General features: G+C 38.6%; 2 protein-coding genes, 1 long non-coding RNA gene, 1 other non-coding gene and 1 pseudogene across 5 annotated transcripts; 3 read left to right on the top strand and 2 right to left on the bottom strand.

The window, feature by feature from the left end:
• Positions 1 to 5653: 5653 nt before the first annotated feature.
• On the bottom strand, positions 5654 to 6175 carry LOC112630171 (annotated as a pseudogene).
• Positions 6176 to 291074: 284899 nt separating this feature from the next.
• Positions 291075 to 345628, top strand: TRPA1 (transient receptor potential cation channel subfamily A member 1). Its single transcript, XM_025394670.1, has 27 exons — positions 291075 to 291393; positions 294857 to 295013; positions 297554 to 297729; positions 301216 to 301323; positions 303295 to 303403; positions 303919 to 304064; positions 305101 to 305237; positions 307416 to 307464; positions 309033 to 309132; positions 309849 to 309949; positions 310973 to 311142; positions 311228 to 311392; positions 312953 to 313067; positions 314051 to 314217; positions 316136 to 316229; positions 319783 to 319842; positions 320352 to 320447; positions 326924 to 326994; positions 327689 to 327851; positions 328644 to 328733; positions 330257 to 330426; positions 332592 to 332721; positions 333144 to 333326; positions 336946 to 337014; positions 340839 to 340952; positions 343012 to 343109; positions 343770 to 345628. The coding sequence occupies exons 1-27, from the start codon at positions 291283 to 291285 to the stop codon at positions 343978 to 343980; spliced, it is 3360 nt and encodes a 1119-aa protein (XP_025250455.1). The 5' UTR covers positions 291075 to 291282; the 3' UTR covers positions 343981 to 345628.
• LOC112630415 lies at positions 311859 to 534283 on the bottom strand. 2 transcript variants are annotated; one of them, XR_003120868.1, is made up of 4 exons: positions 533945 to 534283; positions 408991 to 409116; positions 406498 to 406623; positions 313833 to 314277 (listed from the first exon to the last, which is right to left on the bottom strand). It is a non-coding gene; the product is annotated as an uncharacterized LOC112630415 (long non-coding RNA). The 2 variants fall into 2 exon arrangements; XR_003120867.1 differs by lacking the exon at positions 406498 to 406623 and having other exon boundaries at positions 311859 to 314277; positions 533945 to 534252.
• Positions 533878 to 536819, top strand: MSC (musculin). The gene is made up of 2 exons (XM_025394671.1): positions 533878 to 534723; positions 535618 to 536819. The coding sequence occupies exons 1-2, from the start codon at positions 534190 to 534192 to the stop codon at positions 535702 to 535704; spliced, it is 621 nt and encodes a 206-aa protein (XP_025250456.1). The 5' UTR covers positions 533878 to 534189; the 3' UTR covers positions 535705 to 536819.
• Positions 536820 to 556254: 19435 nt separating this feature from the next.
• LOC112630858 lies at positions 556255 to 556386 on the top strand. Its single transcript, XR_003120987.1, has one exon. It is a non-coding gene; the product is annotated as a U8 small nucleolar RNA (small nucleolar RNA).
• Positions 556387 to 576716: the final 20330 nt, after the last annotated feature.

The following is a 576716-nucleotide window of genomic DNA, read 5'->3' as shown; positions in this document are numbered from 1 at the left end:
AATGGTGTACTCTCTCTCTGTTTCTCTCTCTCTGTTTCTCTCTCTCTTTCTCTCTCTCTCTCTGTCTCTTGTCTCCCTTCCTGTCTCCACCTCTTTTTCTTCTGTATTGCTTCATTCTCAGGCTCTTTCTGCCTGATAAGATGACTGTTAGCTTCAGGTTCACACAGACCTCATAGCTCCCAATCTCCCATATCTCCTGAAATATACAAGCTTCTGCCCTCGGGCCCACGTGTCCTGTGCCAATCATGTCTAATTACTATAGGAATGGAGGAGTTCTTCTAACAGCCTGGATCACATGTTCAATCCTGGGCAGGGCAGGGCTGCCTCTACTAGAACCACAAGAAATATGCTCTGCAAAGAAGAAAGTGGTTGTGTTCCTAACAGAGGGAGGACTATCAGGCTGGCTAAAACCTAGTCAATGGAAAGAAATGATGACTTTGTTTTCAAAATTGTTTTCTGCATTTCTTCTCTTTGGCAGGAATTGCACTGCCAGACTAATTGTCTATTAAAGCTAGATAATGACACATCTTTACCTTCTGTATGTACAAGAATGTTTACATTTCTATTTGTAGAAGGCATGCATCCACACCATTCAGAGGTGGTATCTTGTAGTCAAGCTACAAATGCAAAGGAATTGTGGAAACAAATTCAAAAAATAATAATAATCTGGAGGGGAAGTGGGAGGTAGATTGAAGAATATAGATGAAATAAGAAGGTAGAAATAATTAGTGGAGCTGGGTTATGAATAAATAATGGTTTTTCTATACTGTCCCTTTTTATTTGTATATGTTTGAGTTTTTCCTTAATAAAGGGTAAAAAAAATTAAATGGTAGGGATTGTTGGTGAATAATAGGCAGAACACATCAGTTTTTTAATGACAACTGGAAATTATTGTTTCCTGTTTCAAGTCATTCTTCCTAAACTCCTGAAATAGCATTATGCCACAGGCTTGGGAATCTGCACTAAAAATCATAGCCCATAATTAACTGATTACCTGGGTCAAAGGCCAGGAAAAGTTTAAAAAAAAAAAAAAAAAAAGAAAACTGCAAATAACCTTAGAATATTCTCAGTAGGTTTCTCTATAACGTGTTAATGTACATGTAAGTTGCCATAATGGAAATGTCATATGTTAGACCTATCTGCTCTTTGTCTAGAATTTTGACCCACTGAGTCCAGGATTACAGTCTTTTAAAAAGGAGACAAAAATTTCAAATGGAATGTGTTAAGATATTAGGTTTAATATCTTGAGAGCACTAAAAATTCCTTTTTTAAAAATAGGATAGCCTGTACTGTGAGTTCCAACCATGGAGTTGAAAAGACAGAGTAAAAAAGAAGAAAAGAAAAATCAAAGACCAACATCTACTCATCCACTGCAGTCCCTGTGCAGTCCTGAAGGTGACAGAATTTTCCACAGACACTTTATTTAGCTTAAGCCTTTTAATCCTCTCTAGCATATGAGTGAACAATACCAACATCTAGTAAGGAATTCTATAAAGTTCATAGCTCTTGACCTTGGTTTATAGAGTTAAGTAAATAAATTTACTAGGAGCTAAGCAAGAATAACCTAAGTCTCTCTCTGATATTACTCACCTTCATACCTTACATATCTACATTTTTGTATTATATCTAGTGATCACACTTAGGTCCTCTGGGATGAGTTTATTGTTTTTGTTTCACTGAAAATGACTGAAGACACAAGAGTTTTAACATATTTTGGTTTTTAATAAGGCTACAGTCAGTTTATTTCCATTTTTACTTAATATGTCACCTCACTAACTTGGCTATGGTATATAAGTGTTGTCAGGGTGTATAGGCTAAAATAGCAACACACTCACATGGTAAAATAGTGTCTAGCTTGTTACAAACATGCTATCTACTTTATTTGAATGATTTTCCCTCAATGAATGTTTCTGTTAATCTGACTTCATCTGTATAAAAATATTATGAAAAAGGGAGTATGAAGTATGATTTATTTCACTTGTCCCCTTGCTTGTATGAACTTAAGGAAAAGGAAAGTCAGAAAATGTCCTCTGAGGGTAAAGTGTTGGCCAGATGGCTGACCTCTATAGTCATTCTTAGTTCTGCCATATTGATTGGAAACACCACCTTAGAGAAAAAGGATCTAAGGCTTTTGTCGTTACTATCTTATTTCCTTTGTCCTTTGTTTTTGCTTGGTAATTGATATGGTTGGTATACCAAAAGGAACTTTTGAGCGCCGGGCACAGATTTTCACATCCAAAAATAAACAAATAAAGAGATTCCAGCCAATTCAACTGAGTGCAGAAGCTCACTACAGTCAAGTGGGATTTAGCCACACAATGGATATGTGTTAAGTTGATAAATGTGTCCTTGCACTGATGCATTTGCTTCTGTGCTACATTTGGCACTAAATACAAACCCTTTCCAACTCAGTAATTTCAATTCCTTCTATTAAACTCTACATGTTCATCTCTTTTGTTTTTCTGACCATCTGTCATCAGAGTTACCATAAAATTTGAAAATATCTTTGCTAAACTGAACAAATCACTTTTTTCATGAATCAACAAGATACCTTTTTTCAATGACCCAAATCCTTTAGAACAAGAGAAAAAAATTAGTTTCTTTCTTCCTTTGAAACTAGTAGTAAATTAGTAGGTGAATTGAGGCCACACATTTTTAAAACATCACTGATTTTCACCATTTTATAGGTGTAGAGTTCTTCTTAGAGCTATTTAAAACATATTAAATAAATTATAGTTCATTTTGTTGCTCGAAGGATTTTAGGTTCAATATTGTACCAAGTAGCCCATAGTCTAAGCCCCTAATGCAAAATCTTATACATTGTAGACACTAAAAAACAATTTCTCAAATAAATAAATTTAAAAATTGAATATTGTATATTTTGTTGAATTACAAATAACGCTTTTAAATGCCTAACACAGGACTGGCATACAGTAGGCATCCAATACATGCTAGGTAAAATTGACATGCATATTGAACAATAATGTGGTTTGGCTGTGTCCCCACTCAAATCTCATCTTGAACTGTAGTTCCCATAATAACCATGTGTCATGGAAGGACCCAATGGGAGGTAATTTAATCATGGTGGTGGTTACCTCTATGCTGTTCTTGTGACAGTGAGTGCATTCTCACGAGATCTGATGGTTTTATAATGGACTTTCCCCGGAAGTGCTTCACTCTGCACTTCTCCTTCCTGCCACCATGTATTTGCTTCCCTTTATGCCATGATTGTAAGTTTCCTGAAGTCTCTCCAGTCATGCTGAACTGTGGGTCAATTAAACCTCTTTCCTTTATAAATTACCCAGTCTCAGATACGTCTTTATTAGCAGCATGAGAATGGACTAATACAAACAACTAGATATAATAGATGTAAATAAATGACTTTATTCATAAATGCATTGAATCAAAAACTTTTTATTAAGAACCTATTCTTTCCCAAAAATGGTTCTAGTACTAGAGAAAATAGAGGTGCAGTCCCTGATGCAGCAGATTTTACATGCTGTGGGACAATAGATATTAACCCAATAATTACTCTTAAGATTGAGTGATGGGAAAGTACTTTGAGAAAGAAACCTGGTTGTGTGAAAGAATATAACAAAGAAATATTCTATGTACTGGAGTTGGACATACATTCTACAGGAAGACTTTCCTGTAGAATGGATTAAGCTGAGACCCAAAAGAGAAGCAGAAAAGATAACTGGAATGAAAGTTGGGGGTTTGGAAAAAGAATAGTGTGTCTGACATGATTCTGAACAGTTAGAAAAGGCCAAATTATGTAGATCCTTGCAATAAAGCTACTTAATGATTTTGAGTGGTGATGCTAGAGGTGTAGTAGGGTGGTACACATGTGAAGCATAATTAAATTTTATTTAAATTGGTAATCTGATTACAGAATTGAGAAGTCAAATGAATGGAAGAGACTTACATGATTAAAACAAAACAGTGACCTCTCCGAGTTGAGTTGAAGACAGGGGAGTGCTGGAGCCCACACATGTACTTGGACGACCAGACTCTGTGCATCTCTTCCTGATGCTGCATTCAGTGACATCACATTGGTAGTTTGAAATCAACCGTAATGGAGGTATTTATGGAAATCGGCAAATGTTACAAATGAAAACTTTTCTTCCCTGGAAAACCAGTTGTTAAACATTCACCAGCACACCACTGATTGAAGAGGAAGGAAGATGATTGGGTCAGGGGAAGTGAAGGTGGCTAAGGATGGTAGGGTAATTTGATTTGCTCAGTAAATGACCCATGCCTTTCAAACTTAATAGTTCCAGCCATCTATGAATCTTCCATGGTTCAGTAACTTTATAGTGACAGCAATACATCCTTGTTGCAAGTGCCTACTGTGTGCCAGCAATGTACTTGGTGTTCTTCCTAGGCACCTTATGCAATTTTAGCAACTTTATTAGTTGAGAATTATCATGCAAATCTTACATGGGACAATTCTGAGATCAAGACGTTTCAATGACTGCTCAAAATCAATAATTATTGAGGAAGAGGATTTGAAGTCAAGCCTTTCTTCTTCAAAAGTCCAAGTTTTTCTTACCTTCCGCCTCTCTCTTTTTGTCCCTGCCTTCACTCCTACATGCACAAAAGTGCTTTTTTTTTTCCTCCACCACTTTAGATTCCATAGCTCAAAATATCATTGCCACCAGGAACCAAGATATCAAAATTAGAATAAATAAAATCACAAAAGGAGTTTGAAAACATCAGATAACATGGTGCTATGGTTGGAATGTCTGTGTCCCCTTCAACATTCATATGTTGAAACCTAAGGCCCATTGTGATAGTATTGAGAGGTGGGGCCTTTGGGGAAGTGATTGAGTCATGAGAGTTTTGCCCCCATGAATGTGATTAGGTGCTATTATAAAGAGGCTTAAAGTCCTTTCTGCCCTTCTGCCTTCCATCATGTGAGGACACAGTGCTTGTTTCTTCCAGAGGACATAGCAACAAGGCACCATGCTGAATAAAGAGACCAGGCCCTCATCAGAAACCAAACCTACTGGTGCCTTGATCTTAGATTCCCAGCCTCTAGAACTGTGAGGAAATTTATTTTTGTTATTTATAAATTACCCAGTCTCTGGTGTTTGTTACAGCAGCACAAAGAGACTAAGTAAGACACACAGTAAAAATAGTGCTGAGACCTCTGAAAGAAATAAATAAAGTAGAGCAGGATAGGAAAGTAAGAACTTACTAGAGGGGCTAAACTTTTATCTAGATGTTGAAGAAAGCAACAAAGTAAAAAAAAGTTCTACCCCTGCACTTTTGTTATGCAGGGCAACGAATTCTCTTCACTTCATCAGAATTAAAAATGTTTGCTCATCTAAGGCCACCACTAAGAAAAAGAAAAGCAAGCCATAGACTGGAAGAAAATATTTACAGAGACTCGTATTCAGAACATACATTAAGAACTCCTGTACCTCAAATAGTAGAAAGACACATACTCTATTGAAAACTGGGCAAAATACTTGAATAGGTATTTCATAAAGGAAGATGTACGAATCATTAATAAGCACCTGACAAAGGTCTTATCATCATCAATCATTAGGGAAATACAAATTAAAAGTGCAATAAGATACAGCTATACACAATAGAATAGAAAAATTAAAAAGATGAACAACACAGCATTAACTTCCTATAGCAGCCATTAAAAAGTACCAGAAATTGTACTTTTTTGTGTAAATTCATTGCTAGCCTTCTTTGGACTTACGTTTGATTCTATCTTAGATTTACATGAGGTTTTAATTTTTTTGATTCCTTCAGAATTATTTAAATCAGTTTTATTTTCAGAACACTTTTGATTAGCTTTCTTGGTTTCTTTCTTTTTCTCTTCAACTAGATTTTTAAAATCTATTTCTTTTTTAGTCTGGGTTTTTTTTTTCTTCTTTATTTTCTTTTGTTTCAACACTTAGCTATCTTCATTAGAGAGATTGGAATAAGAATCTGAAAGGTCATAAAAACTTTTCAAATCCTCTGTAGTGCTATGGTTAATGGGGCACCCTCTTTTATCCACAGCATAGTTCAACTTGAACTTCTTGTCATGAAACATAGCTCCAAATCGCTTGTAAATTTTGGCTTTTCGATCCTCTTCTGGCATTTCCCAAAATCTTGGGTTGTTTGCAACCCGTCTAAACTGCTGGTCACTCATTATTTCTTGTTTGGAAGACATTTTTAATTTTTAATCTTGCTGAACAAATGCTTGAAGAAACCAAGTACATCTGGAGTTAAACAGCAGACATTTATTGTCTCACAGTTCTGGAGTCTAGAAGTCTGAGATCAAGGTGTCAGCAAGGTCAGTTCCTTCTGAGACTGTGAGGGAGTTTATGCCGGCTTCTGGGGGTTTGCTGGCAATCTTTGGTCCTCCTTGGCTTGTGAATATATCACCCTAATCTCTGGCTTCATGTTCATGTCATTCTCCCTATGTGTTTATCTGTCTCTATGCCCAAATTTTCCCTTTTTATAAGGACAAAGTCATATTGTATTAGGCCCACTCTAGTGACCTCATCTTATCTAATTACATCTGCAATGGACGTGTTTCCTAATAAGGTCACATTTTGAGCTATTGGAGGTCAGAACGTCAACATATTGTTGCAGACTGACACAATTCAACCCATAAAAACACCAAATGTTAGTAAGTATGACACAATCAGAACTTTTTTATGTTGTTTGGTGGGAATATAAAATGGTACAGCCAGGCATAGTGGCTCGTGCCTATAATCCCAGCACTTTAGGAGGCCAAGGCAGGTGGATCACCTGAGGTCAGGAGTTCAAGACCAGCCTGGTCAGCATGGCGAAACCCTGTCTCTACTAAAAATCCAAAACTTAGCTGGAAATGTTGGCATGAACCTGTAGTCCCAGTTACTTGGGAGGCTGAGGTAGGAGAATAACTTGAACCCAGGAAGTGGAGATTGCAATGAGCCAAGATTCTGCCACTGCACTCCAGCCTGGGTGACAGAGGGAGACTCCATCTTAATATAATATAATTAATATAATATATAACCGCTTTGGAAAATATTTTGACAATTCCTTACAAAATTGAATATTCACCTACCTTACGACCCAGCAACTCCACTCGTAGCTATTTGCCCAGTGGTTTGCTGGATAAATACAAGCTTGTATGAACTGATTGTAATGTTTTTTGAATTTTATTTTTATTCAAGGGAAAAAATTTATTCCTACACAAAGCCTTATAGAATAGCATCCATAGTAATCTCATTCATAATATCCCCCAAACAGAAACAACCCAATTAGCCAAATATCCAATTATTCAACAAGTAAATGAGTTCTCAAGTTGTATACCCATATAATGAAATACTATTCAACAATATAAAGGAACAACATTTACTATAAAATAAATTATACAAACTTATTTTAAAATAAATTATATTAAAAACAAAAGAAATAAATACTCAAAACATCACTTTCTAAATATTTTACCACGTTTTACTACTATCTGTGCTCTCAAGGCTATATATGCCTATTTTATTTGTATGGTGGAAATGTTGTATAATAGTGTGCTAGTGTACATTTCTTCCCAACTCTGCTTTGAGATAAATCAGGTTGAAGACTAGAAATTGGTTATAGTGTGAGTATTTACACAAGAGGAATTGGCAAAATTTACACATTAGGCCTGGATATATTGTCTGGTTGATTGCCTAAACTTGAGAAAGTGAAGAATGTCGATAATGCAGAATAAACTTAAAAGTGTGTTATATTTAAAATAGAAAACATAAAACGTTTAGGAAAAATCAGAGATGAAAATCTTTGGGACCTAAGACAGGGTGAAGATTTCTTGCACCTGACACCAAAAGCACCATAAATAAAAGGAAATTTTGATAAATTGGACCCCATCAAACTTAAAAGCTTCTGCTCTGTAAAAGTCCCTGCTAGCCAGGCACGGTGGCTCATGCCACTTTGGGAGGCTGAAGCAGGTGGATCATGAGATCAGGAGTTTGAGACCAGCCTGGCCAAGATGGTGAAACCTTCTCTACTAAAATACAAAAATCAGCTACACTGTGGCAGTCACCTGTAATCCCAGCTGCTTGGGAGGCTAAGGCAAGAGAATCGCTTGAACTCAGGAGATGGAGGTTGCAGTGAGCTGAGGTTGTGCCACTGTACTCTAGCCTGGGTGACAGAGCAAGACTCCATCTATAAATAAATAAAGAAAGAAATACCCTGCTAAGAAGACAAAAAGACAAATTACAGACTAGGGGAAAAAATTGCAAACCACATATTTGACAGAAGCACTTGTATCTAGAATAATATCTAGAATTCTCCAAAGTCAACAGTAAAAAAGCTAAACAATCCAATTTGAAAACAGGCAAAATACATGAATAGACATCTCACCAAAGAGAATATACAGATGGTAATTAAGCGCATGAAAAGATGCTCAATATCATTAGTCATTAGGGAAATACAAACCAAAACCATAAGAAAGTATCAGCACAAACCCATCAGCATAGCCAAAAAAAAAATGATAATACCAAATATTGGTAAGGATGATGAGAAACTAGATCATTCACATGTTCTCATGGGAATGTAAAATGGTACAGCCATTCTAGAAAATAGTTTGGCAGTTTCTTTTAAAACAAGCAAATATGTGTACTATTCTAACCAGCAATTACACTGTTAGTATTTATTAAGAGATATGAAAACTATGTTCACACAAAAACCTGTGCAGGAATGTTCATAGCAGCTTTATTCATGATAGCCCCAAACTCAAAACAACCCAAATGTCTTTCAACGGGTGAATGGTTAAACCAACTGTGGTACCCCATGTATTGTGGAATACTATTCAGTAATCAGCAGGTATGAACTATTAGAAATATGCAACAACTTGGGTAGGCCTTACAAGAATTATGTTGATTTAAAAAAGCCAGTTTTGAAAGGTTATATCATGACCGGGATGTAATGAAATTATAGAATGGATCACACATTCCTGGTTGCCAGGAGTTACTACCTGGGGGCCAAGAAGGGGACAGGTATGACTATGAAGGAATAACATAGGCATATTTGTGGTGATGGAACAGTTTTGCATCTTGGTGGCGGAAGTTTTATGAAGCTACACATGATAAAATTACACACACATGAGTGTCTATAACTGGTGAAATCTGAATAAGCTCTGTGAATTGTAACAATGTCAATTTCCTGGTTTTTATATTCTCCTATGGTTATGTAAGGTGTTAACAGTGGAGGTGGAGAAGTGAAGGGTGTATGGGACCTCTGCATATAATTTTTTACTTTTGTGAATCTCTAATCATTTTGAAATAAACTTTTATTTTTAAAAGTATGTATACTCTATAGCTGTCACATTGTGAATAACAGAAAAAGTGATCAAATCATAGATGTATTGCAACTATCATTGGCTTAGGATTTAAGAATTTGGCAAGAATCAGTGAAAGCATTATTTGAGAATTAATTGGCTAAATGAACATTACAATAAAGAACATGATGTATTTTAGTTGTTTAAAGTGGTATGCTACATACATCTTTTATATCAGTAAGATTCATAGTCAACTTCTATATATATAATTGTGTATACATGTGATTTTTAAAAGAGGGAGGGAGAAGGATCAGAAACCTTGCATATGTAACCACAAAGCAACACATACAAGGAATAGTGTCATTTTTGTCCTTGTCAGAGCAGGTCTGTTACATTGAGAAGTATCCTGCATTTATAAATGGACTAAGAGATGAGTATACTGGCTTTGTGTCCAGGATGTGTGGTCTTCCTATTTAAAGATTATGGTGCTTCAAGGACTCCAGAACAGGTAAGCCAATACTAACTCTATTAATATAGGGCTTTCACATCAGCAGTAGAGGGTGAACTTAAAATAAAGTAGTTAGAATTCAATTGCCTTTAGAGAACACACATATATTTTTTTGTTAGCACTTAGCATAAACACGAAATTACATTTCTTTTACACCAGGGGTTTTAACTATAATACTGAAATAATGTGGCAAACTAAACTACTGTGTCAAAAAATAGTTTTGAAGTTGTTGATTTTTATGCAATTGAACAATGATCATCATCACAAAAAGGTCACCTTGACATTAGGGCTTCTATTGACCATTTTCACCACATTAACTTGAGGCATTACATAGACAGCTCAGGTGTTTAAAAATGACCAGCGTATGTAGCTGGATGTAGTTGCTCATGGCTACAATTCTAACTACTCAAGAGGCTGAGGTGGGAGGACTGCTTGAGGCCAGGAGTTTTAGACCAGCTTGGGCAACATAGGGAGACACTGTCTCTAAAACAAACAAACAAACAAACAAAATTTAATGACCAGATCCAAAGAGTTGTAAAGCTAGTAATTTATCACATGTATATCAAGAACATCAAGGGGCATAGGAAAAAAAGCTCACATTAGAGTTGGATGTTTAAGGTTCCCAGAGGATGTCAAAAATTACTTTTAAAAATCTTTTTAAAAGAACCCCAAAATCTTTTACAGGATTCTTATGTAACTAAAGGCACTAGTTTCAGTATTTCTCAGGTTTTTCTAAGATTCTTTGGAGGAGAGGGAGAAAGGAGTCATCCCTTTGATATAAGTTGCTTTATTTTAAACAGTCACAATATGCTGTTATGACCCTTAACAGATTTCTCAAAGGCAAAGATTGTTGGAGTGACATGATAAAACTAAACCCATAATAAGTCGGAACAAAGATACTATTTCCTCCTAATACTATGAGCAACCTTGTTTCTTTTGGTAACTTGAGATTCTTGGAAAAGACTAATCAAATGGTAGCACTGCCTCAGCTCAGCTATTAAACATGATGGTGCTAGAATAAATTAATAATTTATTGACTGAGTCCTTTGGGGATGGGGAGCATTGCAAATAAACGAACTGGAATATAACACCAGGAGATGCTTTTCACTCATACCATTTTCCCTCTGACTTGGTTTTTTCTCCACTATCTGCAAACCTGTTAAAAAAAAACTCCAAAATCCAATTTTTTTATACATCTTTCAGAAAATGAAACTGAGAATGATTGTAATCTTAGGAGATGGCTGAATGTTTTCAGAAGGATTTCCTTTTGCCCATTATTGATGTGCCAGCTTTGGGTTTTCTGCTGCAACCTGCAGATCAAAGGGGGTGATTGGAGAGGTCTTGCTTTCCTAATGTTTCTAGCAGTGGAAGCATTTGACAATTTGGGTGTTTTTTTTTTTTTTTTTTTATTTCTTTTCCTTTTGAATTGCTTCTGTGTAACGTCACATGATTTTGAATACAAATCTCCAAATCTCCACTTGTAGGGATAGTTTCAAAAGTAAGGCTTTAGGTCCAAGGGGAAAAAAAGGGGGCCATCTTTGGGGGTGTGTTATGCTGAATGAAGGCCCTAAACATTGCTTATGTATTCATAAGCACGTTCATAATAAAGTACCATGATGTTGTAAACAATAATTGGTGACAACACTGTGCATATGAGACTGGAAGAATAGTTAGACTAAAAGGGAGAGAGTTTTGATTTATACAGAAATATTCTGGTGGTTATCACCAGTAAAGGCAAATGAAATACAGCAAAAAAGTGTATTTTGTTTTAATGGACTTTTGTAAAATATTTTTAAAAGCTCATTTGAATTTGTGTTAGTGCTCCTTGAAAACTTCAAGAAACTTGACAGATGGAGATCTTAATAAAATTAAATTTTAGCCAGCTTTGAAATGACGACACCAAATATTTTACAAAATTATTACCTGTCTTTCTGTAGAATGCAACTTCGCAGTACCCGAGATTAAAGAAAAAAATGGGAAAATGTGCCTCACAGAGAACTGAAACACTGTAAATCATCTAATCTTAGAATTCTTAAAATTGGAAATCCAAAACTTACAAAGGATTTGTAGCTGTGCTCGGGAAATAGCTTAAAAATATGTATTTACAGCTGTATTACTCACGAAAGATGTGTACAGCAAACAACCTGCTATCATTGCAGCTTTGTCATTTGAGCATTGTAATAAATAAATTTCAAGTTCAACCAAACTAAGGAATAATACAATGAATTTTTTAAAATAGCCATGCCACAGTCCAAGAAGTGTATTTTAAACATCACAACCAATGCTCTGTTTTCAATGGTGTGTTTCATTCATCTATCTATTCGTTCATGTGGTCAGTCAGTCAGTCATCATGTAGTATGTTGAGCCTCTCCTATATGAGAAGATCTATGCTGGTCAGAGACAATACAACAGTGGGGAGGTTGGGCATGGTTTCTGTCTGCATGAAGTTTACATTCTGGTGAGGGAGCAAACAATCAGCATACCACTTAGAAAATCAAACAGAAAAAAAAAAAACGTGTCATAGTAATTCATCTAGGAGCTAATGCTTTGAGAAAGCATTAGCTCTGAGAAAGCATCTCAGATCTAATGCTTTGAGAAAGAGACTAAAAGAAGAAAACCTATTTTTGGCAGCATGATCAGAGACGGCCTCTCTGAGAGACCTGAGGGACATGTAAGGTGAAACTGAAAGTGGAGGAGGAGTGGGGAATCACTCCAAAGGGAGAAAAGTATACATAGGAATGAGGAGCGAGCAGGTTGAAACATCTCTCCAAATATATTTGGTTGGGAAAGGGTGCAGCAACCATGGCAGTTGCTGGAGACGAAGATGTAGTCAACAAAGGTTTGACCCCAGCTTCCTCTCCAGCAGGAAGTTTCTTTGCTTTTAGGAAGGAGATGCTAGAACATATAAATATGCTGATGAGAATTATCCTATAGAACAAAATGGATAGATGATGCAAGAAAATGGGAATATAATTGTGGGCTGGGGAATCTCTTCAGGCAGTAAGAATAATTGCAGACATACAAAGCTTGAGGGGAGAAGAACATCCCCTGGGAAAGATGCAGGTGTGACCTGTGCAGCTCCAGTGGAAAGAAGGGGAGTGGGTTTGTGTCTGACAGTTTCTTTTTGCTCTGAAGTGTGAGGGGAGGTCATCCGCTGTCAATGAGAGTGGAGGGGGCTATAGACAACAAATGAGAGAAGTGTATAACCACTCGGAGCCTCCTGAAGAATGAGATGATATTATCATAGCCATTCTTTAATGCACTAGTTCAAGATGGAATGCTTAATAAGCCTCTAACTGCTTCAAAGATATCTTCCTGTAGGTCTTGGTTGCTCACTTGTCAGTGAATTCAACATAGGAATTATGTCACATTTCTTGATTGTAGTGAAGCCCTAAGTCTCTCTTGTACTGGGGAGTTAAACTGGAACCAAAGAGACATAGGTCATTTGTAATAAAATTTGTTGCTAAGAAATTAGAATAACTGCTGGTAACATCACAACTCTTCACACCCACTCCAACCAAGAGGGGCTGCCATTATCTTCCTAAAGGCTCTTAGAGAGAGCCGTGCTGAGGGGCACCAGAAAAGAGAAAGCAATTTTAGGAACCCCCCAATCCTTTTCTTAGGGGAAGGGTTAGAGCAGAAAAAGGGTCATGGAAAATGGACTTGACTGTTCTAGAAAGATGTCTGAGCTTCCCCCAGACTTAGGAGATGAAGGAAGCCAGGTATCTCCCTAGGACTCAGGCCTCCACATGAGAAATACCACAGAATGCTGGCTCTGTGGTCAGAGGGGAGGATAGGCACAAGGGAACCTTAGGGGATTCCTGAAGTGGGTGGTGGGGACAGGAGAATGACCACAGTGGCCTGAGGCCAATGTAACAGTACCAAAGAAGGTGGTGCCATAGACCCAGGCCTTGATGTTCAGACACCATGTAATTCTGAGATTTCCATATGGTCTCATAGAGGAAAGAAAAGAGCCTCCAAATTGACATTGAATACATTTCCATCCTGCCCTAAGTGAAGGGTTGGGGGAGCATGGGACATTGGAAGGGTTTAAATTTTAAGAAACAATTGTGAATGTTCTGCTTCTGATTAGTATGTAGAAAGCTGCAGGATACTGTCATCACCCTTGAACAGTGAGAAAAATCTGGACAGTGCACAAAATTGTAACTTTTCCTGAGCCTATGAGGGAGCTGAGTAGGTAGGGCATCCAGGTGCGCTGAATTCCAAAGAGTGACAACTCCTCCAAGGAGAGATGGGGTGCCTTTGGCAGAGCATGGGAGGAAGAGAAAGACGTAAATAGCTGAAATGTTAGTCAGTTTTTAAAGGCAGAGTGTAGGCTACCCTGGCAGGTAAGAATCTGGGGAAGCCACGACACTAGGCAAGTCTGTGCTCCTTCACAAGGTCTGTGCCATGGGCCCCCATGGTTCCCTCTTGGAAGCAGTTTTAGTTATCTTTTGCAGTGTAACAAGTCCTGAAACTTAGCATCTTTAAACACCAAATGCTTAGTATCTGTTTCTGTGAGTCAGGAATCTGGGTATGACTTCTCCAATTTCTCCGATTCAGCCTCTCACAGGCTGCAGTCAAGCCATCAGTTGGAGCTCCCGGAATGTCAAGGCTCAGCCTAGGTAGGATCTTGTTTCAAGCTCACCCACGTGGTTTTTGGTAAGATTCACTTTCTCCTGGGTTGCTGGACTGAAAGCCTCAGTTCCTCACAGAGAGAGAGAGAGAGAGAGAGAGAGAGAGAGAGAGAGAGAGAGACCGTATCACTGTCTTTTATAACCTAATTTCCCAAGCAATGACCTGTCACATTTGCCATATTCTTTTCCTTAGAATGAAGTAACTCACACCCAAGATGAGGGGGTTACACAGAATAAAACACACACATACACACACCCATAGGTACATGAATTTGAGTCAAACTGCTGAAAACCAAAAATACAGAAAATACTTCGTAGGCAGCCAGAGGAGAAAAGAAACATAGAGAAACCAAGATAAGAATTAAAGCAGACTTATCCTCATAAACTATACAAGTCAGCACTTCATACCTAGTGACAATATCCTTCAAAAATAAGGCAAAATACTTTTTCAGACAAACAAAAGCTGAGAAAATACATTGTTGGGAGGCAGGAGGAGGGAGAGCATCATTACAAAGAGCTAACACATGCGGGGCTTAATGCCTAGGTGATGGGTTGACAGGTGCAGCAAACCACCATGTTACATATTTACCTATGTAACAAGCCTACGTGTCCTGCACATGTATCCCAGAACTTAAAATAAAATATAATTTAAAAATTTTAAAAAGAAAATACATTGTCAGCAGACATGCACCATAGGAAATGTTAAATGAACTTTTTCAGGCAGACACAGTATGATAACAGATGGAAATTTTAGTCAATATATGGAAAAATGAAGAGTGCCATAAATGGTTAAAATGGTGTCACACAGAAAAGAAACTTTCTTAACATTAAACTTTTGAAGGGATAGTTTAGTATTTAAAGCAAAATAGTAATAAATGTATTGTGAGTTTAAAACACAGGTAGACGTTTCCATAGCCATTCACCATTCACCATTTAAATGTTGTTTCAGCATTCAAAAATCAATATAACTCACCAATTTGACAGCTTATAAAAGTAAAACTATATGCTTTTCTTAATAGATACAGAAAAATAATTTGATAAGATTTAACACCCATTCATCATAAAAATTCTCACTAAACCAGAAATAGAAGGAAACTTCTAGAATCTGATAAGGATCATCCATGAAAAACCAACAGCTAACATTAGACTGATGATGGAAGTCTAAATGCTTTTCCTCTAAGATAAGGAAGAGGCAAGACTATCTACTCTCATCACCTCTATTCAACATCGTATTAGAGGTCCTATTCAGTGAAGTAAGGCAACAAAAAACCAAAAGAGACGCAGATTGAAAGTAAAAAATGTTGTCTTTATTTGCACATTTAATCCATATATAAACAGAAATAATCCAAAATACCTACAAAAATATAAACATCTATTGTTTTTCCATATAATAGTAACAAACAATCAGAAATTTAAAATGCACACCATTTATAATAGCATTAAACCAGGAAATATTTAGGGAGACAGCTGACAAAATATGTGTGAGACACAAATTATTTGTAAAAATAAAACATGGCTCATTAAATATACCATATTCACATGTTATAAAATTTAAAATTGTAAATATGTCAATTCTTCTCCAGTTGATCTATAGATTTTTATATGTTTGTATAATCCTAATTAAAATACTAGCAGGTCCTTTTCTGGAAATTGACAAGCTCATCTTATTCACATGGAAAATCAAAAGACCTAAAATAGCCAAAATTTCTGAAAAAGATTAAACAAAGTTTGGGAACCCACATCACCTGATTTCAAAACTTACCATAAAGCTTTAGTAATTAAGACAATGGAAAAACATATTGATCCATAAAACTAAATAGAATTTCAAGATAAACTTATACATATATAGACAATTGACTTTCAATAAAGATGCCCAGGTAATTCAATGAGGGAAAGAGTAGCCTTATTGAGAAAATGATGCTTGAATGATTTGACATCCATATGAAAAATAACTCATGCCTCATGCCACATGCAAAATATTGCTCAAAATTGATCACAATCTTGAATGTAAACCATGAAGCCATAAAACATCTGGAAGAAAATATAGAAGATCTTCCCAGGTGAGAACACGGGCTTTTTGAGATTGAGGATCTTGCTGAAGTATACGCAGGTACTAAGTGGAGGAGCTGTGATTCAATCCAACAGTTTGACTCCATAGTCCTACTTCACTTTTAAACTCCTTCCCCAAACTTCCCAGTGTTTTAGTTATTGCTAGGTAAGGCGTCTTCTGGTGCCAGAAACATGAAGTTCTCTTGTGGATGGCCTCTCTTCTTCATTCCATTAATGCTGTTTTGGTTCATCCCTTCTTTAATCTACTGTGCCTCTCTCTTAACCTGCTTCCAGTGCATTGTAAAAAAAGTGACTGGGTTACTTTTCTAAATAAGCAATATTAATCACAACACTTAACTGCCTAAAATTCTCTGTTAGCTTGTTATTATAAAATATAAATACAAATCCACACCTAGAGCATTCAGGGACTTTCACTTGTAGTCATATTTCCTGCCATGCTCCCCACACTTCTCTCTTTTTACTATCTACTCTCATGCCTGCCATGCTAGGCTTCCAACCTATCTCTTGGGAAGACAGACCCTTTGTTCAGACTTTCTTCTGCTTGAAATATATCTTCAATTTTGCCTCTTTGTGTCTGTTAGGATTGCTGTCAGCTACAGGTAACAGGAAACCCGACCACAGTGTTGAATACAAGGTTGGACTTAAGATCCTAGGAATTAGAAAGCCTAGATTATTTTCAATTATGCAGAAATAATAGTTAACAGCAAGTGACAATTATTAGGTGCCCAACACTCTCTTAAGTACTTTAAATCCTAAAACAAGCTCATGATAGAGGTACTTTTATCATTCCCATTTTACAAATGAGAAACCTGGGACACAGAGAGGTTAGGTGAGTTGACCGTGGTCACACATTTAACAAGCAGAAGAACTCTGTCCAGCTCCAGAGTTGGTGTTTTTAACCATTATGGTGTAATCTGCAGAAAGCTATTTAACTTCTCTGAGCTTTAGGTTTTACTCACAGCATATATCCAGCTGTGGGGAACCAGGATGAAATCCTTCAGGATCATCAATAAATCCTTCCCTGCAGAAATATGTGTCATCATAAAACCATAAACCTTTATACTCTTGTAATCCAACTTGTAAACCCATGCAATCAATCACCTAAATGATTAACCAATAAATATTTGCTGAGTACTTAACAGGCAATAAACAATAAGAATATGGTGATGAGCACAACAGAACTACTTGAAGAAGTGAATATTAAGGAAATTATTTTACAATTGCATAACTGAAAATGATAATAATAGTTTGAAAGAAATATTTGTGATGAATTGAGAGTATAATGGGAGTTACAAATTTAGATGGATTTATGTGATCAATCATGAGGAAATATATGTAATGGCACATGACTGAAAGCAAATCTTGAACAATTAATTGATAATTAGCTCAAATGGCATTGCTACTTGCAAATCAAAAAAGTGAAATTCACACAACCATGACTGATTTAACTTAAGAGGCTGCTTGCATTGAGGCTTTGGAATAGCATAAATCTTCTCTTTTGAGATAGCCGGGCTTCCTTCCCGAGTGACCCTTACCACTCTCCAGGCATAGCTTGTGGTTTACATTTCTTTGCCTTGCACAATCTTGAAAGTTATGTGACTGTGACTACAAACATGAAAGATTTGGGGAACTCCAATTTACTGTTGTTCTACCCTAATAAGCTTTTTCCTAACACTGACTGCTTTTAGTGCTGCTCGTGATCTCTGAACTAAATGGAACTAGAACTAATAAATGACTCAAAGCCTCTCTGAGACAGACAGAAGTTCAAAGGAAATACCTTATAACATAAATGTAGGTAACAGAGCCCCTATCAAGAGGATTTGCAGGATGGTATGATTGGTGAATTTATTATATGAGGAAGAGGCCCTTGGCCTTGCAGATCCAGATAACCTTTTTTTTTTTTGAGACAACTCACTCTGTCACCCAGGCTGGAGTGCAATGGTGCAATCTTGGCTCACTGCAACCTCCACCTCCTGGGTTCAAGTGATTCTCCTGCCTCAGCCTACCAAGTAGCTGGGACTATAGGCACGTGCCACCACGTCTGGCTAATTTTTTTTTTTTTTTTTGTATTTTTAGTAGAGGCGGGGTTTCACTGTGTTAGCCAGGATGGTCTCGATCTCCTGACCTCGTAATCCATCTGCCTCGACCTCCCAAAGTGCTGGGATTACAGGCGTGAGCCACTGCACCTGGCCCGGATCCAGATAATCCTACTGGAGTCATAGAACTTATCAGACTTGAGAAACCTGATTTAAATTTACAAACTAAACACACATGAGTTTATAGTGTGCAACAAGAAATATAACTTATTAATAGACAATGAGAAATTTAGCAGTCTGAATACAGCAGTCAGTCAGACCAGGGTATTTGCTCCCGGTGAGATAAAATACCTAGGAATCCAAATTTTCAGCATGGTAATGGGGAGTGTGAAGATGGGACAAAAGGAGTCATCTGGATTATCCTGATAATTCCAACTGATTCTATCCCCTAACTATGTTTTGGATCTATCCAGTCTCCATCTTCCCTGCCCACACTGTACTTCTGGATGCATCACTTATTTTCTGGACTCTATAGAGCAAATGGCCCACTCACAATCATATTAGTGGAGTGAGTTCACTGAAACATCAATCAGATCATACAAATTCTCTGCCAAAAATCCTTTTATTGGCATCCCATTCTTCATAAAACAAAGCCCTGGCTCCTTTGCATGGCTTTCAAGCCCCCAAGTGAACTGGTGCCTGCCAACCTCTCCAGCCTCCTCTACTTATCATCCCCCACTCATGCTCACTCATTGAACCTCTTTAATTTCCCATAATGCACATGTCCCATTTCACTTTTAACATGGTGTTCCTGTTAAAAGTGATCATTTTCTTGATCACGGTGTCTTCATCCCTCTATTGTCCTGGATAACTTTTATTGATCCTTTGGAAATAAGCTTATCCTCACTTCTTCTATAATACTTCCTTTCCTTGGTTCCCTCTTTTTCTAGTTGAGTTGCTCTTGTTGTCCTCCATAGTCTTTCCTAGTTACTTAAATGTCTTTCCCACTGGACTACATGGTTAATGAGGCCTGGGGTCACATCATTCTCTGAAGAATCTGCAAAGGCAGAAGCTATGTCAATCTCAATCACTGTTGTATTCCTGGTACCTAGTAGAATGCATGAGGTTCAGTTGATGCTAAATAACATCTGGTTAAATAAATGCATATATTCCAATATGCATTAGTGTCAAAGTGTTATAAATTGATTGTACATTTTCATACTTGCCAGAGAACTTCGTAGTCCACTTCTTATTGCTGTACCTCGATCCAACGCCAAAGTATGGTTCTTAGGTTCCCCACCCCCAAGATAAAATCTCCTATGTACTACTTCAGATATATCATTGGCAGCAGTGAGTGTAGAGAGAGTTTCTTATTCTCATTTCTGGAATAAGAAAAAGATTGTTTCTAAATAACATTTTGAATATTATTTGCTGCTATCTATTATAGTTTCATTCTGTACTTCAAATATTAGGGCTTCTTTGCTGTCACCCCTGCCAACAGACAAAGCCACTGGACTCATCACTAGAATAATGGCACAGAGCCGATTCTTATTATTCTGAGGTAATGAAGAGAACATTAATTGGACAGAATAAGAATGAGCTAGTAAGGGAAAGAATGCACTTTACAGGGATAGAAATTGTTCCTGAATCGAGATCTTCATTAGTTGTTCCAATGCTTGGTCCCAAATGGCTTTCTCCCTGATTGTCAATAAAAAAGTAAAAAGTAAGCTAAATTTAAGAGTAAAAAACAAGTTATTTAATTTAACTGAGATACCTTAAATTCCTCAGGACAAGTCATGATAATTTCCCATGACACTTAGACATCATCTTCCATCTTGCTTGAAAATAACTATTTTCATTCCCCTCCAAGGTTGTTCTCAGGTTTCAGACAGAGGCACTTGTTTATATTTGAAACTTTGAGAATTATTAAATGCTTATGAGGACATTACTGGAAATATCATATTTTGAAATATTAAACACACAGTGTTTTTGTATTAGACTTTGCTGAAGTAACAAACAGCTACAAAGCCCCAGGGACTTGTAGCAACAGATTCATTCCCCTATCCCATTATAGGTGGTCTGCAGGTTGACCTGCCATCTTCTCTTTCTGAGCTCCAGGCATAAGGAGTAGCCCCTATCTGGGATGTATTGTCCTCGTGGAAGAGCAGAAAAGTGCAAGAGACTAAGTCCAATCATACAATTTCCTTTAAAGCTTCTGTGGGGCTAAAGCACAGAGCACATCTATTCATATTCCACTGGTCAAAGCAAGTCACATGGCTAAGCCCAGGACCAATTGCACAGGAAAGTATAACCCTCTTACAGTTATTAAGAAAGTGAATTATTAAGAACAAAAACATCATTACCACAATTGCTTATCCAGACACCGCTTCCACTAAAATTTTCACTCAGGAATATTTTTCAGCAAATCAAATTTATCACATAGTTTTAATGCCATTATATAGATCATTGTAGATTTCCAATACTTGCTCCATATCATACTTTTCATGAAAATTATCTTTAATGGTTACATAATGTTTCATTAAATTGAAGAACCATGATTTCTCTACAATGTGGCTATTTAAATTTCTCCCAGTTTTTTGCCCTTATAATGATCCCTAATGGTGTTATGAAAATCTTGGTCTATAATTTTTTTTCTGGACATAAAATCCTCTCTTTTGATTAGATACCCAGAAGAATAATAACTGAGTCAAAGAGTGAATATTTTTAGAGTTCTTAAAATAATTTGACAAATTACTTTTCAAAAGCATGGTAACAATTTTTACTCCTGTTTGCAGTATATAGGAAGGTCCATTTGTGCTAAATTCTTACCAGCAGTGTTATTATTAATGACATGAAATATTTATAAAACCATTCCTTGCCCAGGTATATGTGACCCCTCTGATTTTCTTTGCACCTCTTTTTCCTATCTGAATCTTTCTCCCTTCACTGGGCTGAAACCTCACAGGTCAGGGACTCTGGGTGTCCACTAACTAAATTATCATCGTCTTGTATGTGCCTGTTTAATAAAGGCCAGTTGAATTAATCAGCTGCTGAATAAGTAAATAAAGGAGTTAAAATGGAATCTCACTTTTTTTAAAAAAAAATTCTTTGTTTACTACAAGGTGAAGCCTTTTCTTTTTATTTTATTTTATTTTTTTAAGTTCCAGGGTACATGTGCAGGATGTGCAGATTTGTTACATAGGTAAATGTATTTCATGGTGGTTTGCTGCACCTATCAACCCATCACCTAGGTAGTAAGCCCAGTATGCATTAGCTCTTTTCCCTAATGTTCTCCCACCACCTGCCCTCCCCTGACAGGCCTCAGTGTGTCAGTGTGTGTTGTTCCCCTCCCTGTGTCCATGTGTTCTCATTGTTCAGCTCCCACTTATAAGTGAGGACATACAGTTTTAGTTTTCTCTTCCTGCGTTAGTTTGCTGAGGATAATGGCTTCCAGCTTCATCCATATCCCTTCAAAGGACAAGATCTCATTTATGTTCATGGCTGCATAGTATTCCATAGTGCATATGTACCACATTTTCTTTATCCAGTCTATCATTGTTGGACATTTGGGTTGCTTCCATGTCTTTGCTATTGTGAGTAGTGCTGCAGTGAATATGCATTTGCATGTATCTTTATAATAGAATGATTTATATTCCTTTAGGATATACCCAGTAATGGGATTCTGGGTCAAATGGTATTTCTGGTTCTAAATTTTTGAGGAATCACCACACTGTCTTCCATAGTGGTTCAACTAATTTACCACCAACAATGTAAAAGCATTCCTATTTCTCTGCAACCTCACCAGCATCTGTTGTTTCTTGGCTTTTTAATAATCTGCATTCTGACTGGCATGAGATGATTTCTCATTGTGGTTTTGATTTGCATTTCACTAACGATCAGTGATGTTGAGCTTTTTGTCATATGTTCGTTGGTCACATGTATATCTTTTTTTGCGAAGTGTCTGTTCATATCTTTTCCCACTTTATTAATGGTTTTTCTTTTCTTGTAAATTTGTTTAAGTTCCTTGTAGATTCTGGATATTTGACTTTGGTTAGATTAATATATTTCAATTATTTTCTCCCATTCTGTAGGTTGTCTGATAGCTCCGATGATAGTTTCTTTTGCTGTGCAGAAGCACTTTAGTTTAATTAGATCCCATTTGTCAATTTTTGCTTCTGATGCAATTGCTTTTGCCAATTTCATAATAAAATCTTTGCCCATGCCCATGTCCTGAATGGTATTGCCTAGATTTTATTCTAGGGTTTTTATAGTTTTGGGTTTTACATTTAAGTCTTTAACCCATCTTGAGCTAATTTTTGTATAAGGTGTAAGGAAGGAGTCCAGTTTCAATTTTCTGCATATGGCTAGCCAGTTATCCCAGCACCATTTGTTAAATAGGGAATCCTTTTCCCATTGCTTGTTTTTGTCAGGTTTGTTAAAGATCGGATGATTGTAGATGTGCAGGTTTACTTCTGAGTTCTCTAATTTTATCATTGATCTATGTGCCTTTTTTTGTACCAGTACCATGCTGTTTTTGTTACTGTAGCCTTGTAATTTAGTTTGAAGTCAGGTAGCGTGATGCCTCCAGCTTTATTCTTTTTGCTTAGGATTGTCCTGGCTATATGAGCTCATTTTGGTTCCATATGAATTTTAAAGTAGTTTTTTCTAATTCAGTGAGGAATGTCAATGGTAGTTTAATGGGAATAGCAATTGAGTCTATAAATTGCTTTGGGCACTATGGCCATTTTCATGATATTGATTCTTTCCATCCATGAGCAAGGAATGTTTTTCCACCTGCTTGTGTCCTCTCCGATTTCCTTGAGTAGTGGATTGTAGTTCTCCTTGAAGAGGTCCTTAACTTCCCTTGTTAGCTGTATTCCTAGGTATTTTATTTTCTTTGTAGCAATTGTGAATGGGAGTTCATTCATGATTTGACTCTCTGCTTGTCTGTTGTTGGTGTATAGGAATGCTTGTGATTTCTGCACTTTGATTTTGTATCCTGACTTTGCTGAAGTTGCTTATCGCTTAAGGAGCTTTTGGGCTGAGTTGATGGGGTTTTCTACATATAGGATCATGTCATCTGCAAACAAAGACAATTTGACTTCTTCTCTTCCTATTTGAATACCTTTATTTCTTTCTCTTGCCTGATTTTCCTGGCCAGAACTTCCAATACTATGTTAAGAGTGGTGAGAGAGGGCATTTTTGTCTTATGCCAGTTTTCAAGGATAGTGCTTCCAGCTTTTGCCCATTCATTATGACAGTGGGTGTGAGCTTGTCATAAATGGCTCTTATTATTTTGAGGTATGTTCCTTCAATACTTAGTTTATTGAGAGTTTTTAACATGAAGGTATGTTGAATTTTATCAAAGGCATTTTCTGTGTCTGCTGAGATAATTAAGTGATTTTTGTCTTTAGTTCTGTTTATGCAATGAAGTACATTTATTGATTTGTGTATGTTTAATCAGCCTTGCCTCCTGGAGATGAAGCCAACTTGATCATGGTGGATAAGCTTTTTGATGTGCTGCTGGATTTGGTTTGCCAGTATTTTATTGAGGATTTTTGCATCAATGTTCATCAGGGATATTGGCCTGAAGTTTTCTTTTTTGTTGTATCTTTGCCATGTTTTGGTATCAGGACGATGCTGGCCTCATAAAATGTGTTAGGGAGGAGTTCCTCTTTTTCAATTGTTTGGAATAGTTTCAGAAGAAATGGTACCAGCTCCTCTTTGTACCTCTGGTAGAATTCAGCTATAAATCCATCTGGACCTGTTCCTTTTTTTTTTTTTGGTTGGTAGGCCGTTTATTACTGCCTTAATTTCAGAACTTGTGATTGGTCTATTCAGGGATTCAGCTTCTTACTGGTTCAGTCTTGGAAGGGTGTATGTGTCCTGGAATTTATTCATTTCTTCTAGATTTTCCAGTTTTATTCACATAGAGGTGTTTATACTATTCTCTGATGATTGCTTGTATTTCTATGGAGTCAGTGTTGGTATCCCTCTTATAATTTCTGATTGTGTTTATATGAATCTTTTTACTTTTTTCTTTATCAGTCTAGCTAGCAACCTACCTATTTCTTTGATTTTTTTCCACAAAACCAACTCCTATATTTGTTGATTTTTTGAAGGGTTTTTTTGTGTCTCTCTCTCCTTCAGTTCTGCTCTGAGCTTGGTTATTTCTTGTCTTCTGCTATCTCTGGGGTTTGTTTGCTCTTGGTTCTCTAGTACTTTTAGTTGTGATGTTAGGGTGTGTCGATTTTAGATCTTTCTAATTTTTTGATGTGGGCATTTAGTGCTATAAATCTCCCTCTTAACACTGCATTAGTTGTGTCTCAGAGATTCTGTTACGTTGTCTGTTTGTTCTCATTGGTTTCAAATAACTTCTTTATTTCCTCCTTAATTTCATTATTTACCCAGAAGTAATTCAGGAGCAGATTGTTCAATTTCTATGTAGTTGTGTGGTTTTGAGTGGGTTTCTTAATCTTGAGTTTTAATTTCGTTGCAATGTGGTCTTGAGAGGCTGTTTACGATTTCAGTTCTTTTGCCTTTGCTGAGGAGTGTTTTACTTCCAATTATGTGACCAATTTTAGAGTAAGTGCCATGTGATGTCAAGAAAAATGTGTATTCTGTTGATTTTAGGCAGCTGAGTTCAAGTCCTAAATATCTTTGTTAACTTTCTATCTTGATTATCTGTCTAATACTGACAATGGGGTATTAAGGTCTCTCACTATTATTGTGTGGGGAGTCTAGGTCTCTTTGTAGCTCTTTAAGAACTTGTTTTATGATTCTGGGTGCTGCTGTATTGGGTGCATATATATTTAGGACAGTAAGCTCTTCTTGTTCAATTGAACCCTCTACCATTGTGTAATGCCCTTCTTTGTCTTTTTTGACCTTTGTTGGTTTAATGTCTGTTTTGTCAGAAAATAGGATTGCAACTCCTGCTTTTTTCTGATTTCCATTTGCTTGTTAAATTTTCCTCTGTCCTTTTATTTTGAGCCTATGTGTGTCTTTGCAAGTGAGATATGTCTCTCCAATACAGCACACCAATAGGTCTTGTCTTTTTATCCAGCTTGCAATTCTGTGTCTTTTTATTGGGGCATTTAGCCCATTTACATTTAAGATTAATATTGTTATGTGTGAATTTGATCCTGTCATCATGATGCTGGCCAGTTAATTTTGCAGATCTGTTAATGTAGTTGCTTCGTAGTGTCATTAGTCTGTGTACTTCAGTGTGTTTTTGTAATGACTAGTTAACAGGTTTTCCTTTCCATATTTAGTGTTTCCTTCAGGAGTCCTTGCAAGGCCGGCCTGGTAGTGACAAAATCCCTCAGCATTTGCTTGTCTGAGAAGGATTTCATTTCTCCTTTGCTTATGAATATTAGTTTGGCCAGATATGAAATTCTGGGTTGGAAATCCTTTTCGTTAAGAATGTTGAATATTGGCCCCTAATCTCTTCTGGCTTGTAGAGTTTCTGCTGAGAGGTCTGATATTAGTTTGATGAGCTTCCCTTTGTAGAGTGGCATGGCCTTTCTCTGTGACTACCCTTAACATTTTTTCCTTCATTTCAACATTGGAGAATCTGATGATTATATATCTCAGGGTAGATCTTCTCCTGGAGTATTATACTGTGGTTCTTTGGATTTCCTGATTTTGAATTTTGGCCTGTCTTGCAGGATTGGGGTAGTTCTCCTGGATGATATCCTGAAGTGTGTTTTCCAGCTTGGTTCCATTCTCACCGTCTCTTTCAGGTACTCCAATTAGTCATAGGTTCAGTCTTTTTACATAGTCCCATAGTTCTCGGAGGTTTTGTTTGTTCCTTTTCATTCTTTTTCTCTAATCTTGTCTGCCTGTCTAATTTCAGCAAGACAGTCTTCAAGCTCTGATATTCTCTCTTTCACTTGGTTGATTCAGCTATTGATACTTGTGTTTGCCTCATGACATTCTTGTGCTGTATTTTCAGCTCTGTCAGGTCATTTATGTTTCTTTCTAAACTAGTCATTCTAGTTATCAGCTTTTGTAAACGTCTATCATGGTTCTTAGCTTCTTAGCATTGGGTTAGAACATAACCCTTTAGTTCAGTTCTTTATTACCCACTTTATTACCCACTTTCTGAAGCCTACTTCTGTCAGTTCATGCATCTCAGCTTCAGCCCCATTCTGTACCCTTGCTGGAGAAGTGTTGCAATCATTTGGAGGAGAAGAGGCATTCTGGCTTCTGGAATTTTCATTGTTTTTGTGTTGGTGTTTCATCATCTTCGTGGATTTATCTAACTTTGATCTTTGAGGCTGTTGGTCTTTGGATGAGGTTTTTGTGGGGCCTTTTGTTTTTTGATGATGTTGTTGTCATTGCTTTCTGTTTGTCTGTCTTTCTTCTAACAGTCAGGCCCCTCTTTTGCAGGTCTGCTACAGTTTGCTGGGGGTCCACTCCAGAGCCTATTTGCCTTGGTATCACCAGTGGAGGCTGCAGAACAGCAAAAATGGCTGCCTGCTCCTTTCTCCAGAAGCTTCATCCCAGAGAGGCATTGATCTGATGCCAGCCAGAACTCTCCTGTATTAGGTGTCTGGCGAACTCTGTTGGGAGGTATCACCCAGTCAGGAGGCATGGAATCAGGGACCTACTTAAGGAAGCAGTCTGGTTGTCCCTTAGCCAAGCTGGTACTCTCAGCTGGGGGAATCCCCCTTGTCTGGATCAGCTGGACTCTTCAGAGCCAGCAGGCAGGAAAGATTAAGTCAGCTAAACCTGAGATGGTGGCCACTCCTCTCCCCAGGTGCTCTGTTTCAGGGAGATGAGAGTTCTGTCTGTAAGCCCTTGACTGGAGTTGCTTGAATTACTGCAGGGAGGCCCTGCCTGTTGAGGAGGAATGGATCTAGGTCACACCTAAAGAAGCAGTCTGGCCACAATCTGCCACAGCCACTGTGCTGTACTGAGAGGAGTACTGCCCAGTCCAAACCTCCCAGTCCCCCTAATACTGGCCGGGAGAACTGCTGACTAGAGCCACAGTAATGGTGGTCACTGCCCCGCCTCCCATAGTCGTCCTAGGCAGACTCCAGGCTGCTGTGCTGGTCAGCAGGGATTCCAAGGCAGTGGGTCTTAGATTGCAGGGTTCCGTGGGAGTGTGACCCACTGTGTGAGGCCATTTGGCTCCCTGGCTTCAGCCCCCTTTCCACAGGAGTGGATGATTCTTCTCCCTCGCTGGAGTTCCAGGTGCCATTGGAGTATGCACAAACTCCTGAAGCTCGGTGCCTGTCCGGACAGCCGGGGACCAGAGCAGCTGCCATGGGTCTGCCCAGTTTTGTACTTGAGACCCAAGGCCCTGGTGGTGTAGGCTCACAAGCGAATCTCCTCATCCACGGATTGCAAAAATCTGTGGGAAAAGCGTAGTACCCTGGGTGGGTAGGACAGTTTCTCACTGGCTCCCTTGGCTGGGGGAGCGAAGTCCCTTGTGCAGCTTCTGGGTGAACCATCACCCCACCCTGCTTCTCCTTACTCTCCGTGGGTCGCACCAACCACCTAGTCAGTCTCAATGAGATAAACAGGGTAGCTCAGTTAGAAATGCAGAAATCATTCGCCTTTTACATTCCTCTCGCTGGGAGCTGCAGACTGGGGCTGTCTCTTCTCGGCCATCTTGGCTCCTCCTCCTAGTCGGCTATTTATTGAATGATTTTTAAAATCAGTGAATACATATTTATATAGTGCTTAGTAAAGATGCTAGGTGCAGGGGATGACAGGTGCAAGGAATAAAACCGAGAACAAAAAAGACAAAGAGGCATTTTCTATATTTTTATCGACTGGTTATGTTTGCTCTTTGGTTAGTTAAGAGTGTTCTTGTCTTTGGCTTACTGTGTTATCAGGTCTTAGTGTTCTCTTTTTAAAGTAAGTTAACTACCCTTCTATAAAAAATAGCAATCCTTTCCAATATAACAAACAATTTTCTCCTATACGTTGTCTGACTTTTAATTACTATAGTATTTATTAGAGACATTTAAAATTTTTATGTACTATAAATATTTATATTTACAACCTTTTATTCTGTAATTTCTCCAATTGCTTCCACATTTAGACATTTTTCTCCTATATGTTTGATGAATAATTGCATCTGTTTTTCTATATTTAACTTTATATTTATCTCTTCCATATATCTAGAATTTGCTCTGTTGTAGGGAGTGAGATGAGATTATAAACTAATTGTTTCTTTTAAATGGTTGATGAATTTGTTCCTTTTAGGACTCACAGACTCCCTTATGGGATGTTGAATGGAGCTGCCTTCTGATGAACAAAATTGAATAAACCTTGTGTATCTTATACCTTAAACTACTTAAATTCTTAAAATTTCTTATACGATTGGGGGTACATCACCCAAAATGGATTTACCTTTAATTTTTGATGATTAGTCTGTCCTCCTGAGCCAAGTTCATGGTCTGACTAACTTTTCTTGCTAAGCACAAAGAAACTGGACGGATCAGCACAAATCTGTCATTTCAAACAGAAAAACAGTGCTTAGAAAGTGCCCTGACCTCAGTGAGTCAGGAAAGCCAACTACATGTCTGAAGGAAATATTTAGCTCAGAATTACGTAATCCAAGTCCATGGTGATTTGCATTGTGAGGGTCATGGCCAGATAGCACATAGAATTGTGGCTGGAATTTAATATGAAGTAAGTGGCTGTTGTCGATTAAACATTATTCCCAAGAGCCACTCTAGTCATTGTGACCTTCACCCTTCCAGGATGACTTCACCTAGAGAGGAAAGATAGGAGGGCCTGGGAACAACTGGCTGCTCCAGTAACACTGCAATGGGCCCCTCATGTTCAATGGGCCAATATATAAGCTCTGGAAGAAAAAAGACATTGCCTTTTGAGAAGCTTCTATAAAATAGCTGTACAATATTGTACTTATAGTTAACTATATGGTGCACTTATAGTTTGTTAGGAGGGTAGACCTCTTGTTAAACGTCCCTGACACAAAGGATATTTAACAAAACAAAACAGAATATAACAAAACCAAAGGGGAAAGAAGAAACTTTTGGAGGTGATGGATACATTTATTGCTTTGATTGTGGTATTTTCATAGGGGTATACATACGTATGTCAAAATTCATTGAACGTATACTTTAAATGTGCATATTTTTGGTGTATCCATTATACCTCAATAAAACTGTAAAAAGAAAGAAAGAAAGAAAGAAAGAAAGAAAGAAAGAAAGAAAGAAAGAAAGAAAGAAAGAAAGAAAGAAAGAAAGAAAGAAAGAAAGAAAGAAAGAAAGAAAGAAAAAAAAGAAACACCTCTGTCTGTCCTGGTCAAGCTGTTGGATGCTTTTTGAAATCAGGGGTATGGAATCTGATGAGAGAAGTGAGCTATTAGACGCCAAGGTAAATACCAACCTGACAAATCTCCAAGTGCCTAGGACAGTGCAGGGCCAATTCAGATGACCAAGGGAATGCCTGGGGCGATCATGGGCATGGTAAGCTTAGGAGAGGCTTTGAACCATATGGTGTGAAAACCCTGCTCTGAGCTGCAAGTGAATGTGGAAGCTTTTGTGTTTCATTACTAGTAAAGTCATTTGAAATGGGCAAATGTGGTAGCGTCAGACTATTCAGTAAGACTGTAATGTTTATTAAAAATCAGTCAGTAAATATTTATTTAGTGCTTAGTAAAGATGCTAGGTGCAGGGGATGCTCGGTGCAAGGGATACAGCTGAGAATAAAAAAGACATAGTTGTTCCCTCTCGTGGTATTTATAGCCTAAGGGAGAAACAGACATTAAACAAATAAGTGTAAATAAGGAACCAAACAACCAAAATAAGCAAAGTAATCTTTATACCATAGAAGCCTCTGATGCATGTACTATTTTCTGGATTCTTTCAGAATACACAGTTAATGCTGGCCAAAGATAATGCAGGTTCTATGCACTTTTGTTTGACCTCTTGAAAACAAAATGAATTCCAGTTGTATTTCTTCTTTTTCACTTTGAGAAAATGATTAAATCTTCAATTTTATTAATTAAACAAATGACTCTAACCAAGTTTCCTTAACTTTCTATCTGTGATAGGCAGACTAATGGCCTCTCAAAGATGCCCCTGTCCTGATCCCCAGAAACTGTGATTATGCTAGCTTACATACCAAAGGGGAATTGAAGTTGCACATGGAATTACAGTTGCTAATTAGCTGGCTTTAAAATAGGGAGGTTAGTCTGGATTACCCAGATGGGCCCGATGCAGTCACAAGGGTCTTTAACTGTGAAAGAGGATGGCAGGAGAATTAGTGTAAGAGTGATGAGATGTGAGAAGGACTCAACCAGACATTGTTGGCTTTGAAGACGGAGGAAGGGGCCAGGAGCCAAAGAATATGGGCTCTGCTAGAAGCGGGAAACAGGCTCTCTTATGGAGCCTCCAGGAAGAACGCAGCCGCACCAACACCTTGATTTTAGCCCCATCAGAGGTCAGATATCTAACCTACAGAACTCTAAGATAGTAAATGTGTTATTTTAAGCCACTGAATTTGTGGTCATTTGTTATAGCAAGTACAGAAACTAATATACTACTTTATCAGTTCGATATATCCAACATTCTCTCCTTACTTTCTTAATTCTGAAGAATATAACTTTTTTTTTCTCATTTTCAAGTTGATCTCTTTACCTGCAGACTGATTTTCATTGGCCATCCTCTTTTTCAAAAAAAAATATTTCTCTAATCTCTCTCCCCTCTTCAGTCTATACAGGGAATTCTATTTCTTTCTCTTTTAATTTACCAGAGGACTCCTAGTTGTTTAACATAAAAGCTCCTACTAAATCTTCATTCATTTCACTTTTCTACGTTTTACTGAATTAATTTTCTGAAACTTTTTTCACTGGCTTCTAAATCATGAAAGAGAAAGAAAGAGAGGGAGAGGGAAAATGCCATACAAAGTGAACAGAAAGACTGGACATTTTCTGAGTGGAGGAGATGTTAGTCATTTCCGTTTTGTTATTAAGTTCAGAAGTGAAACAATGGAAAGGTCAAAAGGTCATGGGTTTTTACATGATAGCTGATAGCGTGAGACATGTCGTTGGCTGAACTTAGCCTTAAGGATGCTGATTAATGATCCAAGTCAATCTGGGTGAAATCTCCCACTGTGATAGGTCTGTGCAGTGCCTCCCTCCCCCAACACATATGCACTTCATCATCTACTCATTTTTATTATCAGAAGCTTTCTTGGGTGAGCTGTACAACTTATTGTAATGAAATTGAGAGATGCTAACCGTCCTATCTTCTAGATGCTGAACCCCGAGCAAGATGAGGTAATTTGGGTGATAGCATTTTATACTCTCACCATCATCATCTTCTCTGTAAGGCAGTTCAACTCCAGGGCCTATCCAAGAGCACAGAGCTGTTAGAACACCATAGAAGTCTTATTACCTAGTAGAGTCATGTCTAAAAAGGCCCCACACTCTAGATTTGGAGTAGAATTAGTGGAGGCTACCAAGAAATTTATTTTTCTATATCTGGACGTGGAATACACCCATTACCTAATACGTACTTTGATCTTTTCCTTTAGAAATTATTATATCTCAGGAAGACCAGACATTATTTTTTGGTCATCTAAAGCTAGTTTACAATTTTTCTTGCTCCTGCAAAATAAATAAAAACTCTTTTGTGCTTTAACATTATGTGAAACTGATGAACACTCACTTCCAAAACCAATCTGTGCCCGATCCACTCATTCTTCACCAGGCCCTTCTGTCTACTCCCTCCAACTCAGGCTATTTGTCTCACAAACTTATAAGGAGCTCTGGGCATGTTCTGACAGGTAGAGAGAGCCATGGTGCTGGGCACACAGCCTTGGGTGTGCAGCTCCAGAAGGTAGAGACGGGATCAATGAATGGATGGATATTCTGGTGGGGCAAATTGCAGCTCAGTTTATAAAGGAAGTTCTCTTAACAAAATTGCACAACCATGGAGAGTGTTCCCTGGTGAGTCTCCATGCTCCCCCTCCCAGAAAGCTTTCTAAAGAGGTTGATGCAGTGGGAGGCCAGCATGATGAGTAAGGTTGGATTACATTACCTCCAAATGCTTCTCAACTCTACATGGTTAAGAAACTGTATTTCTGTCATATCCAACTTTTCTCTGGTGTCAATAAACTTGCGTTACTTGAAACTGTAGACCCTCAATATTATGCAGCTCTAGAAGGTCAGAAAGTATAATCCTCTAACTTATATCTAACATGAATTAGTAAAAAACATTGATGAGACATCTCAGATATATCTCACTGTGGTGGATAAAGATTTTGCTGATGAGTGGAAAGTATCTCCTAAATATCATTGAAGAGGAGGTCATTTGATTAATATAAACTGAGCATAAGCAAATTAAACCTAATTATTTTAAAAGGGTGCATGCTTTTTCTGTTTACAAAAATAGTAATACGGTTTGGGTATGTCCCCACCAAGTCTCGTCTTGAATCGTAGCTCCCACAATTGCCATGTCTTGTGGGAGGGACCCAGTGGGAGGTCATTCAATCATGAAGGCAGGTCTTTCCTGTGTTGTCCTTATGATAGTGAATAAGTTTCACAAGATCTAATGGTTTTATAAATAGGAGTTCCTCTGCACAGACTCTCTTCCTTGCCACCATGTAAGATGTGACTTGCTTCTTGCCTTCGGCCATGATTGTGAGGGCTCCTCAGCCATGTGGAACTGTGAGTGAATTAAACCTCTTTCCTAAGCACTGTAATTTCCTTTATAATTATAAAATCTCAAGTATGTCTTTATCAGCAGTGTGAAAATGGACTAATGCAGTAAATTGGTACCAGTAGAGTGGGGTGCTGCTACAAAGATACCTGAAAATGTGGCAGTGACTTTGGAACTGGGTAACAGGTAGAGGTTGGAACAGTTTGGAAGGCTCAGAAGAAGACAGGAAAATGTGGGAAAGTTTGGAACTCCCTAGAGACATGTTGAATGGCTTGGACCAAAATGCTGATAATGAAATGGACAATGAAATCCAGGCCAAAGTGGTCTCAAATGGAGATGAATGACTTGTTGGGAACTGGAGCAAAGGTGACTATTGTTATGTTTTAGCAAAGAGACTGACGGCATTTTGCCCCTGTCCTAGAGATCTGTGGAACTTTGAACTTGAGAGAGATGATTTAGGGTATCTGGTAGAAGAAATTTCTAAGCAGCAAAGCATTCAAGAGGTGACCCAGGTGCTATTAAAGGCATTCAGTTTTAAAAGGGAAACAGAACATAAAAATTTGGAAATTTTGTAGCCTGACAATGCAATAGAAAAGAAAATCCAATTTTCTGAGGAGAAATTCAAGCTGGCTGCAGAAATTTGCATAAGTAACAAGGAACCAAATGTTAATCACCAAGACAATGGAGAAAATATCTCCAGGGCATATCAGAGGCCTTTGCAGCAACCCCTCCCATCGCTGGTTCAAAAGCCTAGGAGAAAAAAATGATTTTGTGGACCAGAATCAGGGTCCCTTTGCTGTGTGTAGTCTAGGGACTTGGTGCCCTGCATCCTAGCTGCTTCAGCCATGACTAAAAAGGGGCCAACATACAGGTCAGTCCATAGTTTCAGAGGATGGAAGCCCCAAGCCTTGGCATCTTCCACATGTTGTTGAGCCTGTGGGTACACAGAAGTCAAGAATTGGGGTTTGGGAACCTCCTCCTAGAATTCAAAGGATGTATGAAAATGCCTGGATATCCAGGCAGAAGTTTGGTGCAGGGGTGGGGATCTCATGGAGAACCTGTGCTAGGGTGATGCGAAGGGAAATGTGGAGTGGGTGGCCCCAGAGAGTCCCCACTGGGGGTACTACCTAGTGGAGTTGTAAGAAAAGGGTCAGCATCCTCCAGACCCCCAAATGGTAGATCCATCAACAGCTTGCACTGTGTGCCTGGAAAAGCCACAGATACTCAATGCCAGCCTATGAAAGCAGCTGGGAGGGAGGTTATACTCTGCAAAGCCACAGGGGTGGAGCTGCCCAAGGCCATGGGAGCCCCTCTCTTGCATCAGTGTGACCTGGATGTGAGACATGGAGTCAAAGGAGATCATTTTGGAGCTTTAAGATTTGACTGCCCCACTGGATTTTGGACTTGAAAGGGGCTGGTAGCCCCATTGTTTTGGCCAATTTCTCCTATTTGGAATGGCTGTATTTACCCAGCGCCTCTACTACCATTGTATTTAGGAAGTAAATAACTTGCTTTTGATTTTACAGGCTCATAGGCAGAAGGGATGTGCCTTGTCTCAGATGAGACTTAGGACTGTGGACTTTTGAGTTAATGCTGAAATGAGTTGAGACTTTGGGAGACTGTTGGGAAGGCATAATTGGATCTAAAATGTGAAGTTATGAGATTTGGCAGGGGCAAGGGCCAGAGTGAAATGGTTAGGCTGTGTCCCCAACCAAATCTCATCTTGAGTTGTAGCTCCCACAATTCCCACATCTTGTGGGAGGGACTTGTTGGGAGATAATTGATTCGTGAGGACAGGTCTTTCCTGTGCTGTTCTCATGAAAGTGAACACGTCTCACAAGATCTGATGGTTTTATAAAGAGGAGTACCCCTGCACAAGCTTTCTTTTCCCTGCCACCATGTAAGATGTGACTTGTTTCTCCTTTCCTTCTGCCATGATTGTGAGGCAACCCTAGCCAGGTTGAACTGTGAGTGAATTAAACTTCTTTCCTTCATAATTACCCAGTCTTGGGTATATCCTTATCAGCAGCATGAAAACGGACTGATACAAAAGTGTGTGTTCTCTGTCAAAGAAAACCATGCTTTACAAAAATATATACAATTATTTCATGTAAATATTTCATGTTCTCTTAGAGATAGCCTGTTAATGGATTGGTGTAGTGTTATCCAACTTTTTTCTATACCCCTACTAGCATATCAAGCTAACTAATTTTAAAATATTCTCATGACAGGAGAGTATTATGTTGCATAGTATCTTTAAAAAGAGGAAACCTCAGGAGTAAGACTTTTTTCTGTGGCTCTACAGCTTTCCAGAGCAGAAGCTAGGCTGACTCTAAAGACTATTTCCAGTTCTGTATTCAGGAGTAGTTGGAAGAAGGGCAAATCAGAAAGGTGGTATGATCAATGGAAATATTTCTGAAGTCTTCTAATATTAATTGGGCACCTATTGGCATAAAAGGGCCTCTAAAGACATGGAGGTACAAATCAGAAAAGTTACTTTGGAAATAGAATTATGAATAAGACATTGTCCCAGATATCAAGGAGGTAATAGACTAATGAGGAGAGATACATTTTTTGCAGTTATACTTTTTTTTCTCATATAATTCTACACCACAAACATGCTGGTACAGATATTAAACAGCTAATTCAGGATGCAGGATAAGCTCTTTCCCTTAGTATTCAAATTCACACAGCATGAAATGTTGCAAGAAGCAATCAGTAGCCCCCACATCAAGAGCTGATCTGTGAATCCCTAGCGGTCTATTTGAAAAGCCTGTATGTTGGCTCTTCTGCTAAACTACTGGTAGCAAAGGGGAAATAATAAGTTATTGCTTAGATTGTAGTTTGAAATGTATGTCCATATCTTGAGAATGTGCTTCAACATAGGTTTCTCTTCTTGTGCAATCCTCCATTCCATCAAAGGCAGATTACAGTGCCTCTTGAGCTGAGCTGATTAGGGTGCCAGGCATAGGGGCACATGTTCACTGCTCCTGGTGATGTTTGAAGCAAAACCAGGAGGAGCTTTGCTCCCCTGCATTTAAGAAACTGATACATAATGAAAGGTCCTTGGATGGTTATGAATCTGAAGGCTCCATATGTAATGCATGGCATTGTCAAGATGATAGATGGGGTTGTTACAGTTTCCTGAGGAAAGGAAGCCACTCAAAACAGCCATGTCCACTGATTTCCAACACATCAGTTTTCCTTCCCAAACACAGGACTTGTTTGTTGTTTATTTGTTTTTGTTTTGTTTTGTTTTTGAGATGGAGTCTTGTTCTGTTGCCCAGGCTGGAGTGCAGTGGTGCAATCTTGGTTCAGTGCAAGCTCTGCCTCCCGGGTTCATGCCATTCTCCTGCCTCAGCCTCCCAAGTAGCTGGGACTACAGGCACCTGCCACCATCCCAGCTAACATTTTTGTATTTTTAGTAGAGATTGGGTTTCACCATGTTAGCCAAAATGATCTCGATCTCCTGACCACGTGATCCACCTGCTTTGGCCTCCCAAAGTGCTGGGATTAGAGGCATGAGCCACCGAGCCCAGCCAGAACTTGTTTTCATAATCAGACTTATGGTGATCCCTGGGACTTAGCTGACAGCAGAGTAAAAAGGAAATAGAATCTAAAGGGCAACACTGACTAGGCTGTGGCTCTATTTTTAGACGTGAACATCACAAATTGATGTCTTGTCTGGAACTCATCTACATGCTGAAGTGATACATTATAAAACAGTTGCAGAATCCAGACTTGCTGGGGCTAGCCAGTGAAATCAGTTACCTGAGCACATTATTTCAGATGCTTATTCCTTCACAGAGGATGTACTTTTTGCATAAGAATGTGACAATACTCACAATTTTTGGAAGTATAGCCTCAGCCAAGGTAAAAATTATCTTCTCTCTTATAAAATGGGCCTCTATGTATCTAGGGGTCTTACTATTTACAGACAAATGCATTCCACACTTGGAGCTTCCAGCCAGCTTCATATTTGTCTGACCCTTAACTGTCCCTTCTCCTTGAAATTTTTAACGTGTTCCCAGCCATACTGTGTCTGTGACCATGAAAACCACATAAAGAATTCCTGCAGGTGACACTTCAGCTTCCATATGAGAGGTCACAAAAGTTGTGGCAATATCTAGGCCACAGAAGTGTTTGGCCAATACACTTGTTTTTGGTATTTTTCATTTGCTTTTTCCATTTTGAAAATTAATTTTTCATTTTCTCTTTCATTTTTGACGATATCTTTTTTACAGCTTTGTTGAAATATGACTGATACGAAAACTATACATATTTAAGTTATACAAGTTGATTAATCTGCACACATGCATATACCTATGATACTCTCACTGTGTCCAGAGTTGGTTCCTTCTGGTAGGTTCGTGGTCTGGCTGACTTCAAGAATGAAGCTGCAGACCTTTGTGGAGAGTATTACAGCTCTTAAAGATGGCATGGACCCAAAGAGTGAGCAGCAGCAAGGTTTACTGTGAAGAGTGAAAGAACAAAGCTTCCACAGCCTGGAAGGGGACCTGAGTAGGTTGCTGCTGGGACTGGGGTGGCCAAATTTTATTCCCTTGTTTGTCCTCTCCTATGTTTCATTTTTGTCCTATCAGAGTGCCCTTCTTTCAATCCTCTCTGCTATTGGCTACTTTTAGAATCCTGCTGGTTGGTGCATTTTACAGAGCGCTGATTGGTGCATTTTTAGAGCACTGATTGGTGCATTTTACAAACCTCTTGCTAGCTACCTAGCACTGATTAGTGCGTTTTTACAGAGCACTGATTGGTGCATTTTACAACCCTCTTGTAAGACAGAAAAGTTCTCCAAGTCCTCATTCGACGCAGGAAGTCCAGCTCGCTTCAGCTCTCAATCCCCCCTCTAAACAGCACACACCAACTGCTGTTGAGAATTGGGTGATGACTGCTCTAGCTACTTCCTGCTGGGTATGGCAAAGGGGCCCTGCAGTTGTAGTGTCCTCCAGAGGGGAACTCTATAGGCCAAAGGGCCAGTGGGACGGTCCAGTGGTCCTCAGTAGAAGTTGTGAGTTGAGCTCATTTGGGGATTCATTTGTAAGAACATCTGTAGCTTGAGGGCCGCGATCCTGGAGGAAACAAATTTGACAAAGAGGTTAAAAATACAGGGCCCGAAGGTGAGTAATAGCAAGATGGCTGTCTTGAAAAAGGAGAAGCCATGTCGCCCAACTCCAGAGGTTGGTATAAGAATTTGAAAGGCGTTGTTTGATTTCAGAAGCCTTTTCCTGTAAATCCCGGGCAGTGTCTTATACTATCCCTGACTGGTTAGTGTAAAAGCAACACTCTTCCCCTAAGAAGGTGCAAAGTACTCCTTTCTCAGCAGTGAGGAGACCTAGGCCTGGGCAGTTTTGGAGAGTCACTGCTGCCAAAGAGTCTATTTGGGATTATAGAGTAAGGATAGATTTCATTATTTCTTGCAAACTGTCTGAGAAATCCTTTGAGAGTGTGTGGTAGTAGGATAATGGAGTAGATAAACCTGCTATTCCAGTTCCTGTAGCAGTGGCCATTCCTAACCCTCTAAGTGGGGGTATTAGTTGTATGGCCCTGTGCTGAGGGACTTGAGCTTTGAGGGGCACTGGTAGGGTCTGATTTCCTGGGGCAACGCCAATGTTGGGACTTAGGAAGACTAAAGTGCAGGGGGTCTGTCCAGTTGGTGAGGAGGCATATATAAGTTGAAGTTCCACATAAGAAGAATATGCCTTGGCTAGGTACACAGAACTGGTTGTGTATGTTTAAAAGGTGAGTGAGTTTGTTATTTTCATTTTCCCATAAGCTTGGGGAAGCCCAAATCTGGGAATTATTTCATGAATTAGGACTTTAACCACTTCCTGAGGCTTCTCTGTCTTGCAGGGGAAGGCTTCTATCCAATTTGTAAAGGTATCAGCACAGACCAACAAGTATTGAAATCCCCTTAACTTAGGCATATGGGTGATTCTAACTGCCAACTCTCTCCAGGATAGTGCCCTATTCTTTTTTCCCCCAGAGGAGACTTATGATGGACCAAGGGATTATTCCTTTGGCACACCTCACATGCTTTGACTACTTGCTGAATGGTCTGGAGGAGATTTAGCCCTGTAAATAGGGATTTGGTCATTTGATGAGTGTTTCAATACCCATATGGAAAGTTTGGTGGAGGGTCTTAAGTATTTTCCACTGGCTGCCTTCAGGCATAAGTACCTTTCCCTATTCTGTTGTTAACCACCCAGATGGGAGAAAACTATGCCCCCATGAAAGTCTCCATTCTGTTTTGGTCAGGGAATACTGGGGCTTAATCTCTTGGAGAAGGTTATTCCATACTAAGTGTCCTTCCATAGGTATTTCTAATAGGAGGTTCCACTGGCAGCAATTTTGCCCTCAGCGTCTGCCCAGTGGTTTCCTTCTGCCATTTCTCCTTCAACTTTTTGATGGCTTTGGCACTATAAAACTGCCACCTCCTTGGGTTTTTGCACTGCTCACAATAACTCCATGATTTCCTTGTGGTATTTAATGGGGGTTACCCCAGAGGTTAGAAACTTCCTTTCTTTCCATATCGCAGCATGGGCATGTAGGATTAGATAAACATACTTTCTATCTGTATACACACTTGTTCTTATTTCCTTTCCCAGTTCTAAGGCTCACATAAGCACCACTAGTTCAGCTAACTGGGTGCTGGTCCCTGGGGGAAGAGGTTTACTTTCAAGTACTGCTACATCACTAACTATGGCATAACCTGCCCCTCGTATCCCATTCTCCACAAATGAACTTCCATCAGCATATAAGTTAAGGTTAGGATTAGCTAAGAGGACTTCTAAGAGATCCTCTCAGGTGGCGTTAGTCTGGGCTACAATTTGTTGGCAGTCATGCTCGATTGGTTTCCCCATCTTCTGGGAGAAAAGTGGCAGGTTTGAGGGCTGCACATGGGCGTATTTTAAGCAACAGTCCCTCAAGGAGTAGTGCCTGGTATCTAAGCAGGTGATTGTCTGATAGCCATAAACTTCCTTTGGCACCTCGTATGCCATTTACATCATGAGTAGTCCAGATGGTGAAATCCTTTCCTTGTATTATTTTGATAGCCTCTGACACTAAGATGGCCACCCCTGCAACTACCCATAAACAGTGAGGCCAGCCTTTTGCTACTACATCAATTTTCTTACTTAGGTAAGCCACTGATTGTGGGATTGTCCTGTGAGTCTGAGTAAGGACTCCAAAAGCTATTCCCGCTCCCTCTGTGAAGGATAAAGAGAAGTTTTGTCCTTGGGAAGGCTTAAGGCTGGAGCTTGTACTAAAGCCTGCTTTAAGGTTTTGAAGGCTGTTTCTGCCTCTGGTTCCCACTCTACTAGATGAGTATTTGCCCTCTGGTATAGGGGAAACCAGCCTCTAATATTTCAACATAGGTTCTTTCTATTTTCCATAAGCATTGGCTGGCTGAGAAATAAAGAGAAAGAATGCAAAGAGGAATTTTACAACTGGGCCTCCGGGGGTGACATCACATATTGGTAGGACCATGATACCCACCTGAGCCTTAAAGCCAGGAAGTTTTATTAAGGATTTCAAAAGGGGAGAGGGTGCAAGAACAGGGAGTAGGTCACAAACATCACATGCTACAAAGGGCATAAAGGAGAACAAAGATCACATGCTTCTGAGGAAACAGAACAAGGGCAAATTCAGAACTACTGATAAGGGTCTATGTTCAGCTGTGCACATATTGTCTTGACAAACATCTTAAACAACAGAAAACAGGTGGGGGTTTTTCCCCCACCCTAATAAGCCTGAGGGTACTGCAGGAGAACAGGATGTATTTCAGTCCTTATCTCAACTGCATAAGACAGACACTCCCAGAGCGACCATTTATAGACCTCCCCCCAGGAAGGCAATTCTTTTCCCAGAGCATTAATATCAATATTCCTTGCTAGGAAAAGAATTTAGCGATATCGTCCCTGCTTGCACGTCCTTTTATAGGCTCTCTGCAAGAAGAAAAATATGGCTCTTTTTGCCTGACCCCGCAGGCAGTCAGACCTTATGGTTGTCTTCCCTTGTTCCCTTAAATCTCTGTTATTCTGTTCTTTATCAAGGTGCACTGATTTCATATTGTTCAAACACACATGTTTTACAATCGATTTATACAGTTAACACAATTATCACAGGGTCCTGAGGTGATGTACATCCTCAGCTTACGAAGATAACAGGATTAGGAGATTAAAGTAAGACAGGCACAAGAAATTATAAGAGTATTATCTGGGAATGATAAATGTCCATGAAATCTTCACAATTTATGTTCCTCTGCTGCGGCTCAAGCCAGTCCCTCCGTTTGGAGTCCCTGACTTTCCACAACACTCTGGGTCTCCTTGATTAGAGTATAGGATAGCCTGACCATCTTGCTGTATCTGGGGATACATGGTTGGCAAAAGCCAGTGATTCTAAGGAACCCCCACAACTGTTTTAATGTCTTAGGGCAAGGATAAGCCAGTATAGGCTGTATTTGTTCCTTTCTGAAGGCCCTGGTTCCTCTGGCTAAAATTAGACCTAGATACTTGACTTGTAGGCAGAACTGGGCCTTCCATTTAGACTCCTTATACCTTTTATTAGCTAGAAAGTTCAAGAGATCTAGAGTAGCCTGCCAGCATGAGGCTTCCAAACTGATAGCCAAAAGTAAATCATTCACATACTGAAGGACCAGAGTGCCTGGACTTGAGAAGTGGCCTAGATCTTAGGCCAGTGTCTGACCAAACAGATGATGGCTAACCCTAAACCCTTGAGGCAAGACCATCCATGTAAGTTGGGACGTGTGGTCTGTGAAATCCTCAAAGACAAAGAAAAACTGGGAGTCAGAGTTCAGGGGAATGCAGAATAAGGCATACTTGAGGTCCAGAACAGTGAATCATTCTGCTTCCTCTGGTATTTGAGAGAGCAGGGTATAGGGGTTTGGTACAACTGGATATAGAGGAATTACTGCCTCACTGATGAGTCTAAAATCTTGCACTAGTCTCCACTGACCATTCAGATTTTGTACTCCTAGAATTGGGGTGTTGGAGGGACTGCTGAATTTTCTTACTAAGCCTTGAACTTTTAAATGTCTAACAATGTCCTGTAATCCTTTATGAGCTTCAGGCCTGAAGGGATATTGCCTTTGATAAGGAAAAGAGGTGGGGTCTTTTAGGCTGATTTGAACTGGGTGGGGATTTTTTGCCCTTCTGAATTGTCCTTCCAATGCCCAGACTTTCAGGGTTTATTCCCTACTCACGTAGGGGACAACAAATGGGTAACTTGTTCCCCATATTCACATAGACAATAGCTCCAGCTTTGGCTAATATGTTACTCCCTAATAAGGGTGTGGGACTTTCAGGCATAACAAGAAAGGCATGTGAAAAGAGCGAAGTCTCCCAATTACAACTGAGGAGGTGAAAGAAATACCTGGTTACAGGTTGTCCCAGGATTCCTTGGATGGATCTTGAGGACAGCCATCTGGGGCAGGAGATTAACACTGAGAAGGCCTGCACCAGTGTCCAGGAAGAAGTCAATTTCCTGGCCCTCAATGGTTAAACTCACCCGGGGCTCAGTGAGGGTGATGACATGAGCTGGCACTTGCCTTGGGCACTCTCAATCTTGTTGTTGGATCATCTGGTCAGGGGCTTCTGGCCCAGAGAACCTTTGTCCTCTGGGGCAGTGCACCTTCCAGTGATTGCCTTGGTATAGTGGACATGGGTGAGGGGGCGGCTTGTTTCTCATAGGACAATCTTATTTAAGGTGTCCTTGCAAACCACACTGATAACAAGCTTACCAGGTGATTGGTCTGCTCCATTTTCTGTCTGCTCTGAACCACCAAGATTTGTTTGTCTGAGGGCCATGACTAAGACTGTGACCTTTCTCTGATCTTGCTTTTCCTTTTCAGCCTGTTCCTCTTGGTCCGTATTATAGAACACAGAGTTTGCCAGTTTTAATAATGCCTCTAGATTTTGTTCAGGGCCCAGGGCTCACTTTTGGAGTTTTCTCCTGATATCTGCAGCTGATTGGGCAATAAACTTATCATTGAGGATCAATTGACCCTCAGTGGAGTCGGGTGACAGGGGAGTACATTTTCTTAAGGCCTCCTGTAGTTGCTCGAGGAAGGCAGAAGGATTTTCTTCCTTTCCCTGAGTTATGGTGGACATCATTGAATAGTTCATGGGCTTTTTCCTAATTCTCCTTAGTCCTTCTAGAACACAGGTCAACAGATGTTTGCAACTCCAGACCCCATGATCTGAACCTAGGTTTCAGTGGGGATCCACACTGGGGACAGCTTGCTGACTAGTAGGGAATTTGTCCGTTTCTTCAGCTGTCATTCTATTATTTACCTGACTATTATATCAACTATCTCCAAACTCTCAGGCTGCAGCTAAAGCCACATTCTTTTCATTAAAGGTCAGGGTTTGATCTAACAATAGCATGACATCTCTCCAAGTAAGGACGAAGGTTTGCCCTAGACCCTGTAGGACATTTATATACCTATCAGGATCATCCAAAAACTTCCAGATCTACCTTGATCTGCTTTAAATCAGAAAGGGAGAAGGAGACATGTTGCTGGGTTGGGCCAAATTCCCCTCCTCCTACAGCTTGAAGGGTACATAAATGATAGCCTGGGGTGGGGGGGTGGTTGTGGTCCCTTGGAGATTTCTTTGCTTGTTTCCTTCTGGGTAGGGGAGATTAGAGGAGGCTTATCATCAATAGGAAGGGGAGCTGTAGGAAGGCTAGGATATGGAGGTAAGCTGAGAGGTCCTCTTGTGGGATGTAGATTGCAAGCTTTGCATAGTTGTGGATTATCTTTCAATGAAAATAAAGCTTGGGCATAATTTATTTAACTCCATTTGCCTTCCCTTTTACAGAACAGGTCAAACTGCAGGATAGTATTGTAATTTATACTTCCCTCAGGTGACCATTTTTCCCCATCAGAGAGAGAATATTGGGGCCAGGCCATAGCACAGAAAAAAATGAGCAACTTCTTTTTCTGGGTTCGTGGGTCAAATTGGTCCCAAATGTCTTAGGATGCATTTCAAGGGTGAGCCTCTTGATACCTCAGTGTTTCCTATCTGAAAGAATAAACTGCCCATTGTTTTTTGGGTTTTTTTCCTCCCCCTGCCCAAGAACCTGCAACAGTCTCTGGACCCTGCTGTTCGGAATAGTTGCACTTACCGAAGCAGCGGCAGAAATACTAGATTTCCTCCTAGATCACAAAGAGGACTGAGGAAGGTTGGATTTAGTGGCCCGTACCGACACATTCTCGAAAACCTGTTAGAGTCCTAAGCGTTTTTTCCTGTTAGTATTGGAAGCTTACCCTTGTCCCATAAAGATGATATGCCTCAAAGTGGAGTGGAGGGCCATACTTTGAGGGAGGGAAGGGATCTCCAGGGTTGGTCTTTGTGCCAAATTATGTCTTTCTGGTTGGTGAGCCCGTGTGCCTAAAGAAGGGAACAGAGTCCTGAAATTTATACTAGAAATCATTCTTATAGGAGAAACTAAAAGAGCACCAAGGACAGGGAGTGGTTTTTAGAAGTGGGACTAGCCTTGGAGAAGAGAGGCAGGAGGAAGTTTGTCTGACAGGAGTTAGGACCCAGGCAACAAGGGTCCAGATAGAATAGATGGGCAAGTCTCGCTTGGGTGATGTAACTTTGAGAGTTCTGCTCATGACTGCAGGGTCAACCAACTTTTTGTCAGGACCCTAGAGCTGAATGGTTTTCCTCTCTGTCGACCCTTGGCTTAGCCCAGAAGCTCAGGAAAAATGGAAGCTGGTTCCAGGCAAACCAACACTCCCAACTCCAAAGATTTGGGAGTTGTTAGAGAGTCCTTTCCTAGAAAACCTGACACCTGTGTCTTTAGTCTTGTGGCTGCACTAGTCACTTTTAACTGGCTGATAGGTGCCCAGTGTTTAGCCCCTGAATTCTAAGGAAAAATAGGACAGAATAGCAAGTGAAAGGGGTCTGATGGTACTCACTGCGTGGCAATATCCTGGACGAGCACTTAAGATGTGTCCAGAGTTCATTCCTTCCAGTGGGTTTGTGATCTTCGTGACTTCAAGAATGAAGTTACGGACCTTCATGATCAGTGTTACAGCTCTTAAAGATAGCACAGACCCAAAGAGTGAGCAGAAGCAAGATTTATTGTGAAGAGCAAAAAAACAAAGCTTCCACAGCATGGATGGGGACCTGAGTGGGTTGCTGCTGCTGGCTGGGGTGGCCAGCTTTTATTCCCTTATTTGTCCCCTCCCATGTCCCATTTTTGTCCTGTCAGAGTGTCCTTTTTTCAATCCCCCCTGCTATTGGCTACTTTTAGAATCCTGCTGATTAGTGCATTTTACAGAGTGCTGATTGGTGTTTTTTTTAGAGCACTGATTGGTGCATTTCACAAACCTTTTGCTAGCTACAGAGTGCTGATTGGTGCGTTTTAACAGAGCGCTGATTGGTGCATTTTACAATCCTAGCTACAGAGCACTGATTAGTGTATTTTTACAGCGTGCTGATTGGTGCATTTTACAAACCTCTTGCTAGCTACAGACCACTGATTGGCACCTTTTTAAAAGGTGCTGATGGGTGCATTTTACAATCCTCTTATAAGACAGAAAAGTTCTCCAAGAGTCCACTCAACCCAGGAAGTCCAGCTGGTTTCACCTCTCATCACCACAATCAAGGTAATAAATATATTCATTACTGTCAGTTTTCCTGTGTCCCTTTGCTGCTGCTTCTTCTTCCTCGTCTTTTTCTTCTTTTGGTAAGAATGGTTAACTTAAGATCTACTCTCTAAATAAATTTCTAAGTGCACACACTGTAGTGTTAACTATAGGCATATTGTGGTACAGCAGATCTCTAAAACTTATTCATCTTGTGTAACTATAACTTTATGTCCACTGAACAATGCCCCATTTCCTTCTTCCCTCCAGCCCCAGCCCATAGCAACCACCTTTCTATTGTCTGCTTCAGTAAGTTTAACTATTTAATTTTTTTTTAAGAGACACCCAGGTTGGAGCATGGTGGCACAATCATAGCTCACTGTACCCTTGAACTCCTGGGCTCAAAGGATCCTCTTGCCTCAGCTTCCTAAGTAGCTGGGACTATAGGCATATGCCATCACACCAGGCTAAGTTTACTTTTTGTAGAGATGGAGATCTTGTTATGTTGCCCAGGCTGGTCTCAAATTCCTTGCCTCAAGAGATCATCTCTCTTCAGCCTCCCAAAGTGCTGAGCAGTTTGACTATTTTAGATTCTTCATGTAAGTGGAACCGTGTAGTCACTTCACACATACTAAGATGGCTATTATTTTAAAAATTAAAGATAATATGTGTTAGTGAGAAAGAGAAATTAGAATATGTGTATAATGTGATGGGGATATAAAATGTTGTAGCTGCTAAGGAAAAGAGTAGAGAAGTTCAAAAAACTAAAAATACAACTACCATATGATCCAGCAGTTCTACTCCTGGGTATATGTTCAGAAGAATTGAAACAGGAATCCACAAGAGATATCAACACTCCATGTTCACTGCAGCATTATACGCAATAACCAAGAAGTAGAAATAACCCAAATGTCCACCAACAGATGACTAGATAAAGAAAATATGGTGGCTGTACATGGTGGTTCATACCTGTAATCCCATACTTTGGGAGGCCAAGGCTGGTGGATCATGAGGTCAGGAGATTGAGACCATCCTGGCCAGCATGGTGAAATCCCATCTCTACTAAAAATACAAAAATTAGCTGGCTGTGGTGATGCACACCTGTAATCCCAGCTACTTAGGAGACTGAGGCAGGAGAATGGCTTGAACCCAGGAAGCAGAGATTGCAGCGAGCCGAGAGCGTGCCACTGCACTCTAGCCTGGTGACAGAGTGAGACCCCATCTCAACAAAAAAAAAAACAAAAAAAAAAAAAAAAAAAAAGTAGTAAATACAGACCATGGAATATTATTCAGCCTTAAAAAAGAAGGAAATACTACCATTTGTAACAACATGGATAGAACTGGAAGACATTATGCTAAATGAAATTTGTCACAGAACAGGTTTTCTGAAAAATTGAAACAATATTTGACAATTAGGAGATCTACAAAAATTCACATTTCTGGTTTCTTTCAAAAAGATTTTGAATCCCAGAACTCCAAGTTATCTCCCATGGTAACAATAGCTGGAGCTGAGGAGCTGAGACTTTACAGAGGAGGTGAGCTTTCTAGTTGGCCTCAACCCATACCCAAAATGCTTCTCTCTTCTATCTGCTTGATCCCTACAGACACTTGTGATCTTGCCTTTAACCTCCCTCCACCCCACGCTTTGGGTTATCCTTCTTTGTGGCTTCCAACTTTGACTTCCTCTTTTATTTTTGCCGTTTTTAGAGACAGGTTGTTGCTCTGCCACCCAAACTGGAGTGCAATGGTGCAATCACAGACCACTACAACCTCCAAGTCCTGGGCTCAGCTGATCCTCCATCTCAACCTCCCTAGTAGTTGGGATTACAGGTGCACACCACCATGCCCAGTTAATTATGTTTTTTGTAGAAACGGGTCTTCTATGAATCCCAGGCTTGTCTCTTGAATTCCTGGCCTTAAGTAATCCTCCTGCCTCAGCCTCCCAGAGTGCTGAGATTACAGGCATGAGCCACTGCTTTTGGCCAACTTCCTCTTGAGTGATAGTCAGTTAGACAGAATTTTCTCTCCATCTGACCAGGCATTCACTAAAGACTTGGTTTCTGATCACTCCATGGGTACACATGTCAAAACAGAAGAGCTTTATTGTCATCCATCCCCTTTTGTAAGGTCAGAAGAACACTACTCAATGAGTCTGCAGTGCCTGGTGGCCCCAAACTTTCAGGAGAGAAAGACTGAAATACAGAATTCCTAACTGCTGGGAAGGATGTAGAAAGCAGGCAGTGTTTGGGAATTCTACTTTGATAAAACAGTTGGAATAAATTCTACTGTACCTGTATAATGGTTCTGATATGATGACACAGTTCATTGAATAGGATATCTCTGGGAAATTAGATTCCATATTACCAAAGATTCACTCCACAAAAATGAGAACTCTCAGTGATTTCTGCAAGAAATGTAATTTAGTACAACCTTTCTGGAACACAATTTGGCAATGTGCAGTAAGAGTCTTAATAAGTCTTCTGCCCCCATTATTTCCCCTATTAAGACTCCATTCTATGGGAGCAATCCAATATGCAGGCAAAAAGCACTTTACAAATATTTCTATTCAAGCATTATTATTTATGATAACAAGACATTGAGAATGATTAAAGCATTTATTCTCCAATTGTTGGACCACTAAGAAATGGTACCTCCATTAGATGGGATATTACACAGCCACTGAAAATGGTGTTTTGGAAGCAATTATAATCATATGGGAGAGAGTTTTACGTTGGAATGCGTGGAAAACGTTTTGAAAGACAGATTTTAAAACTTTTTGTTCAGAATAATCTCAATGACATTTATAGGTTTTTGTGGTTGTGTTTTGTGTCTCTATAGTAGTAGTGGCAGTAGTAGTATAATAGGAGGAGGAGGAATAAACTTTAGGGGCATCTGCCCAGGGAACAATGGTTATCTTTCTCTGATAAATGACCCAGCTTCCTTACTGAAGGTTGGGTCTTCAGTAACCATATTATTCTGTGTAACTGTTTCCTTATCACAGTTGATGGGACCAAATGTGAACTCTTGGCACAAGCTTGGGAAAACAGATTGACTCCTCTAGGAACACTGGCTTGTTCTTAATGGAGAAAGAAGGTATAGAGTTGAGACCCATGGGGTGGCTATGTTGGACTATCTATCCCCCAAAGCAAGGAAATCAGGCTGCAAAAAAGTAAAGAAATACAGAGCCTCTACTTTCTAAATTTCTGCTTCCTTCTAATTTCTAGTATAACAGTTCAGCTTCCCTTCTGTTCCATGGAATATCCCGTGGGCTTTACATAAATTCCCATTTTTGTTTAAATCAGTTCAAAATGGGTTTCTATCATTAGCAGCCAATTGAATATGTGATAAACAAATATACACAGAAAACAAAGTAGCAAGATCTTTTCCGAACGTTAATGATGGTGAGAAATCACATATAACTTTTACTATCTTCTTTTTATTTTTCTGAATATTTAGTTTTCTAAAGGGAGTAGTACCATTCCCATAATTTAAAAAAAGGCATTATAAGAGAAGAAAATATTGTTTAAAAGCATGTTTTTTCCTCTTACAATAGAAGGAGCTTCATTACAAATTATGCTACTCAGATATCCTCAAATACAACTGTATTTCCTGTGGTAGAGAATGAAATTTACCGTTTAAACATCCCAGAGTGAGAAAATTGGTACAGTTCTCATACAGGTTTGATGAGGCTTCAAGTTCATCAAATCCAAGGTCTAGAGATGGGCCCTGTTGTGCTGAAGAGAGAGAATACCTTTATTTTTTCTTTTTTTTGCTATTTTTGTTATTTATTTACTTTTTTGTTTTGCCAATGATTGCTTTGTGAGTAGGCATGTGATGCAGTGTGAGCCAACGAGATTAAAATTGCGGCTTCTAGCAACGTGATTTGCTACTCTTCCTGAAGAACTTCAAGAAGCAACACTCTCTTTGTAGGGAATTTGTCTTATATTGAGAGGATACCTAAGCAGCTACCACCATCTTACTCCCTACCCAAAGATAAACCCTACAGCTGGAGGAGAGGAAAGGTATGAGAACTGCAGGCCTGTTGAGCTGATGTTGCTTATTTAATCAATCCTGAAGCCCACCTCACCTTTGGACTTCCAGTTAAGTAAGCCAATAACTTGCATTGTGGGTTAGCTAGTTTGGATTGGCCTTCTGTCTTTGGAGCTAAAGGTTCACGACATACCTCTGAATTTAGAGATATTACCATATGCTGTAGTGTGAATATGGCTTGTTTTGTCCTTCCAAGTCTCATGCTGAAATTTGATTTCCAGTGTTGGAAGTGGGGCCTGGTGGGAGTTGTTTGGAGAGTGGGCATGCTTGTTTTGTTCCAGTTCTGAGGGAAAATTGCTTTCAACTTTTCCCCACTCAGCATTATATTTGCTGTGGTTTGTTGTATATGGCTTTTATTTTTTTGAGGTATGTTTCTTCAATGCCTGGTTTATAGAGGGTTTGTATCAACAAGAGCTGCTGGATTCTATTAAACGCTCTTTTTGCATCTATTGAGATGATCATATGGTTTTTGTTTCTAAATATCTTATGTGTTGAATCACATTTATTGATTTACATATTTTAAACCATCCTTGCATCCCTGGAATAAAGTCCACTTGATTTTGGTGTATTATATTCTTGATGCACTGTCAGATCCAGTTTCCTAGTATTTTGTTGAGGTTTTTTGCATCTACTCAGGGATATTGGCCTGTAGTTTTATTTTTTTGTTGTTGTGTCTTTACTTCGCTTTGGTATCCATGTAATATTGGCTTCATAGAATGAGTTAGGGAGGAACCTCTCTTTCTTATTTTTTTAGAATAGTTTCCATAGGATTGGTGCCCATTCTTCTTTGTATGTCTGATAGAATTCAGCAGTGAATCCATCTTATCCTAGGGCTTTTTTTTTGTTGGAAAATTTTTTAAATGACTGATTCAATTGTGCTACTCATTTTTGGTCTGGTAAGAATTTCTATTTCTTCTTGGTTCAATTTTGGGAGATTCTATGTTTCCCGGAATTTATCTATTTCCTCTAGGCTTTATAGTATGTGTGTGTACAGATGCTCACAATAGTCTCTAATAAATTTTTGTATTTCTGGTATCAGTTGTTATGTCATCTGATTGTGCTTATTTGAATCCTCTGTCTTTATTTCTTGGTCCATCTAGCTAGTGGTCTATGAATTTTATCTTTTCAAAGAACCAACTTTTTATTTCATTGATCTTTTTTACTGTTTTCTTTCATCTCGAGTTTATTTACTTCTACTCTGACTTTTGTTATTTCTTTTCTTCTGCTAGCTTTATTTTTTGTTTGTTCTGTGTTTCCAATTCTTTCCGGCATGACATTAAGTTGTTAATTTGAGATCTTTCTATCTTTTTTTAATGTAGGCATTTAATGTTATAAACTTCCATTTTAGCACTGCTTTTTCTGTGTCCCAGTGGTTTTGGTATGTTGTGGCTCCATGTTCATTTGTTCCAAATTTTTCCCCTAATTTTATTCTTTGTTCAAAGATTGTTCAGAAGCAAGTTGCTCAATTTAGACGTATTTATATAGTTTTGAGAGTTTCTCTTGGTATTGATTTCTAGTTTTATTTCACTGTGGTCCAAGGATATGCTTACTATGATTCTGATTTTTAGAAACTTATTGAGACTTGTCTTGTGGCATAGAATATAGCAAAATTTCAAAAATGTTTAATGCACACATGAGAAGAATATATATTCTATGGCTGTAGGGTAGAATGTTCTGTAAATGGCTGTCAGATTCATTTGGTCTAGAGTCTAATTAAAGTCCAAAGTTTCTTTGTTAATTTTTTTGCCTTGATGTTCTGTTGTGTTTTTGGTGGAGTTATAGAAGTTCCCTACTAGTGTTGGATTTCTTTCTATCTATTTTCTTAGATCTACTAGTATTTGTTTTACGAATCTGGATGCTCCAGTGTTGGGTGCATATATATTTATGATTGTTGCATCTTATTGAATTGATTCCTTTATCATTTTACAACGACTTCTTCATCTTTTTATTTTTACTGTCATTGACTTAAAGTCTGTTTTATCTTATATAAGTATAGCTACTTCTGCTTACTTTTGTTTTTTGTGTGAAATATCTTTCTCCACCTCTTTGAGTATAAATGTCTTTGCCAGGTGGGCTTCTTGTAGGAAACATATGTTTGGATCTGGTATTCCTGTCCATTCTGCCAGTATATATCTTTTAAGTGGAGCATTTATTTCACTTATGTTCAAGGCTAATATTAATATTAATATTAATATTAACATGTGAAGGTTTGTTCCTGTTGTGATGTTAATTGTTACCTGGTTGCTTTGTAGTCTCAATTGTGTGGTTGCTTTATATGATCTATGAGTTTTATAGTTTCGTGTCTTTTTATGACAGCAAGTATCACACTTCTGTTTCCATGTTTAGAATTCCTGTGAGCATTTTTAATAGGGCTGGTCTAGTGGTGACAAATTACCTTAGCATCTTGTCTAGAAAATACTTTATTTATCTTTCATTTATGAAACTTAGTTTAGCAGGATATAAAATCTTGGCTGGTTGTATTTTTATTTAAGAAGACTTAAAATAGCACCCCAGTGCCTCCTGACTTGTAAGATTTCTACTGAGAATTCCTCTGTTAGTTTAATGGAATTTTCTTTTTGGGCGACTTGATGCTTCTCTCTTGTTTCTTTTAGGATATTTTTCCTTCACATTGACTTTAAATAGTCTAATGACTGTATGCCTTGGTGATGTTAGTATTGCAAAGTATCTTTCAGATGTTCTATGTGCTTCTTGTATCTGGATATCTACATCTCCAGGAAGACCAGGGAATTTTTTTAAAATTATTCCCTCAAATAACTTTTCTAAAGTTTTTATTTTTTTCTTCTTCCTCAGAATGCCTGTAACCCATAAGTTTGGTTCCTTTACATAATCTTATCTTTCTTGAAGGCTTTGTTCATTTAATTTTTTTTTCTTTTTTTTATCTGACTTGGTTAATTCTAAATACCTGTCTTCAAGCTCTGAAATTCTTTCTTCTGCTTGGTCTAGTCTACTGTTAAAGATTTTACCTATATTTTGTTGTTCCTTCAGCAAATTTTTCATTTCAAAAAATTCTTCTTTATAAAATATCCCTTTAGAAAATGTTTTATTTATACTTTGAATTATTTTTCTTATTTCATTGTATTGGCTTTCAACAATCTGTTGAGTCTCATTGATTTTCCTTCAAATTCATATTTTGAATTAGCTTTTATTCAGAATTTTCATTTTGGTTAGGAGTCATTGCTAGAGAGGTAGTATGTGATCCTTTGAAGGTGTTGCTACAGTCTGGTTTTTCATGGTGCCAGGGACCTTGTGCCCCATTTTGTTTTCATCTGGAAAATCTGTCATTTCTTATTTTTGAATTTACTTTCATTTGGATGGGACTTTAATTTTTAGCTCTCGAGAGTTTGACTGTAGCATATGTTGGGGACAGTCTTTTGACTTCGCTTCTTTGTGCTTTTAGGAGGCCAAGGTTCTGCATGAAGTTTTTGGTTATAGATAACCTTATTGCAGTGGTTTTCATAAATACTGGTTGTTTGTAGGTGGTAACAGTGGTGTACTGGATGTGTGTTTGGGCTCACTGCCATCAGCAGAAACAGAAAAGTGGAGGTCTAGGCAGCTTGTTTCACTCCCCAGTGCTGCACAATTCTGTGCAGGAATTGGAATGGGTTATGCAGTTCCCCTTATTGGCCAGTAGCTGTCTCACTTTTGTTGATAAAGACTAGTTGAGTGCTGCATGATAGTGTCAGCAAAGTTGTGGGAGTCTATGCATGTTGACCTCCCAGACAGTAGGTGGTGCTTGCAGGAGATACGCAGCTGCAGTGGTGGCAGTGGGATTTTTTTCTTAGCTTTTACTAACCAGGAGAAGTACTAATGTTTCTCCAGTGATGGGCGGGCTATGGAAATCTCAGGGCTACTCATCCTTGTGCTTTGCTTCCAAGGTGATTGTAGGGGCCAAAGCTGGGCTGGGTGGGTCAGTGGAGGTGTAACTAGGCTATCCATGGCAAGCATAAGTGCTGACCCCAGTGGGGATTAGGGGTTAGCTCTCAAGCCACTGGGGCAATCTTCCAGGGAGGGATGAAAGTACTTTTCCTGGGCCACAGTACCTATGTGGGGGAAGAGGGTTTGCCAGAATCTGCAGCCTAGCAAGTGGCACTGGGACCCACCCAGCTTCCACACCCCAACCTGAAGGTTCTCTCTTCAGTGTCCAGCCAGCAGAAGCAGGACAGAATGGCGAGGCCAGAACCGAGCAGTCTGCAGTCAGTTTGTCAAGCCATGGAACTCTCTTGTAGCTAGGATCACAAAGGCCCACGGTAAGAATGTGAGTCCCCAGCGTCCTCCACTTATTTATTCTCTGGGTGCAGGTCCAGTGCCCACTACTGGTGATCCCAGGCTAGGAGCCCCATTTTTTCCTTCTTTATCCTCAGTGTCTCCCATCACCTCTCTGTTGAATACCGGTTTTCTCTCTCAGAAAATCTATTTGAAGTGTGAATATTTACTCAATATTTTGGTTATTCTCCATGGAAGAGGCATACCCTCACTGCATCTCATCAGCTGTCTTGAGCCTTCCCCTATGTAAACAATCTTGATGGATTAGCACATAAAATATTAGTGTTTGAGGACATGGATAATATGTATAACAGTAACAAAGTGGAATAGATCCATGGACTATAATCCTTGACATTTTGTAGCTTCTAGCCAAAGAGAGCATGATAGCCAATAATTACATATTATAACTACATATAATATGTTAATTATAATTTTATAACATAATACATTATATTTATAATTATATATACTGTAATTGTAAGCAAACAAAATTTTTATCTAAAGATTGTAGAAAGGGAATAATTAGGTAGGGCTGACTTTGTGGCATTTGAACTGTGCAATCACATAGGCATCCGAACTCAGACTCTGATGGGTATAATGCTCTTCTCTTGCCATCTTGAAATTCTGAATTTTTGAACACGACACTCTGCATGTTCATCTTGCACTGGGCCTCACAAATTATAGATCCAGTCTTTTCTTGATCTAGTTCTGAAATATATATGTAATCTGATATATATATGTATATATACATACAGACATACATACACATGCACACACATATAACATAAATGGACATGATTTTTCTACATAAAATCATCTGATTAGCCCCCTTGGCTTTTGATTTTATTTTATTTTTTACTTGTGGTGTCACATTTTCATTAATTCACCTATCATCTCTTTCTTATTCTCCTTTATGATCAACTATGATATATTTATATACAATGTTGTTTATGATTATGATTGTAGACAAGTTGGTCATGGTCTTAGGCAATTTGTTTTAGGTTTACCTCAGTTAACAGGTATATATTTTCTTCTTTACATAGTGAATGAAAAATCACAAGCAAGAAAATCTCCCAGCAAAATATAACAACATAAATAAAAGCCTTGCATCTTCTGGGAAAATAGTGTAAGTGTCAAGGGGTAAGAAATTTATCTATCCTTTTACATAACCATCTACACATCCATTCATTCACTAATTTATTAATTTATTCATGTAGCATACATCTACTAATAAATACTTATTATGTAAGAACGTGGGATTCAAGAATGAAATGAGTACGTGTGTTCCCTGTATCTGGAATGACTCACGGTACAACACAGGGAGGTTGATATATGCTACATGCAAAACGATGCAATGCAATCAAGCGTTACATAATGTTAATTAATTCAATGTCAAGTGCATATTTTGTCTTAAAAGTCCCTAATAGTTACCCAAGCATTATTAATTCACTGTAGCTGTCTTTCTCCATAGGGCTCAAGGAGCTATCACTGAAGTCATCCATGTGGAATACAATGCAGAGAAGTGAGGATGTTCTTTCCTGAGTAGATGCATAAAAACATTTACAGGGAAGAATCCCTTTTGCTGAGTCTTGCAGGGCAACTGACTGACAGGGTATCCTGTGTGGAACTGGAAGGCAGGAGACAGTTTTCACAGAAGAAACAGCATTTGCAAGGGCCTGGAAGAAGATAGAATTTTGCATGTTCTGTATCAACCATCCTGGGGTGGCCTTGAGTTTGGTACAATTTTCTTCTGCACAAAGAGAAATGCCTGGAGGGAGGTGTAAACTCCAGAGTTTGATTTCATTGGTAGAGACTTGAACCATCTGAGCTATCTAATCTGCAAAACAAACATACAAAAATAAATATATTTCAATGCAAATGTGGTTGATGGATAGCACTACCATTTCATCTGAAACACATTGATTGTGTAATCCAAGTATTCTTCTCCCTAGAATCCCCTAATCCTTTAGAATTATGGATTAACTTAATTTTGCAATTTTTAAATTAATGTGTTTCAAATATTATTCCACCTGTAGTGAGAAACTCAACATCTTCTGCTACCTTCTAACATACACCTAAAGCACACACTTGCACACACTTTCAGAGATACACATCACAATCTCAAATCCAGGAATTTTTAGAGGATTACCTTACTCCTGTCATTTCTTGCTTTAATTTTTCTTTTTCCACTTAAGTTTCAGCCTCCTCTGTGTTTTTCTTCCTGCCTGTGGCTGGTTTCTTGTCTCCCCCAAGATGACCTTAATGTGCACTACAGACCATTTTACTTTTGTGTTCACTAAACAACCTCAAACACAGGATTGTTTTATGTAGCAGAGTTATTAAAGTCTTGTGGATATCTGAGGCAGTTAAATGACAGTATCGCCAAAAAACTAGAAAGCAAATAATAGCATTTTTGTTCCTTAAAATCCTTTATCAAACCCACCACCACTCATTTCCCATGGCTGTCTTTCTCTCCAGGCTCCTTGCCTACCATTAATTTGTTTTGCCCCTCTCCCCTCTCCTTTTTCATTGATTTCACCTTCTCTCTTCTGAGAAGCATTGACAATTTCAAGACTCTATTTGATTATGCAAAGAAGTGCAGATCTACACACTGGCCATGCACATCTAAAGGTGATATGATTAGATGAAGAAAATTTCCAAACAAATTTACATAGGGTCTCTGTCGTTAACTTATCAGGATTTGTAATTTTACTCTTTCCACAAGCACCAACAAACTCTGTAAGTAAAATCAGAAGTGCAGGAATTAATTTTCCTAGTGATATAACTCATGCAACTCCCCACAGAGAACATAAATAATATGCTCAATCTGAGTGGGAGTAGCATCTTTGCCTTCTCACTCTGGTTGGAGAGCAAGGAGGTGCTCTTGCTAATGGGGAATAGAATTGGGATTAGCCTGTTACTCTGTAGTTTTAGGATTTGACTTGTTTGCCAATCAATAACCATGAAAGACATTCATGAAAATAATATTTGGGCACTTATAAAGCAGACAGACAGAAACAATCCTACATTCTGAAGAAATAAGTATAAATACAAATTTAAAAAACATATATATAGGCAGTCAGGAAGAAGAATAAAGAAAGAACTTTTGTGATTGAGAACTAGAGATAAAAAATGGACTAGAACTTGGTCATTAAGAAGTAAAAAATAATAACGCACACTGTGTAGAATGCTATTTTTAAAAGTATGCCCAAGATAATGAAGTAGATCTATGCCATGTATGTAATGATTTGATGGCATGGCTGCACATATTGTGTACTATGGTAAACAAATTTTGCATGCAGCAGGGTAACAGTTTCTATTTCTGATTTGCTTTCATATACAGAAGAAATTGGTTTAAACAATTCATAGGCACAGGGTCTTGTATAACTATCTCCATCGCTGGACTTACCACATTATCATTATCTGTTAAAGTGGTTATTTTCTTATGAAATTATAAGTGCCTTCATGTTAGAAACTGTATCTAACTTATCTCCCTAGCCCTGATGTGTAGCACAGTTTTTATCACATAGTACATGTTCAATAAATGTTTGTTAAATGAAACAATGAATAAATGACCAGTGTTTAAAATAAATCAAGATAGGTCTAATGGGAATTTAGTGGAGCAGCCCAATAAAAGTCAGACAGCATTCAGAAAAAAACAACCTATTCTTATAATCACATTCAGGAATACGTTTGTACTCGTTTTAGACTAAGTATTAGATTGCACAGCCTTATCCAACCTGATTGCAATTCCATTCCTTTAAATGAAATAATGCCTATATCACAGATTGATGGTAAAGCCTCAAAAAACATGGTTACATATGCTATTGATTTATTAAAAATAGAAGTATGGTTTCCCTCTGCTCTCTATTTCCTTGAATGGTAATAACAGACCAGCAAAGAGAAACAATGAGAAGTATTACCCAGTTCTTCTAGGGTCAAAGAAGCTTTCATCTTGAATTCTGATCAGGTTTAGAGTTTCAGGGGACTTCTGGAGCATAGTTGAAGTCAGCTTATAGACACGTGGATTGCTTTCTTAGACACACATCTCTTAAAATTATACATTTGCAGTCTGAACTTGACATTTTAGCTTGGTCACTCTTCACACCCTCCCATTCCAAACTGCTTAGATTAAAATGTCCATACCTATGAGGATGGCAAACAGCAGAACACGTTTTAATCAATGAAGGACTCTTAACCACATTTTAAGATAAGAAGCTTGCTTTGAAAACACCTATTTTAAATGTAAAATTCTGATTTGCTGGGCTCAGCCTCCAGGAATTGGGTTGATAATAGCCAGTCTGTAGAGCCACTGATGTATGTGCTTGAAGACTGAGCACCTTACATTAAATATGGGGCTCCAAGGAAAAGTGGAGCCCAGTCAGGATGGAGACACTAACCTCACTGCAGTAGACATTTTATGTCAGTTTCACCTAGGACAGAAGGCCTGGTTAACCACCAGGCTTACAGAAGGATGCCAGCCAAAGGCATTATGATAAACTAAGCCTTTTAGAAATGGAACAAAGCAGTTCAGAAATTGTATCCCTCTAAATATTATCAAATTAATATAATCAAACCTGTTCTCATTAATTGAGGGAGGAAAATGTATGCTGAGATGGTTGGGAGCACTGACTATGCAGTTAGACTTTCCAGGTTCACATTGTGGCTCCTCCTGCTGTTAACTTGGGGCAAGTTATTTAGCCTCTTTGCACCTCAGCTTTCTCATGTTTAAAATGGGATACCTTAATTCTGGTGTTTGGGATAGAATAAAACTGAGATAATATTTGCATAGCACATAATACTTACCTTGCTCAGATTATGTACTCAATAAATTTATACATGTGTGTATGTATGGATGAATGGATGGATATTTAGATAGAGGATACAAAAATAGAAAGAGACATGGATATAGATGTAGATATTTAGTTAAAATTTATATAAACCTCTCAGGCTATAGATATAGCATTGTTAAATTTCTTCAATATTTAATTACTGTACTTGGTACTACATATGCTATTTCTCCAAGTAATAGAGCTAAGTTAAGAAGCATCTTCAATGGAACATAAAGTCTGTAATTGAGATACAGCTTCCCCGTTTACTCATTTTATGAGAATTTGAGCAAGCCACTTAAGACTTCTGAGTTTCATTTTCTTTAACAATTAAACAGGTATGATAATGCCTATCTTACAAGGTTGTTGGGGAGGCTTAATTGAATGAAATTATCAATTGATATGTTCTAAGCTTATATGAAGGTTGTTATAAATATTTATTTGGCGAATGTACCTTGCAGCAAATGCAAAATAGTTAGATAAAAATATCATTCACTTCCTTCAACTTTCAAATAATTTTTTTTGCAGCTTAGTAGACACACTTCTGATGAGATTTACAAAGAGTAGCATACTAACCTGGCACAAAGAAGTAGCCTCTGACTTTTCATTCATAAATCTTTAGAAAGCTTACTAGGGTTTTCTTATAGCTAAATATATTAATTCATCCAAAAATACCTATGGACTGTCCACAATGTGCCAGGCACTGTTCTAAGGAGCTTGAGATACACCAGTGAATATGATGCTCACGAAGCCCACATTCTGAGTGAGAGAGGCAATGGACTAGAAACATGGGAAAATATGGTAGTCTCCCCTTATCCTTATCATTGTGAATATGTTCCAAGACCCCCAGTGGATGCCTGAAACTGCAGATAGTACCAAATCACATATACACTATGTTTTTGTTTATATATATACTGTATTAGTCTGTTTTGACACTGCTATAAAGAACTACCTGATACTGGATAATTTATAAGGAAAAGAGGTTTAATTGACTCACAGTTCAGCATGACTTGGAAAGCCTCAGGAAACTTACAATCATGGTAGAAGGCGAAGGGGAAGTGAGCACATCTTCACATGTCAGAGCAGGAAAGAGAGCAAGAGAAGGGAACCGCCACACACTTAAAAAAAATTTATTTCCATACGTTTTTGGGGAACAGGTGGTGTTTGGTAATATAAGTAGTGGTTTCAGAGATTTTGCTGCACCCATCACCTGAGCAGTATACACTGCACCCAATTTGTAGTCTTTTATCCTTCACCCCTTCCCACCCTTTCCCCGAGTCCCCAAAGTCCAATGTTTCATTCTTATGCCTTTGAATCCTCATGGCTTAGCTCCCACTTATAAGTGAGAACATACAATATTTGGTTTTCCATTCCTGAGTTACTTCACTTAGAATAATAGTGTCCAATCTCATCCAGGTTGCTGTGAATGCCATTAATTCATTCCTTTTTATGGCTGAGTAGTATTCTATTTTGTGTGTGTGTATGTGTGTGTGTGTGTGTATAACAGTTTCTTTATCCACTTATTGATTGACAGGCATTTGGGTTGATTCCACATTTTTGCAATTGTGAATTGTGCTGCTATAAACATGCTTGTGCAAGTGTCTTTTTCATATAATGATTTCTTTTCCTCTGGGTAGATACAGGATAGTGGGATTGCTGGATCAAATGGTAGTTCTACTTTTAGTTCTTTAAGGAATCTTCCTACTGTTTTCCACAGTAATTGTACCAGTTTACATTCCCACCAGCAGTGTAGAAGTGTTCCCTTTTCACTACACCCAAGCCAACATCTATTATTTTTTGATTTTTTGATTATGGAAATTCTTGTAGGAGTAAGGTGGTATCACATTGTGGTTTGGATTTGCATTTCCCTGATCACTGGTAATGTTGAGCATTTTTTCATATGTTTGTTGGCCACTTCTATATCTCCTTTGAGAATTGTCTATTCATGTCCTTAGCCTACTTTTTCATGGGATTGTTTATTTTTTTCTTGCTAATTTGTTTCAGTTGTAGATTCTGTATATTTGTCCCTTGTCAGATATATAGCTTGTGAAGATTTTCTCCCACTCTGTGAGCTGACTGTTCCTTTTGCCATGCAAAAGCTCTTTAGTCCCTTTAAAACCATCAGATTTTGTGAGAACTACTCATGAGACAGCACTAGGGGGATGGTGTTAAACCATTAGAAACCTCCCTCATGATCCAATCACCTCCCACCGGGGCCCACCATCAACACATGGGGATTACAATTCGAGATGAGATTTGGGTGGGGACACAGAGCCAAAGTATATCACATACACACCTATGATAAAGTATTTTTTTTTTTGGCTTTTTTTTTCTTTTCTTTTATTTCTTTTTTTTTTTTTTTCTTTTTTTTTTGAGACAGAGTCTCACTCTGTTGCCCAGGCTGGAGTGCACTGGTGCTATCTCAGCTCACAGCAAACTTTGCTTTCTGGGTTCAAGCAATTCTCCTGTCTCAGCCCCCCAAGTATCTGGGATTACAGATTTGTGCCACCACACCCAACTAACTTTTGTATTTTTAGTAGAGATGCAGTTTCATCACGTTGGCCACGCTGGTCTCAAACTCCAGACCTCAAGTGGTCCACCTGTCTTGGCCTCCCAAAGTTCTGGGATTACAGGCGTGAGCCACCACACAGGGTCTGATAAAGTTTAATTTATAGGTTAGGCATGGTAGGAGCTTAACAACAATAGCTAATAATACAGTAGAACAATTATAACAATATATTATAATAAAAGTTATGTGAGTATGGTTTTTGTCTCTGTGTCTCTCAAAATATCTTATTGTACTGTACTCACTCTTCTTCTTGTAATCCGTTGATGTGATAACTGAAACACCTACTAAATGCTAAGGGGCAGGCAGGGCATACAGCGTGGAAATGCTAGACGAAGGAAGATTCATGTCCTGGGCAGGACGGAAAGGGATGGTGTGAGATTTCATCATGCTACTCAGAATGGCACCCAATTTAAAACTTATGAATTGTTTAGTTTTGGAGTGTCCTATTTAATATTTTCAGACCACAGTTGACTGCAGGTAACTGAAACTGCAAAATGAGAAATTGTGGATAAAAAGGGACTACTGTAGTCAATTACATTGTCTTTAGAAAATAGTAAATATTTGTGGAAGAAAGGAAAAGCAGAGCACAATAAGAGGGATGGGAATGTGAGGTTAGGTTGCAACTTAAATAAGTGGTCAGGGTGGGCCTCAATGAGAAGGTGAAATATGAACAAAACCTTGAGGGAAGAGAAGAAGTTAAATAAGGGGATATCTAGGACATGAATGTCTGAGTCAGAGGCACAAGCCAGAACAAAGGCCCTGTGATAAGAGGGTGCCTGGGACTTCCAAAAAAGGCAAGAGAAGTAAATGAGAGATAGAGAACTGTAGGAGAGAAGACTCCAGACACAATGGAGAATCTGACCACCCAGTGGGAACTTGTGTGGCCTTACAAGGACTTTTTTTTTTTACTTTGAGTGAAGAGGGTGTCTATTACAGGGTTTGGAGCACTGGGATGACCTAATCTGACATACGTATTAAAAGGACCACACTGACCGCTATGTGGGTTTATAGGTGGGTAAAACACAGAGGAGGGTGGGAGGCGAGAATTCTACCACTGAACCACCAATGCCCGGGGAGGCCGAGACGGGCGGATCACGAGGTCAGGAGATCGAGACCATCCTGGCTAACACGGTAAAACCCCATCTCTACTAAAAAAAATGCAAAAAACTAGCCGGGCGAAGTGGCGGGCGCCTGTAGTCCCAGCTACTCTGGAGGCTGAGGCAGGAGAATGGCGTAAACCCGGGAGGCGGAGTTTGCAGTGAGCTGAGATCCGGCCACTGCACTCCAGCCTGGGCGACAGAGCAAGACTCTGTCTCAAAAAGAAAAAAAAAAAAAAAAAAACACGGAGGAGGGAGACTAGTTAGGAGCTACTGCAGTTATCTCAGTAGAAGAAGATGCTGGCTTGGACCAGGCTGGTAGCAGGGGAGGCAAGAAGCACTGCTGGCATTCCAGGGTCCTTTCAAAAGCCAGTGTCTTCAGTGCACTTGATTTTCCTTCCTTTTTTCTATCCAAATGCATGACTCCAACATCTTTTTAAAATCAAATGCACAGTTTTATTGTTATTATTTTTGAGACAGGGTTTCACTCTGTACCCCAGGCTGGAGTGCAGTGGTGCAATCTCGGCTCACTGCAGGCTCAGCCTCTCAAAGTGCTGGGAGTACAGGTGCATCACACTCTTACGGGATCATTCCCACTAGTGCACAAACATATTGCTATTTTTTATAACTTAGAAAATAAATCCCCCCTTGGCCTTGCTTATCACCTAGCTGCTACATTTCTTTGCCTTTCTGTGCTGTAAACTTCTCAAAAAATGTATAATTTCTGACTGATCTCTTATAAATCCACTCCAGATATAAACCCTTTGTTCTAAATATGCCACCAAATTTGCTCTTGCCATGGTCATCACTGTAAGATCTAACAATGAATTTTTAGTCTTATCTAAGTTGACTGTCATTTTTTTTCTGGGGTATGTTATTGTTAACTTGTTAAGCCAGAAGCTACCTTTTCCAGAAATCTCATCTCTGTTCGCTTCTAGGTTAGAGTTCATCAAAAGGGGAAGACGATGGTCATTACCCTCAGGAAGTGGTTGCTCTGAGATGTGGGGATAAATTCACGCAGCTTGCTCTTGCTCTCCTCTACTCTGTGTCTAGCTGATCTTCCTGGCTGCTGGCATTCCTGGCCAGAAGAGACTTCAATAAGGGGGGCAATAGCTTCTTGTAGACCTCTCTAGAAGCTCCTCTTTGTTTGTCTCATTTTGCCTGTAGGGCCCACTTGAAGTTCACAGTCATGAATTAAAGAGAGAATCTATCTCCATAATAACAAAACTGAGATGGAAGCATCTTTCATGAAATGCCCATCCATCATCCAGTTTTCTCTGAGATATTGGGACACAGTGCAGTGGAATGAGTGTGGGCCTTGGGAAAGCATTGCACCAATTCTTATGATGATGTTTGAGGAAAAACCAGTATTTCCATCCCAGATGTTTAAATGGTTGAAGTACTCCAGATCTTGTGACCACTTAAGGGCTGTGAGCTGAAGTGGAAGGGTCTTCTGGGTGGGGAGTGCACAGAAATGATAGCGCCTACTGTGGATTAGTAGCCGGCCTGAGAGATTCTCATCTGTGAGTGTGGAGAGTGTTTAGAGGTCCCCTTCTGGGGGCCCTAACACTTCTAGTACACTCCTAGTACACTCCTGGGGATGTAAGCTGCTCTAGGGGGAATCACTGGATTGTTTTTGGCATCCCCATATGTCATCCTGGACCAGTGAATTCTCAGAACCACCTTCAGACTTTTGGGCTGCTTTATGTGAGAAGCTGGAGCAGGCTCCCAAGGTGGAGGGGCTGTGAGTGCCGCTCCAGCTCCTGAGTCACTGCTGATGCTCCCTAGAGCCTAAGTTTTGAAACACTAGAAATTCAGAGCTAGAAATGTGGATTCTAGTCCTGACTTGCTCCTAAAATACCACTATCTGCCTTCACCAATTTGGAGTAATGAGTTTCCCAAAAAGCACTTTGAAAGTATCCATGAGAACAGTGCACCATCCATAAATTGAGGGAGCATTAATACAAAAGGCTTAAAATTCCATTAAGAATCCCCTGAGTCACTCATCTTCCTCCCTTCTTTTAGTCTTCATTGTGCAACTTTGGCTCAGTGGGTTTTCTAAATTGTTCTGTTAATTTTAGCTGTTTCCAGATAGATAGCCATACTCTAGGTGAATCATGAGGAAAATTGAGGATAAGAGCAAATAGCACAGTGCTCTATCATGAGCTACTTAATCAGCTCTTTAAAGATAGACAGGGTACCTCTTCATTACATGGGTGTTTCTGAATAATACAGAATGTGTGTGTGTGTGTGTATTTGTACAGTTGTTCCTCAGTATCTGTGGGCAATTTATTTCAGAACACCCTGCAGATACCAAAAAATCTATGTGTGTTCAATTCCCTTATATAAAATGGTATACTATTTGCATATAACCTATAAACATCCTCCTGTATATGTTAAATCATCTCTATATCTTATAACACCTAATACAATGTAAATGCTATATAAATAGTTGTTATACTGTATTGTTTATGGAATAATGACAAAAAAAAGCCTGTACATATTCAGTACAGACAGAACCATCCTTTTAAATTAATATTTTCCATCTGCAGTTGTTTGAATCCACAGATGAGGAACTCATGGACACAGAGGGTCACTGTGTGCTTGTGTGTGTATGTGCATATACATATACACACATCTATACATACATGCACATACGTTTTCATACATGTGTGTATATGCACACACGGTGTATGTGCAGTAGTGATTGATGATGAAAAATACAATTGTATTCTTTGTTTCTACCTACCTTTCCTGTATCTATATTTTTTCAGTCAAATGCAATCAAAGGACACCTATATTTGACTATTCAGATAGAAATATGTCACACAATTCTCATGTTTTTTCTTCCCAATTTGACTCATCGTCATTTCCAGTGCAAATGAAGAAGAATTGTATACTGTTAAAGTGTAAATGTGACTAACTGTAGATAAGAAAGACTTATTAGACCTACCCCAGGGTATATAATGTGAATAAATATTGCCTTATTTGTTCATTATCTGAGGTATCAGCTTGCCCCTATTCAGGAGATTTTATCGTTTTAGATTAAGAAATCTATTTTGTAAACTGTTATTAAACCAAACATTTTCCCCACATTATAATTACAAAGGATCGTATTTTCCTGTCCTTCTCACCCCCACGTGGTTCTGCCTTTGATGCAGTTTGAACAACAGAACTGCATTTTTCTCTTCCAAATAATTCACAACCGGACTTCTACCATGCAAAATGACATTCACTTCGAGCCAGAGAGAACTGGAAAGATGAGCAGAATGCACAAAAGTTGTGCTGGTGTGATTGTCCAAAGGAATATTTAATCGGTCACTCTTCCTTCTCAGAAAACCAAATGATTCTCCAGTGATGTGTAAAGTAGGTTCCTGAAATCAGATATAAAGTAGAGACTGTCCTGTTCTCTGTATCCCCCACAACATCTTAATGGTTTTGGGAGGAATGTATTAATAAATGAATGGTTGGATAAACCAACAGAGTCAAACTTTCAAAGTCAGGTTTAGAGACAGAGAAAAAATAAGATGTGAAGAGAATAAACCTTTTATATTAGTGAGAGCAGAGTTTCTCAACCTCAACACTATTGATATTTGGGGCAAGAATAGTTTTTGTTTGGGACAGGGAGGGGAAAGAGCAGGGGTTTGTTGCACTGTGCCTTGTAGCAATGTTTAGCAGTGTTGGGCCCTGGCTACTAGCCACCAGATGCCACTACTGACAACAAAATATGCCTGCCTGAGACATTGCTCAAAGTCCCTGGCTGGCAATAATTGAGTCACATAATCTATTTCCCCTTGACCATATGAGCTGGGAAGAAACTAGAGTTCTTTTAACACATGTGAGGTAGGACATACAACTTGTAGAGTCACACTGCAAAAAATAACATTTTATAATTAAGAAATTTTAGTTCCAAGAGAAATTACGTATGTCAAATGACAGAATCCAGACTGTATGAAAGTATATCATTATCAGGTTCATTATGCTTCTTGTAACTATTCTTCTAATTAAAGTCTGCCAGGGCCAGGGGGATGGGGGATTGGGAAAGTGAGGGTCAAAGGCTATAGTTTCAGTTATGCAAGATAAATAAGTTCTGGAGATCGACTATACAGCATAATACCTATAGCTAACTTTACTGTATTGTATATTTAAAATCTGCCAAGATGGTAGATCTTGTGTTAAATGTTCTTGCCATGCACACAAAACTATAATGATAATGAAGGGGATGAGAGGAAATTTTGGAAGGTGATGAACATGCACAGTAGTGATGATTTCATAGGTGAATACCTATCCCCAAACTCCTCGAGTTGCATACACTACAGATCTTAAATGTTAATTCTACCTCAATAAAGTGGTTTTTAAGAAAAGAAGATAAGGATGTCTGTTCTTGACACTTCTAATCAACATTTTACTAGAGGTTCTAGCCAGAGCGATTAGGCAAGAACATTAGATAAAAGACATTTAGAGTGTGAAGGAAGAAATAATCCTAAACAAAAAATAAAAGTCAGATATATAAGATAAACCATAGCCAATTTGGTATAGGCAGCCAGTGGATCATTAGTCAGGAATTTTTATAGGTAATTGGACCATTCTCACCCTTCCTAGTGGCAATAAGATTGGAATAGAAGGTAGATTCAATGAGAGAAGAGAATGTCTCTGTCTTTACATGAGTGTAAACCCAGCTGATAAAACAGTGTCAGGCCTAAGGTAAGGAATCAACAAATATTAACTGGACACATAGGTAAATAAATGGATGAATGAATATGGCTTCTGTTTCCCAAATTTATTGCCAAGTTTTCTCCTATGTGTTGACTGAGCCCAGTCTGTCCTGTATTTTTGAAGATTATTGTAAAGTACAATATGAACTTTTTGTAGGATTTTAGTTTTCCACTTATGTGTGAAATTTATAAAATTCGAGTTCTTTCTGCAATTGATTGTTCATTCAATAATTACTTTAAGTAATCTTTTTATAACTGAAGAAGAAAAAGTCCTTGGGTAACCTACCTGCATCCCCTTCCCTGTGGTATTTTAAGTCTGTCTAGATTAGATACCTGGATGCTAAAAACTATGAATGAATTTGTTTATTTTAAAAAGTCATAATGAAATTTACAAGTGACTATCCTAAAAGAATTTAAATCCAAAGGTGGTCAGATTTGAATTTCTGTGTTCTCTACAGCACTTTCTAGTTATACATATTATAATCACTGTTCCTGATAAAGTACTAGGTTGTGGTATATGAAATTGTTTATGTGGATTGAAAATCATCAAGTGGTTCAACCTAACAGATACTGAAATCACATGTATAGGGAGAGGAGAAAGAACAAAAATTACCTTTGGTGGATAGATCAGATAGTGGCAAATGTTAGTAGAGAAAGGAGGTAAGACCAAGACAACTTTTCCAGCATCACCTGTGAATTCTCCTCCAGGGACAATAATGATTGCATCCAAGGGTGGCTGAGATGCCCGGATTTAAGATGCACACTGGAGAAACTCTGCTCCCACCTTTCTTATTGACTGCTTTTCTCCAATGATACATGACTCATTGACTATTCACGCTGTTCATGGACCATATAACAACTAGGAATATTGGGGAGAAAATTCGCCATATGACTCAATGAAATACTTCTTATTTTTTATACTACACCTAAAATAATGCTGCTTTGACATTTTTGTTTTGTTTTGTTTACATCGTGGGCTTTGATAAAACCATAGGCATTTGCCTGCCTCTAAACAAAATTCCTTACAAGAGAATATTGTTGTCTCTTGAAATAATGCTTTTAGAAGTGCAAGGAAGTAGTAAAATTAATTATTTAGGAACATATTAGGTATGAAAATTACTTTATATTGAAGTTGGTTTATTTTTTTTAAATTTTTTTGTAAGGCTCAGGGATTTATTTTCCATTTATTGTCTTACAAATGACCTAAACAGTATATTTAACTTAAAGAACAACAGCCCAACAAATCAAACCAATAAAAAATACTACCTACCACCAAGTATTGAAGAAAGGTCATTACAAATCGTTTTCTGCAAACACTAGGCATAAGTTATTCTTTATTGGTAACAATGGATGAATCCAAGTAGTGAAATGTGTAAAAGTTCCAATAGGCATCTTATTGACTTCTCTTTAATTTTAAAATGTTACTGCTAATGACTGATTGACTATAATCTCAACATTCAGCTTCTCTCACGGTGCTATACTGAGTCCAGTGAACTTCAGTTGTATGCATCAATACCTCAATTCTTCATGGCTTCAAATCCTCTTCAAAGACAGCCATATATACTCTCTCAGATCTTGTAGTTATATGACTCTATCTAGAAAACCATGATTACCCTGGAAAACTCAGTGGCACTGGTAGTGAGTCTATGACTACTTGGACATTTTGTCTGCTATGCTACTTGGCATGGCCACTGCTAAGGTGGCATGACCTTCAGAATTTGCAGGCATTGTTTTCTATGTGGTCCTACCCCATTTTGTCTTGTTGGGAGGTATTTTGAACAATATATTAGAGCAGTGGTTTCCCAAGTGTGGTCCTCACACCAGCAGCATTAGTACCACCTGGCAACTTGTTAGATATGCAAATTCTTGGGCACCACTACAGACTTATTGAATAAAAATCTGGGAATTGCATCCCCAGATACTGAAATCTGAAGGTGGCACTCAGTAATCTGTATTTTAATGGGCTCTCCAGACGATCCTGATGCTCACTAAAGTTTGAGAATCACTATGTTGGAGAGACCTCCTGGGAAACAGCTTTTTTCCCCTTCTATGACCAAGAATTTAAATTTGTCAATGAGTCAGGATTTTCTTATTCTTTCATCTTTTCTGTAAGTGAACTGCTTGATTTGAGCAGATGAACAGGAAGACTGAAGCCTGTAGACTCCCACAGCTGTGATCAGCAAAATACCTTTGGTTTAATAAGCCTAAGTCTCACCCATATATAAGCAACATTTTGAAATCCTTAAGAACTTTAGGAGACAGGAAATCGTGTAGCCCCCACTGTAAAGAAGCACAGGCAAGACCTTGTGCAGCAATAACCTGTCCATGAGATTCTTCATTGCTCAGCTTCTGAAAGCATTTCAAATTGTGCTGAATACTGCGGTAAACAGAATAACTGTGGTGTGCTGCTCATGTAAACAAAGACCGGAAAAATACAGATTTTTGTTTTTTATTACTTTTTAGCAAAAACACTTTGCTAAGCCATTTAGTTGTGGGGAAAAGGCCTTAGGGAATGGCCAGGAAAATGAAAGTTTGGAGCAAAGAGAACTAAATTCTTGCAGAAGAAAAATCAAACCATTCAAAACAGTCCAGGAAGAGGAGATGAGGCCCAGTGTGTGGATAGCACAAAACCTACTTAGAAGGGCATAAGTGAGAGCCAAAAAGAGAGAAGTGGCCAGTAAAACGTTCCTAGTGGCAGTACTGCCCAAAGCAATGGCATATCTAATACATATTAAAGTGAAAGTTACCAACATTCTACGCTGTGCTATATTCCCCTTCGGTATTCTCAAACAGTGGTGGGCAGACTGTAGGGTGGGCACCGTATGACCCTACCTCTTGATGTTCATGCCTATAGATAGTTGTTTCCCCTGGAGTGACCTGTGACTTGCTACTAGAATATCAGATAATATCAGGTTCATAATCATGTACATATAATTAGATAAATCCTGTCAATTTTGCCATATTCTATTAGTTAGAATATAACTAATATTCTATTTAGTGAAAATATGGCAAAACGGAAAGGATTTATGTAACTATGTGTACATGATTATGACCCTAAGATTACAGCACCTATTTTGCTGGAGTCTTCTGTCTTCCTGGATGGCTTTGGAAGAAGCAAGCTGCCTTGTTAGGAGGTGTCCATGTGACAAAGAACTTTGAACAGCTTCTAGGAGATGAGAGTGGCCTTGAACCAAAGCCAGCAAGAAACAGAAATGCAAGGAAGAAATTCTGCCAACCTGAGTGAGCATGGAAGGGGATATTTCTTGTTTGAAGTGGGCCTCAAATTAGACTGCAGCCCTGCCCAGCACCATGATTATATCCCTGTGAGACTTCTAAGCAGATGATCCAGTTGAGTCACGACTGGACTTCTGACCCACCAATGTTGTGACATGTTAAGTGTGCATTGCTCTAAGCCACTGCTGTTGTGGTAATTTGTTATGCAGCCACAGATAACTAATACATGAACCATCAGTGAAATATGGTACAGTTGACCTAGACTTGGAAGAATAAAAAAATGGGGGCAAAACAATTTAACTTTAATCTGATCCAGTCTACAGATTTAACTATCACTTTCTAGAACATCATATAGGAAGGATAGAAACAGGTTTTAAAAATGTCACAGGAATGCAATCAACAAAATGCAGACCATGGAGAACTTGAAAGTACCAAAACAAAACAAATGAAAGAGGTTATAGATTTTAAAAAATATTTAAGAGGCATATCAGCAAATTAAAATGCGTGAACCTTGTTTGCATTCTGATTTGAAGAAACACATCTAAAAATGCATGAGACAACTGAGGACATTTAAACATTGAATGGATGTCTTAGGATATTATGGAATTATCGTTAATTTTGGTGAATGTGATAGTGGTACAATAGGTTTAAAACATCTTTATCCAAGTACTAACAAGGCCCGATCCTGCTTAGCTTCTGAGATCAGACGAGATGGGGTGCATTCGGGGTGGTAATTGTCCTCTACCTCACGTGAAATAAATATTTCATATGGTTTTCCTAAAAATAAGACTCATGTATCTGGTCACCTAGTTTACAAATTTTGAGTTATATTTATTGAAACATGACATACTGTGTTCTGAGCTTACACCTCAATTGTATTTTGTGCTGTTTTCCAGTTTCATGCCTTGTAAATAATTTGTATAGATTGTGGATCAAATTCTAAATAAAAACTCTTAATGCCAATAAAAAAAGTCTTTATCACTTACAGATATAAAGTGAAATATTGTGAAAGAAATTTATGATTTTGTTCAAAATAAAATACTGAAAACAAGAATGGAGAAGGTGGGGAGAAGGATGGTATTGTTGAAAGTAGTTTGAGCATTCTTTCCTTTAAGCGGGATGATGAGTAAATGGGAGTTCATTGCACTACTCTTTTCATTTTTGTATTTTTTTTGAGATGGAGTTTTGCTCTTTTTGCTCAGACTGAAGTGCAATGGCACGATCTCGGCTCACTGCAACTTCTGCCTCTCAGGTTCAAGTGATTCTCCTGCCTCAGCCTCCTGAGTAGCTGGGATTACAGGTATGCACCACCACACCCAGCTAATTTTGTATTTTTAGTAGAGACGTGGTTTCTCCCTGTTGGTCAGGCTGGTCTTGAACTCCTGTCCTCAGGTGATCCGCCTCCCAAAATGCTGGGATTACAGGCGTGAGCCACTGTGCCCAGCCTTATTTTTGCATATATTTGAAAGATTTTATAATAAAAAGTGGTTTTGGTTTTCTTTTTAATGGAGGAATCTAAGGCAATACACAAAGGTCAGAGTGGACCTGAGAGCAGGGTGGGGCTGCAGCACAGATGGGGGCCTGGCAGTGGGACGAGCCTGCTTCCCTTGAATGTACTCCACCAGCAGCCTCCAGGAATGATGTGCAAGATGATGTCCTGGGTTACTCTACAATGATAATTTCCATTCATTTATAATTTCATTTGTTTAAAGTTGTATTTGTGTGTATATATTTCATATGTGATTTATAAATGAATTATTTGTACATTATGGATGTGTAGGCTCCGGGTTCTGTTTGGTTGGTTATTTATGATGGAGACATGCGCAGGAGAAATGTGGCTCTTGAAGAGAATGTGGGGAGGCCTCCATCTGGGCTACACTACAGCAGTTCATTCTGGGATGCAATTAATTCTGAAGGAGGACCCACTTGCCTTTGTAAGTTAATCTCTGCTCCAGAATTGAAACAGAACAGCATTTTCACCACGGCACCTGAGCTGGAGAACCTAAAACCTGCATGATGCTGTGCCTGTTCTGGAAACACCAGCATAAGTCAGAGGAAGGGTAGAAAACAACTCTGACACTGGCCTTTTAGAAGTTGATGTCATGCACTGTTCCAGACTGGATATTTCAGAAAGGTAGCAAAGTGTATGCACTGTAGGGAGAGCTTATTAGAGTGATGATTCCGAAGGAGTTTCCATGAGAACCTCAGGTCAGGGAGATTTTTGAATTAGCTTGCCAGGATTTCTGGATATGACATGTTTTTTTCTAATTGGTGTCTTTCTTGGTAGGGGAAATGAAATCTATGACAGAGGTATCTGAAGTAAGCATAAACCATGACCTGGTTTGTTTGCCAGAAGAGATTCCAGGACTGGGCTCATATTGAACAATCAGGCAAGCAGCCAACCATAGAGGTCAAATACTACTACAATGCTATATCTCCTGTAATGGCAAGCCAAGAGCTAGAAGATATTAAGATGTTGGATAGTGACTAAAGAGATAAGAAACTGGAAGTGGTTTGGTCAGTGAAGCAAAGGGGGCTGAAGTTTTTAAGTCATCCACAGCCTGAACACATTAAGGATGTAGTGTCTTTGGCTGATAACCTAACAGTATTTCTCAGTGTGGACCATTGAAACCGGCAAGAAAATCTACTTACTGCGCATATTTCCAGAGTCTAGGGTCTTTAAAAAATGAATATTTTACTATGATATCCTGTGGTCCTGGAGGCTAGTGGAACTCAACTGGAGAGTTTTACCTTGTGGTCTCTCATGCAGCTACAGTCTGATGGTGGCTGGGAATGTAGTTGCTTGAAGGCTTCTTCACTTACACGTCGGCCCCTGAGCTGGGATGGCTGGACCAGACTGGACTGAATAATCATATCTCCAACAAAGCCCTTCCATGTGGCCAGTGTGGACATCCTTAACCATGGTGTCCTCAGGGTAGTTAGACTTCCCAGTGGTAGATAACATCTTACAGGCTGAGAATTCCAAGAAAACCATGTGGGAACTGCCCACTCAAACCATAGTGTAACTTATTGTGTATTCTATTGATCAAAGCAGCCACCAGGCCAGCCTGACCTGAAGAGGTGAAATAACAGACTTTGCTCCTTGACAGCAGAATGGCATTTCCATACAAGGACCACAGGAACTGGTGACAGCTGGCTTGGAGGCAAACTACCCCACATCTGCATAATATTCACCTGCTGTCAGTATTCCTTGGCTAAGGTCAGAAATGCTACATTTTGAATAGGCACCCCTAGAAAATTATTTTAGTGAGTACTGGGTTGAATATCTCCTCTTAGATTTTTAACTGTGTATTTAAGGAAAGGAGGAGATGCCACTTATGTATTTGGATCCAAAAGGCAGTTGCAATAGATAGTATAGATGGGCACTCCAGAAGAGAAAATGTAACCACTGTCTATTAAAACAATTGACTTCAGGGGTTATTTACACTAACATCAGATTGATTAGAGACCTTCCAGATGCTGCAAATTCTCTGTTAGTAAAGTTTGGAAAGTGTAAGGAAGCAAGTGAAGGTATTTTCAGAGAATAGCACAGAAAAGCAGGCTCTCACAGGGAGCCCCTTCTCAGAATGCAGATAGGAGGTGATGTCAGATGGAGAGCCCAACACTCACGGCTCTAAAAAGTGAAGACAGACTTGTCATCTCTCACCTCTAGTCAGACTGCTTCCACAAGAGACCCTGAGTCCTGACAAGTGACCACACTGGAGTATCTCCTATAGGTAAGAATAGGAGGATAACCCACACATCTCCTCTAGGACTTAACAAGCTACAGTGTTTAAGTGACAACACAGGAAAGGACATGATAATTTAGAGACTGCCTTAAAGCCAACAGGAAACATGGAAACTCAATCAAAGGGGCAACCAAGAATCAGTGATTTCACAAAGCCATTCTACGCCTACTGCTGAGTCCTGGGCTTCATGTTATACTGCCTTCCCACCTCAAAGAGGAAGCATCACAGCCATCTCACCTCTGATGATTGAAAGGAAGGAATGTTGGCTAGGTTCACCATTCTTTTCTCCTTAATGTCCTAAGTCCAAGGGCCTTGAAAGAGAAATCTGCCATTAATACAATTGCACAAATAAGAAAGTAAAATAAGTTAGCAAATAAAAATTAACCTCAGGGTTGTATGCAATAACAGTGTTCAACCAGGGCACAGAATGAAGCAGCAGCGAACAAACTCCTCATAAAATGAAATAACAAAAGTACATGACTTATACATTTCACTACCTGGGCAGATCTTGATGGCCCAATCTGTATACTCTTGAAGATAAATTACTTTAAGCCATGAAAATTAGGATGTGAAAGGAATTATAATGACCCATTTTGCTCCCCAAATGATATAATATCCATAGAAATCAGACAGAGGAGACATCTCAGTTACTCTAAACATAGAGTCTGTCTATGGCTTTCAGAGCTGTAGTATATTATGCCTTAGGACCATGATAAATTCTGGCAGTTTTTCCTCTAATAAATACTTCTGAAAAACAGCCATGGGAATATACAATGTATAAAAGCAGAAACATTGTTTTATTCTGCTATTATCATTAATATAATGACTGAAATGTGGATAATTTGAAGTCAGCAAGAGATACATCAATCTTATCTCACGAGGTGACTTTCTGTTGCTCTGAATTTAATGAATAGTCTGTTTCTTGCAAGAGGAATTCCTTGAGAATGGCATGTGGCTAGATAGTAATGTGAATTAATCAAGACCTGAACTTCCCTCTCTGGTCAAGAGGGGTCATTCTTTTTTAACCTTTACATTTATCCTTGTATTTTCCAACTGTTTTTCAATTCAATATTACTTAATTTTCAGGATAGCCCAGTAAGGTAAATCAATATTATTAAATTGAGGTACAGGAAGATTAAATGATCTGACCCAAATTCCATAGAAAACCATTGCCAAGGAGCCAGATTAAAGTGTTAAAAGGCTAATCTCATGGGCAATTTTTCCTCTCTGTACAGATTTTGGTATTTGTAACAGACTCATCAAGAATTTTGGAAGCTGATAATTACATTTTGAAGGTATCCCTGCCTTATAAAAGAAAAAAATCAGTGGAAAAATTCATATAAGACTTTGTATGGAGCCATCACTCCCTTCAAGAAGGGAAAAAAAAACAGAAAGTGTCATGTTATGGCATATTAGAAGAGTAATGTAATGCAGTCAAAAACTAAAAGAAATGTTGGTATCCTTCTTCAGTGATTATCTGAAATTAGCAAGGAATGAATTAAGAGTAAGCAACAGATGGGAGGAAAATGGCAGATAGGAGGCAGGACAAACTTGCAGCTCCTACTTGGACAAACAGCAATGTGTGGAGACCCACATCATAAAACTTTGCTCCAAGAACCACCATAGGAATATGCCAGGAAAGCCAAGAGAATCCGCAGACCCTTTAAAGGAGGTGGATTGCTGCTGCAGGCTCTGTGGGACTGCTAAGGAATTGTGAGTTGGCTTACTTTCTCAGCTGGGACACTTGTAGCCTGCGGCAAGTTCTGTGCCCTGCTCAGAAGCTGCCTGGAAATAAACTCAGTGCTGTTAAGGGGGCACAGTGGGAGTGAGACCAGCCTTTCAGGCTGCAGGCTGCGTAGAAGTTGAGTAAGGCCTATGGTTACCAGTTTTCCCCCTACTTCCCTGGTGACTTGTGTGATGCACCATAATCCCCCTAGGAACATAACTCCATTGGCCTGGGAACCACATCCCCATCCCCCACAGCAACTGCAGCAAGCCCTGCCCAAGGAAAGTCTGAGCTCAGACAGGCTTAACTCTGCCCCCACCTGATGGTCCTTCTCTACCCACCTTGATAGCCAAAGACAAAGGATACCATCTCTTGGGAACTCTGTGACCCCACCTGCTACCTGACACTAGGGGAAGCTTGTATCCTCCCTATACTACTGCAGCTGATGCGCTGTTGATAGTGTCACCTCCTGGATGGAGGCCAACCAACACAAAACTAGTGCCATTAACAAAAATACAACCAAAGACACTCACAGAGTCCACTTCACTCCCCTGCTAACTCCAGTGGAGCAGCTGCTGGTATCTATGGCTAAAAAACGTGAAGACAGATCACATCACAGGACTCTTTGCAGACACTGCCCAGTACCAGCCCAGAGCTCAGTAGCTCCATTGAGTGACTAGATCCAGAAAAGAAATAACAATCTCTGCAGTTTGGCTCTCAGGAAGCCTAATCCTTAAGGATAGGGGGACAGCACCAAATCAAGGGAGCACCCTGTCGGACAAAGCAATCTGAACAGAAGCCCTTGAGTCCCAGATCTTTCCTCTGACATAGTTTACCCAAATGAGAAGGAACCAGAAAAACAATTCTGATAATATGACAAAACAAGGTTCTTTAACGCCCCCAAAAGATCACACTATCTCAACAGCAATTGATCCAAATCAAGATCTCTTAATTGCCAGAAAAAGAATTCAGAAGGTTATTATTAAGTTAACTAAAAAGGAACCAGCGAAAGGTAAAGTTCAACTTAAAGAAATCCAAAAAATGATACGGGATATGAATGGAAAAATCTCCAGTGAAATAGATAACACAAATTTTAAAAAATCACAACTTCTGGAGATGAAGGACACACTTACAGAAATGAAAAATGCACTGGAAAGCCTCAGCAATAGAATCAAACAGGTAGAAGAAATAACTTCAGAGCTTGAAGACAAGGCATTCAAATTAACCCAATCCAACAAAGGCAAAGAAAAGAAGAATTTTAAAAAATGAGCAAAGCCTCCGAGATGTCTGGGATTATGTTAAACGATCAAATCTAAGAATAACTGGTGTTCCCAAGGAAGAAGAGAAATCTAAAAGTTTGGAAAACATGTTTGAGGGAATAATTGAAGAAAACTTCCCCAATCTTTCTAGAGATCTAGACATCCAAATACAAGAAGCTCAAAGAACACCTGAGAAATTCACTGAAAAAAAGATCCTCACCTTGGCACATAGTTATTGGGTTATCTAAAGTCAAGATGAAGGAAAGACTCTTAATGGCTGTGAGGCAAAAGCATCAGGTAACTTATAAAGGAAAACCTATCAGATTAACAGCAGATTTCTCAGCAGAAATCCTACAAGTTAGAAAGAATTGGGACCCTATCTTTAGCCTCCTTAAACAAAACAATTATCAGCCAAGAATTTTGTATCCAGTGATGCTAAGATTAATAAATGAAGGATACCGTCTTTTTAAAATAAATGCTAAGAGAATTCACCACTACCAAGCCAGCACTACAAGCACTGCTAAGAGGAGCTCTAAATCTTGAAACGAATTTTCAAAATACACCAAAATAGAATCTCCTTAAAGCATAAATTTCACAGGACCTATAAAACAATAACACGATTTAAAAAAAAACACACAAGTATTCAGGCAGCAAATAGCACGATGAATATAATAGTACATCTCAATACTAACATTTAATGTAAATGGCCTAAATGTGCCACTTAAAAGATACAGAGTGGCAGAATGGGTAAGAATTTATTAACCAAGTATCTGCTGTCCTCAAGAGACTCACTTCACACATAAGGACTCACATAAACTTAAGGTAAGGGGGTGGAAAAAGATATCGCAAGCAAATAGACACCAAAAGTGAACAGGAGTAGACAAAACAAAGTTTAAAGCAACAGCAGTTAAAAAGACAAAGAGGGAAATTTTATAATCATAAAATGACTAGTCCAATAGGAAAGTATCACAGTCCTAAATACATATACACCTAACAGTGGAGCTTCCAAATTTATAAAACAATTACTACTAGACCTAAGAAATTAGACAGACTGCAACGCAATAATAGTGGAGGATTTTGATACTCCACTGACAGCACTAGGCAGGTCATCAAGACAGAAAGTCAATAAAGAAACAATGGACTTAAACTATATCCCACAACAAATGGACTTAACCAATATTTAGAGAACATTCTACCCAACCACTGTAGGATATACATTCTTTTCATCAGCACATACCACATTCTGCAAGATAGAACATATAATAGGCCACAAAACAAGTCTCAACAAATTTAGGAAAATTGAAATTATATCAAATACTCTTTCAGACAATAGTGGAATAAAATTGGAAATCAACTCCAAAAGGAATCTGCAAAACTATGCAAATACATGGAAATTAAATAACTTGCTCCTGAATGATCATTGGATCAGCAATGAAATCAAGATGGAAATGTAAAAATTCTTTGAACTGACCAATAATGGTGACACAACTTATCAAAACCTCTGGTATACAGCAAAAGCAGTATTAAGAGGAAAGTTCATAGCATCAAATGTTTGTATAACAAAGTCTGAAAGAGCATGAATAGACAATCTAAGGTCACACCTCAAGGAACAAGAGAAACAAGAGCAAACGAAACCCAAACATACCAGGAAAAAAAAAAAAAAAAACAAGAAAAACAAAGATCAGAGCAGAACTAAATGAAATGGAAACAAACAAAATAAATTACAAAACAAGGAAAACTGCTGAAAGAAATCACAGACGACACAAACAAATGTAAACACATCCCCTACTCCTAGATGGGTAGAATTAATATTGTGAAAATGATCATACTACCAAAAACAGTCTACAAATTCAAGAAAATTTGCATCAAAATATCACATCATTCTCCACAGAACTAGAAAACACAATCCTAAAATTCATATGGAACTAAAAAAAGAGTCCCCATAGCCAAAGCAACACTATGCAAACAGAACAAATCTGGAGGCATTATATTCCTTGACTTCCAACTATACTATAAGGCTATAGTAACCAAAACAACATGGTTCTCATATAAAAATAGGCATACAGACCAATGGAACAGAATAGAGAACCCAGAAATAAACCCAAATACTTACAGCTAAGTAATCTTCAACAAAGCAAACAAAAAGATAAAGTGGGGAAAGGACACCTATTCAACAAACTGGCAAGTCACATGTAGAAGAATGAAACTAGATCCTCATCTCTCACCTTATACAAAAATCAACTCAAAATGGATCAAAGACTTAAACCTAAAACCTGAAACTATAAAAATTCTAAAAGACAACATTAGAATAACCCTTCTAGACATTAGGTTAGGAAAAGACTTCATGACCAAGGACTCAAAAATAAATGTAACGAAAACAAAGATGTGACTTAATTAAACTAAAAAGCTTCTGCACAGCAAAAGAAATGATCAGCAAACAGACAACTCACACGGTGGGAGAAAATTTTCACAATTTATACATTTAACAAAGGACTAATATCCAGAATCTAGAATGAACTCAAACAAATTAGCAAGTAAAAAACAGTCTCATCAAAAAGTGGGCTAAGGACATGAATAGGCAATTCTCGAAAGAAGATACACAAAAAGCCAACAAACATGAACAAATTCTCAACATCACTAATGATCAGCTAAATGCAAATCAAAACCACAATGTGATACTGTCTTACTTCTGCAATAATGGCTACAATCAACAAATAAAAAATAGATGTTGGCTTGAATGTGGTGAAAAGGGAACACTTTTACACTGTTGGTGGGATTATAAACTACTACAACCACTATGGAAAACAGTGTGGAGAGTCCTTAAAGAATTAAAAGTAGATCTATCATTTGATCCAGTAGTCCCATGGCTTGGTATCTACCCAAGGCATAAAAGTCATTATGTGAAAAAGATTTTCATATGTCTGTTTATTACATATGTCTGTTTATAGCAGCACAATTTGCTGCTTATGTCTGTTTATAGCAGCACAATTTGCAATTGCAAAAAAGATGGGGCCAGACACAGTGGCTCACCCTGTAATTTCAACACTTTGGGAGGCCAAGGTGGGTGGATCACTTGAGGTCAGGAGTTCAAGACCATCCTGACCAACATGGTGAAACCCTGTCTCTACTAAAAACACTAAAATTAGCTGGGTGTGGTGGTGGATGCCTGTAATCCCAGCTACTCAGGAGGCTGAGGCAGGAGAATTGCTTGAACCCAGGAGGTGGAGGTTGCAGTGAGCCGAGATCACACCATTGCATTGTAGCCTAGGCAACAGAGCAAGACTCTGTCTCAAAAAAAAAAAAAAAAAAAAAAAAAGGATCACCCAAATGCCCATCAATCAATGACTGGATAATAAAGAGAATGTGAACTCTCTCTCTCTCTCTCTCTCTCTCTCTCTCTCTCTCTCACACACACACACACACACACACACACACACACATATATAATGGAATACTACTTGGCCATAAATAGGAATGAAATAATGGTATTTGCAGTAACCTGGATAGAAAAGGAGACCATTATTCTAAATGAAGTAACTCAGGAATGGAAAACCAAACATCATACGTGGGAATTAAGCTACAAGAATTCCAGGGCACAAGAATGGTACAATGTACTTTGGGAACTTGGGGGGAAAGGGTGGGAGGGGTTTAGGGAGAAAAGACTACACATTGGGTACGTTGTACACTGTTCAGTGATGGGTGCACCAAAATCTCAGAAATCACTACTAAGGAACTTATTCATGTAAACAAACATCATCTGTTTCCCCAAAACTTATTGAAATACAAATATAAAAATTAATATAAAAATACAAATAATAGCACTATCTGAAATTCTTATAAAGATTTTCTCTACAGAAAGCATATTTTGTGTAAACCAAACTCAACAAAACATATTGTAATTCCTTACATCTTACCCAGTAATTTTTTTGGCAATATAAACTGTTTCTTAATAAATCTACCATGTAATTCTCAAAAATAAAAATAAAAGTAAAACAAGGACAGTCAAGATGAGAAAATGCAAGTTGGAAGTGGAAGGAAATGATGATAATTTCATTTATTTTTTTATTTTTATTTTTTTTTATACTTTAAGTTCAGGGTACATGTGCACAACGTGCAGGTTTGTTACATATGTATACTTGTCTCATGTTGGTGTGCTGCACCCATCAACTCGTCAGCACCCATCGACTCGTCATTTACATCAGGTATAATTCCCAAAGCCATTCCTCCCCCCTCCCCCCTCCTCATAATAGGCCCCGATGTGTGATGTTCCCCTTCCAGAGTCCAGGTGATCTCATTGTTCAATTCCCACCTATGAGTGAGAACATGCAGTGTTTGGTTTTCTGTTCTTGTGATAGTTTGCTGAGAATGATGGTTTCCAGCTGCAACCATGTCTCTACAAAGGACACGAACTCATCCTTTTTTATGGCTGCATAGTATTCCATGGACAATTCCATTTAAAATATTCTGAGTTTGATGCCAGGTGTGGTGGCTCATGTCTATAATCCCAGTACTTGGGAAGTCAAAGGAAAATTGCTTGAGGTCAGGAGTTTGAGAATAGCCTAGGCAACATAGCAAGACTATGTCTCCACAAAAAAATGAAAAAAAAAAATTTGCTAGGCCTGTGGCATATGCCTGCAGTCCCAGCTACCTCAGAGGCTGAGGTGGGAGGATCGCATGAGTCCAGGAGGTCAAGGCTGCAGTGAGCTGTGATCATACCATTACACCGCAACCTGGGCAACAGAGCAAGACCCTGTCTCTCTCTCTCTCTCTACACACACACACACACACACACACACACACACATAAAATCCAAGCAGGAATGTCTGGCACACAACAGAAGTGACACTGTAGCTTAGGAGAGTTATCCCTATGGATTTTTAACTAAGTGGTAGAAATACAAGAGAAGAGAAAAGAATATAAGATATACACACATACACACTTACCATCAAAGTGAAAAATTGTAAGTATCATGTAAATGGGACAGACTAATTGTTCTAAGACAGCAAAGAAAACAATCACAAGCAATTAGGAAGACATTTTTGTGAAAACATTTCTGTAAGAGAGAGAAGAGAGGAGAATATTGGGGAATGTCTCATTTAGCAGGCAAAAGGCACTGGAAAAAGGCAGTCATTGATTGAAATAGGTAATCAATAATAGAGATATCAGAATAATGCACGTTGGGAAAATCAGAGGGAAGGAAAGTTTCAAGACCATTAAAGTACTCAAGAAAATACAATGCTACAGACAATTCAAGGAAGCTGGGGACTAAGAAAAGACCTCTGAATTTGGTTACCAAATGGACTCGCCAAGATATTTTTCTAAATGCAGTTCTTGACAATTGCTAAGGACAGAAGGCAGACTCTAAAGAGGTGTTAGATGCTACAAGTGAAGATACTACATGTAGATGACTTCAGAAGGTTTGGGAGATGCCAAGGTGAAAGCACACACCTTAGCCTCATCACCTAACAATTGTGCATGCCCGCCATAAAAACCAAAAGATATGTGCTGTGCTTGCTGGACAGTGTTTCCTGTGCTGATTGTACTAAAAAGCTACTGTGATAGATTAAAGTCTGTTACATCTGTAAATACAAAAAGAGTAAGCAACAAGGAGACTTACTACAATATGGTCAGAAAGATATGCTGCTATCACCTAAGCCCACTGAGATTTTAAGAAGAGGGGAGAACAGAATGTGTTATGAAATGGTTTTTAAGCCTGTGTTAGCTTCCTAGGACTGCTGGAACAAAGTATTGTAAAGTGGTGGCTTAAAACAACAGAAATGTATTGTCTTACAGTTCTGGAGGCTGGAAGTATGAAATCAACGTGTCAGCAGGGTTAGTTTCTTCTGAGGCCTCTGAAAGGCAAAGCGCTCCATGTCTCTCTCCCCGCTTCTGGTGGTTGCCTACAACCCTTGGCATTTCTTAACTTGTAGATGCTTCACTCCAGTCTCTGCCTCCATCATCAAATGGCATTCTCTCTCTGTGTGTGTCAGCTTCTTGTAAGGAAACCAGTTATACTGGATTAGATCCTCCCCTAATGGCCTCATCTCAACTTGATTAAATCTGCAAAAATCCTATTTCCAAATAGGGTCATGTACACAGGTACCAGAGGTTAGGACTTCAACACATTTTGGGGAGACACAACTCAGCACATAACAGTCAAGGGATTGGAGCAGAATCTCTGGGTAAATTTTTCATTGAAAGCTCACAATTTAAATTGGTCTTATGATAACTGTCCATTGTATATGTGGTACAATAATGAAACCAAAGTCAATGGTTATAGGTGGTTACTAACCTACTAGCTTAGTATATGGTCCAAATTCCTGCTGAGATTAATGGTGATCAATGCAAGTCAAGGATTCTTTGATGTAGGTACTTCTGTCTCCAGCAGACACCAATCTATGTCCATTCCTAGGTCATTGATGGAGTAGATAGTGCCTTTTGCAGAAAATAGCTCTTCCGTTTTATGTGGAGATTGTAAAGTATTCCTTAATTAATCTGAACTTCCCTTACTGGTCAAGAAGGGCCATTCTTGCTTATAAACGCTTTCACACATCCATTTTTTCCCTCAGCCCCACCCCATCATACACACATAGTTCAGGATCTGTCTTCTTTTTCCAGACTATCATAGAGAAATCATTAACATTCATGTGAACAAAATATTATGAGAAGAACTTGTTTCCAAAAGGATGGAAAAGATTATTTGTGAATAAGCACTATATTTTTGAATAAATTATGCTGAACTGAAATGATTTCTTGTTCAATTATAAAGTTGCAGTTATGTCAGATGAATTAGATCTAGAGACCTGCTATATAGCATAGTGCTTATAGTTAACAACACTGTGCTATGCACTTAAACATCTGTGAAGAGATTTGATGTCATGGTAAGTATATTTACCACAAAAAAAAAAAAAAAAAAAAACAGAGGGATGCAAGGAGACTTTTGCAGGTCATGAATACCTATTGCCTTGGTGGTAGTAATGTTTCCATAAGTGTATGCATATGTCCAAACTCACCAAATTGTATACATTAAATATGTACCATTTTGTATATTTCAATTATACTCAATGAAACTGTTTAAAAATATTTTTAAATATTGTGTACCAACAACAGCATTATTGACAATAACAATAAAATATAATAATTACGTTATGTTTTTGCTAGCCTGGGATATAAAGATGGTTCAGTGGCATAAAGTCTATCAGTTTAAACCACCATTTTGGAATATTAGTAACAAAAAGCATACAATTATCTGATAAAATGAACAAAAAGCATTTGAAACAATTCAACCATCAACTATGAAGAAAACTTTAGAAAAAGGAGGTATCAAAAATTCCTTAAGCATATATATACAGCCTAGCATAATATGAAAACATACTATGTTTATTATCCTTATTAAATACTCATTGAGCATTTAATTTGTTTTATGCATGGTTCTAAATACTATATATATGAAGAGACTTTGAAACGTTCATAGAAAAAATGAAATTAAAAGATAAAAAGAAAAAAATAAACTTAATTTCCCAACATAAACTCCATAAAGGTGAAGCTACTTTTGTAAATAATGATATCAGCCATTTAGTCCATCTCTAAAGAACCAAAGATCCTAAGAATTTAACCATGTTGGTGCAATCTTTTACATTATTAATTGAAGAAAAATGGATGCCCTTTAAAGATTACTTATTTATTTTAATTATTTTTTCAGGGAAATTCCTTGGAAATAATAAACATTTTTTTAAATTAGGAAACAAAAGTCAGAAGAAGCCAAATCAGGACTGTGAGGCAGGTGTCTAATGATTTCTCATTGGAATTCTCACAAAATTACCAGGTTTTTAAGAGGAATGAACAGTTGTACCCTCATGGTGGAGGACCCTGGTGAGGCTTTGCTGGGTATTTTTTGTGCGAAAGCTTTCGCTAACTTTCTCTAAACACTCTAATAATAAGCAGACGTTATCATTATTTGGCTTTCTAGAAAGTCAACCAGCAAAATGCCTTGAGTATTCCAAAAAATGTAAAGGTTGCCATAACCTTTGCTCTTGACTGGTTCACTTATGCTCTGACCAGATCAGTTCCACCTCTCAGTAGCCATTACTTTGACTGTGCTTTATTTTCAGGGCTACACTGGTAAAGGTAAGTTTCATCTCCTGTTACAATCCTTCAAAAAAATTCCCAAATTTTGATCCTATATGTTTAAAATTTCCATTGAAGGTTCTGCTCTTGTCTGATTTGCAATGGTTTTGGCACCCATTGAGTGGAAAGTTTACCTAACTTTAATTTGTCTATCAGAATTTTGTAAGCAGAACCAGCTGAGATGTCTATGGTGTTGACTACTGTTACTGCTGTTAATTGTTGGTCCTCTTCAATCAGGGCATCAACAAGACTATTTTTTTTCTCACAAATTCAGTCGACGGTCTGCCACTGCAGGTTTTATCTTCAACATCATCCCATTCCTTCTTGAATTGAGTTATCCATTTGTAAACTGCCAATGTCTTTGGGGCATTGTCCCCCATAACTTTTTTGGAAAGAATCAGTGATTTCACCACATTCTTCTACCACAAAATTCATCATGAATTTGATGTTTGTTCTTGTTTCAATTTTAGTGTATGTTGCTCTAATAGGGGCTCTTTTAAAACTGATATCTTATACTTCTTCATGCCTAAATCTAGATTCTGTTTATACTGTTATAAATAGTATGAGTTTATTTTGATGCAGTAAAAATTTCATATCCATTTTTAATTTCTGTTCAAGAAGGGCCGTTCTTGCTTGTATACCCTTTCACACATCCATTTTGCTCCTCAATCTCTCCTCATCACATATACACATAGTTCAGGATCCTGTTTCTTTATTTCCCTGCTTTTTTTATAATACACATTTTCCATACATGTTTTGAAACTCCTCATATTTTTATGTGCATATGAGCATATACACTCATGCACATGAGTACATACACATCTATGTCCACACACACACATACATACATATATATACTTAATCCTCTCAATTTTTTTTCATTTAAGTATTATTATTTTAATTTTAAAGATGGAAAAACATATAGACACACAGTTAAGTAATCTGCCCCAAATCACACAACGTTTAGGTGAATGAATCTAAATTCAAACCTACTTGACCCCAGAGCTTGCATTTTTAACTACTATGATATATGGCCTCTGTAGTGATAGAACACTAGAAATATTCCCATTAAAATCTGGAAGAAGCCAAGGATGCCTGTTGTCACCCCTATTATTCAACATTGTCCGTGAGCTCTTGACAATGTAATAAAGTAAGTAAACAAGAAATTATAAACATAAGTAAAGAGACAAAATGACCATCACTTGCAGACAATATGATTAGAAAATCTAAGAACATTTACAGATAAATATTAGAAAGATTCTAAAATTCAGCAAATTAAATTATCAGCACACAAATTTGTTAGTATCCCCCCCAAAAAACCTTTAGCAACTATAAAATGTTATTAAATTAAAGATACTTCCACAATCGCAAGAAAAACTCCAGGAACCTTTTGAATAATTCTAACCAAATGTAAGTAAACTTCTAAGAAAAAAAGCTTAGGAGTTTTGTTTTTAAAAAGAAGATAAAATAAATCCTAAATAAGCATTTGTGGAAGAGAAGACTCACTAGTAAAGAAGTACCTGTACTTCAAAAAGAAGATAAAAGAAATCCTAAATAAGTATTTATGGAAGAGAAGACTCACTAGTAAAGAAATACCTGTACTTCTACCCCAAAACCCAGCTATATACGTTACAATTTCAATTTAAGTCTCGATAAGATTTTCATTGAAATTGACCAGCCAGAGCTTTTACTCTTTATGTCGAATAATAAAAAAATAAAATTTGAAGAAAAATAATAAAGTACCAAGACCCAATATCAAGCCTTAATATAACAGTATAATATTTAAGATCATATGTTATTGATAAAGGAGAGAATCAATAACATTGAATCGGAATTATAAAAACTTGGCATTACCAAAGATGCCATTATAAATACATGGAGAAAGGAGAGACTACTGAATAAACAGTACAAGGCCAATCGGCTTTCCACATAGAGTCAAAGTAAAATTCGAACCATACTTTAGAGAAAAATAAATTCCAGGTAGATAGATCATAATATAATACATAAAACTTTGAAACTTTTCTAAGAAAACAATTGAAAAACAAGTCTTTTACAGCACAATCAAGGATTTATTGAACCAGATATAAGATCTAAAGCCCTAAAAAATAAAATGTGATAAATTTGACTACAGCAAAACTAAAAATCTTCTACATGATAAAGATACTACAAAAAATATCTATAAACAATCAGGCAAGGATTTGGAGAAGTTATTAGTAAGATTTTGTCAGTTCTCAACTAACAACTACTATGTATTAGTCTATGCAGGGGTAAACATTTCTACAAATCAATAAACACTAAAAATCCAAGTCAAAAAATAGCAAAGGCATGAACAGGAAAGTCATAAGAGAGAAAACCTCAGAAGTCAGTAAGTTTATAAAGGGATAATTATTCACACTAATAAATATGAATTAAAATGTAATCATCTATGTGTGAATAAATTATTCTCACGAACAAACACAAATATAGTAAATGAAATTTCTATTCTCATATTGCCAAGTATCTAATAATACCAACTATTGGTAAGGATGGAGGGAAATGGAAAGTCTCCTACAGTGCTGTTGAGAAGGTAAATTGTGTACAACAATGTTGGATAAAAATTTGATATTACTTAGTAAATATGAATTCAGGCATTTTATGTGACCTAGAAATTCCATATCTAGGTATTTATTCTATAATGATTTATATAAACTTACATAAAAAGATGTGTACAATAATGTTTATTGTAGTGGTGCTTGTAATAACAAACAATTGAAACAAATCTAAATGTATACCAATAAAAGAGTGGATAAATTAGATTGTGAAATATTCACATAAGGGTACTCCACAGAGCAGTTAAAAATGAACAAACTTTACCTGAACGTATCAACCTAGCTATTCTTAAAACATAATGTTGAATTTTTTAAAAAGCAACTCACAGCATGATATATGTGATATTTATACAATTTATACCAAATTTAAATGCAGGTAAAACAGTACTATATATTGCTTTTACAGATGCATATATATGTAATAAAAATGCTAACATTAAAGATTATTTTTATACAAATCCCATAACCAGCTTAGTAGTGTTCTGTTTTGGCAATCGATACCTGTATGACAAATAGAATGTATGATGACAGAATTTTAAGCATTTTTGTCTTTTCAAAAGTAGGGTACTTATACATATATGTTTACATAAATACATACAAGTTTATTTAAACAAACAAACATTGGCTCCTTTTGGCAGTTGTCTATAAAAATTATGTGAATTTTCGAGGCAATTGCATGCTTCTGACTGTTGATGGAAGAGGTAACTTTTAAGATGGTATGGAAAAGGAGAGCACAAAGATTAAAATTTAAAGATATTAGGTTATAATAAACAAATGGGAATACATTGGGATGTATTTTATAGTTTGCATTTTAAGAAGGATACCGCTTTCACTTCATATCTTTTCTTTTGCATTAGCTGTGCAGTATTTGCCAAGTTCACATATTTTGTTCTTAAATCATTGAAATAATCTCTTGCCACCTGGCGACTGTCCTGCTGCTTAATTATTTTTTGATCATGTACCTGTTATCTCCAGATATCTAGACATATAAAAGTGAATAGAAAACAAAATTCTTTTATATGGGGGTTAAGGATACAGTGAACTGTTATTGTACCACTGCACTCCCACCTGGGCAACAGAGAAGACTCTGTCTCAAAATAAATATATAAAAATAAAAATAAAATAAAATAAAATATTGGTGGCTAACATTATATATATATATATGTATATAATGAATTATAATAGAATAAAAAGTTATGTTACTATTGAGACATAATGTAAGAGGACTGCTGACTTCAGATATATACACTCTGCTCTATGCCTGGAAGTGTCAGGATTATACTGGAAAGGATTTGCAATACTACAGTCTTTTGGGGGAGCTGTGGTGACAGGGTGGTGAGGCTAGGAACATGATTTACTACTCAGATGAAGAAATAGTAATGTTATTGTCCAGGCAAATCATTTCTTGGAACTTCTTTGGCTGGTCTCCTGCTGGAAGATTTAATTGATTTTTGAAATGAGATTAGACATGTCTAATTTACTTTAGGTCAAAGTCTTCATTAAAATGAAAACTTATTGTTGACATCTCTTGAGTATTATGTAATTTTCTATTCAATAAGGAGTAGTGATGGTTATGGTCTAATTTAAAATATGTTGTGATCCTTCCTAGAAAGTATACGAGATGTTTTTAAAAAATAGTAAACAAGCAATTTGGGAAAGAACAAGATGTAACAGAATCAGGAAGGGTACTAATGGTGCTATTCTCACATTTTAACACAATCTTTCATTTAAGCATTTAACAAATTAGATGCAACAGACAACTTGTTCTGGGGAATCAGCACTACACGGTGAAAATTTTACAAAACTACAGCTAGTGACCAAAACCTTCTGCTTAATTTTTGGCCACCTCTATTATCACTGTCTTCCTCCTCATTGTTACAGTGATCATTATCATCTTCTTCACTATCATTAATTCCCATTATCATCATCGTCATCATCAAATGTCACCTCCATACCGAGATATTCCCTAAACTAATCTCTTTGTCACCAGTGTTTATCTGCTCATATTTTTTACATTTTACTCTGCCATAGGTTTCTTCATAATATATTTAAACAACAAAAATTACATGCTTCCTTTAGTTGTTCCCTGCAGCTACATGAGGAGGGGGATTTCATGTGTCTGGGCTTCCAATGTATCTTCAGTGCCAAAAAGAGTTCCTGGCATATCACTGGTACTCAATACATACTAGTAGAATGAAGTATTATTTATTAGCCATTCATACTGCCACGTTTGTTTATTCATTTTACACATTTTACACATATTTTTGAATTGTCAACTACGTGTCAGATACTCTTCAATGAAACGGGGATATAACAGGAACAAAAGAAGCAAAGCCCTTCACAGAACTCACATTCTAGTAGAGGAGAAGGAAAATAAGAGAGATAGAAAAGTAAATTATGTAGTAATTAGATAATGATAAATCCCAAGGAGAAAAACACAACAGGAAGGAGAGGCTAAGAAATCTTGGTGGATAAAGTGACATCTGAGGAAAGACTGGAGGGACATAGGAGAAAGAATAATGTGAATTTAGTAGGGAAGAGCATTCTAAGCAGACATAATCTGAGATGCAAATGAGAGAGGCAGGGAGAATACCTTGAAAGGAGGCCAGGGTGGCAGAATAGACTGAGGTGGGAAGAGTAGCAGGAGATAAGGCAGAGATGCAATGGGAGCCTTGCACTCTGAGGGTGATGGGAAGCCACTGGAGGACTCTGAGCAGAAAAGTGACCGATGGTCTTTGTTAAAGATGTCTTTGTTAAAGTTGTTAAAGGCTACTGTGTTGAGAATATGTGATGGAGCAAGGGCCATATCAAGGAAACCAGTTGGCTATCTTGGTGGGAATCTTACTGAAGTCCTCTAGCTTTGCTTGCCACCACCAGCTATGCCACAGCCTTTTCTATCTTCTATTCATTGCATAAAATTTATGTATTCACAAATATTATTTAGTTCCTGTTATGTATTTGACACTGTGCTATATCTAAGAATATACTAGAAAACAAGAGGATTTCAAAATTTTATAAATTGGGTTAGTCATTAACATTTATCATTTGAATTATTTTGTAAAATATTTATAGGATTTAAAATTAAATGATAGCTCAGGGAGTAAAAAGTGCCTAGATAAAGTATTACCTAAAAAATCATTTTTTTCAATAAAACATTACATGGCATTCAAAGAACTAAGAAAGTGTGACCTACACTCAAGATAAAAAAGCGGGCAATAGAAATTGCTTTTGAAAAAGTCAAGATGTTGAACTTACAAAGACTTCAAAGCAACTATTACAAAGTTTAAAGAACTAATGCAAACCATGTCTAAAGAATTAAAGGAGCACACGATGATAAGGTCTCATCAAATAGAAAACAGCAGTAAAAATAAAGAAATTATTAAAATAACCAAATGAAAGTTCTAAAGTTGAAAAGTACAATAAAATGAAAAAAGAATCAGTGAAACTGAAGATAGATCAACAGAGATCATACAATCTAAAGAAAAAAGAGAAAAATAAGAAAATGAATAGAGCTTCAGAGAAATGTGAAATACCTTTATACACACCAATATGCATATATTTAGAGTTCTAGAAGGAGATGGAAAAAAGGCAGAAAAAAAATTAGGAGAAATAATGGCTAAAAACTCTCCAAATTTCTTGAAAAACATTAATTTACATATCCAATAAAGGCCAAGTGGAACAAATGCAAAGAGAACTACAGTCATATGTATCACAGTAAAACTGTTGAAAGAGGCAATCTTAAAGCAATAAGAGAAAAATAATTAACCACATACAAGGGAACCCCAATAAGATTACAGATAATTTCTTATGAGAAGTAATGGAGTTCAAAAAGCATTGTGATGGCATATTCAAAGTGTTCAAAGTAAAAAACAAAGAAACAAACAAACAAAAATCCTCTCAACCAAGAATCTTATAGCCACAAAAACTATTATTCAAAAATGAAGGCAAAGTAAAAGTTTTCCAGATAAACAAAACCTGAGAGAATTTGTTGCTAACTGATATGCCTTAAGAGAAATACTAAAGTTCTCCGGGCTGAAAGCAAGTGATATGACAGCAATTTGAACCCACAAGACAAAACTATGAATACCAGTACAGGCGATTAGGTATGTAATTACAAAAAACAGTTTAATTGCATATTTTTCTCATTTCTTCTCCAAACTGATTTTAAAAGTAATTGCATAAACACAAATATATATCTATGTATTTCTGTATGTGTATACATATATAGATGTTAGTTGTATTGTTGGGCTTAGAAAATACAGAATTGTAATACACGTGACAATAATAGCATAATGGAGGCAGATAGACATAAAGTTGCATTAAAATAGTGAAAGGATAACAAATGGAAGTTAAATTCACAAGAAGAAATGAAGAGAACCAGAGAAGGTAAATTAAAAGATTAAAGTAAAAAATATATAAATAAATACTTATTTTCCTTCTCTCTGCTTCTGTAAAAGACATAAATTTGTAGAACAAAATTATAACAATGTGATACTAGTTTTTAAAATACATAGATATATAGTAACACAAAAAGATAAATAATAACACAAAAAGAGAGGGAACGGATGAAGCCATATGGAGTAAAGTCCTTATATTTCACTTTAATTTTTAGGTTTTGGTTAGTATAAACCTGAAATGGAATGTATTAATAGTATAGTCAAGGTGTATATTGTAAGCCCTAGAACAACCACTAAGAAAATATTTTGAAAAATATAATTAAAAGTATTAAAGAAATAAAAAAGTTACATTAGAAAATACATAAAACAAAAGAAGATAATGAATGAGGAACAGAGAAATAAAAGAAGCAATGGGACATTAAGCACAGAAAAAGCAAAATGGCAGATGTAAATCCAGTCATATCACTACACATATTAAAAGTGAATGGATTGGCCGGGCATGGTGGCTCACATCTATAATCCCAACACTTTCTGAGGCCAAGGTGGGTGGATTTCTTGAGCCCTGGAGTTTGAGAGTGGCCTGGACAACATGGTGAAACCCCATCTCTACTGAAAGTAGAAAATGTTGCTGGGCTTGGTGGTGCCCGCCTGTATTCCAGCTATTTAAGAGGGTGAGGTGGGAGGATAGATTGAGCCTGGAACACAGAGGTTGCAGTGATCCAAGAATATGCCACTGAATTACAGCCTGGGTGACAGACTGAGACATTATCTCAAAAAAAAAAAAAAAAAAAGGTGGGGGTGAATGGATTATACAAAAAATCAAAAGACAGATTATCAGGTTAGATTGTTAAAAACATGATCCAACTATATGCTGTCTACAGGAGACAGAGTTTAGATTCAAAGATAGAGACTGAAAGTAAAAGAATAGGAAATGATACACCATGGACAACAACCATAAGAGAGCTGGAGTATATTAATATCAGACCAAGTTGGCTTTAGTTTTAGTATTTTAGCAAACTAGATAAATATTTTTTTATTTGTTTTAACTCAAATAAACTAAATAAACCCATAGTCAGTAGGATTCATGGATTGACTAGATTTTCTAAAGGCATCTATTTTGATGTAAAAAAGTCATCCAATTTTTTTATGTTCACATGGTCAAGGTTACCCACCTGGAAGTAGCCTACTGATTGTGGTAAGAGAATAGAAGTTGGCCTTTCATATGATCTTATGATACCTCTATTGTTTGTACCTCTATGACAGGGAATTATAATTGCTTATTTTATTCTCTGACTGATGTGTGAGCTTTTTGAGGGTAGTGACTATGTTTTGTTTAATATTTTATCTATAGACGAATTCCTGACACAATGATGTGGAGCCCAATTTTGTTGGCTCATTGCATTAATGAATGAGCATTATACAGCCAATAAATATGTACATAACATAGCTAAGGAGTATTCCTAGGGGAGGAGGTGTGTGTGTGTGCATGTGCAAGTGTACATGTGTGTGATTTTGTGCTTGTTCTTGGCATTAATAGTTACATGTCATATTCAATGATTCTAATTGGCCCAAATAGATTATAATGTGAGAATTGAAGTACATCAAATATTACTTACTAAGCAGAGTAGAATCAAGCTGTCAAAAGTGATTATAAATTTTAAATGATCACTCCAGCCTTTAACTTCATATATGCATCATATTAAGTCATTTAAATGAGTCAGTAAATGTGGCTTGTGATATAAGAATGACAGTAGTATCTATATGCATATATTCCTTGATTGTCAATGATGGGTTAATTTATGAAAAACAGCATATAATAAGCTAAAATGTACTTCAGTACTTTCTAAATTCCAGTTTAATTAAGTTGAAAAATTCAAGTTTTATATGAACAACAACAACAAAAAGCCTACTGGAAAAGCCAATATTATGAAATTCCATTACTATCTTACCTTTTTGAGTCTGCAACAAATGATCCATTGTATTTTGGCAATGAGTAAATTCTCATTTGTCATAAATTAGCTATTTACCTTCTTTGTTCTCCAATATTAAAATTGAGTGGCATTGTGATTATACTCATTTCTTTCTTGGTTGAACTCATATGTACATTTTTCAGTCACAGTTTTTGTGAGATCCTCTGCTTAATATTTATTTACTAAGGCTTTTGAAGTATGACAATTTATAGGTCAATTCCATTAGAGAAATAATAGGGTTCTTTGCCAACATTAGAACACAATAAGTGATTGCAAATTACTCTTTTGAACAAATATAAAATTAGGAAAAAGTGTCTATTACTGAAAAGGGGATTGCATTGTTTTTAGACTCCCCTCCCAATGAGAAAAAAGGAAATATAAAATGTTGCTTTAAGTTTTTGTAGCATCTTAGAATAGACCTTAGACATTTACTTGATTTTACAGCAATTTAGGTTGGAATGGCAACATTTGGACTAATAATTCTTTTTGGAGTAAATTAAACAACGAAATAGAAAAATTCATTTTGGATCAATAATACCATGTATTCCTTACACTGTTTTAATTACTTGTGTTGTTTCATTTAATACACTGAAAGATACATTATTGCTCTAATTTTTGAAGATTAAAAAAACGAAGGCTTAGAGAGGTTAAGTAATTTGTTTAAGGTCAGAACAATATTGTGCTGCCCAGCATTATGCCTGAGTTACACCACTGCAGACTTTGTAGTTGCTTATTTTATGCTAGTTCCTGTCAGTAGTTTGATTCACTGCACAGTTGCTCAAACTGTGCAAAGTTGGAGAATCCTGAAGAAACTTTGAAATCAATTAGGCTTTGCCTAACTTAACAATAATTTTACATTTTAATTATACCATTATATTGACCAACTTTTTGGTCATTGTCACCTAAAATAAATATGTATATGAGCGGGAATTTGTGGGATTTGGGGTAGAAAATCTCCTTGGGGCCATGGCTGCCCATCAGATAGTCTCACAAAGAATGGTACATTTGCTATAGCGAAGCTAGTCAAAGTCCTTTGGACCATTTATGAATCTAGAAATGCCATGTAGTATCTACATATGCCACACAAATTAGACTTGGAATTTTGAAAACTAGAAGCATTTTGTGAGTCTTTTAATAGCTAAATTCCTAACCTTTTACCTTAAGGGATTATCCTGTACTATCCAGCAATAATTCTGTGTTTCCCTAATTTGTGTGTTTCCTTGTTCTCAACTCTATGTGGACACTTCCCCACTTGACCCAAAACTTTTTTCCATAGCAACTCCTACTCGCTCTAGGCCTCCTACTCCTGGGAGAAAATAGAAACATTGGAAGGTATGGCAAGCAGGGCATGGTGAGACGGACCCCAGCGACCACCACTGCCTGCTATGCATACCCTAGTGGAGGCCCCATACCTTGAGCAAGGTCTTGTGATTTGCTTCTCCCAATAGAATATGGCAAAGGTAATGGATGCCACTTCCACAAATAGGTTACACACCACTCTGACTTTGCTGACCACTTGTGCATCTTGCTGGGAGGCTGCATTTCTTTCTCAGCCACCACACTTTGATAAATCAAACTTCCTGCAGTAGGCAGAATTTCTCACCTGCCCTACCCCAAGATGTTGTACTCGAATCTCCAGAGCCTATGGACCTGATAAGATATCACTCTCATGGTTATGTTATGTTACATGGCACAGTTGACCTTAAGATAGGAGACTATTTGGGTGTGCTTATTCTAATCACACAAGTCCTTCAAAACAAATAGTTTTCTTTGGCTGGTGGCAATAAGGGAAGTAAGAGATTTAAAGGATGAGGATTCAACACCCCTTTGCTGGCTTTGTAGATGGAAGTGACCACATAGTGAAGAATGCAGTCAGCAAGGAAATAGGGATCCCGGGTCTACAACCACAAGGGATCAGATGCTTCCAACTGCCTGAGTGAGCTTGGAAGTGCATTTTCCCCCAGATCTTCCAGAAAAGAACCCAGCATGACTGATACCTTGACTTCAGCTTTATGAGATTCACAGAACTTAGTCAAGCCCTTCTGGATTCTGTCAAGTTTCTAAAACTGGTAATTTGTCATTCAGCAATATAAAATTAATATGTCACCATAATAGAGGGGGCCACGTGGCAAGGAACTGATGGTAGACTCTTGCCAACAGCTGGCTAGGAACCGAGGCCCTCGGTCCAACAGTCCTGTGGAAACTAAATTCTGCCAAGGATCCCATGTCCCTGAAAGAAGCTCCTTCCTAGTCAAGTGTTCGGATGAGACTCCACTTTTGATTGGCACCTTGACTGTTGCCTTCTGAGAAGCCCTACAGCAGAGGATCCAGATAAATTGTGCTAACTTCCTGACCCACATGCACTGTGAAATAATGAATGTGTGCTGTGTTAAGCTGTTAGGTTTTGAGGGTGAGGGGGATCTTGTTACAAAGCAACAAATAATGAGTACAGATGGAAATTCCCTTGATTCCTTTTCACTAAACTTACAACTGATCACTGTGAAAATGCAATCTGCTACAGCCTGCCTTGCTCCTTCACCACCAAAGGTACCAATGAACTTCACACCAAATCCAATGGGCACTTGATATCTAATAAATGTTTGTAATTGCTGGCCATTCTTTCCTCAGCTTCTACCACACTCTAATTTTTTCCTACTGTTTTCTTCCTACCCAGATCACTGTTAAGAGGACTCATGACCACCATCCTCCTGTGGATTTTGGTCATCATGGGAAACATACCTTGTCCTTGCTTTTGGTAGAAAGCAGCTTCCTCTGACTGTAGTAAGCGCTCCTTGCTCTGCCTTCAGAGTGGTTGGCAAGTCCTTTCCCATTAGACATTTTCAGGTGGGCATCAAGTACCAGTCACTACCTCCTCCAAATGCTTATGGGTATATGCCAGGTTCTGTGAGTGGTGCTCTTGCAGCTTCCCTCTCTTGCAGTATGCCCATCTCCACTCACCCATAGAAAGGGAAGGGAACACACACTCAGTGAGAACCTTCAGCAAACTAACCTACTGGTGCCTTTAACTTTCTTATTTTTGGTGATATGGAGGTGGATGATCTATCAATGCTGGCAAACCCAGAATCACAGTGTCTTAGCATATCCTGCATAGCCAGACTGATTTCTCTGATTTTTATTTTTCAGCCCCTGGGGCCTCTGCTAAAATTAAGCAACAGTGAAAGGCATCACTTAACATTCCTATATTACAACCAACATTGAAAGGAGGCATTCTTATTCCATAAGGATAAAGTAGATAATACAATCCATTCAAATTTTAGCTTTGGATAAATTTATTAGCATTGTATCAGAGAACTCCAGCATGTAGTAGGTCTTGTAAATATAACAGGAACATTGCATCAAATATACTTTGTAGTTCTGCACCCAAGAATCTGGAACATATTATACCAGGTAAAATATTTCTTTGTTTTCAACAGACTAATGTCATGGCACTATGCATACAACCAGATAGTATGCCACCATCATCACTATTTATAACAAATTCGGAATAAATTCACTACATGTGAATATTGTGACTGATTCCCCAACATTCACTCTACCCAGGTGACTGATGTGAAGCCATCATTGCAGATCCATCCCTCTTGCCAGTGAGTAGTTGAAGCATGGGCATATGACCAATGAGACATGAGAGGAAGTCTGCAGGGACCTTCAAGAAACATTTCCTTGGCTCAAAGAGAGACTTCAGGGACAGGATGGTCTCTTCCCTTCTAGATATTGTGTCAGAATGAGAAAACTAGAACTGCTGCAGCTGTATTTCTACCAGCATGAAAATGGAGCCAAAACTGAGAATTGGTGAGAAGAGGTGAAATGATCCTGGATCCTTGATGACATCACCAAGTCAACCAAACTTGAAGCCTGCATTTTCTCTGGATGTCCTGCTATGTGGAATAATGGATTGTTTAAGCCTATTGGAATCCAGGATTTTATGATGTGCGGCAAAAATCATTCTCCTGATAACACACTAGGAGCACCAATAAAATTTAGATCTGAAAATTGACTGCTTATAGTTAAACTTATGCAGACATACCTAGGAAGAAAATCAGAGGATTTCAGAAAAACTTAGCAGGGTCTACTTTTAGACTGGTTCTTACAAAGACTAATTTGGCACCAAAATCAAGATGTCAGACAAAAGGCCTGGCAGAAACAAATAATTGAGAAATATAAATGGAGTTAGAAGTTGGAGGTGAAGGTCATGTTCGAGGTGAAGGTTATGTTCTTGCATCCCAAAAGCCATGACTTCAAGCCACTACAAATTCCAAGTGAGGCAGAGATGTCAAAGCCTCTAGGCCAATACTGAGAAGTTTTTGAACGAAGAGAAGCCTGGAATGTTCTGCTCTCTTACATGAGGAACATAGGCCATTGTCCAACTTATTGATTGGCAAATGACCTAAAAGGTAAGAGAATATCTAACATCCACCTGCTGGGTCCTGATGGGACCAGGCACAGGCTGTAATCCCCTGGTCTACGGTAAGAGTAGAACACCAGGAAGTCCTAAAGATACACGGAGAACTACAGGACATTCCGTAAGGTCATCATTAAGTAATTTTACATGACTGGTTTTATTTCGATAAATTCAATGAATGTTAAAGAAGATACGGTGTGTGTGCCAAAATTTATAATCTAAATATTAACTCATTTTTATTGTTGCTTTTGAAGTATGAGTCTCACCTATGCCAAAACATACCTACAGATATGATTAAACCACATTTTTAATTGCATGATTGTTGATGTGATGTTGGGTATACATGGTTTTACATATTGTAGAAAGTTACCTCATTATTCTAATCCTTTCCTCTGCCAGTGCTAGAGGAAAAGTGTTCTATTAACTGCATGTGTCAAGGATAGATTAAATTTTATAAATCTAGAAGCAGAGCTTTAAAGTCAGATTGACCATAGCTCAAATTCCAGCATTGACACTTTTCTATGTCGTCTTTGAAATATTACTTAATCCCCCAAGTCTGTTGTCTTTTGAGGAAAATGGAGATAATATGTCTTCCTAAGAGTGACATATGTTTCTTATAAGGCCTAAAGAGGAGAATGTGTGTAAATTGCTTATCATGCACATAACGGAGACCAAATAATGCCAGCTGTTATCCCATTTTTTCTAAAAAGGACTTACATTGGAGACAGCAAAGTAACCGAGGAGATGAGAGAATTTTTCAGCTAATGAAAATATGTTTTTCCTTAGGGAGATTCACGTTTAAAATTAAGTACTCACATATCTATGAATTAATCTGCTTAAGCAGGGTTTACCACAATGGGGGTATAAGAAGTGAAAATATTTTTGCTTTGATAAGAATTCTAGGTTACAGATATTAAAACATGGCACCATTTTTAGCTAGTTTATACTTAACTATGTGAAAAAAAAAAATGCCCCGACCTTATGTTTTGAATTCTTAGAAGAAAGAAAGAGATTGTGTTAAATGGCAATATTTGTTTAAATGCCTAGGAGTCCCTCTTATTTTTAGCTCCTAGTAGCTGACAGTTCTAGCTGCGGAGGGATGACTATGAGACTGTGCTCCAAAGTTTACCAACAGAACTAAATCAACAAAATAAGTGTCTGACAGAAAATTGTGTTCACAGAAGTCAAGCCACTAAAATCTGGTGTGTGAGAGAGCAAATGTGGCTTAGAGAAGAAGTAAAAACAATAGTAACTTTCCCTCCATTCAATCCTATGTAAACCCTTTCCAAGGGATGTTAGAGCCGCAGATGTCTCGTGGATGTGCAGGATCACAGGATACGGATCTCTGTTAAGGGCTCTTCAGCAGAAGCCTAGACTAAGGAGAAGAATAGAGAAGGATTAGAAGCAGAGGGATGCTGGGGAGAAGAGTTTCAGCTAGGGCTCTTCTTCATGACCCTGTGGGATGAGGGGCACTCTTATGCAGCTCTTGACCAAGATTTGGAGGGGTGTAGGGAAGCAGAAACACTGAGCCCAGACCTGTTCCATTTTCTAAATGTGTAAATAGATCATGTCTTACACACACTTAGAATCTCTTCACTGAATCTCATTGTTATTAGCCTGAATTTTAACAGAAGCTCCAAGACTTCTAATTCAAGTATTTTCCTTGTGAGTGCAACGGTACTGATATTTTATGTTGCTGACTGATGAGAGACTCATCTATTTTGACTAGTAGGTGAACAGTTTGCAAAACACCTCAGTGTTACTTCTTTTTGAAGACTAAGATCTGTCCCTTATTGGAATTTCTTGCCCCTTTTTTCTTCTCTAACAGCAGTATGTATAGCTATATATCTGTAAATATTTCTGAGTCTCCTAAAATTATTTGTTTACAAGTTCTACTTCATCAAAGTGCCAATTTCCTGAGGGCAGGAACCTGGCATTATTTGAATTTAAAGTCTCTGCACCTAGCAAGTGACTGATAGATGGTAAGCCCCCAATTATCCTGTTGAGTGGGTAAATAAATGCTGACATTCCTTTGCAACAGTTGCAAAGTTGGAAATCCAGGGATGACTGGAAGGGAATTTTACAAAATCTTATGATCCTCATAAGATTGAGTATATCTTTGGTTTGTTTCTGTTCAATAAATATCCGTAGGTACCAGCCAATGTTTTGGGTATGTAGGATAATAAGATAGTTAAGACATTAGTCCCACTTTAAAGTAGTTCAAGACAAACTGTTACTTTTAAAATCTGGTCTAGAGAAAAATGATGCCTGGACACGTCCATGTAGCTCATTTGTATGTCTGACGGCACTTAATCCACTTGGGATTATGATATCATTTACAATGGTTTTTTTATTCTAATTTAAAACTATAATCAATATTGTCAATAGATCATAAAACAAAACCCAGTAACTTTTTAAAGAAAATGCTCATTTCTACATACTGTACAGTTTCATGAATTTGCACACTTTCTCTCATGGGGTACACAACTAGATTATTGTGGTTTTGTAGTTATCTGTTCATATATTTGTTGCTTCACTTGTCCTTTAATTGAGATCTTCAACATGGTAAGGCAGTTTGCAAAACTCCTTTGATTTTTGAGCCACTGTTGCCATCCAGTGGGAGAAGATGGTATTTTATTAAATAGAAGGAGGTCCAGTCCCCTAAACAACTAACATTATAAGGGTAATTAAATTTTTATAATCACAAACCACCCAAAATTAAATTTCTTATACTACTGAATTAAAACCAAAACTAATAAAACCTGAGTTCTCTAAGACAGTTATGACTCAAAACAATTTTCATCAGTATTACAGATACTGTAACTGACGTTTCATGCTTGGATTGCTGAGCACATGGTTGGATAATGCATTTCTTTTATGTTATCCTACATTTATTACAGTTAGTTATTCAAATCTGGTTGCTCTTTATGATTACTCTTGCTGTTTCCAGTGTTTCTTCTGTTTCTTACGGTTCTCTGTGAAAGAAAAATATAGGTTCATTCTTGTCCTTGAATGTCTCTTTAATATTTCATTAGCCTTTTTTTTTCTCTCTCTCTCTGTGTGTGTGTGTGTGTGTGTGTTTTCAGAATTCTAATTCAAAGTTCAACCATAGTTCTACTTTCTAAAATTTTAAATGAATAAATGATTGTAAACAAAAACAATTCTCATAATTTTTTTTCACTGTTTAAGTTTGAACTAGCTGATGTGCTACAGAAATTTGAGCTTGACTTTTTTAAAGATTAAACAAATAAATGCTCATAAATTCATATAATTTCTATACACAGTCACCAACTACCCGGCACCTGGCAGAATCAAGATTTATAAACAAGGAAAAGTAACCTTTACTTAATCAGTGTATTTCTAAAAGCATGTTGTCCAACATAATTAGAAACATACATCTGAGTTTTACAGAGAGTCTGCCCCAACTCCTTTTCAGAGAGAAAGTGTCAGAATTCCTTGTATAAACTCCTGAAAATACTGCCCAATTTAGATGGTTCTTTCCAGCAAGTCACATATCACAGTCTCCTCCCCAAGCACTGCCTTTTCTGTAGATAGGGAGAACTTTTATGACCAGACAAGAACAAATAAATTTACTAAACGGTGTGCTATTGTGATTTATTTTAGGGTGAGTTTATTTTTCTCATGATATACTTATTTTGAAAGGACAACTTTTAAAAAGAACTGACTTTTTGGGAAACTTTTAAAAAGTTCATTAAAACCTTTTTCTTACAAACAATTCCTTTGTAATTTTAGAATTTTTTTATTATGTAACATCTGACCATTTCTTTGTATATATTAAAATTGTTAGTGACGAAATTTCTAGGGCTTTCCCTGGGAGACTGTAGCCTGAAATTTAAAATGCTGAAGTGGGCATTTTTTTCTGGATTATTTAACGTCTGCTCATCTAAGTTGACCAGATAATTTAAAAATATTCTGTCATCATTTCCAGTGTGACTTCACTAAAATTAGTCATAATCGTATTAGTATGTTTTGGATGGCTCTCTCTTCATGTGATTTTTTTCTATAATTTTCATAGATTTTTAAAGGGTCCCTGCCCTCATGTTTCTGCTCCTTGATCTTTAATTTGTTACAGTACCTAGCACAAAATTCTTTTGATATTAATCAGAAATTTCACAATGATAAAAGTTATATTTTCCATTCAGTTTTCAACCTAATAAATCTTTTAAAAATTCATATTGTGTTTTCTCCCTAAATTGTAAGATCAGAGAACATCCACCCATTCAAGCTGATGACTCCACTGAATCGACTTTAGGAAGGATCACAGGTTTTCATTGGCTCACACACTCACTTAATGAAGAGTGGATGGAGGCCACGGCATGGGACAAACTACCTTTGAGATCATGGAAATTGTATGTTATATATAATGCTAGTTCAAGATTAATGAAAGTAGCCAATCCAATTGAAAAGGATGGGGGAATGCCTAAGCTTGTCTCAAAAAATGGTCAGAAAACAGAAGAATCTGCTTTTTATTTTTCTACAGGGGATTCATGTGAATGAGCTGCACACTGGCAAGTAGGCTCAATCCCTGCAAGTGAGGTAAAAACATCAGTGTACAATACAAGCATCCAGGTATCTAGGGCAAAGTAGGAGGGGGAGGGCTGTGTGCCTTCTCAGCAAAACACAAACAAAACCTACTGAAACCCACAAGTATGAAACAAGAACTATTATCCAAAATAGAATAATTTGGGACATACAAGTCAAATCCATCCCAATATTTGCATGATTTCATTTTTATAGGTCATTGACAAATGTAAATTGTTTTATTACTTAAAAAAAAGTACTACTATCATAAACATGTTGAGTACCTCCTATGTGCAAGTAGACACTGATGATGCGAAGAGGGCTTAGGCTGGTCTCTCTTACCTCAAGAGGATAGATATAAGCAAGATAGTGATGTCTGCCAAGGGAAAAGGATGAAGGCAGAACAAAAATAACTTTTAATTGATGTATGACTAAGAGATTCTTTGTCGGGCTTCTCTCTCCTTTTTGGAAATTCTGACTTAAAATCAACAAAACTATGCAAACAAAATATAAGGCAATGGAAGGAGACTTGAGTTGTAAATTTATTCTCTTATATTCCAGTTAACATCTAATTAGCATAGAGAAGAAAATACATATTTTAGACTCATATAGGAAAACAGTGCAAACCACAAAATTGATTCTTGTATTTCACATGTCAATTTCTCAATATTATAAAAGCAGAACTCCTCTAGCATAAACATCATTTAAAATGCTTTGAAATTTAAAATGTATAGAATATGTAGAAACCTCTGAGTGGGGGGAAAAGAACCTGATTTAAGGAACTCAAAAGTGAGAGGCACATATATTCTTTATTAAAACGAACTTAATAAAGCAAAATTAACTCATTTTAGAAAACAGTTTAATTATGGGGTGCTACACACAGTGATACACACTGTGTATCATTTAGGGCACTCTAGGTGGTGGCAGTATGCATTCACCTTATTGAGCCATAATCTCTTTATCAAATGTGACTGCATGATAGAAGGTACTTTTATTGCAAAGTTGTATTGAAATCCTGTTAAGTTTAACTTGAGTATGTGGACCGCTAAACACACATTTGAATGAAAGTAATGAGCCAAGATTCATAGCATCCTTGAGGTATGTGTCTCAAAGTAGTGGCAACTAGAACCACACCACTCATGAACATTGTCATGAAAATTTTGACCAACAGCACTTACCTGCGAGATAGTTGACATAAAAAGTGCTTAATGTATGTGAAATTTATAGAAAAATTAGATAACATCTGTGTATTAGTCAGGACTTCCAGAAAAACAGAACCCAATAGAATGTGTCTGTCTGTCTGTCTACCTAACTAATATCTATGTATCTATCTATTATCTATCATCTATCTATCTATTTATCTATCTATCTATCTATGTATCAATCAAGGTATTTCTTATAAGGAATTGGATCATGCAATTATGGAGGCTGACAAATCCTAAGACCTGCAATTGGCAACCTGGAGACCCAGGAATACTAATGGTGTATTCTAGTTCAAATCCAAAGGCCTGAGAATCAAGACAGCCGATGGTATAAGTTCAGGCCAAAAGTGGGCAGGCTCAAGATCCAGGAAGAGCCAATATTTTTACTGGAAGAAACTAGTGTCTCCAGCTAGAAGGCAGTCAGGCAGGAGGAATTCCCTCTTATTAGAGGGAAGATCAGTCTTTTTGTTCCGTTAAGGCTGTCAACTGATTGGATGAAGCCCACCCACATCAGGGAGGATCATCTGCTTTACTCAGTCTATTGATTTAAATATTAAACTCATCCAAATACATCCTCACAAAAGCACTCATAAAACATTTGGTCAAATACCTAGGTACCCCATGGCCCAGTCAAGTTGACACATACTATTAATCATCACACTCTGTATTGCTTAAAACATATAATGCTGAAAGTGCATGTTAAATCTCCAAAATTGGCAGTGGTAAAAATATGAAACATGCATGACAGTGAAAACGTATGAACCAAAACATTGATTTAATAAATGTTTACAGTGACTATGTAAATGCCAACCATCCACTGTTCCAGGCACAACATATAAGGTGGTGAACAAAGACAGTTTTCTAGGCCTGACAGAACTTACACTCAGTGAAAGAGAGAGTAAAAGAATAAGCATATATTTACAGAACACGATTTCAGGGAGACAAAAGTGCTGAGAGGAAAAGCAAAGTAGGCCCAGTGGAGAGGGACTATGTGGGTCGGCAATCTGGACTGCCAGGATATGGGGAGAGGAAAAGGCTCTCTTTATAGTTAATATTTTAGCAAATACAGTAATGATGTGAGGTAGTGAGGCAGACAGATACGGGGAGGAGCATTCCAGGGAGAGGGAACAGTTCCTGAGATGGGAACAGATTAGTGCACTTGAGGACTAGCAAAAAGGCCAGTGTGGCTGCAGAACCACAGATAGTGGTAGGGGTGGAGTTGGAGATTGCCAGAAGCCAGATCAGATAGGGAGCAATTAGCATTTATCAATATCAATTAATAAGCGTCTCTGTATCAATGTTTTCATTCTCAACTTCCTCCTTTATTTAATATATTAGAAGTACATGAAAAACCATATAATCGAAAAAAAGGAAAAAAAATCAGTATTTGAAAGTGTCTACAAACACTATGTTAATACACAACATGCCACGAGGACATGAGTTTTCAGTAAAACAAGCAAATAATTATATTGAAGCTAAATGTATCTCAGCATGAGAACATTTTACTTTGTAGTTGAATATTTAAGTACTGAGTTAAATGTTTCATATTACTAGTTTCTGGATCATGGATTGCTTTGCATTGGTTCTTACTAGAAGTGTTAGCACTGTACTAGTTTCCAGATGTTAAAAAACTTTGATCATATACATAGGCTTCTAGAGAAAAATGAAGGCAAATACTATAGTTTTATGTATTTCTGAAATATTTAGAGATAAAGAGGAACTTTTGAGGAATATTTAAGCTTGTCGTTTCCCAAAATGCATCTCCATGAAGCCTGAGTATCTGTCAGTATTATTACTGTTAGGAAAATATAAACCACTTGAAGGATTTAAACTAGAAGAGATATAATACAGTGAATGACTTATAAAGAGATTAGGAAGGCTGAAGAACAAAAAGGAGAAGTAGGGAATGCTAGAGGGATTTTTTTAAAAAGGGAGAGAAATGAGACTAAAAGGTCAGAAAGTTGCTAATACCCCTAACTAGAACCTATGTGTTGCACTTGATTTTTGTGCTGTGGGTAGCTCTGCATCTTGCCAGCACTGGAAATGCTGAGAGGCTATTCTTTCTGACAACGTTGGAATCAAAGTGTGGTCACCAAGGTAGCAGAGTCACCAGAGAGGTGGTGCACTTCCTGGGCTGCTGGAGTCACAGCAGCCTACCCCTTCTTGCACTGCCTTCATTGCTGGCAACTGTCACTACTGTCAGAGCAAGGACCATGCAGGTTTTATTTACTGGTCTCCTCCCAGTGCCTCCCATTGGCAGAACAAATAGGATGCCAGCTGGCAAAGGCATCTGGGAAATGTAGTTTTTAATACCCAAGGCCAGCAGCATTGATCAAAGAATTGAAATGTGTGGGAGCTAAAACCAAACAGAAAAATAACCAGCCCAGCCCAACCACTTGGCTAGTCAATATCACTGCCTTTAGCCACATTTAAGCTTCCAGGCAGCAATAACACCCTCTTTATGCTTCCACCTAGTATGATGCAAATAAGCCTTGTACAAGTGAAGATGGTCTTATCCTCTCTTAAAAACAAGCTGAGATACAAAGATCCACCAATCACATTATTCATCTCTTGTTCAGGCACAATCTTATCTGATTATTCTGTACCCAAGAGTCCAAATTATTAAGGAAACCACCACAGCACTCATAATATAAAATTATAATGAAAAGAAAGGAGATTAGCTAATATGTATATATGTGAATATGATAAGTGTATTATTCACCTACTCCTGTATAAAAAATTACCCCAAGATGTAGGAGCTTAAAATGAAAAAACATTATGCTTCACCAGTTCCTGAGAATCAAGAACCAAGAAGTGGCTTAATGATAGTTTTGGCTCAGGGCTTCTCATAAAATTGCAGTAAGATGTTGGCCAAGGCTGCAGTCATCTTGAGACAGTTTGGCCCTATGTCCCCACACCCAAATTTCATGTTGAATTGTAATTTCCAGTGTTGGAAGATGTACCTGGTGGGAAGTTCTTGGATCATGGGGGCAGAATTTCCCCTTGCTGTTCTCATGATAGTGAGTGAGTTCTCACAAGATCTGATTGTTTAAAAGGGTGTAGCACTTCCCTCTTCCCTCTCTGTCTCCTGCTCTGTCATGGTAAAATGTGCTTTCTTCCCCTTCCCCTTCCCTTTCCCCTTCCCCTTCCCCTTCCACAATGATTGCAAATTTGCTGAAGTCTCCCAGGCATGCAGGAGGACACATGGAATGTACAGCCTGCAGAATCATGAGTCAACTCAAGCTCTTTTCTTCATAAATTACTCAGTCTCAGGTAATTCTTTATAGCAGTGTGAGAATGGACTAATCCACATCTGAAGGCTGGACTGGAGCTGAAGGATTCATTTCTAAGCTCATGCACATGGTTGTTGTCTGAAGTGCTTAGTTTCTTGCCATGTAGGTTTTTCCTTGGGACTATTCATGACCTAGTATCTGGCTTCTGCCAGAGCAAGTGGTGAGAGAGAGAGAGAGAGAGAGAGAGAGAGAGAGAGAGAGAGAGAGAGAAAGAGAAAGGAGAAGGAGGAGAGAGAGAGACAGAATGGAAATACCAGGTGGCAGGAATCACTGGGACTATCTTGGAAGCTGGCTACCAAGACAAACAAGAAATAAAATAATACATGGCTGCTATAATTGTTTCTGTAACATGTCATAAGGCTGAAGTTGATATCTATAACTTCCTGTCCCACTACCCTTTCTGTGTTCTCTTTTCACTCAGTCAGCACTTTAGCTAGCTAGGACACTTTACCACAATACTCTAAACTTTTTTTCTTGGAGGATCAAAGTCCCTAGTCAGTCTGCCTCAATTAAATTGTTATTCTTTTCTATTAATTTTATTAATTGACATAGAAATATCAGGAGGTGTCTCACAAAATCCTCTGGGCCCCAGATATACTCCTCCCTTTCCACCTCTGTGTGTTGTAGCAACCAAATTTCCTCTTGCTAATCAGAACCAATTATAATAGCCTGCACTTAAACCTTCTTTGTCTATTTGCTCTATAGCACGATGAGACCAAAATGACCAAATGGCAGTCCCAGTTTCCAACTGGAAACAATTGTTGTGTTCTCTGAGAACATACAAGAGTCCAAAGACATGAAGATAAGAAATGAAAATTTTGTGAATGATTTTTAGGTATAATAGTTAGACAATTCAATTTAGATATAATAGTTAGACAATTTCAATTATCATGTTTTGATTCCTGGACTCATATATTCTGGCTATAGGAGAAAGATAATCAAATAGTGGCAGTGATTTTTTGCATACACCATGTCCTTTTGGATGGCACATATACTTTTCAGAGAATTAGCTCCATAACTGGGTTTTCCCTAAGCCAACTCTATCAAGTACATTGAAAGATCAATGAATTCTTTGACCGTGGTATTATTGTCACTCTTATCTTTTTGTAAAATGAGCTTCTTTGTTAGAAGCAACACTATAATGGAAACAGGATGGTAAATATAGCACTACATATAGTGAATCTAGAAGAAATATAGTGGGCAAAAAGACAAACCCATAACCAGAAAAGGTATCTATTTCAGCAAGGACATGTCATTGTTCCTTGTAGGGTAGAAGGGTCTATTGCAACCAGCCTGCCTCCAGGAGGCAGGTGTCATATCAGAGGTTTGGCATTAGTTCTTTCTACTGGTCAGTTGGGCAGTCAACAATGGTGGTGTTCAGGTTCTAGAGCTAGAGCAAGGAATATTAAGATGGGATTTCTTATTATACCTGAAATTAAGGAAGTTCTCAAAGAATAATGGGGGAATGTCAAAAGGATGTAGGAGCTAAGTTGAAGGGGCTCTCACTGGCCAGATCTGGGAAAAAGTGAGTTTCAAAATGAATAATGATAGTAAAGAGTAAAGATCCACTAGTTGATAAGCTCTAAGATGGCCCACAAAGATTCTCAACTCCTAAGGCTCACGCCCTTGTGCAGTTCCCTCCCACATTGAATGGGGGCTGTGTTAGCAATGGAATGCAGTGGAGGCAGCAGAGCATGATTTCCAGGGTTAGGTCATAAGGCAATGCAGTTCCCACCTTAGTTTATTGGATGGCTCACTCTGGGGGAACCCAGAGTCCATGCTGTAGGACACTCAAGACAGCCCTGGGAAGAGGTCTCCCACCAGCACCAAACACCAAATTGCCCTGTTTGTGAGTGGTCACCCTGGAGCAGACCCTTTCCTCCCAGTCAGACTTTCAGAAGACAAGCTGGCTCTGGACTGCAACCTTATCGGAGCCCTGCGCCAGGTCCAGCCAGACAAATCACTGAATTTGTGACCCACAGAATGGGTGCAGGACAATAAATGATTACTGTTGTTTTAAATCACTAAGTTTTAGAATGATTGGCCATGCAGTATTGGACAACAAATCCATCCTAAAATAAAATAAGAATCCATGAGTTTCTCCCACATGATATAAATAAATAAATGGGAGGAGCAGGGAAGAAAAGGGCTTACAGTAGATTGCCAAGTAATACATGTAAAAGGATAATGGAGTTAGAAAATCACCATTTTTCAATCATCAGAGTGATAATTGACTTGTAAAATAGGTGTCAGAAGCTGCTAAAATTAGAGGGTGAGAATCTGATGAAGAACAGGATATTACACAGTCTCAAAGTATCTCCCACAAGAGGTTTATTAATGAGGAAGGGGAAAATAGTGACTTCACGCAGGAAAAACATGGCAGACACCACCTTAACTGAATAAAGTTAACCTCCTCTGTAATGGGACTGTCACAGGTCATAATACTCCTTTCAAAAATGCATAACCTAAATTGAATGAGGAGGAAACACCAGACTAAGCCTAAACTGAGAGGCACTCTATAAAATTATCAAGTCATAAGATGACATGATAATGAGCAGAAAATATAACATGGGGTTGGTAACTCTGGGAACTCTCTGGGTGAAGAATTTGTTAACACTCTAACTTGTATGCATTATATAGACCTTCCTTATGGACAATACTTATGTAAACCAAATTATATTTATTTTAAGCAGATTAATCTCCAGGCTATTTGTTTATCCTATTCCTTTTATTCCTCCTGATACACGAAAGGATATAGCTTTGGTTTAGCTTTATCCCACCTTCCTCTACCTTGTAACTTTCCTACCACAATGTATAAACAGGTGTTAGTTTTTGAAGATTTTGTCATTGGATGTACATATGTGAAATCTTTAGCTTCTGCCGAGGAGGATTAAAAACATGAACTGGCCTTTTCTGAAACAGATTTTATCAATATGGCTAAGTTTCTTGCTAAACATTATGAAGGAATTCATTGCATATGTGAGTATATTTAAGTGAAGCATTAAAAAACCTTATAATTCATTAATCTTTCTAAAAGGCATGAATGTCCTAACTAGAATGCTAAATGCATTGGTGGGTGATGGTACCTAGCTTTGAGGTACCAAGGGACAGATGAATTGCTTTGCAATACAACTGGCTAAGAATTGTGAGGAGGGAAAACAAAGCATGCAAGTTAGGTTGGGCAAATGGGGGTGGGCTAAGATGTAGAATGTGTGCATAGGAAGTGAAGACTTGGGGAAGGAACAGGTCTAAAAGTCATTTTACAGCGAGCATGGTCTGCAGCATGACCTTATGAATCTCATTAAATGTTTGGTGTGCTCGGAGTTATGATGTAAACTGATAGAAAGACAAGTTCTGTGTGCCTATTGACACGGCTGAAGTTCTCAGCTCTGACGGAGGACGACACTGCAGAAGACTGAGCTACATGAGCAAATAAGCAGCTGCTAACTTAGAATATGAGTCCCTTGGAAATGTCTTCTTTCCTGGGCCTTAGTTTGGTGGATGTTTAAAGATGATCAATAGTGATTTCCTGCCTTTTTTGGTACTAAGCCATTTTTTCAATGAGACAATTAATACATTTGGTGGATTTCTTAGGTCAGTTCACAGGCAAGCAAACTCATAAGAGGATGGGTAACAGTCTGTTCACTGGCTTTTTCTAAATAGATATGGTGAGTCATCTCTTCCCCTTGGGTTACCATCTGCTATGGTTTAGAAATCAGTCCCAATTTAAATAATCTACTTTCTATCTCTTTTTCTTCCTTCCTTTGATCCTCTTACACATGAGAAGTATTGACCTAGGACTCTTACATTCATTTCTTTTTCTGCATAGTAAATTATATTTTCTGAAAGTCTCATTCTCTTGTAAACCAGGTAACCTAGTAAGATGTATTACCATTTTGAGATTTGAAAGGGTATACAGTAAAAATGCTAAATGTTCTGCAAGACTGAAGATTTTGAGTTAAAGAAAATGTATCATAGAGTTTCGGATAATGAATAGCTATGTTATAGCATGCAGAGGTTGTCATACAAAATCAGCAGCAATTTAAACAACTTCAGCAAAGTCTCAGGATACAAAATCAATGTGCAAAAAATCACAAGCATTCCTACACAACAACAGTAGACAAACAGAGAGCTAAATCATGAATGAATTACCTTTCACAATTGCTATAATGAGAATAAAATACCTAGAAATACAGCTAACAAGAGATGTGAAGGTCTTCTTCAAGGAAAACTACAAACCACTTCTCAAGGAAATGAGAGAGGACACAAACAAATGGAAAAACATTCCATACTTGGGGACAGGAAGAATCAATATTGTGAAAATGGCCATACTACCCAAAGTAATTTATAAATTCAATGCTATCCCCATTAAACTAACATTGACATCCTTCACAGAATTAGAAAAAAAAAACTACTTTTAAATTCATATGGAACCAAAAAAGAGCCTGAATAGTCAAGACAATCCTAAGAAAAACAGCAAAGCTGGAGGGATCAAGCTGCCTGACTTCAAACCATACCACAAGGCCACAGTAACCAAAACAGCATTGCACCAGTACCAAAATAGACACATAGACCAGTGGAACAGAATAGAGACATCAGAAATAAGAGCACACATTTACAACTATCTGATCTTTGACAAACCTGACAAAAACAAGCAATGGAGAAAGGATTCCATATTTAATAAATGGTGCTCGGATAATTGGCTAGTCTTATGCATAAAATTAAAAACTGGACCCCTTCCTTACACCTTATACAAAAATTAACTCAAGATGGATTAAAGGCTTAAGTGTAAAACCCAAAACTATAAAAACCCTAGAAGAAAATCTAGACAATACCATTCAGAAGATAGACACAAGCAAAGATTGCAACAACAGCAAAAATTGACAAATGGGAACTAATTAAACTAAAGTGGACCTACACTGCAAAAGAAATTATCCTCAGAGTGAACAGAAAACCTAAAGAATGGGAGAAAATTTTTGCAATCTATCTATCTGACAAAGGTATGATATCTAGAATTTCCAAGGAACTTAAACAAATTTACAATAAAAAAAAATCAACAAGTGGGCAAAGGACATGAACAGACACTTCTCAAAAGAAGACATTTATGCAGCCAACAAACATGAAAAAAAGCTCAATATCACTGATCAGTAGAGAAATACAAATCAAAACCACAATGAGATACCATCTCACACCAGTCAGAATGGCAATTACTAAAATGTCAAGAAACAACAGATGCTGATGAGGCTGTGGAGAAGTAGGAACACTTTTACACTGTTTGTGGAAATGTAAATTAGTTCAACCATTGTGGAAGACAGTGTGGCAATTCCTCAAGAATCTAGAACTAGAAATACCATTTGACCCAGTAATTCCATTACTGGGTATATACTCAGAGGAATATAAATCATTCTATTCTGAAGATACATGCACACATATGTTCATTGTAGCACTATTTAAAATAGCAAAGATGTGGAATCAACCCAAATGTCCATCAACGGTAGGCTGCGCAAAGAAAATGTGGAACATACACACCATGAAATACTATGCAGCCATAAAAAGGAATGTGATGATGTCTTTGCAGGGACATAGATGGACCTGGAAGTGATTATCCCCAGCAAACTAACAAAGGAAAAGAAAACCAAACTGCCTGTTCTCACTTATAAGTTGGAGCTGAACAATGAGAACACATGGACACAGGGAGAAGAACAACACACACTGGGGCCTGTCAGGAGAATGGGGGTGGGGGAGCATCATGATAAATACAAAATTCATGTGCGGCTTCATACTTAGGTGGTGGGTTGATAGGTGCAGGAATCCACCATGGCACATCTTTACCTTTGTAACAAATCTGCACATGTATCCTGGAACTTAATGTAAAATAAAATAAAATAATATTAAGAATAAACAACAAAAACAAAATCAACAGTAATCTATATCATGCCTAGAAATGACAAGTGTCTCCCTCATAGAGACCCACTGGGTTCATAGCTAAATTTATAGGCAATGCTAAGTATCAAAATCATTTTTATAGCATTTTGTTTATTTATGTAGCAGATAATTGAATATTTTTACCATAAATAAATATGGTCATTCTGAAAAGACAAACTTGTTGACAACTAATATACAGAGAGTCCAATGATGGCAATACACTTATGGAGAAGTCCTCAATGGTTTAAAGAGTTTCTACTCACCTTATTGGATGTTAATGGTTTGCCATATTGTCATCTTGGAAATCTTTAGAGACAAAAAAGATAATTCATGTGTTTAGCAAAGCAACTGCTTGGGATCAAAGAGAGACAGAGAGGTATAAATCCTGTTTTTTATGCTGGTTAGATGGAGCCAGTTCTATCTGACCGCATCCTTGTCTGCTGACCTCTCACGGGGCCCCAATCTGGCTGCACATGCTTGCAGCACTGCCTGGGATGTCCAATCAAGGTGTTTCCTGGGGGCTGACATCATAGCTCCTTCACCAGCAGACTCAGCCTGATCATCAGAGAGCTCTATCAGTGCAGCCTCCACTGACATGCAACAGCCCATCCACACCCTCTCCCACTGCAGCCTCTTCCATGCCTGCATTGCCAGGATGCACTAACCCATGGCCACACCCTCACTGCTTTGCCAGCATGCACACAGGCAGAACTCACTTTTTCTCCTCCACTGGGGTGTATGTGTGTGCATGGGTACTGTGCCACCCAGCTGCTGCCTGTGTGAGTACATCCTGCTGCCCCTGCCTCCCTGATGAGCAGGCACCTGGCTGTGCTGCCACTGCTGACATCAGCACTCACACAGAAGCAAGCAACCCCACACTGCTTCCCACACCCCACTGCTGCTGCTGTGAATGTATGAATGGACACTGGTGGCCGCTGGCCCTATCCCCATCTTATGCTGCCACTGCCACCCAGCACTGTGAACATGCACATGGAGGCCACTAGCCTCATGTCTTCCAAAGCCCAGTCCCCACAGCCACTTCTGCCAGCACAAGTACAAACTTGGACACTGGCAACTCTGCCCCAGCTGTTTCCCCCCAACCCTAGCCACTTGAAAAAGTGTGCACAGTAATGATACAGCCTCCCTCCCGGTGGTCCCTGTCCCAGTCAACACCCATGCATCCTGCTGTGCTTCCATGACAGCTGACATGTGTACAAATGAGCATGAGTCCTGCTGCCACTGCCCAGAAGAAGCACTTTAGCTGGCACCACACATCAGGGTGTTCTGGTCAGCAGACCAGGAACACCTTGGCACCTCAGCTTAGCAGGTTCCTAATCTCAAGGAGCCAGAGAACAAAGCCAGGGCCTGCTACCAGCTCCCTAGACTTAGAGTATACAGTCCAGGAGTGCTGAGCTGAGCTATGGCCCCCTAAATTCTTCCAGAAATGAGGCCAGTTGACTGAATCCACCTTATACTACAATCAAACTCCCAAGGGCATCAACGAAAATGCAAGCAAAGAAAACCATCCAAAGGACAGCAATTTCAAAGATTAAAGGAACATCAGCTGACACAGATTAGAAAGAACCAGCACAATAACTCAGTCAACTCAAAAAGCCAGAGTGCCTTGTTTCCCTCAATGACCACACTAGTGTCCTTACTAGCAATGATTCTTAACCGGGCTCAAATGGATGAAATGGCAGAAACAGAATTTAGAATATGGATAAGGATGAAGATTATTGACATTCAGGAGAAAGTTGAAACCCAATGCACGAAATCTAAAGAATACAATAAAATGATACAGGAAATGAAAGATGAAATGACCATTCTTTAAGAAAAAACAAAACTGATTTGAAAGAGCTGAAAACCTCACTTTAAGAATTTCATAACACAATCACAAGTATTAGCAGCAGAATTAACCAGCTGAGGAAACAATCTCAGAGCTCGAAGACTGGTTCTCCAAAATAATTCAGGCAGACAAAAATAAAGAAAAAAGAATAAAGAATGAACAAAGTCTCTGAGACATATGGGATTATGTAAAGAGACCAAATCTATGACTCATAAGCATCCGTAAGGAGAGGAAAAGAAACCAAGCAACTTGGAAAACATATTTGAGGATATCATCCATGAAAATCTCACTATTTCAAATTCAGGAAATACAGAGAACCCTGCAAGATACTATACAAGTCATCCCCTAAGTATCCCCTTGTATATGTCTATACAAGACACATAGTAATCAAAGATCTCCAAGGTCAAATGGAAAGAAAACTGTAAAAGGCAGCTAGAGAGAAAGGTCAGGTCACTTACAAAAGGAACCCAATCAGGTTAACGGTGGACTTTTAGCAGAAATTATACAAGCCAGAAGAGATTGGGATCATATATTCAGCATTTTTAAAGAGAATAAATTCCAAACAATAATTTCATTTCCCACCAAATTAAGCCTCAAAAATGAAGAAATAAGATACTTTTCAGACAAGCAAATACAAAGAGAAATCATTACCACTAGATCTGCCTTATAAGAAATCCTTAAGGGAGTGCTAAATATAGAAAAGATCATTACAAGCCACCACAAAAACCTAGTGAATTACATACACTATTCACACTATAAAGCAACCACAAATCAAGTTTGCATAAAAACCAGTTAACAACATGATGACAGGATCAAATCTGCACATATCAACTATCAAGAGACCCATCTCACATGCAATGACACCCACCCAGGTCAAAGTAAAGGAAAGAAGAAAGATCTACCCAGAAAAATAGAAAACAGAAAAAAGCAAGGGTTGCTCTTCTAATTTCAGACAAAACAGACTTTAAACCAACAATGATTAAAAAAAAAAAAAGAAAAAGAAGAGCATTACGTAATGGTAAAGGGTTCAATTCAACAAGAAGACCTAATATGCTAAATATATATGGACCCAGCACAGGAACACTCAGATTCCTAAAACAAGTTTTTACAGATCTATAAAGAGACACAGATAACCACACAATAATAGTGGAATACTTCAACACTCCACTGACAGTGTTTATTAGACAGATCTTTGAGGCAAAACACTAACAAGATATTCAGGCCCTTGACTCGACACTTGACCAAATAGACCTAACAGACATTTACAGAACTTTCCACCCAATAACAAGAGATTATGTATTCATTTCATCTGCACATTAGACATACTCTAAAATCAGCAACACAATCAGCCATAAAACAATCCCCAGCAAATTAAAAAAACACACCCAAAAAACCAACCACACTCTCAGACTACAGCAAAATAAAAACAAAAATCAATACTAAGAAAATCACTCAAAATCAAACAACTGCAGGGAAATTAAACAACCTTCTCCTGAATGACTTTGGGTAAACTATAAAATTAAGGCAAAAACCAAGAAATTTTTTGAAACTAATGAAAAAAAATACCAGAATCTCTGGGAGACAGCTAAAGTAATGTTAAGAGGGAAGTGTATTTACTAAAAAACCCACATCAAAAAGTTAAAACAATCTCAAATTAACCACATAATATCATGCCTAGAGAAAATAGAGAAAGAGGAGTAAACCAATCCTAAAGCTAGTAGAAGAAGAGAAATAACAAAAATCAGAGCTGAACTAATGGAAATTGAGATGGAGAAAACCATACAAATAAAAAATCAATGGATCCAGTAGTTTGTTTTCTGAGAGAACAAATATAATCAATAGATTGTTAAACTAATGAAGAAGAAAAGAGGGAAGATCCAAATAAACACAATAAGTAATTACAGGGAGGACATTACCAACCACCCCTCAAAAACACAAAAAACTCTCAGAGACTACTATGAACACTTCTACGCTCACAAACTGGAAAACCTAGAAGAAATGGATAAATTTCTAGAAACACATAACTTCCCAAGATTGAACAAGGAAGAAATTGAATCCCTGAACAGACCAATAATGAGTTCTGAAATTGGATCAGCAATGAAAAGCCTACCAATCAGAATAAGCCCAGGACAGATGGATTCACAGTTGAATTCTGCCAGATGTGTAAAAAGCTGGTATCTTTCCTACTAAAACTAATCTAAGCAATTGAAGAGGTGGGACTTTTTCCTAACTCATTCTGTGTGGCCAGCATTATCTTGACACCAAAATATAGCAGAGAAACACACACAAAAGAAAACTTCAGGCCATTATTCTCAATGAACATAGATGCAAAAATCTTCAACAAAATACTAGCAAACCAAATCCAGCAGCACATCAAAAAGCTAATTCACCATGATCAACTAGACTTTATCTCTGGTATGTAAGGTTGGTTCAACATACATAAATCAATAAATATTATTCACCACATAAACAGAACTAAGAACAAACCCCACATCATCCTCTCAATAGACACAGAAAAGAATTTCAATAAAATTCAACATTCTTTCATCTTAAAACCCTCAACAAGCTAGGCATTAAAGAGCATACATCAAAATAATAAGAGCCATCTATGACAAACCCACAGTTACCATCATCCTGAAAGGGCAAAAGCTGGAAGCATTTCCCTTGAGAACATCAACAAGAAAAGTAGGCCCACTCTCACCACCCTTATTCACCATAGTATTGGAAGTCCTAGCTAGAACGATCAGGCAAGAAATAGAAATAAAAGGCACCCAAGTAGGAAGACAGAAAGTCAAACTATTTCTCTTCGCAGATGGTATGTTTCTTTACCTAGAAAATCCTACAGACTAGGCCCAAAAGCTGCTAAATGTGATCAACAATTTCAGCCAAGTTTCAGGGTACAAAATAAATGTACAAATACCAGTAGTATTTCTATAAACCAACAACATCCAAACCAAGAATGCAATCTATTTACAATAGCCACAAAAAGAGTAAGATACCTAGGAATACAGCTAACCAGGGAGGTGAAATATCTCTACAATGAGAATTATAAAATACTGCCCAAAGAAGTCAGAGGTGACACAAACAAATGAGGAAAACCATTCCATGCTCATGGATAGGAAGAATCAATATTTTGAAAATGGCCATGCTGCCCAAAGAGATTCATAGACTCATGCTATTCCTATCAAGTTACCAATGACATTCTTCATAGAATGAGAACAAACTATTTTAACATTCACATGAAAGAAAAAAAGAGAGGGAGAGAGAGCCTGAATAGCCAGGTCTATCCTAAGCAGAAGAACAAACTGAAGGCATCACATTACCTAACTTCAAAATTATATATATTATATAATGTGATACTATACCACAAGCTACAGTAACCAAAACAATGGTACTGGTACAAAAACAGGCACACAGACCAATGGAATGGAATAGAGAGCCCATAAATAAGGCCACACATCTGATCTTCACAAAGGTCTACAAAAAAGAGTAATGGGGAACTGACTCCCTATTCAATAAGTGGTGTTAGGATGACTAGCTAGCCATAGGCAGAAGATTGAAACTCTTTTTACATCGTATACAAAAATCAGGTCAAGATGGATTTAATACTTAAATGTCAAATCTAAAACTATAAAATTATTGGAAGATAACCTAGGAAATACCATCTTGATATAGACCCTGTCAAAGATTTCATGAGGAAGACACCAAAATCAGATGAATGGGACCTAATTAAACTAAAGAGCTCCTATGAAGCAAAATATACTATCAATAGAACAAGGGAACAACCTACAGAGTGGGAGAAAATATATGCGAACTTGCATCTGACAAAGGTCTAATATCCAAAATCTGTAAGAAACTTAAATTCACAAGCAAAAAAACACAAACAACCCCATTGAACGGTGGACAAAGAACCTGAACAGACACTTTTCAAAAAAAATCATATACGTGGCAACCGTATATACAAAAATGCTCAACCTCACCAATAAGTAGAGAAATGTAAATCAAAACCACAGTGAGATACCATCTCATGCAAGTCAGAATAGCTATGACTAAAAAGTCAAAAAGTAATAGATGCTGGCGAGGCTGCAGAGAAAAGGGAACATTTAAACACTGCTGATGGGAATGCAAATCAGTTCCATTGTGGGAAGGAGTATGACAGTTTTTCAAAGAACTTAAAGTAGAATTATGGTTAGACCCAGGAATCCCATTATTGGGTATATACCCAAAGGAATATAAATTGTTCCACCACAAAGACACCTGGATACGCACATGAATATGTTCACTGCAGCATTATTCACAAAAGCAAAGATATGGAATCAACCTAAATGCCCATCAAAAGTAGACTGGATAAAGCAAATTGGTACATATAAACCATGGAATGCTACACAGTCCTATAAAAGCCTGAGATTGTGTCCTTTGCAGGAACATGGATGTAGCTGGAGGCCATTATCTTAAGTGCATTAACACAGGAACAGAAAACCAAATACTGCATGTTCTCACTTATCAGTGGGAGCTAAACATTAAGTAATAGTCCATTCTTGTACTGTAATAAAAAACTACGTGAGACTGGGTAATTTATGAATAAAAAAGGTTTAATTGGCTCACAGTTCTGCAGGCTGTACAGACTTCTGCTTCTGGGGAGGCCTCAGGAAATTTACAATCATGGTGAAAGGCAAAGGGGAAGCAAGCACATCTTTACCTGGCCGGCAGGAGGGTGGGGGGAGGTTCTACACATTTTCAAACAACCAGATCTCACAAGAACTCTCATGAGAACTCACAAGACAGCACTGGGGGATGGTGCCAAACCATTAGAAACCACCTCTATGATCCAATCACTTCCCTCCAGGCCCTTCCTCCAACATTAGGGATTACAATTTACATGAGATTTGAGTGGGGACACAGAGCTAAACCATATCAAGTACACATGGACACAAACAGGGCAACAACACACCAGGGTCTACTGGAAGGTGGAGGGTGGGAGGAGGGCAAGGATGCAAAAACTGCCCATCAGGTACTATGCTGATTACCTGGGTGACAAAATTGTCTGTACACCAAATGCCTATGACATGCAATGTGCCTGTATAACAAACCTCCACATGTACCCCTGAACCTAAAATAAAGGCTATAAAAAAGTGGTGAGTGAGCAAATGTGAACAAAAATATATTCTCACCTGGGGCAACATGTAAGATGCCAACCATCTGTTCATTTCATTTTCCAGGAAATGGAAAGAATGGGAATAAACTTCTTATTTTAATTGAAGAAAAAAGAAATGGTGAGGTCATTTAGTGGGTCCAGAAACTGTCATCTATTATGTCTTCAGATTTTCAATGGGCTTATCATACTATTGCTTAGCCCTAATAAACCCCCTGCCTGGAAAATATTTTTCCCTTCAAACCGAGATTCATTTCTGCTGGAAAATCACCCCTGCCAGGCACTTAAACTAAAGCTGCTGCTGATGCTTCTGATGCCTGCACACCCAGGGCCATGGTTCTCAAAGTGTGGTCCCTGAACAAGAACCATCAGCCTCACTGAGGACTTTTTAGGAATGCTGATTCTCAGACCTCACCCAGCCCTACAGAATTGGAAACTTTGGAGCTGAGGCCCAGCAACCTGGGTTTTTGTGTTTGTTTGTTTGTTTTTTAATTTTTTTTGAGACAGAGTCTCGCTTTGTCGCCCAGGCTGAAGTGCCCCGGTGCGATCTCGTCTCACTGCAAGCTCCGCCTCCCAGGTTCACGCCATTCTCCTGCCTCAGCCTCCCGCCTAGCTGGGAGTACAGGTGCCCGCCACCACACCAGGCTAGTTTTTTGTATTTTTAGTAGAGATGGGGTTTCACTGTGTCAGGCCACCTAGGTTTTAACAAACTCTCCAGGCGATTTAAATGCACCCTAAATGTTTGAGAAACATTGCCTAAAGGGATGAGAGAGGAAAATATCTCAAACATGAGGATCTCAATATTGTTTTTGTCTCAAATTCTATATATTTACCAAGTGCTCTCCCTCCAGGCACACCTACAGACACCTGTAGTAACTGTGTTCCCACCTAGAAATGATTTGGCATTTTGAAACTGGATTCTATGAACACACCAAGTGAATTCTAAAATAATCTCTCCAATTTCCTCCTTGGTCCTGCTTGCAAATGGAATTTCGGGCAGCAAATCTAGTCTTTCCTGTCTAGCTGTTAATCACTTAAAGGAAGCATTATGTAGCACGTGTAGAATTGAACTGTCTTACCACCCCCAGCTAAGAAGACAGTAAAACCAATAAAAATTGTTCTCTCTCCACCATATTATGTCCTAAGTGAAGAATGCCTGTTTTTCCTCTATGGTTGTGTCTTCCCCACCGCAATGGCTGCATGGCAAACTGAAGGGTCAGCCTGTACCTGGTTCTCCCTGTGCCTGCTGGAGGCTTGTGCTCAAGCTGAGAACCTTGCAGTCGGGGTCACTGGAGAACCAAGTTCTTTTTGAGTCCTTGCTGAGGCCCAAGCTTATGTAGGTTCAGTGAGTTCTGAGCATCATTTTCTTGATTCCTCAAAGTACACTCCCCTGTCTACACAAACAGCCATGGCTTGCACATAAAGTTGTCATAAGTTGAGGTTACCCAGTATGATTAAAAACTTTTACCGTAGCTTCCAGCTCCATCCAAGTCCCTGTAAAGGACATGATTTCATTCCTTTTTATGGCTATATAGTATTCCATGCTGTATATGTATCATATTTTCTTTATCCAATCTATCATTGATAGGCATTTGGGTTGATTCCATGTCTTTGCTATTGTGAATTATCCTCAGCAAATTAATGTAGGAACAGAGAACCAAACACTGCATGTTCTCACATATAAGTGAGAGCTGAACAATGATAACACATCGACACAGGGAGGGGAACAACACACTGGAGTCTATCGTGGGTGGGGACAGGGGGAGGGAGAGCATCAGGATAAATAGCTAATGCATGTGGAGCTTAATGCCTAGGCAATGGGTTGATAGGTGCAGCAAACCACCATGGCACACGTTTACCTGGGTAACAAGCCTGCACATCCTGCACATGTATCTCAGAACTTTAAATTAAATTAAATCTTAAGAAATCACCATAGGCCACTACACAATTTTAAAAACTCATCTGACCTTTTATGATCCCGTAGAAAGTGTGAAGGTCAATTACTGTTTATACAGTGAAGTTCAATGTCTAAAGCCAGAAAACCTTGCTCCCACTAACAGCCTATCTTCCACAAATTCCCCTCTTCTGTTTATATTTGTCAGTGTTCCTTGTTCATGCACTAAGTACTGAGGTATGTGACAGGTCCTAAAACAAAAACACACACTTTCATCTCAGCTGGATATCTGAATAAGCTGAGAAATGAAACGTGGAGTAAGACATAAAACGTATTATGACAAAGGCTTAGTTGGAGACTAAAGTTTAGTTCAGAGGGCAAATGCACAGCTTGTGAAAGCCAGGCTCACAGGCAGTGCCAGAGCCTGGGAGTGCAGAGGGAAATGGGAGCTTGCTACGCACCCCTACTGGAAGAGGAAGAAGGCAGAGCTGAGCCAAGCAAGCTCCATTCATCCTTCCTGAAATGTATCCCCCTCAAAGTTGACACTTAGTAGTCAGAGGAGTCTTCCACCTCCTGGGGATAAACTGAGCAAAGGAGCAGAGGGAGGCTCAGTCTTGGAATTACACCAACTGAGCCCCTTCACGTGGAAGGGAACAGCAGCATTAGTTTTTCCTTTGCAAAGAAGAACAAAATATTTTAAATAGTCTCTGTCTATGACACATGTGAGCTGTTTGTCTAAGGTGTGGAGGCCTGTGCATTCATGCTATCTAAGATATATTTAAATATGCTTTATAAAGTTGTGTCCAGCATTTAAAAGCAAAGCATTTTAAGAAACATGAGCTTTTTGGCCAGGCACAATGGCTCCCACCTATAATCCCAGTGCTTTGGAAAGCTAAGGCAATAGATTGCTTGAGACCAGGAGTTTGAGACCAGTCTAGGCAACATAGTGAGACCATTTCTCTACAAAAAAATTAAAAAATATAAATTAGCCAGGCATGGTGGCACATACCTGTAGTCCCAGCTACTTGGGAGGCTAAAGCAGGAGGATCATTTGAAGCCAGAAGTTTGTGGCTGCATTTAGCTATGATTGTGCCACCTCACTGCAGCCTAAGTGACAGAGTAAGATCTTGTATCTTAACAAAATTTAAAAAAAGAAAGAAATATGAGCTTCTTGAGTCAAAATTTGTATCACAGGTTGGTTTATAAAACTGCACAGAAAACTGAAGATTAAAAAAATACATTTTACAAAGGGTGTAATTTCAATGAGTGGGTCAAGTGGGTCAATTGGAAAGAATTTCTAGTTTCCTGTAAGGAATAATAATTGATTCTGCTTTGTGCCTTTCTCCCTTTTACAACTACAGATGGGTGGAGCAGAAAGCTACATGGAATCAAAGCTAGTTTTTCTCTCTCAACAGAGTGCAACTTCACTGAATATTTCTGCTAAATAACTTGTTCTTTTCAGTTACTGAGTTTTTAAATGAGAGATTAGTGTTCCACATTCATCATCTGTAATCAATTTGCCTTTAAATATATACGACATGGGAAAGAAATGACTTCATGAGAATTCTGCTTCGTGGCATTACAATTTCGTAGAACTCTGATAAAAGCTTCTTAATGTGAGTATTAAGGAACCAAACAGATTTTTAAGTAGGCTACCTTAAAAACAAAACAAAACAAAACAAAAAACAATAAATCAAAGACAATTGCTATGGTTTAAATGTGTGTGCCACTCAAAATCCATGTTGAAACTTGATTCCCAAGGCAACAGAAAAAAGAGGTGCAGACTTCAGGAGGGGGTTAGACCATGTGGGCTAATGGATTAATGCCTTATCAAAGAGTTTTTGCCATGTGAAGATATAGTATTCATCCCTTCTGAAGGATGCAGCCACAAAGCTGAATCTTGGAAGCAGAGAGGGCAGCCCTTATCAACCATCAACCTGCCAGTGCCTTGATCTCGGATTTCCCACTCCCGAGAACTGTGAGAAATAAATTTCTGTTGTTTATAAGTTATTCAGTCTCAGGTATTTTGTTATAGCCCCACAATTGGACTCAGACAAGAATACTATAAAAATTGGTCACATTATAAAAAGTTTGACAAATTATTTTACTGATTCAAAATAATTTATAACTATTTGTTGTATATATGTGTACGTCTCTAATTTGGGGATGATTTCCTAAAATATCAGTGATCTTTACCCAAGATTCCTTAATAGTGATGGTGTAATACTAGTCACATAGTGACATCATTCAGTAAAGTACTAGCTCACAGGTGTAGTGTGACTCTACAATCTGGAAGGTCTAAGAGTTTGTAAATTGGAAAGCACCACACCTGAGGGAAAATTCAATTCAATGAAATTGATAGAAAATCACATTTCCCTTTTAACCACCGTGCTTCTAACTGGAGGAGGAGATCATCTAAATGTAATGCCTTAGGGTGAGCAAAATTTTAACTGTTTTGACTTTTAATCTAGAAGAGAAATTGGCTCTTCCACGTATCACTCACCAAATCAACTCATTCTTGTAAGTGGTTGAATTTTGCATAGTGAAAGTGGTCCAGAGAGATGGAGATCTGTGTGTGGAGACTGGATTTCAGGCTTGGATGGGATGTTTAGCACCCAGACACAGTATGAGGCAGGCCAAGAGGCTGTAGACACTGAGGTAGCTCAATGATCCATGTGCTGGGTTTAGTCCTGATCACAAGGATCCATCTACTAAAGAATTGACAAGCCCGACAAAGCACAGGGGAGGCCAAGCTTAAGTCCTCAGAATCAGACTTCGAACAACATTGATAAAAGGAAACTGAAAATTCATCTTTTTTAGTGTGTTTTTGATGCTTTCTCATTGGCATTATTTGGTAGCATTGACTTTGAATGTTCATTTTCAAAGCAGGTATTTGAGATGAGCTACAGGCCACTTGGGATGATTTTGTGAAAAAAAATATTCATTATGATTGGCAAGTTACTGTAGAGAGCTTGGGACAATTTGGATATAGAAAGTCATATTCAGAGCTAGTCACAATTTTCTTCTATGTACACTCACTATACTTTTTAAATACACCTACTACAATGGAGAAACAGTTCTTGCAATTCAATGTGAATTTCATGCAAAAGTTCGGTAAAAATTTTGAGCATCAACTGCCTGCAATCATTGAATAAGGGAAAATTCTTGCATTCAAGCAGCTGAGAGAGAAAATCAACAGTTATAATTACAATGACAAAGATATGCAAAAAGGCTGTGTAAGGTAATTTTATCTAGTCTGCGAATTGAATGGAAGTTTCCTAGAGGAAATGCTGCTTGAATTGTGCCTGAATAAATAGTTCTTAGCCAGCAAAGAAGGGAGGGTGAGCAGAGACTATTTCTAGTGGATGGAGGGGAATGGATAAAACCTCAGAGGTATGAAAAGAGAGATGGGAAACACAGCAGTGTGTCCAGGGAGTCACAAGCCAACGAAAGCATGACAGGGCAGAGTGAGAGACTGGAGTGGTGGGAGTTGAAGCTGGATCGTTACATGGAGCAGGTCATGGTGAACAGTGTAAGAGCTCTGGTCTTAATCCTTAGGCAGTGCAAGAGCCATGGGAGAGCGTTCAGTGGCAAAGATGTCTTTAGAAATATGTGGCTGTGGGGAGAAAGGATTTGAGGCAGACAAAACAAAATAAGGAAACCATCAAGTGAACCATTGCAGCAGGAGAGAGATGATGAAGACTGAACAAGGCAATAGCCATAAGGATGGAGAGATGGGAGATGGAATTGGAAATTATCAGGAGCTAAAATTAATAGAATGTAGGGAAAGTGAAGGAGAAAAATTTGAGATGGTTGACTCAGTATCTGACTTGGGTAACTGATGGATTGTAATGGAAATATAGCTTACAGGAAAAGTAGACTTAGAGGAATGTAAGCTTAGTTATGGATATTTTATGTGGTAGCTTCCCGGGTGAAGATGTCCATGAAGACTTTGGATCTGGTGTTAAGAAGTACTGCCAAGGTCAAGGCTGCTGCTACAGATTTGGAAGTCAGCAGGTCAGGGATAGAAATTATAACCATGAAGTGAGTGGGATAACCCAGGAGAATGTGTGGAATATAGAGGCCCATGGTCCAAAGGTGGAACATGAATGCGAGGTCTTATAGGACACAAAAAAGTATCCACCAGCTCACGAAAGAGTCAGGAAGACATGGGTTGAGGGGTGGCACGGAGGAAGTGAGCCTTAGAAAGAACTAGTAGGATTGGAGAGAATTTGATCAAGAGTTGGGTCAAGAATGAGACTGGGAACACCCAATAAAAGTTTAATTTTAATAGCCTCTGATTAGATATGCTTGTATTGAGCAAGCTTTTACCCACAAAGTAGCAATTAATCAGTCTGAGAAACACGCTGACTTGTTGGGTAAGTCATTTGTGTCAGCTAGCACTGTGTTCTCCAGTAACAATAGTTGCTATCATACATGACTATATATATTTGAATTAATTCAGATGAAATTAAAACTGAATTCCTCAGTAGCACCAGTGGCACTACATACTAGTAGTACTAGTAGCACCAACACATTTCAAGTGCTCAATAGCCACATTTGGTTATGATCCTAGTAGCTACCATATTGAACAGCACAGATATGATAGAAAGTCCTGCTGGACATTGCTAATCTAGAAAATAATTGATTGGTCTGTTATTGCCCAAGAAAGGAGCCACGGAATCAAAATGCAGCTCACCTGTAGGCAAATTAAAGATGTGGTCTCAGTATTTACTCAGTTCTATGTTTATAATATAAAATATTACAGTATTGTTACTAAAATACTTTGAAAACTGAAATTATTTGGAGATAATTACAGGAAATTAGTATTTAGCAGTACTAAGTAGAGGCGAGCCCCCGTTCCTTGTGTTCACTGTTGATAAAATGTGGATATGCTGCCATCATCTGGTTAACTAGGAAAATTGAATTAATCGTTTTAATTTTGCATTTACTTTCTCAGAATCTGCCCAATGATATAAACCTTATATGTACCAAGACATACTTTGCTTTTAGAAAAAAATATTTTTTACCATCTCGAATCCAAACCAATGATCTAAAGTGGTTACATAGTTCAATGGCATAAAGTGAGAGGTCAGTGGGCCCCAAAATACTGTTTTACTGAGAAAAAAAATGTAGGCTAAAAAGTAAGGGTATCTCCTTAAATTTGTGGTTTTTAAGAAATCATTCTTTATATTGGAAAGCAGTAATGCTAGCTTCTACTGATAAACATTAATAGTAATCACAAAACATTAAAATGAAATTAATATCTATCATGGAAATGATTTAAAAGATGAAAGTAGGAATTCACCAAATATGGTATTTAATCCTGGTATGGTATTTGCTATGGTATTTAATACTGCCTTTGGTTTGGATCTGTGTCCCCATCCAATTCTGGACCAGGCATGGTGGGTCACACCTGTAATTTCAGCCCTTTGGGAGGCAGAGGCAGGCAGATCACTAGAGTTCAGTAGTTCCAGGCAAGCTTGGGCAAGCAATATAGGGAAAGGAAACCCCGTCTCTACAAAAAAAAAAAAAAAAAAAAATTACCGAGGCGTGGTGCTCACTTGTTCTCCCAGTTACCAGGGAGGCTGAGTTGGGAGGATTGCTTGAAGCCTAGGAGGTCAGGAGATCTTTCTCGAAGGGTAGGGGAAAGGGAAGGGGAAGGGGAAGGGGAAGGGGAAGGGGAAAGAGAAAAGAGAAAAGAAAAGAAAGACCCAGCGCTGGAGGTGGGTCTTTGTGGGAGGTGATGGGATCATGGAGGCAGCTTCTAATGCTTCAGCACCATTCCAATAGTGCTGTTCTCATGATAGGGTTCTCATGAGATCTGGTGTAGCACCTCTCCCCTCTCTCTCTTCCTTTCTACTCTCACTATGTAAAATGTGTTTGCTTCCCCTTTGCCTTCCACCATGATTGTAAGTTTCCTGAGGCCTCCTAGAAGCAGAAGCCACTATGCTTCCTGTACAACCCGCAGAACTGTGAGTCAATTAAACCTCTTTACTTTAGAAACTACCCAGTCTCAGGTATTTCTTTATACCAATACAAGAATAGAAAAATAATACACATGAGGATGCTGGCCAGGTGGAGGATGCTGCTGGCCTGGCTGATTCAAGCATAGTGGGGCCAGCTGGTGCATTGCCTATAGATACCAAGTGCCTCCTTAACTGGCAGCAAAGTGCAAATGGCTAATTGTCTTTTTGTGAGAGAGTGTGTGTGTGTGTGTGTGCGCGCACATGTGTGTGTGATCCCAAATAACTGGTATAGTTGGTTTTTCTGACTTGGCCAGCTCTATAATAAAAATAAATTCTCAGCTTTGCCATATGAATCTATAAGAGCAATTAAATAGTATAATCAAAGTCTAGAAGAGTACTGGTGAGAATATGAGGGGAAGGAACATGAGAAAGAAATGCAAAGTATAAAGTAATGATGTCCAAGAAAAACAGCAGCTTTTCAGCTCCAGTTATTCTAAAGGTGGCCAGGAGGTGGTAGCAGAGCTGCAGGTAAGACGGCATGGTCTTCCTAATAAGTGGAACTGAAGCAAATATGTGCACAACCTTAACTGTTTCTCTTTATGAGACAAAGCCAGTAACACGATCTAAATAGCCATATCCTCAAGAGAAATCTGCTTTCACCTTGAGAATGACTGATTTTAAGCATAATTTACAGAATTTACACATAGTCTCTGCTTCAAAAGGGTGAGGGTGGTATGGGGCGAGGACAGGGAGGAACAAGCCCACCATGAGAGAAGAAGATGGACTATTGTCCACCCTAGGAGAGGCCGTCCGGAGAAGAACAACTCCCTATTGTATGTGGTTACATGAAACCCTCCTAGGTGGTTCAGTGCATGGGAAGCAGTTATTCGAAAGCAGTCTCTTAGACATCTGGGATGGAGGGACTGAGCCTCTCACTGCTGGCACGTGTCACCGATGTGCACACAAGCAGCTTGTATTAGGCCTCCTTCTGGCCAGAATGAGCAGCTCCTGATAAGGTGATGAGGATTATAGAGATGAAAAGCAGATGGGAAGCAGGTGGGATGCAGGTGCTGAGGCTGACATCAGAACCAAGGTCCTCAGTCAGTGTGAGGAAGACACCAGCACCGAGGTCCTCAGTCAATGTAAGGAAGCCATCGTTTCCAACTTGGGCTGCATCATACGAACTGTGGGGTGTTTTAAAAGAGACACACCCATGACCAACCAAATCGAAATATCCAGGAGCAGGACCACGACATCTATATTTTTAAATCACCAGAGGATACCAAACTGCAGGCAAAATTAAGAACTGGTGGCTTGGAGTTGACGTCTAAGACAAGGAAAGAGAGAGGCAGCTGAGGCCAGGCAGGACGCAGGAATGCAGGAAAGAGGTTAGGTTGGTCAGCAGTGATCCAAGGAGATACACATTTTTAAACAAATCTGACCATTAATGTATTTCTTTGTTCACTGCTTGATACAATTACATGATTCCCAGCATTGGATTAAGCATTCTTAGAATAAGGCCTGTAAGCTTTAAATACAAAGCTTAGGTAATTGATAAAACCTCACAACTCTAGAATATTGCAATATTTCAGCACCATTGTATGTTTAATACATATGTTGTGATTTATTTTACATATGCTGTTTTAAAGGATTTGTATTATTTTTGCATGGAGTGCTCCAGAACTTCATTGCTGGCATATTCCTCCCCTAGAACCTAGTCCTGCCCTTGGTTGCCCAGCTGTGCAGGTAGAAGGCAGGACCACAGCCTGGTGGCTCTGTAAGAAGATTACAGAGCCAGCTCAACAGGAAAGTCTGAGGCAACAGGACATGCAGCCAGTTCATGCTGCTGCCCCTACTGGGACCCTCTACTGAAATGTTGTCCTTTGATCAGGCAGATAAAAATGACTGTACCCTGAGAACCTGTAATTTGGTGGGAATTCTGCTTCCCCATATCAATCACTACCTCTGTCTGCTCTTTTGGGATGAAACTGGTCTGTAATCCTAAAGTGCGTCTCTGTACAAAGGACTAGAAAAAATGAATGTACTTTATTATAAAATGAGTTTTTCATCAAATCAGTATGGATAAACCAACTCCTTACTTTGGGTGTTAGAATTCTTTCACGAGGGCTTTATACTTGGTAGTTTCTTTGGCTTCTTCTATTCTAAAGCCTCTGCATTGGCATATTTAAATTCAGGATGGCATACAACTTAACACTGGTCACAGCTCAAGGTTTAACTGTTATTTCTTTTTTTCTCTCTTTACCCATTCTATGTCTAGAAACATTTGCTATGGAAGTAAACAATATTAAGAGTGTGGATTGGATTTTCTTAATTTGTCAGGACACAATCTGTGATGTATGTTCCTGAGTGTTTAAAATTTCCAGGAAATTTCAGTTGGCACCGTGTTATCATTGTTATCCACAGGTTATTATATTATTTCTGTTTAAAGTTACCCATGTTTATTATTCCTTGTCTACTTATGTAAAGAAAATTGGCTGCAAGGAGAAACAGAGGATTTAGAAGTCAGTTGGGTGGCAAACATCCACTAGATCTAAGGGAGGAGACCACCCCTCATATTGTCTTATGCCCAATTTCTGCCTCCAAAGAAAGAAGAAGTAAAAACTAAAAGGCAGAAGTGAAATTCACAGGCAGACAGCCCAGCACCACACCCTGGGCTTGGTAGTTAAAGATCGAGCCCTGACCTAATCAGTTATGTTATCTATAGATTACAGATGTTGTATGGAAAAGCACTGTGAAAATGCCTGTCCTGTTCTGTTCTATTCTAATTACCGGTGCATGCAGCCCCCAGTCATGTACCCTCTGCTTGCTCAATTGATCATGACCCGCTCACGCAGACTCCCTTAGAGTTGTAAGCCCTTAAGAGGGACAGGAATTGCTCACTCGGAGAGCTCAGTTTTTGAGACGTGAGTCTTGCTGATGCTCCTGGCCAAATAAAGCCCTTCCTTTCTTTAACTCAGTGTCTGAGGAGTTTTGCCTGCAGCTGGTCCTGCTACAGATCCAGAAATTGGTGGAAACATTTTTTTCCCAATATGGAAAATAAGAATCACTTTAATTTCTGTAGGATGGCTATACTTTTGGCAAAGGTGAATAGTGCTATAAACGTGGCAATATTTTAGATAATTATATTCTTATTTTTATCAAAATTATACATGTACATGTTTTAAACCAGATAATTTTACAAGACTTATGAAATAGTCTGTTGATTAAAAAATATCTGTATAATATTTAAAGAGGTTTATTCTGAGGCAATATGAGTGAGTATAGCTCTCAAGAGGTCCTGAGATAGTGTGCCTGAGGTAACTGGGTTACAATTTGATTTTATACAACTTAGGGAGACATGAATTGTAGATAAAATCATGAATAAATACATGGAAGGAATGTATTGGTTCAAGTTTGGAGGTGAGATATCTTCAAGGGGGATGGCTACAGGTCATAGGTGGATGCAGATTTTCTGATTGGTAATTGTTTGAAAGAGTTAAGTTTTGTCTAAAGAGACTTGAAGTCAGTAGAAAGGAATGCTTGATTTAAGATAGGGGGTTTGTGGAGGCCAAGTTTCTTGTTAAGCAGAAGAAGCCTCATTGGTAGCAGCCTTCAGAGAGTATAGGTGGCAAATGTCTCTTTTCAGATGTTAAAAGCGTCAGCCTCTCATTTAATCTCATTTAATCTCTCCTAGATCTGGAAAAGTTCTAGAATGGTATGGCCTGGCTGCATTAATGGCAATGTTCTAAAGACAGTTTTGCAAGGTCATTTCAAAATATATCAAAGAAACATATGTCAGGGTAAAATATTTTTATATTTGGGGTCTGCTATTGAAGCAGCCTCATTGTCTAGTGTAACACCTGAGATTTGTTGTCTTACAGCCATGGAGAATAAACACTGACACAGAAAGTGTGAGGTTGACAGCAGAATTTTAACAGCAAGAGAAAGAAAATAGCCCTCTGCTGCAGAGAGTTGTGCTGGAAAAATGGCTTGCTGGTTCTGTGGTGAAATGCCTGCCATTTTATCAATGAGCTAGTGAAGAGGTGGTGTGTGATTTATATATGCCATGAAAAAAGTGGTTAGATCATGTGTTTTATTTTCATAAGGCACAATCCCTGGTACCTCCCACCCCAAACATTTATTATGCAGGTGGGTCTCTGCCTCAGCTGCACCATGTTGACTATTTTTTTTCTTACTGAACACATGGTAATAAAAAAAAGGAAGCTGGAGCCTCCATGTTAGACATGGCTGGCCCCTAGCTAGCCTTTTTCTGTTGGTGCAGCTGCTGTCATTCTCCAGTGTAAGCTTCCAGCTTGCTTATGTAAGTTTGTAGCTTGATATTTTAGGCTGCTTTTTGTTAGAAAAAAAACAATGTTGTGAGTCACTTTTTGTCAGAAAAGAAATTCTGTGGAGGACTCTTTTCCCCTTACTATCTGCGTAAATAATTTCTTTCTACCTCTGTATCATATTTCCCCCTCAGGAGTGTAAATCCTAACTGCTGTTATGATGACTCTTTCTGACTACTTCCTGCTGGAGAGGAGCGCTGTGTAGGGAACAGCAGCTAAGGCTCATCCTGGGGTTGATCAAAGGGTCCTTGAAAGAAAATCATGTCCAATGTGTGGTTCCATCTACAGCACTATTTGGAGTTTAATAGCTTCTAGGTGAAAAGAAGAAGGTTTTGAATATAGGGTTCAGATATGAATATTAGGATTACCACAATTAGTGGGGGTACTATAGGACACAACCATTGCAGAAGAGTTTGATACCTGTTAGCCATTCTGAAGGGTTGTAATACTGGTTTGACTCCACCAGATGTCGCTGTACTTTACCAGAAGCATTGATATAAAAGCAATTTTTTTTTTTTTTTTTGGTAAGTGGCATTGGACTGGGTGAATAGAGTAACTTTAGTGTTAACTTTGGCTAAATCATTTCTATAATTATTAGTTCTACCATAAAGGTGGAATTAGGCAGAATATTACAGCAATTAGAATTTTCCTTCTGGAATTTGACATTGCATGTGGCAAAGTGCATAGTCCTGCAAATAGTAGAGTGAGTATAGTAACTTCTTCAAGTATGGTTCAGTAAATAATTTTCATCTAAAATTTTACTCGTGAAGATATAGACTTTCCCTTTGGGTGTCTATAAAGTCACAAATGTAATCCCATGGATAATCAAAATGTCCCTGAAAGTATGCATGAAAAAGAAGTTCTAATATCTAATGGTGAATCTTGATAGGAAAGGTAGAAATGACTGAAAGTATCTGGCAAGGTAGGGGTTAGACTGAGTAGGACAAGTAGCTCTCACTCATTTACTTATCTTTTATGGTTTTCAGCTAATGATCCCCTCTCTCTTCACATTGATATCCACAATATTCCTCTGGGCCATCCAGGGCTGCTCCCTCAGCTTTCCAAGATTTGACTCGATTGTAACATATACAGAAGTTAATTTCTGTAAATTTTACTGCTGATGAGATTGAAAGAAAAGTGTAAGGCCCTTCCCAGTTTGGGTTTAGGGAAGAAGATAGGGAGAGGAGAGCCTTTATCAATACCAAATCTCCTGGTTTAATAAAAGGTTCTTCTATTTCTTGTGGCTGGACTTCTGCTACTTGTATTAATTCCTGTTAGAAGTGAGCTAGGGAGGTTGCATGCTTAACCAATTCAGAGGCCTCTTGGTCTACTGGAAAATCATTTGTAAGGAAAGGCCATCCATATAGCATTTCAAAAGGGCCCACACCTACTTTGAAGGGGTATTTCTTACCTGCAGTAAAATCATGGGAAGAAGATTGACCCAAGGATGATGAGCTTCTTTGGACAGTTTTCTGAGGTGTCTCTGATGATATCATTTGTCTTCTCTACCTTTCCTGAGGACTGGGATCTCCTAGCACAATAGAAATGGTACTGTCTGACTAGTGCCTTTGAGACCCCATGTGTGATGGCTGCCTTAAACAAGGGGCTGTTGTCATTTTGGAGGTACTTAGGTAGACCAAAGTGGGGAGTTATTTCATTAACTAATACTTTCATTACCTTAGAAGCCTTTTCTGAACAGCATGGAAATGCTTCTACCCAGTTGGTGAACATATCTACCCATACAAGGAGGTACTGGATGCCCTTCATCTTTGGCATGTGGGCAAAGTCTATGTGCCAGTCCTCTGCTGGATAGAATCCTATCCTTTGTATTTGACGAGGAAGGAGCTGCCTGTTGAGGGGATTGTTTTTAAGACAGACATCACAAGCATTAGCAACCTGTTGGACTCTTTTTAATAAGTTCTCTCCTGAAAACAGTTTCTGGACATAGTAAGTTTTATCCTTACCCAAGTGAAAAGTTTGGTGAAGGATCTTAAGGACTTTTTACTTCCTGGAGGCTGGCAAGTGGAGTTTGCCATTCTCTGAATGTAGCCATCCTAAGGGGTAAAAAATGTACCCCTGAGAAGTGGCCAATTCTATCCCTGTAGGGGTGTACTGAGGCTTAATTTCTCTTAGAGATTCTATCCAGATTAGAACGGCTTTAAGAGTGTTGAGGCCCTTAGGCTTTCTTGCCAATGACTTGGCTGTCTCATCAGCTAACTTATTTTCCTTTGCTATTTCATCTGTTTCCTTCTGATGTTTCTGAGAATGCATCACTGCTAATTCTCCTGGAAGGAAAATTGAGGATAATAACCTGTTAATTTCCAGATGCTATTTTACAGGGGATCCATTAGTGGTAAGAAAGTGTCTTTTCTTTCAAATGGCAGCACGAGCATAAAGAACTAAGAAAGCATACAAGGAGTCAGTGTAAATGTTACCTACCTTTCCCTTGCTTCTTTGAAGTGCTCTTGAAAGAGCTATCAGTTCTGCAAATTGAGCACTTGTTCCTGGAGACAGGAGAGCACTTTCAATAACATCATTTAGAGTGGCTATTGCATATCCTGCCTTATGGAGACCTTGCTCTACAAAGGAACTTCCATCTGTGAAGAGGGTCCCGTCTGGATTTTCTAAGGGAGTTTTCCTGAGATTCTGCCTGGCTGCAGAGGTCTGTACAACAATTTGTTCAAAGTCATGTTCAGGCGCCCTAATTTCCTCAGAGAGGAAAGTGACTGGGTTGAGGTGTGAACACAATTTTAATTGAACTGTAGACCCCACTAAAAGTACAGCCTGGTATTTAAGGAGTCAGCTGTCTGTTAGCCAAGGCTACCTATAGGGGACAGCATTTTGCTACAATACGTGGGGTGTAAACAGTTAAGACGTTTCCCAAAGTTAATTTGCTGGCCTCTGGTACCAGTAGGACCACCGCAGCAATTGCCTAGAGTCATGCTGGCCATCCTTTAGCCACCAAATCAAATTCCTTGCTCAGGTAGCCCTCTGGCTGTTGAACTTGTCCTTGAGCTTGAGTTAAATCTCCCAGGGCCATTCCCATTTTTGCTGATAAAAAAAAGATTGATGGCCTTCCCTACTGGAAGTGTGAGAACTGGTACCTTAAGTGAGGCTTGTTAAAGGCCTCTTGTGCTTCAGTTTCCCAGGTGAGGAAATGAGTTTTAGCCACTTAAGTTTATTTCATGAGGTGATATAAGTGACGAGCTATCTTAAGGTACTCAGGTATACATAGTCTGCAAAATCCTGTAATGCCCCCAAATTCTCTTAATTATATGAAGGTTTTAGGGAGGAGGAAGGAGGAAATGAGCTTAAACCAAGGTACGTGACTTGCTTCCAGGATCTTGCATCCCCTCTTCCCTGATTCTTCCCTTTGAGTGGGCTGCCTTGCATGTACAGTGGCCTGCATACAGTGGCCTTGCATGTACAGTGACCTGGGAGGAGACACATGCACAATGTGTTTACTGGACTTGTACGCATTCTCACTTGAGGTGTTCTTCCCTTACCAATTGAATGTTCACAGAGAAGGGTCATATTTCATTGAAACGCCAACATTTTGCCTCTAAGTGTGCATGCATGATCCCATTTGCCCAACTCCTGAGATCTTATTGGTAAGCTTCTGATCACCAACTTTAGGTGTTTTCTATCTATTGAGAGACTGCCTTTCCCTGGTGCTGGCTACAATCAGCCATTTTACAGGGAGAGCTTAGTGACCACATGACCATTACCTGATGATTGCCTTACATTCCTGAGTGGGTCGGGGAGCCCTCCCCTGCCCTGATTATGCCGATTAGCTACCTGCTGTAACACCAATAGGTAGTTTTTAACCCTTTCCCCTCTCCCTCACCCATCAAGCTGTTACAAAGCGGAACCTTAAATAATAGTCAGAAGTCTCAAAGCATGTTGACAATCAAGATAAATGACCTATTTTCTTGGTACTATGATCCAGTTTTCTAGTTTTAAAAAAATTTGATAAAATACATGTACAATTTTATCATTAAATACTGTATATCATTAAATATACAGTAGCATTAAGTAAATTCACATTTTATGCTACCAATCTGCAGAACTCTTTTCATCTTACAAACTGAAATTTCATTTCCATTAAACAGAAATTATCCAACCTCCTCTTCCTTCAGTCCTTGAAAACTGCCATTTTACTTTCTGTCTTTATCAATTTGACTACTCTGCATACATCACATAACTGCATTCATACAACTTTTTTTGTAAGTGGTTTATTTCACTTAGTAAAGTGTCTTCGAATTTTATCCATGTTGTAGCATGTGTCAGAATCTTTTTGTTTTCTGAAGTTGAATATCCCATTGGAATAATATCCAATGGAATAATATTCCATTGCATATATATATATGTTACCCATCTAGAAAGGGAAGTGAGAAAAAGGAGTTCCTTTTGGATTATTATTCCATTGGATATGATTCCATTATGCAATATTATATATATACAATATTACATATTATATATATAATGGAATATACATACATATTATATATAAAATGGAATCTTATATATATTACATATTATATATAAAATGGAATAGCATATATAATATTACATATTATATATAATGGGATAGCATATATAATATTACATATTATATATAATGGGATAGTATATATAATATTACATATTATATATAATGGGATAGTATATATAATATTACATATTATATATAATGGAATAGTATATATATTATATATTTTATATATAATGGAATATTATATATAACATATTTTATATATAATGGAATATTATATGTTACATATTTTATATATAATGGAATATTATTTATGTTACATATTTTATATATAATGGAATATTATTTATGTTACATATTTTATATATAATGGAATATTATATATTACCTATTTTATATATATAATGGAATATTATATATTACCTATTTTATATATAATGGAATATTATATATATATTACATATTGTATATAATGGAATATTATATATATTACATATTGTATATAATGGAATATTATATATATTACATATTATATATAATGGAATATTATATATAACATATTATATATAATGGAATATTATATATATATTACATATATAATGGAATATTATATATATATTACATATATATAATGGAATATTATATATATATTACATATTATATATATAATGGAATATTATATATATACACACACACACACATACACACACACACACAAGGGCTTTTTGAATCCGGCCTAGGTTGATAATACTGGTGAGCATTGTATATGTGTCTTCATCAAACAGGAGGTTTAAAGTTAAAAAGGGTCTCCCATAAGTCGTTTCAAATGGACTAAATTTTAGAGTTCTCTTTGGAGCCATTTTCACATGTAAAAGGTTTACAGGTGGGAGAGAAATCCAGGCCTGCGAAATCTCTTGACAGAGTTTCTCTGATGTCCTTTCAGAAACATGGTTAGCTTTTTTTTAGCTTAACAAGGATTGAGGTGTTCAGGAGTGAAGATAATGTGTAATGTCCAAGGCTGAGGAAATCTGCTAGATCACTTTAGCTGTGAAGGAGGGTATGTTATTGCTGGGTGGACTTTTTGGTAATCCAAACCTTGAAATTATCCCTTTACATAAGAATGTGGACACTTCTAATTCCTTTTCTGTCCTTGTTGGGAAAGCCTCTATCCATCTGGTGAAAGTGTCTATAAATATTAGCAGATATTTTTGTCCCCTGTATGTTGGCATCTGAGTGAAATCTATTTCCCAGTCTTCCCCAGGGTATGTTCCTCAGTGTTATATAGGTTTGAGTAGGGGTGAGGAATGCAGTGGCTTCTTGGGTCATTACAAGTACAAAGTTCACACGCCCTGGTGACGCTGTTAACAGTGCTGAAATACTCTATCTTCCCAATATTCCTCTTTCTGCATCCCACTACTAGAAACCAGGATTTATGCTCCTTCTTTGAATGGAAAAATTCAATAATGAGGAGGAAAATGTCCTCCAAAGCCAAATTTTAGTCTCAGTGCTGTCCCATCAGCAGGAAAACCTGCATCTAGTCCCTACATTCTTTTAAGGTACCTATTCTGCCTCTAATTAAAACACTATTTAAATAGTAAGGAGATTTTACTTTTGAAAGCTAACCAGAGCCACTGCCTAAGAGTAAATACTTTAGTCCAGACCATAATAGCAGAATATAGAGCTCAACCCAATACACTGCCTGTATTAAGGGGCCTTGCCCAAATACAGCTGCTACATAGTCCATCTATCAGAGAGCCACACAGATTACACAAGCCTAGGGAGTCAAAGGGAAATTACTAGCAGAGGACTAGAGTTACGTGGGTGAAGGTGACTAATCCCAGTTGCTTCGCTCTTCTGGTTCCATGGCTGAGGGTCATGTCTGCATCTATGGGGAGCACCTTTAATGGATGCTGAGCTCAGGAAACCAAGGAGGGGAAACAGTTGGGGGTATGCCCTTACTGTCTTCCTCTCCATCCTGGGCCATTTCTGAGGAAAGAAGGGATATTAAAGGAACTCCTTTTTCTCACTTCCCTTTCTAGATGGGTAACAAACCGTCTTTGCCTGCACCCCTCTGCAGTGCATTCTGAAGCACTGGAACACCTTAAACACCAAGACTGAAAAAAAAAAGTGGCTCATTTTCTTTTGTACAAGGGTATGGCCTTCTTATTAAACCTTTGCAAAAGTTGCACAGTCAACCCAGCTTCACTCTTATCCCTATAGGAAATGCCCAATGGAGGTGATGCCACTAGTGTTCAAGTTCCATTCTCATTGCAGGATCTTAGGCAAATAAAGGAAGACTTAGGTTGATTTTCTGACCCTCAGTAGGTATATGGAAGCTTTCCAAACTTTAACTCAGGTGTTTGACCTCTCACAGAGGGATGTTATGCTGCTCATAAGCCAAACCTTAATAACAGCTGAGAGATAGGCAGTTCTGCAGACAGGAGAGAAGTTTGGAGAAAGCAATATGTCCTACGTAGCAAGCCAAAAAGGAAAAGAGAAAATAGGGAAGGAGAAGAAATAGGTGACTCTCCATTCTCAATAGGAAAAGAGGCAGTACCTCTTGACAACCCTGATTGGGACCCCCATGACTTCACAGATAAATGGAAAAGAAAACACGTTTTAATGTGCATATTGTAGGGCCTATGAAGAACAAGGGCCAAACCTCTTAATTACTCTAAACTGTTCAGGATAATACAAAAGCCAGATGAGAATCCCACAGTCTTTATGGAAAGGCTGAGAGAGGCACCAATAAAACACTCCTCCTTATGCCTTGTGTCAGTTGAGGAATAGCTAATCCTAAAGAACACAGTTATTACACAGGCAGCTCCTGATATCAGAAGAAAGCTACAGAAGGATAATACAGGACCAGATATCACCTCGGAAAACCTGATGAGAGTAACCTCCTCTGTCTTTATAATAGGGACCAAGAGAAGGCCCCAGAGAAAGACAGGAAACAAAAGAGAAGGACAGAGGCTCTAGTAGCTACTTTGCAGGCTTGCAAAGTCCAGGATCCCCAAGATGCATCTGCTAGTTGCTACCAGTGTGGGAAGTCAGGGAACTTTAAGAAGGAGTGCCAAGACAGCAAAAAAAGAAAATAAATACCCACCTCAACCATGTCCAGCCTGCAGCAGTGACCACTGGAGATTGGACTGCCCCTAGAGATGGAAGTCACTAGGCTCAGAACCCATCTCACAGATGGTCCATTAGGACTGATGGGTCCTGGAGCTCAAACTCCCAGCTCCAGTGGCTCAAACTGCATTATTGCTCAGGAGTCCCAGGTGATTCTGGAAATTGAAGGAGGGTGGACCTCATTTTGAACACTGGAGCCAGCCTCTCTTCTTGTCTCTTATTGAGGCCTCCCTTCTTCTTGTAGTACAACTGTGATAGGCATCTTAAGAAAGATTTTAACCCAATGTTTTTCTCAATCCCTTTGCTTTAACTGGGGAGACCTATTATTCACACATGCCTTCCTAATCATGCCTGAAAGTCCCACTCCTTTATTAGGTAGAGACATTTTAGCTCACATGGGGGCAAGCATCCTTATAGCCTGAGAACAAACTCTTTGTTCCCCACTGGTGGAAGCTGATATTAATCCAGAAGTGTGGGTAACTCAAGGAACAATAGGTTGAGCTATAACCGCTAAGAGTCTGAATCCATGTTAAGGATTATACTTCTTTTCCTAACCAGAGACAATGTCCCCTAAAGCCAGAGTCTAGGAAAGGGCTAGAAGCCATTATTAATAACCTTAATTGCCAGGCTTCCTCAAACCCTGTAACAGCCCCTGCAACATCCCAATATTAGGATTACAAAAACCCAATGGGGAATGGAGACTAGTTCAGGACCTCTGACTCATTAATGAGGCCATAATTCTAATTCATCTGATGGTCCCTAGTCCTTATCCCTTGCTGACTCAAATACCTGAGGGAACTAAATGGTTCATGGTCCTAGATCTAAAGGATTCCTTTTTCTGTATTCCATTACATCATGACTCTCACTATCTGTTTGCTTTCAAAGATCCCTCTGGCCAAAACACCCAGTTAGCATGGATGGTGCTGCCTCAGGGATTTCAAGACAGTCCTCATTTGTTTGGACAGTCACTATCAAAGGACCTCTCTGTGTTTTCCCATCCTCAGGTCAGGGTCTTGCAATATGTAGATGACCTTCTGTTCTGTGACCCCACTGAGGAAGCTTCTCCAGAAGGCACTGAAGCTCTTCTTAATTTCTTACGTGACAGAATGTAAGGTTTCAAAATCCAAGGCCCAGCTTTGCCAAACCTCAGTAAAGTACCTGGGTTTAGAGTTGTCTGAAGGACCAGAGCATTAGGGGAAGAAAGAATTAAGCCCATTTTCAACCTCCCCCTCCCTAAAACCCTCAGGCAAATAAGAGAATTTTGGAGCATTACAGGATATTGGAGACTATGGATACCTGGGTATGGTGAAATAGGCATTCAATCTTTTATATCACCTCAAAAAAGAAACTCAAGTGGCTACAAGCCATTTCCTAACCTGGGAACCTGAGTCTCAAAAGGCCTTTAGCCAGCTAAAAGAAGCTTTACTTAAGGCACCAGCCATCAGCCTCCCCATAGGAGGACCTTCAATCTTTATGTATCAGAAAAGAAGGAAATGGTCTTTGAAGTTTTAACTCAAGTTTGAGGACCAGCTCAACAGCCAGTGGGCTACTTGAGCAAGAAACTTGATTTGGTGGCTAAAGGATGGCAAGCATGCCTCTGAGCAATTGCTGGAGTGGTCCTACTGGTACCAGAGGCCACCATATTAACCCTGGGAAATGTCTTAACTGTTTATACCCCAGATGATGTAGTGGGATTGCTGTCTTCTGTGGGAAGCCTTTGGCTAACAGACAAATGGCTGCTTAAACATCAGGCTCTCCTCTTAGAGGGGTCATCAGTTCAGTAAAAAACTTTTCTTGCTTAAACCCAGCCACTTTCCTCCCCGATGAAATGGGAACCTGAACATGACTGCGAATGAGTCATGGTACAAACCTATGCAGTCAGAGAGGACATTAGGGAAACTCCCCTAGAAACTCCAGACTGGAACCTCTTTACAGATGGAAGTTCCTTTGTGGAACAAGAGGTCTATCAGGCAAGATATGAAGTAGTCATTTTGAATGATGTTATTGAACGTGCACCTCTCTCTCCAGGCACAAGCACTCAACTAGCTGAACTGATAGCTCTTACAAAAGCACCTGAATTAAGCAAGGGAAATGTAACTATGTAACTAACATTTACACTGACTTCAAATATGCTTTCTTAGTTCTTCATGTTCATGCTGCCATTTAGAAAAAAAGACACTTTCTTATGACTAATGGATCTCCTATAAAATACTATCAGGAAATTTACCAATTATTATCTTCAGTTTTCCATCCACAAGAGGTAGCAGTGATGTATTCTAAGGGTCATGAGAAGGGAACAGATGAAATAGCCAAAGGAAACAAGTTAGCTAATCAGGCAGCCAAGTCAGTGGCAAGAAAGCTTCAGGGCCTCAACACACAAAGCCCCTCTAATTTGTGACGGCTTCATAAAAGAAATTAAGCCCCAGTACTCCCTTGCAGAGGTAGAATTCACTATTTGTCGAGGGTACAATTTCTAACCCTCTGGATGTCTACGGTCATAGGATGGCAAGCTCTACTTGCCCACCTTCAACCAGTGGAAATTCCTTAAGATCCTAAACCAAGCTTTTCACTTGGGAAAGGATAAAACTTATCAATGTGCCCAGAGATTGTTTTCAGGAGTTAATTTATTAAAAACAGTAAAACAGGTTGTTAATGCTGGTGAAGTCTGTCTTAAAAATAATCCCCTCAACAGGTGGCTCCTTCCTCCTCAAACACAAAAGATGAGAAGCTATCGAGGGGAGGACTGGCAGATAGACTTCACCCACATGCCAAAGAGGAAGGGCATCCAGTGTCTCCTGGTGTGGGTAGATACTTTCACTAACTGGGTAGAAGCATTTCCATGCTGTACAGAAAAGGCCTCTAAGGTAATAAAAATGTTATTTAATGAAATAATTCCCTGATTTCGTCTACCTAAGTACCTACAAAGTGACAATGGCCCCTCATTAAAGGCAGCTATCACACGAAGGGTCTCAAAGTCACTAGGCATACATTCTGGCTGGGTGTGGTGGCTTATGCCTATATCCCAGCACTTTCCCAGCACTTTGGGAGGCAAAGGCGGGTGGATCATGAGGTCAGGAGTCCAAAACCAGCCTGACCAATATGGTGAAACCCCGTCTCTACTAAAAATACAAAAATTAGCCAGGCATGATGGTGCGTGCCTATAGTCCCAGCTACTTGGGAGGCTGAGGCAGGAGAATCGCTTGAACCCAGGAGGTGGAGGTTGCAGTGAGCCAAGATCACACCACTGCACGCCAGCCTGGAATGAGACTCCATCTCAAAACAAAACAAAACAAAACAAAAACAAACAAAAAACCATTCCATTTAAAATAGCTTAAAACTAATAAAATACTTAACAATACATTTAACAAAAATATGCATGAACTGTACATGGAAAACTACAAAACACTACGAAGAGAATCAAGATAGATCTACATAAATCAAAAATATGCCATGTATGTATCAGAAGACTTAATATTTTAAAAATGACCCTTCTCACCCAATGGACCTATAGACTCAATGCAACAGACATACCCAGAAATAATGCTTCATCAGCCATCAAGGCATCCTTCAATCTAGTCAAGTTGACACCTAATATTAACCATCATACTACCCATCTGACAAGGGATTAATAACCTGAATATATAAATCAAGACTATATGGTATTGGCTTAAATATAGGGATATTGATCAATAGAAGATAGGGGTCTAGAAACAAACATCTCTCTCTCTCTCTCTCTCTCTCTCTCTGTGTGTGTGTGTATATATATATATAAACATTCAGTTCTATAATACTAACCATCCATATTTTTCAGTGTTAAAGCTGGAGAAGACAAATTTAAAAGAATACATGCTTTGGGGATGTAAATAGGGTACAGAAGCAAGAATGCAGAAAGCATCATTCTGTGCTGGCAGCTGGCCCCAGGGGATGTTACAAAGGAGGGGTGCTGTTGACCTGGAGCCACTTTTCTCCCAGCCTTCTCCTCCATCCTCCATTGCTGGAGTTCCCTGCAGCACCTCCCTCCCTGGTCTCTAAGGGCCAACAGAGCCATCTGATGACATGCCTTCTGCCGCAGCTTCCAAAATGACCACTTTGAACATCCTCTTTATTCCCTTTTTGCCTTAGTGACCCTTTTCAGCTAAGTGTTGTGGGAAAAGCAATTGATCAAAGTAATCAATGATAAAGAATAAAAAGTCATCATACTTCTATGAGGTATTTCCATTTTAAAGCGTGAACCCAGTGTATGGAAAATGTCAGGTAGACAGCGGTGGCTCAATGAGAGTTATTCTCTTTACCCATCCCTCTGATTCTTTTCTTTACTGGTTTCTCCAAATGCATTACCTCCTTCAACTAAATCATAGCAAGCTGTGCAACTGATTCCTATTCTGTACACCCTGAACAAAGATGCTGGTGGGGAAAGTGTGAGAGGGTGAAGTAGAACACCTTGTATCCTCTAGCAAGCCATACTCATGTACTCATGATGTGGTTAAGTTCAAAATAATCCTTCCAAGAAATTCCACTTCAGGGGTGGAATTGATGGTAACCTGCCATATCCACTGGAAGATTTGGGGGACCTTCCATGGTTCCTTAACATCGTCATGCCCACTCTGCCTAGCCCTAAGCTCAGCCCACCATAGCCCCTAGGTCAGACAGTCCACAAACTGTTACTGAGTGCACCTCTATGCCAGGTCCCAGATCCACGGGGGCCTTGTGCTAAGTGCTGGATATGAGCAGGAGAATACGACAATCCAGGGCCTTCAGGAAGCACAGTCTGTCAAAGCAAAAGACTGTCAAAGCTACGTTCTGTCCTGTGCAAGGTATAATCAGCCTTAGAAGGAAGGTTTCTTGCTTTCTAGCCTTGTTAACTTGAACTTACCGCCAACAGTTTCAGAGGCTCCCTTGTCTCTACATAAAAGTAGAACCAGCCTATTTGATTGAGAGGGAACGCCTTTTATTTTACACAATTGACACGTATGCAGAGCAGACCTATGAAGGTAAGTCTCTCAAACAAAGCTGGGGGCAAACAAACATACCAGTCAGCAGTGGCTTACCTTTAACCTAACTTTTTTATTAACCACCCTTAAACACTAAAGCATGACGGGATCAATACTATTATCCACAGGAAATGGGACCTGAGATTCATGAGGACTTAATCTGGTCCCTAGCTGTTCTCCCAAATGTTTGAAATGAGAAGTTTGCTAAAAACCTTATTTCCTTATCAAAGAGGCCCCCAGAAGGAGATACACACGGAGGGAAACACAGGTCCATAGAATTTTAGTTGGAAAAAAATCCTGAAAACTAAAAAAACTTTCCAATGTACCTTGTCATTCTCTCTTCCTCTCTTTACACACACACACACCGTTGAGGAGGGCGGCAGGGCGAGGCAAGGGGGCTCTTAGTGTGTAGATTATAACAAATTCGCTGCATCCACACCGAACTGACACGCTTGACTCTGGGAGTGCGCTGCTGCAGCTGCAGGAGAGCGGGACGGGCGACTCACTTTGCTCCGGAAACGGCTCCGGAAACGGCGAGTCCCAGGCAGAAGCGGCACCGCCGCCCTCTTTGCGAAGGAGGTCTGTGTTTCTACCTCCTCTCCAGGCCCCGCCTGCTTCCTGCACTGTAAGTAGCGCGGGCCTGAGAACTTTCAGAAGTTCTCCAGGGCTCCCGCGGAGCGAGTTTTTCGCTGCCTGTGAGCTGCAGCGCCGGAGCTCTCCGGCTCGCGCGGACGCCAGCGCCTGGCCGGGTGACAGCGCTGTCTCGCCCCAGGTGCCGGCGCTGCACCAGGTGGAGTCAATGAAGCGCAGCCCGAGGAAGATGCGGCGCCCTAGAGAAAAGAAGGAGCACCCGGGCTATTGTCTATGAGGTTGTGCCCTACGAGGCGGAGGACTGCAAGGTATCGCTTAAGGTACCCTGGGGGCTCGAGGGTCGGGACGGTTTCTGAAGTCTGGTCGGGGTCGGCTCTAGGTTTCCTTGCGAGCAGCCCTTGGTTTGGAGAAAGCGTGGAGTGGCCAGGGGGGTTGCAGGCTTTGGCGGGGTGTTCACAGTCCTAGAGGAGACCCCGCTAATGACGCCCCCACACAGCGCCTGCTTTATTTTGCTTGTCTGCCCAATCTGTTCTTGTTCCTGGACGACTGTAGTCCAGGGAAACCTACTCAAAAAGTATCTATCATTTGGCACAAGATCGGGCAGCTGCCTAAAATCAGGATAATTTGGAATGTGTGTCGTTTCACTTGAACTTTTTTATAGATTTTGTTTAGAACCAAAGAACCCAATAGCTGTGTCTGGTTGTTGTCGGATAGCTATTTAAGAGTTTTAGGGGTTGAGAAGGCTTCTGGTCTAACAGAGTGAAACAGAGAAACCAGAGAAAATGTCCCCTGTAAAATGCAGGCAGGACTGGCGAATTCCTTCTTCAGGGGATGCGGGCGTCAGGAAATGCTGTGGAGGAGGTGACCTTTTGAAGATGGATGAGTGGCCTGAGGCTCTAGGATAGTTACTTGTTTCTTATGCAGTTCTTGGGCCCTAAAGGCAGCACTAGCTACTACCTGATGGTGTAGTCTGAGGGATAAAGGCTGTTTAGTGCTCAGAGTCCACCACTGGATTTCATCAGATTGTCAGCAGGAAAAAGGGGCTCTTTTAAAATGTTGAGACAACATTAAAAAGACTCTTCAAACCCTCCTCACAAATCTCTTTCAACAGTGGAATCATGTTAACAGTTTCTTAGGTATTTTCCAGGTTAAAAAAAATGCTTACACGAAAACGCACGTTAATAGTTTTCTTATTTGCAAAAGTATGAACTCAGATTTCCACTATTTTACTCACAAAATATATTTTGGAATACACCAAAATATAAATCAGCACTTGGAAATTTACCAGTTTTTACCAGCTTCATAATATCCCACAGTGTCGGTAATTGGTGGGTTCTTGGTCTTACTGACTTCAAGAATAAAGCCGGACCCTCGTAGTGAGTGTTACAGTTCTTAAAGATGGTGTGTCTGGAGTTTGTTCCTTGGGATGTGTCTAGAGCGTCTTCTTTCTGGTGGGTTCATGGTCTGGCTGTCAGCAGTGAAGCTGCAGACCCTCATGGTGTTACAGCTCTTAAAGGCAGTGCGTCTGGAGTTGTCCCTTCTTCCCCATGGGTTTGTGGTGTTGGAGGCTTCAGGAGTGAAGCTGCAGACCTTTGCGGTGGGTGTTACAGCTCTTAAAGGCAGGGTGGACCCAAAGAGTGAGTAGCAGTGATATTTATTGTAAAGGGCTAAACAATAAAGCTTCCACAGTGTTGTTGAAACCCAAGCAGGTTGCTGCTCGTTGGCGCCAGCAGCCAACAATCAGCAGAGCTGATTGGTCTATTTTACAGAGAGCTGATTGGTCCACTTTACAGAGAGCCGATTGGTCCATTTTGACAGAGTGCTGATTGGTGCGTTTACAATCCTTTAGCTAGACAGAGTGCTAGACAGAAGAGTTCTCCAAGTCTCCACTAGGTTAGCTAGATACAGAGTACTGATAGGTGTATTTACAAACCTTTAGCTAGACACAGGGTGCTGATTGGTGTATTTACAATCCCTTAGCTAGACATAAAAATTTTCCAAGTCCCCACTAGACTCAGGAGCCCAGCAGGCTTCACCTAGTGGATCCCGCACTGGGGCTGCAGGCGGAGCTGCCTGCCAGTCCCAAGCCTCACCTGCACTCCTCAGCCCTTGGGTGGTCAATGGGACTGGGCGCCAGGGAGCAGGGGGTGGTGCCTGTGGGGAAGGCTCGGGCTGCACAGGAGCCCACAGCCACTGAGGTAGGGGGAGGCTTGGGCATGGCGGGCTGCAGGTCTGGAGCCCTGCCCCTAGGGGAGGCAGCTGAGGTCCAGTGAAAATTCAAGCGCAGCACTGGTGGGCCAGCACTGCCAGGGGACCCGGTGCACCCTCTGCAGCTGCTGGCCCAGGTGCTAAGCCCCTCACTGCCGGGGCCGGTGGCGCAGGCCGGCTGCTCTGAGTGCGGGCCCTGGAGCCCACGCCCACCCGGAACTCCCGCTGGCCTATGAGCACTGAGTGCAGCCTCGGTTCCCACCCGCGCCTCTCCCTCCACACCTCCCCAGCAAGCAGAGGGAGCCGGCTCTGGCCTCGGACAGCCCAGAGAGGGGCTCCCACAGTGCAGTGGGGGGCTGAAGGGCTCTTCAAGCCCTGCTGCTAGACTGGATGCCGAGGCCGAGGAGGTGCCAAGAGTGAGGGCTGCTAGCATTGTCACCTCTTACCATTGTATTAATAGATCATGATTTATTTAACCATTCTTGCACTGATGGACACTCAAGCTGCTTTGTGTTTGCTTTGTTTTGCTATTATGCACCTGACTGAGTGTGTCTGTCAGTGTAGACGTGGCTTCTCTGTCTGTCTTTCCATTGGTACTTTTGTGGGACTGTCTGTATGTTAAAGTCCTAGCAGGGTCAAGAGGTACATACAGCCTTAAGTTTGGTAGAAATTGTCAAATTCCTCTCTAAATAGGTTGCACAAGTTGGCACTGTTGCCAGCTGTGTGTGTGAATCAGGCATGCATGTGTAGTAAATCACACACACCAAGCAGCCAGGCCTCCCAAGGTGAGTCTGTTGTCACGTCCACCGTGACCACAGACATTTTTTGTCCTTCTTAATATTAGCAAGGTGACTGTGGCCTTGTGGCTTACTCCAGAAAACTGAGTCATGAATAGATTTCACCCTCTAGGATAGTATCTTTACAATCAATATGGGACAGTAAGAAATTTTAAATTTCTAGTATCACCCATGTGGTTTCCTTCCTTCCTTCCTCCCTCCTCCCTCCCTCCCTCCCTCTCTCTCTCTCTCTCTCTCTCTCTTTCTTCTTTTTTTTTTTTTCTCACACTGTCTGCCAGGCTGGAGTGCGGTGGCGTGATCTCAGCTCACTGCAACCTCTGCCTCCTGGGATCAAGCAATTCTCCTGCCTCTCAGCCTCCTGAGTAGCTGGGACTACAGGTGCACACCACCACGCCTGGCTAATTTTTGTATTTTTAGTAGAGAAAGGGTTTCAACATGTTGGCCAGATTGGTCTCGCTCTCTTGACCTCATGATCCACCTGCCTCAGCCTCTCAAAGTGCTGAGATTACAGGTGTGAGCCACCATGCCTGGCCTGTGGTTTCATTTTCTAGAGATATTTGCTGAGGGATTTCTCAGCATCAAGTCTCAAAATTATTTTTCTTCATGTTTCTAATTGTCCTTATTTAGATTTACTGCCTAAGTAGAACCACTTATGCTATTTAAGGCTTTTTTTTTTTTTTGCTAAGACAAAGTCTCACTCTGTTGCCCAGGCTGCAGTGCAGTGGCACGATCTCAGCTCACTGCAAGTTCCGCCTCCCGGGTTCATACCATCCTCCTGCCTCAGCCTCTCGAGTAGCTGGGACTGCAGGCACCGGACAGCACGCCCTGCTAATTTTTTGTATTTTTAGTAGAGATGGGGTTTCACCATGTTTGCCAGGATGGTCTCAATCCCCTGACCTTGTGATCCGCCCACCTCAGCCTCCCAAAGTGTTGGGATTACAGGCGTGAGCCACTGAGCCTGGCCTATTTAAGGCTTTTTATTTATTTATTTTTATTCTAGTTTGTAGATTGAGGGATTTATATATTTTATTTCATTAACTGTGGTACTTTCAGATCATCTTGTAAAAATCTCACTGGTTGTACTCATTACAAAGAAACATATATAATACTGTAAAGGGCTTTTTGAACTCTAGAGGGTTTTTGGTGGTTTCCTAATTTAAAAGAAAAGCTGTATAACATATTTTCTCCAGCACATACACAGTATCTCAGGAACACTAACAAAACTGAAGGATCACAGAAAACTTACAAGATGAGAAATGTGGAAAAAGACCATTGGACTGATGCTTTTAGCTTTTTCCAGTTATTTTCTTTCAAGACAGTGAATACTTTAGCATTTGACCTTCCAATTGTTCTCTCTCACCTTAGTTTCCAACCTTTTGGCCACATTGCTGTTTATATGTATTTCATTAAAGCAACCTAAAACAGATATATATGATATTTCTGTTTTAAGGAGTTTAGTCAGAATTAGCTTACCTAAAAGTGATCTAGTCTATTATGTTCTGAATCTAATCACATAGTTCAGAATCATAAGGAATCTGAAGTGACTCTGTGACAACATGAAACTACATTAAATGAATATATAACTTGTCTAAATGACATCCTTGGCTTACTTTCAGAACTTTAAGAAATCTTTTCAAAGCTTGACAATATGTCAGGTAGTGATTGAGAAGATCTAGTACATCTGATATGCTCATGTAAAGTATTTAGATGCTGTTTTGTCATTGTGAATTCAATAGTGCCTTGTGAGCATCTGAACCCAGTGCTCCCTCTCAAGAGTGTGGAATTGGGTTTATGCTGACAGCACATTGCTGAACAGACATCCTAAACTGCTTTTTCTGGCACTAGGGAGTGGGCAGCACAATCCCTTTATTACCCAAATTGCGTATCAAATTCAAGTGCCAGAACACTTCCAAATAGATTTAGATCAACATTTTCTTTGATAGCATGAGCTATGGAGAATATCCTATTTCTACAATAATCCCGTTTGACGTTTATTACTGAATATGCGTAAATTTGGAAGTGGTTGGATGCTCATTGTCATATCCTGTAGTCACTAAAGCCATATGTAGCTTATATAGAAATCTTTTTTATAAGTTAAAAAGTAACGTACCTCAGTTTAAGATACTACCGTAGAAGAGTGATTTGTTAAGTACTGTTCTGCGATTCTAGAAGCAAAATCCAAAGTTCAAAAATTTAAGAAATTGTTTTATTTATTCCAATTTGACATTTACTGAATAAATCCTCATATCCTAAATCATTTCTTAGCTATATTAAGATATGTTAAATACTTTAATACATCATTTTAATTGATAGCTTTTCTCTTCAGTAGTAAGAAGTGCTCTAGTTATCCTTCAAATAGCAAACTAGAGTTTGAACACATATATTATCATGTGGCATATGTGACTAGTTATGGTCAATGGTAGAATTAAAGCAAGTATCTGATTCATTTGTTTGGGGAAGATTTCTATGTTTCCTTGGCAACAAAGAAGAAGGCCTTTATTTCTAAGCATATATGAGTTTATGGTCAAAAAATAAAAACATTTATTTCATATACTGAACAATTTAGGGGCATTTTTTCATACCTTCTTTGTATCTGTAAATATTTTGTGTATTTCAAGAAAAACTTTTACTTTATTATAAGCACAATAAAGAGTGTTGGATAATAAATTATTTAAGGCTATAAAATGATTAACTTTTAGTCATAAGTTTTGCATATGTTTGTTTGTTGTAATGGTGTTTAAATACCTCTAGGTGGATTTTGTAGGAAGTGCATATGGATTACAAAACTTTAAGAAACAAAAGATATTAAACAATTGTGATGACATGAACGCCTTCCCTTCGCAATATGCTGTAGGAAAAGGTCAATTTGAGTGGATGGAGATGTTCCCTGAAGATTTCCTTCCTGGAGGTAACAAAACATTACAATGCATCTTCTAGAAATCCTTCAAGCCATTCAATTCACTGGAAAGAGTGGAACAAAGTGATTCTTAAAGGTTATTAGTTTCAATTATAAAGACCTTGTATATTTCACTTAGAAATGTGGATTTTCCTACACACCAGCACTCCTCAACTTCTTCTACTGAAATATAGCAAAGCGTAGTGCAGAGACCTAGGACACCCCACAACAAGCACAGACTTTATTTGAATTTTTTAGATAGATTGTAAAAATGCATATATATTTATGTACTCTTCTATTCATTCCATTGAGGTTATTAACCTCTTTCCATTGAGGTTATTCTACACCTAAATTATTATCATTGAAGAAAATCGACACTTCAAGAAGGTGTAATATCCCCCCACAGTAATGTTTTCCAGAGCCAGCCTTGTACACTCTGCCTTGTTTAAGCAGTTCAACTGTAGGCAATGAGGGAGGTGGATGCCACAGAGATGGAAGCAGTGAGGTGGTGTGATAAGACTTGCACTATATAAGATAATTCCGCCAATATTGTAGATGGATTAGAAGTGGAAACCAAGCTAAAAAGCTATTTTGATAGTAAACAGAGGATAAGAGTTCACCAGGGTTGTGAGGCTACAATAAGGAGACAGGGAGAGGTTCAAGAGATAATGGAGTGTAAAGTTAATAGTACCTAACAGCAGAGTAAATGGGAAAAGAAAGGGGCAGGGAGTTGGAACTGACTTTGAAATTCTTAAATTTAGGAGATTAGGCTAATAATATAAATATCCCCCAAAAGGAGGAATATGAGAAAACAAAGGAAGTGAGTGCCAAGGTGTGAGATTTGGTCACTGTGAGTTTGAAAGGCCCAGGGGACATCCACTTGGAAATATCCAGCAGGCATTATCTACAATCTTCTACAATATCTGGAAATATCCAGAAATGTAGAATGAAAGGGGCTGCCCTACAGGAGCATGATTGCATAGGAAGTCGACGAGACAGTGGAAATGCATGAAAATACTTTAGGGGATCACAAAATTGCTTGTTAGGGTCGCTAAGAGTAGAGTACAAACATCAAGAGAAATGGCAGAGGAAAAGCCAGAAAAAGATGAAAATAGTGATGGATAAAAGATTGATAATACTCAAGTCGTGGGCGAAATTACTGGGACAGAAGTGTTAGAAGGAGCTCTTACCACAAAGAGATCCTAGTAGGAAGGAGATCACGATAAAGCCCCTACATTAGAAGGCCCCAGTGACCTCTGTAAAAATGATTTCTGAAAAGTGATGAGGATAAAAGCAAAATTCAAGTTACTTAATTAGTGAATGGGAGTTTGTAAATATAGATCCCTGTTTAAGTTTGGTGCCAAATGGAATGATGAATGGAGTGATTCTTCTTGATCAGACAGAACAGTCAAGAGATGTGTGTATGTGTGGGTGTGCCCATGCATGTGTGTGTGTGTGTGTGTGTGTGTGTGTGATTTTTAGAATGAAGCACTCAGATGAATGAAAGGAAATAGTGGAGAGATATATTTTAAAAAGGAGAGAAACAGGAAACATGGCTATATGGTTCCAAGTACCATAGATGGTCCCCAAATCATATTTATGAGAGAATACTTTTTCTCCCTTCCTGGACATAAAGATGCACTGCCACTAATTTACAAGGTTGATATAGCAGACAGCCATGTCCATTTTAGAATAGCTATAGGACTTTGCACGATGAAAGGACGTATTATTTCTGAGCTCACAGGGTACATAGTGCCATATATCATATTGTAACAATTTGTGGAAACCAGGTGTGGCATCAGGGACTCAAGCTTGAATTCTAGTTTTGTGGTTTATCAGTGGTGTGTTTTTTTTCTTATTAACATTTTCAGAGCCATTCCTACAGACCAGGCACTCTGCTGTGATCTTTAAAGACATGATTTAATACTGTTGTCCCAGTAACACTACAACATTGCAAGGTCTTTCTCTCTCTCTCTCTCTCTCTCTCTCTCTGTGTGTGTGTGTGTGTGTATTTTTTATGAATTTTTTTATGAATTTTGAATATGAGAAAGCTGAGGTTCAGAGAGGCATGGTAACTTTCATACCTCCGTACTGGCTCTGTGATGTTAGCAAGACTTTTAACCTCTCTGGACCTCAGCATCTTCCTCCTTCTAAACATTTGTCATGGTGATGCCCGGCAGGCTGTTGGGGCTTGAATGAAATAATGGTCACATGAACTTCGTAGAGTGCCCAGTATATAGTTCTTTCTTTTACATAATCTCAATATTTTATCACAATACCCAAACTCACATAGATAAAAACATGTAGCAATAGGAGGATCTTTTTCTTATAAATGCTACCGAGAGAAATTTAACTCACTTGATAAAGTCAGTACCATGCTTCTATATATTCCCATTAGGTGCCCATTAAATGTTTCATGAGAATTGAAGCTATGTTTTTAGTTACCATAGAAAAGATGCAGCTGATGTCAGTTGCACTTGGCACTGAGTTTGGAGTGGATAGGCACTCAGGAGGTGTTGAATACAGTCCAAGTAAAATCTAATCCATATTTTGGTTTCTTTTTCTAGTACTGAATGCAATTATTATGGATGATTATGGAAATAGCCTTCTGCACTGTGCTGTAGAAAAAAACCAAATCGAAAGCGTTAAGTTTCTTCTCAGCAGAGGAGCAAACCCAAACCTCCAAAGCTTCAACATGATGGCGCCCTTTCACTTAGCTGTGCAGGGCACGCACAACGAGGTGATGAAGGTAAGGCTACTGGCCGGCTCCAATGGGCCTGACTGGTGGCGCAGGTGCTGGGACCCAGATCCAGCTCTCTCTGCCTGAACCAGGATGAGCACCTTCTAAGCTTCCAGGTCAAACAATATATAATAATTACATTTGCTCTACTTCTCACCAACTAATGATGATAATGATGATTAGTTCTAACTTTATTGAATAGTTCTTATTTACCAAGCACTTTTTAAGAACTTTGTGTGTATTTGTTTATTAAATTCTCATCTAAATAAGCCCTCTATGAAGAAAGATCTAATAAAATACTAGGATTCTCATTTCATAGCTGAGTATGCTGAGGTGCCAAAAGAATTTGAATAGCTTGCCTAATGGTACATCACAAGTAAAACTGCAAGACTAAGGAATTTTGTTTTCGTCTTTATGTTTTCAAGTTTAGGCTTTATCACTTTTACCTGATTGGTTTAATGACAAAAGAAGAAGGTAATGAGAGCCTCAATGAAAGCAGAAAATGTAATTATGATTTGCTGTTTTAGTTAGAGTGTATGGCCTGTTGAAAAGATTAGTTCGCTGAAGACATGACAGTACCATTGGGAGACATCTTATTGGTTTTCAAGGTATAAGAGTAAGCTTGGTCAAGTAGAGGAAATCCTGGAAAATTGCTAAAGGATAAGAATTAGGCCATAGCTTTTAAACTACGTCTCAAAGTCTGTCAGACACACTAGAATACAAACATGCTTAACTGATGAAGAATGGAGTTTACAAATGGATCATGTTCCAGAAGTTCATTTCTAAGGTAGACTATTTGGAACTTATAATACATTTTCCTGTAGAAATATTTTTGTGAATGATGATTTGGCTATTGTGGTAAGTCACAAGAAAACCAACTTCTCTATAAATCACCAAAGAGATGCATGAGTTTCCAGCTCCCTTTAGCCCAAAGACCTTTCTCTCAGCCTTCTGAGACCTTGACTCTTTTACATTTGACCTGAAGGGTATGAGAGGAGCCACTTTCTGCTTTCCTACTGTACCTTGTATATGGCTCTATCAAAATTCTTAACACATTATATTGGAATCAAATATTCATGTGCTTTTTTTGCCCACTGGGTAATTATCCTTGAAGGAGGACTGTGTCTTGCTAATCCAAATATCTCCTATTCCTCAGCACTGTGGTGGCAAATGATGAATGAATGAGTAAATGGGAGTTCTGGCTGACTGAGAAGGGGCGAGCTGAACTCTCAGTACCTATGAGATAGGTCAGGATGGCTCCCTGAAGAGCTTACTAGAAAGTCCTCTGGAAACAAGCTGTTTTGTTGTTGTTGTTGTTGTTTTATTAAATATCTGCATTATTCATGAGCTAAGTGCTGTTTCCATATCATCTGGGTTCAGCTGCAGGGACTCCCACAGAGATGTCACATATTTCCTCATGGAGCTCTTGCTCCCTCTGAAGCCTCTTTTCAAGAACACATGCCTATTAACTTAATTAATATTGGCCCTGAAAATGTGGTTTGGGAACTGAAGGCAGATAACTGTTGAATGACTATTGTTAATTAGAAAGCAGAAATCTCCAGACCAACAAATACAGAAAGGTAGGTATCACATAGAAATAGAAAATAAAGCTCCTAACCGATTCATAAATTCAGTGGTGGACATACAACAAATTTTTCTGATGACACCAGAACAAGCAGAAAAATTGAGTTCTAAGTAAAATTGACTCCCCCCTACTTGGTCTTACCAACCACAACTATGTGTAAAAATATTTTCAGACTCCTCTGGCTCACCAGAAATGACAGGAATAGAAGGAGGAGAAGGTGTTTTGGAATGTCTCCCCTCATGCTTGCAAACAGCAATCCTCTCTACCTGCCTCTCCCAGTTATGCCCATGGTCTAGCCTGTACCCACCCAGCCCCTGCCAGTTTAGAAGCTGCTCCATTGACTGCTCCACTGACCTTCCCTCAAACCTTCCTCTGCTGCCTATAATAGTTGTAAAGTAAAAAACTGTCATCCACGCATCACTTCAAGTTCTTGCACAATGATTTATGGTATGCATAATATTCCCTGGCACACGTTGGCCTGAGAATTAGGGGGTGGTTTTGTCTCTCAGTGGCCTGCAGGCCTTAGTCCTTGGGGCTTTACTTCCAAATATCCAGTTGTTTGACCCTTCCATGAGGCTTTCCAGATTCTCAACAAAGGGACCTGTGGAGAGCTCACCTCCGAACCTTCCAGACCTGCCTGGTCATGACTGAATTTGAAGTAGCTGCACAGTTTAGTTGCTCTCTCTGGGATCCCTGCCACATGTAATTTAACACAGCTTTTTGAAAGATTGTGCTTTTGGTGGCACAGTAATAACAGCGTAATAAATGCTACACATTTATGGTCTATGATTCTAAGAGGGCAAAGAGAGAAAAGCCTCTTCTTTGGTAAGTTATTTTCCATGTGAATCTAGAGCTTCTTAAGAACAGAATGCAAAGGTGCCTAAAGTCCATGGAAGGAACCCTGTGTTCTCATTTCCCTTTAATTCATCCATCATTTTCCCACATATTTTTAGGTACTAAAATCTCAGTTTAATTTGCATTTATGAGCAGAGCTAATTAGTAAACCTAATTCATTTACTGACACTCACATGGGGCATGTTCTGCTAACAAGAGGCTCTGGTAAAAAGTTTTTAAACTTTTTTAAAGAAGTCAATGTTTTTGAGAAACAGCTTATTTAATAAATTCTTTTAACATTATTTAATTATAAGGACATGCCATTGTTTATCATAGTCTTTCTGCAGGAGAAAAAGCCTCTAGTAGGCCAGTTTAAAGGTTTGATAAGATATTTAGATGAGATAATGTTATGACATTGAATATTAAAGAAAGACTTGTCAAAGATCTATAGACACTTGGGCAAAAATCAGCTGGCCGTCAACCAGGTGAGGCAGTAACAGGTCTTCAGTGAAATTTCATCAGAAAAATTACTTGACCATTTTATCAGGATGCTAATTTCTTCTCTCTCTTTCTCTCTCTTTCCCTTCCTTCCTTCCACCCTCTCTCCTTCTCTCCCTTTCTCTCTCTTTCCCTTCCTTCCTTCCTTCTGCCCTCTCTCCTTCTCTCCCTCCTTCTCTCTCTCTCTTTCTCTCTTTCTTCTTTTTTTTTCCTCGCACTGTCTCCCAGGCTGGAGTGCAGTGGCATGATCTCAGCTCACTGCAACCTCTGCCTCCTGGGTTCAAACAATTCTCCTGCCTCAACCTCCCAAGTACCTGGGACTACAGGCTTGTGCCATCAAGCCCAGCTAATTTTTGTATTTTTAGTAGAGATAGGGTTTCATCATGTTGGCCAGGCTGGTCTCGAACTCCTGACCCCAAGTGATCCATCTGCCTCAACCTCCGAAAGTGCTGAGATTACAGGCAGGAACCACTGTGCTCGGCCAGGATGCTAATTTCTTACATTGTAGAAAAAGTTTCCATTCCAGACCAAGTTTGAATTAATTGAGTTAAGCCATACCAAAGTGTTATGCAAAACTCTGTTTTGTTTACTGAAGAGAATAGAGTTTCCATTGACATTTCCTAGGATGCTTGCAATCTAGGTAAAAGAAAAATTTTACGTAGACTAGAAGGGGAAAAGAAACCATTTCCTTCCTGCCTTCCTCCCTCCTCTCTGTCTCTCTTACTTTCTTCCTTCTTCCCTTCCTGACTCTCCTTCACTGCTAACACATTCTAAATGGCTCCATAAAATTATTTTTCTGAAAATATTAGTTAACATAGCTTCACTAATACAAGTCGGAAGTATTAAGTGAAGCTGTGATAACTAGTATCTACAGTTCTTACTCTATTTACAATGCCACAACTCATTATCACCTTAATTGTTGTGATATTGAAATCATGGTTATTTCATCTATTTGAGAAATGTACTTAGTACCCACAGTGTGCAGAATGTTGTGCTAGATTGTGTGGGAGAAGGATGAAAAAAGATAAATAGACACGGTCCCTGGCATCTGAGAATTTAAAATCTAGTGGAAGACAAGTACTTTATTTGGAAATCTGTAAAATTTTGACAATTATTCTCCACTTTTGTGTAGGTCTTGCTTGAGCATAGAAGTACTGATGTTAATTTGGAAGGAGAAAATGGAAACATAGCTGTGATGATCGCGTGCACCAAAAATAATAGTGAAGCACTGAAGATTTTGGTTTGTATATTTTTCATATCTTTCTGCTTTCTTTATCTTTTTACGAATACAACATGGATTATTATTATTTACAAAAGCTGTTAAGTTTTTCTCCCTAGAAAAACATAAAATACAGAAACTATGTCAGAAAAAAAAGTCATTCTATGTGTTTTTGTATATGCACTCCCTGCCTTAAGTGGATCTGAGATTGCTTATAGAAGACTAATAGTAAAGCAGTAATGAAAACCATGAGAAATTCAAAGTGAAAAGAAAATATAAGCAGGAAAAATTAAGATGAAACTGGTGGCTAGGATAGAATGCAAAATACAAAGTATAATGGCCTGTATGTTATAAAGATGGTTCGTACATTCGATTCTGAGCTTGTGAATTGTCAAAGGAAAGATGAATATAGTCAGTTCCGGACTTATCGGGCCCATAAAATAAAAGCCAAAGGAAACACAGCCACTCCTGAAGACCTGAAGAAATTTGCCACGTGTTCCCAAAAACAGTGCTATATGTTTTCCTTATAAACATATGTAAGATATAAAATGTATCATTCTCTCAGTTTAGTATTTTTTTCCATGTTGTTAAATCACTCTTGTCTACCTTAGTTATTAAACTCCTGGAGTTTCCCACCATGTTGTGTAGCTACACCCAATTGCATGTGATATCACATCATCCCTGTCCTTTCAAAAAATAACAGATTATCTTAAATGAATTTCAGATTAATTTGTGTGTCTTAAGTTTTCATAACACTTAAGAGTACTGAACCTCCAAATGTGGCCATCACCGTTGCAGAGGTATATAGGCCTTGTAGTTTTCTGTAAGGTGTATGACCAAAGTATTCTGCAGCTACTACTAGTAGATCTTATGCCCACCCTCCCACTTTAGCCACAGAGACCTTGCTATGGTTTGAATTTTTATGTCCCATCCAATATATAAATATATATATACACACACACACACTATATATATACTATATATATACACAAACACACTATATATATATAGAAACCTAATCACCAAGAAGATGGCAATAGAAGGTGGGGCCTTTGGGAGGTGATTAGGCCATGAGGGGAGAGCCCTCATGAATGGAACTGATTCCCTTATAAAAGAACTATGAGGGAGCGCATTAGCTCCTTTGCCCTTCTGCCATATGGGAACACATAGAAGACGCCACCTATGAGGAATGGGCTCTCACGAGAAACCAGTTCTGCCCAAGTCTTGATTTTGAACTTCCCATCCTGCAGAACTGTAAGCAGTTAATTTATGCTATTTATAAATTACCCAAGCTAAAATATTTTGTCATAGCAGTCTGAATGGACTAAGACAGACCTTACATGCATTTTTAGGTGGGCCTTCAACTGTAGTGATTTAATTTTGTGTCATAATTCAGATTGGTTTGGCAGTTGGTGACATTGCTGAGGTCCAGAAACATGCATCATTGAAGAGGATAGCTATGCAGGTAAGTGCAGTGCTTCCCCACTTATGATAGTGTTATCTTCTGGTAAAGCCACCATAAGTTAAAAATAAGTCAAAAATGGGAATTTTGTTAGAATAAGCCAGTTTTAAATTTATACCACTTACACCTTAGAGTTGGATTGTTTACCCTCCTGATCATGTGGCTGACTGGGTTCTGTGGTTCACTGCCACTGGCCGGCATCCCAGCAGAGTACCACATACCGCTAGCCCAGAACAGATCAAAGTTTAAAATTTGAAGTACAGATTCTACTGAATGTGTATCACTTTCACACCGTCATAAAGTCAAAAAAGCATGAGTTGAACCATCCTAAATTAGGCATTGTCTGCATTACATCTAATTTAAACTTACTGAAATTAACACAATTATAATTACTTCCATTTCTGAGAGCACAGTTATTTAGCATGGATGTTTTCTTAATCCTGAGGAGTCACATCCTGTGTCTGTTTGCATGTTATCTGTTATACCTGCTGTAATCAAAGATGATGAAAAAATGTCCTAGAATAATTTTAGTAGAGAAATTAAGAAATTGCCTGAGCATCTTTTGTTATGTTAACCTGTGGCCACCCAGGTAGCTAGCTGCTAGATCAAGAGCATCACTGGCATCCTATCCACGCTGTTTAAAGGAGCTTCTTCTGTTTTGTGCAGGGAATCACAAGGTCCCCACAGCATGATTTATGCTGAAGTTTTAACAGAATCTATGTGGTTTTGTTCTCTTGTGACATCTCTCTCATTTTTATGGACAATTTGATGTAAAATTTGGTGTCAAAGTTTCTTGGCTAGGTCCTCAGCTATTGAATGTTGTGAGGTACTTTTCTGTAATACAACACCAAGTTATTTTCCTGTTCTTGACTAGAATGTCTTTAAATTTCAAATTCAAATGGGCATTTTTGATGCTTCAAGGATATTTGGTGACCAGTTGACTATGCGCATTAAGACATTTTGGCCAGTTTGAGAGAGAGAAAAATCATGTTATATAACTTTCTATTCATTCTTGTCTCTTCTTCACTTTTATTTGTCACAGTTTTCTTCTCTGTTATTCATTCAGCCATACATTAGCATTTATTTATTGAAAAACAATGTTTCAATACATATAGTATACAAAGGGCAGTACAACTTAGCATGAGAGCCCAGAGGAAACAGAGGGATGTGATCCTTGACTATTAAGTCAACTGTGTCTACTTAGCATACCAGCTAGGCATTGATAAAATGAAATATCAAAAATCAACTGAGAACCATTCTTAAATTCTACACTGCATGACATGGCTGTATATTATGCAGAGATACAGAGCGATCTGAACATTTTGAGAACAAAAACAGTTAAATGATTATCAGGTACAGAAAAAATGCAAAAATAAGGGAATGCTACATGGAGTGGGTGAGTTGAGTCAGTGTTGAAAGATGGTTGGGATCTAACAGGACATCAATACCATCCTGAAAGGAGGGGCCAGCAAGAGCAAAGGGCCACATCAGAACAGGGAAAATGGCCAAGGCACTGGCCCAAGGCCCCCTTGCCTGTAAGGATCATTCATGTTAGTGGCTGATTAGATCGTTCCAGATGACGGGGGTTTATTCAAAACTAGCAGAGAAAAACCTTAGCAAAGGGCAGCAAACGATGAAGTGCTTCAAGTTACTTTGTAAGTTAGTGGAGGGTTATTATCAGCTCCTCCACAATGAAAATGGTGTTTATGGTGATCTGCTATTGTCTTGGTTTAGTGGGGAAAGATCGAAGGTAGGAAGAGCTAATGGCAGGTTATTAGTGTCACAAAGATGATGTTTAGGACTCCAGGTATGTCAATATGGAAAGGGGATGTATAAACTTCTTGGTAGGTATGTCAGCAATACCTCATGAATGCCCTAATACCTCTTTAAAATACATTGGGGATAAATAAAAAGAATAATACAAGCAATAGTATAAAATAAAATATCTTGGGGAAGCTCACTCAACTGCAGTGCCAGTGGGGTTGAGCTGAAAAGTGCAATGCTATATTTTGTTTACTTTGCTCCCTGAAAGTAAACAGCACAAATCCCAGTACCCCCATGTTATCTGTGCCTTGTTTTGGATCAAAAGCAGCATCAACTGGAAAACCAGGAAGCCATTCTCCTACTTCCCCTGGGTTGTTTCTTAAGCAACTCTCTGCATCCATTCTGAAACCTATGTCTGAGCCCACAGCAGAAGGGGACATGTAGCATGCATTTACTACAGCGTCATTTAATGCTCTCATAGAATCCCCTGAAATGAAAGTGAGAGGTCAGCCCAGCTGCTGTCCAGAAGTCAGGAAGTAGGAATCAGTTTTCATTTTGCTGTACTAATGATTGCCTCTGTGCCATATAAGAATTTCAGATACTAATTAATGATTCTATTAATAAATCCAAAATGCATTTTAGGTGGAACTTCATACCAGCTTAGAAACAACGCTGTCATGCTGTTGCATACGCAAAGTGGATCGGAAATCCACCACCATATATCCCAACAAACCCAGATGTGGTGGAACATTATTTGTAAGTACACATAACAAATAACATCAATAATCTGACACTACTTGACATCCATTCCTTGTGTTATCCCTAAGGGGGTCATTTTATAGACTTTGAGCCATGTCTGCCAATGAGAAAGAAATAGCTATGCTTTAAAAACAATGAATATGATTAACTTAACATGTGAAAGGACTAAGTGACAGGAGGGTGAAATTTGCCCTCATCTTTTGGGAGGCTCATCCATAGCATCTGTGTTAAATACACACTGTCCCTGTAAGAGTAGATGGGTGGGGGACCAACCTTATCCTTTCAGTATCTTTTATTACAGCAAAGATATACTTTGTTTTTCCTAGTCACATGTCACTTATATTTCTGTGTAGATATATATGTGTGTATGTACAGCTAAGTGTTTATAATATACAATAAAGAACACATCCAGGCATTTCCAAACATCATCTGAAATCTAAACGGAGGTTGCAAACCTCAATTCTTGACTTTATACTCGCAGGCCCAACACAACATGTAAACCTGCCAAGGCTTAGAGCTTGCACCCTCTGAAGTAAAGGTTTGAGCTGTACCTTGGCCCCTTTTAGCCACGAGTGGGTCGTGAGGTACAAAGTTCCAAGACTGCACAAAGCAGCAAGGCCCTGGACCTGGCTCACAAAACTGTGTTTTCCTTCTAGGCCTCTGGGCCTGTTTGGAGGTGCTACCATAAAGACCTCTGACATGCCCTGGAAATATTTTCCCCATTGTCTTGGGGATTAACACTTGGCTCTTCATTGCTTATGCAAATTTATGCAGCTGGCTGAAATTAGTCCCCAGAAAATAGGTTTTTCTTTTCTATCACATTATCAGGCTGCAAATTTTCCAAATTTTTATTCCCGCTTCCCTTTTAAATATGGGTTCCAATTCCAAGCCATCTCTCTGTGGATGCCTAAAACTGAATGCTTTTAAGAGCATGCGGGGCACCTCTTGAATGCTTTACTGCTTCGAAATTTCTTCTGCCAGATACTCTAAATCATCTCTCAAAGTTTCACAGATCTCTAGGGCAGGGGCAACATGCTGACAGTCCCTATGCTAAAGCATAGTAAGAAGCACCTTCATTCCAATTCCCAAGTTCCTCATCTCCATCTGAGACCTTCTCAGCCTGGACTTCATTGTCCATATCACTATCAGCATTTTGGTCAAAGTCATTCAATAAGTCCACACTTTTCCACATCTTCTTGTTTTCTATGCCCTCCAAACTGTTCCAACCACTACCTGTTACCCAATTCCAAAGTCACTTCCACATTTTCAGGTATCTTTATGGCAGTACCCCACTCTCCCCAGTACCAATTTACTGTATTAGTCCATTTTCACACTGCTATAAAGAACTGCCTGAGACTGGGTAGTTTATAAAGGGAAGAGGTTTAATTGACACAGTTCCACATGGCTGAGAGGCCTCAGGAAACTTACAGTCATGACAGAGGCAAAGGGGAAGCAAGGCGCCTTCTTCACAAGGTGGCAGGATGGAGAATGAATGCAGGAGGAACTACCAGACACTTATAAAACCATCAGATTTCATGGGATCTCACTCACTATCATGAGACCAGTGTGCAGGAAACTGCCCCCAGGATCCAATTACCTCCACCTGGTCTCTCCCTTGACATTTGGAGATAATTAGAATTATGGGGATTATAATTCAGGATGAGATTTGGTTGGGGACAAAAAGCCTAACTGTCTCTTTGTCACACACACACACACACACACAGAGAGTTGGAATGTTCACTGTAGAAAGTATATAAAGTGATCAAAGACTTAGCAAGACCATTGCATTATAATGGAAGAGGGACCATATAAAGAGCCAGAATTACTGGGTGCTAATTGTAACCATGCCTGGGCTCCCCTCATCTCTATGACTGTTCTTCCTGAGTTCTTTGCAGGTTAATTTCCTTTGTATAGTCATGAAATGATAAATTCACCCTGAATATCAATCTGGGCTCTATTCTAACCCCATACTATCTTCCCATCTGATTTCACAAATGCCCATGGATATAATTACTACCTAAACACAGAATGCTCAGCAACTGATTTCTCTATCCTAGAGCCCACTCTTGATTTTCCAGCCCCTATATCCAGCTGCCTACTTGACATCTCCACTTGCATATCTAAAGGTGCCTCACATTCAGCACATTCAAAACCAAACTTCACTGCTTCCACATTTCATCCTCTCCTTACATATCCCCTACAGGAAAAAAGTGAAAAAGTCCTGGTCCTTTTGTAAAGTTCCTCCTTGCAACAATGTCAGCACCATTCATTAACTTGTGCAAACCAGCCACCCAAGAGTCACCCCTGACCTGTCACCTCCACCTCCTTCCCCCCTCAGTCTGGCCCATTTGACTTTCTGGATGGCCTGTGCAAGTCACCATTTTCTTTTGCTTGGACTCCTAGAATTACCTCATTCTTGGTCATTTCACATCTGCCCTTGACCCTCTCAAGTCAACCTATGGTTTAAAAGATATTAAAGTAAGACAAAATGTATTAAAATAACATTTCAGAAATTTCTCCAGGTGAAACTTCATTGATTGGTTGAGTTGTATTGGATAATGTGCAGTACAGTTTTAGATAATTAACAATTAATCTCTTATGGAATAGCACCTTCCATGATAGGCATTTCTCATGAAAATGCATAGAACAATTCAGCTAAGCCCCTTTCTAAACAATTTCCTACCTTAATTTACTCCTTTTCTATTTGTACATTTTTTCCTCTGATAAAACGTATTACTTCATTTCATAGCTCGTTCTTCACATGCCTGTTTCTCTTAGCAGATTCCACAATCTGCTCCTTGAGGGTGTAGCTGTGCTTTATGCATATTTGTGCCAGTGGTGGTTGAATTTTGGCACATGCTTAAGAAAAAATTCCTGAATTGAATTCAATTTTAGTACCTATTATTTTTTAATCCCACAGAGTCTATTCTATTTTTTATTTTCCACTCAAGAAATAAGACAAGAAATACCAAATGCTAATACATCTCTAGAAATTGAAATATTAAAGCAGAAATACCAGTACACATTTTTCCTTTTCTCTGAACTTGAGAAACTTAAAACTCATAAATAATATTGTACAGTATAAGGTTATATTTTATATTTTATATTGGTTTTTATTTTATATATATTAAGACATGCTTTATTGATGGCTGTAGGTAGTGTATTGAGAGTCATGAGGCATTTTTGAGAACCAACAACTTATTTGCTACTATCACCAGGTTGCCTTCCAATAATAAGTGAAAAAAAATTGAAATTCTGATTTCCTTTCTTTTGGAGGCAGTATCATAAACTGTATTTTTCATCTGAATTCATAAAGCAAACCTCTGAAAGCTTTTGAAGATCTTTGGAGTAACTATGTGGTGGGTGGTAATTAAACCTGAGGGTTTTACTGTTAGTTTACCTGAGTTCAAACCCCTATTCAACTATTTACTTAGTAACTGTGACCCTGCGCAAGCTGCTTAACCTTTTCCTATAATAGTTTCTTATCTGTAAACTGGGAACAAAAATAAACTAGCCATGAACTAACTTCTTTGCATCTTTCCAAAACAAAGAACCACTGGTCATGGTAGAATGTGATTTTTTTAAACTTATTAAAGTACATCTAAGAAACATTTAATGTTAAAAATCATTTAGCCAGAACATGCAGCTGATGCTGGCTCAAGGTCTGGGAGCTGGAGCCAGTGACTCCAGGACGCAGGAGACTCAGGTGCCCAGCTTAAAATTGAACCTGGGTTCAAGATCCACCATGCCAGTAAGGGGAAATTACAAGAATTGGGAGCTGAAAAACTTCCTGATGACATGGTGAAAATTTCCCCACTGAAACTACTCTTGGCTGGTTACGTTATGATCAAAGATGTTAGACTTCAGACTTAGGGTACAGTTGTTGAAGTTACAGTTCAGTGAAGTTGTTTAACCTATTATGAACCCACAGAGTGAACTGAACTGGGCTGCTTCCTAGAACCTGAAGCAATTTGTCTTGTCATTTGGCTCTGATTTTGCTTGTTAGTTTTAGTGAAGTGATGGCAGAAGACAGAAGACAGGAAGATGTGGGCTACCCCTTGTCATTTCCAGCTCCAGACCCTGGAACAAAAGGAGTCCAGCATTTTCACAGGTGTCCGGGGTAAAAGGAGATATGATCCTGAGCTGCCCATCAGGAAACCGCCGAGGGAAGAAGCGCCCTCTAGGGGTGTGATTGATATTGAACTGGAACCAGAAGACCTCATTGACTGAGACCTCCATTGTGTGCAGGAGGATCTCTCATCTCAGGAAAACCTACAGTGATGTTACCTGTGGTGCTGCTCCTCTTTCTTTTGAGACTTATTGGGCATCTGCAAGTTCAAAGGCAGGTGGTGGTACTTATTTAAAGGTTTCAATGTTAATTGCCACGGAATAAGATAGGCTGCCAATACATAGATACACAAATCAGGTGTATAAAGCAGTACGGTAGTCCTCCCTTATCCCCCGTTTCTCTTTATGAAGTTTCAGTTATCCGTGGTCAACCACCATCAGAAAATAGGTGGGTACAGTACAGTAAGATATTTTAAGAGAGAGCAAGACACTACAGTCACATAAACTTTATTACAACATATAGTTATATAATTGCTCTATTTTATTATTAGGTATTATCTTCTCTTTTGCCAAATTTGTAAATTAAACTTTATTATAAATATGTATTTTTAGGACAAAAACATAGTATATGTAGGGTTCAATACTATGTACGATTTCAGACATCCACTGGGGATCTTGGAATGTATCCCCCACAGAGAAGGGGAGGTCTACTATACTTTTATGTGAATCAGAAGTAGTTAGCAGCTTACAGGAGACATAATGCCCTTTCCAGAACCAAGACTGAAAAAAATAAGTATTGAGGGATAAAACTCTCAGAAAATAAAGTTATCAGGGGTAATTTAGGTTGTTTTAAAAACTGATGGAGAAGAGGATGAAGAGAATGGAGATTATGGCTCATGGGCAGAAATGTCTGGGCATGTGTCAATTACCAGCAAAACTTGAAAGGAAAACTTCACCTGCACCTTCTAAATTAGATTGCAGCAATCTAATTTTGAAGCAATGCCAAACTCAGGTATCTGTTGGAATAGCAACCAGCTCTTCTAGAGTCCCACAGGAACAGTTGCTCCCAAACTCACATTTCTCAACAAAAACTACTGCAGGCGTATTCCAGAGGCAAAGCAGGGATCTTCAGTTAAAGACTTTCACAAGAGAAAAAAATGTGGGGAAAAATTAAATGGCTCAGCAAAGGCAGTTTGTTTTTCTGTCTACAAGTCAACTTAGTAATGGCAAACCCCCTGTAAATCAGTGGAGATCCATACACCTTGCAGATGCAGATCATTGATTCTGAAGAAATCAAAACCATGTAAGGCAAGGCACAGTGGCTCACCTCTATAATTTCAACAGTTTGAGAGGCCAAGGTGGGAAGATTGCTTGAGTTTAGGAGTTCAACACCAGCCTGGGCAAAAGAATGAGACCCCATCTCTGCAAACAATAAAACATTAGTTTGTCATGGTGGCATGCACCTGTAGTCCCAGCTACTTAGGAGGCTGAAGTAGGAGGATCACTTGAGCTTGGTGGTGTCAAGGCTGCAGTGAGCTGTGACTGCACCACTGCACTCCAGCATGAACAAAAGAATAAGACCTTGTCTTAAAAATAAATAAAGATAAAGAAAAATCATAAACTGTCTAAAGAATGCATAATGAAAATAAGCCAGAAACTGGGGTTCAAGACAGCAGGTATCTGTACTTTCAGGATACCATAGGCAGACACAAAACCTTTTACAATCCAACAAACCTTCAAGTATCAAGTTTCTGTGATGCTGTATAGTATCCACAGTACTTGAGATATGGGTTATCTGTCCTGTAAAGAAATGAAAGCAGTAAGCCAAACTGCAGTCTTCAACAAGGGACTCAAAGTCTCTTCCACTCCAGCAACCTCTTATCAGCAGGCAGCTTGATGACCCAGATGGTTGCCTTTCAAATCCTGAGTGTGATAAAGAAACCAGAAAACTCTTGAGAGCTATAATACTGAATTGTAAAAATGTGTGCATTTGCCACCATCTTGCATCACTTTGAAAGCTTTCCCAATTATAAATATGCTAAATTCACCCAAATTTAAATAAGATGGAAAATGTATTAAACCAAATATATTTGCACAGGGCAAACTCCAAAATTTGAGCTCAACCCAAGAGGCCATTTGGGTTCTTGGCTTCCTACAGGAAAAAGTTCAAGAGCAAGCCAATGCAGTGAAAGCAAGTTTCTTAAAAAGTAAAGAAATAAAAGAGTGGATACTCCATAGACAGAGTTATTGGAGCTATTGATTGGCCATTTTTATGGTTATTTCTTGATCATATGATAAATAAGGGTGGATTTTTCATGAATTTCCTGGGAAAGGGGCATGAAGTTCTTTAAACTGGAGGCTTCTCCCACATAAAGACCATATAGGTTAACTTCCAGTCATTGCTATGGCATGGCACTGGTCATGGCACTGGTGAGAGTATCCTTTAGTATGCTAATATAATTAGCATATAATGAGCAGTGAGGATGACCAGAAGTCACTTCTGTTGCCATGTTGGTTTTGGTGGATTTTTGCTGGTTTCTTTACTGCATCCTGTTTTATCAGTGAGCTCTTCGTGATCTGTATCTTGTGAAACCCAGTCCTGCTGAACTCCTGTCTCATTCCCAAGTATAAAACCTAGCTGTGCCTCTCAAACCAGCAGTTATAGCATCACAGTCTAGTGGCCAGCTCTGCCATTCCTTCTCAGTTGATAAGATAATGAAGTGACCCTTCACTTATCCAAATTACTGTAAACTTAACACTCAGTGTACAAGATCTGACCGTACCTTTTAACATTCTTTGTTTCTATGCTGCCACATCAGTCCTTGAAATGAACAAGACACAAGCCCATAAAGGACACTGTCAGTAATTAACCAGCCAAAGGATCAGAAATTTTGAAAGTTTCCCTCAACTAGTGAATGACAACACACAGAGCTTTATCAAACCTTTGAAATGTGGAACATGTTAATTTCACATTATGAAGTATATTTTTCAAAAATTTTCAACGTGTTCTGCTTTTTAAGTGGCTTCTATATTAGTTTAACTGTAAAGAAAAGTTGATGAGAGATAAAGTTAAATTCTGTTTAAAATTTTTGAGCTATGTTTGATATTGCCATTTTAAATCTTAGCATTTATAATGAGAATCATCAAAATGTAGTGATTTCCTTGTTACTAAGGATAACAACACTGGACTTCATTGATGGTCTTTGCAAGTGGAGATTCCATCAAGGTGAGTGTCTCTGAAAAAGCTGGATTGCTGCTTTGAGTTTTCCCCAAGAAAATTCAGTTACCATATGCCAGTTTGGAGACAGAATAAAACAAAGCTCCAAAGTGCCAAGTGGCTTAAAGTAATTATTCCATTCTACTTTTTGCTAAGTTTTTTTTAACTGAAAAAGTGTTAGGGTCAATAGATCCAAAAGGTGGGATAGGCCTTTCAAGTTTGGCACAGTTTTGCTGCTTGGATACAGTGATTTTTAAGACTCAGGTTCTTCACTGCTTGGAAAAGACGAATGGGAAAGAAATCAGGATGGGGGTGTTTGATTAAATTATTTAGAATGGCAATTAACAAGACAAGTACATGTTTTAAATGTTTTCGTTTATTATTATAATTTGGATTTAAATAAATATTTTTTGGAAATAATTTTTAAGAAAAAAATATGCATATACATACATAAAGTATCAGAAAATAGTAATTAGCTGCAAAATTTCAGCTTACAGGGATGACTAAATATATTTTTACGGTTTGAAAAAAACATTCAAGGAACTATTTACAAGTGAGTGTACAGAGAGTTATTACTATAGACACCTTTGGAAATGTAAAAATCTGGCTTAAAAAGTACATTTTAAGTGACAGAGTACAATGTTACACAAATCAGATGGATGAATAGCAATCTAGAAATATATATTGAGATGTGCTAATATAGAGTTTTATCTGTTATTAAAACTTTTTATTAAGACAAAAAGTATCAGATGCTTTCTAAACAACGAATGTATTAATATAGGAGTTAAAAAGAAGTTATTTAGGCAGACAGTTAGAGCAAGGAAGTCCTCGGTAGGGTTCTCCTTTTAATAAGAAGCAGTCCTAAAATTATTTTCCTTTCTGACAAAGATCAGCCTTTAAAATCAAGCTGCAGACATAGTAAGGCAAGCTAGAAGCTTGCACTGGTAAATGTCAGCAGCTGAATCAATAGGAAAGTGGCTATCTGGGGGCTAGACATGTTCAACATTGTGGCTCAGTCTTCCCTTTGCCAACCACATGTACAGTAAGGAGAAGATAATATGGCTCTGGCCAACTAGAGACCCCATTTGCATAATAAAAGATGAGAGTGGGGTGGCCAGCTTCTTTGTGTGGTATGTAAACTTCACACCTGGTCCAACCAATCTTTGGGCCCTCCGTAAATCAGACACCACCTCCTCAAGTCAGTCTACAAAATCGGGTGCACTTTGCTACGGGCTGGACGTCCCACACGTCCCACACAGGTGCCCCTCTCTCTCTGCAGGAGAGAGAGCTATTCTCCTTTCCCTTTCTTTTGCCTATTAAACCTCCACTCCAGACTCACTTCTTGTGTGTCTGTGCACTCAATTTCCTTGGCGCGAGACAACGAACCTCAGGTATTTACCCCGGACTCTGACGCTCCAACATCACTTCGTATCCCTGACTTAAACAAACAAACAAAAAAAAACAAAATAAAAAATCACTAAGCGGCTATCATAACCTTCAAAGGAAAAGCCTTAAAAAAATGTAAACAAAAATATCCTTCCAGGTGAACCTTGCATGTAAATCTTCTGAGAGTCTGTTTTAGACCAAGGTTTCAATTCTGCACCAATAATGCTTGTGACCCACAGAATTCCCAGCTGGATTTAGCTTGTCTTCACTGAACGTTTTTAGCAAAAGGCAAACTCCCTGTTCTTCTGGTGCCATGTGAGTATATTTTGGCTATTCATTTTTCATCGTAATGAGGCTCACTATTTGACATGAATGACAATTCTACCAGATAAGACAAGAGCAATACAAAACAGGGCAGAAGCATGAAGAAAAGAATATTTCCTAAGGTTCCGTTGAGCACTACATAGTTGTTTTATGATATTTTAAATTGTATTTTTACCTGACCATGCCCAAAGCCAAGCTTTGTTACAAGAAACACCTATAAATACTAATCAATGAATGTTACAACAGACAAGGAACGCAGTAGCATGAATGTGTTATGACACAGGGTACGTATGACACAGGGTAGTGTCGCTTTTCTCTCTCATGTTTACGGGAAGATGACTAACCCATTCATAAATTATCACTGTTTACATTTCAAAGACCAAGCCAGCCGCTCTGTAACTATAGGTTAATCTTCAGCATTGATCACTGGCTACTATTTTAAAAAGTCAGGCTGTTTGCCTTTCACAGGTATGGGTGGTGAACAGAGGATGAAATACCTTACATCATTCACTTCTCTTAGCAAGGACTCAATTGCATTCAAATTAAAGTTAAAGATACTGCTCCATAATATACTTGCAACTACAAAATATAGGGTGGATAGCCTCTTTTTAAATTGTTATGTAATCAATAATACAATTTAAGCAGAATAAGTACCTATTAGTACACAGAAAAAAAATGAAAAGAAACAAAACAGGCAATATAAGAAAAGGTTAAGAAATTACATAAAAGAAAATATCAAAACCTACAAAAATTCAAAAACATAAACAAGATTACACAAGTAAAATTAAACCTATTAATTCTGACAACCAATCCAAACTTCAGTAAAAAACACAATAGTCCCCTTTTGGGTTAAGAAATGTAATTGCTAGAGAATAATCTAAACTAGTATTGCAGAAAGATGAGCAAATAAATATAAAAATGAGCAGATAAATATAAAAATATAAACAGCAGGAGTGGCAAAATGAGTGTAACCCAAAGAATGCAAGGGAAAAAGTATAAAATTAGGCAAAACTATTGCTTTGCAATGATAAAAATTTGATCTACAAAGAAGTCATGAGTTATTAACATGTTTGCTTTCAATAAGTTATCAAAATATGTTGTCAAGTTATAATTAGTAGAAGTGAATCATTGATAGATACATTGTGGGAGAGTTTTATCACACCTCCATTAGCCTAATCCCAGCTCCACACTTAGGAACTGTGTGACCCACAAAGGTTGTTAGAACACTGTTGCCAAGGAACTAGGAGAGAAGAGTCTGCTAGGACAAGGCACCAGCAGAGAACAGCCACTGCTGGAGAAACACAGGTACCAAAGTTAAGTTTCCAGGCCAGAGTAGGGACCAGATGAGGTCAGGAAGATGGGTCTGTATGAGATAGGAGCATTTCTGAAGGCTTTAAATAGCCAATCACATTGTGTAGCATTACTTCCTCACCTGACCCAGGTTAACATCTTTTTTTTTTTTTTTTTTTTTTTTTCTTTTTTGAGATGTAGTCTCGCTTTTGCCTCCTAGGCTAGAATGCAGTGGCACAATCTGGGCACACTGCAACCTACGCCTCCTGGGTTCAAGCGATTCTCCTGCCTCAACCTCCTGTGTAGCTGGTATTACAGGCGTCTGCTACCACACCGGCTAATTTTTTTATTTTTAGTAGAGACAGGGTTTCACCATGTTGGCCAGGCTGGTCTCGAACTCCTGGCCTCAGACGATCTGCCCACCTCGGCCTCCCAAAATGCTGGGATTACAGGCGTGCACTATGGCTCCTGGTCAGTTAACATCTGTTTATGTCAGTCTACAGTTTTCCAATCCCATTTCTCACATTCATATTTCATTCTGAATAATTAAAAAGTGTTTAAAAAACTAATAACTCATGGAACTTTAGTTTGTGGGTAGAGAGAGAAAACAATCACTAAGTCTGAACCAATAGTGGGCCTTGCTCTCTTCTCCTCAAACCTAGGTTTTAATGACAAAAATGAAGCTTCTTTAGTCCACACAGCAATCAAGAGTCCCTTTAGCCATCTCTGTGTCCCTTCATTAATTAATTCACTACCTAGACTTCAGCTGGAGGGACCTGCCTTACTCCAGCTATTTAGTTAGGTCCTGCTCTATGTTCCTCCGTAACTTGTTCATCATATGGAGGTTTGACCCTTATTCCCTCACCCCTCTAAACAACATGCTTCTTTAAACAGTTGGTCCTGAGCATCAGTAGGATGTTTTAGTGTTGTCATTTGCTCTTTCAATAAAAGGCCAAATATTTCTTCTTCACTCTTATATGTTCTAGTGCCTTGCTATTCAAGGTGTGGTCTGTTGGCCAGCAGCCTGGATACCCTCTGAGAGCCTGTTAGAAATACAAGATTTCTGGTTAGGCATGGTGGTTTACACTTGTAATTCCAGCACCCTGGGGGGCCAAGGCAGGTAGATTGATTGTGATCAGGAGCTAAAGATCAGCTTGGGCAACATAGCAAGACCCTGTCTCTACAAATACAAAACTGAGCTAGGTGTGGTGGCATGCTCCTGTAGTCCTAGCTACCTGGGAGGCTGAGGTGGCATGATCATCTGAGCTGAGGAAGCTGAGGCTGCAATGAACTGGGATCATGCCACTGAACCTCAGCCTGAGCAATAGAGTGATACCTTGTTTCAAATAAAAAGAAAAAATGTAGGATCTCAGGGCCCACACTAGGTCCTCCTTCCCCTTCATTAGAATTTGCATTTTAATAAGATCCCTTGGCAGTTCCTATGCAAGTTAAAGTCTGAAAAGCACTGCCTAGTGATGTTTCACACTAATACTGCTTGAGGCATCATCTAAAATCAAACAAGCAAACTATGGTGAAATATGGGAAATGCTGCTTACTTAGCTATCTCCACTACCCACCAGGTTCACAATGCACATTGGCTTAATAAGGCTCTGAGAAAATCTGTAGTAAGTAAACCAATTCCTTTTTTTTTCACTTCACTGTTTTCCAAACTTATATATTCACACGTCCCCTGGCACATAATAGCTATTAACATCCTTCAGGATTTATGATCTATGGAACACATTTTGGGAATCACTGGCGTAATGGACATAATATGATGCAAGGAAGCAAATCACTAATTAGATACCTCTTTGCATTGCCATTTCCTCATCTATACAATGGGGATGAAACAGGACCTATCCATCCATCTTAAAGGGCAGCTTTGAAAAGAAAAGGAAATAGATGTCAAAGTATTTTGAAAATGCAAGTGTTTGGGACACTTTCATTCATTTATTTATTTACTGGACAAACATTTACGATTGTCTACTCCATCCCAGACCTGTACCACACGTGAGGGCTACAGCAGTGAGGAAAGCTCCTATTTTCATGGAGCCAAAACTCAATTTGAGTAAATTAAGGATTCAGATTTTAGATCACAAATGTATGCACTGATTCCTATGAGGTAATATATTGCTAAATGTACCCCATCAGTATTCTTTTAATTCAAAGTTATTTATTTAACTATCAGAATGTCTTCTAAAAACCATAAGGGAGCAGTACTACTTATTAATAATAATAATGTAAAAATAATAATATTCAGATTTATACAGAACTTACTAATGATGTCACTTAATCAGTGGTGTGTTGGCAAGCTAGCCCTGATGCATAGTATTTGCCAACTTCTGTGGTGTAGATATTCTCACCATGGCCAATTAATTTCAAGCTACCAATATGATGTCACTGGATGTGGGGATGAGGAGATTGGCAGCATCAGAAAAAGGTACACTATCAATCACTGTGAGCCAGTACAAACAAACTGTAGTACATCACTGCATGGACCATTCTAAACATTTCACATGAAATACATCATAACTACCGTATAAGAGAGTAACTAATATATTCCCTACTTAGTAGATGAGGAAACTGAAACTCAATGCCTAGATTACATTGGTCTGGACACTTCCAAACCAAGCAACTAGTGATACAGGAGCTAGAAAGAAATTATTTAGGCAGACAGTGAGGGTAAAAGAGTTCTTGGCAGTTTCCCTTTTAGCCAAAAGCAGTCCCCAAATCATTTCTTTTCTCACAAAAAGCAGTCTGAAAAACTGAGTTGCAATCACAGATAAGCAAGCTGGAAGCTTGCACAAGTGAATGTCAGCAGCTGTGCCAATAGAAAAAGGCTACCTGAGGGCCAGGTATGTTCAACATGGGGGCTCCATCTTCCCTTTTCTTTGTCACCACATGTACAGTAAAGAAACAGATAACAAGGCAGTGGCCAGGCAGAGAACCCATCTGCATAATAAAGGATTAAGGTGGGGGCAGCAAGCATTTTCACGCCCTGAAACAGCAAGCAAATGGCACACCTGTTCTGATCAATCTTTCATGTCCTATGTAATTCAGACACTGCCTCTTTGAGCTTATCTATAAAACTTCCTGCATTTCACCACAGAAGTGGCAACCCATTTTCTGTGAGGCCCTTCTCTGTAGCAAGAGAGCTGTTCTCTTTCTTTCACCTATTAGACTTCTGCTCTTAACCTCACTCTGTTGTGTCCATATCCTAATTTTCCAGGGCCATGAGACAATGAATCTCAGGTATTCACCACAGATAATGACACTCCTTCATTTGGGTGGTCCATCCAGAATTCAAGGCAGATTCATTGGAAGGATGAGTATAGGAATGGACCCCAACCATTTCCTTTCATTCTAGGCCTCTCATCCTCAATTTTAAAATAAAACTAAGTAACAGGCATCTGACAGCCACCTAGATGCCATTAGGGCATGTCGCCATTCTCAAGACTTAGGTGACAGGCTTGCTGGGGAGAACGTAGTGAACCCCCCATTGCCCTCAGGTTGCTGAGAATTCTGGCTCTGTTTTATACTGGTTTCCTTTCATGGAAAACCTAGCCATCACATGGGACTGGAAGAGGTCCAGAAGCAACTGAGAGTTCCTGGCCAGGGTCACACCCTGGTGTTACCCAAAGGCTTCTGGACTAACCCCAGCCTCTGACAGCCTGATGAATGTCAGCAACAGAATCTCCATCTTTGTCTATCACAAATTTCCTCCTTTTCTGTCCACTACAGTTATGTCTCCTATCCACTCTCTGTATGCAATGCTGTGGGAATTTTTATATTTCAGGGAAATAAACATGTTAGGCAAGATCAGGAAATGCCACACATAGCAACCAAGAATATAGCTCAAAGGAATGTCGTTTTTGTAATTTTCTAGGAACAGAGGGTCTTCTCCGCACCCTCCCCCCACAACAACCTCCAGTTTGCCTTTCACTCTACCCTTGAGCTGGAGAGCACGTGGTATTTCTAGGTCAATAGCACCACCTGGTGGAATAGGAATGCTTTCCATGAGGCACATTGTTGGCCCTTTGCTGAAATACTCTAGCTTTCCAATTCTCCTCCCCTTTTTCATTGCTCTAGTAGAGACTACTTCTGTGCTACTTCTGTGAATGGGAAAATTCAACAATGAGGGGGAAAGAGGAAAACATCCTCTAAAACTAAATTTTAGTATCGATCTGTCCCATCAGCAGGAAAACTACCATTTTGTCCCTACATTTTTTTAAGGCAACTATTCTGCCTCAATTAAAATGGTACTTAAATAGTAAGGGGATTTTATGTCCAGAAGTTAACCAGACCCACTGCCTAAGAATAAATACTTCAGTCCAGGCCAAAATAGCAGATTATAGAGCTCAATCCAGCACAGTCCCTCCATAAAGCGTCCTTGCCCAAATACAACTATTAAGTAGTCTTTACCAAGATCCATCTGTTGGAGAGCCACACAGATCACAAAAGTCTAGGATGTCAAAGGGAAATCACAAATGGAAGACTAGAGTCACATAGGTAAGCATAACTAATCCCGATCCCTAAATTCCTCCAGTTCCATAGCTGAGGGTCATGCCTGCATCCATGTGTGGCACTTTTAATAGATGCTGGGGCTCAGGGAAACAAGAGAAAATGGTTGGGAGGGGGACACCCACATGTCATCCCCTCCACCCTGGGCTGTTCCAAAGGAAAGGGAGGAGACTAAAGGGACAGCTTTTACTTGCATCTTTTTCCAGATGGGTAGCAGACTATCTTCAGACTGCATTCTTCAGGAGTACAGTCTGAAGCACTGGAACTCCTTTAACCCTGATACTTTGAAGAAAAAAGTGGATCATCTGATTTTACAGAAGGGCAGCCTTCTTACTAAACCTTTGCAAGCATTGCACAGTCAACTCAGCTTCACTCTTATCCCTAGAGGAAATGCCAAATAGAGATGATGCCACTAGGCTTCCAGTTCCCTTCTCACTGCAGGACCTTAGGCAAATAAAGGGAGACTTGGGCTGATTCTCTGATGAAACTGATAAGTATATAGAAGCTTTCCAAAATTGAACTCAGGCACTTTTCCTCACATGGAGGGATGTTATGCTGCTCCTAAACCAAACCCTAACTACTGTTGAAAAGCAGGCAGCTCTGCACACAGCAGAGAAATTCAGAGATGAGAAATATGTATCCTATACTAGGCCAAGAAGGAAAAGAGAAAATACAGAAGGCAAAGAAATAAGGGAACAATCACTCCCAATAGGAAGAGAGGTGCTACCTCTTGAGAACCCTGATTGGAACCCCAGTGACTCCACAGATGAATGGAAAACAAAACACTTTTTAATGTTCATATTGGTGGACATATGAAGAATGAGGGCCAAACTTCTTAGTTATTCTAAACTGTCCATAATAGAACAAAATCCAGATAAGAATCCCACAGCTTTTATGGAAAGGCTATGAGAGGCACTAATAAAACACATCTCCTTATCTCCTAGTTCAGTTGAGGAACAAGTAATCCTAAAGGACAAGTTTATTACACAGGCCCCTCCTGATGTTAGAAGGAAACTGCAAAAGCAGGCTGCAGGAACAGATAGCATCTTGGAAAACCTTCTGAGGGTAGCGACTTTGGTCTTTTATAAAAGAGATTAGAAGGAGGCCTAGCAAAAAGAGAGGAAACACAAGAGAAGGACAGAAGCTCTAATAGCTGCCCTGCAGCCTTGCAAACTCCAGGATCCCTGAAGTGCATCTACTAGTTGCTACTGGTGTGACAAGTCAGGGCACTTTAAGAAAGATTGCCCGGGCAGCCAGGAGAAGAAATGTTGACCCTGTTCAGCCTGTGGCAGGGACCACTGGACATCAGACTGCCCCCAGAGGCAGAGGTCATCAGGTTCAGAACCAGTCTCACAGATGGTCCAGCAGGACTGATGGGTCCTGGGGCTCAAACCACTGGCTCCAGTGGCTCAAACTTCCATTACTGCTTAGGAGCCCTGGGTGACTCTGGAAATTGAAGGAAGGAGAGTGGGCCTCCTACTGGGCACTGGAGCCAGGCTTTCTCTTCTCCTCTCTGATCCAGGCCTCCTGTCTTTCCATAGCATGACTGTGATGGGCATCTCAGGAAAGATTCTTACACGATATTTTTCTCAATCCCTTAATTGTAGTTGAGGGGACCTATTATTTACACCTACCCACTTAATCATGCCTGAAAGTCTCACTCCTTTATTAGGCAGAGACATTTTAGCTCATGTAGGGGCCAACATCATTATAGTCCAGGGACAAGCTCTTTGTTTAATCTTGGTGGAAGCTAATATTAATCCAGAAGTGTGATCAACTCAAGGAATAATAGGTCAAGCTATCACTGTTAAGCCAGTCTGGATCCACATTAAGGATTCTGCTTCTTTTCCTAACCAGAGACAATACCCCCTAAAGCCAGAGGCTAGGAAAGGGCTAGAAGCCATTATTAATAACTTAAACATGCAGGGCCTCATCAAACCCTGTAATAGCCCTTGCAACCCTCCAATATTAAGGATGCAAAAATCCAATGGGGAATGGAGACTAGTTCAGGACCTTTGCCTGATTAATGAGGTTATAGTCTCAATTCATCCAGTGGTCCTGAATTCCTATACCTTGCTAAATCAAATACCAGAGGGAACTAAATGGTTCACAGTCCTAGATCTAAAGAATTCCTTTTTCTTTGTGTCATTACATCATGACTCCCCATACCTATTTGCCTTCAACGATCCCTCTGGCCAAACCACCTGGTTACCATGAATGATGCTGCCTCAGGGATTTCAAGACAGTCTTCACTTGTTTGGACAGGCACTGTCAAAGGACCTGTCTGAGTTTTCCCATCCTCAGGTCAGGGTCTTACAATATATGGATGGCCTACTTCTCTGTGCCCCAGTTCAGGGAGCTTCTCAGGAAGGCACTGAAACTCTTCTTAACTTCTTAGCCAGCAGAGGATATAAGGTTCAAAATTCAAGACCCAACTTTGCCAAACCTCAGTGAAGTACCTGGGTTTAATGTTGTCTGAAAGGACCAGAGCATTAGGGGAAGAAAGAATTAAGCCCATTTCCTCTTTTCCCCTCCCTAAAACCCTCAAGCAACTAAGAGGATTTGGGGCCATTAGAGGAATTTGTGGACTATGGATACATGGGTATGGCGAGATAGCTTGTCCTTTATATCATCTCATAAAAGAGACTCAAACAGTTAAAACTCATTTTCTAGCCTGGGAACCTGAAGGTCAAAAGGCCTTTAACCAGTTAAGACAAGCTTTACATAAGGCATCAGCCCTCAGCCTTTCCATAGGAAGGACAATCTTTATGTATCAGAAAAGAAGGGAATAGCCTTGGAAGTTTTAACTCAAGCCCGAGGATCAGCTTGACAGCCAGTAGGCTACCTGAGTAAGGAACTTAATTTGGCGGCTAAAGGATGGTCAGCATGCCTCCAAGCAGTTGCCGTGGTAGATCTACTGGTACCAGAGGCCATGAAATTAATGCTGGGAAATGGCTTAACTATTTATGCACAACATAATGTAGAAGGATAGCTGTCTTCTAGGCAGTCTTTGGTTAACAGGGAGCCAGCTCCTTCAATATCAGGCTCTGCTGGTAGAAGGGTCTACAATCAAATGGAAAACTTGTTCTCACCTAAACCCAGCCACTTTTCTCCCTAAGGAAACTGGGGAAACTGAAAATGACTGTGAGTAAGTTGTGGTACAGACCTAAGTAGTCAGAGAGGATCTAAGGGAAAGTCCCCTAGAACATCCAAACTGGACCCTCTTCATGGAAGAAAGTTCCTTTGTAGAGCAAGGAGTCTGTAAGGCAGGATATGCAGTAATCACTCTGAATGATATTATTGAAAGTGTGTCTCTCTCTCTCCAGGCACCAGTGCTCAATTCACAGAAATGATAGCTCTTACAAGAGCACTTCAATGAAGCCAGGGAAAAGTAGGAAACATTTACACTGACTCCAAATATGCTTTCTTAGTTCTTCATGCTCAAGCTGCCATTCGGAAGGAAGGACACTTTCTTACTGCTAATGAATCTCCTATAAAGTACCACTAGGAAATTAGCAGGTTATTACCCTCAGATTTCCTCCCATGAGAAGCAGCAGTGATGCAATGTAAGGATGTCAGAAGGGAGTAGATGAAATAGCAGAAGGAAACAAGTTAGCTGATCAGGCAGCCAGGAAGGAAGCAAGGAAGGCTCAGGACATCAATACACTTGAAGGCCCTCTAATCTTGGAAGGCTCCATAAGAGAAATGAAGCCTCAGTACTCCCCTACAGCGATAGAACGGGCTAACTTTTGAGGTACACTTTCCAGCCTTCAGGATGGCCACAGTCAGAGAATGGCAAATTCCACTTTACAGGCTCCAGGCAGTGGAACATCCTGCACCAAGCTTTGCACTTGGGAAAGGATAAAACTTACCAGTGTCCTCAGAGATTGTTTTCAGGAGAGAACTTATTAAAAATATCAAACAGGTTGTTAATGCTTGTGAAGTCTGTCTGAAAAATAATCTGCTCAACAGGTGGTTCCTTTCTTTTCAAACTCAAAGGATGGGGAGGGCAGGCTGGCAGATAGATTTCATCCACACACCAAAGGCAAAAGGCATCCAATACCTCCTGATAGGGTAGACACTTTCACTAACTGGGTAGAAACATCATTTCAAAAAGGCCTCTGAGATAATAAAAGTGTTAGTTAATGAAACAACTCTCTGCTTTGTTCTACCTAAGTACCTCCAGAGTGACAACAGCTTCTTGTTTTAAGGCAGCCATCACACAGGGTGTCTCAAAGGCACTAGGCATATAATATCCTCTCCATTGTACTTGGAGACCCACGTCCTCAGGAAAGGTAGAGAAGACAGACAACATTATTGAAAGACACCTCAGAAAACTGCCCCAAGAAACTCAACTTCCTTGTATCACAGTTCTTCCCATAGCTTTACTGTGGGTAAGAAATACCCCTTCAACATTAGGTCTAAGCCCTTTTGAAATGCTGTATGGACATATTTTCCTTAACAAATGATTTTGTTTTAGACCAAGAGACCTCTGAGTTGGTTAAGCATGTTAAGTCTCACTTCTAACAGGAATTGACACAAGTAGCAGAAGCTCAACCCCAAGAAATAGGACCACCTTTATTTACACTAGAAAATTTGGTATTGATCAAAGCTCTCCCTTCTCTCTCCCTTTTCCTAAGTCCAAGCAGGGAAGAGTCTTACACCAATCTTCTTTCAACTCCCCAGCAGTAAGCAGTAAAACTTACAGGTAGCGACTTCTGGCTACAACACACTCAAGTTAAAGTCTGGAAAGCTGAGAGAGCAACCCCTGACAGCCTAAAAGAATGTCTCAGATATCATGCAAAGAAATAGGAGATCTTAAGCTGAAAATTATAAAAGATAAGTAAATGAATGAGGGCTACTCATTCTACTCAGTCCCATCACTACCTTACCGGATAGTTTCAGTCATTTCTACTCTTCCCCTCAAGACTCACCATTAGATATTAGAACTTCTTTTTAATGCATACTTGCAGGGTGATTTTATTTATCCATGGGAGTACATTTGTAAATACATAGACCCCAAAGAGAAATTCCGTATCTTAGTGAGTAAAATTTTAGATGGAAATTATATAATACACCACTCTTGTGGGAATTGTTATACTCACTCTACTATTTGCAGTAGGACTGTATACCGTGGCATCCCCAAAGTTTCATATTGGACATAGAATCTTCATTACTGTAGTATTTTGCTTAATTATTATCCTTATAGCAGGGATAAAAGTTACCAACAAGAAGTAAACATGAAAGTTTTACTATCAATGAGTATGCCAGCAGTGGGCTGGCATCATGGCCACATTCGATTTCTACATGGCACTCTGACCTGCTGGGATAGGCTCCAGCCACTTGTGACCCAGAACTGAAATAAGCAGGTAAATCATGATCTACTTATTTTATTAATCGTTCTTAAATTATGTATAGCTCATGTGTATTTTAAGTGTTTAATATTAGAAGTACATTGATCTTTATTTAGACCAATTTTATTTATTTAGTACTTTTTATTGGGTTTGGTAACATGTCACACCCTTTAGCTCCTACAATGTCAACCATGCACCCTAACTATATAAAGAAGATTGTAAAGAAAAGAGATTTTATATAAGAAAGGATCTTGTATTGTAAATTTTTGTCCTAAATAAAATAACTGTTTAAAAAGAGGGATGTTTAGGAGAGGTCAAAAAGCTTAAGCATGTCATAAATGATCTGTGTAAGTGACAAAAGGATTAATAATTACAGAAAAGATTTAGCCAAAGTTAATACTAAAGTTACTTCAGCCACCCAATCCAATGCCACTTATTCTAAAAAGAATGTTACTTCTGAATTTGTTGCAAATTCAATTTAAATATCAGTAAGATTTTCATTGAAATTGGTCAGCCAGTGCTTAAACTCTTTATATGGAATAATAGAAAAAAAATTTTTGAGGAAAAAAAATAGAATACCAAGATCCAATACCAAGCCTTAATATAACACTATAATATTTGAGATCATATGTTACTGATATAAGAAAAGAATCAAGCACCTTGAAACTGAATTATAAAAATTTGGTGTTATCAAAGATGACATTATAAATAGAGAAAGGAGAGACTATTTAATAAATGGTACAAAGCAAGCTGGCTTTCCACATAGAGTCAAAGTAAAATTAGAACCATCCTTTAGAGCAAAATAAATTCCAAGTAGATAGAAGATCACAATATAAGAAGTAAAATTTTGAAGGTTTTATAAGAAAACAATTGAAAAATCTTTGACAGAAGAATCAAGTATTTATTGAACCAGATATAAGATCTCAAGCCCTAAAAAATAAAAAGTGTGATAAATTTGACTTCCGTAAAACTAAAAGTCTTCTACATGGTAAACACACCAAAAATATATCTCTATATATAAAATAAGGTACAGATGTGGAGAAGTTATTAGCAAGGTTTTGTCCATTTTTAACTAACAACTAACATGTATTAGTCTACACAGGGGTCTCATTTAAAAATGCAAATATAGTAAATGAGATTTTTATCCTCATATTGTCAAGTATCTAACAATACCAATTATTGGTGTGGATGTAGGGAAATGGAAACTCTCCTACCATGCTGTTGAGAAGGTAAATTGTGTACAATTTTGTAGAGCAATTTGATATTATTTAGTAAGTATGAATTTGGGCATTTTACATGACCTAGAAATTCCATATTTAGGTATTTATTCTGTAATTTTTTATATGAACCTATATAAAGAACAGTGTACAAGTGATGCTTGTAATAACAAATATTGAAACAAACCTAAATGTATACCAATAAAAGAGGGGATAGACTGCATTGTGAAATATTCACATAAGGGTACTTCACAGAGCAATTAAAAATGAACAAACTTTACCTATACATATCAACCTAGCTATTCTTAAAACATAATGTTGGCCAGGGACAGTGGCTCACGTCTGTAATCCCAGCACTTTGGGATTATTATTATTATTATTTTTGAGACAGAGTCTCACTCAGTCGCCCAGGCTGGACTGCAGTGGAGCAATCTCGGCTCACTGCAAGCTCCGCCTCCTGGGTTCATGCCATTCTCCTGCCTCAGCATCCCGAGCAGCTGGTACCACAGGCACCCACCACCACGCCTGGCTAATTTTTTGTATTTTTAGTGGAGACAGAGTTTCACTGTGTTACCCAGGATGGTCTCAATCTCCTGACTTCGTGATCCGCCTGTCTTGGCCTCCCGAAGTGCTGGGATTACAGACGTGAGCCACTGTGACCGGCCAATGTTAAATTTTTTAAAAAGCAGCTCACAATATGATATCTGTAGTGTTTGTACAATTTACAATACATTTAAATGCATGTAAAACAATACTATATATTGCTTTTATAGATGAATGTATATGTAACAAAAATGCTAACATTAAAATATTATTTTTATACAAATCTCATAACTAGTTTAGTAGTGTTCCTTCAATTTGGCAATTGCTATCTGTTAGACAAATGGAATGTGTGATCATAGATTTTCAAGTATATTTGTCTTTTCAAAAGTAGGATGTCAATCACTGACTTAACATATGTTTATTTAAAAAACAAACGTTGGCTTGATTTTTCAATTGTCTATTAAAATTCTGTGAGAATTCTCACAAAATTCTTGGCAATTGCATGCTCTTGACTGTTGATAGAAGAGGTAACTTTTAAGGTGGTGTGGGAAAGGAGAGCACAAAGATTAAAATTTAAAAATATTAAGTTATAATAAACAAATGGGAATACATAGGGATGTATTTCATAGTCTGCATTTTAAGAAAGATACCACTTTCAGTCAGATATGGTGGCTCACACCTGTAATTCTAGCACTTTGGGAGGCTTAGATGGGCAGATCACCTGAGGTCAGGAGTCCGAGACCATCCTGATCAACATGGAGAAACCCCGTCTCTACTAAAAATACAAAATTAGCCAGGCATGGTGGCACATGCCTGTAATCCCAGCTACTGAGGAGGCTGAGGCAGGAGAATTGCTTAAACCTGGGAGGCAGCGGTTGCAGTGAGCTGAGATCCTGCCATTGCACTCCAACCCGGGCAACAAGAGCAAAACTCTGTCTCAAAAAAAAAAAAAAAAAAAAGAAGAAGAAGGATACCACTTTTGTTTCATATCTTTTCATCTGCATTAGCTGTGCAATATTTGTCAAGTTCACATATTTTGTACTTAAATTATTGAGATAATCTCACCACCTGGGGACTTCCTGCTTAATTATTTTTTGATCATGTACTTGTTATCTTCAGATATATAGATACATAAATGTGAATAGGAAACAAAATTCTTTTTTGTGGTTGCTCAGTGCCTAGGACATGGCCTCACAAAATAAATTCAAAATTAATAATCTGTATTTTTTTGGTCATTATCCAAAAGGATAACACCACAAATTTGGTTCTAAAAAATTATGTAGGTCAGTAAATTTCCCTTTAGGAAGTTTATCTTTTAAAATAATGTGAAGTTTGCGTCTTATTAAATGGAACTATTTATTGGAAAAATTCTTATCGCTGGGTATATTTAATAAGAAAGATGATTGGAATTGTTGGACATAAAATATTTGGAAAGAAGATTCAAATAAAATTGTAATTTTAAGAAAATCTGTGTGGTGGCTGGGCATGGTGGCTTACGCCTATAATCCCAGCACTATGGGAGGCCAAGGTAGGGTGTCATTTGATCACAGGAGTTCAAAGACAGCCTTGGCAACATAGTGAGACCCCATCTCTACAAATACATTAAAAAAATAATGAAGTGTAGTGAAACTTGCCTGTAGTCCAAGCTTCTTGGACTACAGACTACAGACTACAGACTACAGACTTCAAAGCAACTATTACAAATATGTTTAAAGAACTAAGGCAAACCATGTCTAAAGAATTAAAGGAGTGGCACAGGCATGGTGGCTCATGTCTATAATCCCAACATTTTGGGAGGCAGAGGTGGGTGGATCACTTGAGGTCAGGAGTTTGAGACCAGCCTGGCTGACATGGTGAAACGCCGTCTCTACTAAAATTACAAAAAGTAGCCAGGCATGTGGGGCAAGCCTGTAGTTCCAGCTACCAAGAGGCTGAGACAGAAATGCTTCAACCCAGGATGTGGAGATTGTAGTGAGCCGAGATTGTGCCATGTCACTCCAGCCTGGGAGACAGAGCAAAACTTCATGAAGAAAATGAAGGAGAAGAAGAAGGAGAAGGCGAAGAAGAAGAAGAAGAAGGAGAAGGAGAAGGAGAAGAAGAAGAAGAAAAAATAGTATTAAAGAAGCATATGATTACAAGGTCTCATCAAATAGGAAATATTGGTAAAAATATAGACATTATTAAAAATAACCAAATGAAAGTTCTGAGGCTTAAAAGTACAATGAATATAGGAAAAGCATCAGTGAATCTGAAGACACATCAATAGAGACTACACAATTTAAAGAACAAAAGAACAAAGAGGAAAATAAGAAAATTTAGCAGTCTCAGAGAAATGTGGAATACCTTTAAGCACACCAATATACACATAATTAGAGTTCTAGAAGGAGATGAGAAAAAGAGGCAGAAAAAATATTAGGAGAAATGATGGCTAAAATCTGTCCAAATTTGTTAAAAAACATTAATCTACAAATCCAGTGAAATCCAAGTGGAACAAATGCAAAGAAAACTACAGTCATATGTATCATGGTAAAAATGTTGAAAGAGGAAATCTTAAAACAATAAGAGAAAAATAATTAACCACATACAAGGGAACCCCAGTAAGATTAACAGATGATTTCTTAACAGAAATAATGGAGCCCAAAAGGCAATGTGATGGCATATTCAAACTGTTCAAAGTAAAAAACAAAAAACCAATCAAACAAACAAACCCTCTCAACCAAGAATCTTACTGTCAGCAAAACTATTATTCAAAAATAAAGGCAAAGTAAAGAGTTTCCCAGATAAACAAAACTTGAGATAATTTGTTGCTAGCTGATATGCCTTTTGAGAAATACTAATGTTTTCCTGGGTGAAAGCAAGTGATATGACAACAATTTGAATCCACAAGTAAAAACTATGAATACCAGTAAAGGTAATTACGTAGGTAATTATGAAAAACAGTTTTATTAAATTTTTTTCTTATTTCTTCTCTTAACTGATTTTAAATTTAATTCAATAAATACATAAATACATATCTACATATTTGTGTATGTGTATACATATATACAAGTAAGTTGTATTGTTGGGTTTAGTAAATACAGAAATGTAATACATGTGACAATAGTAGTATAATTGAGGCAGATAGAAACAAAGGTGCAACAAATGGTATGTTAAATTCACAAGAAGAAATGAAGAGGAAACAGAGATAGTAAACTAAAAGGTTAATGTAACAAAATCTCTAAATATATACTTGTTTTCCTTCTATCCACTTCTTTAAAATACACAAATATGTAGAATAAAATTATAACAATGTGTTATTAGTTTTGTTTTGTTTTGTTTTGTTTTTTGTTTGAGATGGAGTCTCACTCTGTCACCCAGGCTGGAGTGCAGTGGCGCAATCTCCACTCACTGAAAGCTCTGTCCCTCGGGTTGATGCCATTCTACTGCCTCAGCCTCCTGAGTAGCTGTGACTACAGGTGCCCACCACCACACCCAGCTAATTTTTTTGTATTTTTAGTAGAGACAGGGTTTCACCATGTTAACCAGGATGGTCTCAATCTCCTGACCTCGTGATCCACCCACCTCGGCCTCCCGAAGTGCTGGGATTGCACGTGTGAGCCACCGTGCCCTGCCTAGTTTTTTTTTTTTTTTTTAAACATACATAGCCATATAGTAACACAAAAAGATAATAACACAAAACTGGAAGGGAGGGATGAAGACATGTGGAGGAAAGTTCCTATATTTCACTAGGTTTTAGTTAGTATAAATCTGAAATAGAATGTAGTATAGTCAAGATGTATATTGTGAGCCCAAGAACAACTACTAGGAAAATATTTCAAAAATAAAATTAAAATTATTAAAGTAATAGAAAGGTTACATTAGAAAATATTCACATATAACAAAAGAAGACAATCAATGAGGAAGAGAGGATTTAAAGAAGCAATGAGACATTAAGAACACAAAAAGCAAAATCGCAGATGTAAATCCACAGATACCAATACTAACACTAAAAGTGAATGTATTGGCCAGGTGAGGTGGCTCATGTCTGTAATCCCAGCACTTTGTGAGGCTGAGGTTGGTGCACCACTTGAGCCCAAGAGTACAGGAGCAGCCTGGGCAACATAGTGAAACCCCATCTCTACTACAAGTAGAAAAATCAGCTGTGCATGGTGGTGCCCACCTGTAGTCCCAGCTGCTTGGGAGGCTTAGGTGGGAAGATTGATTGAGCCCGGGAGGCAGTGGTTGCAGTGATCCAAGATTATGCCACTGCATTACAGCCTGGGTGACAGAGCAAGACCCCCATTTAAAAAAAAAGGTGAAAGGATTATACAAAACAGTCAAAAGACAGATTATCAGATTAGATTCTAAAACACATGTTCTAACTATATGCTGTCTACAGGAGACAGAGTTTAGATTCAAAAATACGGACTGAAAGTAAAAGAATAGAAAAAGGTATATGAAGAGTAACAATCATAAGGGAGCTGGAATATATTAATATCAGAGCAAATTGACTTTAGTTTTAGTATTTTAGCAAATCAGATTTTTTTTAAAGTGTGTTATAATTCAAATAAGGACCAGAAGCCCGTAGTTAGTAGGATTCATGGATTCATTAGATTTTTGTAAAGGCATCTATGCTGATGTAAAAAGGTATTCATATTTTGTTTATCTCCACGTGGTCAAGGTTACACACCTGGAAGTAGTCTACTGATAGGGATAAGAAATAGAAGTTGGCTTTACTATATGATCTTCTGATACCTCTGTCGTTTGAAACACTTACAACAGGGAATTACAATAGCTTATTTTATTCTCTGACTGACCTGTGAACCTTTTGAGGGCAGTGACTATGTCTTGTTTAGTATTTTATCTGTAGAACATAGATCAATTCCTGACACAATGATATGGAGCTCAATTTTGTTTGCTCATTGAATTAATGAATGAGCAGTATATAGTCCATAAACATGTACATAACATAGCTAAGGAGTATTCCTAGGGGAGGTGTGTGTGTGTGCATGTGTAAGTGCACATGTGTGTGATTTTGTGCTTGTTCTTGGCATTAATATTTAATGGTTCTAACTGGGCCAAATAAATTGTATTGTGAGAATTGAATTACATCAAATATTACTTACAAAGCAGAGTAGAATTAAGCTGTCGAAAGTGATTAGAAATTTTAAATGATCACTCCAGCCTTTAATTTGGTATATGCACCATATTAAGTCATTTAAATGAGTCAGTAAATGTGTCTTGTAATATAAGAATGACATTAATTAATATCTATATGTGTATATTCCTTGATTGTCGGTGATGCATCAATTTACCAAAAACAGCAGATAATAAATTAAAATATAGTTTACTATTTTCAAATTGCAGTTTGATTAAGTACAATTGCAATTGTACTTAATTGAATTGAAAAAAGTCAAGTTTTAAATGAACAAGAAAAAAGGGCCACTGGAAAAGCTGATACTATTAAGTTCCATAAAGATCTTACTTTTTTGAGTCTACAACAAATGATCCATTGTATTTTGGCAATGAGTAAACCCTCATTTGTCATAAATTAGCTATTTACCTTCTTTGTTCTCCAGTGTTAAAATTGAGTAGCAGTCTGATTATACTCATTTTTTTCTTGACTGAACTCATATGTATATTTTTCAGTCACAGATTTTGTGAGATTCTCTGATTAATATTTATTTATTACGGCTTTTGAAGTATGAAAATTTATAGGTCAATTTCATTAGAGAAATAATAAGGTTGTCTGCCAACATAAGAACACAATTTTGCACCTGCTTTTAGTAATTTCTGATGTTGAGCAAATACATAAATATATTGATAAAAATGCAAAAAGAATTTTTATCACGGGAGAAGAGATTTAAAAATATAGAAAGGGTGAAGGCTAGAATAACATTTGTGGTGCTGGATTGGAATTTTAGGTATCAATATACATTCAGGCTATATATATGTGTGTATGTGTGTGTGTGTGTGTGTATGCATGCATTTTCTTTTACTACCTCTTTCTGCTGAGAGCATGTACAAGCAATGATACTCTGGTAGCATTGAGCACACATAACCCTCAGATCTTGGTTTCTCAAAACAATTCTTCACTAAAAGGAATCCGTAAATACATAGTTAATTCCAGAGCTAGAGCAAAGAAGGTATAAGTTGAGCCTGGGATTTCTTATAACACCTGGAATTAAGGAAGTTCTGAAAGAATAATGGGGGAGTGTCAAAAGGATATAGGAGCCATGTTGAAGGGCCAAATCTGGAGAAAAGTGAGTTTCAAAATAAATAATGATAATAAAGAGTAATGATCCACTCATAGGTAGCCTCTAAGATGGCCCACAATGAACCTTACCTCCTAAGGCTCATGCCCTTGTGCAGTCCCTCCCACATTGAATGGGAGCTGTATTAGTAACAGAATGCAGTGGAGGCAGCAGAGCATGACTTCCAGGAGTAGGTCATAAAGGCAATGCAGTTCCCACCTTAGTTTCTTGGATGGCTCACTCTGAGGGAACCCAGAGTCCGTACTGTGGGACACTCAGACAGCCCTGGGGAGGGACCTCCCACCAGCAGCAAACACCAAGTTGCCCGCTTTGTGAGCGGCCACCCTGGAGCAGACCCCTCTACTCCCAGTCTAATGTTCAGAAGACTAGCTGACTCCGGACTGCAATGTCATCAAAGCCCTGAGCCAGACCACTCTGAAATTGTGACCCACAGAGTGGGTGTGAGACAATAAATGATTACCGTTGTAATCACTAAGTTTTAGAATGATTGGCTATGCAGTATTGGACAACAAATCCATCCTAGAATAAAATGCACATGTACCCTAGAACATAAAGTATCATAATAATAAAAATAAAAGAATCCGTGAGTTGCCCTGACATTATATAAACCAACAAATGGGAAAAATAGAGAAGAAAAAGTCCTTTTCTTTACAATAGATTGCCAAGTAATACATGTAAATGGATAATGGACTTAGAAAATCACCATTTTGAAACCATCAGAGTAATATTTGAATTGCTGAAGTAGTTGTCAGCAGTAGCTAAAATTAGAGGATGAGAATCTGATGAGGAGCAGGATATTACAGTCTCAAAGTATCTCTCACAAGAGGTTTATTAATGAGGAAGGTGAAAATAGCAACTTTAAGTAAGAACAACGTAGCAGACACCACCTTAACTGAATAAAGTTAGCCTCCTCTGTAATGAGACAGTCACAAGGCATAATACTCCTTTCAAAAACACATAACCTAAATTGAATGAGGAGGAAACTCCAGACTAAGCCTAAACTGAGAGGCATTCTATGAAATTATCAAGGCATAAGATTGGAACTCTTTCAGATTAAGCTAGACTAAAGAAACAAGGTGACTGTTTTTGTACTTAACGTGTAGCTTTGTTTGTGGGTATAACAACTTCAAAGAATTTAGCAACCCCTGCCTTTGCAAATAAGCAGAAAATATAATATGGGGTTGGTAACTCTGGAAGCTCTCTAGGGGAAGGATTTGTCACACCCTACCTTGTATGCATTATGTAAACCTTTCTTATGGATAATGCTTATGTAAACAAAATTATATTTATTTTAAGCAGATTAATCTCCAGATTATTTGCTTACCCTATTCCTTTTATTCTTACCTGGGGTCTGATACCTGAAAGGATATAGGTTTGTTTTAATTTCATTACACCTTCCTTTACCTTTTAACATTGCTACCATAATGTATGAATAGATGATAGTTTTTGAAGATTTTATTATTGGAGGTACATATATCTTTAGCCTCTGCCCAGTAGGATAAAAACATGAACTGGCCTTTTCTGAAATAAATTTTACCAATATGGCTAAGATTCTTGCTAAACATTATAAAGGAGTCCATTGCATATGTGAGCATATTTAAGTGAAGCATTAAAAAAAAACCCACCTTCTCACGCCTGTAATCCTAGCACTTTGGGAGACCAAGGAGGGTGGATCACAAGGTCAAGAGATTGAGACCATCCTGGCCAACATGGTGAAACCCCGTCTCCATAAAAAATACAAAATTAGCTGGGCATGGTGGTGCATGCCTATAGTCACAGCTGTTCGGGAGGCTGAGGCAGGAGAATCACTTGAACCTGGGAGGCAGAGGTTGCAGTGAGCTGAGAATGTGCCACTGTACTCCAGCCTGGTGACAGAGTGGAACTCCAACATCAACAACAAAAGCACCTTATAATCCATGAATCTTTCTAAAAGACACATGAGTGTGCTAACTAGAATGCTAAATGTGTTGGTGGGTGATGGTACCAAGGTTTGAGGTAACATGGGACATATATAGAATATGTGCATAGGAAGTGAAGATTTAGGAAAGGAACAAGTCTAAAAGGGCAACATGGTCTGCCGCACGACCTTATGAATCTCGTTAAATGTTTGGTGTGCTTGCAGTTATGATGGAAACTGATAGAAAGGCAAATTCTGTGTAACCATTGATGTGGCTGAAGTTCTCAGCTCTCATAGGGAACAGCACTGCAGAAGATTGAGCTATATAAGCAAATAAGCAGCTGCTAACTTGGAAAATGACTCCCTTGCAACTGTCTTCTTTCCTGGGCCTTAGTCTGGTGGGTGTTTAAAGATGGTCAACAGTGATTTCCTTCCTCTTTTGGTACTAAGCCATTGTTTCAATAAGACAGTTAATAAATTTGGTAGATATCTTAGGTCAGTTCACAGGCAAACTCATAAGAGGATGGGTAACAGTCTGTTCACTGGCTTTCTCTAAATAGATATGGTGAGTCATCTCTTCCCCTTAGGTTACCATCTGCTATGGTCTAGAAATCAGTCCTAATTTAAATAATTTACTTTATTCTTCTTTTTCTCCTTCCTTTGATAATCTTGCGCTTGAGAAATATTGACCTAGGAGTCTTACATTCATTTCATTTTGTGCATGATAAACCATATTTTCTGAAAGTCTCATTCTCTTGTAAACCAGGTTACCTAATAAGGTATATTACCATTTTGGTATTTGAAAGGGTAAACAGTGAAATGCTAAATGTTCTGCAAGACTGACGATTTTGAGTTCAAGAAAATGTATCAGAGAGCTTCAGAAAATAAATAGCTATGTTATAGCATACAGAGTTGTCATACAAAATCAGCAGCAATCTGGGCAACTTCAGCAAAGTCTCAGGATACAAAATCGATGTGCAAAAATTACAAGCATTCCTATACACCAACAATAGGCAAACAGAGAGCCAAATTATGAATGAACTCCCATTCACAATTGCTATAAACAGAATAAAATACTTAGGAATACAGCTAACAAGAGATGTGAAGGGCCTCTTCAAGGAAAACTGTAAACCACTTCTCAAGGAAACAGGAGAGGACACAAACAAATGGAAAAAATACTCCATGCTGGTGGATAGGAAGAATCAATATTATAAAAATGACCATACTGCCCAAAGTAATTCATAAATTCAGTGCGATTCCCATTAAAATACCATTGACTTTCTTAACAGAATTAGGAAAAACTGCTTTAAAAATCATATGGAACCAAAAAAGAGCCCAAATAGCCAAGACAATCCTAAGCAAGAAGAACAAAGCTGGAGACATCATGCTACCTGACTTCAAACTATACTACAAGGCTACAGTGACCGAAACAGCATGGTACTGGTACCAAAACAGACACACAGACCAATGAAATAGAATAGAGATCTCAGAAACAAGACCACACATCTATAACTATCTGATCTTTGAAAAACCTGAAAAAAACAAGCATGGGGAAAGGATTTCATATTTAAAGAATAGTGCTGGGATAACTGGATAGCCATATGCAGAAAATTAAATCTGGACTCCTTCCTTACGCCTTATACAAAAATAAAATCAGGAAGGATTAAAGACTAAAAAGTAAAGCCCAGAAGTATAAAAACCCTAGAAGCAAATCTAGGCAATAACATTGAGGAGATAGGCATAAGCAAAGATTTCATGACAAAAACATCAAAAGCAATTGCAAAAAAGCAAAAATTGACAAATGGGACCTAATTAAACTAAAGTGTTCCACACAGGGAAAGAAACTATCATCAGAGTGAAAAGACAACCTAAAGAATGGGAGAAAAGTTTTGCAATCTATCCATCTGATAAAGGTCTAAATTCCAGAATTTACAAGGAACTTAAACAAATTTACAAGAAAAAAAACAAACAACCACATTAAAAAGTAGGCAAAGGACATAAGCAGACACTTCTCAAAAGACGACATTTATGCAGCTAACAAACATGAAAAAAAGCTCAACATCACTGATCAGTAGAGAAATGCAAATCAAAACTTCAATGACATACCATCTCACGCCAGTCAGAATGGCAATTATTAAAAAGTCAAGAAACAACAGATGGTGGTGAGGCTGTGGATAAATTGGAATGCTTTTACACTGTTTGTGGAAAGGTAAATTAGTTCAACCATTGTGGAAAACAGTGTGGCAATTTCTCAAGGATCTAGAACCAGAAATACTATTTGACCCAGCAATCCCATTACTGGGTATATACCCAGAGGAATATAAATCATTCTGTTATAGAGATACATGCATGTGTATATTTATTATGCCACTATTTACAATAGCAAAGACATGGAATCAACCCAAAGGCCTATCAGTCACAGACCGGATAAAGAAAATGTGGTATATATGCATCATGGAATACTATGCAGTCATAAAAAGGAATTAGATCATGTCTTTTGCTAGGACACAGATGGTGCTGGAAGCAATTATCCTCAGCAAACTAACACAGGAACTGAAAACCAAACACTGCATGTTCTCACTTATAAGTGGGAGCTGAACAACGAGAACACATGGACACAGGAAGGAGAACAACACACATTGGGGCCTGTCAGGGGAGTGGGGTATGGGAGCGCATCAGGATAAATAGATAATCCATGCAGGACTTAACACCTAGGTGACTGGTTGACAGGTGCAGCAAACCACCATGGCACACGTTTACCTGTGTAACAAACCTGCACATCCTGCACAAGTATCTTGAAACTTAATATAAAATGAAATAAAATTAAGAAAAAAGCAACAAAAACAAAATCAGCAGCAATATGTCAGGCCTAGAAATGACAGGTGTCTCCCTCATAGAAACCCACCAGATTCAAAGCGAAAGTTATAGGGAATGCTAAGTATCAAAATCATTTCTATAGCATTCTGTTTATTTATTTATTTATTTATTTTAGTGGAGTCTCACTCTGTCACCAGGCTGGGGTGCAGTGGCACAATCTCAGATTACTGCATCCTCCATCTCCCAGGTTCAAGCAATTCTCCTGCCTCAGTCTCCTGAGCAGCTGGGACTACAGATGTGTGCCACCACTCCCAGCAAACTTATTATTATTTTTTTTTTGTATTTTTAGTAGGGATGAGGTTTCGCCATGTTGGCCAGGATGGTCTCAATCTCTTGACCTCGTGATCTGCCCACCTCAGCCTCCCAAATTGCAGGGATTACAGGCGTGAACCACCATGCCAGGCCCATTCTGTTTCTTTATCTATGTAGCAGATAATTAAATACTTTTATCATAAATAAAAATGGTAATTTTGAGAAGATAAACTTGTTGACAGCTAATGTGCAGAGAGTCCAATTATGGCAATACACTTAAGGAGAATTCCTCAATGGTTCAAAGAGTTTCTACTGATCTTATTTGATGTTAATGGTTTGCCATGTTGTCATCCTGAAGAAGATGTTCAGAGGCAAAAAAAAAAAAAGATAATTCATATCTTTAGCCAAGCAACTGCTTGGGATCAAAGAGACACAGAGAGGTATAAATCCTGTTTTTTATGCTGGTGAGATAAAGTCAGGTCTATCTGAGGGCACCCCTATCTGCTGGCCTCTCGTAGGGTCCCAATCTGACTGCACCTGCTTGCAATGCAGCCTTGGATGCCTAATCAAGGTGCTTCCTAGGGGCTCACATCATAGCTTCTTCACCAGCAGACTGCACCTGATCATCAGAGAGCTCTATCAGTGCAGCCTCCAGTGACATGTAACAGCACACCCAAACCCTCTCCCACTGCAGCCTCCTCCATGCCTGCATTGCCAGGATGCACTAACCCATGGCCACACCCTCACTGCTTTGTGAGAATGCACACAGGCAAAGATCACTTCTCCTCCACCAGTGTGTATGTGCACATGTACTGTGTCACCCAAATGCTGCCTATGTGAGCATACCTTGCTGCCTTTGCCTCCCTAATGAGCAGACACCTGGCTGCACTGCCACTGCTGGCAGCACTCACGTAGATGCAAGCAACCCCACCCTGCTTCCCACACTACCACTGCTGCTACTGTGAATGTGGGAATGGACACTGGTTGCTGGTGGCTCTGCCTCCATCTTGTGCTGCCACTGCCACCACTGTGAACACGTGCATGAATGCCACTAGTTTCATGCCCGCCAATGCCCAGTCCCCACAGCTGCCTCTGCCAGTGCAAGTGCAAACAGGGACACTGGCGACTTTGCCCTGGCTGTTCCCTATGAACCCCAACCACTGCCACAAGTGTGCATGGTAATGATACAGCCCCACTCCTGGTGGTCCCTGTCCTGGCCAACACCCATGCATCCTGCTGCACTTCCATGGCCACAGGCATGCATGCAAATGAGCATGGGTCTTGCTGCCAGTGCCCAGATGAAGCACTTTAGTTGGCACCACCCATCAGAGTGTGGTGGCCAGCAGACCAGGAACACTTTTGCACCTCAGCTCAGCAGGTTCTGAATCTCAAGGGGCCAGTGAATAAAGCCAGGGCCTGGTACCAGCTCCCTAGAGTTAGAGTATACAGCCCAGTAGTGCTGAGCTGAGCCATGGCCCCCTAAATTCTTCCGGCAATGAGACCAGTTGACTGAATCCACCTTATACCACAATCAAACTGCCAAGGGTATCAGAGAAAATACAAGTAGAGAAACTCATTCAAAGGACAGTATTTTCAAAGATTAAAGGAACATCAGCCCCCACAGATGAGAAAGAACCAGCACAAGAACTGGACAACTAAAAAAGTCAGAATGCCTTATTTCCCTCAATGAAGACACTAGTACCCCAGCAATGATTCTTATTCAGGCCCAAACAGATGAAATGGCAGAAACAGAACTTAGAATATGGAAGGAATGAAGATCTTCCACATTCAGGAGAAAGTTGAAACCCAATCCAAGGAATCTAAAAAAATACAATAAAATGATACAGGAAATGAAAGATGAAATGGCCATTTTAACAAATAATGAAAGTGATTTGATAGAGCTGAAAACTTCACTTTAAGAATTTTATAACATAATCGCAAGTATCAGTAGCAGAATTAACCAACTGAGAAACCAGTCTCAGAGATAGAGGATTGGTTCTCCAAAATAACTCAGGCAGACAAAAATAAAGAAAAAAGAATAAAGAAGAATGAACAAAATCTCTGAGACATATTAAATTATGTAAAGAGACTAAATCTATGACTCATATGCATCCCTGAAGGGGAGGGAAAGAAACCAAGAAACTTGGAAAACATATTTGAGAATATCACCCATGAAAATATCCCCAACATCCCTAAAGAAGCCAACCGTATTTCAAATTCGGGAAATACAGAGAACACTGCAAGATACTATACAAGACAATCATCCCCTATGTATCCCCTTGTATATGTCTATATAAGACACATAGTAATCAAAGGTCTCCAAGGTCAAACTGAGAGAAAAAATGTCAAAGGCAGCTAGAGAGAAAGTTCACGTTACTTATCAATGGAACTCAATCAGGCTAACCATGGACTTTTAGCAGAAATTCTACAGGCCAGAAGAGATTGGGGACATATATTCAGCATTTTTAAAGAGAATAAATCCAACCAAGAATTTCACTTCCAGCCAAACTAAGCTTTGAAAATGAAGGAGAAATAAGATCCTTTTTCAGACAAGCAAATGCTAAGGGAATTCATTACCACAAGACCTGCATTATAGCAGATCCTTAAGGGAGTGCTAAATATGGAAAAGAAAGACCACTACAAGCCACCACAAAAACACAGTGAAGTACATAAACTACTGACACTATAAAGCAACCACAAATCAAGTCTACATAAAAACCAGCTAACAACATGATGACAGGATCAAATGGCGCACATCAATATTAACCATGAATGTAAATGCATTAAATGTCCCAATTTAAAGGCGCAGAATAGTGGTGAATTGGATAAAGAAGCAAGATCCAACTATATGCTGTCTTCAAGAGACACATCTCACATGCAATGGCACCCACCCAGCTCAAAGTAAAGTAAAGGAGAAAAATCTACCAAGAAAATGAAAAACAGAAAAAAGCAAGGGTCGTTCTTCTAATTTCAGACAAAACAGACTTTAAACCAACAATGATCAAAAAAGAAAAAGAAGGGCATTACATAATGAGAGTTCAATTCAACAAGAAAAACTAACTATCTCAAATATATATGGACCCAGTACAGGAGCACTCAGATTCCTAAAGTTAGGTTTTAGAGATCTATAAAGAGACTTAACTAACCACACAATAATAGTGGAAGACTTCAACACTCCACTGACTATTCATTAGACAGATCATCAAGGCAAAACACAAACAAAGATATCTGGGACCTTAACTCAACACTAGACCAAATAGACCTAACAGACATTTACAGAAATCTTCACCCAATAACAAAAGAATATACATTTCCCTCATCTGCACATTGCACATACTCTAAAATCAACACAATCAGCCATAAAACAGTCCCCAGCAAATTAAACATAAACACACACACACACACACACACACAACCAACCACACTCTCAGATTGCAGCACAATAAAAACTAGTAATAAACACTAAGAAAATCACTCAAAATCAAACAATTGCATGGAAATTAAATCAACTTCTTCTGAATGATTTTTGGGTAAACAATGAATTTACGGCAAAAATCAAGAAGTTCTTTGAAACTAATGAGAATAAAACATACCAGAATCTCTGGGACACAACTAAATCTGTGTTAAGAGGGAAATGTATGTACTAAATACCCACATCAAAAAGTTAAAACAATCTCAAATTAAATTAACAACATAATATCATACCTAGAGAAATTAGAGAAAGAAGAGTAAACCAATTCTAAAGCTAGCAGAAGAAAAGAAATAACAGAAATCAGAACTGGACTGATGGAAATTGAGATGGTGTAAACCTTAAAAAAAATCAATGAGTCCAGGAGTTTGTTTCATGAAAGAATAAATATGATTGATAGATTGTTAGTTAAACTAATAAAGAAGAAAATTCCCAGAGAAGCTCCAAATAAACACAATAAGAAATTATAAAGAGGACGTTACCATCCAACCCCACAGAAGTACAAAAAACCCTTAGAGACTACCATGAACACCTCTACACTCACAAACTGGAAAACCTAGAAAAAATGGATAAATTTCTAGAAACACATAACCTCCCAAGTTTGAACCAGGAAGAAACTGAATTCCTGAATAGACCAATAATGAGTTCTGAAATTGGATCAGTAATGAAAAATCTAGCAATCAGAATGAGTCCAGGACCAGATGGATTCACAGCTGAATTCTGCCAGATGTATAAAGAGCTGGTATTGTTCCTACTAAAACTAATCCAAGAAATTGAGGAGGTGGGACTCTTCCCTAACTCATTCTATGTGACCAGCATTATTCTTCTGATACCCAAACGTAGCAGAGACACAACAAAAAAAGAAAACTTTTGTCCAGTGTCCTTAATGAACATAGATGCAAAAATCCTCAACAAAATACTAGCAAATTAAATACAGCAGCACATCAAAAAGCTAATTCACCATGATCAACTAGGCTTTATCTCTGGTATGTAAGGTTGGTTCAGCATACACAAGTCAATAAATATGACACACCACATAAATAGAACTGAAAACAAAACCTACATCATCATCTCAATAGATGCAGAAAATGTTTTCAATAAAATTCAACATTATTTCATGTTAAAATTTCTCAACAAACTAGGCATTGAAGGAGCATAGCTCAAAATAGTAAGAGCCATCTATGACAAACCCACACTTAACACCATCCTGAATGGGAAAAAACTGGAAGCATTTCCCTTGAGAACATCAACAAGAAAAGGAGGCCCACTCTCACCACCCTTTTTCAACACAGTACTGGAAGTCCTGGCTAGAACAATCAGGCAAGAAATAGAAATAAAAGGCACTCAAGTAGGAAGAGAGAGAGTCAAACTATTTCTCTTCACAGATGGTATGTTTCTCTACCTAGAAAATCCTATAAACTCTGCCCAAAAGCTCCTAGATGTGATAAACAACTTCAGCAAAGTTTCAGCGTACAAAATCAATGTACAAAAACCAGTAGCATTTCTATTAAAAAAAAAAAAATTCAAGCCAATAATGCAATCTCATTCACAATAGCCACAAAAAGAGTAAAATACCTAGGAATACAACTAACCAGGGAGGTGAAAGATCACTACAACGAGAATTATAAAACACTGCTCAAAGAAGTCAGAGAAGACACAAACAAATGAGAAAACCATTCCATGATCATGGATGGGAAGAATCAATATTGTGAAAATGGCCATACGGCCCAAAGAGATTTATAGATTCATGCTATTCCTATCAAATTACCAATGATATTCTTCATAGAATTAGAACAAACTATTTTACAATTCACATGAAAGCAAAAAAGTAAGTAAATAATAATGAGCCTGGCCAGGTGCGGTGGCTCACGCCTGTAATCCCAGCACTTTGGGAGGCTGAGGTGGGTGGATTGTGAGGTCAGGAAATTGAGACCATCCTGGCAAACATGGTGAAACCCCATGTCCGCTAAAAATAAAAAATAAAAAATAAAAAAAATTGCCAGGCATGGTGGCATGTGCCTGTAGTCCAGCTACTCAGGAGGCTGAGATGGAAGAATCACTTGAACCCAGGAGGCAGAGGTTGCAGTGAGCCAAGATCACGCCACTGCACTCTAGCCTGACAGAGTGTGAGTCTGTTTCCAAAAAAAAAAAAAAAAAAAAAAAAGCCTGAATAGCTAAGACTATCCTAAGCAAAAGAACAAACTGAAGGCATCACATTACCTGACTTCAAACTATTCTACAAGCTACAGTAACCAAAACAGCAATGGTACTGGTACAAAAACAGGCACACAGACCAATGAAACAGAATAGAGAGCCTATAAATAAGGCCACACACCTAAAACCGTTTGATCTCCCACAAAGTCCATAATGGGGAACTGACTCCCTATTCAATACATGGTGCTGGGGTAACTGGCTAGCCATATGCCGAAGATTGAAACTGGACCCCTTTTTTACATCATATACAAAAATCAACTCAAGATGGATTGAATACTTAAATTTAAAATCTAAAACTATTAAATCCTTGGAAGATAACCTAGGAAATACCATCTGGATATAGGCCCTGTCAAAGATTTCATGATGAAGACACCAAAATCAGTTGCAACAAAAACAAAAACAGAATAATGGGACTAATTAAACTAAAGCACTCCTGTGCAGCAAAAGAAACTATCAACAGAATAAGCAGACAACCTACAGAATGGGAGAAAATATATGCAAACTGTACATCTGACAAAGGTCTAATACCCAAAATCTGTAAGGAATTTAATTTCACAAGAAAAAAAAAACGACCTCACTGAACAGTGGGCAAAGAACCTGAACAGACACTTTTCAGAACAAGACATATATGTGGCAACTAGCATATGAAAAAATGCTCAACATCACCAATAAGTAGAGAAATGCAAATCAAAGCCACAATGAGATACCATCTCACATTAGTCAGAATGGCTATTATTAAAAAGTCACAAAAGAATAGATGCTGGTGAAGTTGCAGAGAAAAGGGAACATTTATTCACTGCTGATGGGAATGTAAACTAGGTCAGCCTTTGTGGAAAGGAGTTTGACAGTTTCTCAAGGAACTTGAAGTAGAATTACCATTAGACCCAGCAATTCCATTATTGGGTATATACCCAAAGGAATATAAATTGTTCTGCCACAAAGATCCCTAAATATGCATATTCAGAACACCTGAATATGAATACGATCTATGTTCATTGCAGCATTATTCACAAAAGCAAAGACATGAAATAAACCTAAATGCCCATTAAAAGTAGACTGGATAAAGAAAATTGGTACCCCCATGGAATGCTACACAGCCATAGAAAAGAATGAGATTATGTGCTTTGCAGGAACACGGATGTAGCTGGGGGCCATTATCTTAAGTGAATAAATGCAGGAACAGAAAACCAAATACTGCATTTTCTTTCTCATTAGTGGGAGCTAAACATTAAGTACGATACTACTCCATTCTTTTACTGCTATAAAGAACTACCAGAGACTGGGTAATTTATAAATAAAACAGGTATAATCAGCTCACGGTTCTGCAGGCTGGGCAGGTTTCAGTTTCTAGGAAGGCTTTAGGAAACTTACAATCATGGTGAAAAGCAAAGGGGAAGCAAACACATCTTTACATGACTGGCAGGACGGTAGGGGGAGGTGTTACACACTTTCAAACAACCAGATCTCATGAGAACTCTGTCATGAGACAGCACTAGGGGGATGATGATAAACCATTAGACACCACCTTTATAATCCAGTCACCTTCTACCTGTCTCCTCTTCCAACACTGGGGATTATAATTCGACATGAGATTTGAGTGGGGACACAGAGCCAAACCATATCAAGTACACATGGACACAAACAGGGGAACAACTGACACTGGGGCCTACTGGAAGGTGAAGGGTGGGAGGAGGGCAAGGATCCAAAAACTACCCATCGGGCACTATGCTGATTACCTGGGTGACAAAATAATCTGTACACTAAATCCCTGTGACATGCAATGTGCCTGTATAACAAATCTGGGCATGTACCCCGAACCTAAAATAAAAGTGAAAAAAGTGGTGAGTGAGCACACGTGAACAAAACTATATTCTCACTTGGGGCAACATGTAAGATGCCAACCATCTGTTCATTTCATTTTCCAGGAAACGGAAAGAATGGGAATAAACTTCTTATTTTAATGGAAAAAAAAAAGAAGAAATGATGAGGTCATTTAGTGCAGTTAGTGGGTCCAGAAACTGTCATCTATTATGTTTTCAGATTTTCAATGAGCTTATCATACTATTGCTTAGCTCTAATCAACCCACTGCCTGGAAAATATTTTTCCCTTCTGATCCAGATTTATTTCTGCTGGAAAATCACCCCTGCCAGGCACTTAAACTGAAGCCGCTGTTGATGCTTCTGATGCCTGCACACCCAGGGCCACTGTTCTCAATGTGTGGTCCCTGGACCAGAACTATTAGCCTCACCAAGGACTTTTTAGGAATGCTGATTCTCAGACTCCACCCAGCCCTGCAGAACTGGAAACTGGAGCTGAGGCCCAGTAGCTCCGGTTTTAACAAACCCTCTAGGTGATTTGAATGCATCCTAAATGTTTAAGAAGCACTGCCCAAGGGGATGAGAGAGAAACATGTCTCATATATGAGGACCTCAATATAGTTTTTCCCTCTAATTCGATATATTTGTCACATGCTCTCCCTCCAGGCACACCTACAGACACCTATGGTAACTGTGTTCCCACCTAGAAATGATGTGGCATTTTGAAACTGGATTCTATGAACACACCAAGTGAATTCTAAAATAATCTCTCCAATTCCCTCCTTGGTCCTGCTTGCAAATGGAATTTTGGGCAGCAAATCTAGTTTTTCCTGTCTAGCTGTTAATCACTTAAAGGAAGCATTATGTAGCATGTGTAGAATTGAACCGCCTTAGCAGCCCCAGCTAGGAAGGCAGTAAAACCAGTAAAAATTGTTCTCACCCCAACATTTTCATAAGCAAAGAATGCCTCTTTGGTCTATGGTTGCATCTTCCCCTAGGCAATGGCTGCATGATGAGCTGCAGGGTGAGCTTGTACCTGGTTCTCCCTGTGCCTGCTGGAGGCTTGTGCTCAAGCTGGGGCCCTTGCAGTCGGGGCCGTTGGAGAACCAAGTTCTTCTCCACTCCTTGCTGAGGCCCAAATTTCTGTAGGTTCAGTAAGTCTGAGCACCATTTACCCGAGTCCTCAAAGTCCACTCCCCCATCTATACAGCCAGCCATGGCGTGCACATAAAATTGTCATAAGTTGTGGTTACCCAGTATGATAAAAATTTCATTATAGCTTCCAGATCCATCCATGTCCCTGCAAAGGACATGATTTCTTTCCTTTTTATGGCTGCATAGTATTCCATAGTGTATATGTAACACATTTTCTTTAACCAGTCTATCATTGATGGGCATTTGGGTTGATTCCATGTATTTGGAACTGTCAATTATCCTCAGCAAACTAATGCAGGAACAGAAAACCAAACACTGCATGTTCTCACTTATAAGTGAGAGCTGAACAATGAGAACACATGGACACAGGGAGGGGAACAACATACTGGGATCTTTCTGTCAGGGTGGGGGCAGAGGGAGGGAGAGCATCAGGGTAAATAGCTAATGCATGCAGGACTTAATACCTAGGTGATGGGTTGATCGGTGCAGTAAACCACCATGGCACATGTTTACTTAAGTAACAAACCTGCATGTTTTGCACATGTATCCCAGAACTTAAAACTAAATTTAAAAAAATTCACCATAGGCCACTGCACAATTTTAAAATCTCATCTGACCTCACATGATCCTGTAGAAAGTGTGAAGGTCAATTACTCTTTATACACAGAAGTCCAAAGTCCAAAGCCACAAAACCTTGCTCCCACTAACAGCCTGTCTTCCCCAAATTCCCCTCTTGTCGTTATATTTGTCAGTGTTCCTTGTTTATGCACTAAGTACTGAGGTATGTGACAGGTTCTAAAATAAAAACACACACTTTTATCTCAACTGGAGATCTGAATAGACTGAGAAATGAAACATGAAGCAAGACATAAAATATATTATGACAAAGGCTAAGTTGGAAGCTAAAGCTTAGTTCGGAGTACAAACGCACAGCTTATGAAAGCCAAGCTCACGGAGAGTGGCAGAGCTTGGGGGTGCAGAGGGAAAGAGGAGGTTGCTATGCACCCCTACTCCAAGAGGAAGAGGGTAAAGCTGAGCCAAGCAAGCTCCCTTCATCCTTCCTGAAATGTATCTTCCTCAGAGTTGACACTTAATAGTCAGAGGAGTCTTCCACCTCCTAGGAACAGACTGAACGAAGGAGCAGAGGGAGGCTCAAGCTTGAAATTCTACCAACTGAGCTCCTTCACGTGGAAGGAAACAGCAGTGGCCAAGCGCGTTGTATCATGCCTGTAATCCCAACACTTTGGGAGGCCGAGGTGGGCAGATCACCTGAAGTCAGGAGTTTGAGACCAGCCTGACCAACATGGCGAAACCCCCACCTCTACTGAAAATGCAAAACATTTCCAGGCGTGGTAGCATGCACCTGTAATTTCAGCTACTCAGGAGGCTGAGGCATGAGAATCGCTTGAACCCGGGAGGTGGAGGTTGCAGTGAGCCGACATCACACCACTGCACTCCAGCCTGGGCAACAGAGTGACCAAAAAAAAAAAAAAAAAAGAGCAAAGAAAAAAAAAGAAAGAAACAGCAGCACTGGGTTTTTCCCTTGCAAAGACGAAGAAAATATTTTTAATAATCTCTTTCCATGACATATGTGAGTCATTCATCTAATATGTAGAGGGCCTGTGTATGTATGCTATTTAAATATGCTTTTAAAAATTGTGTCCAGCACTTAAAAGCAAAGCACTTTAAGAAATATGAGCTTTTTGGTAAGGCACAGTGGCTGCTGCCTGTAATCCCAGCGTTTTGGAAGGCTGAGGTGAGAGGATTCTTTAAAGTCAGGATTTTGAAACCAGCCTGGGCAACATAGTGAGACGCCTTCTTTACAAAAAATAAAAATAAATTAGCTCTGCATGATGGCACATGCCTATAGTCCCGGGTACTTGGGAGGCAAAAGCAGGAGGATTCATTGAGGCCAGAAGTTTGAGGCTGCAGTGGGCTATGACTGCGCCACTGCACTCCAGTTTGGGTGACAGAGCAAGATCCTGCCTCTAAAAAGTAGCTTGTTGACTCAAAATTTGTATCACAGGTTGGTTTATAAAACTTCACAGCAAACTGCAGATTTTAAAAAAATGTATTACAAAGGGTGCAATTTCAAGGAGTGGGTGAAATGGGTCAAGGGGAAAGAATTTAATAGTTTCCTGCAGAGAACAATAATTGATTCTGCTTTGTGCCTTTCTCCCTTTTACAACTATAGATGGGTGGAGCAGAAAGCTACATGGAGTCAAAGCTAGTTCTTCTCTTTTGAAAGCGTGCAACTTCACTTAATATTTATGCTAAACAGCTTGTTCTTCTCAATTACCAAGTTTTTAAATGTGAGATTAGTGGTGAAAATTCATCAACTGTAATCAATCTGCCTTGAAATATATATTACATCGGAAAAAAGTTATCTCATGAGAGTTCTGCCTTGTGACGTTCCAATTTTGTAGAACTATGATAAAAACTCCTTGAGAAAAGCTCCTTAGTGTGTGTATTAAGGAATATAATGAATTTTTAAGTAGCCTACTTTTTTAAAAAAAGAGATAAATCAAAGAGAATTGCTATGGTTTAAATGTTTGTGCCCATTCAAAATTTGTGTTGAAACTTAATTCCCAATGCAACAGAATAAAGAGGTGGAGCCTTCAGGAGGGGTTAGACCATGTGGGCTAATGGATTAGTGCCTTATTAAAGGGTTTCTGCCATGTGAGGATACATTATTCATTCCGTCTGAAGGATGCAGCCACAAAGCTACATCTTGGAAGCACAGAGGGCAGCCTTCACCAACCATTGACTTGCCAGTGCCTTGATCTCAGACTTTCCAGCCTCCAGAACTGTGAGAAATAAATCTATGTTGTTTATAAGTGACTCAGTCTCAGGCATTTTGTTATAACCCCTCGAATGGACTAAGACAAGAGTACTATAAAAATTGGTTAAATTATTTAAATATTTGACAAGTTTTCTGATACAAAATAATTTGTGACTGTTTCTTGTGTATATGTGTATGTCTCTAACTCTGGAATGACTTTCTATAATATCAGTGACTTTTTACGCAGGATTCCTTTAAAATGATGGGTATAATGCTAGTCATGTAATGACATCATTAAGTAAAATACTAGCTTACAGTTGTAGTGTGACTCTAAAATCTGAAAGGTTTGTAAATTTGAAAGCGCCACACCTGAGGGAAAATTCAATTCAATGAAATTGATGGAAAATCACATTTCCCTTTTAACCACCATGCTTCCATTTTGAAGAGGAGATCATCTAAATGTAATGCCTTAAGGTTAGCAAAATTTTAACTATTTTGACTTTTAGTTTAAAAGAGAAATTGGCTGCTCCATACATCACTCACCAGATCAAGCCATTCTTGCAAGCAGCTGATTTTTGCACAGTGAAAGTGGTCCAGAGAGATGACATCTCTCTGTGGAGTGTGGATTTCAGGCTTGGATGGGACATTTAGCACCCAGGGCACAGTGTGAGGAGTGCAGGCAGACCAAGAGGCTGTAGACACTGAGCCAGCTCAATGATCCAAGCCCCGGGTTTAGTCCTGATCACAAGGATCCATCTACTAAAGAATTGACAAGCCCAACAAAGCACAGGGGAGGTCAAGACGAAGTCCTCAAAATCAGGCTTTGAACAACATTGATAAAGGCAAACTTCGAAAATTATTCTTTTTTAGTGTTTCTTTGATGTTAGCTCATTGGCATTATTTGGTAGCATTGACTTTGAATGTTCATTTTCAAAGCAGGCATTTGAGATGAGCTACAGGTCACTTGGGATGATTTTGTTAAAAGAATAATAATAATAATCTATTGTGATTGGCAAGTTCCTGTAGAAAGTTTGGGACAATTTGGATATAGGAAAGTTCAATCCAGAGTGGCTCACAATTTTCTTCTATAAACACTCACCCTTTACTTTTCTGTACATCTATTGAAACGGAGAAATAGCTTTTACAATTTGATGTGAATTTCATGCAAAAGTTTGATTAAAATTTTGAGCATCAACTGTATGCAATCATTGAATAAGAGAAAATCCTTGCATTCAAGCAGCTGAGAGAGAGATCAACAATTATAATTACAGTGACAACGATGTGCAAAAAGACTGTGTAAGGTAATTTTGTCTAGTCCAGGAATTGAATGGAAGCTTCCTAGAGGAAATGCTGCTTGAATTGTGCCTGAATAAATAGTTCTTAGCTAGGAAAGAAGGGAGGATTGCTCAGAGAATATTTCTAGTGAATGGAGCAAGATGGATAAAACCCCAGAGGTATGAAAAGAGAGACGGGAAACAGAGCAGTGTGTCCAGGGAGTCACAAGCAGTTGAAAGCATGACGGGGCAGAGTGAGAGACTGGAGTGGTGGGGGTTGAGGCTGGGTCATTATATGGAGCAGGTCATGGTGAACAGTGTAAAAGCTCTGGTCTTAATCCCTAGGCAGTGCAGGAGCCACAGGAGAATGTTCAGTGGCAAAGACGTCTTTAGAAAGATGTGGCTGTGGGGAGAAAGGATTTGAGGAAGACAAAACAAAATAAGGAAACCATCAAGTGAACAATTGCAGTAGGGGAGAAATGATGAAAGACTGAATAAGGCAATAGCCATGAGGGTGGAGAGATGGGAGATCGATTTGGAAACTATCAGAAGCTAAAATCAGTAGAATGTGGGGAAAGTGAAGGAGAAAAAGTTGAGGCGGTGGACTCAGTATCTGACTCGGGTAACTGATGGGCTGTAATGAAAATATAGCTTAGAGGAGAAGCAGACTTAGAGGAATGTAAGTTTAGTTATGGATATTTCACATGGGAGCTGCCCAGGTGAAGATGTCCATGAAGCAGTTGGATTTGGCCTTGAGAAGTATTGCCCAGGTCAGGGTTGCTGCTTCTATAGATTTGGAAATCAGCAGCCCAGAGACAGGAATTAAAGCTGTGAAATGAGTGGGATAACCCAGGGAGAATGTGTGGAATGCTGAGGCCCATGGTCAGAGGCCGCACATGAATGGGAGGTCCACAAAGGACAAAAAAAGTATCAATCAGTTCACAGAAGAGGCAAGAAGGTGTGGGTTGAAGAGTGGCGCTGGGGGGTGAGCTTCAGGAAGAGTTAGTGGGATTGGAGAGAATCTGATCAAGAGTTAGGTCAGGAACAAGACTGGGAATTCCCATTAAAAGTTAATTTTAACAGCCTTCTCTGGTTAGATATGCTTACACAGTTGAATAAGCTTACACAGTTGAATAAGCTTTAACCCACAAAGTAGCAATCAGTCAGTTTGAGGCCGGGCGCGGTGGCTCACGCCTGTAATCCCAGCACTTTGGGAGGCCGAGGCGGGCGGATCACAAGGTCAGGAGATCGAGACCACGGTGAAACCTCGTCTCTACTAAAAATACAAAAAATTAGCCGGGCGCGGTTGTGGGCGCCTGTAGTCCCAGCTACTCGGGAGGCTGAGGCAGGAGAATGGCGGGAACCCGGGAGGCGGAGCTTGCAGTGAGCTGAGATCCGGCCACTGCACTCCAGCCTGGGCGACAGAGCGAGACTCTGTCTCAAAAAAAAAAAAAAAAAAAAAAAAAAGAAAAACATGTTGACTTGTTGCCTAAGTCACTTGTATCAACCAGCACTGTGTACTCCAGTAACAATAGCTACCATCATACATGATGATATATATTTAATTTAATTCAAAGTAAATAAAGTTAAAAGTTAGTTCCTATGGAGCACTAGTGGCACTACTTACTGGTAGTACTAGTAGCATCAACACATTTCAAGTGCTCAATAGCCACATTTGGTTACGATCCTAGTGGCTACCATATTGAACAGCACAGTTATATGACAGAAAGTTCTACTGGACATTGCTAATCTAGAAAATAATTGATTGGTCTGTTATTGCCAAAGGAAGGAGTCATGCAATCAAAATGCAGCTCACCTGTAGGCAAATTACAGATGTGGTCTCAGTAATTATTCAGTTCTATGTTTAAAATACTTGACATTACAGTATTAGTACTAAAAGACTTTGAAAACTAAAATTATTTGGAGCTAATTACAGGAAATTCATATTTAGCAGTACTAAGTAGAGGTGATTTCCTTTCCCTTATGTGTTCAGAGTTGATAAAATGTGGATATGCTGCCATCACCTGGGTGATTAGGGAAATTAAACTAAGCATTTTAAGTTCACATTTACTTTCTCAAAATCCACCAAATGACCCAAACCTTATATGTACTAAGGGACAGTTTGCTCTTAGAAAAAAATATTTTTACCATCTTTAATCCAAACCAATGATCTAACCTGGGTCCATAGTTCAATGGCATAAAGTGAGAGGTGAGTAGGCCCCAAAATACTGTTTCATTGAGAAAAAAATGTAGGCTAAAAAGTAAAAGTATCTCCTTAAATTTGTGTTTTTTAAGAAATTATTCTTCATATTGGAGAGTAGTAATGTTACCTTCTACTGATAAACATTAGTAATAATCACAAAATGTTAAAATGAAATTAATATCTATCATAAATATGACTTAAAAAATGAAGGTAGGAATTCACCAAAAAGCTTATTTACTATGGTATTTAATACTGCCTTTGATAATAAAACAATGGCTATCATGGTGATATGGTTTGGATCTGTGTCCCTACCCAAATCTCATGTTGAAATGTATCCCCAGGGCCAGGCATGGTGGCTCACACCTGTAATCTCAGCACTTTGGGAAGTAGAGGCAGGTGGATCACGAGAGGCCAGAAGTTCGAAACCAGCCTGGGCAACATAGGGAAATGAAACCACATCAAAAAAAAAAAAAAAAAAAAATTAGCCAGGTGTGGTCATGCACACCTGTCGTCCCAGTCACTCTGGAGGCTGAGGTGGGAGGTTTGCTTGAAGTTCCAGGAGGTTGGGAGACTCTGCTAGAAAGAAAGAAAGAAAGGAAGAAAGAAAAAGAAAGAAAGAAAGAAAGAAAGAAAGAAAGAAAGAAAGAAAGAAAGAAAGAAAGAAAGAGAAAGAGAGANAGAAAGAAAGAAAGAAAGAAAGAAAGAAAGAAAGAAAGAAAGAAAGAGAAAGAGAGAGAGAAAGGAAGGAAGGAAGGAAGGAAGGAAGGAAGGAAAGAAAAGGAAAGGAAAGGAAAAGAAAAGAAAGAAAAGAAATATCCAAGGTGAAGTCTTGTCTGGGTGATTGGATCATGGAGGGGGTTTCTAATGCATTAGCTCCATCCCTTTAGTGCTGTTCTTGTGATAGGGTTCTCATGAAATCTGGTTGTTTAAAAGTGCGTAACATCTCCTCCCTCACTCTCTTGCTTCTCCTCCAGCCAAGATGTGCCTGCTTCCCCTTCACCTTCCATTATGATTGTAAGTTTCCTGAGGCTTTCCCAGAAGCAGAAGCCACTATGCTTCCTGTACAGCATGCAGAACCATGTAAATTACCCAGTCTCAGGTATTTCTTTACACCAGTGCAAGAATGGACAAATAATACACATGGGGATGCTGGCCAGGTGGAGGATGCTGCTAACCTGGCTGATTCAAGCATGAAGCATGGCGAGGCCAGCTGGTGCATTTCCTAGGGATATCAAGTGTCTGATTATTTGGCAGCAAAGTGCAAATGGCTAATTCTCTCTCTCTCTCTTTCTCTCTCTCTCTCTGTGTTTTTCTGACTTGGCCAGCTCCATAATAAAAAATAAATTCTCAGATGTGCAACACGAATCTATAAGAGACATTAAATAGTCTAACCAAAATCTAGAAGAGTAGTGCTGAGAATATGAGGGGGAAGGGAAATGAGAAAGAAACGTAAAACAAAGTAATGATATCCAAGAAAAACAGAAGCTACTTAGCAAGAGCTGAAAAGATGTTATTCTGAAGGCGGCCAGGAGGTGGCAGCAGAGCTGCGGGTAAGACGGCATGCTCTTCCTAATAAGTGGAACTGAGACAATTCGCACAACCGTTTCTCTTTATGATACAAAGTCGGTAGCACAATCTAAGTAGCCATGTCCTCAGGAGAAATCTGCTTTCACCTTGAGAATGACTGATTTTAAGCATAATTTAAAGAATTTACACATAGTCTTTGCTTCAAAAGGGTGAGGGTGGTATGGGGCGTGGACAGGGAGGAACAAACCCACCATGAAAGAAGATGGACTATTGTCCCCTCTAGGAGAGGCCGTCCTGGAGAAGAACAACTCCCTGTTGTATGTGGTTCTAGGAAACCCTTCCAGGCGGCTCAATGCATGGGAAGCAGTGATTCGAAAGCAGTCTCTCAGACAATCTTAGATGGTCGGACTGAGCCTATCACTGCTGCGGCGTGACGCTGACGTGCACACAAGCAGCTTGTATCAGGCCTGCTTCTGGCCAGAACGAGCAGCTCCTGACAAGGTGGTGAGGATTATAGAGGTGAAAAGCAGGAGGGAAGCAGGTGGGATGCAGGTGCCGAGGCAGACACCAGAACTGAGGTCCTCGGTCAGTGCGAGGAAGACGCCAGAACCGAGGTCCTCAGTCAGTGCGAGGAATACATCGTTTTCAATTTGGGCTGCACAATAGGGTCCCATGGGTTGTTTGTTTTAAAAGAGTCACACTCATGACCAACCAAATCAAAATCTGCAGGAGCAGGACCAAGACATCTATATTTTTTAATCGCTGGAGGATACCAAAGTGCAGGCAAAGTTAAGAACTGGTAGCTTGGAGGTGACATGTAAGTCAAGGAAGGGGAGAGGGAGCTGGGGCGAGGAAGGAGGAGGGAGGAAGACAAGAAGGAACTTTCAGGTTGGTCAGTGGTGTTCCAAGGAGGTACACATTTTTAAACAAATCTGACCATTCATTTATTAATTTGTTTCACTGCTTGATACAATGACATGATGCCCAGCACCGGATTAAGTATTGAGTCCATGCAAGTAAATGCGACTTGGACATGAGCCTCTGGAAGTGCACCATCCATGCCTTGTAAATCTGTGAGGACCACTCTGCTAACAGTCAGGAAACCATTGCCACATGGTGAGGAGTTGAATGCGGAGCAAGGCAAGTGCTGAGCATCACAGAAATGCTAACGCTGACTTGTCTTGGAGTTAAAATGATATACATGCTATTTAAGTTGGGGGAAGGGTGGTTTAAGTTTATTTAACAGCCCCTACTCATGGCATTCTCAGCTGGTCCTGAGATACCCAGTTGCCAAGGCCACACTCTGCAGAAGGGCCTATTCACTACCAGTGTCTAATAAAAACCAGATTACCAGGAAAAGTTCAGTGAAAAGACTCAGTGAAGGTGTAGGAGATTGACCAGTGTGGAGCCACAGGGGAAGGAAGGGTCCTGATGCTTCCACTGAAGAAATAAGAGATGTTGAACAAAATTAACGCATACTAATAGCTTGCCAATATGACCTAGACATTTTCTTAAGCAAACTAAGGCTGTGGGGGTGATTGCCCTCATTTTTTTATTCACTCTTACCTAAGATGTCTACTTCCATCCATCGTTTCACTCACCAACAAGAGATGTAGTGTTTACCATCAGCTAAGATTCAGGATCTCAGGCTTCAGAAAACTTACAGCTTATGGGGGAAGATCCTTGCACATCTCCTCCATGCTCAGGAGATGAGGGGCTTCTACTCTTGTCCAAGACCAACTTTTCCATCATGCCCCCAACTCTACCCATGACCTTGATTCCAAACCTTCGGCATCCTCCAGGACCTGGTCCATCCTCACCCTTATCTTCCTTTTCTATGCACTCTTCTTCTCTATCAGTTTCTTCTCCTCAGCATGTATGGACAGAAATATGTCTCCATCTTATGAAAAAACCCTCTGAACCTGTCTTCATCTTGGCTCCCAATAAACACCACCCCGCAAACCCACATCAGTGGTTGTAAGAACCCCTGTTCTTATAATGCAAACTTCTTGAAACCACTATCAATACTTTCTTACCTCTACTTTCTCATCTCTTATTCAACTCTCTAATGTTGTCTAATCTGTTTCCCATTCTTGTGTCTCTCAAATATATCCCACATGTGGCAAAAAAGTGAAATTGCTCTACCTCAGATTTAACCTTTTCTTCCATATTTAAACCTCATTGTCACTTAGGATAGAGTCCAATTCCTGACCAGGTGTATGAGGCCATGCCTCCCTCCCTGACCTCAATGGTGACACTCCAGTAACCCCGAACAGCCATGGTTCCCAACACAGGCCATGCCTTGTCACATTTCTGTGTCTTTGTCCCTACTCTCTTCTCTCCCTGCAGTGCCCTATCCCTTCCCCTTTCCAAGTTTTGCCTGAATTTTCTACACATTCTTTAATACCAGGCTCAAGTATCACTTTGTCCAAGAGGTTTTTCCTGATGCCCCAGGTCCTAGCTGGATAACTAAACTGATGTTTGTGTTTCTATAATACCCAATGTGTATCTCTGGAATGCACATACTAGTAGCCTAATTATCTGTTTGTGAGTCTATGTTATATTTATCTGCTTCTGTGTTTGTCTTCACCTCCTTTACAGTAAACAATAGAAGAGTAAGAGTTTAATGATACATTGACGAATCTGAATAATTGGAAACAATATTATAATAAATTATTCTGATTTTTTAACATTATTTAAATTTTTCCTTACACATCTATTTTAAATATCTATCTAAATCTAGGCATCTTGTGTATTTCAAAAAGAGTTATTGTAATACAAAAATTATGGAATTAATTAATCTAATTAATTATTGTAATAATACTCATCCCAAAGAGCTGATTATTTGGGAAAAAAATCAGAAGATGATTGTTTTCAGGAAAAAAGTAAACAAACTTTGGAAAAATCTAACCAAAACTTTAAAAAATTTAAGAACTTAAATACTTGAAGACATTTATTATTGTCATAAAATATCATGCCCAATGGTGTGTTAAATTCAAAAGTCAGAATAAATAAGTATTTTTTGAAAACTATCAAATTGGTTCAGTATGAAGCATACAATATGTGTAGATGATAACCAAGTGTTAAATTTAAACATTTATCAAATAGTCTACATAAAATATTTTGGATTTCTACAAGTGATTTATTTAAATATTTCAGGGAACATTTAGTTTATGCACTATTAAATTGTTTCAGAACATAGAAAGTGATATGATTCACAATTCAGCCTAACAAAGCAAAAATGCAAAAAATATTTGTATCTAAAATCTATATTAGTGCCAAAGCAAACAAACAAAAAAAGCAAAAAATCAAAAATCCCACAAGAAACATAGAAAACCAGGGAAACCTCAATTAGGGATATTTATAATGAAAGTCTCACTTAAAATATTAGTGAACAAAATGCAGCCATACATAGTAAATCATAAACCTTGATCATAACTTATTTATTTGAGAAAAACAGGGATGGTTGAATACCTGGGGAGTCATTAGTGTGGCACCTCAGTCTTGGAGGAAAGACTACTAATTTCTCAATTTTATCATGATGGCATTTAATTAAATTAAACGCCCATTTCTAAGAAATTCTCTTTTTCAAACTAGGTCTAGAATAATGGCCCTTTAACAGAATAAAGAGTCTCAAGTATGGACTTTGAGAAGTTTACATTTTCTCTATTTTTAGCAAAATATACAGTGGTTTCAAAGAGAAGACTGGTAAATTGTTTTGAAATTCAAACTGTTTACAATTATGTCATAAAAACCCCACGTTATGGTTTGCAGTATATTTATGTAAATAATTACTATGCCAGGTTGTGGCTCTTCAACAAGAGGACTAGATGATTAAAAACTTTGGGCTGGGCATGGTGGCTCACGCCTGTAATCCCAGCACTTTGGGAGGCCGAGGCCGGTGGATCACTTGAGGTCAGGGGTTCGAGACCAGCCAGGCCAACATGGTGAAACCCCCATTTCTACTAAAAAAATACAAAATTAGCTGGGCGTGGTGGTGCATGCCTGTAATCCCAGCTACTTGGGCAGCTGAAGCAGGAGAATTGCTTGAACCTGGGAGGCGAAGGCTGCGTTGAGCTGAGATTGTGCCATTGCACTCCAGCCTGGGAGACAGAGCAAGACTCTGTCTCAAAACAAACAAACAAACAAAAAACAAAACAAAACAAAACAAAACAAACTTTGTAGTGATTTTCCTGTAAGTATGCCTGTATGATTCTGGATTTAAGAAATATCTCTATAATGGCCTCTTTATAAAACTTCATAAATATTTTTGCTAGAGCATAAAAAATAATTATATGAAACACAAATGGAACACAATTTACTTAAGGTGATTTCAAAATTAGAAATACGAATTTTGTTTCTGTTAATTATCTTCCAGGAGTAATCTAATAGCAGTGATGTTACCTTTTGCTACATGACATCATACAATAAAAGGACTATTAAAATATCTTAGAAAAATCTGATGGATCCTCTTAGTGACCCTTATTCTTGGGGTTTGAGGATAATGGGTAATCATTCCCCTCCACAAAACAGCCCTCTGCCCCAAATCAAAGCCAGTTAAGAAATAGAACATAGGAAAGGAGATGAGAAACAAGTTTACAAATGGATAAAGCTTCCTTTGTGATGTGAGGACCTATTAGGCTGCCAAAGTACTTCCTCACTGAAGTTGACTTTCTGGGCATGAGTGTAGGCTTCTTCTGCTGTGGGTGGAGTCAGCCAGGGGAAACTGATCACAAGGGGAAGCTGAGAGAAGCTTAGCCTGAAGCAGACACACTCAGCCCATCCCGAAATTCACCAATAAGATCAGCTATTTCTCTTCTGCTGGGAAAGAGTGAGTGAGGTACACATTCTAAAACTAGAGAAAAGGTGTCAATTCCTAACTTATGGGCTGACGGAAAGTATAGTTGCTCCTGCCACATGTAATATTATCAGTCAGTTCTCAGAAAACTTCCACAGAGTAAATCATCACTGATCATTCGATGATTGTACGGTTTAAGGATTAGATTTAATGTGATGGAAAAAAAAAAAAAAAGAAAACAGAAAACAATGATGGCTTAAGCAAGAAGGAAGCTAATTTATCTCTCATGCAAAAGACATTCAGAGGCTTTTAATCCAGGCTAGCTTTGCAGCTGCATTAATTATCCAAAGTCTAGCTCTTTTCTGTTCTTTGCTCTGCCGACTGTCTTCCACATGGCACAAGATGGCTTCTGAAGCCCCAACCACTACATGAGATTCATATTAAATGCTGAAGAAAAGAAAAAAGAAGTGGAGAAGAGCATGCTCATGCTTCTTCTTATTAAAGAAATCTTCTCAAAACAGCACACAATACTTCTATTTTTAACTTATTTGCCAAAACTTAGTAACATGGCCATCCCTTGCTGCCGAGGAGCCTAAAATGTTGTTTGTCAATGTTCACTTAATATTAGGGCCATATTAGAAAGCAAAAGGGGGAGGATGTATTTGGGGGCAACTAGCTGACTCTTATTATAAAGCGACCTGTGAATGAATGATGACAGATAGCAACCCCTCTAATCTCCTGAAATGAAAGTTTTTAAAGCATTCAAATTCTTTTAAATTAAATTCTTACTCTTACCCATTTTCAATAGCATGTAGTTATGTGATGGTATCAAGTTGTAAATCCAACTCTCCATGGGACACAAGATAATTATTTCATTAAAATGATATTTGTGTCAACTTCTCAATTCATATCTTACATCCGTGGTGAAGAGAAAGTGAAAGAACATATTTTAATAACAAAAAAGTAATCAAACCTGCATAAATTTGGTAACTTTTTCCCTTATATTTATACTTAGAAATAAGTTTCCTTTTGTAGAACCACTACACATTTCACCTGCATATGTCAGGCGAAGAACAAACTCTTGAACTTGAGCCAGTCCAGATTCCCACAGCGGTAAATTTAAGTTCTATTCAATCCTAAGAAAATCAGCTGTAGCCAACCCCCAAGTTCCACCTGCTTGCAGGCTGCCTTAGAGCTTCATATTCTCATTTGGACTGGAAACACTCTGAGCTCAGAAAGCTTCCTGGGATTAACCTTGCATGCACTCAAAATCCAGGAAATTCCAGGGATTTCTGATGCCCTAAAGAGACAAGGAAGGAACACTTTTTCCAGGTGCTATTTCATTATGTTAAGTTAAGGTACACATGGTGTTGACTGAACAGTCTCAATTTTGAGAAGAGGGTGCCATCTTTTTCATTGTGTGCAAACACCAAATTTTCCCTCCCATTGAAATCTCATTTAAGCCATCAATTTTCAGAATTCAGTGTCATACTTAATATAGTCATATCTCCCACCTTACACTAAGAACCACCTTTGGTTACTTACTGTTTCAGGAAACTAATTGAAAATCAGAATTGGTTGGCAGCAGATGAACTAAGTTCCTGGAGAACACCAATTCCCATGAAATTCTACAAAAGAAAAAGGAACACAGGAATGTTACATCCCTCTATGTGATGGCTGGCCAGGGTGCAGTTCAGCGAGCTTGAGGATCACTGGACACTCTGTGTAGTTAGTCACTGTTCGTGATTTTTCATGACTCAGTCTTTCACTGAATAGGTTTGGCAGTAAATTTCACTAAGATTTCAGGAATTCGGATTATAATTCCAGTTCTACCAACTGGATAAATTTACTTAAGTCTCTTTCCTATTCTAAAAAATTAGAAGGTTGGATTCAGTAGCCTCTAACCATTTTCAGTTTAAAAATTCTGTGATTTTAAGCAATTTTTGAAAACTTACTCTTTGGATGATCTCTTAGAGGAATGCGTTTCAGCATTTCCACATTTAGAAGAGGCAATCTTTTCTTTAAAGGAAACAGATGTTTCACTGTATGCAACATGGCCTTTGTTAATCCTACTTGTGAATCTCTATTTTGTAATAGCTACCATTTGTTGAACTCCAAAGTATTAAAGAATTTTTTCATTGCAATCCATAACATAAATTGAAATTTTGGGTCCTTAAATAAAACTTTGTTAAAGGATTTCATGAGCATATACCTAAGAAATGTGATTATTTATGTAGCGGTTTCCTTAATTTTACAAACCCTAATGCCCTTGCTGCTACAACATCAGGAAACTGTTGCAGGCAAAAAGGAAAATACATACCTTGAGAAAGATAAAGTGGTTTTTTTTCCCAAGGAAAATAATATCGGATAAACTTGGATTAAAGTTAAAGAAACATTGAATTGCAAAACAGCTCACCCCATGAGCTCTTTTTTAAATAAGTGGGTCTATGTAACCACATATCAGTGGACCAAAAGAGTAGTATATAGTAATTTCTTTCACAGGGAGTAGGGAGAAAAGTCATTAGATTGAATATTATGAAAACTTTTGTAGGTCAAAATTGGTTGAAGGTTGGTAATTTAGTATGATTTGGCTAAATAGTTCTTCCTACATATGAGTGTCAAGTACCTATTCTACCTGAATGTGGTGCAAGGGCACCAAGGATGCAGGAATATAATTATCCTTAGTAATATCATGTCCTTAGGAATGACATCATAAGAGGTATCAGGCTGGGCCCCTGCCAAACAGGAACCTGACAACAGGGAACCTTCAAAGGAAACAGAGGCCACATTAGTGATTGGGAGTGGGGGGTAGTAAAAAAGGTGATGAGGCCAGGAGGGAATAGATAGATGGCTTAGGGCACTGTGTAACTTGCATCTAGTTGCCCTAGAATTAGGTGTATCCCTATCCCAGACATGTTGGGGAGGGAACAAAGCACAATCTTAACTCTGTTTTGTTTGTGAAAATAACACATTTGAAGCATCCATCCAAGAGAATGAAGTAGAAAACACGGAGAGGATTGATTGACAGGCAATGATACCACACTTTCCTGCTTCTCCAGGGCCCTGCAACTCCTTCCTTAACACTTTTCCCAGCCCTTGCCAAGGTGCGTTTCTTAGGACTTAGTCTTAGTCCCTAGGCGTTCATCCCTCCTCTCCATGAGTGCTTTCCTATTTATATAATTTCATCTTACTTCCTGTTCCCTTAAGAGCCCTCTTATCTTGATTCCTCTTCAGTCCTGTGGGTAGAATACTTCTTTTCTGGTAAATTTCTCCCATGTGAGAATCTATAAATGTTCTATTAAGATCTTTAAATGCCTACTCCTTTGTAAATGTCCTTAATCTTCTTTGTCTGCATGCCTTGTGTAGTCCAAGATTGTCAACCCTTTGAAGCTTGATACAGAAAAACTGGGGTCATAAAAGAAGAGATAATATATGTGAAAGTGCACTTATTATTAATTAGTAGAATGGAGGCCTCACCTCTCCAGGATATTTGACATACTGGAATATTGGAATTTTCAAATAGGTATTTGGAAACCTCATATTTCTGGATATATCACTAGCAGATACAATAAACTGAGAAGAAGTACTGAGAGAGCCTGAGAAACCCGAATGGGTATCATAGTACCCAAACACAAACATTCATGAATGTTTCACACATGGCACCAAGTCCAAATCCATTTCTACTTACCGTGTACGGATACCTGACACATTTGAAAACCTGGTTTCCATGGTAGATTGGAAGCAGCAAGACAGCCAATATAAGTAGTGTCCAAACCAGACGGTTAATACGAGTGTATTAATTCATTCTCACACCGCTATAAAGAAATACCTGAGGCCAGACGCAGTGGCTCATGCCTGTAATACCAACATTTTGGGAGACCGAGGAGGTCAGATCACCTGAGGTCAGGAGTTCAAGACAAGCCTGGCCCAATGTGGTGAAACCCTGTCTCTACCAAAAATAAAAAATTAATCTGGCGGGGTGGCGCATGCCTATATTCCCAGTTACTCCGGAGGGCTGAGACAGGAGAATCGCCTGAACCCAGGAGGCAGAGGTTGCAGTGAGCCAAGATCGTGCCATTGCACTCCAGCCTGGGTGGTAGAGAGAGACTCTGTCTCAAACAAAAAAAACAAAAAAACCTGAGACTGGGTAATTTATAAAGAATAGATGTTCAATTGGCTCCCAGTTCTTCAGGCTGTTCAGGAAGCATGGCAGCATCTGCTTCAGGGAGCTTTTACTGATGGTGGAAGGCATAGTGGGAGCAGGCATCTTACACGGCAGGAGCAGGAAGAGGAGAAAGAGCGGGGAGGTGCCACACACTTTTAACCGGCCAGCTGTTCTGAGAACTCTGCTAGAAGAACAGCACTAGGGGGATGCTGCTAAAGCATTCATGAGAAACCACCTCCAATATCCAATCTCCTCCCGCCAGGCCACACCTTCAATGCAATTACAATTGACACGAGATTTGTGCGGCGACACAGATCCAAACCATATCAGTGGGTCTATATGAAGATCCAACATCTGAAAAAAGGAAATGAAAGTTTTGTTGTACTAGTGTAGGGTCAAATAGTCATGTATTTTTATTGCTATGGGCTATAATAAAATTTATAATAAAATTCAGAAAAAATATGTTAAAAACATATTTTTAATAAAAAAGTAAGTACGTAGTTTTTAAAGTAAGTGTCAAAACATAGAATTTAGTCAGGAAAAAATTACATCCAAAGGTTATTTATTTACTTAATTCTTTACGTTGGGGTGAAAATGATAATAGTCATCCAGAAATTCAGCTCTCTGAATTGACTTATCCTCCAAGAAGTCTAGATAACCGAAATTCTATTTATTAACTTAATGTGAGCTTAATAAATATTATTGATTATTACCCAAATGACAAATGTAAACTAAACTTCCATTACATCCAGCTAGTAGAAGCTTTTGGACAGAATGTGATATGTAAGCAATTTTACTTTTAGTTGTGACAGGGTCATAGGTTACATAGATAAAGGGAAGCCCAGGGACATACGTTGACCTAGCTTTGTAAAGTTTTTGAATTTCTATTTTTACTTACATGCTTAGTGACAAAGTGGGGATGAGAAACTTAGTTTTAAAAGTCTAAATCAAAGGGTTGTGACCAATCTGGCGGTTTTACTGAATAGCATCCATGCAGACCATGTGGCTGAGTATAGTGCTGTTAAATGTTAAAGTCCATAGTCAATGATCAAAGGCAGTACACCTGTCAGAGTGCATTTCTGGGCAGTGAAGGAGCCTGTCCACATCAATCTGGCAGTTACCCTTGGCAGCCAGCCCAACATTGGGACAAGAAAGCAGAGGAAGACACAGAGAAGAGCTCTCACAGGACACAACCACCTAGAGAAGCCTTTTTCACCTAACACATAATAGGCGGTGGACACCCACACAGCATGGCTGAAGGGCAACCTCTTTTACACAGAATTGATGAAGTCTGCTCTTAAAGCCTGGCCTTTTCCTGGCCTAGGAGTTATCAATTACAATGAAGTCCCTAGCAAAGTAATAACCATCCCAGCGCACTTTTACACAAGACAAGAATAGTGTAAGACAAACAGTGAAGTGTCAGTGGGATCTGGACACAATGTAGCACAGGAAAGGTGAGAACACTTTGCTTAAGCATATCTGCTGTTATGGGTTGAACTGTGGTCCCCCCAAATTTATGGGCTAAAGTCGTAACTTTTAGTATTTCAGAATGTGGCCTTATTTGGAAATAGGGTCATTGCAGACGTAATTAGCTAAGATGAGGTCCTGCTGGAGTAGGATGGCCCCTAATCTAATATGCCTGGCATTCTTATAAAAAGGGGAAATTTAGACCAAGAGACATGACATAGGGAGGATGCAATGTAAAGGGAAAGGCAGAAATCATCACAGTGATGCTTTTACAAATGAAGGACCATTACAGATTGCCAGCAGCCCACCAGAAGCTAGGAGACAGGCATGGGATAGATTCTCCCTCCTAGCCTTCAGAAGGAACCAACCCTACCAACATCTCAGAACAAGCTTTGAGTTTCTTTTCTACAGAACTGTGAGACAATAGATTTCTGTTGTTTAAGCCACCCAAGTTGTGGCACTTTGTTTATGGTTGCCCTAGGAAACTAACACACCTGTTTCTTCAGTTCCTTGGGAAGAATTAAAAGCTAACTACCAGAACACCATTGTATAGCATTTATTAAGTTCTGTATTTACATAGTAGATGGATAGATAGATGAAGAAAAAGAAATAATCGGTAGAAACATTGTAATTAATTCTAATTGCTTTATTTATACTCATATTTACTAGTCTATCCATCTATCTACCTTACTTCCATCCATAATTAAGGTAACTGCATAGAGAACTGTCCATCAATCTCATTTCATGCAGTGGGGTCAGTCATTCTCAGCTGCTTCTTGCTGTTGCTATAGTACATTCTAAGCACTATTAGAGATATTTGCATTCAAGATTCTGTTGACTTGGGGTTGGGACAGACCATTTAAGGTGTGTCTTGAATGGAGTGGCACATCAACCACACTCCTGTGGCGGGCACCACAGGTCAGATCAGGAAATTAACAACTACCTATTGAGCCACTACTATGTACAGGGCTCACTGTGAGGCATTTGGGGACCATACATATGTTAATAACTACTGAGCTGGACATCAGCAGGAGAACAGGCACCATTTTTTCAGTTTTTTATTACTAACACCCTGGAAGGAAAGAAGGTGCCGAGTTGGAAGGCCAAATCGCAGGACTCTTTTGATTTTATGATGGGTTCAATATCACCAAGGCCTGGCAAAGTCTGCCTGACTACAACACCTTCCTCTTCCTCATAAAGACATTCATTCACCAGGCGTCCCTACTTTCTGGGCATTTGCAGGAGTGAAGCCCGGTCACCTAGAAACATAATGGTCAAGAAAGTCAAAGATAATTTATTATTATATAATTACAATAAATCACTTACATATACTTCCCCCATATATAAAGGGAAATTTTCTCATAATCTCTTAAAATGTATATATTTATCTCTTTCATTTCTATTATGGAAGAATATTTATGGATTTAGAGGTAACATGATTTTGAAATAGTTGATAATTTGTTTTCTGTTTGTTTGCTTCGATTTTTTATGTGTGACTTTCTGGAAGATGTTTTATGGAACCCGTGGAATACCGTATCTACTCTACTGTGTTCAAGAAGTCCACTGGTAATGAAATCTTCCCACATGTGCTACTTTGCCGTTACCAGATAAAATACCCTCTCTTCCAGGATGGCCCTCAGCAGACTGTGGCTTTTAAAACGGCATCATTGAACTACAATTAGAAGTGGCTTCCTGACTTACACGCCAATTAAACTACTTTCGGAAACTATTTGCTTCCTTAATGGGATGGGAAGAGCAGCCAAGCAGCAATCACGGAGGCAGTGGGCAGACAAGATGAAGATTCTAGTGGAAATAAGGTGATGAAATCTGAGTTATTTCATTAGGGTCCAGTGTTTTGTTATAAATGGATTATCATGGAATGTTTTCAAATTGTTAGGAGCACCTTAAATTGGACATATCTGTAATTAGCTGTATATAAACTCTGAGTGAATATCCTGTGGCACTTGTAAGTAGCAGTTCCGCCTTCCTTCACCAAGATCAATCTAGCTTACTATACATTTATCAAACATATTTTAGATGGTCATGGAGTGGTTTGTATAGACACAGCAACTATTTTGGCTTTGGAAAAATGTAGAGAACCAACCATTTGGAGACATTTTAAATCATGAAAATGAATGACTCTGGCTTGGGATATAATAACTGGGAAAAAATTATACTCCAACTCACTCTTGTTCCAAAAAAGCCATGCTCACTCCTCTTTTGAAAATACTTTTCTTCCAATTATTTATTCTAATCTACAAAATGTCTTCATTTTTTAAATGTTGATTGCTCATTTAATATGGATCCCAGGTCAAATGCCCATCAGAGCCAGGGAATGTTGCACCTAGAAAAGGCCCCAGCCAAGTCAAGAAATAAGGAAAGTAACAGTGTGTTGGGAGCCAATGGAGAGTGGTGAGGATCATTGTAAACTGGGTATTCTCCATAACTGCCTCTTGCTGTAGGGACTTGTTACTGTGCAAGAACGCTGGCCTAGATTTTTTTTGTGTTTTTTTGAGACAGGGTCTCAGTCTGTCACCCAGGCTGCAGTGCAGTAATACAAGTATTGCTCACTGCAGCCTCAACCTCCCAGGCTCAAGCAATCCTCCCACATTAGCCCTCCAGGCAGCTGCAACTACAGGCACATGCCATCATATCCAGCTAGTGTTTTTATTTCTTGTAGAGATGGGGTCTCACTATATTGCCCAGGCTGCTCTCAAACTCCTGGTCTCACGTGATCCTCCTGCCTCAGCCTCCCAAATTGCTAAGATTGTAAGCATAAGCCACTGCACCCAACCTGGCCTAGATTTTAATGTCAAAGTTTTCCAAATTCTTTGCAGGTTGAACAAAACACCTTCGTGGCCTCCGGACAGACTATGGTTTGCAGTTTGTGCTCTCTAAGTAAGGTCTAGGGCTCATTCATTGTGTTGAAAGATTGTTCCTTGCCTTTGAGAAGATTGCAGCCACTGAATTATGATAATGGAAGTAAAGAAGATTACATGGAAACAGAAAAAGGAGAAGCTTTATCTATCCTGAGCCAGAGCTTAAGCAGGAGGGGATGGTTGGTAAAGGAATGCTTCAGGAAAACAATCAACTTTATCTTGAATGAAAATTGGAGAGGGGGAAGACACAGAAGGGCGCAAAGTGTACTGTAGGTAGAGCACAGAACAGAAGCCAAGGCATGCAGGTATATGCAGAAGAGCATAGAAGCTGACACTATGCTTCTCTATGCCTGGGATCCAGGTGAGGTGATGAGAGATGGAAGCTGTGGTTGAAGAGAAATCAGACCATGGAGGACACAGGCAGATCCACTTTATGGAATTTGGGCTGAGTTGAAAGATTTAAAATGTTGCTATTCTTAGTTATTCATATTTTATTCAAGTTCAAAAGAATGATTCTCTAGTTGTGGAATTTAATGAACTAGCAATCTGGTTTGGATGTGTATTTCTAAAAAATGACACAAGATAAACTGTTGGTTTATTATTATAGTTATGGTATATTGTATTGTTTAGTTTTATAAAATTATTATTGATATAAAATCAACTTTACATTTGACTGATACTGTAAACCTTGCAATAGAAATAGTTTTGACATAGGTATACACCTGTGAAACTGTCACCTCTGTCTAGGTAATGAATATTTAACTCCTTCCCAAAAATGTCCCCATGCCCCATTGTAATCACTCCCCTCTCCCACTGTCCCACCCTGTTCCTTGGCAACACTGACCTGTTTTCAGTTACCATAGATTAGCTCACATACAGAACTTTATTCAAATGGAACCCTGTAATATGTGCTCTTTATTTTGTGGCTTCTTTCAGTCTGCATAATTACTTGGAGATTTATCCATGTTGCTATGAGCATCAAATAGTTTCTAAAACAAGAGCTTATGAGTCTACCAGTAGCATCACACTCTCCCCAATACTTGTTATTGTTAGGGACAAGCTGCCCCAGGACCCACCATCTCAATGCAGCTGACCCTTACCTGAACACTCTGCAGCTGCATTCTTGAACCCTTATCTGGGCACCACAGCAAGGTCACCAGACTTGCTGAGCAAAATCTGATTGCAGCCCTCCAGGCAGCACGGGGGAGGTCACAACAACATGGATAAACCTAAGTTACATCCTCTTACAAATTCCTGTTTTCACAGGATAATATATTGTATATCATGAGATGATATGTGGTAAAGTCAACCGACAAACAGCCCCAGGGTCTCTCTCCCCCGTATAAACTCCTCATTTTGTAAGCTCAGGGCTGCCTCCTCTGACTGTGGTGGTGCAGCCAGCAGGTTAATAAACTTACTCGCTTGACTTTGGGTCTCTCTCTCTCATCCTTTCTCTCGGCCAACTTTACATTTTGGTGTCGAAACCTGGAAGGGGATAGGCTCTGGCTGGGCGTCCTTAGAGGTCTCTCTCTCTCTCTTTCTCTCTCTTCTATCACCCCTCACCTGGCCAACCTCCCCTTCCCGAACCTGCCAAAGACCCAGAGGATCTCCCAGACCCTCCCATTGTTTGCTACCTCATCCACCATCAGAGCCTCTGCTAGGGGTAAGAGAGACTTTTGTCATTTACACAGAACTCTTGACCATCTCTTCACTTCTGAAAGACCCAGAGCTGGGCCAGGGGCTTCCTGTGAGCCTCCAGGCCTCCGGTTCCTCCATTTCAGGGATGTCTGACATGGTGGCCACCTCCTCTGTTCTGGACAAGGCCCGCAGGAAAGGGGACGCCTTCTCCCACAGTCCTTGTCAAAGGCGGTCTCTTCTTCCTCTACCCTGCCTTCTGCATTCACTATGGGAGCCTCTCGGTCTACCCCTTCCAAGGCTACCCACCTTGGGATTCTTCTCCACAATCTAAATGCTCTTGGCCTCTGTTCAGAGGTCCGTTCTAAGAAGCTTATCTTTTACTGCAATACTGCATGGCCTCAATACCAATTGGACAATGGCTCCCAATGGCTCGAAAATGGCACTTTCGATTTCAATGTACTTAGAGACTTAGACAACTTTTGCCATCACAATGGGAAATGGTCTGAGATTCTTTATGTAAAGACTTTCTTCACTTTTTGTAACCATGCTTCCCTCTGCCATTCCTGCTCTACTTTCCAAATCCTCCTCGCCTGCTCCAAACCCAAATCGTCTCCTGCCACCCCCCAACAGCTCCAGCTGATGACTCCTCTTCCTTTGATCCTGCCGATTTTTCCCCTGCTTGACAACATGATCCTCAACTGGAGCATCAAGATCCCCCACTGTAAGGCCCCACTCCAGCCCTACCCCTTTCCCCCCACTCTCTCCAGCCACCCCACTTCTGACTCTGAGTCCTCCCCATCTCCACCCCTTACCTGCTCTCGAGCCCAACATCCCCTGCAACCAGCTCCTTTACTCCCGCTCTGGGAAGTAGCCGGAGTCGAGGGGATTGTCCATGTCCACGTCCCCTTTTCCCTCTCTGATCTCCCCCAAATTGAAAAATGTCTCGGGTCCTTCTCCTCCAATCCTGATACTTATATCAAAGAATTTAAATATCTCACCCAAATGTTGAGTTGTTAAATATCTCACCAAAATCTCACGAGTTGAACTTACTTGGCATGATCTCTATATTATTCTCTCTTCTACCCCCCTCCCGGAAGAGAAGGAAAGAGTGTGGCTTGCAGCCAGGCACATGCTGATGACCTTCATCGGCAGGATCCTACTAAGCGCATAGGAGCCACTGCAGTTCCCCGGGAAGAGCCTTCCTGGGAATCCCAACCCACAGATCCTAGCCGAGCATCCGGTAACCATACGGTTACTTGCCTCATTGCAGGCCTTTAACAAAGCTGCTCATAAGGCTGTAAATTTTGAAAAACGCAAAGATATCTCCCAGAAAGCAGATGAGAATCCTGCCCAGTTTCTTTCCAGCCTTACAGAGGATCTCCAAAAATACACCCACCTCGACTCTGCCCCCCCAGAAGGAATGATTGTTCTTAACACCCATTTTATTTCCCAATCTGCCCCCGACATCCAGCGCAAACTTAAAAAGGCTGAAGATCGCCCTCAAACCCCACAACAAGACTTCCTTAACCTGGCTTTCAAAGTCTTCAATAACAGGGATGAGCAAAATACATTAGATAAAGCCCAAAGAGATCGTGCTAAATACCAGCTTCTAGCAGCAGCTATCCACCAACCTCACCATAGTACCCAAGGGCACAAAAGACCCAATAGCGGCAACCCTAGGCCACTGGGCATGGGCATGCCCCAACCCATGAGTGCCGCAGAGCCCTTGCCCAGTCTGCCAGCAGACAGGCCACTAGAAGTCTGACTGTCCTCTCAACAGATGGACAGAGAAGCCTGCTCCTCAGGGCCACCACATCTTCAACAAGACAAAAAGTGAAGAGTCACTTGCACTCCCACAGCTCCTCGGCCTAGCCGCTAAAGACTGACAAGGCCCAGGGCCCCCGGCCCCAACTGGCATCACAGCATCAGAAGGCAGGGTAACTCTACTAGTAGCAGGTAAGCCGATCTCTTTTTTATTCGGTAGTGGGGTCACCTACTTGGCTTTGCCTGAGTTCTCAGGACCAATTCATCCCTCTCAAGTCTCAGTTGTGGAGGTTGACAGACTCATCTCGCATCCACGCGCCACCAGACCTCTTCCTTGTTTCCTGTTTGATACCGTTTTCTCACACTCATTCCTTATCATGCCTTGTTGACCCACCTCCATTCTAGGCCGAGATCTTTTAGCCAAATTCAAAGCGTCTATCACCTTTTCCTGCCTCCCTCAACCAGAGTCCCTCATGCTCCTCTCCACTAGTCTGGTTCCTGACCTTTCTCCCCAGCAGCTGCTTCCCGCTTCTCTCATTACCCAATAGTGTGATACACTGCCACCCCTTCCATAGCTGGTGACCCCATCAAAATCCAGTTAAAAGGCCCTTCCAAATTTCCCAACATCCCCCATGGCCCTGACCCACCAAAAGGGCCCCCAGTCCATCATAAACAAGCTCTGCTCACGTGATCTTCTTAGACAAACACATTCTCCATATAACACCCCCATCCTCCCTGTTAAAAAATCTGATGGCTCATACCAACTCGTTCAGGACCTCTGAGCCATAAATCAGGCTGTCCTCCCTATTCATCCTATAATCCTTAACCCCTATACACTTCTCTCTCTCGTCCCCTCCAACACCACCCACTAAACCACAATTGACCTAAAGGATGCCTTCTTTACCATTCCCCTACACCCTGATTCCCAAAACCTCTTTACTTTCACCTGGACTGACCCCGACACCCTCCAGTCATAACAACTCACATGAACTGTCCTCCCTCAGGGCTTCAGGGATAGCCCTCATTTCTTCTGAGACCTCACTTCCTTATTACCTGTCTCTCAGCTGTCTCCTTCAATATGTGAATGACCTTCTTTGCAGACCCTCTCTAAAAACTCTCAAGCTCACACGGCCACTCTCTTAAACTTCCTCACTGTCAAAGGATATGGGGTCTCCCCCTCCAAGGCCCAACTCTCCACCTTCATGGTGTCCTACTTAGGAATTCAACTTTCCCTGGGGCCCAGGCTATGACCCCAGCCCAAGCAGCATTAATAGATAATCTACCCCCGCCCTCCTCCAAAAGCAAAATCCTTTCCTTCCTAGGGCTAGCAGGCTTCTTTAGAATATGAATTCCCAACTTTGCCCTCCTAGCTTGCCCCCTCTATGAAGTGGTCAAAGGCCCTCTTAATGAACCCTAAATCCTTCACATAACATACTCCCTAGCTTCCGTTAACTCCAAACTGCTCTTATCACTGTGCCAGCTCTGTCCTTACCTGATATCTCCCAAATTTTCACTCTCTATACTGCTGAAAGCCGAGGAATAGCCCTCGGTGTCTTAGGACAACAGAAAGGAAATCCTCTTTCTTTTGCCTCTGTAGCTTGCCTCTCTAAACAACTAGATAACACAGTCAAAGGGTGGCCAGTCTGCCTTAAAGCACTAGCAGTGCTGGCCATTTTAGCTCTAGAAAGCAGGAAACTAACTTTCAGCCAGAATACCACTGTCCAGTCCTCATAATCTACAAGATCTCCTCTCTTCCTGAGCATTAGCCTAATGAGGAATTGAACTGAGTTGGGATTGGCTTCCAGTTTCAGTTAGTTTCAGTTTGTTACTCATATCAAACGTTGTGAGGGTGGTTTTAGGCTTCATCCTTAGCAGGACTTTATAAACAATGTGGAAAAAAGAGATCTCTGCTTTCTGTTCAACCTCATGTCCAGGCACCACCTGGAAAGTGATGCAGGGAAAATTCCAAGAGACAATTGTTGGATGGGAGGGTTAGTTTTGAGTGTGGGCTCCTTTTAGCTTCAATTTCACCACTCAACTCCTACATGACCACTGAAAATGTGATTTGTTTCTCTTTGCCCTTTCTAAATCCTGTCTGGGATAGGCTTCTCATTTGGCTGCCCCTCCACCAGCCTTGATAATTTCCCTCAGTGATGGAAGCAGCCACCCTCCTGTGCTGGCCTAGGAATGAGTTACCTCTCTCTGAAATTGTATTACTTCTGAAACTCTTAAATAGTTCAAAAAATAGATTTTTTCAAAAAGCTTATCTGGTATTTTCTCATTGTTATGATAGGAGCAATCGTCTTTTTCAAGTTTCTATATCCTAAATAGAAGAGTAACCAAGAAATTGTTAAGGATATTATTGGAATCAATAGACTTACTAATAAATAGAAAAATAAAGTATTCAAAATGATAAGATTTCAGAACTTTTCTACCTAATATTTAAGGTGAAATAAGTTATAGTATGGCATTTACCCACCAAGCAATAAGAGAGATGACTTACTGACTTTTACACTACGTTGTTTGGTATATTGTTCTCTAATACCATAATTAATTTTTTATATTTTTTTACTTTGACACATCACAGAGAAATATGAGCTCAAATATAACATTCTTAATATTATCTTAGACTTATTTTGACAGGTGAAGAAAAAAATAAAGGTGGAAAGATAAATAGGGAAGGAAAGGGAAAAAAGGAGGAGAAACTAAGAAAATAAAATTAATCTGAATACAAAATACTTTTAAATTTCTTCACTTTAGTAACATAAAACATTATTTTATTTCTTCTTTGAGTGAGGCAAATTGTCAGAAGAAATTATCATATGAGATTATAAGAATTTTGGCAGAAATTGTGAAAGAAAATATGGCCAATTCATTGTGAAAATATTAACTAGATACCTGTTATTATAACTAATGGATGGCTAGATCTTCAGGTTTCCTTATTTATCAAACATATTTGCAGGGAAAAAAATAGGTCACAGCAAAACAACAAAGCATCCTAAGCTGGCTGAAGAAAATTACTATAAACCTAATCTAGAATGATGTATTAATCATCCCTTTTCCAGCCTGGGCAATGTAGGGAGACCCCATCCCTACAAATAATACCAATTAAAAAAAGATAACTGGATGTGGTGATGTGCACCTGTAGTTGCAGCTACTTGAGAGGCTGAGGTGGGGGGATCACTTGAGCCCAGGGGTTTGAGGCTGCAGTGAGCTGTGATTGCTCTACTGCACTCTAGCCTGGATGACAGAGTGAGACTCTGTATCAACAAAAAGGAAGAAGGAGGAAGGAAGGAAGGAAAAGAGAAATCAAACCTTTTTATTTTCTCTATTTCTGGTGCTTCGTCAGCTGGGGCCTTGCTGAACCTGGAGAGACTGACCCTCTTAGAGCAGCCACTTCCTAGAGATACTAAACTGTTTACCCTTGGAAGTGTGCCTTTCATATGTGAACCAACCAGTCCAGAACCTACGTACCCTTCACCTCCTGTGTCGGGCCCTTATACTCAGGACTAATATTCCCTGCCCCAATCCACTGCAGGGCCAGGTACCCTGAAAACTCAGGACAGCCCCTACAGCTCACAGTTTACTGAAATTGATCAAACCAAACAATTTCTAAACCTGCGTACCCTGCCTCACCCATTTCTTCCCATGGAAACCATGATAGAGGCTCTTGTTCACATTCCCCTTCCTCTCTTCCCTCTGTCTCCTCACCAAACCTGGTGCTTTCCCACATGGCATAGCATGATCTACCTCTTGGGAACTGTGACTGACAAACTACTTTTCAATGACAATCATCTCTGATCTATTGGTCTCACCATATCTGAATAATAATAAATTTACATTAAACATGGCTTCATTCTTTACTCCTTTCCTTCTCAAGAGACATAAGAAAGCCTAGAGCCATCAACAAATGATTATTACACTAAAAAAAAAAGAAAAAAGTGACTGCTTCGGATACCTATCAAGTGTACTGTACTAGCTGTTTTCTTAACAGATCCTCATAGAATTTTTAAAACAGCACTCTGAGTTAGGTATATTATTATCCCTATTTTACAGACAAGTAAACTGAGGTTCAGGGAGGTTTCTCACATGGTAAGTGGAGGAGTCAGAATTAGCAGGACCATATGACACTAAAGCCATTGTTCTTTAAATGAACCATACAAATCAACCAAAAAACATTGATCTGAAAGATCAGAAGCAGAGAGGTTTTATAGAGCTGAATACTAGGTGTCTGTGATAAATTTTAAAATGAATAGTTACAGATATAGATAGAACTATCATTTGGAATTGAATATGTGCTTTATACTTCTGGAATATGTAAATGTCTTTTTGTAAAAACACATAAATTAAGCAAGTGGACAGGGTGAATAATCTGGAATCAAAAAGAATGGATGTTAATGCAGACTTGACTTTAGGAACTACCTTGAAAAGTAATTTCTGAGGGACACAACCATTTGGGGACACAGGCTCTTCCAAGCACAAACCATTCTTTAAAAAAAAAAAATGTTCTTTGGCTACCAGACTCATTCTTAGAACAAAGGCCTGTAAGCTTTAGATACAAAGCTTAGATAACTGATAAAAGTTAACAACTGTAGAATAGTACAAATTTTCAGCACCATTGTATATTTAATATATACGTTGTGATTTATTTTACATATGCTGTTTTAAAGGATTTGTATTATTTTTGCATGGAGTGCTCCAGACCTTCATTGCCTGGGTATTCCTCCCCTAGAACCTGGTCCTGCCCTTGGTTGCCTGGCAGTGCAGGTAGAAGGCAGGACCACAGCCTGGTGGCTCTGTAAGAAGATTACAGAGCCAGCTCAACAGGAAAGTCTGAGGCAACAGGACATGCAGCCAGCTCATGCTGCTTCCCCTACTGAGACCCTCTACTGAACTTTTGTCCTTTGATCAGCCAGATAAACATGACTGTACCCTGAGAACCTGTAGTTTTGGTGGAAATGCTCTTCCCCATATCAATTGCTACCCCTTTCTACTCCAGTGGGATGAAATTGGTCTATAATCCTAAAGTGTGTCTCTGCATAAAGGACTAGAGAAAATAAATATGCTTTATTTTAAAATTAGTTTTCCATTGAAGCAGTAGAGGTAACTCAACTCATTACTTTGGGTGTTAGAATTCTTTCACGAGGGCTTTACACTTGGCAGTTTCTTGCACTTCTTCTATTCTAAAGCCTCCATATTTGCATATTTCAATTCAGGATGCCATAACACTTACCACTGTTCACAGTTCAAGGTTTAACTGTTGTTTCTTTTTTCCTCCTTTCCCTTCCTATGTCTAGACACATCTGCCATGGAATTAAACAATATTAGGAGTGTTAATTGGATTTTCTCTATCTGTCAAGACATAATCTGTGATGTATGTTCTTGGGTGTTTACATTTTCCAGGAAAGTTCAGTTGGCATCATGTTACTATCATTGTTAATCACAGGTTATTGTATTATTTCTATTTTAAATTACCCATGTTTACTATTCCTTGTCTTCTTGTGTAAAGACAATTTGCTGTAAGGAGAGACAGAGGATTTATAAGGTAGTTTGGCGGCAAACATCCAGTAGCTCCAGAGATTGGTGGAAACATTTGTTTTCCAAAATGAAAATTAAGAATCACTTTAATTTCTGTAAGAGAGCTATAATTTTGGTAAAGGTCAATAGTACTATAAATGCTCTAATATTTTAGATAACTATATTCTTATTTTTAACAAAGTTATACATGTACATATTTTAAACAACCAGATAGTTCTGTAAGACTTTTAAAAAAATAGTCCAGTTGATTAAAAAAAAAATCTCTTAAAATATTTAAAGAGGTTTATTCTGAGCCAATATGAGTGACCATGGCTCTCAAGAGGTCCTGAGAAAGTGTGCCTGAGGCAGTTGGGTTAGTTTGGTTTTATACCTCTTAGGGAGACAGGAATGTAGATAAAATCATAAATTAATACATGGAAGGAATGTATATATTGGTTCAGGATTAGAGGTGAGATATCTTCAAGAGGGATGGTTACAGGTTATAGGTGGATTCAAAGATTTTCTGATTGGCAATAGGTTGAAAGAGTTAAGATTTGTCTAAAGACTTGAAGTCAGTAGAAAGAAATGCTTGAGTGAAGATAAAGGAGGTCTGGAGGCCAAGGTTCTTGTTATTCAGAGAAAGCCTCATGGGTAGCAGTTTTCAGAGAGGATAGATCACAAATGTCTCTTTTCAGACATTAAAAGTGTCAGCCTCTCATTTAAACTCTCCTAGGTATGGGAAAGGCCTAGAAAGGGAAGGCCTGGTTGCATTAATGGAGATTCTCTACAGATGCAAATTTCCCCCACTAAAGACAGCTTTGCAGGAGTCATTTCAAAATATGTCAAATAAATATATGTTGGGGTAAAATATTTTTGTCTTTGGGGTCTGCTATTGAAGCAGCCTTGTTGTCTGGAGTAACACCTGAGGTTTGTTGTCACATGGCCATGGAGGACAAGGACATGAACACACAAAGAGTGAGGTTGAAAGTTTAATAGGTGAAAGAAAGAGAATAGTTCCCTGCTGTGGGGAGGGAGTCCTGGAAAAATGAATTGCCGAATCTGCTGTGAAATGCAGGGGGTTTTATAGATGAGCGAGTGGTGATGTGGTGTCTGGTTTACATAGCGCATGAAAAACTGGTCAAACCAGGTGTGTCATTTGCATAGGGTACAAATCTGTGGTAGTTCCCACCCTAATCTTTCATTATGCAGGTGGGTCCTTTGCCTGAGCTGTACCATACTGCCCATTTATTACTGTACATGTGGTAACAACAACAACAACAAAAAAAAAATGGGAAGATGGAGACCCCATATCGGACATCCCTGGCCCCCAGGTAGCCTTTTTCTTTAGGTGCAGCTGCTGGCATTTCCCTGTGCAAACTTCCAGCTTGCTTATCTATGCTGCAGCTCAATTTTTCAGGCTGCTTTTGGTTAGAAAAGAAATGATTTTGGGGGCTGCTTTTTGTTAGAAAAGAAATTCTGCAGAGGACTCTTTCGCCCTCACTATCTGCCCAAATAATTATTTTCTACCTCCTGTATCACTATCTTGTCATGTGATGACATACCAGAGTCAGATTGGAATTTGTTGTCTTATTGTCATGGAGTCTGTTTAGTCAGTGTTAGGATCTCTGCTTTAATGTTAATGCTGGTCATTTGTGACTAAACTCAAAAAGCTAGAGGCTGTAGTCGGGCCTGTCCAATCTCCCTTCCTGTTATGGCTGGGAATTCAGATTTTCAGGTTTTTCTGTGACCCCGTTGGCTAAGAGGGGGGTTTGTCCAGTTGGTTGAGGGGCTTAGGATTTTGTTTTTGGTTTACAGTCTCTTATATATACTACTGCCATTTTCCACCCTACAAAAGTCAAATATCTCCATTTTAATCTAATTATGTTATTACTTATCTCTGTATTTCAAAATAATAGGCTTTTGGATTGTAAACTTCTTGATTTTTCAGTTTTATTACATTCCTCCATTGACTGTTGACAATAGAAGATGAGGCATAAACTCTTTTAAAAAAATCTTCTCACTACCACATGCAAACTCCCACATCCTACAACTTCAGTGTATTATATTTTTACATTAGTAGAAAGTAGAACGCTCAAGGGCATATTTCCTTTTAGAAAGACTTTCAACCAATCTTATTTATACACAGTCTTCAGCCCATCTTTAAGTATATGTGAATGGTGCTACCTGACAACACAAAAAACAGCCTGAACATGAGGTTTAGCAGGCAAAATTTCAGGAATACATTTTTACTGTATTAAATGTTTGCTTCACTAATTTTCTAAAATTACATATGCCCTTGGACTTGAAAGTTTTTCTCAATCTATTTTACCTCCTTTCATGTATTGCTTACTGTTATGAGCTAAATTGTGTCCCATCCAAAATTCGTATGTTGAAGTTCTAACCTCCAGTACCTCAGAATGCAACCGTATTTGGAAATAGGGTCCCTGCAGATGTAACTAGTTAAGTTTAAGCCATACTGAAAAAGAGTAGGCCCCAAATTCGATATTACTGGTGCTCTTAGAGAAAGGAGAAACTGGACACAGACACACACATAGGGAGAATGCCCCATGAAGATGAAGGCAGAGGTCGGAAAGGCCAAGAAACAACTAGAAGCCCTCAGAAGGAACCAGAAATTGATCTTGGGCATCTAGCCCCATGTACTTTGTGACAATAAATTTCTATTTTTTAAGCCATTAGTTTGTGATGCTTGGTTATGGCAGCCTTAGCAAACTAATCCACTTACCACGAGAGAACCTTAATTTATAAATCTTGTGCTCCAGCTAAGGGAGCTTTTATTTTTATTTCAACTTTAATTTTAGATGCAGGTGTGTTACATGGGTATACTGCATGATGTTGAGGTTTGGGTATGATTGATTTCACCATCCAGGTAGTGTACATAGTAGTCAGCATTAGCAGTGGAACATATTCAAGTCACGGCACTGAAGTATGTTAGTGGTGACGAATCCATATGGGTCTGCAGCAACCTCAATTCTTGCCTCCTTGGAGGAAAAAATTTGACCAAGGGGCAGAAGGCAGAGTAAGAAACTGAAGCACATTTTAGAGCAGGAGTGAACATTTATTAAAAAGCTTTAGAGCAGGAATGAAAGGAGGTAAAGCACACTTGGAAGAGGGCCAAGTGGGCAACTTGAGAGATCAAGTGCACGGTTTGACCTGTGGACTTAGGGTTTTTTATATTGGCATGCTTCTGGGGTCTTGCATCCCTTCTTCCCTGATTCTTCCCTTTGAGTGGGCTGTCTTGCATGTGCAGTGGCCTGCAAGCACCTGGGAGGAGCCGCATGCGCAGTGTGTTTACTGGACTTGTACACATGCTCACTTGAGGTGTTCTTCCCTTACTAGTTGAGTGTTCATAGAGAAAAGTCACATTTCAGTTAAACTCCATCATTTTGCCTCTTAGTGCAAATGCATGAGCCCATTTGCCCAACCTGAGATCTCATCGGGAAGCTGCTGATCACCAACTTGAGGTGTTTTCTATCTATTGGAAGACTGCCTTTCCCTGGTGCTGGCTGTGACCAGTTATTATCTTAGAGAGATAGTTTATAGTTTAATGACCACTTGACCATCACCTACCTGATGGTTGCCTGACATTCCTGGGGTTGGGGAGACCTCCCCTACCCTGCTCATTCCTAATTAGCTACCTACTGTAACACCAATAGGTAGTTTTTCAACCCTTTTACCCCTCCCTTGTCCATCAAGTAGTCCCCAAGGGGAACCTTAAATAATTGTCAGAAGTCTCAAGGCATGTTGACCATCAAGATAAATGACCTATTTTCTTAGTACTAGGATCCACTTTTCTAGTTTTAAAAACATTTTGATGAGATACACGTACAATTTTATCAACTCTTTTTAAGTGTACAATAGCATTAAGTAAATTCATATTTTTATGCAACCAATCTCCAGAACTCTTTAATTCCATTCCCTTTAAACAGAAATTATCCAACCTCTGCTTCCTTTCCAAACTACCCCAATTTTACTATCTCTATGAATTTGACTACTCTTCACACCTTATCATACAGCATTACTTTTCATCATTGATTTATTTCACTTAGCATAGTATCTTCAAATTTCACCTGTGTTGTAGCATGTGTCAAAATCCTTTTGCTTTCTAAGATTGAGTAATAGTTCATTGTATGTACATACAGTACATTTTGTTTATTCATTCATCTGTTGATGAAAACTTGAGTTGCTTCCATTTTTGGCTATTTTGAACAATGCAGCTATGAACATGGGTGTATAATATAATTCTTTTAAATTAGTTCTACCTTTGCTCAGACCCTTTCTCAACAGTCTCCAAATTTCTTCCAGTAGGTGTTCTGTTGAAATTTTCTTTCTTCTTCCTTCTCTCCTCCCAATTTCTCCAGAGCTCTTTGCTGCACTCATAATCTCAAGGAGGAAAACCATATCCACGAAGACTCAGTGGTCAGCAGGGTTAGCTAAGCCTTCAAGGCACATATACTCACAGTAAACTAGGGCTCTCAAGATTAATGGATTTGGTGCATTAGGTAAACTACCATTGTTAGCGATGGCAAATCGGCACAGGCCTGCAGCACCCTCAATTCTTGCCTCCTCAGAAGAAAGAATTTGACTGAGGGGCATAAAAGGCAGAGTGACAGACTAAGGCAAGTTTTACAGCAGGAGTGAAAGTTTACTAAAAAGCTTTAGAGGAGGAATGAAAGGAAGTAAAGTACACTTGGAAGAGGGCAAAGTGGATGACTTGAGAGATTCAACTGCACTGTTTGATCTTTGAACTGGGGTTTTAGACGTTGTCATGCTTCTAGGGTCTTCCATTCCTTCTCCTCTAATTCTTCCTTTGGGGTGCACTGTCTGCATGTGCAGTGACTGTCAGTACTTGGGAGGGCCCACATGCACAACTGAGTCCTTTTACCCTTATCAGTCAAGTGCTTAAACTCCACCATTTTGCCTCTTAGTGTGGATGCTTGAGCCCATTGGCCCAACTCCTGAGATCTTATTGGGAAGCTTCTGATCACCAGCTTCAGGTTTTATCTCTCTGTTGAAAAACTGGCTTGTCCTGGTGCCAGCTGCAACCAATTAGTATTTTAGAGTGACAGCTTAACAGCTGTCTGATCATCACCTGATGGTCACCTGACATTCTTGGTGGGGCAGGGGGTGGCCCTCTCTTGCCCTGCTCATGTCTAACTAGCCACCTCCTGTAACAATATGATTTCAACTATTTTATGGATGCTATAGTTTTCTGTGATGTAGTCTAGAAACTTAACCACAGTTCATATCAAATTTATGTGGGAATATACTAAATAAACCTTCAGGATGTAATGAGTATATTCATCTATATGTTAGGAATGCCACCTCTAGGTAATCTGTAAATCACAGATACTTGAAATAAAACTTCAGAAATATTTTAGCTATATTGTAACAAAATAATATGGGCATCAAGTTGTGTACTGCCTGCAGTATTCAAGTTCATACACATATTTAAGCAACTACAGTATTTTAGGCACTGAATATAAGAATGGCTGCCAATTAACATGTGCTTTAAATATTCTGCCACGTATCTGTATAATGAAACTGTGAGGTGAACATGATCACCCCAATTCCCCTTACGGGGAAGTTGAGGCTTACAGAGATAACATAACCTACCACATGGTCTGTATGAAAATAACCTATACAGATAGTTCACGTGAGAATCAAATTTGTATAATTCTCATGTGAATACTTTTGCTACCATAATATATAATCGTAATGTACCAGAAAGGCTAGAATATCCTAGCTGAACAGAGGAGAGAAGTCTCAGCATTACAGAATGGAGAGGAAACCCCTCCATGAAATTTTGCATTTACCTTTTGACTTCATGTAACTAATATTCCAAAAATATGTATTTCAAAAGCAATCTTAAACTGTACATTTACAAATGTACACACGTTAAGGTCACCATCGCATATGTAGCATATGTTCATTTTCCAAGGGCAATAGAACACTTTCCTGGTCTGCTTAATATTACAACATACTGTCCCTCCGTCACTTATTATAATAATATGACCCTCCTACACAATTAATAGCATACTGTATGAACATGAAAGACAACTGAACGTCACAGCAAAATATTCCGTTTAGATTTTGTAAAGATCATTACTCATAATCTTTTAAAAGTAATTCTACTTCTTTTATTATAATATTCTTAAACTCCATGTTCTAAAAATACAGTTGTAACTTCCTCACAAGAAAAGAGGAAAGTGCTTTTACTCTCAATGCTTTTGAATATAACCTAATTTATGAGACTGAAAGTACAGGATGAAGTGTTATCCAGATTTTGATAAAAATTGTATCTGAGAAAAGCTGAAATTGAGATTTCTGTAAATAGCTGGATATAAAATTAAGGTTTACTAAGAGAAGAATCTTTCTAACTTCCTGAACTTAATTTCAGGAACTCAGTTTAGAGATAATTCCCTTGTTACTGGTGCCACTCCCAGAAGAAAACAGTGTGCAAATGATCTGAATCCAAGGAAGAAAAGGGAATGCTCTTGGAAAGCTAATGGGTTTTAAAAGCCTCATCATATTCATCTAGTGAGAACCCTGACAAACAACATTAAGCATCAGAAAGCCGAAAAATGCTCTCTGCGAGCACAATTTTCTTATTATTAAGCTTCTCACAGTAAACTGAGCTGCTTCTTCAGAAAAGTGCTGAGGAAAACCTCAACCCTATTGAGTACCAATAATGTAGAAACTCGGAGAAAACAACAAAAAAGTAGCAACACTAACTGGAAGAGGATGCATTAGTGAAATAGAAAAGTGGGTCATCTGACAAGAGTGCAACAACAATAATAATGGTTGGAGAAGAGATTTTTCTAGTTGGTTAAGACTAGGATGAGATCTCCCTAAATTATTCAACTAATCCCAATTAACAGTCCCAATTGTGCAATTGTGAGCTGTTACTGGTATAACATTTCATCATTTAAAGCAAGTCAATTCTTCCCAGAAACCGGAAGAAAAAGTCCCTTCACCCTACGTTAAATTATATTCAGATGCTTGAGAAGAAATAATATTTACTTTCATTAAAACCACTCTTAGTAAGTATTCCATCCTGACTTAAGGTAAGGACATTCCTCATCCAGGTGAATTCCAATAACTTGTAGTTTAAGCCAGCCAGAGCACCTAAGTCTCTGGATGCAATGGGCAGTCTTAGTACAGACCCAGCTTTCTGCCCTGTGCTCTTTTATACCCATCCCAGGATTTTCTCATGATGACTCCCAGGGTGCCTTCTAGGCCTGGCTCCCTTAATTCACTTGGAATTCCTTAATTTCAAGGAATCACCGACCCAAAGACATCAACTTATTCTTCTTGTTTTCTCAAAGCCTTTTGAGGCAATTTAACTTCAGAGGCCTGGATTTCTCTTTTACCCATAGACCTTTTACGTGTGAGAATGGCTCTGAAGGGAACTCCTAAAACTTAGTCTATTTGAAATGACTTATGGTAGGCCCTTTTTAACTGTAGACCTCCTATTTGATGAGGACACACATACAATGCTCACCCATATTATCAACTTAGGCCAGCATCAAAAGGCCCTTCAATCATATGGAAATAAAATATAGCTCCCTCCTACAAAGGAGAGAATTAACACGCGCCCCCACAATACAACCAGGAGACAGTCTTACTGAAAACTTGGAAAGAAGAATCCCCCAACGATCAATTACAACTGACATGGAAGGGCCCATATCAGACATCGTTGCATATTCGCACTGCTGTTAAACTTCAAGGGGTAACTAATTGGGTACACCAATTAGTTTTATATCCTGGATAAAACCTGTTTCTAATGAGTTGCAGGAAGAAAAAGGAGGGTATCATGACCTACATTGTGAGCCTTTGAAGACCTCTGTTACCTGTTTAAAAAACTCAGCCAGAAGTGATAACCATGATGCTGTGGGTGGGAATGGGAGTATTAATTTTTCTCTTTTTCCTGAGTGTAATACTTATTTTCTATTGTGTTAGTCAACTGCCTTCTCCAAGGAAACACCTCTTTTGCCTTTGTTGGGTTAAGAGGCTACTCTAAGGCCCAATCAGACACCAAGCTGTCACTCTTAATCCTGCTTGCTCTGCCAATTACCGTGACCTAGTATGGGTGGGAACAAACCCTACAGTAAATATTTCAAAACTTACAGCATCAGGGAGTCATCTTCATGGTGTCAGATTTGTCATCAACATCCACAGGATAGAAGGTTCCATCTTCGGGCCTATCCAGGGAATCTCACAGCCATCTCCCTAGACTTCCTAACTAACCACAATAATCCCAAAGTACTCAGACTCCGATTGACTTGGGTCAATATTGCATAAGGATTAGGAACTATTAGGTAGACTGTGACTACTGTCTCATTAACTGCTCTCAGATCCTTAACAAATCCATATTCTACATTTGGTTTCTTTACAGGTAAAATGGAGGTGTTACACGGAGACTGACAGAATTGTGATAATTCATACTTAGGAACTTCATTATCAGGGGCTGGTTGTCCCTCTGAGCCTCAGGTCTCAAAGGATACTATATCTTCCATGGGTAATTAACACTGGGTTTTAAAATAACCTAGCCTGGGGGTACATTTACAGCTCTACCAGGGACTTTCATGTCTCAGACAGAGGGGTCTACTTAAGAAGCGATTTTCTTCTTAAGTAATCGCTTAAGAAGCGAGGCCTTCTTCTTGTCTGTGTTAAGGCTAGTACTTACAGCTAGGAGTAGTGTTTAGTCCTGGCCAACTGCCTTTTCATGAGGCACACCGAATTGAGCTATGGCCTGTGATAGGGAAAGTAAGTCTCTCTGCAGTAAAGGGACAGGGCACACAGGCATAAGCAAAAACTTGTGGAAAAAGGTATGGTATCCCCAAAGGATAACCAAGGGGGTAGGTAAATCTCCTCATTTTTGGCTGGTCATCAATCCCTGTTACCATACAAGAGTGGAAAGACTGCAGGACTTAGAAATGAGTAAAAACTGAGTAGGCTGCTCTCAGGTCCAATAAGAACTCAATATTTTTGCCTGCCATATAAAAACTTACCTGAGACTCCTCTGTGGAAATGGTAAGGTGTCCAGTAGTAGCTGTGGAGGATGTTGGGCTCCATGTATCCTCTGCTTTCTTGGGTATTATGGGTCTGGATGGCTTAGACTCTTTTCTTTTTTTTTTTGGTCACCCAGGCTGGATTGTGGTGGTGCAATCTTGGCTCACTGCAACCCTCACATCCAGGGTTCAAGCAATTCTTTGCCTAAGCCTCCTGCTTAGACTCCCTTTTAAACCTGGAGCAGTCCTTCCTCCAGTGGCCCTCTACCTTATAGAAGTACACTGAGTTTGGCCTAGAAGCCAGCAACTTGAGGGCTCTTGTCTGAGCAACCCAGATGCTGATCTCACCACATTTCCTCAGGGTAGGCAACCCCAAGGCAGCAGGGAGTTTAAAGCAGCCACTAATAATTGTGCTTTTTGGCCAATTCTTTTGGTTTTCACCTTTTCCTCTGCCCTGTCCCCAGGGCACTGTCTGAGATTTGGCTCATGGGGGTTTGGGATCCCATTGCTACCTTTTGTAGCTTCCTCCAAATGTTATAGGCAGATTGAGTAATAAAATGAACACCCAGGAGAGCTCACCCTTCCAGGAAGTCTTGGTCTGTATTAGTTTATTTCTCGAGTGCTTCAACCAAATGGTCCTGAAATAGAGTGGGATGTTTACCTTTCTTCTGAGTTATTTATCTCACGTGTCATAATAAACGGACTTAACCATACACATTTTCATACCTTCTGTTAAGTCAGCATGTGATTTCTGCATTTAAGATCTTGGGGACCCCTCTGGTAATCTCACTGGGGAGCTAGATCTGGAACTGCATCTGCTTCCACACAATAAATGTCATGGCCTGGGTTACAGGTGGCTACTCCAGCTGCACATTCATGGATAGTACCTAGAATTATTTGTATTTCCTCTATGGTACAACAAGCACATAATATTTGCATGTCATGCCAAGTTAAATCAAAAGACATTGTCAACTTAATAATCTCCTCCACAAACTTCCCTGGATCCTCTGAAAACTGACCAAATTTCCCCTTGCATAAAGCCAAATTGGACATGGAAAAAGTTGCATATACTTTGATTGTTTCTCCCTCTCTTTCAATTACCTGCTGCAAAGGACACAGGCTTGACTTTGGGGGTTGATATGGGGCTCCACTCCTGGGGGTACTAGTTGGGCTTACTTCATCCAGCAGTGGAGGATATTGGTCAGGGATTGTAGGGTAAGGGGGAGGGGAATTTGATGATATTGGAGCATAATCCTGAGCTACAAAACTGATGGTCCCCCTCAGAATTAGGGAGACTGAGGAAGCTCTAAAGGGGGGCACTGCAGACCTCCTGGGAAGAAGAACTAGGAGGGAGTAATCTAGGATATCTGGTGTGGCTTCTGGGTACCTGAGAGTATCATAAGCCAGATACATTCTACAGCTAGCCTTTAGGTTAGGTTATGTAGGGCCATAAAAGACTGCACATAAGGAACTTCTTTTCATTTCTCTCCCTTTGTACAGAACGAATCTAATTGTGCCATATCACAACATAAAGAACTATGCCTAGGCCAGATCTGCTGGTTCACCAATTTGTATTGAACCCAAACATTGGTGCAATAAAAAAAATTTTTTTTTTTCTTATTCAATTTGTATACTTTGAATTTACTCCAATTGCCTAAAAGGCACTCCAATAATGAGTCTCTCGGGATGCTCACTGTTATCCCCAGGTCTAATAAGAATCTTTACAGAGGGTTTCACTTAGCCTGAGTTTAGTGAATGCCTACTTACTTTTCCCTTCTAAATGTCTACTTTCTACAAAGAAGGCATAAATATGGACAGCAAAATGTTACAGAAGTGGATCACAAGATATAAAAGGGCAGTAGAATGTTGAGCCTAAATTCCAGAGTGAGGAAAGCATCTTAGGTTGGGCAGAAAGGGGTTAAAGAAATGGTGACTGTGGAAAGGAGAAAGCAAAGGGGTGAAGAGCATTTCCCAAGGGGAGATGTCAGAAGTCACTACTTGATGGAGGACCTACCTAGTAGTAGAGACACCAAAAACAATGTTCGAGTGGCCACTTGTCTACTGCTGTAGGTGGTCAGCTATCAGTCCAGGGGCCCAGGAACTCTTGGTCCCTTTGACAAAGATAGGCTTGACAAACGTGTTGTAAGACAATACACAGGAAGGGTTCTGGAACTGGCTATTAGGAAAATAATGACCCCTAACTCCAGGTCAGAAAAGGAAAGGCTAAGATTCCCCCAGAGGGAGGGGCTATAACCCACAATCCTAGATGGAATGTTGATGCTGAAAATCCCAGAGCATCTAGGGCGTGGCCAACAGTACCAATGCCCAAACACCTGGAGTACCTGAGTGTCAGTCAATGAGGATCTCCTCACCAAATGCCAACAATCCTGGGGCACCCTGGGGTGGCCAACAGTGAACCCCAGTTCAAGTTGGTGTCATGAAGCAATGTGACTGTGGCATCCCAGAGTCAACACAAGAGGAGACCTCTCACAAGCAAGTATCCTGCCTTAAACAGTTTCCCAAATACAGTTAACAGAAAGTCAAAACAAACAAACAAACAAAAGACTGCAATTAAAACACCCATTTTTGATGGATATTTGGGTTGGTTCCAAGTCTTTGCTATTGTGAATGGTGCTGCAATAAACATACGTGTGCATGTGTGTTTATAGCAGCAATAAAAAAAACGTTTTATGACTTAAAATAGAACGGCTGATAGGGCAGTAAAATGGAATCAGAGAAACGAACAAGAAAAAGGGTGACAAAGACATGCTTCAGGGCACCCAAATGACAGGAAACTTTTAACCAACCGCTTAGCTAAAGGCTTTTGTTTCCTATCTCACCCAATATTATTTGGGGTCGGGGGGAGATAGAAGGTATACTCACCCACCCACAGGAGCCAAAATGACACCAACTGATCATCCATGTGAGACCTTGGTAAAGTTCTCTTCAGGTTCCTCAGTTTGGGTGCGCTCAGCTGTCGTGGTGGGAGGGGCTGCCATCAAACCGGTAACCCATCTGCCTGTGGGTCGGAGCAGTGGGTCTCCTACAAGGCGGTGGCACTACGGCCACTTTCCCATTCACTCAGCTCTGCTGCCTGCTGGGGAAAATGATATCTCTAAAAAGAGCCTTTGGTTAATGTTATAGCTCTTGCAGTGTTAACAGCTCTTTGATATTACAGCCACAGTGTTATAGCTCTTGCAGCCTCGGTCACCGACTGCTTTACCATCTCTATCACCATTTCGCTCCATCTCTCTGCTCATCACTTCTCCAGTCATCCTCTCACTGATCATTGTCTCTTCTTTTCTCTTGCTTTTGCTTTTGCCTTGCCGACTGCCAACTGCCAATTCTCTCACCGTCTGTCACACCATCATCTTCTCTCCTCAGCTCCACGTTGGGCACTACCTGATGCACAGCAGGCTTAGCCCATGAAGCTTCTTGGCTTTGCTTAGGAAATAATTCAAGAGTGAGCTAGTAATAGAAGAAAACAGCTTTATTGAAGTGTCAGTGTTACAGCTCCATGACTGCTCCTGCAGAGCAGAGCTGCCCCACAGGCAGCATGAAGAGTAGCAGATCAGGGGAAGTTCTGCAGTCATATTTATATCCAATTTGTATTACATGCAAATTAAGGGATGGGTTATTCAGAAATTTCTAGAAAAGAGGTTGTAACTTCCAGGTCATTGCCATAGCAAGGGGCAATCACTTCTGGGTGTTGCCATGGCAGTGGTAAACTGACACGGCACTGGTGGGCATGTCTTATGGAGAAGTGCTTTTGGTGCCTCTTCTCTGTTTCAACCAGTCTTCAATATGGTCCAGAATTGAGTCCTGCCTCCTCTTCAATTTCACTGGTCCAAAGATGTAGAGTAATTTAGCCCTGGGATGGACCATACCAAGTCTCATGCATAACTTATTCAGATGATGATATTTAAAACTTTTGAATTGATAATATTTAGATAAAATTTTTAATTTAGAATTGATGCTGGGATAGATTTCAACTTTTTGGAATTTTGGAATGAGGTGAATGAATTTCCATATGTGATAGATATAACTTTTGGTTGACTAGAGAGTGGAATATAGTAATTTGAATAGTGTTTCTGCTAAATCTATGTCTACTCAAAATTTCAGAATGTGATCTCATTTGGGAATAGGGTCTTTGCAGATGTAATTAGTTAAGAATTTTGAGATGAAATCACGCTGGATTTAGGACAAGTCATGAATACAATGACTAGTGTCTTTAAGAAGAGGAAAGGATGCAAAGAGACACAGAGAAGAAGGCAATGTGATAAACGAGGGCAGGGATTGGAGTGATAACATCTACAAGCTAAGGACCACCAAAGATTGCTGGAAACTACCAGAAACTTGGAGAGAGAATGGGATAGTCTCTCCTTCAGAGCCTCTGCAGAAAACAACCATGTTGACATATTTATTTTGGCTTTATGACCTACTGATTGGTGAAAGAATAAATTTCTATTGTTTTAAGCCACCAAGTTTGTGGCAATTTGTTATGGCAGCCCTAGGAAACCAATATGGAAGGGAAGAAAAAAACAAAACAAAACAAAACAAAAACAAAGAACAAGTGTCATAAATAGAAAACAGTTACAAGTAGACATAAAACATTTATAGTAGATACCAAACAAAATTGACCAATAATCACTTTAAACATGAATGGTTTAACTATACCGACTAAGACAGTGATTGTCAAAGTGGGTAAAAAAAACCCAATTATATGTTTTCTATTAGAAACCTACTTTAAAAGTAGAAAGGCTGAGATTGGTTTAAATAAAGGGATGATGGAGAAAGATATACCATGCTAACACTAAACAGAAGAAAGAAGGAGGAGGTATATTAATTTTACATAAAGTGGAATTCAGGACAAGGAAAATTATCAAGCGTAAAGAGGGGCAGGTAACATCACAATGGTGAGAAACTAGATGCTCTCCCATAAGATCAGAAACATGGCAAAGATTTTACCTTCCCAACATCACTCCTGTCCAAGATCATACTGGAATCCTAGCTAGTATAATAAGACAGAAAAAGGAAGAAAAGGTATATAGATTGGTATAGAAATAAAATAAAACTGTTCACAGATAACACCACTGTCTATATAGAAAATTCTGAGGAGCCAACAAGAACAACAAAATGCCTGGAACTAATATGCAGTTACAACACTTTGCATGATACAGGGTTAATAGACTAAAATCAACAGCTTACCCCAATACCAGGAATGTGTAACTGGAATTTGAAATTAAAAATCATTTATAATAGCACAAAAAATTCAAATATTCAGGCATAAATCTAATAAAATATGTATTAGATTATATGTGCAAAAATACAAAACTCTGATAAGAAGAAATTAATAAAGATCTAAATCAATGGAGATAAGTTCCATATTTATGGCTTGGAAGAGCCAATGTAAGTGTCAATTTTCCCAATTGATTTATAGATTAAATGCAATCAAAATCTAGCATGCATGCAACTTTGTAGATATTGACAAACTGATTTTAAAGTTTATATGGAAAGACCAAAGGATTAGAATAGCTAACACAATACTGAAGAGTAAAAAACAAAACAAAACAAAAAAAAAACTGAAGGTTTTCTATATCAAAGTATCAAAACTTGAAATAGTGGGAAGTCCAGTCATATAACTGGCTATGAATTGTAAATACAGGGAATAAACACTGTAAATATTTTTGACACATTGTTCAACAAAGAGAAGAATTATTCAAATGCTGTTTTTAAAATTTAAGCTTATCTGTCCAGGAAAATCATCTTTTTAACTGAAAAGGGCAGGGGAAATAAAGGCTGATACTAGGTCAAGAAATTGTAAGCAGGTTTCTAACTATTTTTTAAAAACTGAACTGAACCTACAAGTAAGCAGGTTTCTAGGCGTTTCTAACATGAGTGTATGCCTCCTTTTCCAAAATAATCATCTCCCAATGAGGGAAATCTTCATAGGAGAGAATGCCACACCACCATGGTAAGCACCATGGTAAGAAACTTTGGAAGACCAAAGAAAAACACATGCTGAACTGATTTTATTAAAAGAAATAAAGGTGATTTCTACAACTATCTTAAAACATTCTCAGATGGATAGCCTATGGAGAGAGGCATTTTTTTTTTGAGACGGAGTCTCACACTGTCACCCACGTTGGAGTACAGTGGCGCGATCTTGGCTCCCCGCAACCTCCGCCTCCCTGATTCAAGCGACTCTTATGCCTCAGCCTCCCGTGTAGCTGGGATTACAGGTGCCTGCCACCATGCATGGCTAATTTTTGTATTTTTAGTAAAGACACGGTTTCGCCATGTTGACCAGGCTGGTCTCAAATTCCTGACCTCAGGTGATCCGTCTGCCTTGGTCTCTCAAAGTGCTGTGATTACAGGTGTGAGCCACTGGCCTGGCCTAATTTGTTTTCTTGATGGATCACTCAAATGGAAGGCCAGGAGAATACTGTTGAAAGTATATTTTTGATCCAAAGAAGCAAGCATTTGACCCAGTCTTTTGTAATATTGAAGAAACATGGTCTGGGTGCTAACATATTATGTAGTACATATTTTTATTTTTTAAGTGCACTAAAAACCGATGTATTATATGTACTCAGTGAAGTCGTATAAATTGATTGAGGCCAAACCAAATAGAGATCTTTATCAGAGTGGCACAGAACACTGCCCTTCCACCTTGTATCTGTAAGTGTACTCAGTTGCAGACAACAGAATTCACTCAATCTAAGTTAATCAGAAAGGAATGTATTAAATAGTATTAGATACCTATGTTACCTTTTGAAGTGTTGGGCATTGGATGCTATACAGCAAAATAGAAGCTGGGGATCATATCCCCAGTTAAATAACTTTTACTTTTAATCTTGTTCATCTACTACCTTTATGTTTGCTGAACGTAATATGCATAAACATATAATTACTCTAAATTTATATGGGAACATAGTAGAATATGACTATAAATACAAAATAAATAATATCATCTGCACTAAAGGTATAGTTTTCAGAATGAGGGTGATAATGACATTAGTGACTTCTGCACTGAGATATCCTGTCAAACTTAACCTGTGTAACATCAAAAACCTACACTCCATAAGTGGCTTCTATGAGCACTTAAGTTAATATCTTAGGCTTTACTAGTTAGATTAGGGAAAGTCTGGAAGGAGTTTTTACTGGTGAAATTTGTGACTTGTATATTATAAATGCCATCTCATTGTTGGAAATAAAGTATTTAAAATATGTGAAACGGCTAAAATATTTTAGAAATATTTCATACTCTTACGTTAACAGGAGATGAAAATCTGACAAGGTCTTATCCTGCATGCTCAAGCATAACTCTTAAGAATTAATCCTTAAATGGTCTTGTGTCCAACTATTCATTACAAGGACTTCCGTTTTCCTAGTACTGACAGAAAATATTCTGAAATGTTGTATGTCTGCCTCAGGACATGTCTGCTATTATGGAATGGTGGCCAGGGAGGGATTTCATTGGGCTGAAATATAATTCTATCTCCTTTTCAGATGAGTTGAATAGAATTATTAAGTAAATTGCTAGAGGTCCACAGCCAGGAAGTGGCAGCTGTGGTTTATACCCAGGCATTCAGACTTGGAGCCCACATGGATCACCTTTAGGCAATCCTAACTCACTGTAATGATATTCTTTATGCTATTGTGATAAGAAAAAAAGAGAGATGAGCTTAAAAACCAATTTTCTCGGAAATTATAAAGAATGAACTACCTATCATCTCAGCACTTTGGGAGGCTAAGGCAGGTGGACCACTTGAGGTCAGGAGTTAAAGACTGACCTGGGCAACATGGCAAGACCCCATCTCTACGAAAAAATGCAAATAAAAAGTACCTAGGTGTGTTGGTACATGCCTATAGTGCCAGTTCCTCAGGAGCTTGAGGTGGTAGTAGGCTTGAGGCCGGGAAGTTGAGCCTGCAGTGAGCCATGATTGCGCCACTGCACTCCAGCCTGAGCAAAAGGGTGAGATCCCATCTCAAAAAAAGAAAAAAGAAAAAAAGAAAAGGAAAAAGAATGTGAATCAATGTCAAGATTTCTCTGCTTCCTCTCTCTCCTGGCTTCTCCTTTTTTAATAATGAAAAGAATCACAGCAGGAGCAATGTGTTAATTGAATACCACTGTATACCTAACGTTTACAAAGGACCTATTGGCTCAAATGGAGTTGGTTGAATAAATAATAATAATGATATATTATAATAATATCACTTTATCTGTCACCTTTAATTAAATTTTTCATAATTTTTCATGTCATAGAGTGACAGATACAAGGATAAGACACTTTACCATGGACAAACATTTGAACTGGTGACCAAGAAAATAAAGATGAAATCTGTTCCCGTTTTGTAAAATATAGAAGAATCACTCAGATCACTAAAATAATTCAGATAAATACAAGCAAATTGAAGTTTGTTTTAGGACATGCTTGACCTGGAAGTGAAGGAGGATCTAGGAAGACAGTGGGAGCTGGAGTCGACTGAGAGAACAGGATCTCTAGCAATCTCGGAGACCATGCAGTAGGTTCTCAAACTGTGTCCTGCTTCTCCTGGCAGTAGCTCCCTTCCCTAGTACTCTCTCAGCATTAACTAGTATCATACTTTGCTCTCTGTTTCTTTTCTCTACCTCAGTGGTATGCAATGTGTTCTTTGTAAAGTTGTACCTTTCCATTACAACCCTGGAGGGGCTGATGTGGTGCACTGAAAGATGTTTGGAAAAGGGCTTTAGACCCTCGGCCCTTGCTTCAACAAGAGTAGTTTCGTGTTTGCCCATTGTACATACATACTGAGATTCTAAGTTAACTTTATTTGAAAGATGATTCGTGCTGCCAGAAAAAAAAAAGTTTGAAAATCTTTGAGTGGTCTCTGCCTTTCAAAATTTCTGTTTTCTTTTGTTTTTTAATACCCTGACATGACTAAATCAAATCCCTCACCCACTGATACGGCCTCTCAGATTTCATTTCAGGATTTGACTCTGAATATATTTCGCTTTCCACATCAACTGCTTGATATTTTATGCTTTTGGTGCTTTTTTAAATTCACACTTTCGTAAGTAGTAGTATGATGGACACAGTCATTTCTTTTCACCTTTCAGCATATGATTTCATTGCCCTTAAATTCTTCTCTCCAGACCAAGAAGCCGTAATTGCAGAGGTCACATACAGGGCAAACCTTGGCTGTGCTGGAAGTGCCCAAGATGTGGCAAATGTCCTGACGTGTGTGTTGTGTGTAATTGTGTTTTTTGTTTGTTTGTTTGTTTTTTGAGACAGAGTCTCCTTCTGTTGCCCAGGCTGGAGTGCAATGTTGTGATCTTGGGTCACGGCAACGTCTGCCTCCCGGGTTCAAGCAATTCTCCTGTCTCAGCCTCCCAAGTAGCTGGGATTACAGGCATGTGCCACCATGCCTGGCTATTTTTTTTTTTTTTGTATTTTTAATAGAGACAGGGTTTCATCATGTTGGCCAGGCTGGTCTCAAACTCCTCAGTTATAACTTTAATAAATGACTCAGTGTATTTGACAACTATTTTTTCCTACTGTATTACATTATACTTTTGGAGAAAAGGCAAAAATATGTACACCAGAATTTATTTAGCAAAGTTAAAATAGTAGCATTCCAGAAACGCTGGAAGGGGAAAGATTTTCATTCTAAAAATTTACAGATACATTCAAATGTATATGACTAAAAGCTGTGTTTCATTATTTGCTGGAAGTGTAACATGCTTTCTTATCTTTATTTTTCTTGGAAAAAGTTGTTACTAAAAAATGAAGTTTTTAAAATTTTATATTTTTACTTATTATTTGTATTGATACATAGTATTTGTACATATTTATGTGGCACATGTGATATTTTGATACATGCATAGAATGTGTAATGATCAAGTCAGAATATATGTGGTATTTTCTAGTTATTTTGAAATATACACTATATTGTTGTTACAGTTACTCTACTCTGCTGGATTTTATTCCTTCTAACTGTATGTTTGCACCCATTAATTAGTCTGTCTTTATACCCCTCACATGGTTCCCAGCCTCTGGTGTGTATCATTCTACTTTCTACCTCCATGAGATCTACTGTTTTAGCTCCCACATACGAGTGAAGACATGCTATATCTGTCTTTCCATGCTTGGTTTATTTCACTTAACATATTAACCTCCAGTTTCATCCATGTTGCTGCAAATTACATGATTTAATTATTTTTTATGGCTAAATAATATTCCTTTGTGTATATATACCACATTTTCTTTATCCATTTGTTCACTGATGGATACAGGTTGATTTCATATCTTTAATATTGTGAATCATGCTGTGATAAACATGCAAGTGCAAGTATTTCTTTGATACACTGATTTCTTTTCCTTTGGATAAGTAACCAGGAGTGGGATTGCTGGATCACAATCTTAGTTATTAACAAGACTTAGTTATTAATTAATTATCTTCCACATATTTTGAGATGGACATTTATGAGTGGCTTCCCCATCATTCATCTTCCCTATTTTTAGGGACAGCTACAATTTTTATATGAGGATCTACTTTCCATAACTCTTGGTCCATAGCTGAAATCAGCTTCACCATTAGCTATAGCCAATATATTGCCTTGCTGTTTAAGGAAATTTAGGTTGGATTCCCTGCAATAATGCAACTACAACCTTCCAATGGCTGAATGTATCAACTATAGGGTCTTTGTCTTCAATAACTTGGTTTTGTTTTTGCAGACAAGGTCAAAGTTTGACCAATAATAGTTGCTCTGATTTTTATTTGCTGGAACAGATTGTACCTAGTGAAACACCAACCTTGTATTAGCTTTGAGTCTCCATCAGACAAGTTTGCAATCTTAAGCTTTTTTTTTTTTTTTCTACCGCCAAAATTGTTACCTTTCCTGCTGCTGCTTCGTTTCCTCAGTGGTACGGTGGCTGCCAGGAATGCTGCTTTCTTGTCATTGTGGACTCAACATTTCTTCTCCCTGGGGAGTAAGAGACGGCTCTTTTGGCCCTCTTCCTCTAGTGCATTCTTCTGGATACCTTTTTTATTTTATTCCATTTTTGCTGGCCTCTTACCCTAGAAAGGGAAGATTCTTAAACAAGGATCCTGAAACTTAACTTCTGTACCACATGCTGGTTCTTCACTAATGCTTCCTGGGAGACATAGAGAAGGCCATTCCCAGTAACTTCATGAATGAAGCACTAGATATTATCCCTCAATCACATTATTTAAACCTTCTTTAAGACTTAGCACAACTCTTCCGTAGACACTTTTATTTTCTCTATATACTTTATTATGGGAAATTGTATATTCAGAAAAGCAGGAGTAATAGGCATGTGGTTAGGATGGAGTAAGAGTAGATTAATCCTCCTTGGGAAACAAGTAGAAAAAGTCAGATAAATTATGCAAACCAGATTTTTAAAGACATCATAGACCAGTGAAAACAAAAAGGATACAAATAACTGAAATTATAAAGAGATCAGACTCATCTGAAGTAAAGCAGCGACAGCCAAATGTATTTTTTTTTTTTTTCTGGGAGAATTTGAAAATCCTGAGCATGGGCTGAAGAAAGAGTTAAGACCACGCAGAGGAACTCTGTAGGAGAAAAGAGACACCAGCAAAGCTTTCAGTGGTTACATGGAGCTCAAGTAATGAATTGGAAATTTAAGGGGTTTAATTGCATTAAAATTTTTTCCACAGGTCATTTTGTGAGTTCTAGGTCTGTCTGTACAGGAGGCTGAGGAGGAATACAAAATACTTCTAAAGAGCAGAGAGGGAGCTTCAGTAGTTTTACACCTAAAAATGCAGCCAATACTCCTAAAGACACTCACCAAAATTTAATTCCATATGAGTTAAGGACCTAAAGAGGTCACCTGAGGATCTCCGATGCCAGAAATGAAACTACAATATTTCAAAAGTAAAGAAGCAAGCATCAAAAATATCTCAATTAAGATCCTGGAAATTATATGTCTTTAAAATAGATAAGAATCATACCTAAACTGCATCTTCTTAAAACTGCAACTCAGCCCTGACTTGGCACAATTCCTGATGGAATTGAGATATTCACTCTTTCTCCCTGCCTTCCTAAGAAAGGAAATATGGGAACCTCTCTTATGGGGACTTACATTAACTAGAGCCTTCAGGTTTTGTTTTGTTTTGTTTGTAAATACCAAATGTCTCACATGCAATCAACAATTTCTAGACAGAGAGTTGACTCATGAATGATCTTAGATATAGAAGTTGACAGATGAAGACATTAAAATTCCATCAACAGTATTAATTCAGTGTTAATACAGTGATGCAAAAGTAGGCAAAGTGAACAGGAGGATTGAATAGACAATCAGGATATAAATCTACAGATATTTAGACACCTGGTTTATGACAAAATAGAACTAGTAGTGCATTTGACAAAAATAACTTAATGGTGCTGGGTTAATTAGATGTTCATATGAAGGACAAATGTATTTTCCCTATCTCGTCATATATAAAAATCAATTTCATATAGATTGTACATCTATATGTGATAGGAAAAATATCAAAGCTTTTAGAAAAAAATGTAAGAAGTCATCTTTGTGACTTGGAGTAGGCAAAGGTTTTTTAAAACAGTACACAAAAAGCATTAAAGATAAAGGAAGACATTGATAAAGGGGACAATGTTAAAATCAATAATTTCTATATATTAAGTTACCATGAAGACAACCCACAGAATGGAAGAAGATATTCTCTCACATACACCTGAAAAAAACTTGTATCCAGAACATATGAAGAGTTTTTACCAATCAATTTTAAAAAACAGACACATCTAAAGAGAAAATATTGATATTTGAACATACACCTTATAAATAAATTATGTACATTATAAAAGAGAACATACAAATACCCTGAGTATAATAAGTTACATAATGGAGAATAAGATACTCAACTTTGTTGTTTTCAGGGAACTGCAAAATAAAACCACAAAGTGGCATCAAAATACTCCTACCAGAAATAAAAAATGAAAAATATGGAAAATACCAAGTGTTGACAAAGATGTGGAGAAAATAGAACAGTTAATGCAGATATTAATATAAATTTGTAAAGCTCCTTTGGTAAACAGTTTGGTGATATCTACTATAATTGAAAATATAATACCCTATGACCCAATTAACTTATTTTTAGATATATATTCAACAAACAATCATGAGCATATGCTCACCGAAGGACGTGAAATAGAATTTTCATAGTGGCACTGTTTGTAAAAGCACAATTCCTGAAAATTCTGAATGTCTATAAATAGTTAAATGGACAAGTAAATGGTGGCACATTCACACATTAGCATATATGACCCAATGAGAAAGTATGATTTACAACTACATGAAACAATTCCAAAATATCTCATGCTGATGTCGGACAAAAATCAAGCCACAAGAATGTACAATCTATGATTTCATTTATATAAATTATATAAATAGGCAAACAGAAAATATTAGAAGTCACGATGGTGACTATACTTGGGAAAGTGGGTGTGTTCTTAAAAGGAGCACAAGTGGGGTCTTCTGAAGTCCTGATAATTTCTTGTTTCTTCATCGGGATGACAGTTACACAGATACATATGTTCAATTTTTGAAAAGTAATTGAAATTCTCTTATTATGTATAAACTATTTTTTTTAAAGAGTCTTTCTTGCTCTTTCATCCATGTACAGTGGCATGATCATAGCTCATTGCAGCCTGGAATTCCGCAGCTCAAGTGATCTTCCTGCCTCAGCTTCTCAAGTAGCTAGGACTACATATATGCACCACCATGCCCCACTAATATAGGTTTTTAATGTATGTATAGAGTTGTTTACAAAATAGACAGAATAGCATAACAAACCTGCAAGTAACCATGCAATCAGCTGCAATGATAGATCTATGACTAATCTTGTGTCAAGTATACTTCCAGTTCCCACTTCCATATTGTTTTGAAGCAAATATCAGACATCATATCATCTCATCCATAAATATTTTAGTCTGTATCTCTAAATTATACGGCCTCTTTTTCAAATGGAGCCACAATAACATTATTATTCTCAATAATTCCTTAACAATATTTTAAAAATTCAGCAAGCATTCAAGTTTCCAAACAGAGCATATATGCAAGTTTTCAATGCTAGATAGAGTTTTTACTTTACTCTCCCTTTCTCCCCTTCTCATTCCATCTTCCTAAACAGACTTGCAATGGTTCCAGGTTTTTGAAGACCACTGGGTCATGACCACCCAGCATCCTGATGTCAGTTAAAAGATGTTTTTAAGAAAGTATCTGCAGGTTCACAGTCCTAGAAATTTTGCAAAGAGGAAGAAGAAAAATGTAGGAATGCAAATGATTGTAGACATCTTAGTAAAAGTTTTAGGTCTAGGAATCAAATCTGTCAAACAAAACTAAAAGTAAGAGTGTGTCTGGCCTGAGAACTGGAGATATTGCATTATGTAAATAGATACGTGTTCTTAGAGAAGAAAAGGAAATGTAGGGACTTGTCTAGAGTGATCGAGAAGTTCACTCCACTTGAACGGGATATGATTCTCATACTGTTTTCTTGACTTTAGAAAAAATCTGATGGTTCAAGCTTATGAACTCTATACACATGTACATAAGTATAGTTAACAATAGTTTAGTTTAAAAATGATGTTCCCTGAATGTTTTATACACACACACACGCATGAACACACACATACATATATACATTTGAATTCTATGTTTAAAATCCCTCTTTCCAATGGACCGGAATGATAGAGTTTCCCAGTTTGGTTAAATGGTTTTTACTATATATCCTACTTTTGAAATAATAAATATATGAGCAAATATATTTGATAAAATTGCTTTTTAAAAATTAATGTTTTAATTTTTACAATTATAGGAAAGTCTGTATGATGATTCATGTGGCCAGAAAGTGGAAGTTTAGCTTTCTATCACAAATTGTACTTTTGTGGATTCGAGTGACATAGCAACATGCTAGCCATGTTTATTGCTGTGGTTTGAGTATTTATATAAGGGAATTATGGTGCTTCTTGAGCACAGGATGTTTAAACTGATGATATGATGGTGGAATTTATGTTACTAGGACCTCTATTTACTCAACATGACTCAATATTAGAAGCCTTGAGTCATCATTGCGGAAGTTGGCCTAAGCTCTTGAAATACGGTGGTGCTCTGAGATAACTTTCCAATTAGCAAACCTTGATGGTAACAACAACAGAGGAGTACACAGGCATAATTATCAGTGCGGATTCCTTCGTCATTGTAATTGGCCTCAGCAGCAGATAAGTAACAGGATAAGCAGAAGAGAAATAAACTCCTGCTAGTTGACTTTCTTCTTGAAAATATAAATAATGGGTCTTCCCTCCTCCAGTAACAAATTAAGTCAAAATTTGAGGGGAAGATCCCTGCTTAATTTTGATAGGTTTGTTCTTTTTCCAGCCCCTCCAGAGATATCTTTAAAATTTTTAATAAAAGGAAATGGGTAAAATAATGAAGGCTTTTTTAAGAAAATTACTATTGTAGTACTTCCTTGGGTCACTGCTGGCATTTTAGAAACTGGGAGAGACTACATATTATAAGGAATGCCTTTCAATGCAGGGAAAATATTTATTGTTTTATTAACAAAATGTGCAGAGAAAAGCAGTTCCAGGGTTGTTTCAGTAACTCAGTGGTAGCATCAAACACAGAATCTGTCCATTCTTCTGACCTACCCTGCTGAGTGCTGCAGCTTTAATTCTCCCCCTGTTTGCTGCAGCTTTAATTCTCCCCCTGTTTGCTGCAGCTTTAATTCTCCTCCTGTTTGCTTCATGGCACAGATCCAGGCATTAAACCCTCACATGGCAGTGTCCAAAGCTGAAGAAGTTAGGCAGGAAGAAACAGGATTTTCATCATACGATTCTCTCCTTTAATCAAGGAGAAAAATTATTTCCAGAAGCCCCAGCCCCTATCCAACCTCTTCACATCTCAAGTTCTAGATGTTCATACTCAAGACTAATCACTGGTAAAGTGGAATGGGATTATCATGATTAGTTTAGGCAATTTATCAGTTATCTCCTGGAATTCAACAGACAAAACTCAGTATTACTAAAGAGCTAATGACATCAGGTAATCAAGGAACAACACCTGTCACAGGTTGTACCATGGCTGTCTACCATTTGCCATTTTTTACAAAAAGTACTTGCATAGGTTTCCCAACGTTGTATTCTCCAACATATGTTATATGCCAGGTGTAGCAACATAAATCAACATGAAGGGCCAGAAAAACAAATAAAAGCCAACTTATTTTTTTAATACTTTAGTGCAGAGATGTAACAATTAATATACTTTTTTTTTTTTTTTTTTAGACGGAGTCTTGCTCTGTCGCCCAGGCTGGAGTGCAGTGGCGCGATCTCAGCTCACTGCAAGCTCCGCCTCCTGGGTTCACGCCATTCTCCTGCCTCAGCCTCCCCAGTAGCTGGGACTACAGGCGACCGCCACCACGCCCGACTAATTTTTTGAATATACATATTTTTTAAGGGAAGCCTTATAAGTCAGGTCATTTATTGGAATGTAAACTTGCTCTAACTAAATGAGTATATGCAGAGAAGGAGAACGTTTGAGCTGATGCTTTCAATCCCACAATAACACCACAAAAAGTCTGTAAAAAGAAGTGTTAATACATGAAGGTAAGTTCATCACCACCATGTAGAAATAAGAAGAAGCATATACACTTTTGATGATAGTTCATCTTTACACACCAGGTCCCCGAGTTATTTCTGTGAAGTCAAAATGAAATAAGGCTGTGAAAATGTATCAAAGAATGCCAAAAGATAGCACTAAAGTCCACTGAAGGAAAGAAAAATCAACAAATGAAGATGGAGATTATATCATAGTTGCTTTCCTGGAACAAACACATCTGAGTTTATCTGGTTTTCCCAAATATTTATTTCATTGGCTAAGAGATCTTTCCTGATGTTTAAATTTTTTCATATGGTTAGACACCCTTGTGAGTAGAAAACAACACTATAAAATAGTGATGAGGAAACTTTATAATCAGGCAGTATTTGGCAATATAAGCACCTGATCTGTTGATCATAATGGAGGATTAACCTCTGTGCAGAAAGAAAAATATTTGTTTAGAGAGTGTGTACCAAAGTCGAAGGTATGCAGTGAATCCTCTGTACTTTTGTACTGCCATTGGCCAGGTGGGCCAGCATCTTGTGGGAGTGTGGTCTGTAAAGAAGGCAGATTTTTAATGCTTTAAATTGATGAATTGAATTGGATCTATTTATTTCCATTGAATTGGATTAGAATTGAATCAGAATCCTCATTCTAGGAAGCTCACCCAAGAAAAAAGACACAAATCTGGAAATTCTGGGTACAAGTATAAAAAGTGGAAGAAAGACAGCACTTGGAAACAACAGAAAGATGATAAAAGAAAAGAAAAATAGAGCATTTCAGCTGCTACTTGGAGAGATTCTTGGATGTCTTTTTGGGTTTCTTCTTAGCCTGACCTACTCCTTTATACCACATTCTTACTCCTCACTCAAAATGACACCACCTAAAAAGGCAAAGCATCACACCCACATGGTGGTCCAGGTCATATCTCTGAAGACATCATTCTTGGCACTCCTCTCTTGTTTTTCCCCAACAATACTGAGGTACAATTCATAATTAAAAATTGTAGGCCAGGTGAAGTGGCTCACATCTATAATCCCAAAGAAACAAAAATAATAATTAAAAATTGTATATATTTAAGGCATACGACTGTATGATTTAATATATCTATACATTTTGAAATATTCACTTCAACCAGGTTAATTAACATATCCATCACCTCCCATAGTTACCTTTTTTTCATGATGAGAACATTTAACATGCACTCCTTCAGCAAATTTCAAGTACACATTATCGTTAACTATAGTCATATTGTTGTATTTAGATATTCAGAACTATTTATCTTGCATAAATGAGGAGTTGCACTCCTTGACCAGCACCTCCCCATTTCCCCTACGCAGCCCCTAGTAATCACTGTTCTACTCTATTTCTACAAGTTTGGAATCCCTGCTTTTATTCTAGTTATAACACAGAGTGTGGCAGGCCAGGTCTCACTAACAGCTGAGCAGGCAGATCTCTATGACAACTGTTTCAGCACTGAGTGATCAAGTTAAATACCAAAAGCTGAAAGAGCCAGTGTTCTTATACAAATGCCAGAATATAATAAAAGCCCACCAAGAGTTTTGCCCAGGCCTGTCTTGTGCATTGAAGCATGACAAGATAATGAAGGAATTCTTAACAGGACCCATATAGGATTAAACAACTTTTACTGGGGGTCTAAAGAAACTCCCCAGACCTCCACAAACAAGTTTATTGGGGGAGTGAAGGAACTCCCCAAACCTCCATGGGTTAGCAGGAGAAAAGATAAGGGTAATCACTGCTGGCACCTAGACCCATGTAGATTAAGTAAATTTCTTGAGGGTCCAGATAAATGTCTTCAAAACTCAGACCTTCCTCTGGATTGGATTAGAAGAGGTTAATCACATATCTTCAGATAAATACGCACTTCCACATAGACATATAGCTTAGAAGGTATATAAGTGCTGGAAAACTTTGTAATTTTGGGTTGGTCTGGCTACATTTTGCTGTACTTCTCCCTGTACCTGGTTACAGAATAAACTCTCTTCTTTACCAGTTCATCTGCATCTCGTTATTAGACTGCAAGAATAAACAGCCTGGCCCTCCGTTCAGTCTGGGAACAAATTTGGTGAGCCAGCCAGGAGCCACTGGGACGCTGATGTGTTCAGCAGCCAGTAGCTTGTGACGAGACAGTCTTCAGGAGGATCCCAGCAGCTGCTAGGTGAGATTTTTCAGGGGATCCCTCCTGACAGCTGTTCCATGTACAAAATCGCATATCCCTGACACTACTGGGGAAGAACGGAGATCAGGAGTGGACTCGCTCAAAGGATGAGTTAACTTCACCCTTAATAAGGGACCTGTTGTTTCCCTATCTAGGCTTGTTAAGCCATTTGTCCACCAGGGAAGCAAGAGGGCTCATGACACACCCACTTTGCATTTGGTTAAGATCAGGTTTTGAGTTGGTTTTGACTCTGTTCTGCCTGACTGCACTCCTTTTCATGTTCTTGTGTTTGTCCAATATCTGTCTCCACTTGTTTGTGTATCTGTCTTGTCCTTTTTGATAACATATAGGCTCGAAAATGAGAGGTGTTGAGTCCACTACTGCCAGGAGCCCTCTGGGAAGAATCCTGTCAGATTAGTAATAGTTTGAGTATCCTTCTATGACTAAAAGGAAATTAGTTTACTATTGTAATAGGATTTGGCCAACGTATGTTTTAGAATCTGAGGGGAGATGGCTGATTTTGGGGACCCTGAGCTATTTCATTATTTATGAGCTAGAGTCATTTTGTAAGTGTTCAGGGAGATGGGAAGAAATAATCTACGTTATTATGTTATTACATAATAAGGATATCAATAAGAAGGGAGGTAAGTTAATCGTGCAGCACCCAGTCAAGGTTTGCCCTGACTCTCAGGGAGATGAAGATAAGGACCCAGAAAGCCAACAGTTGATAAATGTACCTAACCCCATAAGAGAGAATATTCCACTTAGCCTGGTGGGGGCTAATGCCACCCCCCAACCTAGGCAGGAAAGGAGAAAATCACCACCCCCAGAGTATAAGGAAGTAGCAAGGCTCATCTTTCCCTTTTGGACCAAACAAGGCACTAGTTTTGGCAGGGGAACCATCCAACCTGGAGCTGGGCAATTTCCACTTTGACAGTACCCTGTAGGGGTTAACTAGCAGGGGGCTCCGGCTGGTTATTATTGGGCCTACAGCCCCTTTCCACATCCAATTTGTTAAACAGAAAGAGCTCTGACCCGAGCTATAGGGAGGACCCCCAGAAAATGACCGAGCTGTTCACCACCTTCTTTGTCACTCACTACTCCACATGGGCAGATGTGCAAGCCCTCCTAAACATTATGCTCTCTGCAGATGAGAGGAGGCTAGTATTGGATAAGGCAAAGGAAGAGGCAGAACACCTTCATAATGAAAACCCAGACAATACCCCAGACGCTGACAGGGCAATACCCCATACTAACCGTAACTGGGACCCAAGTGAGGCTAATGGAGGCAGAATGCCTGCCTGGAGCATTACAGGAGGTGCATCTTCAAGAGCATTAAGTCAGGGGTACCCAAACCTAAAAGCTTAAACAAAGTACAAGAGCTCCAACAAAGGCTTAATTAGGATCCATCTGAGTTTATGAAGCATATTTGTCAGACCTACAGGAAGCATCTAGATATAGACCCACAGGTCTCTGAAAATGTTAGGATGGCAAACCTAACTTTTATAGGGCAAAGTGCCCCTGACATTGGGAAGAAGCTGCAGAAAATAGAAGGGGCTATTGGGATGAATGCCTCTCAACTGACAGATATCACATACAAAATTTACCACAATAGGGTGGTAAAGGAAACTAAAGTGCTGTGGCAGGCAGCAATACTCATGGCAGCAGCAGGGAAAACCCCAAGAGGGAAGGGACCTGCAAAGTGAAAAGGGAAAATAAAAAAGGATCAGTGCACATATTGCTGAGAAATGGGGCACTGGAAAAAGGATTAGCCAAATTTAAGCCAAAATGACCCCACGCCAATGATGGCAATTAAGCCCAGAAATGAATCAGAGGAAGACTGAGGATGCTGGAAACTCCCAGCAGCTCCAAATCTATCTGACATCAAAATTTCCCCACAGGAGCTTTGGTTAGAGTTAACGGTCAGGAAACAAAAATAGGACTTCTTAATCAACACCATTGCTAGTTATTTGGTAGTTAATACACCAATCACTGAACTTTCTGACACATCTGTGAACATAGTTGGTGTTAGCAGGAAACCAAGATCTGAGCAGTTTCTGTGCCCCCTCTCATGTAAAGTGGATAATGATCGAATAACTCACCAATTCCTTTATGTGCTAGACTGCCCGATTCCTTTACTTGGCAGAGATCTGCTATGCGAGTTATAAGATCAAATCATCTTTAACCCTGAGAAATGTCAGATGTGTCTCCAAGTACCTCCAGAACACAGACTGCAGCTACAAGCACTTCTGGCAAGTGCTGAGATCCCCTGCCCTAAGGTAGAGATGGTCCCTCAGGAAGTCGTCGACAAGATAAAACCAGAGGTCTGGGCATCAGACCAACCCAGAAGGGCAATTTATATGAGTCTGGTAAAAATCAAACTGAAGGAAGGGGCCTAACCTATCTGGGGAAAAAAAAAAATACCCCTCAAAGAGAAAAGCCTGGGAAGCCATCCAGCTAGTCTGAGTCCGGTTCCTATGGTATGGCCTAATAAGGCCTTGCCAATCATCTTACAATACTCCTATCTTGCCTGAGCAAAGAAGCCTCACTCACATGAGTACAGATTTGTGCAAAACCTAAGGGCAATTAATGATACTGTGGAAGACATTCACCCCACTGTGGCTAACCCATACACCATGTTTATCTGATTGCCTGGGAATCACGAATGGTTTACAGTGCTAGACTTGAAAGATGACCTCTTTTGCATATCAATGGATGTAGACAGCCAGCAATTGTTTGTTTTTGAGTAGACAGACCCTGAGACCGCTGCTCCATTTCAGTATTGCTGGACTGTACTCCCTCAAGTGTTTAAGAACACCCCAAATATATTTGGAGGGGCTTTTGCTTATGATTTAAGAACTCTACAACTGGAAAATGAAGTATTGTTGCAATATGTGGATGACTTGTTAATTTCTAGCCCTTCTGAACAACAGTGCCAAGATAACCCTATTAAAACTTTAAACTATCTGGCAGCTTGTGGGTACAAGGTCTCAAGCAGAAAGGCCCAAGTATGCAAGCAAACTCTGGAATATTTAGGATTTCTCCTACAGATAGCAACCAGAGCCCTGACTGTGGAAAGGCAGAATGCAATTGCTTCCACTGCCACGCCCACCACCAGAAAGCAGCTGAGCGGCTTCCTAGGTATGGCCAGATTTTGCCAGATTTGGATTCCTAATTATGGACTAACGGTAAAACCTTTATATGAACTGTTAAAAGGAGCCAACCATGATCCTTCTGACTGGGAAGCAAGGCACCAATATTTGTTTGAGCAACTGAAGTTTAAGTTACCTCCCCCACTGTCTTAGGGCTTCCAAATCTTCATAATCCCTTCCAGCTTTATGTGCTTGAGAGATTGGGTTTAGTGCTTGGAGTCCCAGTGCAAAGGTTGGGTGAAGTATTACAACCCACAGAATACTTTTCAAAGTCCTTTTATCTTAGAGCAGTGACTGCCACTTGCCTGCTACTCAAGGAAGCTGAAAAACTAACCTTGGGCAGCCTGTCACAATATATGTGCCCTACCCAGTGTTACTGTTACTGGAGAATAAAAGAGGTTACTGGCTGACAGCAGGCTGATTGGGTAGATATCAAGCCATACTTTTAAATGACCCACAGTAAAGCTGCAAAGCACTGGAACTGTAAACCTTGCTACACTGTTACCTCCCACCAGCGAGCTGGAGGAAGTCCTGCATAACTGTCCAGAGGTCATAGACCTAGTGTTTTCCAGCTACCTGGACCTAAAGGATGTAGCCCTCCCATGCACAGATAGAACTTTGTTTGTACACGGGAGTAGCCTGGTCACTGATGGGAAGAGAAATGCCAACTATGCTTTGGTGACCTCCTCAGAGGTAATAGAGGCAAGAACTTTGTCGGTAGGGACCTCAGCACAGAAGGCTGAGTTAATCGCCCTCATGAGAGCCTTGTAACTATTCCAAGGTAAGAATGTCGACATACACACTGACTCCAAGTACACAACTATATGGAGGGAAAGAGGGCTGCTAAGGGAGGATAACACTGATGTTAAATATGCTAAGCAAGTTTTAGAATTGCTAGAGGAGATAAAAGCCCCACAGGAAATAGCTGTAATTCATTGCCCTGACCATTAACACAGTAATTCCGAAGTGTCAAGGGATGATGCTTTCCCAGACCACACCACCAGGCATTTAGCCAGTGCCAGCATTGAAATCCAGGTGCCCTTAATTCCCCAAATAGATTTAATGACCTTCAAGCCCTGGTACACTTCTGAAGATGAGAAAGCCACAGAAGATAAGGTGTTCAAATTAAATAAGGAAGGGTGGAGAGTAAACAACGCAGGCCTAGCCTGGGCACTAGCGCATCGCATCTGCCCTCTGTTAAAGTACATTCATGATAGCATGAGTTTGGCAAGAGATGCTTCGCTGGCCTTTATACAAAATTATTTGAAAGGGAAAGGACTAAAGGCCCACTTAGAGAATATAATTCAGCATTGTCACCTGTGCACCTGGAATGAGCCTAATAATGATAATCTAGGGCAGCCCGGGCAGCAAGAGGGAGGGAGGCACCTGCTGGGCAGCAAGAAGGAGGGAGGCACTGGCAAATAGACTTTACACAGATGCCACCAGCCCCTGGGGGGTACAAATGCCTTCTAGTTCTAGTGGACACTTTCTCTGGCTGGGTGGAGGCATACCCATGTCACACTGAATGAGCAACTAAAGTAGTTAAAGTTTTGCTGAAGGAATCATACCACAATATAGGCTCCATGATGTAGTTCATAGTGATAATGGGCCTTCATTCATCTCTGAGATGACAAGTAAACAAAGCTTTGGAAATAAAATGCAAACTGCACTTAGCGTGGAAACCTCAATCTTCTGGACAAATTGAGAGAATGAACCGCACCTTAAAAACAATCATTGCCAAGTTGTGTCAACAGACTCAGCTGAAATAGATTCAGATACTTACTATTAAATTGCTCTGGGTAAGAGAAGGCCCCCAGAAACAGGATTAAAATAAGTCCTTATGAAATTGTTTTTGAGAGACCCTTTGCAGCTAACCCATCTCAGGTCACCAAAGTGCCCCTAGATAGGGAGTTGGCTATTAAGGATTATGTTGCTCACTTAAGACAAACTCTTAACGTTTTGCATAAGTTTGCTTCTAACAGGGACACTGTGAATTCTGCAAAAGCCCGTCACCCATTCCTACCTGGCAATCAAGTGCTGCTGAAGGAATGGAGGGAAGCTGGTCCTGCCCAACAACTACAGGAGAAATGGAGAAAGCCCTATGACATGCTCCTGACCACGGGCGAAGCACTGAAACTGGCAGATATCAAGCCTTGGGTCCACCACATGTGAGTGAAAAGATTCCTGCCAGCCAAGAGCCCTGTGGCAGAGGAGTCTCTGGCTGACAGATGGGAGGCCGACCCCCGAGAAGACCTGAAGTTTCTATTCGGAAAACAATAAGACTTTCATAAGACTTTCTCATAATGCTCCTCGCTATGCCTCTCATTGTTTCTGCTCTCACCTCTAATCTTTTCTTACAATTGGCACAGGACCATGCAGAGAACCTGCAAAGAAGCTCCTGCTGGGTCGGTAGCCTATTACTCCCTTCTAGCACCATGGGGTTGCCTTGCTGGGGATACCTCCAGAGGAAGGACTGGATTTACCTGCAAACTTTTCCGGGAAATCTAAAATCTTGGACTGGGTCACAAATGACAGAAGTAACCATGGCAAATGTCTCAGAGTGGCCCATAAACAAAACTTTAGAAGGCCCAGGGCAAAAAAGCCATTCTCTGTAAACAAAACAAGGGATGATGTAATAGCTTTAGCTACTCCCTTGCTGAATCTGAAGGTGTATGTCCAGACTATGATACCACAAAATGTCCAGTATAAAAATGGCTTTCTTCAAATTGGGGACAGATTTATTTGGCTAACTGCCTCTACTGGACATTTAAGCCAAGTACCTGCCTTATGTTGGAAACAATGGAACCACTCCCTTGACCACTGGACTAACTTGAGTTGTGGGATGGATTCCACACATTCCTCATGAACAAGGCCAACATACTATAGCGCCACAACAAAGAGATTTGTTTGTCACTCACTGGTCCCAACAACCTGGCCAAAATTGGTATCCCCCTAACAGAACCCAATGTCTTTGTGGCACCAATTTATGGCCATGACTGCCCTCGGGCTTGTTGGGGTGCTACACTCTAGGTCTCCTAATTGGCGCAGGGACACTGGATAAAAACCATCCAAAACCCAGCTAATCTCTTACATATGCTTAACAGATGGACCAGGTCAGTTTTCACTGGTACAATCATCTGACCTCAATCTTTATGCCCTCAATAGGCTTAGAAACTGTCATATGGCACATAGAGGCACTAGCTAATTCCATGCAGTGAGCCTTGAACGACAGTCTCCAAAGTATTTCCCTTACGAATGCTGAAATGTACCATATGCAGAAAGCTATCTTGCAAAATGGAATGGCCCGAGACATTATAACAGCAGCCCAAGGGGGAACCTGCACCCTCACCAAAACTGAATTTTGCATGTATGTACCTGACAATTCTGGGAATATTTTTCTGGCCTTAAAGTATATGCACCAACAGATTCAGGCAATCTGTAGTCCTGGGTTATCACTTAATGACAGGATTGCATCATGGTTTAGCGGAAGGCCTTCCTGGTGGCAGAAAATCCTTGCAGTCCTGGTCACCCTTGTAGGCATGGGCATAATGTTATGTTGTGGAAAGCATCGCTGTTGCATATTGCTCTAAAACATCTCTCGAGCTCATACTATCATGTTTCAGCAGGCACTGCCTCTAAGCCCCCCCAAAGAGAGAGTACTACCAGGAACAAATCGACCTCTTCCACTCCAACGCTGAGATGGGTGCACCATAACAATGACCCCCTCTCACCAGGAAGTAGCCAGAAAGATTATGACACCCCATCTGCCTACAATTCTCATAATTAATAAATATACAAGCATGATAGAAAACATGTGCGAATTGACAGTAGGGATTGTGGCAGGCCAGGTCTCACTAACAGCTGAACAGGCAGGCCTCCATGACAGCTGTTTCAGCACTGACCAAGTTGTCAAGTTAAATATTAAAAGCTGAAAGAGCCAATGCCCTTATACAAAGACTGGAGTGTAACAAAAGCTCACCAAGAGTTTTGCCCAGGCCTTTCCTGGGCCTTGAAGCATGACAAGATAATGAAGGAATTCTTAACAGGACCCATTTATGATTCATCAAGTTTTACCGGGGATCTGAAGAAACCCCCCAGACCTCCACAAACAAGTTAACTGGGGGTCTGAAGGAAGTCCCCAAACCTCCATGATCTAGCAGGAGATAAGATAAGGGTAATCACCCCAGTACCTGGACCCATCTAGATTATATAAATTTACTAAGGTTCCAGAGCAAGGTCTTCAAAACTTTGACTTAATTATACATTACAAGAGGTTAATGACTTATGTCTTTAGATGCAGGTATCCATACACTTAGATATATAGCTTAGAAGATATATAAGCTCTGGAAAACTTTGTAATTTTGAGTTGTTCTGGAGACATTTTCACAGCCTTCTCCCTGTATCCAGTTACAGAAATAAACTCTCTTCTTTGCCAGTTCATCTGTATCTCATTATTGGGCCCAGAGAATAAGCAGCCCTACCTTCGGTTTGGTCCGAGAACCAGAGGACTTTTGGTTTGGCTTACATAGTACTTTTTGTTTGGCTTGCACAGTATTTCTACTTTTTTTTTTTGTTTTCAATCTGTTTTTGCCTTGCCCACTTGTTTTGGGAGGTGACTCCAGTGAACTACCTTGTAAGTAGCTGCCAGATGGGTTTGGCCAACTTAAGACATCAGTAGAAAACTGAAGAATTGCAAGAGAGAATTCAGAGGATGTTTTCCTGCTTGCTCCTTTCTGTGCTGTGTCTCCGGGCAACAGCCTTAAGCAGCCCTTTCTGTAGCTTGCCAGCTCTCAGTGGGCTCTGATAACTCACTTTCTTCTCCTTTTCCTTCAGCCCTAGAAGGCGGTAATGCTTCCCACTGCACTGCTGCTTATCACTGGACATCTCACCATCCCGTGCTTGTCCTCTTAATCCTAACCAGCCCCTGCAAGAAGTCCTTTATTTAAGTCTCTACATTTGATTCATCTGGGGTAATTCTGCTCCCTTCTGGGACCCTGACCACTTAACTGCTAAGTTCTAAAATCAGGGTATCGCCTCATGAAAAAGCAGATTTGACAATACCAGGTCCATATTTGCACATCAAAACAATGACCTAGAGCAGGAAAACAATTGCATCCTTAAAGCCAGTGCTTTCTCAGAGGTGGTAATTGACAGGGAATCTTGTTAAAATGAATATTCAGATTAATTAGCTCTGAATATTCTAAGAATTTCTAAGAATTTCTCAGGTGATGTCACAGTGGAAGATCTGTGGACCACACTTCGAGTAGGTGGACTTTGAAAAGTACATGGGTTCACTAGTTTCCCCACTGTCAGTGGCTTGCACAGTAATTTTTCCTTCCCTAGCTGTCTACATCTATTTCTTAAATTTTTTTTTCTTGGATCTATTAGAGAGTTAGACCCACTCATTTCTGATACTCATCTGGCTTGCTATCTTTGCTCTACTGATTCTTTTTGGTTGATTTCATTTGCTCTGGTAGCCTCAACTGTACCTTGAACTCGGACCTCTCTTGATCCTCAGATAAATGAGACCCTACTGCCCAGAAACAGAATAATCTCAGAAATGAGAAATCCTCCTTCACTCACCCACATCAAATTCCTTAAAATTCATGATGCCTCTGCCTCCCATAAAGCTTCTGCAACTACCAGGTCTCACCATTCCCATTTAGGGCCCTCAGTCACGCCCTCGTGATCTGCCTGTTAGGACCTCTAACTGTTTTTGTGCCTTCCAATTTATTCCTCAGACAAGCATCAGACTGACTTTTCTGAGAAGCAAATTTAATCTTGCTCCACATATTTTGGGGTCCCATACAAACTGCGAGATGAAGATAAAACCTTTAACAATCTCACTTCTACTTTGCTATGCAGTCTGTTCCCTGTAGGGTTCATGCACCAAGAGTACTGAAAAACTATGACTCTTTCAGGGTATCAAACCTTTATCCACACAGTTTCTTCTCCCTAAAATGCCTTTGCCACCATTTCTTGACTCCTGTAAGCACACCTAAGTGCTTTTCTCTCTAGGAGAAAGTTTTCAGGCCAGAAACTATGTCTAAAAAGACTGAAACCAGTCTTTTGTAGACTTCCATCAACTAGCCCAGAGGGTCTTCAGCAAATCTTAATTGAATAAAATAAGAGATTAATATTTGGCAATATGGTCATTCTAATATTTTATTTCAATGTGTACACTGAGACTTATTTTAAATTTATTAGATATAAAAGAAAACAGATATTGCCTTTGATGTTTCAACATCTCATCATTTTCAACAAAAATGAAGAGATTTGTAAGGGAATGGGGCAGCTGTGCTCACACTGGCTCTCAATTTGGTCTTTATTATAGATTAACTGGTTATTTACCTGGGGTCTGTGCTTGGAATATCTCAATGAGGGCAATGAATAGTTCATTCAATATTAACTCTAATTTGGATATATTTACCTTAATGAACAAGCAAGTGATCGTAATTTTTTTCATTTTCTTTAACCACAACACAGGAAATTTATCTGGAAGTATTTCCTTTTGGGCAGGCAATTTTTGTGGACATATTTATTAAGCATAGTCAGGATGAATCAGACTATGAAGGCTCAATGTTTACAGATGAAAATAATAATTACGTGAGTAGAGTAATGAAAGGAGGGGAGGCCTGGAGATTGATGCCTGGAGATTATTAACGTTAGAACTGGCAACCAAAGACGTTTATGGAATCTCTGTTTCTAAGGATCTTTTGGGCAAGTCAGTTCACCACTTTATGCCTTAGCTTCCTCATCTGTAAAATGGGAAAAATATAAGAGCAGCTTCATAAGTTGCTGTAAGAATTCAGTGGGATAACAAATGTTAAGTATCTAAATGAAGTAATACATATAAAATAGGTTATTGTGGTCATTCAATAAATGTGAACAATGTCTGCCAATTCCTGTAAATATCTTGGTGATGTAGAGTTCTGAGAAAGCATAAGCTGCATTAGTTTTCCTGTTATTACAGCAACTCAATTAAAAAGTTACTCTATAGCCATTTCCCCAAAGATTTATCTTATTCCTAAGACCACAATAATAAATCATGTTTGGCTTTAGAAAAGTTCAAGATATATTGTTTCTCTACCTCAAAGGTTCATTAATGGTCTGTCGTGTATTGTGCTCCTACAAGGAGCTTTCTTGTATTATTTCTTGTATTATTGAAAAAGGATCATTAGAATAATAAATAAGCATTATGTAATGCCACTTGTAAACCCCAGATGATTATGCTATATAGTACTTTATAGTATAACGAGATTTTCTGATACATTGTCTACTTTGTTTCTAACATAACTCTAATAAAGGTGAGTTTATTATTTCCATTTTGTGCATAGGGGATCCGAAATTCAGAGAAATAAAATGACCAACCTGAGGTTATAAAACTTTCAGGTGGCAGGTTGGGAGCTAAAACTTCGTCTTATTGCAAATGTTACATCATTGCACGACCCTTGTTCTCCTGGCCTGTAAAAGTCTGATTTAGCAGAGCATTGGTGGAGTCTTCTGTGGATAGCCAGGTAATTTGGGTATGGTTTGCCGATTTCATATTGGGGAAATAGATCAATTTTTGTAGTGTTCTCTGTATTGGTCTATGTTTTGTCTTATTTTATAACATGGGAGCATTGTATTTATCTCATGCCTGGTGAGCCAGCAGAAAAATAAAACCAAAACAACCAAACAAAAGACAGATTACTACTGTTTTTCATAATAATCCACCATATTGTAATTTTAGTAAAGATGCAGGTCATTAGAAGCTTTTGACTTCTAATAGAATATAAGAGGCATATTATTTTAGTTTTTAATAGATCAAAGATTCTATAACTAAATATACATTATTTCTCTATTATTTTTTGTTCTTTGAGATTTGTCACAGACAACTCAGTATTACCTTTTAATTTTTGAGAGATTTTCTTAATACAACCTCGATTTTCTATTCTACTAAGTCCAGTTTTGCTAATTGTCTATAAGCTGTTCTTTATCACTCAGAGATTTTTTTACTGCATATGAAATGTCTGCTATTAAAATGTTTAGCTTTGGCTACTAAATAATAACTCAATTATATTATCACATAAGCGGGCTTCAAAATACCCTTACTGATCCTACTTTGAAATGTTGTTGTCATGAGTTCCACAAGTCATTACTCTTGCTTATAGTGTAATTTTCTATCATTTTAATATTGAAATTTTAAATTCATTATTGCAAATTTCAATACTCGGTATGACTTTTGAGTAATAATAATCGTATGCATTATCATCATCAAGGTTCCCAAAGAATTTACACAGAGATTAAAGCTTTCACATGAATAAATATCAAAGTTAGAATTCCAATAGTTCTGTACTAAAGACCATTTTTGTATATTCAAAGCATAATCATATTCATTTTAAACTTTGCCCAATATCACTGTGATAAATATTAAATATTAATATTTAATATTAAAGCCCTTTTGCCTCTATAACTAAATCACTTAAACACTAGGGTAAGCTGTTGTATTACTTATAACAAATTTCTGGCATGACTGTGGTGCTTTATCATTTCCAATGTTGTTGAAGTGCTTACTGTTAATCAATCAATTTAAATTCTCAAGTTGAATTTAGCAAGTCACCAGTGAGATTATAATTCCCACACTGACAAAAGACCTTTTGGTCCTCATTTTCTTCACCTTTTTGCAACTTTTGCAGTTATATTTTTCTACCATTTTAAAACTGCTTACTCATGGCTTTTTTGATGACGGAGTCTTTTTCTCTTCCTGCCTCTGAACATACCCCACTTTTTTGTCCCTCTGCTCTTCCCAGGAAGTCAAAAATCTTGAAGTCACATTAGACCCTACTTTCAATCATCTCACCCTCAAGTTGTCCTCCAAGTTCAGTAGTGTCTATGTCCTAGAGGTCTAATAAATCCTTCCGACTCTTAATCTCAACTGCCACAGTTCAAGACTTCAACCTTTCTGAGTTTATGACCGTGACGTCATCCTTACTGATTTTACTGACCTTACTCTTGGCCTGCTTACTTCACCACCTACAATGCTAATCGGGTGATCTCAAAAAAAAAAAAAAAAAAAAAAAATTGGAGTCTTAAACCTTACAAGATGGACATCCCCATTACAAAGGCATCCACAGTCCTTCTTGCTCTCCTTTCTTTCCATTCCTTCATGAGAACCCATGTTGCAATTTCTTCATTTCACCATCCTCTTTTCTGTCTGTGATCTGCACATGCTCTTCCATCTACGATGATCTTGCTCGCATTCGTTTTTCTTTGCTAATCCAATATTATCCTGGTTAGTTCTAACTCACCAAAATCAATACAATATGGACATCCCTTTCTTCAGAGAGCCTTCCCTGACCAACCCTCATCCATAGCTGTGGTCCCACAGCACCTGGAAAAGGACTGTTGACAAATGTGTTTCCTCTTCCTCCTAGGAACTACACTTTCCAACCTCCCTTGCAATTATTGTAGCTACATGGCCACAACAGACCTGATCCAAAACAATGTCCCTAGAACTGCTCTATGCTCTTTCCCTTTCATGGTTCAATACAAGTGAACATGACAACATAGAAAACCATGAATTGAAGATGAAAGACGTACTCTATGGTAGAATGCTTGGTCTCTGAACCACCAGTTGAAAAAAGTCTCTGGCTGATTAAGAATACTGTTTAGGACTTTGCATATTTGAGATACCAACCATTATTGCCACAGTTAGTGTACATATTACACTCTGCACATTCTGCTGCAAATACCTACTTTTCTTTCTTATTAACCTGGTAGTTTCTTGGGAAATTCTAATATACCACGTCATATATAGTTACTACTCAATAAATGTTTCTGAATTAATAATTGAGAGTGAATAAAAATGCTCTAGGGACAGAAAACAGAGAATGCATCAGATGAGGCATTTTCAATCCAGTTGTCATATCTGATGTCTAAAGTTAGCTTGATTTAATAAAACATTATAGTTTTCACAAGATAATTTGTTAACTACTTTCTTAAGAAGTTTATGCTTCCCTGAGTCATATCTCTAGAAGACACAGATACATACTGATGGTATGGGAATTTGCCATATTTTATTTTGATACGTTCTCTTGGATAGTTCAGTTTTGTCTTCAATTTACTGGTGCATAACAGATTTTAAGGAGTAAATGACAATGCTGCAATTCTTCATTTACTTTTCTTGATAATCTGTCTTTTATTCAGTAGGAGGACGGCAATTAGTTTTCCACCAAGGCTATGTAATTCTTCTATGACTACTACTGTTAACTACAGTAGTCATCCTTTTTCTGAGATTTCACTTTCTGCAGTTTCAATTACTGTGGTCAACTGCAGCCCAAGCATAGGCGAGTACAATGAATAAAATATTTTAAGAAAGAACACATTCACACAAATTTTCTTATAATATGTGTTGATAATTGTTCCATTTTATTATTTTTGTTGTTAATTTCTTGCTGTGTCTAATTCGCAAATTAAATTTTATCATATGTACATATTTGTAAGAAAAAGATAGTATACATAGCGTTTAGTACTATCTCAGTTTCAGGCATCCACTGGGGGGTCTTGGAAAGTATCTCCCATGGATAAGGGGAAACTACTGGACTTTGGTTTGTGGTTTTGCATTACAAAGGAGCTATGGTAGGTGAAACAAACTTATAAGCAATAATTAAATTAAGTGATTTGTTTCTAGTAGACAGTAATCAAATTTCAAAGTTCAAATTATGAATACATAGTGATCACCCACCATATAGTCTAATAAAAAGGCATAATATTGACTCTTAGAATGAACCACCCCTTACATAATTATATGAGACTATAAAAGTGGGAGCAACCTATTGCCTGTGTGAGGAAAGGAACACTTCTCCACTTGATTATTTATGCCTGTGTAACATCAGAAACAGGATGTCAATTTTTATGAAGAAAGGTAAGCATACCTTTTCTTCAATATCTTGTAACTTTCCAATTTTTAAAGGATAAAGCATGTATTTCACAAGATGAGTACAGGTTTCTGATATATAAAATAAGTATAAATATTACACTAACATATACATCTGAATGCCAGTTTGGATTTTAACTGTAAAAAAAAAGTTCTCATTTTTTACTTAATGTTATTTTGTTTCAATCTGACATAGTTACCACCATGAACTAGATGAGGTAAAAACTTTTATACATCTAATTTTGTTTGAATTTTTTGAGCTATGGTTGTCTAGAATTCATTGAGAAGCTTATGTCTTAGAATCCTAAAAAGGTTTCCTCTAGACTGGGATAAATTAGTATATTTTTGAAACAGTCAAACACGTTTGAATGTCTTTATAGACTGAAGACAAACTTTGAACTAAAGATATTGTGTTAGATACTTAAGATAAACACAATGAAATATTTTTATATAATAAAGTAGCTCAGTTTTCTAGAAGTTCCACATATGATAAAATTATTAAAATAAATAGCAAAGATTCTTCATGAGACAAGAGCTTTTTTTTGTGGTCTTACTGGTGTGGATTCTGGTGTGAAATGATCTGGGTATAAATTAAGTGCACAGAGTTGCATCATAGAAGATTCTTATAATTAATAAGTACCTTAAAATGTACTTCCAAATCTTACAAAGTATTACTTGTACTTGAAGAAATCTACTATATCTCTCATTCACTGGCAGATATCACGGAAACGTATTTCAAATTTTGGCAACTGCTTCAGGTTAAATAGTTAGAATTAAAAATTCACAGCAGAAAGATTAAGTTCATCATCTGATTAAGTTAATAAAATATGTGCACACTCACAAGAATTTAATATAAATAAGATACATGCATATATCTTATTTTATTCTAAAATTTGAAATACGATTTGCTGTAAAACAAATGACTCTTAGCAAGATTTCCCTTGTCTGGAGGCCAACTTAATTAGCTTTTTTATATCTCACATTTTAAATAATCTTATCAGATTTGGCTTTTTATTGATTGCTTTCATAGTTACTCTAGACCATGGTTGCCAAGAGCCCTGGGAATGGTGCTGCTTTGGATAACCTGTGTAAATCAGTTTGTCTTCTGGGGAGTAGAAAGAGCAAGATATGCTTAGGTTTCTTTGTAACAAAGTACATTAAGTTTCTCTGATTACCAGTAGAAAAGAGCATTTCATAGATGTCAAAGTGGTGTGTGGGTGGAGGTTTGTAATTTTTCTCATTACTTATCCATATTAAACAAAATTTTCCATCTGGAACTCAGTTGTCAGCAAACTAAAGACATGGCTTGATAAGTAGTAGACTCTCAATGAACATTAGTTCCTTCCTTCCTCCCTGACTCAATCCTTTTCTGTCATTCCAATATTTCAAGACAGGCATAAAGTTATTTTCTCCTTTCCATATGATTTGGAAGAAACAGAACAGAATTTTTAATTACACAGAAACTAAAAGAAAGCACTTGGATTGAGATTGTTGTCTATATACACATATCTACTTTCCTTCCCATCTGAAATCCTATAAAACAGCAAAAAAAAAAAAAAAAAAAAAAAAAAATTCAAAGAAAAAGTAAATCCAAAACAGCATGGAAAAAAGAATGCCACCAACAGACTAGAAATGTTACAGGATTCTGGAAAGATAGACAGTAGACAGGATTGAATACACAAAGTTGTTAAAGTGAAGCAAAACATGAACTAAACATAAGCAAAAGAATGCTGTGATGGGAAGAGTGAAGGAGGAGCCTTGAACACAAAGTCAGTTGCCATAAGATATAAAGACAGCTTCAAGCATTCATCAGACAAGTTATTAATTGAGAAACGAAGGTGAGAGCAAGGCTAGCAAGCACCACTCCCCTCTCTGATCTGTACTAAGCAACAGGCAGCAAAAGTGTCTGCCCATAGGCTAAAGCAGAGTGTGGGCAAGTGGGCCCTGAGGCAGAGCAATGCTCCAGGGAGGACAAGGAGCTCCTGTTCCCAGAACAGGAGCTGAAGCACACAGTACTGTCCTCCTAGTGGCCCAGCCAGCCTCTGTCATAAGAGACTGATCTTAGTGACTAGAGGAGGCAAGTGGACAGAAATACTAAAACACAAAAATGAGCAGAGATTATTGAACACTAGAAGGAACTAACATTATTATAATGAGAAAAAGAGGTTAACAGGACAAGCAAAGCAGGGCTTTAGAATAAAATATAATTTAAAATGTGAGAATATGTTACATTGACAGAGACTCAATTAGAGACTTTGAAATAAAGCTTTCTTTATGAAATATATATATATATATGTATATACACACACACACACACTTGATAGATCCATATAACTGAAAAACACAACAGTGGGTTGAAAGATCAATTCAAAGAATATTCCCATAATACAATATAAAAGGACAAAGAAAAAAATGTTAATGATAAGCTTAAGATGCAAGGAAAATGGGTTAAGAAATTTTAATATGCACTAAGAAAAATCAAACAGAGAAAATGGAAAGTATAGGAGCATCTATATGTTCAGCTAGAAATAGACACTCAACATCAATTCCTCCTTTTTTTTGCCAATGGCATACTTCAGTTTCTCTCAGGGAAATGGAAACTATTCTTGTACCATTCTCAATCCATTTTGAGTTTACTCAAATTCAATTTGGGTACAGCTGGCTCCATGCCTGATTTCAACACAGGGTATGAATCTTAGGTCTGGATAATCAGATTATTGTTTTTCTGGCTATGGTGACTAGCTAAGAAATTGAATCCATAACCCAATTACAGCCAGTAATATACATAGAATTTTATAGAGCTGGTAGAAAATTCAGTGATCATACCACTGGACATAAACTTGGCAGATTTCAGCCTGAGACTGCCATAGATAGAGAGGTGAGTCTTCAAACATGTCGTAAAATTTCTTCCTATAAAAAAAATTAAAAGAAAGAGAAAATCCGCTTTAATGAGAGTGAGACTCTGGATAAAGTTGTGTCTTAAATAAGTACCAACATAGGCCATTTTAATACTGGGATCAATTAATTTATCTTTTCGTCAAGTCATTTTAGTTGTGTTTTCCTACCACTTGCCATGAAAAGATGCCTGAGATATGCAGAAATAAATAATACTACTAATATAATGGAATAAAATTTCCCAAAGCCAAAGAAGCATAATTACTAGATTGAAATGATATTTCCAGATAGTTATTTTACAGTACTGAACAAGGTAAACAATAGAAGATCCTTATTGAGTTGCATACTGGTGATATTTCAGAACACCAAGAAGATAAATATTCTAAAAGATTTTAGAGAGAAAATTAAATAACTTACAAAGAAATGAATTAGAAACAGATTGATATGACACTTTATCTGCAAAACTGATATTAAAAAGTAACATCAAAATCTTCCAATTTCTGAGATAAAACGACTTTGAAAGAATTTTGTATTTATTTAAACAATTATTCAATAGGAGGCCAAAATAAGGACAGCTTCATTACAGTTAAGGACATGCAAAAACTTAGAAATTTTAGTACCAACACACCACCTCTGTCTGGAAGAATTATGTGTGTATAGAATACAGAAAAACTAATATGAATACAAGACAAAGAATTATAAAAAAATACAGAATGTATAAATATGGATGGGAGAAGTGATCAAGGAAGACCTAAGCTTATTATATTTTAAATGAGGAAGATATAGATAATCATTAACTCTTGAGTTTGACAAAAATCTTAAGCTTAAGTGTGATTGTTAAAATTAAGGAAAATCATAAGAAAAAGTAGAATGCGCAAGGGCCTGGAGTGGTGGCTCAGGCCTGTAATCCCAGCACTTTGGTAGGCTGAGGCGGATGGATCACGAGGTCAGGAAATCGAGACCATGCTGGCTAACATGGTGAAATCCCATCTCTACTAAAAATACAAAAAAATTAGCCAGGCATGGTGGAGGATGCCTGCAATCCAGCTACTCGGGAAGCTGAGGCAGGAGAATTGCTTGAACCCAGGAGGCGGAGGTTGCGGTGAGCCGAGATCAAGTCATTGTACTCCAGCCTGAGCGACACAGAAAGACTCCATCTCAAAAAAAAAGAAAAAAAAAAGAAAAAGTAGAATGTGCATTCCCCAAATCAGTAAAGGTTAAAAGAAAATGCACAAGGTGAACCTAACCAGGAAGAGGAATTAAAATAAAAAAGAAAACAGGAAAATTTTTAAAAGTTATATAGAAAGAACAAATGCAAATGTATCCATGATCACAATAAATATAAATAAACTTCCCAATTAAAAACAAGATTAGGTTAAAAACAAAATAAAACCAACTCTAAGTTGCTTGCATGCAACACATATAAAGCGAAAAAAAAGTACAGATAAACGTTGAAAATAAAAAAATATGTAAGAAAAATAGTAACAAAGAGAAAGATGGTATGGCAGTATTAATATCTAGTATAAATGAAATTCAAGTATAAAAAATTAAAGAAGATAAATATATATATTTCATATTGATTAGATTATAATTCATCAAGGTATAAATTTACCACCATTGCTATGAACATTTCTGTACTAAAAATGTAGTTTATAAGTATATAATTAAGTAACTGATTGTATACATGACTAAACTGTCAATTACTCAGCTGTGGTGGAATCCCTTACCATAGATGTTTGCATATCAAGTAAATGAAAAATAATGAGGTAGAAGACTTGAAGAACAATTGATAACATTAAGCTAATGAATCTGTATAAAATGTCATATTAAAAATACTACTTAAATGGAACTTCAGCCATATATTGGACAATATAATCTCAACAAATTTTTTAAAACTGTAGGCAATATAAGATAACTGAGCACTATCAATAAAACAACAAACTAACAAGAAAAAGTTAGTTTAAAAAAGTTCCTAGCCACTGAAAATTTAAAACATCATTTTCAATATTTGCATTGAAAAGGAAATTAGAATTCAACTGTTAGAGTTAGTAAGACATAACTTTTAAAACAATGCCTTTTCAACACTGATGAGACAACAAAAGTGAGTCTCAAATAAAATTTTATCACTGGCCAGGCGTGGTGGTCATGCTTGTAATCCCAGCACTTTGGGAGGCTGAGGTAGGCAGATCACGAGGTTGGGAGTTCGAGACCAGCCTGGCCAACACAGTGAAACCCTGTCTCTCCTAAAAATACAAAAATTAGCTGGGTGCGGTGGCAGGCGCCTGTAATCCCAGCTACTCAGAAGGCTGAGGCAGGAGAATTGCTTGAACCAGGGAGGCAGAGGTTGCAGTGAGCCAAGATTGTGCCACTGCACTCCAGTCTGGGTGACAGAGCTAAACTCTGTCTCAAAAAAAAAAAAAAAAAAAAAAAAAAAAATCACTTTAAGTGCATGTATAAAATAATTTAAAACAGACAAAAACAAAGATAATTTTTTAGAAAAACTTCAAAATCAATTCTGAAATAATTTCACATGTAAAATAATTTAAATAGAAAGGATAAAAGCAGAAAATATTTCATAAGAAACAAAAAATAGAAAATATGATTGCTAAAACCAAAAGCTATTTCTTTAAAAAATCAAATATCTAAGAAATAATAAAAAAACTTACAAATTACAAATGAACATTAGAAGCAAGACAGTGGGAACCACAGATATAGGGAAGATTTAGAAATTTATGAGGATACTACGAATCCTAATAAATTTTAAAAAATGTTCATTAAATGGATTATTTTCAAGGAAACTAAAAATTGATAAATTTGACTCAAGAAGACAGAAAAATCTACGTAGACAATAACTATACAAAAATAAAAAATACAGTCAAATGCTTATCCCTAAAATATATCATATTTTAATGGTATCATAGGTGAGTGCTTCTAAAACTAAAATAGATTATAACCTAAACAGTTCTGTAGCCTAATGAAATTCCAGATTGAAATAAAATTTAAAATGACTATAAGAATAAGAAGCAGATACATTGATCTATAGAAATTTGTCAACTTTCATCTCTGTGACTATATGTTCAGCTCTTCTAACTAGTACCCAGCTTTCAAGTCACTGAATAACAATAAAAAAGCGATTATTTTACTTAAGAAATACACATTCATGTAGATAATGACTCCAAGAATTCAGAATAAAAACTAAAATTTAAATTTAAAATATCTGAACAGAAACAGCAGTAGCTACAAACCATGTGGGAAACAGATTCTACAGTTTAAGTCTGAGAAAGTTACAGAAAAAATTTTTAAAAATTAATCAAAACCTAGAGTTGCTAAAATATTCATCTAAAATGTCCAGTTATAAACCAAAATGTTATAAGACAAGCAAAGAAACAAGTCAGTGTAGCGCAAACTCAGAAAGAGGAAAAAGCAACAAACAGAAACTAATTCTGTTTGGGCATAGATATTAGATTTAGCAGTTAAGTATTTCAAATCAGCTAATATAAAGATGTTGAATGATAAAGAAAACATTTTCAAAGAATTAAAGGAAAATATGTTGACAATGATAAAACAATAAGGAAATTTTAATAAATAGAAACTAAAAACAAAAAGAACCAAATGGGCATTCTAGAGTTGAAAAGACAACAATATAAATGAAAAATTTACTAGTAGGCTCAATAGCAGATTAGGGAACAATGAAGAAGTAGTAAACCTGAAGACAGATCAATAAAAATTAATCTAAAGCAGAGATAAAAAGAATTTAAAATATTGAACGGAAACATGGACAACATTAAATTTACCAGCATACACATAATGGAAGTCCCAAAAAGAAAAGAGTAAGAGACAGAGAAGAAAAATTATTTGAAGAAATTATGACTGAAAACTGTTCAAATTTGAAAAAAAAGTATTAATCTACAAAGTCAAGAAGGTTCATGAACACTAAGAGAGTTAAACACAAAGATGTCAACACATGGATACCTTATAGTCAAGTTGCTGAAAGACAGAGAAAAATCTTGAAATCAGAAAAAGAAAAACTACTTATCTCATTGAAAAAAAATAAGATAATTTGTTGACTTCTCACTGAAAACAATGGAGGCCAGAAGGCAGTGTAATAACACTCAAAGTGAGGAAAGAAATGCCTATCAAACAAAACTTCTATATCCAGCAAAAAGTATTCCTTATTTTATTTTCCAAGCAGACTTGCCTTATTAGATATTCTAAAAGAAATCCTTCATATTGAAAGAAAATAATAGCAGACAGTAACTCAAATCTATAAGAATAAATGAACACCACTAGCTATGGTAAATAAGTAGGCAAATATAAAAGTCTGTGTATGTGTATGTGTATCCTCTTTTCTTCTTTTAATTTCTTTTAAAAATGTGAAATTGTTTAAAATAAGAATTATAACACATCATTTTAGAGTATATACCATGCATAGATGTACAAATGTATTACATATGACAATAACATAAAATGGGAGAGGAAATTGTGATACATTGGAGCAACATTGCCATAGTTTACTGAATTAAACAAGTATTAACCTAAAGTAGACGGTAATAAGTTAAAGATGAACACTGTAATCACTATACTATGAAAATAACTTGAAAACATCTAAACAGTCTACCAACGAATTAAAATGACATGTTAAGACCATTGTTGGGGCCGGGCGCGGTGGCTCAAGCCTGTAATCCCAGCACTTTGGGAGGCCGAGATGGGCGGATCACGAGGTCAGGAGATCGAGACCATCCTGGCTAACACGGTGAAACCCCATCTCTACTATAAAATACAAAAAACTAGCCGGGCGAGGTGGCGGGCGCCTGTAGTCCCAGCTACTCGGGAGGCTGAGGCAGGAGAATGGCGTGAACCCGGGAGGCGGAGCTTGTAGTGAGCTGAGATCCGGCCACTGCACTCCAGCCTGGGCGACAGAGCGAGACTCCGTCTCAAAAAAAAAAAAAAAAAAAAAAAAAAAAAAAAGACCATTGTTGGATACAAAAGAAGGCAGTAGAGAAAAAAAGAGTGAAAGAAAAAGACATGATACAAACAAACAAATATTAAAATGGCAGTACCATATCAATAATCATATTAAATGTCTGATATAATGAGTAAATATTGCAATTAAAAGGGAGAGACTGTCAACCTGTATAAAAGAGAAAGATTCAACTACATGCTATTTATAAGAAATAGTTTAAAAACAAATAGATTAAAATTAACAGGATGGAAAAAGATCTGCCATGTGAATGGTAAGCATACGTGATCTGGTATGACAATATCATATAAAATAGACTTTAAAATAAGAAATATTACTAAAGACCATAAAGGAAATTTCATAATGATAAAAAGTGGGAAGACAATAATTATAAGTATGCATACATCTAAGAACAGAGACACTCTCTCAATGGAGTATAAATCCTGACAGAATTGTGAGAAGAAATAGACAATTTAACAATTATAATTTGATATTTTAATACTCTCAGTAACTGACAACATAATAAATAGAAAATCACTAAGAATATAGAAAACTTGAGCAACACTATCACTCAAGTATACCTGCTCAGAAACTTTACCAAATGATAGCAGAATATACATTATTTTCAAGTGTATGTAGAACAGTCTACAAGATAGACCATATGCTAGGCATAAAATGTTTCAACAATTCTATATTTGAATTCACATGGATTGAAACAATACAAAGTATGTTCTCTGATCATAATTGGAGTGAATTGAATATCCACAACAGAAATAAATTTGGGAAAATCCCACATACTTGAAAATTAAGCAACACAGTTCCAAAAGTAATCTGTGAGCCAAAGAAGAAACCAGAACTGAAAACATGCCAAATCAAAATTTATGAGATGCAGCTACTGTAAAGTTGAGCAAGTATTTTTATCTTTAAATAATTACATTAAAAGAAAGATCCAAATAAGCAACTGAATGTTCTACCTCAAAAAGGTAAAGGAAGAAGAGCAAATTGAACCCAAATAATTAGAAAGAAAAGTTAAAGAGAGAAAAAAATGAAACCAAAAGTAGAGAAACAATAGAGAAAATCAATACAATCAAAAGTTGGTTCTTTGAAAACCAATCAATGAAACTGATAAACTATTAGCTATGAAAGAGAGATTACATAAATGACAAAAAACAAGAATGAAAGAAGGGGCATTATTACACACCCTACAAGAAACTGATTGACTAAATTGATTGTAAAGGAATTCTATGAACAACTCTGTGCCAACAAATACATAGGCAACTTAGATTAAATGGACAAACTTCTCAACAAATTACCTAAATTTACTCAAGCAAAAATATTAAATCAAAATAGCTCTATAAAAGATAAAAATTGAATTAGTAATTAAGTATCTTCCCAAAGGCCTGCAATGGTGAATTCTATTAATCCTTTAAAAAAAAATACCAATATTATACAAACTACTTCAGAAAATAGAAGACAACATTTTAAAACTTATTCAGGGAGTCCACTGTTATACTACTGATAGCAAAACTATAAAAAGATATCACAAAAAAAGGCAACTACAGATAAATATTCTTCTTCAGCCTAAACACAGAAATCTTTGACAGAATATTAGCAACCTGAATCCAGTAACATATGAAAAGGTTGGTTTAATATTAGAATATCTATTAATATAAAATAAGTGAGAAAAACACGTGATCATCTCAATAGTTGTAGAGACAGCATCAGACAAAATTCAACACCTACTCTTGATAAAAACAAAGAATAAAAATATTTTCCTCAACCTGATAGTAGGTATCTATGAAAATCCTACTTTAATGTAATATTTAATGTTGAAAGATATTGTTTTCCCCCTAAGATTGGGAAAAAGGTAAGGATATCCACTCTCTCCTCTTATATTCAACAATGTCCCAGAGCTTCTAATCAGTGATTGAGGTGGAAAAAAAATTAAAGGCATACATTTGCAAAAGGAAGAAGCAAACTGTCTTTATTAGCATTGTCTTGTATGTTTAAGATTCTAAAAAGTCCCTTACAAATCTAGTAGAATTAATAAGCAAAGTTAGTAATACTGTAGAAAACAGATCATTATGAAAATTCAATTGTATTTCTGTAAACAACAAATCATCTGATGGTAAAATTTAAAAAATCATTTCATGTAAAACAGTTTAAAACTAATAAAATCCTTAGGAATACATTTAACCAAAAATATGCATGAACTGTACATGGAGAACTACAAAGCACTGCTGAGAGAATCAAGACAGATCTATGTAAATTGAAAATACACCATGTTTATGGATCAGAAGACTCAATATTTTTAAAATGGCCCTTCTCACCAAATCTATCTATAGACTAAATGCAACAGGCATACCCAGAAACAATGCTTCATCAGTCATCGAGGCATCCTTCCATCTAGCCAAACTGACACCTAACATTAACCATCATACTATCCATCTGACAAGAGATTATGAACCTGAATATATAAGTCAAGACCATGTGATATTGGCTTAAATATAGAGATATTAATCAATGGAAGAAGATAGGGGTCTAGAAACAAACTCTTATATTTGTAGTCAATTGATTTTTGACAATGGTTCGAAGGCAATTCTATGAGGGATGTATAGTTTTTTAACAACTAGTAACAGTTGTATATCCATATGCAATAAAATTGAACTTAGACCTCTATCCCACACCCTGAACAAAAATTAACTCAAAATTGATCTAGTTAAGAGCTAACACTTGTAGAAGAAAATACTGAAGAGAAGCTTTTTAATTTTACACTGGCAAAAGTTTCTATATAAGGCACCCAAAACACAATACAGGAAATTAACAAATTACACTTTTATTAAAATTAAGTTTTGTTTTCAAAAGGCACTATTAAGAAAATAAAGAGAAATAACAGATTCTGAAAAAAACTTTGCAAATTATCTGATTAAAGAGTTATATTTAGAATAAAGAACTCTTACAACTTAATATTAAGAAGACAACCCAATTTCAAAAGAGGCAAAAGAATTTAATAAACAGTTCATCAAGAAAATATATGAACGACTAATAAGACATGATAATATGGACAGTATCATTAGCCATTAGGGAAATGCTAAATTAAAGACTCAATGGTATATACCACTAGAATGACCATAATAAAAACGATTGACAATACTAACTTTTGTGAGGCTATGGAGTAAGTAGAATCCTCATACACTGCTGGAGGCCATATAAAATGGTACATCCACTTTGGAAGGCAATTTGGCAGTTTCATACAAAGCTAAACACATACTTGTCACATTACTCAGCAAGTCCACTACTAGATATCTATTTAAACAAGAGAAATAAAAATGTATGTCCACAGATTTGTATGAAAATGTTCATAGAAGCATTATTTATAATAGACCCAAACTGGAAATAATTCAAATGTCTACCAACTGGTAAATGGGTAAAGAAAATATGGTATATCCATACAATGGAATACTATTGAGCAATAAAAAGGAAGAAACTACTGATACATAGTACAATGTGGGTTAATCTCAAGTGCATTATACTAAGCAAAAGAAGCCAGATGCTAAAGATTACATAGTGTATGACTCCATGTATCTGAAATTTCTAGAAAAGGCTAAACTATAGAAACTATGCTCCAAAGACAGATTGAAGGTTGCTTAGGGGTCTGGGTGGGGGAGGGAATTACTACATCTGGGTCTAAGGAAACTTTTTGAATTGATGGAGATATTCTAAAACCGGATTACGTAGATAGTTGTATAACTGTATACATTTACACACAAATCATCACACTGTGCACTTTCCATGGGTGCATTTTATGGTTTTTTTCATAAAAGATGCTATTTTCCTTAGTATGTATATTGGGCCCCTTTTCATTAATAATATATCTGGATTAGTGACTTTAAAAATAAATATATTTATAATTAATTTATAAACAAAACATTTTTAAATTTAAGGAACAAAATAATTAAGGAGAATTTTGGTAATTTAGATTTTTTTCATAAAATGTTATTGAACAATATATGCATATAACTATATTTTCCCTGATAATTTAAATAAAATTATTTATTATTATTACTTTTCATTTTCTCGAATAAGGTCCTGTATGATGTCAAATTGTAATTTGATAATAAAAATTACCCTTCAGAAAATTTCTAGCAAGGTTTCTTTTCTCTAATAATTATCATTTTAAAAGTATAATTGATATAAAAAGCTTGCACATTATTGCTATTCATCAATAAACTTCAAATGAAATAAGATCCTGATTGTAAATAGCTAGCTACCATCTTGTTCCTGTCTACATTTTGCATTTTAAGACCAAGATTTGCAATTAATCTTGCAATTAGAGGAAGCTGCCCTGCCTGCCTATGAAAAATATATTTTTGATGGGTAGGAAATAATTTAACAATTAAGAAGAAATAGTCAAGGGAATTCCTGAGAGGTCTTAGGAAGACACTGCCTGAAAAATGCCTTAAATGAACAAGACCCTCGTAATATTTTTTAAAAATTAAACTATCTTTTAATCTCTTTGCTTTTATAAGCAGAAAGCAGGAAAATACTCATATTTATAATATTAACCATCTGTATTTTTCAGTGTTAAAGACAGAGAAGACAAATTAAAAAGAATACCTGCTTTGGGGAATGTCAATAGGGTAGAGAAGCAAGAATGCAGAAAGCATCATTCTGTGCTGGCAGCTGACCCCAGGGGATATTACAAAGGAGGGGTGCTGTTGGCCTGGAGCCAATCTTCTCCCAGAATTCCCCTCAACCGTCCATTGCTGGAGTTCCCTGAACTGGGCCACGCTGCCCCGCCCCCCCGCCCCCCCGCAACCCCCCTCGCCCCCTGTCACTCGGGGCCAACAGGGTATCTGATGCTTGCTACCATGACATGCTCACTGCCCCAGCTTCCAAAATGACCACTTTGAACATCCTCTTTATTCCGTTTTTGCTTTAGTGACCCTTTCCAGCTAAGTGTTGTGAGAAAAGCTATCGATCAAAATAGTCAATGATAAAAAATAAAGTCTTAATATTCCTATGAGGCATTTCCATTTTAAAACATTAACCCGGTATATGGAAAATGTCAGGTAGACAGCAATGGCTCAATGAGTTATTCTTTGTACCCAACCCTTGGATTCTTTTCTTTATTGGTTTCTCCAAATGCATTACCTCCTTCAACTAAATCATAGCAAGCTGTGCAACTTATTCTTGTCTTACACACCCTGAACAGATGCTGGTGGGAAAAGAGTGCAAAGGTGAAGTCAAACACCTGTATCCTCCAGCAAGTTATACTCATGGACTCATGATGTGGTTAAGTTCAATATAATCCTTCCAAGGAATTCCACTCCAGGGGTGGAATTGATGGCAACCTGCCATATCCATTGGAAGTTTTGGGGGGACCTTTCATGGTTCCTCAACGTCATCATGTCCACTCTGCCTGGCCCTAAACTCAGCCCACCATAGCCCCTAGGTCAGACAGTCCACAAACCGTTACTGAAAGCACCTCTATGCCAGGTCCTGGATCCACGGGGGTCTTGTGCTAAGTGCTGGATATGAACAGGTGAATACGACAATCCAGGGCCTTCAGGAAGCACAGTCTGTCAAAGCAAAAGACTGTCAAAGCTACGTTCTGTCCTGTGCAAGGTATAATCAGCCTTAGAAAGAAGGTTTCTTGCTTTCTAGCCTTGTTAACTTGAACTTACCGCCAACAGTTTCAGAGGCTCCCTTCTCTGTACATAAAAGTAGAACCAGCCTCTTCGATTGAGAGGGAACACCTTTTATTCTACACAATTGACACTTAATGAAGAGCAGTCCTATAAATATAAGTCTCTCATACAAAGCTGGGGACAAACAAACTTGCACCAGTCAGCAGTGGCTTACGTTTAACCTGACCTTTTTATTAATCACCTTTAAACACCAAAGCGTGAGGGGGATCAATATTATTATCCACAGGAAACGAGACCTGATATTCACAGGGACTTAATCTAGTCCCTCAAACCAGCGCTAGGATTTAGCTATTTTCCCAAATGTTTGGAACGAGAAGTTTTGTTACAAACTTTATTTCCAAATCAAAGAGGCCCCCAGAAGAAGGTGCACGTGGTGGGAAAGACAGGTCCATACGATTTTAGCTAGAAAAAACTCCTGAAAACTAAAAATCTTTCCAATGTACACAGTCATTCTCTCTTCCTCTCTCTTTACCGCCCCCCCACTCCACACACACACACTCACATACACGGTTGGGGGCAGGGCAAGGGGGCTCTTAGTGTGTTTATTGTAACAAATTCCCTGCATCCACCCCTACCTGACACGCTTACTCTGGGAGCGCGCTGCTGCAGCTGCAGGACAGCGGGACGGGCGAGTCACTTTGTCCCTGCAGGGGCGAGTCACTTTGTCCCTGCAGAGGCGAGTCCAAGGCAGACGCGGCGCCGCCGCCCTCTTTGCGAAGGAGGTCTGGGTTTCTACCTCCTCTCCGCGCCCCGCCTGCTTCCTGCACTACAAAAGTAGCGCGGTACTCAGAACTCCTTCCAGAGGTTCTCCAGCGCTCCGGCGGAGGGACTTTTTCGCTGCCTGTGATTCGCAGCGCTGGAGAGCTCGAGCTCGCGCAGAACCCAGCGCCTGGCTGGCTAACAGCGCACTCTCGCCTCAGGTGCCCGCGCCCGTGCTGAGCAGCTGCACCAGGTGGCGTCCGGGGTGGGGTCAATGAAGCGCAGCCTGAGGAAGATGTGGCGCCCTGGAGAAAAGAAGGAGTCCCGGGGTGTTGTCTATGAGGATGTGCAGGACGACACCGACGATTGCAAGGAAACGCTTAAGGTACCCTAGGCGCTCGCGGGTCGGGAGGGGTTCCGACGTCCAGGCGGGGGTGGGCTGGAGGTTTCCTTGCGGGCACTTGGTTTGGAGAAAGCGTGGGGTGGCCAGGGGGTTGCAAGCTTTGGGATGTGTTCACAATCCAAGAGGAGACCCCACTAATGACGCGCCTACACAGCGCCTGCTTTATCAATTTTATTTTTCTTTTTTTGCTTGTTTGTCCAACCGAATTCTTGCTCCTGGACTGGCTACTGTAGTCCGGGGAAACCTACTCAAAAAGTACCTGTATCATCTGGCACAAGATTGGGCAGCTGCCTAAAATCAGGACAATTTGGAATGTGTGCCGTTTCACTTGGACCTTTCCGTAGATTTTATTTAGAACCAAACAGCCGAATGACTGTATCTGGTAGTCGCTGTTTAACTATTTAAGAGTTTTGGGGGTTGACAAGCCTTCTGCTCTAACAGAGTGAAACAGAGAAACCTATTATCTGCACATAAAGCGTTGCAGAACATGTGCCCAATAAAACAGAGGCAGGAGTGGCAAATTCCTTCTCCAGCGGGTAGGAGCTTCAGGAAACGCTGTGGAGGAGGTGACCTTTTGAAGACGGGTGGGTGGCCTGGGGCTCTAGGATGGGCACTTATATTACCTGTGCAGTTCTCGGACCTGAAGGCAGCACTAGCTACTACCTGATGGCATAGTCTAAGGGATAAAGGCTGTTGGGTGCTCAGAGTCCACCACTGGATTTCATCAGATTGTCAGCGGGAGAAAGGGGCTCTTTTAAAAGGTTGAGACATTATTAAAAAGGTCTCTCCAAACCCTCATCACAAATCTCTTTCGACAGTTAGACCATGTTAACAGTTTCTTATGTATATTCCAGGTTAAAAAAAAAATGCTTACACAAAACCACACATGCTAATAGATCTTGTTTTATTTGCAAAGTTATGAACTCACAGATTTCCACTCTGATTTACTCACAAAATGTATTTTAGAATACATTTCAAATCGGCACTTGTAGATTTACCTCATGTTTTTACCAGCTTCTTAATATTCCACTGTATGAATAGATCATGATTTATTTAACCAGTCTTGCACTAATGGACACTTAGGCTGTTTTGTATGTAACAAAATAGCTTTGTTTTGCTATTACACATGTGACAGAGTATGTCTGTGAGTGTAGCTGTGACTTCTCTGTCTGTCCCTTGGTACTTTTATGGATATCTCTGTATGTTAAAGTCCTAGCAGGGTCAAGAGGTACTACAGCTTTAATTTTGGTAGAAATTGACAAATTGCTGTCTAAACAGGTTGCAGGAATTTGCACTATTGCCAATTGTGTGTGTAAGTCAGGCATGTATAGTTAATCACACACACCAAGTAGCCAGGCCTCCCAAGGTGAGTCTGTTGACATGTCCAGTTTGGCCACAGACATTTTTTGTACTTCTTAATGTTAGCATGATAACTGTGGCCTTTTGGCTTACTCCAGAGAACTGAGTCATGAATAGATTTCAACCACTGGAATAGTATCTTTGCAATTAATATGGTACAGGATGAAATTTTAAATTTCTAAAATCACCCATGTGGTTTTATTTTCTAGAGATATTTGCTGAAGAATTTCTTAGCAGCGAGTCTCAAAATTATTTGTCTTCATGTTTCTAATTGTCTTTATTTAGATTTATCGCCTACATAGAGCAACTAATATTTTTAAAGCCTTTTAGAAGCTACATTGGTTTGTAGATGGAGAGATTATATATTTTATTCCATTAGCTGTAGTAGTTCCATATCATTTTGTAAAAATCTCAGTAGTTGTACTCATTACAAAGAAACATATATAATACTGTAAAGGGCTTTTTGAACTCTAGAGGGTTTTTGGTGGTTTCCAAATTTACAAGAAAAGCTGTATAACATATTTTCTCCAGCACATACACAGTATCTCAGGAACACTAACAAAACTGATGGATCACAGAAAACTTACAAGGTGAGAAATGTGGACAAAGAACCACTGGACTGATGCTTTTAGCCTTTTCCAATTATTTTCTTTCAAGATAGTGAATACTTTAGCATTTGACCTTCCAATTGTTATCTCTCACCTTAGTTTCCAACTTTTTGGCCACATTGCTACTTATATGTATTTCATTAAAGCAACCTAAAAAAGATGTATTTGATATCTCTGTTTTAAAGCGTTTAGTTAGAATTAGGTTATCTAAAAGTGATCTAGTCTATTATGTTCTGAATCTAATCATACAGTTCAGATTCCAAAGGAATCTGAAGTGACCCTGTGACAATGTGAAACTACATTAAATGAATATATATTTTGTCTAAATGACATCCTTGGCTTACTTTCAGAACTTTAAGAAATCTTTTCAAAGCCTGACAATATGTCAGGTAGTGATTGAGAAGATCTAGTACATCTGATATGCTCATGTAAAGTATTTAGATGCTGTTTTGTCATTGTGAATTCAGTAGTACCTTGTGAGCATCTGAACCTAGTACTCCCTCTAAAGAGTGTGGAATTGGGTTTGTGTTGACAGCACATCGCTGAACAGATATCCTAAACTGCTCTTTCTGGCACTAGGGAGTGGGCAGCATAATCCCTTTATTATGCAAAGAGCATATCAAATTCAAGTACCAAAATGCTTCCAAATAGATTTAGGTCAACACTTTCTTTGATAGGATAAGACATGGAAAAAGTCCCTATTTCTGCAAGAAGCCCATTTTAAATTTATTACTGAATATGTGTAAATTTGGAAGTGGTTGGATGCTTATTGTCATATCCTGTAGTCACTAAAGTTATATGTAGCTTATATGGAATTGAATTTTTTTAGTTAAAAAGTAACACATCTCAATTTAAGAGACTACCATAGAAAAGTGATTTGTTAGGTACTATTCCGTAATAACAGAAGCAAAAACTAAAGTTCAAACATTTAAGAAATTAAGTTTTATTATTCCAAACTAACATTTGCTGAATAAATCCTAATATTCTAAATCATTTCTTAGTTATATTAAAGATACATTAAATACCTTAATACTTCATTTTCATTGATAGCTTTTCTTTTCAGTAGTGAGAAATGCTCTAGTTATCCTTAAAATAAAAAACTGGAGTTTGGACATATATTATGTGGCATATGTGACTAGTTATGGTCAAAGGTAGAATTAAAGCAAGTATCGGAATCATTTGTTTGGGGAAGATTTCTGCATTTCCTTCACAACGAGGAAGAAAGGCCTTTATTTCTAAGCATATATGAATGAGTTCAGTATTAAAAAATTTATTTCATATATTGATCAATCTTGGGGCATTTTCTCAAACCTTCTTTGTGTATGTAAACATTTTGTATATTTCAAGAAAAATATTTACCTCATTATAAGCATGATAGATAGTTTTGGATAATAATAAGTTCTTTCAGGCTATAAAATGGTTATAGCTATAAATTTTGCATATGCTTGTTTGGTGTAACGGTGTTTAAATACCTCTAGGTGGTTTTTGAAGGAAGTGCATATGGATTACAAAACTGTAATAAACAAAAGAAATTAAAAAGATGTGATGATATGGACACCTTCTTCTTGCATTATGCCTCAGCAGAAGGCCAAATTGAGCTAATGGAGAAGATCACCAGAGATTCCTCTTTGGAAGGTAACAAAATATTACAATGCATCTTCCGGAAATCATTCATCCCATTCAATTCACTAGAAAGAATGGAATGAAGTGATTTTTAAGGGCAATTAGTGCCAGTTATAAAGAGCCTATATATTTCACTTAGAATTGTGAGTTTTCCTACACACCAGGACTCCTCAACTTCTACTGAAATATAGCTAAGCATATTGCAGAGATCTAGGACACCCCACAACAAGCACAGACTTTATTTGAGTTTTTAGATAGATTGTAAGAATGCGTGTACATTTTATATACTCTTTTATACTATTTCCATTGAGGTTATTTTACATTTAAATTATCATCATTAAATAAAATTGACACCTCAAGAAGGTGTACCATACTCCTACAGTGATGTTTTCCAGGTGCCAGCCTTGCACACTCTGCCTTGTTTAAGAAATTCAACTGCAGACAATGAAGGAGGTGGATACCACAGAGATGAAGGCAGTGAAGTGGTATGATAAGACCTTTGCTATATAAGATAATTCTGTCAATGTTGTGGAAGATGGATTAGAAGTGGAAGCCAAACTAAAAAGCTATTTTGATAGTAAAGAGGGAATAAGAGTTCACCAGGGTTGTGAGACTACAAAAAGGAGACAGGGAGAGGTTCAAGAGATATTGGAGTGTAAAGTCAATAGTGCTCGACAGCAGAGTAAATGGGAAGAGAAAGAGGCAGGGAGTTAGAACTGACTTTGAAATTCTTAAATTTAGGAGATTAGGCTAATAATGTAATCATCCCCCAAAAGGAGGAAGATGAGAAAACAGAAAGGAAGTGAGTGCGAAGGTGTGAGATTTGGTCACAGTGAGTTTGAAAGGTCCAGGGGACATCCACTTGGAAATATCCAGCACACAACAGAAATGCAGAAGGAAAGGGGCTGCCCTACAGGAGCATGATTGCAATAGGAAGTCGCTGAGACAGTGGAAATGTGTGAAAATCCTTTAGGGGATCACAAAACTGCTAGCAAAGGTAGCTAAGAGTAGAGTACCAACATCAAGAGACAGGTGGCAGAGCAAAAGCCAGAAAAAGATGAAGATAGTGAAAATACACATGTCGTGGGCGAAGTTACTGGAATAGAAGAGTTAGAAGGAGCCCTTGCCACAAAGAGATCCAGTATGAAGGAGATCAAGATAAAGCCCCTACATTAGAAGGCCCCAGTGACCTCTATAAAAATAAAAATGATTTCTGAAAAGTGATGAGGATAAAAGCCAAATTCAAGTTATTTAATTAGTGAATGGGAGTTTGTAAGTATAGATCCCTGTTTAAGTTTGGTGCCAAATGGAATGATGAATGGAGTGATTCTTCTTGATCAGACAGAACGGTCAAGAGACGTGTGTGTGTGTGTGTGTGTTTTATTTAGAATGAAACACTTAGATGAATGAAAGGAAATGGCGGAGAGACACATTTTAAAAAGGAGAGAAACAGAAAACATGGCTGTATGGTTCCAAGTACCATGTATCATAGATAGTCCCCAAATCATATTTTTGAGCAAATACTTTTTCTCCTTTTCTGGACATAAAGATATACTGCCACCAATTTACAAGGTTGATAAAGCAGTCAGCCATGTCTATTTTAGAATAGCTATAGGACTTTGCAGGATGAAAGGACATATTACTTATATGCTGAGCTCATGGGGTACATAGTGCCATATATCCTATCATAGAAATACATGGAAACCACTTGTGGCATCAGGGTCTGAAGCTCAAATTCTAGTCTTGTGGCTTATTAGTGGTGTGTTGTTTTTCTCATTAACGTTTTTTGAACCATTCCTACAGGCCAGGCACTCTGCTGTGATCTTTAAAGACATGATTTAATATTATTGTCCCAGTAACATTGCAACATCACAGAGTCTCTCTGTCTCTGTCTCTGTCTCTCTCTCTCTCTCTCTCTCTCTCATTCTCTTTCTCTCTGCCTCTCTCTCTCCTCCTGTGTGTGTGTGTAGGTATATGAATATATGCTTTTTCAATTTTTTTTTTTTTTTTTTTTACCAAGTTTGAATACAAGAAAGCTGAGGTTCAGAGAAGTGTGGTAACTGTCATACTTCCTTACTAGCTCTGTGATGTTGGCAAGACTTTTAACTTCTCTGGATCTCAACATCTTCCTCCTTCTGAACATTTGTCATGGTGTTACTTTGCAGGTTATTGGAGGCTTGAATGAAATAATGGTCATGTGAACTTAGCAGAGTGCCTGGGACATGGTTCTTGCTTTTATATAATCCTAATATCTTATTATAATCCCAAAACTCATATAGATAAAAACATGTAGCAATAGGAGGATCTATTTCTTATTAATGCTACCCGTAGAAATTTCACTCAATTGATAAAGTCAGTCTCGTGCTACTATATATTCCCACTAGGTGCCCATTAAATGTTTCATTAGAACTGAAGCTGTATTTTTAGTTTCCATTAAAAGATGCAGCTGATGTCAGTTGCACTTGGCACTGCGTTTGGAGTGGATAGGCACTCAAGAGGTGTTGAATATAGTCTAAGCAAAATGTAATCCACATTTTGGTTTCTTTTTCTAGTGCTGAATGAAATGGATGATTATGGAAATACCCCTCTGCATTGTGCTGTAGAAAAAAACCAAATCGAAAGTGTTAAGTTTCTTCTCAGCAGAGGAGCAAACCCAAACCTCCGAAACTTCAATATGATGGCGCCCCTCCACTTAGCTGTGCAGGGCACGCACAACGAGGTGATGAAGGTAAGGCTACTGGCCGGCTCCAATGGACCTGACTGGCAGCACAGGTGCTGGGACCCAGATCCAGCTCTCTCTGCCTGCACCAGGATGAGCACCTTCTAAGCTTCCATGGCAAACAAAATGTAATTATTACATTTGCTTTTCTTCTTAGTAACTAATGATGATGATTAGTTCTGACTTTATTGAATAGTTCTTATTCACCAGGCATTTTCGTAAGAGCTTTATGTGTGTTTGTTTATTAAATTCTCATCTAAGCAAACCCACTATGAAGTAATTCTACTAGAATTCTTATTTCATAGCTGAGTACACTGAGGTGCCAAAAGAATTTGAATAACTTGCCTAACGTCACACCACAAGTAAAACTGCAAGACCAAGGAAGTTTGTTTTCATCTTTATATTTTCAGGTTTAGGCTTCATTACTTTTACCTGACTGTTTTAATGATTAAAAGGAGGAAGGTAATGAGAGACTCAGTGAAAACAGAAAACATAATTATGATTCGCTATTTTTATTAGAATGGATGGCCTGTCAGACAGATTAGTTAGCCGAAGACATAAGGATACCACTGGGAAACATCTTACTGGTTTTCAAGGTGTAAGAGTAAGTTCAGTCAAATAGAGGAAACCCTGGAAAAATGCTAAAGGGTAAGAATTAGGCCATGGTTTGGAAACTACATCTCAGAGTCTCTCAAACACCCTAGAACACAAACATGCTTAAAGGATGAAGAATGAAATTTACAAATGGAGCATGTTCCAGAAATTCATTTCTAAGGTAGGCTATTTGGAACTTATAAAAAGTTTTCTGGTAGAAACAATATCCAAAGAGTTCCATGAGTTTCAGGCTCCGTTTAGCCCAGAAAACTTTCAGCCCTCTGAAACTTTGGCTCCTTTAAGTCTGGCATAAAAGGTGGGAGAGAGCCACTTTCTGCTCTTCTACTGTACCTTGTATGTGGCTCTATTAAAATTCTTAACATGTGATATTGGAATCAAATGTTCATGTGCTTTTCTTACCAACTGGCTAATTATCCTTGAGGGAGGAGCTGTGTCTTACTAATTCAAGTGTCTCTTATTCCTCAGCACTGTGCTGGTAAATGATGGCTGTTGAATGAATGAATGAATGAATGAATGAATGAGTAAACGGGAGTTCTGACTGACTGAGAAGGGGAGATCGGAAGTCTCAGTACCTATGAGATGGGTCAGGGTGGCTCCCTAAAGAGGTTACTAGAAAGTCCTCTGGCAACAAGCTGTTATTTTTTATTCATTATTCATTATTCATGAGTCAAGTGCTGTTTCTATATCATCTGGGTTGGGTCACTAGTGACTGCAGGGACTCCCGCAGAGATATCAAATATTTCCTCATGGAGCTCTTGCTCCCTCTGAAGGCTCTTTTCAAGAACACATGCCTATTAACTTAATTAATATTGGCCCTGAAAGTGTGGTTTGGGAATTGAAGGCAGGTAACTTTTGAAAGACTGTTGTTAATGAGAGAGCAGAAATCTCCAGACCAACAAATACAGAAAGGTAGGTATCACATAGAAATAGAAAATAAAGCTCCTAACTGATTCGTAAACTTTGTTATGGACATAAAACAAATTTTCCTGGTGACACAAGAACAAGCAGAAAAATTGAGTTCTAAGTAAAACTGACTCTCCTTTACTTGGTCTTACCAACCACAACTATGTGTAAAAATATTTTCAGACTCCTCTGGCTCACCAGAGATGACAAGAATAGAAGGAGGAGAAGGTGTTTTGGAATGTCTCCCCTCATGCTTGCAAACAGCAATCCTCTCTACCTGCCTCTCCCAGTTATGCCCATGGTTCAGCCTGTACTCACCCAGCCCTTGCCAGTTTAGAAGCTGCTCTATGGACTGCTGCACTGACCTTCCCTGAAACCTTCCTCTGCTGCCTATAATAGTTGTAAAGTAAAAAACTGTCATCCACGCATCACTTCAAGTTCTTGCACAATGATTTATGGTATGCATAATATTCCCTGGGACACATTGGCCTGGGGATTAGGGGGTGGTTTTGTTTCTCAGTGGCCTGCAGGCCTTAGTCCTTGGGGCTTTACTTCCAAGTATCCAGTTGTTTGACCCTTCCATGAGGCTTTCCAGATTCTCAACAAAGGGACCTGTGGAGAGCTCACCTCCGAACCTTCCAGACCTGCCTGGTCATGACTGAATTTGAAGTAGCTGCACAGTTTAGTTGCTCTCTCTGGGATCCCTGCCACATATAATTTAACACAGCTATACATTTATGATCTGTGATTCTAAGAGGGCAAAGAGAGAAAACCCTCTTCTTGTAGACTTTGGTGGGCTATTTTCTATATGAATCTAGAGCTGCTTAAGAACAGAATGCGATGGTGCCTAAAGTCCATGGAAGGAATCTTATGTTCTTATTTCCCTTACTCTGTCAATCATTTCTCCACATATTCTTCTGTACTAAAATCTGAGTTTAATTTTCTTTTATGAGCAGAGCTAATTAATAAATCCACTTTATTTGCTGACACTCACAAGGGATATATTCTGTTAACAAGAGGCTCTGGTAGGAGGTTGCATACTTTTTTCAAAGAAGTGAAGGTTTTTAAGAAACAGCTTATTTAATAAATTCTTGTAACATTATTTAATTATAAGGACATGTCATCATTTATCATAGTCTTTCTGCAAGACGAAAAGCCTCTAGTAGGCCAATTCAAGATGTGATAAGACATTTATATGAGATAATTTTGTTACATTGAATATAAAAGAAAGACTAGTCAAAGATCTATAGACACTTGGGCAGTAATCAGATGGCAGTCAGTCAGGTGAGGAGGTAACAGGTCTTCAATGAAATTTCATCAGAAAAATTACTTGACCATTTTATCAGGATGCTAATTTCTTACATTGTAGAGAAAGTTTCCATTCCAGGACAAGTTTGAATTAATTGGGTTATGCCACACAAAACTCTGTTTTCTTTACTAAAGAGAATAGAGTTTCCACTGACATTTCCTAAAATTCTTGCAATCCAGGTAAAAGAAAAATAACTGGAAGAGAAAAAAAAAATCCCTTCCTGCCTTTCTCCCTCCCTCCTTCTTTCTCTCTGTTTTACTCTCTTCCTTCTTCCCTACCTCTCTTCCCCTCCACCAAGAACACATTCTGATGGCTTCACACATTTATTTTCCTGAAAATATTAGTTAACATAATTTCACTTAATACAAGTTGGAAGTATTAAGTGAAGCTATGATAACTAGTATCTATAATTCTTATTTTATTTACAATTCCAGAACTCAGTATTGCCTTGATTGTTGTGACATTGAAATCATGATTATTTCATCTAATGGGGAAATTAATTAGTACCCACAATGTGCAAGATTTTGTGCCAGATTGTGTGAGAGAAGGATGAATAAAAGATAAACAGACATGGTCACTGGCATTTGAAAACTGAAACTCTACTGGAAGGCAAGTACCTTATTTGGAAATTTGCAAGAATTTTGACAATTATTCCCCCCTTTTTGCAGGTCTTGCTTGAACATAGAACTATTGATATTAATTTGGAAGGAGAAAATGGAAACACAGCTGTGATCATTGCGTGCACCACAAATAATAGTGAAGCACTGCAGATTTTGGTTTGTATATTTGTCATATCTTTCTGCTTTCTTTATCTTTTCATGAATACAACATGGATTATTATTATTTATAAAAGCTCTTAAGTTTTTCTCCTTAGAAAAATATAAAATAGAAAAACTAGGTCAGAAAAAAGTTGTTCTATGTGTTTTTGTGTATGTACTCCCCCCTTAAGAGGATCTGATATTGCTTATAGAAGACTAATAGTAAAGCAGTAAAGAAAATTATGAGAAAATCAAAGTGAAAAGAAAATATAGGCAGGAAAAGTTGAGATGAAGCTGGTGGTCAGGCTAGAATGCAAAATACAAAGTATAATGGCCTGAATGTTATAAAGATGGATCAAATGTATGATTATGAGCTTCTGAATAGTCAAAGGAAAGATGAATATAGTCAGTTGCAGACTTATTTGGCCCATAAGAGAAAAATCAAAGGAAACACAGCTCCCATGACCTGAAGACACTGTCACTGGGTCTCAAAACAGAGCCCTGAGTGATGTAATGGCAAAGGTTCTTAGCCACAGGCCTGAGAGTAGAGCCAGCCTTCTCTCTGGTGAGGCTTCCTGGCATGGTCCAGTGAAGCGATGGAGATGCTTGTCTACATGACTTCCTCCTGCTTCTGGCAGTGCTCCATCTGAGTGTGCTGTTAGAATGCCGGCAAATAGACTATTTTCAAATATTCCTCAGTTACTTGCATGTTATCCAGGCCAGCATCTGTATTTTCACTACTTGATTTTACCTCTTCACAATCTCAGAGAATAAGAAAATACAATTAAATAATTTAAAACTATTTACCTAATGTTTAAATGTGCCATACAAATATGTTTTAGCACCTTTACTAGATGGACTTAGAAACAGGTACATACTCTAAGCTGTCATGATTGGACCACAAAGAGAATAAATGATGAAGAAAATAAAAATAAGTAACACTCAAACCAAGAATTGAGGAAAAGAGCCTTAAATTAACCAAAACAGAATTGGAATAAATAAATAGTATTGTTGAAAATACTGCAGAAAACAATATATTTTTAAAGTCTGGCTTCCTTGCAAGTCTAATTTATGTGTATACTGTGTGATAATAATTGTTCAAAAAAGCTTTTACTTAATAATATTCTTTAATAATATGATTTTACAAAGTGCATCTTCAATTTCTGGACTGTCTCCATATAGATATATATATATATTTTTTTTATTTATATATAATTTTATATTTATATTATATATTATATATAGATATATATATTTATATATAAACATATATATATTTTTATATATATATAAAATTTCTGGACTATGTTGTATAAAGTAAACTGATACTACCTCTAAAAGCTGAGATTACAGGTGGTATTGGCTTCTTCACACTTTTATACTTTTTCAAAATCATTTTTTGTAGTAATTAGAGGTATTTAAAACTGAAGGCTAATGATTTACAAAAAATGGTAGTTTAAAATGATTGGATCACATAAAAAGGTAATATAACATTCAGTTCTTCTAACATCTTTTTACTTAAGAAACGTCATTAGTGAAAATATTTGATTATGGCTTAACAAGAGTAGTGGCACATTCATTTATTAATTTTGCATAAAGGGAAAAGAATCTAGGAAATATCACTTTATTTGCATAAGAAACTGAAAATGGTCATGGAAGTCATGATAATGTCTTCAAAAATCTCTTTAATCCCATTGAAAAATGTGTTGACTTTATTGCTGGGGTATCAAGATTGATATTGTTGCGTCTACATTGTTACTTCTTTGGAAGATATAAAATATCTCTATTTCAGAATCTTAGTCTACTTCAAAATTACCTTCTTGCCTAGATTTCATAACATATGAAGCTCTCTGTGTACTTTTACATAGACATATAGTAGTAAAATGATATGGGAGAGGCACGTAAATTCTCTTCTTAAATGGTACACAAATAGACCCTTGTGATTTGGGGTTTAACTGGTGTCATTTTTCATTCTGTCTTTTCTTCCAGCTTAACAAAGGAGCTAAGCCATGTAAATCAAATAAATGGGGATGTTTCCCTATTCACCAAGCTGCATTTTCAGGTTCCAAAGAATGCATGGAAATAATACTAAGGTTTGGTGAGTTGAGGCTTTTTCTATGTTATATACTATAAATAAGTCTATTTTGGTGGATGCTATTAATTTGATTTTTTTTTCTTTTGAGATGGAGTCTTACTTTGTCGCCCAGGCTGGAGTGCAGTGGTGTGATCTTGGCTCACTGCAACTTCATCCTTCCAAGTTCAAGTGATTCTCCTGCCTCAGCCCCCTGAGTAGCGGGACTATAGTTACATGCCACCATGCCCAGCTAATTTTTTGTATTTTTAGTAGGGATGGGGTTTCACCATGTTATCCAGGCTGATCCCGATCTCCTGACCTCGTGATCCTCCCACTATGGCTTCCCAAAGTGCTGGGATTACAGGCGTGAGCCACCGCACCCAGACTAATTTGAAAAATATTTAACAGAATTAAACACAAGCTTTTATGTGTCTCAGTGCCCTTTCTTTGTTTTATGCTTTGTTCATTTTTAAAAATAAAAACCCTCCCTATTATTTATTTTATATACTTGTTATGTTGAATGTTATTTTCTTCTAAAGGTGAAGAGCATGGGTACAGTAGACAGTTGCACATTAACTTTGTGAATAATGGGAAAGCCAGCCCTCTCCACTTGGCTGTGCAAAATGGTGACTTGGAAATGATCAAAATGTGCCTGGACAATGGCGCACAAATAGACCCAGTGGAGGTAACTCTTCATATTCTATACGACACTTTTATCTTAGAGTTGTCATAAGCATGTAAAATACTTTATAGCTCTTTTACAGTTAATTTAGATTGAAATGCATACAAGAAATACATATTTCCTTCTGCTTATGAAGAAGCAGAACAAGAGAATACCCCAAGTTTCAATCTATGTAAAAAATTTTGAGTGCTCCCCAAAACAACTGCAGACACAAATATAGATACAACAAAGAATATTTATCTAGTGCAGTTGCTATTAAAAGAAGTTAAGGCCTACCCTCAGAAGACGATAATGTTCAGCCAGGAACATTAAAGCCCAATCATGAATGTATTTGGTTTTAGTTCTACTCAGAAGAGTTATCATTTTTAAATTAAGGACCACTTAACTAATTTCTAAAAATATGTATGTGAAAGTGTTGACTGTATTTGGGAGCTGAGCTTATGTCAGGCATCTCTGACCAGAAGTGGAGAGTTCTGGCCCTTTCTCCTTCAATGTCTGAGTTTTGAGTGGCAACAAGCTCCCCTCCAAGATACTCCAAAGGCCAGTATTTTATGTAGGAAGAGAAGATTGGATATTAATCTCCTGTGGCTTCTGGAAACCTCATAAAAACTCAGAAAAGCTAACACTGCCTTTCACTCTTTCTATATTGTCCCTTCAGTATAGAAATGAAGAGCTGCCAATGGTGGTACGGGGTCTGAAGTCACTTCATACACTGAATGCTTACAGCAATGATTGGGACATTGTTCTCATGTTCCTTGGGGGAAAGAATGGCACCCAGACAATGATGGTGGAAGAATATGCCAAGAGTTGTTGTATTAGAAGGAAGCACAATTGTCAGCTACCATTTGTTTATGGATGCTTTTCTTTGCAGGTCCATAAAATCAAGGAATATCTATCACATTTCAGATGATTCATGGTGATCAGTCTGATAGATATTCCTTGATTTTATGAATCTGTGAAGAAAAAGCTCATGCCAAATGTAAGTTATATTCTTACATTGAGATTTAAACATTGATTCTAATATTAAAATCCTTTACAGAAGGGAAGGTGCACAGCCATTCATTTTGCTGCCACCCAGGGAGCCACTGAGATTGTTAAATTGATGATATCGTCCTATTCTGGTAGCATGGATATTGTTAACACAACCGATGGAAGTCATGAGACCATGCTTCACAGGCAAGTCTCCTACCTATCATTCTGTATACTGATTTTCCATCTTCATGTGTGAAATTAGACATTGCAAGGAGCAGTTAGCACTAATGCTAGCAAAGATTTTGTGATTCAAAGGAAAAAAGCAAAGATAACAAAGACCCTGTGGATCAACTGGAATCGCATATATTCCTTGGGAATGGGAGTAGAATGTTAAAGAAATTTCACAAAATAAAATCACCTGTGGCATATTCTGATTCAAGTCCAGCGGATATAGGCTCAAGATTAATTTTCTGTGTGCTAAAGAAGTCTACATACACGGTGTTCCAAGTCATTTCTAATCTGTTCCAATTTCTCATATTTATGTTATCCCCATTTTTAGTGATAAAAATGGAGTAGATACATATGGATGTGTTACCCCCACGCTAATCCCTCCTGCTCACCAACAATTATAGATAAGTGGTTTCAAAAGATACAGTTTTAGGAAACTATAACCAAATTTCCAAAAACAATAAAAAATTTATTTGAAGTTTAGCAGAAATACACATCAGGCAAAGTGTATTAAACCATAGGCTTACTTGTAGACTGGAAATTCAATTCTTTTGGAAAGACGAGTATCAGGTGCTACCCATGTGAGTGAAAGAGGTATCTAAGATAAGCCTTCACTCTCTAGGTCTCTTACACACACACACACACACACACACAGAGCTGCCAATATATTTTCAATAGGCAATTGGACCTGGAATTCTACAATATCTCTTAGAAAAAAAAAAAAAAAAGAAACTCTAGCTACCAGTATAAGATCTGTTTCTAATAAATGTACACAGCAAAACCACCAGGCACAATAGGATATGTGTGAATAGAAAGGAACTCCACTTAGGATGAATTTTCAACCTAAAGTTTTATAGCATAAAACTAGTAAAAATCTACACATTTGACCAAAGACCAATTTTTTCCCAAGAAAATAGAAATAATAGGGCATTCCAAAAAGAATTTTAAAATGAAGATATTTGAGACCTTCAAAAATTTAAAGGAATAATCATTTACATAAAACTAAATATATGAAGATAACATAAGATTGTGAAAAACAGATTGTCATATTTGAATCCAGGATTGGTGATATGAAAACGATTCAGTAAGAAAGAAGTTTTAAAAAGCCACTGAAATAAAATGAAAACTCAATAGATAGACTAACCTCTAGACCAGAAATTCTCAAGCTGTTGTACATTAGAATCATGTGGGTAGCTCACAAAATCCCAGTGCCAATTTATAACCTAGAATATATCAAAATATTTAAGATGAGTCTCAGGAATTAAAGAAAAAAATTCTTTGTTTCCAATGTTTCACCAATTTACAAACCCAATGATTTGGTTATTGTTAAAATGTATCTTTAGAACACAACCTTAATATATTAATACGCATAATGATAAATTATCTTAGGAAAATGGAGTCTTAATGTTAGAATTTGTTCCCTTGTAATTACTAAATATAATTAATATATTTTAAATATAATGGAACCTCTTGTCAATCAAATTAACAAACTGATTCTGAAATTTATGTATGAAAGGCCAAAAATAGCTGGGAGACCTTGAAACAAAGATATGAGATTTGCTATAGGAAACACAAAGCTTTGAATCATTAGTGTTAACATTTGTTATGGTATTGCTTATGACTGCCTGTGAGATGATATCAGAATGTTTTCAATTCTCTCCATAATTATTTTTGGCTTTATAAAAACTCAGAAAAACCAACACTGCCTTTTAACTTTTGCCAAAGAGAAACCCCCCAAAGAGGGGCTTTTGAACCCTGCAAGTGAATTTGAGGCACACGTTACATGTAGCTTTTGCTATTCCCCATGATTATAGCAGTACCAGCGATTTCCTTGTCTTTTCTATCTTGGGACAGATGTTACCACTCACTTCAGAACATCTTTATGGTGATTTTTCAGGATAAAATAGGTTTCTTAAAGGATGAGGAAGAAAATATTATGATGTATTTGGTGTTCTCCTATTATTATTACTTTGAAAATGCTACCCTAATCAGAATCAAATTATAAATTTTGAAAGCTTACTAATTCTCTTACAGTCTATCATGTTATTTTATGATTAGTTAAATTCACTTTCCAAATATAGTAGCTTTATTAAATACATTTGTATTTACGTCAATAGTACTTTAATTATAATGTTTATAATTCTGTTTTTTCAGAGCTTCATTATTTGATCACCATGAACTAGCAGACTATTTAATTTCAGTGGTAACTATTCCTTTTACTGGTTTATTTTTATTACTGTTTATAATGGAAGAAATCATATAATTACATAATATGGATTTTCAAAAATGAATCAAATTTTAATTTCTTGCTTATCAGCAAAAACAGTGTACAAAAGGATGATTGACATACTTGGAAGCAGAGTATATTGTGTGTGAATACGTAACGGCCAAACATTACTGTGAACTTAGAAGTGTCAAAGTGTAATTTGGATATCCATATCAGTGTTTTTAGTGCAGGAAGTTGGCAGGTACATTGCAAGGAAAGCTGTTCCCATGGCCTGTAAGAGGGTCTTACAGGAGTGTGAGCTTGGGCGGTGACCCTTCTTCAGCCTGGTGGCTTTAAGGTGGAGGCAGGACAGGCAGCACAGGGGGAAGCTCCTACCCCAGCTGCCTCAGTGCCACCTTTAAAAACTGAGGAGTTGAAAAATATTGTCAAAGATTTATTACAAGTGAAAGCATGAAGCATGGGATCTTTTTCATTCTGGGAGGTGGAATCACTCAGCTTTTGAGTTGAATTTTAATAAGCCCTTTATACGGATGAATGTATGGTGAATTTACATAAGCTGCACCATATCAGCAATGACAGATTTCCATTTGTAGTATTGAACATGTGTGTGTTGTCAATCATAATTATTGAAATTACGACAATTACACAGAAGAGTCCTGGGGAGACTCATTATATGCCATAAACTATGTGTTATATGCCATAAACCATAAATGATAGTTATGCATGATTTCCTGCAAAGGCTGCCATCTTTTCACCAGGCAAGAGAACTGTGGCAGAGCCTCACTGACCATAGAACTTGCCAAGGGGATGCTGCCCCAATTGTCATCTATATTAGTGGGCCCCAAAAGAACAAAGAAATATTCATGTTTGGATTTTAAGCTATTTTTTATTACCCTATATAAAATGCAGAATTATTTCCATGAAATTAAATTTTAAATGCCTTTGATTTCTTGTCATATCAAATATTATAATATGTAATGGTTAACATTGACTTATTCATTTAAAATATATATTTAATGTGATTTTTAAATATAAATTTTCTTAAATAAATGGCTAAAATTTTACTTTAGAATTTGAGTGATTTCAATTCAATTATTTCAGTTCATCTATTTCAGATAAAATAGGATTTTTTTTAAAAAGTGGATGGTGTTTTGTAAATGTTTCTTAAATCATGTAATGAATTTGGAAGACTTAAAATTATAGACATTTAAAAATTATTTCTTGCAGTGGAAACTATTGATCTAAGTAAAAGGATATTATTTTTATGGTTCAAGTAGTAACTAGAGCTATTGCCAGGTGTCAGTAAAAAGCCTAATATGTGAGAATAATTTTTTGTTGAAATTATAAATGAATTCCTTGATTTCTGATGATACAACATATGAACTATGGGAAACTTTCAAATAATTCTATAACTAATCATATGGTTCAGTGCTAGCCATAATATAGACACTCTATATCAATGAATTACCATTAGTTAGAGATTACAATATATGATGGTTTTTCTGTTTTTAAGCTCTTTGTTGAATGATTTGTTTGATTTTTAGGGAGCAGATATTAATAAGATCGATTCTGAAGGACGCTCTCCACTTATATTAGCAACTGCTTCTGCATCTTGGAATATTGTAAATTTGCTACTCTCTAAAGGTACCAAGAGGGACCAAGCCAAGTCTTTTGAAGTACTACTCAGTTTGGTTAGACGAACATTCATTGTGTGCCAAATGAACCTTCATTGTGTGCCACCATGTATGCACACAATGAATACATGGCATGTGTGCCAGGCCCTGCGCCAGATGTTGTGAATTCAAAGATAAATAGAACACTTTTCATGTCTAGAATAATTTTCTGTCCAGTAAGGAGCATACTTAAAAAGACAATTTCAGAACAATAGTAGATAACATTTATAAAGCAATTGTTATATCCCAGGCATTTGCTGAACATTTAATTAACTGTCTTTCAATGTGTCAGTCCTATGTGGTGTAGGTACTATAACTTTCCCCGTTTTAGATTCTAACCTGGGCCCCTGATAACAAAGAAGTGAGGTGTCCTTCTCTGCTCTCCTCTTCTTTCTTGATCTCTAATGTGTCTGTACTTATATTTTATGCTTTAAAAGGTAAGGCTTTATGTATTTATGTAATGCATCACATATTTTCTACCCCACTTACACACACAGACACAAACACACACAGAGTAAGGTAAACCTGATTTTAAATATGTTTAGTTTTCTCATCTAAACACAATTTCCTGTAAACTAAAGGTCAACATTATTTTAAGTCGAATTTTTTTTTGCTAAGTTGAGAATCCACATAAACAATGCTTCAAATAAATGAATAGAGTTTATATTTACATAGTGTTTTTTTCAGGTGCCCAAGTAGACATAAAAGATAATTTTGGACGTAATTTTCTGCATTTAACTGTACAGCAACCTTATGGATTAAAAAATCTGCGACCTGAATTTATGCAGGTAATGTATATCTATGAATTTCCATTAACTGAGTTGGGTTCAACAGAAAATAAACTAATTTTGTTTATTGTAATTTTTGTTGTTATAGAAACTGATTATGGAATTTTAAAAATGTTTTAAAATAAAGATGACATATTTGAATATTTAGTTACAACATGGTGATAGTGGTGGTGGTGATGATGATGACAATGATAATTGTAGTGAAACTGAGTTTTTTAACTTACAAAGGAACTTCATATGCAATCATCTATGATAAAGATAACATCTTTAATTAGTTTGATTTTCTTCATTCTTTGACCATTATGATTTGCATATCAGTGGAAAAATCCAAGTAAAATAATGAATTATCAATACTCCACCATCTATTAAGAAAAATTACTCAGCATACTTGACTTGCTGAGGAGAGGTTGGAAGCATTATTTTTATATTTATATTCACCAGCTTATACTTAGTGACTAGCACATGTATGTGAAATACACATTTTTGTCATCAATAGATTTCAATATTGCCATTGTCTTTAATAATAAAAAATATATATGTATTTGAACATTTAAAAAATAACAAAATATGAGAAGCTTAAGCTTAAGCATATAAAACACTAAAGTAAACCTAATGTTAACATCCCATCCATTTTACCTAACAGAATGTATTAACATGAAGCTGTTGGGTGTTATTTGGGGGTGGGAGGAAATAAGAGGAGGGGCAGAGGGAAGGGCCGTGATCAAATATATTTGAAAAATGCTGAGTTAAAAATGTTAAGTACATTTTCCTATTGGCATGGTATCTCAGATCCCTTAATATGGTAATGTACATTAATATGGTAATGTACATTACATGAAGACAGAGCATTCAACTTCCTTCATATTTATTTTACTCTCAAATCCTTTAGGTTATTTACAATTTTGGCCCTAAGGAGTACATATTGACCCTTGTTGGAAAATATTCTCCTACAGAATAGTTTGAAAACCATCATTTTAGCATAATAGCAGAGTTATTTATATAATATGAATTTTTTTCCTGTAGATGCAACAGATCAAAGAGCTGGTAATGGATGAAGACAATGATGGGTGTACTCCTCTACATTATGCATGTAGACAGGGGGGCCCTGATTCTGTAAATAACCTTCTTGGCTTTAATGTGTCCATTCATTCCAAAAGCAAAGATAAGAAATCACCTCTGCATTTTGCAGCCAGGTAAGGGTCAGTCTAGCAACGTATGAACATGTCTTCTTTCCGTTTAATATTTGCTTTGAAAATACAAAACCTATTTTTTTTCAAGTTACGGGCGTATCAATACCTGTCAGAGGCTCCTACAAGACATAAGTGATACGAGGCTTCTGAATGAAGGGGACCTTCATGGAATGACTCCTCTCCATCTGGCAGCAAAGAATGGACATGATAAAGTAGTTCAGCTTCTTCTGAAAAAAGGTGCATTGTTTCTCAGGTGAGGATATATGATTGGAATGTTTATATAGTTTCTTTAATTAGCCATTTTGAGGCTATCTTTTCATTATATTTTTAATTATGAGGTCTAACTTTATATCTCACTAAGTACTTTTATCCATTTTATTTTATCATCAAAACATATATAACTTCTAAAAATACTGGAAGGGAAGTCAGTATTATTTCCAACTGAAAGACTTTGAAGTTTTTAGACTTGAAGAACCTTGTTCGAGGTCACAGAATAAGTGGCTTTGTGCAGTCTTTCTCAGAACCTTTCTTTGAAATACAGTTCTCATATTTTACCTCATCTTGCTGCCATATTCCAATATAGAGACAAAACCATGGTTGTGTATGTGTGTGTGTGCACGTACACACACACAAAACATACAAGTTCAAATATTCTACTTTTCATTCAATCTGATGAATGGTAGATATAAAAAGCTCCCTTTAAGTGACAACAAAAGACAGTAAACATTTCTGAATTTTATTATACTTAAATGAGCTCAAGCACAAGAAACAAAACAAAGTTAAAATATGTAAGCATAAGAAAATACGTGGCATAATTAAATGATATTGTGATAAGAAAGAAAAAACATGGAAACATTTTACAGAGGTTTTTCATTTAATATCTTACCATAGCAGTAGCAAAGAGCTTATTAGGCTAATGTTCAAAAACACATTTCCTTACCATAATATTGATGACAGCAAATTAGTGCTACAGCTACAAGAATGAATGTTTTGCTCAGTTTCTTCTGGTTTACAAAGAAACACCAAGAAACTGGCCTGCAAAGGGACCCAAGTAGACCCAGGCCAGACAGTTGTTGCTTAATTACATCATAACCGATATAGCAACATGGCTCTTGCACTCTAAAACATCTGCTCACTAGCACTGAAATTAAATAGTGTCAGGAATTTTTTTCTGTGTAAGTTGAAAAAAGATAACTAATATGATAAGGCTTCGTTGTATTTACATCTTGAATTTCTGTGGAAAAGGATGAACATTTTTCAAAGCAATTGAGTAAGCATCTTTCAGAGCACAAGAGGGAAGTTTTTCAGATTTAAACTCTTAGAATAATAACTGACACTAAGCGAAGTATCTTATAGCCATATACTATATTATTAGTAGTATTACCAATAACTATTGACCACAAAGACTAACATTACTTCATAAAAATTTTTTGATACAATGTTCATTAAAAGAATAAAACAAGATTTAAATTGATGTGTATCAGTTCATTATAGCTTTAAAAAAATGATGTATGACACAGACACGCTAAGCGTACTTCTCCTACCCCAAAGTGTTTGGTAATGTGTTTATATACTTTCGTATTTTAAACCACTAAATAAAAAACATGTGTGAATCACGTTAGAAATAGGTCATTTAAGATCATTAAGCTTGGAATTAGCTCATTTATTATAAATGTTTTATAAATATTTAGTTGCCAGATGTCATTTATGCTTTTTGTTGTCATCAGATTTACCTAGAATAAGCCAAATGGCATCCCATCCCACATTTCGTCTGCTAAGTGTATGCGCGTATCTTTTCTTAACTCTTTACCAGTGACCACAATGGTTGGACGGCTTTGCATCATGCGTCCATGGGCGGGTACACTCAGACCATGAAGGTCATTCTTGATACTAATTTGAAGTGCACAGATCGCCTGGATGAAGACGGGGTATGCACTGTGGTCCTCATGCTTACCCAAAATCTTGACATAGCAGAAACTTCCAACATTGCCAGAAAACTCTCCAAGACACCTTTTACCTTCCTTGCTCTATTCCCAGCCTTTTGTTGGATGTTTAGCAAGTGGATTCTTGAGGTGAAGTATGAATCAAAAGGCAGCAGAAATGAGAGAATACCAAGGGGTGGGTGAATGTTGAGGAAACCCCCAGTCTCACAGAGCAGCGAGGTCCACAGGCCATTGAAATTTGATAGCAAAGCGTTTACTCCCTGGTAGGTCCAGAGAAATGACGGCAGGGGTGAGTTTTCATTAAGATAAGTGTTATTTTGAAGTGTATTGATTTGAAATACTGCCCTTTATTGTGCTATTATGTCCTTCCTTCTGTTGGGGAGAGTGACTTTTGAAATGTATGTTTGTTCATAAAATGATGGGGATAGAAGATTGTTGTTGCCTTTAAAATAAAAAAGTCTTTATGTGGGGAAACTAAAAATGGGCAAACTTACAACAGTTGCTGATTTTTAAAAAAAAACATTTACAAGCTTGTGAAGCCCCAAATCTGTAAACCACTGTTCTCCAAATGATCAGTCTCAGGAGGATTTTCTTCTGTGTTCAACCCAACATCTTTACCCTGAAAGCTTATCCTTTGTCCTTGGAGAATCATCCCATTGCAAAAGCAACACAAAACAAATACCTTGGAATTCATTCTCTCTCTCTCTCTCTCTCTCTCTCTCTCTTTCTCTCTCTCTCTCACATACACACACACACACAGATCCACTTCCCACACATGCACACACACACACACCATGTTCGAACTATGAACTCATTATTTTGAAGCTTGATTCTGAACACCAGTTTTAAATCCTATGTATTTTGGTATTAAATAGTAGTGTCGCTAATGTCTTTTAAGCAGTTAAGCAGTGAAATAAGGCAGATTAGACATTGTCACCACATTTTCTGTGTCTCTTTTTCCTCAAAAGAACACTGCACTTCACTTTGCTGCAAGGGAAGGCCACGCCAAAGCCGTTGCGCTTCTTCTGAGCCACAATGCTGACATAGTCCTGAACAAGCAGCAGGCCTCCTTTTTGCACCTTGCACTTCACAATAAGAGGAAGGAGGTGGTTCTTACAATCATCAGGAGCAAAAGGTATACTGTCTTCCTGTCCACTGTCATGTAGTGTTCTCTGGTGTCATGATGACTTGAAGTCTGAGAGAAAATAAGAGAAAAGAAATGAGTTTCGGCCATTAATCAAAATTTAAAATATCAGTTGTTTGCATCAATCTTTTAAAAGTTTTTTATTTTTAATTTGTATTTATTTATTTTTAGAAAAGGTCTAGCTCTGTCACACAGGTTGGAGTGCAGTGGCGTGATCTCTGCTCACTGCAACCTCCACCTCCCAGGCTTCAGCAATTCTCATGCCTCCTGAGTAGCTGGGACTATAGGCACAAGCCACCATGCCCAGCTAATTTTTGTATTTTTCATTGAGACATGGTTTCCCCATGTTAGCCAGGCTGGTCTCGAACTCCTGGGCTCAAGTGATTCGCCCACCTCGGCCTCCCAAAGTGCTGGCATTACAGACATGAGCCACTGTGCCCGACCCTTTTATTTTTAGTTTGTGTGGGTAAATAGTAGGTGTGTATATGTATCAGGTACATGAGATGCTTTGATACAGCCATGCAATGCATGATAATCACATCATGGAGAATGGTATCTATCCCCTCAAGCATTTATCCTTTGTGTTACAAACAATCCAATTATACTCCTTTAGTTATTTCTGAATGTCTACCTAAATTTATAAATGAATTTTTTTGGATGACAACAGGCACATTGCTTAACCTCTCTGATCTTCAGTTTATATTTCTTAAAAAATAAAATGTGGGCACATAAAACCAAGCTTCACATCACTCTTGTGAGACTCCAGGGGTTCAGGTGTAGTGTCTGGAACCATATCATTGTCAAACAAACTCTGCACTGCCCTACCTGAATTTGCCCAACACGTGCCAGTAGAAACCCTAAAACTGGATGCTGGCAAAAATATTCCCCAAGGCAAATCCAATTGGTTATCAGTGCCATATAATAGGATGACTCTTAACGTGTAATCTTTTGAGTTGGTGGGTTTGTAAACCATACGCCAAGGAGTTTTAGTGATTAAGTTAGAGGATAGTTTGTTCCACTTCTCATAATATCTTTTTAGTATCACTTTCTATAATAATCACAGATAGATACGCACAAGGGCCCAGTGTCACCTAGTAGTGGACACAGAGCAAACATTCTCATATTCAAGGCACATCGAGCCTGTGTTTTTGAGCATGGGCAGTCTAAAAAATCTCTTACTGATCATCCCTTTAAAGCACTTTTAATGCAAGTGTTCAATCCAAACTTTTCTTTTGACAATGTAGATGTACTAGATGGGTTTTACTGATAGAGTTTAACGGAGAATTGGATAAGATCTTGGAGATAAATGGGCTATTCTTTGCCTCCTGCCATAGATTTAGTTCCTCCTTGGTATGGTAAGCACTGTCTTACCCTGTTCAGTTGGATGGTGATGAAGAAAATGGGCAAAATCTGGAATGTTCTGGCAGAGGCTATGCTTATCAATGCACTTTACGCGTGTTAGTTTGTAGTTTAACTCAATACAGGATGTACACATGCATTAATTATTAAATATGGGACCAGTACTACACTGATGATATAGGTATGTGAATGTGGAATCTCTACCTAACATGGTCAGCTCTGTAAATACTGACCATTTCATAACTTCAGGAGAAAAAGAAGATATAGTCCCAGCTTCTTTGAATGGCATTTAGATACAGAGACAGAACAATGATTATAACAGCCATCCTGAAATTTACCCACATTCCTAATGTCCATTAATGGACAAGGATCCTGTTACTGAGTTGATCTTGGTTTACATGTTGGTTCCATTGGAACCAAGGGTGAGCATTGTATTTCATGAATATGCTTAAGTTTAGGTTTCCCCTAAAGAAATAATCTTGAGTTTCAGCTATTGTACAGAACAGAAGGATGAAGACCTGTGCTTATCTCACTTATTTATTTTTTACAGATGGGATGAATGTCTTAAGGTTTTTAGTCATAATTCTCCAGGCAACAAATGTCCAATTACAGAAATGATAGAATACCTCCCTGAATGCATGAAGGTAAACTCTCTAAAACAAAATTCTTCCTGGGTTTATGCTTGACATATATGATCTGAGGATTTATTGTTGTAATCACAACCTAATAATAATAATTTTCAGCTTTAAAGCTTCTCATTTTCCTTAGGCTATAAGGGAAATGAGACAATAACTACTTAAGGAAGGCCTTCTTGGATTAAAGAATCCTATTATTATATGTAATAGGTAATAATATGGTAAAATATTTTTATTTAAATAATCTGCACCTATAGCAGAGACTACGAACTGGTGTTTGTTGGCTGAATAAAGCCTTTGTATATGTTTCACTTGGCATGCATGCTATTGTTGTTTCAAATTTGCATGAATTGCTAATGTTTGAAACCAGGATGCTTTCCTTAAGGTATCTGGTTTCCTCCAGTTATGTTTTCCTCCAAATATCTAGCCTCTCATAAGAATGAGATCTTGTACCTGGGCCTGCCTTCTCACAAGGCAGGAATTGCTGGGCTGAGCACCAGCAGCTTCCCATGGATGGGACAATCACTCTCCTATTTAAAAACATGGATGAAGCTGGAAACCATCATTCTGAGCAAAATATCGCAAGGACAGAAAACCAAACACCGCATGTTCTCACTCATAGGTGGGAATTGAACAATGAGAACACTTAGACACAGGGTGGGGAACATCACACACTGGGGCCTGTTGTGGGGTGGGGGGAGGGGGGAGTGATAGCATTAGGAGAAATATCTAATGTAAATGACGAGTTAATGGGTGCAGCAAACCATCATGGCACATGTATACATGTAACAAACCTGCATGTTGTGCACATATACCCTAGAACTTAAAAGTATAATAAAAAATAAAATAAAATAAAATGCTCCACCTCTCCCTTTTGTATATTGGGCTCCAGTGCCTAGTTGTCACATATTGTCATTCTTATGCAATTGCTTTCCTTATAATAGAGAAGTATTGAATTATGACTTTATCCAAACTGTGAAGATAAAAGCTTGCCCAAGGATAGCCAACATCTCAAGAACAATGGAAAAAAACTCTTATGCCTGGCATGGTTCCTTCATTTACATTGCTTGCCTGGCCTCTGTGAGTTTTTAAATATGTGACTCTCTTTGCTACATTAAATATACACCAGCATATGATCGGATACTCCATACAAGACAAACATGCACAGATTGTTGAGCAGATGAGTATTAAAGGATGCTAAAAGGCAATCTGGGAAAGTTGGGATTTGAGGGTTGGGACAGACATGGAATGATCAAGAAAGGCAGAATGACTTCAGATATCTTGCAAAGGAAAAATATATCCAAATGTTGGAGGAGGCAGTAAGATATAGTGACACAGGGAATAGAAGACCAGATTTGGAGCCTTCTGGAGGTCTTGGGATTTAATCCTGGTGCTGCCTTTCACTGAGTTGTTTTAGGCAAGTCATTTCACCTCTCTGAGCTTATTTTCTGTTTTCTCTATTTCTAAAATAATGATGCTAATACTGATCTTACAACGTGATTACAAAAGTGGGGGTAAAATATATAAAGTGCTAAGGATAATGGTTCGTACATAATATACCTCCTACTATTTTCGTACTGCTTATGTGGTTATTAGTACTACTAGCACTTACTGTATTTTATTTATTGAGTAGGGACTTCCTGTGCACTAAATATTTTGGGCGTTTTCTTTTTTATGATGCCTAATGAAAATTTGAGCAGTCCAGTACACAAATGGCAGACAGATTAACTTTTTAGGTGCCTACATCTCATCAAAGGACACATAAATACTCAATCTCAAACTTTCTTATTCTGTAGTTAACAATTGTTAAAATCTGTCTTAATGAATAATCAGAGATACAGACTTTTACAGAATGTTTTCTGCAACATTATTTGTAATTGTAAAACAATGTTGAAATATTCCCATGTGAAAACATAGTAAACAGTCAAAATTATACCAAAATGTTAATAAGAATTATCTGTTACAGGATTAGGATTAGTTTTTAATTTCTTCTTTATGCTACTACATTTTCTAGGTAATTTTCTATAATGACTTTATTACTTTTGTATTGTGACTACTTTTCAGCAAAATAAGTGAATTTAAATGTCTTAAGGCTGACATAATGCATTTGAATTACTTATACAACATTTCTGAAAAGTTGCTCTTGAAATCTCCCTGGCCCCCACCCAAGACAGCCCATCCTTTATTTTGCACACATTGATTATTACCCAGTTTTCAAACTATAACAACCAGACCTGCCTGTTTCTGCCTTGCACAGCACTACTGGCTAGTCTTGTCTTTATTGTTCATGATGGTTGTTGTGACCTCCAGTACTGCTATCCAGTCACCAACAGAGCCTGCCTTGTAATTTTCTTAATCCCTTTGGTACCTGGGACCAGCCAGGGCCCTGTTTCTTCCCTTCTGGATATAGTCTGACCCTCTACCCTCAAGTTCTGCAGGTTCACCAGATGCCCCAGGAGGTCCTAGATGCATTGATGGGGCCATATGGGGTATCGTGTCTAGTCCTGGTTCCAAGAGGGCAGCCTGGCTAGGTAGTATTTCTTTCTCAGGACCATAAATTTGGACCACTAGATTTGGGGTGTCTCACATTGTTTATGCAGCCCCACAAAAACAATTGTTCCCGAACACCATAGGGGTGGCTCTAATGACCCCATAAGTGTTCTTTCCCTAAGTTAAGTATCTAGAGAGCCTTCATCTATTTCTCATTACAACATCTATCCCCCTGTCCACCCTCCTCTAAACACATACTCTCTCCGTGTTGCTTGGCACATGAGGTACAGAAGCAAACACGTTACTCCAGACTGGGGCAATTCAGAAGATGGGACCTAAACCATAGAAAGACTCCATTGCTGGGATGGAAAATCTTGATTAGGAACAATAAGTTGTCACTGTAAGGTACTCAGCAAAGGAATCAGATTGACTATCCTTTATCCCAACTTCTTGGGACCAGAAATGTTTTGGATTTCAGAATATTTGCCTATATATAACGAGGTATCATAAGGATGGGATCCAAGTGTAGATACAAAATTCATTTGTGTTTCATACACTCCTTAAAAGCATAGCCTGAAGGTAATTTTATATAGTTTTTTAATAATTTTGTGCATGAAACAAAGTTTATATTAAGTACTCATGTGTGGAATTTTCTACTTATGGAAATATGTGGGTGCTCAAAACATTTTGGATTTTAGAGCATTTAGAATTTCACATTTTCAGATTAGGGTTGCTCAACCTGTAATCTATATATCCTCTAAAAGCCCAGAAAGACATCAAATCTTAGGCACAACTAGTGGACTATCTCTTACCGAGATTTTAGTACATGCAATTTTATTCTCAAGCACATGGTATTTTTCTGAATCACTGGTGTTTCTGAGGCATGCAAAAGTATTTGTAACATTTTGTATTTTAAACTTTGCTCCTGAATGACATAGATTATAATTTTTTGTTGAGATGCAAGAGACCAAGGAAAGGAAATGTCTTGTGTGTTATTTTAGAAATAAGGTAAAATCCTTCCTAATATGTAGTGTACTGCCCCAATATCTTACCTGGTTTTTCTTTTTCAAAGGTACTTTTAGATTTCTGCATGTTGCATTCTACAGAAGACAAGTCCTGCCGAGACTACTATGTAAGTTTATTTTATTATTTTGTTATAATTCTTTGAAAAATATTAAAAATATTGTTACTATTGATCTGTAACCTACTGTAGAAGGTATTGATCTAATTTGTCGTATTATTGTATTATCTACTTGTGAGAGAATTTTTCCCTTACATTCTGTTTTCCCCTAACATTTTAATAGTTTTTAATAGCATCATTTTTTCTAGTCTTTATATTTCCTTAACTAATTGTGCCTTAATAATGAAGATCTAAAATATCTAAATGATCTTTTGAGAACTCCTCTCTTTCCATGCCTATGAGATATAAAGCAATTGAATAACAGCCTTCCAGGATATTTATTTTTGGAATTAATATGCAATAACTTAATTTCTTGTCTCCACTTGAAATAACTTTGTTCAAATCACTTAATTTTCAGCAGAATTGTAAACTTGTGTATTTGATTTTTTCAAGAATTACTTTGGGGATTCTATACTTGACTAACTGTACTTTTTTTAAAAAAAAAATTCTGTCTTCTACAGATCGAGTATAATTTCAAATATCTTCAATGCCCATTAGAATTCACCAAAAAAACACCTACACAGGATGTTATATATGAACCTCTTACAGCCCTCAATGTAAGTTCAATGTTTTCATTATCTAAATAGTTTCTAGTTGGGTTCTAAAATGTTGTGATACAATAGTCTAAAATGTTTTAATACTTGATGGATCGAGAGAATTCCAGTTTTATAGTTCTATGTCTATGTCTGCCATGTGACTCAAACCCTTATTTTTTAATAAAGAAAGCAATCATTTTTTTCAATTGCTGTAAAGTTCTACAGTTCATTTCTAATGGTCACGTAAGACCTGCTCCAATCCAGAATCAAATAAACCATGGGCAACACAGGTAACACTTGCTTGCCACCTCTATCCACCTACATATTCAAGAGTTTTCTCCAGTGTCAACCACAGGAAAATGCAAGAGGTGATTATTTCACAGTCACAGCTTCTAAGTTCAGCTAGCCACTGGGATCCAAGGTAAACTCTGACCATTCAGAGGTTCTTAGATCTTAGATTCCAGAGGAATAAACCCAGTTTGAAGTAGGCTTTTAAGACACAGCATGGACTTAAATTTCCCAAGAAACTTTTTAAAAAGTAACTATTATTTAAAAAGATGCTTTTATGTTTCTAGCCAATGAAGCAATGAAAATAATGCATTTGATGCTCTTTAATCTGAATCAAAGGTCTCAAACTGAAATAACTACAGAGAAAACAGTAACAGATAAGTAACTTAGGCTTCTGGTTAAAAGGACAGTGGCTACTAGTTTCAACAAATCATTGCCATGTGACAACAGCAGCCCACAATTGTGTAAATATTGGCAACAAATTGTGTGCATGTAAAACATTTGAGGACTGGAGATGCAAATTTTGGTCTAGATTTGGGCTATCTAATATGGGAACCACTAGTCACATGTGGCTTCCTAACTTAAAAACTAGTTTAAAGTAAATAAAGTTAAAATTTTATTTTTCAGTCACACTAGCCATATTTTAAATGCTCAGTAGCCCATTTGGCTTGTGGCTGTCATATTGCACTGCACAGGTAGAAGACATTTTCATCATTGCAGAAAATTCTATTTCACAACATTGCTGTAGGTCAATGAAGAATTTTTATTCACCTTCAATGAGGTCATTTCCCAACATTGAAGACTTTGGTACAGACCATGGTAACAGCTGTCACCCAAAGTTAAACCTACAAGGCTTACTGAGCACTTGGAGTGTGGAGAATGCAGACTCGTGGGGATTTTATGCCCTTAACACTGGTGATGGCAACTGACTCACCATTGCTGTAAGCATTTTAGCTCTCCTTGAGTGTGTTATGTTTTGCTATGAGTATAGTTCATAATCGATAGCCGAGTGATCTCACAGTAACTGCACTACAGTTATACTTAGAAAATTTGTTGCATATGTATGTGTTTTTTAATTATAATTTTAAAAATAGGCAATACTTCTATCAGAAAAAATGTATCTATTTTTGTCTCCATTATCAGAATAAAAATAGGAAGAAATAAGACCTATATAGCATCTAAAAAGAAATAGACAATATATAATAATGGGCAAAGTGTAATTTAAATAAAATAGGTTCACTTAGATAAATGCAATATACTAGGTATCAAACCAGCACCCGATTCTACAATGCCTAAATAGCTTAGGAAACCTTGCTTTAGTTATAAGTGAGCTGAGTGGGGCTCTTCAGGAAGGTAACTGACCTGATGAGAAATTACTGTGCACAGAAAATTTGAAAGTCTAGATGGACCGAATAGAGAACATAAGAAATCAGATACTGAGATTAAGACAAACTGGAGCCAGTGAGAGGCTATTTTCATTAATGGTGCATGCAAGAGTAGAGCTACTATGGAAAATCCATTAGCATAGCTACCAATACATTGGATACTTTAAGTCTTATTTACACTTTATTTGGGTGATATTTAAACTTACAATGTACTTGCATGCCTCAAAGGGTAGGTTTGTTGTATTTGTTATTAGTTTAAAAGCAGAGTTACAAGATTTCAGAAACATAAGAGGATTGTTTTAATGAAAGCACATTGAAAACAAGTATCTGTGTGTGTTTCTAGTATGGTGTTTTAAAAATATCAATAGTAACATTTTGAATTACTCTCACAAATATTTTTCCATATTTTCTATTTTAGCTTGAATAAACCATCAATTTTAAATGGATAAAAAGTCAAATCTACGTGGAAGTTTAGATGAGGTCTCAAAAACAATAGTTAGATCCTGCTAGGTTTTTGTTTTTTTTTTTTCCAAGAATAGCTAGAGGTATAGCTTTATGAGCTCCATTGGGCATCCAATTGGTAATGAATATTTGCAAGGAGTTCTTTTATTCCCCCAGAATATTGTATATACATATATCTCAATTACTTTTCAAATGGTTAGGGTAAAAATAAATAGAAAAGAAAAATGGTGAACCTGCAAATATTCCATTGTTGGTGTCACAGTAGTAGTTTTTAAACTGGAATCTCTGGCTGCTTGAATCACAATTATTGTGGTTCTTGTTAAAATGAAGTTTCCTAAGGCCCATCTTAGACCTACTAACCCAGAATGCTAGAGGGTAGACCTAATAATCAAAATTTTAAATAAGCTTCTGAAAAGATTTTTATGAACAGTAAGATTGAAAAAAATCTAACACAGTGCTGATGAAAACTATAGTATAGGGTTTTTCAAAATGTAAGTGGGTGTTTAGTGCAAAAACCTAGAAGTTGCTTGGTAGAATAATTTTGGAAAGTACAATCAAATCAAAGTTAATACAAGGAAACTAAAAATAGAAATTCCAACTTCTATCTAAAAGTTATTTCAGAAAGATGAACATTTTTAAAAAGAGATAGAAGGGAGACAATTGAAAGGATGTCTGAGAATTTTCTAGAAATGAAATATATAACTCATCAAATTAAAATAAAAAACTTGCCCAAGGGCTAAGAAGACCAATTCTGGCTGCATTATTTTTAATTATAAAATGTCAAACAATAATAATATTTATAAATAAGGGAAGGTCTCAATAAACTACTATATCCAAATAATGAAATATTAAGCAGTATTTAAAAACAACGTTCTTGATGAATCTTTATATAACATTGATATGTTTCTAGGCTGTGTTGAATAAATAAGCAAATTGAAGACATAATCTGAGTAAAAACATAAATACAAAATAATTATCCTTTTTTTCTATAACTACATCTGAGTTTTTGAACATGGGTGTTTCTGTGTAGAAATACAGAAAAGGATTTGGAAGGATGTACAAGTTAGCAATGGTGATACTACTGGGGAAATGGAGTCCTGCCCAGAATTGAGGCTTAGGTGTGGTGAGAACTATGGCCTTATCCCAATGTTCCAGTATTTTAAGAGAATTTGTTTGGGTATTTCTTTTCTTTTTTACTTGTGGTAAAAAGCATAAAGTTAAATTTACTGTCTTAACTCTTTTTAAATGTATAGTTCAGTAGTGTTAAGTATTTTCACATTGTTACTCAAGAGATACCTAAATTCTTTCATGTTGTAAAACTGAAACTCTGTACTTATTGAACAGCAACTTCCATCATCTTTCCCCCAGCCCTTGGCAACCACCCTTCTACTTTTTGTAAGATTTTTCTAAGATTTTTCTCCACCTTAAGTACTTCATATAAAGTGGAATCTTACAGCATTTGTACTTTTGTGACTGGCTTATTTCAATTACTATAATCTCCTCAAGGTTCATCCATGTTAGAGCATGTGACAAGACTTCCTTCTTTTTAAGGCTGAGTGATATTCTATTGTATGTATGTACCATATTTTCCTTATCTGTTTGTCTGTTGAAGATATTGGGTTGCTTTTCCTTTTTGGCTATTGTGAATAATGCTACAGCAAACATGAGTATACAAATATCTCTTTGAGATCCTGCTTTAAACTCTTCATATACACATTTAGAAGTAGACTTGCTGGATCCTGTGGTGATTCTATTTTTAATTTCTTGAGGAACCCCAATACTGTTTTCCATAATGGCTATCCCCTTTTACATTCTGACCAATAGTGCACAAAGGATTCCAGTTTCTCAGCATGCTCACCAATACTTGTTATTTTTTGTTATTTTGATAGTGGCCAACTAACAGATGTGAAGTGGTATCTCATTGTGGTTCTAAACTGCATTTCCCTAATAATGAATGATGTCGAGCATCTTCTCATTCAATAGTCATAAGCAATAATGCTTATTGACTATTCATGTATCTTCTTTGGAGAAATACCTATTCACAACCTTGACCCATTTGTCAATTGGGTTATTTATTGTCTTGTTGAGTTGTAGGAGTTCCTCAAATATTCTGGATATTAACTCCTTATAAGATATATGATTTATAAATATTTACTCCCATTCCATAGGTTGCCTTTTTACTTTGGTCATTGCTTCCTTTGACTTGAAGAAAATTTTAACCTTATATAGTCCGGTTGGTCTGTTTTTGCTTTAGTTGCCTGTTCTGTTGGTGTCATAGCCAATAAATCATCTCTCCTTTTTCCATAATTAGTCTAGTAAAAATTTTTAAATTTTGCTTATCTTTTCAAAAAACCAACTCTTGGTTTCATTGATTTTTTTTCTATTTTGTCCTATTCTCTCTTTCATTTATCTCTGCTCTAATCATTATTATTTTCTTCATTTTGCTAATCTTAGGTTTAGTTTGTATTTTCTTTATTTCCTTGAGTTTTAAGTTAAATTATGGATTTGAGATCTTTCTTGTCTTATAACATAAGTGTTTACCATTATAAACTTGCCTTTTAGTATTGCTTTAGCTATACTGCATACATTTTGGTATATTATGTTTTCATTTCATTTGTCTCCAGATATACTTTAAATTTCTCTTTTATTTTTTCTTTGACCTATTTGCTGTTTAAGAGTGAGTTGTTAAGCTTCCACATGTTTTTTTATTTTCCTATTTTCCTTCTACTTTTGATTTCTAGTTTTATTCCACTGTAGTGAGGAAGCTATTTTATATGATTTCAATCTTTTGAAATGTTTTAATGCTTCTTTCAAGTTCAAGTCTTCTGTTTCCTTATTAAACTTCTGTCTGGTTGTTCTATCCATAACTGAAAGTCAGATAGTGAAGTCTCCTACTATTACTGTGTTGCTGTTTATTTCTCCCTTCAGTTCTATCTAAGTTTGTTCCATATTTTGGGGAGCTCTAATGTGAGGTTTGTATATATTTATGATTGTTGTATCTTCTTGGTGAGTTGACCTTGTTATCATTATATATTGTCCTTCTTTGTTTCTTGTCACAGTTTTTGTCTTAAAGTCTATTTTGTCTGATGTAAATATGGCTGTTTCTTTTCACTTCAGGTTCTCATTTGCATGGAATATATTTTTCCATCCGTTCACTTACAGCCTGTGTTCTTATATCTAAAGTGAGTCTCTTGCAGACAGCATATAGTTGAATCCTGTGTTTTATCCATTCAATCAACCTTTGTATTTTAGTAGGAGAGTTTAACCAGTTTACCTTTAAAATAATTATTGACAGGAAAGGACTTACTATTGCCATTTTGCTAATTGTTTTCAGTATGTGGTAGACTTTTTGTCTCTTTTTCCCTCTATCTCTGGTGCTGTAGCAAGTCATGATACTGGGACACTGCCTAGGATCTGTCTGTTGACACTGTTATCTTCTCTGGTGCTAGACTAAGACCCAGTGATCCACTTCGTTATCAGTGATCCCCTGCTGGCACCCATTTGTGTCAGAGCTTAGATTCAGGCAAGATAAAAATCATTCCCTTGGTCAGCCCCTTAGAAGTCAGAAGTCAGTGGATATGTTCCACCCTTTTCTTTCTCTTTCCAGGGAGAAGGCAGGAGTTGGAAGTTTTCTCCCAATGGCACTGTGCTTTGCCAGAGGGAGGATCTGTGGCAAGTAAAGGCCATGCATTTTCCTACTGTCTTTGATATGGTTATTTTTGGCTATGTGCTCACCTTGGGTACAGAAACACCTTAACTAAGTTCTGGATTGCTCACAAAGAAAATGGTCTGTGTATTGTTTTTAATTCCATATCTCTATGGAGGAAGGGGGGCCTAGGACTTCCTATTTTGCTACCTTGTTGGCATCAGTCCCTCTATTTATGTATTTCTTGAATAGTTAAAAACTAATTTTTCAATAAATACTTGTAGTCACAAATAACTTTAATGAAAACTTATGATCTAGATTAATTTAACAACTATGTATGTATATTCTACTGCATAAAATCCTTCTAGAAAGATAAGCCTGAATTTCTTCAAGGACAGAATGAGGGTATAACTTGCTAATTTATCTTTAATGTCCTTTCCCGTTATAATCCTATATAAGATTAAAAAGCTTACGCTAGGTCAAGTAGTCAGAGAACTAAAGAATCAGACTGAATCAAACAATTTTACCTGTACAAAATGGTTCTAATTTGTGTTTTTTAAAATCTTGATCTAATTTTTATTTTTTTAATGTTCTAAAATAGATGTTACTTTTACAATGTCAAAACACAGCTATAAAACCAGACAATAAAAAGATTAGTTTATACTCAGTAGTTGATTATGATTGTGTTTTTATTACACATTTTTTTTATTTCTCAGGCAATGGTACAAAATAACCGCATAGAGCTTCTCAATCATCCTGTGTGTAAAGAATATTTACTCATGAAATGGTGGGTATTGAATAGTATTTCTTGTTTAATGCTGTGCCTATTGGATCTATTACAAAGTCTTCAAAACAATTATATTGTAATGGTATTTTAATGTTTTGGTTTTTGTTATGTTAATGATTTTACTTTGAAGAAATAAGTAAGGCAAATGCCCTAGAACTTAAAGTATGATAATAATAAAATAAAGTGAAAAAGACCAAATAAAAAGAAGTTAAGGTTAAAAAATGCTGGCATTGTTTATCTTTATCATTAAATAAAATATTTGGAGTGGGAGGGAGTTATTATATAAGACATAAAGAAACTCTTTCGAGACTAAAATTTATCTTTAACATTAAATGAAATATTTGGGGCATGGAAAGGATCCTTATATGGAACATGTAGAAATATCTTGGACCCTGAAATTTAGTTGACAATGAAGAAAGAGGTGTGTTCTAGGAAGAGCACTCATATTGCTGACAGATTATATGGGTTAACATCCCGGCTCTTTCTTTAATTTGTTAAGTCATAATTTGCTTAGAACTTGAGAGTCCTTCTCTGAAAATGAAAAAGGTGAATTAGAAGATTTACTTGATTCTAAGCTTCAGTGAATTTACCGACAAGTTTTCTTAAAGAGATTATAACCACTTTTTCCCGAAGTATCTTAAGTAAATATTTTCATTTGAAATTACTCAATTCTGGTTTGCTTATATTTTTGTAGGTTGGCTTATGGATTTAGAGCCCATATGATGAATTTAGGATCTTACTGTCTTGGTCTCATACCTATGACCATTCTCGTTGTCAATATAAAACCAGGAATGGCTTTCAACTCAACCGGAATCATCAATGAAACTAGTGATCATTCAGAAATACTAGATACCACGGTAATTCCAAATTTTAACTTTCTAAAATAAAAGATTATAAAAAATGTATTTTTTCTTAAGACTACTAAACCCATAATAAATGTGACATAATCAGGACTTCATTATAAATAGCCTGTAAGAATTTGTATACAGTACTAATTTCTCCTAAAATCCTTTGTGGAAGGAGAGGGAATATAAACAAACAGGTCAACGAATGAGTTTATAAACTAATTTAAAAGGAACTGACATGTGTTAGATGCCAGCTTAAATAGTGAAGTGTAAAACTTTAAAATAGGTGTACAAGAAAGCAGATTTATAGTTGCCAGGGACTCTGGGACATGGGAAATGGGGAGAGATGCTTTATGGATATGTAGTTTCCATCCAAGATGATGAAAAAGTTATGGAACTAGATAATAGTGATGGTGGTATTACACTGTGAATATACTTAATCTGCTGAATTATGTATTTTAAAATGTACACGTAAAATGTAACACTTTTAGAATGGTAAATTTTGTTGTATGTATTTTGTGACAATAAACAATTTTATATTGGCCTATAGATTCATATTCTTTTTTAATTCAATTATCAGTTTTTGAACTTCACTTAATAAGGACATTCTGAAATGAGGATGTGTTCATCTCTAGTAAATGATATGAGTATTGGTGTCAGTTAAATTTTCTGTTCAACTCTAAGTGGACAGTATATAGAAATTAAGCAAAAAAAGGAAAAAATAAATTTAATAGTGAAAATTATGGAAATATTAAAGTGTTTTATATCTCTCATAACTAAGTGTCTTATCCTTTTTTGTTTTAGAATTCATATCTAATAAAAACTTGTATGATTTTAGTGTTTTTATCAAGTATATTTGGGTATTGCAAAGAAGCGGGGCAAATTTTCCAACAGGTATGTAATACATTTTGTATCTCTAAAGTTGCACATATTTTAATATGCAGGACATAAGTTAATTGATAAGCTATTACTATATTATGTCATAATAAAATTACATAGCTTGACTAACATACAGATTAGAAACACCAAGCATAAATGTTTCAAAAGGTAGAAATCACATGATTTTAGGTAAGGTCACTGCCTACTTGATATATCTATGAAAGAGATGTTCAACTTTTACTGGTCCTTAAGGATCTCTCTAACTACAAATGGTCTTTATGAGTGAACTTTCTTTTCTCTTACATAGTTTTAAAGATTTTGCTAACATAATGGTTAAATTTTGAACTTGATAATTTTAAATGTAAATGTTTATGAAGAAGTTATCTGGCCCAAGACTCCATTTCAAATGAGTCTTTCTTTGAATTCCTTTTCTAACAGAAATGCTTTTTAGATTAAATAAAGTTCCAGGTTTTAATACAATTTTGGAACTTTTTACAGCAAAATTTTTACTTTATATTCTACTTTTTAAATGAGTGAGCCAAGTTCAGATCAGAACCAAGTGTATAAATTGTCTGCAGGCCCTACCTTTGGTTGATAAATGGCATAGAGCCTTCTTTTCTCAGCATGGAGGTTGGAAAGTCTTTACAATTTTTTTGTATATTTTAATGAATATTATTTTTATAAATCTTATGTCTTTCATACAACACCTCACTTTCTGTGAAAATTTTCTTTGTTGCATCATGTAAGCACAGGTATTTGCATTTATAAATTTGATAATATTGCTTTGCATTTTTAAAACATTATACATTGCAAGCATTTTCATATAGATACTTTAAGAAATTTGTCACAATTCTGATAGTTAGACTGTAGTGTTGCATTTTACCTTAAACAATTTAAGGCACATTACTGAATTTTTCTTGCCGTTATTTTCATTTTCCAGAAATGAAAATTACAGATTATAGTTTAAATTGAGCTATAAAGTTACATCAATTTTCTGTCAGATTTGATCTCCACATTTTCTTATTGATATTTAAACGATCTACTCTGTTGGAAATCTAATGCCCAATACATAAAAAGTTTGAAAATACCATTATTATTTGTTTTTATTTCCTAATTAAGTTTCAGTGCATGTCCCAAACCTTTTTAGAAATAACTTTAGTTCATAAAGAGAGCTCCACATTCATGTTGTTATATGGGTAGAAAGGCCCAGGAATTACTAAACCAACTTGCAGTCCCCAAGAAGTTTCCTTAAGATGGAGTGGACTCCACAGGGAAAGCCCAGCAATTTGTAAGATTTCCTTAGGCGTCAGACTCCCATAACACCAGGTTAACAGAGGACTCTGGGCCATCTCCAACACTGATTCATACCCTGGGGGCACTGAGGTCAATCAAGGATGGCATGAGGTTACTCCTTGGTCCTAAACTTCTCCCCAGCTGGCTGCAAAGCTAGAAAACTTTTATTACTGGGTGCATGTATATAACCACCTAGAGATGCTAGGTCTCTGTATGTGGTAATTTTTTATTATTTTCTATCCCAGAAAAGGAATTATTTTATGGATATGAACAATGTTTTGGAATGGATTATCTACACGACGGGCATCATTTTTGTGCTGCCCTTGTTTGTTGAAATACCAGCTCATCTGCAGTGGCAATGTGGAGCAATTGCTGTTTACCTCTATTGGATGAATTTCTTATTGTATCTTCAAAGGTAAAACAAGCTTGAATGATTTCCACATCCTTTAAGCATTTTTAATATCAAAAGAAAAACTACTGTACCTGGTGTAAATTTAAAACTGACTTATTCCTTTTCTAGTTGTTTCAAAATATGAAGAATTTTTTTTATACCCTATTAAGGAAAGGCTGGAGCATGGTTCCAGAGTTCAGAATGAAGATCAGAGTTTCTCAAACTCGGCACTATTGAACTTTGTGGCCAGATAATTCTTTCTTCTTCTTCTTTTCTTCTTCTTCTTCTCCTTCTCCTCCTCCTCCTCCTCCTCCTCCTTCTTCCTTCTTCTTCTTCTTCTTCCTTCTTCTTCTTCTTCCTTCTTCCTTTCTTCCTCTTCCTCTTCCTCTTCCTCCTCCTCCTCCTTCTCCTCCTCTTCTTCTTCTTCTCCTTCTCCTTCTCCTTCTCCTTCTCCTCCTCCTCCTCCTTCTCCTCCTCCTCCTTCTCCTCCTCCTCCTTCTTCTTCTCCTCCTCCTTCTTCTCCTCCTCCTCCTCCTCCTCCTCGTCCTCCTCCTCCTTTTCTTCTTTCTGTGGAGGGGGACTGTCTTGTATATTGTAAAATGCTTAGCAGCATTCCTGGCTCCTTGCTTCTGCCCACTAGATACCAGTAGCATCCACCTTCCTCCAGTTGTGACAACCAAAAATGAATGCAGACAATGCCAGATGTTCCCTGTGTGCCAAATAAGCCCTGGTCAAGAACACTAGTCTAGACAAATCTAGATTAAATAGGGGGAGTAAATGGGAAAAGTATTGGCTATTCTTGTTTTACCTGATATTATTTTGTAAACATTTACTTTGAATTAAAACACTCAAAATGAACTGATAGATAGTATGGGGAATCAAAGTGGTATACAAGAAAAAATAAGCCCAAAGAATCTAATTCTAGATTTCCCAGGCCTTTGACAGTTGGTAATGTTGAGTTTCATGTTATTTCACATAATCTTTCCAATAATGAGGTCAGTGTTATTATTTGCATTCTCTAAAAGAGGAAGCTGAAGCACTGAGTTCAGTAATTTGCTGAAGATCTCAGCGAGTCAGTCGAGATACAGGTATTTAACCAAAATCTTTCTGACTCCAGGGAACGTGTCTTTTCCACCATATCTTCTGCATTACTGTGTCATGAGCACAGTGATAGAGAGTTTAGTGCCACCCCTTGGAGAGTACATGGTATGGTGAGAAAGGCAGTGGCCCAGAAATAGGATTTAAGACAGGTTCAGGCACTGTCGCACCCTTGGCTCTGTCATTATTAGTGGCTTTGGTGAGTCATTATATGTCTCTGTGAATTTAGCTGAAGTCCCTTTCAACTTCAGAATCTTGTAAGTTCCTCATTTAAAAGTCATCTTTGTCAAAGGCAAAGTACAAGTTAGAGGCCAGATGACACACCCATTATCTATCCAAACATTTCACAATATAGGATGCAGGGGGTAGAAAAGAAAACCGAAGGAGATGAAGAGGATAAAATGCAAATCATGTGGTGTGTCCCCTGCATTAGGTGCCTTCCGGTTCATGAACTCAATCTCTGCATGATGCAGTACACAATTTATCTCTCTAATTTCTGTATTAAGCATTTGGTAGCATTTTCTTTGATATTGAGAAGCTCTTATTTTTCTCTCCTACTTCAGTCGAAGTAATGTCCAGTCGTCAAGTGGTAAAATGATTTAAGGTAACATTAAGGCTGGGCACAGTGACTCACGCCTATAATCCTAGCCCTATGGGAAGCCAAGGAAGGCTACCGCTTGAGCCCAGCAGTTTGTGACCAGCCTGGGGGTGATGTATGCCTGTGGTCCCAGCTACTCAGGAAGCTGAGGCAGGAGGATCACCTGAGCCTGGGAAGTCAAGGCTACAGTGAGCAATGATTGCACCACTGCACTCCAGCTTGGTTGACAAAGCAAGACCCTGTATCCAAAAAAAACAGATAACATTAATAATGAGAATAAAAGCAAAAGTAATGTGACTAACAGCTTGAAAATTAAGACATGATTATTCAATTAATTCTTATGTTTTCTTTTTCGAAATAACTGGCCTCAAGGATCTCATCTGTGAAATCTAATACCTGATTTAATACATGATAAATATTGTCACTGAATGAATACACTTTCACTACAAAAGTGAGTAAATGTGTGTGTCTGTGTGTTTTTTTACTTTTCTAGATTTGAAAATTGTGGAATTTTTATTGTTATGTTGGAGGTAATTTTGAAAACTTTATTGAGGTCTACAGTTGTATTTATCTTCCTTCTTCTGGCTTTTGGACTCAGCTTTTACATCCTCCTGAATTTACAGGTAAGACAGTTGCATCAGTAGTTGATTTTGTTGCTGTGAATTATGGAAATATATATTTATACTTAAATCTAAATAGTCTAGAAAATTCTGAATTACATAACAGTATTCGAATACTTTAGTTTTTATCTGCTATTTCTTTCAAATGACTTTTATTGCCGAAAAAAATGTATAGTTATGTTAAGTAACTTTGTCCATTGTCAAAAAGTTTATGTATAATGCAGATGATTTATTATTTATGCAGATAACATATTTTTGATGACTTTACCACTGTTTACTAATATTTTATCACTGTATTTCAGTAGCTATATACCTATGACTTTAAAAATGTATTCTGAATATAATTTTTATCATTCTACCTCCAGGAAACACTTTTTCACGGTAGAAACTTTGCATTTCATTTGTTCCTCACCATGTGTTTTCAGGATCCCTTCAGCTCTCCATTGCTTTCTATAGTCCAGACCTTCAGTATGATGTTAGGAGATATCAATTATCGAGAGTCCTTCCTAGAACCATATCTGAGAAATGAATTGGCACATCCAGTTCTGTCCTTTGCACAACTTATTTGCTTCGCAATATTTGTCCCAATTGTCCTCATGAATTTACTTGTAAGTAGTTTTTTCTTGTATTTTCTGTTTGTTGATCATTTGAAACATTTTATAATGATAATTATTTTTTAACTTCTTTAATCTCCCTCCACTGGGGAGATGATTACTACAAAATCTATTCATTCAACACTCATTTGGTGCCTGGGAAGCATCAGGCACATCAAGAGGCTCAGGGCATGCAAAGATGCATGCACTTGGCAAATATCAAGGATCTCCTAAATGCCAGTAACTGTTACAAGTTCTAGGAACCAGTGATGAAGAAAGCAGACCAATATTCAGTCCCAGTGTGATTACAAACAGTCAGGAAGTTCGGTAATAAACAAATAAATGTGTTGCATGATGTCATGGGAGTGATAAATGCTATGAAGAAATAAGAAGCAGGGAAAAGCAATAAAGATGAAGGCGTGTGATGTTTTGGAGTTGGAAAGGGGATCAGAGGTTAGGCAGAGACCTTTATGGAATATATTGTCTCTATGCTCAAATTTACCATTGACCAGAGATTCAAGTGGGGAAGTCTGTCATGCAGAGGGCGTCTACAACGTTCACATGCCACCTTGAACCCAGTCAAAGCCTAGATAGTATCAGCAGACATGAGAGTGCCTTTCCACATGGAATTCTCTAGAGAATCTGCTCAAGGCATGAGCATGTTGGCTGATGCAGGCAAAGGTGCATCCCATTCCAGGTCCATGGGGAGTCTTGATTGGCATTGTTGTGCCTGTTTTTCCTTTATCCATTTATGCACACCTGTACATATTCCACACACTTTCTTTGAGTCTGACTATGTATCAGAGACGGTACTAGGCAGTGTTTCTGGAAAGGAAAAAAAATATGCAGATGAGTAAGTATTTTGATTCATTTATTTGATACAACTCCAGAGTTTTATTTTGGTGACCTAGGAAAACAAAGGATGGCAATAGGAATAATGGAGAATGACATAAAGCCCACATTCTTCTCTGATAATTGTTTATGTTTTGGAAGATAATTATCCAGAAGAGAATTGGGCTTAGCAGTAGTACAGGTTGGCCCCATTCTGAAGATCCACACATCTGGCATCCATTGTGCATTTCTACCTGGATATCCTGGAGCAAAATCAAACCAACAGAGCCAAGACTAATGTTATCTTTTCCTTCAGAATCTCTACTGCCTCTCAGTAGAATCTCCTAGTCATCCTACTCAGATCATTGGCAGATAGTCTCTATTTCACTCTCCCACATTTTTCCTCAGTTCTTTCAATAATTCTTTGGCTTTCACATCTGCTTCCAGTTGGCTTGGACTGTCATGGTTCCTCATCCAGATTGCTCCAGCAGCCTCAAGAGCATCTCCACCATACCTCACTGCTTTGTCTCATTCTTCCTACAAATGGCCACCATAGTGATGCCCTGATAATGAAAAGCTAATCCCATCAGTGGCTCTTTTAAATATTTTTCCAAAAGCTTTAATCCAGTCCAAACCCATCAGCATAGCAGGCAAAGGTCCCTGTGAGCTGGATCTTACCAAGATCTTTCCCAACACCTCACTGTTCCCAGGATTTACCCAGAAATGCACACTCCCTGAATGTGCCACACTTTCCTTCATGCTGTCTGGACTCTATACAGGCTCTTCCTTTTGCCTGGAAAACATCCCACCATGGGTTAGCTCTAAGATTTCAAAACTCAGCTGAGGTATCATTTCTTCAGAGCAGACTTCCTTAACCACCCACCTGTCTCCAATTACCTGACTCTATTGGGTGCTCTTTCCTTGTGTTACCATAGTTTTTAGGATACAAACAAATAATAATAATAAAACCTACTTCCTAGATTATTGCAAAGAATAAATGAGCTAATACAAGGAACTTAAAACAGTACTTGGCACATGATATGCATTTGATAAATGTTAGTGACCATTAAAAGTTAATAATTGATCTCTTCTATGGCTTATAAGCTCAAATGTCTTCAGAGCCCAGGCAAGTATCTAAAATATGTGAAGCAGCGGGTATGAAATGGTTAGTTTTAGGGTTAGTTTTTTGTTTGTTTGCTTGTTTTTAGACAGGATCTCATTCTGTGACCCAGGCTGGAGTACAGTGGAGTGATCATGACTCACTGTAGCCTCCACTTCCCAGTCTCAGCTGATCCTCCACCTCAGCCTACCTAGAAGCTGCAAATACAGGTGCTCAACACCACACCCAGCTAATTTTTGTAGAGATGGGGTTTCGCCATATTGCCCAGGCTGGTCTGGAACTCCTGGGCTCAAGTGATCCTTCCACCTAAGCCTCCCAAATTTCTGGGACTGCAGATGTGAGATGCTGCGCCTGGCAGAGATGGTTGGTTTTGATGGGGGCCAATGTAAATTGGAGAGAACACCCATCTGAAAACTTGCAAATTAAAAAGCAAAACAATATTATCCTGCCCAGTGAAACCTATTTCCTGACTATATCCAGTTCTCAGTGCTAGTTTGCAAGCCCTAGAATATATTCTCCCTCTCTTCATTCATTCTGTGACTGTTTTGTTTACCTATTACATGCCCTCTCTATACTAAGCACTAGGCATACAGTGGTGAGCTTGACAGATCCCTCATCTCATAGAGTTTACTGGACTTTGAGCTCCTCAAGAGCAGTCACTGACGTTTCTTTCTGGTGCAGCATGCAAGATGCTGGCTCAGCAAAGGCAGGAACTAAGTACCAGAAAAATAAATGAGTGAGTGAAATCAGCGAATTCAACAGATTGAGTAGAACTGAGCTAGCAGCTTCCCCCCTCCTAATTCTATCTAGCCATACATTTCTGGTTTCTCACCAGAGCCTCTCCTGCCCCTATAGTATATGTTTTCCTTCTGAACATATGTAAGATATAATATGTATCATTCTCTCAGTTTAGTATTTTTTTCCATGTTGTTAAATCACTCTTGTCTACCTTAGTTACTAAACTCCTGGAGCTTCCCACCATGTTGTGTGGCTACACCCAATTGCATGTGATATCACATCATCCCTGTCCTTTCAAAAAATAGCAGATTATCTTAAATGAAATGAATTTCAGATTAATTCATGTGTCATAAGTTTTTATAGCACTTAAGAGTACTGAACCTCCAAATGTGGCCATCACCGTTGCAGAGGTATATAGGCCTTGTAGTTTTCTGTAAGGTGTATGACCAAAGTATTCTGCAGCTACTACTAGTAGATCATATGCCCACTCTCCCACTTTAGCCACAGAGACCTTGCTATGGTTTGAATTTTTATGTCCCACCCAAAATGTATATATGGAAACCTAATCACCAAGAAGATGGCATTAGAAGTTGGGGCCTTTCGGAGGTGATTAGGCCCTGAGGGGAGAGCCCTCATGAATGGAGTTAGTTCCCTTATAAAAAAAACTATGAAGGAGCTTATTAGCTCCTTTGTCCTTCTGCCACATGGGAACACATAGAAGGTGCCACCTATGAGGAATGGGCTGTCATCAGAAACCAGTTCTGCCCGAGTCTTGATTTTGGACTTCCCAGCCTGCAGAACTGTAAGCAATTAATTTATGCTATTTATACTTTACCCAGACTAAACTATTTTGTTATAGCAGTGTGAATGGACTAAGACAGACCTTACATGCATTTTTCAGTGGGCCATTAAACTGTGGTGATTAAATTTTGTGTCATACTTCAGATTGGTTTGGCAGTTGGTGACATTGCTGAGGTCCAGAAACATGCATCATTGAAGAGGATAGCTATGCAGGTAAGTGCAGTGCTTCCCCACTTATGGCAGTGTTATCTTCTGGTAAACCCACAATAAGTTAAAAATATTACAAGTCAAAAATGGGCATTTTGAAGGAATATGCCAGTTGTAAATTTATACCACTTACACTGTAAAGTTGGACTGTTTACCCTCCTGATCATGTGGCTGACTGGGTTCTGTGGCTCGCTGCCACTGCCCGGCATCCTAGGAGAGTACCACACACTGCTCGCCCAGAACAGATCAAAGTTTAAAACTTGAAGTACAGATTCTACTGAATATACATCACTTTCACACCACCATAAAGTCAAAAATCGTGAGTCAGACCATCCTAAGTTAGGTATTGTCTGCAGCACGTTTATTTAAACTTACTGAAACTAACACCATTATCGTTACTTCCTTTTCTGAGAGCACAGTTATTTAGCATGGAAGCTTTCTTAATCCTGAGGAGTCACATCCTGTGTCTCTTTGCATGTTATCTGGTATACCTGCTCTAATAAAAGATTATGAAAAAAAATGTCCTAGAACAATCTTAGCAGAGAAATTGAGAAATTGCCTGAGCATCTTGTGTTATGTTAAAATGTGGCCACCCATGTTAAAATGTGGCCACCCAGGTAGCAAGCTGCTGGATCAAGAGAATCACTGGCATCCTAGCCCCACTGTTTGAAGGCGCTCCTTATATTTTATGCAGGGAATCGCAGGGTACCCACAGCATAATTTATGTTGACATTTTAATTGCATCCATGAGGTTTTGTTCTCTTGTGACATCTCTCTCATTTTTATAGACAATTTGATGTAAAATTTGGTGTCAAAGTTTCCTGGCTAGGTATTTGGCTACTGAACCTTGTGAGGTACCTTTCTGTCATACAACACAAAGTTATTTTTATGCTCTTGACTGGATTGTCTTTAAATTTCAAATTCAAATGGCCATTTTTGATGCTTCAAGGATATTTGTTGACCAGTTGACTATATGCATTCAGAAACTTTGGCCAGTTTGAGAGAGGAGATAGAAAAGTCATGTAATGATATAACTTTCTATTCACTCTTGTCTCCTCTTCACTTTTATTTGTCCAAATTCTTTCTTCTCTGTTATTCATTAAGCCATACACTAATATTTATTTATTGAGAAACAATGTTTCAATACATAGTGTATACAAAGTCCAGTACAGAGGAAACAGAAGGATGTGATCCCTGACTATTCTACTTAGCACACCAGCTAGGCATTCGTATAATTAAATATCAAAAATCAACTGAGAACCATTTGTAAATTCCATGCTCTATGACATGGCTGTATATTATACAGAGATACAGAGTGATTGGAACATTTAGAGAACAAACACAAATGATTATCAGGTACAGAAAAAAAAATGCAAAAATAATTAAGGGAATGCTGCATGGAGGGGGTAAGATGAGTCAGTGTTGAAAGATAGTTGAGATTTAACAGGACATCAATACCGTCCTGAAAGGAGGGGCCAGCAAGAGCAAAGGGCCACATCAGAACTGGGGAAAACAGCCAAGGCACTGGCCCAAGGCCCCGGCCCAAGGCCCCCTTGCCTGGAAGGATCATTCATGTTAGTGGGTGATTAGATTGCTCCAGATGATAGGGGGGGTTATTCAAAACCAGCAAAGAAAAACCTTAGCAAAGGGCACTAAATGATGAAGTGCTTCAGGTTATTTTGTAAGTTAGCGAAGAGTTATTCTCAGCCCTTCCACAATGAAAATGGTGTTTATAGTGATCTGTTATTATTTTGGTTTAGTGAGGAAAGATTGAAGGCAGGAAGAGCTAATGGCAGGTTATTACTGTCACAAAGATGGTGTTTAGGACTTCAGGTGTATGGATATGGAGAGGAGATGTATAAACCTCTTGGCAGGTATGTCAGCAATACCTCATAACTGCCCTAACAGCTCTTTAAAATACCTTGGGGAATAGATAAAAACAATAATACAAGCAAAGTTGGGGAAGCTCACTCAATTACAATGTCAGTGGGGTTGAGCTGAAAAGCACAAACCTATATTGTTTACTCTGCTCTCTGAAAGTAAATGGCACAAATCCTAGTACCCCCATGTTATCTATGCCTTGTTTTGGATCAAAAACAGCATCAACTGGAAAACCAGAAAGCCATTCTCCTACTTCTCCTGAGTGGTTTCTTAAGAAACTCTCTGCATCCATTCTGAAACCTATGTCTGAGCCCACAGCAGAACCATGAGCAGAACCAGACAAGTAGCACACATTTCCGACAGGGCCGTTTAGTTCTCTCAGAGAATCATCTCCATGGGAAGTGGAGACAGGCCTTGGGACAACGCATGCTGGGAGATGTGTTCTATATGGGGACTGTCAGTTCCTTAGGGATAGGTGTGATGAGTATTTTGAGGTACTTGAAACTGTTTGGGTGTTTTTAAATGTTGGTATCTCCACTTTCCACCACAGTTTTGGCAGCTGCAGACAGTCCATAAACATTTATATCCCTGCTGCAAATTAGAAAGGGAAATCCACAGAGCGCATCTTACCCTTCAGCATGGAAAAGCCACCAGTTAGAGGAGGTAAAGATGCTCCCTGAGCCCAGCGGAGCCAGACTCAGTGGGTCCCGCCAGACCCATACTGGACTTGGGGCTTTGCTTGCCAGCTTCCCCCAGGACCATCTTTGAGAGACCTATGTAGATAATGAACAGATTAAGACACACTATGTATTTTATCTGTTGGCAAACATCAAGCTTGAGTAAATCTTTTTCAATCAAGTGTGAGGAAATAAGACGTGACTTCTAAAACTGTATGTATGGGAAGGGGAAAGTAGGATCACCCTAAAGAGCAAAGGGGGAAAAAAGGAACCCTAGAAATTATTATAGAAAATCAGTGAAAATATTTAACTGGTATTATTAATAAAATACAAGAAAACATAGCTTTTCTTGAAGCTGGAACTAATGCACAGTATGTTAAATGGTGGTAAGTCCTGTAAAAATAGCAAGGAAGCCACATGGAGGAAAGTCATGTGGGGGACAGTGGGGAGCCACAATTTTAAGCAGTGGTGTCAGGGAAGTTCTTACCATTTTACTGTTTATGGCTATAAATCGCTAATATTGGAAGGTGTTTGGTGTTAGAAAGCAAATCTCACTAGTAGCTACAGTAAACATACCTATTTACCAGATACAAAGGGGTATAAAAAAGCAGAGATGAATTTGGCAAAAATAAATGAAAAAAATTAAGTGTGGGGAAATATCTCATTTGCTATCCCTGCAAATAGTAATTATACTTAAAATTCATTATAGATAAACCATTTTGCACCTGATAGCACAGACATGAAAAATGCATGACATACTCTTAGGCCTGAGAGTTCTAATTCTTTTACTGCTTACCTTTGTCTTCCTCCAGTTAAGCACTCCTTCTCTCCTGCCCTAGGTGTGTATACATATGCACACACACATTCACACTGTCCAGTTGTGCACATTTTGTAGTATTGCAACACCCCAAGAGTATGAACTACTCTTTTCTTCTTTAAATCTCCAGCATTGAACAATAAAACATCAGGTGACTATCCCTGAACAATAAAGAGCAAGTGACTAAATATTGAATTCCTTTTTTAAGCAACTTCTTCCTCTCTCTCTTTTCCTGCTCCAAGGCAGATTGCTGCCCTGTCAGTGGGTGAGGTGAGAGGAAGGGGCAGGTGACTGTGAGCTAGGGGATAAGGAAGCCTGGCCAGCCCAGCTGTGGCACAGAAGTCAGGACATAGAAATCAGTTTTCATTTTGCTGTATTAATGATTGCCTCTGTGCCATATAAAAATTCCAGATACTAACTAGTGATTCTATCATTAAACCCAAAATGCACTTTAGGTGGAACTTCATACCAGCTTAGAGAAGAAGCTGCCACTTTGGTTTCTACGCAAAGTGGATCAGAAATCCATCATCGTGTATCCCAACAAACCCAGATGTGGTGGGCTATTATTCGTAAGTACACATAGCAAATAACAACATTAATAACATGACACTGTTTGACATTCATTCATTGTGTTAACCCTAAGGGGGCCCTTTTATAGACTTTGAGTCTTCTCTGCCTGTAGGCAGAGAAGTTGTGCTTTAAAAAAAAGGATATGATTAACCCAAGATGTGAAAGAGCTGGGTGAGAGGAGGGTGATATTTGCTCTCCCCTTTCAGGTGGCTCATCCATGGCATCTGTGTTAAATGCATGCTGTCCCTGTTAGAGCAGATGAGCCAGGGACCAGCCATACCCTTTTAGTGTCTTTTTTACAGTACAGGTATACTTTATTTGCTTTTCCCAGTCACATGTCATTTACATTTATGTGTAGATATATATGTGTGTATATACAGCCAAGTGTTTAGAATACACAATAAAGAACACACATTCACACACACACACACACACACACACACACACACACACACAATGTATTAATCCGTTTTCACACTGCTATAAGGAACTCCCTGAGACTGGGTAGCTTATAAAGGAAAGAGGTTTAATTGACTCACGCTTCCGCTTGGCTGGGGAGGCCTCAGGAAACTTGCAATCATGGCGGAAGGTGAAGGGGAAGCAAGGCACCTTCTTCACAGGCAGCAGGAAGGAGAACGAACACATGAGGAACTACCAGACAATTATAAAACCACCAGATCTTGTGAGAACTCACTCACTATCACGAGAACAGCAGGAGGGAAACCACTCCCATGATCCAGTTACCTCCACCCAGTCTCTCCCTTGACACGTGGGGATTATGGGGATTATAATGCAAGATGAGATTTGGGTGGGGACACAAAGCCTAACCATATCACACACACACACGAACACACACACACACACACACACACACACAGTGTCCACTATAGAAAAGGAGCTAATTAAGTGATCAAAGACTAAGCAAGGCCATTGCATTATAATGGAAGAAGGGCCATATGAAGAGCCAGAATAACTGGGTGCGAATCCTTAGTATGCCTGGGCTCCCTTCATCTCTACACCTGTTCTTTCTGAGTTCTTTTCAGGTTAATTTCCCCTGTGTAGTCATAAGGTGATAAAGTGGCCCTGAGTATCAGTCTAGGCTTTATTCTAACTCCACAGTATCTCTCCAACTGATTTTACACATGTCCATGGTTACAATTACTACCGAAACAGATGCTCAGCAACTGATTTCTCAATCCTCGAGCTCACCCTTCAGTTCTCGGCCCCTACACCCAGCTGCCTATTTGACATCTCCACTTGCATGTTTTAAAGGTGCCTCACATTCAGCAGGTTCAAAACCAAACTTCAACGCTTTGACGTTTCACCCTCTCCTCACATATCCCCTACAGGAAAAGAAGTGAAAAAGTCCTGGTTCCTCCTTGCAACAGTGTCAGCACCATTCATTAGCCTGTGCGAGCCAGCCACCCAGGGGTCACCCTTGATCTGTCCCCTCCCTCTCCTTCTCCCCTCAGTCTGGTCCATTTGACTTCCTGGGTGTCCTGTGCAAGTCACCATTTTCTCTCGCCTGGAAGCCTAGAATTACCTCATTCTTGATCGTTTCACATCTGCCCTTTGACCCTCTCCAGTCAACTGTGGTTTAAAAGATATTAAATTAAAATGAAATGTATTAAAATAACATTTCAGAAATTTCTCCAGGTGAAACTTTGTTGATTGGTTGAGTTGTATTGGATAATGTGCAGTGCAGTTTTAGAAAGTAGCGATGAATCTAATATAGAATACCACCTTCCATGATGGGCATTTCTCATGAAAATGTACAGAACAATTCAGCTAAGCCCCTTTCTAAACAATTTTCTACCCTAATTTACTGCTCTTCTGTTTTATCTGTACATGTTTTATTTCTGTCTGACTATATGTATGACTTCCTTTCACAGCTGTTTCTTCACATGTCTCTTTCTCCTGGCAGATTGTGGGTTCCTTGAGGGCATAGCTATGCCTTATGCATATTTGTATCAGTGGTGGTTGAATTTTGGCACATGCTTAAGAAAAAGTTCCTGAATTGAATTCAATTTGAGTAACTACTATTTTTTTATCCAACAGCATATATTCTATTTTTTATTTTGCACTGGAGAAATAAGACAAGAAATACCAAATGCTGATACGTCTTTAGAAATGGAAATATTAAAGCAGAAATACCGGTATGTATTTTTCCTTCTATCTGTACTTGAGAAATTTAAAACTCATAAATAATAATGCACAATATAAGGTTATATTTTATATTGGTGTTTATTTATTTTATAATTGTCATGCTTTATTGACAGCTGTAGCTAGTGTATTGAGGGTCATGAGACATTCTCTAGAACCAACAACATATTTGCCGCTATTCACCAATCAGTTTGGCTTCCAATAATAAGTGAATAAAAATTAAAATGCTGATTTCCTTTCTCTTGGAGGTAGTACTATAAACTGTATTCTTCATCTGAATTCATAAAGCAAAGCTCTGAAAGCTTTTGAAGATCCCTGGAGTAACTATGTGGTGGGCAGTGGTTAAGCATGAGGGTTTTACAGTTAGTTAGTACCTGAGTTCAAACCCCTATTCAACCAGGTACTTAATAACTATGACACTGGGCAAGCTGCTTAACCTTTCTCTATAATAGTTTCTTTCCTGTAAACTGGGAACAAAAATAAACTAGCCATGAACTAACAGTGTAACTTTGGGAAAAACCGTTTAAACTTCAAAAACATTGTGTTTCCTGGACGGATTGTGACTACCGAGGTCAAAACCTATGCCTTCCTACAATCAGAAGGGCTAAAAGAATAACTGAAAATAAATTCATGAAATGTGCATGTCCTTTTAGGCTGAAGGATCTTACTTTTCTCCTGGAAAAACAGCATGAGCTCATTAAACTGATCATTCAGAAGATGGAGATCATCTCTGAGACAGAGGATGAAGATAACCATTGTTCTTTTCAAGACAGGTTTAAGAAAGAGCAGATGGAACAAAGGAATAGCAGATGGAATACTGTGTTGAGAGCAGTCAAGGCAAAAACACACCATCTTGAGCCTTAGCTCCTCAGACCTTCAATGAGGCTTCTAATAGGGGGGTGCATGACTTGCTGGTTCTAATTTTCAGTTTAAAAAGAGTGAGGAAGAAGCAGAAATCTGATTTCACTACATGTGAAATCATGGTTCCTGCATGCTATATAAAAGTAAACCATCTTTTATCCTCTACTCATATTTTCTACCAATCACTATGTATTGGGGATATCTTTGCAGATATGTTCAAATTGGACTTGACTTTGATGAGAGATAATCTCATTATTTGAATGGGTAGAAAATGAATTTGCTAGAACACACCTTTTTAATGAAAAGAAGTAATAAATGTAACTATTAAGCTAGAATGCAAATGTCAGTACTAAATTCCTGCTTGCTAATTGCATAATATGTGATGCCCTAGAAAATAGTCACAAGTATTAATAATGTCTTAGATGATAGTCTTAAATATTAGGTTGAGGTCTACCTAACCTAAGCTTCTTCTTGGAAAGCTTCTTCATGTTGAAAGAACCTGTGGGTGGCACCATGTGCACTATTCTGTTCCTACTGTGATGAATAGCCCCACCCTTCTTGCTGTCCCCAACACACCTGATGTCACTTTGAACCATATAGTTGAAGCAAAAATTAATAGGCCTTATGATATGCACGAATTTTACTGTAGATAATATATGTTGTTTCTGTTTTTGTTTGCCAGTGAGCATAATAAATGTAAAACCTATATAGTATCCCTGTCATTATTGTATGAACCTTTGTTTGAGATTTGAAAAAACACGCCTGCATCACATATTCCCTTTTTTCTTTTGATGTCTACTCAAATCATGAATTAATCACATACCTCATCATTAATCTTTTCAAGGTCTTTTTCTTGTTTTGTCTGATTTTCTCCATCATCCTGATTTGGATGTTTATTCCCTCACTACCCCCAGGAGACATTCATGCTAATGGATATGTCTTTGGCTAAGTATGTGTCCTTGTGTTATGCTATACAGTGTTGTTTTGAGTCTGTTATTATTTACACAAATGTTATGCTATAGCTTTTATTTCTGATTTCTGTTTTTTTATTCTTATTTCTCTTCTCACTTATTTCTTATTTTTTTTACTCATTTCTGTTTCTTACTCCTTTTCACTGGACATGATGTTTACAAGATACAATTGTGTTACTGTATTCCATCTAGTACAGGGCTTTCGATGTGGCTTACTATTTCATTGTGGGCACCCACCACACTGGACTTTTCTAGAGTTGGACAGCTTGGTTACTTCCACCTTCCTGCACACATTCTCAAACATACTGATATTCATACAAACCAGCAGAGTGCTGAGGGACAATATGTACTATTACAAAACCAGACACTTTTACATTCATGGTCCGACACAACACACGGCCTAGAGGCAATATTGTATATGCCTTCATCTTTGATATGAATAATATCTGTGTTCTTTATATTTCTTAAAACAGAAAGGCTGGAAAATCACAATACAGGAGCAATAACCAAAGATCTCTTGATCATAAAGACAAACGGTCTTTTCAGTCTTCCCTCTCCTCAAACCTTGTGTGGCATTGCACAATACAGATCTCAGTCAACATTCACTGAGTGCCAAGAATGTGAGAAACACTGTACCATGCCTGTCGTGGGAAATATTTAAATAAACGGATTGTCTTACAACAATCTCATCAACCTGTACTCTCAAGAAGCTTATAATTCAATGGTCTTCACTGATTTTCTCAGTTCTTTCTCCTTTAGCCCCAAACACAGAACTGCTTTTCCACTGTTTCCACTGATTGCTTCTTTCTTTCCCGACTGGCTTCTATTTCATGCCAACTAACTCCATGTGTACATCCCTGAGGTCTGTACCTGGCTTTGTTTCCTCTGTTTCCTCACTTCTGCTCCTTCTCCTAAAATCCAGTCCAACATTTCTGCAGTTCTTCAAATTAATTACATAGAAACCTGAATTTGGTGGTAAGAGAAACAAACCAACTCCTCTGGACTTCCTGTTTTCCATCAATGGTACCAGGATTCTCTCAGGCTCCTAGACTCAAAAGGACTCAACATACTAAATTGAGTTAATCTTCCTAAAGTGAAGCTCTAAGCCTTCACACCCATGCTAAAAAGCTTAAACGTTTTCTTTTTCTTCATAAGTAACCTAATCTTCTTAACCTGGCTTCTCAATCCAAATTAGCTTTATCTTCCAGTATTCTTCATTTCATCCAAACTGGAAGACCATTGTTTCATGAAGACACTATGTTTTCCCAACTCCCTACCTCCAACTCTATTCTCTTCCAGCCAGAATGTCCCTTCTCTAACTCTTTTTTTTTTTTTTTTTGAGACGGAGTCTCGCTCTGCTGCCCAGGCTGGAGTGCAATGGCCGGATCTCAGCTCACTGCAAGCTCCGCCTCCCGGGTTCACGCCATTCTCCTGCCTCAGCCTCCCAAGTAGCTGGGACTACAGGCACCCGCCACCACGCCCGGCTAGTTTTTTGTATTTTTTAGTAGAGACGGGGTTTCACCGTGTTAGTCAGGATGGTCTCGATCTCCTGACCTCGTGATCCACCCGTCTCGGCCTCCCAAAGTGCTGGGATTACAGGCTTGAGCCACCGCGCCCGGCCCCTTCTCTAACTCTTAAAGCTCAGTTTAAATGGCATCTCCACCTTGAAGTCTTTTCCTAATGCTCCCCACTCATTATGCTTCCTGCCTCCTCTGAACTGGCACAGACTGCACTTCTCCTCTGCTACTGCAGCCTGTTAACGGTGACTGTGACTTGCCACATCCTCCCCCAACTAGAGGGTAGACTCCCTGAGCTTTATGGGTCACTATCACCAGTAGTCTCAAAGGAGGCAAAGAATTACATCGTATTTCATTTTTTTTTCATCTTGTGGAGCTTCTAGCACTGTGTCTTGCACATAACAGATGCTCAACAAATACATGCAGGCAAATCAGAGAAATCAGTGAAAATAATAAATACTGTAGACCTGAAAGAGACTGCAAGAAAACTGGCTCAGTCTGCCTCAGAAAAGTGGTTTAGTGTCCTTTTTCTGTTGATACTGTGTCCTAGAGAAGTTGAATGACTTGCCTCTCAGTGGTGGAAGAAGCATTAAACACCACTTTTCTGCCTTTTTGTTCCCACCACTTCAATCTGGGCTGTTGTTTTAATGATTGTTAACTATGATTAGCATGGGCACTTGAAAGGCTTGTGTTTTGCAAGAAGCAACTTGTGCCTTCATATTGACTCTAATTCTATTGGTTGAGTGACTCTGGGCATGTGTCCTCCTCTCTAAAATGGTGATGATAGAATATATTTTTTATAGTGTTGGTAGAATTGGACAACCACATGCATACAGAGTACCTAACTCAGTAAACACTATTGCAATGTGTTCAAGAAAACTGATTTACCTGAGATAAAGGGAGTTACAAAGCACTAGGATTTTCCCATCATACCAATTACCCATGGAATTTCTTTGGCAGTTAATTAATTAGCAGCCTGATATAAATTGAAGCTCCCACATACTTCTGAATCCCCTTAGCCAAACAAATCCTGGAATGTGTGTAGTAAAATAAAAACCTTATATTTAGAGAAAAATTTGATTAAAATATTTCAGCACTTTTGTCATCTTTATTTTTGCTTTAGATTCAATTCATTAAACATTGATGGAGCACCAACTCCTTACTAGTCAGAGTAAATCATCATCAATGAATATTTTTTAATCATTTTGGACATTTTGATGTGAGCACATTAAATAATAGCAAAAAGAAAAGGCTTATGAAGTTTTCTGTGTATCAGGCACTGTTCCAAGTACTATGTACTAACTCACTTGATTCTCAAAACCTATGTGGTAGGCGCTATGATAATTATCATCCTTGTTTTGTAAAACAAATCATGACACTTCTAGGCTGAGTAGCCTGTTCGAGGTCACATTGCTGAGATGAAAACTCAGGCAGTCTGCTTCTAGATTTTGTGTTCTTAATGCAAAGCTATACTATCTCTTAAATAAGAATCAGAAAAAAGAGCACACTTTCTTCATTGACTTTATACTTCAGAGGTTACTGAGTGGATATCTGCAATGTAACATTCATAGGTAAGGGCATTTTAAGGTTAAGAGACATGGGATACCACAAACATAATAAAAACAAGTGAGCAGACATTGAAGTCAGGAAGCCTGAGTCATAGACTTCAGACTTAGGGCATAATTGTTGAAAGTACAGTTGAGTGAAGTTGTTTAACCCATCATGAAGTTTAAACCATCATGAAGCCACAGAGTGAACTAAATTGGGCTGATTTCTAGAATCTGAAGCCAGTCGTCTTGTCATTTGGCTCTGATTTTGCTTGATAGTTTTAGTGAAGTGATAGGAGACAACGGAAGACAGGAAGATGTGGGCTACCCCTTGCTATTTCCAGCTCCAGACACCCTACGCAAGGTGTCCAGCATTTCCACAGGTTTCTAGGAGGCAAAAGGAGGCATGATCCTGAGCTGCAAACGTCAACAAGGAAACCACTGAGGGAAACCGGTCCCTCTAGGGGTGTAATTGATATTGAGCTGGAACCAAAAGACCTCATTGAGACCTCCCTTGTGTGCAGGAGGATCTCTCATCTCAGGAAAACCTATAGCGACATTAACGTATGCTTCTGCTCCTTTTTCTATTGAGATTTATCGAGAATCTGCAAGTCCAAAGGCAGATGGTGGCACTTATTAAAAAGTTTTCATTTCAATTACTTCAGATAATACAGACTGCCAATAAACAGATGCACAAAACAGGTGTATAAAGTGGTACGGTAGTCCTCCCTTATCCCTAGTTTCTCTTTCTAAAGTTTCAGTTATCCTTGGTCTACCATGATCAGAAAAGAGGTGAGTACAGTACAATAAGATATTTTGACAGTAAAAGACTACAGTCACATAAATTTAGTATATTGTTATATAATTGCCCTATTTTATTGTTAGTTAATATTTCTTTTTATGCCTGATTTGTAAACGAAACTTTATTATTATAAGTATGTATGTATGTGAGAAAACATACTGTGTGTATATATATACACACACATATATACATATGTATATACATATATATGTATATATATAGGGTTCAGTGCTATTCATGATTCCCCCCATAGAGAAGGGAGGAACACTATACTTTTATGTGAATCACAAATACTTAACAGCTTAAATAAGACATAATCCGCTCTCCAGAACCAAGTCTGAAAAACGTAAGTATTGAGGGAGAAAACTCTCAGAAGAGACAGTTATCAGAGGTAATTTGGGTTGTTTTAAAAATTCATGGGGAAGAAAGAGGATGAAGAAGACGGAGATTATCGCTCATGGGCAGCATGTCTGTGCTTGTGTCAGTACCAGCAAAACCTAAAAGGAAAACTTCACCTGCACCTTCTAAACTTGCAACAATCTAATTTGAAGCAATAGCAAGGGTTGGGAATCTATTAGAATAACAACCAGCTCTTCTAGGGCCCCACAGGAACAGTTACTCCCAAACTCAAATTTCTTAACAAACATTACTGCAGGCATATTCCAGAGGCAAAGCAGGGATCTTTGGTTAAGGCCTTTCACAAAAGAGAAAAATATGAGGAAAAATCAAACGGTTCAACAAAGGCAGTTTGTTTTTCTCTCTACAAGTCAACTCAGTAATGGCAAACCCTCTGTAAATCAGTGGAGATCCACAGGTCTTGCAGATGGCAGATGCAGATCATTAATTCTGAAGGAACCAAAACTGCCTAAGGCCAGGGGAAGTGGCTCATGTCTATGATCCCAACACTTTGAGAGACCACAGTGGGAAGATTGCTTGAGTCCTGGAGTTCAAGATCAGTCTGGGCAATATAGTGAGACCCCTTATCTACAAAAATTTTAAAAAAGCCTGTCATGGTGGCAGGCACCTATAGTCACAGCTACTCAAGAGGCTGAAGTAGGAGGGTCACTTGAACTCAGCGAGGTCAAGGCTTCAGTGAGCTGTTACTGCACCACTGCACTCCAACCTGGACAACAGAGCAAGTCTCTGTCTCAAAAATAAAAAAGAAAAAGGAAAAAAACTCTCTAAAGAATTCATAATTGAAATAATCCAGAAGCTGCGGTTCAAGACTGCAAGTGTCTGTACTTTCAGGATACCACAGGCAGACACAAAATCTTTCATAATCCGATAAACCTCCAACTACCAAGTTTTCTGTGATGTTGTGTGGCGTCCACAGTCCTCGAGATACAGGTTAGGTCGTATAAATAACTAAAACCAGTAAGCCAAACTGCAGTCTTCAGCAAGGGACTTAAAGTCTCTTCTACCCCCGCAGTCTCTTCTACTCCAGCAGTTGATCAGCAAGCATCTTCATGACCCTGATGGTTGCCTTTCAAATTCTGAGTGTGGTAAAAGAAACCAGAAAACTCTTGGAAAGCTATAATACTGAATTGTAAAAATGTGTGCATTTATCACCATCCTGTATCACTTTGAAAACTTTCCCAATTATAAATATGCTAAAGTCACCCAAATTTAAATAAGATGGAAAATTTATTAAATCAAATAGTCTCTTTACTTGTCACAGGGCAATGCCGAAACTGGGGCTCAGCCCAGGAGGCCACATGAGTTTTTGGCTTTCTGCAGGAAAAAATTCAAGAGCAAGCCAATAGAGTAAAGTGAAAGCAAGTTTATTAAAAAGTAAAGGAATAAAAGAGTGGTTACTCTTCGGGCAACGAAGCCCTAAGGGCTGCTGGTTGACTATTTTTATGGTTATTTCTTGATCATATAATAAATAAGGGGTGGATTATTCATGAGTTTCCTGAGAAAGGAGCAGGAAATTCCCAGAACTGAGGGTTCCTCCCACTAAAAGACCATATAGGTTAACTTCCAGATGTTGCCATGGCATTTTGTAAACTGTTGTGGCACCAGTGGGCTCTTCCTTTAGTATGCTAATGTATTATAATTAGAATATAATGAGCAGTGAGGATGACCAGAACTCACTTTTTTTGCCATCTTGGTTTTGGCGGATTTTCGCTGGCTTCTTTATTGCATCCTGTTTTACCAGCAAGGTATTTGTGATTTGTATCTTGTAAAACCAGTCCTGCTGAACTCCTGTCTCATTCCCAAGTATAAAACCGAGTTGTGCCTCTAAAACCTCTATAGCATCACTGTCTAGTGGTCAGCTCTGCCATTCCTTCTCAGTTGATAAGATAATGAAATGGCCCTTCGCTCATCCAAATTACTGTAAACTTAACACTCAGTGTGCAAGATCTGACTGTACCTTTTAACATCCTGTTTCTATGCTGCCACATCAGTTCTTCAAGTTGATAAGACACAAGCCCATAAAGGACACTGTCAGTAAATAACCAGCCAGAGGATCAGAGATTTTGAAAGTTTCCATCAACTAGTGAATGACAATGCACAGAGCTTTATCAAACCTCTGAAATATGTACCATGTTAATTTCACAATATGAAGTAAAGTGCATATGTGACATGTCTACTTTTTCAAAATTTTATGCTTTTACAGTGGTTTCTATTTTTTTTTTACTGTAAAGAAAAGTCAACAAGAGATAAAGCTAAATTCTACTAAAACATTTTGAGCCATGTTTTACATTGTCATTTTAAGTCTTAGCACTTAGAATGAGAATCATCAAAATGTGGTGATTCTTTGTTATCGAAGATAATACCACCAGGGCTTCACTGATGTTCTTTGCGAGTGGAGATTCATCAAGTGGAGTGTATTTTTTGTGGAGTTTTTGCCTAAAAAGCTGGATTGCTGCTTCGAGTTTTCCCCAAGAAAATTCAATTATCATATGCCAGTTTGAAAACAGAATAAAATAAAGCCCCAAAGTGCCCAGTGGCTTAAGGTAATCATTCCAGTCTATTTTTTGTTAAGTTTTTTTTATTTTTAATTGGAAAAGTATTAGGGTCAATAGAGCCAAAACGTGTGGCAGGCCTTTCAAGTTTGTTGCAAATTTGCTGCTTGGGTACAGTGTTTTTTAAAACTCAGGTTCTTAACTTCTTGGAAAAGATGAATGGGAATGAAATCAGAATGGGGGTGTTTTGATTAAATTATTTAGAATGGCAATTACAAATAAGTACATGTTTTAAATGTTTTCACTTACCGTTATGATTTGCATTTAAATAAATATTTTTGGAAATCATTTTCAAGAAAAAATATATGTATATATACATAAAGTATCAGAAAGTAGTAATTAGCTATAAAATGTAAGCTTACAGGGATGAGTAAATACATTTTTACAGTCTGTAAAAACTTTATAGGTACTATTTACAAGTAAGTGTACTGAGAGTTATTACTAAAGATAACTTTTGAAATGTAAAATCTGGCTTAAAAAGTATATTTTAAATGACAGTATAATGTTACACAAATCAGATCGGTAAATAGCAAACTAGGATTATACACTTGAGATATGCTTATATACAGAGTTTTATCTGTTGTTAAAATTTTTATTAAGACAAGAAGTATCAGATGCTTTCTAAACAACTAATGTATCACTGATTTAAAAAAATAACCACTTAGTCACTGAGCAGCTATCATAACCTTCAAAGGAGAAGATTTAAGGCAACACAAACAAAAATATGCTAGCTTAACCTTGCACGTAAATCTTCTGAGAGTCTGCTGTAGACAGAGGTTTCAGTTCTGCACCGCCTCATGCTTGTGACCCACAGAATTCCCAGCTGGATTTAGTTTGTCTGCACTGCACTTTTAAAACAAGCTAGAAAAAGGCAAACTCCCTGCTCTTCTGGTGCCATATGTGTATATTTTGCCATTTCAGGGTATAGGGTAATGGAAAAAAGCACCCTTTGTTTCATTTTTCATCATAATGAGGCTACCCGTTTGACATATATGACAATTCTACCAGATAAGACATGAGCAATACAACACAGGGCAGAAACATGAAGAAAAGAATATTTTCTAAGGTCTTCTTGGACACTACATAGTTCTTTTATGATATTTTAAAATTTATTTTTAATTGATCATGCCCAAAGCCAAACTTTGTTACAAGAGACACCTATAAATATTCACTAATCAACGAATGTTACAACAGACAAGGAACGCAGTAGCATGAATGTGTTATGACACAGGGCACATGGGCAGATGTTTTTGGGAAGATGACAAACCCGTTCATAAATTATCACTGTTTACATTTCAAAGCCCAAGCCAACCGCTTTGTAACTACAGATTATATCTTCAGTATTGATCACTGACAGATGTAAAAAGTCAGACTGGCTTTCACAGGTACGGGTGGTGAACAGAAGATGAAATACCTTATCTCATTCATTTTTCTTAGCAAGGACTCAATTCTATTCAAATTAAAGATACTGCTTCATAACATACTTGTGACTAAAAAATAGAGGGTGGATAATTCTTTTTTTAATTGTTAGATAATCAAGAATATAATTTAGGCAGGGCGCAGTGGCTCATGCCTGTAATCCCAGCACTTTGGGAGGCCAAGGCAGGCTGATGACGAGGTCAAGAGATTGAGACCATCCTGGCTAACATGGTGAAACCCAGTCTGTACTAAAAATACAAAAAATCAGCCAGGCACGGTGGCAGGCTCCTGTAGTCCCAGCTACTGAGGCAGAAGAATGGTGTGAATCCAGGAGGCAGAGCTTGCAGTGAGCAAGAGATCGTGCCATTGCACTCCAGCCTGAGTGACAGAGTGAGACTCCGCCTCAAAAAAAAATATATATATATATATATATATATAATTTAAACAGAATAAATACTCATTAGTACATACAAAAAGAGATATAAAGAAACAAAGCAGGCAATATAAGAAAAACTTAAAAAATTAAAAGAAAACATCAAGACCTACACAAATGTGAAAACATAAACAAGACTACACAAGTAAAATAAAATCTATCAGTTCTGACAACTAATCTAAACTTCAGTAAAAAACAAAATACTCCCTTTCTGGTTTAAAAAATATAATCCCTAGAGAAAATCTAAACTAGTATTATAAAAAGATGAACAAATAAATATACGAATATAAACAGGAGTGACAAAATGAACTTAACCCAAAGAATGCAAGGGAAAAAATATAAAATTATGCAAAATTATTGCTTTACATGGATAAAGATTTGACCAACAAGGAAGTAATGAGTTATTAACCTTTTTGCTTTCATTAAGTTATCAAAACATGTCAAGTTATAATTAGTAGAAGTGAATCATTGATAGATACATTGTGGGAGAGTCTTATCACACCTCCATTAGCTTAATCCCAGCTCCACACTTAGGAACTGTGTGACCGGCAAAGGTTATTAGAACACTGTTGCCAAGGAACTAGGAAAGAAAAGTATGCTAGTTCAAGGCACCAGCAGAGAACAACCACTGCTGGAGAAACACAGGTATCCAAGCTAAGTTTCCAGGTCAGAGCAGGGACCAGATGAGGTCAGGAAGATGAGTCTGAATGAGATAGGAGCATTTCTGAAGCCTTTAAATAGCTGAATACATTGTATAGCATTACTCCCTCACCTGGCCCAGGCTAATCTCTTTTTATGTCAGTCCCCATTTTTCCCTTCCAATTTCTAACATTCATATTCCATTTTGAATAATTAAAAAGTTTTTTTTTTTTAAACTAATAACTCATGGAACTTGAGTTTGTGGATAGAGAGGGAAAACAATAAGTCTGAAGCAGCAGTGGGCCTTGCCCTCTTCTCCTTGAACCTAGGTTTTAAAATGACAAAAATGAAGCTACTTGAGTCCACAAAGAAATCCAGGGTCCCCTTAGCCATCTCTGCGTCCCTTCAATAATTAATTCACCACCTAGACTTCAGCTGAAGGGACCTGCCTTACTCCAGCGATTTAGTTTAGCTCTATGTTCCTCCATTACTTGCTCCTCATATGGAGGTTTGTCCCTTATTTCCTCACCCCTCTAAACAACGTGCTTCTTTAACTGCTGGTCCTGAGGGTGGATAGGGTGTTTTAGTGTTCTCGTTTGCTCTTTCAATAAGATGCCATTTCCTCTTGACTCTTGTATGTTCTGGTGCCTTGCTATTCAAGGTGTGACCTGTGGGCCAGCAGCATGGGCACCTTCTGAGAGCCTGTTAGACATACAAGATCTCTGGTCAGGAATGGTGGTTCACACCTGTAATCCCAGAGCTTTGCGAGGCCGAAGCACATGGATTGCTTGAGTTCAGTAGTTCAAGATCAGACCGGGCAACAAAACAAGACCCCGTCTCCACAAAAAAAATACAAAAATGAGCTAGATGGCCGGGCGTGGTGGCTCACGCCTGTAATCCCAGCACTTTGGGAGGCCAAGGTGGGCGGATCACGAGGTCAGGAGATCGAGACCATTCTGGCTAACATGGTGAAACCCCGTCTCTACTAAAAATACAAAAAAAATTAGCCGGGCGTGGTGGTGGGCTCCTGTACTCCCAGCTACTCGGGAGGCTGAGGCAGGAGAATGGCGTGAACCTGGGAGGCCAAGCTTGCAGTGAGCTGAGATGCACCACTGCACTCCAGCCTGGGCAACAGAGCGAGACTGTGCCTCAAAAAAATAAAATAAAAAATAAAATAATGAGCTAGATGTGGTGGCATGCTCCTGTTGTCCCAGCTACCTGGGAGGCTGAGGTGGGATGATCATCTGAGCCGAGGAGTTTGAGGATCCAGTGAGCTGTGATCATGCCACTGAACCTCAGCCTGGGCGACAGAGTGAGACCTTGTTTCAAATAAAAGAAGAAGAAGAAACAAAAAAAGAAATGTGGGATCTCAGGTCCCCGCCCTAGGCACTCTTCCCTCCTCATCAGAATTTGTATTTTAATAAGTTCCCTTGGCCATTCATATGCAAGTTAGGGTCTGAAAAGTACTACCTAATGAAGTTTCACACTAACACTGCTGGATGCTTCAGTTAAAATCAATCAAGTGGCCAGCGCTGTGGCTCACACCTGTAATCCCAGCACTTTGGGAGGCCAAGGTGGGCTGATCACGAGGTCAAGAGATCGAGACCATCCTGGCTAACACAGTGAAATCCCTTCTCTACTAAAAATACAAAAAATTAGTGGGGCGTGGTGGCGGGCACCTGTAGTCCCAGCTACTTGGGAGACTGAGGCAGGAGAATGGCATGAACCCAGGAGGTGGAGCTTGCAGTGAGCAGAGATCACGCCACTGAACTCCAGCCCAGCCTGGGTGACAGAGCAAGACCCTATCTCAAAACAAAAACAAAAAACAAAAAAACAATCAAGCAAACTATAGTCAAATATAGGAAATGCTGCATACTTAAGCTGTCTCCACTACCTCCCATATTCACAATGCACATTGGCTTAATAAGGCTCTGAGAAAACTTGTAGTAAGTAAACCATTTTTTTTTTTACTTCACTATTTTCCAAACTTATATACCCATGGGTCCCCTGGCACATAATAACGATTAACATCCTTCAGGATTCATGATCTATAGAACACATTTTGGGAAACACTGGTGAAATGGACATATATGATGAAAGGAAGTAAATCACTAATTAGACACCTCTTTATATTGCAGTTTCTTCATCGATGCAATGGAGATAAAATAGGACCTATCCATCTCAAAGGGTAGCTTTGAGAAGAAAAGGAAATAGATGTCAAAACCTTTTGAAAATGCAAGTGTTTCAGATACTTTCATTCATTTATTTTTTCACTTAACAAATATTTATGAGTGCCCACTCTGTCCCAGGCCTGTACCATGTATCGGGGCTACAGCAGTGAGAAAAGCTCTTACTTTCATTGAGCCAAAAATCCATCCGAGTGAATTAAGGATTCAGATTTATAGACCACAAATGTAGGCAGTGATTCCCAAGAGGTAAAACATTGCTAAAGGAGTCCTATCAGTGTTATTTTAATTCAAAACGATTTATTTAACTAGCAGAATGCTTTCTCAAAACCATAAGGGAGCAGGAGTACCTACTGAGTAATAATAATCTTAAATTTTATACAGAACTTACCGATGTCATCTAACTGATGGTGTGCTGGCAAGCTAGCCCCTGTTGTATAGTATTTGCAAATATCTGTAGTGTAAATATTCTCACCATGGCCAATTAATTTCAAGCTATCAATATGATGTCACTGGATGTGAGGATGAGAATATTGGCAAAATCAGAAAAAAGGTGCACTATTGGTCATTGTGAGCCAGTACAAACCAACTGCAGTACATCATGACATGGACCATTCTAAACATTTCACATAAAATAAATCATAACTACCCTATACGAGAGTAACTAGTATCTTCCCTATTTTACAGATGAGGAAATTGAAGCTCAAAAAGATTACATAACTCTTCCAAACCAAGCAACTAGAAAAGGAGGTGATATGGTTTGGCTGTGTCCCCACCCAAATCTCATCTTGAATTTCCACATGTTGTGTGTAGAAGGGACCCGATGGGAGATAGTTGAATCATGGGGGTGGTTTTCCCCATACTATTCTCATGGTAGTGAATAAGTCTCACAAGATCTGATGGTTTCATAAGGGGAAATCCATTTTGCTTGGCTCTCATTCTCTCTGTCTGCTGCCATCCATGTAAGATATGACTTGCTCCTCCTTGCCTTCCACCATGATTGTGAGGCTTCCCCAGTGATGTGGAACTGTAAGTACAATTAAAACCCTTTATTTTGTAAATTACCCTGTCTTGGGTATGGCTTCATCAACAGCATGAAAACAGACTAATACAGGAGGCTAGCATTTGTACTTAGAGACATATGACTCTAGAGACCTATCCTCAGACACTATGGCCCAGTATTTACTAAGCTTGCCACTGGCAAGCTGTGAGGTAATCCCAAAGGTTAGTGTCAGCCAAATCCACCTCATTCACTTATTCATTCAATAAGCAACCAAGAATACTCAAGGATAGTGAATATGCTTTGGATGAGATGCTTACAATTGCTTCACTGGGGTGAAAATATTCTATTTGGAGGGTAAAATAAACTCAATATTTGGATTTGGCTCACACACTCCTCTGTGACAGAGCTTCATTTTCATAGGACAGCCACAACAAAATTCCCCTATTTTGGCATTCCAAGGAAACTGACATTTGGCCACACTGCTAAAATCGATAGGCTGAGAAATTATGATAGAAGTTCAGATGGGCACATGGATATGTGTATGTAGTTTCTGCTGTCTGAATGGTGTGAAAATTGCCCTAGATTAAGCTAAGGTTATTCTAGCCAGTCTTAAATTGACTAAGATTGTATATCGGTTTGCTAGGGCTAGACAATAAATAACAGACATTTATTGTCTCAGAGTTCTGGAAGCTTGCCAAGATGTCAGCAGGCTTGATCCCTTCTCAGAGCTGTGAGAGAGAATCTACTCCAAACCTCATTCCTAGCTTCTGGTGATTTGCTGGCAATCTTTGCCATTTATTTGTTTATAGAGGCATCACCTGGATCCATGCCTTCGTCTACACAGAGCATTCTGTGTGTGTGTGTGTGTGTGTGTGTGTGCCTTTGTGTCGCAATTTCCCCTTTTATAAGAAGAGCAATCATATTGGATTAGAGACCACTTTAATGACCTCATCTTAACTGTTAATAATTACATCTGCAATGACCCTTTTTCCAAGTAAAGTAACATTCTGAAGTACCTTGGGTTAGTGCCTCAACATAAGAATTTTGGAGGAAGGAGGGGAATACAATACAAGACAGATCTGTCTGCAAACGCAGAACTCAAAATAACGATGCTTTAAAAAATAATACAAATAAAATTTATTTATCTCTATAAACAAAGTCTAAAAGTGAGTACTACTAGACTAATAGGCTAATATGGCAACTCTGTTCCACATAATCCTATCACCCTACTATCCAGGTAAGTAGTCCTTGTCCTCAGGATTCAAAATGTGAGCATCCATGTTCCAGGCAGTGGATTAAAGGAAGGGATAGGAAAAAGGGGTACACCAGCTGTCTCTTAAAGAAGGCTCCTGCAATCTACACATCATCATTTACTTATATGCCATTACTTGAACTTAGTAAAGTGGCCACATTTTTCTTTAAGAGAGACTGGGAAATACCATGCTAATTCCATGCAGGTGTGTGCCCAGATAAATGTTCTGTTATTTAGAGGAATGGGTCAATAGATGTTGGCAGTCAACCAGCAATCTCTACCACAGTGAATAAGAAAAAATACAAAATTACATTACCTGTGTATAGAGGGCCAGCTCTAAAGGGGGAGGCCATTTCTAATGTCAGTTACCTCACCTAACAGGGAATGTTTGAGTCTTAGAACAGAGGCATTTCCTGGGAGAGGGGGCTTTCACTAAAAGACAGAGAGGACTTGGCCCAGTCTGGTCTCTGAAAGGCACAACTGTCCACAATGGCTTGCAAGAAGTGAACTGTTAAGTAGAAAGACCAGTCTTAAGGAAGTAGGGTAGAAACTAGTTAATGACATATTTTAGGTAAGATCTTCTTTTTCTTTCTGGAAATCCATGGGGAATGGAATCACATTTGAAAGTTCATAGAGAGCAAGCACATTTTTAAACTAAGCCAAATTATTCAGTTTTATGGCACTCTGTATGTTTATTTCTCTTTTTCCTCACTAATTTCCTACAGCTTCTTTTTGAACCTGTTATTCTTTTTTAGGTGTGAGCAAGTTATTGAGTCAAGGGATTTTGCTCACACTTAGTTAAGAATATTTAAATGATGAAACAGAGTCCATCAAGGCCAACATCATAGGGATAGTGGTAATTGTTATACTCTAATTGCAGATTTGATACTGCATGGTCCATTACCCCCTTCTTTCCTCCTAGTGGAACTTCCTGTTGAGTGAACTTTGGAAGTTTGAAATGTGTGTGGGTGTTTTATTAAAGAGGGCCACTTTACCTGACTGTGAGCTAATAGCTTCCACAGTCTATTGCACACACGTTCACTCCCAGAGCTCTCTCTCTCCATTTCTCCTCTGACCCTCTGCTCAATGGTTAACTTCAGTAGCTGCTTGTCCATGGCTACCACTATGTTTAACCAGAAAGTGCTAGTTAGTAGCTTTCTCCCTGCCCTGATAATCTCAGAATTAACTCTTAAAAAGAAAGAAAGATACATGGAAATTTGCACAATTTCCAAAAATGTAACAATCAGCCCTTGCACTGAGGTATAGAAAAGCCCAGCATGCCAATGATAGCTGAACTAATAGATAACATTACAAAAAGATTTACTCTAGATTCTAGGAGTTGCATCAAAATCCACTCTGAAGTGGTTGGAGCCAAAATAGCCTTACAGATATATTAGAAGGATGAAGACTAGCTTCAGGTAGCTTTGATGGTTAATTTTATGTGTCAACTTGACTGGGCTAAGGGATGCCCAGATAGCTGGTAAAGCATTATTGCTGGGTACGTCAATGAGGGTGTTTCCAGAAGACAATAGCATTCAAATTGGTGGCCTGGGTAAAGAAAATCACCCTTACCATTATGGGTGGGCATCATCCAATCTGCTAAAGGCTTATTAAAACCAAAAGACAGAGGAAGGAAAAATTTGTTCTCTGGTTAAGCTGGGCCATCCTTCTTCTCCCACCCTTAGATATTACCCACTGTCTCTCCTCAGTTCTTAGATCTTCAAACTCAGGTCAGGACTTACACCATTGACTCCCTGGTGTTCAGACCTTTGGGGTTTGACTGGAACTATTCCACTGGCCCTCCTGGGCTTCCAGCTTGCAGATGGAAGATCTCGGGACTTCTCAGCCTTTATAATCACAAATGCCAATCCTTCATAATAAATCTCTTTTTATGTATCTATATAAATTCTATTGGTTCTGTTTCTCTGGAGAACCCTGACTAATACAGTGTCCATAAAAGAGTGTTTGAATGGTGGTTTAGTGTGTTTTGTGCTGCTATAAAATACAACAGAGTACTAGGGAATAGGTAATTTATAATGAACATACATTTATTTCTCATAGTTCTGGAAATTGGGAAGTCTAATATCAAGGTGCTGACATTTTGTGATGCCTTCCTGTTACATGATCAAATGGTGGAAGGCAAGAGAGCAAGGGAGAGAGGGAGAGAGTGCCAATCTCACCCTTTATTATGGCCCCAATTTTCTTACCCATGAGAGTGGAGCTGTCATGTCCTAATCACCTCTGAAATGTCTCACTTCAAAACACTGTTACCATGGCAATTAAATTTCAACATGAGTTTTGAAGGGGACAAACATTCAAACCATAGCAGATGAAAATCTCCATCATCAGGAAAGCATAAAAGTGCTATCTCAAGAAGCTGAAAACTGGAGGACGAATGAAGGAACGAAGTAAAAACAAGAGATTCTCCTGCTACAATAGACCTTCCATTAACAATATGAAAATATCTTTCTGTCAAATGTTGGGTTTGTTTTCTTATCCCTCTAACATGAAAGTAGAAGTTGAGTCAATCTTCAGATAAGCTTACTTTTGAAGATCTAGAAACACAACAGTAGTTACTTTTTATCTCTTATAAAATGTGATTTTGAATTTTTACATTTTACTTTCACTGCTGTTAAGGAATTATGCAAATTGTTCAAAATGAAGCTTGATAGAATGTCAGTTCTTAGAATGGTGTTTTATACATGCAGAGTATTTAAATTTGATTATTATGAATAAATCATTTCCTTTTTCTTTGATTTTTTAGTTGGTATAAGTGTAGTATTTTGTTGCCTTTGTTGTTTAACAAGTTCATTGAAACAACTTAAATAGAAGTTTTATATCAGCAACTCAGTAATTGGAGACATTTTAAACAAAGGCATATGCCCAGATGTATATTTACTATGGTTGTAAGACAGACATAAAAGGAACTTGGTGTTTACCTAAATAAATTTCAGTTGGATTTTAGAAAACATCTTGCAACCTTCGGAACTCAAGTATTTCTTAAACACAAATTTGAAAGGCTTGTTGCAATTGGGATTTTATTCAAGTGAATGTAAAAACTCACTTGCAAAAATAGAGAAGTACTATTTTGAGTCATCTCTCCAACTTATGTATGAGTTAGAGACTTTCTTTTTCTATTACAAACTTTCTGCTCAGAAACGGATGCATCTAGTCCTATGAAATTCTGCTGTCTGAAGGAAAAGACCATGGACAGAGTGCTGGCACCGACGACGGCAGTCCAGGAAAGATAAGCAAAGAATGAGTTGAGAGCCTGAACCACAGGTTGTGCCTGGCTAGGCAGGAAACACATGAGTTTTCAGAACACAGACATCACAATACTAGATGTGTAGGAGACAGAGTTTGTTTGCCTCACTTTAATCTGACTACATAGAGCTGGACAAGGAATTTACAAAAACAAAATAATATGAAAAAGTCCATCCATCAGTTTAACACTAGATGGCACTGAATGATAATGATTTGGAAATAGGCCTTGGGTGTCATTAGTAATGGCATTATGGATGTACTTGGGCTGCCCTGAGTCTTGATAGAGAAAAAGTATCACCACGTCTACCCTTGCCTCTTTTCACTGTTTTAGCTATAATCCAAACAAAATACAAAAGTCATTACACTCAATTTATCTAGTTTTCATGCTGGTACTGCTTTGTGTTGTGATCTTTCATATGTCTATACATCTATTTGTAGGCTCTTTGAACACAGAGACAGCTGTTAATCCTTTTATTTGTCATTGTATCTACTTATTTAGTTGTTGGGATCCTCAATTCCTAGTCACATGAAGGGCTCTTAATACTGAAACATTTTTTCTTTAAAAAACTTTCTAAAAATTTTTAATAGCTTTTGAGGTACAAGTGGTTTTTGGTTCCATGAAGAAATTATATAGTAGTGAATTCTGAGGTTTTAGCACACCCATCACCTGAATAGTGTACACTGTACCCAATATGTAGATTTTGTTCCACAACCCCTTCTTATCCTCCCTCTTCCGAGTCTCTAAAGTTCATTATACAACTATGCATGTCTTTGCATACTTATAGCTTAACTCCCACTTATAAATGAGAACACACAATATTTGGTTTTTCATTCCTGAGTTACTTCACTTAGAACAATGGCCTCCAGCTCCACTCAAGTTGCTGCAGAAGACATTATCTCATTCTTTTTATAGCTGAGTAGTATTCCACGGTGTATATATACCACATTTTCTTTATCCACTCATTGGTCGATGGGTACTTAGTTTAGTTTCATATCTTTGCAATTGTGAATTGGGCTGCAATAAACATACAGGTGCATGTGTCTTTATCATACAATAACTTCTTTTCCTTTGGGTAAATACATAGTAGTGGGATTGTTGGAAAGAATGGCAGTTCTACTGTTAGTTCTTTAAGGAATCTCCATATTGTTTTCCATAAAGGTTGTACTAATCTACATTCCCACCAGCAGTGTAAAAGCATTCTCCTTGCACAACGTCCATGCCAACACTTGACTTTTGACTTTTTAATAATGATTATTATTGGGAGAGTAAGATGGTATCTCATTGTGGCTTTAACTTTCATTTCCCTGGTGATGAGTGATGTTCAGCATTTTTTCATATGTTTGCTGGCGATTTGTATATCTTCTTTTGAGAAATGTCTATTCATGTAATTTGCCCACTTTTTGATAGGATTATTATGGGTTTTTTTTTTTTTTTTGCCAATTTGTTTGAGTTCATTGTAGAATCTGGATATGAGTCCTTTGTTGAAACTTTCAAATACATATTTTATTAGTTGTTTGTCATAAGTGAAACAAGCATGTTGCATTTGTTTTCTACATGTATGTCTTATTCACTAAAATTGTATATTAAGTCTTATTAACTGTATAGTTAGCCTTATTCATTAAAACTGTATTCCTAGGGGAAACGAGTGTGGTATATTTTTATATTTTCAGGAAGCAGAGATTTAGAATCCTAGGAGATCAGAACTGAAATGGAACCTTATTAGTCACAAGGTCCAACTCCATTCCTTTCCAGACGGAGTAACTGAGGTCCAGAGAGATTTAGCAACTTGTCTGAGGTCACACAGCCCGTAAGTGACAGGGCTGGGAGTGGAACCAAGGTATTTTGGCCTGTTGGCCATGTGTCATTATTTCTTAAGCTGCCAGGCCCAAGGTGCAGAATGGAAAAAATAGGTCTTTCCAGGCTGGGATATGGAGCTGGGGGACCGTCCTGCCTCGGGTCATTTCCTCTCTCACGACCGCCTTTGGTAGCTTTGAAGCCCAGTAAGATAGGACAAAGGTCTCGCACAGGCTCTCTGCACACCGCAGTTAGAGGCAGGACAGTCTGACAAGGGACACGAAAGATGTGTTTTCTTTGAGCCGCTGAAAAAACCGCCCTCCAAAGGGTTGGGGGAGGTCTCTGGAGATCGCTGCCTGCAGGAAGAAAGGGGTGTCGCCAGTCCTACACTGAAAGGGGGAGGGCAGTTCCAGACTCTGCATCTCTGAAGCTGCGCACGCCCCTGCTGGTCACTGGTGGCCGGGGAGGTGGATGCGCCACGGACCCAGGAGAGGGCACCGAGAAACTAGCGTCCTGGCCCGCGCTTCGGTGCTGCGCGCCACCTGCCGGGGCCCCCTCGTGACACGGACACAGCCCTCCTTCCCAGAGCCCGAGGTCACCCCATCTAAGAGTGGCACAGGAACGGGGGCTCCCCAGTTCTCCGCGGAGCAGGGATCGCCGGAGTCCGGACTTCTCTGACTCCTGGAGACGACCTGTAAGCCTTGAGAGTTCGCGCGACAAGAAGCGCGACGGCAGTGACTTGAGGTTGGCTCGTACTGGGGAGTTCGGCGCGCTGTGAGGAGCTGAGCACCTGCACCAGGGACCTAGCTGGGTCAGCGCTGCTCTGCTTCTCTTTCTCCAGCTTGGCTCGGGATTACACAAACATAGATGCTTGCTCTTTGAAACTGTGGAGTCACGCTGGTCTGCTGCTCAAAATAAGAAGAAGATAACCAAAAAAACCAAGCAAAAAACTTTCCTAAGCTTAAGAAATCTGGAGGATTTAAGGGTCTTTGTAGGAACTCTTTTAAATCTCATATTATGCGCTTAATACCCAATCAGTATTTACGGGGTATATGCTGGGTGTCAGGAAGGCACTGGAATTACCATGGTGAAGAGGGCAGCATGCTTTTTTCCCTCATGGAGCTTAATGTTTAGAAGAACAGATAGACTTGGGGAGTCGGTAGGGCAACGTGGGGCGGGGAGGTTGTCGGGATGGTTACATAATCAAATACTGTACTTAGAATGAAAATGGGTTGGTGTGCTGGAGCCCACTGGCACAGGTTCCCCAGAGGCAACTGAAATTTTCAGGAATTTTGCCAGCCGGTTGTTGGAAACAAACAACCATACTTAAAATCAGGTAAGGTAATTGTACTTAGATCACTGCAATCAGCAAATGTCACAAACCTGGTCTTCCCCGAGAGCCCCTTTGTTAACCCTTTACAGCCTATCATTGGAGATAAGTGTCTGTACCCTGTGGCACGTTGCTGCCAAACTGGATGCAGTGAGTATACCTAACTGCCAGCTGGGTTGGAGAGGAAGTGAAGGGAGCAATGACATTTGGCACTAGTGTAGTACAGCCACCTACACTGGAGCTGCTTCCTCCTCTCCACTGGTTATCTGATGCTGGAGAGATTACTTCCTAGGCTACCTATGCTACTCAGGTGACTGGGTAGTGGTGGTGGGCACCCACATGTGGCATAGTGTCTCTCTCAAGCAGAAACGTTTAGACTACAGTGATCTGAGCATTCAAGCAAACTCCCCAATACATTTTCCCAAACTCACGACATAACCCTTCTCCGTCAGGATTTTGCCTGATTTGTGTACTTCCTACCCTATCACTAACTTCATGTTTTCTTTAAATGGACTTGTTTTATCCACACAAATGTTATTTTAAAGAATACTTAAAACCTTAACATTGATAAAAACCAATGTTGTTTGTAATAAATGTAAAGTGATTCTAAAAATAAATGCAGTGAAAACAAAACAATGCTATTAATTTCCAGCTCTGAGCTCCAGGTCTGCTCAAAGATTTAACATTAATAGGTGTATAAACATACTGTCGTCACCCGGCAACATTTCTCTTGAGGTCATCAGAATAATTAAAATCAAATTTAAAAGGCAACATGTCCAGGCATGGTGGCTCACACCTGTAACCCCAGAACTTCGGGAGGCCAAGGTGGCAGATCATCTGAGGTCAGGAGTTCAAGGCCAGCCTGACCAACATGACCAAACCCCATCTCTACTAAAAATGCAAAAATAGCCGGGCACGGTAGCGGGTACTTGTAATTCCAGCTACTTGGGAGGCTGAGGCAGGAGAATCACTTGAACCTAGGAGGCAGAGGTTGCAGTGACCCTAGATCGTGCCACTGCACTCTAGCCTGGGTGACAACGCTAGACTCTGTCTCAAAAAATTAAAAGGAAACAAATCCATCAATGTGTGATTTGACATTTAATATCTTATCTGAATATCACTTAAATTATCTTGTTATAATGGGAATGATAATAACAATCATCATCATCATCCTGACGTTTACCAAACACTTGGTATTCATGTGCCAGGCGCTACTGTAGGTAACTTCCGGTTTTCTGTAGTAATTGGATATTATTGGAGCTCTCCTTTGTTCAGACTCTGCCAGTTCTGTTGCAATTCTGCTTTCATCCTTTTCTACACGTGATGCTTCAACTGATTTTATTTCTATAGAACTTGAGGGCAAACACAATTCATCACTGTGATAGTTATCTTCCAATGAGCATAGGATTAATCCTCCTAATTAACTAGTAGACATTATTTCAAAACACATCTTCATTCTATTACTATTATAAGTGCAACAAAAAATTTTATTTTGCCAGAAATAAAAATGAAAATAAATTAGCTTTCTGGGCTAACTGATTCATTCATTCAACAAATATTTACTGAGTGTCTATTATCAGGAGCAGGACATGGGCATAGAGGATGAACTTCCCTGATTAATGGCCCAGGCAGAGGGCTTGAAGTCCTCATCTCATCAGTGCATGGCCATACAAAATTATCCTATTGATATCATTAGTTATCTAAAAGAAAGTTTACATAAGAGCAGAAGGAGCATGAGGTGCTGAAGTTCATGATTGAGAGACTAGACTTCCAAAAGGAGAAGATAAATAAAAAGAAGTCCATTTTCTTCTTGTTCAGTATCTGATAGCACAGAGAAAGGCAAAAATCTTTGAGTGGCTTATTGGAGAGACAATGTATTCATGATCTATACGCAGTGGCCCTGCTCTGCTTTCTTGTGCAGACCAAGGCTGGCAGTTACGGGTAGAAGCTGGTCTGAGGACAAGGCAGGTGTAGCCTCTCTCAATGCAGAAAGGAGGAACTGGTAATGAGGATCATAATAAACAGCGACCCCATGGCTGCCCCAGACCCAGGGCCCATTTGGGACCACAAGTGTTATCAGTAAATGAATTGACTAAAATAATGACATCTTCATCCACTTTAATTTTTTTCACTTTTCCAATTCAGTTTGTCTAGTCTTCTCCTGACAGATGGCCATCCAGTCACATTTACATGCAAAGTCTTAGAAAGATGCTCCAAATTAGTGGCAGTGAGCCGAGATCGCGCCATGCCATTGCACCCAGCAGCCTGGGCGACAGAGTGAGATTCCATCTTAAAAAAAAAGAAAAGAAAAGAAAGAGAGAAAGAAAGAAAGAGAGAGAGAGAAGGAAGGAAAGAAAGAAAGAAAGAAAGAAAGAAAGAAAGAAAGAAAGAAAGAAAGAAAGCAAGCTCCAAATTTTAACCTTACAACTGCTTCCTCTAAATCCTGCTCTAGCTGGCCTCACAGGGTTAGTGAAAATTTTTCTTTAGCTTTACAATTTAAAATTTTATTAGTGTATCCTATTATTTTATTCTTTCTCTCTTCTTTATATACATGCTAATTTCCCCAAATATTATTTAATGAAATATTCTATCTAGACCTTTCCACACTTTTATTGCCTTCTTATAATTACAATCCCACCTATTAATGTGTCCTTTAAAAGGCTCAGAGCAGAGATGCAAGAGCTTTATGGCTATTCTCTAAATATACCTAGAGAGGACAGAGGGTAGTAATGTGCCTCATCATTATGAGTGTCAGAATAAAGACATTCAAACAAATATAAGTGAGAATATAATATCCAGGAAAGCCAACAATTTATTGCAGAGGAACTCACGATAGGATGGAGCTGGGAAAATTTTTGTGCCATCTCCGGACAGAAGCCAGTACGTTTCTTCTTTAGGGCATTTTATTTTTCTGTGGAACCTCTGTTCTATTTCATAACAGCAATTTTAATACGGAGTATATTGTCATTTTCATTTCATTAGGAGATGTCAAATTTGGTAATATGCCTATTATAGTATTTGAATACGTGGCAAATGATAAACTAAAAACAGTATTATTTTTTCTTAATTCTAACCCTGAAAACCACTCTGTGAACTTTTTCTATTCTAGCCTGTTTTAGAGAATAAAAAGTTCAGTATGAGAACTAAAGATTCTCACCAAATTTAAAGTTTCCCCTCTCCTAGCCTGGTTTGCCTCCAGCTTAGAAGGCTGCAGTATAGAGGGGATAGGTTATAATTTGCCCCTTTTGTCTTTCCCCACCAATCCCTCCTTCCACACTCAGTGTGCTGTGCTGCCCCTGGCTCCTACAGAAGGGGAAAGGAGAAGTCTTACTTGAGCAGGACAGCTCTAATCTAACACGGATACTGCTTGGGTATGAGAGATATCTAAAGCTGGCTCTCTTGGGAGACAGTTTTGTGAGTGCAATTGGAGATTACAGTCCCCTGGTATGGCCTATGTCTCCTCTGCTGGTCTCTTGCAACTCCCCACTCTTACCTTTTATATCCAATATTATATATCGAGGCTTTGGGGGCTTAGGCTGCCTCATCCCTAGCTGAAAGTCCTTTGGGAGGGCTCTTTACAAGATAGGGAGTGACTGCTTCCCTCCTGTATGGTCTAAATGTGGCCTATGGAAGTGTATACGCTTGCCCATCACTGGGGCAGAGGCCGCTTGCCTCCTACTCTGCCCTCCATGACTTCAGAAGTATAATTTAAAGCAGTGGTACTCAATCAAAGTCTGTACACTGTACAAGAGTTAAAACTGAACCAGAACAGAAACAGAAACTGTGAAGGGTCATCACTTAACTGTTCTCTAGAATTTTCAGAAGAACTGGCCTATTTATTGCTTGTCACTGTGCATGCACTTATTCATAGAAGTAGTTATAAGATTATAAGATACTCTCACAATGTGTGATGTCCCTTCATGCCAGGTCAATTCTCACTAAGGGACCTTTGCTAGTTCTTAAAGTACCTCCTTACTTGGCATTTCTGGAAGACCACTCAGCATCACATCTGAAAGTAGCAAGATTAGTCAGCATCATGTATGAACACAGATTAGTCAGAAGCAAAAAAAAAAAAAAAAAAAAAAGCATTTCTTGGGCACTTGTTTCGAAAGCAGAGGGTTTAACCACCAATCACAGTTGCATTCTGAAAGACACTGTAGTAAAAAGTAGGGCACAGTCACTCCTAGCTAGCCAGTCGGCAATGCAGGGGCCCCTAAGCGTGCTAATTATGGTGAGGGTACAAAGGAGCTGCAAGGCTCAGCCTCATTAGTCAAGTTGCTCACACTTCAACTGGGGAGGTGATATTTGTTTCAATTTAACTAAACTTAAGAGGTTCAGTGAAATAAATTGTATTTCATGAACTTTGGGGGGCACTGAGAATTGTCCTCATTCCTTTTTTTATAAATCTAGTCATTATGAACTTCACACTTGGTTCAGATGTTACTGGGTAATCAACAGACAGTGAATGGTAGAAGAAAATGGATCTGGCAATGTCATATGGCAGTAGTTGCACAATATGATATATAAGGAAATGTATTACATTATAGTGAAAAGAAATCACAGTGAAATGCCGCTGAAATCACAGGATTGATTTTGGGGGCGTTTTTTTTTTTTTTTTTTTGAGACAGGGTCTTGCTCTGTCACACAAGCTGGAGTGCAATGGTACAACCAGGGCTCACTGCAGCCTTGACCTCCTGGGATCAACTGATCCTCCTGCCTCACCCTCACAAACAGCGGGGATCATAGGTGTGCACCAGCATGCCCAGCTAACTTTTTAATTATTTGTAGAGATGGGGTTTCACTATGTTGCTCAGTCTGGTCTCGAACTGCTGGGCTCAAGCCATCCTCCCACCTCAGACTACCAAAGTGCTGGGGTTACAGGCATGCACCATCATGTCCAGCCTGATAGATTTGGGGAGAAATAGATAATGGAGCAATGAAATATAAACATGAGGAAGGGGTTGGGCAAGGCTAAACTCCATAGAAGCTGGGGTAAACACAACTTGTTTCACAGAGATGGTTCTTATAACTTTGGCTTTCTTGGAAGCAGATGGCTTATGTCTGATTCCAGTCTGTGGTAGCAAGACTCCCGTTTACGTTGAGCAAATGGGAAATTGCAGCCAAGGCAGGCACTGTTAAGACTCAGCAATCTGCTGTACATCAAACTACACACTATAGATGGCAATGCTTCCTGAATTTACGGATTAATACTTCAGAGCTTTAAACAGTAAATAGCTAGAGCTGTTGATCTCAACATGGTGTACTTGAAAATTGAGACAAAATGAAGGAAATAATATACTGTTATAGTAAAGGCTCTGAGTATAATGTTTATCATACAACATTCCTTTCCTTAGAAAATGTGGGAAACTGTGTTGTGTGAGCTTATAAAATAACAGAAGATGTTTGTTCTGTGAGGAAAAGCTAAGTGCACTCTTTCCTTTCCACCATGTATCACTTGGTGTAATTATGTGTCAAGTGAGTCAATAACTGAATTGAAAGTAAGAATCTTCCCTAAGGTTTCCCATACATGTATTTTTTCAGAGATTCATTTTTGTTTGTCCAAAATGAGGAATTTGTCTTTATTCAGAAATGTGATCATCAAACACTTGCCCTGAACCTGGGCTCTGAGTACTCCTTGGGGGAAGCCGTCAATCTCTTTGTTAGAGAATCCTTTGGGAGGCAAAAGCTAGAAGTGATCCCAAAGAGGTCCTGGGATTTGTTCAGGGATGAGCAAATAGGAAGTGACCAGGAATCCCTTCCTTATACCTTATACAAAAATTAATTCAAGATGGATTAGAGACTTAAATGTTAGACCTAAAACCATAAAAACCCTAGAAGAAAACCTAGGCAATCCATTCAGGACACGGGCATGGGCAAGGACTTCGTGTCTAAAACACCAAAAGCAATGGCAACAAAAGCCAAAATTGACAAATGGGATCTAATTAAACTAAAGAGCTTCTGCACAGCAAAAGAAACTACCATCAGAGTGAACAGGCAACTTACAGAATGGGAGAAAATTTTTGCAATCTACTCATCTGACAAAGGGCTAACATCCAGAACCTACCAAGAATTCAAACAAATTTACAAGAAAAAAAAACCCAATCCCACCAAAAAGTGGGCAAAGGATATGAACAGACACTTCTCAAAAGAAGACATTTATGCAGCCAACAGATACATGAAAAAATGCTCATCATCACTGGCCATCAGAGAAATGCAAATCAAAACCACAATGAGATACTATCTCACACCAGTTAGAACGGTGATCATTAAAAAGTCAGGAAACAACAACAGGTGCTGGAGAGGATGTGGAGAAATAGGAACATTTTTACACTGTTGGTGGGACTGTAAATTAGTTCAACCATTGTGGAAGACAGTGTGGCGATTCCTCAAGGATCTAGAACTAGAAATATCATTTGACACAGCCATCCCATTACTGGTGTATACCCAAAGGATTATAAATCATGCTGCTATAAAGACACATGCACACGTATGTTTATTGTGGCACTATTCACAATAGCAAAGACTTGAAACCAATCCAAATGTCCATCAATAACAGACTGGATTAAGAAAATGTGGCACATATACACCATGGAATACTATGCAACCATAAAAAAGGATGAGTTCATGTCCTTTGTAGGGACATGGATGCAGCTGGAAACCATCATTCTCAGCAAACTATCGCAAGAACAGAAAACCAAACACCGCATGTTCTCATTCATAGGTGGGAATTGAACAATGAGAACACTTGGACACAGGAAGGGGAACATCACACACCAGGGCCTGTTGTGGGGTGGGGGGAGCGGGGAGGGATAGCATTAGGAGATATAACTAATGTAGATGACGAGTTAATGGGTGCAGCACACCAACATGGCATGTGTATACATATGTAACAAACTTGCACATTGTGCACATGTACCCTAGAACTTAAAGTATAATAATAATAATAATAATAATAATAAAAGGAAGTGACCAGGACAGCACTAGCACCCTGGGCTTCTGAACCTAGACTCAGGGTTATGTCTAATCCAGCCATGTAAAACATTGACAGTCCCTGACTTCTTTACAGACCTACTCATAGATCCATATCAATCTCAGATATTCTCTCTTATCTATCTAATATCTGAAACCATTTGCATGTGTAAACCAAGCCTACAAATATTTAATGTAAAGGAATAAACGAAAGACCATTCACACGTATGCATTTTTTTCTGGAAGCCTCAGTGAGGTGGCCCAAGTTATCCAAACGCATTCTTTCAATATAGCCTAATATCAATTTAGTTCTTAGTATTTGAGTGCTTGCACAAAGAAAATATGTTGCTTGTCATCAAAGCACAAACAGCATAAGATTAACTAAAGCATAATTTTTAAAAACCCTGCAGCTCCTCCTATAATTGCATTTAGCATGTCTGCTTACTATCAGTATAACTTTAGGCTACTTAACCTTCATGACACTGTACTGTGGTTTAAATGATAGTATCCTTTCCAAAATTCATGTTGAAACTTAATGGCCAATGCAACAGTATTAAAATTTGGGGCCTGTGGGAGGTAGTAAAGTCATGAGGACTCCAGGCTTATGAATTGTATTAGCACCCTTATAAAAGGTTGAAAGGAGCACGTTCTTGCTTTTCTGCCTTCCACCATGTAAGAACACAGCAATAGACACCATCTTGGAAGCAGAGAACAGCCCTCACCAGACACCAGTGCTGGCACAGAAATCTTGGACTTTCTGCCCTCCAGAACTGTAAAAAATAAATTTCTCTTTTATAAATTACTCAGTCTCAGGTGGTTTGCTGTAGCAGCACAAATGAACTAAGACAATGCAGTTACCTCTTCTGTAACAAGAAAATCAGCTTCATTCCTTGTTGGGCATGCAGAATCCTGCATTCCATCCTTAGAAAATCAACAGTCACACGTGTGGCCAGGAACTTGTATCTTTGGAAAACTTCTCACGTGATTTAAATGCACAGACAGACATAAGAACCACTGATTACAATAACTCCAAGAAAAAAAACTCTTATAAATGGGAAATAAAAGGCATATTTGTATTTGACATTAGTTAACCCAAACCAGGCATGGACCCAGGAGAATACTATTTTAATTCAATAAAGGTTTAAATTTATTGAGTATAATTTCATAGACTGAAATGAATAGGGGAGAAAAAGCAGCAAGCTCCTTGGCTGCTGAAGGAATTTTCTCAGCCAATTTTTGTAAAGGGCTTAAAGCAGTATTTGGTACATAGTATTAAGTCAATTAAGTAAATAATAAATATTAGCAATTATTTTTAGTATTGAACAAAAACAGTATTGATTAATTTAGGACAATTGTAAATGATCTTTAAAGTGGGGAGTAAGCAGCTCTTTAAGTGAGTAAAATCCCTTTAGATATTATATGTAAGTATTGAAACACATTAAAATATTGATGTATATTAATAACGAAAATGCAGTATGTTAACTTCTTACATTTTCCCACCAAGCAATATTGGATAGTCCTCTTCTTACTCTCACTGGATTTTTTCTTTTCAGAACGAATGCCAAAAATTATCTAGAAAAGGCATGTATTCTCATTCAAAGACACTTGAGCTGGAAAAATCCTTTAGATAATAGACTTCATCTTCGGGATTAATGTTAGAAGAGGATTTTGAAACATATTCTAATTAAACACATATATCTATAATAAAATCTTAACTTGTCTTTGGCTGGCACATGTTTATGATACACAATGTATCTGAAACATACATGGTTTAAAGGTGTAGAACATTTGGTTTTAATTGCTTCCTTTCCCTAACTGACCATTTCATTTGCTTTTCAGGGAGTTCTTGGTCCTTCTTCATAAGCGTTTGCAACTTGAGGGTGTCAGCACATCTCTTCCTTGCTCTTAGCTGGGACAGTGTGACACGTCTTAGCAGATATAAAATGACTATGTAAACTTGAGTGATGTCAGTCCTGTGCTGGGCCATTAATGCAAGACCACTACATGAACTGCTCAATTCTTTTAACTCTTTCTTTTCCCCAAGTTCTCCCTTAGTCTGTAAGTACACCAGCCACTATTAAAACATGATTATAAATCATGGTTGTGTGCTCGTTGACCCTCTTACAACACCAAAAAAAAAAAAAAAAAAAAAAATAGAAAAAAGGAAAAGAAAAAAACAAATTGAGCTCCGAGGGCTCAGCGCTAACTCAGACAGCACTTCTGCTGTTGATGAATCTTTATGGAAGCCTTATCTTATATTTTTAACAGCAAAGCTCAGGCTCTGTTTTACTGAAGCTGTTTATATATCTAATCAGAGTAGATCAGGAAATGTGGTTGACAGCACAGGGCTGCCTCAGAAACATAATATTTGCTGGCCAGCATTAAGGGGGCCTTTCAGCCTGGAGGCATGATCAATGAAGTGTGCCTGAGGCTCTGTTTAGATTAAAGGAAATAACACATTGGTGGCCACATTCATCCTGAGCAAATCATTTTCCCTCACGTGGGCTGCAGTGAAAAGCTTTCCAATAAAACCGATGACAGGATTAAACACAACCAACTCTTCACATGCCTTTCACGTGGCTGTTGGCCACAGGCTGGGAGAAGCACGGACTCCAGCTTGACTGGAAGGAAGATGGCCCAGAAAGAAAGGGCAGCCTGTGCTCTGCCCAATCGCTCACCAGCTGTGTGGCCTTTGGCAAACGTGTACCTCTCACACCCTCTGTTCCATCACTTTTAAACTGGTGGTGTGTTAAGGTTCTTCAGAGAAAAAGAACCAAGAGGAAACATGTATATATGTATATGCATACACACCGCATACACACACACACATATACATATAGAGGAGGAAAAGAGAAAGATTTATTTTAAGAAAAATTGGAGCATGCAATTTTGAGGTGTAGCAAATCTGAAATCTGCAAGGGGGGCCTGCAGCCTGGAGACTCGTGGAAGAGCCGATGTTGCAAATGCATGCTGGACAAAGAATTCCCTCTTCCTCAGGAGGGGACCTCAGTCTTTTTCTCTTACAGTCTTCAATTTATTGGATAAGACTCACCCACATTCTGGAGGGTAACCTGCTTTACTCAAAGTCTGTTAATTTAAATGTTAATCACATCTAAAACATACCTTCATAGCAATGTACAGACTGGTGTTTGACCAAAACTGAGTACCAAGGGTATGATACCGTAACCATTTCAGGAGGTTATAATAATACTTCACTTAGAGAGCTTTGGGGGGAAATTAAGCACTAATGTCTACAAAACATTTTGCATGGCACATGGCACAAAATAAAGATTCACTAACTGCCCCTGTACTCTGAGATTTTAGGTGGATTTGACTAACGATTTAAGATTAAATTCTAAAATATTGGAAAACATGAGTCACTATTGGGTATAATTCAGTGTTACCATTTGACAGCATCTGCTTCAGATTCCTTTGCAGACATATTGTGTTGAACCTCCACCAGTAAGCTTCATGTGTCCCTGAAAACTGAGGGGCTACATATTTGTAGCAGGGGTGTATTTGTAGACTTAGAGAATTTTTAAAGGCTTACCTTCTGCTCTTGAGAAACAAAAACCTTTGTGAGCACAGTAAGCTTTTCATGGATGTTTCCACACTGTGTGGCCCTAGCAATTTTGGAACATGGAGGAGTAAGGTAAGAGCTCATTTAATACTGTCTCATGAAGTGCCTGCCCCAGAGTTGGAAAAGGGAGCTTAAGAATGTGGCTTCCATGTATGTCTTTCTCTCCATGGCATAAAATATGACTTCGAAGAAAACTTCATTGTTTCCATTTCAAGGTCTTTTTGTGAGGGGAGAAACTGGGCAGTCACTAGTGGAATGCTACCTTTCCAAGATTTATTAGGAGTCTTGAAGTCTCAGTAAACTAGGAAGGTAGCCTTTGTATCCTACAGCACTCAAGACTGATTTAATTCCATGTCAGTTCTGGAACTGCAAGCACAATATGAACTGCAACTTTATAAATTGCTCCTTAGAGCGGCTGACCTTGCAGGTGGGAGAGTCAAAAAGGGTGGAAAAGTAGAGGAAGCTGGAAGGTTGAGAATTGGTACACCCAGCAGCTACATTTCACCAAAGCACATGGAGTTCTCATCTGTCCCCAATTTCACCCAAAACATCCCTTCTTTCCCTTGTGTTTGTTTCCTGCCTAAAATAGCAAATTTTTTTTTTCCCCAGAAGGGTGTCAAATGAGGTAGTGAGGGAGAAACTTGATTATGCTACCATAGTGTGCAGGTTTTTAAAAATTTTCCAAGATTATTTCACCAAAACTCTGCCCAAGAGAAACTCAGAATAAACTAAGTAAAGCCTAATTTATGTCTCCTCTCACAATAGAATTCCTGATAGAAACGTTAAAACAAACTGATGTCACTAAGAAAACAAAGTTAATACTCAGGAGCACTGAATTCTTACAGGAGCTAGAAAATATGATGTGGTTTCATAGCATCTATTAAGTCATGTTTTAAAATGAGCAAGTAACAATGTTATTGGAAGGAAACCACAGACCATCAGGACAAATCTCCTCACAGCCTATTAGTTCCCTTGCAATGGAGTGTTGTCTGTGGGGTGGTGGAATCCTATTCTCTTTTGTCATTTAATATTATTCCAGACCAAGCATTTGTGGACAATGTTACCTTAGTGATAGGATTTCCATGTCTCAGAATGAATATATGCAATTAATTCTAAAAAAATAAATTTGTGAGGGGAAGAAATGTAATCAAAATTAAAATTAAAAATCAAAATAATAAATATATTAGCACAGGTTGTCAGTTGTGATTTTCAGATTTGATATACATCCTCTTAGTATTTTACATTCATTATATCTAATTCATCAATTAAAACTGATCTATAGCCATGTGATCTCAATATCCTGTGACAGATATGCTCTTTGCACTTATCATATTTCAGATATTTCGACAGATGGCTGGGCTGTAATATTGTATACTTACATTTGCCCTAGTCAATATTGGTCTCTACATTCTGCTATGTTGGGTGTTTTACCAATTAGAAAGTACAGAGAAGTAGAATCATAGCTATGCATTTACAAAGTTCAAATTTAACAACATATACACCATTATAAAGAGAATACCTTGACTATATCTAACTGCTGATTTATACTCACATTCCACTCCCACCCCACTATATTTCCCTAGAAGGCCAGGTAGAGGTTAATCTGTTCCAAATCCACACTACTCATGTGGTTTGTGCCCCTTGCTTCTCCCTGAAATAAAGGAATTATCCTTGTGTGGCATCTGTCATCTGAAATCAAACATAGAAGTCCCACAATAAATGCATTTATTGTCCCAAACTTTAAAGCGGAAATGTGAGGTTCAGTCTTTCAGTCTGGATCTAGTGTCATTCATCCAACAGGCATTTCCAACCCCTCTCTCAGCCTCATGCAATTATATCACAGTTAGGTAGAATTTAGACGTCTTGGGCATTTGAAGAAAACACCTAGGCTTTACATTTGCTTCACGATTAAAAGTGAGAATAGCTATAGAGTGTGTTCAACTACTGAAGAGATACTGTGTGGATTAGGAGCAGGAGTGAAGAATTAAAAATATGTATTCATCTAGCTCTAAAAGAGTACCATCACTCCTGCTTGCACAGGATTGTGAATGCACTAAATGCCACTGAATTTTTGTCTTTAAAACAGTTACTTTTAGGTTACTCAAATTTCACAATTTTTTAAAATGTATTTATCCACAGAGTTGTTATTAAGTGATCTAAATGTCTAGAAACAACCCCTCTCTCCCTTCTTCCTTCTCTCTCTTTTTTTTTTCTTTTTGGTTACTATTTTTAGCAACCAGGTATTGATCACATTGGCCAGGTTTGCCTTGGTCCCGCTGTGAGGTAGATGAAGCATGTCTGATGGCCTCTTCAGTCCCATCTGTCCTCTCTTGTGTTCCATCAGGTTCCCAAACACCCCCAGTGTTACCTTGCTAGTTGGTACCTCCAGGCCCAGAGAACTGAGCCTAGTAAACATATTTGGAGGTAGAGGGTTCATGTTTTACTACCGAATGTTGGAGTTTGGTTCAGCCATTTATTCACCAAACATGTATTGAGCACCTATGGTATGCCAGGCACAGTGATGCATGATGCCGTCCTGACAGCGACCCAGAAGAGTAAGAGGGCACCCCTGCTCCCCAGCAGCTTGGTATAGTGGTCTTAGTGTTGGTTAAAAACAATTTTACCAAAATATGGTCCTGCTGTAAGAGACGTGCTGTCAGAGCACAGAAGAGACAATCAGGGAAGGCCTCACAGAGGTGGTAGCACTTGAGATGAATATTCATTGGTAAGAAGACTTTTTCTAGCCTAAATAGAAGAAAATTATATCCAGGAAGAGATGGTCATAAAGTTGTGAAAGGGCCAGAACTGTTCTGGGAAAGGTGAAAGCTTAGTGCAGCTGAAGCTACGAAGATGTGACAGCAGTGGCTGCGGGGATGAGGGAGACAGCACAGTGCGTAGGAGCAGCCTTGCAGGAGCTGAAGTGTGATCCTCAGAGGCACCAGGAAATGGCTGGAGGGGTGCAGAAGGAGGACAGAATTTGGAAGGAATTTGTGATCAGTTGGATGTGGGGGCTGGTAAGTGAGAGAGTGGGACTGAGGATACACACATTTCTAGCTAGAGCAGCTAGGTGGGTAATTTCTCTGTTGCACTAAGTAATTGCTTAAAGTAATAGAAAGATCCAGAATGGCAAATACCAGATGCTGTGGCAACTGAATGGGAAAGAGGTTGGAAGCAAGAAAGTCTCTCCTGACGTTATTGAAAGCCTCCTTTCAAATAAACAACAACTGTGTCTACTCAGGAAGCCACTCCGACGTTATGGAAAAGAAGAATTCAAACTCCACAAGCTGAGTTAATTTTGAAAGAAAATTTTGATAATAGTTACACACAATTTTCTATTGTCAGTTGTGTAATTTGCATTTACATAAATAAGCTTCAGTCTTTGACCCAGAGAAAGTTCATCTTCAATTAAACTTTAAAATATGTAATTTCATTTTTAGTTTGATAGAGGACTATTTTTCTTTTATCTGACAAGGACCTGAGAAAACAACAATCTGTTCAAAATATGAATAGCACAGGATATCCATCTAAAAAGTTCATTATAGGAGGTACTACATTTTTTTCTGGAATACTTTTTCTGTATAAGATCTAATGGGTCAAATATGCAATAAATTAATTATTTCAATGTGAAATTCCATTTCCATCTAGGGCAAGTTACATACACTCATTCTTTTGTGTGCATTTGGTTACCTGTGAAAACAAAGCTCTTTCCACAGCCTGTGGTCAGCATCATCAGCCTCATGGTCACAAATGGTACCAGACAAGAGGCAAATTTCATATAAACTGACTTTCTCTTCTTATTATATCTTAACAATATTTTTGTTGTAAACATCTCATTTAAAAGTGGGAAGAAAAGTAACAGTACTACATAGAACCATAAATGAACCAAAACTGACCTCAATGAACTAATTTAACTGTATTTATTTATACAAGCTGTGCTACAAACAATCCTATTTAAGAGCCATATACAATTTAGTAAAGAATTTCTAGTTGTAAAAATAAGCAAACAAAAATATTTACATACATCACCATTTAAAAACTCAACTGTTATAAAAGTTGGTCATTTTAAATTAAAATGAGATAAAGAAATCTATTTTGTAAAAGAAATTGTAGTACTTAAACCACTTCCTCATATTGTATTTTATGTATTCATTAATAAAACTATTGTTGTTAAGGTGGTTCTTTATTATCAAGGATAGGATCAATATTTGATTATAACCTACTAAGTTAAACCTGGAACATCTGGACATTTGGAAATGGATTTGAAATTTTGTGCCCAATTTCCAGTTACGTATTGTTTTTTTCCCATGCATAAATAATTTTTAAAAGAGAAAATATAACACTAGCAAAATCCCAACCTAACACAATAGGGAAATTTGAAAAATCAGCTTTGATTTTTAGGAAGTTAATATGATTAAATAAAAGTTAAATTTCACTGCTTTAGGCTTTACTTAGTTGACCTTCTTGTCATTAAAAAGGAAGAAGGATTGAATGTCCTGTGCTGATTGCAAATAAAATGGAAACTTCTCATAGACCCATCGAAGTGTTGGAATTTTACCCACAGAATTTAGGTTTAAATACATAAAAGTTGACATAATAAGTAATTCCAGAAGAATTGATTTGGAAAGAATCTGAATCATTTTAATTTGAAGTCTTCCAGAAAAAAGAGCTTCCATGGTATTTTGGTATCAGTTTTCAGTCTCTAATGGTGTTTACTAGATTTATTGGACAATTTCTGATAATACGCCTTCACAGAAAATATGTTCTTTTTAAGATTTTAAGATTAACCTTGAAAATACATTAATGTACTAACAAAGAAAACATTTATTATCTTAATTCAGTGTTGTGAATGCCATAAGAAATAATTAATCAAGTATTTTAAAGACTCACTTTTTATATTATAAAAACTAATTAGTTTATTTTATAAACAATTGGGAACTTATATCAGGTGCTATTTGCTGTCAGATATCAATGGAAGATAAAGTTTTGTTGTTACAATAATAAATAAATAATTTATGTGTGTTTGTGTGTGTATAGATAAGTTTTTTAATTCTCTGAATGTTTATAGAGCTTTTCTTACATGCTTAGTGAGGTAGAAGGAAAGAAACTAGCATTAATTGAGCCTAATATGTGAGACCCTGTGATAGAACTTTACACCTATTTTCTCACTTAACCCGAAACCTAGGAGGGAGCTGCTATTACTCTCAATGGGTAGCGCTTAACTGGGGATGTTGTCTTTAAAACTAATGTCTGCTGGACTTTGAAGCATATGCTTTTGCTTATTTTCTTAATTAAAATTGTTTCCATCATGCAGAAAAGTAAAGAAAATAATATAATGGACTCTATTTTGCTACCACCTCTCATTAGCAAATATTAGCACTTTACATTATTGGCTTCATGTTTTTTTATTTTTTCAAGACCAAGAGTGTTTATTTCATTATAGGGAAAGTGATTGGTAAGAAAGCAATAGTAATGATTGTCTTTTCCCAATTATTGGGTCCCAGGATAGGATGCAAGTCTCTCCAGATTGCCTGAGACTAGCTATGGGTACAATCACAATGATTTTCTTGGATTGTGGCTTGGGTTTCCAGCCCGGGCTTTTGTTATGGAAAATGGTGGTGTACAGCTCTATCTCAAACTGGCATTTTAAATTTATTTTTAATAGACACAGCATCTTGCTATGTTGCCCAAGCTGGTCTTGAACTCCTGGGCTCAAGTAGTCCTCCCACCTCAGCCTCCCAAAGTGCTGGGATTACAGGCGTGAACCACCATGCCTGGCCTCAAAATGGCATTTTAATAGGGAGAATGGAGTACATTAGTAGCCACTATGTCCCAGCCTATGACACAGACTTCATCTTTTAATAGTCATTTTCTATGCTTCTTTGAGAAATCAAATATCAAGGGTATAGCCAATTCCTACCCAGTCTTCACTACTCTCTTCTCTCAGTTCCCAGAGATACTACTTATACATTTATTACATAATCTTTCAAAACTCTTATCACAATTGTAACTTTTTCCCCTCAGCTTTTATTGTTTAGAGATTCATCACTATAAATGTAGTGTCTTATTAATCCATTTAGCTGCTATGTATCCCCTTTTATGAATATGTCCTATTTTGATTGACATTAAATTTGTTCTTAGTATTTTGCTAAATAAAAATATTGTATTGCACATTCTCACACATGTCTGTGTTCATGTGTGTAAACATTTCTCTAGGACAAACAGATGGTCCCTGATTTACAATGGTTTGACTTTGGATGTTTTTTTACTTTACGGTGGTATGAAAGCACCATCAGTAGAGACCATACTTCGAATTTTATATTTTGATATTTTCCTGAGCTAGCAATATATGGTATCATACTCACTCTTAACGCTGGACAGCCACAGCTGCAGCTCCCAGTAAGCCCCGTGATCACAAGGGTCAATAGCTGATACTGTACAGTGCACTGTGTTGCCCCATGAGTTTGCCCAACTGTAAACAAATGTAAGTGTTCTGAGCCCATTTATGGAGGCTAGGTTAGGCTATGTTGTTCTGTAGATTAGGTGTATTAAGGGTATTTTCAGTTTATGATATTTTCAAGTTATCATGGGTTTATCGGGACATAACTCCATTGTAAGTCAAGGAGCGTCTGTATATCTAAATTTTTTTTGTTAGTTCACAGGACATTAACTCTTTCTTGCAAAAGTGTTGACTTTAGTCATTGAGAATGTGCTTTAAGATGTAGAAGCGCTGGAATCCTGAAGGTAGATCACACAGAATGCTCATACTACCAAAGATAAAAAGAAAACAGAGGGGCCAGCTTCTTTGCTTCTTTGGTGTGCATGGGAGGAAGTTCAGCAAAGTTATCTTCCAAAAGAGTGAGAAGACACTTATTGGGCATAGAGGCAAACCTCGGAAAGGCCAGCAGGATGAGGTTATGAGTCAGGCAATGGTCTTAACGGCTACCTTGTCCAAAACGGCCTGGAGGCTCTGGGGGCTGAGGGGCCGGTAGGGACAAGTGAGAGCCAGGCTGTCCTTAGTAGGGCAGAAGTTTGCACTCGTAAGAGATGAATGGTAGCACAGGGCAGCAGGCAGAGAGATGGGCTGTTTCTCCAATCTGTTTTCTCTTCTCAATTCCTAGCACTGTGCCTGAGTTCAGCTTCTAATAGTCTATTCCCTTACTAAGGCAAGGTTTCGTGGCTGGTCATTGCCCCCTCCACATTTTGGCAAGATAGTTCCAAGGAATAGCTTTGCTTTGTAACTTCGCTGCCCAATACCATTCAGCAACTAACCATTACCACGTTCATCAGTTACAACTAGAGTTTAGTTTGATATTCAGAGGCTTTGAAAGTTTGGCTTTAGCCTACACTTCCAGGCATTGTTCCTTGTTATTCTGTTTATTTGTAATTAATATTTAAATTTTAATTTAAGTTGTATATCTCATTAACAATTTTTTTCATTTTCTTAAAGTTGCATATATGTTTTGAGAATCAAATAGTCCTAAAAGGTTTGTTACAAAAATAATAGTACTGTCTAGCCTCCAAGCTATGTACTTTTTCAATTTCAGTGGATTTTCCTAAATTACCCTCCGAAGTAGCTGTAACAATTTATATTCCCACTATAGCAGTATATGAGTTTCCATTTCCCAACCCCTCATCAACATCTAGTGTTATCAGAACGTCTGCTAAACTTGTGATTGTGAAATTGTATCACATTGTTATTTTAACTTGCTGTTCCTTGTTACTAATAAAAGGGAACATATTTTAATACGTTTATTGGTCACTGAATTTAATATGTTTATTGGTCACTTCTTTTCTGATTGAGATGTAAGACTTTTAAAATACATTCCTTATATGAATTATTTCTTGCCTATTATACTCTATAACCTCCTATAAGTCTATGACTTATGCTTGTTTGTTCATAGTGGGATATTTTTTCATTAAAGTTTAAAAAATTATGATGTAAATTTTGTTAATCTATTCTTTTATGTTTTGTTCATTTTATGTTGTGCTCAAGAAATCATTCATTATCCTGATACTGTAAAAAGATTTAATTACACATATTTTTAGAAGCTTTAAAGTTTACTTTTCCAGTTAAGTCCTTTAAGCTATTTGAAGTTCATTTTTGTGTATGGTGTGAATTTGTGACTTAATTTTATTTTTCCCTGCTTTTAGCCAATTTTCCTAAAAGTTTTAACTTAACTGTCCACCACTTTTTCTCTTAACTTATAATGCAATATTCCAACAAATTGTTAGTGCATTAATTTATTTGAATAGAGTTTCTAATGTTAACTCATCCTTGCATTCCTATGATAAACAATTGGTCCTGATACATTTTTTTAGTACACTGGTTGATTCAACATGCAAATGTTTTCTCTGAAATTTCTTCTGTAGTTAAAAGTAAGATTTTCATTATGATTTTTTTCATTGACTGAGGAATTATGTAGGAATGATTTTTAATGGTCCAAAAGCATTTGGAGGTTATCTTTGGTTAATTGTAACTCATGTAATTGCACTCTACCAAGAGAATATAGCCTGTCTCATTGTACAAAAATTATTATATATTTATTACTTACTTTGTGCTCTGGCATGTGAAGTGTGTTTATGAATGTTACATTGGTCCCAACAGGACATTTTACTAATAGAAATCAGTGTGGTTATATGCCTATTTACACAGTGTATAGAAACGTATACACGTGTTTTCATGAGATGTCAAACCAGTGTGCGTCACTTGTTATCCCAAAGCTCTGTAAATACAAATTGTTGAAAAACAAATTCCAAACACATACTGCTTTTATCTAGATGCTCAGTTCCTGATGCCAAGAGTGTAAGGTATTAAGAAAATGGTACAACTTGAAGAAAACACAATTTCCTAAGAGAGATAAATGGCTGTCATAGGTACTGTGCCAAGCACTCACCAGAGTTCTAAGATTTGGTGTGGGTCTGCTGGAATCCACTGTCAGCGCTAGGGATTTTTCATATCTCTATTTTTTTTCTTATTCAAAAATCACACCATAAGCATACTAAATATACTCTCTGTCCTTTTAACTTTATGAGTCAAAATAAAGCTCCTATCTTCTGAATAATAATGGCATAATAAATTCCATTTTTAAACCATGTAAAGACCACTTTATCAGAAAGCTGTTTTGTTATGTCCTTTACAAAATAGGCCTTTCCTTTGGAAAATGTCTTTGAATGGATGGACATTAGAAATCAGTCAAATTCAAATGTAACCTATTACTGAAAAATCAGTACAAATGGCCAGTAAAGTGATATTTTTTCATCCATCAGAAAGTCAAAACTAAAAAAGGTCAGTGATATCCAGTGTTGGTCAGTGTGTGGATAAATGGATGTACTTCCCCACTGTTGGTGAAAGGTGGTACTATAAAACCTTTGATAAAGATCATGTGCTTATTTTTGGCCGTGCATTGTCCACCCTGCTCTTTTTACCATCTATACGTCCAAATGCCTCTGGGGAATGTTCCCATTATCTGCGGGTAGAGCGGCAGCTCCTGGGAGGCTTTAAGGTATACTGGTTAAGGATATGGACTTTGCTGTCAGACCACTGTGAGTCTGACTTTGCCATTTCCTCTATCATCTTGGGAAAGTTACGTAGCTTCCCAGAAACTCTTTCATCAGTTACTGCTATTTATGTGTAAAACCTTATTGTATTTGGTACAATGGGATAGCCACAAGAGGTCAGCTTTGGGTTGAAACTGAGAAAGAAACAAAACAAGGGGATCCAGGTGCAGAGATCAGAAGAGAACTGACATTTCCTGAGTCCCTACTATGTGTAGGTGCTCTCAAGTACTAAACATACATGTTCTCACTGTGCCTGTCACAACTATTTCATGAGGTCGTATGCCCATTTTATAGATGAAGAAACAGTCGTTCCCAATATCATACAATATTTCAGAAGTAGAACCAAGATCTGTCTGAAACCAGAGTCAATGCTTTTAACTACTATTAACACCACTCCTCAGGGCCTCAGACACAGTAAAGCGGAGCCATGAGGGGCCCACGTGAAAACATTGGATAACTAAGGGAATGGGGAGGCCTGGGCAGAGGAGGAAAGGCTGAAGGCCACTTGGTCTTGATAGCTGGATACTGGCCCAACCATCTGGTTCATCATAAGACCACAAACCCAGACACCAGATTGGCAGAGCCCATGGTCAATGACTGAGAAATAATTTTCAGGTGCTCCTGAGGATAAAGAAAATTGGTATTGAAAAATCCTTGCAAAAATGTAATGGGGTTATCTCAAGTAGTCTGCTATCTTTCTAAGAACAAATCAGAGGGATGGCAGTCAAAAAAATGCAATTTAATCTCAGAGGGAATGGGCAGCCATTAGGGAATACTATCAGTCTCCAAAGAACTTTAGACTGTTGTTTACAAGAAAAGTACCTGAAATCAGACTTGCAATGATTTTCTATATTTGAAATAGATAAAATAATAAATATTCCCAAAATGAATTTATGCAATGTTTGGGGTATCATGCCCAGAGTAGTTTTTTATTTGAGAATGAGGGGCAAAAATAGGGCTTGAATCATTATTGAATCAATATCACACATTCCCACAAAAAAAGGAGTCATTTCTAATGCCCTCACCTTTTATATATACCAAGGAAAATGTTAGATTTGTATTGGAAAAGCATATAAAAGATCCACAAGTCCTAAAATATGCTGATTTTATTGGAATGCTTTTGATGCCTTCATTGTCACCTTGGTGCACCAGTTTTGCTGCTATCAGTTGCTGGTAAGGTGCGAATGACACAGCACGAACAATGACCTGAATAGCAATTTGGAAATCTTTACCTTAGACAACTTCGCTACAATTACACAATTCAAAAGTGTGGGTACCTATAATCCATAAATAAAAGAAACTAATCTTTTGACAAAAAGAAAGTTTAATAGCTTTAAAAAAAGACTCCTCCAACAAAAGAAATTCATAAAATCTGTAGTAAACCTGCTGTCTCAGTTCAAGCTGCTATAACAAAATACCACAGATTAGGTTGCTTAACAACATTGATTGCTCACAGTTCTCGAGGATGCGAAGTCCCATATCAAGACACCAGTTGATTCAGTTCCTGGTGAGTGCCCCTTGCTGGCTTGCAGACAGCCACCTTCTTACAGTGTTCTCACATGGCAAAGAGAGACAGAGAGTGTGAGTGCCCTGGTGTCTCTTCCTTTTCTTATGAGGACACTAGCTCCACCTCATGACATCATCTAACCCTAATTTCCTCCCAAAGATCCCACTTTCAAATATTATCACATTGAGGGTTAGAGCTCCAACATATGAATTTGGGGGGGGGGCCGGGACACAAATATTTAGTCCTATAACACCAGACAACTATTAACTAAAGAAGTTTTATCCCTCAAAAAACTAACCTGATTTGCTTCTGATTTCAACCAACTCTCTGAATATTGGTTGCTGAATAAACATTTAAAGTTCTTACTAGTGCTAGATTTTCTTTAGTTCCTGCTCCCTGGTCGAATTTATATTTACTCCTACTTAATTAAAACTGTCCAATTTTGCCTAATGATGGTCACTTCTTCCTCAAGAGCTGTCATTTATCCCATCCAACTGCCTCCTCTAGCAAGAAAATTGAGAAGCATTCTCCTTTGACAAATGAATATCCACTAATAAGCTATACTCACACATTCACATTTCTCTTTTTCTTTTTTTTTAAGAGGGACAGCGTCTCACTCAATTGCCCAGGCTGCAGTGCAGTTACACAATCATAACTCCCAGGAACTTCAAACTTCTAACTCAAGTGATCCTCCCGCTTCAGCCTCCCAATTATCTAGAACTGCAGGCTTCTGCCACCATGCCTAGCTATATATACACACACACACACACACATATATACATACACACATATACTATATATACACACACTGTATATACATACATATACTATATGTATATATACACACTATATATACATGCATACTATATATACACACATATACTATATATACACACTATATATATGTACATACTGTATATGAATGTATACATACACACACACACACACACACACACATATATATGTACCAGAGACTGGGTCTTGCTATATTGCCCAGGCTGGTCTTGAACTGTGTGCCTCAAGTGATCTTTCTGCCTCAGCCTCCCAAAGCTGGGATTACAGGCATCACCCACCATACCTGGTCCTCCCATTTCCTTTATCTAAACAAATGTAACACAAAACATCTTTTAAAACAAATTACAGTCTATTTAACTAAACTTGAATTTCTCAAAATATTACTATCAAGGGGTGGACCTGCTTCTTAATAAGGTTTCAAATGCATTCATGAGGAGTTCTCAACCTTGTCTTGACAAGGAAGTACTGCTGACTGGCCCAGTCTCACCATCATCCACCGAGTTGTGGAAGAGGCTGCAGAGAGTGTGATAGGGCCCTTGAGTGGTGGGTGCAGAGCCAGCTCGGCCAGCTCGAAAGCCTCTCAGGGAACACTTGGCAACTGCAGCCTGTGTGTCACTAGCTTTTATGTATTCTCAAACTTCCAAGAGAAAAGTCCACAGCAACTGTCCACAAGATAATTACTTATAGGAGGACTATAAAAGCATATATGTAGGGGTTGCCTAGAGGAGACACAACCCCAATCTTTTCATTAATTTGCATTTTTTTCAGTCTTTCTTATACTTTAGCAGTCTCAGACTCTTTAAGGACACATCTGTTTTTCATGCAAAGCTTCAATTCACATGTACAAAAAGACGTTTGTGTATACAAATGAGATAAGAGTAACCAAATCTCCTGTATCCACATGTACACAGGTGTCAGTGTTTTAATGGAGAGTTACTGAAGAGCACACTTAAAATGTCACATTTCATAAAACTTTCCCCCATCCAAAGACATAAAAACTTGGCTGCATTTATTTGTAAAACTGAAATTACTCTCAGGGAGATTTAGTTCACCTTCTAATGTCAACTGAAACAAATTTGGAATTTAAAGGATATGAAACTACAGATATCCTTTTTTAAAAAATATATCATATTAATGCTGAATGAAGCATCAGAAATGAGGACATTCTCATTAGTTGCATATAAGTTGTCTCCAAATTCACTTTGGTATGAAATTCTCTGGAATGTGGGCTCGTGTTAGAATGAGTTTTTAGTGCTAAAATTAGCTATTCCCCTTTCTGATCAAGAGGGGAAAGCTGTCAGAAGTCCCATCACAGGGTATGTTTAGTCCCCCACATTCAATGTTTGTTACAAATCAGGAAGTAGAGAGAGGACTTGGTTCTCTCAACCCCTCACTCATGCTACAATCATATCATCCTTGTCACAACTCATTTGGTAAAACTCTTCATAGAGGCAGTGAGTTCACAATTGCCTATAAAACAAAATCCCTGTGCGATAAACTCTGCCATGCCCTTCATATGTCAGTGTGGCTGCTCATGTATCATTAACACAATCAAATCCATCCCCACACCTTAAGTCACTGCTTGGGTTTCCCTGCTAATGCATTCCTGCAGTGCCTGCCTTTAATGTTCTGACTGTGCTCAGAATAAAAACGACTGGGTGTCCCCACTCTGTATATTCTGAAACTGAAAAGAATCAATTAAACTAGCCATATTTCCATCAGGGGGGCTGCTGCTGCTCCCCAAACAGCTTAAGCTGTCTTCTCATAGTTTATGATGTCAGCAGGATCTCTCGATTGAAATACAGCCTTAAATCTCACCCACCCCCTTGCTGGCCCTCTGTCTGCAGTATATATTATTCTTGTAGTTTTTAGAGACAGCTGTGTGAATTAATGAACTGATGTGAGAATCAGAGTTGGCCTGGAGCCCCACTTAAAAGTCATGTCGATGACCTCATAAAAACAGCAAAGAATGCTTACAGCTTGCTTGTAAAAATAAATCCATTTCTTAATAACTCAGAATGCCCACATAATTCAGCACATATTTTAACCCCAAATGATTATTTCATAAGAATGAAAATTTCCCATGAAAAAGACATTTAGCTGACCCAGGCAACTATAAACTTTAATTGATATTTCACAGTATGTACTAGTTTGCTCTCTAGGGAGTGTAGAATATCATTCTTGCACCTGCACATTAACTCCAGAGTTATAGTATTTCAACCATTAAACATTTTTCATTAAAGCACTTCATATAGAATTAGTCTAATCTGATTTTAACAAAAGTATTCTATATTTAGTTTTTCACACTGTATTAGTGTAAACTGTTAGAACTAGAAAGGCAGCGCTTTTGTTCACTGGAAAAAGCAAAAGGGTGGTCTATATCCACTCACTTCAAAGATGGTCCTTAGTGCGTCTACCATCCTTTGAAACAAACACAGCATTTATCAACTAAGTCACTCCTGGGCAAATTGTAGGCTCTGAAGAAGCCGAGACACATGGTGAGCTCAGCTGGTTTGCAAATTTGCTCCTTTTCCCACAAAACCCTGCAAAGCAGGGAAGGATGCAGAATATTTTGGAGAGGCTGGAATTGAGAAAATGTGCAAAATTTTGCATCTTATGGTTTGAGTTTTATAGCAGTTATCTCGCTGGCAATCTTAGGTGAACAGCTGCAGGATTTTAGGATGTGTGACTTTAACCAAAAGGAAAGGGCCTTTCTAAATGCTTCAAGTTAGAATTGGAGAGAAGCAAGCAGCTTAGGAGCTCACTTGGAATCTGAGGTTAAGTCATATTTAAAGAAAACTAACCTACTCCAAATAACCTCTTTCTCCCTGAAACACTAAACTCTATTCTTTCTCAGTTAGAACATGAACTTCTTAGAATTGAGAACACCTGAAGTAAACGAAAGTTGCTTTTCATGAACAATAGTTGTAAGTTTTCTCAAATGGACAAGTCCATGAATGCTTCCTGACTTGGTTTCCTTGGGTTTAGCCTTTACTTAAGAAAGCATATTAATATATTTTTATTGATACTTCAACTTGACATGCAATGAGATCTAATGTGATATTTGACAGAATTAATCATAGTTAATTCTGTTAAACAGATATTGATGAGCTTGACTTTAGCAAGAAAATGATCCCATGTGCCAAATAAAGATGTTCCATCAGATACTTATTCATATTAGAAAAAGAAATTTTAAGGAATAAAAAGATTTCCATTAGGCTTATTAAAATATTGGATCTTCTGACACAGTTCTAATAAAATGTATAGTGGTTGACTTCACACAACATAAATCCCTCATTGTACTCTCCTTGGGCTTGGTAGGTGCACACAGTGTTTTTTTGTTTGTTTGTTTGTTTGTTTGTTTTTTAAGTTAAAGCATACAAATATCCCAATATTTGAGTTTTTGACCTACAATCATGGCTCTCTCATATGGCTCAATCTAGCAGTTCCAAGGGCTCTCTGAGTGATAACCGAAGTGGGAACCAAGCAGGAAAGAAAGTCACTGGAGTAAAGCGGGACAGGGCACAGAGAAAGCTACAAAGACGGACCCCACAAAGGGAGGCCTAAGTTAGTAGAGTCAGGGAGCAAAAAGCCACCAGAGTGGGAGACCTCCTGCCCACACACTAGGGAATCAATCTTATCTTAATGTGTAAGAAATAGTTTGCCATGTTATTCTCAAGAGAACATCCGGACATTATTGTTGTAAAGCCTTGGAACCTAGTGTAGGGTCTAGAAAATCTCTTGCTGTCTGATCCTTTTCTGACAGGTAAGACAAGGGTAACCTCACATTCCTCGGCAGGGTGTGGCTGTGAAGGCCCCTTGCACAGAGGAACCACTCTGGTAGTTTTTTATAAACTACTGTTACCTTTAGTGGCTGTGGCAGTGGGAATAAAAACAAGTCCAAGCCACTGGGCCAAGCCAAGTGGCTGACTGGGCAAATGAGAGGCAGTGGGGATGAGCCCTGGAATGCAATGCCCCTGCCTGGGTGGTCTCTACAGAATTCTAACAAGCCAGTGTGAGGGGCTGAGGAAGTGCTTCTTGTTTTCCTGGAATTAACTCCTACAGCCTGCGTATGAGGGCAAAAGGAGAGTGGCACTTCCATTCTAGGTTTGAAGATTTCCAAAGCCCCATTTCAGGATAATTGGGACAAGCACCCCCTCCTCACCAATCTCCTCTCTCCCCAAACACATCAGTACAAGAGGAGGACGGATGATAAAGAAGAAGGGGGTCTTACAAGGAACACAGAGTATGTGGAGCATCAACTATATCTTCTCAAATTGATGTGGCCAGCTGGTCCCTCTTCCTACAAGACCGAAGCATGCCTGTCTGGAAATTGTCACTTGTATGAAAGACACTGGGTCACAAAACCAGCAGAGTCCCCACTGGGGCATGCAGAAAGGGCCCAGAAAGAGATAGTAGGGAAGTGCAGGGGACAAACATCTTGCCAGGAGCAGGCCAAGAAAAAGAAACATTCATAATCTGTTTCCTTCTTCCTCTTCTTCTCTTCCCCAACCCAAATCCATAGCTGAGTCAGTTGAGGAAGGTGGTTCAGCAAGCAGTCTCAACTGGCTGGGAGTCTGAACATGAAACACTTTTAGTTTTCCAATATGTACTCTCATCGCTTGCCTGTCAAATGCTCCCCTCTAGCTGGCTTTCAGTTTTCCTTAATAGTACATGTCTGAGTCCATCTCTTTAAGTAATTTCAATTTATCAAAACTATTCTGTATTAGCTCTTAAAGTACACTTTAGTGCTGTTTTGTTTCTAAACTTGAATCTCATATTCATTTTAGGCTTTCCTAATTCACAAATCAGCACAGCCAGAGGGGCCTAGGGTGGAGGCAAGATGGGACGCCTTCTTCCTAATGCCTACTCCTTTGAGGTTTGGCAGGAGGAGGAAAGAGGAGACCAGATAGTGTCAGCCTCCTTGGAGACTGTGACGAAGTTGTCCTCATTTTCTGTCCTTTTTCACAGCTTCCCCATGCAGCCATGGGTGGCTTACAGTACCCTCTCTCTGTCAAGTGTCCAAATGTCAGCTAGCCCAGAGCCAAGGGGTGGGACGGGTGCAATGTTGGTTCTTCAGCATCACTGAAGATCCAGGACTAGCTGTAATACCCCAGGTCTTAGAACGGTCGTGTTAGTAGTCCCTCAAACCCACTCTGGATAGACTGATTTGGTCCTGAGTCCTCAGCCTTCACTAAAGCTCTGCTAGCGCTGGCATGAGGTAAATGGAATGGTGAGTGAATTTGTTGCATTTAGCATGGGTGATCAATGTAGTCAAATATCTTCTGTAAATGCACTGGAGTGCCCATAAACCAGAGGATGGCACATAAGATTCACCTATTCAGGGAAAAATATTTCAGGGAGTGAAATATTGCTGTACTAAGCTGAGTTGTTTCAAGGAGGGGTTCTTAAGAAGAACCCTCTGTCATTGCTGCCCCTTTGTATTGTTTCCCCATGGTAATACAGGAAACCATAGAGGCAGAAAGGAAGGAGAGACAAAGAGAGAGAGAGAGTGAAGATAGCAATTGGAGCATGAAAAATTGAAAAATAATACAGTGATTTTGACAAGGAATATATGTAAATGTATTATTGATACTTTTCCTTTTTTACAACTAATACCAGGAAAAGCGAGGAAAAATTATAGGAAAAGCACATACCTGAATTGAGTTGACCTGTGGTCCTAGCAGTCTCTACCCACCCATATGACAGATTTCAATGTGTATTTGAACTCAATATCTAAGAAGACATCTATAAAAGAAAATTTGCAGGAAGCCCAGGGAGTGGGAAGCATTGCACTTGTTTTGCAGTGAGGAGACAACTGTTCGATCCTTGGGTCTCTCCTCCTACTCCACAATTACACTGGATGCTACTTTGAATCACACATATTGCTTATTTGTAGTAACAGTGAATTAGATAGCTATTGCTACAATAATGCTGCGTAGCAATCAGCTTCAACAATCCCAGCAGCAAAGATGTGCAGGTAAGCGGGGATCGGCTGGGCCCAGCTTGGGGCTTAGCTCTGCTCCTTGTGAATGTCATCCTCCACTGGAGAACATCCTCCAGTTCAGGCCAGTCTTCTCATGCATATGGCAGAGGTACAAGAGGGTAAGACCAATAAAAGCACTTTCCAGGCCTTGACTCATGAAATTTCCACTAACTTTCCAATAACCAAAGCCACCCACAGGGATGAACCCAACTATACGGTGTGGGGAAAATACTCTACCTTTTTACTGGAAGAACTACAAAATTAGAGGGGAAGCGCATGGATGCAGACATGAGTGAAGAACTGGGGGCATTAATGCAATCTGGAAAACATGGTAGCTGACATTTTGGAAAAGACAGGTGAGGTAAAATAGGAAATTAAAATGTATCCCCTAATCCTACCATCCATAGATGACCACTCTTAACATTTCAAGTGCATTATTCCAGTATTTTTTTCTAGGGATAAAAAAATTATTTTGTTTCAAACTTGAAATCCTACTAAAAATACAATTATAGGGGTTTTAAAAACTCATCAAATTACATTCAAAGACTTCTTCTGCCATTGAATATTTGCAGACAATTGGCTTCTGTTGTCTATAAGTTAGTCCAGCATGAAGATATGCTGCATTTAATTTAAACATTCTGCTATTGTTGGACATTTAGTTTGTGGACATTATTTTCTGAACAAGTAGTAGGGATACCCTCTGATAATCAGAAGACATTTTTCTGAGCCATAGAGCATTTAGGAGTGTTCTGAAAGGGCAGGTTGTGCAGTAGGTTGAAAATCCAAGCCCGAAAAAAAAAATTGTAATACACTTGTTGTAATGCACTCTCAGGAATCTGTTTCTTCTTCATAAAAGGCATATCAGCCATGTCTTAGATTTTTCATAAGCTTTGTAATTTCTTTCATAGTGATGGGGTCTCATTATGTTGCCCAGGCAGGTCTCAAATTCCTGGGCTCAAGCGATTCTCCTGCCTGGCCACCCAAAGTGCTGGGATTACAGGCGTGAGCCACTGAGCCTAGCCAGGAAGCTATGTTTTTGACACAGGGAAACAACAAAAAATGTGATATTGCATACAAGGTAACATATGATAACACATCATGCCAAAATATGTTAATCTAACTTTATAGTGTTCTGCTTTGTATGTATTGCCTTCCTAAGTAAGAGAAAAGCACTAATAGTCAGAACTTTAATGTCTGAGTGATGTTTCAAAGGTTTTCTAATGACCATGCCAGTTAATCAGGGGAAATGCAATGAATAGTTGGTCAATTATTCAGAAGTTGATTTATTTTTTTAATTAAAAAAATAGCTAAGGCCCTACTAACACAAAATCCCTGCTCTATTGATTAGTAATGTCTTTCAAAATTTAAATATGTCCTGGGAGGAGAACGTGTTAAGTCAATTATCTGTCATTTACAACTTACTATGATTATTAGGTCATTTCAAAATACAGCCAATACTGAAAAGGGGGAGACTGCATAAAATTGTAAAACCCAAAGGGCTCACTGAGTGTAGAGAGTAGGACTTGAGACTAATTACTGACAAATTAGTTTTCATTCATACTGGCTAATGAGTGAGAACATGGGAGCAAGTCCCTGTACCCGCCGCTTCATGGGTCCTTGATGCTTTTATATTCTTATGGCTTGTGTGCATGCAGTTACTCATTCTAGTCACTAGATGGTGGTTTTGCACATAATAGCTCGGCTTTGCAAACTTTGCTCCTTGACGATTTGGAAATGTAAGATGTACCCCCATCTTCTTAACTAATTACCTTTTTTGTTTTTGTTTACAAAAATTATAACTTTAGTTATAGAATACAAAATACTTTGTATAAAATATGTCAAAGCAATTGAAAAAAATTTCAAATATGAATCTAACCATGAAATTTGCCTCAGCCTTCTCTGTAATAGCGTATGAAGGTGCTTTCAGAAAAAAAAGGAGTCATTTGACTTCAACTCCCACTCTTCTGAATCAACAGATCATCTGCTTAAAACAGTGTAACATGTATGAAAGCACAGCTTCGTAAGGGTCTCGGCTGAAATTAAATGCTATATTAAAAGTTTAGTTCTTGGGCCGGGCGCGGTGGCTCACGCCTGTAATCCCAGCACTTTGAGAGGCCGAGGCAGGAGGATCACGAGGTAAGGAGATCGAGACCATCCTGGCTAACACGGTGAAACCCCGTCTCTCCTAATACTACAAAAATTAGCTGGGCGCAATGGCAGGCCCCTGTAGTCCCAACTACTCAGGAGGCTGAGGCAGGAGAATCACTTGAACACAGGCGGCAGAGGTTACAGTGAGCCGAGATCGGGCCACTGCACTCCAGCCTGGGTGACAAAGCGAGACTCCATCTCAAAAAAAGAAAGAAAGAAAAAAAAGTTTAGTTCTTTATAAGAAAGAGTCGTGGGTTCCAACGTCACAATGAAACTTTTTTTTTTTTTTTTTGAGATGGAGTCTCACTTTTGTTGCCCAGGCTGGAGTGCAATGGTGCGATCTTGGCTCACCGCAACCCCTGCCTCCCAGGTTCAAGCAATTCTCCTGCCTCAGGCTCCAGAGTAGCTGAGATTACAGGCATGCACCACCACGCTGGCTAATCTTGTATTTTTAGTAGAGATGGGGTTTCTCCATGTGGGTCAGACTGTTCTCCAACTCACGACCTCCAATGATCCGCCTGCCTCGGCCTCCCAAAGTGCTGGGATTACAGGCGTGGGCCACCGCACCTGGCCTCACAGTGCAATTTCTTTACTGAAAATATGACTAATTTATTCTTCCTTTTTACATCCCAGTTTTGGGGCACAATTATTTTTAAAAATGTTGGGCTCATGGTAAACATCTTTTTTTTTTTTTTTGAGATGGAGTCTCCCTCTGTCACCCAGGCTGGAGTGCAGTGGTGCGATCTCTGCCTCCTGGATTCAAGCCATTCTCCCTCCTCAGTCTCCTGAGTAGCTGGGATTACAGGCATGCACCACCGTGCTAGCTAATTTTTCTATTTTTAGTAGAGACAGGGTTTCCCCATGTTGGCCAGGCTGGTCTCAAACTCCTGACCTCAAGTGATCTACCCACCTTGGCCTTCCAAAGTGCTGGGATTACAGGAGTGAGCTATCGCACCCGGCCAACATCCCTAACTGAGCATTTTGCTCCTCTCATAAGTTCTACCCACTCTCCCTCTTTGCTTTACTTTTTTTTTTTTTTTTAAATATGGAATGCTTCACGAATGACTCTCCCCCTTTTCAAGAATACCAACACACCAAGTTTTAATTGGGAACTCTTTGAAACTGTTAGGCAGTCCAACAGTGAAAGCACAGACATTTCTTTGCAGTGCTGATGTTCAATTGTAACATGTTATAATCAGCATTCATGTAGCTTTCCTCACATGGAAGCTAATAGCTTTCCAAGGATGCTCCATGTCCACAAATAATTGTTTCTGTATGACTATAAAGCAAGTTGTGCTATCCTTTGAGTACTGAGGATTTGTGTGTCTTATTAGCTATCTGATGTCTTGTCTCCTGTAAGTGACTGGAAACTCCTAGTTGGCAGAGTGTGCCATTTCCTGTGTAACTATATGTTGATTCAATAAATATATGCCTGGCCACTATTGGCGAAATGAATAGAAATAAATGCTTACTGATGCACTTAGCATATTCGTCAACAGACAGTATGTCATATATAATTGCCTCGCCTAGAAAAAGAAGATGATGTTGCTCATTCCTTACCTCCTCATGGAGGTTCTAATGTTCTTCCAGGCTTTCATTAGCCATGAGGATTCAGCCTATGGATTGGAAGCGATACTAGATGACTAGAAACATATTTCTTCCAATTTTAGAATTCCATGATCCCATGAAAATCAAGTTACGAGAAATTATGATGTTGGGAGCTCCACTGGTATTCTCAAATGAATGAAGTCAATTGATAGTATTTCCAAGTATTTTGCATTATATATGAAGGTGTCACTAAAAAGTGCTAAAAATTTCCATTAATCTAATCAATTAGGTCAAATAAAGAATACATTCAGTGGGATAGAAATGGAAAAGGAGGAAAGAGAAATCAGTTAAGAATTGTACATCAGTGTAGTTCTATGGAGTATTTAATGTAATTAGCACATGGTAAAATATAATATGTTTAATTTCCAACATGATATATTGGTGTAATATAGACCTAACAACTTTCATGGTCTAAGCACAGATTCTATTATTTAAAAGCACATCCCTGTCCACATTACTTGGTAATTTGCTTTTCTTTCTAATATTCATTATACTTGCCAAAACCAAAATTGCTGTAATTGCAAGAAGAATAATATTACTACTGCTTTTGGTAATTTTCTATAATAACAAGAAGATAAATAGCTATAGTTATTTATGTACAAGAAAGTACACATTCTTATATTTCTTCCATGCAAGTGAGAATATTCAGTCAAGGCAGAATTACACAATTTGCATTTTTAAAAAAATTGAAGCTGTTCATTTGAAATTCCTCAAACTCATATCATGCCTTCCTTTCTGCACTTCTGAGTTTCTCCTTGCCTCTCTTGACTTTCACTGCTCAGGGAGGCTCCACCTTCCCATAGTAGACTCTCTTCCTTCCTATTTTCTTCTGCCCTAACCTCACCACTTATTGCCTCTCTCAGCTGTATCTTTGACCTCTCCTCTTTATTATATTATTCCTGTTTCAGATAAGCAATATCAAGTTTCCTTACTCGTAAAAATAACAACCACCTTCGTTAAACTTATATCCTTCTCTACGTACTAGTCCATCTATTTCTTCCTCTTTACAGCCAAGTTTCTGGACTTAGATGACACTTGTCACCTCTTCTTCATACTTCATTCATTCTCTGAATCCACTGCAATCTGATGTCCACCTGTACTACTCTGCTGAAGTCATCCCTGTCAAAGTCAGTGCTGACCTGCTAAGTCACAAACTGATTCAACTCTTTTTGTTCTTATCGTAACCTGGTTGACAATGCATCTGAAACTCTCCTATCGCCTGGTTTCATAGTTAGCAGATTCAGCTAATACTCACATGAATCTGGCCACCATACACACATGCATACACACACCACATACACACAATTTCACTTATAAGAAGATAAATTATTTTTCGAGTATAATACAAAGTATAATTGAACACACACACCCACGATTCAGAATACCTGTTAATATCATATCATATTTGCTATTAATCTCTTTTCCCTAATTATATATTTAGAAAAATTACATAAGTAATATAATCTATATTTCCCTTAAAGACATACAAAAATATTGCATTTCAGAAAAAGCTAAAGCCACTTTTACTCACCACCTTTATTTAGTTCTATTTCCCTCTCTGCCCCCTCTCCTCACGCAAACATTATGTGAGACTGGTGTATAACCTTCCGCTTCACTTTAAATTTTTACTTACACACACAGGTAGCCATATGTTATTTAGGTCTGTGTGCATTTTCTAAATCTATATAAAGTTAGATAATTCCATAATTGAAATTTCACGTTTCTTGGTTTTTTCATTTAACATGATTGTTTTTAGGCCAATCTACATTGATATATATAAAGATCAAGTTCATGCCATTTAATTGTGGTAATACATTCATTCTGTGACACTGCTGCGTTTTATATACACAATCCTTTAATAGTGAGTGTTTAGACTGTTTCTAGTACTTCTATTGCTGAATAGAAGGCTGAAACAAATCTCTTTGTGTCTTATATGCACATGTGGAAGTTTTTCTCAGGTGTACATACTGGACTGGGCCTGGCATTGCTGGGCCTTCTCCCCCTCTACAGATTTGCCTCAATTAGGTGTTTTGGGTTCCATTACCAAAGTTGTCTTTCTATAATAAAACCCTAACCATGTGACTTTCCTTCTTAAAATCTTCAACTGACTCCTCATTCACTTCTAAATAAGTGACACAGTCTTTGGTGTGTTTCATAAGGTCTTTTTTTCATCGGGCGTCTACATGCCTGCCTAGGTTCATTTCTCACTCCCTTAACCTACACTCTGGTCTTATTGAGCTACTCTCAGTATTTCTGCATTTTCTGAGTACAACACCTTGGTTTCTTTTTCCCTGTATGTGCATGTTGGTGCCCTAGGTTTTGAATACTCATTCCCCATAGTCTTTGCCTGCTAACTTCTCATGCTTCAAAATTCAGCTCAGATGCCACCCCTTTGGGGAGCCTGCTTTTTTTCTCCTTCTGGGATAATTTAGACATTCAAAACAAACAAAACAGGCATCTCCTAATAATTACCTGCCACAATTAACTAGTCAGTTTTGTCTTCCCCTATGTCCATACATGAGGATAAAGAACCTACAAGATGCTCTGTCCACAACAGGTAGCAGATCAGGCATAAATGCCCTGGAATAAATCCATGGTCAGTTTCCTTTTTTTTTTTTTTTTCCACTGAGAACGCTAGAATTAGAAGCAAAATGCATACAACTGCTATTTAAGGCCAAATTAAAGCACTCTACTATTTTAAGAGAACAGTGTTTTACCCTTTTACCTGTTATGTGACTGCATCCTGCCCTATCCTTCCCCTCTTCTCTCACATATGCAATTATGACTTCTAATGACACAACTCAAAAATTCTTTTCTCAGTGTGGGGCTGCAGTTACTATTGAAACAGGTGCACCTTGCTTCACACAATCTCCATGAACAAAGGACACAAAAGACTCATTTGGACTAAAATGATTTCACAGATTCTGGACTTTGCTGTATCTTATTTACGAAAGAGTTTCCTTCTGCAGATGTGAACTGTGTAAATAGTCAGAACTGATCGATTCCTCCACAGATAAGTGCATTTCACACATAATTAAGAAAAATTATCATTTGAAATATGGGAATAAGAGTGCAGTCTTGATCCACTGTGAGAGTAGCCAAGCATCAAGCTCTATGAAGGATCGCATTTCCAAAGCCTGCAGTGAGAGGTTCTGACTATGGGGAAAAGTGAACGAAGAAGGAAACTTTGCTTACTAATCACACTGAGAGAAATTTCCATGGTAAATAAATAAAAAGTTTCCCTTTTTCTTACATACTATTCAATGACTTTCAACAAGAAACTTTAGTGAGTGCCTACTATGTACCAGGCACTGTTCTAGGCACAACTGTTACAGAAATAAGGGGGTGGGCATGGAGTAGGGGCAAGAAAATCACAGTCCAGGGGAAGATACATAGACTTAAACAAACAATTAAACCAAGTGTGATAGATGCTAGAATGATGGCAGGGCATAAAATTTGAAAGCATAGAGAAAAGTTTCCATTACTGCGTATAAATGCAAAGGAAAATAAGTTGTCCTATGAAAAATACACATGCACCCTTATGTTCACTGCAGCACTATTCACATTAGCAAAGGCCAGGAATCAATACAGGTGCCCATCAACTGTGGATTGGGTAAAGATGTGATATGTATCCAGCACAGAATACTATGCAGCAATGAAAAAGAACAAAATCAAGTCCTTTATAGCAAAATGGTTCCAGCTAGAGCTATGATCCTAAGTGAACTGATGCAGGAATAGAAAACCAAATACCACATGTCCTCAGTCATGATTAGGAACTAAGCATAAAGTACACATGGACATAAGGATGAGAATATATGCTGGGGAATACAAGAGTAGGGAGGGAGGAACTGGGCAAGGGCTGAAGAAATACCTACTGGGTACTATGCTCACTACCTGGGAGATGGATTCATTTGTACTCCAAACCTCAGCATCACACAATATTCCTTTAAACCTGCACATGTATCCCCCGAAGCTATAATAAAAGATGAAAAAAAAACAAAAACAAAAAAAAACCAAAATTGAGATGAAGTTAAAAAATAAAAGAAATGAAAAGAATACATTCCTGAGACTTGAGTGACTGGGGCACAAGCCAGGAAAGGGAGGAAAGCATGCCACTTAATACATAAGGTGGCTTGCAAGGCATAATAAGTTGCTCAGAAAACCAGATTTGTCATCAGTAGCAGACTCCTATATGAGAGATGTAGAGACCTGGAGAGGGAATTGGAAATGATGCCCGCCATTGTCCAGAAGTCTCTCAAGGGGCATATCTTCCTAGCCAAGGAGCACACCATGTGTAAGATGCTATACTGATGACAGCTGCCACCATGGCACATTCTGAGGCTAGAGTGCAAAGCAGAATCCTCATACGAAAATAGAAGTTCCTCTGGGGCTGGCCAGCCTGTGAGCTTCAGCCTTCAGTTCCTTCATGATTCTCTAAACCTGGCCAGCAGCTTTCACATGTCACCTTGTGCATAACCTTCCAAAGGGACACCTACACACAAGCACTGACCGACCCTGGGACTCGTGAGAGTGTATTTCGCTCCTGAGCAGAGAGGAACAGCTCCTAAGCATGTGGAAACTTCCCCCAGTTTCACTCCTGCTTTCCTTCAGCATCAGCTCCCATTCTCTGCCATGCACTGTGCAGCCTGCCCGGATTCTCACTGTACCTTGGGATTCACCCTGCTTTCCTACAATGTTTTAACTTGCACATATTCCTGTAATACCCGTTCTTTCATTTTGCAGCTGAGGAAAATCTACACATCTTTCAAAATTCAGATAACTTCTCTGAGTCTTCTTTAATCAGAATGAGTCATTTCCTCCTCTGTGCATTTATAACTGCTAATATATCATTTTGGTACACTGTTTTATAATATTAGCTTCACAGATTGAATCCCAAACATTGCCAAAAGCTCCCTCTCCACCTGACACCCAATATGCTGTTTCTGTTCTTTATTCTTGCAAATAGCACCTCCACCTGTCTGATGCGGACATTGAACGTCACCCTCTACCTGATTTTTAAGGGGTTATCAAACCTAATTAATTTTGCCTTCTAAATATCTCTTACGTTTATCTCTCTTTTTGCTTCATCACTACCCTAGGTTATTATTTCTTCCTTCTACTGTTGGTTTTGTTTTTTAACTAAGCTATCCACCTCCAGGCTACAGTTCCTCCTGGCTTTGGGCAGGCACTATAGCAGGGGTAATTGCACGGACTCTCCTGCCTGATTACCTTGATTTGGATCTCAGTGTTGCTGCTTAATGTGCATATAGCTTAGTAAAAGAAGAAATGTTAGTATTTGCCTCTTAGTTTGCTGAAAATGAAATGCAGTAACATATTTAATATGCCTAGAATAATACCAGGCACAGAATAAGGACTTTTTAAGGGTCAATAATTTTCATTATTCTTCCAGCACCTGTGCTACCTTGAGAATGATTTTCAAGTCTGCTTTTTTGCAAATCTGATAGCATCCCTCCCCTGGAAAAATGCTTCTGAGACTTCCTGTGGTCTCTGGAATTTAGTGAGGTTTGTACAACCCTCCATGATCTACTGTGGACTCCCCCGACCCTGTGCCAGCCTTCTCTCTCCTACTTTCACAACACCCTGTGCTGCAGATGAGGAGCCACCAGCTCTTCCCTCGCTGTCTACTCTTCAGCCTCTTTTTCTGGTAAGTTACCTCCCTAGAGGACATTCACCCTCCATCCATTTGACTGATTCTAGTTTATTCTTCACAATCTGTTCCTAAGTCCAATTCACTATCTGAGGAGCCCAGAAAAACAAACAAACAAACAAACAAACAAAAATAGGTTTCAAACATGCTAACAAATACATTTGAATTTAAAATTTTATATAATATTATTTGTAGGTTATAAGACAGGATGGTTATTGGGGCTTTTCTTTTTTTCCCATTGTTGGTAGCATCCTGTCCAAGTTTCTTCTTAACTGACCACCAAATAGCTCTATGACTTATGCTTTCTCCAATTAAAAATCTTTCGGTTTTCAGTATTTAGAATAATATCTTTGTTGAATGATATTTCAACAAAGGACTATTTTGTGAAATAAGATTATTTCATTTTAAGATCATTCAAAATTCATAAGAATGTTATAAATTCAATCAATTTGGAATAAATAGGGATTAAAGAAATTTGGGGCTGTGACCCTTTTAATGATTAGCATTAATTCAACATATTAACATGCCTTCTCTCCTGCCCCTGAGAACACACAAAAATGAGAGAGATTAAAAAAACAAGAAACAAAACAAAACAAAACCTCTGTCCTTAAATTGCCAAGGCTGATAAGGAGATGGGCACATTAAGCCACAGCTTGAAGGGATTGATGAATGTTTCAATAGTACACAGCCTGATATGGGAACAGGGGGTGGGAAGGCATAAGCTCTGCATACAGGTGAAGGTGAAACCCAGGTAGATCGGGAAAGAATAAGCAAGATTTCCTTGTGCATCAGTTGAAGGAAGTGCTCCAGGACAGCACAGGTATGAGGCATAGAGAGCCATAGTCCACAGCACAAGAGGCTGGGAATTCTTGGAGGCAGGAATAGACATAGGGGAGCAACATGAAGGAATTCTGGAGAATGTGTGGAAACCAGAGAGTGAAGGGTCATGCATGCCATGTTAAAAAATCTATGCAACCAACAGACACATGAAAAAATGCTCATCATCTCTGGCCATCAGAGAAATGCAAATCAAAACCACAATGAGATACTATCTCACACCAGTTAGAACGGCGATCATTAAAAAGTCAGGAAACAACAACAGGTGCTGGAGAGGATGTGGAGAAATAGGAACACTTTTACACTGTTGATGGGACTGTAAACTAGTTCAACCATTGTGGAAGACAGTGTGGTGATTCCTCAAGGATCTAGAACTAGAAATATCATTTGACGCAGCCATCCCATTACTGGTGTATACCCAAAGGATTATAAATGAGGCTGCTATAAAGACACATGCACACGTATGTTTATTGCAGCACTATTCACAATAGCAAAGACTTGGAAACAACCGAAATGTCCATCAATGACAGACTGGATTAAGAAAATGTGGCATATATACACCGTGGAACACTATGCAGCCATAAAAAAGGATGAGTTCATGTCCTTTGTAGGGACATGGATGCAGCTGGAAACCATCATTCTCAGCAAACTATCGCAAGAACAGAAAACCAAACATCGCATGTTCTCACTCATAGGTGGGAATTGAACAATGAGAACACTTGGACACAGGAAGGGGAACATCACACACCGGGGCCTGTTGTGGGGTGGGGGGAGCGGGGAGGGAAAGCATTAGGAGATATACCTAATGTAGATGACAAGTTAATGGATGCAGCACACCAACATGGCACATGTATACATATGTAACAAACCTGCACGTTGTGCACATGTACCCTAGAACATAAAGTATATTAAAAAAAAATCTAAACATTATCCTGTAGTTAAAGGTATTCCATTGAAAGGTTTAAAAACATGTAACATGGCCATATTTATGTTTTCAAAAGAACAACTTGATGCTGATGGGTTTAAGTGCCAGAAATGTCATCGTCTCAAGGCAAGGAGACCAATCCACAGGTTACTGTAATAGTCCAGGCAAGAAGGGAGTTGGTGAGGCAACCACATAGCAGAATGCACTTAATAGGATAAAGTCATTTCATGGAGAGACTCCAGTCTTTGAAGAATGGTGTGCGACCCCATCTATAGGTCTAAAAGAAAGAGTAATATGACTTTTGATGTGTATTTCAAGAATATCCTATTTATTTCTAGTATGTTCTAAGTATTTCTATAATTAACTATTTCTGTAGCATCATAGTTCTGAAATTAGATTATAATATTTGACATGCTTATTGTTCAGCTCTAATGTTGTATTTAAGTATAGGACTCAGGTTTTTGCATTAACCACAGATAAAGATAGATCCCTGGCACAAATGAAAGTCACAACTTCTAAGATTCTATAATGGAAGAGGAATTCTAGAGAGGCAGCTGCTTTGGCATTCATATGTATTAGTAGTAGAAGCAAAGTAGTACAATGAAAAGGGAAGGACTTTAAGAGCCTTTCTTGCATGGAACAGACCAGGGAGGAGTTACAAATAGTACATTGGAACTTGTACATGAGTATAAACTTACTAGTAGGTTCTTTGAATTGGTTAAGTCAAATTGGCTCTTAATTGCCAGCACTGCCATGTTAAATGGAGACATTTTCAGGTGGAGGCTTGATGGTAGTGGAGTATATATACCCTGCTGGGGCTCAGGTAGACTTATCTGGTCTCTCCAACAGAACACCTTCGGAATTAACTCTTCTCCTTAACCCTCTGAAGCATGTAAACAATGCCCTAAGTGCACTGAGGTCAGACCACCTCTGCTGAACAAAAAACACTTCTTAAAACTAATCAGCTAAGTAATCCATCAATTTTCCTTAATTTTCTCAAACCTGGGCCCTATCTCTTCTTTTTCTATGTGCTCTGCCACTAATCTTGGGTAACACTGCTTAAATAAGCAAGCTTTCTTCCGTGTTTAACTATCTCAGCATAATAGTCCTTTTTTAAAAAATTAAGTAGTAGTTTAATTTTGACTAGGACAATGTAACATCTTAGGCTATCTATTTAACCTGTGTATCTCAGTCTATTTTTTTTTTTTTTTTTTTTTTTTTTGAGACGGAGTCTCACTGTGTCTCCCAGGCTGGAGTGCAGTGGCGTGATCTCGGCTCACTGCAAGCTCCGCCTCCCGGGTTCACGCCATTCTCCCGCCTCAGCCTCCCAAGTAGCTGGGACTACAGGCGCCCGCCACCGTGCCCGGCTAATTTTTTGTATTTTTAGTAGAGACGGGGTTTCACCATGTTAGCCAGGATAGTCTCGATCTCCTGACCTCGTGATCCACCCACCTCGGCCTCCCAAAGTGCTGGGATTACAGGCTTGAGCCACCGCGCCCGGCCGTATCTCAGTCTATTTACCCTGTATAACGGGTGATATTTTTGTTGTCTTCACAGTTAGGTATGAAATATTTGTTATATATGTATTTTAAAACTTTCACAGAAGTCAAATTATTTACACCTAAATATTAAGAAGGACTCAATATTTGAAACCGCATTTAGCTTAGTATATGTAGCTACTTTGCAGCTATAATAAACTTAATATAGGAAGGCAGAACTTTATCACTGTATGTATTCATCCATTCCCACATTGCTATAAAGAAATATCTGAGATTGGGTAATTTATAAAGAAAAGAGGTTTATTTGGCTCACAGTTCTGCAGCTCTATAGGAAGCATGATAGCATCTGCTTCTGGGGAGGCCTCAGGGGGCTTTTACTGGTGGCGGAAGGCGTGGTGGGAGCAGGCTTCTTCCATGGCAGGAGCAGGACCAAGACAGCCTGGCGGGAGGTGCCACACACTTTTCAACAACCAGATCTCAGGAGAACTCACCATCGAGAGGACAGCATCAAGGGGGATGGTGTTAAACCATGAGAAATGCTCCCCATGATCGAATCACCTCCCACCAGGCCCTACTTCCAACACTGGGGATTACAATTGACCGTGAGATTGAGGTGAGGACATAGATCCAAACCATATCACTGTATATAAATATGCATTTTAAACAACTAGGATAATAGTTTTTAGGACATATAGTGTTGTCTATTTATATTTTAAAAAGCATGTTTAATAACCAAAGCTTATTTTATGTCTGAGACTAGCCAGCAGTGACACTTGAAGTACGCAGGAAAAGAGTCTTCCTCATTTTTTAGCTTTGGGGCCTAAAGTTTTACCCTAAAATTTGCATCTGCTTAAGCTGCCCTCTTTGCACATCTTCCTTGGAGGAGTAGCTGCTAGGTACAGAGGATTCTGGCACCAGAACATACTCCTTTACAAAGAGTGCAAGCACTGGATTCCCTTGCGCTAAGGGAGGAGGATTGGAGCTCTAGAGGAGGAAAAAGTGAGGCAGAAGGGAAGCTTGCAAGGAAATCATGAAAAATCTACATTTGTAGAGACACCCTAATTAAATCTTTCCTTCAGTATTACCTGTGAGAAGAAATATGTTTTTTCCACCAGGGCCTCTCTCACATTTAGAAGACAAACTAACACAGCTCCCTTAGCTAAATATTTATCTGACAGAAACTGAGAGTTTGAAAGACTAGTTCAAAAGAAACTATCACAGTGGAAGAGAGTGAGCTTGGAATTTGATCGTAAGTCCCTGATCACCCCACAATCCAGCAGGTGGGGCCCAGGAAGATTAGATCAGTTGAGAAAAATAAATAGGTAGAATTTGTAGAATTTATAGAAAAATAAATATGTAAAAAATATGTAGAGTTTTATTGTACAGCTGAGTTATGTGAATAAATTTATAATTCTGTTATACCTGTATTAAGCCTCTCCCCCCAGCCTGGGCAACACAGGGAGACCCCGTCTCTACAAAAAAAAAAAAAAAAAAAAATAAAAGAAAGGGAAAAAGAAATTAGCCAAATGTGGTGGTGCACATCTCTAGTCCCAGCTACTTGGGGGCTGAGGTGGGGGGATCCCTAGAGCTGGGGAGGTAGAGGCTGTAGTGAGTTGTGATTGCACTACTGCATTGTAGCACAGGTGACAAAGCAAGACCCTTTCTCAAAAAGTAATTTAAAAAAATGATAAAATAAATCCCCTCCCCTAAACCCCTACCTCTTGCTAATGAATCCAAGCCAGGCACTCAGCATTGGGATACATCTGCTAACACAGGCCTGGGCCCTCATGCCACCTGGGTGAATTATGGGGCATCTGTCTGCTTAGCCAGTTCAGAAAATAAACTACAGTATCATTTTTCCTGTCTTCCAGCTTCTGTGTAATCTGATTTCCCTTCCACACTTGCTCACCCACATCACTGAAGACCTGCCCTGAACTGCGCCACTTAACCCCTGCCTGCTTCCTAAGGGTGCCATCTCCCTAAGGACTGGCCTTGCTCGTCATGTTCACAGGTGATGTCTAAGGGATTTGGTTTCACCAGGTATCCAAGAGGCTGCTCTATTTAACAAAATATTGCTGCCTTCTGGGAAACCTCCACCACACCTGTGGCAGCCCAGAGAAGACAAACAGTAGCTCTGCTTCTTGAATGCCCTAAATAGGCTTATTGACTTCCTGGGGCCAAAATGAGCTTGACTTTAAACATCAGGTACAGTTTATTTTGTACTATGTCAAATCTGGGGTGCATAATCTCATTTAAACTTCATGAAACTCTATGACCTAAATACTTACATGTCCCCATTATAAAGATGAGAAAATTGAGCTTTAGAGGGTGTTATGGGCTGTCTGTTTGTGTCACCCACCCTAAAATTCATCTGTAGAAGCCTTAAACGCCAATGTGATGGTATTTGAAGGTGGGGGCCTTCGGAAGGTAATTAGGCTTAGATGACATCATAGGGATGGAGTCACCATAATGAGACTAGTGTTCTTACAAGAAGAGAAAGACTAGAGCTCACTTTTTCTCCCATGTGAGGACATAAGAAGACTGCCATCTTCAAACCAGCAAGATAGTCCTCACCAAAACCAGGCCATACCGGCACCCTGATCTCAGACTTCCCAGCCTTCAAAGAAATAAATGTTTGTTGTTGAAGCCACCCAGTCTGTGGTATTCTGTTACAGCAACCCTAGAAGACTAAGACAGAGAGGCTAAGTAATTTGCTCATGGTTATTCTACTGGTAAGTGATAGTGAACCTAAAAGTTAAAGCGGTTGTCTTGACACCAAACCTGAATCTATAACCATGATTCTTACCTGCCTTTCCTGTGGCCCAGTGGTTTCCAGTGACATTGGGCTGTCAGTCTGAGAAGTATCCTATAATACTGGCTTTACATTGGCCCCAACTGATCCTTGGACGCTGCAGGCATGGCAAATATTTTCCTGGAAGGAAGAGAATAAACCAATAATGACTCTTGCTTGCTTCGTGGAGCTCCGCAATAACTATGGCAGCCCTGTGTTTTACTTGCTCAGATGGGCAGAAATGGACAGATTTGCCCCATAGGGGTAAATATTCCCTAGGTGGAAATTATTACGATGACTACTTTGCAACCCTTGAGAAAATTTGCACCAGAAACTTGGCATTCAATCAAATATCCATTTGCTTCCTGTCTGACTCCCTCACTAGCATGAGATCTCCATGAGCACAGAGATTTTGTTTTGTTCACCACTGTGTCCCAGGCATGGAGAGCAGTGCTTTCCACCGAGTGGCTGGCTACTTGATCCATGCTCTTGAAAAGTGAATCCCTGTCTTCCCTAAGAGACAGGAAACGTGATTCAAATCCCTTGAGTTAAAATGTTAGAAAGAGACCTTCAGCCACTTAAAGTTACAACACACAGGATAGTGCAGGCGATTGGCACCAGGGTGAGTCTGAGCTGAATGTGGGTTAGAGTCCAGGACCATCCAGACCTAGAGCCAAGACAAGGGACAGGGGAGAGGCAGCCATAGCATAAAGCAGAACCGGGGTGGAGAGTCAGAGCCAGGCTGCAGGGTGAGGGGAGGAGCAGAACTGAGGTCTCAGAAAACCCCGATAGTACCACATTCTGAGTCACTGCAGGGAAGGAAAAGTTCAAGAATTCCCTTTAGATTTCACCTCATTCCCTGGAAAAGAGGTTATCAGAGAATTCAGTAATCAAATATGATAATATGTATTGGATATGTAGTGTGTGCACGGCTCCGATCTGAGCACTTACATGGATTGGTTCGTTTAATCCTCACACCAACTGATGTAGCCAGAGGCTGAGCCATCAAAGTTACCCAGGAAGCCACAGAGTCTGGATTTGAGCCCCATCAGACTGGCTCCAGGCCTGCAGCTCTTCATGAATGTGGAGGTCTCAGGGTAATGGCATCTATCCAGAGTCCTACTACAGAGTGCCTACATCAGACAAAATATTCTTGGTAATTTAGACCAATGATGTCATAATATCAACTGATGGTTGAAAAAATAAGGGGTTTGCATGCACAATGAAAGTTCTGAAAGTCTCAGAATCACGACGGCTCTGGTAGGGTTTCTTCCCTTTTTGGAATATCACGCACAATGGAAATTGCGTAGGGAGCTTGGGACACCTGTCTCTGTCAGGAGCTTGACCTTGCTGAGCACATAAGAACCCACCCATCATGTGGCAGGCACCACAGGAGGCACAGGGAATGCCCAGGTGACTAAGACACAGCCCTGCCCTCAAGGTGCTCTTGGGGCAGCCCTGCATTTGCTCCCCTCATACAAATGACCAGGGCAGTGGAAAAATGGAAAATATGCATTTGCACAAAGATGTCACCTTATTACTGCGGGGTTCCTTGAACACCAAACTTTTCTAGTTTTAAAAGTTAAATCAGAAACAAAAGAGTCTTTGCTGGGGTGGCTTATGCCTATAATCCGAACACTTTGGGAGTCCAGGGTGGGAAGATCACTTAAGCCCAGGAGTTTGAGACCAGCCTGGGCAACAGAGTGAGACTTTGACTCTACAAAAAAAATTAAAAATTAGTCTTGCATGGTGGTGGATACCTGTAGCCTCAGCTACTTTGGAGGCTGAGGTGGGAGGATTGCTTGAGTCCAGGAGGTCGAGGCTGCACTGAGCTGTGATTGCATCACTGCACTCCAGCCTGGGCAACAGAGCAAGACCCTGTCTCAAAAACAACCAAAAAATCTTTACTGAAATCTACCTGAAGGGATTTCTTCTACCTTAAATATATGAGACCACACACAAACACACACACACACACCTCCCTGACATGCACAAAAGCCACCTTGCCTAATATGCATTTTAGCCTGAGAAAATGATCATAACTGAGTAGACTTAGAAATAAGATTTCCTAGTAACAACTACAAATAAAACTTCTCTTTTCATAGAAAACACAAAATTAAAACTTAAAGCCCAGTAATATATAATTAAAATGAAAACCTTTTAGAACTACTGTTTTTCCTAGGAGGCACTGCTCGGAATCCCCTGCCAGCTGGCTGGGTGTGTGTGTGAAAGATCGTAATATTTCAGGAGTTGCCTTTGCACGAGACATTTTTCTCAGCATTGCTCGTGGCTCATGGCCACGCTGCCCCGGCACCTGCAGGATCAGTCAGTTTGCACAAGCAGCTTCCCAAGTGAATGACGTACCTCCCCTTTCTGTTGTTCCCAAAGACCAACATCTGTCAGAGATCAGCATATGCATCCGCGTATTAAAGCGCTCACTGTTCTAAGACCCTGCACTTAATTTTCCCTTGGGTAAACAGAGCCAATAATGGATAAATACTGAAGGATCAAATATCCTTAAACTATCGGAGAAAGCTGTGAGTGCAGACTTTAATCCACATCTGAAGTGAGAAAAAAGAGACAGCAAAACACTGTGACAGAGGCTCTCCAAATCATGAGGGAGGAACACAAGATGGAGCTCATGCCACTGGCTGTGTAACAGCTTGGGAAGCATCTCTATGAATGGCCATGGGAAGGGCAGTTAGGACTCTACAAGTAAGTGCATTTAAATGTTGAATACATTGCGATCCAAACAAATGATCTTTGCACTTTTCAGAAATGAATAGCAGAAGGCCTTGCCTCCTCCTAAGCACAGTCAACCTGACACTCTCTGTAACCATACACTGAAAGATTTTTACAAACGTCCTACTAATTGCATTTTGAGGCAAGTTCCACTAGGAAGATGAACTTTGGACGGGCTGACAGTGTTGGCCTTTGCGGACATGGTTGGTCTTCTAATGGCTGAGCTAGCCACTAGGGGAAACACACAGCTTGAGTTTATCTTTTAAGTATAAACTTCTGAGGATGAACCTTCCAGCCTCTCTGGAATTCTTGTCTAATACAGGAACATGATGTATTTTATACATTTCTACACATTCTTATCTTTTAAAAGAATCATTTCAACTTTAAGATAATTTTGCCTGAAAAGATTATCCTATCCAAACTCTATCTCTTCACCATATGCAGTCACACAATTATTTTCTGATTTGCTTTAAGAAATAGAAACATTCAGCCTTTCAGATTAGAAATTTCTTTCTTGTAACGTAAAATAGAGATGCTTCCTTATTACTTAAAAAGAGTACATAAATCAATCTCGCCAAGGACTGGTATTCGTCATAACCTTGTGTCTGTCTAACCTAAACCATCCAGGTCTACTTTTGAATTATCCTTATTTGGAAACTTCAAAACAAGGTTAAATATACAGCTGATGGCTTTGGTAATAAATTGCTACTAGTAAAGCAGAAGGAGAAGCTCCAAGTGAGATGTTCCTGGGAAAAGCAGGCTGGCATCATCCACAGAAGAGCCACAAACATGTCTACACTGAATTGTTGTCCACCTCCAAAATTGCTGCCATATCCAGGCAGCTGCCGTTAGCCCTTTCCTGTAGGAGGTGGGGTGTCTGCTTCCATTCAGCCTTGTCTGTAAAACACCCGGCTAACCTGCAGAATGGACAAAGCAAAATATCACCTACACATGAGTAAGAGAAGCAGGACAGCCCATCCAACTCAAAGGCAATGAAAAGATTTGGTGTAATCCAAAGAAAAATTTGGTCTAATGCAGGAACTTGGGTTCCCTGTTATCTCTTTTGTAAGAGTGAGCTGTTAGTAAAATGCTGAAAGCAAACAAAAAATGTAGACAGCAGCTCCAAAGAACTATATCATATCTATTTTTCAATGGATTAAAGAATGGTTAAGCCTTGAGAAGTCAACGAATAAATCACAACACATAGAACCTATAAATAATATATGAGTTGAATACATAACCAACTGTGTTAAAGCTCCGTTAGTAAAAAGACGAATAACCAAGAAGGCAGACAGCAAAAAAATAAATAAAATTGCTGTCACTAGTGAGAGCTCTTCATTCTTATTGCTTATGTTTTTGCAATAAGCAAATTTATGTAGTGAAGACAAACTAACAGACAAGCATGTGAGTTTGAGGCAATGGTTGTATGACTTCGTCATTTTGAAGACCATTTGACAACATTTCTCCTTTTGTAATTGCATGACTTCAAGTATTTGTTCATTTCTTTTCTGGAAAATTTATTTCTGTGTTTCCACATTCCTCAGAACAAGAGACCTTCAAGACTAGTCTTGCATGTGCACATATCACATGTGATATTTTCTCATATAATAGGCACAATTAATCTGCAAGCTGAGTATTATCATTATTTTAAAATAAGCAAAGTAAAGGCTTTTTGAGGCTAGAAACAGTGCTTGTAGACAGTGTATAAAGTGTTAGACTTCTAACCCAGATGTATCTGAACCCCAAGTCTAGTGTAATACATTCTGCTGTCCCCTTCTTAAAAAAGCAGATAGAAAAGCAGATTACTGCCTTTTTAACACCAACAGCTTCTTTTTAATTTTTTATTTCTTTTTCATCAGTCCCAAGTTTTGTAGAATTTTGACCGGCAAACAAATGATTAAAATTAAGTCACAACACATTATCTATTTGTATTCACAGAAAACATTTATTAAAATAAGAGCATATGACCAACATGAGATAATACTGAGCCAATATCATTCCATTAAAAGGGTTTTCAGAAATATATTCTTAGTAGTCTATTCGAGGACCAGAATAATAGTGTTTAAATGTTTAATCTGTATGATTAGGCCTTTTGGAATATTAACAAGAGCCATCCGGTGGGCCTCTTGAACTCCAGGGATCAGTGGTCTCTAACCTGCCATCAGAAGACACTAGATTCTGTGTTTTTAAATAACAGAAGCAGGTGATGTGATCGTGCTTTTCGTGAGAAAGCATTACCTTGAGGCAGAAATCCTTTCATATACCAGGCTAAATCCCTCCTGCTCCAGTGTAAACCCATTTCCTCTTCTGGCCTCTGGAGAAAAGGGAACAGCTGCTGGGTGTCTTTTAACTCTTCCTCTGGGGCCCAGGGGGCTGGGCCACTTTACTGTCAGTGCACCACATTGTAAGCCATGTTGGACAGATTCCTAATGAATGTTAGGTTTGTTATCCCCACTCTCATTTCCCAACATATTTTCCAGGTTCTCTTTTTGTTGTGCAAGTAGGGATTTAGATTCTGGGGATCCGGACATAAAAGCTTCAGACTCGGGAAGTATCTCACAGGACTGCTTGTATTCTTCATGTAGCACCAGGCTGAAGGAGAATGAAAATCTGATACCATGATAGCTGAAACTAATATCTGTTGCTGCTATTCCAATTGCATTTAGTACTTCTGGAAATTCTTGCCTCGGATCACAGTCATATTACCAGCTGGGGTCAAAATACCATATGAGGGATTCATATTTCTGTCTAATTCATTATACTGATGGTTTTTATGAAGCATCTGGAATTGGAAGTACTGGAAGGATTCACAGGGAATCCATTTGAAGCCATGACAAAACTGTTTTCCATTGATCAGTCAAATCCTGCTCAATCAGGAAATGACATTTTCAGTTCTCATCAAGTCCATTTTTAATATCCTGTTAACAAACAAAAATATAGATACAAAAATAATATTTAAGCCCACACTTAGAGAATCCTAGGGAAAATCCTAGGGAAAGAATTTGATGCATCTCCTTCTATCCCACACAAACCAAAATCCATGTTTGTCAGACAAAATCTTTTTCTCTTATTGTGTTGCTTTGGATCTTCATGTCTGAAACATCGAATAACCCTTGTAACAATATTTAAAATAAATCCTAATCTTTTATGCAGCTACTTAATGGAACCAACTTTCCAACTATTTGCTATCTCACTAAGAAATACAAAACAAGTATTCTAAAATGTATCGGTTCCAATTTGTAGAAAAAAAGAAATCACACAGAGGTCAGGTCAAAGGCATTATTTTCTGTCAGCCCAGGTTATCATCAAGTCGAGATTCCAGGAAGAAGTGTATGCATCCAAGGACAACTACTACCTCAGGTGGTTCCTGAGAAAACCCAAATGTGTATTACAGAGCTGTCCTTCCTCCATAACCTTTAATTTTTATAACAATTTTCAAATCTTTTTATTTCTCTTTGGCTTCTGAGCCTCCACAAATAACTTTCTAAAGTCATTCTCTTTAAACTATTAGAACAAATACTGACTGGAAGAGTTCAAATACTGACTGGAAGAGTTCTGCAAAGAAAAGACACTAAAAATTGGCCTCCCTACTGAAAAAAAAAGGGGGGGTCTCCTAAGGAACAGGATTCAGATGAAAATCTAGCGAACTCAACTTGACTGGCTTTTCTAAACCATGTATACAATCTCCACAGACATTTTAAGGGGGCAAGTTCCAGGTCAATTTATAGCTCTAATTCCATCTAATCTTAAAAATAAAGTTTATATCATGAATGTTTTTGTCAGAGGCATTTGAACCAGAGCAGCTCCATCTTGAATAGGAACTGGGTAAAATAAGGCTGAGACGTACTGGGCTGCATTCCCAGACAGTTAAGCATTCTAAGTCACAGGATGAGAGAGGAGGTTGGCGCAAGATACAGGGCCATAAAGATCTTGCTGATAAAACAGGTTGTAGTAAAGAAGCTGACTAAAACCCACCAAAACCAAGATGGCCATGAGAGTGACCTCTGGTCATCCTCACTGCTACACTCCCACCAGAGCCACAACAGTTTACAAATGCCAGGGCAATGACAGGAAGTTACCCTACATGGTCTAGAAAGAGGAGGCATAAATAATCCACTCCTTGTTTAGCATATCATCAAGAAATCATCATAAAAATGGGCAATCAGCAGCCCTCAGTGCTGCTCTGTCTATGGAGTAGCCACTCTTTTGTTCCTCTATTTTATTAATAAAGTTGCTTTCACTTTACTCTACGGACTCGCCCTGGATTCTTTCTTGCAGGAGATCCAAGAACCCTCCCTGAGGGTCTGGATCGGGACCCCTTTCCTGTAACATTTTTATTGAAAACTAACAACTTCATTTTCGCTACCAACTAAAGTAAAAGAAGGATAACTACATTGGTGCATATATGCATGCATAATTTTATGACACTAAGTAATTTTTGATAAACATAAATATAATCACGTAATTCACCCTCCCTCTACAGCTAAATTCATCCTGGGCTTACTTATACTGTTCTTCACAAAAGCTAAATATGATAACGTACAAGGCACTTGCACAACCTGTATCTCATCTCTCAATATTCCTTGATATTGCCTGTGCTTCTGATATACTGAACTGTTTTCAGCTTCTGAAAATGTTATATTTTCTAAAACCTCTGTGCCCCTACACATGCCATGCCTTTTGTATAGAATTCCCCTCCCTCTCCTCTTCTCTTCCATGTGAATATCCCTCTTCCACTAAGGTTTACACCCCCAATACATGCCTGACTTTTGCTGAGTAGTCTATTCTCTCTGTCCCTCCTTTGATCAAGACTGAATTAAATTATCCTCCTTTGTCTTCCCACAACTTCTTGTGTCATCATTATTTTCCATCATTCCTACTGGAGGAACAATACCATGAGATTAACAACTGGCTGGTTACCAACTGGCAGCCAGAAGAGTAAGTGGGGCAGCTCCTGAGAGGCACCTGTTGCCTTTGCTGAGCAGCTTGTGCAATGGCTTCCAGCACCGGGAGTGCTAGCTTGTACTAGAAGAGGGTGGGTCTCCCCAGAGTGGGGCCCCCCATCATAAGCTCTGTGGCTCAGGAGGTTGTGCAGAGTCAACATCCTCAGAGCCAACCATTTAGATTTCCTGTCCCTAAGCCTGGCAAATGGCAAGCACCTCCAGTTCTAGCTACAGAGAAAACTGAGGCAGGAGGGTCACTTGAACCCAGGAGTTCAAATTCAGCATGAGCAACACAGCAAAACCCCATCTCTAAATAAATAAACAAACAAATAAAATAAATTAACAGATGTCTTGTCCCCAACCCGAGCTTCAGGATCTCAGGTTTTCTTAACCAGTGCTCTGACCTTAACCTGGCAGACATGCCTGTCCGAGCATTCAGATATCTCTGGCACTCCATGACTCTATTGGATCATCAGTCTACTGCCTAACTACCTCTGCACTTTCAGCACAAGAGAGAAGGACCTCTTTGTCACCCTGTAACTGCTTGTTAATGACCCTCTTTCCAGTTATCCTTCTGTGGGGCACTTATACAACTTAGCAATAACTAGCCAGCTCTGCAGACTTTGTAGGTGTTCTTCCAAATGCTCAAATCATCACGGCTGTAATCATTGTACTTCATCTGGACATTTCTCCAGGTCACCACCTGAGAAATTAAACTCCAGGGACTACCTGTATCTTCCATGGCACTCATGATGGTATTCTCTTCACCTGCCAGGTGACGACAGATCCAGTTCCAAATCTCCATGTTACTCAGGTTTTCTTGGACCACTCTCAGAATTACTTGTATTAAAAAACCTTTGAGAAGCAGAAGCCAAAATGAGGTTAGATGTGCAACAGATTTATTAGAGGAAATATCCGGAAGAGAAAGAGAGGAGGTGGGACAGCCTTTGGATCAGGATTCAGGTATAATCCCTGTAAAGGAGAGGGAAGGAAGGAGGGTTGCACAGGAAGAGCCACAGACTGGAATGCATTTCTAAAAGTTTTAGCTCAGCTAGTGGGGGGTCCTTGAGCAAAAGTTGCCAAAGTCAGACACTGCAAAAGTTAGGCATTGGCCAGGAGTAGCCTATAGGAAGTGCAGGCCTGGTAGGAACACAGTGGAAGGCTCAAATCTCAGCACCTGAAGCCATCTATCAAACACCTCCTCTAGCAGACATGTGAGGGGCATACTTTTACAGCCACCACAGTCATCCAGTTGGCAAATGACTGGCCTTATTATAAAATATAGATGGGTAGTTTAACTGTGCATAGTTTCTATATGTATGAATTTCATTTACAATTATTTAGTTAAATAACAGCAATCCTCCAACAAATTTCACAGTGTATTAAGTGGGAGTAATTGTACAAAGTACAGACTTTGCTGCTAGCTCTTTTCCCACAGATGACTACATTAATAGCAGATGCTTGTCATAAACAATGGACCACTAATGCTACTTCTTCCAGTCTGTTGGTGATGGGTCACTGCACCTCAGTTATTCAGTTCCTGCACAGACAGCAAAGTGTGTGTTGGTATCAGTGCCTTGTCTCCCAGAGGTAAACCCATGTGACATTTATACAAATGGATAATCAGAAAAGGAAACTGGCCAACAAATATGAAATTGAAACACACACACACAAATAGAAAAAGTGATAATGCTAGAAGTGAAATTTGTATGGAATGTAAATAGAGTTCTAGAAGAAATAACTGATTATGGAATGTTGACACTGCCACTGATGGAGAAACTCTAGATTTGCAGCGAGAAGAACCTGGTGAAGATGAACTTACCAACATAAATGCAAAAAATTGTAGTGATGAAAAGGATGAAAATCTCACAGAGGAACTGATGCCATTAAAAATCTTTACCTTAAATGGATACTCAGAGATACTTCACAAGGTTAAAAGCGCAAAGGATAAAATGTTGGAAGCTGATCCAAACTTAGAATTGGGTGTCAAGATTCACCAAAGCCTAGAAAAAAATGCTCACTCAGTACTATAAGTTATACATGAAAAGAAGACAAACATTGCTCAAACTACTCTTCATAAGTTCTTTTGCAAAAGTATAAAGCACTTTAAGTCCTATTTCTAATGCTTTAAATTACAGCATACTAAAAAAAACTTTTACCATGTTTTTACATTTCCTTATACATTTATAACCAACAGCGAAAGAGATTTCAATGTTTTGACAAGAAATTTTAAAGGTCACGAACAATTGTAATATTTCCCCATTGATTATTAAGACTATATGTATGGTTTCAGCTCATACAGTCATTTTTATGATCCTGTCTACAGCAAGGAGTTCCCGCATATATCATTGACTTGACCATGCTTGCTTTTCCTCAATAATTAATAGTCACTAAGGATTTGGATAATTGGGCAAGACAAAATATGTGATAACAATTCAACACAGAAAATTAATAAAATTATAATGATATTCAGCAGTTTTAACCACATGCTATATGTAACATAACCAAATGTCACATTACATCATATGGAAAGTTTTTCTAACATTTTTAAAGGTTAGGAAATCAACAATCATTTATCTGACCACTGAATTCTGAAAGTTCAATAAGAAAGTTGAGGCATTTTCTCCTAGCTATTTACTGTAGAAATACCTTTTCAATGAGTAAATGACATTGAGCAGCGTATAAAAAGAGACTTTCCTCAGAGGCACAAGCTAGAACTGCTTTCATGGCTTCTGTTTACTGTCAAGATGGTACATATACTGCTAGCTCCATCCCTAAAAATAAACCTGGAGAAACCATAGCAGCCAAAGAGAAGCCTGGACTCCAGGAAACAATAGAAACAACTTCCCCTGCTGACACCAGAGACCATGTTGAGCTGATGTGCCTAGGAGGTGAGCAACTGCAGCCCAGGGCTGTGTGCTGCCCAAGTGGCAGTGAAAGGATAAGCTGGATGGAATTGTTTAATTCTCTGTCCTTCATCCTGTATTTTTTTTGAGTTGGTACAATAACTACTCACATTCACTCCCCAGAAATGGCACAGACAGCCCAAAGCACCGGGGTTGGTGATCTGTACCAGGGTGGTTCAAAGCCCTGCCTGTGAGAACAATTAATGAAGGCAGGTAGTGGGTACTGGCTAAGTAGCTGCCCTTGGGCATTTGGTTCTCCAACTCCTTCACCTCCAAACTTGCATGGCTGCTGGAATACCACCACAGAAGGCTGATTTTCCCTAGTGCAGGATCTTTCTAAGTGTGGAAAGGTAGAATCCTGCCCAAGAGAGTTGCCTGGTACAGTAGAAGCAACAAGGGTCACCAAGAGTAAATTTTTGGTATTTGGGCCCATTCTCCTTGAGGTTATCTGGTCCCTTCTGTTCCAAAGCTGGTACAGTTTGTGGCATGGACTTCAGTTTCTTCCCCATATGTTTTCTGACTGAGTAGCTGATACCTCTAGGGACCATCAGAAGCCCAATGAATTCAGAAGACAAAAAGCTAAATATATGCCAGTGAAGCAGAATTGTGAAAATCAAGAATTTCCAATATCCTGATAAGAATATTTAAAGGAGAAATCATAGGAAATATTTGTAACATAAATCAAGAACCAGAAATCATAAAAAAGAGGAAATATTAGATAAATAAAATACAAACACTGACATAAAGAGCATGGTAGATGGGACAAACAATAGGATGGGTGCAATTGAAGAATTTTAAAGAGATAAAAAGCCTGATTCAGTAATTCTCCGAGAAGAAAATTTTTAAAAAGTAAAAAAAGAAAACATAGACAAAGAGAAGTAATAGATATAAAGGATAGATGTAGAAGCGCAAACATATGCATGATAAGAGTACCAGAAAGAAAGCATATTAAAAGAAGAAAAGATCTTTGAAAAAACATATTTTTTTAATTAATAAAAGATAAAGACTTTATTTGAATGTGTTAAACAGTACAGATAAGAAGTGTGGGGATTTAACAAGAGAGACTTAAGAATATCAAATGTAGTGAGGCTTAAGAATATCAAATACAAAGAGAGATTCTAAAAGCATGAATTAAGAAATCTCATTACAGAGATCTTCATTACTCTTGATAAGCTTTTTACATGATATAAGACTTACAAAAATGTGCCACAAATCCCAAAGCTAACTTGAAATAGATTCCTATTTTGTTGAAATTATCAGACCCCAGATATTGTATGGAACTGGTTGAAAACAGCAAAGGCTATGACTGTCTCTTCTTAGTGGGGATGATTCCTGAAGATTGAATCCTCCTCCTAACCTACTTTGAAAAATATTAGACCACTCTTGTTAATATATTCATTGTAATCTAGCTTCCTATTTGACCTTTCAGGACCTTTTTTTTCTTTGGGGTTTTTCATAGAAATTCCTATTTTTTGGTAGCTCAATATAATATTCCAAATAAGCTATAGTCCTATAGCTTTCATATTAAATTAATAGCAAGTAAAAACTAGTTTTATAAAAGTCAACAACAAAAATTTCATAAAATAGTTAAAAATGTAGTCACGTGTGAAAATCATGAGGACAGTTTTACTCTTGGTATAGAGAATGAAGAAAGAAAAATATATTTAGACAGAAAGCTGTAAGAGCAGAATAAGAGAAGTAAGAAAGTGAGGGTGGAAATTGAGTGGGCTGCAGAAATAATTCATGACTTGGAGATGGAAAAAGCCATAGGACAGGAATGAAAGCACATTAAACATGCTGGACAGAGAATATTATTTAATTCCTAAGTGCTATTGTTCAAAAGAAATACTACAAAGGAACACTAAATAGCATACGACCCTGATAAGACCTGTGTTCACTCCCTCTTTCTTTCTTTCCTTTCCTTCCTTCCTTCCTTCCTCCCTCCCTCCCTCCCTCCCTCCCTCCCTCCCTTCCTTCCTTCCTTCCTTCCTTCCTTCCTTCCTCCTTCCTTCCCTCCCCCTTCCTTCTTTTCATTCTTTCTCTCTTTCTTTCATTTTGGACACAGGTTTACCGGGGACACTAACAGCCTCTCACAGAGCAAAGTTCACTTTGCCTATACTCATATTACCTCTCTAAGGAGGAGATTTGGATTCAACATATAGTCCAAAACTATGCACTTGCCTCTGTCTGCTGCAAATCCAAAAATAGGGAGTTCATTATATCCCTAGTTTTTATTTGAGATTTTGACTTCCTGAACTGGAACCTATGGTCCCACTCACAGGTTACCAAACCAGGTAAGTAGAAGGTCTCAGTTACACTGGTATCATTAAAAGCAAAACAAGGACTGGAGTTATGCATGTATAATTTTTTGAAAGGTAGTCAGTAAGCTGATTTTTTGTGAGGGCCTTATACAAGTATGAACCAGGACCTGCTGTGATTTCCTTCTCAAATAAATACCTGCTGAGGATCATAAATCACCCATATTTTAGATTGATTAAGTATGTGTGTTTTTACCAAAGGCTGATAGGAGCAGCAGAAACAGCTCAACTGGTTTCTGAAACGAACAATTAAATCCAGTGTTTACCTCCTTAATGTATCACGGACTGTATATTGGACCCAAATATCAGCAAAATTTATGAGCTTTATTGAATCAATTTCTAGTTCCAAATTGCATGGCCCCTATATCTTTAACTACAGGTGCCATACCATAACTATAACACCTTCTCAGTGGCTTGAAAGGGTTTGTGCTTGTTTGTTAAGGCTTAACAACCAGGAAGCGGTTTCAGCACAGGACTATGGGGGAAAGATGATTTCATGGTTTTTCAAGTACATTTATATAAGTGATTTCTACCACCCTCATCCAACTCATCCAAAAAAAACCACCTGGGTGATAGTTATCCATTCTTGGGGGGTTATTTAAATACTTTAAAAGTATGTGAGAGAAAAGTCCTTTACAATTAAACAAGATCATCTGTTGATCATGGTTCTTTGTGACTGACTGTATAGACCACATCCTATGTTGTCCTAATTGGTCAAGCAGGCAAATGATTTCAAATGTTGCTCCTAGATTGACCTAACATTCCGAATACAAACAACCACTCTCTCTTTGGAAGCAAAGAGGTGGGTTTTTAACCACTGTCTCATTTCTCTAAGAGTAAGAGGAACAAGTAGATCCAGTATGTGCATTTAGTATTTTAGAAGCCTAAGGCAAGGTAAGAGGTGTGCCCCCAGCTACTTTATGGAAGAGGAAGCCCATGATCTCTCTAGAACACAGATGCCCTGATCATGGGAGAAATGGGATGGGATGTGGAGTCATTCCTTGTTCTGATGGTAAACAGGGAACATCACACAGCTAGGGAGAGTCTTTCTAAGTTCTTTCTCACCCACCAGGGCAGTCATATAAATCAGTACCCCAAAAAAGGTCTCATGTAGTGAAAACACTGTCCACATTCCTCTCTGGACACTATAGTGGAAGTAAAATAAACAAATGTAGGAGTTGATTCTTCTTGCTACCATAGATTACTCAATATTTAATGATAAGGTACTATTCCCAGAATGTATTACATGCAACTTCCAAGTGAAAAAACTTTTATTGCCCTTTAAAAGAGACACAGGAGGCCCGGCGCGGTGGCTCAAGCCTGTAATCCCAGCACTTTGGGAGGCCGAGACGGGCGGATCACGAGGTCAGGAGATCGAGACCATCCTGACTAACACGGTGAAACCCCGTCTCTACTAAAAAATACAAAAAACTAGCCGGGCGAGGTGGCGGGCGCCTGTAGTCCCAGATACTCGGGAGGCTGAGGCAGGAGAATGGCGTGAACCCGGGAGGCGGAGCTTGCAGTGAGCCGAGATCGCGCCACTGCACTCCAGCCTGGGGGACAGAGTGAGACTCTGTCTCTAAAAAAAAAAAAAAAAGAGAGAGACACAGGAAAACATACAAATCCTCTCTAGCAAGAGGATACTTATGGTCCCAGATTACTCTACATGCCAAGTGCATTTCCTCCCCACGTGCATCAGGATGTGGTCAGTCTAATACCGGTCTTTATATAATCAGTGATCGTGAAAAATGATCTTTCTGCTTCTCAAAGAAGATAGAAACCCATGTCCTCTTCTAAGTACACAGGACACAATTCTCTTCTCTCCCATATGAATGAAATTCTCCTGATCTAATCTAGAAGACACAGCTGAAATATACTCATTATACTCTAATTCACTTTCACAATTATAATATATTCATTCTGACATTACCTGTCTTAAGCTTCTTTCATTCTACCTTTCTCTGACTCCCTGTTTACACTGGAGTTATAGGTTGTCTCCCCCTTATGATCCTTTATTCCTGGTTTCCCATTTCCCTAAACCATTAAAATTACATTATTTTCATAATGGCTCATGAAAGCTCTTCAGCCTGGGGTATACATAGGTACTTGGCATATAATCAAACCTGCTGAATCGCCCTCAGAATAGGTTTTGGTACAGTCTGGTGTAGTTTTATATTTTCTGTTTTCAGAGCTGCCCAAGATTTCAAAAGGAAGTCTATAACACAGAAAGATTTTAAGGCCAGGTCTTACATTAAATTAAAGGAAAGAATGTGTCAAGGGATTTCTCAGCAAGGCATAGTACAAGAGGAATGGAACTCTGCTCCAACTGTGGAAAACTGTGGGGAAGTTTGAAAGGAGAAACCAGACCGAATTGGGGCAAGTTCCTCCGCCATGCTGAGTGACAGTTACTCTCATTGAGACATGGTAGAAGACAAATAGGTGTTGTTTGTAAACTCTAAATGGTTGTAAACTAAATTTTTTCATTTAAAAATATTATCCTAATGCTTTAACTGCTCAACAAATTTGTTAAAGTGACTAAGAAGACTCTTACTTAATTCCTTCAATATGGCAAGACAAGTTTTTAAAAAGGAAAAAAGAAAACAACAACAGAATTTGAACAGCTTGAATTCCCATTAACAAAAGACAAACTGGCAAAATAATTTAGGGTCCTCAGTGCTTATTATTTGAAACCAGCCACTCACCTTGGTCTTTGCACAGTAGTAGAGACTGAGCTAATTTACTGAAAGCAGTGAACAGAGTTGCACTTGTGTGGTGTGAAGGTGATGGGCTTTCAGATAAAGTTGCTTTAAGTGGAAATCAGTGTAAGGAACACCTGGCCTAACTCCCAGCAGAGCATTAGTTAGAAACTAGAGAAAGACCCACTTTTAGAACCACTAATGAGCCCCAGGTGAAAACTCTGTTAACTAGACAGCTCCTTTTTTCAAAATTTCCAATGTTTTGATTGATAAGCAAATTGCTTAGGATTCCTAATCTTCCATTACATTAAACCATAACCTTTGTTTTTTTTTCCTCTCAGGAAACACATTTTTGTCTCTAGCTACCAAATGGGTGTCATGAGTTATAGAATATATCAGCTTCCATGTGGGGAATTCTTGGTGAGACAAATGTACTTACTTGTGGTAGTTTGACTCTACAGAGTGTTTATGATCCAAAAAAGTAAAATGGGAATAACTTTGGGATTTGAAGTGGTTAATGAAGCACATACTGTTGTATCTTTCTATATTTTCAGCATTGTTCCATCTGACAACAAATACAATTTTAAAGCATCTTTCACTATTTTAAAAGAAAATAGATGCCTATTTAAATTTGTAATTAAAATATGAAAATATCCAGTTACCGTCAAGTCTCAGGTGCTAAGAAGCATTGGCTATAAAGAAAATTAACCCATTGTTGTTTAGCATTATTTCTTCAACATATATTTAGTACATACACTGTTACCAGGTATTAAGAAGAAATAAATACATATGTAAGGGATTTACTCATACTGCACACTTTTACTAAAACCAAAGTCTTGTAGATGTATTGCAACATGCTGATGTTTGTTTTTGTTTTAGTTTGAACATTATGTATTCAAAAGATTATTTTTTGAAACCTATCATTCACTGGGCAGCACAGCGATATCTAAAACAGATATGGTCAGTGCATTCATGGAGTTCATAGTATAGTGGTGTTGATAAACACCAAACAAATAAATGTGGAAATTGCTGTAATTATGACTAAGCTCCATAGATGAAATGTCTACGGTGCAATGAGAGTGTGTATAACAGAGGAACCTAATTTTGACTGAAAAATCAGGGAGGACTTCCTTGAGGAAGTAACGGTAGGTTAAAACCAGAAAGATAAACAGAAATTAGCCAGATAAAGAGAAAGGAAAAAAAGAACCTTCCACATAGCAGACAAGGCCTTACAAGAAGAAACCTGGAATCAAACACCTAGAAGAGAGAAAAGGCAGGAATCTCCCTAATGATTCACACTTCGCTGCCTTTTTAAATGAGAGTGCTGAACATGTAGCACATTTTTTCTGACTTTTCAAGTCATCATTTTAATCATCAATAATTATGCTGTGCTAAGAAAGGGTATCATTAGGAGTTATAAAGATGCTCCTGAGATCAATGCTCCCAAGTAATTTTGCTTCTTAAGTTCTTATATTTAAGGTGTCTGGTGTTCCTGTATTTATTTTTGTCATCAATACCACTTTTGATTTCTAATAGCGTTTATGCTATTAAAGCTGCTCCTATTGTTAATTGTTATATTAGAATCTGCTGTGGTCGGCAAATATGGATAAGATATATCTACTAGACATGTGAAGAAGCAGGAAAAAGGTGACCCATAGTCAAATTTAAAATCTGTCGGGAGAAACAGACAAAGGAATGAGAAAAACTGTATTTTTTGCAGTAAGGATGTAAAAATGGCTACTACAATTATGTACAAGGATTTTTTAGAAACATGTATATAATAATGATACGGATTAAAGATATAAAAATAATCAAATGAAATGTCTGGGGTAATACGCATGAAATTAAAAAACCTAAATAATTGGATAAGTAGAAGAATTTTTTAGACTCAACAAAAGAAAAACATCAGACAAGGAACAGAAGAAAAAGGTAAGCAACATAAATTTTGCAAATATAAGTACAGAAAAACGAAAAAGACTAAAAAGTTTAACAAAACTTCAGAATTATGGAACAATATCAAGAGGTCTATCATATTTACAATTAGAGTTCAAGAGGAAATAGGCAAGAAGAGGGTACAGAAAAAAACATTTAGAGAAATAATAACTGAAAAATTCCAAATTTGGTGAAAAATATAAACTAAACCCATAAACCTAAGAAAGTCAGTGAGTCCAAAGCAAAATAAATACAAATAAAACCATACCAAGGAAGATCATATCAAATTCCTGAACACTAATGTTAAAGTTATGAGAAAAATTACAGAAAATTATAAAAGCAGATATTTTTAATAATCACATACAGAGGAACAAAGATAAGAGTGAGTTCTGACTCCTTATGTAAAAATAAAGGCAAACCAGAAGATAAGAAAATGACATATTTAAAGTATTGAAAACTTCTACGTAAGATGTAGGAAGCTAGAAAGAGCATTATTCCTATACTAGCAACAGGAAAAATATAGATAATTTCCCAAATATTATTTTTTCCTGTGCTCATTAGAACTAAAAACACGGGACTACCTACTAGCCTGACATCTAAGCAAAGATAGGTGCTTCCTCAGACAGGCTTACCATGGGAAAAAGACAGGGTTAGCAAAGGAGTTGGTAAAATTTCAGCTATAATATCTGAGATACTGTTAAGGTGAAGAATAGAGTGAAAGTATAGATCTTCTTGGAATCACAGACACAACGGGAGTTTGCATCTACTCATAGGCTCTTCTTGTCCACAGATCTCGCTGGGTGCTCATAAGCAGTATTGGGGCAGTAGAGAAGACCTGGAACATCTCCGTTGTGTGTGAGTCTGGAGAAAGGGAACAGATGCCAGTGTGGAAAGGCAAGAAGTCCTAACCAAATTCTTCTTACTATTAGATAAAAAGCCTTAAGCCAGTAAGGGAAGAGCAGAAAACTCTGTCACTCCTAGGGCCAAAGCCAGGACTCAGGTGAGGTAAGCAAAGCATTCAGGGGGCAAAATATAAAAAGACATTCACTTCCTGGTTTGTGCAGTGTCAACTTTGCATTTGTACAAATCTGACAGTGAAGATCTCCTTAAATATTGTGCCCTAGGCACTTTGCTTCCTTCACCCAGGCCCCAGCATTCAAAGGCACAAGTGAAAACTTATGGCAGCCAGGGGAAAGAAGTAGAACAAAGTTGACTACTACCCTAGAGTAAGAGGTTGAAACTGGCACGGATGTAGAACATAAGAGAGCTTTGGCCGGGCGCGGTGGCTCATGCCTGTAATCCTAGCACTTTGGGAGGCCAAGGAGGGCGGATCACCTGAGGTCGGGAGTTCGAGACCAGCATGTCCAACATGGAGAAACCATGTCTCTACTAAAAATACAAAATTAGCCAGGCATGGTGGCGCATGCCTGTAATCCCAGCTACTCGGAAAGCTGAAGCAGGAGAATCACTTGAACCTGAGAGGCAGAAGCTGCGGTGAGCTGAGATCACACCATTGCACTCCAGTCTGGGCAACAAGAGCGAAACTCCATCTTAAAAATAAATAAATAAATAAAAAAGAGCCTCTAACACCGGGGAGACAGGATCACTGAGAAAGCCCTAAACACTAAGACCTAGGGGAACATGACTTGCCTAAGACTGAGGCTGAACCAGAATCACAATGTCTACTATATGTCTACTATTCTTCCACCACCAAGCTAGCAAGTCTTGAACAACACGTAACATCAGTTTACCACTTTTGGACAGACAAGAGCATAGAGAGACATCTCTGAAGTGCACAGGAAAGTCTAAAACCAGGAGTGAAATATGAACATCATGAAAAACCCTCAGCAATCCAGTCCTCACCCTGATCACAAAGTAATGCTAGAAATATTGGAAGACAGTGATGCATTAAGAGTAATCGTAGCAACAACGTCACCACCCAAACCCAGCTTGGCTCCTAACCAGAAAACCTTAAACCCCACATCAAAGACCTAACAGAAGAAAACCTGTGCCCATTTTCAGGCACAGGTAATAATAATCTCAGCCTGTGCTATCCTACATATGATGTCTTGATTTCAACCAATTATTATAAGAATTTTCCGAAGGGAAAGAAAAAGAAAAACTGTCAAGACACAAAGCAATCAACAGGACAACATTCAGTTATGACACAGGTGTTTAATATATCAAACAGAAAAAGTAAAATTTCTATGATTCACCGTGAGATACCATTATACACCTAGTGAAATGGCTAAAATTGAAAAATAAAAACTGATAATACCAAAGATGTGTAACAACTGGAATTTTCAAAATGTGTGCAAAATTATAAAGCCACTTTGGAAGACAGTTTAAAAAGTTAAATATATACTTACCATGTGTCCCACTAATCCTACTCTTACATATTATCCAAATGTATTAAAAATTTATGTTCACACAAAAGTCTTTATATGAATATTTACAGAAGCTATATTCATAGTGCTAAAACTGGTAGCCTAGATATTCTTCAACTGATAAGTGGATAAAATATGGTACATACATTCAATGGGATAACACAACAGTAAAAAGGAGTGACTTATCAAATTAAAAAACAACATGGACAACACTTAAATGTATTTTTCTAAATGAAATAATCCCAAATATTATATATTATATTATTCCATTTATATGACACTATGGAAAAGGGAAAATTATAAAGATGGAAAACAGATTGGTGCTACCGGGGTCTATCTTACATAAACAAACAAAGAAGGGACAACTCACCTTTACAAAATAATTCCAGTCAACAAATGTAGACAAAATGAAAAAAAAGAGAAAATGACCATCAAAACATTACATTCACAACTGTTGCAGATAAGGTCTATCTATGAATGCTAAAATTCATGGACAAAAATTTAAGGAGAAATAGGATATTTGCATAGTCTCTAAATGTCTCCCCCCAAATATTTGTTAATTATAAAGAAGGAAATATTAATTTACGGTGGAGAAACTTGGCAGATACCACCTAAACTATGTCAAGAATGTTAACATCACTAATAAAATATATTGATAACCGTGAACTCCCTGATACAATGCACTGAGAAAAGCCCATCACCTCTGTGGTGTATTTCTACAAAATCAATATTCTCAATCAACTCTGGAGAAAACTACCACGAAGAAAAAATGGAAGATGTGCTACAAAAACCTGAATAGTAGTTTCCAAAAGCATCAAGGTCATTAAAGAAAAGGAAAGACTGAGAAATTGTCACAGGTTAGAGAAGACTAAAGAGACATGACAACTAAATGTAATGTGGCACCCTGTTGGGATCCTGGAACAAAATAAGGACTTTAGTAGAAAAAAATATTGTGAAATTTGAATACATTCTGTAGTTTAGTTAATAGTACTGTGCCAATCTTAATTTCTTAGTTTTCATCATTGTACCATGCTTACATAAGATATTAATATTAGGGGAAGCTGGGTTAAGCAGATATAGGAACTCTTTGTACTATTTTTGCAATTCTTCTGTAAGTCTAAAATCATTACAAAAGAAAAAATTAAAATAATAATAGTTATTAATGTGTTCAAGTTTTTGGAAAAAATATAGCCAGCATCCATAAACAGATGGTGGAATTTCAGCAGATAGATAAAAACTAAAAGAAAGAAACAAATGGAATTATACCAGATATAAAGATGGCCTTCGAGGGATGTACTGCTAGACTTCAGACAACTGAAGAAAAAATCAGTAATTTTAAAGATAGCTCAATAGAAATTACCCAAACTGGTTGGGCACGGTGGCTCATGCCTGTAATCCCAGCACTTTGGGAGGCCGAGGCGGGCAGATCACGAGGTCAAGAGATCGAGACCATGCTGGCTAACATGGTGAAACCCCGTCTGTACTAAAAAATGCAAAAAAATTAGCCGGGCATGGTGGTGAGTGCCTGTAGTCCCAGCTACTCAGGAGGCTGAGGCAGGAGAATGGTGTGAACCCAGGAGGTAGAACTTGCAGTGAGCCGAGATTGCGCTACTGTGCTCCAGCCTGGGTGACAGAGCAAGACTCCCTCTCAAAAAAAAAAAAAAGAAAAAAAAAAAAGAAATTACCCAAACTGAGCTAACACAAAAAAAAAAATGGTTTAAAAAAAAAAAAAAAAAAGGCAGAACAAAACATTCAGTACTCTGGGACAAAGTCAAGTGGTCTTACATACTATCCTTGGAATCCCAGAAGGAAAAGAAAGAGATAAAGCAAAGCAGTAAACATTTTAAGAATGGCTGATAATTTCTCCCAAACAATGAAAGATATCAAACCACAGATCCCAAGAAAAAAAAGACAACGACAAGCACAAGAAATACTGAAGGACTGGGAAGGGAGAAAAGAAAAGGACACTATAGCATTCCATATCCACAAAAATGTCCTTGAAAATGAAGGTAAAAAAAATTCAAACAAACAAAAGCTGAAATAATTTGTTAAAAGCAGGACTTTATTATGAAAAAATGTTAAAAGTTCTTCAGTTCAAAGGAATACAATATCAGTTGGTAACTTGGATATATAAAAATTAATAAAAGTGCATCAGAAATGGTAAAAAAGTATAGGTAAATGTATAGGCCTTTCTTCTCATTTTTGAACTCCTAAGGTAGGAAAATGGCTTCGTAAAATAAAGATGATGACAATATTTTGGGGTTTTATATAATATGTAGGGGTATAATGTGTGACAACAAGAGCACAAAGAATAAACTAAATTATACTGTTGTGAGGTTTTTCTGTTACAAGGGAAATGATGTAATGCTATGCAAAGATCTAGCAACGTCAACCAAAAAATTAAAACACATACTGCAAATGATAGTAGGGAAAATAAAAATACCAAAAATATTTAATTGATGAAAAAGAAGGCAGGGGTAAGGGATGAAGGGGATAAATAAGATAGGAAAAGTAGAAAACATTTGAACTTTATCATACAGATAATTATTTTAATGTAAATGGCCCAAACAGACCTATTAAAAGTCAGATATTGTCAAACTAGATTGGCAAAACAACTAAACTATATGTTGTCTAACATAACAAACATTAAATGTGAAGAATCAGATAACTAAAATGTAAAAGGATGAAAAATGATATGCCACCCAAAACTAAACATAAGAGAGCTAGGGCAATATTATTTAAATAAGACAAATTAGACTGTGATACACAAAACCTAAAAGGGATGTAGAAACATAAAAATGCAGGTGTCAACTCATCAAAATGACATAATAATACAGGCTTAACCAATTCCTATCAAAATCCCAGGTATTTTTATTGTGGATATAGATAAGATATTCTAAAATTTATACAGAAAGGCCAAGGAACTAGAACAGCTAAAATACTTTTGAAAAAGAAAACTAGTGGGAGAATTCCATCTACACAAATTCAAGACATTCTGTAGTGACAGAAATCAAGGAAACAAGGTACTGTTGGAGGGACAGACACATAAATAAATGGAACAGAATGGAGAACTCAGAAGTAGACCCACACAAATATGCCTTACCTATTTATTTATTTTTATTGTGGTAAGATATATGTAAAACATAAAGTTTGTTATTTTTATCATTTGAAGTGTGCAATTCAGTGGCATTAATTACATTCACAATGTTGTGCAACCATCATCACTAGTTCCAAAACTTTTTTGTTCGAAAGAGAAACTCTGTAACCATCAAGCATTTAATTCCTCATTCTCTCCTCCTCTCAGCCCCTGATAATCTCTCATCTACATTTTGTCTATGAATTTGCCTACTGTAGATACTTTATATGTGTAAAATCATACAATATGTCTCATTTTGTTTATGGCTTATTGCACTTAAAAGAATTTTTTCAAGGTTCATTCATGTCATGGCATGTATCAGAATGCTTTTTTTTGTATTGATGGATAATATTCTATTGTACACATATGCCACATTTTGTTTATTCCTCTGTTGATGAACACCTGGGTCGTTTTTGCTTTTTGGCTGTTATAAATAATGCTGCAATGAAAATTTTTATACAAGTATTGGTTTCAGCTCCTGTTTTCAAATATATAAATATTTTTTAAAATTTAAAGTTTTTAAAAACTTGTCCAAATACATAAGAAAAGAAGCAAACAAATAGAGAACCATGGGGAAAAACATATTTCTTTTCACAGAAGAATAAAAACTGAATGGCAAATAAATATACAGAAAAAGGGCTTAATATTACTCATACTCAGAGAATGAAAAATAAGAAAATATGAAGATGTGCACACACACATACACACACACAAAGAAAAGACTTACAAAAATTAAGTCTAGCAATACCAAATGTTGGGAATTGCATACATGCTAATGGGAGTGCCAACTGGTAAAGTCACTTTGGAGGATGTTTGGCATTATCTTATAAAGTGGAAAACATGCATATTCTGCAACCCAGTAATTCCACACCATCAAAATAAGAGAACAAATAAAGGATATGTTGTTATTATACACATTCTAACATAAGGCAAAACCAGAGAAAAATAAATTGCTATTGAATACAGAAACATAAGAGACAACACATATGTTAGGTCCGTTATCTGATATATGCGATGAGTTGGGACATAAGAGCCATGATTAATTTCATAGTTGATGAAAAACTTATTATAAATTACATGAAGCAAGCATGTCCTCAGTGCCTACACACTGATAAAGAGGATGGATGACAGATAGCATGGCCTTGTGCTTTTGTTATTTATCTTTCCTTGCTTCTGTCTTTGAAATAGATTCTGTGAACACTACTAGAAAGCAAGAATCAGTGATTCATTTCTAAACTCCCTCAGCTTAGATGGCAGAAAACCAAAACAGGATGACTGAAAGAAAAGGAAGGAAGGAGGGTGTGAAGTCCAGGATGCCAAGTAATTCACCATCTCAGAACTGAGATTTAGGCAGAGCTAGAAGAACTGATCTGCCCCATGGTATGTCCTCCTGCCTCACCACCATGGCCCACTTAGTACTTGAACCTCTTGCTTGAAATTCCCATTATTAGAGTCATCAATGAGGTGATTTGTTTAAAAGCCTTCACCTTTTGTAATAAATCAAATACAGACTATCACCAACTTATGATGGTTCAACTTACCATTTTTTGACTTTATGATGGATTTATGGGGGCATTAAATACATTTTTTACTTACAATATTTTAGACTTATAATGGGTTTATTGGAATGTAACCCTCATAAGTAGAGGAGCATCTGTATCTTAGTATGGCATATAGAGCCCTTCCTTTCTACATCTCCAGGCCCATGTATTATACTTCCCACAAGATTAAACCTATGCTCCACAAACACACAAGTTACTTTAATAAAGTCTGTCTCACTCTCCCTGCCCCTTTCTTCCTTTCTTCTTCTTGCCTCTCCCTCCTCCTCCCCTACCACTCCTCCCCTCTCTTCTTCTTCTTCTCTTCCTCTTCCTTCTTTTTCTTCTCTCTTACCAACCCCTGCCCCCACATCTATACATGTTGTTCTTTCTGCTTGGAAGAATCATTCATTATCTCATCAACAAGCAGATATATACTTTTTTTGTTTTCTGGGTTTTTTTTTTTTTTCTACCTCTTTTCTCTTATTTTCTCCTATTCTCTGAAAGAACTTAAAAATAATGACACTCTAGTATCAATGAGCACACCTAGCATGAAAATCTTGGTTTCTACATTCCTTACTCTACTAAAAGGAACTAGGACTCCTTAGAAAAATGGCTGATTCCAAGGCTTGGGAAAGGAAAGTACAGAGGAGCCTAATATATCTTGGGCAAAAACTAAGAAGGACTTAAAAAAGCAATGGAGACATGTCAATAGGCCAAAGAGGACAACTTGAAGGGGGGTTCCTTCCTGGGCAAATCTGTGACAACTGGAGTATCAAAATGCATAAAGAAAGTAATAGATTCTTACTAATTTGAACAACAATAAAGAATCAATGAATTTATATTGAAGCATATGTGAGTGTATATGCATGTGTGAGAAAGAGAGAGGAGAGAAGGCACTTACCCAGCTCACAGAAAACTATGACTCTATGTGTTTCCTATGCTAATTACTTAACAGCATTTCTGTCCTCTCCATTTCTCCTCTCTGGATAGTTGACCTTTACCATTTTTAGGTAAGCAATTGTAGAACAATATGCATGCTCTGGAGAGGTACCTGATATTCAGTATATTTCAGTGTTTCCCGTAAAGAAAATCAAAGGTTCATAAGGTCAGAAAGTGTAGAACTCCACAGTTAATGCTTTCTTACACTTGCACATTAATTTACAATATTTTAAGTCATCTTTACTTTTATAATAAATAGAAGAGATATGCAGGATGAACGATTATTCCCATTTCAGAAACTGGGAACAATGAGGCTTGCAGAATCATGTAAGTTGCAAAGAGAATTACAGATAAAGTTTTCTAAGTTGTTTCAACAAATGTGTTCTATGCAACTTTTAGCTTTAAAGAAAGTCACCTACAAAAGTCAAGCATACTTGATCCCTTTCCATCACACAGCAGCAAAGCAAAGTATGAGGCAATCTGACTTCAAGAATCTGAGCATGTTTAAAATTTAAAGGTCACGATTAAGCTCCATTACTGCCACTAGTTGGCTCTGTGGCCAACTATAACAATGCAATACTCATTTATTCATCTGTTTCAGAATTACAAGGATAAAACATGGGACTCCCTAATGTAGACAATTAAAAAGAAAAAAGATTAAATGGGAATCTAAGACCACAGAGAACATTTTTTTGCTCTTGATCTCACAAACACTTCCAGACTAAAAACTAGGATTTGCATGTGGCATTTTGAATTTTGAAGTCTGGGTTATTTGCAATATATGAAACACTGTGAGTTGAGTAGTGAAGCTTACATTTGCAATGAGATCTTCCTCTGAAAGGATTGAGGCTGAACTACTATTTTACTTTCCATGTTTGGAAAAGGAACTGAAATAAGCACTTAAATCCCTTTCCCCCCCATTTTTGTAATACGAGTCAAACTTCAGGAAAGCTCTCCTCTTTCCCCACACAAAGAAATTTTATGTTCGTATCTGGTGTAGAGCTATCTAATAACCAAAGAAAATCCCAAGATCTTTTTTCCTGGAAAAGCCACTTGTTTTAATGGAACAGTCACTCTGTTCAGGAGAACACAGCAAACTTAATTGGCAGGCACATAGCAGATGGTTCCTGGGGTCTACTCATGCACCTAATATGGCTAAAATAGTTATTGAAAGGCCAACATATGGGTTTTAAATTGCAGGGAACTAAATATTATGAACACCCCATTTTTACCATTTGTGATGTCACTTAGTATGTAACAAACTATTATTTCTCAAGTTTTTCTGTGAATAAAGTTGTCCCAGAGAGGTAATGACAGTGTTCTTTAAGATATTTGTTCTAGACACTCAGTTTCTCAATGAGTTTTCAACTGACTCTCAACTTTAAAAAGTAAGTATAGCCAACACCATCCTAAGCAAAAAGAACAAAGCTGGAGGCATCACGCTACCTGACTTCAAACTATATTACAAGGCTACAGTAACCAAAACAGCATGGTACTGGTACCAAAACAGATTTTTATATAGAGCAACGGAACAGCACAGAGGCCTCAGAAATAATGCCACACATCTACAACCATCTGATCTTTGACAAACCTGACAAAAACAAGCAATAGGGAAAGGATTCTCTATTTAATAAATGACATTGGGAAAACCGGCTAGCCACATGCAGAAAACTGAAACTGGACCCGTTCCTTACAACTTATGCAAAAATTAACTCAAGACGGATTAAAAATATAAACATCAGACCTAAAACCATAAAAATGCTACAAGAAAACCTAGGCAATAGCATTCATGACATAGGCATGGGCAAAGACATCATGACTAAAACACCAAAAGCAATGGCAACAAAAGCCAAAATTGACAAATGGGATCTAATTAAACTAAAGAGCTTCTACTCAGCAAAAGAAACTATCATCAGAGTGAACATGCAACCTACAAAATGGGATAAAATTTTTGCAATCTATCCAGCTGACAAAGGGCTGATATCCAGAATCTGCAAGGAACTTAAATTTACAGGAAAAAACAACCCCATCAAAAAGTCGGCAAAGGATATGAACAGATACTTCTTAAAAGAAAATATTTATGCGGCCAACAGACATATGAAAAAAGCTCATCATCATTGGTCATTAGAGAAATACAAATCAAAACCATAGTGAGAGGACATTTCACACCAGTTAAAATGGTGATCATTAAAAAGTCAGGAAACAACAGATGCTGGAGAGGATGTGGAGAAATAGAAACGCTGTTACACTGTTGGTGGGAGTGTATATTAGTTCAACCATTGTAGAAGACAGTGTGGCAATTCCTCAAGGATCTAGAACTAGAAATATCATTTGACCCAACAATCCAATTACTGGATATATACCCAAAGGGTTATAAATCATTCTACTATAAAGACACATGCACACGTATGTTTATTGCAGCACTATTCACAATAGTAAAGACTTGGAACCAACCCAAATGCCCATCAATGGTAGACTGGATTAAGAAAATATGGCACATATACACCATGGAATACTATGCAGCTATATAAAAGAATAAGTTCACGTCCTTTGCAGGGACATGGATGAAACTGGAAACCATCATTCTCAGCAGACTAACACAGGAACAGAAAACCAAACACCACATGTTCTCACTCATAAGTGGGAGTTGAACAGTGAGAACACATGGACACAGGGAGGGGAACATCACACACCAGGGCCTGTCGGTAGGTGGGGAGGCTAGGGAAGGATAGCATTGGGAGAAATACCTAATATAGGTGATGGGTTGTTGGATGAAGCAAACCACCATGGCACATGTATACCTATGTAACAAACCCGCACTTTTTGCACATATATCCCAGAACTTAAAGTATGATTTTTAAAAAAGTAAGGATTTACCAAATTTGTGTTGCTCAATGTCAGTATTCTAATGTACAATGCTTTATCTCCAGCCAAGTACTTTTTATATTTATTATTCATTCATTTAGCAAATACTGTGCATGACTAAAATACAACTCATCATGTTGATGGTCATGGTCATCTAGTGCTGCTCAAAGTACATTAAACTTTTGGTTTCCTTTAATACATTGAGCCTAGCTTTTAAATAATTCAGTTAGTTTCCTGCTATTCTTATTAGAACCTCTCCAAATGAGTAAAACAATGAACAACAACAATATATGCCAAACATTTTAATAAACAACACTTTTTTAGAAAGTAACAACAACTCATGACCATTTTTATTTAATCTTTGATAAAGTCAATGTTCAAACACTTAAACTTTGCTTTGATAGAATTTTCTGTGATATTAGGGTTTTGTATTTTAAACTGATGGCCCCTTTGTTTTCTAGGGTTTTGTTCCGTAATCTGCAAACCAGGGATTTGGCTCACTTGATCCAAATATCTCCTTCCAGCTGCATTATTATCTAAACACACCTTACTTCAGTAACGTACAACTATACGTAAGTTGCCATCTAGAAATTGTCCAAATGCAATAAATTCTTAACCTTCAGTGCTCATCTCTGTCAGAAAACTTAATAATTTTACAAAAACATCATTGAAAAAAAAAAAAAAAAAAAGGCCAAACACATAAGTTTCAAGAATAGCAATCTGGAGAGTGTGCTGATAATATTACCAGAGTACTTCAGCTGTGACTTGAAGAGACAAGATGCTTAAAGGAGTAGAGGAAGCAGATATAGGGGAGAGGGAAGTGTCCTGACTGGGAATAGGAAATGAGTTCTGTTCCCAGCCCTGCCACGTACTAGCTGTGTGGCTTCAGATAAGTCCTTTAACCTCTCTGGGCCCTAGTGTCTCCAGCTTTAAAGAAGTCTAGGTGATGCCTTATGTCTAATCAAACTCTGCAAGATCTATGATTCTATGTGAGACGTATGATTCAACATCTAGGTGCCAAAGCAAAAATGCTCAGGTTCCCTTAAAAGAGAAGGTATCATTATTTTACACAGAAATCCTTTACCATTCAGACAGTCTTTCCCACCACCCCTTCTGTTCCAGCCTAGTTTCCTGCTTTTATTGCTGAGTCTCTTGATCAAAACCAATTGTCCCCAGTAGTGTAAATGCTTCTGCTTATCTCTTGAGCTCTTCCAGGAGTGTTGATGAAACTCTTCGGTGACCCAGTTCTCCTTGTTTCACTCAGTTGTGTGGGAACCAAGATTTGTCTTGATGTTTCCCATTGCTAAAAAATGGAATGCATTCAGCCCAGAGCTCCAAGTTATTAGCCAGGAAGATAAGCAGAAAAATAATTGAAACTCAGAACAGCTGCAGTCCGTGTTAGGTCCTTAAATTTCTAGCAATTAAATACTAAAGGGAACTTAGCAAATGTAAGTCTTTCATTTGTTTGCAAAGGTCATGAAACCACTGCAAAAAAAATGAGGGTTATGTTAGTTTATAGAACACATATATTTACGAAAAAATTATTAGCAAAAAGATGTTATACTTGGCATTAAGGTAACTTTGATTCCTGCTTAATATGAATTCTATCCTTGAGTTTTAAAAAAGCACTAAAAATGGAATTCCTGTTGAGAAAGTTTAGCTTAGTTTTTGGCTAAAATATCTACACAGTGCAATTTACACCATTCTTTGTACAGGCATTATTTTTGATTATGTAATCTTTGGGTGTACTGTAGATTTGTGTTTATCTCATTCATTTATCCATTTGTTCATCCAAAGCAGGCACCTGGCTTCAGGAGCACCCGGCTTACCTCAAGTTCAGAGCCCCAGGTCGGAGTGTATTCACTGAATAGCCAAAATAATAGATGCTGAAAGTCAGTGACAGCCTCCTTCTAACTGTGAATTTGACTTATGTTATCTAATGATTATCCCTTTTCATCCTGCCCTCATACACACACCCAAAACATTCTTCTTAAAAGAGTTTTAGAAGTTTTATTATCATATTTATTTTCTTGTGTAAAAAAAAAATTAAAACAACGTATATAATCTTTCCAATTTCATGTTTTACTTGGTTAAAATGACTACAGGATACAATTTGGAATGACGTCTAAAGCAAATAAAGATAGGTAATATGGTGGATATGTAATACTTATAGAGCTAAAGAAGAATCAGAAAATTAAAAGCCTCTGAAATGAATAGAAAGGAAGCATGGAGTATGCTCCAGAAAGGCTTTAGTATGAGCGAAGGCTGGTGGGGACCAGGGTTGTGGCTTTCAAAGACCTAAGAAGGAGGACAACTACTTGTCTGGTGGTTAAGATTATAACCAAAACAGTTAGAGTATGGAGAGCTTAAGCTGGCAACAGCATTTTAAAGTCATCCAGGAGAGAAACGTGGATGTGGTGGGGGCTAAGTAGTGGTGAGTGTGGAGGGCAGATGGGGGTCTATTGGTCAGCACTACACAGTAAGAGGAGCTGACATTCACTGGGTCATATCCAGCATTAACCCTTACTGCAATCCTGGGAAGCAGTTACTATTAACATGTTTTTATCAATAAAATATTTTCAAACTAAAGCTTATGCAATTGAGTAATTTCCTCTAAGTCTCAAAGCTAATAGTGCCTGATTCATGCTAGCACTCCAATCTACTCCAATCCAATGTATTCCAATTCCAGAGTTGAGCTTGCCTACACAGCCTCCTAGGGACATATAGTCACTTTCTCTGGGGTGTATCCTTTGAGTACTTTGTTTTCCCAATGCCTCTGATTCTACTGGAAACATCACACAGTTCATAATTCTTTGTTTCTCCATTTTCATCTCTCCCACTAAGTGCTGTAAACTCTCCTGGGAGCTTCAGTCTGACTGAATCATTGGTAAATGTATGTAATAAAATGAACTTCTTTGGTATCATGTGAATATTGGTATGTCTTCCTGTTTGGCTTACACTTTTCCTATATTTTGTCCATGCTACAGTAAGTTCTTTCTCTATAGTCTGCATTTCAATATCTAAAAGATTAAAATATGGGGTTTAGTTTAGGTTTCTTTCTTTATTTTTCTTCTTTTGTTTTTTCCCAAGTGGGCATCTCTACCACTAGCATCTGGAAATAAGATGGCATCCGATCTAACGAAAATATATGGGGTGTGTGTGTGTGTGTGTGTGTGTGTGTGTGAGATATGTGTGGGTTAGCAGCTGGTGTGAACTTAAAATTTTTAATATATTATAAATTGTCCCAGACATATTGAATGTATAAGGAACAACATGGAAAATGCCCACATATTCACTCCTCATCTTAGAAAACTAAATTTTTCAAATACAATTGAGCTCCTCTAATGTTCCACTCATTAAAAGAAACAAAAATGAATACAAATTTTGTGATGAACTGGATAGAAATTACAGTACATATGTCTATTTTATTTTTAAATTAACTTAAAACATTCAGTTTTATTGATAATGAGTCTCTCAGTTTCTGGGTCGTAATTCTCTGTGTACTTGGATATCTATGTTCGTTCACATGTAAATCACCAAAACCAGAAATTACCAACTTCCCCATCAGACTGCCTTCCCCCATGGGTTTCCCCATTCTGCAAGAGGCATTGCAATTTTCCCAGGTCACCCAGGTTTGATGTATTGCATCGTACTGAATCAGATCATTTCCTTTGCAGCTCCCCCTAAGCCTAGTCGGTCTCCAGATGCTGCTGTTTTGTTTCTCTGTTGTTCTCTGTGTTTCTTTATCTTCTCAGCTACACTTTAGCCAAGAGGTTCTCAAGTTGTGAGCTGAAAACATGGGAACCCCCAAGAATCTTTCAGAGTGTCATGAGTTCGAAACTACTATGATGGGAATACTAATGTTTGATTTGCCGTGTTCACTGTTTCTCTTATAAGCATGCAGTGGAATTTTTGAGTCCACACGTTGTGCAACATCACAGCCCATTGGATATATGAAAATCCACCTGGAATCCAGCAAGCCAAACATTAAAGATATCTGCAAAAGTATAAAACAGTGTAATTTTTCTCACTATATATTTTTAAAAGAATAGTTATTTTTCATGAAAAAGCGCAGTTATTTTTATGTTAATGTATAATGGTTTATTGTTATTTTTAAATGATTTAATACTTTTCCTAAAATAATTCTGTTTTAATTTCAAATACCATAAACATCGACAGGTAAAATCCACACAAACAAAACACTTTTGGACTCCTCAATTCTTTTTAAGAGTATCAGTACACCCACGACCAAAAATATGAGAACAGGTGTACTAGTCCAGGCTTTCATTGCCTGTTCCTGGACTTCTGCAACATATTCTCAATGATTTTCCAGCCTCCAGCCCTCTCTTCTTCTATCAGTCTACACATGACTGCTGAGTTCACCCTTCTTACAAAACAGTTTTTACATAATTTTATTTTCCTGCTCAGAATCCATTAATGTAGGAATCTTTAATTCTTGTAATATTTTTCAGCCTTATTGATTCTCCAGTTTTATCAACCCTACCTTTTCCCCAAAACCATCTACTTGGTCAATTGCACTGACCCCAGAACATGCTTTCCTTCTTACCTCCAGACCTTTGCTTAGATTGTTCCGTATTCTATCCCTGCCCTGGAGATTGGGCGTCTCTCCTATGTCCAGCCCAAGGCAGCACAGAGAAGTGCTCAGTTAAGAGTGTGTCCTTTAAAGTCTGCCTTGAATTTGAGTTATCTTTTACTGCTATTTGATGTAAGCAATTCATTTTCCAGAATTGTAAAACAGAAAATAAAGTACAGTAGTTCCTAATTTAAATAGCTATTGTAAAGCTATATGAGGTCATGTTTAGTAAGTATTAAGCAATGTTGTTGTTTTCTAAAACCTGCCTAAGATTCTAGTTTTTTCTTGTCTATGAAAGCTTTTTTCTTCTTCATCTGACACTGTTCTCTGTCTTACTGGCACTGTTCACTTACTGTCATGGTAGGTTTCGTGCACACATCTTGACTTCCCTAGTGAGATGAGAAATGGCCATGTAAACTCTCTCTCTTTCTGTGTATGTGTATATCTGTTTTCTTAGACCTTCCCAGTGCTGTTACACTTGATTCAATAAATTCAATATGTGTGTCATTATTCCTTGGCTTTCCATAAAATGATACACATAAACCAATTCTCAGCTAATGAGGGACAAATAAACACATTTGATCTATAACCTTTCATTCATCCTGCCCTTCTCAGAGCAGCTAGGAAATCTTCCTCTAGGATAATAGATCCATTCATTTGAAAAAGGAAACTCAAACAGGAAACATTTTATATCGAGAGGCAGATCTGATGATAGAATCGTCCAAACTACACAAAAATGCTGCCAAAGGCTGGTTGATCCTGGCTGCAAATCAATCCTACTGTGAAATGACTTTCAGCCATCTCCAACTTCTTCGATGTGTGCTGGGAATTTACAATCTTAAACTCTTCAGTTAGGCCTCTGTCAGTTGGCGGAGGACATGAATTGTTACAGGGTGTGGAAAAGCCTCCAACCAGGAGTTCAGACTTGCCCTGACATCCTCTAAGGTCATGAACAACTGCTTCACGATTGGGAGTTGGTCCTTTGGCCTCTGGAGATCAGCTTTCTGGTCTGCTAAATGGACCAGGCTTGTTGAGGGATCAGATTAGATAAAAACGCATACATGCACCTTTAATAAGATTGATGTGTACTGCTGAAATCCCTGAAAAATATTTCAGAGATTAAAATTCTAAAAAGTGTGTGTGTTAGTGCTAAGGTACTCCATTTTTTTTAAAAAGGGGCAATATTCCTAAATGACCTAAAAACACAAATTTATTTATCTTAAAAGCTTCATTCTGGAAAGCAATCACTTATTATGTCTCAGTGCATTATAACGCTGTAGACAGCAGGCATTAGATCTTTTGAAATATATAGTACATTGACTATTAGGAAAGTATAATTTGCCTAAATATTCTTAGAGGTCTTTGCAAAGGCCATGATTCAAAGAGGAAATAAAGTTCATATTTAGGCAATACTTGGATATAATATTTTGGATACATATCAGTGTCTTTCTTGTTATGTTAGAGAGGCAGTACAGCAGAGTGGCCAAAAGTGCAAGTGCTAGCAAGAGCCAAGCTGCCTGGGTTCAAAGCCTGGTGCTTTCACTTGGGAGCCATGTGATTGAGTATATCATTTAATTTCTTGGTGCTTCAGCTATCTCACTGGTAAAAGGGGAACCACAATATTTACCTCGTATTATAGGTTTGTTGAGACAATAACAAGATTATTACTCTTGTTTGCGTCTTGCCCACCAAAATAATTTGATTTTTAATGCAATGAGTTTATGTATAAGGCATGTCAGCATCTTTGGGTAACTAAAGGAGTACAGAGAAAATTGCTGCTCTGTGATATCAATCACATGAGAAACCAGCTTTGTCCTGAGGCTCTGGAGGCAGAGGTGAAAGACACAGTGTTTTCAAATAAGTCCTTTGTTATATATAGATGTAGCGCAGTGCTTCTCAAACTATTTGTGTAGAAAACTATCAGTGCTTCTCAAACTATCTGTGGTAGTTTCTTGTTTAATTTCCAATTTGTTGTGTATCAGTATTTTTGTCAAATACAATAAAAATGTCAAGGTAGTGTCAAATTGCTATGAAAGTTTCTGGCCCCCTATTCTCACTGTCTATGTTTATCTCATTGCAGACCAACAGCAAAAAACTCACAGACAGTACTCACTCACAGATGGCCCACACTGTGAGGAGCCTGGGCATGGTGGACAATGGACTGCCCAGTATCTAACCTCTCTTTCTAAGTTTGAGGAGTTTCCAACCTTATGAGGCATAGAGCTCACCTCTAGAAGCTGAAAAGATTAGCTACTTGCATTTCCAAGTCTTATTTTTACCTAAAATATGCGCATGTGAACCCAGGCAATGTCAGTCAATTGCAAAGGACCCAGACTTTGAATCAGAAGTCATAATTGAAGAAGTGGGGATTATCCAGAATGCAGTTGGTTAATGTTGCTTGCAGATACATACATTCCCAAAGGCAGTGGTGCCAACAGTTCCAGCAGCTATGTCGCATGTCTGGGTGATGATTGTATTAGCTATCTCTTGATGTGTAACAAATTACCCCAAAGTTTAACGGCTTAAAACAAAAGTAAACATTTATTTCTCTCTCAGCTTCTGTGGGTCAAGAAGCTTGGCCAAGCATAGTGGTTCACACCTGTCATCCCAGCACTTTGAGAGGCCAAGGTAGGAGGCTTGCTTGAGCCTAGGACTTTGACACTAGCCTTGGCAACAAAACAAGACCCCATCTCTACAAAAAATAAAACAATTAGCCAGGCATGTTGGAATGTGCCTGTAGTCTCAGCTACTCGGGAGGCTGAGGCAGGAGGATCGCTTGGGCCCGGGAGTTCAAGGCTGCAGTGAGCTATGATGGCACCACTGCACTCTAGCCTGAGCAACAGAGCAAGACAGTGTCACAAAAAAAGAAAAAAGAAAAAAGAAAGAAAGAAAAAACACCTTAGAGCAACATGACTGAAGACACTGTCTCTTAAAAAAAAAGGAAAAGAAAAAAGAACTTAGAGAAGCATGGCTGAGTAGCTATGGCTCAGTCTCTCAAGAGCTTGCAGTCAAGACATCAGCTGGGGCTGCAATCATCTGAAGCTGTGACTGAAGACAGAGGGCTGGCTCCCAAGGTGGCTCACCAGCATGAGAAGTTGGTGCTGGCAGTCAGCAGGCGGCTGCAGTTCCTCTCCTTGAGGCTTCTTGCATGACCTCAGGACCCAGCAGCTGGCTTCCCCCGGAGTGTGGGAGACCAAGGGGAAGCTTCAATGTCCTTTATATTCTAGCCTTATAAGTCACACGCTGCCACCTCTATTGGTCACACAGAGCTACCCTGACTCTGTGTGAAAGAAGACAGCACAAGAGCACAAATGTCAGGATCTGAGACTCACTAGGGCCATCTTGGAGACTGACAAATAGGGCAGGCTATGGGATCTGTAACCCGTGGAAGCAGCAATTGGTCTACAGAGGACCAGTTCAAAACATATTTTACGGCATCTTGCACGACTGAGATATCTCCAAGCCTGGCTCTCTGGCCCCCCAAGAGATTCAGCGGGTTTCCAAAATTATCACATTTCTTTCCTGATAAATTAACCAGAGTTGGTTTCAAGTTGTTTGCAAATAAAAACTCTGATATATCTTGAAGAAAAAAGTTAGTAACGTTTTCACTTGACTTTCCTGGAAAGCAATCTAGTATCATTTTATAGCAGGAATAGTTTTGTTATGAAAGATTAGTATATACACTATGTTTCCAAGTGTGTACAGCTTTGTCTCATGGTGATTCATCTTTTATTGCTGAACTTACAGTCTGACTTTTAGGTGGAATTGTTTGTACTATTATGAGCATAGGCTTTTACAAGTTAAGATTGAGGACATGAAAACATTCCACTGAAAATAACCATATTAGCAAAAATGATCTTTAAATATATGCAACAGAGTGTTTTTCAGATAACCTTTTCAGTTTAAAGAAATCTCTCTAACGACAAATGAGTTTGAGAAAAGCAGTATAGTTTAGTATAAGTGAGCATAGAAAGAAAGCATGTAGAGTCACTTTGTAAACAATTTGACATTACCTATGATAACTGAACACACGCATCCTTATAACCCACCAGTTCCTCCATTCAGTTTATACCTCAAAGAAATGCATGCATGTGTTCACCAAAAGACATGTACAACCATATTCCCACCTGCACAATTCATTATCCAGACACAAAAGAGTAAATAATGCATAACTCCATTTATATAAGGTACAAAAGTCAAACAGGCAAAAGTTTGATGGTGTTATTAGTTAGGATAGTGGCTACCCTTAGGGGTAGAAAATGGCACTGAGTATTACAGAAAGAGATGGGCTTCTGGGATAATGCTCTGGTGACAATCTAGTTCCTGATGTGAGTGCTGGTTACACAAGTATATTCAGTTTGTGAAAAAAAATCCTCAAGCTGTACACTTACAAGGAACATGCTTTTTAAATATGGTATATCATATTTCAGTGGAAAGTTTACTTAAAAATCGTAACAGATATATTAATTTCCCAATTATTATCTTTTTCTTTTCTGTGGTTTTATAAAAATGATAAAATTAAAATAAGACATTGTTTTCTTATACTACAACTTATTAGTAAAAGTGAAATTTATAAAAATTTCACTTAGATAAACTAGTGTATTGCTTTCATTGTTGCAGTAACTGAAATGTATTTATTTACAAATTTATTTGCATTTTAGAAGCTTCTTTTTGGGGAAAAGTGAGAAGGAAGGAAGGGAAAACTTTTTACCTTTTTCTAAAATGGAGAGTTGATTTTTCTCTGTTATAGTTAAGAACCCATTACTTTTTGAACTTGGCAAAGAAAGAGTCCAAAAGGAATTTGCTGGGACAACCTAAGTAAGTGATGATGGAGTTGGAGTGAATGTTTGGACTTCAAGTGCTATATATAACCATAACCAACGTGTTTAAACCAACTCCAGTGGCACTGAGCGACACCTGTGATGCGTGTTCTTTTGGATGAAAGTTGTGGCTAACTTGTATACTTGACTGAATTTCCTGACCTTTATTTTAACATGAGCCTTGAAGGGAAAAAAATGTTCTTTGCAAAAACATTCTATCTGGAATCCTGAAAAAAATTCTAAAGGACAGTTCAACTCTTTCATGACACCATGACTAACTTTTACCACTGAAACTTAGTGTGCATGCACACACACACACACACACATACACACACAAATGCCTTCCTCAAAAGTCTATGAACAAATCTAGATACATTAGCTTATCCCAAATAGAATCTCTTGTGGCAAAAGAAATCTTTGATTTAGGGCAGAATTCAGATCAGAAGAACTTCCTTTTCATGGTGCATTATTTTTACGTTGAGATCATGTCAGAGAGCATACACAGACCTTTCAAAAACAATAGCTACCTACTATTAACCATAAGACTGCATAACAAAGCCATGCTACACTTACACTCACACCCTGAGAGCTACAGTAGCTGAACATGGTGTCTTCTAATGCTGTCACACCAACTGCCTGCCTTTTAGGCTTTGTGCTGGGATGATATCCGTGTGTGCCTGCTGCAGGATCCTTCTTAGATTAGTGATGAGGAATAGCTCAGGAATACTTCTTGGCTGGCCTAGGGATTCCCAGGAAGTGCCTCACTACCTGCTCATTTACCCCACAGTCATTTTATATTAAATTTTATAAAAGTTTAAAATCTAATGTCTGAATAGAATGTTCTATTTAATCAACATTGGTGTTTTAGATTAGTTCTTTGACCCATAAAAACGTTCTTTGTAAAAGTATATTTTCCTTTTATAATCCTGGGAAGAACTCAAGAAGTCCATCTGTTCATCTATCGGGTTACTTGTGGATCCCCCAACACAGAATCCATCTCACTCAATAGTTTGTTTGTGAATTCCTAGCATTCAGCCAAGTTTCCAGCACACAGTAGTTCTTAATAAATGTTTGATGAGTGAACAAATGAATGATGTGTGACCCTGGGCAATAAGAAAGAGCTAGAGATCCTTGACAGAGTTATAAACTGATAAATTGAACTGAGTGGGCCTGAGACAACAAACCCATTTCTCAGAAAGGAATTACTCCAGGGCGTCAGGTGGGCTCTGCGAGGTCAAGGATTAAAGGATAAGAGAGTTTTCTCACTAGCAATCACCTGTGGACAGGTCCCAGCGCATCCAGCTTCAACTGTGCAGACCATCCTCCAGGCCAAGCTAACACCAGTTCCATGGGTGTCAGAACCATTCACTCAGACCCTGTGTATGGGCAGCTGGAACAGTTCTGAAGGCTAAAGTGCACCCGGCTCGCTCCATTTACCACGCTAAAGCTTCGTGGCTTGGAACAAGTCCTCACTCACTCATTCCTATTTTAAAAATAGTTTCTAAATGTCTGTGATGTGCCAGGCATCAAATTTGTCATAAAAATTTGTTATGTACATTCACTTATTTCCATAAAATAAGGATAAAAATATCCGTCATGTGAAGTTATTGCAAAGCTAAAGAAATACAGTATGTAAATCCCCTAAGATTTTTATGACACACAGTAGGGGTTCAAAAAATGACAGCTATCAATACTGAATATAACAAAATGCAATTTAATTATAGTCAAAACCAAAACATTTGGGGGGACATTACAGTAGTTAAAAGTCAAATATTGAAGTTTTAAAATTATTTGAACAGTATATTCTGATTCTTTTTGAACTGTGCTATTTATACTAGTTTGTAATGAAAAATGGACTTTTTCTGCAGAAAGTTAAGATCTTTTTATGTGATCCAATATGATGAAAACTATACTTATGTATTTCTAAATTATAAAACTCTAGTAATGACTATATTATAGTTTCTCATTATTTTCACATTTATTAAATACTGAGCTTCTATTCTAAGGGCCACCAGTGTTCCCCATGCTAAATCAATTTCATCTTATAAAATGCACTTTAGGAAAAAGTGAGAAGATGGCCGAATAGGAACAGCTCCAGTCTCCAACTCGCAGCGCCAGCGACACAGAAGACCGGTGATTTCTGCATTTTCAACTGAGGAGCGCAGCTCATCGCCAGCAACGGATCAAAGCTGGACGGAGAATGACTTTGACGAGATGAGAGAAGAAGGCTTCAGTCCATCAAATTTCTCAGAGCTAAAGGAGGAATTACGTACCCAGCGCAAAGAAACTAAAAACCTTGAAAAAAAAGTGGAAGAATTGACGGCTAGAGTAATTAATGCAGAGAAGGTCATAAACGAAATGAAAGAGATGAAAACCATGACACGAGAAATACGTGACAAATGCACAAGCTTCAGTAACCGACTCGATCAACTGGAAGAAAGAGTATCAGCAATTGAGGATCAAATGAATGAAATGAAGCGAGAAGAGAAACCAAAAGAAAAAAGAAGAAAAAGAAATGAACAAAGCCTGCAAGAAGTATGGGATTATGTAAAAAGACCAAATCTACGTCTGATTGGGGTGCCTGAAAGTGAGGGGGAAAATGGAACCAAGTTGGAAAACACTCTTCAGGATATCATCCAGGAGAACTTCCCCAACCTAGTAGGGCAGGCCAACATTCAAATCCAGGAAATACAGAGAACGCCACAAAGATACTCCTCGAGAAGAGCAACTCCAAGACACATAATTGCCAGATTCACCAAAGTTGAAATGAAGGAAAAAATCTTAAGGGCAGCCAGAGAGAAAGGTCGGGTTACCCACAAAGGGAAGCCCATCAGACTCACAGCAGATCTCTCAGCAGAAACTCTACAAGCCAGAAGAGAGTGGGGGCCAATATTCAACATTCTTAAAGAAAAGAATTTTAAACCCAGAATTTCATATCCAGCCAAACTAAGTTTCATAAGTGAAGGAGAAATAAAATCCTTTACAGATAAGCAAATGCTTAGAGATTTTGTCACCACCAGGCCTGCCTTACAAGAGACCCTGAAGGAAGCACTCAACATGGAAAGGAACAACCGGTACCAGCCATTGCAAAAACATGCCAAAATGTAAAGACCATCGAGGCTAGGAAGAAACTGCATCAACTAACGAGCAAAATAACCAGTTAATATCATAATGGCAGGATCAAGTTCACACATAACAATCTTAACCTTAAATGTAAATGGACTAAATGCTCCAATGAAAAGACACAGACTGGCAAACTGGATAAAGAGTTAAGACCCATCAGTCTGCTGTATTCAGGAGACCCATCTCACACGCAGAGACATACATAGGCTCAAAATAAAGGGATGGAGGAAGATTTACCAAGCAAATGGAGAACAAAAAAAAGCAGGGGTTGCAATCCTAGTCTCTGATAAAACAGACTTTAAACCATCAAAGATCAAAAGAGACAAAGAAGGCCATTACATAATGGTCAAGGGATCAATCCAACAGGAAGAGCTAACTATCCTAAATATATATGCACCCAATACAGGAGCACCCAGATTCATAAAGCAAGTCCTTAGAGACTTACAAAGAGACTTCGACTCCCATACAATAAATATGGGAGACTTCAACACTCCACTGTCAACATTAGACAGATCAACAAGACAGAAAGTTAACAAGGATATCCAGGAATTGAACTCATCTCTGCAGCAAGCAGACCTAATAGACATCTATAGAACTCTCCACCCCAAATCAACAGAATATACATTCTTCTCAGCACCACATCGTACTTACTCCAAAATTGACCATATAATTGGAAGTAAAGCACTCCTTAGCAAATGTACAAGAACAGAAATTATAACAAACTGTCTCTCAGACCACAGTGCAATCAAACTAGAACTCAGGACTAAGAAACTCAATCAAAACCGCTCAACTACATGGAAACTGAACAACCTGCTCCTGAATGACTACTGGGTACATAACGAAATGAAGGCAGAAATAAAGATGTTCTTTGAAACCAATGAGAACAAAGATACAACATACCAGAATCTCTGGGACACATTTAAAGCAGTGTGTAGAGGGAAATTTATAGCACTAAATGCCCACAAGAGAAAGCAGGAAAGATCTAAAATTGACACTCTAACATCGCAATTAAAAGAACTAGAGAAGCAAGAGCAAACACATTCGAAAGCTAGCAGAAGGCAAGAAATAACTAAGATCAGAGCAGAACTGAAGGAGATAGAGACACAAAAAACCCTCCAAAAAATCAATGAATCCAGGAGTTGGTTTTTTGAAAAGATCAACAAAATTGACAGACCACTAGCAAGACTAATAAAGAAGAAAAGAGAGAAGAATCAAATCGACGCAATTAAAAATGATAAAGGGGATATCACCACCGACCCCACAGAAATACAAACTACCATCAGAGAATACTATAAACACCTCTACGCAAATAAACTGGAAAACCTAGAAGAAATGGATAATTTCCTGGACACTTACACTCTTCCAAGACTAAACCAGGAAGAAGTTGAATCCCTGAATAGACCAATAGTAGGCTCTGAAATTGAGGCAATAATTAATAGCCTACCAACCAAAAAAAGTCCAGGACCAGATGGATTCACAGCTGAATTCTACCAGAGGTATAAGGAGGAGTTGGTACCATTCCTTCTGAAACTATTCCAATCAATAGAAAAAGAGGGAATCCTCCCTAACTCATTTTATGAGGCCAACATCATCCTGATACCAAAGCCTGGCAGAGACACAACAAAAAAAGAGAATTTTAGACCAATATCCCTGATGAACATCGATGCAAAAATCCTCAATAAAATACTGGCAAACCGGATTCAACAACACATCAAAAAGCTTATCCACCATGATCAAGTGGGCTTCATCCCTGGGATGCAAGGCTGGTTCAACACTCGCAAATCAATAAACATAATCCAGCATATAAACAGAACCAAAGACAAGAACCACATGATTATCTCAATAGATGCAGAAAAGGCTTTTGACAAAATTCAACAGCCCTTCATGCTAAAAACGCTCAATAAATTCGGTATTGATGGAACGTACCTCAAAATAATAAGAGCTATTTATGACAAACCCACAGCCAATATCATACTGAATGGGCAAAAACTGGAAAAATTCCCTTTGAAAACTGGCACAAGACAGGGATGCCCTCTCTCACCACTCCTATTCAACATAGTGTTGGAAGTTCTGGCTAGGGCAATCAGGCAAGAGAAAGAAATCAAGGGTATTCAGTTAGGAAAAGAAGAAGTCAAATTGTCCCTCTTTGCAGATGACATGATTGTATATTTAGAAAATCCCATTGTCTCAGCCCAAAATCTCCATAAGCTGATAAGCAACTTCAGCAAAGTCTCAGGATACAAAATTAATGTGCAAAAATCACAAGCATTCGTATACACCAGTAACAGACAAACAGAGAGCCAAATCAGGAATGAACTTCCATTCACAATTGCTTCAAAGAGAATAAAATACCTAGGAATCCAACTTACAAGGGATGTAAAGGACCTCTTCAAGGAGAACTACAAACCACTGCTCAGTGAAATCAAAGAGGACACAAACAAATGGAAGAACATACCATGCTCATGGATAGGAAGAATCAATATCGTGAAAATGGCCATACTGCCCAAGGTTATTTATAGATTCAATGCCATCCCCATCAAGCTACCAATGAGTTTCTTCACAGAATTGGAAAAAACTGCTTTAAAGTTCATATGGAACCAAAAAAGAGCCCGCATCTCCAAGACAATCCTAAGTCAAAAGAACAAAGCTGGAGGCATCACGCTACCTGACTTCAAACTATACTACAAGGCTACAGTAACCAAAACAGCATGGTACTGGTACCAAAACAGAGATATAGACCAATGGAACAGAACAGAGTCCTCAGAAATAATACCACACATCTACAGCCATCTGATCTTTGACAAACCTGAGAAAAACAAGAAATGGGGAAAGGATTCCCTATTTAATAAACGGTGCTGGGAAAATTGGCTAGCCATAAGTAGAAAGCTGAAACTGGATCCTTTCCTTACTCCTTATACGAAAATTAATTCAAGATGGATTAGAGACTTAAATGTTAGACCTAATACCATAAAAATCCTAGAGGAAAACCTAGGTAGTACCATTCAGGACATAGGCATGGGCAAAGACTTCATGTCTAAAACACCAAAAGCAACGGCAGCAAAAGCTAAAATTGACAAATGGGATCTCATTAAACTAAAGAGCTTCTGCACAGCAAAAGAAACTACCATCAGAGTGAACAGGCAACCTACAGAATGGGAGAAAATTTTTGCAATCTACTCATCTGACAAAGGGCTAATATCCAGAACCTACAAAGAACTCAAACAAATTTACAAGAAAAAAACAAACAACCCCATCAAAAAGTGGGCAAAGGATATGAACAGACATTTCTCAAAAGAAGACATTCATACAGCCAACAGACATATGAAAAAATGCTCATCATCACTGGCCATCAGAGAAATGCAAATCAAAACCACAATGAGATACCATCTCACACCAGTTAGAATGGCAATCATTAAAAAGTCAGGAAACAACAGGTGCTGGAGAGGATGTGGAGAAATAGGAACACTTTTCCACTGTTGGTGGGATTGTAAACTAGTTCAACCATTATGGAAAACAGTATGGCGATTCCTCAAGGATCTAGAACTAGATGTACCATATGACCCAGCCATCCCATTACTGGGGATATACCCAAAGGATTATAAATTATGCTGCTATAAAGACACATGCACACGTATGTTTATTGCAGCACTATTCACAATAGCAAAGACTTGGAATCAACCCAAATGTCCATCAGTGACAGATTGGATTAAGAAAATGTGGCACATATACACCATGGAATACTATGCAGCCATAAAAAAGGATGAGTTTGCGTCCTTTGTAGGGATATGGATGCAGCTGGAAACCATCATTCTTAGCAAACTATCACAAGAACAGAAAACCAAACACCGCATGTTCTCACTCATAGGTGGGAACTGAACAATGAGATCACTTGGACTCAGGAAGTGGAACATCACACACCGGGGCCTATCATGGGGAGGGGGGAGGGGGGAGGGATTGCATTGGGAGTTGTACCTGATGTAAATGACGAGTTGATGGGTGCAGCAGACCAACATGGCACAAGTATACATATGTAACAAACCTGCATGGTATGCACATGTACCCTACAACTTAAAGTATAATAATAATAAATAAATTTAAAAAAAAAAAAAAGAAAAAAATAAATAAATAAATAAAATAAAATAAAATGCACTTTAATGGTTACAAGATCAACAGTATTTTCCAAAAGGACAATCCATATGTATGAATAATTAAAATTAGCCTCAGGCCCTTTCAATCCTAAATTAACTTCTCCTAAACTGAAAATGGTAAAGCTTCATTATTGAAGCTTAAGATTTTACTTTTTATCATTGAGAAAATACTTCAATATAAAGCAAATTTAGTCATTTATACCTTAGTATCCATAAACTTCAAAGAACTTTTCCTAAGCAAGTTTTGAAAGGTAGGGAGCAGAGTATGTTTCTAAAAGAAAACGATTTTCACGCATCGGCACTCATAAAGGAATGCCTCACAGGTGGGTGGGTAGCTTGAAGGGGTCAGTAGAAATGGTGCTGAAAAGGAAGGGGAAGGGCATTGGAGCCATGTGCCTTTGTACTAATTTTTTTGAAGTATCTAGCCTTCAAATTAATAATAATGAAATTGAGCATCAATAATTCATTAAATCATGAGACTATTGAGCTAAAAGTGGTTCTATGACATCAAGCCAATCATTAAAATTCTCTGGACTTTAATTCCCTTACCTACAAAATGATAATTCCATTAAACAATTCTCTGACAACTTATAATTTTTTGATCAATAGCCCATATTAATGATTCTCAAACTTTTCCATGCATAAGGATGGCTTCTGTGTGTGGATTCTTGGACCGCATCAGTTACGGCACTTGCCATTGTAACATATACAGTCAGTGCACCACCCAAATTCCTTGAATCCCACTATCTGCTTTCTCCAGATGGCTTTGAATAGCCAGCGGCTGCCTCTCTGTGCCAGAGGACTCTTGCCAGAACTACTGAAGTACAAGTGCCAGGGAATTAACACTTCCTGGGAGCAGCCTTTAACCAACCATGATGGGAGCCGGTGTATAAATATGCAAGCTTCCTTACCTCTTCAGAAGAATTATTCTGAGAAATATCTGCCATTTCTCAAAGTTTCCCCATGAAATTAAGCTCCAGTCATCCACATTGGATGACTGGGTAATTCACACAGCCTTAATAATTCACCCTTTGCTGGCTCTCTCTCATCTCTGTACTACTTTGCTCTGGGTTCCAATAAATACTTCAACTTCAAAAGAAACACTGGAAAATCTAGCTCTTGAGTCACCTAACAATAAAAACATACCTTTCCTATAAGGTCCTGCATTAAGTAAGATTTAAGAAACAATCTGTATTGAGGTAAATGCCTATCCTTATGCTCAAAAATGAAGGATATGTGCCTTTAAAAATGAAGCAAACAACAACCAAAAAATAGATAGCTAAATTCCAGTTCCTCAAAAAGAGCCATTCACCCCTAGTGTGAAAAGAAATCCAGATATGGAAAGCTATGTACTCTCACATTTTTTTCTACCAAAACTGCCCCCTCCCCAAATCGCCCTAACAAATGTCCTCATAACATAATATTGGATATCATTTTTAAAATCCCCAATCTCACACTTGCATAATAACATCAACAACTGGATTTCTACATTACTCTGCATTTCGTAATTAAGTACATAATTAGAAAAATGTTTATCATTTTCCTTACGAATATACCATTAATGGCCTGCTAGGTACAAATTAAATAGAAATAAATCTATCTTGAAATTGTGTATTAGTTTGTACATTTGTAGAATAGAAGATCTATATAAGGGGGGCCTTAAAATTAGCTGCCAACTTTCTTCCCCTCAAAAATACGGTTCTGGTATTTTCTACCAATGTTTTGTCTGGAAAGTTTTGAGCCCAGTCAGAGGAAACACTTACAATTTCCACATTGTCACCACTCCTGGAAAACAGAAGTCAAGAAACCTGAAAAACAGTTAAACTGGGCACCTAGGAATGCAGCTCTTCACCTTCCTTCTGGCCATCCCTGATTCTAAAACCACCCCTCTGAGCCAAATAGTCCTGAAACAAGCCAAAGTAGAGTCTGTATTCAGGGTAACAGAAGTGAGAGCCGCTGGCTTTTAGTGAAACTGTTCTACCATCCTACTCTCCAAAACACATCAGTCCCTGCTCTGCCTTGCTCCTGTCCAACTTTTGGGAATTAAGTTGGTTGTATTCAGTGAGTCTCTTACACAGATATCATCAACACGTCAAAATCCCTAATTTAATGTAATGTTTAATATATTAAATATAATATTTTCCAGTTTTCTAGATAAAGAAGCCAGTGTTAGCATTTCCCTTCTAGACCTCATTGGAATTGAAGCATTGTTTCTGGCAAGGGTATTATATGTGAGTTTATCAGAGATTTTTTTTCCAGGCATGTTTCCCAATCCTAGTTCTATGCAAAAAAAAAAAAAAGAAAAAGAAAAAGAAAAAAAAAAGTCAGTATCAACACTAAATTAGAAAGTATAGGAAGTAACTAAACTAAAAGATATCTATGAGATATTATTAGAAGGTATATCTTGAAAAGGCAATATAGCTAAGAAGCTGTTTCATTCTATGGTATGTTTAAAGAATCTTTAAAAATATATCAAAGTACAGAATGATTCAGCCATTTGGCACATGTTGCAACTCCAAGAGCCCACAGAAGTGGCCTCTGATAAGCCTTAGCCAGTTTTCTTAAGTATCAAACCAGTTAACAATATGAGTTCACCCTCAGAATTCTCAGGAAGCATAACTAATAACATTCCTGCTAAGTACTGTACAGGCATAAAAGCCATATGCATTGGGCAAGGATACTCAAGAGCTTCAGAAAATCACTTCATGGATATGAAAAATATTGTGTTTGAAATATGAAGAGTTCTAAAGATTTATTTGGCTTTATAGGGAAAAGGATATGAAATAATATAGCTTTAGAAGACACATCCAATAAATTTTAGCTTTCAAACCTTAATTCTTATTTGACCTTTGAATCAGTTCCCTTCACAATACCCCAAATAAGAGAAAACTAAATTTCTAAACCCTTGCCAAATTTGACACAAGAAAGAAACATTACAATTAAGCTGAATGGAAAAATCTCTGCAGATTTTAAGGACCTCCATTTGAAGAGCACCTGTTTTATTTTGTTTTTATCACACTAAGCAAAATGTAAAGTTCAATGGATACTATCCCTTCCTAGAGGTTCAAATCATCCAACTTTATCCCCAACACTTCTGCTTGAAAAGAGAACCTCAAAGCTCATAGGAGTAGATAAATTTCAACATGTTTCTTCTCCTTTCTGGATATGGGAGGGTGGGGACAGAAATTTCACAAGCATTCTTTCCCTGGGGTAATTAAATTTGGGGCTTTGACCCTACAATAAACTAAGAATAACAGAGATGCAATTTGAAAATGATAATGCTATCTTACTTTAAATGTTCCAGAAATCCTGAGAGGAAACAGTAATAAATAAAATAGTTTTTCTTGGAATCTCTGCTCCAGCCTTCCCATAAAACACTCCTTCTCTCTCTCTCTCTCTCACACACACACACACCCCACATACACACACACATACACACACACACACACACACACACACACTTTGGTCTCTACGTTCTCTATATCAAATGTCTTCCACTGACCTTAAAGAATCTGATAACTTCAGTAGCACCAGGATCATAGACTACACCCAAACTCCAGGAATGGAAATGGCATTAAAATGTATGAATCATAAGAGATTATTTTAAAAATTACTCAGAAAAAAATTTGACAGTGAGTCTCATTTTTTGGATAGTGCTTTATTACATCTGTATCCATCCATGCAAGCAACAGTGCATTAATTCCTCCAAGTAGTTTCATGGGATACTATCAACATGTACAGACTCCATGACTTTCCCCAGCCCACCCTGAAGTGTCTGAAACAAAGGGCAACACTCTTTACTAAAAAGTTATATGGAAAGTTTTAATCGAGAGAAAACTCACATGATACACATGTCATATAATAAGGAATGAGTCAACAGCAAGTATCAAAAAAATTTTACCGTGGCCTCAACAAAAAGAAGTTCATTTCTCTCTTAATACAAGAATTCTGAAGGCACACAGGTGCTGATGTTAATTTAGCAGCTCAGCAATGTCAGAGATAGTGACTCCTTTATAATATAGCCACCCCTGGGAGATTATGAAGGTAGCATTTAGCTCTCCTGGCTGCTAGAGTAGCTGCAGGCAATTGGGAATGGATGTCAGGTTAACCAACTCATGGTCTGTCCATGTATGAACTTTAAGTGAGAAGATCACTAGAAGCTAGAAGCCAACCAACTCAAGCCATTAGAGCAACTCATAACAGAACAAAGAAGGAGAAAAACAACAGCTAATTCCACCACCTGCAAAACCTTGACTTACCAGCGATCCTGAGTCCATCCATGTGACAACTTCACTGCTAGCATAACCAGCAAGTAAGAAAACCAGAACACTAAACAAAACTACAAGTAAGGACTCCCACAGAGTTCACTTCCCTTTCCTGCCACCTTTACCAGAGCAGGTGCTGGTATCCAAAACAGGGAGACATGAAGATGGATCACATCACAGGACTCTTGGCAGACATTCCCCAGAACCAGTCTGGAGCCTCGTGTCTCCACTTGGTGGCTAGACCCGGAGGGGCAATAACACTCACTGCAGTCTGGTTCTCAGGAAGCCCCATCCCTAGGGGAATGGGGAGAGCACCACATCAAGGGGTCAGCCCGTGGGACAAAATAATCTGAATAGCAGCCTTTGAGTTCCTGATCTTTCCATTGAAGCAGTCTACCCAAATAAGAAGGAACCAGAAAAGTAATTCTGGTAATATGACAAAAGAACGTTCTCTAACAAGCCCCCAAAATCACACTAGCTCTCCAGCAATGGATCCAAACCAAGTTGAAATCTCTGAATTGCCAGATAGAGAATTCAGAAGGCCAATTACTAAGCTACTCAAGGAGACACGAGAGAAAGGTGAAAAACAACTTAAAGAAATGAAAAAATATATATACAGGATATAGATGAAAAATTCTCCAGAGAAATATATATCATAAAGAAAAGAAAATTACAACTTCTGGAAATGAGAGACACACTTAGAGAAATGCAAAATACACTGGAAAGTTTCAATAATAAAATCCAACAAATGGTAAAAAGAACTCCAGAGCTTGAAGACAAGATTTTCAAATTCACCCAATCTGACAAAGACAAAGAAAAAAGAATTTAATAAAATGAACAAAGACTCCAAGAAATTTGGGACTATGTTAAATGACCAAACATAAGGATAATTGGTATTCCTGAGGAAGAAGAGAAATCTAAAAGTTTGGAAAACTTATTTGGGGAAATAAAGAAAACCTCCCTGGTCTTACTAGAGATTTAGACACCCAAATACAAGAAGCTCAAAGAACACCTAGGAAATTTATCACAAACAGATCATCACCTAGCCACATAGTCATCAGGTTACCTAAAATCAAGATGAAGGAAAAAAAATCTTAAGAGCAGTAAGCCAAAAGTATCATGTAACCTATAAAGGAAAACCTATCAGATTAATAGCAACTTTCTCAGCAGAAACCCTCCAACCCAGAAGGGAGTGGGGTCCTATCTTTAGCTTCCTTAAACAAAATAATTATCCACCAAGAATTTTGTGCCCAGTGAAACTAAGTTTCATAGATGAGAGATAAAATCTTTTTCAGACAAATGTTGAGAGAATTTGCCACTACCAAGGCTGCACTACAAGAAATGCTAAAGGGAGTTTTAAATCTAGAAACAAAACCTCAAAATACACCAAAATAGAACCTCCATAAAGCATAAATCTCACAGGGCATCTATAAAACAATAATACAATTAGAAATAAAATCAAGGTATTCAGAACACAACTAGCATGATGAATATAATAGTATCTCACATTTCAATACTAATGTTTAATGTAAATAGCCTAAATGCTCTATTCAAAAGATACAGAATAGCAGAATGGATAAAATTTCACCAACCAAGTATCCTCTGTCTTCAAGAGACTCACCAAACACATATGGATTCACATAAACTTAAGGTAAAGGGGTGGGAATAGATATTCCATGCAAATGGAAACCAAAAGTGAGTAGGTTAACCACAGTTAAAAAAGACAAAGTGGGACATTATACAATGATAAAAAGATTAGTTCAACAGGAAATTATCACATCCTAAATATATACACACCTAACACTGGAGCTTCCAAATTTATAAAACAATTACTGCTGGACCTAAGAAATGAGATGGATGACAACACAATAATAGTGGGGGACTTCGATGCTCCACTGACAGCACTAAACTGGTCATCAAGACAGAAAGTCAACAAAGAAACAATGAACTATATACTTATACCCTACAACAAATGTACTTAACAGATATTTACAGAACATTCTACTCAACAACTGCAGAATATACATTCTATTCATCACCACATGGAACATTCTCCAAGATGGACCATACGACGGGCCACAAAATAAATCTCAACAAATTTAAGAAAATTGAAATTATGTCAAGTATTATCTATATTAGACCTAAGAGAGACCATAAATTAAAATTTTGTTGTTTGGGTTTTTTTTTTCCCCCCCAGCCTTTAGGCTCACATTTAATTGAAACAATTTATTTTAAAAAAACCTGACCCCCGGAGCAAGATGGCCGAATAGGAACAGCTCCAGTCTCTAGCCCCCAGCATGAGTGACACAGAAGACGGGTGATTTCTGCATTTTCAACTGAGGTACCAGGTTCATCTCACTGGGGAGTGCCAGACAATCAGTGTCAGTCAGCTGGTGCAGCCCGACCAGCAAGAGCTGAAGCAGGGTGAGGCATTGCCTCACCTGGGAAGTGCAAGGGGGAAAGGAATCCCTTTTCCTAGCCAGGAGAACTGAGACACACAACACCTGGAAAATTGGGTAACTCCCACCCTAATACTGTGCTTTACCAAGGGTCTTGGCAAACGGCACACTAGGAGATTATATCCCACACGTGGCCGGGAGAGTCCCACGCCCACGGAGCATCCCTCATTGCTAGCACAGCAGTCTGTGATCTAACTGCAAGGCAGCAGCAAGGCTGGGGGAGGGGCGCCCACCACTGCTGAGGCTTAAGTAGGTAAACAAAGCCCCCAGGAAGCTCAAACTGGGTGGAGCCCACAGCAGCTCAAGGAGGCCTGTCTGTCTCTGTAGACTTCACCTCTGGGGACAGGTCTGACAGCTTTGAAGAGAGCAGTGGATCTCCCAACACGGAGGTTGAGATCTGAGAACGGACAGACTGCCTGCTCAAGTGGGTCCCTGACCCCTGAGTAGCCTACCTGGGAAACATCCCCCACTAGGTGCAGACCGACATCTCACACCTCACACAGCAGGATACACCCCTGAGACGAAGTTTCCAGAGCAAGAATTGACAAGAACACTCGCTGTTCAGCAATATTCTATCTTCTGCAGCCTCCGCTACTGATACCCAGGCAAACAGGGTCTGGAGTGGACCTCAAGCAATCTCCAACAGACCTACAGCTGAGGGTCCTGACTGTTAGAAGGAAAACTAACAAACAGAAAGGGCACCCACACCAAAACCCCATCAGTACATCACCATCATCAAAGACCAAAGGCAGATAAAACCACAAAGATGGGGAAAAAGCAGGGCAGAAAAGCTGGAAATTCAAAAAATAAGAGCGCATCGCCCCCTCAAAAGGAACTCAGCTCATCGCCAGCAGCGGATCAAAGTTGGACGGAGAATGACTTTGACGACTTGAGAGAAGAAGCCTTCAGTCCATCAAACTTCTCAGAGCTACAGGAGGAATTACATACCCAGCGCAAAGAAACTAAAAATCTTGAAAAAGGAGTGGAAGAATTGATAACTAGAATAATCAATGCAGAGAAGGCCATAAACGAACTGACAGAGATAAAAACCACGACACAAGAAATACATGACAAATGCACAAGCTTCAGTAACCGACTCGATCAACTGGAAGAAAGAGTAGCAGTGATTGAGGATCAAATGAATGAAATGAAGCGAGAAGAGAAGTCTAAAGAAAAAAGAGGAAAAAGAAATGAACAAAGCCTTCAAGAAGTATGGGATTATGTGAAAAGACCAAATCTACGTCGGATTGGGGTGCCTGAAAGTGAGGGGGAAAATGGAACCAAGTTGGAAAACACTCTTCAGGATATCATACAGGAGAACTTCCCCAACCTAGTAAGGCAGGCCAACATTCAAATTCAGGAAATACAGAGAATGCCACAAAGATACTCCTCGAGAAGAGCAACTCCAAGACACATAATTGTCAGATTCACCAAAGTTGAAATGAAGGAAAAAATCTTAAGGGCAGCCAGAGGGAAAGGTCGGGTTACCCACAAAGGGAAGCCCATCAGACTAACAGCAGATCTCTCGGCAGAAACTCTACAAGCCAGAAGAGAGTGGGGGCCAATATTCAACATTCTTAAAGAAAAGAATTTTAAACCCAGAATTTCATATCCAGCCAAACTAAGTTTCATCAGTGAAGGAGAAATAAAATCCTTTACAGACAAGCAAATGCTTAGAGATTTTGTCACCACCAGGCCTGCCCTACAAGAGATCCTGAAGGAAGCACTCAACATGGAAAGGAACAACCGGTACCAGCCATTGCAAAAATATGCCAAAATGTAAAGACCATTGATGCTAGGAAGAAACTGCATCAACTAACGAGCAAAATAACCAGCTAATATTACAATGACAGGATCAAGTTCACACATAACAATATTAACCTTAAATGTAAATGGACTAAATGGTCCTATTAAAAGACACAGACTGGCAAATTTGATAAAGAGTCAAGACCCATCAGTTTGCTGTATTCAGGAGACCCATCTCACATGCAGAGACACACATAGGCTCAAAATAAAGGGATGGAGGAAGATCTACAAAGCAAATGTAGAACAAAAAAAAGCAAGGGTTGCAATCCTAGTCTCAGAATATTTAAACTAAAACAGACTTTAAACCATCAAAGATCAAAAGAGACAAAGAAGGCCATTACATAATGGTAAAGGGATCAATTCAACAGGAAGAGCTAACTATCCTAAATATATATGCACCCAATACAGGAGCACCCAGATTCATAAAGCAAGCCCTTAGATACTTACAAAGAGACTTAGACTCTCACACAATAATAATGGGAGACTTCAACACCCCACTGTCAACATTAGACAGATCAACAAGACAGAAAGTTAACAAGGATATCCAGGAATTGAACTCAACTCTGCACCAAGTGGACCTAATAGACATCTACAGAACTCTCCACCCCAAATCAACAGAATATACTTTCTTCTCAGAACCACGTCGCACTTATTCCAAAATTGACCACATAATTGGAAGTAAAGCACTCCTCAGCAAATGTACAAGAACAGAAATTATAACAAGCTGTCCCTCAGAACACAGTGCAATCAAACTAGAACTCAGGACTAGGAAACTCAATCAAAACCACTCAACTACATGGAAACTGAACAACCTGCTCCTGGATGACTACTGGGTACATAACGAAATGAAGGCAGAAATAAAGATGTTCTTTGAAACCAATGAGAACAAAGATACAACACACCAGAATCTCTGGGACACATTTAAAGCAGTGTGTAGAGGGAAATTTATTGCACTAAATGCCCACAAGAGAAAGCTGGAAAGATCTAAAATTGACACTCTAACATCACAATTAAAAGAATTAGAGAAGCAAGAGCAAACACATTCAAAAGCTAGCAGAAGGCAAGAAATAACTAAGATCAGAGCAGAACTGAAGGAGATAGAGACACAAAAAACCCTCCAAAAAATCAATGAATCCAGGAGCTGGTTTTTTGAAAAGATCAACAAAATTGATAGACCACTAGCAAGACTAATAAAGAAGAAAAGAGAGAAGAATCAAATAGATGCAATAAAAAATGATAAAGGGGATATCACCACTGACCCCACAGAAATACAAACTACCATCAGAGAATACTATAAACACCTCCACACAAATAAACTAGAAAATCTAGAAGAAATGGATAATTTCCTGGACACTTACACTCTCCCAAGACTAAACCAGGAAGAAGTTGAATCCCTGAATAGACCAATAGCAGGCTCTGAAATTGAGGCAATAATTAATAGCCTACCAACCAAAAAAGTCCAGGACCAGATGGATTCACAGCTGAATTCTACCAGAGGTACAAGGAGGAGCTGGTACCATTCCTTCTGAAACTATTCCAATCAATAGAAAAAGAGGGAATCCTCCCTAACTCATTTTATGAGGCCAACATCATCCTGATACCAGAGCCTTGCAGGGACACAACAAAAAAAGAGAATTTTAGACCAATATCCCTGATGAACATTGATGCAAAATCCTCAATAAAATACTGGCAAACTGAATCCAGCAGCACATCAAAAAGCTTATCCACCATGATCAAGTGGGCTTCATCCCTGGGATGCAAGGCTGGTTCAACATATGCAAATAAAAAGTCAGGAAACAACAACAGGTGCTGGAAAGGATGTGGAGTAATAGGAACACTTTTACACTGTTGGTGGGATTGTAAACTAGTTCAACCATTGTGGAAAGCAGTATGGCGATTCCTCAAGGATCTAGAACTAGAAATACCATACGACCCAGCCATCCCATTACTGGGTATATACCCAAAGGATTATAAATCATGCTGCTATAAAGACACATGCACACGTATGTTTATTGTGGCACTATTCACTATAGCAAAGACTTGGAAACAACCCAAATGGTCGACAGACTGGATTAAGAAAATGTGGCACATATACACCATGGAATACTATGCAGCCATAAAAATGGATGAGTTTTTGTCCTTTGTAGGGACATGGATGCATCTGGAAACCATCATTCTCAGCAAACTATCACAAGAACAGAAAACCAAACACCGCATGCTCTCACTCATAGGTGGGAATTGAACAATGAGATCACTTGGACTCGGGAAGGGGAACATCACACACCAGGGCCTATTATGGGGAGGGGGGAGGTGGGAGGGATGGCATTGGGAGTTATACCTGATGTAAATAACGAGTTGATCAGTGCTGACGAGTTGATGGGTGCAGCACACCAACATGGCACAAGTATACATATGTAACAAATCTGCACATTGTGCACATGTACCCTAGAACTTAAAGTATAATAATAATTTAAAAAACCTAACTATGACTATGACAATAATTGCATGAAAACCAGAAGTTTTCAGAACTCAAAGCAAACTGATGGAGAATACTCCATGTGGAAAGTCTTTCTATTCATTTTTAAAATAGAGAACATAGTCTGAGAGTGAAATGGGAAATGATGTTGTAGGTTTCATTTAACTTATGAAAATAGATGGAATTTTATGACTCTAAAAAATCTTGACCAGTTGTAAATAGAAGTTGTTATTTGGTTTTTGTTATTTTAATTGCCTGACAACAGGACCAGAATCAAAAACTTGCTTAACTCCTATCAGTGTTACTCCTTTCCTCCCTGGATGATAGATGCTGCTCTGCGAAAATGAAATGTTGTCGTTGAAATGCTGTAAAATATCATTTTCCATAGAGTAGACTCATCTTATGGTAGGATACATCCTTTTTTAAGCCCTATCAGGAAACCTTCACCCAAATTACTCTTCTGAAACTATAGAGGCTGTTCTCTTAGGAAGCCCCAGTAATGCTATGGCCCATGATTCAGCTTTGAAGGCTTCCTTTGTCTGCCTCCCCTCCCCAATCAGTTTTGTGTGAACAGTGTTCTGTGTTGGCAAGTGGCCAGAGAATTTGCCATAAATAAATTTGCTGTCTTTCTACAAGAAGATAACTTAACTGACTTCCTTGGCCTTCTTAATTTGCCTCAGCATTGGGAATGGCTGAGGGCTTGGGGATGTCACAAACCTCTAAAGGATTGCCTGCATGGAAATTTAGAAATCCTACACTCCTGAACCTTCTACATGCCAGTTAGAGGCACAAGTCATAGAGTACAAGTTCCTCTGCCTCCCAAGACCCTAATTTACCACTAGTGAGAGCCATGTACACCAGAAATGTATCTCAAGGATTTGGAATTAAGAGTGAAAGAAGCAGATTATTCTGATCTCTTCCTATCATTCTTCATCGAAGGCAGTGGAAAATTGGGGGAATTAAAATATTGCTCAAGTTTAAACAGAAACAGCAGCAAAACAACACCAGGAATTCCTTCAATGTGTTGTAGACTTGAGCTCTAAAAGCCCAAAACCACACACTTCATTTGCTTACAGTATTGCTAAAATTTCTGTTGATTCAGATTAAGCCCAAAGTAGATTTTTTAACAACCATAGATTCATACTTTTCATAGTTGACTCTTAATCCAGACAATTTGAGACCCCTAAAAATGTCAATTTGGGATCCGATTATGCTTCACTTTTTAGGAATACTTTTGGCATAAATCAGTATTTTTCTTAAAAATTCATTTACTAAAATGTCCCCCAAAATGATAACTTCTGGTTTCCCATGAACGTGTCATTTTTATCGATAGAGTAGATTTACACTAATCTGAATTATCTATGGTGAGTTTTACGGCTGAGTTCCTGTTCGATTTTCTTTTATTAAAAATATAAAATATAATAAACCAGAAAATGTAAATATCTGACAATAACAAAAGTGAGCAAAGTAGTGGAGCAAAGGGAACACATGTGCTCCTGCTGGGAGAGCAACTTCACAGCTGATTGGAAATCAACAAGGTACTGTCCAATAAAACTAAAAGCCTGCCTATCCCACAGCCCAGCAATTTCATTCCTCATGCTAGTGCAATGTTTTAAAAACTGCTGGATGACTGATTATGACCCATTAGTGGCTCAGTAAATGAATATCAAGGGACAAAATCAGAGTATTTTCAATAAAATGAAATGGAGTGGAATGGGATAGAAAATGTCAAAGGAAATCCCTTGCAATCAAAGTATTGTTTTGTAAGAATTTTGCAAAGCCAACTCATGGCTTACCAAGGTAATGGTCAGAAAAGCTTATAAAATACTATTCTAGAGAAACTCTCATGTCTCCGTTCACATTTAAAATAGAAAAATAGTATTTATACATTATTTTACATTCTGTGTGTTTGCATCTACTAGAAGTAGGCACTGAAATATGTTCATTATAATTAGAATAAATAAAAATATCTGTGGGCATTGTTACAAATGAACACTATATAACATTAGAAATGAATAACTGCAGTTTAGACATCAAAATGATTAAAACTTAAGCATAACATTGACAGAAAAAGCAAATCACAGAGGAACAAATACAATGGATTCCATTTTATATGTGCTTTAGCACATACAAAATTAAACATGTATGTTGTGTATAAATCTACACATTTGTAATAAAATTATAATGAAAGTTAGATGAATAATAAACACAAGATTTCAGCTCACAGCTCTAAGAGAAAGGGAGAAGAAGGGAACTGAGAAAGAAAACAGGGACTATAAAGATATTGATAATATTCTATTTTTTAAACTAAGTGCCAGGAATATGGCTATTTTTTTACTGTTTGCTAAAGTGTACATATGCATGCTTTATACACATCTATATTGTGATATGTTTCCAAAATTTTTTCATCTTTTTGACTCATTCCCACAATGTCACAAATAAATTCCCTGATAGAAGTTAAAATACTGTTCTCTTTGATCTATTAGCTATATTTCGGGTGTCACTTTTACATTTCTTGTATAATTTATGACTTGATACAGATTCCCCTGCTTCTAGAGCTAAGTGAAATACAATATTCAGTGAAGTCATAACATTCCATGTAGGAATCCATCCTTTGGCTTCAGTCATTATAATGAACATGCTAAATTATGTCTGTAACACATGAAGAACTTCTTTATAAGTTTAATTTATGCTCCTTTCATTGATAGCATCCCTATCACCCATAGACATAGCAAGAGTGGGCAGGTACTCTAGAAGTCATGAATTCCCCCTAATGTAATCAAATTAGTACATTTGAACATTTATATTTCAGTATTATTTTGCAACTGGGTAAAACTCAGTATGTTTTTAGGAGAAGCCAAAAACAACAAAACTTTTTTAAAAAGCCAAAAATGAGCATCATCTTGTAGAGAACAAAGTATTGATACATCAGATTGTGTCTTCTGCCCCAGTCCTGACCATTTCAATTCACAATTCACAATTGCCATCACTCTCTTTAAGGGCAGGCAGGAATACAATCACATCAATTGGAGATAATCAGATTGTGTGAGAGCATGGAATCTATTTTGTACCTATTTAGAATGGGTAAATATGTAGGTAGTGAAGATTAAAAAAATATTCAATTAATATTGTGCAGAAACAAAGGCCTATTTGGATAAACATAAAACCAAAATTCAGCAACTGGTTGCTCAATTTGGACTATAATTTGTCCAAATGTTATATACTTTCCTGATTCAAATTCAGTATTCTCCACAAAGCTCCTCCTGATTTCCTCTCCCCATCTCTAACCAGGTAAGTATAATTGTTCTTCAGCTAAAACTACCTAACTCTTCTTTTATACTTAGCACTATTCCACATGATTTCACAGCTCTATATGTTTACATAAACTATACATAGATACTAAAATATATGTTCAGTATTGTCATATGAATAATTAGTGACATTGTTTGGCTGTGCCCCCGCCCAAATCTCAACTTGAGTTATATCTTCCAGAATTCTCATGTGTTGTAGGAGGGACCCAGGGGGAGGTAATTGAATCATGGGAGCCGGTCTTTCCAGTACTATTCTCATGATAGTGAATTAGTCTCACGAGATCTGATGGGTTTATCAGGGGTTTCCACTTTTGCTTCTTCCTCATTTTCTCTTGCCACTGCCATGTAACAAATGCCTTTCACCTCCCACCATGATTCTGAAGCCTTCCCAGCTATGTAGAACTGTAAATCCAATTAAACCTCTTTTTCTTCCCAGTCTTGGGTATGTCTTTATCCATAGCATGAATATGAACTAATACAGTAAATTAGTACCAGCAGAGTGGGGCACTGCTGAAAAAATACCCCAAAATATGGAATCAACTTTGGAACTGGGTAACAGGCAGAGGTTGGAACATTCTGAAGGACTCAGAAGAAGACAGGAAAATGTGGGAAATTTTGGAACCTCCTAGAAACTTGTTGAATGGCTTTGCTCAAAATGCTGATAGCAATAGGGACAATAAGGTCCAGGCTGAGGTGCTCTCAGATGGAGATGAGGAATTTGTTGGGAACTGCAGTAAAGGTGACTCTTGTTACATATTAGCAAAGAGACTGGAGGCATTTTTCCCCTGCCATAGAGATTTGTGGAACTTTGAACTTGAGAGAAATGATTTAGGGTATCTGGTGGAAGAAATTTCTAAGCAGCAAAGCATTCAAGAGGTAACTTGGGTGCTGTTAAAGATATTCAGTTTTGTAAGGTAAGCAGAGTGTAAAAGTTTGGAAAATTTGCTGCTTGACAATGCAATAGAAAAGAAAAACTCATTTTCTGGGGAGAAATTCAAGCCGGCTGCAGAAATTTGCATCTAAATAGCAAGAAGCCTAATGTTAATTTCCAAGACCATGAGGAAAATGTCTCCAGGCCATGTCAGAGGCTTTCATGGCAGCCCCTCTCATCACAGACCCTGAAGCCCAGGAGGAAAAAATGGTTTTGTGGGCTGGGCCCAGGGTTCCTGCGCTGTGTGCAGCCTAGGGTCTTGGTGCCCTGTGTCTCAGCTGCTCCAGCCGTGACATACAGCTCAGGGGCCAAACACAGTGCAGGCTGTGGCTTCAGAGGGTGTAAGCCCCAAGCGTTGACAGCTTCCACGTGGTATTGAGCCTGCAGATACACAGAAGTCAAGAATTGAGGTTTGGAAACCTCTGCCTAGATTTCAGATGATGTATGGAAATGCCTGGATGCACAGGCAAAAGTTTGCTACAGGGGCAGGGGCCTCACGGAGAACATCTGCTAGGGCACTGCAATAGGGAAATGTGAGGTTGGAACCCCCACACAGAGTCCCTATTGGGGGGACTAGTGGAGCTGTGAGAAGAGGGCCACTATCCTCCAGAACCCAGAACAGTAGATCCACTGACAGCTTGCACCATGCACCTGGAAAAGCCGCAGACACTCAACGCCAGCCCATGAAAGAAGCCAGGAGGGGGACTGTACCCTGCAAAGCCATAGGGGCCAAGCTACCCAAGACCATGGGAATCCACCTCTTGCATCAATGTGAGTTGGATTGAGACCTGGAATCAAAGGAGATCATTTTGGAGCTTTAAAATTTGACTGCCCTGCTGGATTTCAGACTTGCATGGGACCTGTAACCCCTTTGTTTTGTCCAATTTCTCCCATTTGGAATGGCTGTATTTAACCAATACCTGTACCTGCATTGAATCGAGGAAGTAACTAGCTTGCTTTTGATTTTACAGGCTCATAGGCAGAAGGAACTTACCCTATCTCAGATAAGACGTTGGACTGTGGACTTTTGGGTTAATGCTGAAATAAGACTTTGGGGGACTGTTGGGATTGCATGATTGGTTTTGAAATGTGAGCACATGAGATTTGGAGGGGCCAGGGGTGGAATGATATGGTTTGGCTATGTCCCCACCCAAATCTCAACTTGAATTGTATCTCCCAGAATTCCCATGTGTTGTGAGAGGGACCCAGGGGGAGGTAATTGAATCACAGGGCCAGTCTTTCCCATGCTATTCTATAGTAAGTAAGTCTCATGAGATCTGATGGGTTTATCACGGGTTTCCATTTTTGCTTCTTCCTCACATTCTCTTGTAGCCACCATGTAAGGAAGTGCCTTTCGCCTCTTGCCATGATTCTGATGGCTCCCCAGCCATGTGGAACAGTAAGTTCAATTAAACCTCTTTTTCTTCCCAGTCTCAGCTATGTCTTTATCAGCAGTATGAAAATGGACTAAGGTAAGTGACTAAATCATTTAAATTTTTAAAAGCAAACCATATCACCCAGGATACTATGTTGTAAACAACAGATATCTGGCTAAACAAAGCCAAGGTTACTTTATGAAGAACGTATTGAAGGTCTCCTAGAATTATGTTTGAAGAACAAAGCTTGTGACAGGAAAGAACCACGGGTGCTAAAAAAAGAGGAGCCATAGCAGGAAGAGTGGTCAATACACCACCTCACAATAAAAGACCCCCAGGCTTCCCTTCCTTGTGTGCAACTCCACCCTGTGCAGGACAACACGTCTTTCTATTTTGAAATAATATTTGATTTACCAAAAAGTTGCAAAGACTATATAGAAAGTTACTTTATATGCTTCACTCAACTTCTCCTAAGTTTAACATTTTATGTAACAATGGTACATGTATCAAAACATTTCATCAGTTTCTTCACTGAAGTCCTTTCCAGGATCCAATCTAATATACCACACTGCATTTATTCTTCATGTGCCCCTAGTGTCCCCAATCTTTTCTTTCTTTTTTTCCATAACATTGACACTTTCGAAGATAGCTGGCAAGGTACTTTTCTAGGCTGACCCTCAATTTGGGTTTGTCTAATATTTTCTCATGAGTAGATAGGGGATATAAATTTGGGGGAACAATTACACTATAGTCTACTGCCCTTGTCATCACAACACATCACATCATTAATTTGATTTAGTACTAGTTAGATTATTTCAGTTAACTAGTTACTTATCTAGTTAGTTAGATCACTTAGTTAGATGATGTCTGCCAGGTTTTTCCTCTGTAAAATTAACATTTCCCCCCGCTTTCTATAATCGATTGGCTAGAAGCAAGTTACTAAATCCATCTTTTTCTCAAAGAGAAAGGAATTAAGCTCTATATTCTGGAAAGGTGAGTATCCAGGAATTTGTAGAAACTGTTAAAACCACAACAGTGATTAATAAATATCTTGTGGCTGTCATATATTGAGGCTATGTAAATATCCTATTTCTCAGTACAGTTTCATATACTAAGTTTAGCCTTCATCTGTGGGTCATGCTTGTAACCATTACTACTGAGGTGCTGTAATGGCCATTTTCTATTTCCCTCATTCCTTCTGCATTTACTATTTGGAATTCTCTAAGGAAGATTTGTCTATTCCCTGCCCCATTTGTTTATCTAATCACTTAATTATGTCAGTATGAACTCATGGATATTTACTTTATTTCTTATGCCATAATCCAATGCTATCATTTCTTTTGTTGCTCAGATAATTCCAGGTTTGGCCACTGGGAGCTCTTAGAGATTAGCTTCTGTGTTCTTTGACATGCCTGCATTTTTTAAATTATTTTTATTTTTTAGCACTTCTTTAGTCTGTGACAATACAAGATGTTATAGATTTCTCTTGTACTTTTCCTGATACAGCCCTACATGATTGCCAGGAAGTACAGAGTGTATATGTTTAACTTTAAGAAACTGCCAAACTATTCTCCAAAGTGGCTGTACCATTTTGTATCATTTTTTACTGCAGTGAATGAGAGTCGGTGCTTCTTGCTAGCATTTGCTATTATCAGGTTTTTGCTCTGCTGCTGTTATTTTAACCAGTCTGATAGGTATCCAGTGGCATTTCAGTGTGGTTTTAATTTGAATTGACCTAACATTAAGCATTTTTGCTAGTCATGTATCTTTGGAGAACATTTATTCAGATTTTTAAAATTGGGTTGCTCGTTTTATTGCTGTTGAGTTTTAAGGATTTTAAACCATATTTCTGGATACAAAAACTCTACCAAATATGTGATGTGCAAATATTTTCTGCCAGTCTTTCTGAGGTGTCTTTTAATTCTCATAACAGTGTCTAAGAGAAAATTTTTAATTTTGATAAAGCACAAATTATCAATTTGTTTCTTAATGGTTCACAGTTTAGGTGGTGTATCTACAAACTCATCACCAAATCCAGGGTTACACAGAAGCTGTACTATGTTTTCTTCTAGAACTTTTATATTTCTACATTTTACATTTATATCTATAATATACTTTGAGTTATTTTTGTATAAAATATGAGGTGTATGTGTAGGCTCATTTTTTGCATATGAATGTTCAGTGGTTTCAACACCATTTGTTGAAAATATCATACTTTCTCGAATGAATTGACTTTACATCTTTCTCAAAAAATAAGTTGACTACATTTGTGTTGGTCTAATTACAGGTTTTCTATTTTCCCCCACTGATGCATGTCTATGCTTACACCAATACCACATTATCATAATTCTGTAGCTTTTACAATAGTTATTGAAATCTGGCTGCATATGTCTTCCAATACTGTTCTTTTTTCAAAATTATTTTGGCTTTCCTTATCCTTTCCATATAAATTTTACTATCTATTTATGGATATGTATAGAAAAACTTGCTGGAATTTTTACTGAGATTATGCTGAATTTTTAGATTGGGGATGAACCTGGTATATCTCTCCATTTGTTTAGACATGTTATTCCTTTTATCACTGTTTTATAGTTATTCACCATACAAGTCCTGCATATATTTTTGCTAGATTTAAGCATAAATACTTCTTCTAAGAGAGATGTGCAATTGAAAATCAATATCCCAGAAGTTAATTGCTGGTAAACAGAAATACAATTGAATTTTTTATATTGACTTTACATCTTGCAACCTTGCTGAATTCTGTTATTAGTTTCAGGAACTTTTGTGTAGATTGTGGGGTTGTCTTCATATATAGTCATGTTTTCTATAAAATGACACAGTTTTATTTCTTCTTTTCCTATCTGTGTACTCTTTATTTTTTTTTTCTTGTCTTATTGTACTGGTTAGGACTTCCAATATAATGTTGAATGAGAGTGATAAGACAAAACATCTTGCCCTATTCTTGATCTTAGGGGTAAAAAATTTAATCTGTTGACATTCAAAATAATATTAGCAGCAGGGTTTTTTTTGTGTGTGGATGTCCTTTATTAGGTTAAAGAGATTCCTTTCTATTCTTTTTATTCTGAGTTTTTTAAATCATGAAAGAATGTAGAAATTTACTAAATGCTTTTACTGCATCTGTTGATACAATCACGTGGTGTTTCTTGTGTAGTTTGTGAATACATCAAATTACATTAATTGGTTATCAGATGTTGAAAGAGCTTTGCGTTCCTGGGATGAACCCTACTTGGTCAGGATATTATATTTTTTATATATTGCTGAATTCAACTTAATAACATTTTGCTGAGAAATCTCTGTGTATATTCATGAGGTATTGTTCTGTAGCTTCCCTTTAATTTTCTTTCTCTAGTTTTGGTAACAGAGTATTGCTGGAATTATAGAATACATTAGAAAAAGTTCCTCTTCTATTTTCTGGAAGAAATTTTGAGGAATTTGTATGATTTCTTCTTTGAATCATATTGATCATAGCAAATAGGTCCTATTGCCATGCCTATATTATCAAGTATTTGTTATAGCTGTTCCAATAGGTGTGTAGTGATATCACATTATTGTTTAATTTGAAATTTCCCAGTGACAAGTAAGATTGAGCATCTTTGCATATGCTTATTTTTATCTATATGTTTTCTTTATTAAGGTGTCTGTTATGACCTTTTGCCCTGTTTTCATTGGTTATTTCACAACCTATTATTTAACTGGGCATGGTGGTACATGTCTGTAATCCCAACTACTTAAAAGAGTGAGGCAGAAGGATTATTTGAGGTCAGGAGTTTGAAACCAACCTGGGCAGTATAGTAAGAGGTCCCGGGAAAAAAAAAAAGAAGAAGTAAGAAATGTACTGTTTAACTTCCAATAATTGGGGATCTTCCAGATATTTTTTAAAAAATTTTAGTAGTATAATTCTGTAATTATTTAAGAATGTACTTGCTGTGATGTCCATTTTTAAAAATTCATTAAAGTTTGTTTTGTTTTGTAGCCCGAAGTATAGTCTATGTTTGTGAATGGTCATGTACACTTAAAAAGAATGTTTATTCTAAAGGTCTTTGGTGGAGCGATAAATGTCAATTAAATTAAGTTGGTTTATAATGTTGTTTAAATCATTTATATCCTTATTGACGCTTTGGCTATTTGTTACATCAATAACTACAAAGGGGTGTTGAAGTCGCCAGTGATAATTGTGGCTTTGTTAAGTTTTGCATCATGTATATTGAAGTTCTACTATTAAGTGCATACACCTTCAGAACTGTTATGTATACCTGTAGAAGTTAACCCTTTATTATTCTGTAATGTCCCACTTTATTTCTAATAATATTTCTTATTCTGGAGTCTACTATGACTGAATTTAATGTACTTACTGCAGCTTTTCCTCTGTGTTTGCATGGTATATCTTTATTCACACTTTTACGTTTAACCTGTCTTTACATTTAAATTGGCTCTCTTGTAGACAACATGTAACTGAGTCACACTTCTATATCCAACCTAATAATGTTTGGCTTTTAACTGATAAATTTGGACAGTTAAAGTGATTATTGTTATGACTACATTAAAATCTATCATCTTGCTAGTTGTTTTCTCTTTGTTCCACTTGCCCTTGCTTGCTGTTTTGCTCATTTCTGCCTTATCTGAATTTAATTGAGCATGTTATAATTCACTATTAATCTCTTCTAATTACTCATTATTTATGTCTCTGTTTTTAACAACTGATAATCAATTTACTGAAATAATTCATTTAAGCATCTGCAATGGTGACTGCAGTCTCTTGGCTCAGTACTGATGGAAAACATCAGAGTAATCTCAGAAGAACTGTGCAAGTCAATGAATCTGGTAGATTCTCATCTAGAGACAATCCCAGGTCTCAGAACCTTCATCACTAAAAGTTTTTCTTGTAGTGAGTCTCAAAGGCTAAGTAAGCTTTACTTTGAGATTTTTTGTCTTTAGAGCCTCTGATCAAGTCAGCAAACACATTCTCCAGGGATTTCACACTGTAGCTAGGTAGGGTAATTCTAATTTGGTGAACAACCACCTATGGATTCTACTGATGTCTTTCCGGTGTCCTTAAAAGCCTTGGCTTTTAAGCATAACTTCCTGACCTACTTGTTCCTCCCTGAGCATGAGAGCAGTGGTGACTCAGGAGCAGGAAAGGCAGACCACAGTGGTGACAGTGTTTTCCTCAAAGAGGATTTATACCTGTTTTTTAAAAAAAATTTAGCTCTGTAATTGTTAATAAATCTAATTTCAAATAATATACCACTCAATATGCAACATAACAGCATATTCCCAAGTCCTCCTAGTCCATGTGTTATTCCATTGTTTTTATATATTTTACTTCTATTAATGGGTATAAACATATTTTTAGAATTTTTGTTTTAAATAGTCCATTAATGTTTAGGGCAATTAAAAAATATTCAATTTTACTTTTGTTCTTAGTTCTTTGTATAAATTCATGTTTCTGACTACATCTTATTTCTTCTACCTAAAGACATTCTTTAGCATTTCTTGTAGAGTAGGTCTGTGGCAGTAAGTTACCTAAATTTTTGTATGTTTGAGAAGATCTTTACTTCTGCTTAACTTTTAAAGGATATTTTTCCCAGGTATAAGTCAGTTTTTTTTTTCCTTCAGCACTACAAAGACATCATGCCATTGTCCACTTGTTTAAATGGTGTCTCATGAGAAATCTACTACAACTCTTATCCTTCTTACATATATGTAATGTGTCTTTTTTTTCTGGCTACCTTCAAGGTTTTTCTGCCTTCTCCCTTTGTTCTCTAGAAAATCCATTTTTGCATAGGTTAGATAATTTTATTTTGTCTTACAGCTCTTGGATACTCTAATCTGTTTTTTATTGCACTTTATTTTTTCTTTGTTTTGCTTTGGGTAATTTCTATTGATTTACCACTATCTTCAATCTTACAGCCTCTTTATTCAACTATGTCAAATTCAAATCTACTGATGAAACTATTGAAGGTATTTTTCATCTGTTACTGAATTATTCTTTTCAATGATTTTTTTTTTTTTTTTTTTTTGCAGTTCCTATGACTCTGCTCAAAGTACCTGCCTGATCATGCATGTTGTCTACTTTTTCCATTAAAGACTTTCATATATCAGGGGACTTCAAGATGATTGACTAGAGGCACCTAGCACTTGCCAACTCCTCAAAGAAGAATAAAAATGAATGGATAATAAAACTTTGAATAGAGCCTCTAAGAGAGAACACTAGAGTTCAGCAGAGAAGTGACAGAAAACAGAAAAGCCTGATGCACAGAGGGAGAAGGAAGTTAGGCAACCAGCCCAGCTAGTATCGGCTGGGAGTCCAGAAAGTTTCTCCAGTACAGGGAAATGGTAAATGAGAGATTTCCAGTGGTTCACACTCCCACCATGGACTCCTGAAGTCCTACCCAAAAAGAGCCCATAGGCCTTTGCAGGTCCTGAGACTAATACACAGAGCTGCCTGGAATCTCGGACAGCACTGCTCCAAAGAGGGAGCTCATGCTGGGACCCACACTCCCTACCCCAAGACCCAAGCAGCTCTTACACAGCAGCACCACTTTGAGAGCCCAACTTCTACTAGATTGCATGTTGCCCTGGGGTCCAACATTCCCTACATATCCCCATCCCTGGAGCCCCACTGACATTCCTCCATATCCTACTGGAAGGTTGCATCAGTGTGGCAAGGTCCCCAGCAATTTGATAGGATACCTAGCACTCTAGTTCACATATTACTATACACCCTATGAAACAGGTATACAGCACAAGAAGGCTGCCACCAAAACAAATGGAGCTGAAGCATGTTCTCCCAAAGCCTGACAGCCACCTGCCAGGGGCCACTGCCACTAACAGCAGCCCCACTTTCCCTGCACCAGAGGCAACAAGCACTTGCATATACCTTGAGGACAGGCTCCCCCTGACCATCAATGAGGCTGCTAGTACCACCCAAACACAATAACCTGGGAGCCTGAGGGTTGCCCCACCCTGCCCATCACAGTCTTTGCTTATATATGCCATCAGGTGGCACAAGGACAAGTTCTCAAGGCCTTGCACCGCCCCTGCTCACTCACCAAGAAAGTCACCTGGGGGCCGGAGGATTGCCCTTTCCCATCAGTCACCCTGAGAGCACATATACACCATAAGGGAGCCTCACAATAGGCTCAGAATGTCAGCTGCTGCTGGCCCCCAAACACAAACAGCTGGAAGTCTGGGGATAACCCCGCCCTGTGCACCATAGCTTGCACCTGTGTGTTTTATCAGGGGAACTTGAAGACAAGCCCACCCCACCTTCCATTCCAGTGTCCAAGGACAACAACCAGGGGCCAAAGGGTCACCCAACTCATTGGTCACCACAGGCACATGTACACACCCCAAGGGTCCTAACAACAGGACCAGAAAACCTGCCGCTAGCACCCAAACATGCTTTCCACAAGTCGGGGAATCATGCTACCCCATTCACCATCACTGACATCTGTGCACTCCTCCCACAGGCCTTAGGATATGCCAGCCATGCCTGTCACCACCAGCACTGACACCTCCAACACGTGCCACCTGGGGACCTGGGGACTGGCCCACTCGGCCCAATTCACCAACTGCTAACACCAGCACATGCCACCTGTGAGCCTGAGGGTTGACTGGTCATACTACTGCCATCACCTAAGCCATACAACCTGCCTACCCATCCAGCCCAGTGCTACCACTACTGGCACCTGACCAAGCTGCCTGTAGGCCCAAGAATTGACTGGCTTAGACTTGCTAAACCAATACTGACATACACCACCCAGGGGCCCAAGGATAGGCATGCTAACCCACAAGGGACCTGAAAATTGGCCCAATTGGTGTCTCCAGCCCCAGCAAAGTCTGACCATGGCCTCCATGAATAACCATAACCTAAGTCACTGAGGAAATTGCTGACACCACTGATGCTATATATAGCCAAGAAAAAAAAAATATATGGAGGCAACACTACTGTACACACTCCAAATGAAAGCCAAAGTGCTCTACCCAACCAGTACCATGGAGAACATCTTTAGAAAAAAATTCTTCCTCTGCAAAAGCCAATACAAGTAATTGAAAGAAGTAATACATACACCAGATGTGTAGATATCCATGTAAGGACACAAAAAACCTGAAAAAGAAAGAAAATATGACACCTCCAAAGGAACACATTACTCCAGGAACAGATTTGATAAAAAACAGAAATTTTTAAATCTTGGAAAAGAAATCAAAATAATGATATTAAGGAAGCTCAGTGAGCTATAAGAGGACACAGAGAAAGAATACGAAGAAATCTGTGTTAGTCTGTATTCACACTGCTGGCAAAGACATACCTGAGACTGAGAAGAAAAAGAGTTTTAATTGAACTTCAGTTCCACTTGGCTGGGGTGGCCTCAGAATCAAGGCAAAAGTCACTTCATACATGGCAGCAGCAAGATAAAATGAGAAAGAAGTGAAAGCAGAAACCCCTGATAAACCCATCAGATCTCATGAGACTTATTCACTATCACAAAAACAACACAGGAAAGACTAGCCCCTATGATTCCATTACCTCTCACTGGGTCCCTCCAACAAAACACGGAATCCTGGGAGATAAAATTCAAGTTGAGATTTGGGTGGGGACACAGCCAAACCATATCAAAATCAGAAAAACAATTTAGGATATGATGAAAAATTCACCAGAGATAGACATCATAAAAAAGTTAAACAGAAAACATAGAACTGAAGAGTTTTTTAATGAAATAAAAATATAATTGAGAGTTTCAAAATTAGATGAGCTCAAGCAAAAGAATCAACATTAGACTAGATCAACAATAGACTAGATCAAGCATTAGACTAGATCAAGTTACAAAACTTGAAGATGGGTCTTTTGAAATAACACAGTTAGACAAAAATAAATAAATAAAAATGAACAAAGCCTATGTAACGTAAAGAACACCACAAAGAGAACAAATATTCAAATTTTTGACATTTCAGATAGAGAGAAGGCCAAAAGGTGTAAAAAAGCTTTGTGATGAAATAATAGCTGAAAACTTCCCAAATACACCAAGAGGTTTAGCTATCCAAATAGAAGAAGCTCAGAGATCCCAAAGGGTCTTCTCCAAAGTACCTTAGAGTCAAATTGTCAAAAGTCAAATACAAAGAGAGAATTCTAAAATGAGTAAGAGAAGGAATCTCCATCAGATAACAGCAGATTTCTCAACAGAAATTTTACAGGCCAGGAGAAAATGGGATGACATATTCAATGTGCTGAAAGAAAAAGAAAATGTCAGTCAAAAATACTATACCCAGCAAGGTCAACCTCCATAAATGAAGGAGAAATAAAGTCTTTTCCAGATGAGCAAAAAATCATAGAATCCGTGACCACTGAACAAGCCATACAGGAAATCCTTAGGGAAGTCCTAAACCTTAAAGTAAAAGGATAATATCTACCATAATGAAAAATGCATGAAAGTATAAAACTCCTTGGTAGAGCAAACACAAAAATGAGTGTGTGCAGTAGTGTTGTGCACAAAAATGAGGAAGGGAAAGAACTCAAATGTTACCACTACAAAAGAAAACACACATACAGACAAACAAAAAACAATAAACACAATGATAAACAGAAAGAAAAGAACAAAGGATAAACAAAACAACCAGAAAACATAAACGAAATGACAGAAGTCATCACATATAAATAATAACCTTGAATGTAAATGGATTAAGTTTTCCACCTAAAATCTGTAGAAGATGGCAAACTAGATGCAGTTGGCCATCAAAGAACAACTCCTACCAAGGAACTGGGATGACTGGTGTACTCCTAAGAGATCTTCAGAAGGAAGACACTGAGAATGAGGGGTGAGCAGAAAGCGTTGTAATGTGGACCCCAGGAGGGTTCTTCGATCTTATGCAAGAAAGAATTTGAGAATTTGAGGTGAATCCACAGAGTAAAGTGAAGCGAGTTTTTAAGAAAGTCAAGGAATAAAATAATGCCTACTCCATAGGCAGAGCAACAGTGCAGGCTGTTCAACTAACAATACTTAAAATTATTTTTTGATTATATGCTAAACAAGGGGTGAATTATTCATGAATTTTTCAGGCAAGGGGTAGGCAATTACAGGAACTGAAGGCTCCTCACCTTTTTAGACCATGTAGGGTAACTTCCTGACATTGCCATGGCATTTGTAAACTGTCATGGTGCTAGTGGGAATGTCTTTTAGCATGCTAATACATTATAATTAGCATATAATAAGCAATGCGGATGACCAGAGGTGACTTTCATAGCCATCTTGGTTTCGGTGTTTTTTTGGTTTTATTTTTGAGACACAGTTTCACTCTGTCGCCCAGGCTAGAGTGCAGTGGCGCGATCTTGGCTCACTGCAAGCTCCGCCTCCGGGGTTCACACCATTCTGCCTCACCCTCCGGAGTAGCTGGGACTGAAGGCGCCTGCCACCATGCCCGGCTAATTTTTTGTATTTTTAGTAGAGACGGGGTTTCACGGTGTTAGTCAGGATGGTCTCAATCTCCTGACCTCGTGATCCACTCACCTCGGCCTCCCAAAGTGCTGGGATTACAGGCGTGAACCACCATGCTCGGCCTGATTTTGGTGGGTTTAAGCAGCTTGTTTACTGCATCCTTTTATCAGCAAGGTCTTTGTGACCTATACCTTGTGTCAACTTCCTAGCTCATCCTGAGACTTAGAATGCTTGACCTCAGGTGGGGCCCAGTGGCTCATGCCTGTAATTCCAGCACTTTGGGAGGCCGAGGCAGGTGGATCACCTGAGGTCAGGAGTTCGAGATCCGCCTGGCCAATATAGTGAAACCCCGTCTCTACTGAAAGCACAAAAATTAGCCAGGTGTGGTGGCAGGTGCCTGTAATCCCAGCTACTCAGGAGGCTAAGGCAGAATTGCTTGAACCCGGGAGGCAGAGGTTGCAGTGAGCAGAGATTGTGCCAATGCACTCCAACCTGGGCAACAAGAGTGAGACTCTGTCTGGAAAAAAAAAATGCCTGACCTCATGGGAATACAGCCCAGTAAGTCACAGTCTTATTTTACCCAGCCCTTATTCAAGATGAAGTCACTGTGGTTCAAATGCCTCTGACAAATGGAGGGAAGACACAGAAGCTGGGCTGAATGGGGAGGAAGCTGGGAACTCTGCACAGAACTTCCATGTACAGAGACTGGCCCTTGATTCCGGGGAAATGGGTGAGTTAAATTGGCAAGAAGGAACCTGCTCTTCCCATGGAATCCTGGCAGAAAGAGGGCCCTTGGCCACCATGGATACTTGAGTTGTCAGGGAGAGATGCTTAGAGAAGTGGCAGAGGTAGCATGCCAGAAGATGTGGAACCCAAAGGGTTTGGTGCAGGAGCATCTATATTAGAAGAGGGCTATATTTAGAAGACTCCATAGTCTAGGCCTAAAACTTCCTCAAGCTGATAAACAACTTCACAAAAGTCTCAGGATACAAAATCAACATACAAAAATCACTAGCATTTCTAAACACCAATGGCCATCAAGCTGAGAGCCAAATCAGGAACACATTCCCATGCATAATTGCCACAAAAATAATAAAATACCTAGGGGAGGAAGGGTGAAACAAGATGGCAGAATAGAAAGTTCCACTAAGGATTCCCCACCCCCACCCCTGACCTTCCCCAGCACAAGGACACCAAGTTAACAACACAGGGAAAAAAAAAAAAAAAACCTTCCAAAGAACCAAAAATCAGGTAAATATTCATAGCACCTGGTTTCAACTACATATCTCTGAAAGAGGCACTGAAGAGATTAAAACATAATAATAATAATAATAATAATAAACAGTCCTGAATCATGGACACCATAAAACATAATAATAATAATAATAATAATAATAATAATAATAATAATAAACAGTCCTGAATCATGGACACCATCCCTCTTCTCTTCACAGTGGTAGCCTGGTATGGAGCATGTCTGGGCACTAAGGGAGGGAGAACACAGGAATTCTGAGGTATTGGACTCAGTATTGTCCTGTTAGAGCACAAACAAAATCGGACTAAACTCAACTGATGACTGCCCATGGAGACAGCATTTAAACCAGCCCTAGCCAGAGGGGATTCCCTGATCCCAGAGGTGGGAACTTGAGTGCCTGCAAACTTCACCACAGAGGGTTAATCCACGTAAACTTGAAAGGCAGTCTAGGTGGTAAGGACCACAACTCATAGGTGAGTCCTAGTGCTGAATAAGGCCCAGAGACAGTGGGCTGGGTGATGGTGGGGGCACATGACATACTGAGATACCAGCTGGGGCAGCCAAGGGAGTGCTAGCATCACCCCTCCCTTAACCCCAAGCTGCACAGCTCGTGGCTCCCAAAGACAGCCCTTCTTTCCACTTGAGGAAATGAGATGAAAAAGTGGGGCAGACTTTGTCTTACATTTAAGGTGCCAGCTCAGTGACAGCAGGATAGGGCACCTGTCAGAGTTGTGAAGCCCCTGTTCCATCCAAGTCCTAGCTTCCAGACAACATTTGAACATACTCTGGGTCAGAAGAGAAACTGCTGCTTTGAAGGAAAGAACACAGTCTTGGCAGCGTTCATCATCTGCTAACTAAAGAGCCTCCGGGCCCTGAATAACCAGCGGCAACACCCAGGTAATACACTGAGGGCCTTGGTTGAGCCTCTGAGACTTGCTGGCTTCAGGACAGACTCAATACATAACTAGCAGTGGTGGCTATGGGAGAAAACTTCATCTGCTTGAGAAAAACAGAAGGAAAAATAAAAAGGACTTTGTCTTGCACCCTAGGTACCAGTATGGCCACAGTGAGTAGAGCACCAAGTGGGCTCTTAGGGTCCCTGATTCCAGGACTTGACTCTTGGATAGCATTTCTGAACCTGTCCTGAGCCAGAAGAGAGCCCACTGTTCTGAAGGGTGAGTCCCAGGCCAGCAGTATCCACCATGATGACTTAACAGACCTTGAGAGAACGTTGTCAGTAACCTCGCAGTACTCCTCATGACCTGGTATAGCGACGGCTATCGGTGAGGCTCCTCTGCTTTGGGAAAGAGGAAGGTTTGAGTGCCAGCTCAGCCGCAATCCAATAGAACACGAGGTAGACTTCTAAGTTTTCTGATTCTAGTCTCTTGACACCTGGAGGGCACTTCTGGACCCACCTGGGGTTTGGGGAACCTTGTCACCCTGAAGGGAAGGACACAGACCTGGCTGGCTTTACCACCTGTTGACTGTAGAGTCCCAAGCCTTGAGCAAACATAGGCAGTAGCCAGGGAGTCATTACAGCACGCTTTGAGTATGACCCAGCACTGTGCTGGCTTCAGGTTTGGCCCAGCACAGTCATAGTGGTGGTGGCCACAGGGGTACTTGTGTCATACCATCCCCAGCTTTAGGTGTCTTAGAAAAGAGAGACTCTGTATGTTTTGGAGAAAGTAAGGGAAGAGAACAAGAGTCTGTATCTCGTAATCCAGAGAATTCTCTCATATCTTGTCCAAGATCATCAAGGTAGTACCTCTATGAGTCTGCAAAAACCAGTGTTACTGGGCTTGTAGTGTCCCTAAAGCAGAAACAGCTTAGATCAGAAAACCCAAGTATTTTCAAATATCTGGAAAGCCTTCCTAAGAGAGACAGTTACCAATAAGCCCAGACAGTAAAGACTACAATAAATACCTAACCCTTCAATGCCCAGAAACTGAAAAACATCTACCAGCACTAACACCATCCAGGAAAACGTGACCTCACCAAATAAACTAAATAAGGCACCAGGGACCAATTCAGGAGTAAAAGAGACATGTAAACTTACAGAGAGAGAATTCAGAATAGCTGTATTAAGGAAACAAATAAATTCAAGATAACACAGAGAAGGAATTGAGAATTCTATCAGATAAATTTCTCAAAGAGATTGAAATAAGTAAAAAGAACTGAGCAGAAATTCTGGAACTGAAAAATGCAACGGGCATACTGAAGAATGCCTCAAAGTCCTTTAATAGTAGAACTGATGAAGCAGAAGAAAGAATTAGTGAGTTGAAGACAGGTTATTTGAAAATACGCAGTCAGAGGAGACAAAATTTTTTTTAAAAATGAAGCATGTCTACAGGATCTAGAAAATAGCCTAAAAAGGGCAAATGTAAGAGTTATTGCCTTAAAGGAAGGCAGAGAAAAAGATAGGGGTAAGAAGTTTAATCAAAGGGATAGTAACAGGAAACTAACCAAACCTAGAGAACAATATTAATATCTAAGTACAAGAAGGTTATAGAACACCAAGCAGATTTAACCAAAAGGAGACTACCTCCGGCATTTAATAATCAAACTCCTAACAGTTAAGGATAAAGAAAAGATCCTTTTCTCAGCAAGAAAAAATAAACAAATAACATAAAATGGAACTCCAATGCATCTGGCAGCAGACTTTTCAACCTTATAGGTCTGGAGAGAGTCGCATGACATATTTAAAGTGCTGAAGGAAAAATACTTTTACCCTAGAACAGTATATCTAGTTATAATATCCTTCAAACATAAAAAACAAATACAGACTTTCCCAGATAAACAAAAGCTGAAGGATTTCATCAATACCAGACCTGTCTTACAAGAAATGCTAAAGGAAGTACTTCAATCAAAAAGAAAAGAACATTGAGCAATAACTAATCATGTGAAGCTACAAAACTCACTGGTAACAGTAAGTACAAAGAAAAACACAATATTGTAACACTGTAACTATGGTGTGTAAACTACTCTTATCCTAAGCAGAAAGACTAAACAATGAACCAATCAAAAATAATAATGACAACAACCTTTCAGGACATACTTTATATGATTTGGCTGTGTCTCCACCTAAATCTCATCTTGAATTGTAGTTCCCATAATCACTACGTGTTGTAGGAGGGACCTGCTGAAAGATAACTGAATCATGGTGGCTGTTTCCTCCGTACTGCTCTTGTGGTAGTAAATAAGTCTCTTAAGATCTGATGATTTTATAAGGGGAGAGCCCCTTTTGCTTGGCTCTCATTCCCTCTCTTGTCTGCTGCTGTAAGATGTGCCTTTCACTTTTTGCCATGATTGTGAGGCCTCGTCAGCCACATGGAACTGTGAATCTATCAAACCTCTTTTCCTTTATACATTACTGAGTCTCAAGTATGTCTTTATCAGCAGCATGAGAACTGCCTAATACAATATTCAATACAATAAGATATAAATAGAAACAAAAAATGTTAAAAAGTGGAGGGATGAAGTTAAGGCATAGAGTTTTTTATTAGTTTTCTTTTTGCTTGTTTGTTTAAGCAAATTGTATTAAGTTGTTATCAGATTAAAATAATGGGCTATAAGATAGTATTTGCAAGTTGCATGGTAACCTAAAACTAAAAACATACAACGGATATACAAAAAATAAGAAGCAAGTACCTAAACCATGTCACTAGAGAAAGTCAGCATTACTAGAGGAAAACAGGAAAGACAGTCACACAGAAGTGAGGACCACAATACAACCAGAAAACAAATAACAAAATGTCATCAGTAAGTCTTTACTTATCAATAATAACATTGACTGTAAATAGACTAAACTATGTAATCAACAGACATAGACTGGCTGAATGGATTAAAAAAAAAAAAAACCACCTATTGACCTGCTTTTCTGTTGCCTAGAAGAAACACAATTTACCTATTAGGACACTCATAGACTGAAAATAAAGGGTTGGAAAAAACTATTCCATGACAATGAAAACCAAAAAAGAGAAGGAGTCATTATACTTACATCGGACAAAATAAATATCAAGAAAAAACTATAGGAAGAGACAAAGAAGGTCACTATATAATGACAAAGATATCAATTCAGTGAGAGGATATAACAATTGTAAATATATGTGCACCCTACAATGGAGCACCCAGATAAATAGAGGAAATATTATGAGAGCTAAAGAGAGAGACAAGCCCCAATACAGTAATAGCTGAGACTTTGGCACCCTACTTTCATCACTGGAAAGATCTCCCAGACAGAAAATCAACAAATAAACATCAGACTTAATCTGCACTAAAGACAAATGGATCTAATCAATACTTACAGATCATTGCATCCATGGGCCTCAGAATACACATCCTCTTCCTCAGCACAGGGATTATTCTCAAGAATACACCATATGTTAGGTGACAAAACAAGTCTTAAAGCTTTCAAAACATGAAACAATATCAAGCATCTTTTCTGACCACAACTGAATAAACTAGAAATTAATAACAGGAGGAACTTTGCAAACTATACAAACTTTAATGGAAATTAAACAATATGTTTCTGAATGACCAGTGGGTCAATGAAAAAGTTAAAAAGAAACTGAAAAATTATTGAAACAAATGATGGAGGAAATACAACATACCAAAATCTATGGGACACAGCAAAAGCAGTACTCAGAGGAAAATTTAGAGCCGTAGCTGCTTACATTAAAAAAAAAAAAAAAACTTCAAATAAAAAATGTAACAATGCACCTTAAAAAACTAGAAAAATAAAAGGAAACCAAACACAAAACTAGTAGAAGAAAATAAATAATAAAGATCAGAACATAAACAAATGAAGTCAAATGTAAAAAAAACACAAAAGATCAATGAAACAAAAAGTTGGCTTTTTGAAAAGTTAAACAAAATTGACAAACCTTTAGCCAGACTAAGAAAAAAAAGAGAATATCCAAATAAATAAAATAAAAAATGATGAAGGAGACATTACAACTGATACTTAGAAATTCAAAGGATAATTAGTGGCTACTATGAGTAACTATATACAATAAATTGGAAAATCTAGAAGAAGTGAACAAATTCCTAGATACATACAGCCTACCAACATAGAACCAGGAAGAAATCCAAAATCTGAAGATACCAATAACAAGTAATGAGATCAAAGCCATAATAAAAAGTCTCCCAGTAAAGAAAAGCCTGGAACCTAATGGCTTCACTACTAAATTCTATTAAACATTTAAAGAACTAGTATAAATTCTGCTCAAACTATTCCAAAAAATAGAGGAGAAGGTAATGCTTCCAAATTTCTTCTATGAGGCCAGTATTACCCTGATACCAAACCCAGACAAAGACACATAAAAAAAAATTACAGGCCAATATCTCTGATGACTATTAATGCAAAAATCCTTGACAAAATACTAGCAAACCAAATTCAACAACACATTAGAAAGATCATTCACCATGACCAAGTGGGATTTATTGCTGGGATGTAAGCATAATTCAACATATGCAAATCAACCAACATGATACATTGTATCAACAGAATGAAGAATAAAAACCATGTGACCATTTCAACTGATGCTGAAAAAGCCTTTGATAAAATTCAACATCCCTTCATGATACAAATCATAAAAAGATGGGGTATAGAAAGAACGTACCTCAACATAATAAAAGTCATATATAACAGAACAACAGCTAGTACCACATCGGATGAGGGAAAATTGAAGGCCTTTCCTCTAAGATCCGGAACATGACAAGGATGCCCACGATCACCACTGTTATTCAGCATAGTACTGGAAGTCCTAGATAGAGCAATCAGACAAGAGAAAGTTATAAAGGGGATCCAAATTATAAAGGAAGAAGTCAAATTATCCTTGTTTGCTGATGATATGTTCTTATATTTGGAAAAACCTAAAGACTCCCCAAGAAAAGTACTAGAACTGATAAACAAATTGAGTAAAGTTGCAAGATACAAAATCAACATACAAAAATCAGTAGTATTTCTATACAACAACCACGAACAATGTGAGAAAGAAACAAAAAAAAGTAATCCCATTAGAATAACACACATAAAATTAAATACCTAGGAATTAACCAAAGAAGTGAAAGATCTCCATAATGAAAACTATAAAACACTCACAAAAGAAATGGAAGAAGACACCCAAAAATGGAAAAATATTTCATGCTCATGGATTGGAAGAATCAATATTGTTAAAATATCCATACTACCCAAAGCAATCCAAAACGGTTTGATAGGGATTCCATGTAATATCTATCAAAACACCAATGACATTTTTCACAGAGACAAAACAAAACACTAAAATTTGTATGGAACCCCAAAAGACTCAGAATAACCAAAGCCATCCTCAGCAAAAAAAACAAAACTGGAGGAATCACATTACCTGACTTCAAATTATACTACAGAACTATAGCAACTATAGTAACCTAAACAGCATGGTACCGGCATAAAAACAGACAGATGAAACCAATGGAACAGAATAGAGAAACCAGAAACAGATACACACACCCACACCAAACTCATTTTTGATGAAAGTGCCAAGAACATACACTAGGGAAAATATAGTCTCTTCAATAAATGGTGCTGGAAAAACTGGACATTCATGTGCAGAATAATGAAACTAGACCCCTATCTCTCACTATATGTATAAATATATATAAAATCATAAGCTGGAGGACATTATTCTAAGTGAAGGACTTCAAGAATGGAAAACCAAAAATCATATGTTTTCACTTATAAGTGGAAGCTAAGCTATGAGGATGCAAAGACATAAGAACAAAATATTCGACTTTGGGGCCTTGGGAGGAAGGATGGCAGGGATGAGGGATAAAGGACTATATACTGGGTATGGTGTACATTGCTCGGGTGACAGGTGAACCAAAATCTCAGAAATCACCACTGAAGAACTTATCCATGTAACCAAATACCAGGTGTACCTCAAAAACTATTGAAATAATTTTTTAAAAAAAAGAAATCATGATGGATTAAATATTTAAATTTAAGACTTCAACCTATGAAGCTACTATAAGAAAACACTGGGGAAATCTTTAGAACATTGGTCTAGGCAAATATTTCTTGAGCAATACTCCACAAGCACAAGCAACCAAAGCAAAAATCGAGAAATGGGGTCACATCAAGTTAAAATTTCACACAGCAAAAGATATATCAATAAAGTAAAGAGACAACCCACAGAATGGGAGAAAACTACCCCTCTGACAAGGGATTGATAACCAGAATATATAAGGAGCTCATACAACTCTATAGGACAAAATCTAATAATCCAATCAAAAAATGGGCAAAAGGTTTGAATAGACATTTCCCAAAAGAAGGCACATGAATGGTAAACAGGCATATGGAAAGGTATCCAACATCATTGATCAACAGAGAAATGAAAATCAAAACTACAATGAGATATCTCACCCCAGTTAAAATGGCTTATCTTCAAAAGACAGGCAATACAAGTACTGGTGAGGATGTGGAGAAAGGGGAACCTTTGTACACTTTTGATGGGAATGTAAATTAGTACAGCCCTTATGGAAAACAGTTTGTAGGTTCCTCAAAAAACTAAAAACTGAGCTACCATATGATCCTGCAATCTCACTGTGGGATAAATAAACAGAAGAAAAAAAAAAGCTGTGTATGAAAGAGATATCAGCACTCCTATGTTTGTAGCAGCATTGTTTACAATAGCTAAGGTTTGGAAGCAACCTAAGTGTCCATCAACAGATGAATGGATAAAGAAAATATGGTAGCTATTCAGCCATAAAAAAATGAGATCCAACCATTTGCAACAACATGGAAGGAACTTAAGATAATTATGTTAAGCGGAGCTGGGGGAGACATGGCTGTGGTTAATATGTGCAAACAAAATAGAAAGAATGAATAAGACCTATTATTGATAGCACAATACGGTGACTATAGTCAATAATAACTTAATCATATATTTTAAAATAACTTAAATAATGTAATTGAATTTCTTGTAACTCAAAAGATAAATCCTTGAGAAGATGGATACCCCATTCTCTATGATGTGCTTATCTCACATTGCATGCCTGTATCAAAGCTTTTCATGTATTTCATAAATATACACAATTACTATGTACCCACAAAATTAAAAACAAAAAAAGAATAAGACACCTGAAAATAAAGCTAACCAGGGAGGTGAAAAATCTCTACTATGAGAACTACAAAACACTGCTCAAAGAAATCAAAGATGACACAAACAAATGGAAGAATATTCCATGCTCATGGATAGGAAGAATAAATGTTGCTAAAATGGCTATACTGCCCAAAACAATTTGTAGATTCAATACTATTTCTTTCAAATTACCAATGACATTTTTCACATAACTAGAAAAAAAAAATTTTAAATTCATATGGAACCAAGAAAGAGCCAAGGCAATCCTAAGGAAAACAGAAATAAATAAATAAATAAATAAATAAATAAATAAATAAATAAATAAATACTAACCAACTTCAATCTTTACTGCCAGCATGGTACTGGTACAAAAACAGACACATAGACCAAAGGACCAGAATAGAGAGCCCAGAAATAATGCCATATACTTACAAACATCTGATCTTTGAAAAAGATGACAAAAACAAGTAATAAGGAAAGGATTCCCTATTCAATAAATGGTGCTTGGATAACTAGCTACACATATGCAGAAGATTGAAATGACCCATTTCTTACACCATATACAAAAAAATCAACTCAAGATGAATCAAAGACTCAAATTTAAAACTCAAAACTATAAAAAACCTGGAAGACAACTGGATAATACCATTCAAGACATAGGAATATGCAAAGATTTCATAACGAAAATACCAAAAACAATTGCAACAAAACCAAAATTGACAAACAAGATCTAATTACATTAACAAACTACTGCACAGAAAAAAAAAAAAAAGGTCAACAGAGGAAACAGACAACCTACAAAATGAGAGAACATTTTTGCAAGCTATGCACCTGACAAAGGTCTAATAACCAGCATCTATAAGGAACTTAAACAAATCTACAAGAAAATAAAAACATTAAAAAGTGGGCAAAAGATATGAAGAGACACTTTTTTTAACCTGCCTTTTTAAAATTATTATTATATTTTAAGTTCTGGGATACATGTGGAGAATGTGCAGGTTTGTTACATAGGTATACACGTGCCATGGTGCACATGCTGCACCCATCAACCCATCATCTTCCTTAGGTATTTCTCCTAATGCTATCTCTCCCCTAGCCACCACTCCCTAACAGGCCCCAGTGTGTGATGTTCCCCTCCCTGTGTCCATGTGCTCTCATTGTTCAACTCCCACTTATGAGGGAGAACATGTGATGTTTGGTTTTCTGTTATTGTTTTAGTTTGCTGAGAATGATGGTTTCCAGTTTCATCCATGTCCCTGCAAAGGACATGAACTTATCCTTTTTAAGGCTGCATAGTATTCCATGGTGTATATGTGCCACATTTTCTTTATCCAGTTTAACATTGATGGGCATTTGGGTTTGTCCCAAGTCTTTGCTACTGTGAACAGTGCTTCAGTAAACATACATGTGCATGTGTCTTTATAGTCGAATGATTTATAATCCTTTGAGTATATACCAAGTAATGGGATTGCTGGGTCAAATGGTATTTCTCATTCCAGATCCTTGAGGAATCACCACACTGTCTTCCACAATGGTTGAACTAATTTACAGTCCCATCAACAGTGTAAAAATGTCCCTATTTCTCCACATCCTCTCCAGCATCTGTTGTTTCTTGACTTTTTAGTGATTGCATTTTAACTGGTATGAGATGATATTGCATTGTGGTTTTTATTTGCATTTCTCTAATGAGCAGTGATGAGGAGCTTTTTTTGCATATGTTTGTTGGCTGCATAAATGTCTTCTTTTGAGAAGTGTGTTTTCTTATCTTTCGCTCACTTTTTGTCGGAGCTGTTTGTTTTTTCTTATAAATTTGTTTAATTTCCTTGTAAATTCTGGATATTAGCCCTTTGTCAGGTGCATAGATTGCAAAAATTTTCTCCCATTCTGTAGGCTGCATGTTCATTCTGATGGTAGTTTCTTTTGCTGAGCAGAAGTTCTTTAGTTGGATTAGATCCCATTTACCAACTTTGGCTTTTGTTGTCATTGCTTTTGGTGTTTTTGTCATAAAGTATTTGCCCATGCCTATGTCCTGAATAGTATTGCCTGGGTTTTCTTCTAGGGTTTTTATGGTCTTAGGTCTTACATATAAGTCTTTAATCCATCTTGAATTAATTTTTGTGTAAGGTGTAAGGAAGGGATCCAATGTCAGCTTTCTACATATGGCTAGCCAGTTTTTCCAACACTAGTTATTAAATAGGGAATCCTTTCCCCATTGCTTGTTTTTGTCAGGTTTGTCAAAGAGCAGATGGTTGTAGATGTGTGACATTATTTCTGAGGCCTCTATTCTGTTCCATTGGTCTATATATCTGTTTTGGTACCAGTACCATGCTGTTGGTTACTGTAGCCTTGTAGTACAGTTTGAAGTCAGGTATCCAGATGCCTCCAGCTTTGTTCTTTTTGGTTAGGGTTGTCTTGGCTATACAGGCTCTTTTTTGGTTCCATGTGAGACTTAAAGGAGTTTTGTTCTAATTCTGTGGAGAGAGTCAGTGGTAGCTTGATGGGGATAGCATTGAATCTAAAAATTCCTTTGGGCAGTATGGCCATTTTCACAATATTGATTCTTCCTATCCGTGAGAATGGAATGTTTTTCCATTTGTGTCCTCTCTTACTTCCTTGAGCAGAGGTCTAGCAAGACAGGCCAACATTCAAATTCAGGAAATACAGAGAACACCACACAGATACTCCTTGAGAAGAGCAACCCCAAGACACATAGTCGTCAGATTCACCAAGTTTGAAATGAAGGAAAAAATGTTAAAAGCAGTCAGAGAGAAAGGTCAGGTTACCCACAAAGGGAAGCCCATCTGACTAACAGCCGGTCTCTCAGCAGAAACCCTATAAGCCAGAAGAGAGTGGGGGCCAATATTCAACATTCTTAAAGAAAAGAAATTTCAACCCAGAATTTCATATCCAGCCAAACTAAGCTTCATAAGTGAAGGATAAATAAAATTTTTTACAGACAAGCAAATGCTGAGAGATTTTGTCACCACCAGGCCTGCCTTAAAAGAGCTCCCAAAGGAAGCACTAAATATAGAAAGGAAAAACCAGTACCAGGCACTGTAAAAACACCAAATTGTAAAGACCATAGACACTAAGAAGAAACTACAGCAACTAATGGACAAAATAACCAGCTAGCATCATAGTAACAGGATCAATTCACACATTACAATATTAACCTTAAATGTACAGGGGCTAAATGCCCCAATTAAATGACACAGACTGGCAAATTGGATAGTCAAGACCCATTGGTGTACTGTATTCAGAAGACCCATCTCATGTGTGCAAAGACACACATAGACTCAAAATAAAGGGATGAAAGAATATTTACCAAGCAAATGGAAAGAAAAAAAAAGCAGGGGTTGCCATCCCAGTCTCTGATAAAACAGACTTTAAACCAACAAAGATCAAAAAAGACAAAGAATGGCATTACATAATGGTAAAGGGATCAATGCAACAAGAAGAGCCAACCATCCTAAGTATATATGTACCCAATACAGGAGTACCCAGATTCGTAAAACAAATTTTAGAGACCTACAAAGAGATTTAGATTCCCATGCAATAATAGATGGAGATTTAGATTCCCATGCAATAATAGATGGAACACCCCACTGTCAATACTAGACAGATCAACAAGACAGAAAATTAACAGAGATATTCAGGACTTGAACTCAGCTCTGGACCAAGCGGACCTAATAGACATCTAAAGAACCCTCCACCCCAAATTAACAGAATATACATTTTTCTCAGCACCACATCAAAGTTATTCTCAGCACCACATCACAGTTATTCTCAGCACCACATCACAGTTATTCTAAAATTGCCCACATAATTGGAAGTAAAACACCCTCAGAAAATGCAAAAGAACAGAAATCATAACAAACAATCTCTCAGACCACAGTGCAATCAAGTTAGAACTCAGGATTAAGAAACTCACTCAAAACTGCAAAACTACATGGAAACTGAACAACCTGCCCCTGAACGACTACTGAGTAAATAATGAAATTAAGGCAGAAATAAATAAGTTATTTGAAACCAATGAGAACAAAGACACAGTGTACCAGGATCTCTGGGACACATGTATAGCACTAAATGCCCACAGGAGAAAGCAGGAAAGATCTAAAATTGACACCCTAACATCACAATTAGAAGAACTAGAGAAGCAAGAACAAACAAATTCATAAGCTAGCAAAAGACAAGAAATAACTAAGAACAGAGCAGAACTGAAGGAGATAGAGACACGAAAAAAATCTTCAAAAAATCAATGAAGACAGCAGCTGGTCTTTTGAAAAGATTAACAAAATAGATAGACCACTAGCCAGACAAATGAAGAAGAAAACAGAGAAGAATCAAATAAACACAATAAAAAATGATAAAGGGGATATCACCACTGATCCCACAGAAATACAAACTACTGTCAGAGAATACTAGAAACACCTCTATGCAAATAAACTAGAAAATCTAGAAGAAATGGATAAAATTCTGGACACATACACCCTCCTAAGGCTAAACCAGGAAGAAGTAGAATCCCTGAATAGATCAATAACAAGTTCTAAAATTGAGGCAATAATTAGTTGCCTACCAACCAAAAAAAGCCCAGGACCAGAGGTAAAAAGAGGAGGTGGTGCCTTTCCTTCTGAAACTATTCCAAACAGTAGAAAAAGAGGGACTCCTCCCTAACTCATTTTATGAGGCCAGCATCATCCTGATACCGAAACCTGGCAGACACAACAAAAAAAGAAAATTTCAGGCCAATATCCCTGATGAACATTGATGCAAAAATCCTCAGTAAAATACTGGCAAACCAAATCCAGCATCACATCAAAAGCTTATCCACCACGATCAAGTCGACTTCATCCCTGGGATGCAAGACTGGTTTAAAATAAGCAAATCAATAAACAATCCATCACATAAACAGAACCAATGACAAAAACCACATGGCTATCTCAATAGATGCAGAAAAGGCCTTCGATAAAATTCCACACCCCTTCTTGCTAAATCTCTCAATAAACTAGATATTAATGGAATGTATCTCAAAATAATAAGAGCTATTTATGTCAAACCCACAGCCAATATCATACTGAATGGGCAAAAGCTGGAAGTATTCCCTTTGAAAACTGGCACAAGACAAGGATGCCTTCTCTCACCACTCCTATTCAACATAGTATTGGAAGTTCTGGCCAGTGCAACCAGGCAAGAGAAAGAAATAAAGTGTATTCAAATAGGAAGAGAGGAAGTCAAATTGTCTCTGTTTGCAGGTGGCATGAATGTATAATTAGAAAATCCCATTGTCTCAGCCCAAAATTTCCTTAAGCTGATAAGCAACTTCAGCAAAGTCTCAGGATACAGAATCAGTGTGCAAAAATCACTAACATTCCTAAACACCAATAACAGACAAACAGACAGCCAAATCATGAGTGAACTCCCATTCATAATTGCTACAAAGAGAATAAGATACCTAGAAATACAACTTGCAAGGATGTGAAGGACCTCTTCAAGAAGTGACACTTTTCAAAAGAAGACATACATGCAGCCAACAGGCATATGAAAATAAAGTTCGACATCACTGATCATTAGAGAAATGCAAATCAAAACCACAATGAGATAACATCTCACACAAGTCAGATGGTTACTATGAAAAAAAGTCAAAAAATAACAGGTGCTGGTGAGGTTGCAGAAAAAAAGGAACAGTTATACACTATTGGTGTAAGTGTAAATTAGTTCAACTGTTGTGGAAAACAGTGTGGTGATTTCTCAAAGACCTAAAACTCGAACTACTATTTAAGCCAGCAGTCTTGCTACTGGTTACATACCCAAAGGAATAGAAATTATTCTATCATAAAAATTCATATATGTGTGCTTATTGCAGCACTATTCACAACAGCAAAGACATGGAGTCAACTTAAATATCCATCAATAATAGACTAGATAAAGAAAATGTGGTACATATACACCATGGAATACTATGCAGCCATAAACAAGAATGAGATTGCACCCTTTACCGGAACATGGATGGAGCAGTAGGCCATTATTCTTAGCAAACTAATACAGGAATAGAAAACCAGATACTGCATATTTTCACTTATATGCAGGAACTAAATAATGAGAACACATGGACACATACAGTTGAACAACAGATATGGATGCTGAAGGATGGAGGCTGGAAGAAGGGAGAGGGTCAGAAAAAATAAGTCATGGATACCAGGCTTAATAGCTGGGTGAAAAAATAATCTGTAAAAACAAACCCTCATACATGAGTTTACCAATTGTATTAGGCCATTCTCACACTACTATAAAGAGCTACCTGATATTGGGTAAATTATAAATGAAAGAGGTTTAATCGACGGTTTTGAGGGCTGTATGAGAGGCATGGCTGGGGAGGTCTCAGGAAACTCACAATTATGACAGAAGAGGAAGTAAAAACCCACACAACTTGTGTGGTGGAAGCAGAAGGAAGAAAGAGAAAAGGGGGAAGTGCTACACACTTTCAAACAACTAGATCTCATGAGAACTCCATCACAAGAACAGCAAGGGGGAAGTCTGCTCCCATGATTCAATCACCTCCCACCAGGACCTTCCTTCAACACATGGAGATTACAATTTGACACGAGATCTGGGTGGAGACTAAAAGCCAAACCATATTACCAAAATAACAAACCTGTACATGTATCCCTAAAATTAAAATAAAATTTTAAAAAATAGCAAGAAGCTTGGATAATTTTGTACAACCATATGTAATGAATTTAGAAATTCTTAGCCTGGTTTATTCATGAGTGAAATTTAGAAAACAGGCTTGTTTATTTCAAAGGTCCTTTCCAACTCTAAAATTATTTGAAGCTACAAAAAGTAATTTCAAATAGTCACCATTCAGCTAAAGACAGAGAATGGTATAAGAAAAGAATCTCTGCCATGTGCCCTCAAGTTTGGATTTCCCTCCCTTCCTCAGAGGAGTGTCCATAATTCTAAATGTTTTCATGAATGAATGCATGCATTTCCAAGCAAAATCTTGTTTACTTTTGGGTTTTGAGCCTTCAAAAATTATATCATGTGTGTAAAATTTCTGAGATAGCTTTTTACTTATGCTTATGAAATTCATACATTTGGATATGTGCTAATGATGGCATTCTAACATCTATATTCATGAATAAAGTAGCTCCATATTTTTCTACACTGTTTCTTTTCTGGTTTGGATACTAAAATTTATATTTTCTATAGTCAGTCCTCCTATCTTTAGGTTCCATATCCATGAGTTCAACCAACTATGAATCAAAAATATTTGAAAAAAATAAAAATTACATGTGTACTGACCATTAAAAAAAGATATAGACTATCCGAATGGATTTTTAAAAATGACCCAACTATTTGCTGCTTACAACAAACTCATCTCACCTGTAAATACATACATAGACCAAAAGGAAAGGAATGAGACAAGATATTCCATGCAAATGGAAACAAAAAGTGAGTAGGGAGAAAGGCAGCAAGATGCCCGAATAGGAACAGCTCCAGTCTCCAATTCCCAGCACGAGCAACACAGAAGACCTGTGATTTCTGCATTTTCAACTGAGGAACTGGGTTCATTTCACTAGGGAGTGCCGGACAATCCGTGCTGGTCAGCTGCTGCAGCCCAACCAGCGAGAGCTGAAGCAGGGCGAGGCATCGCCTAATCTGGGAAGTGCAAGGGGAACGGGAATCCCTATTCCTAGCCAGGGGAACTGAGACACACAACACCTGGAAAATCGGGTAACTCCCACCCCAATACTGCGCTTTAAGCAAACAGGCACACCAGGAGATTATATCCCACACCTGGCCGGGAGGGTCCCACGCCCACGGAGCCTCCCTCCTTGCTAGCACAGCAGTCTGCGATCTCGCGGCAAGGCAGCAGCGAGGCTGGGGGAGGGGCGCCCGCCATTGCTGAGGCTTAAGTAGGTAAAAAAAAAGCCACTGGGAAGCTCGAACTGGGTGGAGCTCACAGCAGCTCAAGGAAACCTGCCTGTCTCTGTAGACTCCACCTCTGGGGACAGGGCACAGTAAACAACCACAAAAGCAGCAGAAACCTCTGCAGATGCAAATGACTCTGTCTGACAGCTTTGAAGAGAGCAGTGGATCTCCCAAAATGGAGGTTGAGATCTGAGAAGGGACAGACTGCCTGCTCAAGTGGGTCCCTGACCCCTGAGTAGCCTAACTGGGAGACATCCCCCACTAGGAGCAGTCTGACACCCCACACCTCACAGGGTGGAGTACACCCCTGAGAGGAAGCCTCCAAAGCAAGAATCAGACAGGTACACTCACTGTTCAGCAATATTCTATCTTCTGCAGCCTCTGCTGCTGACACCCAGGCAAACAGGGTCTGGAGTGGACCTCAAGCAATCTCCAACAGACCTACAGCTGAGGGTCCTGACTGTTAGAAGGAAAACTATCAAACGGGAAGGACACCTACACCAAAACCCCATCAGTACGTCACCATCATCATCAAAGACCAGAGGAAGATAAAACCACAAAGATGGGGAAAAAGCAGGGCAGAAAAGCTGGAAATTCAAAAAATAAGAGTGCATCTCCCCCGGCAAAGGAGCGCAGCTCATCGCCAGCAACGGATCAAAGCTTGACGGAGAATGACTTTGACGAGATGAGAGAAGAAGGCTTCAGTCCATCAAACTTCTCAGAGCTAAAGGAGGAATTATGTACCTAGCGCAAAGAAACTACAAATCTTGAAAAAAAAGTGGAAGAATTGATGGCTAGAGTAATTAATGCAGAGAAGGTCATAAACGAAATGAAAGAGATGAAAACCATGACACGAGAAATACGTGACAAATGCACAAGCTTCAGTAACTGACTCGATCAACTGACAAGAGTAGCAGTGATTGAGGATCAAATGAACGAAATGAAGTGAGAAGAGAAACCAAAAGAAAAAAGAAGAAAAAGAAATGAACAAAGCCTGCAAGAAGTATGGGATTATGTAAAAAGACCAAATCTACGTCGGATTGGGGTGCCTGAAAGTGAGGGGGAAAATGGAACCAAGTTGGAAAACACTCTTCAGGATATCATCCAGGAGAACTTCCTCAACCTAGTAGGGCAGGCCAACATTCAAATCCAGGAAATACAGAGAACGCCACAAAGATACTCCTCGAGAAGAGCAACTCCAAGACACATAATTGCCAGATTCACCAAAGTTGAAATGAAGGAAAAAATCTTAAGGGCAGCCAGAGAGAAAGGTCGGGTTACCCTCAAAGGGAAGCCCATCAGACTAACAGCAGATCTCTCGGCAGAAACTCTACAAGCCAGAAGAGAGTGGGGGCCAATATTCAACATTCTTAAAGAAAAGAATTTTAAACCCAGAATTTCATATCCAGCCAAACTAAGTTTCATAAGTGAAGGAGAAATAAAATCCTTTACAGATAAGCAAATGCTTAGAGATTTTGTCACCACTAGGCCTGCCTTACAAGAGACCCTGAAGGAAGCACTCAACATGGAAAGGAACAACCGGTACCAGCCATTGCAAAAACATGCCAAAATGTAAAGACCATCGAGGCTAGGAAGAAACTGCATCAACTAACGAGCAAAATAACCAGTTAATATCATAATGGCAGGATCAAGTTCACACATAACAATCTTAACCTTAAATGTAAATGGACTAAATGCTCCAATGAAAAGACACAGACTGGCAAACTGGATAAAGAGTCAAGACCCATCAGTTTGCTGTATTCAGGAGACCCATCTCACACGCAGAGACATACATAGGCTCAAAATAAAGGGACGGAGGAAGATTTACCAAGCAAATGGAGAACAAAAAAAAGCAGGGGTTGCAATACTAGTCTCTGATAAAACAGACTTTAAACCATCAAAGATCAAAAGAGACAAAGAAGACCATTACATAATGGTAAAGGGATCAATTCAACAGAAAGAGCTAACTATCCTAAATATATATGCACCCAATACAGGAGCACCCAGATTCATAAAGCAAGTCCTTAGAGACTTACAAAGAGACTTAGACTCCCATACAATTATAATGGGAGACTTCAACACTCCACTGTCAACATTAGACAGATCAACGAGACAGAAAGTTAACAAGGATATCCAGGAATTGAACTCATCTCTGCAGCAAGCAGACCTAATAGACATCTATAGAACTCTCCACCCCAAATCAACGGAATATACATTCTTCTCAGCACCACATCGCACTTATTCCAAAATTGACCACATAATTGGAAGTAAAGCACTCCTCAGCAAATGTACAAGAACAGAAATTATAACAAACTGTCTCTCAGACCACAGTGCAATCAAACTAGAACTCAGGACTAAGAAACTCAATCAAAACCACTCAACTACATGGAAACTGAACAACCTGCTCCTGAATGACTACTGGGTACATAACGAAATGAAGGCAGAAATAAAGATGTTCTTTGAAACCAATGAGAACAAAGATACAACATACCAGAATCTCTGGGACACATTTAAAGCAGTGTGTAGAGGGAAATTTATTGCACTAAATGCCCACAAGAGAAAGCTGGAAAGATCTAAAATTGACACCTAACATCACAATTAAAAGAACTAGAGAAGCAAGAGCAAACACATTCAAAAGCTAGCAGAAGGCAAGAAATAACTAAGATCAGAGCAGAACTGAAGGAGATAGAAACACAAAAAACCCTCCAAAAAATCAATGAATCCAGGAGTTGGTTTTTTGAAAAGATCAACAAAATTGGCAGACCGCTAGCAAGACTAATAAAGAAGAAAAGAGAGAAGAATCAAATAGATGCAATAAAAAATGATAAGAATCAAATAGATGCAATAAAAAATGATTAAAAAATGATAAAAAATGATATCACCACCGACCCCACAGAAATACAAACTACCATCAGAGAATACTATAAACACCTCTACGCAAATAAACTAGAAAATCTAGAAGAAATGGATAATTTCCTGGACACTTACACTCTTCCAAGACTAAACCAGGAAGAAGTTGAATCCCTGAATAGACCAATAGCAGGCTCTGAAATGGAGGCAATAATTAATAGCCTACCAACCAAAAAACGTCCAGGACCAGATGGATTCACAGCTGAATTCTATCAGAGGTACAAGGAGGAGCTGGTACCATTCCTTCTGAAACTATTCCAATCAATAGAAAAAGAGGGAATCCTCCCTAACTCATTTTATGAGGCCAACATCATCCTGATACCAAAGCCTGGCAGAGACACAACAAAAAAAGAGAATTTTAGACCAATATCCCTGATGAACATTGATGCAAAAATCTTCAATAAAATACTGGCAAACCGGATTCAGCAGCACATCAAAAAGCTTATCCACCATGATCAAGTGGGCTTCATCCCTGAGACGCAAGGCTGGTTCAACATTCGCAAATCAATAAACATAATCCAGCATATAAACAGAACCAAAGACAAGAACCACATGATTATCTCAATAGATGCAGAAAAGGCTTTTGACAAAATTCAACAGCCCTTCATGCTAAAAATGCTCAATAAATTCGGTATTGATGGAATGTACCTCAAAATAATAAGAGCTATTTATGACAAACCCACAGCCAATATCATACTGAATGGGCAAAAACTGGAAAAATTCCCTTTGAAAACTGGCACAAGACAGGGATGCCCTCTCTCACCACTCCTATTCAACATAGTGTTGGAAGTTCTGGCTAGGGCAATCAGGCAAGAGAAAGAAATCAAGAGTATTCAGTTAGGAAAAGAAGAAGTCAAATTGTCCCTCTTTGCAGATGACATGATTGTATATTTAGAAAATCCCATTGTCTCAGCCCAAAATCTCCATAAGCTGATAAGCAACTTCAGCAAAGTCTCAGGATACAAAATTAATGTGCAAAAATCACAAGCATTCGTATACACCAGTAACAGACAAACAGAGAGCCAAATCAGGAATGAACTTCCATTCACAATTGCTTCAAAGAGAATAAAATACCTAGGAATCCAACTTACAAGGGATGTAAAGGACCTCTTCAAGGAGAACTACAAACCACTGCTCAGTGAAATCAAAGAGGACACAAACAAATGGAAGAACATACCATGCTCATGGATAGGAAGAATCAATATCGTGAAAATGGCCATACTGCCCAAGGTTATTTATAGATTCAATGCCATCCCCATCAAGCTACCAATGAGTTTCTTCACAGAATTGGAAAAAACTGCTTTAAAGTTCATATGGAACCAAAAAAGAGCCCGCATCTCCAAGACAATCCTAAGTCAAAAGAACAAAGCTGGAGGCATCACGCTACCTGACTTCAAACTATACTACAAGGCTACAGTAACCAAAACAGCATGGTACTGGTACCAAAACAGAGATATAGACCAATGGAACAGAACAGAGTCCTCAGAAATAATACCACACATCTACAGCCATCTGATCTTTGACAAACCTGAGAGAAACAAGAAATGGGGAAAGGATTCCCTATTTAATAAATGGTGCTGGGAAAATTGGCTAGCCATAAGTAGAAAGCTGAAACTGGATCCTTTCCTTACTCCTTATACGAAAATTAATTCAAGATGGATTAGAGACTTAAATGTTAGACCTAATACCATAAAAACCCTAGAGGAAAACCTAGGTAGTACCATTCAGGACATAGGCATGGGCAAAGACTTCATGTCTAAAACACCAAAAGCAATGGCAGCAAAAGCCAAAATTGACAAATGGGATCTAATTAAACTAAAGAGCTTCTGCACAGCAAAAGAAACTACCATCAGAGTGAACAGGCAACCTACAGAATGGGAGAAAATTTTTGCAATCTACTCATCTGACAAAGGGCTAATATTCAGAACCTACAAAGAACTCAAACAAATTTACAAGAAAAAATCAAACAACCCCATCAAAAAGTGGGCAAAGGATATGAACAGACATTTCTCAAAAGAAGACATTCATACAGCCAACAGACACATGAAAAAATGCTCATCATCACTGGCCATCAGAGAAATGCAAATCAAAACCACAATGAGATACCATCTCACACCAGTTAGAATGGCAATCATTAAAAAGTCAGGAAACAACAGGTGCTGGAGAGGATGTGGAGAAATAGGAACACTTTTCCACTGTTGGTGGGATTGTAAACTAGTTCAACCATTATGGAAAACAGTATGGCGATTCCTCAAGGATCTAGAACTAGATGTACCATATGACCCAGCCATCCCATTCCTGGGTATATACCCAAAGGATTATAAATCATGCTGCTATAAAGACACATGCACACGTATGTTTATTGCGGCACTATTCACAATAGGAAAGACTTGGAATCAACCCAAATGTCCATCAGTGACAGACTGGATTAAGAAAATGTGGCACATATACACCATGGAATACTATGCAGCCATAAAAAAGGATGAGTTTGTGTCCTTTGTAGGGACATGGATGCAGTTGGAAACCATCATTCTTAGCAAACTATCACAAGAACAGAAAACCAAACACCACATGTTCTCACTCATAGGTGGGAACTGAGCAATGAGATCACTTGGACTCGGGAAGGGGAACATCACACACCGGGGCCTATCATGGGGAGGGGGGAGGGGGGAGGGGGGAAGGATTGCATTGGGAGTTATACCTGATGTAAATGACGACTTGATGGGTGCTGACGAGTTGATGGGTGCAGCAGGGCAACATGGCACAAGTATACATATGTTACAAACCTGCACGTTATGCACATGTACCCTAGAACTTAAAGTATAATAATAATAAAAAATTAAAATTAAAATTAAAACAAAAGTGAGTAGGAGTAGCCATACTTATACACATAAAATAGAATTTAAGTCAAAAAACAGTTAAATGAGACAAAGAAGGGCACTATATAAGGATTAAGGCATCAGTTTAGCAGGAAGATATAACAATTCTAAATATATATGTACTCAACACTGAAGCACTTAAATATATAAATATTATTAGACCTGAAAGGAGAGATAGACTCCAACCAAATAGTTGGGCACTTTAACACCCCATTTCAGCATTAAACAGACCATCTACACAGAGAATCAATGCAGAAACATTAGATTTAAATTGCACTTTACACCCCAAACAAACCTAACAGAAATTTACAAAACATTTTATCCAACAGCAAAATATACATTCTTCTCATCCACAAATAGAACATTCTGCAAGATAGAGCATATGTTTAAACACAAAACCAGTCTCGACAACGTTTTTAATTGAAATATACCCACCACCTTCTTAGACCACAATGGAATAAAACTAGAAATCAATACAAGAGAAACTTTGGAACCTGTACTAATACATAGAAATTAAACAACAATCACTGGGTCAATGAAGAAATTAAGAAGAAATAAAAAAACTTGAAACAAATTAAAATTGTAAAACAATAAACAAAAACCTATGCAATTAGCAAAAGCAGTGCTAATAGAAACTTTATAGCAATAAACATCTACATCAAAAACTAAAAATATTTCCAGTAAACAACCTAACAATGTGCCTCAAAAAACTAGAAAAAATCCAAAACAAACCAAACCCCAAATTAGAAGGAAAGAAATTAAAAGATCACTGGAGAACTAAAGAAATATATTTCCAAAAATTACAAAGAATCTATAAAATGACAAATTGTTTTTTGAAAAGACAGACAAATTCAATAAATCACCAGCTTTATTAATCAAGAAAAAAGGGAGAAAACCAAATGAAATCAGAAGTGAGAAAGAGACATTACAACTGATACCACATAAATACAAAAGATCATCAGAAACTATTATAAACAATTACATGCTATAAAAACTAGAAAACCTGGAGGAAATGGATAAATTCCTAGACACATGCAATGTACCAATGCTGAATCAGGAAGAAATAGAAAACCCAAACAAATCAATAATGAGTAACAAAATTGAATCAATTATAAAAATCTCTGAAAAATAGTACATCCCAGAGGACTATTTGGCTTCTCTGTTGAATTCTACAAAACGTATAAAAAACTAACACCAATTCTCCTCAAATTATTCTAAAAACTTGAAGAGGAGGGAATGTCTCTAGCTCATCCTATATGACCAGTATTATTCTAATACCAAAACCAGGCAAGGACACAAGGGAAAAAGAAAACTACAGGTTAATATCCCTGATGAACATGGACATAAAAATCCTTGACAAAATACTAGCAAACCCTAACTGAGAGCACATCAAAAAGTTGATACACCATAATCAAGTGGGTTTTATTCCAGGAATACAAGGATAGTTTAATAAATACAAATCAATAAACATGATACATCACATCAACTGAATGAAGGACAAAAACTACATCACATCTCCACGGATCGGAAAAAGCATTTGATAAAATTCATCCTTTATAATAAAAATTCAACAAATGACACATAGAAGGAACATACCTCAACATAACAAAGGCCATATATGACAAAACCCACAGCAAATATCATACTGAGTGAGGAAAAGCAGAAAGCCTTTCCTCTATGAACTGGAATGAGACAAGGATGCACAATTTCATCACTCCTATTAAACATAATACTGTAAGTCCTAGCCAGAGTAGCCAGGCCAAAGAAAGAATTAAAGGCATCTGAAATAGAAAAGGTGAAATCAAGTTAGCCTTGTATGCAGATAATGTGATCTTATGTTTACAAAAACTTAAAGACTCCACCAAAAAAATGCTTAGATCTGATAAACAAGTGCAGTAAAGTTGCAGCGTACAAAAATAGGTAGTGTTTCCATACAACAATGAAAAAGAAATCAAGAAGACAATCCCATTTACAATAAGAACAACAAAAAAAAATACATAGGAATAAAGTTAATTAAGTAGGTGAAAGACTTCTGTAAGGAAAACTATAAAGCACTGATGAAAAGAATTGAAGATTACACAGACAAATTGACAGACATCCCATACTCATGGATTGAAGAATTAATATTATTAAAATGATCATACTACCTAAAGCAATCTATAGATTCAATTCAATCCCTGTCAAAATAGCAATGACATTTTTCACAGAAATAGGAAAAAATAATTCTCAAATTTGCACAGAACCATAAAAAGAGCCTCAATAGCCAAAGCAATGTAAAACAAAAAGAATAAAGCTGGGGGCATCACATTACCTGCCTTCAAATTATATTACAAGGTTGTAGTAACCAAAACAGCATAACGTTAGTATAGAATCAGACACATTCTAATGGAAAAGAATAAAGAATTGAGAAATTAATCCACGTATTTATAGCCAACTGATTTGTGACAAAGCCACCAAGAGCATACATTGGGAAAAGGACATAAACTTCAATAAATTGTTCTTATCCAAATGCATAAAAATAAAACTGGATTCCTATCTCTCATCATATACAAACATCAACTCAAGATGGACTAAAGGTTTAAACATAATACTCAAAATTATAAAACTACTAGAAGAAAACATAAGAAAAACACTCCAAGATCTTGATCTAGGCAAAGATTTTATGGCTCAGAGGTTTCACTATGAGCACAGGCAACAATACAAAAAATAGACAAATAGACAAATTGAACTAAAAAGCTTTTGTGCAGCAAAAAAAAAAAAAAAAATCAACAGAGTGAAAAGACAACTTGTAAAGTGGGAGAAAATATTTTTAAACCATTCAACCAATAAAGACTAATATATAGAATATACAAGGAAGTTAAACAACTCAGCTGAAAAAGAAATTCCATTAATAACTGGGCAAAGGATCTTATTAGACATTTCTCAAAAGAAGGCATACAACTAACTGACCAACAGGCATATAAAAAATGCTCCACTTCACTAATCACCAGGGAAATGTAGATCAAAACCGCAGTAAGATATCTCTCCCTGGTTAGAATGGCTTTTACCAAAAAGACAAAAAATAACAGACATGGACAGGGATGACAAGAAAGGGGAATTCTTATACACTGTTGGTAGGAATGTAAATTAGTATAGCCAGTATGGAAGACAGTATGGAGATTTCTCAAAAAATTAAAAACAGAACTATCTTATGATTCAGCAACCCGCACTAATATCCTTTTCTTTGATATTTATCCAAAGAAAAGAAAATCAGTGGGCCTGGTGCAGTGGCTCACACCTGTAATCCCAGCACTTTGGGAGGCTGAGGCAGGTGGATCACGAGGTAAGGAGATCCAGACCATCCTGGCTAACATGGTGAAACCCTGTCTCTACTTAAAAAAAAAAAAAATAGCCGGGTGTGGTGGCGGGCGCTACTCGGGAGGCTGAAACAGGAGAATGGCGTGAACCCGGGAGGCAGAGCTTGCAGTGAGCTGAGATTGCTCCGCTGCACTCCAGCCTGGGTGACAGAACAAGACCCCATCTCAAAAAAAAAAAAAAAAAAAAAAAAAAATCAGTATATTTAGTATATTAAGGGAATACCTGTACCCCCATTTATTGCAACACTATTCACAACAGCAAAGATATGGAATCAACCTAAGTGTCCATCAACAGCTAAAAGGATAAAGAAAATGTGGTATATATATGCAACTATTACTGAGCCATAAAACATAATGAAACATAATGAAATAGTGTCATTTGCAAAAAATATGGATGGAGCTAGAGGACATTGTAAAATAAGTGAGGCACAGAAAGAGAAATATCATCTCATAAAGGCAGAGACTAGAATGATAGTACCAGAGGCTGGGAAATGTGTGGTGGGATCAGGGGAAGGGCATGAAGAAAGGTTGGTTAATGGGTACAAACATACAGTTGGAAGGAATAAGTTCTAATGTTTGATAGCAGAGCATAGTAACTATAGTTAACAACGATGTATTGTATATTTCAAAATCACTAAAAGAGAGGACTTAAAATGTTCCCAACACATAAAAATAATACATGCTCAAAGTGATGGATATCCTAAATACCCTGACTTGACCATGAAACATTCTATGCATGTAACAAAGCATCACATGTACCCCATAAATATGTACAAATATTATATATCAAGTTTCTTTAAAGTACAGCAGGATTCGCAATCAGAAAACAAATGTCTGATGTCTCTTCAAGTATCTTGATTGAAAATGAAGTTCCTAAAGGTAAAAATTTTGATGACCTTTTTGACTTTTGCAGAAAATGAACTGTGGGTGTGATTTTGCAGAAAAAATGAGCCAGAAAAATGTTATGATCAATCAAGGTATCACATTAAAGAGTATTCTTATTTGTTGCATTATATAAAATTATGACACCAAAATATTGTATCTTTGCAATTTGTATGTTTATGCTTTTACTCATGTTATCCCTACTGTGTTATATAATTAATACAATATTTTAAAAGAAAAGTAAATTTTAAAATATTACTTTAACATGGTAACTATAGTTGTTTTAAATTCCACATCTGATTGTTCGAACATCTATATAATGTCTTAGTCTGACTCTGTTGACTCCTTTATCAAGTTAGACTACTTTTTTGCCTTATTGTATGCTTCATAAAGCTTTTGTTGACAGTTGGACATATGCGAGGTGACAGATATTGATATACATATTGTTATGGACCATGTACCCCTCAAAATTCATATTTTGAAACTCTAACCCACAATGTAATGGTATTAGGAAGTGGAACTTTGGGAGGTAACTAGGTTTAAAGGAAGACATGAGGATAGAGTACTCATGATGAGATTAGTGCCCTTAGAAGATACCATATCTCTCTCTCTCCTCTCTACTCCCTGTGCCCCACCATGTGAGGATACAGGATGAAGAGACCCATCCACAAGCTGGAAAGACCCTCAGTGAGAATTCAACCATACTGGCACCCTGATCCCAGACTTCCAGCCTCGAGAACTGTGAGAAATCAACGTCTATTATATAAGCCATCCAGTCTATGGTATTTTGTTTTAGTAGCCTGATTTGACTAAGGCAAAAATTTGTTTATTCTTAAAGAAGAGCCCACTTTCCTTCTGTTAGGTCTGTAGTGTAGAGGTTCACGTTAATCTAATCAGAAGTAAGACTGGGTTTAAAGATCGCTTCCTGGTTGGTTTTGGGTCTCCTCATTTGGCTTAAGTTTTTCCTTTATGCAATAGAGAATCGTTCTTTTACAGTTATCCCAGCCGTCTTCCGCTCTTAATTTTATGTGACACTTGGTAGGATGATGGAGGTCGGGGGAGTAATGGCGGGAGGTGCTTTCTGATGTCCTTATTAGGCCTTAGCTTTAGGTAGGCATTGAGAACCTCAGTCTTGCGGCTGTGACATTAACAAACATCCCTGCTCCTTCTCCAGAGGCAATACTAGGACAAGCACATCTTCTCACCCTTTCCCCAGGGGCCTCAGTCAACAGTTTTGTTCACTTCTCCCTGCACAGTAAGGCTTTTGTTCCTTTGAGATGATACAGAAGATGAGTCTGGCAGTATTACTGCCATGGCTTCTAGGTCCCCTGCTCCAGAGAGTGTCACAGGGCAAGTTTTCTTAGGCTTCTTCCCAGTCTTCCTCATGAATGCCTGATTGAGTTCCTACAGGAATAGCCTGCAACATGATGTGACCCCCTACACACCCAGCCCCCAGGGACTTCACAATTACACTCAGGTTTTAGCAGTTCATTAAAAATTTCCGGCTGATCTTCTTACTAGATTATTCGAATTTGGCAACTTATTGGCAGATAACTTATCTCTTCCCAGATTTCAGAGCAGGTTTTACCGTGCAAGCACAGTTATCTCATGGGTTCGAGAAAAGTGATTAATTTCTAAACTGACAGCTTTTGTTTTTCTTGTTTTTAGTTTGGAGGAACGGTAGTTCCAGCTCTCTTAATCTCCAAGCTGAAATCAGAAATCTTTTTCGACAAAGAGGCAATTTGACCTATCCTACATAATATTTCTCATAAAGGAGTGAATAAATGCAAATCAAAGGGCTTAAAGGGCCTACAAATTTTTTTTTTTTGAGACAGAGTCTCACCCTGTCACCCAGGTCGGAGTGGAGTGGCATCATCTCAGCTCATGGCAACCTCCACCTCCCGGGTTCGACTGACTCTCCTGCCTCAGCCTCCAAAGTAGTAGGGACCACAGGTGCATGCCACCACACCCAGCTAATTTCGTATTTTTAGTAAAGAAGGAGTTTCACCATATTGGTCAGGCTGGTCTTGAACTTCTGACCTCAGGTGATCCGCCCACCTTGGCCTCCCAAAGTGCTGGGATTATAGGCGGGAGCCACTGCACCCAGCTGGTATAATCTTAAAGCTTTACATTTTATCCTTTAGTCTAAAGTTGTATGATTACAAATAAAATAAGTATTTTACATCTGACAAAATAAAGATTCAAATCAATTCAGTAACATTTAATGAGCACATACCATATGCCTAACCCTGTCCTAGTCATTTCTGCATCTGAGGAATGAATAGGACACATTCTGTGCCCTCAGTCACTTAAGTTTATCAGAGGAGACAATGATGTGTTTATTTTGATTTTATCATTTAATTATAAATATCTGAAACAAACATATTGTCCACTTCATTTTAAGAAGAAAACTAAGTAATACAATATATATGCATGGCAATAAATTTTATACAATTATAATATTCCACATCAGGATCCTGTTTTAAATTAGAATATGACAACTATTTTCTATAAAAATATCACCCTGATTAAAACTTAAAGAAATAAAAATCTTTCTTATAAAAAATCTGCTCATTAAACAATTAATTTGTAACTCAGATACTGCAGTAGCATGCTTTAGAGAGTTAAAACTTGTTCTTAGCAGGAAGATTATATTATAATGCTTTACTGTTAAACATAAACAATATTTTAATGTATTATTTAGGTAGCTCTTTAAATGATTTACTCTTTCCTCCTGCAGGTCATTTATTATTGAGGGATTCCTGAAGCTGAACAGTTAGATGCAAAAACATGTGTTCAAAGTTGAGACAGATATGGCAAATGGCCACATTCTTGAGATCATGTAATTGAGTGAAATAGGGAATTCAATACCTCAGCAGATGACAAGTCCAAGGATGACGCCTGTTTTAGCAAAAGCTAAGTTGGAACACATGAAACCATCTGATTTTGAGTTTTCATGTGAATCATTTTGGAGCACAAGGATTAATGAATGTATGAGAATGTGTCCTTGGATTAGAATGCATTCCTACAGAATGAGAGTAAGAAATATGAGAAATATTAAAAAGAAAACAAATACAGCATTGTTAATTTCTTACTATGTGACTAAAAAATTTGAAGCAAAGAACACGTGTGACTTTCACTGGTGGGTTACTTTCCCACAATGCACCTGCATGCAAACTACAACTGTAAACAGTATATGATTCTATTCAGTCCAAAATATTCAAAAGCTACCATCAAACTTGGCTCAGTCCTCTTTATACACCCCTAGGATTATCTTCTGGAACTAACAAGATTAAAATTTTAAATCTATTTATGCTTTGAGCTAAACAGAATTATCTAAAAAAAGATATGTAAATAAAATTATGACCCTCATGATTTGAAAGCATTTTGGGTAATTAAAGAGCATTTGAGGTTAAACTGAACGTGTAATTTAATACCTGGTATATGAAAAAACTCTATCTTCAGCTTATGTGAATTATTTCATCAAACATAACAATAGATGAAGAACTAAATGGCTAAAATAAATAATTCAGACACTGCTCTCGTTATAACAAAGACAAGTCAAAAGTTTGTGAGGACTGAAAACTTTTCTATGGTTCATGGTCAATCCAAACAAGGATACCAGCTGTTCTATGAGATAATGTCTTGGATAAAGTCACTCTTGAATGAAAATTTTCACACTTTGTTATAATAATGCATCAGTACTGCAATAAGAAAATAAAAAATAAAATGATGATGACAAATATCTGAGATAGTCCAGAAATAAATTCTTTTCCACAATCAAATTCATCTTTCAAGCCAGAAAACAAATTATTAACATTTTGCCAAACCCCATGCTTTTGTAAAGTTTAGAAATTAAAAAAGCACTAATACAGTGACAGCACGTATTTGAAGTGCAAAAGCAGTTTCTCTACTGTGATCTCACCTCTCACTTTAAGGAGAAATAAAAATGAACAACTATTTTTAACTTTCAGACCCACTTAGAAAAATTAGGGAGATCACTGCAATGCATAAGTTGACACTGGAATTTGTTCTTCTTTCTTCTAGAAGTGTCATGCTTTCATCTTACAAACACTTATCAATTGGTAATGAGGGAAAAAGGAGACTATACTTGTTCATGATAGAAACACAGGCAGGAATGTTGATAAACTTATTCTAACTACAGTTGCCATTGCAGTGGTAATGAGATTTAAGGAATATATATTTAATTGTGTAGCCAAAACAAAACATGTTTGCCAATTGAAAAGGTCAGCTATGCAAATGAGTATATATTTTGTTCATGCAGTTTTTCTTTTTATGTTGCATATTTTCTTTTTAGATTGCACAAAAAATGCAATAGTTTGTTAAGCTTCCTTCACCAAATCATAATCATCGTGGGAAATTGGGCAGCACTGTTGAAGATTTGCTAATAGTAAATTATGTTCTTTTTTTCCAACTGTGGCTTCACAATGACTTGAATTATGCTGGGATCCTGTTCTATACAATTTGAAATCAAACATGAGAATATTGATTTCTTGCAACTAAGACATCTCATACCACAATATGATACGCATGGCTGCTATAGAGTAATAGCCGAAAAACATTTTTTTTTAAGTTGAGAGCACTTAGTGTTCTTTTTCAAGGCAGATGTTTTCCAGATTTGCTATTGTCACTCATTAAGAAAGCAAGAAGGCTGTGAGTTATGATAATGTAAGGCATGATGTTAGATATTGTATACGCCATCTCATCCATAAAACACCACAAATTTTCTTAGCTAATTCTTTCCTTCACTTGCTTTATTTGGTTCAGTGTGACTGTTTCGCCATTAGTGTATAACTACTTATTATGTCTGTGTGATAAAATGTATCCAAACAGAGAAAATAAATGGAAACTCAGAAAGTTGATAAAGTGGAAGTGAGGGAAGTATTTCAGTTAATAGGACTCATATATATTCAAAAATTGTGTTGCTTTAAAGTAATTATGAAGGGAAATTATTGTATGTATTATATGAGACTGATTTAGTATGTATACTTGAATTTGGGGAGCAATGTGTATATTTTGAAGGGATTTAAAGCACTGTACAATTATTATTTCATGAACATTTCCATCTAAGAGAAGAAGAGGTCTTACTATATCTATAAATCATTGGAGTAAACACAGTTCAGATGGCTTGACAGGTACTGTGAAGCACTTCATGAGGCAAAACCCAATCTGGTTTTTTTTTTTTCCTTCCTAGAAATTTAGTCTGATACACGGATTATCAGAAATATTATATGGACATATCAGTAGGCAAATGAATGCTATTTCTCATCCAATATATGCCTTCTTAAAGCTATATTCTTACCTAAATTAAGATTAAATTTTGAAGTAAGATAGATGAGATATGTAATACCTTGTTTAATCTATTATGGATCTAACTGGTGCTACCCTCAATTTTTAAAATAACAATTTATAATCCTTCTTTCTCTCCTTTCATCTAAACACTTGAGTTGAAACATCTTTAAAAGAACAGAAAGTGAGATTTCAATAGCTACAATTAGAATTTCTATCTCTTTTCTTTGAATTTGTGAACCATGGAGGTCATTAGTGTTGAGAAGGGTTTCAGTTTTCCCACAGCAGTGGAGCATGATATCTGTGCAGGGCTCCCAGCTGGCTGGCTGCTCAAGGCACAATTTGGAAACCCACATTCCAGATTGCCTCAATATTGCAACATGAGATGACTTAAAGAAGTAGAAACACAAATATCTTAAGAAACAAGAAAAGAGAATAAAAGGACGACTATTCTACAAAACTTTAAGTGGGAACATTTAAAAGGCACTAAGTTTTTCAAACAACTGAAAAATGATGACAAAACCCACATATTGATCATGATACTTTTCAACAATTGTATGCAAAACACTGAACAAAACATTAAGCCTTGTACTACAGAAAACTCATAATTTATTAACACCCCCTGAACATAACTTTCAACAGTAACACTTAGGAATTCATATGCCAAGTGTAAACCCACAGAGTTGGCTGTGGATATAGCAATAATGGTTTCCAGAGCCTAGTAATTCCAAGTATGAGTATTATGTATGTCTCTTCTTTTTTCCCATTATGCTAGAAACATAAAATTTATTTCCATCCCAAACAGCCAGCATGTACTGCCAATTTATTATTATTAGAATGACATAAAGGGAGGGGGGTGGGTTGTGCCTCAAGAGGAAGGGACTTTACAAATGTAGAACAACCTCTTTGAACAGACGTCAATACCCAGAGAATTCTGAGGCTGACTAAGGATTCCAGATGTCAGTGATGAGATTTCAACACAGATGCACTGTTGAGCACTCAACTGGATCTTCTCACTCTTCAGTGGGAGCCCATGGATGAAATGTACTCAGCTCTGATGTGCCTAGTCTGTGGCAAAAGTAGTAGTGAACTGCAAATCCCCATGCTGAAAGAACACAGCAGTCTTGCAGAGAGATGTTGAATTTATTAACTTTTGATGAAACTATTTCTCTACAAAACAAATGACTCCATCCCCAGACAGATTCATACTATCTACAACAGTCTGAAAATTATTAACAGCAATAACGTTATCTCTGGAACCAAGAAGAGGCAGCTAGAGTTCATTGATCGCTTTTGACCACCCAAAATGCCTCCACACAGTGAGAATTAACAGATGGATACAAAAATCTCAGCACATTTAATAACATGCTACAATTGAGAGGGACTCTACTCTTGGTAGAAAGGGAACTTACATGCTGTATTCAAAAGGTGACTCTGTCTAAAGAGATCAAACTATAATTTACTGAGTGGCTGCTATGTGCCAGGCACTATCCTAGGGCACTTCATACAAATTATTTCACTTGATTCTCAAAACCCTATGAGAGGGGTTTTATTGCCCCCTATTTTACAAATTGAGTCTAAGAAATCACAGCAAGGAGTAATGAAGCCCTTCTTAGACAGGTTTGTCTAACCCCAGAGTTCAAGCTCTTCCAACTGTACTATATCACCTATGGGTAGATTAAAGACGGCTGCAAATCTTGCTCGCTACTCCTCTGATTGAAAGGTGGAGTTGAACTGTCTAATTATTTTACCCCTTGAATCTGAATTGGCATTAGTAACTTGCTTGACTGATAGTATGAGGTGTATATGACATCCTGGAACTTCTGAATCTAGATAACAAGAAGTCTTACAGCTTAAATTTAAGACTTCTTTCAATAATCACTCATGAAGTCCTGATCCACCAAGAAAGAATATGTGAAGAAGCTCTGAGACTAAATGGGAGTGGCCCCGGTGGAACCCAGCCTTCCAGCCGTCCCCACCAAAAGGTCATGCATAAGCCATGTTGGACTGTCCAGACAAGGCCAGTAATCAGGTGAATGTCTCCATATGACCCCAGTTGGGGCCATGTGGAAAAGAAAAGCTATCCAGCTTGTTCCTGGTCAAAGTCATGACAGACAACATGATTATATATGACAAAATGACTGCTGCTGTAAGCCACAAAGTTATAGAGTAGTAACACAGCAATAAATAACTGCAAAATATCTTCCTACTGTGATATTTCCACACTATGGAACACCCTACTAGGAGAAGCTTTGATTCTCTTCCTTGCTCTGGAAAGTAATGAAGTCATCACTCTAGTTTCTCTTCTTTTACTTATTCCTCCTAACCGTTGATAAATGGATATAAATTTCTGCTTTATTATTCAGGTTAGAAGATATTTAGGTGAATAAAAAGCAGAAATAGAAAGAGGAGAAAAGGGAAATGTTACTCACAGGTAACATGCTTGAGAGTTTCTAAAGAGAAAGAGTCAAGGTTATTTTGAATTTGACTTATGGAAATATTATTTAAACTGCTTTAAACAAAAACAGGGGAGAGTATAGAATTTTAAGGCTGATGTAACTGAAAATTGTAATGGGATGCTGACTTTGGACAAGCCTGATTAAGATGCTCAAAAACATCACAAGAAATAACGTTCTCTCCATATTTCAGCTTTGCTTTACTCTGGGCCTGCCTTATTCTCAACTCAGCTCCCTCCTCATTGTGGCAAGATGGCCAACTTCAGCTCTAAGTTTATATCACAGCATCTCAGCTATAAACTCTTCAGCAAAAGGAATTTTCAATTCCAAGAGGACCAGTAAAAGGGTGTCATTTTCTTGGTTTGGATCATGTGACCTTCCCTGAACCAGTTCCTGTGGTCAGAGAAATGAAGTGTTCTGAATGGCCAGGTCTTAGCAGACTTCCCATCAGCCTTGGGAGTGGGCCAGGCCCACTTTTGCCATGTGACTGAGAGTGGTTGCTCCCAGATGGAAGCCTAGTATTGTTCCCATCATAACAAGTAGAGGGTAAATGCTACAAAGAAGAAAACAAGCCTTCAAAGGGTAGGAAGAAAGAAATACATATTTCTTATTTATACAATATAAACCATGCTTATGACTTGATACTATCTTGATTATCTAAATCAGTGGTGTAATTTAGTATTTACAGGAAATTACATTAAACAAAATTATAATCTTCATCTCCTCTACATCCATTCTGCTCTCCCCTCCCCTGTTTGAGAGCACACTCCCCTGGGTCCCCAGAGGACCCAGTGTTCTTATGCTGCTTTCTGGGAGCCCAGGGCCCCCACCAAAGTCCTACCCACCTGGTGTGGGTTCTATTTTCTGAACCAATTCCTCTTTCTGAGAACTAGTCAATTTCTGAGCTAGTGACTAACTTGCCGTTGGCCCCTTCTTACTATAAAATGAGGGAAATATTTAAGTGACCTTTAAGGCACCTTATATAACTAATTTCTTTGGACTTTTCACTGAGACAAACCTTATAAAGCAAACCCTAATCTATTTACATACCTCATTCCAATGATTGTGTGGGAGGAGGACTCTTGCTCTTCTTCACACATTCATACGTAGAGGGGGAAGCCCCCAATCTCTTTCACACTCCAGAAAGCCATGAAGTCATCACTCCAGTCTCTTTCTTCTACTTGTTCCTCCTCACAAGAAAGGGAGGTGCTAATCTGTTTGGTAAGAGCATGACTTCCATTAGAGTGTATTTCCCTACTTGATGGGATTACAGGGTACTGCTGACTGGTGGCACAAAATATAATTCTTTTTGATGGTCTTGTGCTCATGCAGTAAGATCCCTCTCCTACCTTGGTGCACACCTTTGCATTTCATGTCTCTGAGTACTAACCCACCTTGGGAGTGCTTGCTCAGCTCAGTGGGGAGGTATGCTGTTCTCTCTGTGTTCCAGTTCCTCCTGCCTTTCAGAAGCAGCCCTTGAACTTGCCAGAGGTGGACTGGAAGGCTGCACAGAACACTCGACTCACTATGAAAATACAGAGGTTTTTCTCTGGGCTAGGAGGAAGGGGACCTACTTTTGGACTTAGATCTAATTCACATTCTGTAATCTACCTTTCTCAGATCCCTGAATTCTATTGACTACTTCTTTGCCTAAAAGGATGATACTTTCCGCCCCCATTTGACTAGTACTTCTCTCTGTAGGTTAGAACCTAGCAGGGAGGAGAGGTAAGTTTTCACTCTTGTCTACCTCTAATAGTCATTTCCAAATTACTTTCACATCCTTTCTTATTACTTCATTCTCAAAACCACCTTGTGATAACTTCCAGGGCAGGAAATACCAATTCAATTAAATCCAAGGAAATAGAGATTCAGAAGTCAAGAGACTTGTCCATGATCTAGTTAGTGGCAGAACAGGACTAGATCAGAGGACACTGAGAATAGAATCTCAAAATAAGAGACATACTAACATTCTACACCTTCAAAATATAACCAGAGAAATAATTCATCCAGCATTTATTTGCACTCCTCTGGCAAGTAATTGTTGTGAAAACTTAAGACTTCTAATCTTTATGTAGTATAGAGAGTATAGACTGAAAAGAAAACTGCAGTTAACAAAGTATCATAATGTCAGATGCAAGATTTAATTTCTAAGCTGCTGTGACACTGTAAACTTAATAATCACAAAAATTTTCTGAGTGAATATTGTGGTGCTATATGCTCTGGTGAATATGTATAACTGTGTTGCTTCTGTTGTTTTTAAGGACCTTATTGTACAGGATATTGGATATCACTAGAGATAATGTAAGCCTTAAAGCCTGTCAAATTGAGATAGTCTGTGCACCTGCATCCAGCCGTCCACCCCTGCAGCAGTTCTGGGCAGCTGTCAGTGTTCCCACCCTCCCCCACAAAACCGGGAGTATCAAGCCACATATAGAATATTTCAGCTTATATACAAAGATGAAATAAGTAAACAGGCAAACCTTGGATATCAACCTTGGCAATCCAATACTAAACCAGGACATTCTGAACTCTACAAAGTAAATTGATAAAATAATTTTGAAAATTTTCTTTGCACATATTTGATATAGAGGTAAACTCTTTCAAAAGGAAAATTTCCCCACAATCTTAATATCTCAAAGTAGTGTTGGAACATGTCTCTGCGTGGTGAGTAAGGCCAATGAAGAAGAGAAAGAAATAACTGATGGCCATTCTCCAGTTGCCCTATCTAAGACTAGGAAGTGGTGTGAGCTAAAAAAAACCATCTTCACCTAACGTTTCTTATTTTTAGGTAGTTTTTTCATTTCACTGTGTGTGAGAGAAAGAGAGAAAAAGAGAGTGAGAGTGTGAGAGAAGGAGAGAGAAAAACAATATTGATTTTTTTATGACATCTGGATCACTTTGTCCTGTGTTTATGAATGAAGTAAGGGACAGTAAAAATAAAGCTAATCTATAGTTGATGGTTTGCAAGCAGGATATAGGAGGAATGGGAGAGTGCTGAAATTCTGGGAGAATGGCAGCAGAAATTTAATCATATGCCCAGTCCATACTAGGTGGTCACTATGTCCTTGCTTAAAGAGTTAAATTAACTGGGTTCATCCCAGAATTCATTGACAGAATATACGCTAATTGACTACTTCTACTTGGTCGTAGTGGGAGGCTTGTGTTTGTATGTGAAAGTACTAAAAGGATAAGAATAAAAGAAACTAAATACATTGTATTTATTTTTATTGATCTAAAAATTGTTTTATGGAAGGATTAGAGGATATCAACCTGTCATCGTCATCATCATCATCATCATAGATACAAACAGTTAAACCCACCTCTCCCTCTAATTAGCTTTTCCTCTTGCATACAGAAGGAAAGCCTTTCAGACACAGCTGTTCTTAGGCCAGATTCTCTCAAGGGAATGATTCAGCCTCTGTCATGGAAAGACTAGCCAGAAACAAGCTATTGAGGAAGATGGAGAGACAAGAATATAAACGCACAGGAGGGTGGTTTACATAGGAGAATGTGGTAGACAAGCAATGTGAAGCTAATCTTGCTGAATCCCAGTGGTTCCTCTGCTCTGCCTGATTCCTGTGCCAATGAAAATTGGAAACTTCAGAAAAGACTAAATATGGAGCTTCTTAACATATGTGAAACTTCTTAACATTCTCCTTCCTACACATAGAGAATTGGTACTTAATTTATTGCTCTTTTAATTGGACCTCATGATATATAAAATATGCATTAAGATTTAGTGGAAGACAAGGTGGTGTCCACAAAAACGACAGACTTGCAAAAATAATCTTCCTCATGAAAGCAATGAGAAAACTCACAAAACTATCAGAATCAACATTTTCAGAATGCTTGAAATTAGCCAAAGTCCTGCAGCAATCTGAGTTTTTTTTTTTTTTTTTTTTTTGGAGAAAAACAGCGGAATATCAGTAAGAACAGTAAGCTTTGCTGTGTTTTAACTTGTGCTATTCCCATTCCCTTTCTTCTCTTCCAGCTCCATAGTAGCCTTGAAAACTGACAGCTTACAATCACAGTGGAAGCCGTAAATTAAGCAGACCTTTCAGACATTGGAGGAGCACTCTACCCCACAGCAGTAGGATATACATTTTTCTCAAGTGTACACAGAACATTCCCGAGGATAGGCCCTATGCTGGGCCACAAAACAAGCCTCAATAAATTTAAAAGGACTGAAATAATACAAAATATTTCTCCAGTAAGAGAAATACATTTGGGGAATTCACAAATATATGGAAACTAAACAACACAATCATTTAAAAACCCATGGGTCAGTGAAGAAATTACAAAGAAAATACCTTAATGGAAGAAAATTAAAACATGGCCAAAAAAAAAAAAAAACCCCTAAGTAATACAAGTAATACATTTCTTATGGGGAAATCACAATTTCAACAATGAGATAGGAAACCTAAAAAGAAAATGAAGAGAAATTCTGGAGCTGAAAGGTATAGTAACTAAAGTAAAAAAAAAAAAATCACTAGAGGGATTCAAAGACAGATTTGAGCAGGCAGGAAAAAAAATCAGTGAAGACAGGACAATGGAAATCAACTTCGTCTGAGGAACAAAAGAAAAAAGTTTAAACAGGGCACAGTGGCTCACGTCTGTAATCCCAGCACTTCAAAACAGGAAGATCCCTTGAGACCAGGAGTTTGAGATCAGTCTGAGCAGCTTAGTGATACCCTTCCTCTATAGATAATTTTAAAAATTAGCTGAACATGGTGGCACATGCCTGTAGTCCTAGCTGCTAGGGAGGCTGAAGTGGGAGAACTACTTGATCGCAGGAGTTTGAGGCTGTTGTAAGGTATAATCATGCCACAGCACTCCAGCCTAGGAGGCAGAGTGAAACTGTCTCTTAAAAAGAAAAAGAAAAAAGAATGATTAAAGAAAAGTGAGCAGAGCCTAAGGGATCTGTGGGACAACATCAAACAGAATATATGTATTCTGGGATTTCTATAAGGAGAATGGAGAATGGGGAAGAGAGAATATTCATAGAAATAATGGCTGAAAAGTTCCCATATGGGATAAAATACATGAATACAAACATCCAAAAAACTCAGCAAACTCCAAGTAAGATGAACTAAAAGAGACCCACACCAAGACACATAATAATACAACTTTTGAGAGAAAGACAAAGAGAGAATCCTGAAAGTAGCAAGGCAAAAGGATCTCATCATTTACAAAGGATCCTCAATAAAACCACCTGCATATTTCCCATCGGAAACTTTAAAGGCCAGAAGGCAGTGGGGCAATATATTCAAAGTGCTGAGAGATAAAAAATTGCCAACCAAGAATCCTATTTCAGCAAACTATCCTTCAAAATTAAATAAGAAATTAAGACATCCTCATATTAACAAAAGTTGAGGGAGTATTTTAGGTCATTTTCTGCTGCTTATTACAGAATATCTGAAACTGGGTAATTTATAAAGAAAAAGAATTTATTTCTTGTAGTTATGAAGGCTGAGATGTCTGGAGTCAAGGGGCCACATCTGGTGAGAGCCTTCTTGCTAATGGGAACTCTGAAGAATCCTGAAGCCTGGAACCGCATAGTGATGGGGCTGAACCTTGCTCAGCTCTCCCTTCCTCTTCTTACAAAGCCACCAGTTCCATGCCCACGAGTACCCATTAATCCATTATCCCATTCATCTATTAATCCATGAATAGATTAATCCATTCATGAAAGCTGTGCTTTCAAGATCCAATTACCTCTTAAAGGCCCTTTCAATACTGCCACATTGTGGATTAAGTTTGTGACATATACAATTTGGAGGAAGCATTCAACAAATAATAAACAGCATTTACAACTCAACAACAACAGGACAAAAAATTCAATTTAAAAATGAAAAAAGGCTTAGATAGATGTTTCTCCAAAGAAGATAGATAAATATACAACAAGTACATTGAAAGATGCTGAACATCATTAGTTGTTAGGGAAATGCAAAATCAAAACCACTATAAGATATAACTTGCACACCCAGTGGGATGATTATAATCAAAACAAAGAACCATAACAAGTATTGGTAAGGATGCGGAGAAACTACATTGCTGCTAAGAATGTAAAATGGTATAGCCACTTTGGAAAACAGCCTGATAGATTATCAAATAGTTAACCATAGAGTTACTATATGACCCAGCATTTCCACTATTAGGTATATACCCAAGACACTTGAAAACATATGTTCGCACAAAAACTTGTACATGAATATTCATAGCAGCATTATTCATAATAGCCAAAGATTGGACATATTCCAGATGCCCATAAATTGATAAATAAATAATTATAATTATTAAAAATAAAATAATTATATATAATGAAATATTAATTCAGGCACATGAAATTGAAATACAAAAACAAGCTAAAATATGAATGAACCTTAAAAAACATTATGCTTGGTAAAAGAAAACAGGCATTAAAAGTCTGTAGCTTATTATATAGAAAGTTTTTCAATGGAATATTATTTTATATATGTAGTAGGTCCAAAACAGATGAATCTACAAAGACAGAAAAACTAGTGGTTGCCAGGGGCTCTGGAAGAGGGAGAAACAGGAAGTGACTGCTAATGATTATGGGGTTTTGTCTGGGGGTGATACAAATGTTTAGGAATTACAGAGTGGTGATGGTTGCACAACCTTTTTGAATATACTTAGAAATCACTTAACTGCACATCGTTAAAGTATGAACTTTGTGGGATGAGAATTCTATTTCAATTAAAAGGAAGGTTCAGTGATTATCCAAGCAAAAATATTGTAATCAAAATTAGTATTTTTCAACCAAGTAGTATAAACATTAGAATTAAACCTAAAAAGTCAATGTGTTTTTGTACCACAAGTAACTTTTACAGTAACTATAAAAGTTACTTGTGACGTTTTCCTCCCTGGTCAGACTCATTTTCTATGGCTTCTAAAATGAATGCTAAATATCAAGAACTAGAAGATTTACTATTCCTTTAAATACTCTGGAGTTAAGCAGAGTGCCCAGCATTGTAGCTTAGCCTGCTTATTAAATTTCCTAGTATTTCACATGCATTGTCCAAGAATATTGTATTAGTACGGGTTCTCTAGAGAAACACAGTGAATAAGGAGTGTGTGTGTGTGTGTGTGTGTGTGTGTCAGAGAGGAGAGGACAGAGAGACTTATTTTAAGGAATTGGCTCACACGATTGTGGAAGATGCAAGTCTAAACTCTGGAGGGTAGCCTGGCAAGATGGAGACCAGAGAAGAGCTGCGTTCTAGTCTGAAAGCAGTCTGCTGGCAAAATTCCCTCTTCTTCCTGGAAGATAAGTCTTTTCTTTTATGGCCTTCATCTGATCAGATGAGACCCACCCATATTATGGCAGGCAATCTTCTTTACTCTAATTCTAGTGATTTAAATGTATATCTCATACAAAAAAAAAAAAATCTCCACAGAAAAATCTAGAACAATGTTTGTGCAACTATCTGGGTACAATGGCCTAGCCAAGTTGAGACATAAAATTAACCGTAATGGACATGATACAGTAACAAGAGCACTACACTCTCATTCTAGACATCTGAGTTCCCCTTCAACTATCTTTGTATTCTTCAGCAAGGAACTTCATCTCTCTTAACTCCAATATCTTTATCTGTAAAATATGAGGGATAGTAAAGTTTAAAATGAGAATATAAGGACATGGGGGTACAATCTGACATACTCTGCTTTTTTGCCCCTGTTAAACAACATGTTAATGAGTGCCCTATAGCAAAAATGAAGAAATCATAAGTTTATTATTGATTTAAAATACCCTAAATTTGCTGTGCTCCAAATGACTGTGGGATATGTTGAAAGAAATCTGCTAATATCTCCAGATAGCCTAAGTTTTGAAAAATAGTTTGCATGTACGTCTGTGTGTGTGCATGCATTCATGTATTTTGACCTTAAGTCCATTTTACATAGATAAGGCACAACTGAAAGATCTGAGAAATATATAGATCACTCCATATTATATTGTCAGTGGCATCCCCAACATTTCTGCAATATGGTGATACTGCATCTTTGCAAATCCTTCCCTCTCCACCTACCCCAAAGAGTTAAAAGTATGGCTTCATTTTGCCTCTCTCCTGCATACCATGGGTCCCCAACTGTAGAAACTTCATCTAAATCTCCAAGAGTATTTCCCCTGATCTCCAAGTTCCTAAATTGCATCTCTACCTCATTAAAACTTAATGATTCCATAAACAGTTCATTCTTGCAAGTTCTTGCTATTAAAAATGTAAACAGGTTAATTTATTAAGATTCAGCTATTTCTAGCTGAAAACCACTCCATGTGAATCACTATGCTAGATAACTTCACATTTGTTAATGGGTATAAGTGCTCATCAGTGTCGTCAAAGCCTTAACACTGTTTTGAAATACATTTCCTTATCCCTACTCAGACTCCTTTTATATTCTCCAGAATGGTTATTCCCCACATTTCCTGTTTCTGTTTATTCTAATAACTCATGTCTACCCATCTATTCTATGCAGATAACTTTAATTCATATTCCGCTGAGAAAACAGACCATCAGGGACTAACTTATTTAACTTCCCATTACAAATCTCTACTGATCTACAGAGACATCCTACAGTATGTATTTTCCTCTTATTTCAGGCAAAAAGATACATACATCCTCTTCTTTAAGGCTAACTCATCACCCTCCATTTCCTGTGGGATTTGCTCCATCACTATTCCCATATTTTTAATATATCTTTCCCATATGCTAATATCTTTAATCCCCTCCCCGTATTTTTAATATCTTTAATCTCTTTCTTTTCTCCAGTATCTTCCTCTCAAAGTACAAGCATGCTCAAGCAGGTATCCGTCTTAAAAACAAAACCAAAATAAAATAAAATATGTTTCCTATAAAGGTGTCATTCCAAAGACTTCCACCTGGGGCTAAGACTGCGTAACAGGGATAAGACTTACCTTTCTACCTAAAACTACCCTAAAACAGACAAAATGTATAAAACCATGGTTCTTAAAACATTCTACACGAGTTAATAAAGGACAATAAATCCTGAGAGATGGGAAACAAACAAGGGAAGCCCTACAATTGTCCCAGCCAGTGCTGTGACATTGTTTCCAGGCTGTGGAGCAAGACAAGGGGACCCAGGAGAGCCAAACAGACTCCCTGAGTTGAGAAGACAGACCTGAGAAGCTAGGCAGACCAAAGTAGCTAGAATTTACTGGGCAGGGTGGCAGAGGGAAGAGAGGTGCACAGAGAAAGAACCTAGGGATCTGCAGAGGGTGTCCCTTTAGTATTCAGTCAATCATCACGAGCATGTGAGGAAACCACCAGAGGCTGAAGGAAGCACCACCACAAAGAATGAAAGGGAACATAGCCAGTTACTCACACAGAGCCAGGAATAATATCTGTTCTAGCCAGACTGGAAAATTTCATTTTCCCAGGCCATTAGGTTGAGTGCTTATAAGAGTCTTGCCTCAGTAATGGAGGACAATTAGCTCTAGAAGGAGCACTGCTCTGATTCCTTCTACACATCTTAAAGATCCAAAGAAATCACTATTTCCAAGTAACTTAACTGCATCTGAGAACAAAGATCAATAATATCTGGTGGAATACAAAATTTCTCAGTACCCAAAAGGCAAAATTCATGGTGTCTAGCATCCAGCCAAAAGTTACCAGGCATGCAAAGAGGCAGGAACATGTGCCCGATTATGAAGACAAAAAACAAATCAGAACTGACCCAGTCATGGAGCCAATATCCTGGCCAGGCTGGGCTTACTTCCTTTGCTTCCTTACCTTCTCCCACACCCTAATTTCAGCAGTTACCCAAGTCAGCCTCCTTCCATTCATGAGACCACTTTGTTCCCCATCTGCAAAGAAACTCAACTCCTGGACCTGGCAGGAGTTTCATCCCTACTCAACATTCACTTTATGGTCCACTCGTCTGAAGAGATATTTTCCTTGCTTTTGGACATGGCTGCATGTTTTTAGCTTTTCTGTTTTCATATTTTAGCTCTCATTGCTATGTGTTTGGAGCACAGGCGACGCTTCAAAATGTTGTCTTACCAGACCGTCTCAACTGAAAGTCCCCACCCATGACTTTCTGAAATGACTCCCTTGCTTTCAATAACACTACTGTCTTGTTTTCCTCTCGCCTCTCTGATTACTGCCTCTTTTCTCTGAATTCCCCTTCTCTGCTTAACCATTAAAAGTATGCACTTTTAAGGGCTCTACACTTGGCCTTTTGCTCTCCTTAATCTAAGCTTTGTAAGTCTGTGATCTCCTGAAATTTTACAAAGATTCTGAGTTTTTTCAGTCAGGAAAAAAAATGGTAGCAAATGGTATTAAAAGCACTATTTCATTTTCATGTAGAGAAAAGAATGTTCCTGGGATGTTTATAATAAATATAATTGTTGAGTTATTTAGACTTCCTCTGGGCACTGTGGCAAGCACAGTGTATAATAAGTAGGAAAATATACTCCATTTGATAAGAGGAAATATTCCCTAGAAGTCCATTCAGTTAATAAGAAGTGTAAAAGAGTCCTTATAACTGCTGACACTGGTAGAACACATAGTAATAAACTGAGCCAGTAAACTGAATTGGCTAAATAAAGGGCAAATGATGGGTTTAGTACCTGTCTCCCATTAATTATGAGCACAGATGAGCTTGTGTTCATGTGTGTGTGAGAGTTTTCAATCATCAAATATTTATTTGTGTTAAATGGAAAAAAATAATTTTTTTAAAATGAAAAAAAATAATTTGAGACAGTATCTCACCCTGTCACCCAGGGTATAGTACAGTGTTGCAATCACAGCTCACTACAGTCTCAACCTCCCAGACTCACACCTCAGTCTCCCGAGCAGCTCGCGCTACATGTAGTGCTCCCACGCCTGGCTACTTTAAAAAAGTTTTTTGTAGCGATGGGGCCTATATTGCCTATATTGTCCAGTCTGGTCTTGAACTCCTGGGTTCAAGCAATTCTCCTGCTTTGGCATCCCAAAGTGCTGGGATTACAGGCATGAGCTACTGCGCCTGGCCCATCCAATATTTAGATAGTACCTTTCATGAGCTGCTAGACATTAGGGGTACCCCTATGAACAAGACACAGCCTCAGCCTTCATTAAGTTTACCATTTAATCTTTTTGTTTTCCTCTTATTTATTTTAATTTTTTGGGTCTCTTTCCTAGAGGAAGTTGCTTAAGGGTGGCAGTCTAAGAAGAAAGAGGAGCGGAGTGGTGAAACAATGCATGAGAATACCTTAAGTAGCTCTGTTTCCAATATCCTCAAGGAGTTCTCCTTTAAAACTGAAACCTGAAGAGGAATATAGCTAGGTTATTTTCATTTGTTTGTTTCTGCTAATTGGACAGAGTAACATAAATGAGCCAAAGGGGGAAAAAATTAAGAGAAGTGGGCATATTTCCTAAAATACCTTCCTGTTTTGATCATCCGTTAGAGCTCACTTTAGAATTGGAGGCCAGAGGGCCTTGGGATTAGGGAAACAAAGGTCATACGTAAATAAGTTAGGCCCTTCTTTTATAGATGAGTTGGGTAAGGGGCTGGTTGACAAAGAGGACAGAATCTTTGTTCTGTGACACCAGGAAGTATCTATTACATGAGAACTTCCTTCTGGCGCCAGGAGGCATTTAGCTGATGTTCTATAGGGGATGAGCCATGGCTGTGGGTTGCACTTTAAGCAAGGCCTGCTACTGGGAGAGGGAAAAGGGAAAACATGAGCTCCTACGGGAGAGAGAATGTGGAAAATAATATAATAACTGACCTTCTACAATGCTTCAGTTTCCACAGAAGCCTGCATGCAGGCAATCTCATTTAACTCTGGCAACTTCCATGGGTTACATACAGAGAAACAAGCTACAAGAGTGTGAGCATGTGGCCCGAGGCCTCTCAGCTGATAAATGCAGAGATCTCCTGATGTCCACAGCAAAAGGGGCTCTTTTCAGTACATGCCACATGACAGGATGATATTTCTCTCCTTGGTTAACTCCACAATTAAACCAAGGTAGGCTTGGGACCAAACATTGGAGACCAGAGCTGTGTGCTACAATTTCAAGGGCTGTTTTGATAACAGAGTATTTTCACATTTCCCGGTATTGCCAATAAAATCAAAAGTACTTAAAAGGAGAAAATCTCCTGAGACAGAACTTTCTTAGCTTCTGCCTAAGAGTGAAAGGCTGTTCCAGGGGTTTACAAAAATAAGATTATTTTCAGATCTGCGAGCCACACTCTTAACTCAGAGTAGGACTGGGTTAGTATTCAACATTCTTCAGGATTCTCCAACATCATGGAGGGCCACGGATTATGTAAACAGGCCTCCTACAGAAAACTTCACTAGAGCGCCTTTACTTTCTGAAAGCTGGGCTTCTATACTAGGCTAATTGAGTATTCAAAGTCATTTACAGGAAACACACAGCATTCCAGTTGGAACTTGGGGTTCCCAGGACAGTTAAGCCTCAGCATCTGCTCCCTAAAATCTAGAGATATTGTTAAAAAAAAACAATTCCTGCAGAAGTTGCCTACAGCTTTAGTTGTCAAGACAATCAATGAGGACTTTTTTCTTCTCTCCTGAAAGGCAAAGAAAAATCAGGTCCCTGCTGAGTCTTATCGCTTTCCCTCTCCGCAGCCTACCCCCAGCTCCATTTTTCATTGTTAATTTGTTAAGCTTGGCTTTTCCACCTTCAACCTCCACAAACCATCCAGGCACTGGCTTCTCCATGCTAAGGCCTCACAACGTTCAGAGGGAAGAGTAAAAAATCTTGCCACAATCCTTAGATAAATAAACCAGCAGCAGAGGCCTGGTTATGTTGTGGACGACAAAGGGCTCCACATGTAGGCTTTGACTATTTCCATGAACACCCAACCTGATGGCTGGTGGGGCCCGGGTAAAGGGAGTTTTCTTCCTTTTCTGGTCCAAAGAGTGGTGGCATCCTGCACAACACCAGGACAGAGGCTGCCCTGAGCCTGGAGCAGAGCCCAAGGCTTTGTGCAGACAAGGGAAGAAGATCCCAGGCCTTGGGTTATCCAGACCTAACCCTGGGCCTTACATGTGACCTGTCCCCACCTGACTGGCTCTCCATGTGACTATCATCCTATGTGGCCAACATGCACCGAGACTAGCATTCCATGTGACTAACATACCACTGAGCAGAAGCATTCATTTTTCCAGCATGTGTGTGTGTCTGGCGAAGTGTGTTATAGATAGGAGGTTGAGTACACGTGGTGATATGCAGGCTAGATAATACAGAGAAGCTTATTTTCACAAGAATGTGCCCTCCCAGTGGGTGGGAGTGGGTCTCACCAACACCTTGCCACAACCAACAGTAGATGCTCAATCTATAGGGGTATAGTTAATCCAGGAGATTAATCCCTGAATTGTCCAATAGAAATATAATGGGACCTGCATATCTAATTCTACATTTTTGGTAACCACATTATAATAATTTTAAATGGTGAAATTAATTTTTTTTTTTTTTTTTTTGAGACGGAGTCTTGCTCTGTCACCCAGGCTGGAGTGCAGTAGCCGCATCTCAGCTCACTGCAAGCTCTGCCTCCCAGGTTTACGCCATTCTCCTGCCTCAGCCTCCCGAGTAGCTGGGACTACAGGCGCCCGCCACCTCGCCCGGCTAGTTTTTTGTATTTTTAGTAGAGACGGGGTTTCACCATGTTAGCCAGGATGGTCTCCATCTCCTGACCTCGTGATCCGCCCATCTCCGCCTCCCAAAGTGCTGGGATTACAGGCTTGAGTCACTGCACCCGGCCTAATTTTTGTAATATATTTCATTTAACCTAATAGATTCAAAATGTTCTCACTGTTTGGCATATAATTCATATTTTAAAATATTAATGAGAGCTTTTATATTCTTTTATTCATATTAAGTTTTCAATACTAGGTATGCATTTTACAGTACAGTACATGAATAGCCACATTTCAAGTGTTCAATAGCTTAATGTGGCTAATGGCTTCCATATTGGCCAGTGCTGGTCTAGATTATTTGTTTTCCTAGATCAAAAGTATAGGCAATTGCCCAAAGGTGTGGCAATTCCTCCAGGCAACAGGATGCTGTGTGTTGGTCCCACAACTATTTCTTAAGTACCTACTCACCGCATAGTTTTGACCCGGCCTTCACAGAGGACAGAGGAAGCCTTTGCTCTTCCTGAGTCCTAAGTCCACATGACCTGCCCAACTCTGGAGTTTCTCACCCATTACTTAATACGGTGTTGGAGGAAAGAAGTGGCAACAAATGGCCTTTTTTTCTATGGTCTGTAATTATCATCCCACCTCATGGCTTCCTTATTAAAAAATAAACCAAGCCTGCATTGTTCAGTGTTTCAATCTGTTAGGCACTGATCTGTGTTCCGCCTGGGCATGCTCCTTTCACCTATATCACACCACTAGCAGGGTTTCTGGCTTAATCCTTTATGCCAGTAGGGAAAGTAAGACTTGGAGAAGCACTGTAATTTTAGGGTGAGAGAATTTGGGGGAAGAAAAGAAAATTTCTAATGAGGTCCCATCCGTTTTCCCCTCAGTGAGGTCCCATATGGAACCTGTGAAAAATGTCATGTGATGAGACCGTGTACTTCAGACCCTAGCAGCCTGCAGTCAAAGCAAATGCAACATCCTGGTACTATCTGAAACCCAGAATAGGACCTGGAGCACAAAACTTGGGTCAGGTTCTTGCCCTGACTTTTACTAGCCATGCAATATTGGGCAAGGCAATTCATAATACTAACTAGCATTTACTGATCTTCTCCCATGTACTAGGCTCTGACCTAGCCAACTGCTCATATACTTTCTCTTCCACTCAAAGAGATAATCCATTTTACAGATTAGAAACCTAGGGCTCAAAAAAATGCAAATTCCAAAAGTCATATATCCAGCAAGCAGGGAAGCCAGAATGAAGAAACATTAAAGGTAATATTAAAGGAATTATTAAATATTTTGTTTTATAATGCAACTTAAGCCCTACTCAACCCCATTGAATATTTTTTAAATGTCACTAAAGAATTTCAAGACCACTGATGTACCCATAAACAGTCTATACCTGTTTCAAATCTAAGAGTTTGTAAAGCATAAGCTAATAGGAATTGATTTCAGTGTGCTTTATAATATAAAAATAAAGGCTGTATTATTCATTTGCAGTATGTAACTTGTCAAAACCATGAAAAACACTAGGCTTTCAAAAGAGATAGTTACACTTACACTGTTCAGCTCGAGAGGCTGTTGTAATCATCTAAGGAGAAGAAAAAGTAATAGCACTTTGAAAGTGTAAGGAGGTGACCAAATGCCAGATATTACAAACATGTTAAAGCAAACTGAAGTTATATGCTTATAAGAAATGTACATCAGATACTTTTCCTACCCTTCATTACAAGTCTGCAACTTGAAAACAGTTATAAGTGAAAATATAACTTGATTTCACAAAAATGAAAGAAATGGAGGTTAAATGAAAATGAAAGATGAAACAAACAAAATAAAATATCTGACTTTCTTGAAAGGGAACAGAGGGAGGGTGAGGAGATGGAGTAGAAGAGAAAGGGAGGGAAGTAGGGAGGGAGGGGATGAGAGAGAAAGAAGACAGGGAGGCGGAGGCAAGTGCTGTGAAAAATAAGCCCGAACTGGTGGGGTCAGACCATTTCTTCAAGAAATCAAGAAACTGGCCATGACCTCCTCAGCGTTGAGGCTGGGTATAGTTTTTGTGACTGTTTAGAGAAATCTAGCGCTCTCCTCACCATTAATCTTTTCTAAAGAAAGACTTTGTTCTGCACCTGTATAAACAATTCAGATTTTAAAAACCTATTCGCCTGCCCCTAATGTGTGAGACTATATATTTATACTGATAGCTTCAAGTCATCAATAGTCGTTGCAGAAAGCTAGCCTGGCTCTCCTCGATGATCCATCTCTTTGCCCCTTCTTGTCCCTCTCCTCTCCTTCACCTGGCAAGGTGATCCTAGGGTCAAGTTCAAGTTCAAACGCTCCAGGAAAGATTTCCACACTCTGTCAAGTATTCCCTGCATTTCCCCACCCCAGAGATAACTTAGGGCAAACGATCTTTTTACTCAACTTGTCCCAGAACCAGCCCATCCCCTGCCTCCAACCAAAAGACAACTTGTACAGGGAGAAAACCTTTGCAAATGCGGGTGAGCGGGAGGGGTTATGTGAAATACTCCCCCCGCCCCAAAACGCCCCCGCTAAGGATAGCATGGCCTGGGAGACTAAGGTGGAATGATGCCTGAGTGATGAAGTCAGCCTCTGACAGCCACCTGTTGCAGCACTTCAGGCATCGAGCTGGACGCATTTGTTCTGCTGTACGAACTGGCGGGAGTCAGGCTGGCCCAGCTATCTCTGCCAGCTCTGTCCTGGACTGACTCCACATCGGTCCCCTTGCACCTTGCTCAGCTTGGGAGCCTGTGGGCTTTCAGGAAAAGAACAAGTGAACACCTAAGCCAGTGTGAAGACTCAATTTCATCATTGTAAAATGGGGTAACCATATGCCAAACGTATACGGGTTTTATTACTCAGTGGGCTGCTCACAAGCCGCGAGTACAGTGACGGGCACCCAGTGGGAACCCAGTCTCTGGCCACTGGGGCTCGTATCCACAGAAGTACTTATCCCCTGACCAGGAACTGCGACGACCTTCGAGTTAGGAAATAATGAGAACGCAAAATTGTGTTTTCTTGTGTGGAAGAGCAGGATGTTTTAGTCTTGTTTGGAACGGAACATGATCATTCAGGGTGCTCCTTTCTCATTTTTACTTTGAATGGATGATTGTGCTAACTTAGCATTCTGCTTCCAGGAGCTCGCCCTTCAATACACAATCGATTAAATACAATAGCAGGGATTCCCTACACTATAATACAAAGCGTTAGGGCCGGATCCTCCATCACATGTATTGTAGTATTAAAACAAAATCACATCACGCATGGAACTCTCGAAATAGTGGAAAATACCAGCTACAACATCCAGTGATGTGTGACCCGGAGGCACGGGGTAGACTAGAATACCGACGGGCCAAGATTCCGAAACGCGGATTTTGAATCCTTTTTTCTACTTAGCTTAGTAAGTTTGGGTCTTTTACTTAATGTCTATCTAGGCGGCTCAGCTTCAAGTTCTGCAAATTGGAGATAATATCATTAAGTTACAGATGTTATTTAAAAATGCAACGAACCATTGTAACCATTTTTGTAAATCATGAAGGTATACTATAAGAAAAGGAGGAGGAAAATGAGAGGTGGTAACTTGTGCCTTGTTGGATGTTGTTTGCTTGTTCCGCTCTTCCTCTTGTCCAGCAAGGCTTGGGCAATCATACATCATGAATGATTAACTTGAAAACTGAGTTCTACTGGAAAGACTGGCAGGCAAGCAGAGGTCGGGATCCTGTCATCCCTAAGTGTTTGGTAATCTTTGCCACTGCTAAGATTACCTGGGGGTGGAAGCACGGTCGGTAGGAACAAGATCTGCCCCTTTACTCCCCGAAAGCTCACTTATCCCACACAGACATGCTGAAGGTCCGTCGGGCTTCGGTGCCTAAATCTCGGCTCTGCAGAGACGTCCCCTTCCCCCGCCTCCACCAACCGCTCCTCTGCACGCAGAAAACCGGTCCCCACCCCTTCCACGCCCCTGCCCCACCTCTTGCCCCCCTTTCCAACCCCCTCTGCTTTGCCCGGGGTGGTTTGTTCCAAGGAGTACAGAGAGTCTTGTCAAAAGGCGCAGCTCACCACGGTGCGCGCGGATTTCTGGACTTGGCCGCCAACTTGTGGTCCACGCTCCCCGGGGTCAGCGGAGGGGCGCGCTCGCTCTCACCGCCCACCTCGCTTTCGCACCCCGCGCTTCCTGGCCTGGGTTTTTAGTCTTCCTCGGAGCGCTCCCTGGCCTCCGCCTCCGCCAGGGAGCGGAAGGCGGAGACAGCGAGACTGGCCAGGGGGGAGGAAAGCAAACGCGTGTGGGCGAGGGGGACAACAGGATGTCCACGGGCTCGGTGAGTGATCCGGAGGAGATGGAGCTTCGGGGGCTGCAGCGGGAGTACCCGGTCCCCGCCTCCAAGAGGCCGCCCCTCCGCGGCGTAGAGCGCAGCTACGCCTCGCCCAGTGACAACTCGTCCGCGGAGGAGGAGGACCCCGACGGCGAGGAGGAGCGCTGCGCTCTGGGCGCAGCCGGCAGCGCGGGAGGCTGCAAGAGGAAGCGGCCCCGTGTGGCTGGGGGCGGCGGCGCAGGTGGCAGCGCGGGCGGTGGTGGCAAAAAGCCCCTCCCGGCCAAGGGCTCAGCCGCAGAGTGCAAGCAGTCGCAGCGGAACGCGGCCAACGCCCGTGAGCGCGCCCGGATGCGCGTGCTGAGCAAAGCCTTCTCCAGGCTCAAGACCAGCCTGCCCTGGGTGCCCCCCGACACTAAGCTCTCCAAGCTGGACACGCTCCGGCTGGCTTCCAGTTACATCGCTCACCTGCGGCAGCTGTTGCAGGAGGACCGCTATGAGAACGGCTACGTGCACCCAGTGAACCTGGTAGGGGCGCGGCGCTCAAGGAATCGGGCGAGCAGCCAGGAGATACCCAGGGCAGGGTCAGCCCGTTGGGAAGAATTCGAAAGGGGTGGAGGTTCTGGGACTGGGAACGAGAAGGCCAGTTTAATTTCTCCCAAATCAAGGGAGTGGCCAGCCATTTCTCTGAAGAAGAATCAACCATCCGTGTGTGTTTGCATCGTTCTGAACATTGTACCCCAGTGACAGCCATTGACTAATATCCTACTTCCAGGGTAAATCTTGGTTCCAACTCAGTCTGCCACCTGGTTGCAGACTGACAGCAAATCTCCCTTGCCCAACTTTATCCAGCTAAGAGTCTGGCAGGTTTGAATCGGCAAGCCATTTCTTAAAGGAGGGAAAGCCGAGCTCTATAAAAGAGCATTTGCATTTTTAGAAAAATTGCTTCTGGAAGATAGTAACGTTTCCCCAGATGGGATTTGTCTGGAAAGTCCCTCTCTGATCTGCCAGCTCTCCCGGCTTGGGAAAAATCCTGTCCAAGCCTAGTTCCTACTTGGAGCTTGGAGTGGATGACGGATTTTGTGTGTGTGTGTGTGTGTGTGTGTGTGTGTGTGTGTGTGCGCGCGCGCGCGCGTTAGGGGAAGGGAACTAAACTACAGAATCTCAAAGTCATACGAGTTTCACCAAATTTTCCTGCGGGCAAAGTCCAGGAGGAAGCGTGAACGGATATGGCGCGTCTCGGATTATCAACCTCCAGTAAAATGAAAATCTTAGTTCAGAGAAAGGACATGCAAATTCCCAGAATGCTGATAAAATTTTAGCTACTCCAAGTCGGGAATATCTGGGGTTCGCGTGGGAGAGCGGTTTCGGTTTGAGACAATCGTTTCTCTCTAGTATCTGACGTTCTTTTTGATTTTACAGACATGGCCATTCGTGGTCTCGGGAAGACCGGACTCTGACACCAAAGAAGTTTCCGCAGCCAACAGACTATGTGGAACCACCGCTTAAATCGTACTGGAATTCACTTGATGGGATTATTCGTTAAATGCGAGTGTTTGGGGGCCACGGAGAGAAGGGAGAGCTCGTGAGATGGGAAGAAGTTTCCGTTGGATTCTCCTTGACCCTTCCCCTTTCCCTGGAACTGTGATCACGACAGGTGGCGGGCATGGCTGTCTCTGCTCAGCGCCCACGGCTACAGCTGCGGCGGATCTAGGCGACCACGTTTTGCCTCTCCAGAAAGAGCCTCCTTTCGTGTCCAGAACGCGGACGCAGGTCCACCCTCGGGCCCTAGCTCTGTAGACTAACTCTCGGCTGCTGCCCCAGCCCGCGCCAGACAGCCCAGGGGTCCGTTCTCAGCGGAGCCAGATTCATCGCACACGTGCGGGACGATTCCACACAGCCCGGGCCTTTCGCGGTGACACAATGGTTAGGGAACGATTAGAACGCGCTCTACACCCGCTTTAAAGACAAAAGTCTAGACGTGAGATCCGCGTCGGGACAGAGTTTTAAGTGACAAAGAAGGGCGAGTAGCCTCTCTGGGCTAGGTTCGTATCCCAGCACAGCGCCCTTCTAATGGGCGGGAGGAGGCCCGCTGCTCGCAGGGCTAGGTGGAGACACAATTCCCAGACCACCGCAGGCGGATTTTGCCGGGCGAGCTCCGGGCCGTTCGGCCTCCCTTCCGGGTGACTTCTTCATTCCGGTCTCCTTCCCAAGCTCCCGGCTTTTTCTAATCAGGCGTCTGTCTACCCTCCCTACTTCTGGGCTGGAGCCTCCCCAAGCACCACTGCGCCAACCTGGCTGGGATCGCCTTCGGACTTCCCTTTCCGCCCCGCTCCTGCTCCTACCTGTAGCACTCCCAGCTCCGACTCCAGACTCTCTCCCTCAGGCCTCCCCACTCCAAGCTCCGGGCGCCCCAACTCCAACACCGCTTCCCGCCGTGCAGGTTCTTCCCCGCGCGGAGGAGCGCGCAGGGTGGGCGGCTAACCATAGCAAGTGATCCTGCGATAGGGAACGCGCCCCTGCCCCGAGGCTGCACTACCACAGGAAATAACATATGTAAATAAATTTATTTTTTTATGAATAATAAAACGCGCTGTGAAACTGTGTGCCCCTTGGAGGTGTCAGGATGTGGTCTTTGTTGCCCTTTACTGAGATGGTTTGCCTGTAGACGTTAATTTTTAAGGTGGTGGTCTCCTCTGGTCAGGGTGGTGAGTCATTGCGGGCGGAATGGTGGCGATCACTTTTGGATCACTCCATTTCCAAACGTCATGCTTTATTAATCTCTGTGATTCTGCTGCTTCTCGCGCCGGGCGTCCTAGAAAGTCCTAAGAGTCTTGAGGCCCCTGCTGTCCTGACAGGCATACACTCCTCAAGCTAACGTAGGTGTACGTCTCTCTTTCTCTCTCTCTCTCTCTCACACACACACACACACACACATAACACACACAGCAGCTACTCCAGCTTAAAGCACACGCCAATCCTTACAATTGCAAGTAGTTCAAAAAAACCCCTAAGGCCCATCCACAGGTCTCCAGTGTAACTGGCAGAATAAAACGCTAATGTGAGAAACCAATTTGTATTTCAACGGTGCTTTTCTTTTTTCAAATGTTTATATAGCTTTTTAAACATACACTCATTCTACGTGTTATTTTCTTCCATTTGCACTACAGTTTTTGTAGAAGGTAACAACTTGGAAACCCCATGATACAATTTTTAAAATGGCTGGTTCTTTTAAAAGCAACGTTCTCTTTGTAGAACATTTAGAAAAGTGTGAAGGATAAAACTGCACAAACAACTGCTCAACTTGGGGGTCTGTCCATTTTGTGCAATTGAAAGGCAGTTTTCTTGACCCTGAGAGAGAAAAATACAGCTGGATTTTAGTTAGGAGGTAAGGGGGGGGGTGGGGAGAGTGACTTCCTGTTTTGAGCTAAACCAACCAAAATGCTAAAGAACTGCTTTCTGACAAGATAGTCTTGGGCTTTTATCCATAACCTGGGAGGGAACCCACCCTGGGGATCCAGTCCTACATCAGCCGGTGTCTGGCATCAGGGGCTTTCTGACAAAAGGGAACCTCAAGTAATCTGTGTCAGGAAACCCTACCATGGTTAAAAGCACTTCAGCCCTGAGTCCTGGGTAGACAGCTTCTTGAGGAAGAGTGTCTGCTGGAGGCCAGATGTCAAGGTCATTTCCAAAATATCCAGCAAATTGGAGTCTTTTCAAGGAAAAGAGGCAGCCCAGTGTATGTTGGTTAAAGAGAATCTGAGCGTCTAAAGAACCCAGCTTGAAATCAAGCTCTGCCACGGGGTTAGTGAGCATGTGCAAGTTTCATTATGAACACCTCTGAGCCTCAGTTTCCTCTTCTGTAGAATGGGGGTCATCACAGTGCCTATCTGGAATATTACCTTAGGAATAAATATGATAATGTATTCAAACAAATCATTTAATATGCAATGAGCAGTGCACTAAATTCTGGTCACCAAAGGAAATCCAGAGGGAGAGGGAACCACTTCCACAAAGGGGGATACTTAAACAGGTGTGACATTCCCAGAGTCCAGTCATTAAGGTTGGGTCTTGTTTTGAGATGTCTGAATTACAACCGTGAAACAAAAATGTCCCACAAGAGTGGACAAACAGAAATACAGAAAACCAGACAGAATAGCTATATTTGTAGTGAATACAAATAAGAACAAGCATTTGAATAAACAAGGAAACATTTGGGCAAAGTTCCACAAGTGAAAGAATAATATTTAAAATATGTGTTTCTATAATTATATTCCTTCTGGCCAATTCAGGGGTAAACTCACAGATTTTCTGTCTCTAACGCCCAATTAAGGTGGTGCTTTGCACTGACTCACATGTACAGGGAGTGCTGCACTGCACTCTGGAAATTCATTTTAATGGCCACTTTATAGTCCCATAATAGATAAAGAAAAAAAAAAAACTTTCTCAAGAATGTTCTGCTCCACAGTATATGTAAAAAGTCCAATGCCAGGAATTATGTTATTTAAGAAAAGAAGAAGAAAAAGAAAGAGGCCACTTTCTAGTAAGTCCCAGTGAGTCCATGTAAATTATGCAAGCTTCTGTGCATGTGTTGCTGTTGGGAGAGGCCTTAAACATCTTAAACCAGTCTTTTCTTTATGTACCATGACTAGAGTGTGTTCTAAGTGGTAGACAGGCATCACCAAATCTCTCTCTCGTCATTTTCCTTTAGAGCTCTGAGTTTGCGAAATGGGAGTTGGGGCTGGAGAAGTGGGCAGGAAGTGGGGTGGGAGGGGGGCTTAAGAGAAAAAAATGAAGTATGTGCTTAGGGTTACACATACTTGAGAGAAAAGATGAGAGGAAAGAAGTCTAAGAAATACAGTGTACAATGTGCTAAACAACAAACAAAATGAGTAAATTGAATAATACTCTTCAGGGGGCTTTTTGAGGGACCAAAGCATTATTATTAGTGATGCTGACTCAACCGAAGAGAACAAAAATCCCCTTCCACAGACTCTTCCTAAGATGAATATCTGAAAAGAAACGCTTTCAGCACTGTAATTTTGAAACATTCAGGCGTTTCTCTTGGTTGTGGAGTTGAATTGATGCTGTGCATATTCTTTTGCACTGGGCTTCAACTTATAATTTCACTTTAGTCTGGCAGCTCCTTCAACAGATAGCAACAATGACTCTTAAAATTTACAAAAGACTTTTACAGTCACAGATTTTTCCCTGATAATAAATGCCTAGAAGTTAAAAAAAATAAACAAATAAGGAAACATCTCTTGTCTATAAACACACACACACACACACAAAAATAACTAAATGAACACATTCTATGTTAATAGGAATTTGGTAGATAATTTGGTTGATACTTCTGAAAAATATTAAAAATTAAAACGGTAACTCAGAGTCACATTTGGAAATGAGAAACAAGGTAAATCGATAATTCACTTCTCACCACCAAGCTTCTGACTTGTGGGAAAGTCCACTAGGAGGTACCAGATTGGCTCCCTTCGTAACTGATCACCTGGCCATATCTTCTTTCAGTGTGAACTCTGGATACTCACTTGTGGGCACCCAGGGTGTTTGCATCAGTGCACTCGCCACTCTCCATTCATCCCTTTCACTGTTGTGTTCACTGTTCACGTTTTGTGTTATTTTTCTTCCTTCTCCCACAAGAGTGAAAGTTGATCCAGAGAAATCCTTCAAACCCAGGGATCTAAGAAGGTCCAGAAAGTAGCCACAGTCAGAAATCCACAAGTAGTCATGTAAACTCAGGTAGCATTTAGCAGCCTTCTCTCTTGTTGGTTCTGCTATCACCAAGATAGTTCTGGATCAGCCTTGAGATTCTTTATTGCTTATAGTAAAGGGGATCATGGAGCAAATAAAAGCTGGGGCTTTCATTTGGTGAAAATATGATGTCTCTATGGACTATTAGTAACTTTGAGCAGTGGAACAGGAGGGGAGGAAGAGCAAGAAGCTTTTATCTTTTACTTTTATTTGTTTGTTGAAAGAGTTTGTATATTACTTTCGGAATTTGTAAAAACTCATCGAAAAAAATATTCACAAATGGCTGGGTCAGATGTAGCAGGTTCCAGTCCCACATTTCCTGGTGCTGCATCATGCACCTTACCTCTTCTGTAAGGCAGGAATCATTCATTCACCTCACACAATACTTTAAGAATGGATGACATGAAATCATCTCATTAAGCACTTGAGAAATGCTCCATAGATGAGAATTAAAAAAAAAAAAGCAAGATTTCCTTTCTCTTTTGCTTATAACAGTTTATGTCCTTGATCCTCTGAAAATTTATCCCATCAGTCCCTTTTGCCATTTTATCACCTTGCTCTTTTATGCTACTTTTGTATATTGACCTCTTTCTTGTTACTAAGGAGAAATTTTCATTAAGCTTGTTCCTATAACATTCAGCATCAAAAATTATGCATGAGATTTTAAACTCATTTCAGGGTACAAGATAAACCAATGAATTTGTTTTGATTTTTTATCTTCAATTATTATGGATACATAATAGCTGTATGACTTATGGGCTACATGTGATATTTTGATACAAGCATACAATGTGTAATGATCAAGTCAGGGTGATTAGGGTATTCATCACCTCAAAGTTTTATTGTTTCTTTGTGTTAGGAACATTGCAGTTCCATCGTTTTAGTTATTTTGAAATACACAAAAAATTATTTTTAACTATAGTCACCCTATTGTGCAACTGAACACTAGATCTTACTCCTTATCTAACTGTATTGTTATTTGCATTAACCATGCCCTCTTTACCCTCCCTCCTCACTACCCTTCCCAGCCTCTGGTAACTAATATTCTACTCTCCATATCTGGGAGCTCACATTTTTTAACTCCCACATATTGGTGAGAATACTGGATTCAAAAAAGTGGTATATATACACAATGGAATATTATTCAGCCATAAAAAAGAATGAAATTCTGTCATTTGCAACAACATGGATAGAAATGAAGGAAATTATGTTTAGTGAAATAAGACACACTGATGGATTTTGATGTTACAGAGTACCACAAATTTGTTTATCTAATTTTCAATTTCATGAAATGTTACAGCCAACATTTCAGAAACTACACTTGTGGAGTTTTGGTGTCATATCAAAGAATGTTCACATTTACTTGCAATATCCATTAAAATATGTTTACATACATACTTACATACATACAACATTTTACATACATATTTAAAATACAATTACATGCCTTACTTATTTCTCCTTATAATTACATGTCTTTGTGAGGCTGGAGTTTCAACCAAAATAACATCACAACCAATTGAAGCAGAAAGCAGATATGAGAATACAGCTGTCTTCTAATAAGTGAGACATTAAAGATATTTATTTGCAAAAATATCAAATTATGCCACCCTTTCCATCAAAATGTTTTAGAAACATAGTTATTTTTCATTTAAAATGTTATTTACACTCACATGTAATTAACTTATTTTAAAATTAATAAATAAATACATATTTTTATTTGTTTTGATTTCTTTTTATTTTAATTAGTTTTTTTAAGAGACTGGGTCTCACTGGTTTTGATTTCTGATCCAGTAAATATCAACAGATACAAGCCAACTACATAAGCAAAAGCTTTTAAGGGTTTTTAATAACTTTCAAAAGTATACAGAGACCAGAGATGAAAAAAGTTTGAGAACCACTGGCCTAAATAATTCTTAAGTCTCATTTCATTGATACGAATTAGTAGTGTTTTCTTGATTTTGCAGCAATCTCAGTAGGACAGAAGCCCGTAGATCAAGTGTAGGTTGGATATGGGAGTAAATATTTCATCAGAAAGATTGGCTAGAGAGGTTAGGATAATGACTTAGCTGGGCTAGGCTTTCTCCATAAACACCTCTGTAGTCTAGCCAGGCAAATCAGTAGGGCCAATGCCTGAGCTGGTTTCCTGAAATCTGCACTCAGAAGGCTTTCTTTACCACCTCCTACTCTTTCTTCCTAGTACTCATCTCTCCTCTCTCCTATTTAGGCCCTTGAATTTTGAGTCTTTGTAACCTTAGGGCTGGACCTGGAATTCAGATGAAAGGAAAAGTGATGCCCAAAACCCAGAACTCTAAAATCCCATTTATTTTGCACATATATTATTATTCTCTGAGATCTATGTTAGAATCATAACATTATATCATCCTAATAAAGAAATTTATTTCAAGAAACTTGGGAATCATTTTCATTGATCCTCAATAAAGACTATTTTATCTGTAGGTTTGCCAAATGACTGACAAATATATTTGCTCATGATAATGTAGATTATTTTCTCTAAGGTAAGCCACTAAAATGACTAAATGCAATTTAAGTACAAAAGAAACAAAAACAAACAACAATAAAAAAACCGAGGGAATCCTCAAATATTTTTGAAGCAAGCTTCTTCTAATGTAAAGAAAGGATACCATAAAGTAAAAAAAGTCCAGGTCATGAAGGCCAAGGGATTCAAATAATCTTTAAAGAAACTGTTCCAAGAGCTAGGGAGGGAGAAAGAAGAGTCCCTTGTGCAAAAGTGACAAGGACACTGAGATGGTTTGGATCTTTGTCCCCTCCAAATCTCACATTGAAATGTGATCCCCAATGTTGAAGGTGGGGCCTGGCAGGAGGTATTGGATCATGGGGGCATATCCCTCATGAGTGGCTTATCGCCATCCCCTTGGTGATAAGTGAGTTCTCACTTAGTACACACAGGAGCTGGTTGTTTAAAGGAGCCTACCACCTCCTCCCTCTTGCTCCCTCTCTAGCCATGTAATATGCCTGCTCCTCCTTTGACTTTTACCATGATTGTACACCCTCGTCAGAAGCAGATGCCGGTGCCACTTTTCCCGCAAAGCTTGCAGAACTGTGAGCCAAAATAAACCTCTTTTCTTTAAAAGTTACCCAGTCTTGGGTATTTCTTTATAGCAATGCAAACAAATTAACGCAGACTCCTCATACAAAATCCAACTAAGGAGCGCCTATACCATAAATAGCAATGCTCTAAAATGTGGAAACAAAGGGCTTAGGAGCCTGAGAGGACAAGGTGGGTAAACAAAATATAAAAAGAGGACAGGGCTGTGAGTGATGGAAATTACCAGAGGTGTGCTGCTAGCATAGGCTAAATGCTATGCTCCTGAGTCGAGCATCGTAGATGTTTCTGACAAGGCACTGTATTACCAGCTGTTTACATGCACAACTCTCTGGGTATCTCTAACATTTATGTATTTTCATTATAGGTTTTCCCTCAAATTGATGAAATAGGCTAAGCTATCCACCTTCTCAGGATCAGTCTTCCTTTGACTAACATTTCTTTGGAGACTTGGAGAGGGATGAAGTTGGCTCTATTAAACTATGGGGTGCCTTGTCACAAGCATGATCCCCAGTGAACCAGAGCTCCCAGTCTCTATGCCCTGTGTAGGGGTGGCCCAGTTACTTGCTTTAACCAATAGAAAGGAGGCAGAAGTGACTCTGCCAGCACTGGCCTAAGCAGTAAGGGCTAGCAGCTTCCTCATTTACTTATTGGGATCCTTAAGCTTCCATGTGAGAAGTCCAACCAAGGCCTTGAAGGCACCAAATGGAGAAACCACCTGAGAGAGAGAGATGTCCTAAGACCACAGCTGAGAGAACCAAAGAGCACAGCTGACAGTGGAGACTCAGATCCCAGACATGCAATCTTAGGACCCCAGGACCCCAGGGGTGCCTTTCCGGCAAGCTGTGAAATCATCCTAGTGGAGTGAGAAGAAGCCTTACAAGGACAGAAAGCAGAGATGCACCATTCCCGCTAGGTCCTGTCCTAATTCCTGACCTAAAGAGTCATGAAAAATGAAAATATAGTTGCTATTTTAAGCAACTACAATTTGGAGTTCTTTGATACTCAGCAATAGATTTAAAAAAAAAAAAGACATACTGTCAAGTAAATTTTTCACGTCAGCCATTTATTCAGGAAACATTTTTTGATTATCTGCTATTACCCAGGATAGTGCTGGATAGACCAGAATGAATCAGAGAGTTGCCTCTTCTCGAAGAGCTGTAAAGGAGGAAAAGGACAAATGGCCCAACAATTGAAGTGCAATGTGCCCAGGGCTATGACAGAAGGTAGCGCTGTGAGAGGATAGGCACAAACCCCAGTCCCAGGCTGTCATGGGGGTCTTCCCAGAGAGTTGATGAGGGAGGTGACTATTGGAGGAAGCAAGGCAAGGCAGCAGGAGGGCATACCAGAAGAATATAAATGATAGCAGGTTGCCATCATTAACCAGTGACAGGGATTATCATCTAGGATGGTGGTTAAGAGCACGGACTCTTACAAGTGACTTCAAATCCCCGAACTTCAGTATTCTCATTTGTAGAATGATGATATAATAGAAGCTACCTGACGGTATTGTTGGGAAGATTAAATGCAATATTGGAAGTAAAATACTTAGTATGGTGCCTGGCACATAGTAAGTGCTTAGCAAATGCTAGCCTATTAGTATTGTTGTCACCATTATCATCACACTGAGATGATCTCCACGTTCTCTTGATAAACTTTAAGCAGGTGCTGAGAGGCCTATCCCTGACCATTCAGAGTCTTTCATTTTCCCTTAAAGCTGAAAGACATGAGCCTTTAACTCATTCTGTTTCAGTTCTCCTCTGAAATGGTTGGCCTCTTCAGAATTTAGAAAATTTCAAGGTATTGATTTGCATGACAAGCAACACATCCGGCTCATGCTGGGAGTGAGGGATTAGAGAGTAAAGTACATTTGCATCGTCAGGAGAGCTGGATAGAAAAGTGTGTAGATTGATGGGTATGGCCACGATAACATATCAGGGTTAAAGCAGCGCCAACAATAGGCACCCGCTCAGATGTACTCTCAGGATGCTCCTCTGCTTTTCAGCTCTCCTGGGGTGGATCCCAGAAGCTCTGCTCAGTCACTTCAGGGAATTATCCCCTGGTTGCTAGACTAACAACAGCCTGTGACAAAGGGAGGGAAATTTAAGACCCTATGACCAGAACTGTTTACTAGCAGGTCCAGGATTAGAATTCACAGACTCTGAGTTTCTCCTTGGCATCCAGCCCACCCAATCTGAAGGACACCAGCAGATAAGAATTTGGCACCATGACAGCTATTTCTCTGCAGCTGTTTTCCATGCACACTGGCCAAGTGCCCCGGAGCCCGTGTGGGGTTGCAAGTGGGGCGTTCTCAGAGTCTGACTTGTTGGGTGGCCTTGGGCAGTCTCTCCCTCTTCCAACTACAATTTCTCACCTAAAATGAGGTGTCTGGGCTGGATGGGGCCTTAACTGCACTACAGTTGTAAGTGAATGCCCTACTTACTATGGGTCTTCTGAACAGCACTGATTGTGTCTCCCTGTATTGCTAGTACATCACAATATGGGGAGGCTGAAAGCCTGAGAAAATGAACAAAGTCAACCTACATTTAAATGTTTTATGAGTTTGGGACAAAAGTAACTGAGGTTTTTGCCATTACTTTCAATGGCAAAGATGAAACTCAAGCCATTCAGGTACCTTTTGACTTGTTCTGCAGAAGATCTGTAATATCTCCACGTGATTTCATTGTTGATGATAAACTTTGCCACGGACTCTTCATTTCTCCGATAAGTATTTAATTTTACAAAGGTAGAAAACAACTTCTTCACGTTATATAGAAACCAAATAAGCACAAAAATGATGGTACTTAAAACTATTCTATTCTCAAGACAAACTTTCATTTGTGTTTAAAAAATCCTAATACAAGATTTGTTAAGACCTTTTAAAAAGATTCTAAGATTGAATGTTGTTTGTTCCAGAGTAAAAATTATAGTGGAAAAGCATCAGCAATTATAGTGGAAAAGCATCAGATCCAAACAAAAGAACCTTCAGCAAAAACGATAATGTATAAACAACTACCGGTTTTCTTCAAACTCCTGACAACCTAGGAGATGCTGAAATTTCACCTATCATTTCAAGAATCTAGTGATTTTTCCCTCTTTAGGTTAGGACATCTCCCTGTGACAATTTTCACCTTTCTCCAGGACTTCTCAAAATATACTGTTGTTGCTTCTAGACTCACACGTTTAGACCTGTACCATATCCCGACATGTGATTCACCTGAGCACAAACTTATAGAAAGCTCCTTTGGCTGGCAAAGTGCAGAATAGATTAAACAGACCACAAATTGGACAGTCCAGGCAAAAGAAACTGAGGCCTAGGCTGAGACGATGGTGGTGGGAATACCAGGGATGGAACCAAGAGACTTTCGACTGCTAGAATCAAATTAACTGGGTTATAGACTGGATGTGTGTGATGAAAGCCAGGGTAAAAGCCACAATGACTACAAGGTTTCTAATTCAGGCCAGACAGTGAATAGCAAAGTCATCGTGAGTCATGATTTATCACTAAAATTTAAAAAGGGCAAGTTTGAAACAGTACAGAATTGAGAAACTTTACCATTCATTTGGGAACTCTACCATCCATTGGCCCAAAAACATCCTCATCAACTTTGGTCTTACTCTGGGGATTTAGATTCTTTTGGGGGGGTAAAATCGTAACTAAAGGCTTAAAGAGAGAAGAGGTTTATGCAGCTCAGAGACACAAAGCTTAGAAACAGGGTCCCTGACTTGATCCCATGTGAGCAAGCCTTTTTTCTTTCATTGGATTCTAAACATCTTCAGAGCAAGAATTATCATTTTTCATTTTGTGTCTTATGAAATTACAACTTTCATCCGTCTGGTACAAAGCAGACGATCAATAAATATTTAACAAAATTCTCTTGATAGAAAACAGTTATTGCTACTCTTTAGTTTAAATTCCTTCTCACTTGTTAAAACGAGGGTGATTGGATTTGGGAAAGTCGGTACCCTGGAGCCACCCGAGTTATGTAGTCATCACAGACAACCAGGAAAGTATGTCTACTTAGTCACTACCATTTGACACTACTATTTCTGCTGTACATAATCTGATGGTGCTAGGGATCCCTCGGACAGAAAAAGAAGAGTATTGACTGAGTCCAGTAAAGTACTTTAAAATGTAAAGCTTTAAAATTGGAAGAGACAAATTCATACCGTAAACACGCTAAGCGCCATGCTATACACTTTACAGGTATCAGCCCTTTCATGCCTCCAATCAGACCCATGAATAGGCCTGTGATAGTCTTGATTTATGAGTGGGAAAAAAGGCTCACAAAGCTTTAATAACCTTCCAAGGGCCACACAGGGAATAATTGGTGGAATCAGAGTTTAAACCTATTTCTCTCTAGCTGAGAATCTGAACCCAAAACCAGTTCCTGTGCCTCCCCAAGAGATGTCTGCCAGGGTGAAAGGAAGCTGGTGGGAAGATGGTACCCACCAACCAGGCTAACTGAACTTTAGGAGTTAACTCAGAACAACAGATGAGCCATAGAGCTATAGTTCCTTCCGAGAGCTTGACATGGGATGAAAGTGCAGAAAGGAGTCAAGGCTATCTGCTGCCTTGGTGGTGCCTGCCAATGCAACCCAGGGAGTGGCACTTGTCTATAAACATATCTGTTTCTTTTTGGGTTTCTTTCCTTTTTATTTTATAATGAAGATGATTTGAAAAACACCCAATTTATATGTGCTGAACTAAAAAGAAAATAGATCTATTATCACTTAGGATTTTTAGCTCACAAAATTACGTACTCCTGGAGAGCCCAGCAGTGGAGGCAGGGAGTGGCCAATTTGAAGATGAGCAAAGAACTGCTCCTGGGAGAAACTGAGGTAGGGGAGCCAAGAAATACCATGACCGAGGAGAAGCCCCAGTCTGCCTAGAATAGCTGATGATTTTTGTTTGAGCTTAATAGATATTTGCTTAAGTGAGTTACAGGAACAAACAATTTTCTACCAACAACAGCTGATCCACTTTTTTCCATCTTCACCAAAGACAGAAAAAGAGAAAACATGAATGAATTGAAACATATAAGAAGTACAGTAGGTTTAATGAAATTGCCAGAGAGAGGTTTTCTAACCATCTGGGATTTGTGATTTAGAATTTGTGCAGTTAGGGAAGAATCTGTGATACAGATTTCGTAGAATCATAAAGCCACAAAACTTTAGAGCTGGAAGGTATCTAGTAAGTAATCTACTTTAGTTTATCATGGCATTCTAAAGATAATAAAAAAGAAAGACTATCTGGTTACTGTAATTACCTAACTTGGGACTGTTGTGCAACAATGTAAAAGTATGGCCCCAAACTATGTAATAGGTAGGAAAGTTTTATGATATAAACAGGGTAAGAAACTATAATTATAGCAATGACAATCAAAATCAAAATAATCTAATCATTTTAAAGATAAGGAAAATGAAACTGGATTTTTGGAAACTGGCTTCTCATCTGTCTTGGATTAGAGAAAGACCCTGCTTGAAAGTTTGGCTTTTTAAAAAATTCCCTTTGTCATTTAAGGTTATTTCAGGTCTGTGTCTTTTACTGGCTGACTTCTCTTTGTCTTTGTCCCCTAAACCCTTCCCGCTCCCTCTGCCTTAACCTGCAGAATTAATTCTACCTCATCTATATTCATGCAATAATTTAGGCACATCTCCATTTTTAAAGAAAAGTTATCAAAAGTACTATATGCCCCAAAATGCAAGGATGGTGTGGCATGAGAAAATCAGTCAATGTAATACACATTATAGAATGAAGGGGGAAACTCACACAATCATCTCCACTGACATAGAAAAGTATTTAACAAAATCCAACACCCTTTAGTGATTAAAAAAAAAAAAAAAACACTCAGAAAACCAGGAGAAGAAGGGAACTTCCCCAGCACCATAAGAGGCCTTTATGCTGACATCAAACTCAATATGAAAGACCGAAAGCTTTCCCCATACGATCAGGAACAAGACAAGGATGCCTGTTTTCACCATGACTATTCAACATCGCACTGAAAGCTCTCACCATAAAAAGGAATGAAACACTGACTTGTGCTACAACATGGATGAACCTTGAAAATATTATGCTAAGTGAAAGAAGGTAGACACACAACGTCACACATTGTATGATTCCATTTATATAAAATATTCAGAATAGATCAAACCTTTGGGACAAAAAGCAGATTAGTTGCTGCCAGTTCAAGGAGGGAACAGAGAGAGAAACTGTTTAATGGCTAAGGGGTTATAGTTTGGAAGGATGACAATATTTTGAAACTTACAGAAATGGTGATTTCGTGACATTGGGAATATGCTAAATGCCAGTAAATTGTCTACTTTAAAATGGCATTTTTTTTTTTTTTTTTTTTTTTTTTAGCATTCCACAGTGTCATCCTTTACTACAGCAAGGTAGCTGACTACCGAAAACTGGGAAAAGCAAGAGTGAATACTTTAAAAAAGTTTGTTGCAGATACAAGAAGGCAAGTGGAGGCAAAGAAAACTCAGTGCCAAAGGCCTGGATGTGGCTCCTTAAGGAGCTCCCTGCAGCCAGGCTACTCCAGGACGGCTCCTCTGCCCCCAACCGGGCAGCATCGGCTTCGCTGGGAAAAGCCACCCACTGAAATCAGCTGTATTTAAGAACTAATTTTTATGTTAGGTGAATTTCATGACGTCACCAAGTTCAAGAAAATGAGTCCTTTGAAACCCAAATTCAACGGCGGTAAATATATGTCAGTGGGCATTTCCCCACTATATTAAGTACTTACGCGCTCATTGTTTCTGCTGTTTGGGGACCTCTCGGCAGCTCCAGCACTTTACACAGGATTCAATAGGAAAAAGAGCGCCACGCAGCCTGGCCCAGTAATAAAAAGACGTCATTAGCGCGCCATCTCGTGGTAAATGTGTAACTTGCAGCAAACCCTCAGGCCGCGGATTTTTTTTTTTTTTTTTCTTTTTTTTAAGCCTGTGTTACTCAGGCTGGAGTACAGTGGCACTGTCATGGCTCACTGCATCCTTGACTTCCTGAGCTCCAGCGATCCTCCCACTTCAGTCTCCTGAGTAGCTGGGACAACAGGCATGAGCCACCACACTGGCTAGTTGTTTATTTTTATTTTTTGTAGAGACAAGGGTCTCACTATATTGCTCAGGCTGGTCTCAAACTCCTAGACTCAAGTGATTTGCCTGCCTCGGCCTCCCAAAGTGCTGGGACTGCAGGCATGAGGCACTGCACCCGACTAGGGAGCAGAGATGAACCCGAGGTTACTTTTTGTCTTTTCCTCAAGCCGGAGTGGTTTAGGTCACTGGTCAAGAATACAATGATCGGGGTTGTACACCTTCTCAAAGACCTCACGTTCCTTAACATCAAAATGCTCTGACTTATTTCGGATTCCTTAGGAAACAGTCTGAAGGAGAGCCATGAGTACTGACTCCCTGTCGGAACCTGGTCACAGCTTCAGGACATCCTCGGCGAGGCGTCAGCAATCCCCCTGAACCAACGGTGATGGTGTGTAGGGGGTTCAGGGAACCTTTTCCCCTACAACCTTCAAGAAAGCAGCTGGTGGCGGGGGTCCTTCTGGAGCACATACTCTGCAGGAGGGGATCCAACAAGGCCGATAAGCTGGATTTCTGCACATCTGTCACTGTGTCAGGGGCACCCCCTGCACGGCCACCACTTCTGCCTGTGGGCCATCTGTGGCTTCTCAGGTCCCTTATAGTAACCGCAACAGCGCTACTGTCATCACAGCTCTTCCAGAAGACAGCTCTTCCAGAAGAACCTCCCAGAGCTGTCTACTCTATTTCTGAAATCCAAATGTGTAGCTCTCTGTTGCCTTGTGGTTTGGTTATGTTTGCAGGCAGTGTTACAGTTCTGAGGGGATTTTGGAGGTGGTTACTTCAAGGAAGGGTTTGAGATGAGCATCTCATTTGCGCTTCACAAGTCCTCTGTGAGACAAATAGGGAAGATTATTATAATTCTCTCCATTTCATGCACGTGTTAAACCCAGGCCTTGTCTTTATTTAAGGATAGATATAGGCCAGGTGCAGTGGCTCACGTCTGTAATCCCAGCACTTTGGGAGGCTGAGGCAGGCAGATCGCGAGGTCAGGAGTTCGAGACTAGCCTTGCCAACATGGTGAAACCCCGTTTCTACTAAAAATTCAGAAATTAGTGGGGCATGGTGGCGGGTGCCGGAATCCCAGCTACTCGGGAGGCTGAGGCAGGAGAATCGTTTGAACCCGGGTGGCGGAGGTTGCAGTGAGCCAAGATTGCCCCATTGTTTTCTGGCCTGGGTTACAGGGTGAGACTCTGTCTCAAAACAAACAAACAAACAAACAAACAAACAAAAAAACCCTATAAAGTGGTAGATCCACTTGCTGTGTCTTTCCAGAAATACAAGAACCATTCTACTTCTTCCCATGGAAAGCCTGCATTTCACACGTGTAATGATTCAAATCTGTGTTTTAAGATGAGAACAGGCAAAACAGTATCGTGCTCTGTTCACCTTCTCCACCTTGACTCTTCACTCGAGCCGAATTGTATTATAATTGGTGGAAACACAAACAAAGACAATATTTTTAACATGTTTTCTTGCCCTTGGAGCAAAGAACAGCAAAGACTAGTTGACTCAATCTGATTTGAGGCAAAACGCTTGACAGGCATTAGTAACCTGAATGTATATTGCCCTCTTGTGGCCAATAGTATTATCACATGAATGTAGGTGCGTCCATGAGAAAGAACTGTAGTAATTTGGGGAAACTGCTTGTATAACACTATGGTTGTTATTACGGTGTACAGATTTTAATTGCTTCATTGTCCCACTGTCAGCTATATACATACATACATAGGTACACAGACACACAATTTTGAATCCTATATTAACAAAGATGTGCACATGAATTTTTGCAAATTTTCAAACTATAAGTAACATCTAAACAGCCCAGACCCTATGTTTTCTTCCTTGCTTATTTCTTAGGAAAAGAGCTCTTTGACGAGAATGTTCAGGTTTTTGTTTATGAATACAAAGTTTTAATCTTATGTTTCCTTTTAGCGTAACATGGAGCCATAGTTTCCAGACTTTTTGATTTCCCAGAAGAAAATTCCAAAAATACCACAAATGATATTGGTGATTTCAATTATTTTTATTTTGCCAAATTAGACATTTAAAATAATTAGTTTCAAACTACTATTATCATAATTTCAAAAGAGAAAGTGCATTTTAACATTCAGGAAAAAATGCAGGGGCAATATGATGACTATTGTGGCTTGAGATTTTCTCCCTAATGGCCACCACAGGTGGGTGGCAGGAGGTGAACATTTAGAAACCACTGAGTGATGGCAGAGGCCAGGTGCATTGGGTTATTTTCCAGTTGACTGGTCATTAGCTAAAATTAAGACTGTATTGATATGAGACAAAACACAGAGTGTAAATGTGGGTCTTCAAGGATTTCTCCCTTTCTACAAAAACCCTGTTTCTCGCTCCTTGCATCTTAGTTTGTACTGCTGTGGTGACTGCCTGTTCACAGGTTGCTGTGGATTTTTTCTGCGCTTACACTGCCAGACCCAGGCTGGAACTGTCCTTTGGCTTGCCTGATGGCACCTTCTTGGTTTCTTCCTCCTGCCCTGGCCACTTCTAGTTAGTCTCTTTTGCAGGCTCAGTGTTCCTTGCCAGAGCCCAATGTAATCCCTATGACGATCATTTGAAGGCATGAAGACCCCACCACATTCATCCTATAGATTTTTTCCAAGCTGAGAACCATCAAGTCTTTCGTCTGATCTTTATTCATCATTACACTTGCACTCTAGAGTCCTAGTTGCCCTCCCTTGGATGTGCTCAAATTTGCAGATGCCATTCTCAAGGAGCAATGCTAGGAACAGTATCAGGCACAACAGACCCCGCCTACTGCCTCCTTTGCTCTTTGTTTATTACATTCTTACTAATGCAGCCCAGGGTTTTTGGGTTGACAAGCACATTATTTTCCATTCTTACTGACTTGGCTTAGTTGTTCTTCACACATATCACTGTCAATCTCTTTACTCTCTTCTTGTACAGTTGTTGCATCTTATCTCAATTTTGTAACTTTGCACATATGCTCACATTAAACTAGCAAAACTAAAATGGCCTTTAAATTTCTTTTGTCGTGGGCCCCAATTAAATTGACTTTGGGATATCTATCCATTGAGTGTGAAGTTCTATTAATTTCTCAAATTTGTTCCCTGTTTGGGAGGCTGAAGGAAAATGTGCCTTGAAGAAGACTTCCATAGTTCAGCAGTTTGGGTATATGAGAGAGAACGGAGCTCAGCTTACTTCAAACACTGGAAATTGCCTCATCAAAAGAAATCCTAGACAACAAAAATACTTTGCCTCTCTGATGGAATAAGGGTGTATTTGTTTCCTAGGACTGTTACAAATTATTATAAACTCGATGGCTTAAAACAACAGAAATTTATTTCTCTCTCATAGTCCTAGAGGCTAGAATCTGAAATCAAAGGTCAGCAGGGTCGAGCTTCTCCTGACAGCTGTCGAAGAGAATCCTTCTATGTTTCTTTCAGCTTTTGGTGGCCCTGGGCATTCTTTGGCTTCTGGCTGCACAATTCCACTCTCTGCCTCCATCTCCACGTGGCTTCTGTCTTTTGTAAGACACTTGTCATCAGATTTAAGGCCTACCTGAAAAATCCAGGATGATCTCGTCTTGATATTTATGATTTAATTGTATCGGCAAAGAAGACCCTTTTTCCAAACAAGTTCACATTCACAAGCTCCAGGGAGTAGGATGTGACATTGCTTGGAGGCCCCCATTCCACCTACCACAAAGGGCCATCCTATTGCCTCAAGTTACATGGTTACCAAGGATTCTGGGCTTTGCTATGTAGTTTTAGCTTTAAAGCCCATCAGTCACCACCAATTACTCACCTCACCCCACAGTTTCTTTTTCTTTTCTTCCATTGCATCTACCTTGCTGAATCTCCCTGGGGTTGGTGAAGTTGGATTTTTTGACACAGACAATACATTTTCTAGGTGGTCTCCAAACAAGCTATCAGAACTCAGTTTCAATTTCTGATCTGTCCTTGTTACTGAGCAGCTATATCGTGACAGTAATAGTTTTGTGGGTCTAGCATGAATGACATTATCACTAGGAACATCCTAGGCTGCATGTGTACAGAGGCCTGAGAAGTGAATACCAAAGAGTCAAGTTTTCACCTGATGGAAATTGTGAGTTTGGTTTCTGGATGGAGAACTGTTATTAGGTATGAGTTTTACAAATACCTTCCCCTCTTCTGGTGCCTATTCTTCCCCCTTCTATCACTTCATCACCTTTTTGAATGGCATTCTTTGAGGAACATAAATTTGTAATTTTACTGTAAGCAAACATATTTTTGTTGTTATGCAGCAAAGAATACATTTCAGAAACATGCAACATAATAATGCTATGTATAGAGAATTGAAACACAGGCAAATAAATGCCATATGTTGCTTGGAGATACACTCATATGTAGCAAAAGTCTAAAAAATGCATAGGAATAATAAGCACCAAATTCAGGTTGGTGGCAAGAAATGGGTGCGATTCAGGACAGAAACACAAAGAACACTAAAGTTACTAGTAATATATTTGCTTTTTAAGCTGAATGGCAAATATAAAACTAAAGAAGTTTGGAACTCACCACCTCTCCTCCTGCTGGCTTTTTCTACTTGGGGGAATGTGCTAACTTACAGAATCATTAATGTCACTTTCAAGCTTAACATCAATTTTGCCACGGAACACCCAACAAGGCTCTCTATCTGCGAATTCTGATTGGGCATGAGAACTGCACCAACTTAATCACTGCTTACATCTTCTGTGTTACTAGGGAAAATTGTGGGGTATATGGAAAAGGGAAAGAAAGCTTTCCTTTATTGACATACATTTCATAAAGATTTTCCATTCATAAATATTACATACTGTGCTTCTAGAACAAAAGTTGAAAGTGATCATTTGGTAGTGAATTTTGTAGATAGACACCATTAATTTGTCCTTTTTTTTTTTCTTGTTTCATTTATTCCAAGTAAACACACTATGTGTGGTTGAGACATTCTCCTTGGGATGGATTCTCATCTCAACGAAATGCTCACATGCCTTTTTCCAGACTTCAGTTAGGGGAAGCAGACTTTCACCAAGAAAATCCCCTCTGAAGGCTGAGCAGAATCAGGCGCTTCTGTCCTCTCTAAAAGTTGCATTTTGGTGCCATAGTAAATCAAGTCAACAATTAAATGAACACATATTGAGCACCTACTTCTGAGGTGCTTAGCACCAGATATGCTCTCTGTCCTCAAGAGTATTCACTCTGGTTGGGGAAGAGTGAGGAAGGAAGGGTAATATTACTATGGGCTAAATGCTTTTGCCCACCCAAAATTTGTATATTGAAGCCCTAATCCCCAATGTGATGATATTTTGAGCTAGGCCTTTGGGAGGTGATTAGGTCATGAGGGTGGAGCCATCATTATGAAATTAACACTCTTAGAAGGAGAAACATGAGAGCTCTCTCTCTCTCTCTCTTGCTCTCTCTCCTCTCTTCTATGCCCTTCTCTCTCCCTTTCTGTCATGTGAGAAAACTAGAAAGAGGGCCCTTACAAGAACCTGACTGTGCTTGATCTCAGACTTTCAAGTCTCCAGGTTTCTGTTGTTTAAGACACCCGATCTGTGGTATTTCATTATAACAACCTAAGCTAAGACAAACACGTACAGCAATTCTTGTAAAGGCAGATATGCTAAATTCGAGCTTCCTTCATTTTATTCTCATTTTCTCAATACCTTTCCTCCTTACCTAAGATTCATACCCAGAAGCCAATGCCAACTCTTCTAGTCAGGGGCACTGAATAACTCTCAGGGGCCATTGGGTATTTGCCCAGTGGCTTGTGAGTGACCTGCAGTGCTTTTACTTTCAAAAGGGCAGAGACACAAAGTATTGCACCATCTCTGTCAATTCCACAGAATAACCTTCTCTCTTCAGAAGGAATTGCTGACGAATGAATTGCTCATTGGGCAAGTCAGACCCAGCTCTAACTTGGTCAACTGGTTTGCTCCCTGAGAATAACTAAGTGGATTTTCCCATTGGTTATTACCAAATTGGAAGGACACTGGTGCAGTTTTAATGATCCCTAGAGTGGCTAAATGGTTTTAGGAACAGATGGACTGTGGATGGACTTGCTCATTCTGTTGACCATTTAAAAGAGATGTATTATCCACAGGTGAGATCATTCTTACCTGTTCCTCCTTTTGGAGGGCAGAGTTCATGATGACTAGAGTTCACACGATATGTGATTAATTCTCTGCATAATCAGGATCTGCAACATCCTGATTGCTCCTACCTGATCCTTCCTGAAGAAAAAAAAGAAAGAATAAATTTTAAAATAAGTGTATTATCATAAGGCATTGAGAATCATCCACAAATATAATTTTGGTTAATTAAAAATCTTTTGTTAAAAATATACATACATATATAATTATGAAAATCATAGTAGTTAAAATAATGATGAAAATAATAATTAGGATAAAGTACTTGGTTTTAATATATATACAAGCAGGTAAATAACAATTAAGATAATAATAGTAATCATTGAATGCTAGAACCATGCTAAAGTTGTTTCATAGGTATTTTCATTGAATTCTTACAATAACTTTCTGGGGCGAAAAATATCCACATTTCACAGTGAAATAAAACAAGATTCTGGGAAGTTAAATTAAATGCCCAGGGCTGGGCGTGGTGGTTCACATCTGTAATCCCAGCACTCTGGGAGGCCGAGGCGGGTTGATCACTTGAGGTCAGAAGCTCAAGATCAACCTGCCCAACATGGTGAAACTCCGTCTCCTCTAAAAACACAAAAAATTAGCCGGGCGTGGTGGCAGGTGCCTGTAGTCCCAGCTCCTTGGGAGGCTGAGGCAGGAGAACGGTGTGAACCCGGGAGGCGAAGCTTGCAGTGAGCTGACATCGCGCCACTGCACTCCAGCCTGGGCGACAGCGAGACTCCATCTAAAAAAAAAAAAAAAAATTAGCCAGGTGTGGTGGCATGTGCCTGTCATCTCAGTTACTTACTCAGGAGGCTGAGGCAGGAGGATTACTTGAACTGGAGAGGCGGAGGTTGCAGTGAGCTGAGATTGCGCCACTGCACTCCAGCCTGGGTGACAGAGCGAGACTCCATCAAAAAACAAAACAAAACAAAACAAACAAAAAACAAAACAAAAACAAACAAACAAAAAATGCCAAGAGCCTGGAACTGCTGAGTGCTAGAGTTGGGATTTAAACCCAGACCACCTTACTTCATGTGCATGCTTTGACTACTCCACTTCACTGCCTTCTCCAGAGGTTTTCTCCCCAAAGAATCTTTGCTTTTGTGCATAGCTCTTAGTTCAGAGGGCACTAAGGAAGAGAAAATGTCACATTTGCTTACCAAAGAAGTTACTGGGAAATCTAGCCAAATGGGTAAAGAAAGTATATCAGTCATGAGGAAAAGAAGAATTGGCAATGAAGGAAACTGGCCAATGTTATCTTCACACTTATCTCTCTATGGGTCCCTGTCTTGCAATTAATAATTTCTATGAACATTAATCACTGGATATCTGACATGCTTCAGTTCAAAGACTATGGCCCAAGTGTTTACCAGCCATTTCCTGTTTTATGGCTGATTTTACCTGAATAGTTGTCCTTAAATCCCTTAAAAATCACAGGGTGTATGTTTTTACCTGGTTTAATAGGCAAAGAACTATAGTTTTTGCTTCCTGATCCCAAATTTCAATGAGCTTTCAAAGAAAGGCTCATAGACATGGCTGTATCCATGCACAAAACTTCGAAGTTATGTTTCTTCATAAGATCTCTATAAGTTGGGAGCTTGAAACCTGAGACAGATTTTAAAGATCACTCTTCTCCTCCCTTTCTGTTTGACTACTTGTCTTCCTATTTTCGTCTTAATAATAATATTAGCCAATATTCCCTGAGTGGTATATTGTACCAGACCCTAAACCTAGAGGCATGAGCTCTCAGAACAACCCTGTGGGATGTGTACGCTTGAAAAGATTGCCACTTAGAGACCTTCAGTCACTTACCCCAAAAGACACAGCAGCAAGTCAGTGGCAGCACCTTTGAATGGGCTTAGCATTTCATTCCAGAGCCTGCACTCCCAGCCACTCATGCTGCTGCTCCCCCTCAAAGGCTTTCTACTTTCTAGCTTTCAGCATTTCTCCTTAGTCCTGGGAAGTATTGTTGGGGAGTATGGCTTTCACACCTGGCACGAAAGAAAAAGGGCTTGGTGAGTAAAGTGAGAGAAGTGTGAGAACATTCCATGCAATCAGGGCAGCTACTTTGGTGGTTCTAAGGAAGTGAACTTTCAGCAGCTCTGTGGTCCGAAGTTCAGGGAAGAGGTGAACGCAGGAAAGGAAAGGGGAGGCGAGGCTATGGGGTTGGACCTAGAGTCATTCATGTTGACTCCTCCTGTGGACTACGTTTCTCAACCCTTTAAAGCGAGAATCAACCATTCAATCTGCACTTGAAAAAGGTTTTGCAATGAGCCATTCATTTTATGTATTCATTCAGCATGCATCTTGACCCAGCAATTAGATATAGGGTACTATGCTTAACATGAGAAATACCAAAAGGAATAGAATGTGTGCCCGACATAAACGAGCTGTCATCCAAGCGAGGATGGTGAATGGAAGGGCAATGTAAAGTGACAACAAACAGCATGGCTTAGAGAAGGAAAGGAAATGGGTTGACATGACAACCCACACACACAAGCTGCATAATCACAGGCAAACCAGGTAACTCCCCTAACCCTCAGTTTCCACATCTATACAATTTCACACTTAATGAACGGGGGGAGCGGAAATAATGCTTATGAGATATATCACAGAGTTCCTATCATGGTATCCAAAGTCAATAATGTTATAGTCATTATGTCAAGAAACAGTTGTCTTTTATTATAAGCCGTATAACGGAGGTACGTTCTATCATGGAAAACAAATTCTGTGATGATAAGGAAGATGTCCCAAAGCATCAAAAGATTTGATACAAGATGTAAATAATTACATGTTTGACAGGCAAACAAGATGGGAAGCGAGAGTCATTCTAGACAAAAGCAATAGCTTCTGCAAAGGCAGAAGGATTGAAGAAAGCGATTGTGTTGTGCTCAAGGGTCGGCAATTTTGGGGAAGCAGTGTGAAAAAATGGAGAGGGAGCCTGCAGCAGGACCTCGTGAGACCTGTGGTCCTCGCTGAGAAGTCTCTTTCCTAGCAAGTCCCTGGAAGTCACGGAATGGATAAAGTTGCAATAGTATTTGCTACACTTCAAAAATTTGATGGAAATAATTTTAGGTTAACAAAGAAGATTTATAAAACCACAAAGATTGTTATTTTCCAAAAGGAAAGCACCCTATGGCAACAAGCTTTGACTGTTTGCCAAAGGATAAAATATTTTCCATGGTGAGAGAAAGGAGAAGGCTGAAGGCTAAATGATCATTCTGCTAAATATATCAATTCATTGCATTCTTCCTGTATTAATTGTATGCTCTTTCTCCTGTTGATTTCTTACACCCAAAACAAGAGAAAAATTTAAACCTCAGCAAGCAAAACAAGAATGACATTTGATGCACTGTGCCACTTTCCTGAGTTGCCTTTGGAAAGGGATGTGGCGGTGAGCCCAGTGAAAGTTGTTCTGGCTGAACCACTCATAGATTTTTTTTTTTTTTTAAATGAAATCCACAAAGATCTTAACACTTGCAGTGTTTCTACTGTTGTTACTCCCTAATGCCAATAGCTTTGGATTTTAAATGACTTGTAAATGAAATACCAATTTGGGATGCCAAAAAATAATCCTGTGAGTGCAATGTAACATTTATTCCTGGTACAAAGTGACCTCCCACTAAGGAATACGAGTCGCTTCGATGTTCTTGCAGTGTTGGCATGAAAAAGGGGCAGATTGATGGCTACTGTTGTTTATCATTACTAGAATCCATTTTGGTTGGAAGATGTAAGAGGAAATCACTGAAAAATATAAAAGAGTGAATAAATGAACATGGGGTTTTCTTGTTGAATTTTCAGCTTAAATCTGGATATATCCAACACTTTTTTTTGCACTAAGTGTATGTTGTTTAGCCCTTATTAAAACTTTCTGAAATGTGGAAGGCTAGCCTTGTGAATTCCATGCAAGGACCACGAGTGAGTTGTACAGTACTTTAGGGTCTTTTTAATAGACCCAAATGACGAAATGCTCATTCTACCCAGCTGCAAACCTAAATGGTGGAAGTGTGGCAATCAGCCTGCCTGTGCTTTCCAAGACAGGCCCAGATGTTCTTATTACTTGCTTTTGATGCAATTACGATGAAGATTAAGATGAGAACTTCCATTTGCTGAGCAGTTACCACGTGCCTGGTCTTGCACTTGGGTGCTTTACATATATGTCATTTAAGCCAGACAACAGTCCTGCCATGGGAACTTGTCTCATATTTTGGTTATTTCTTCTGAGAGGGGAGTACAAGAAACACTCTGGCTGGTGGTTCTGACCTCTCATTAAATGAGATTTAGGCTGTCAAGGAGTCACTATTTAAAAGGGTTATTTTTGAGACACATGAAAGTCATCTTATTACCCTAACCCACCAAAATGAATCTCCAGATTCTGCCTTTAGATCTAAGGCAATAACCTTAGCACTTAATGAGTAAATGTTGTACTTAAATCCTTACAATCTTATTTTTTTGCGGCACATGTGATACACGAGTTGTTTTTGAAATCGACAAAGAGTTGTAAGAGCTTATTTCTGACAGCAGAGGGCAGCCTATGCCTGTGAAAGCAATAAGACCACCCCCCCCCCCCCCCCCCCCCCCCACTAACCCCCTGGCAACCCCACAGATCTAGAAAATATGCGAATCTTCACCCCCTTCTTTTTGTTATATTTTTCTGAAAACTCATTATCTAAATTTAAAATCGTGTTGTTAGATGAGTCTTGGTAGAAAATAATCTTGAAAAAGATTATCTTTGATAAAATAAAGCCTGCTGTGAAACTTTTGACATGGTCATTCCCCTGGAGAATTATTCTATTAGAGAATAATAAATTCTATTTATTTTATTTTTTGCCATATACTTTTTTAAATTATAAAAAACATCAAACATATTTAAAAAAACACAAAAGACATTAAAACAGATAAAGAAGAGTACCCATCACTTACAAATATGAAAGCAAATTGTATTAGATTTTAATTTGCATTAAACTGGAAAACTTGCCTTATTTACTAGCAAAATCTGATTGAAAGGGGTAAATGAAAGAGGCACGAACTACATATCAAAAGCTTGCAGTTGTCATCTTTTGCTGCTAACTCGTTGAAAGGTCTTGAAAACATTGCTTTAACTGCATAATAAAGAACATTGTTGAATCAGACAAGATACATTTTTAAACTGGATTCTGTCTGCTCCTTGCTTTATGTACCTTGGAGAAGTTACTAAACGGCAGCTCTCAGATTTCTCATGTATGGAATGTGGATTAACAACCTTGCCCACTTCATAGGGTGATAAGGATTCCAGGTGAATCACCATAAAGCATTGATCACAGTATCCGTCATTTTATGAGCGTACCGGGGTAATAGGAATGCCTTGGGCTTCCTTCAGCTTCTTCATGGTTGAAATGAGGGAGGCAGAGGAAATCTCTAAGTTCATTCTCAATTAAAATGCTAAATTTTATATGCGTCTAAACTTTTATTGTTAAAACCCATATTGATCTAGAGATACTGAATCAGAGAATCCTATACTTTAGATGTCAGACACTGAAACATACATTGATGGCAGATGGTATAAACCTGCCTTCCTTTTCTGGTTGGTAGTAAAATATCTCTATAGCCAAAAGCTGACAGCTTTAACTATATCATGTTCTTCCATGTATTTCCCCGCAGTTCTTTTATAAGTAAAGGCTATATTATATTTCTTTGTACAATTAAATTGCATCAGAATCATTTATTGGGTGCCTAAAATGTATAAGGCATTTGTTAGCCATTGGAGGGGAAAGATGAATGAGAAATAAATTTTCCCCGTAATGAGATTATCACCTGGTAGAGGAGAATATGATATGATAACAAATAACCAAAATGTAAGAAAGCATGTGGTGATGAGTGCTGTAAGTAAAATTTACTCTGAGAGGACAGAGAAAAATACTAATTAAGAGTCTGTATAAACAAGCCTTCAAAGGCATGTGGGATTTGGATAGGATGAGATGAGGTTGGAATAGGGGGTTGAGGAGAAACATTCTAGACAGAGAGAAGGTTTCAAACACTGGCAAGGCCATGTTTGTCATCTGGACTGGATAGAACAGTTTTAGAACGCGACGTGGCAGGAGAAAGGACTGAAGAGATAAAGGGCTAAATTGTGAAGGGTTTTGAATGCCAAGTTTAGGACTTCAGGCTTTATGAGGAGTAACAAGAACAATGGGACAAGACAAGATGAGAACAGTGCTTTAAAGGGCAGTGGTGGAAAGAAACTAGGGATGTGGGATTGTGTCAGTGGGTGACCTCAGTAGTCTATACAAAGGTGTGACAGACCTGAATGAAGACCCTGGTGGTAGAAAGAGGGTATAGATGTGAGAGAAGTTAGAGGATGAATCATTCATTCATTCCAACTTTATGAAACACCTGCTCTGACCAGGTGCCAGCCTTATATGGAGAAATCAAAGGGAAGTCCAAGATCCCTGCTTAAGGGTAGGTGGGCGTATAATTTAATCACGACTTAGATCTGCAAGGATACATGTCATGGTGGTGGGAAGGGGTGGCTAATGAGGAAACAGGAAAAGTGGAAGGCACTAATGCCATTAATAGAGAATGCCAATGTCAGAAAAGAGGACAATTTAAGGGTGAAGGATGAGATAATTTTGGAATGGAATTCGGTATCTAAACCTCAGTTAGTAGGTGAATGAACACATGCATAAGAATAAAAGAACACACGAACACATGAATGAAAGAACAGAGGAATGGGAACTTTGCCACCCTCCCTGATTTTGGGTACCCAAATATTCTTCTTTTGTAATGAAATCTCTCTAACTGAGCAAATCAGTCGCTGAACATTCTAAAACATTTTTATAATGAGGAGTAAAGAAAGGAGGAAAACAAGATTGTGGCTGAGGTGTTAAGTCTATAGACCTGTATAGCAAAGAGATGCTAAGTTATGTTTTACTTCTGATGCTGTGCTAAAACTGTGTGTCTGTATGTGTGTGAGAGAGGGCAAAAGAGACAGAGAGACTTCATGTTGGACTACTTTACTGAACCATTTGATTTGTAATTAGAGCATTTCTCCCTGTAAAATATTTTTAAAATCACATTTGTTTTGTTATAGCACTCTTGAATTTTGATATTCATCAATGTGGGTTTTCCCTCAAGAGAGCCCTAGAGGTCAAGAACGAAGAATTTTACCACACACAACAAATTCACCTCGTCTGAGCAAACTGAAGGCCTTGAGGATTGAGTCGAATGTGTCAACAGACACGGACTATGATGTTCGCATTTGGGAACTCAGGATCTCGGGACTCCATGGTTGCCCACTGTGCCCTCAGAAGACCTTTCAAAGAGCAAGCCTGACCCCTCTACCATGGATCTTTGAGCATCAGCATGGACTTCAAGGCTGTTTCTCTCAGAATCACTCAGGCTGTGATGTGGTGGCATTGGTGGAGCCCAGTCAAGGCACTGACAGCCTAAGGGGAAGCCACTCGTGGCTGTGAAGCTTCCAGTAGTGGCGAAATATTTGGCATCATTCAAGTCATGTCCTGATGGTCTTGTTTGGAGACTACAGTGTTTTACACCATAATTTGTTTTTAAATGAAAGACCTGCAGAGTCAACTCACCGAAACGTCCATCCCAGAGAGAAGCTAAAGGTGAGGCTGCTGCACCAGTTGGCAGCCGTGGGGAGTGATCCTGTCACAGCATGTTCCACTGGGAACAGGATTCTCTGGCCACTTCCGGGGTACAGATGTTTATCCCAGGAGAAGAGGACATGGGACAAGAGGCCTCTATGGAACCTTGCTCTTTCAGTTGTGAAAATGGGCGGTTATTACTCCTCTCTTACCTTCTTCTGGAATGAGATTAAGATCCAGACCATTCTGGAGCCGGGCCTTCTGTTTATGTAGCATTGAGTGTGCAGGGTTGAAGCTGAAGGGATCTCCAACTGCAGTCTGTAGCCACAGTTCCAGTCTTCGTCCATGAATCTCACTTCTGCCATATTTTGTTGGACATAGATCTCTGGCTTGTCATTAAACATATGAGGCATTCCCATTACTCTCCCAGTGGCAGACAGAGAGCACACATTCTAATGATGGACACCATTACTTTTATAAAGGCATGAAATTATGCCTCCATGGTACACAGCAAGCTATACCTAGTTCCAGCGATGATCTCTATTTTGAGTAAGAAATACCTAGGTTCCAGATCATTCTGCCACCAGATTATCAATGTTGTCCAGAGTAAGCCGTGTGATCTCTGTGGGCTTCTGTCTCTTCATTCATAATGAGATCGTTAGGATAGATGAGTTTTTCAAAGTGTTCTTCACAGACAACCTGTGTTACAAGTTTACAAAGTTTTTTACAAGGTAGACTTCCGGGCCCCATTCTGATAGCTCATCAGGATATCTAGAAGTGTGCTGGGAAACATGTCAGGCCTTTCTTGATACAAACAACCCATGGAGAACCTTGGACAGGCTGGTCTCTGAGGTTCCCTGCACTAACCTATTAATAAAGCAGATTTGACCAGAGACAAAAATGCAAAAGTAATCTTGGACAGGCTTTGGTTCTCCCCACTCTCTTGGGGAGATCACCCCACAGTGATATTTGCCATACTTTATCCTCTACCTCACTATCATTTCCCTCATCCTATATATTCCCAATGTCTAAAGCCCAGTTTCTTGGAGCTTACTCTCTTTTCTTGCCCCCACTAAGTCTAACCAGCCTTGGCTTCAATGATTTCCTCGCTCTCTGCATCTGCCAATATGTGCAGAGGTCAACTCACTAGAATCGTTTTGGAAACCTACGAAGGTTTATGGAGATAGAAGATTTTCATGTGGAAATTTATCCACTTCAGAATTCCAATGGAGAGACAGCCAGGTGAGAGTGCCCTCAAGCTACAACCTTAACTCTCTCCAGAAGAAATGTGAGTTTTCTAGAGACAATGACTAGTCCAGGAAAATGATTCCTCTTGGGGAATCTACGACCTAGCTGGAGGTGGGGAGGGCAACATCTTGGCAGATGAGTAGGGTAATCATTTTTTAGAAGATGTGACTTTTTGAGGTTTCGGAAATCTTATCAATCAGTAGATGCTTCCACACAAGGTTTTATAGAGAAGAGATTCAAGTAAAATACCTTGAACCTTGTGAAGAAACTCAAAATGCCTAGAGACCAATCCAAATCTTTAACAATGTTTCCTAAATGCCTCAGCTTTGATGCATGTGGACGTATGGGGATTTCCAGTATTCTAACTAAACATCTTTTCCAAGTGTGCAATTCTCACCTGTTGCTTTTTTTTTTTTTTTTTCAGAGTTTTGCAGACTGCAAGCCTCTTGTGCTAGAGATTATTTCTTCTTGTTTCACAAAGATGTGGGACTTGATTATAAGAGTGAAACGTTCACTCTGGAATTCTCTGCTGAGGCTCCCTTTTAAGTTGCCCAAGGCATTCAATACAATCCTACTAATTTAAGAGAACTCAAAGGATCCCAGTCACCAGGATCTTAAGATTATTTTCTTTTTACTTAAAGCAAAAACAAGAAGATATGACTGTCTTAAAGTATGGACCCAGCCTGTTTGGTGAACGATGTTGGTAGGATTGGAACGAATTCTTCACACCCCTCTTGGGAAATGCTACTGGGATAACCGTAGCTCGCAGGGTGTAAGAAGGACACACGTGAGCAGGTAATTGCAGGTCCAAGGAAATGCCTCTATTCATTTCATCCACTAAATGTATTGCATCAATAACAACAACATCAATATAATAGCATAATATAAGCAATAGCTAACATTTATTGGGTGCTTGCTCTGAACTAAGCTTTTAATACATCTAACCTCATCTAATATCATTTAATAGTGGATACTTTTTATTTAGTCATTTGTACAAAGAGAGAAGCTGAAATTTAGAGAAATTCAATGACATCTAAAATCAGCCAGCTATTCAGTAAGTGATGGAGGTAGAACTCAAACCCAGAGTCCACGCTCTTAAAATAGTAGGAAGTACAGTTAACCCAAATCCCACTACTCAGAAGTCACTATTTGTAACCTTGCTGCTATGTGGATTTCCAGAGTTTCCCCTATGAACTTTATAGAAAAAAATTATTATTATATGTACAGATACATATTTATATGTACATATCTTTTGTAATCTTTTTAATTGAAAAAAGAGCCTATTAATATTTCTATGTAAGCAGTTTTGATGGCAGATGGTATTACAGTCTGGCCACTCCAAGTCTGCCCAAGTCTAGGCAGCACAGTGCTTATCCAGCGCGATGCCTGCAGAGCCCGAGGCCATGGTTTTGGAAGGGCACAGCCAGGCGCCCAAGCGGATACCGAGACCAGGAAGTCCGACGGCCTTGAAACCTTTTCCAGCACATTCTCACATTCCTATGTTTTACAGACAAGGGTAATGAGCCCAAGAATTACCACCCTCGATTTTCAGAGGAGTGAAACATGAAGGGTTGTTTTCCAAGTAATGCGACGCCAGGGAGTTGGCTCAGCCATCAGCAATGCCAGGCCTTCACCAAGGCCCGCGCCACCCCCGCTCCTTCTCACCAGCAAATGTCGCGGTGTGCCCCAACCCCAGGAAATCCGTCCTCCTATAGGATGTGTAACTGCAAGAGCAAGGGAGGCTTTGTTGGCTTGTGGTTTCCTCGGCTCTCAGAATGTTGAGCACGGCCTGTGCGCTGGCAGCCGCAGAGCTCAGCAGAAACTGCGGCGGGTGGAATTGATTAGTTCCTGTTGGTCCCCTTCTTCCGCCAATATCAGTACCTGTCTCCTGATGAATAGGCACAGGAACACACTCCAAACACTGTGTTCTCAACAGCAGGCAATAAAAATGTGCCTTGACCCACTGAAATAAATTGCACCAAATGGAGCTATTGTTTCCATTTATTATTTATTAGTCATGTCCCGTGGAATGGTTAGTGGAATAAATAAATACGTTTTTTCCAGTGGAAAATAAATGTACCTGCAGAGAAGAGTAACTCCAAAGTCTGATGGAATAACAATCACAGGACAACTCTTCTTCCCAGATGGGACCAAATTTAATTATCTCTACCCTGAGCAAAATCCCCTTTGAAAGTTAACATATTTCCTTTGTCATTCAATCTTTCTTCTCTCAGTCCATACCTCCAATTGTTTCTCTCTTCTGTCCCTTCCCCTCCTGGCCACCACAACATGGCTCTCCAACAGCCCCTGCCAGATGCCACAGCTAAAGAAGCATCAGAAGGCCAGATAGGTTCTAAGGATGCTGAGTGGTCCAGGAATGGGTTTTGAATTGATTTTAAAGGATGGCCCCTCAATACAATATTTTGTTTGAAGTAGGAGGAAATGTGTCAGTTAACGACGAGTTATTTATTCAGAGTCACTATGTTATTAAGATGTCTGAAAAGCATATTGAGAATTTGATTAATCTGTTTCACCCCTAAAGATGACCTGGAAGAATACGGAATAATTTATATTTATTATCACCTAGCATACATTGTTCTTGAAATTGAGTAGATATAAATAGTAGTATTAAAGATTAATCAAGTGGTAAAAAACAAAACAAAACAAAAACCTCTTTAAGCATAGAAGACTCTGCATTGAGGAAAGACTCATTAGTTTCCCAAATCATTTTGCAATTAAAATAGCTCATGCAATGCCATTTGCCCTGTTCTATTTTATTTTATGGTTATAAGAATCAGAAGTACCTTAAAAATGTAGGTGTTTGTTAAGTGGTGGCCTCACCCATGAGGCTAGTGGAATAATGCTTAGCTGCCTCCTAAGGTCCATAGAGCTTCTATTGACTTCAGTAACAAACTGTTTTTAGGCCAAGTGAGATTTCTAAAGGATTGCCAGCCCCCTGCTTAAACATGTCAGTGTCTCAGTTTGGCCATGAGGATAAAGTACAAACAGAGCATGGCTTAAAGCAGGGATGCTCAAACTTTTGGCTTCCCTGGGCCACATTGGGAGAATAATTGCCTCGGGCCACACATAAAATACACTAACACTAATGATAGCTGAAGGGCTAAAAAAGTCAGGGCCACATTCAAAGCCATGCTTGGCTTAAAGCATTCATCTCCATCTGGCCCCAGGTTATCTCTCCTGCTACTTCCCCTCACTCTCTGCTCTCCAGCCAGACCATAAACTATCATGGATCTCCTGACCACTGGGTTTGCAACCATGCCTGGGCTCAAGCACAGGCTGGCCCTCCCGCCTGCACCCTGCAGTCTCTCACTCCACCCCCCAGCCTACTTATTCTTGGGTCTTCACTGAGAAGTCACTTCCTAACACATGCCTTTCCTGACCACAGTAGGTTCTCCTGTATGGCACTCCCTTGGCACCCTGAGGCTCCATCAGTTGTAGTTACTGTAATACCTGTCAAAGTGCCACCTCCCCTCATTCTCTGGCCACCTCTCTCTACAGCGACTTCTCTGCTTCACTTTTAGCTCCACTTCTGGTCATTATTTCCTGCAACCCTGGACCACTCTTCCCTATGGCAGATGCCTCTCACTTGCATGGGCACTAGGGGAATGGGAAACCATGGGATGCGGTGTAATTCTTTATTCCCCACATAGAAGGGTACATGAGAGTATTTGAATTTATGAAGAATTTACAGAGGTGTTAGAGGGTTATCTCACAGTAACAGAAACAATTTGTAAATCCAATGATTGAACATCCCTGGACTAAAAGTCCTTTGGCCTCCAACCCTTGCTGGAAATGTCTCACTTTTCTCTGTGAAGGCTCCAGTCTCCTTTCATGGAGTCGGCTTTCTCTCATTGTCTCTTCCTCATTGTCTTCCTTTCCCTTTTGAAATCCCAGTTTCTTTTTTTCTTTTATTTTAAAAGGATGTCTTGCTAGTCAGAGTGATCCTTTTCAAACACAAGTTGTGATTCCATCTACTCAAAACTCCCTATCTCACTCAGCATAAAAGTCAAATCCTTACAGGCTGGTGAGTTCCAAGCACAGCGAGTTATTACCTCTCAGACCTCACCTTCCACACCTCCCTACATTACTCCTTCTACTCTAGATACCAGTCTACCTGCTATTCTAAGAGCTGAAGGCTTGCATCCATTTTAGATGTTTGGACTGGTTGGTACCTTTTCCTGAAACACCGTTTGTAAAATGGCTGTAGAACTCATTTCCCCACATCCTGCATGGCTTTCCTCAAATGTCTCCTTTTTGGTGAGTCCTACCCTAACCATCCTTAATGAACACACACACATACGTACACTTCCAGGATTCTCGCCCTCTAAATTATTGTCTATGGTCATCTGTCTCCCTTCACTAGACTGTAAGCTCCATGGGAGCAAGATGTTGGGATCTGTTTATTGATAGGTCCCAAGGGCTAGGAGAGGCTAGAACATAGTAGGCTCTCGTTGAAATACGTGTCAATGAATAGGCTCCTGCTAGCTCATTCCTCTTTTCTCTCTTTACCCTTAAGGTGTGTTTTCTAAATAAAGACAGTTCTGGCCCTAAGTGTATTAGCTAAGAACTTTGTGTATCTTTCACAGCCTATTCTATTGAAATTGCCCGTTTGCTCACTTATAATCTTCACTACACTGCCTTTAAGTTCTTTGAGGTTTGGGAACTACAGATTTTATTCATTGCTGAGAGAGCATCTCAATAATGCTTTGCTTGGTTTATAACAGATCTCACAAAAAAGTTAAGCAAATAAATATCAGTGCTTGATAACTGTATGATGCTTTATTAGTATACAGAGAACTTTAATCCTCCCACAGGGGAATAATATCATTCCCATTTTAAAACTAAGGAAATCAAAGCCCGGTGAATTACAATAATTAATCCAAGGTCATGCAGTAAGGAGCAACCTGGAGCTTTTTGCCTCTAAATCTATTTTTTTTCCCAAGACGTTGCATTGCTCCCCCATTCTTGCACTCATTATGTTCCAGGTACTCTGACTCTATTGTTGCTATATTGAAAAATGCTAGGAGGAATGGTTTGTTAAGTCCACTAGAGTAAACGTCAGAAACTTTAGGCAAGTGTATTAGACAAATCATGTAACCATATGTCCTGGGGCAGGTGTGTATGACGTTGTCTCTGATGTTGGGCTAATGCCTGTTATCCTGGTGCACTCACTTCCCTGAGGATGAGGCCGCGATCCCTGAACTTCCTATCTCATAAACTTTGACTCTTGGTCAATATCTAGCAATTGCTCATCAAAAATTTACTGCATGTAGGGGAGGTGTACAACAGCAGGCACTTTCACATTAACAAAAAATATGTTAGTTTATCTGACTTTGGGGGGATTGGGTGTCATTTCTAAGACTTTTCCTACTTTTAAACAATATTATCTGATACCATAAATACTTCTTTCTATAAATACATTCATTTCATTTCAATATTCCTTTTGCTTTTTTCTTCAGATATGTTAAAGAAAATTTCAATCATGTTTTCTTATTTATTTACACTTTGCAGATCAACTTACTACTTTTTCATGGTTCCTTGGTATCCAAGTGACATCCTCAAGACTGTACCAGGCAGTGACAGAATCACGATTCCAAGACATAAACACTGAACATTTAACCATGGCCCTTAAGAAACAGCTATTTGGAGTGTTAACTTCATGGGAGTTAGTTGGCTTCTGCTTGGAGATTTTCTCTGCACTATCCAATACTACCAAAATGTTCATTTTATTTCCCTGGCTTGAAGTAGGAATCAAAGCAGTAATTTTCATTTCTAAGACAAGAGCAGGATTTTAAAACATGGATTTAATTATAGAATTAGCAATTACCAGCACTGCTCATTTTAGTGTTTGTTTATTTGATGTGTCATTCACATTTAAGCCCTACAGTTATTAAAGGTAGACAAACCTTTTGTGTGTGTCTTCTTGAAGCACCCAACCCATAGAAGTGAATTATACAGTGCAGATTCGAGCTGAGAAGTTTATTCTCCAAAGCATACTTAGGTATTGACATTATAATTATAGGATTTATTGATTGCTGAATGTTTCCTATGTTCTCCAAATTGGATCATTTATGGAAAATAATAGCAAATTTCTTCTCAATTGCTGTGAAATCTTTCAAATATTGGCCCACTTTTCTTTATGAGTGCAAATATATAACCCAAGCCAATGTCTTTGTATATGTTGGTGGGAACTATGAAAGGGAATTGGTTGTCTTAATGCAACAGAGAGGGTGAGAGATAACACTAGAACGAGTGGTAGGAAAGTGAGCAGAACAGAATCTAGCATGAGGAGACTAGGAAGGAAAGTCCCGAGATGCCATCAGTCAACCACATGGGCTGATGAAATGGCTCCTGGGGTGGGACAAACAAACCATTTAGTTGCAAAGACAGGGCCACATACACCAACCATTTCTTTGATCATGCCATTCATTTTGTCTACCACAAATTGCTGCAAACTCACACATAAAACTGCAATGAGTCTACTATGTAGACATAGTCTCAGTTATTTTATCCTGTAATAACCTTTGAATGCCTCTTAAACAAAATAAACCCTCATGGATATATTTGAATAATTATAGATGCTTTATGAATAGAAAAATTATTTTTAAAATATTGAGTTAAATAGTTTAATGGAGCGTAGGTATTTTTCCCACATGTTAATTATACCCCATGCTAAAGATGCATCGGAAGATAGTTTGCCAGATGCATGAAATATCTCATGGGGCCAACAATATTTATTTTTCTGAAGATTCTTGGGCTCCATTTTATCTCTCAAGATAGATCTATAAATCTGATGGCAATTTTACTATATCAAGTATATGAAGCTGTTAAATTAATGTAAGGAAAAGATAGGATATTTAAATTTTCATGTCAATGTAAACAACTGAGTGCGTCATAGCAAAGACAACTTTACATCAGTGTGAATGCCAACACATGGAAGCAATTAATATAAATATTTTCAGAGAGAAATAAAACCATATCTATGGCCATTGCTGAAATGCATTAAACAAGATGAACTTTTTGGAGAAAGTGAAAAAATAATATTTGCTAAAAAAATACAAGCTTTTGGCTGTCGTACAGCAATGTGTAATACTAGTGTTTCCTAGTTTCCAGTCTTTCAAACGTCTTTATACATGAGCACCTTGGAAACAGCGGATTCCTATTCAAATCACCTTAAATTCAAGGACTGTATTAATGTTGGTTGGCCTCCTTGAAGAATTTTCCTAGAATGATTGTGCTGTCTGGAATGTTATTTATTTGTTTTCAAAATGAAGATAAAAGAATTCAGAGCTGGATATGGATCACACAGTACATATGACTTTTAAGAAATTATTTGCTGAAAAGTTATTCACATTCCAAAAAAAGCAGAATTGCCCCCACCCCATTTCTTTTACTCCTTAAGCCCCAAATGACCTAAGCTTAAAGATACTTGAAAAATAAAGGTCTCCAGAGGATACGCAACGTGTGGAATGAATTAACGGGAACCACAATGGCACTAAAGTTAATAATTATATAGTAAAAGAATGAAAAGTTGGCATGCTTCTGAAGTTAACATAACAAATAGAGAATATGTAGGGAACACTCTTTGCCAAATTTAGGATGAACTCAAAAACAGGAAAACTGAACTAGAATTGTACCTATTTTGTATATTTGAGGAAAGGTCTAAATATATATATATAAAATATATAAGTCACAAAAGCTGTTGAACATTAAATGGCCCTTAGAAAGTAATATACTTATGATTCAAATGTAAATGAATCAGAAACATATGGATTAGATTTCCCTTAAATGTATTCAAATATTGAGGGGGGTGACACTTGGCAAATGTATTGGAAGCTTTTCAAAACTGTGATGTCTAAATGTATACTTGAAAACTTTTAGGAAGCCTAGATTCTCCCAAAACTCAGGGATTGGCTTAGGCAGGTAGATTCTATAGTCAAAGAAGATTTAAACCATTTCTTTGGCAATGGAAGCCTGTGCCTTCATGTAAGAATCATTTACCAACACTCAACTTGAAATCTGGAGATTCATCTGTAAAGCAAAAAATTAAAAATCTTATCTCTAAGTGGATACAGCAAAACCAGTTTTTGACATTAAACTCTGAATATCTGATTATGCATGGACTTTTCCAAAATGTAACATACTTTCAGGCTTTTGATAGACCTAGTGAGCTATTGGGTTACTCCGCACTATGCAGTCACTTCGGGTAGGATTGAAAGTATTCACTGATCTGTAATGCACGGACCCCATATTCAGAAGAAACACTGGTGTCTCGTCTCATAGTTGTTGAATGTTGTCCTAACAGGAGCAATCATTTTAGAAGAATAAGTAAAATAAAGATAAATGAAATACCCTTTGAAACTCTGGAAATAAAGTTGTGTAGAAGCTGTCAGTTTCCTGCAGTGACTCATTTTGTTACACTCATGGCACTGTGGCTAGGACACGATTTGAACCAGCAAGTTGTGCCCCTGATTCATGTTCTGGATTTCATTCAAACTCCACCCACTGTCCATGAATTCCTGACCCTCATCACAAGGTGGTCCAGGCAAGACTGTGAGGGGTCAGAGCACATTCAGCCCCGTTGCCAGAAAAATGAATGAAGATTTATGGGCCACAACCACAATATAAAGGACAGATTATTATTTATGTAAGTCTGTGATTATCTGTTTTGGCCCTCATTTCACTACAAGATCTTTTAACTTATTTCTTGATGATGCTGGCATTCATAGGAATTCTTTCCCAATCAACTCACTTTTATTTTATCTGGCATGAAACAATAAGGCTTATTAGAGTGTTCACTGTATCATGACTTTATATGCATTTATTTTGTTTTTTCATATCTGCAGAAACTGTCAAAATTGAGGCTCTTGTCTGACTTTCAGGAAAATATGTGTATCTTCGTGTATGAGTAAATACAGGATTCTAATATTTTCTTTTAAAATATTCATGGATGTTTGAATTGTTCAGATTTATTTTTAGGCTTCTTCTTCACTGGAAGAAATTCTCCCCAAAGAAATTTTGCTCTGTATTTTCTCCATGACAGATGAGAGACTAAGTCTTTATAAATCAATGGTGAAACGCCTTCCCCAAAACAGCAAAAAAAAAAAAAAAAACTATAAGAAGCTTGGAGGTGAGACAACCAATTTTAGGGCTGCATAAATCAGCTTTGTAAATATAAAACTCTTCCTTGACATCTAATGATAACTCTATCTAGAGAAAAATTAGCACAGGATAACTTTATTTTGAGGACCTATTGCTTGTTTCTTGTTGGGGAGAATATCAATTTCTGGGACTTAATATTGAGATGTCAAAATGAGGAAAAAAGTTTTTAAAACTCCATCTCAAAATAAAAGACAGCTGTATTTATGTATTATTAAAATATATACCTAATAGATGAACACATTTGTGGGGTACGTGTGCTGTTTTAATACGTTCATATAATTTATAAAAATCAAATATGTATAATTGAGATATTCTTTATCTTAAATATTTTTCTTTATACTAAAAACATTTGAATTATTCTCTTCTAGCTATTTTGAAATATACTATAGAGTATTGTAAACTATAGTCACCCTACTGATCTATCAAACATTAGGTCTCATTTCTTCTATCAAACTGTATGTTTGTATCCATTAAGCAACCTATCTTCATCCTTTCTCCCCGCTACCCTTCCTGGCCTCTTTTAATGACACACATTATTCAAAACATCCAATCTCATGATAGGTATTATGTATTAAGTGCTAATATATATCCGATGCTTAGGAACTGCTTGATCTACAGGTCAACTATGAGGTTCTTGCACAACTTACTTAAACAATCTCTACCACAGTTACCTAAATTGTAATTGGATAATAATAGTACTACTTTATAAAGTAGTTTTGAGGATAAAATGAGGTAATGAATGTAAACTGTTTTATATAGTGCCTGTCTCACAGTAAATGTTCAACAACTGGGAACTCATGTTATCACTACAATGGCCCTCTTAAAAGAAGGTAGTCCAGGCTTTGCGATACTAAAGTAACAAACTTCTCCAAGTGGCACCACTGCCAAATCTACTTGTCTCCAGAGTTTATGCTCTTCGCTCCTAAGCTATGCTGTCTCCCTAGTGTGCATGCAAATGTATCTGTTTAGAAATTTTCCTTCTTGTTTCCTACTATGTTGTTAATGTCTTCTAGGTTTTATTTACACAGAATCGAAAACATAATTTTTTGTTCTATTGGTAAGAACATGTGCTTATTCTTTCTCCTTGTTCCAAAGGTAAATATTCTAAACCTGGTGAGTCCTTATAATTATTTCACCCAAATATGATTCTATGTAAGTTTAAAATATTTCCAGGTAAATGTTCAGCTTAATATTTTAAGGTTGTGCCGTGGAGATCATGTTCTGCACCAGTGCAGATTTCAATGAAATGGACCATGCAATTTTATAATCATGCATGTATCTGATTTACCTGAAACCTCATTTAGTCTCTGTGGAAGCAGCAGCTAACATCTGGCTTTACTTTGAAAGTCCACAAAAGGGTCTTGTATGTGAGTCCACTATATAACGTCATCCTAGCCATAATCGAGCATACAAGAGGAAACTTAAGAGAGTCCTTTCATGGAAAATCTGTGTGGCTCTAATATTCACTTAGTGAAGATGCCTTCAGAGAAAGAGGTACAACTCTTTCAGTTTGGAAAAGAAATGTCAACTTAGAAAGGCACAGTGTTTTGAGCATACCCTCGATTCACTCTAGGGACCGTGGTTCTCCACTGGGTTTGAGAACAGTGTTGGTATTTTATTGTTTGCTTCCATGTGGTTCTGGCTGCTATGGGAACCACCACTTTGGTATTCTGATGGTCAGCACATCTGACTCACTTTGGGGAAAGGTATAGTAACACTGTGGCACACTTTCAGGAAAAAGCATGGAAAGCATAACAGAATCTATGGCCCCCTGAAAATAAAAGGAGACTGTCTGGCATCCAAATCAGGATAAAAATGAGGACCTAGCTTGGCAGGGTGTAAAAGGAGCCCAGGGATGTGCATCTGGGTATTGCACTCTCTTCTGAGTGATGGTTTCTCTGTTCACACCCCCAGCCTCTTAACTACATTTTTAAACACAGGACATGACCCTAGACTGGGGTTCTCAACACTTCGCCTTATGTCATCTCACCCTGCATCTTGAAAACAGTTGAGAAAAGTGTCCGGACTGTCCCATAACTGAGTCAACTACATTCCTTCCAGGGAGCTCAGCAGTGGCTATTTTGTGACCCACATCCCAGCTTGAGTTTATTTTCAATCTTGGCTCCTGCCCTGGCTCAACTTTGCACCTCTCAGAACGACACACAATCATGACATCGGCTTTTCCAGAAGACCTGGGAGCAGAGTTGCCCCTTTTCAATCTTTCTCCTAACATCCATGACTATTCAAATCCCTGGAAGCACAATTTTTAAATATGTACGCTCCCCTTTTTAGATGACAGGAAAAAGAAATGACATTTGAGGTACTGTTAACATTTTCTGATCTCATGGGTAATATTATTCAATAATAGAAGAAAATGTAAAGGCAATACTTTCAAAGACTT

Source organism: Theropithecus gelada, chromosome 8 (assembly GCF_003255815.1).
Source record: "Theropithecus gelada isolate Dixy chromosome 8, Tgel_1.0, whole genome shotgun sequence".
Lineage (NCBI taxonomy): Eukaryota > Metazoa > Chordata > Mammalia > Primates > Cercopithecidae > Theropithecus > Theropithecus gelada.
This window is presented reverse-complemented; position numbering and strand designations above follow the sequence as displayed.

Excerpts from the sequence above, each read along its gene's own strand:
- TRPA1 (XM_025394670.1), top strand. The coding sequence starts at position 291,283 with ATGAAGCGCAGCCTGAGGAAGATGTGGCGCCCTGGAGAAAAGAAGGAG. Across the intron at positions 301,324-303,294 it reads GTGAAGCACTGCAGATTTTG|CTTAACAAAGGAGCTAAGCC; the intron begins GTTTGTATATTT and ends CTTTTCTTCCAG. Across the intron at positions 311,143-311,227 it reads CCTCTGCATTTTGCAGCCAG|TTACGGGCGTATCAATACCT; the intron begins GTAAGGGTCAGT and ends TTTTTTTTCAAG.
- MSC (XM_025394671.1), top strand. The coding sequence starts at position 534,190 with ATGTCCACGGGCTCGGTGAGTGATCCGGAGGAGATGGAGCTTCGGGGG. Across the intron at positions 534,724-535,617 it reads ACGTGCACCCAGTGAACCTG|ACATGGCCATTCGTGGTCTC; the intron begins GTAGGGGCGCGG and ends TTGATTTTACAG.